Source organism: Phocoena phocoena, chromosome 13 (assembly GCF_963924675.1).
Source record: "Phocoena phocoena chromosome 13, mPhoPho1.1, whole genome shotgun sequence".
In the NCBI taxonomy this organism is placed as follows: Eukaryota; Metazoa; Chordata; class Mammalia; order Artiodactyla; family Phocoenidae; genus Phocoena; species Phocoena phocoena.
The window spans coordinates 41,516,932-42,030,759 of NC_089231.1; the positions used below are offsets into that span (position 1 = coordinate 41,516,932).

Genomic DNA, 513,828 nt, shown 5'->3' on the forward strand with positions numbered 1-513,828 from the left:
AGGTTTACAACAAATGCTAAAGGAACGTCTCTAGGCAGGAAAAACAAGAGAAGGAAAAGACCTACAATAACAAACCCAAAACAATTAAGAAAATGGTAATAGGAACCTACATATTGATAACTACCTTAAATGTAAATGGACTAAATGCTCCAACCAAAAGACATAGACTGGCTGAATGGATACCAAAACAAGACCGTATATAAGCTGTCTACAAGAGACCCACTTCATACCTAGGGACATATACAGACTGAAAGTGAAGGAATGGAAAAAAATATTCCATGCAAATGGAAATCAAAAGAAACTTGGAGTAGCAATTCTCATATCAGACAAAATAGACTTTAAAACAAAGACTATTAGAAGGGACAAAGAAGGACACTACCTAATGATCAAGAAAGAGATGAATCCAAGAAGAAGACATAACAGTTGTAAACATTTATGTACCCAACATAGGAGCACCTCAATAAGGCAAATGCTAGCAGCCATAAAAGGGGAAATCGACAGTAACATAATCATAGTAGGGGACTTTAACACCCCACTTTTACCAATGGACAGATCATCCAAAATGAACATAAATAAGGAAACACAAGTTTTAAATGATACATTAAACAAGATGGACTTAATTGATATTTATAGGACATTCCATCCAAAAACAACAGAATACACATTCTTCTCAAGTGCTCATGGAATATTCTCCAGGATAGATCATATCTTGGGTCACAAATCAAGCCTTGGTAAATTTAAGAAAAGTGAAATCATATCAAGTATCTTCTCTGACCACAACGCTATGAAACTAGTTATCAATTACAGGAAAAGATCTGTAAGAAATACAAACACATGGAGGCTAAACAGCACACTACTTAATAACCAAGAGATCACTGAAGAAATCAAAGAGGAAATCATAAAATACTACCTAGAAACAAATGGCAATGAAACCACAATGACCGAAAACCTATGGGATGCAGCAAAAGCAGTTCTAAGAGGGAAGTTTATAGCTATACAAGCCTACCTTAAGAAACAAGAAACATCTCAAATAAACAACCTAACCTTACACCTAAAGCAATTAGAGAAAGAAAAACAATAAAACACCAAAATTAGCAGAAGGAAAGAAATCATAAAGATCAGATCAGAAATAAATGATAAAGAAATGAAGGAAACGATAGCAAAGATCAATAAAACTAAACGCTGGTACTTTGAGAAGATAAAATTGATAAACCATTAGCCTAACCTATCAAGAAAAAAAGGAAGAAGACTCAAATCAATAAAATTAGAAATGAAAAAGGAGAAGTAACAACTGACACTGCAGAAATACAAAGGATAATGAGAGATTAATACAAGCAACTCTATGCCAATAAAATGGACAACCTGGAAGAAATGGACAAATTCTTAGAAATGCACAACCTTCCAAGACTGATCCAGGAAGAAACAGAAAATATGAAGAGACCAATCACAAGCACTGAAATTGAAACTGTGATTTAAAATCTTCCAACAAACAAAAGCCCAGGACCAGATGGCTTCACAGGCGAATTCTATCAAACATTTAGAGAAGAACTAACACCTATCCTTCTCAAACTCTTCCAAAATATAACAGAGGGAGGAACACTCCCAAACTCATTCGACGAGGCCACCGTAACTCTGATACCAAAACCAGAAAAAGATGTCGCAAAGTAAGAAAACTACAGGCCAATATCAGTGATCAACATAGATGCAAAAATCCTCAACAAAATATTACCAAACAGAATCCAACAGCACATTAAAAGCATCATACATTATGATCAAGTGGGGTTTATCCCAGGAATGCAAGGATTCTTCAGTATACTCAAATCAATCAACGTGATACACCATATTAACAAATTGAAAGAGAAAAACCATATGATCATCTCAATAGATGCAGAGAAAGCTTTTGACAAAATTCAACACCCATATATGATAAAAACCCTCCAGAAAGTAGGCATAGAGGGAACTTTCCTCAAAATAATAAACGTCATATATCACAAACCCACAGCCAACATCCTCCTTAATCGTGAAGAACTGAAACCATTTCCACTAAGATCAGGACCAAGATAAGGTTGTCCACTCTCACCAGTATTATTCAACATAGTTTTGGAAGTTTTAGCCACAGCAATCAGAGAAGAAAAAGAAATAAAAGGAATCCAAATTGGAAAAGAAGAAGTAAAGCTGTCACTGTTTTCAGATGACATGATACTATACATAGAAAATCCTAAAGATGCTATCAGAAAGCTACTAGAGCTAATCAATGAATTTGTTAAAGTAGCAGGATACAAAATTAATGCACAGAAATCTCTTACTTTCCTATACACTAATGATGAAAAATCTGAAAGTGAAATTAAGAAATCACTCTCATTTACCATTGCAACAAAAAGAATAAAATATCTAGGAATAAACCTACCTAAGGAGACAAAAGAACTGTATGCAGAAAATTATAAGACACTGATAAAAGAAATTAAAGATGATACAAACAGATGGAGAGATATACCATGTTCTTGGATTGGAAGAATCAACATTGTGACAATAAGTCTACTATCCAAAGCAATCTATAGATTCAATGCAATCCCTATCAAACTACCACAGGCATTTATCAGAGAACTAGAACAAAAAATTTCAAAATTTGTATGGAAACACAAAAGACCTCGAATAGCCAAAGCAGTCTTGAGAAAGAAAAACGGAGCTGGAGGAATCAGGCTCCCTGACTTCAGACTATACTACAAAGCTACAGTAATCAAGACAGTATGGTACTGGCACAAAAAGAGAAATACAGATCAATGGAACAGGATAGAAAGCCCAGAGATAAACCCGTCCACATATGGTCAACTTCTCTTTGATAAAGGAGGCGAGCATATACAGTGGAGAAAAGACAGTCTCTTCAATATGTGTTGCTGGGAAAACTGGACAGCTACAGGTAAAAGAATGAAATTAGAACAGTCCCTAACACCATACACAGAAATAAACTTAAAATGGATTAAACCTAAATGTAAGGCCGGACACCATCAAACTCTTAGAGGAAAACATAGGTAGAACACTCTATGACATAAATCACAGCAAGATCCTTTTTGACCCACCTCCTAGAGAAATGGAATAAAAAACAAAAATAAACCAATGGGACCTAATGAAACTTAAAAGCTTTTACACAGCAAAGGAAACTGTATACAAGATGAAAAGACAACCCTCAGAAAGGGAGAAAATATTTGCAAATGAAGCAACTGACAAAGGATTAATCTCCAAAACATACAAGCAACTCATGCAGCTCAATATCAAAAAACAAACAACTCAATCCAAAAATGGGCAGAAGACCTAAGTAGACATTTCTCCAAAGAAGATATACAGATTGCCAACAAACACATGCAAGACTGTTCAACATCATTAATCATTAGAGAAATGCAAATCAAAACTACAATGAGATATCATCTCACACCAGTCAGAATGGCCATCATCAAAAAATCTAGAAACAATAAATGCTGGAGAGGGTGTGGAGAAAAGGGAACCCTCTTGCACTGTTTGTGGGAATATAAATTGTTAGAGCCACCATGGAGAACAGTATGGAGGTTCCTTAAAAACCTAAAAACAGAACTACCATACGACCCAGCAATCCCACTACTGGGCATATACCCTGAGATAACCATAATTCACAAGAGTCTTTTACCAAAATGTTCATTGCAGCTCTATTTACAATAGCCAGGACATGGAAGCAACCTATGTGTCCATCAACAGATGAATGGATAAAGAAGATTTGGCACATATATACAATGGAATATTACTAAGCTATAAAAAGGAACAAAACTGAGTTATTTGTAATGAGGTGGATGGACCTAGAGACTGTCATACAGAGTGAAGTAAGTCAGAAAGAGAAAAACAATACCGTATGCTAACACATATATATGGAATCTAAAAAAAAAAAGATAGAAAGAAAATGGTCAGAAGGACCTTGGGGCAAGATGGGAATAAAGATGCAGACCTACTAGATAATGGACTTTAGGATACGGGGAGGGGGAAGGGTAAGCTGGTACAAAGTGAGAGAGTGGCATGGACATATATACACTACCAAACCTAAAGTAGATAGCTAGTGGGAAGCAGCCGCATAGCACATGGTGATCAGCTCGGTGCTTTGTGACCACCTAGAGTGGTGGGATAGGGAGGGTGGGAGGATGGGAGATGCAAGAGGGAAGAGATATGGGACATATGTATATGTATAACTGATTCACTTTGTTATAAAGCAGAAACTGACACACCATTGTAAAGCAATTATACTCTATTAATACAGATGTTAAAAAAATATTGTTAGTGATTGGCCTACAGAGTTTGCATGTTCATTGCATTTTAAAAGTAAACTTCTTAATTAAAGATTAACATACATGGGGAAAAGTGTACTAATAAGTATATAACACAATGTATTTTCTCAAAGTGAACCACCGTATAATTAGCACATAGTTCAGGGAACAACTGCATGTTACTACCATTTTAGAAACCCTCTTAGTGTCCTCCACCAGTTACTACAATCAAAGTAAACAGTTTGTTTTTGAATAAAATCTTTGGGAATTTATTTTTGTTCTTGTTATATTGCTGGCTTTCATAGATGATAGTTGGTTTTCTTATTTTTGGACATTTCAAGTTGTATGCTCATATTTGGATGTCCTTAAACTTAGACAAACCTGATTACTCAAATGGTGGATGTTTTCCTCTACAGAGAATTTGTATTTACTTTTACTATGAGCCAGGTGGCAAGGCCAACTTCATAACTATTTTAATACCCTTCAAGTGTCTCCGGCTTCATATAGGATTTTCAGGAACAGCTCCAGCACTATGTTGCTGATCTAATGTTCAGTCTTTCTACCATAATGTTGATATTAACGTTGCTCATGAGATCCTCTTGGGTTTGTTGACTGCTCACTGATCAGTTTTCAATGGACTTTTTTGTGGGAGGGGAGAGCGAGATACTTTCCTCACATCCTGTGAGCCCAGTCATGCAATCAAAACTACTTATTATGCATCCTTGAGTTGTTTTCTTGAAAAACGGCTCTTAGTGTCTCTAGTCAGCTATAGCACTGGGATCGGAAATGCACATTAATTTCATTCTTAAAATGTATAAATCAATACTATGCCTTTACCTTAATGGGTATTAGTAAAAAAGTGAGCCAATATCATCACTGTATGTTTCTTAATTAACTGATTGATACTTAAAAGTTACAGTTTTTTGCTATTTTAGAAAGTACTGGTCATATAAATATTTGGAAAGAGTTAAAAAATGTGTAAGTCATGAAATCATTTTACTTGGGATTAGGAAATTTAATACTCCAACAAAATGATATGCTCAGATGATTTTATTTGAGTCAAAGAAATCTTGAGATTTCAAGACTATTGCTGTTTCAAAATTCAGGTATAATTGTTTTTCTACAAGAAGACATGTAGGCATAAATATGCTCAGAAACATAGCTGTCTTTGTAAACCATTCTCTACCTCTGACCATCAAGGAGCTGTTTCATCTTCCCCTTGTATGTTGGGGCTTATTTCAATCATCACACCCAATTACAAATTAATGGCTAAAATGACTCAAAGGTTTGATTGGCTCACAGCTTCATTGTACCTAGTGAGGTTGTTCTTAATAAATTATGTTTTATGATATGTTAAGCAATTGGTATCTCACGCACACACGTGTAAAACTCTGCCTTGAAGATTCATTCAACCTAAAATGTACAATTTATTAAGATAAATGGAAGTGTCTCACCCCCATAGTGGTGTTCTGCTTTTCCAAGCTATCAAGATGACCAAAGCAGACAGTTCAAAATTGAATAGCCTAAGAAGTACTTTTATATATAAATGAACACTTCGTGTTTTAAAAGTTAACTCTCATTTTCAAAACTCAATACAAACTAGAAAAAGAACTTAAATTTTTGGAGCTTCTAAATGGTTACTCTGCTTTTTGATCAAGAAGTTTAATTAAAGAGTTTTCTAAAGACTTGGGAGATGTTCATTTTAGAAGAAAAGAGACAAGAGAAATCTAAAACTTATTTTCTGCCTTGCTTTTCAATGCCTGTTAGAATAGTCCCAGGAAAACTAGGGGTAGTTTTCCCTTCAACTTCTTCCCCCCCCCACCCCGCAAAGGACAGTATGTTTCCATTGTTACAGCTATTTTGCAGATTCTGATACTAGAACTCAGATGTCTTCCCGTGAAAACTATTTCTAGAGTCTGTGGTTTTAGCCAAGAAATATCTGCGTCCATTCTTGTCACTTTTAGCCTGCAAGTTAAACAAATGTCCTACAATTATTAATAATATATTGTAAATAAGATATGAGGGTTAGGTGATGGTGGTAAGATATTAATTGGTTCATTCAATAGAAATAGGAGTGAAAACTGGAAACGCGCAAAAGTATAATGGGAGTTGGGCAGAGGTGCGTTGTTCCCTCTTTTCCCTGAAGAGTTGTTACTTTCCATGACAAAATAACTGTTCTAAAAATAATGCAGAAATTCTATAATCGTGCTGTCCACTGAGTTGAAGATGATATGCGGATTACTGTTTTAAGCCATATATTTTGGAAGAAAAGATAAGCCATATGGCTACTGGAAATAAAGCAATATTTGGGGCCAGAAAAAAATGTATTTTCTTCTCTGTTACAAGGGACATGAACACCAGACTTAGCGTTGGACTTCATCATAGTTCTGACAGCTAGAAGAAAATGTCAGGTGGATAAATGTTGAATGAATCCATATGTGGCTGTTAAAATGCAGGAATTGGCTGTGCCATGGACTTGCTTATACAGAGATGTTAAAGGTAGGAACTAAAGAGAAATTCAGCAAATCCACTAGACCTGTAAAATCTAGTTCTTAGTTTGCACACAAGTATATATGGAAATTAACTGCTGACCAATGTATCATATTTAATGGTGATCACACCAAACAAACATAAAAGTCAATCAACTTGGGGCCAAGCAAAAAACATTAAATTTCTAATCTTTTTTCTTTTGGTTAGAAAATGGAATAAAGATACTGATACTGTAGCTTATGAATTAAAAAATAAAACAACACTTTTTTGGTCTTAGTAATGACAGCCCTAAAGATCAGAGCAATATTTAAACTTTCTAAAAATCATTTTTTTTCTGAACCAAAAGATAGCTATAGCATACTAAAGATAGCTCTTTTCAAGGTTTTTTGGAAGAAGAATCATCATAATGGAAGTCAACTAATAAAATCAGACTTGTGACACTTTTTATGTAGTCTCAAATTTCCCTATTGGCACAATATGTACCTTTCTGCTTTAACTTTGTTTATTCTGTTTCATTTTGAAAAGTTGCCATGCTGTATGGTAATCAAGTTGCTGACTGAGTTGGCCATTTGCTTCCTTTACAAATTCCTTTTCCATGGAGTAGTTATTTATAGATGGCTAAACATCTGGATGCATAATGATGTTTAGAACTTCCAGGTTTCAAAGTAGCAAGGACCATCTATCATACTCTCTGGTCTGGCTAAAGGACTCGGATTCTCTTACTGACTTAACTCTGTAGACAAAGGCTTTATTTGATCCCTTCAATGACAGATTTGCTCATAGGCCATCTTCAAAGCGTAGATTCCTATTTTAGCATGCCTCCGTGTCCTGATTTAATGTAGAACAGGTCTAACCAAAGTTTTCAAGCTTTAAAAATTTTCTTTATTTATTTTGAAGTCAAATTTTATTTATTTTTATTTTTTGACTTTTTAAAGATTTAATTCAATTTTTAATTTAATGAAAGATACTTTAAATTCTATAGTGCTTTACAATTTTCAAACGTTTCACATACATGATTTCATATAATCCTATAATAACCCTTCCCCCCCCATAGTGCCCCTCCCCATTCCCTCTCCCCACTGGTGCCCACCAGTTTGTTCTCTGTATGTGTGAATCTGCTTTATTTTTGTTTTATTAATTAGTCTGTTGTATTTTTTAGATTTCACATATAAGTGATGTCATACAGTATTTGTCCTTTTTAAAATTTAAATGATTAGGAATCCCCTGGCCGTCCAGTGGTTAGGACTCAGCACTTCCACTGCAGGGGGCCTGGGTTTGATCCCTGGTTGGGAACTAAGATCCTGCAAGCCATACAGTGAGGCCAAAAAATAAATTAAAAAAAAAAAAAAAACTTTAGATGATTTTAGGGCCATGTAAATTTTGGAACTCACTAACAGTTTAGGTCCAGCCAAGGATTGATTCAAATTGCTTTGCTATTTTTCTCAGGCTTTCCCATCAGAGTTACACCAATGGGAAACTAACTTTTGCTGTTCAGTCAGTACATGACATTCCATTTTAGCCCTAGGGTATCAGTTTATACAAAATCAGTATCAAAAGATAGAGTCTTTCCCTTTAGGGGGATGGAGGAATGTGGATAGAGGTGATGTCTTTCATTCCCATGGCTTTAAATTTCCTGTATTTATATCTCCAGCCCAGACTTTTCTCTGTCGTTCAAGCTTCTATATTCAAATTCCTACATGAACAACTCTTTCCATATTTCAAATTTAACTTTTCTGAAATTAAATTTTTCTTCCTGCCTCTCCACCCCAACCTACTTCTGCTTCTACCTCAGCCTCCAACTCCCAATCTGTTCCTCTCTCAAACCCCCCTCTCTCAGTGTCCTCACTAGCCATACTACTAAAGCCAGAAGCCATCTGGTCATCCTTGACTCAATCTCTTCTCTCACCTGCCACATGCAATCCATCAGCAAGCTTTCTGCTATCTTTAAAACGTATCTTCAATCCTTCACTTCTCTCCCTGTACCTCGACCATTACCTAATCCATTAGTATAATATTTCACCTAAACTACTACAACTACAGCAAGTTTCCTAATTGGCCATGCTTTCCTCCTCCTAATCCTTTCTTTTCAAAGTGGCCAGTGAAACTTCTAAAAATGCATCTCATATCACATACTTCTCCTGCTTTAAATACTTGATTGATTTTCCACTGGACCAATAATACAATGCAAATTCCTTATCATGGTGACCAGTGCCCTATAGGATATGGCAGCAAAAGACAACTCAGACCTCATAGCCTACCTCTCCCTTTGAAGCTCAATAAGCTCCAGTTACACTGGTCTTCTTTCTAGTCCTCAAACATGCCAAGAGGTCTTGCCTTTGTGCTGTGCCTGTAGTTCCCCTCCCTGGCTTTTTGACTGGTTGACTTCTTTGCATCCATCATGTCTCACAATAAGTGTTACCTACCCAGATATATCTTCCCTGAGTCACCAAGTCCCTCTAACTCTGCCACTGTTTTCTATTATAGCACCATTTTTTTCCCTCCTGGCACTTACCTCAAGGGCTAATTATTTATTTCTTTGCTTATTACGTTTTCCTTAAAAAATTTAAGTTCCATTAGATGATGGCCATATATATACATCAGTCTTGTTGACTACTTTAACTCTAGGGCCTATCAGAGAAGTTGGTGCTCAGTAAATATTTGTTGAATGAAAGTATAATTATATGGATGGATGAATGAAGGCTTGTTTATTCTTTGAATCTTTATTTTATGATTACGGATTATATGTTGTTTGCACTGGAACATTTTGCTGATGAATATGTAGTGTTGCATGACGATTTGTGATGGATATTAAAATGCAAGATTTTCCAGATGTTTTTAAATGTCATACGCAAACTGACCATGAGGTTGGAAGAAATTTTACTTCCATAATAAAATCATGTTGATTGTATTTCAAAATTTGGATTATCCTTCATTAAAATACAATATATATTTTACTATATATTACAATTCTGATATAATAATTTCTGACTTCCTCTCCCTATAAATGGCATGCAGAACCCTGGGCCAGGGCTTAGTGATTGGTGTTCAGATATAGGGGTGAAGAGTCACTTTTTTGGAGAGAGATGCTCTGTAGAGAATTAATTCTGAAGAAAGTGACTTGGGGGAAATGCCAATTAAATTCCAGGCAGCCTGTTCAATGAATAATTTAGCTGAAGGAAAGGCTCAGTATGACCCTCTAGGTGGAGCTGGGAAGAACTTCTAGAGAAGTTAAAAGTAAAGGAGAGAAATGAATCCAGAGTGAGTTGCTGAAGCAGATTTTAGATATTTCAAGTGCTTAGGCTTTTATGTAGATAAGATATGGTAAAAGATGTTGACCCAGCCCGCCAACTAATAATGAGTACAAGTACAAGACAGAGCACACTGGAGACCAGAGAATCCACAGGGCTCTGAGAAACTTGGCTCTCAAAGTCCTAGAACTCTCTTTTCCTTTAGTCCGATGTGAATACTCTTTCAATAGTTAAAATTTACCTCTTCCTTCAAAAAAGAATGTGTCTTACATGATCTCTTTCAATGCTGTAGTGTTTTTTCTTTTGCTTATATACAAAATCTAGTTAATATGACTAGGGGTTGATGACATATATGTTTGTATTCTGTGAATCCTGTATGTCTCAAGGGTTCTAATTTCCATACACTGGTGTGTCAAGTATAATCATAAATAGAATGAACACGTGTATGTGGTCAGTCCCTATGATTTCCTTAAGTGGGGCCCAACTTCATCCAAACACCACCCAGCAAAAGGCAACAGGAATGGCCAAGAATTATGCCTGCCTGCTTCTTCCTTCCTTCCCTTCCTCATTTTTCCTTCCTTTAGTAATTAACTAACTCAGTATATATTTATTAAGTACTTACTGTGTGCATTGTTCATTGTGCTGGAGTTACTTGGAAAACAAGAAAATGCAACCTCTCAGGAGTCTTCTAAGCAAGATTCTATTTGAATAAGGAAACATACTTATATGAAAATATATAGTACGAGGAGCAGTGCAGTTCTTGTGATCTAAAACCATGTTTTCCAAACTATAGTTGCCAGTCATCCTTTGCTGGATCATAAAATAAATTTATTGAGTTAAGACAATACTTTACCAAATAAAATAAATAAATAGGAGAAAATGGCAAATAGTGTGCATTGCATGTAATAAGAAAATACTTATTGCATAAAATTTTTGGAGGACAGATGTATGTATGCAGTCTATGCCAAAGTAAAATATGTCTTACTATGAGACAAGGTTAAAAAAAAAATGTTTGAAAGACTCTATCCAGAGGAGTTTAGAGAGGCAGATTACTTTAACTTGAGTAAGTCAAGAAAGGAAGTCTTTCTGGTTCTGAAGGTACTTGAATGAGGCTTAGAGGAGGTGGGGTGACTTTTCAAATGAAAGAGCTACCAAAACGAATTCTAAAATTGCAAATTCAGCTATAACCATAAGAGAAAGTAAACTCTATAGAACCAGCTTAATCTTGAATGAATGACCACCCTGTGACCAACTATACTTCCAGAATCCCCTAGGAAACCTATGACCAATATACCAGAAAATCTAGATCTCTTGACTTGGAATCATCCTCCGTCTCTGATATCACCAGGGAAACTTTTAAGAGAGTTGTTCCTGTCAGGTACACATTTAGAAGGGTGATGGGAAATACTATTCTGTCCAATTGCTTGTTCCAAATATTTATTTAAGATATTGAAAAAAAATTTTAATGTGAAAAGCCTAAAGATAAATACCCAATTCAATAAACTGAAAGTGATCCTTCCCTTATATGTGATCCACTTGTGACTTCTATTGGCCGGTGGATTCTCTGAGCTCTACCAGTCTAATATTTATTGGGCAAAAATAATTCAAGGACTCAGGACAACTGATTTATTTTAGCATTTTCTTTTTGATACAAAAGAAGGGAATAAAAAGAATAAAAGCAGTCAAGGTAGCCTCTAGAGGAGGAGCTGTCCATGCAGCAATCTTGCAAGTTAATGAGAATTCACCCGGGACTCTAGAACCCCCCAGAGAGGGGAGAGAGGAGGAGATGGGGAGGGGGGTGGATAAAAACTCTTCCTTTGCAGCTGGCCCTCTCCCTCATTTGTTGCTCCAATAAGCAGTAATTAGGTCCTGAGCTAATGGTGTCAGCTGATCTGCTGTTTTTAGGCTAGACCCAGAGGAATCTCCATGGAAACCCTGCTGGAGTCGTCCCCCCACCTGGATGCTGAGTGCTCCTTTCCGCCACCTGGCTGCCGCCGGGCCCGCTGCTACCTCCTCCTGCCTCCAACCTGCAGCCTGCAGCATGCGCACTGCCCCCGGGATCCCTAAATGGGACAATTCTGTCCGTGACGTCAGCGCCCAGCCGTCTCCACAGAAACTTTTGTCCCATTGGCCAATCAGAGAGCTTGGAAGGGGCCGGGGAAGGGGGGGCGGGAGGAGAGGGGAGTGGGAGGGGTGGGGGTGAGGGGAGAGGCGAGAGGTTTAGTGTGTGGAGCTGCTCGCGCTCCGCCTGGGCTGTCAGTCCCGGCTCCAGCCGCCGCGAGACCTTCCCGGAGACGCGCTCACACACGGCGCACCCCCTGCACACCGCACGCCCTCGCTCCCTGGCTCACACACACGCACACACTAAGCCTGGCCGAGCAGGAGCCACTGACCATTTTGCAAGTGCCTGGACCAGCTGCGGCGCACTGGGTACAAACACTCCGCGTTCCCAGTCGGGGCTTTCGTCTTGGAGACCACGACGAGGGGCGAAGGTGGGCTAGGACGCGGACCCGGCGCTGAGCGCTGGTCGGGCCGCCTTGCTGGCAGAGCCGCCTCCCGGGACGGGCGCGGGCCTCCGCAGAGAGTAGAATAAAGAGGAGCGGCCGCAATCGCAGCGCGAGGAGGATGGGAACTCTCCTATTCCAAGCTCTGTAACAAACGGATGGAAATCCTGAATGGAGGAACCGCTGATTTCATTTGCTTGAGAAATCGTCCGGAGGAACTCATATTTGGCCACTCTGAGCTGTGGAGGGGGTGTCCATGACGTGGCAGGGGGAAAATAGACATCCGAAACCTCCCGTGTGAACTGCAAACTGTAACCAAGCAATGGGAAAATGATACCTCGCTATATTCTAATTTCATGCAAAGGGTTTTAAGCATCTGTATCATAAACTTACTTCTATGCCTTGTACCCAGTTCGCCAGAGACCAGAGTCCTGTCTGGGGACCCCATCATTATCCGGGAGACCCGCCGCCAGCGGCCTGCCTTCTTTTACCCACATCCCCCTGGAACGGATATCTGTTTGGGGTACCACAGGCTATCCTATAGAACTATGGCCAAATCTTCGTGAATGCTTTGCTAATTCTGGGACTTAACTCCTGGAACCTACCTCCGGGACTGGAATTTAGCCTTAATGCATCTGAAGAAATGACATTGTATGCCGCTTTAAAAATACCTTAAAAAATTTCCTGTGTAGCAGGATTTGATAGGTTTAACAACATGACAGGTAAGAACTTTCTTTCTAGTCCCTGAACGCCCCACGCAGGGAAAGGCCGAAGCGGAACAGGACCCTGGAGCGCGCTCTCAGGCGCTCGGCCGGGCAGCTGCTTTTGAGAGAGGTGCAGCCCTCGCTCCTGGACCGTGGGGCCGGAGGCTGGGGAAGCTTCTGGGGCTCGCGCGGGGAGGCGGCGCTGCGCTCCACCTGCCTGCCCCGGACACAGCCCCGGGCGAGGCGTCGAGGGACCACCCCAAGTCAATAGTGGGTTTTTGATAAACCAAGGAATGGGATTTCAATTATTCAAAACCCAGCTCCTCCGGGCCAGATGCTGTTAGGATGGTCCTACTCCTACAGTATTAAAGAGACCCATCACTAAGAAGACGAGAAAAGCATCCAAGACATCCGTCGCAATTACGAACGAACCAGAGACTTGGTAGCACAGGGCATTGATCGCTGGTGCCCAACCGACCCTCCTCCCCTCTCCCCATTCCCCCCCGCCTCCACCCGAGGCAGGCTCTGGCGGCGGCCGGGACCTCGCGTCCCTACATCGTGGCGGGAGCTGCATTTTTCATGAGCCCGGGGTGAACAGGTGCGAAGTGCGCTGGGAGCATCCGGCCGGCGGCCGGGAGCGGGGAACATGGAGAGTGAGCGCGACATGTACCGCCAGTTCCAGGACTGGTGCCTCAGGACTTACGGGGACTCAGGCAAGACCAAGACGGTGACCCGTAAAAAATACGAGCGGATCGTCCAGCTCCTCAACGGCTGCGAGTCGAGCTCCACGGACAACGCCAAATTTAAATTCTGGGTCAAATCGAAGGGTTTCCAGCTGGGCCAGCCGGATGAGGTCCGCGGGGGCGGCGGCGCAAAGCAAGTGCTCTACGTGCCGGTCAAGACCACGGTGAGTGACTCGCCTTCCTCTGTTATTCGTCTGCCCGAGCAGCCCGGCGCTGGCGGGGGGGGGGGGGGGGGGGGGGGGGGGGGCGGCGGGGTGGGGGGAGAAAGGGGGAGCCGTGAGCCACCGTTGGCTTGTTTGCCCCTACCCTTCTCAGCCCCCTCCCCAAGTCGTCCCCAGTCGCGTGAGCCAGGCGCGTTTCCCCCAACGTGGAGTCTTTGTGGTCCTTTATTTTAAAGCGGCAGCGCACCTTCAGAGCGCGCAGCCCTCCTGGCCTCCGGGCTCCCGGACCCGCTACTGGAGCTTCCATCCCCTGGTCGGGCGGCGTCCCGCGTCCTCGGGCTGGGCCATTGTCCCACGTCCTTCGCTGGGCGCCTGGCGCGTGTCCCGCCTTCGCCACCGCTCATAAAGGCCACGCTGGAACCCCAGACGCACGCTCTGATAATAGACGATTCTGATCGATAGTCTACAGTGTCTCCTTATTGGCACAAAGCCCAAACGTGGCGCTGGTCGTGGATGTGGGGTTTTCCCCCGGACACTATCAGGTTTTATTGTTAGACAGCCGCTATTGGGAGACACCGGGCTGTCCGATCGCCTTTATCACTCCCGGAGATCTTACCACGACTATTTAGATTGTAGATAAGGTCCTGGAGATTCACTCCTCCTATTTCCCCCATTCCCTTCCTCACTTCCCCCTTTCACAAATAAAGCCGCAGCTACATGATGAACAACAAAGCGAGATGGGTTTGGGCGCAGTCAAGTGGTGTACGTATTTGTTCCTTATTCTGGGATGGCTCTAGTCTCATGGCCACAAAGCTCTAAGCCCAGGCGCTGGCATTGAGAGCTCAGTATACCTCAGCCTACTAGGCAGAAGCCTGTGAGGCTGGGGAGCGGCGGCAGCGTTAATTTCCTTTTTAAGGAGATGGGAATTGTGGGCTACAAGTAGGATTGCAGATCAGATCCGTAAGACCTCTTTCTTCATCATGCTAGGTGGGTACTCGTCTGGAGTAGGGGTGGGGGAGGGTATCTGGCATCCTGTACATTTTTGCCTCGCTTTCGGGTTTCTTGAGCATTTGCTCCTTTTCCTCCCTTCCTTACTGGCCACTGTTTCTCGTGCAGTATTCCTGGAGGATGCTAGAAACGAGATGCCTTGAAAGCTATTCTTCTCTATCAAACGGAGGTATATTCAATTGGAAATATGTGCATGAAAGGTTTTTCAAAGGATTATTTGGAGGACTCTTTTATGTTTGGAAAGCAGTTTATGGTTTCTTGAGATTAATTAGGGGTAGTTGTTTGAAGGGAGTATATTTCTCTCGAAATTTATATGGAAAATGGGACATGGAAATAAAGGTGAAATGGAAACACACATAAAAGTTCTGATGTTTTTTAAAAAAATGTACCATTGTTGGAAGGTTTCTAGAAGGTCGATCTATAAATACAGCCTTCTCTTTTAACATGTGGCATTGCTAAAGACAATGGTGAGATTGCTTTACTAAGTAATGAGCACGGATGAACTGAGATTTATTTACATCTGGATGAGCCAGAAGTCTGTCACAGAGAATGAAGTGCTTTGATTCATTTGCATTGGGAGTAACATGAAGAACCTGATTTTAAAAAATAACTTACTGTTAGACAAAGTAAATTAGAATGCACAGCATGTGAATGTATTTTCCTTTGGGCAATACGGGGCTAATTGATGAATATAATAATCATTTAAGATATATTTACCTGAATATTATTTAATAATTCTATGTCTTTTTAAATTGCTAGCTTGGGAGTTTGCTTTTCATTTTTTATGTTACGCTTAGGTACCTCTGTTTACGTGTCAGATAGCTTCACTTGTGTATTGCACCAGTGAGTTTATACTTGCATGGATTTGGTTACATCCACTGTATGTATAAACAGGTGTGCCTTTTTAAAACATTAATTCAAAATTCTAACATAAATTCTGTAATGGTTGTAGAGGCGCTAAGATAAACATGGATGCCAGTAATTCAAACCAGCATTCACATGCTCAGATACCATATTTTCATTGAAAAATTAATGCAGAGTTGTTAAAGAATTGCTGCTAAGACATCTAATATAGAGTAACAACTCCAGGGTTAATAATAAAGTAACACGTGTGTCTCTTTTCAGTAAGGATTCCATATAGTTAGGGGAGAAAATGTAACCCTTCAGGTGATGTTCTTGGATAATGGTTTCCCGTGTAGTATTTAAGAGCTCTGATCTTCATTCAGACCCGTTTGGAAATGTTGCAGATGTTTTTAATTCATGAACTCTCCTATTGCTGTTTATGAAATTTTTATGCTGCTCCTGACATAGAATTATAGGCTCCTCCTTCTCTGAGAGGCAGCCAATCATCATTTCAATGAGTTAAAAAATAAAGATCCCCTTTTATCATGTGTTTCCCCACATCTCAAAATATTTTTCCTTAAAAATATGTTTTTTCTTTATGATAACAGGAGTGCAGTCACCAGAAAGACAAAGAATATCTTTTTCTTTCCATTCAAAGGCATATATCGGTTGAAAGAAAGTACTGTATTTGAATGGTATTTTCAAGTAGACTTAAGAATCATGCTAGCTTTTTGAGGCTTGAAGGTTCATGGCTGGCTTTGCTGTCATTGAGAGAGATTTGCGCCTGGTGTTTCAGTAACCCACTGTTGCCGGTAATTAGACATCATTACTACTGCAAAAAGGGAAAGAGAGAAGGGGAGAGGACAGGCTGGGGCTAATTAACTTCTTGTGTTTGATGAAAGAAAGGGAGACTGATAGCAACTGGGAGGTCGGACTAGAAGAGAGCAGACACCACACAGACTTAACTGAAACAGGACTATCTTTCAGTCTGAAAGAAGCTTGGTTCTACCTCTTGTTTTTCCAAAATAACATATGTAGGTTTGCAAATACTTTCCCCCCCGAAGCCTAGATATAACTGATGATAAAATCAAGCAAGTGACAACTGACTTAAAAATGTGGAATATTGGAGAAGATAAACATGCCCTTTAATGTTTGTCCTGGACATGCCTAAAACTGAGGAGACATATCTGTCACTGTTTAGATTACTGTGTGGCTGAGGAGATACTGTTTGGTCGCCAAGCAACAATATCCTGCAACTCAGCCATTTTAGGTCTGGAGTGGGAATGTGTGCACGCATACACACACACATATGTAAGGTTTGCAGAGCATTGCATCTAAGTTCTTTTCCACGCTACCACTATTATTTTTATGTTCCTTCATTAAAGGTGTGAGAAATTTAGAAGTATAAAATTATGAATAACTTAAAAACAGTTCTGAAAAAGATATAGCAAATGCCTGACATTGATTAGGAAAAAAATGTTTAATCAGTAACTGTTTAAAATTAGCATTACTATGGTTACTCTATTTTATGTCTTTGATAGTTCTAGTTTAGTTTGTTTTTAGAAGCTTTGCATCCTCATTGACATTTTGTTTCTGGCAACATTAGTTGAAACATCACATTTAAAATGTAAAGCACCAGAGCACATTCTACCACTTGATATTAGGAAAGGTGAACTTAGAAAAGAACCAGAAACTTCATTACAACTTTTCGTTAGTAATATTGTTAATGTGTTAACGTGTTTTTTTGTTTGTTTGTTTGTTTGTTTTTTGCGGTACTCGGGCCTCGCACTGCTGTGGCCTCTCCCGTTGCGGAGCACAGGCTTCGGAGCGCAGGCTCAGCGGCCATGGCTCACGGGCCCAGCCGCTCCGCGGCATGTGGGATCTTCCTGGACCAGGGCATGAACCCGCGTCCCCTGCATCAGCAGGCGGACTCCCAACCACTGCGCCACCAGGGAAGCCCCTAACGTGTATTTTTTTAAAAGTTGACTGCATTGTATAAAACATTAGGAAATTCAGTAAACTCACATTTCTTTTTTTTTTTTTTCAGTCTTAAGAAAACAAGGTAATGAATATCCAAACTGTAAAATCAAATAATGTGAGCAATGCTTTTCTTGATCTGCATTTGTAGGAACAGACACTTTGGCTTAATTTTTTTTTTACCATTCATGTGTATTTTTCCCCTTTATTTATTCCACTAGGAAACATAAATGAATCTTTCATCCAGAAAAGAAAATGCATTATCTCTAGTTATGTCATTTAAACATGATGATTTATTCAGTTCTGCAATCTGTAGCCTCAAATTTCATATTTTCTTGCTGTGTATACTAATTGATTATTGTACAGTGATTAGAATGAATATTCATAGACTGGTTCATAACCAGTTACTGTTTTTTTAGTTCTCTATGGTTTTTTGTTAATTTTTATACCACGTCAGAGTGAAGGAAATAGTACATAAGGAGTCTGTATACATTTCCACTTGGCCTAACCCCCCATGCCTGAGGCACACAACATATGTATTGGGCCTTGATCTGAAATTTGCTATAGAAATTATAGAAAACAAAGCTGAGGGACATGCCAGCTATACATGATGATACTTTGTAACTCTGATACAGAGACAAATCATAATAGTAGTTACTGAGATATGAGCAATTTTTTGCTTATCTCTTAATACTTCCATACTAGTGGGAATTGCTATTGATGACCAATGCATTTTTTTTTCTTCATTTAAGTATTTTGGGACACTCTCTACCATAGGTCTCTGGTGGGGGGAGGGTTAAAGAGATCCCAAGTATGATTCTCAGCATTGTGGTTTATAAGCTGACTTAAGTGGTTCCTTGTGGTTTGTTGGGAGGGATAAGTCATCCATGGCAAGTCCCTAGCACAGCGCCTCCTTAAGGCTCTCAGGGAATGTGGGTACCTTTACTAGAGGCCAGTTGGCCGTGAGGATTAAGGGGCAAAAGGCTTGTAGAGATAACCCCCCTGAATTTTTTTTTTTTTTTTGCGGTACGCGGGCCTCTCACTGTTGTGGCCTCTCTCGTTGCGGAGCACAGGCTCCGGACGCGCAGGCTCAGCGGCCACGGCCCACGGGCCCAGCCTCTCTGCGGCACGCAGAATCCTTCCGGACCGGGGCACGAACCCGTGGGCCCTGCATCGGCAGGCGGACTCTCAACCACTGCGCCACCAGGGAAGCCCTCCCCTGAATTTTAGGAGGAAATCAGACCCTCTTAGTATATGAGGACTATCCCACACTTACTTCCGAAGATACCAGCCCTTGACTTTTCCATTGGTTCTTCCTTGTCTTGCTAGTAACTATAGTGGAGGTGAGGGGCAAGACTCGGCACTCATATATATTCCTTCTAGAAACCTCCTGAGCCAGCGGAGATTCTGCTTGTCAAGATTTTAACTCTAGACTTTTTGCGTAGGATAAAGGAAAGATGAGGAAGGAAATTCAGGGATGTGGAAACTTCTAAAGTTTCCATCTCCATGTCAAGATCATAAAGACCTTTCACTAATAGCTGTTGTACTTGCCAAGACTTTTTATATCTAACTGGGAAAATTAAAGTGAATCTAATGTGTTTTAGGTTACGTTTATTTTCATAGTCCTGGGATAACAAGATAACATGGATGGCATGGATGGCAGGAAACATGTTATAGTGGGCAGGGTATAGATTTTAGAGCAAGATTTAAATCCTGGATTTGACATTTATTGAACCTGTTAATTAGGGGAAGTTTCTTAACTAAAGACACAGTTTCTTCTTTGTAAATTTACATAATATTACTTGCCTAATTAGTTTGGGATAAGAATTAATAATCATAATTAATCATCCTAAACATAGAGCATATATAGCATATGCCTGGCACGTAGTAAATACTATAAAAACAGAAGATGTTCTAAGTATTAACAAAGCAAGAACACCATGATGTAATTATAATTTGTGTTCTGAAGTAAAAATCACACTGTAACAGAGTTAAAATACAAGATACATATATGTATGTGTGTATTAATGTGTTTTTCACATATTTATTCTGCCTACTCCATTTTTAGAAAATAAAAATGACTTTGTCTTCTTAAAAGTGATACATTCTCATTATTTCAAAAATCTAAGGGAAAAGGAAAAAAATGCTAAAAATTCATGCTAATCTCCTGCCCAGATATAACCACCATTAGCTAATTTTGAACATGATTATAGCTGTCCCTCTAAACATATATGCCAAAAGAAGATGAGACATATTGATTGATAGTGATACTGTATATGGATCAGGAAAAGTAATTTTCTGAAACTAGTATGGTAATTATATGCTAATTTAAGTAAGAAGAATAAAATATAATATTACCAAAATACAACAAAAGAAAAAGAAATACACAAAATTCAAAAAATTGCTAATAAAGGCTTCTTCACAGAGGTATTTATTCCTAAAATTAATAGAAAAGATTAAGAAAAACATTGAGAGTGAATTACATTTATTTTTTAACTACAGACTTCAGTTTTATACCATATAATTGACTTTCTCCAATGGTAGGTAAGAGACAAATATATTTTCACTTCTCACCTCCTTATTACTACCTCCCTGTGTATAATTGATTACATTGATTATATTATAATTGTTATATATCTGATTGTATTATATCAGTTATATTGTCTAATTGCTTTTACTCTCAAGGTTTTCTATATTTATGTTATAGTACGTAATTTGCTTCTTACAATTATTGATATTTTCCTTTGCTGTACTTAAATGCTTATCATCCATTCTTTTACCTGGTTTTCTTTACTTCTAAATTCTTTGATTCTTCAGTTGATTAACTGTGATCCCTGATCATCTTTTTTTTTTTTTCCTATAGAAGAGTTCCTCTGTTCTATTCTTTAAGGTTTATATGCAATTGAAAATATTTGTCTTTTGTCTTTGTACCTAAAGAGCAACCTTAGCTAGGTGTCATTTCTTCATTTCACTCTTTCCACCAGACATTATAGATAGTGTGTTAGCTCTGTTAAAATCTAAGGCAAACCTGTTTTCCAGATTTTATGGATTGTTTACTCAGGCATCCTTGAAATTAAATAATTTCACTAAGGTATGTCTTGAATTCCTTTTCTCACTCTTTCTTTCTCCTGAGTAATGATACTCATGTCCATGGCTTCAGTTGTGTCTCTGTTCTGGGGACTTACTGCACGTCTTCTGGGGTTCAGATCTGTGTTTTGGGTTTTCTACTACATGATTCCATCAATATATTCCAAAGCACCTAAAATTAAACAAATTCAAAAATGAATTTCTCTTCTCTCCATTCCCCCATCCTAGGTCCTCCAAGCTGACCTCTTTCAAAAAAAAAATTCTTAAAAAATTTTTTTTCCATGGATGGCAACACAATTTGCTTACCTATCCAAGCGAAAAATCTGTGTGATATGCTTGATTTCTCCCTTTTCGTCCCTCCTTATAGTCAGTACTTGACAGTGTATTGTTGATTCTACCAACTTAATATCTCTTGAATTGACCGACCATATTCTTACCACACCATACCATACCAATAGTATGTCTATTGCTTGATAATTTGGTAATTTTTCCAAAGCATCTTTTGAAGGAAGGGAGTGCGCAGTGTGTAATACGTCACTGGTGCTCAGTATTAATGGAATAAATGAAAACCACCTCCCAGCCCAATACCACAGATGGGAACTTCTTATTTACCACCACACAACTAGTTTTATAGCCATACTGGGAACTCTTTTTAAAAAAATTATAATTATTTTTTTTAATTGTGGTAAAAAACACATAATATATATTTTCCATTTTTACATGTATACGTGTATGGTGCAATAGTATATGTACATTGTTGTGCAACAGATCTCCAGAACGTTTTCATCTTGTAAAACTGAAACTCTAGACCCAATAAACAGCAGTTTCCCTTTTGCCCTTCCCTCCAGCCCCTGGTAACCACCACTGTACTTTCTGTTTCCGTGAATCTGACTACTTTTGATACCTCATATAAGTGGAACTACTCAATGTTTGTCTTTTTGTGATTGATTATCTCACTTAGCATAATGTCCTCAATATTCATCCATGTTAAAGTGTGTGACAGGATTTCCTTCCTTTTAAAGGCTGAATAACATGCTATTGTATGTATTTACCACATTTTGTTTATTCATCTGTCAACGGACATTGGGTTGCTTCCACCTTTGGCTGTTGAAAATAGTGCTGCTATGAAAATGGGCGTGTGAAGGATGTCCCTTCAAGACCCTGCTTTCAATTCTTTCGGATGTATACCCACAAGTGGGATTGCTGGATCACATAGTAGTTCTATTTTTAATTTTTTCAGGAACTTCCATACTGTTTTCCTTAACAGTTATACCATCTTATAGTCCCACCAACAGGGCACAAGGATGGGCTCTTTTTAAGGCTGAGAAACTAGTGACTTGTCATCTAGAGTTCTTTAACAAGCATGTTTTTTCTTTAGGCAATAGCAAGTATTGAATGTAATGATTAATAATAATGTTATAATAATGTTTTACATTTATCAAGTTCTTAATATATATTGGTTAAAGATTGGGCTAATACCTTTAAAAAAAGTCCCTTTTAATATTCACAATAGCCCTACAGTATGAACACTTTTCATTACATACTTGAGAAAATTGTGGTTTCAGTTAAGATAACTTTCTAAAGTCACACAGCTTCTAAGTGTTAGAACTGGGATAAGAAACTATTTCAGTGGGATTCCAAAGTCCTTGCTTTGGTCTCCAAACTTTTAAAATAATGCATTCCAATAATTAAAAAAATTAAATATTCCCCCAGTATGTGTATTTTTATAAATTACATATAGTTCTGTATCAATACTTAACAGATAACACATGTTCAAAAATATATATAAGGCTGATATTAAATAGATATAAACATATATTTTTTCTTCATCTCAGTAGGTCATCTCTTGCGTTCCCTGGGGTGTGCACATGCCAATTTGGAGACAATTACTCTAATTCCTAGTACAGTGTTCCTTCACAGTAAATCACTTTGGTTAAGACCTTACACTTCAGCTAAAATATCACCTCCTCTCTTACAGGGTGGGGTGCCTCTGTACTTAATCAACACAATATTAAAATAATTTCTTAGCCATTCAAATCCATGACACCCATAAAACAGTTATACACTTTTGCTGTTGGTTTGGTTGAGGTGAGAGTTTATTTCGTCAAAGGCAAGTTGTGGAGATGGTACACAATCAAGAATAGCTGATGTGAGGGTACAGTGAAAGTTGAAGTTGGAAAAGTAGGCTGGGACAAAATCATGGAAAACCTCTACTGCCATGTTAAAAAGTTTGACCTTCATTCTATAGGGAATGGCAGCTACCAAGTGTTTGAGCAGGGATGTTATGATTTAGGTCTTATAGGTAGGGACTTGAGGTCTCTCCTTGGTTTATGCTACAGAATATAAATCAGATGAATAAAGAATAAAAGTTAAATAGTTTCTTTGGTTCAATATATTGTTTGAAATATTATAGTTATAAATAAATGTTATACAGTTATTGAAATCCAATTGTCAAGCCGTAACTCAATATAATGCAATAGCTTGATATTGTCGTGTAATTGAATCATGCTGTACAAAATTTCAAATTTGTTAATTCCAATAAAATGTTAAAAATAGGATTTGTGAAATATAAGAAAAAATAGATTTAAAGGCATTTAAAAGGCATATGGATCAAATCATCTTATAATAAACTGTTTTGTTTTTGGAGTTGAGGAGAAGTAATTTTTCACCTCTTAGTTGTTACTACATCCACAACTACAAAGATTTCCCAGAGAAATCCTTCTGAAAACCCAGGGGAGATCGATACAGAATACTTATTTAAGCACAGACCTTTTCAAAGTAAAGTTACTGTTTCAAATATTACTTGGAATATGGAGTTTTATACTTTAAGGCAGTATTCTAAATCTTACTCCAAGTTGTTTCTTGCTCAGACTTCTGTGATTTTAAATCCACATGCCAGTCTCTGCCACTAAGTGCCTTCCCTATGATTCTTCAATTTTTGTATACTGTGGTAGGCAGGATTCTAAGATAATTCCCAAATAACCCTCACACTTAATTCCCTTCCCTTTGAGTGTGGGTGGAACCTGTGGATATGATGAGCTATCACTCCCATGATTATGTTATGTTATATGGCACAGTTAGCTTGAAGAAAGGGGGCTCTTTCAGGTGGGTCTGACTTAATCACATTAACCTTTTAAAAGCAGAGTTTTTTTCCCTGGCTTATAGCAGAAGAAGTAGAGCGTTTCAAAGTCTGAGATGGATTCAATGTAAGGGAGGTTCTCTGTTGCTGAGATAGAGGGGGCCATGTGGTTAAGAGCTGAGAGCAACCTCTAGGAGCTGAGAGCATGCTTTGCCAACAGCTAGCAAAACAATGGGGACCTAAGTCCTACAACCACAAGGAACGGATTCTGGCAACAATCAAAGGAAGCTTGGAAGTGGGTCTTTCCCTAGTTGGGCTTTCAAGTAAGAATGCAGCTGTCTGACACTTGATTTCAGCTTTAAGAGAACCTGAGCAGAAGACCCAGTTAAAATGTGCTGGATTTTGGACACACAGAAACTGTGAGGTAGTAAGTTTGTGAAGTTTTAAACCACCAATTTGCAGTTATATAGCAAAAGAAAGCTAATACATAATTTTTTGGTCTAAATTTTCCAAAAAGCATTTGCTCAGTTAAAACAACTTTCTAAAAAGCATATTTGACTAATATTATTTGTGGTTTAAGATACAACTGGGAATAATTTAAATGATATTCTTGCCTAATGCCTAATGTGTTGCCATTTTAATAGTTTTTGATGAGATGGTCCATAATTTAGTGAAATATATAATTTCTAACAGATCATTTGAAATATTTAATGATCACATTAGGAATATATATATTCCTAATAACATATATGCATAGGTATATATATATACACATGTATATTATTTTGATTTTTCTCAACGTGTTTACTTAAAAACTTTTTATTTCATTGTCTTCCATCATATATTCCATTCTGTCTCCTAAATAGAATATGAGGTGGCTTACAGTTTTAGGTTTTTCATGGGAGGATAGAGATAGAGGAGTGCGCATATCAAAAGACATTATTATTCACATAATTATATTAATTTATGTTTAAGTATTCCTGAATATATAGAGAAAAATAACAAAATATAGCATCCATTATCATTTATTAGAAATAAATATTCTATAATTTTATTTTTAAATTATTATTTTGTTATAATACTATACCTTATAAGGAAGATCTGCCTAGTATTTGGGGAATATAATATAGAAAATAATATTAATAGGTATATCTTCTTCTGTTAAGATATTAGCTGGAACTGGAAATTATTTTCCCCTCTCTATGTTGAGAAGAGAAAATCTTTATTTTGATTTTTTTTTTTCTCTATCTGAGGTTCATTCAATAGTCTCTTATGTTCCACTCTTCCTAATTTTAATCAAGTATTCATCTGTGCTAGTTATTCTCACAGTTACAGAGCTGTTAGAAAGCTGCCAGGTTGAGAAGGAGATTCAGAATATAAGTTCAGGAAGTTGGAAACTTCATTTTGCTAATAAGAAAGAATAACTTGTCTTACAGGCAGAGAGTGGGTGTTTTTGTTATTAGTAGTTATTTTCCTTCCTTTTTAAAAGTTAAAATATGTTTTCAGAAAATATTATTTGAATATTTGGGTCTCATATTATATATAAAGATAGTAGTCATTGAGATAAGGTTGGCCAATATTTCTGAAATTATTCTTTTTCTTTTGGTTGGATGCCAGTGTGAGGGGGTACAGAGAGGATACTTATAGGTGAACATGACTGCAGTTGCCAGATGGCTAGAGGGCTTTAGGGGTTTAATCTAGGAACATGGGGCAAAGCTAAGTGACATATATGAGGATCTAATGTCTAGCTTCGTCATAATAACACCATGCTCTAACTAGTTGACCTAGCTAGATGCGATTTTCAAATCAAGGCTAGATGGCATTTTGCTTGAAAATATAATAAAAGATCTCTTCATAGAACTTCACTAACTAGTGAATTAACCAAAACTCTCTCTTCCCAGGGTGTGGACAGATTCATTCACAGTAGTCTACCCTGTAGTTACTTATACCTTGTGCACATAAAATTGAGTTGTGTGCATATTACTGGTTATGTTTTTCCCACATCATATTTAGTGAATTTCAATTATTATCATAATTGTGATTTAAATATTTCATAAACTGATGAATTGAGTGCATGAACTTAAATTCAGTGCTTTAGAAAGGCTCAAAATAAATGTTAATTGCTAAAAAACAATTAGGAAAAATAGAGAAAAAAAGAAGAAAACTTAGGTTTCTGACAGCCTCAATTACTTTACAAGTAATAACTAACTTCTCATTCTACTTTAAAGTAACTGAAACTAGAAGTCATAGACATAGACAATGCATTATTGGGGAGCTTATACACTTGGAATGTCAATCAGTAGACCCATACGTAAAGAAGAGATCTTTGTCTTATAAGTTTAACAAATAATTATATATTAGCATGTATTAAATGAAAATTTGATATTGAAGTGTGTATATATCATCTTCTCTGCCTTCCAACTTTAACTTTGTATTTTTAGTTATCTATTTTATTTTTTAATTTTGCTTCACAATACTGTGTTAGTTTCTGTTGTACAACAAAGTGAATCAGCCGTATGCATACATATATCCCCATATCTTCTCCCTCTTGCGTCTCCCTCCCACCCTCTCTCTCCCACCCCTCTAGGTCATCGCAAAGCACCGAGGTGATCTCCCTGTGCTATGCTGCTGCTTCCCACTAGCTATCTATTTTACGTTTGGTAGTGTATATATGTCAATGCTACTATCACTTTGCCCCAGCTTCCCCCTCCCCACCCCAAGTCCTTAAGTCCATTCTCTATGTCTGCGTCTTTATTCCTGTCCTTCACTTAACTTTTTCTATGTTAAGTGGATAACTTCACAAAGGATAACAAGACCATTATGCACCAATATAGAAAGTTATAGTAAGTGGTGTTTTGTCAGCCATGGACATATGAGTTAAAGATACACATTCTGGCAGTGCTGATAAAATAATATACTGTCATGATGACGAAGAACTTAGTGCTTCCTGAAGGTATATCCCTATTATGGAAGAAAATGTTTCCATCCAGATGAGCCAAATGACCTAACATAGTCATGTGAGATTACTATGCCCTCTTTAAACTCATATTTAACAAGCTACCTTTTGATTATTTGGGTTCCCACAAGACTAAAGAGAGAATGCACTGGTCAAACTGTTGCCAATATTGGGAATATTTAAGTTGTATTTCTCAGTATAAGTGAAGTAATTTTAGTTTTTATACTATTATCTCTTGTCAGTTTTGGTGGAGTTCAGAGCCTCTGTATCTAATCAACTTATATACACTGAGGAGATCTCCAAAAGAACGTTGGAGAGCTGTTGAGATGGGAAGGGGAAAATGGGTACTAGGGAGGCAACAAAATGGAGTCTGTCATCCGACTCATTTAGAAATCTTCCTTCTAGGCAATCATTCTGTCTTATTTCCAGTTCCCTTGATGTTCTGGTTGCTCTCTTCCGATTAAATTGCTTTCTAAAATATGGTACTTAGCATACTTTATAGGGTTATAATAATAGTTTAATATAACTTTGAATTGTGCTTTTTTCATTTAATTATTATTAAAATTTTCCCGATAGTCTTGATAATTATTTTTATGGCTTTACAAATACCTAATCAAGTATCTATACCATAACTATCTTTTGAAAAATTTATTTAATTAATTTGCCCATTTTTATTTTATTTGATTAAAAGGAAGAGCAACAGAAATTATAAATAGGCTATTTTTCATCTTCTGTAGTCTTTAAAATATATAGGACTCTTGAAAGCAAGAATTATAGCATTGTCTTGTGGGGTTTTAAAATCTATGTAGATGTGATACATATAAATATATATAATATACAAAGGATATTCTCTAACCCAAAGATTTAAATTACAAATCAGTAAGAGAAAATTATCTGGTAATTCCCCAAGTATTTAAAGATTAGACAACATATTTTTTAAGTAATTTATAGGCAAAAGAGGAAATCCCAAAGGAAATTAGACAATATTTTGAACAGAATGAAAATGGTAGTGTAGCATATCAAAATTTACAGGATGAACCTAAAGCAAGGCTTTGAGGAAAATTTATGGTTGTAAATGCTTATATTACAAAAGATGAAATGTCTCAAAATAATACTGTAAGCTTCCACCTAAGGAACTAGATAAAGAAGAGCAAATGAAAGCAGAAACTTAATTTTAGTTAATTCCTAAAAATCTCAGTAAGTCTAAAATACCCCTTTGCCTGGGGTTCTGAGGAATGAGGATGGTTCATGTAGTTTCACACCCTTAGAGTGAGAGGTAGCTGGGCCTTGTTTATCTGATGATGGTAACGGTGTCTGCTGAGATGTACATTTCCCCATTCAATTTACACCTGTCATGTAGATTGGTAATGTGGTTCACTTTGCTTCTGAATATAGGGAATATGCAAATACGGGACTTTCTTAGGTATTTTGTTGTCTTATTTTTTGAATTTTATTTTATTTATTTTTTTATACAGCAGGTTATTAGTTATCTATTTTATACATGTTAGTGTATATATGTCAATCCCAATCTCCCAATTCATCCCACCCGCACCCCCCACCCTGCTTTGCCCCCTTGTGTCCATATGTTTGTTCTCTACATCTGTGCCTCTATATCTGCCTTGCAAACTGGTTCATCTGTACCATTTTTCTAGATTCCACATATATGCGTTAGTATACGATATTTGTTTTTCTCTTTCTGACTTGCTTCACTCTGTATGACAGTCTCTAGGTCCATGCATGTCTCTACCAATGACCCAATTTCGTCCCTTTTTATGGCTGAGTAGTATTCCATTGTATATATGTACCACATCTTCTTTTCCATTTGTCTATCAATGGGCATTTAGGTTGCTTCCATGTCCTGGCTATTGTAAATAGAGCTGCAATGAACATTGTGGTACATGATGCTTTTTGAATTATGGTTTCTCAGGTTATATGCCCAGTAATGGGATTGCTGGGTCATATGATAGTTCTATTTTTAGTTTTTTAAGGAACCTCCATACTGTTCTCCATAGTGGCTGTATTAGTTTACATTCCCACCAACAGTGCAAGAGGGTTCCCTTTTCTCCACACCCTCTCTAGCATTTGTTGTTTGTAGATTTTCTGATGATGCCCATTCTAGACGGTGTGAAGTGATACCTCACTGTAGTTTTGATGTGCATTTCTCTAATAATTAGTGATGTTGAGAAGCTTTTCATGTGCCTCTTGGCGTCTGTATGTCTTCTTTGGAGAAATGTCTATTTACATCTTCTGCCCATTTTTTGATTGGGTTGTTTGTTTTTTTAATATTGAGCTGCATGAGTGTCTTTCTTGATATCATGGGATGAGTTCACCTGCTCTCGGGAACTTGTGAGACTGTCTCACACTAATATGCATCCCATTTGGCTGTCTCTGTTCTGTTGCTCACAAACTATGTCAGATGCAGAAAAAGATTTAAAAACAAGCCACCCACCTATTATATTTGGCATTTCAGGAATTCCCAAAGCTATCTGGGTTTAGCTTCTCAAAACTCTTAGGCTTAGACTTTAGGGAGGCATAGACAGCAGGGAATTTCTCAGGAACTCATGAATATGCAGCTTACATTTTCCTCTGTGTCTGTCTTCACCCACTGAGAGAATTGTTATCTCATAGGAAGTGTGAAATTGTTTATTACTTTTTCAGCATTTATTCAGGTCTGTTTCTTATGGCATACAAATTATGTGATGGGTCTCCAGGCTTTAGGTTTCTAAAGCTCCAAAGCTCAGACTCTTGCAAGTCCAAGTAAACTTTTGAAACTGAAAATCCGAGACTTGAATGTTTTTAAACAATGTGTGTCATCATCACAACCTTTCCCCAGGGGAGTCACTATGGATAGCCCTAACAACCCAATTTGGGGAAAGGAACAAGATACACATAGAAAGTCAAATGGAAGAGATCAGTTAACACTTCAAAAGTTCTAACATATGTTAAGTAAGGAGAGTAAATGATAGCTATTTCACATGGTTATTGTGATGATTAAATGAGTCAATACATGTGATTCATGTGTCAGTTTCAGACAACCAAGAATTTAAATAATAATTTTTCCCCTTTTTGTCATCGTCATCTCCTCCTTTTCCCAATAAATACAGTGCTGAAGTATCACCTATGCCTAGGGAGAATATGAAGGTGTCTTAGAGTTTATTAATTATGTGAAAAGATTCAGGAAAATAAGATGTTTGAGGAGAAGCTCATGGCTCTAGAATAGAACACAAATAGCCAAGGGAAGGGTAGGGACTGATTTTTTCCTTCATCCATTCTTTGTCTTACCTATTATCCAGGAGAGAGTTTGACCATAATACATTTCAAAAGTCTCCTCATATAAACCAAATGATTACTTTGAAATATAGTACATATATTCAAAATTATAAAAATCGAAGCATTAGGGAACCACAGAAAACTGAAATGCAAAGCAATTATATAAGACAAGTATTATAAAGAATTTTATTATAAAGATTGCTGTATGGACCAGTGGATTACAAATGCTTATTGCGGACCAGAAGAACTAATCACTGGCTGAGATTATTTTCGATAAAGTCTAGAACTCACTCTCAAGAGGTATAGATTCTCCTCTTGTTGCAGAGAACCTGAGAACGAGATCATGTATGGGATTGTGGAGCAATAGGGTGTTATATTTGTGTATTATGTATACACAGATGTAGGTTTTCTTGAGAGCCATTTTATTTCTCAACAAATAGCATTTTTATTGAGTCAGAACTGTACAGAGTGGAGTCAGATGAGGCAGGATGTAACGAGGAGAGGTATATATTGTTTATGCTGCCTTATTAGCACTTGTCACACTGTGTTCATTCTTCAAACAAGCAGAAGATTTTTTTCTCTCATTCAAAAAAAGGTCTAAAGGTAGATAGTCAAGGGATGACGTGGCAAAATCCTGATGTCATAAGAATCAAGGCTCCTATTTTCCTATTTGCCATTTGTAATATACCTTTCATCCTCATTTGTTGGAGCAGCTCTAGTTCTGGTAGACATGCTGCTTTCCAGGCAGAAAGCTGTGTGTGTGTGTGTCTGTGGGTGTGAGTGTGAGAAAGAAAGAGACACAGAGACAGAGAAAGGATACTGAGACTCCTCCAGCTCCCTAATCCCTCTTTTTAATTTGTCCTGTATTTTTTTTTAATTTTTGAATTTTTAAAATTTATTTTTTCATGCAGCAGGTTCTTAGTCATCAATTTTATACACATCAGTGTATACATGTCAATCCCAATCACCCAATTCATCACACCGCCATCCCCACTCCCCCACAGCTTTCCCCCCTTGGTGTCCATATGTTTGTTCTCTACATCTGTGTCTCAATTTCTGCCCTGCAAACCGGATCATCTGTACCATTATTCTAGGTTCCACATACATGTGTTAATATCCGATATCTGTTTTTCTCTTTCTGACTTACTTCACTCTGTATGACAGTCTCCAGATCCATCGACGTCTCAACAAATGACCCAATTTCGTTCCTTTTTATGGCTGAGTAATAGTCCATTGTATATATGTACCACATCTTCTTTATCTGTTCGTCTGTCGATGGGCATTTAGGTTGCTACCATGACCTGGCTACTGTAAATAGTGCTGCAATGAATATTGGGGTGCATGTACCTTTCTGAATTATGGTTTTCTCTGGGTATATGCCCAGTAGTGGGATTGCTGGGTTGTATGGTAGCTCTGTTTTTAGGTGTGGTTTTTTTTTTTGCAATATGCAGGCCTCTCACTGTTGTGGCCTCTCCCGTTGTGGAGCACAGGCTCCCGACGCACAGGCTCAGCGGCCACGGCTCACGGGCCCAGCCGCTTCACGGCATGTGGGATCTTCCCGGACCGGGTCACGAACCTGTGTCCCCTGCATTGGCAGGCGGACTCTCAACCACTGTGCCGCCAGGGAAGCCCTTTTTTTAAGGAACTGTTTTTACTTTTTTTAAGGAACCATCATACTGTTCTCCATAGTGGCTGTATCAATTTACATCCCCACCAACAGGCAACACCCTGTTTTCTCAACACCCTCTCTAGCATTTGTTGTTTGTAGATTTTCTGAGGATGCCCATTCTAACTGGTGTGAGGTGATACCACATTGTAGTTTTGATTTGCATTTCTCTAATAATTAGTGATGCTGAGCAGCTTTTCATGTGCTTCTCCCCCATCTGTATGTCTTCTTTGGAGAAATGTCTATTTACGTCTTCTGCCCATTTTCGGATACGGTTGTTCATTTTTCAATATTGAGCTGCAGGAGCTGTTTATATATTTTGGAGATTAATCCTTTGTGTGTTGATTCATTTGCAAATAATTTCTCCCATTCTGAGGGTTGTCTTTTCGTCTTGTTTATGGTTTGCTTTGCTGTGCAAAAGCTTTGAGATTTCATTAGGTCCCATTTGTTTATTTTTAGTTTTATTTCCGTTACTCTAGGAGGTGGATCATAAAAGAACTTGCTGTGATTTATGTCAAAGAGTGTTCTTCCTATGTTTTCCTATAAGAGTTTTATAGTATCCTGTCTTAAATTTAGGTCTCGAATCCATTTTGAGTTTATTTTTGTGCATGGTGTTAGGGAATGTTCTAAGTTCATTCTTTTACATGTAGCTGTCCAATTTTCCCAGCACCACTTATTGAAGAGACTGTCTTTTCTCCATTGTTTATCTTTGCCTCCTTTGTCATAGATTAGTTGACCACAGGTGCGTGGGTTTATCTCTGGGCTTTCTATCTTGTTCCCTTGATCTATGTTTCGGTTTTTGTGCCAGTACCATATTGTCTTGATTACTGTAGCTTTGTAATATAGTCTGAAGTCAGGGAGTCTGATTTCTCCAGCTCCCTTTTTTCCCCTCAAGAGTGCTTTGGCTATTCGGGGTCTTCTGTGTCTCCATACAAATTTTAAGATTTTTTGTTCTAGTTCCGTACAAAATCCCATTGGTAATTTAATAGGGATTGCATTGAATCTGTAGATTGCTTTGGGTAGTATATTTTCACAATATTGATTCTTCCAATCCAAGACCATGGTATATCTCTCCATCTGTTGGTATCATCTTTAATTTCTTTCATCAGTGTCTTATAGTTTTCTGCATATAGGTCTTTTGTCTCCCTAGGTAGGTTTTTTCCTATGTATTTTATTCTTTTTGTTGCAATGGTAAAAGGGAGTGTTTCCTTAATTTCTCTTTCAGATTTTTCATCATTAGTGTATAGGAATGCAAGAGATTTCTGTGCATTAATTTTGTATCCTGCAACTTTACCAAATTCATTGATTGGCTCTAGTAGTTTTCTGGTGGCATTTTTGGATTCTCTATGTATAGTATCATGTCATCTGCAAACAGTGACAGTTTTACTCCTTCTTTTCCAATTTGTATTCCTTTTATTTTTTCTTCTCTGATTGCCATGGCTGGAACTTCCAAAACTATGTTGAATAATAGTGGTGAGAGCCGACATCCTTGTCTTGCTCCTGATCTTAGAGGAAATGCTTTCAGTTTTTCACCATTGAGAATGATGTTTGCTATGGGTTTGTCATATATGGCCTGTATTATGTTGAAGTAGGCTCCCTCTGTGCCCAGTTTCTGGAGAGTTTTTATCATAAATGGGTGTTGAATTTTGTCAAAAGCTTTTTGTGCATCTATTGAGATGATCATATGGTGTTTCTTATTCAATTTGTTAATGTGGTGTATCACGTTGATTGATTTGCCTATATTGAAGAATCCTTGCATCCCTGGGATAAATCCCACTTGATCATGGTGTATGATCCTTTTAATGTGTTGTTGGCTTCTGTTTGCTAGTATTTTGTTGACGATTTTTGCATCTGTATTCATCGGTGATATTGGTCTGTAATTTTCTTTTTTTGTAGTATCTTTGTCTGGTTTTGGTATCAGGGTGATGGTGGCATCATAGAATGAGTTTGGTAGTGTTCCTTTCTCCGCAATTTTTTGGAAGAGTTTGAGAAGGATGGGTGTTAGCTCTTCTCTAAATGTTTGATAGAATTCAACTGTGAAGCCCTCTGGTCCTGGACTTTTGTTTGTTGGAAGATTTTTAATCACAGTTTCAATTTCATTACTTGTGATCTGTTCATATTTTCTATTTCTTCCAGGTTCAGTCTTGGAAGGTTATAACTTTCTAAGAATTTGTCCATTTCTTCCAGGTTGTCCATTTTATTGGCATAGAGCTGCTTGTAGTAAGTAGTCTCTTAGCATGCTTTGTATTTCTGTGGTGTCAGTTGTAACTTCTTTTTCGTTTCTAATTTTATTGATTTGAGTCCTCTCCCTCTTTTTCTTGATAGGTCTAGCTAATGGTTTATCAGTTTTGTTTATCTTCTCAAAGAACCAGCTTTTTGTTTTAGTGATCTTTGCTATTGTTTTCTTTGTTTCTATTTCATTTATTTCTGCTCTGATCTTTATGACTTCTTTCCTTCTGCTCACTTTGGGTTTTGTTTGTTCTTCTTTCTCTAGTTCCTTTAGGTGTAATGTTAGATTGTTTATTTGAGATTTTTCTTGTTTCTTGAGGTAGGCTTGTATTGCTATAAACTTCCCTCTTAGAACTGCTTTTGCTCCATCCCATAGGTTTTGGGTCATCGTGTTTTCATTGTCATTTGTCTCTAGGTATCTTGTGATTTCCTCTTTGATTTGTTCAGTGATCTCTTGGTTATTTAGTAACGTATTGTTTCCCCTCTATGTGTTTGTATTTTTTACGTTTTCTTCCCTGGAATTCATTTCTAATCTCATAGCTTTTTGGTCAGATAAGATGCTTGATATGTTTTCAATTTTCTTAAATTTACTGAGGCTTGATTTGTGACCCAAGATGTGATCTATCCTGAAAGAATGTCCCTTGTGCACTTGAGAAGAAAGTGTAATCTGCTGTCTTTGGATGGAATGTCCTATAAATATCGATTAAGTCTATATGGTCTGTTGTGTCATTTAAACCTTGTGTTTCCTTATTAATTTTCATTTTGGATGATCTGTACATTGGTGTAAGTGAGGTGTTAAAGTCCCCCACTATTATTGTGTTACTGTCGATTTTCTCTTTTATAGCTGTTAGCAGTTGCCTTATGTGTTGAGGTGCTCCTATGTTGGGTGCATATATATTTATAATTATTATATCTTTTTCCTGGATCGATCCCTTGATCATTATTTAGTGTCCTTCCTTGTCTCTTGTAAAATTCTTTATTTTAAAGTCTATTTTATTTGCTATGAGAATTGCTACTCCAGCTTTCTTTTGATTTCCATCTGCATGGATTTTCTTTTTCCATCCCCTCACTTTCAGTCTGTATGTGTCCCTAGGTCTGAACTGGGTCTCTTGTAGACAGCATATATATGGGTCTTGTTTTTGTATCCATTCAGCGAACCTGTGTTTTTTGGTTGGAGCATTTAATCCATTTACGTTTAAAGTAGTTATCGATATGTATGTTCCTATGGCCATTTTCTTAATTGTTTTGGGTTTGTTTTTGTAGGTCCTTTTCTTTTGTTTCCCACTTAGAGAAGTTCCTTTAGCATTTGTTGTAGAGCTGGTTTGATGGTGCTGAATTCTCTTAGCTTTTGGTTGTCTGTAAAGCTTTTGATTTCTCCATCGAATTTGAATGAGATCCTTGCTGGGTAAAGTAATCTTGGTTGTAGGTTCTTCCCTTTCATCACTTTAAATATATATGCCACTCCCTTCTTGCTTGTAGACTTTCTGCTGAGAAATCACCTGTTAACCTTATGGGAGTTCCCTTGTATGTTATTTGTCGTTTTCCCTTGCTGATTTCAATAATTTTTCTTTGTCTTTCATTTTTGCCAGTTTGATTACTATGTGTCTCGGCGTGTTTCTCCTTGGGTTTATCCTATATAGGACTTGCTGCACTTCCTGGACTTGGGTGGCTATCTCCTTTCCCATGTTAGGGAAGTTTTTGACTATAATCTCTTGAAATATTTTCTCGGGTCCTTTCTGCCTCTCTTCTCCTTCTGGGACCCTTATAATTCAAATGTTGTGTTTAATGTTGTCCCAGAGGTCTCTTAGGCTGTCTTCATTTCTTTTCATTCTTTTTTCTTTATTCTGTTCCGCAGCAGTGAATTCCACCATTCTGTCTTCCAGGTCACTTATCCGTTCTTCTGCCTCAGTTATTCTGCTCTTGATTACTTCTAGTGTAGTATTCATTTCAATTATTGTATTGTTCATTTCTGTTTGTTTGTTCTTTAATTCTTCTAGGTCTTTGTTAAACATTTCTTGCATCTTCTCGATCTTTTCCTCCATTGTTTTTCCGAGGTCCTGGATCATCTTCACTATCATTATTCTGAATTGTTTTTCTGGAAAGTTGCCTATCTCCGTTTCATTTAGTTGTTTTTCTGGGATTTTATCTTGTTCCTTCAGCTGGTACATAGCCCTCTGCCTTTTCATCTTGTCTGTCTTTCTGTGAATGTGGTTTTTGTTCCACAGGCTGCAGGGTTTTAGTTCTCCTTGCTTCTACTGTCTTCCCCCTAACCCCCAGGTTGGGAATCCTGATGTGGGGCTCAGAACCTTCACTCCAGTGGGTGGACTTCTGTGGTATAAGTGTTCTCCAGTCTGTGAGTCACCCACCCAGCAGTTATGGGATTTGATTTTACTGTGATTGCACCCCTCCTACTGTTTTATTTGTGGTTTCTCCTTTGTCTTTGGATGTGGGGTATCTTTTTTGGTGAATTCCAGTGTCTAGCTGTCATTGATTGTCCAGCCTCTAGTGGTGATTCTCGTGTTCTCACAAGAGGGAGTGAGAGCACGTCCTTCTACTCCACCATCTTGGTTCCTCCGTTTAAAGTCCCCTCTTTTTTTAATTGAAATTTTCATTGAGATCACTGTAGATTCATCTGTACTCACTTCTCACTAATGGTTAACATTTTACAAAACTATAGTGTAATATCAAGCCAGTATAATTATATTGATATAATCCACCGGTCTTATTTAGATTTCCCCACTTTTACTTGTACTCACGTGTGTGTGTGTGTGTGTGTTAAATTCCACATAGTTTAATTACATGTCTGGGTTTTTGTATCCACTACCATGCACAAGATACTGACTAGTTCCAACAACACAAGGATACCTCAATTTACCCTTTTATAATCATACTCATCTCTCTCCTGTCCCCTTTATCCCCCCATGACCTCTAACTGTAACTTTCCAATCAACAGTCTATACTAAATTTCTAAAATTTACAGTTTCGAAATGAAACCATACATACAGCATACTTTTGGAGATTGACTTTTTTTTTTTTTCACTCAGTATAATTCCCTGGAGACTTATACAAATTCTTGTGTGTATCAATAGTTTGTATCTTTTTGTATCCACTACCATGCTCAAGATACTGAATAGTTCCAACAACACAAGGATACCTCAGTCTACCCTTTTATAATCATACGCATCTCTCTCCTGTCCCCTTTACCCCCCCATGACCCCTAACTGTAACTTTCCAATCAACAATCTATACTAAATTTCTAAAATTTACAATTTCAAAATGAAACCATACATACAGCATACCTTTGGAGATTGGCTATTTTTTTTTTCCACTCAGTATAATTCCCCGGAGACTTATACAAATTCTTGTGTGTATCAATAGTTTGTATCTCTTTGTTGCTGCGTAGTACTTACTCTACCTTATGGATTTTTAATCATTAATCTGTTGAAGGATATCTGCTCTGATTTCAGTTTGGAGATGTTACATGTAAAGCTGCTATGAATATTAGTGTATAGGTTTTGTGTGAACGTAAGTTTTAATTTCTCTGGGATAAATGCCCAAGAGTGCAACCGATGTGTTGCAGAGTAAGTGCATCTTTGGTTTGCAAAACTGCCAAACTTGGTTCCCAGAACATCTGTACCATTTTACTTTCCTGCTGGCTGTGTGTGCATGATATAGTTTCTTGTCCTATCCATTTTTTAGTGTAATAGCAAAAATAACTTATACCAATAACATCATAAAGGAAGTCCTACTTTGTCTTTGAGCTGTTATCCAGTTTGTAGTTTTTGTTTGAAGGTAACCATCACAAAGGGAAATAAGACCATAGAGAGGTATGATTGTAATATTTTCTCAATTTTTATTTTGTGAAAGTCATGGATATTTACTGTTTATTCATCTCCAGTGTTAATATCTATTGCCTAGAAGGTTGGACTTCACTGACTTTGAAAAGTTTCCTAGTAGTGCTTGTCTGTATAGTCAAAATTATAAAAATCAATGTTAACACCCAGCCAGTAACTATCTTCATAAAATGAAAGCTATAGAAAGAAATATGTTAATATTTATAGGCAATGAAAGGAAGGATTCGATTTTAATTCTAGGACAAAGATACTGAAGTGAATAATCTAGTTTACAGTTAATTTTTGTAGACCTATAATTTGTTAACTAATGATTTCAGTCTGATGGACTAAATGGACATGCCAAAATTTATCTCTGAGCAGCAGCAATACTTACATTAATCTCAGTATCCCTAGAACTCTGTGTGGTATCTAACTCACAGTAAGTGCTTGATAAATATTTAATAAAAGAATGTGATTGTAGCAAAAGTGGGATTTTGACCTTTTTTTTTTTTTTTTTTGCGGTATGCGGGCCTCTCACTGCCGTGGCCTCTCCCGTTGCAGAGCACAGGCTCCAGACGCGCAGGCTCAGTAGCCATGGCTCATGGGCCCAGCCGCTCCATGGCACACGGGATCCTCCCAGACCAGGGCACGAACCTGCGTCCCCTGTATCGGCAGGCAGACTCTCAACCACTGGGCCACCAGGGAAGCCCTTGACCTTTTTTTAGGTCAATATAAGTTGAAATCAACTTTGTCAGTCATAAGTCTGATTGGTTGCTAGAGTCAGGGCAAATAGAATTCAATAACATGTTTACTTTAACTTTTTTAATGCTCTAAAAAAATAAACAAATACATTTATTGATAAGAAAAATATATATTTACAAATCTAGGTAATGAGCAAATTTTCCATATGGATTAAACGTGGATCTAGATAAGAGGAGAGGTAGTTTATTTCTTGACTAGAACATCAGTGTAGAATGTTGGTATTTTCATGGCACCAAATATAAAATTTGCATTTATGATACAGATATATATATATATATATATATATATGCCTGATTATAATATCTCTATTATATATATATAATAGATTTAAATAGAAAATTTACAAGTATTTTTTAAAATGTAATTCAGACATTAAAAGAATTTTGAAAAATTCCAAGAGACTATTATTGAACTGAGAACCCCAGACAAAACTTTTTGAACTAGGAAATTTATTGGATGTGGCCCAATATTCACTTGGGTGGGCTAACAGAGCTGTGAAAGAAACTGTAAGAGACATAATATTTTATGTCTAATGGAGAAAGGTTGCTGAGGAAAAGTATCAAACAATTGGGATTTATTTGTTATACTTTATATTACTAACTCTGTACAATCCTTAGATGTGGTTGTTTTGGTTTCCCGGTTTTTGTCATATACAGTGCCTACTATTAATTCATGGTGGCAGCAGTGGTAGTGGTTAAGAACATGAGCTCTAAAGACAGACAACTACTTGGGTTTGATTTTCACTTCTATCACATATTGGCTGTGTGACTTTTGGCAAATTACCTAATATCTCTGTGCCTCACTTTGTTCATATATAAACTGAAGATAGTACTTACCTCATGGGTCTTTTTTTAATGAATATTAAATGAGTTAATATTTTTAAAACACTAGAGAAATGCCTGATGCATAGTACATGTCATAGAAGTAAAATTGCTAAGTAAAAATTGTGTATTTGGAATGAAAATTCAGAAAGACAATAGAATATCATTTTCTTCTCTTTCTCTCTCTCTATTTGTGTGTGTGTGTGTTATGTGTTTGTCTGTCTATGTGTCTGTCTGTATTTTTCTTCTGTGTCTCTATTTCTCTTAATCTTTATCTTATAACAGAAAAGCAGCAACCATATAAATAGGTTGAAAGTTAAAAGAAAAATGTTATGAAAGTTAATTTTTTCAAGACAAAAATGAGTATTTGTTTTTGATCAGAAGCTGATCTTCAGTTTTGAAATGTTTTCTAATCATAAGGCACTGTTCTGTTGGCTAGGACCATAAGACCATTCTGGAAAAAAACAAAAACAAAAAAGAAAAAAACAACCAACTGCTTTCCTTAGGGAATTCCTCTTGCCATATAGAACTATTACATTGCATATTTTCATTGAATTAGCCAATTTACTTATTCCGAAAACACTTTCTATTCCTTTCAACTGATCAGCTCTCCCCTATTAGCAGCTGAATTTAAGTACCACCGTGGCATGGCTTCAGTGTCTGACCTGAATGGATTAGGGTCCTTTGTGTGCAATATATCAATATATTGCTTTTGTAGAGAGGTTCCTGGAGTCTTTTTCATTTCCTGGATTAGTAAATTAAAAATTTTTTAAACATGAGACCAAAACAAATTTGCGAAATTTTTGTTTTGCCATATAAGGATATAAGAACATTAAGACAAGACAAAACAAAAACTGTGTCACCTATTATAACAACATTTTGTGAAATAAAAACCCTTTATCCTAACAACAAACCACAACAACAGAAACTAGGAAGGACAATTTGAGAATGAAGAACAGCTCTTTAAATGGAATAAGTTTAACCTAAGGAAAAACTCACTTAATTTTTACTTTATTATTTACCATGATGTGGTAAGAACCATATCATGGATTGATGCTAGAAATGGGACAACCACACCCCTTTATGGGCACATATTTCGTGGGTTTGTTTCTAAAATCTATTGGTCATGAAAGGAAAGCCAGTGATGTGCTGTTAAATCAACGTGACTGGTGGTCCAGTTTATAAAATGGTGAAAGCCATGACTCAGAAGGAAATTTCTAAAGAGCTCTTTAGAAAGTAACACAGTAACTTTTCAACCCTTATCTTTTCAACTCTTTTCAACCCCGTCAACTCTTATTTATTTGCTTACTGCTGCGATGATAGTCAGTCGATGGTGCCAGGGGCTGGAAAACACCTTAACAGTTACTAGGATGAAAAGTGAAGAAAAAAAGTAGAAATTGTAAAAGGAATGGTAAATGTAAACCCTTTTTTCTCTCAGTTTCAGAGGCTGCTGCTGTTATTGTTGGTATCCAGTTACGTGAGTAGGCCGGAAAGTGTCAGTGGACACCGGCCACCATTTTTACTGTATATTTACAGGAATCCACCCCCTCCCTCTCCAAACTGCACCTGATTCATGTGAAACAATGTTTTAATATGCACAATTAAATAAAAGTTTGGTAGTTTTTGATTGTAGGAAGACTTTTTCTCGTCTACTAGAATTAACTGATATTACTGATTTTTTTCTCTACCATATGCTATAATAAAGAAACTTCCAGAATATTCAAACCCATATGTCCATGACTCTCTCTCGCCCTGTCACAGCTCACCCTTCCCCCTCCCCATATCCTCAAGTCCGTTCTCCAGTAGGTCTGTGTCTTTATTCCTGTCTTACCCCTAGGTTCTTCATGACACTTTTTTTTCTTAAATTCCATATATATGTGTTAGCATATGGTATTTGTCTTTCTCTTTCTGACTTACTCCACTCTGTATGACAGACACTAGGTCTATCCACCTCATTACAAATAGCTCAATTTCGTTTCTTTTTATGGCTAAGTAATATTCCATTGTATGTATGTGCCACATCTTATTTATCCATTCATCCGATGATGGGCACTTAGGTTGTTTCCATCTCCGGGCTATTGTAAATAGAGCTGCAATGAACATTTTGGTACATGACTCTTTTTGAATTATGGTTTTCTCAGGGTATATGCCCAGGAGTGGGATTGCTGGGTCATATGGTAGTTCTATTTGTAGTTTTTTAAGGAACCTCCATACTCTTCTCCATAGTGGCAGAACCAATTCACATTCCCACCAGCAGTGCAGGAGTGTTCCCTTTTCTCCTCACCCTCTCCAGCATTTATTGTTTCTAGATTTTTTGATGATGGCTATTCTGACTGGTGTGAGATGATATCTCATTGTAGTTTTGATTTGCATTTCCCTAATGATTAATGATGTTGAGCATTCTTTCCTGTTTGTTGGCAGTCTGTATAGGTTCTTTGCAGAAATTTCTATTTAGGTCTTCTGCCCATTTTTGGATTGGATTGTCTGTTATTTTGTTATTGAGTTGCATGAGCTGCTTGTAAATCTTGGAGATTAATCCTTTGTCAGTTGCTTCATTTGCAAATATTTTCTCCCATTCTGAGGGTTGTCTTTTGGTCTTGTTTATGGTTTCCTTTGCTGTGCAAAAGCTTTGAAGTTTCATTAGGTCCCATTTGTTATTTTTGTTTTTATTTCCATTTCTCTAGGAGGTGGTTCAAAAAGGACCTTGCTATGATTTATGTCATAGAGTGTTCTGCCTATGTTTTCCTCTAAGAGTTTGATAGTTTCTGGCCTTACATTTAGGTCTTTAATCCATTTTGAGCTTACTTTTGTGTATGATGTTAGGGAGTGATCTAATCTCATACTTTTACATGTACCTGTCCAGTTTTCCTAGCACCACTTATTGAAGAGGCTGTCCTTTCTCCACTGTACATTCCTGCCTCCTTTATCAAAGATAAGGTGACCATATGTGCGTGGGTTTATCTCTGGGCTTTCTATCCTGTTCCGTTGATCTGTCTTTCTGTTTTTGTGCCAGTACCATACTGTCTTGATTACTGTAGCTTTGTAGTATAGTCTGAAGTCAGGGAGTCTGATTCCTCCAGCTCCGTTTTTCGTTCTCTAGATTGCTTTGGCTATTCAAGGTCTTTTGTGTTTCCATACAAATTGTGAAATTTTTTGTTCTAGTTCTGTGAAAAATACCAGTGGTAGTTTGATAGGGATTGCATTGAATCTATAGATTGCTTTGTGTAGTAGAGTCATTTTCACCATGTTGATTCTTCCAATCCAAGAACATGGTATATCTCTCCATCTATTTGTATCATCTTTAATTTCTTTCATCAGTGTCTTATAATTTTCTGCATACAGGTCTTTTGTCTCCTTAGGTAGGTTTACTCCTAGATATTTTATACTTTTTGTTGCAATGGTAAATGGGAGTGTTTTCTTGATTTCACTTTCAGATTTTTCATCATTAGTGTATAGGAAAGTAAGAGATTTCTGTGCATTAATTTTGTTTCCTGCTACTTTACCAAATTCATTGATTAGCTCTAGTAGTTTTCTGGTAGCATCTTTAGGATTCTCTATGTAGAGTGTCATGTCATCTGCAAACAGTGACAGCTTTACTTCTTCTTTTCCGATTTGGATTCCTTTTATTTCCATTTCTTCTCTAATTGCTGTGGCTAAAATTTCCAAAACTATGTGGAATGAGAGTGGTGAGAGAATGGGCAACCTTGTCTTGTTCCTGATCTTAGTGGAAATGCTTTCAGTTTTTCACCATTTAGGATGATGTTGGCTGTGGGTTTGTCATATATGGCCTTTATTATGTTGAGGAAAGTTCCCTCTATGCCTACTTTCTGCAGGCTTTTTATCATAAATGGGTGTTGAATTTTGTCAAAAGCTTTCTCTGCATCTGTTGAGATGATCATATGGTTTTTCTCCTTCAATTTGTTAATATGGTTTATCACATTGATTGATTTGTGTATATTGAAGAATCCTGGCATTCCTGGAATAAACCCCACTTGATCATCGTGTATGATCCTTTTAATGTGCTGTTGGATTTTGTTTGCTAGTATTTTGTTGAGGATTTTTGCATCTATGTTCATCAGTGATATTGGCCTGTGGTTTTCTTTCTTTGTGACATCCTTGTCTGGTTTTGGTATCAAGGTGATGATGGCCTCATAGAATGAATTTGGGAGTGTTCCTCTGTCTGCTCTATTTTGGAAGAGTTTGAGAAGGATAGGTGTTAGCTCTTCTCTAAATGTTTGATAGAAATCGCCTGTGAGGCCATCTGGTCCTGGGCTTTTGTTTGCTGGAAGATTTTTTAATCACAGTTTCAATTTCAGTGTTTGTGATTGGTCTGTTTGTATTTTATATTTCTTCTTGATTCAGTCTTGGCAGGTTGTGCATTTCTATGTAGACACAATTTAATATTGAATTTGTGAACCGAAAGATGAGCTTGGATAATTTCTTTAGATTTAATAGATGGACATGGTGATAACAAATAAGGAAGAGGGATTAGGACACATGGAGGATAAAATGAGAAGGTCAAAAATTTAATTAGTGTTACACAGGTAGTAGGTAGAAGATAAAGGAGATGAGCTTTTTGAGTATATATTTTCTTAGAATTAGGATCTTTGAAAGAGATGAATCCACAAATTCAGGAAATATAGCAAATATTGAGCAGGACAAAAGAAAGGAAATTTGTAACTAGACACATAGTAGTGAAATATCAGAAAGCCATGGAAAAGGAGAAAAACCTTAAAAGCAGAAAGAAAGAAAAAAAATACTATTTAAGAACAATTAAGTAAACAGGTAGTTTATGTCTGAAGATCAGTAATGGAAACCAAATGACTTCACAATGCTGAGAAGAAATAAGAAGGTGTAATGAGACATTTTCCAATGAGAGACTACCAATAGACCCTCACCAAAGAGATTTTAGAAGATATGTTTTGGGAAGAACGAATACAGAGATCTCAAAAGGAATCATCAGGATGTCAGAATAAACTGTGAACATAAAAATTAGAACACATGAGGGCATACTAAATATTATTGTAAAGTAATTATGTTAATATGTAATACTGGGAAATAAAAAACTGGTAGCAAAGTTCTGAACAAAAATAACATTTAAATGGAAGATGACTTATGGAATTTAAAGCAATTTAAGCTTTTATTGAATAAAAGGAGGCTGAAATATTGTTTAGGTTTAGACTTTATTAAATATGCATTTAAAACTTATAAATTTAATTTTCTAAGAATAGAAAAATATAATGTTCAACTTGTTAGAGAACAAAAGTGAAATAAAAAATAACTTCAGTATATTCTAAAAATTGTATAAATGGAGGAAAAAAGAAATGTATGTAAAGGAGAAAGATGAGTACAAAATGAACTCATACAATTCAATCTAAATATATCATTAAATACATTAAAATAAATAAACTTTTTGATTAAAAAGGAAAAATGAGCACATTAGATAAAAATATAAATCCAGCTAATCTGGTCTTTAGAAGTGATGTATCAAATTATAAAGTTACAAATTAAAATTAAAAGATTTCAGTGAATATTAACACAGCAGGTGAATGTATATTTATGGCAAACTAAATACAATTTTATTATTAGCAACAATATTATAGATAAGGAGAGTCATTACATAAACATAAAAAGAAAACATAATTATTAACTTGTATGCTACTAATAGTGTAACCTTTATTATATATAAAGAAAAATTTGACAGAATTACATGGCACAATAGACAAAGCCACTATGATAGTTAGAAGTATATCACATATCTCCCTTTTAATTTTTGTCTGATTTGATTATCCTTTACTAAAGAAATACAAGATTTGATCCAGCTGTAAACAAGCTTGGTCTAATAAGCATATATATTTAGCTTGTACCTAGCAGTTACAGCCTTCACATTGTTATCAAGAATATAAAAATCATTTGTAAAAATTGGATATGCATTATACTATAAGAACAGGTGTTGATGAATTTCTAAACCTCTGATTCATACATTCCATTTTGACTCAGATTAAAAGTTAAAAGTGAATTATTAAAAAATAGAATTGGCAATTTTAAAAGCACACTTTTAAATAACTCATGCATTGCCGAAAAAAATCAAAATGGAAATTAGAAAATATTTTAAAATAGGTGATAAAAATTATATCAGAAAGTTAGTGATGCAGTCACGTTGGTATTTGTCACTTTTAGTGCTTCTATTTATACAGAATGAGGAGGACTGAAAATCAATGAGATATCCTGTTAAATTTGAGAAGTTAAAAAAAATAAGTAATCCAGAGAAAGTAAATAATACAAGAGTAGAAACTAATAAATCCCTTCAGAACTTTCAGATATTTTTCCACTGACTTCTGACTTGCATGCTTTCTAATGAGAAATCCACAGTAGTCTAAGTTGTTATTATTCTGTATGGAATAATGTTTCCTTACTTAGTTGCTTTGAAGATGATCTTTTTATCTTTGGTTTACAGCAGTTTTACTATGATATGATTACCTGGGGTTTTCTTTGTATTTTCTTTGGAGTCTAATGAGCTTATTGAGTCTTGTAAGTTTATGTCTTCATCAAATTTGAGAAGTTTTTGCCCACTGTTTCTTCGATGTTTCCTTTGCCCCATTCTCTGTCTCCCTGTCTTCTGGGACTTCAGTTGCTCATAGGATAGAACACTTGATATTTTCCCATAAAGCTTTGAAGCTGTGTTCAGTTCTTGAACCCACTTCCTCTCTCTCTTCAGCTTAGGTGATTTCTGTAGATCTATATGTATTCACATTCTTAAACTGATGATGCTCTCACCCCACAAAGGCCTTTGCATATGTTGCTTCCTGTACCAGGAAATCGAGCCACTCTCCCATAATCTCTCTCTGCTAGTTCACTCTTACACATTCTTCAGGTATCATCTCAGGCAATGCCTTTTTCAAACCTAAGATAGGTTTCTGTCTCATTAACGTTACTTCTTAGCACTTATCTCACTTTATGATAATACATATGCTAGTATTGATTTTGGACGCACACAGCAGTAAGCGGCAACTTGCAGTAAGTGGCAGCTTGTAGCAAGCAGCAGCGAGCAGTACCTAGCAGCAAGACTTTAGTTCCCAGACCAGGAGTCCTAACTGCTAGACCACAGAGGCCAGCTGCTAGGACCTAAGCCCCCAGTTCTTGCCTGCCTTGTCAAGAAAGAATTCAGGCATGGAGGCAGGAGGTAAAGAGAAAAGTAAATAGTATATTGGAAAAGCGGAGTACATGCCGAAAGATGCATGGGCAAACTCAGAGAGAGAGTCGCACCTTTGGGAAGTTTAAATCCTTTATAAGGGGGCAGTTTTCCAGGTCTTTGTCTCCCTTCTGGCCAATCATCTTGCTTTGTAACCCCTGGCTAATTTGTCTCAGGACCCTCCCCTTAGGTGCGCATGCACCTCTCAGCCAAAATGGACCCCGATACGAAGGCATCTGAGAGAAGCAAGAGTCACCATGGCCAGGAGTTTTCCCTGACTTTTGACTCCCAAGGAGCCTTTCTGCGCAGGTGTCATGTCTCCGTTGCCCCAAGGAGAGGGGAAGTGGAAATACCTTGATCCTTTACTCAGGCAAGGTTTTGCCTCTCTTTGTTCCTGCCATGACTGTTATCTTAAATCATCCACCAGAGACAAAGCTTGGCTATTTACCCTGTCTCTGTCATTGCTTCCATTTCGGAGAGCAAACAGGAGGCTGATTTTAAATGTCTAACCTGAAGCCCGCCTATCTCCTGTCTCAGGAAATGCAAACAGGATGCTAGTTGCAAGTGTCCAGCTCAAAGCCCACTTTTTCCTGCCCAGTGAAATGTAAACGTAAGGCCAGTTGTAAATGTCTAATCTGGAGCCCATCCATCTCCGGACTCAGTGTGATTAATTAATTAAAGCTTGTCATTTCCATGAGATAAGTTTCATGGAACAGGCAGAATCTACCTTTCTCCCCACTATTGTGTAGCCCCTGGCACAAAGCAAGCATACAGTAAATGTTGAATAAAAACATATGGCTTTGTTCTTTTAGAGTATTATCAGCCCTCACGCATGTGTTTAATGTAGACAAGTCAAATATTAATTTGTCTCTTTTTTTAACCTCACCTTGCTGAACTATGAAATGAAGGTATTGGATTAGATTTTACCTGTGGATCTGTTCAACTCTGAAATGCCATTTGTCATCTACCCTTGGTTTAAAAGGACGAACTTAGGAGAAAAGGATAAAGATGATACTATTCAGGTTTCTTTACATTTTCTTAATCGTAAGGACTAAATTAAATGAAATAATATATTGACTATTACTGAAACTTGCTTAATTCTTATATATGAGTTAGTGCTGTTTTATATTGTTTTCTCTATCTGAGTAGTGGATCTGTACAAATTCATCATTCCATCCTCCTCCCCACCTCCCGCCAAACCCCCGCAACCGAGGAAGTTGTATATCTACTTAGCTACATCTACTTAGTTATATTCTTAGCTATATCTCCACTTTAAGTACATTTGAGAGACTGTGAGGGTAGCAGAAATCCATCTCCAAAAGCTCTAAAATATCTGCCTAGCAGTTTAACAAAACCTTCTCAAAAGTGCTACTGAAAATATGTAAAAAGTTATAAAATTGTGATTTTTTTACTATGTATAATTAAACAACAATTATTCAATTTAGAGGAAATACCCGTTGTTGAATATTATTTAGTTTCTTGAACTTTTCAGTGTGACCTTTGTGCATGGAAAAAGGCAAAAGTTCATGGAAAATAAGTTAAAACTGTTGGAAGGAGTAAGTCCCTTCCTGATGGATTCTGTAAATGCCAAATAATCTTTCCATTGTATGGAAATTTGCAGCAGATTTGTCTGTTTTGCAGTTAACAGAGTGTGAAGAAATCTCCTGAGAAAGGTTTGCTTGAGTCTCCATCGCTCCCATTACCACCTGAATCACCCCCCCTCCACCCCTTCCCTGTGGAAAAATTGTCTTCCATGAAACCAGTCCCTGGTGCCCAAAAGTTTGGGGACCGCTGCTGTATACAGTTTAAAATGCTGTGAATGTGTGTGGTTTCCAGTCTCAAATGGTTCTGATCAGCAATTTCCATAAGGTGTGAGATTTTCGTACTTTGATTAAAACGAAGAGATAGAGTCTTTGTAATATAGTTGACTAAGGATTTCTATGAGGGAAAATGTGTGCACACATTTAAGCAGCCATTTCCATGTAGCTTTAATATTTCATGAACCGGATACAATAGTACAAATAAATTGCTCAGTTTCCTCAAGGAATATTGAGGGAAACAGTGTCTTCCGCATAGACATTCCAGAAGGGAATCTGTTATTTAAAAATTAATGCATTTTTCAAACATAAGAAAAAAGAGAAGATTCATTCACATATTGACCCTTTTCATTTTGTCAGAAAATAAGATTTTACTACCTTTTTGGGGTATTTATGAATATATCTATTCCCTGCAGTTATCTAACTATTTTTAAGTGAGAAAATTGCGTAGAGATTAGCTTGCAGAGTAGAAAAATAATTCTTTACATGCTGCAAGGGACTTTTTAAAAATAGGTTACTGATCCATTTTTGTACCTTGCGCCAGTATTATGCTACTTCACCTTACTGAGGCAATGCTGGTAAAGAATTCCAGACAAGGTGACTCTTATTAAGGTCTCAGATATCTTTCTTAAAGCTTTTTTTTTTTTTTTGCGGTACGCGGGCCTCTCATTGTTGTGGCCTCTCCCGTTGCGGAGCACAGGCTCCGGACGCGCAGGCTCAGCGGCCATGGCTCACGGGCCCAGCCACTCTGCGGCATGTGGGATCTTCCCAGACCGGGGCATGAACCTGTGTCCCCTGCATCGGCAGGAGGACTCTCAACCACTGCGCCACCAGGGAAGCCCAAGGTCTCAGATATCTTGACCATTGCTAATGGAAAATAAAATGCATACAACCACTTGTAAAACAGGCATAATTGGCCTCAATGCAATGGCAACATAAAAGCTATTTTGGCAAAGACAGGTACATATGAAGTTAAATAGCATTCTTTTTGGAAAGAAAACCCCAAAAAACTAACATTTCTTTTACAAACACTGAGACTTCAAATAAAGGAAAACATGGCTTTTATGATTTTAAAAGGTCACCATGTGTCAATACACACATAAAATTTATACAAATGAAGCTTGGCCTTTTCATTATTTTGCATTAATAGAAACACCAAGATTAGCAACTTCTGATTTTACTTAACTGTTTGGGTTTCTGTGTTGAGAGATATTAATTTTGCTATTTGTGACCCACCCTTGGGTTTTTCTTTATTAATTTCAACTTTGAGTGAGTGTAATTAGAAAGAGCATATACAGGATACCAACTGTCAGTAACAAATCATAAAATGTAGATTTGAGAAAAATGGTACAGTCATGCTTCAGTGTTTCATGAAAACCATCTCAGTAATTTCTGATGTGTCATTTTCAATTTTATTTATAAATGATTTAACACAAGTCTGTAATTATAAGATTCTGGTAAGTCATTTGAAAATCCTTTTCACTGTACACTTTCCATTAATTTGAATCAATTGCATTGGAGTCATTTAAATATCTGTATGTTAAATATTAGCTCTTTAAAAGATACTTACATTTAGGTGAGTTGTTTCTGTATTAATTACATGCAAAAATGAACTATAACACTATCATCCCAAATCTGCTGAAGATGAGAGAGCTGACATAGTAGCTCTTGAAAAATGAATAAGGGGAAACAAAATGTGTAACATCTTTTAGTATTTGGATTTTGAATAAAGGCATTTAGCAATGCTGGGAATGGGTACATTTTCCCCCAACTAACTTATAAGAGAAATACATGAGTCCAGCACACATTTTTATTGCTTTTCTCTTCTCTTCTTCCTTTTTATTTTATTTTATTTATTTTTTTAAGAGCTACAAACCTGTGACAGCTCTTTTGTTTTTACAGATGCCAAGAAAGGCCTCCGTAATCGTTGTAGGTAAAAATCTAGCCAAGATTTAAGGGCTTTTTTTTTTTTTACATCTTTATTGGAGTATAGTTGCTTTACAATGGTGTGTTAGTTTCTGCTTTATAACAAAGTGAATCAGTTATACATATACATATGTTCCCTTATCTTTTCCCTCTTGCATCTCGCTCCCTCACACCCTCCCTATCCCACCCCTCTAGGTGGTCACAAAGCACCGAGCTGATCTCCCTGTGCTATGCAGCTGCTTCCCACTTTGTCACAGCTTACCCTTCCCCCTCCCCATATCCTCAAGTCCATTTTCTAGTAGGTCTGTGTCTTTATTCCTGTCTTACCTCTAGGTTCTTCATGACATTTTTTTTCTTAAATTCCATATACATATGTTAGCATACGGTATTTGTCTTTCTCTTTCTGACTTACTGCACTCTATGACAGACTCTAGGTCCATCCACCTCATTACAAATAGCTCAGTTTCGTTTCTTTTTATGGCTGAGTAATATTCCATTGTATCTATGTGCCACATCTTCTTTATCCATTCATCCAATGACGGACACTTAGGTTGTTTCCATCTCCTGGCTATTGTAAATAGAGCTGCAATGAACATTTTGGTACATGACTCTTTTTGAATTATGGTTTTCTCAGGGTATATGCCCAGCAGTCGGATTGCTGGGTCATATGGTAGTTCTATTTGTAGTTTTTTAAGGAACCTCCATACTCTTCTCCACAGGGGCTGTACCAATTCACACTCCCACCAGCAGTGCAAGTGTTTTCCCTTTTCTCCACACCATCTCCAGCATTTATTGTTTCTAGATTTTTTTATTTTTTGGGGGAGTACGCGGGCCTCTCACTCTTGTGGCCTCTCCCGTTGGGGAGCACAAACTCCGGATGAGCAGGCTCAGTGGCCATGGCTCACGGGCCCAGCCACTCTGCGGCATGTGGGATCTTCCCAGACAGGGGCACGAACCCGTGTCCCCTGCATCGGCAGGTGAACTCTCAACCACTGTGCCACCAGGGAAGCCCTGTTTCTGGATTTGTTGATGATGGCCCTTCTGACTGGTGTGAGATGATATCTCATTGTAGTTGTGATTTGCATTTCTCTAATGATTAATGATGTTGAGCATTCTTTCATGTGTTTGTTGGCAGTCTGTATATCTTTGGAGAAATGTCTATTTAGGTCTTCTGCCCATTTTTGGATTGGGTTGTTTGTTTTATTGTTATTGAGCTGCATGAGCTGTTTGTAAATTTTAGAGATTAATCCTTTGTCAGTTGCTTCATTTGCAAATATTTTCTCCCATTCTGAGGATTGTCTTTTGGTCTTGTTTATGGTTTCCTTTGCTGTGCAATTTCATTAGGTCCCATTTGTTATTTTGTTTTTATTTCCATTTCTCTAGGAGGTGGGTCAAAAAGGATCGTGCTGTGATTCATGTGATAGAGGGTTCTGCCTATGTTTTCCTCTAAGAATTTTATAGTTTCTGGCCTTCTATTTAGGTCTTTAATCCATTTTGAGCTTATTTTTGTGTATGGTGTTAGGGAGTGATCTAGTCTCATACTTTTACATGTACCTGTCCAGTTTTCCCAGCACCACTTATTGAAGAGGCTGTTCTTTCTCCACTGTACATTCCTGCCTCCTTTATCAAAGATAAGGTGACCATATGTGCATGGGTTTATCTCTGGGCTGTCCTGTTCCATTGATCTGTCTTTCTGTTTTTGTGCCAGTACCATACTGTCTTGATTACTGTACTATAGTCTGAAGTAAGGGAGCCTGATTCCTCCAGCTCCGTTTTTCTCAAGATTGCTTTGGCTATACAGGGTGTTTTGTGTTTCCATACAAATTGTGAAATTTTTTGTTCTAGTTCTGTGAAAAATACCAGTGGTAGTTTGATAGGGATTGCATTGAATCTGTAGATTGCTATGGGTAGTAGAGTCATTTTCACCATGTTGATTCTTCCAATCCAAGAACATGGTATATCTCTCCATCTATTTGTATCATCTTTAATTTCTTTCATCAGTGTCTTATAATTTTCTGCATACAGGTCTTTTGTCTCCTTAGGTAGGTTTACTCCTAGATATTTTATACTTTTTTTTGCAATGGTAAATGGTAGTGTTTTCTTGATTTCACTTTCAGATTTTTCATCATTAGTGTATAAGAATGCCAGAGATTTCTGTGCATTAATTCTGTATCCTTCTACTTTACCAAATTCATTGATTAGCTCTAGTAGTTTTCTGGTAGCATCTTTAGGATTCTCTGTGTATAGTATCATGTCATCTGCAAACAGTGACAGCTTTACTTCTTCTTTTCCAATTTGGATTCCTTTTATTTCCTTTTCTTCTCTGATTGCTGTGGCTAAAACTTCCAAAACTATGTTGAATAAGAGTGGTGAGAGAATGGGCAGTCTTGTCTTTTTCCTGATCTTAGTGGAAATGCTTTCAGTTTTTCACCATTGAGGATGATGTTGGCTGTGGGTGTGTCATATATGGCCTTTTTTATGTTGAGGAAACGTCCCTGTATGCCTACTTTCTGGAGGGTTTTTATCATATATGGGTGTTGAATTTTGTCACAAGCTTTCTCTGCATCTATTGAAATGACCATATTTTTTTTCCTTCAATTTGTTAATATGGTGTATCACTTTGATTGATTTGCGTATATTGAAGAATCCTTGCATTCCTGGAAAAAACTCCACTTGATCATCGTGTATGATCCTCTTAATGTGCTCTTGGATTCTGTTTGCTAGTATTTTGTGATTTTTGCATCTATGTTCATCAGAGATATTGGCCTGTAGTTTTCTTTCTTTGTGACATCTTTGTCTGGTTTTGGTATGAGGGTGATGGTGGCCTCGTAAGAATGAGTTTGGGAGTGTTCCTGCATGTGCTATATTTTGGAAGAGTTTGAGAAGGATAGGTATTAGCTCTTCTCTAAATGTTTGATAGAAATCGCCTGTGAGGCCATCTGGTCCTGGGCTTTTGTTTGTTGGAACATTTTAAATCACAGCTTAAATTTCAGTGCTTGTGATTGGTCTGATCATATTTTCTATTTCTTCCTGATTCACTGTTGGCAGGTTGTGTGCTTCTAAGAATTTGTCAGTTTCTTCCAGGTTGTCCATTTTATTGGCATAGAGTTGCTTGTAGTAATGTCTCATGATCTTTTTCATTTCTGCAGTGTCAGTTGTTACTTCTTTTTCATTTCTAATTCTATTGATTTGAGTCTTCTCCCTTTTTTTCTTGATGAGTCTGGCTAATGGTTTATCACTTTTGTTTACCTTCTCAAAGAACCAGCTTTTAGTTTTGTTAATCTTTGCTATCATTTCCTTCATTTCTTTTGTATTTATTTCTGATCTGATCTTTATGATTTCTTTCATTCCGCTAATTTTGGGGTTCTTTTGTTCTTCTTTCTCTAATTGCTTTAGGTGCAAGGTTAGGATGTTCGAGATGTTTCCTGTTTCTTAAGGTAGGCTTGTATAGCTATAAACTTCCCTCTGAGAACTGCTTTTGCGCCATCCCGTAGGTTTTGGGTCGTTGTGTCTTCATTGTCATTTGTTTCTAGGCATTTTTTGATTTCCTCTTTGATTTCTTCAGTTATCACTCCGTTATTAAGTAGTGTATTATTTAGCCTCCATGTGTTTGTATTTTTTACAGATCTTTTCCTGTAATTGATATCTAGTCTCAAAGCATTGTGGTCGGAAAAGATACTTGATACAATTTCAATTTTCTTAAATTTACCAAGGCTTGATTTGTGACCCAGGATATGATCTATCCTGATGAATGTTCCATGAGCACTTGAGAAGAATGTGTATTCTGTTGTTTTTGAATGGAATGTCCTATAAATATCAATTAAGTCCATTTTGTTTAATGTATCATTTAAAGCTTGTGTTTCTTCATTTATTTTCATTTTGTAACATCTGTCCATTGGTGAAAGTGGGATGTTAAAGTCCCCTACTATGAGTGTGCTACTGTCGATTTCTCCTTTTATGGGTTTTAGCATTTGCCTTATGTATTGAGGTGCTCCTATGGTTGGTGCATAAATATTTACAATTGTTATATTTTCTTCTTGGATCGATCCCTTGATCATTATGTAGTGTCCTACTTTGTCTCTTGTAATAGTGTTTGTTTTAAAGTCTATTTTTTCTGATACGAGAATAGCTACTCCAGTTTTCTTTTGGTTTCCATTCGCATGGAATATCTTTTTCCATCCCCTTATGTTCAGTCTGTATGTGTCTCTAGGTGTGAAGTGGGTCTCTTGTAGACAGTATATATATATATGGGTCTTGTTTTTCTATCCATTCAGCCAGTCTGTGTCTTTTGGTGGGAGCATTTAATCCATTTACATTTAAGGTAATTATCGATATGTATGTTCCTATTACCTTTTTTTTTTTAAACATATTTATTCGGGTATAATTGCTTTACAATGGTGTGTTAGTTTCTGCTTTATAACAAAGTGAATCAGCTATACATATACATATGTTCCCATATGTCTTCCCTCTTGCATCTCCCTCCCTCCCACTCTCCCCATCCCACCCCTCCAGGCTGTCACAAAGCACCGAGCTAATATCCCTGTGCCTTGCGGCTGCTTCCCCCCAGCTATCTACCTTACTACGTTTGTTAGTGTGTATATGTCCATGACTCTCTCTTGCCCTGTCAAAACTCACCCTTCCCCCTCCCCATATCCTCAAGTCCGTTCTCCAGTAGGTCTGCGTCTTTATTCCTGTCTTACCCCTAGGTTCTTCATGACATTTTTTACCATTTTCTTAATTGTTTTCTGTTTGTTATTGTAGGTCTTTTCCTTCCCTTGTGTTTCTTGCTTAGAGAAGATCCTTTAGCATTTGTTGTAAAGCTCGTTTGGTGGTACTGAACTCTTTCAGCTTTTTCTTGTCTGTAAAGGTTTCAATTTCTCCATCAAATCTGAATGAGATCCTTGCTGGGTAGAGTAATCTTAGTTGTAGGTTTTTCTCCTCATCACTTTAAATATGTCCTGCCAGTTCCTTCTGGCTTGCAGAGTTTCTGCTGAAAGATCAGCTGTTAACCTTATGGAGATTCCCTTGTGTGTTATGTGTTGTTTTTCCCTTGCTGCTTTTAATATGTTTTCTTTGTATTCAGTTTTTGACAGTTTGATTAATATGTGTCTTGGCGTGTTTCTCCTTGGATTTATCCTGTGTGGCGCTCTCTGTGCTTCCTGGACTTGGTTAACTATTTCCTTTCCCATATTAGGGAAGTTTTCAGCTATAATCTCTTCTAATATTTTCGCAGTCCCTTTCTTTTTCTCTTCTTCTGGAACCGCTATAATTCGAATGTTGGTGTGTTTAATGTTGTCCCAGAGGTCTCTGAGACTGTCCTCAGTTCTTTTCATTCTTTTTTCTTTATTCTGCTCTGCAGTAGTTATTTCCACTATTTTATCTTCCAGGTTACTTGTCTGTTCTTCTGCCTCAGTTATTCTGCCATTGATCCCTTCTAGAGATTTTTTAAAATTTCATTTATTGTGTTGTTCATCATTGCTTGTTTCATCTTTAGTTCTTCTAGGTCCTTGATAAATGTTTCTTGCATTTTGTGTATTCTATTTCCAAGATTTTGTATCATCTTTACTATCATTATTCTGAGTTCTTTTTCAGGTAGACTGCCTATTTCCTCTTTATTTGTTAGGTCTGGTGGGTTTTTATCTTGCTCCTTCATCTGCTGTGTGTTTTTCTGTCTTCTCATTTTGCTTATCTTACTGTTTTGGGGTCTCCTTTTTGCAGGCTACAGGTTCATAGTTCCCGTTGTTTTTGGTGTCTGTCACCAGTGACTAAAGTTGGTTCAGTGGGTTGTGTAGGCTTCCTGGTGGAGGGGACTAGTGCCTGTGTTCTGGTGGATGAGGCTGGATCTTGTCTTTCTGCTGGGCAGGTCCATGTGTTGTGGTGTGTTTTAGGGTGTCTGTGGACTTATTATGATTTTAGGCAGCCTCTTTGCTAATGGGTGGGGTTGTGTTCCTGTCTTGCTAGTTGTTTGGCATAGGGTGTCCTGCACTGTAGCTTGCTGGTCGTTGAGTGAAGCTGGTTGTTGGTTTTGACATGGAGATCTCTGGGAGATTTTCACCGTTCTATTTTACGTGGAGCTGGGAGGTCTCTTGTGGACCAGTGTCCTGAAGTTGGCTCTCCCACCTCAGAGGCACAGCACTGCCTCCTGGCTGCAGCACAAAGAGCCTTTTATCCACATGGCTCAGAATAAAAGGGAGAAAAAGTAGAAAGAAAGAAAGAATGAAGGAAAGTGGATAAAGGAAAATAAAATAAAGTAAGATAAAATAAAATACAGTTATTAAAATAAAAAATAATTATTAAGAAAAAAATTTTTTTAGAAAGTAAAAAAAAAACCGATAGATTGAACTCTTGGACAAATGGTAAACGCAAAGCTATACAGACAAAATCTCACACAGAAGCATACATGTACACACTCAAAAAAAGAGGCAAAGGGGAAAAAATTATAAGTCTTGCTCTCAAAGTCCACCTCCTCAATTTGGGATGATTCGTTGTCTATTCAGGTATTCCGCAAATGCAGGGTACATTAAGTTGATTGTGGTGATTTAATCCGCTGCTCCTGAGGCTGCTGGGAGAGATTTCCCTTTCTCTTCTTTGTTCTCACAGCTCCCAGGGGCTCAGCTTTGGATTTGGCCCCGCCTCTGCGTGTAGGTCGCCGGAGGGTGTCTGTTCTTCGCTCAGACTGGACGGGGTTAAAGAAGCCGCTGATTCGGGGCCTCTGGCTCACTCAGGCCGGGGAGAGGGAGGGGTACGGAGTTTGAGCGAGCCTGCGGTGGTAGAGGCTGGCATGATGTTGCCCCAGCCTGAGGCGCGCCGTGCGTTCTCCCGGGGATGTTGTCCCTGGATCCCGGGACCCTGGCAGTGGCAGGCTGCACAGGCTCCCCGGAAGGAAGGTGTGGAGAGTGACCTGTGCTCGCATACAGGCTTCTTGGTGGCAGCAGCAGCAGCCTTAGCATCTCACGCCCGTCTCTGGGGTCTGCACTGTTAGCCGCAGCTCGCACCCGTCTCTGGAGCTCCTTTAAGCAGCGCTCTTAATCCCCTCTCCTCGCGCACCAGGAAACAAAGAGGGAAGAAAAAGTTTCTTGCCTCTTCGACAGGTCCAGTCTTTTTCCCGGACTCCCTCCTGGCTGGCCGTGGTGCACTAACCCCCAGCAGGCTGTATTCACGCCGCCAACCCCAGTCCTCTCCCTGCACTCCAACCGAAGCCCGAGCCTCAGCTCCCAGCTCCCTTCCGCCCCGGTGGGTGAGCAGACAAGCCTCTCAGGCTGGTGAGTGCTGGTCGGCACCAATCCTCTGTGGGGAAATCTCTCCTCTTTGCCCTCCGCACCCCTGTTGCTGTGCTCTCCTCCGCGGCTCTGAAGCTTTCCCCCTCTGCCACCCACCGTCTCCGCCCATGAAGGGGCTTCCTAGTGTGTGGAAACATTTCCTCCTTCACAGCTCCCTCCCACTGGTGCAGGTCCCGTCCCTATTCTTTTGTTTGTTTTTTCTGTTTTCTTTTGCCCTACCCAGGTACGTGGGGAGTTTCTTGCCTTTTGCGAGGTCTGAGGTCTTCCGCCAGCGTTCAGTAGGTGTTCTGTAGGAGTTGTTCCACGTGTAGATGTATTTCTGATGTATCTGTGGGGAGGAAGTTGATCTCCTCATCTTACTCTTCAGCCGTCTTCCGCCTCTCCTGTAAGAGTTTTAATTACAATCTGGGTATAGTAGAGAGGTGATAATAAACAACATCTCTCTTACACAGCTAATAATTGCAGGGAAAAAGTGCACACATGGGTGCACGTATGTGTGTATGTGTGTCTCTGGTGCGGGGAAGAGGGAGAGAGAAAAAAAGGGGGATAGGTAGGTATGTAGATGAATTTTGAACAACGTTGGATAAATTAGACAAATCTAGTTATGTGGTAGACTTGCAGATAATTCTCCCAACCCCTGTCCCTCTCCTGGTCCTTCTCTGTTGGCAGAGCTGGCTTACCCTTGTAGGCTTATATACTTGCTTTCCAGCTTCCCTTGCAGCTAGGACATTGGAATATAAACTTGACTGTGCCAATGGAAATGGAAAGGAAAAGTCTTTTGTTAGGTGTCAGGAAAGGTAATTCTCTGCAAATGAAAAGAGATGAAAAGCATAAAACACTCTTCTTTGGTGATTGTGGCGGTGAGTGCACATGAAGTCTGGGATTTCTGAAGCCTTGCAGTCATGAGAGAGATAGAGCTGATATGGGGAGGATAACAGAGGAGACCAATAGAAAGAATTTACTTGGGTCATGATAATACCTTCTTGACTTAGAACCAAATCTGAAACAACACTGCCTCTGGAAATTTTTGTGTACAAAGTATTAGATGTATAAGTAATTTTAAGGTGGTTAATCTGTTAATTACAGCACAATCAACTGACACAAGTGATCAATTCTTATCATATATATATATATACGTATAAATGTGCATAGGTATAAAAATGTGCATAGATGTGTGTATATATATATACATACATACACACATTTATGTCAGTATGTATATGTATATATATATATATATATATGTGTGGGTATACATATATGTGTGTGTGTGTGCTTTTTCCTTCAGTATTATGTAACTCACTCTTCCAAACATTTAGACCAATCAGAATGAAGAGAGTGCAACTTAATCACTGTTTTTCAATTGACAGTATGTTCTAAAATGATTAAGTAATTACAGTTGAGTGGAGATACACTCAAGTATTTATGGAATTTTTCTACTTTATCACATATGTCCAGGACCTTCTGAAACTGGGTGCCATCATTACATAGCCATTTTTAGCAAAACACAGCTAAAGCTGAGTTCTTGTTTCTGTGCTGTGATTTCAAACTAAAGTATATTAGCTTATTTGAGGATTTTAAAAAACATGGGACATTTATGACTCTTGGGCCCCAATGGACTTCTTTGGCTCTGTTCGCATATTTGTGTGATTGTGTGTGAAACAGTTTTGCATTGTGTACCAGACCTATGTATAATATACCATTTACACTTGTTTTAAAATACAAAGTAGTTCCTATAATGTCCTGATCTAAATATATCATAGTACTTCTTTAGAGTAGAAAATAAACATGTAACTGTAATAAAATGCAAAATAACTTTAAAATCATTGTCAGAACATAGTTATATGTGTATTCAAATGAAAATATTATTTAAATTTTAAACTATCAAGACCTAAAATTCCATTACATATTTTTGTGTATTAATACGATCTATGAACTCTTTCCTTGACCCATTCCAGCCAGTTTATCAGTATATACCATAAAGAGGATTAAAAGACTGTGACTCACTAGAGACTGATAAATCCTACCAACAATTCAAAGCACACATTTAACTCATGGTGACTGGATAATTTTAACTTCATATATAAAGGACAGCACATTCATTCATATAAATATTAAGTATATACACGTAATAGAATTTTACTAAATTTATAATTATTTGACAATTATTTACAGAAGAGCATTGGCTGTATATCATATATATCACTTTCCAGTTGCATTGTATTTTAAGAGATTAATTTACATTCCAAACTTTTATTTGCATGTGATCTGTTACAGATGGCCTCCAGCCATCCTTATCAAGAGATAAGCATTCTCAGCTCTTGTAAACTATGGTGAATGAATATCAATCTGTTTTCCCTCTTTATATAGACTATAATTCCAGACGGAAGCCTGCTGTTTATAAATCTGAATTTCTGCCAAAACAGAGATGTTGAAATTCATTTGGATACTATCTGTATGCAGTGGTATATATATATATAAAATTTCTTTTAACTTAAAAAAAAATTCCAGTATATAGTTTGGATGGGAAACCTGATGAAGTCATAGCAAAAAGCAAAAAGATGGTTAAAAATGCGTCTTCAAGTCCAAATGTCAAAATGAACCTTCTAGATTCAACTGTCTCACAGCCATAAGGAAATTAAAATATACATATTTATTTTGCAAATGAAGAATAGAAATAAAGTAAATATTTTGAACTTGGTTTAAAGGGTTTTAACCTTATTCTTTTCAGATTTATTTATTTCTAAACTAAAATAACATTGATTTAAAATATACTGAATGGCATATGATCTTGAAATATTTTATTGATATAGGGGGAAAAGCTGAAATGTATATCTTTACATTTGCTTTGTCATTAACTTTACTGTAATCAACTTTATCATTAATAGAAACTGTTTGGTTTTGCTCACAGTGTGTTAACTTGTTCTAGAATAGTGCCCAGTATATAGTAAATAATAGATATTTGCTGTATGAATTAACTTTGAATGTTAGATTGCCATTACTGAAGGTTTAGGGAGGTCTTGGATAGGAGTTAACATATTGGAAGTATAGCTCATTTTCCCTTTAATCTCTCTCAGGCTATGCAAACAAACAAAGTACCAAGAGTAGTACATTAAGGTCATGTACCTTGGACCTACAAATCTATTTCATTACAAGAAAGAATATCATCTGTGAACAAATAATATACACATAAATATTTGCAAATATAGAAAATTACTACCGTTCTAGCAGTGACTGACTCTGGCCTTATAACTTAGACACCTGGGAGACTGCGTTCATCCTTCTAATTAACTGAGACAATCCTTTTTAATTTTCTTTTATTCTTCACTAAAATCCTAGCATTTATTCATTAATTATTTTAAGGCATTATGTTACATTCAGTAGATGACAGAAAGGTAAATAAATTTGGCTACCCTTAAGAAGTCCATAATTAAAATGGAGATATGTGTACAAAAATAGTTATAATACTCAACACCATCTGTTATTAAGGAATTGCAAATGAGAACAATAATGAGATACTACTGCACACTCCTAGAATATGGAATAAATCCAAAACACTGACAGCACCAAATACCGACAAGTATATGGAGCAACAGAAACTCTCTTCATTGTTGGTGGGAATGCAAAACAGTACAGCCACGTTGGAAGACAGTTTGCCAGTTTCTTACAAAACTAAACATTCTCTTACCCTTCAACCCATCAATTGTAAACTTTGGTATTTACCCAAATTAGTTGAAAATTTATGTCCACACAAAACTCTGCACATGGATGTTTATAGCAGTTTATACATAATTCCCAGACTTGGAAGCCATCAAGCTATACTTCAGCAGGTGAATGGTAAATAAACTGTTGTACGCCCTGACAATGGAATATTATTCATCTCTATAGAGAAATGAGATGTCAAGCTATGAAATGACCTGGAGGAACCTTAAATGCACAATCCTAAGTGAAAGAAGCCAGACTGAAAAAGCTACATAATGTATGATTCCAGCAACATTCTGGAAAATGCAAAATTATGGAGACAGTAAATGATGAGTGGGTTCTACAGGTTATAGAGGAGGGAGGGATGAATAGGTGGAGTACGGAAGATTCTTAGGGCATTGAGACTATTTTGTATTACACTATAATGATAAGTATATGTCACTATACATTTGTCTAAACCCATAGAGTGTACAACATCAAGAGTGAACCCTGATGTAAACTGTGAACTCTGGGTGACAAAGTAGTTTCATCGATTGTAGCAAATGTCCCACTCTGGTGGGCGATGTTGATAGTGGGTGAAGCTGTGCACGTGCGGGGTCAGGGAGTATATGGGAAATCTCTGTATCTTCCACGCGATTTTGCTGTGAACCTAAAACTGTTTTAAACTATAAATTACTTTTTAAAAATCTATATTAAAAAAGTAAGCAGTTTAGGGCTTCCCTGGTGGCGCAGTGGTTGGGAGTCCGCCTGCCGATGCAGGGGACGCAGGTTCGTTCCCCCGTCTGGGAAGATCCCACATGCTGCGGGGTGGCTGGGCCCGTGAGCCATGGCCACTGAGCCTGCACGTCCAGAGCCTGTGCTCCGCAACGGGAGAGGCCACGGCTGTGGGAGGCCCGCGTACCGCAAAAAAAAAAAAAAAAAAGCAGTTTAGAAGCAAAATCCATGTGCTTTGGGGATTTTATAGAAGATAATTTTTTCCTGGTTAAAGAAATTTTTTCTGAAAAATGTTACCATGATGTATAGATAATATTTTATTAAGGGTAAGAGTTCAGTATTGCTCACAGAGAGGAATGGCAAGGGCAAAAACTCTGGCAGTTGTAGTACGAGTAAATGGCACATATAGTAGACCCTTAACAATGCGGGGATTTGGGGCACTTGACTCCATGCAGTTGAAAATCTTTGACTCCCCCAGAACTTAATTACTAGTAGCCTACTGTTGACTGGAGGTCTTACTGATAAAATAAGCAGTTGGTGAAGGCATATTTTGTGTGTTATATGTATTGTATAATATATTCTTACAATAAAGTGAGCTAGAGAAAAGAAAATGTTGAGAAAATCATAAGAGAAAATACACTTACAGTACTGTATCATTTTTATCCATAACCTAGGTTTATTTCCTCTGTTTATAAGATGAATCACCTATCAGTACCTACATCAGTATTATCCACAAGATACAAAACACTAGATGTCATACATATTACTAACAGTAGACATCAAAAATGAAAAGATAATGTGAAAAAGAAATTGATATTTATTTACAGGTATAACGATTCATGCATTGGTAATGAAGGGGCAGAACTATGATTGTTTTATGGTAACCTAGTGTAATACATATGATTGCTTCACAGTAGCCTATCCTGTACACTAATGAATGAATCACTACCAATTTTTATAGCATGCAATGTTTCAGTCATATTCATAATACAGTATTGGAAACATCATTACATCAAAAAAAACTCCCTTACCTGTGATGATAGGCTGATATGAAGTTTCTCCAATTACAAGAGAGAAGCATACCATACAGTAATGTAATTATTTGAAAGCAAAGTTATGAAACAGAAAACTAACACATTATTAACTTTACATTAAATGTCACTCACCGTATGTTTTTGTAAGGATAGGCTATCTGCTTCAATAAAAGTTTTGCACACTATGTTGTACATGTACATTTTTGCATATTTATTGAAAAATTCCACCTGTAAGTGGACCCACACAGTTCAAACCCATGTTCAAGGGTCAACTGTAGTTTCATTGGACTGAAAAGTAGAGAACACTTAGTGGAATAATGAAAGCTAAGATTTGAAAGATAGACTTTTATAATTTTAAAGTTAGCTAGAATGTTTGATATACTCATTTTTCATTCTATAGGGAAAGAAGGAGACTTAGAATAGAATGTGTAATCATACACTTTACTAATTGTGTTATCCTAGAGTAACAATTAGTAATGGATAAGTTTGTTCACTTAATTCCTAATCCACATTTTTGTTATTTTATGCCTTGGCAACTATAGAAGATCCTTGAATGTTAAAATCAGGAGTTTAGACTTTATTCAACTGGCTGTGTTTTTTGTTGCTGTTTTTGTTTTATTATGTTAGAGAGTGGCAAAATAGAACATGATCTTAAGATCTATATGGTGGAAGTGAGCAGAATGGATTATGGACGAAGTGGAAAGACTCAAACATGAAAAATGGTCATTTTGATAGAGCAGACCTGAGTTACGGTAGTTGCAGTAGAACTGGAAAGAGGCTTGGCATGAATTTGGGTATCAATTAAGTAACAATAGTCATTGTGCCACAACAATCTTGAAACCCTGATTGTGTAGAAGGGGCAGGACATGGATGTTGGGGTTGAACTATCAACTCTTTTATTATGCAGCTTTGGATTGTATTAGCTCTTCAAATAAGTCCATATTACAGTTGTAATTTAAACATAACTATAAATAAAATAAACAAGTTTTAAAAGGATAATAAGGCTTTAATACTGACAGTAGATATGGGAGAAAGAGGAAATAAAAAGCTGAGAAGGTGAGCCTCGATTACTAATGGAATAATGTGACAAGTGGCAGGGGGAAATGTGAGGCGCTTTTTATGTTATGTAGTACATAGTGATGAGTTTGTTTTGGAAATATTAAACTTGATAATTTTTACCACGTAAGTGGAAATTTTCCAGCAGTGAAGTAGCAATAAGGGTTAGAAATTCAGAGAGGCCAAACTGGATTGAAAAGTCATGCTTACAAAAGTTGTCTCCTTGGAGTCAAAAGGATGTTAAGGCAAAGGAAGGGAAAGGACAAAATTTGAAATATACACATTAAGGACTGTGACATTTTATTAGGCATATATTAGTTCTCTGCTGGTCTAGGTGTGTGGTAGTCAAAGGAATGGGTGAAAATCTTTGCCTTCAGGTAGCTAACCGATGAGTGTTTCTCAAAGCAAAATCTTTGACCTACTTTACGATCTGGCTGAGTATCAAATGATCCAGAGGGGAAAAAGGATGAAACATTGCTTGAAATAGCTTTAATAAATATGAAATGCAAGATTAATTATGATATCATCATCAGATTACTTTCTCAATACACTCTCAATTACATTCTCCGTAGTGGTTCATGACTATTATATCCTTGGTTGCTCAGGTACTGTGAGGGAAATATTGCTCACTTGGTCTTCGCTAACATTCGGTTAGCAAGGAGAAGGTCAGGTGCTTTCATGCTATTGTTTATATTTGTGAAATTTGCATATTATTTTATTGAGTTATATCCCAAATTCACAAAAGTGGACCAGGGAAATAAGATGATTTGTCAAAGTATGAGACTAATGTAACTCACAGTAAAGTAAACAGAAGAGAAAATAAGTGGATTTACAAGTGTATTATTTCCACCAAGCAGCCCAAAAAGAAGAGTTACATAGAAAATATGATGATGAACATCTGAAAATTGGATTTTGACTGTGCATCTACTTACCCTCTTTCCCTGGCACCCTGGCAATAATGAAACTATCAAACAGTGCGTGACATCATGAAAGTTTTCGCTTAAATTTCCAAAAAAGAAAGCATAGCGATCTCTTTGTAAAGCAGTCAAAACTGTCTTTCAGGGAAAGAGTAAAATAACACTTTTTGTAATAAAATGGATCAGTTTTTGTCATGAAAGGCTAAAAAGATTCTAAAAGTAAAGTGACATTTTTCAGAGCTGAAGATATCTTTGCCAAAACAAACATGCTTATTTCTGATCATGTTGTAAAGCTAGTTATAAGCCTATTTAACACAAAGGGGAAAATCATTTCTTTGATCAAATGACTGCTGGTTGTCACATCATATTAGGCATACAGTGTAAAGTAAAAATTGCTATCATGTATATGTTTTAGATAGATAGATGATATTATAGGTCTTTTGAGGTAGAGTAAGAGGAGCTCATGACAATTACCTTTATCTCCTTAGTGAAGAAGGAGATTGGGCCACGATTTGAGTGGCTTGATGATCTTAGGAAGGTAAATTGTATTTAAGGGTTATTCAAGAATTGATAGGTGCAGACTATAAACCTACACTAAAAAGTTAAAGAAAATGTAAAACTGCTTGGGGGTATTTTAGGGAACTTCACGGGAAACAAGAAATTATCGTGGAGCACAGTCGAAGATAATAGAGCTGGGCCTCATTGGAGCAAGAAAGCTTATTTCTCTTCCCCTTTGTGGGATTGCCTGGTGGCTTGGAAATGCTTCCCATTGCATAACTGTTCCATTCTGCTCTCTAAAGATTACCTTTTTTAGAAAGTAAGACTTTGCTAGTTATCTTCTGTGTCTTCAGTTTGCACATGGTACCATGTTGGCTGCCTCAGTCTTTTGTTTCGAGTTCAATTTCTTGGGAAGACAGACTTTGGTCTAGTTAGGGACAGTTATGTGGTAAGGGTTTAGAGGACATCCTTTGCAGATTATCATTGGTTCTCTGTGAATCGGAGGTGAGCAATCAGACATCTGTAATATAGACAAAAGATGAAAATGATAAAGGTGAGTGTCTGTGAGGACCACCTGAAATTCTTTTTCATAAAGGATGCTGTAGGGTGTGATTTAATCAATTTCTAGAGTAAATATAAAACCCCCAAACCAAGAGAGAAAATTTGGGGACTGTTGGAAGGCAGCTAGCATTTCTGCGTGTCTTGTGAGTAGAGGCACTGACTGCCTTTGTTTGGAACTGTCTTCAAAGGATATTTGTAGAGTGAACAGGCTTGGACAAAAAAGATAATGTCTCCCCTTGGGGAAAAGGGTGGGTTTGCTGACTGTTCAGTATGATAAAGATGGTATCTTCCTCCAGGGCGAGGTCTAGGCTGACTTACTACCCATTATAAAAGATTCAGGTTCCCTGAGCTCGGGATTTCTTTCCTGTATGTATCCCACTATGTGTGCAGGTGACAACTGGCCTTTTTCTTGTTGCTCTGTGAGTCTTGTAACTTGGGGAACTGATGCAAGTGTTGATACTCTGGCTACTACTATTCCTATAATGGCCAGTGGCCCTTTGTCACTAATGCAGGCGTCTTGTGTCTTCTGCCACCATCCATGAAACTGTGGCAGGCTGAATTAGCTTGCAAGTAGGGGAAAATCTCAGATCCTTCACAGTTCTTGACAGAATTATCCAGATTTTAAGATAGACATTGTGTTTTAATGGTTGCCTATGGGGGCCTAGGGTAAGGAGGCAAGTGAAACTGAAAAGTGGGCTGATAATCGGGAGGATAGGAGAGTGTGAGGTAACCGAAAGTCTTAACTAGGGACAAAATAGAGAGTGAGTGTAGTGGGAGAGTGGGTGACAGGAGAGTAAGAAAATTTTGAACCCCTAATCTGGGGTACTCTGTAGGCTTCACAGAAGTTTCTACTTACTACCTTTGAAAACTAACTTCCGGTTTCTCCAATTTCAATTTCACCAATTTATTGCTTCTATGTCTTCTTCACTTCTTGATTTATACAAACACTTGATTTCTAGTGGTTTATTTTTGTAAGTTATTTGACAGTAAACAGTTTGATTTGCTCCCAGATATCCCATATGTAACCCATATGCCAACTAGAGATTCCCTTCTCCTAAGAGATTGGTTTGAGCCTCCCTCCATTATGAAATTTGAAAAGTCAAATGCTCTCCCACAAATTTTTGTGAATTAATGAGGAGATTTTTATTTCCATGTCTCCTTTGGATCCGAATCCCTGTCTCCTCAGATTTCTTGCTATTTATTCTGTCCCTAGTGGCTCTTCCTTTATCATCAGACTGATATCACTCAAACGTGAAACTCAGTCCCTTCCTTGAGTGGCAGCTGCCCCACTCCGTGTTCTCTGTCTTTGTTGTAGAGCTTACCATTATTTGGGGGAAGTGTCATAGTAATTCAAGCAACTCTTAAGTGTCAGTTATCCTCTTATAAGTGCTCTTCGATTCCTCTCTTGGTTACTTGCCCATCTTCTATCTTTTTTATTGATACATCTTTCTTAGAAACATAATTATAATGTGCTATTATATATAATATTTATGTATATACTTAATATATAATTTGTATATTATAACATTCTCATGGTAACAATAATAGTAGCAATGTAAATTATTTTCTCATTCATAACAATTCAGCACTTACTCAAATTAGCTCTGAATTTCTCTTTGCAGTTAGAAGAGCTCAGTCGAAGCTTTAAATTCCTTGGAAGGGCTAATATGTTCAAGGTTTAGACAAAAGTTACTTTTCTCTCCAGGCCTAGTATGTATATATAAGCTTATGTGCTTGTATGTGAATTGAGATAGAGTTCCTTTGCATGATTACAATTATTTAATACTTTTCATCTTTTACCAATTGCTTATTCTGTTTTTCTTCTAAGATATTATTTATTCATTTTTACTTGTATATTTTACTCACATAGAGTAACACTCTCTTTGTGACATGCAGTTCTTTGGGTTTTGACAAAGGCATAGAGTTATGTAGCCGCCACCACGACCATAAAATAGAATGTTTCCATTACACCCGAAACGCCCTCATTCTTTCCCTTTTTAAACAACTCCTGTCCCCACCCCCTACACCTGGCAACAACTGGTCCATTCCCTGTCCCTGTAGTTTTGCCTTTTACATGATATCATATGAGTGGCCTCACACGACATGTAGACTTTTGGCTCTGGTTCTTTCATTTAGCAAAATGAAGTTGAGACTTATCCATGGTGTGTGAATCAATACTTTGTTCCTAGAAATCTCTGAGTACTATTTCTTTGAGTGAATATACCATAATTTATCCATTTACTTTATTGAAGGAAATCTGAGTGGTTTCCATTTTGGGTGATTATGAATAGAGTTGCTGTAAACATTTGCATACAGGTTTTGGTGTGAATACGTTTTTATCTCTTGGATAAGTATCTAGGAATGCGAATGCAATGTTATATGATAGATGTGTGCTTACTTTTATAAGACATTGACAAACTGTTTTCCAAAGTGACAGTACCATTTGCATTCCTGCTAGCAAAGTATAGAGTGCCAGTTGCTCCACTCCTAACTAATACTTGCTGTTGTCAGGACTTCTGTTGTTGTTATTCTAATAGCTATGTAGCAGTATCTCATTGTACTTTTACTTTCCTTTGTCCTTATGAGTAGTGGTATTGAGCATCTTTTCCTATGTTTCCTTGAATCCACATATATTCTTTGATGAAGTGTTTGTTTAGATCATTACTCATTTATTTATTTTTTATTTTTTTATTTTTTAACATCTTTATTGGAGTATAATTGCTTTACGCTGGTGTGTTAGTTGCTGCTTTATAACAAAGTAAATCAGCTATACATATACATATATCCCCATATCCCCTCCCTCTTGTGTCTCCCTCCCACCCTCCCTATCCCACCCCTCTAGGTGGTCAAAAGCAGAGCTGATCTCCCTGTGCTATGTGGCTGCTTCCCACTAGCTATCTATTTTACATTTGGTAGTGTATATATGTCCATGCCACTCTCTCACTTCGTCCCAGCCTACCCTTCCCCCTCCCTGTGTCCTCAAGTCCATTCTCTACATCTGCGTCTTTATTCCTGTCCTGCCCCTAGGTTCTTCAGACCTTTTTTTTTGGTTTCCATATATATGCATTAGCATATGGTATTTGTTTTTCTCTTTCTGACTTATTTCACTCTGTATGACAGTCTCTAGGTCCATCCACCTCGCTACAAATAACTCAATTTCATTTCCTTTTTATGGCTGAATAATGTTTCATTGTATACATGTGCCACATCTTCTTTATCCATTCATCTGTCGATGGACACTTAGGTTGCTCATTACTCATTTATTAATTTGGGATATTTGTTTGCTTATTATTGAGTTTTTGAGAGTTGACTGTATATCCTAGATCCAAGTATTTTGTCAAAAATGTGATTTGCAAGGGCTTCCCTGGTGGCGCAGGTTGGGAGTCCGCCTACTGATGCAGGGGACGTGGGTTCGTGCCCCGGTCCGGGAAGATCCCGCATGCTGCGGAGTGGCTGGGCCCGTGAGCCATGGCCGCTGAGCCTGCGCATCCGGAGCCTGTGCTCTGTGACGGGGGAGGCCGCAGCAGTGAGAGGCCTGCGTACCGCAAAAAAAAAAAAAAATGTGATTTGCAAATATTTTCTCCCAGTCTGTGTCTTGTCTTTATACATTTTAAACCGTATCTTTTACAGAACAGGTATTTCTATTTTGGTATATCTAATTTATCAGTTTTCCTTCCATGGATCATATTTTGGTATCATGCTGAAGGACTCTGCTTAAACTAAGGTTGAACAGATATGCTCTTTTTTAAGACTTACTCTCTACCTCCATACATTCATAGCCTCCCACATTATCAGTATCACTCCCCAGTTTGGTTCTTAAAAAATGTTTACCAGGGATGAACCTACATTGACACCTCATAACCGCCCAAGGTCCATAATTTAACTTAGGAGTTGTACATTCTGTGGGTCTGGACAAATGTATAATGACAAATATCCATCATTATAATATCATGCAGAGTATTTCCACTGCTCTATTCATCTCTCTCCCCCAACCCCTGACATCCACTGATCTTTTTATTGTGTACATAGTTTTGCCTTTCCAGAAAGTCATATGGTTGGCATCATACAGTATGGAGCCTTTTCAGATTGGCTCCTTCACTTAGTAATATGCATTTAAACTCCCTAAACCCTGCTGATGTCTTTTCATGGCTTGATAGCTCATTCCTTTTTAGTGCTGAATGTATTTCATTGTCTGGTGTACCACAGTTTATTTATTCATTCACCTACTGAAGGACAGCTTGCTTGGTTCCAAGTTTCGGCAATTATGGACAAATCTACTATTAACATCCACACACAGTGTTTTTGTGGGGGCATAATTTTTCACTCCTATGGGTACACATCAAGGAGTACTACTGCTGGATCATAGGTAAGAGTACGTTTAGTTTTGTAAGAAAAAGCCAAACTGTCTTCCAAGATGGCTGTACCATTTTGCATTCCTATAAGCGATGAGTGAGGCTTTCTGTTGTTCCATATCCTTGCCAGCATTTGATGTTGTCATTGTTCTGATCTTGGCCATTCTAATAGGTGTAGAGTTGTATCTCATTGTTTCAGTTTGCATTTCCCTGATGATATACGATGCAGAGCATCTTTTCATACGCTTGTTTGCCATCAGTATATCTTCTTAGGTGAGGTGTCTGTTAAGGTATTGGCTCATGATTTAATCGAGTTGTTGGTTTTCTTATTGTTGAGTTTTAAGAGTTCTTTGTATATTTTGGATAATAGTCCTGTATCAGATGTGTCTGTTGCAAATCTTTTCTCTCAATCTGTGGCTTATCTTATAATTCTCTTGATATTTTCTTTTGCAGAGAAGAAATTTAAAATCTTAATGTAGCCCAGTTTATAAATTATTTCCTTCATGGATTGTGCCAATGGTGGTGTATCTAAAAAAGCATCATCATACCAGAAGCCATCTAGGTTTTCTCCTATGTTTTTCTTCTAGGAATTTCATAGCTTTGCATTTTACATTTAGGTCTGTGATCAATTTTGAATTAGTTTTTGTGAAGAGTGTATGACCTGTGTCTAGATTCGTCATGTGAAAGTCCAGTTGTTCCAGCACCACTTGTTAAAAAGACTGTTCTCCATTTTAGTACTTTTGCCCTTTAGTCAAAGATCAGTTAGGTATATTTATGGGGATATATTTCTGGGCTCTATATTATGTTCCATTGTTCTGTTTGTCTATTCTTTTACCAATAGCACAATGTTTTGATTATTTCAGCTTTATAGTAAGTCTTGAAATCAGGTAGTGTCATTCCTCCAACTTTGTTTTTCTCCTTCAATGTTGTGTTGGCTCTTCTTGGTCATTTGCCTCTTCCCACAAACTTTAAAACAGTTTGTCGCTATCCATAAAATAATTTGCTGGGATTTTGACTAGATGTGCCTTCAATCCATAGATCAAGTTGGGAAGAACTGACATCTTGACAATAGTGACTGTTCCTATCCAGGAAGATAGAATATCTCTCCATTTATATACCTCTTCTTTGATTTTATTCACCAGGGTTTCGTAGTTTTCCTTGGATAGATCATGTACATATTTTGTTAGGTTTATATCTAAGTATTTTATTTTTTGGTGCTAATGTAAATGATATTGTTTTTATTTCAAATCTACTTGTTCATTGCTAGTATATGGAAAATCAGTTGACTTTTGCATATTTAGCCTTTTATCCTGCACCCTTGTTATAACTGCTTATAAATCCCAGGAGTTTTTACTGTTGTTGTTGTTGATTCTTTTAGATTTTCTACACAGATGATCATGTCATCTGTGAACAAAGACAGTTTTATGTCTTCCTTCCCAATCTGTATATCTTTCATTGCCTTTTATAGCATTAACAAGGACTTCCAGTACAATGTTTAAAGGAGTGGTGAGGGGGGAAAATCCTTACCTTGTACTTGTTCTCAATGGGAAAGCTTTGAGTTTCTCACCATTAAATATGACATTAGCTGTAGTTTTTTTGTAAATAGTCTTTGTCAAGTTGAGAAAGCTCCTCTCTATTCCTAGTTTACTGAAAGGTTTTACCATGAATGTGTACTGGTTTTTGTCAAAAGCTTTTTCTGCATCTATTGATATGATCATGTGATTTTTTTGGTCTTTTTTAAGTTTGTTGACATGATGGATTACCTTAGTTGATTAACCAACCTTGCATACCTGGATCAAATTCTACCTAGTCATGGGATTCTCCTATGTTTTCTAGTAAGACATTTTATAGTTTTACATTTTACATTTATTATATGATCCATTTTGAGTTAATAAAGTATGAGGGGTGGGTTAAATTTTATGTGCTTTTCAGCTAATGGATGTCTATTGTTTTCTATCAAATTCATTTTATTAGGATTATAAGGTTAATCGAATTATTTAAAAATATGAGAAAGAGGAAGTTAAATTTAAAAAATAACCCTTAATCCCACCACCCCAAAATTGTCACTGTTAAACATTTTGGTGCGTTGCTTTCCACACTTTATTCTTTCTGCACTCAGTTTACAATAAATTGGGGAAGATATGAAACCATTCACAAATGTATTTTTGTATTGCTATTTTACTGATATAATTTATGTACCATAAAATTCACCCTTTTAACATGAACAATTTAGTGGTTTTAAGTATATTCACCAGGCTGTGCAACCATCATCACTACATAATTGCAGAATATAGTCATCATCCTGAAAATAATTGCTCACATCCATTAGCATTCACTCTTCATTTGTCCCTCCTCCTAGGCCCTGAAAACTAATCAACTTAACTATCTCAATGGATTTGCCTATCCTGGAAATTTTATATAAATGGAATGATACAATATGTGGCCTTTATGTCAGCCTTCTTCCACTTAGTGTAATGTTTTCAAAGTTCAACCATGACATAGCATGAATTAGCACATCATTTCTTCTTATGTATGAGTAATATTCCATTGTATGGATATGCCAAATTTTGTTTATACATTCTTTAGTTGATTGATACTTTGAGTAGTTTCTACTTTTGGCTATCATGAATAATTCTGCTATGAACGTTTGTGTACAAAATTTTGTGTGGACATAGTATTCAATTCTCTTTGTTTTATACCCAGGAGGGGAATTCCTGGGTCATATGGTAACTAACTATTTTAGGAACTGCCAAGCTGTTTCCAAATAGCTTTACCATTTAAATTCACACAGCAACGTTTGAGGTTTCCAAATTCTCCACATGTTAACTAACACTTGCTATTTCCCATTTTTAAAAATTATAGTCATCCTAGTGGATATGGAATAGTATCAGCTTGTGGTTTGCATTTATCTAAATGACTAATCACGTTGAGCATCATTTCATGTGCTTATTGACCATTTGTACAATGTATCTTCTCTAGGGAAATGTCTATTCAAGTTCTTTGCCCATTTTAAAATTGTGTTGCCTGTTTATTGTAGAACTGTTATGACTTCTTTATATATTCTGGAACTATATCCTTATCCAATATATTATGAGCAAATATTTTCTTCCACTCTGTGATTTGGATTTTCACTTCTTTGATAGTATTCTTTAACATGTAAAATTTTTAGTTTTGATACAGTCCAAATTATCTCTCTTTTCTTTGGTTGATTATGCTGTAGGTGTCATATTAATAAATTGTCACCTAAAGTGGGGTGATAAAGATTTGCACCTATGTTTTCTTCTAAGAATATTATAACTTTAGCTCTAACATTTAGGTTATTGATTCATTTTGAGTTACATTTTGGATATGGTATGAGAGAGGCATCCAGTTCAGTCTTTTGCACATGCATATCCAGTTGTCCTAGCACCGTTTGTCAAAAACTATTCTTTGCTTTACTGAATTGTCTTGGCACCCTTGTCAAAAACCATGTGACTATGGATGTATGATTTACTTATGAGTGCTCAATTCTACTCCGTTGATCTATATGTCTATCTTTATGGTCGTAGCATGCTGTCTTGATTATTGCACTTTTGTAGTATGTCTTGACATCAAGAAGAATGACTTCTCTAACTTTCTTTTTTGTAGATGGGTTTAGTTTTTCTGAGTCTTGCATCTTCAATGAATTTTAGGATCAACTTGCCAATTTCTTTTTTTTAACCTTTTATTTTTTTGTTGAAGTATAGTTGATGTACAATATTATATAAGTTACAGGTGTACAATATAGTGATTAACACTTTTTCAAGGTTATAATCCATTTATAGTTATTATAAAATATTAGCTATATTCCCAATGTTGTACAATATATCCTTGTAGCTTATTTTATACATAATAGTTTGTACCTCTTAAAAAAAGGAGTTGGAATTTTGATATAATTGTGTTGAATCTGTAGATTAATTTGGGGATATTGGTATCATACCAATATTAAGTCTTCTAATCTTGGAACTTGGGGTGTCTATTTATTTGTATTTTTTAAAATCAGCTTTATGAGGTAAATTGACATATAAAATTGTAAGATACTTAGAGTGTACACTGTGGTGATTGGATATACATGGTGAGAAGATTCCTCCCATCTAGATAATTAACACATACATCAGCTTTCTCTGTTTTTTTGGTGAAAAAATTTAAGTTCTATTGTCTTAGCAAATTTCAATGATATGGTACAGTGTCATCAACTGTAGTCACCATATTTTGCATTAGATCTTCAGATCTTATTCATATTATAGCTGAAAGTTTGTACCCTTTATGCAGCCTCCCTGCCAACCACTTTTCTACTCTCTGTTTCTATGATTTTTGACTATCTTTTTAGATTCCACATATGATACCATGAGGTTTTTGTCTTTTTCTGTAGGGCTTATTTCACTTAGCATAATGCCCTCAAGGTCCATCAGTGTTGTTGCAACTTGTACTATTTCCTCCTTTCTCAGGGCTGAATAGTATTCCATTATATATATATATATATATATATATATATATACACACACATATATATATATACATATATATGTGTGTGTATATATATAACACATTTTCATTATGTGTTCATCCATTGATGGACAAAGGTTGTTTGCATATCTTGGCTATTGTGAATAATACAGTGAACATGGGTGTTGTATAAGAGGAGAAAAAGTTAGCAGTCCCCTCGACAAGGATGGAAGAGGGCTTGCACAGCAACAGGGATGCAGAGGGCAAAGTGGAGACATTCCTGGACAGAGGGTTGGTGCCGACCAGCACTCACCAGCCTGAGAGGCTTGTCTGCCTGCCTGCTGGGGTGGGTGGGGGCTGGGAGCTGAGGCTCTGGCTTCAGAAGTCAAATCCCAGGGAGAGGACTGGGGTTGGCTGCATGAACACAGCCTGAAGGGGGCTAATGCACCACAGCTAGCCAGGAGGGAGTCCAGGAAAAAGTCTGGAACTGCCAAAGAGGCAAGAGACCATTGTTACAGGGTGCGTGAGGAGAGGGGATTCAGAGTACCATCTAGATGAGTGCCAGAGAGTGGTGCGAGCCGCAGCTATCAGCGTGGATGCCAGAGACAGGCACAAAATGCTAACACTGCTGCTACAGTCACCAAGTAGCCTGTGTGTGCAAGCACAGGTCACTATCCACACCCCCCCTCCTGGGAGCCTGTGCAGCCTGCCACTGCCAGGGTCACATGATCCAGGGACAACTTCCCCTGGAGAGCACACGGTGCACCTCAGGCTGTTGCAATGTCATGCTGGCCTCTGCTGCCTCAGGCTTGGCCCACATTCCATACCCCTCCCTACCCCCAGTCTGAGTGAGCCAGAGCCCCCTAATCAGCTGTTGCTTTAACCCCATCCTGAGCGAAGAACAGATGCCCTCAAGCGAGCTACATGCAGAAGCAGGGCCAAATCCAAAGCTGAACACCAGGAGCTGTGCAAACAAAGAGAAAGGGAAGTTTCTCCCAGCAGACTTAGGATCATCAGATTAAATCTCCACAATCAACTAGATGTACCCTATATCAGTGGAATACCTGAATAGACATTGAATCATCCCAAAATTGAGGCAGTGGACATTGGGAGCAACTGTAGACTTGGGGTTTGCTTTCTGCATCTAATTTGTTGCTGGTTTTATGTTTATCTTAGTTTAGTATTTAGAGTTTATTATCACTGGTAGATTTGTTTATTGATTTGGTGGCTCTCTTCTTTTTTTTTAATATATAGATATATTTGTTTTTTTCCTTTTTCCCTTTTTGTGAGTGTGTATGTGTATGCTTCTTTGTGTGATTTTGTCTTTATAGGTTTGCTTTTACCATTTGTCCTATGGTTCTGTTTGTCTGTGGTTTTTTTTACTTTTGTTTTGTTTTGGATAGTTTTTAGCACTTGTTATCATTGGTGGATTTGTTTTTTGCTTTGGTTGCTTTCTTTCTTTTAATTACTTTTAAATTATTTTATTTTATTTTATTTTTTTTTTGCAGTACACGGGCCTCTCACTGTTGTGGCCTCTCCCATTGTGGAGCACAGGCTCCGGACACGCATGCTCAGTGGCCATGGTTCACGGCTCATGGGCCCAGCCGCTTCGTGGCATGTGGGATCTTCCCAGACCGGGGCACAAACCTGCGTCCCCTGCATCAGCAGGCGGACTCTAAACCACAGCACCACCAGGGAAGCCCTAAATTTTTTATTTTTAATAATTTTTTTATTTTAATAACTTTATTTTATTATTTTTCTTTCTTTCTTTTTATCTACCTTTGCTTCTGAGCCGTGTGGCTCACAAGGTCTTCGTGCTCCGGCCAGCGTCAGGCCAGAGCCTCTGAGGTGGGAGAGCTGAATTCAGAACATTGGTCCACCGGAGACCTCCTGGTTCTATGTAATATCAAACAGCGAAAGCTCTCCCAGTGATCTCCATCTCAGAGTAAAACCCAGCTCCACCCAACGACCATCAAGCTACTGTGCTAGACACCCTATACCAAACAACTAGGAAGGCAGGAACACAACCTCACCCATTAGCAGAGAGGCTGCCTAAAATCATGATGAGGTCACAGACACCCCAAAACACACCACCAGACGTGGTCCTGCCCACCATAAAGACAAGATTCAGCCTCATCCACCAGAACACAGGCACCAGTCCCCTCCACCAGGAAGAGTACACAACCCACTGAACCAACCTTACCCACTGGGGGCAGACACCAAAACAGTAGGAACTATGAACCTACAGCCTGTGAAAAGGAGACCCCAAACACAGTAATTAAGCAAAATGAGAAGACAGAGAAGCACACAGCAGATGAAGGAGCAAGGTAAAAACCCACCAGACCAAATAAATGAAGAGGAAATAGGCAGTCTACCGGAAAAAGAATTCAGACAAATGATAGTAAACATGATGCAAAATCTTGGATATAGAATGGAGAAAATACAAAAAAGAACTAAAGAGCAAACAAACAATCATGAACAACACAATGAATGAAATTAAAAATTCTCTAGAAGGAATCAATAGGAGAATAACTGAGGCAGAGGAACAGATAAGTGACCTGGAAGATAAAAGAGTGGAAATAACTACTGCAGAGCAGAATACAGAAAAAAGAATGAAATGAATTGATAAAGAAAAAAGAATGAAATGATTTGAGGACAGTCTCAGAGACCTCTGGGACAACATTAAATGCACCAACATTTGAATTATAGGGGTCCCAGAAGAAGACAAAAAGAAAGGGACTGCGAAAATATTTGAAGAGATTATAGTTGAAAACTTCCCTAATATGGGAGAGGGAATAATCAAGTCCAGGAAGTGCAGAGAGTCCCATACAGGATAAATCCAAGGAGAAATACGCCAGGACACATATTAATCAAACTATCAAAAATTAAATACAAAGAAAAAATATTAAAAGCAACAAGGAAAAACCAACAAATAACATACAAGGGAATCCCCATAAGGTTAACAGCTGATCTTTCAGTAGAAACTCTGCAAGCCAAAAGGGAGTGGCACAATATATTTAAAGTGATGAAAGGTGAAAATCTACAACCAAGATTACTCTACCCAGCAAGGATCTCATTCAGATTAGATGGAGAAATTAAAACCTTTAGAGACAAGCAAAAGCTGAGAGAGTTCAGCACCACCAAAAAAGCTTTACAACAAATGCTAAAGGAACTTCTCTAGGCAGGAAATACAACAGAAGGAAAGACCTACAATAACAAACCCAAAACAATTAAGAAATGGTAATAGGAACATACGTATCAAAAATTGCCTTAAATGTAAATGGATTAAATGCTCCAACCAAAAGACATAGACTGGCTGAATGCATACAGAAACAAGACCCATATATGTGCTGTCCACAAGAGACCCACTTCAGACCTAGGGACACACACAATGGAAAACTGAGGGGATGGCAAAAGATATTCCATGCAAATGGAAATCAAAAAAAGCTGGAGTAGCAATTCTCTTATCAGACAAAATAGACTTTAAAATAAACACTATGACAAGAGACAAAGAAGGACACTACATAAGATCAAGGTCTCAATCCAAGAAGAAAATATAAGAAGTGTAAATATTTATGCACCCAACATAGGAGCACCTCAATACATAAGGCAAATGCTAAAAGCCATAAAAGGGGAAATCGACAGTAACACAGTCATAATAAGGAACTTTAACATCCCACTTTTACCAATGCACAGATCATCCAAAATGAAACTAAGTAAGAAACACAAGCTTTAAATGATACATTAAACAAGATGGACTTAATTGATATTTGTAGGACATTCCATCCAAAAACAACAGAATACACTTTCTTCTTAAGTGCTCATGGAACATTCATCAGGATAGATCATATGTTGGGTCACAAATCAAGCCTTGGTAAAGTTAAGAAAATTGAAATCGTTTCAAGTATTTTTTCTGAGAATAATGCTATGAGACCAGACATCAATTACAGGAAAAAATCTGTAAAAAATACAAACACATGGAGGCTAAACAATACATTACTAAATAACCAAGAGAGCATTGAAAAATCAAAGGGGAAATAAAAAAAAAACCTAGAAACAAATGACAATGAAAATACGACGACCCAAAACCTATGGGATGCAGCAAAAGCAGTTCTAAGAGGGAAATTTATAGCAATACAGTCCTACCTCAAGAAATAAGAAACATCTCAAGTAAACAACCTAATCTTACAGCTAAAGCAATTAGAGGAGGAAGAACAAAATAACCCCAAAATTAGAAGAAGGAAAGAAATCATAAAGATCAGATCAGAAATAAATGAAAAAGAAATGAAGGAAACAATAGCAAAGATCACTAAAACTAAAAGCTGGTTCTTTGAGAAGATAAACAAAATTGATAAATCATTAGCCAGACTCATCAAGAAAAAAAGGGAGACTACTTAAATCAATAGAATTTGAAATGAAAAGGAGAAGAAATACTCCTATTGCAGAAATACATAGTATTATGAGAGATTACTACAAGCAACTCTAGACCAATAAAATTGACAACCTGGAAGAAATGGAAATTAAGAAATTTAAGAAATTCTTAAAAAGCACAACCTTCTGAGACTGAACCAGGAAGAAATAGAAAATATAAACAGACCTATCATAAGCACTGAAATTTAAACTGTGATTAAAAAGCTTCCAACAAACATAAGCCGAGGACCAGATGGCTTTACTGGCGACTTTTGTCAAACATTTAGAGAACAGCTAACACCTGTACTTCACAAACTTTTCCAAAATATAGCAGAGGAAGGAACACTCCCTATCTCATTCTACAAGGCCACTATCACCCTGATACCAAAACCAAAGATGCCACAAAGGAAGAAAACTACAGGCTAATATCACTGATGAACATAGATGCAAAAATTCTCAACAAAACACTAGCAAACAGAATCCAACAGCACATTAAAAGGATCATACACCATGATCAAGTGGGGTTTATCCCAGTAATGCAAGGATTCTTCAATGTATGCAAATCAATCAATGTGATACGCCATATTAACCAACTGAAGGAGAAAAATCATATGATCATCTCAATAGATGAGAAAAAGTTTTCAACAAAGTTCAATACCCATTTATGATAAACACCCTCCTGAAAGTAGGCATAGAGGGAACTTACCTCAACATAATAAAGGCCCTATATGACAAAGCCATTGGCAACATCATTCTAACTGGTGAAAAACTGAAACCATTTCCTCTAAGATTAAGAACAAGACAAGGTTGGCCACTCTCACCAGTATTATTTAACAAAGTATTGGAAGTTTTAGCCACAGCAATCAGATTTGAAAAGCAGTTAAAAGGAATCCAAATTGGAAAAGAAGTAAAGCTGTCACTGTTTGCAGATCACATGATACTATACATCAAGAATCCTAAAGATGCTACCAGAAAACTACTAGAGCTCATCAATGAATTTGGTATAGTAGCAGGATAAAAAATTAATGCACAGAAATCTCTTGCATTCCTATACACTAATGATGAAAAATCTAAAACTAGAAATTAAGGAAACACTCCCATTTACCACTGAAACAAAAAGAATAAAATACCTGGGAATAAACCTACCTAAGGAGACAAAAGACCTGCATGCAGAAAACAATAAGACACTGATGAAAGAAATTAAAGATGATACAAACTGATTGAGAGATACACCATGTTCTTGGATAGGAAGAATCAACATTGTGAAAATGACTATAGTACCCAATGCAATCAACAGATTCAATGCAATCCCTATCAAACTACCAATGGCATTTTTCACAGAACTAGAATTAAAAATTTCACAATATTTATGGAAACACAAAAGATCCCGAATAGCCAAAGCAATCTTGAGAAAGAAAAACAGAGCTGGAGGAATTAGGCTCCTGGACTTCAGACTATACTACAAAGCTACAGTAATCAAGACAGTGTGGTACTGGCACTATAACAGAAATATAGATCAATGGCACATGGTAGAAAGCCCAGAGATAAACCAACACACATATGGTCACCTTATCTTTGATAAAGGAGGCAAGAATATACAATGGAGAAAAGACAGCCTCTTCAATAAGTGGTGCTGGGAAAACTGGACAGCTACATGTAAAACAATTAAATTAGAACACTCCCTAACACCATACACAAAAATCAACTCAAAATGGATTAAAGACCTAAATGTACGGCCAGACACGATAAAACTCTTAGAGGAAAACATAGGCAGAACACTCTATGACATAAATCATAGATCAGCGAGATCCTTTCTGACCCACCTCCTAGAGTAATGGAAATTAAAACAAAATAAACAAATGGGACCTAATGAAACTTAAAAGCTTTTGCACAGCAAAGGACACCATAAACAAGACGAAAAGACAACCCTCAGAATGTGAGAAAATATTTGCAAATGAAGCACTGACAGAGGATTAATCTCCAAAATATATAAGCAGCACATGCAGCTCAATATTGAGAAAACAAACAATGCAATCCAAAAATGGGCAGAAGACCTAAATAGACATTTCTCCAAAGAAGATATACAGATCACCAACAAACACATTTAAGGATGTTCAACATCACTAGTTATTAGAGAAATGCAAATCAAAACTACAATGGGGTATCACCTCACACCTATCAGAATGTCCATCATCAAAAAAATCTACAGACAATAAATGCTGGAGAGGGTGTGGAGAAAAGGGAACCCTCATGCACTATTGGTGGGAATATAAATTGATATAGCCACTATGGAGAACAGTATGGAGGTTCCTTAAAAAACTACAAATAGAACTACCATATGACCCAGCAATCCCCCTACTGTGCATATACCCTGAGAAAACCATAATTCAAAAAAGTCATGTACCACAATGTTCATTGCAGCTCTATTTAAAATAGCCAGGACATGGAAGCAGCCTAAGTGTCCATCAACAGATAAATGGATAAAGAAGACGTAGCACATATATATAATGGAATATTACTCAGCCATAAAAAGAAATGAAATTGAGCTATCTGTAGTGAGGTGGATGGACCTAGAGTCTGTCATAGTGTGAAGTAAGTCAGAGAGAGAAAAACAAATACCATATGCTAACACATATACATGGAGTGTAAAAGAAATGGTTCTGGAAAAACCTAGGGGCAGGACAGGAATAAAGATGCAGACATAGAGAATGGACTTGAGGACACGGGGGGGTAAGGGTAAGGTGGGACGAAGTGGGAGAGTGGTATGGACATATATATACTACCAAATGTAAAATAGATAGCTAGTGGGAAGCAGCTGCATAGCACAGTGGGATCAGCTCGGTCCTTTGTACCACCTAGAGGGGTGGTATAGGGATATGGGGACATATGTATATGTATAGCTGATTCACTTTGTTATAAAGCAGAAACTAACATGCCATTGTAAAGCAATTATACACCAATAAAGATGTTTAAAAGAAAAATACAGTGAACATGAGAGTACAGATATCTCTTCAATATTTTGTTTTTATTTCCTTTGGATATATACTAGGAAAAGTATTGCTGGATCATACGGTAGTTCGATTTTTATTTTTTTTGAGAAATAACATATTGTTTTCCATAGTGCCCACAACCATTTACAGTTGCTTTTCTTTGTGTCCTTGTAAACCCTTGTTATGGCTTTTCTTTTTGATGATTGCCATTCTAACAGGTGTGAGGCAATTATCTCATTGTGGTTTTGACTTTCATTTCCCTGATTATTAGTGATGTTGAGCACCTTTGCATGTACTTGTTGGCCATTTGGATGTTTTCTTTGGAAAACTGTCTATTCAGATCCTCTGATTTGTTTTGTTTTTTGTTTTTTTTTTTTTTTTGCGTTATGCGGGCCTTTCACTGTTGTGGCCTCTCCCATTGTGGAGCACAGGCTCCGGACGCGCAGGCTCAGCAGCCATGGCTCACAGGCCCAGCCGATCCGCGGCATGTGGGATCTTCCCGGACCTGGGCACGAACCCACGTCCCCTGCATCGGCAGGCGGACTCTCAACCATTGCGCCACCAGGGAAGCCCTCTGCTCTTTTTTTAATTGGACTTTTTTCCTGTTAAGTTTATAAGTTCTTTTTCTGTTTTGGCTATTAACCCCTTATCAGATATATGGTTTGCAGATATTTTCAACTAGTCCAGTAGGTTGCCCTTTCATTTTCTTGGTGGTTTTCTTTACCGTGCAGAAGGTTTTTAATTTGATATAGTCCTACTTGTTTACTTTGTCTTTTGTTGCCTTTGTTTTTGGTGTCGAATCCAAAAAATCATTACGCAGACCACTGTCAAGGAGCTTACTGCCTATGTTTCTTTTAGGAGTTTTATGGTTTCAGGTCTTACATTCAAATGTTTAATCCGTTTAGAGTTGATTTTTGGATATTGTGTAAAATAGGGGTGTAAGTCTCCTTTATTTCAACAGTATTTTGAAATTTTCAGTGTTCAAGTAATTTCTTCTCGAAAATTTGTTCGTAAGTATTTTCTATGGTGTTGCAAAGCGAATTGTTTTAGTAATTTCATTTTCAGATTTTTCATTGCTAGTGTATAAAACACAACTTTTATATATTGTTCTTGTATCCTGCAACCTTGCTAAACTCATTTACTAATCCTATCAGTTTTTCAGTTGGTTTGTAAGAATATTCTCTATACATTAATTTTTATAGATTGAATCAGCTTTATATTCCTGTGACTAACCCATGTGGTCATTGTGTATATAATTTTTTATATGCTGCTGAAATTAGCTTGCTATTATTTTGTTGGAGATTTTTGTATCTGTATTCATAAGGGATACTGATCTGTAATTTTGTCTTACTGTGATGTCATTGTATGGTTTTGGTATCAGGGTGATACTGACCTTAGAGAATCAGTTGGGAAGTATTTCCTCTTTTTTTTTTTTTTTTGGAGGAATATATACAGAGTGATGGTATTAATTCTTCTTTAAACATTTGGTAGAAGTCATTAGTGAGGCTGTATGGTCCTGGGCCCATATTTGTTGTAACTTAAAAAAAAATTGATATGCAATCTCTTTTTCTGTTCTGTGTCTATTCAGATTTTCTACTTTTTCTTGAGTCGGTTTTGGTTGTTTGTGTTTTGCTAGTAATTTGTCCACTTTCATCTATATGATCTATTTTTTTGTAAGCAGCTTATCCCCTTGTAATCCTTTTTATGTAGGTTGGTAGCAGTATTCCCTTTTTAATTCCTTATTTTAGTAATTTGAGTCTTCTCTCTTTTTGTAATTGGTTAGTCTAGCTAAAGATTTATCAGTGTTTTTGATATTTTCCATGAATGAATTTTTGTTTTCATTGATTTTCTCTCATTTTTCTATACTCTATTTCTGCATGTCTTACATTTAGCTTGCTTTTGTTTTTCTAATTTTTTTTTTTTTTTTTTTTTTTGTGGTATGTGGGCCTCTCACTGTTGTGGCCTCTCCCATTGTGGAGCACAGGCTCTGGACGCACAGGCTCAGCGGCCATGGCTCATGGGCCCAGCCGCTCCACAGCATGTGGGATCTTCCCGGACCAGGGCACGAACCCGCGTCCCCTGCATCGGCAGGTGGACTCTCAACCACTGTGCCACCAGGGAAGCCCTGTTTTTCTAATTTCTTATGACAGAAAATTAGGTTGAGATCTTTCTTTTTTAAACTGTAGTAAATGCCTTTACCACTATAAATGGTATAAATTTAAATGGTATAAATTTACTCCCTCAAAGCACTTCTTTTTCTGTATCCCCTAAATTTTGATATGGTTTTGTTTTCCTTCATCTCAAAGTATTTACTCATTGGTTATTGAAGAGTGTGTTGTTTTATTTCTAACATATTTGTGAGCTTTCCAAATTTCTTTGTTATTGATTTCTAATTTCTTTATATCATGGTTGTAGAAACATATCTTGTATGATTTCAATCCTTTTGAATTCATTGAGACTTATTTTTGGGGCTAGTATATGGCCTATAATGGAGAATGTTGCATGTGCACTTGAGAAGAATATGTATTTCTGCTGTTGTTGGGCAGAGGGCTCTAAAGATGCCTGTTCAATTTAGTTCAGTAGTCCCCAAACTTTTTGGCACCAGGGACCAGTTTTGTGGAAGACAATTTTTCCACAGACCAGCTAAGGGGGGATGATTTGGGGATGGTTCAAGGGCATTATACTTATTGTGTACTTTATTTCCATTATTATTACACTATAATATATAATGAAATAATTATACAGCTCACCAAAATGCAGAATCAGTGGGAGCCCTGAGCTTGTTTTCCTGCAACTAGATGGTCCTATCTGGGGGTGATGGGACACAGTGACACCCAAAGTGTGTTGCTTATGTCCAGTCTACTCCATAAGACGCAGCTTGTCACTTGGCACTCACTGATAAAGTTTTGATATGAGCTTGCAAGCAATTGATTTACTATGGTCTCTGTGCAGAGACCATACATTAGTTCTATGCTAATAATAATCTGTATTTGCAGCCACTCCCCAGCCTAGCATCACCACCTCAGCTCCATCTCAGATCATCAGGCATTAGATTCTCATAAGGAGCATGTAACCTAGATCCCTTGTATGTGCCTTTCATAGTAGGGTTTGTGCTCCTATGAGAATCTAAGGCCACCGCTGATCTTACAGGAGGTGGAGCTCAGGTGGTAATGAGAACAGTGGGGAGCAGCTGTAAATACAGATGAAGCTTCACTTGCTCACCCGCTGCTCACCTTCTGCTGTGTGGCCTGGTTCCGGTACCGGTCTGTGGCCTCGGGGTTGGGGATTCCTGGTTTAGTTGGTTTATAATGTTGTTCAAGTTGTCTGTTTCTTTGCTGATCTTCTGTCTAGTTTGATGCATTATTGAAAGTTGAGTATTGAAGTCTCCAACTATTATTTTTGAACTGTTACACCCTTTAATTCTGTCAGTTTTTTCTTCTTGTATTTTGTGGCTCTGTTCAGCATGTATATGTTAATGATTGTTATGTATTCTTGAAGGATTGTCAATTTTATCATTATAAAGTGTCATTCTTTGCCTCTAGTAATAATTTTTATCTTAAAGTCTGTTTGGTCTAACATTGATATAGCCTCTTCACCTCTCTTTTGGTTTCTGTTTGCATGGTATATCTTTTTCCATCCTTTCACCTTCAACATGTTTGTGCCTGAATATGAAGTATGTCTATTGCAGATGTCTTTTTGAATGATTCTGTTAATCCATTTTGCCAGTATCTGTCTTTTAATTGTTGTATTTAATCCATTTACATTTAATGTAATTACTGATAAGGAGATAACGAATGACTTATTTCTTCTACTTTGCTACTTGTTTTCTATATGTCATTTTTTTGTTTCTTAATTCCTTATTATTTTCATTTGCATTCAATACTTATTTACTTTGTACCATTTTAATTTTCCTTTTGTTTTCTTTACTATACATTTTTGAGTTATTTTCTTAGTGGTTGCTGTGAGGATTACCATCAATTTCTTTCTTTTTAAAAAATTTCTTAATATATAGCAGTCTAGTTAGGATTTTTATCAGCATAATCTCAATAGTATACAAAATTTTGCTCCTAAATTCCTGGAACCAGTAATCCTCCCAGTATTTGCTAAGAGGCTCTCTGTGTGTGTTAGGGCAAACCTTTGACACTTAGCTGGGTAGCCGACAGCTCTTTCTTAACCTTTACTTCATGTGTGTACAGAGCCTCAAGGTCAGCTAGAGGTGAGAACCTAGGTCCTTCTTAGACCTTCTCTGAGCATGCACACATTTCTATACATGTGTGTGTTCTTCTGGATTCCTAGGGAATAAGTTGGAGCCTTTCAAAACTGTATGGACATCTCATTTCATAGTTTTTATTTTATTTATTTATTTTTTATTTTTTTAATTTTTTTTTGCAGTACGCGGGCCTCTCACTGTTGTGGCCTCTTCCGTTGCGGAGCACAGGCTCTGGATACACAGGCTCAGTGGCCATGGCTCACAGGCCCAGCCCAGCCGCTCTGTGGCATGTGGGATCTTCCTGGACTGGGGCACAAACCTGTGTCCCCTGCATCGGCAGGCGGACTCTCAATCACTGCGCCACCAGGGAAGCCCCATAGTTTTTAAGCTTTTGTTTAGTCTATTGCTTGACTCAGATGTTATTCACTGTCTTAGGCAGCTATGAAAGTAAAACATTTTCCTGTAATTGTTTTCCATAAATGCTCCTGAGGGAAGGGCTTTTCACATTAGGTAAGTTCCAAGTCATTCAACTTCAGACAGACTGTTAAGTGGGGTCTCCCAGGGAACTATTAGACAGATAAAATAATGTGAACATTCTGTGGGACTAAGGCTTCAAAAAAGTTGCAGTTCCATTCTCTTTCTTCTGGTGGCTACAAGGTTGCACTAATAATGTGGGCTGTTACTTATCAAAGCTACTGCAGAGCAACATATTAGGAGATGGAACTAGAAGAAGTTAAAACACATGTTCAAGGGTCAGATATAAAATGCATTTCTTGTAAATAGCATATAGTTGGGTCTTGCTTTTTTAATACAATGCCTGCCTTTCAATTGGATGTTCATCAGAACATTTATATTTAATGTGGTTTGGGTTAAGTCTGTCATCTTGCTGTTTGCTTTCTATATGTCCAGTCTGTTCTTTGTTCTTTTCCCCCTCTTCTTTGCATTTTCTGAATTAAATATTAGTGGTTGCTGTACAGTTTACAGTGTACATCTTTAAATAATGAAAGTCTGCCTTCAAGAATTATACAACTTGTATAGTTCAGGAAGCCTATAATGGTACACTTTCAGTACACTCCTGACATTTATGCTATTAATATATATTAACAGTGTTTTTCCTATAAGTATGTGATAAATCCCATAATACATTATTTTGTTCTGATATCAATGATCTTTAAAGATATTTACATAATAAGAATAATATTCAAATATATTTACCCATGTGGTTACCATTCTAGTGCTCTTCATTCCTTTTATACACCCATATATCCATCTGGTATCATTTCTTTCTGCCTGAAAGACATTTCTCCATGAAGGATATTAACATTTCTTATAGTATAGGTCTGTTAGCCAAATTATTTTGGCTTTGTATGTCTGACAATATATCTTTTCCTCTTTTTTAAAACATACTGTGATTATTTATACATTTCTGTATATTTTAAATCTCATTCTTTGTTTTCTATTTACCTTGCTTTTCTTAATGTCCCTTTTCCATTACACTGACATTTTAAATTATCTTTTAATTCACATTTCCCATTTATAATTTGGAATTTATACACTAGATTTGTCTTAGTGCTTGCCATTTACATTCGAGATCATGCATAATTATTAAATTCTACATCTTGACCTTCCTGCTAGTCATTTTACTCTTACCGTATTTTCATGGATTACAATTGTTTTGTTTAGTCTTTTGAACTCCAGAATGTAGATAATATTATTGTTCTTTTATATAATTATTTCTTCTAAATATATATTATATATAACATATAAAGGTTATTTATCTTTATTTCATAAATCCAGTTATTTTTAGGCTTATATCCAAATTCACTAGTTTCTTTCCATATTTTTCTAGTCAGTTGGTATTTTCCTCTGCAGGTGTTTTTTCCCCCTAAAATTAGTGCTTTAGAAGTTCCTTTAGTTAGTCAGTGGTTGGTTATTTCTTAATTTTCTAGCTGAAAATATTTTTATTTAGACCTATTATTTTAACTCTTAAACTCTTTTTAAAAAGGTTATTTTATTTTCTATATTCCATTATACCTCCTGTTGAGAAATGTGCTGTCAGTCCTCTCTGTAGATGATCTGTCTCTTTTTCTTGAAGGTCTTCACATTTTTTTCTTTATCATTCTGTGGTGTTCTACAGATTCACTACAATGTGTCTAGGAGGAGACTTCAAAATAGTTATGCTTTTTGATATATATATTTTTTAAACTTCTGAATTCATGACTTTTATCAGTGTGGAGAATTATTATCTTCTTAAACTTAAAGAGGGTAAGAAGTTATGTAAAAATGAGTAGGAAGATTTAGAAAATAATAAAAGAGGAAAAAAAACAAATTTAGAAAGTAGGAACTCTAAGGTTTCAATAGAAATTTAGATAACATTGAAAAGAGAATTGATGAAGTGAAATCTGTGTGCAGATATTTCCCCAAATGCAGTCATTGTTCATTCATTCCTTTCCCTCTAATTCCTTGCACTTAGAAATCTGCTTCATTTTCCTTACTTCGCCAGAATCCAAGGTTTAGTCTCTTCTTCCCGCCACTCTCTCCAGTCCCAGAAGCTGTAGGTTCCTGGTATAGGCAATTGCTCCCAGAGAAAATTAAGCTTTAGTTTTCTGTTATAGCTTACTCCTCTGGTTTCATTTTGCCATTTCTTTTAAATTGTAATTTTTGGGTCCTTGAGGATTACCTGTACTTATGAGTGAGCTCAATAATACATTTAAGATGCTTGTGTTCTCTCTCTCTTTCCCCATCTATCTATATATAATACTTAAATAAGCAGTCTCAGATTTTCATTTTAGAAAGATACTTTTGGCTACTCTGAGAAGAATGAATTGTAAGAATCAGAAATAAAACAAGTAGAACAAAGTAGTAAATTGAATAAGTAATCCAAGCAAGAGATACAGGCAGATATCAGCAGATTAGAGAACAGTTTAATATGGATTATGTGGGAGGTGCAAAAGGTCAAAGATGACTATTTTAAAGCTTAACAGAACTTTGTATATCAATTATTACATACCTTTTGGGGTAACAGCTTGATCATTATAAATTTATAAACTATAGTTAATATTGTTCTGTTTCTTTAGTGGACATTATTGCATTGATAGATGTTTATTATTAGCTCAAGTTCAAATGATATACCTCTGATAATGGGACTTTGGGGAAATGGATATAGACAAATTTTTGTGTAATCTATTTTCTGTAAAAGACAAACATCTTTCTATTCCTCCCTGCTTACCTATGACAGAATCTGTTTATTTACTTCAAATTCAGGTGGCACACCCTGTTGAAGTGAGAATTACAAGGTGGCTATTTTTATGTTGTGTCCTTTTATTGTTTTATTAATGCCTTTCTAGCAAACATTTTATTTCCAAATTATAAACTAGTTGGTATCTACTGACCCAAATAAACTGTGATGTGATTATATTCTGATAGAGCTGTGGATAAAAACAGTCAGCTTTCCATTATATGATACTTCGGGGGTTTGACAGTCTTGTACTAAGGTTAATGGACGTTTAAAATATAACAATTTCTTGTAATATAACATTGTTTAGTGAGTAAGCTGGACATATGCATACAAGTTTCTCTCCTTCTGTATTTGATTTTAAGAACCTGGGAAATGTTCCCAACTCTTACAAAGATATATTTTATAAATTTTCATTCACTTGACTTTTTTTCTAGTACATAGTACAACCTAAAGATTTTAAACATTGAAAAAATACAACACTGTTAGTCACAACTAATAAATTAAAATAAACATATGTGCTTTTAAAAGTGTAGACATTTATTAATAATAAATATATATTATGTTTATTATTATTAAATTACTATCTGCTTATTATAGATTTCTTGAAAAATAAAGAAAAACGAAAGAAAAATACTACTGTTCTACTATCTAGAGACATCTGTTAGCACAGATTACATATTGAATATATGATATATGTTTCTTTAAAATCATTTCTTAATATACTTTGCTTTTCCTAGCTTCCTCAGTTCTAGTATACACTAATATTAAATGATCAGATAATTACTCGTTTTGAAAGCTTTAGTTAGCAGCTGTTTCAAGTTTTATATTTTAATGCCCCAGTATATACTGTACCCTGAGGAAGTGGAACAGTACTTGAATATGCAAACATTGACACCTAACTGAAGGCATGCCAGACCTGCTGAGAGCTTCTAGTACCATGTGAAATAATAGTGGTGAGAGGTGAGGCTAACCTTTCCAAATGGCAAAAGAAGCAGTCCAGAAAGCTAAAACCTTTTCTTCTCACTTCCCATTCACTTAAACTTCACATTGTAACGTGGGGTGCTCTGATCATGAGCCTCCTTCTGTGGGATCCTGATAACATAAACCGAGGTATTAAACATCAGTCAGTATACATTCTATGACTTATAGACAGATGTGTCTCCCAATTGAAACATACATTTGCTTTTAATCAATGTGGGCAAAAAAAAATTTTTTTAAGGGAACAAATCTGGCATTAAGGGCATGGATAATATCCTTAGGGAGATAGTAGAAACATTTCTACCAGTAATATTTGAAATAGTTTGGCAGTTTGGAAGGTGATTAAAGGAAGATTGTCTTTATTAATTATTGAATCATCTTTTGAAATAACTGCCTTGTAAAGTTGAATATTTCAGTGCAAAGACAACAGGAGTTAACAATCAGATAACACTTCAATTTGCATTTTAAAGCTTATATCTAATCTCAGAACTTTAACTCAAAGATCCTTTATGTTTTGGTAGCCAAATTTATTTAGTATTCAAATATATATATATATATTTATAACAAATTATGTATATATATACAACAAATCACTTTCAAATTTCTTAAGCAAACTGTTAAACTTAATTCTATTTGATACATACTTTTCATTTTCTTACATATTTTCTCCAGTTAAATATAATCTTTTCTGTAAGTGCTAGGTAACAAACAGTTGTTTAACAACAAGCTGATTCATCAAGCATCTCCATAAATATTCAGAAAAATCAATGATACAATGTATTTTCAGCAGCATAGGTATTGCTTATGATTTTATTAATTTTCAAATTTTGTGCATCGTATTAAAAAGATAATAAAAGCTTTATGAAAACTCCTGGTTATAGCAATAAAATATTAATTACTGCTCAAGAAGAGGACAGGTCTATATTGTAAACTATAGAAAAATTGTCGTCAAAATTTCAACTAGAGAATGCAATGTAGTTTCTTTGGCTTTTTCTTTGTCTACATCCAAACAATAATTTCTTTCAAAATCATGGTGCTTTCTGATGCATTTGAAAGAAAAGCAACCATGTCCGTTGACTTAGCTGCCAGAAGAGACACCCTTCTCCACCTGTGCTTGTTTTGCTCCAGTAAATAAACACACAACTTATTTCTTTTAGGCTCTGAGCAAAATCAGTTTCTGTATGCAATACTGAATCATCCCTCAGGAGTGCCTCTCCTGGACACGATTTACCTGGCTGGGGGTGGTAGGACACTGCCTACTGAAAATCCCCCTCCCACGTCCCTCTCCCATGGGAGGTCTAGGCAGAGCGGAGCCACTGACCTTAGGGAAGCCTGGCGTCCTGCTGCCTTCTGCAGGGCTCCGAGGGCCTCTACCCTTCGCTCCCCAAAGGCCAGGAAAGAGGAGAGAATAGGGAGAGGACTCGGTGTCCTAGTCCTTGGAGATAACCTTAAGTGGATGGAAGGGGCCGACAGAGGGTATGGCTGAGCTTGCTGGGACTGGAGGGAATCCCGCTAAGAGAGCCGATGGCCAGCAGGGACTCCTCTATTTCCCTGGGAAGGCGGCCTCCTTCCTGCTTCCATGTGGGAACGTGGCGATGGACAGGGTTGAGGCGAGCTTTTTTCTGGTCCTTGGACCTTTGGAAGGTGACATCACACCCCCAGCATGACTGCGCCTCTGTCCCCAAGGAGTGAGGGGAGAGATGCCTTTCCAGGGCCAGGAGGTTGAGCTGCTACCCTGGCGGCTGCTGAGTCGGGGCCGGGGTCTCCAGCCTGCGTCGCCTTGTCCTCTGAGTGCTGAGTGCCCTGCGTGGCCCAGCCCTGCTAGGGAAGGACTCAGATCTCCTGTGAGCCCTCACACTCTGGGCATGGGGGCGGAGAACGCAGAGGAGAAAGGGCCTTGGCCTTCCTCCCCCCAATCGTTGCCAAGGCAACCGTGCAGTTGGCGGTGGACGCTAGGGAGGCTGGATCTCGGATCCCCTTTGCGGAGCGTGCGCGTGGTTGGAGGACTAGCCGAGAGCCAGCTCGAGGTCGCGGACAGGGGGCGGGGTTGGCGAGGCAGAGGTTTGCCGGATGGAGGGCGCCTTTCTCACCTCCACCCCTCCAGTGTTGCCATGGAGACCGTCAGGGCACCCTCACCTGTACACGCTGCTACAGCTGCTGCTGCCTAAGTAAAAGAAACAGATACCCGAGCCCTCTTTTGCCCCAGCGGTCTCTACCAGGAACTCTAACCCAGCAGCTGCCACTGCTCGCCTCCCACAAACAGGAAACGAGGGCAGACGTCCAAAATTCGCCTCGGGTTCCTCCACCATGTCTTCCTTTATTCAGCTTTCCACCCAGAATTTTATATCTCAGTGTCTTGCACAATAGCCGGTCTGGAAGGATGAAAAAGCGGCTCCCTTGATACTTAACTGCGTCTGCCCTACACCTCTTCTTAACAGCTTATTTAGTTCCACAGAACACTGTCCTGGGCCAAATCTAATTATCAACAGAAAGGGATTTTAAATTGTTTTTATTTTTAATTACCGCAGATATGTGAAATTTCTAGTTTTCATTTATAGTATATGGATAATATTTACAGGAATGTCTTTTTACTGAAATTAACCACTTTTGGACAAATGAGTGGAATAATTATGTGTCGGAATATCTATCATAATAGAGAGAGAATGGACTGTTCAGAAGCCCCTTCCCTGTTTTTTTCCAGTTCTTTATGCCAGTCCGGTGCTAAAATCTCTCTTTTCTGGGCTCTATTCCATCCACATTTGAGATCAATTTTTGGCTTTGCAAGGGGGGTTATTTTAGCATGTGTCTGTCTTTGAAGTAGGGAGAGGGGGGTAAATTAAATTCTCTAGAATACTTATACTCTGCTCAGGTTCAAAATTTAGTGCATGGTTGCATCTCTACTGACTACCAGCATGAATGCACTTAGCAAGAAGGACTCTCCCTGATTAGAGCAAGTTGACACATCTGTGATCTTGAATTGCCAGCCATACCCTGGCAGACTCTATGAACTGCTGTTGGTCACAACCTCTTACCTCTCAAATTTCTTTCCTGTCTAATGTGTATATCATACAGCTTTCATTCTCTGAAAGCACCCTGGTAGCTTTTGCCACTGTTAATCATGAGTTTCCTTACATAGTTCTGCAGTTTTGAATAGACCAGCCTTTTCAACTGACTTTAATGGTACCTCTTTAGAAAATCCCAACAATGCAGGGTAACTATTTTTTTCCTAAAGCTGATAGGCGAGGTACTTAATAATTTCATTTTGTCACACTTCCTGTGTCCCAGGGTTTTCAAAGCCACTGAAAAAGATTTTTATAGAGTCCAAGCCCTAGCTAAAGCTATGAATTGGAAACACTTTTCTCTTTAGTGTCCAAATCTGTTTGGTTGCAACCTCTTCCAAAGGGCACTAGGGTTTCCTAAACAATAAATCCGATTCCCCCCTCTCGTTTGTCATCCTACTTGACTTCTCCCAAGAATTTGACCCTCTTGATTGAACCTCTCATTTTCCTTGAAAATCTGTCCTGTCTTCTGGCACTTCTCTGACCTCTTTGAAGGCTCTTTCACAGTCTTTTCCTTTTTCCTTTTCTTTTTTCAATATTACTTGTTGGTCTTCTGCTTTATCCATCCTGCATATTTTCCCGGGCCTTGCTGTTGACATCCATAGCTGCATCTGCCCTATTATTCTCATCTTCTAAATCTGTGTTATCTTGTGCAGACTTTTCTCTGAACCCTAGACCCCTATTTCTAGCTACTTCATGGGCATTTCTACTTGTCTTCCCTATGGGCATCTCAAATTCAACCTGTCTCTCACTGAACTACGTTCCTCTCCAAAACTTGCTTTTCCAACTGTATTTTATATCTCCATGAGTGACCCTCCTATCCCCCCAGTTAACCAAGATAAGAACCATGAGAGGCATTTATTGATTCTTACATTTATCTGATCACATTTCTTATTGGTATCTAGCATGTGCCAGGCCAACACTGTCATGAAGCTTAATTCTAGTGGGACAGACAGAGGGCTACACTTACAACTGAGTAATCAAACGACAGCTTTTGACAAAGTCTACTACATAAGTAAGTTGGGGTGCTGTATGACAAAGAATAAGGTGGGAGGAGCATGGGATGATCAAAGCAAAGTTCTGTGTGTTAAGTTGCAATGAAGGATGAGAAGAAGGTGAACATTTAAGTTGCTGGAGAAAGAACAGTCTAGGCAGAGAGCAGAGCATCACAACAATCCGAGGTGGAGAAGCGCTTCTTGTGTTCAAGGAATTGGCATAAAAGCCAATGTTCATGTTGGGAAGGAAAAAGTGGGGCACAGTGAGAGTGAAGAGGGAGGCTGGGGACAGATTTTACAGGACTTTGTGCGCCCTGCTGAGGAGTTTGGATTTCATCTTATGTGCAGTGGGAAGCTGCTGAATGTTTTTAAGAAGAGTGGCATGAACTGCTTTATCATTTTAAAAGATGATTCTGGCTGTGGGGTGGAGAATGAATTGGAGGAGGTGACAGTTTGGAGGTGGAGAGGAAATTAATGACTATGGAAGTGATCCAGATTAGTGACAGTGCGGGTGTGGGCATGGAAAGGGAGATAAGGGAACAAATACGAGGTATTTTCAGTGGTCTTTTTTATCACTCAATTGTGTCTCAATCTCATTTCTGTCCTTAGAGTGTACTGTACCATTTGGGGCTTCCCACACCCAGGTCCTGACTACTACCTCCTAAAAGAATAAGGCCTTATTCTTTGAAAACCTTAACTGTCAGTGATCGTCACATGATAGCTGACAGGGAGAATTTAGGTAGATAAGAAAGAAAGATAATAGATAGGCAAGCAGGTTCCAGAGTTAAGCTGCCTTGGCTCCTATCCAAGCTCCATGACTTACTAGCTGTGTCACTTTGGACAAATTGCTTAACCTTTCTGTTTCATCTTTTCCAGCTATACGACAGGAATCATAGTAATAATACTTATTTACAGGACTTCAGAGGGCTTAACTAATACACAGCACATAGTACATGCTCAGTAAGTGTTAGATGATGATGCTGGTGCTAATGATAATGACAGATGACTTGAGAGCTCACTCTGATGAGCATTTGAATGTAACCGTTAGAGGGAAGTTCTACAGCCTTTACTTTTAACTTACTAGTAAGTCTAAGAATCGGAAGAGGAAGGACATTATGGCTAAACTTTAGGGTGAAAGGAAATGGGAAATGTTTTGACAGACAGGCATCCTAGGGTTGCTGCCCCTCAAATATCTCTTCTTGGAAAAATTGACCATGAGGAAAGAGTTTTCTCCTCCATTCTGATTTTTTAAGCCTGTGTTGTGCAATTTTATTTTTTCTTATTTGAGTGATCTGCAAGAAAAAGGAATATGGAATTTTAATCGTGGCGAGGATGACAGAATGTCTTTAAGTTGGGAAAAACTGGGGCTTGCTGCTACTTGGTGATCTTTTTTTTTTTTTTGTCTTGCTGATTCCATATTAAAGGCTCCTCAGTAATTCCAAACTTTCATTTTCCTAAGTTCTCATCTGCCAATATTGATTGCCTTGTTTTATGAAGTAATCACTGTCCTTCATGAATGACCTATATTCCATAATTTTCCAAATCAGTTATCAAGGCTTCTCGGTATTGAATAAATAAATGGATGAATTAATCAATTATAGAGTATCATTTTCATCATTTTCCTTGTTTTTCTATTATTGTTGCCCTCTGTCTAAATTAGACCCTCATTCGCTTTCTCCAGGAATATATGTGTTATCTTTTTAAAATCTCTCTGCTTGACTTTTACATATTCATGGCAGATTAATTTTCTCAAAGTATGCAGCTATTCATGTCACTCTTTCATTCAAAAAATTCAAAAGCTGTTCACTGAGATGAAAGTTACAAACTGGCAAAGGATTCATATTCAGACTATATACAGAACTATAAATTAAAAAGACAGACCACCCAATAAAAAATTGAGCAAGAGACTACGAGAGATACCCAACAAAAGTGGCTCTCCAATTGACTAATTAATGAAAGCAAGGATCTTCAGTCTCATAAGTCATGAGAGAATGAAAAAATCACAAGAAAGTCATCAGAGAAATGAAAATCATACCCACCAGAATGACTGCAATGAAAAAGAATGGCATTGCCAAGTGTTGGTGAGATTGTAGCACAAGAAGCATGCTCAGATACTCTGGTGGGGCAGTAAATTAATACTGATGCTTGGTGTAATCTACTGAAGTTGAATACATGAATCTCTATGGAGAAATTCTACTCCTTGGGTATATACTAAAAAGAAATGAGTGATAGGTGAACCAAAAATAAATAAATAAAGGAAACTGTTATAGCAGTATTATTTTTAATAGCTGAAAACTGGAAACAACATAAATGTTTATCTTGAGGGAAATGGTTAAGTAAATTATGGCGTATTCTATAATGGAATAAATGCTATATAGCAGTAATAGATAAAAGATACTGCTCTACACTACAACGTGTATGAATCCCACAAACATAATGGCATAACAAGAGAGGCAACCTTAATCTGTGTTAAGTTAAGGTAGTGGTTATCTTTGGGGAGGTGAGCAAAGTTAGTGATTGGGAAGAGGCATGAGGAAGCTTGTGGTTATGCTGCTACTCTTTTTTTACGCGGGCCTCTCACTGTTGTGGCCTCTCCTGTTGCGGAGCACAGGCTCCGGACGCGCAGGCTCAGCGGCCACGGCTCACGGGCCCAGCCTCTCTGCGGCATGTGGGATCTTCCCGGACCGGGGCGCGAACCGTGTCCCCTGCATCGGCAGGCGGACTCTCAACCACTGCGCCACCAGGGAAGCCCTATGCTGCCACTCTTATATTTCTTAATCTGAGTGATCTTTACGTGGGTGTGTTTAATTTGTGTAAATTCATCAGGATGTATACGTTTTGTGCATTTTTTACTCTGTGTTATATTTCAATTAAAATATTTATTTTTTAAAAAAGGCTTCTCATTAACTATTGTATTAGCTTACTCCAGATTGGCGTTCAAGCCTCCCCTAATTGGATTGTAATTTAGTTTTCCAGGCCATCCCTCTTCTATCTTTGCACAAGTCCCGTGTTTCCATCAGAATTGATTAGTAAATCAGGCAGAAGCTTCCATTTGTTCTTCATATATATCATTTTCTTCATTTTAGAAGCAGAACCCTCTGAATTTCAGTTGGACACCTGACTGCTTTTGACCAATCTACTGACTACATTTTGTAGCTTTCCTTGCCTCTAGGTGTGGCCCTGAGATTAATTTTGGACTGGTGTTATGTAACCAGCCGTGCTGAATGCAACTTATTCACTATACTTTCTCTTTTTTACTTTTATGTCTGGGTGGGAACTAGTGATGTCTGGAGAATCCTCAGATGTCACATGCTTCTAATGGCAAAGCTACCAGGCTGGCTTTGACCCACTAGACTTTAGATGAGAGAGGAATATGTTTCTATCTCACTTAAGCTACAACATTTTGAGGTCTGTTTATTACAAGATAGTCTCTGCATTTAGCACACTTAGTATTTGTAAACACTGTGATTCATTATGTGCTTCTGTCCGTTAAGTGAGGCAAATCACTGTTTCCAGAGGTTTCCTAGGTTCCTACTGAAATGACCTCCAGGCTGTGCCATATTCATTTTTTGTCTCCTGCGGTGCTTTCCATTTCCTGTATATGTGACCATGAGCCTCAGCTTCCTTATCTGTAAAATGGGAATAACATGATTATTATCAAGATTAGAAGATATAATACATGTAAATGTTAAGCACAGCCTGGGGTACATATTAAGCTGTCAACAGATATAGTCTTATTTTCACATAATAGTTTGCATTTACATTCATGACATTATAGAATTAAGCAAAGGCACAGCACAGAAGATCAGTATATGTTAGAGGGAGATATCCAAGTTAAGGGGATTTAAAAGACTAGCTCATCTTGTTTTATGACTCCAGGCCTTCTAGAAATTTGTGATTATTTCATAAATATTGGAAATAGTGCAATGTGTACATAAATATACTCATGACTAAGCAACTCTACCTTAGTTATATATCCAAAAGAAGTAAGTGCATGAGTATTCCAAAACTATGCACAAAATATTCACAGCAGAATTCTTTTTAATAGACAAATGGAAGCGACTCAGTTGTTTCCTATCTATAGGAGCAAAACTAGCTCTTAATGTTGGCATATTTCTTTTAACTGTCCTATGGTTCTCTTTCCCCTTAAATATAGGGGATAATAACTCCTGACTGTTGACTCCTGAAGAATGTGACTTATATATTACACAATGCTATGGGAAAAATTGCTAAAAACATGCTACAAATAAATTATACTTCTAATCTGAGTATTTTCTAGAATCCTCTAGCAATTTTCTTGTATCTAAAGTACTTTAAATTCTCTGAATAGGGGTGGTTAATGCTTTTGGTTTTTGTTTGTCTGAAAATTCTCATTCTGGAATGATCATTTACCCGACTATACGGTTCTAAATTAATATGTATTTGCACATAGAATCCTGAAGCTACTATTCTACTGTCTTCTGACTTTGTGACTATTGAGAAGTTTGTAGTCAGATACAGAGTTGGTCCTTAAGAGTGATTTGTTGTATCTTTTTGGCTGTTCGTTGTTATAGTTATCTGCAATTTTACTATGACATATTCAAGAGTGTATTTTTTAAAACAAAATTATCCTGTTTGGGATTCCTTGTATTTCTTAAATCTGAGGGCTAATAGCTCTATCAATTTTCCCTCAATGTTTCCCCCAACAAAGAGACAAATGAAAGCAAGTCACCATGTCGCCTCTATTTACAAATGGGCGGATTTTTTTCTGCCCCATCCTTTCACTATATGTGTTAACCTTTTTTTCAGAGTCCTGTTTTTAGGTGGTGGTTTCTGTTTTAAGTCATTGTTTGCATGACCCTAGAAATTTGCCTTACTTGGTGGAAAATTTCTTTAAAAAAAAAAAATAATGGAAGTGGATGTTTTAGATCCTTGGCAGATTTTTATTTTTCAATATGAATTGTTCTAAATATATGAAGACATATTTTTAGAAATATATATAGTTAAAAATAGGTATAATAGATTTTTGTTATATTTTAATTTTCTGTGAATTTTCAATTGATTTTTAAAAATTGACCAAGGTTACTTTACAAAAAATGTCTTGAATTGATTTTTGGTCCCCTTGAATAACTTCCCACTGTGTCACACAGTAAAACAAGGCTTTCACTCTCCAAAGGAGTCCATGGCCTTTTACATTTTTTCTTTTAAAATATATATTTTAAACTACTTATAATTTTTTTCTAAATTTAAATTTTATATGTTTAATAAAATTTAAAATAATTTAAAATTATTAAAAATAATTATATTTTAAATTGTTTTAGATCAATTTTAGGTTCATGGCAATATTGAGTAAAAACTACGATTTCCCATATAACCCCTGCCCTTACACATATACAGCCTCCCCCATTATCAACATTCCACACCAGAGTAGTGCATTTGTTATAATTGAGGAACCTACACTGCACATCATTATTATCCAAAATTGATAGTTTACATTAGGATTCACTCTTGGTATACTTTCTATTAGTGTTGGTATACTTACCCTTAGTGTTGTACCAAAAAATCATTGCCATGCCTAGGGTCATCTAGTTTTTTTCCTATATTATCTTCTAGGAGTTTTTATAGGTTTGAATTTTACACTTAGGTCTGTGGTTCATTTTGAGTTAATTTTTGTGAAGAATGTAAGGTCTGGTGTCTAGATTCCTTTTCTTTTCTTTTCTTTTCTTTTTTCGCATATATATATCCAGTTATTCCAACACCATTAGTTGAAAAGAATATCTTTCTATGGGTTTTGACAAATATATCCATTATTACAATACTGTAAAGAATAGTTTCTCTGCCCTAAAAATTCTCTTTGCTTTGCCTATTTGTCCCTTCCTCCCTCTTAACTCCTGGTGACCACTGATACTCTTACTGTCTCCATAGTTTTGCCTTTTCATATAGTTTGAATAGTGTACTGTGTGGCCTTATTAGATTGGCTTATTTCATTAGTAGTATGCATTTAAGATTCCTTCATGTCTTTTCACGGTCTGCTAGCTCATTCATTTTAGCATGGTATACCACAATTTATTAATCCATTCACCTGCTGAAAGATATCTTGGTTGTTTCCAAGTTTTGGCAATTACGAATAAAACTGCTATAAACATCCGTGTGCAGGATTTTATATGGACATAAATTTTCAGCTCCTTTGAGTGAATACCAAGGAGCATAATTACTGGATCACATGGTAAGAGTATGTTAAGTTTTGTAAGAAATTGCCAAAGTGTTTTCCAAATCGGCTGTCCCATTTTGAATTCCCATCAGCAATAAGTGAGAGTTCCTGTTGCTCCACAACCTGACCAGCACTAGGTGTTGTCAGTGTTCTGGATTTTGGCCATTCTAATAAGTGTGTAGGGGTATCTTATTGTTATAGTTTGCATTTTCCTGATGGCATATAGTGCTTGCTTTCCATCTATATATCGTCTTCAGTGAACTATCTGTCCAGGATGTTGGTTTTCTTATTGTTGGATTTTAAGAGTTCTTTGTCTATTTTGGATAACAATCTTTTCTCATATATTTTTGCAAATATTTTCTTCTAACCTATGACTTGTCTTCTCGATCTCTTCATACTGTCTTTCACAGAGCGGAAGTTTTTAATTTTAGTGGAGTCCAGCTTATCAATTATTTCTTACCCTTAGTGTTGTACCAAAAAATCATTGCCATGCCTAGGGTCATCTAGTTTTTTTCCTATATTATCTTCTAGGAGTTTTTATAGGTTTGAGTTTTACACTTAGGTCTGTGGTTCATTTTGAGTTAATTTTTGTGAAGAATGTAAGGTCTGGTGTCTAGATTCCTTTTCTTTTTTTGCATATATATGTCCAGTTATTCCAACACCATTAGTTGAAAAGAATATCTTTTCTCCATTGTGTTTCCTTTGCCTCTTTGTCCAAGATCAGTTAACTATATTCATGTAGATTTATTTCTGCACTTTATATTGTGTTCCATTGTTCTATTTGTTCTTTTACCAATATGACACTGTCTTGATCATGTTGATCACTTCATAGTAAGTCTTTTTTTTTGAGGTATGCAGGCCTCTCACTGTTTTGACCTCCCCAGTTGTGGAGCACAGGCTCCAGACGCGCAGGCTCAGTGGCCATGGCTCACGGGCCTAGCCACTCCACGGCACGTGGGCTCTTCCCGGACCAGGGCACAAACCCGTGTCCCCTGCATTGGCAGGCGGACTCTCAACCACTGCGCCACCAGGGAAGCCCCATAGTAAGTCTTGAAGTCAGGTAGTGTCAGTCTTCTTACTTTGTTCTTCTCCTTTAATACTGTGTTGGCCCCTCTGGGCACCTTTTACTTTTTCTAACATTTTTTAGAGAACTATACCCCAAGCTGTTTATTTATTAAAAGGCCTAGTCAGATATTTGAAGGATACATATTATCTATAATAAAGTAACAACTAACCTTTGTTGAGTCCTTATTAAATTATATGTAAAGTTAAAGTAATACTCAAATTTAGCCAAACAGGTCAGTGCTATAATTATCTTCATGTTTCAGATAAGGAAACCAAAGCCTAGAGAAATGTAAGGGAATTTCCCAAGGAAACTTAGGAAGTAAATGGTGGAATATGGTAATTTTCCTAAAAGAAGTAAAATGTGGTATCACTTCCCAATACCTACAGCATGAGCCAGCTGTTTGACAAAGATTCTACAAATTATCCAAGTTATAGAAATACAATTTATACTCTAATTGCACCTTTACTGATCAAGTACTATATGCCATGGACTACTTTAAGTATTAAAATTTCAAAATAATTGTCACCAAACATCTTCTCTGGATGAACTCATTGTACAGATTAAGGACCTTATAGTGAAGGGACCATTTAAAACACAACATAGCTGCTTTTTTTCATAATAGTGCCAAACTGGAACCAAGCTAAATGCCCATCAACTAGAAAGTGGACAAATTGTGGCTTAGTCATGCAATGGAATATTATTCAGAAATAAAAATAAGTAACTATTCATGCACACAAAACATGAATAGATCTGTAAATCATCGTGCTAAATGAAAGAAATGAGACACAAGTACACAAATACATACTGTATAATCCCACTTATATAAACACTTGGAATAGGCAAATATTAGCCTCTGGGAATTTAAGTCATTAGCCATTGCTTTGAAGGAAATAACTAAGAAGGATTATGAAAGAACTCTTTAGGATGGAAATGTTTGTTGTTTGATGCCTTTTTCTTAACTGGATGAACAGTATACTTAAGATCTGAGCATTTCACTGTATATAAATTATAAGAAAATTAAAAAAAACCAAATAGCATATTAAATGCTAAAAACAGGAATGAACAAACGGAGGTAGAAACACAGGGGAGATACGTGAGTAACTTAACTAAAGAATCAGGGAAAGCTTCATGGAACGCTGGATGTGTGAGATGGATTTTGAAGCGTGAACAGGAATTTACCAGTTGAAGAGAGACATTCTAGGAAGAAAGCAGATAATATTCTTTATTAATTCTTTAATTTATTCATGTATCTGCTCAGAAATTACGGTCCATTTATTCTCTGCTTGGTACAATTCTAGGTCCTTGTGATATAGCAGTAAAAAGACAAACTCAGGGGCTTCCCTGGTGGTGCAGTGGTTGAGAGTCCGCCTGCCGATGCAGGGCACGCCGGTTCGTGCCCCGGTCTGGGAGGATCCCGTGTGCCATGGCCGCTAAGCCTGCGCGTCCGGAGCCTGTGCTCCGCAACGGGAGAGGCCACAACAGTGAGAGGCCCGTGTACCGCAAAGAAGACAAACTCAGTCTTGGCCTGCAGAAAGCTTAGATTCTAGTGGGGAAGTCAAGAGTCACAAGTTTATGGAATTTTCAGGGAATGTTGAGAAGTTCATTGTGATTAGCGTGTGTTGGATAGTGAGAGACAAGTTGGGTCATGGTAAGTAAATTGGAATCAAATTAAGATTTATGTGTAATAAATTAAGGAGCTTGAATTTTATCTTATAGGCAGGAAAGCCTAATAGAAATTTATAAATCATAAGTTGATATGGTTATCATTTTTAAGGAAGACTATTTTAGTCATTTGAGGACAGAGTGGAAAAGAGAGAAATTAATGGAAAAGGGATAAAGAAAATGCCAGGGTTGGCAGAAACTCAGTACATGTGCCACCTCATATTTTTGAGTCCATAGTAGACAGTGCTAACTCAGAAAAATACTCTTCCTCATCAGCCCAGATCAAGACTTTACATACTTTATAGCCACCATCAAAAATAGATTTGGCGATGCAATTAGACCTATCTGCAATTCCTGGTCTAGACTCCAAAAATCATTTTCTAGACTAGTAAATCAAGAGCCCAGTAGAAAAGGGGGTAGGAGTGGATTGGAGAGCCAGTCCAGAGGTAGAATTATTTGATTACTGGGTAAGAGAAAGATTCAGAATTCTAGATTGCCAGTCTAGGTGTCAGTACTATTAATCAAAATATGATGATAATAATAATAGTAATAATATTAATAACACAGGGCATAGAATGTATTGGGGAAGTGTGATAAAGGTTTTTTTTTAATTTATTTTTTTGAAGTAAAGTTGAGTTAACAAATGTTCTGTTAAATACTGCTGTACAGCAAAGTGACTCTTATACATATGTGTGTGTATATATATATATATATATATATATATATATATATACACACACATATACATTCTTTTTCATATTCTTTTCCATTATGGTTTATCACAGGATATTGAATATAGTTCCCTGCACTCTACAGTAGGACCTTGTTGTTTATCCATAGCTTTATTCTTTTTTTTTGAAAGGAACCATTTACTAACTAACTTACATGTAATTCTACTAACTTTCTATGTCTCATAGTCATGACCATTGTCAGGAAGCTGTTAAGGACACTATGTCCCCTTTATGAGATCCATCAGGAGACACTCCTGACTGGTCTTTTTTTTTTTTTAAACATCTTTATTAGAGTATAATGGTTTTACAATGTTGTGTTAGTTTCTGCTGTATAACAAAGTGAATCAGCTTATATGTATACATATATCCCCATATCCCCTCCCTCTTGTGTCTCCCTCCCACCCGCCCTATCCCACCCCTCTAGGTGGTCACACAGCACCGAGCTGATCTCCCTGTGCTATGCAGCTGCTTCCGACTAGCTATCTATTTTATATTTGGTAGTGTATATATGTCCATGCCACTCTCACTTCGTCCCAGCTTACCCTTCTCCCTCCCCGTGTCCTCAAGTCCATTCTCTACGCCTGTGTCTTTATTCCTGTCCTGCCCCTAAGTTCATCAGAACCATTTTTTTTAGATTCCATATATATGTGTTAACATACGGTATTTGTTTTTCTCTCTCTGACTTAGTTAACTCTGTATGACAGACTCTAGGTCCATCCACCTCACTACAGATAGCTCAATTTCATTTCTTTTTATGGCTGAGTAATATTCCATTGTATATATGTGCCACATCTTCTCTATCCATTCATCTGTCAATGGACAGTTAGGTTGGTTCCATGTCCACTATTGTAAATAGTGCTGCAGTGAACATTGTGGTACATGTGTCTTTTTGAATTATGGTTTTCTCAGGGTATATGCCCAGTACTGGGACTGCTGGGTCATATGGTAGTTCTATTTTTAGTTTTTTAAGGAACCTCCATGCTGTACTCGGTAGTGGCTGTATCAGTTTACATTCCCACCAACAGTGCAAGAGGGTTCCCTTTTTTCCACACCGTCTCCAGCGTTTATTGTTTCTAGATTTTTTTGATGGTGGCTATTCTGACAGGTGTGAGGTGATACCTCATTATATTTTTGATAAAGTTTAGACAGAGATCTTACTTATACACCTCACTAGCTGAATCTTCACGTTTACTTCCCAGTGAAACTCTGTTGCAGCTCTTCTGATCAATTTGAAGCGAAGAAATTTTCTTTCTAGGCTTTAATTCCTTGCCTTGTAATTAGTTTAAAAATTCTTGCTTTGTGACCATATGTAACCAATTCACTTACTGCCCTCAGAGTTTTCCTAAAATAAAGTCTTTCTCCACCCCCCACCCCGGGATTGTGACTCAAAAGATAGCCTTCTTATCTCCAAAGGCTTTAAATGATTTGTTTCTTGTTATCATTTTCTTCTGAATATTCTTCTGAATATGCATTATAGGTTATTGGCCATGAACACTATACATCTTTTGACCTATTAATTTTTTATCATTAAGTTTGCTATGAGTACCAGTATCTCTAAAATTCATTTTTTATTTGCCTTGCTCTAGGTTCCTGGTACCAAAGTATAGAAGGGACTTTACCACTCTTTTAGGTAATGATTGTGACTGTTAATTAATGGAAAATGCAAGAAGCTGCATTTGAACTTCTCAAATCAGAGCAAAATATTGAATGATCCACAGTGATGACTAAAAGAGATAGCTCAAATGATTAAATCTCCAGATGAATGCTCAGTTTATATTAAACATATCAGTTAAGGAGAGATATTTAGTTTTTACCTTTTTGTTGGTTACTACATAGACTGTTTAATAGATGCTAATGCAGTGAAATAATGAAAAAAGCAGGAAACATGCAGCCTAAATGTTAATTGGCTAATCAGAACCTCAAAATTAAAAGTTATTTGTACTTCAAAGGCAGCGGCAATGTCTGTGAGGGATATGGTGAAAAGTCCCTCCTGTAAGACAGTATCTGACAAGGAGAGCTCCTTTGCCAGTATCTGAACATATGGCAAAGCAATATTTTTCCAGACTTCTTTGTGCTGGCGGGGATTGGCCTCCTAGTAACTTGGACTTTTGTTTGTGCTGCAGAGAAGATGAATATTCCACATAAATAATTATAATTTATCTTCTCATTGAAGAAACATAAGCTTGGAATTCAGTGCTGTTTTCTTGGGTAAATCATCAATTTTAGAAAGAAGTAGAATTAAGTTTTCTCTATCTTTTGCAAATAAATTGCTGGTACAAAATTAATAAATTTTGTAGAGGTTTGCCTTTCACATGAACATGTCTTTTTTAGGTTGAAACACTTCATTTTTCTCTTTATGCTGTCTTTACTTTGTACTGTTTTTCCCCTGAAATATTGTTTGTTTAAAATTCTACATGTTATTTTCCTTTTTAAAACACAGTCAGTAACTCAAACCCTTTAGAAGGTGTTAGCTAAAATATGCCACTGATTTGAAGTTTTTAATTTCATTTTTTAAAAAAATTTTTATTTATTATTTTTTTAAATTTCATTTTTAAACATACTATATTTCACACATAAGTAGGGTGAATTTCTTCAACAATCAATACATAAAATCAAAATTTTTTATTAGCTGAAGGCTTCTTGTAAATTATTTATCAGATTTTTTTTTTTTTTTTTTTTTTAATATACGAGTGAACTGAAGCCCTGAGGGCCAAGTGGCAGGATCTTCCCTAAGGTTAAAAAGAAAGAGTTTAGGGCTGCAGATGGCCTCTTTGAAAATGAGCACATTCTGCTTGAATGAGAGTGGAGGTGGGTATTGTCCTGTCACTTTTTGCCTTCATAGGGGTAACTGCTTGTGCTCCAGAGTCCTGCCTTGTATCCTAGCACAGTCTAGTGATTTGAGAAAGTTACTCTGTGCCCCGTGTCCTGTATGTAAACTGGGAATAGCAGCATTGTCAGACCCCAAGAGTAGCTACAAGAGTAGCTACAGACCCCAATAGCAGCATTGTCAGACCCCAAGAGTAGCTACAAGGGTAAAGTACCATGTGGGCACCACACTAGCAGGGACCAGGGCAAAGCAGCTCTTGCGCTTCTTGTTTCCTCGAACCTCAGCCCCTTGGCTTCTACTTCTACCAATTTCTCCCTTTCATTCTACTCTTTACTCCACGCCATCTACCACCCCCCCACCCCCGCTTTTTTGGTCTCATTCACTTCTCTGCCTCATTTTAAATCCATTCATTCTTCAACTCACCTTTACATGTAAGCCATCACCAGCAATGGGTGAATTTTACCTTCTCAAATTTTCTCTTAACTTTGCCTTTCTTTCCTCTCTTGTCACTACCTCCCTTGTTTAATCTGGTTATACTTTACATTTTACTGTTACAGGAGTTGTTTTAGGGCACTGATCTATTTTGGAATTCTCATTGTAAAAAATCCTTGAATGGTTTCCCGCTGCATGTAAAGTAATAAATGGCTACCAGGTCTGACGTCTGACGTCCGTGAGCCCAGCATTCTCTTCCATCCTCATCTCTAATTCACCCCTCCCCTGATTTCTCAACTTTGGCTGTATGTCAGAATCACTGAGGGAGGTATTTAAAAAACCCATGCCGAGGTGCACCCCTGACCTATTCAATCACATTCTCTGTGGGAGGAATCTTAGGTATCAGGCTGTTCTTTAAAGTTCACCAGGAGATCCCAGTGTGTAGCCAAGTTTGGGAACCTGTCTTGGAGCACATTGGCTTTATCATACTCTACTAATTATAGTCTCAGCATACTTTATCAAAACTTCTAGTGGTAGACCACAGGCTCTTTCAGGAAGGGAGATACATCTTACAAATACAAGTTGGTTTAAAAAAAATCAGCTAAAAAATCAGCTAAAGATCTATCGTAGTATCTTGCACATAGTAGAGGTAAATTCCTAAGGCTTGCCAATAGCTGTATTTCATACTGCCCCACTGCTGGGCTTCCTGATTGCTTCTCTCCTGCAGAGCTATATTCCACAGCATCTGGGTGTCCTTACGTAGTTGCGGTAAGCTATGTTTTGCATACCTTTCAGTCTTCGCAGACTGAACCCTCTTCTTTCATCTTTCATCGTTGTATCTCAGCCTAGAACAACTAATCTGCCAATGGAGAGTGAGCAGAAGGTGTCAACAGAACAGGATAGGAGCAAGGCTAACTCTCAGTTTAGGTGGAGCCTCAAAGGTATTGGTAAAAATTAGGTTAGATTATTTATAGATGTTCTCTGCAAATTCTTGAGTTTAGGACTCTTGAAAATTGAATTTTGGGGATTTAGATTTATTTCACTGTCTCTTCTTTTTTCTTTATTATGTTGTTTTATTTGTTGCTTATGAATTGGAAACCCTTCATACGGCTTTTATTTCTAGATATTTCACTGAAGTTGTTATCTATCACATCAGTTAATTTATGATAATGATTTTTCCAGTTAGGATATCTGTTTGATAAGAGTTGGACTGAGGGAGAGAAGGTGATAATCATTTTCATTCATTGATTTCTAGGCAGTATATGTGCTTCATTGACCTCAGTTTGAATTCTCTATTATAATTTAAAAGAAAATTATTTCAGTAGATGTTATATTTGATGTATCAAAAATTGGACTTTTAATTACAATTTTTAAAAGTAAATTTATTTTATTTTTGGCTGCATTGGGTCTTCGTTGATGCTCGTGGGCTTTCTCTAGTTGCGGCGAGTGGGGGCTACTCTTCGTTGCGGTGCATGGGCTTCTCTTGTTGCACAGCGCAGGGCGGGTGGGCTTCAGTAGTTGTGGCATGCAGGCTCAGTAGTTGTGACTTGTGGGCTCTAGAGCGCAGGCTTGGTAGTTGTGACACATGGGCTTAGTTGCTCTGTGGCATGTGGGATCTTCCAGCCCAGGGATTGAACTCGTGTCCCCTGCATTGGCAGGCGGATTCTTAACCACTGCACCAGCAGGGGAGTCCCAAATTACAATTTTTAATTGAGTGGAAAACTCTCATAAATGTTCCTGTTTTGATCTGAATAGTATGCTTGAGTGACATACTAGTGTCAGTGTGTATCCATGTCTTGCCATATTACCTCCCAAGCAGATACAGTCTCCTGTGGAGGATGGTAGTCAGGAAGGATTGCAGGAGAGAGATCTATCCCATAATGGTTCAGGAATAGTATCTTCACAACAGATCCTGTAGGGCCAAGAAGATACATGTAGAACTACATGGTAGTCTTTTAACATGAATGACATTTTGATTTCATCATAATACTGTTAGCTTCTCCATGCTTGGTGTCTCTCATTTATCAATTTCATATGATTGCCTTAAATTTTTATGTGTATGTGTATCGTCTTAACAATTGGCGATCAGTAAGCTAGCAGAAAGTAAGTGAGGGTGACTCATTTTTGAGCTTAACCATTGTTTTCCTTCAGTATAATTTTAATATGTTAATATAATACAATAAGAGCGTTAAAAAAATCTTTTTTTTAAGCACAGATTTGTCATCACAGACTCAATTTACAAACTTGATTAGTTTTGCTATTATATTAGCTTTAATATAAAGTTTATCCAAAAGAAGCTGTATTTCTTTTATGGCACCCTGAATTGTCACATTAGATCAGTTAATTTTTTGTTGTTGTTGTTATCAGAGGCTTTTTTGCTCAGCGGTTAACCACAGGAACTATACTATAAATGACTCATTTAATTCGTTAAATATGTCATTCACTCATCTTGAATGACATAAAAACAGTGGAATCCTGGGGCTAGGTTGTATTAGCTCATGGGAGCTAATTGTCTATATGGAATTTACAATAAAAATATTGTATATTTTATTATTATTTATAAGTTACATGCTACACATCTTTTATATCATTAAAATTTACAGTAACCTTATGTATTTATTTTTTATGAGACAGCTGTTAAACACTTACCAGTATACAACTATAAGCCTTGGTGATTAAACCACTTCTATTTGCACTGGATGCTCATGTGTTTGCAGACTGTTTAAATTTGTATTGTATGAGCTCCTCTTCCTGTTTTTTTGCATCTTTAAACTCAAAATCCAAAACTGTTGGAGGTCACATAGTTAACAGCTTTATTGAGATATAACTCACACACCACACAATCCATTCATTTAAAGTGTACAATTCAATGTTTTTAGCATATTCACAGAGTATAAAAATATCACCACCACCTAATTTTAGAACATTTTTGTCCCTTCTAAGAGACACTTGTACCCATTAGCAGTCGATCCTCATTCTCTCCTCTTCCCAAGTCCTAAGCAACCAAGAAAGGACTTGAGGACACGGGGAGGGGGAAGGGTAAGCTGGGATGAAGTGAGAGAGTGGCATGGACATATACACACTACCAAATGTAAAATATATCTATGTAAATTTGCCTCTTCTGGAGTCATATAATATGTGATTTTTTGTGTGTCTGGCACTTTTACTTATCTTGATATCTTCCAGGTTCTTCCATGGCATAGCATGAATCAATATTTCATCTCTTTTTATTTCTTTGTATAGTTTTTTTTTTGTATAAACACACTGTGTTTCTATATATTCATCAGTTCAGGGACATTTGAATTGTTTCCACTTTTTTGGCTATTATGAATATGCTGCTTTGTTATGTACAATATATTTTATGTGAATGTATATTTTCAGTTCTCTTGAATATATACAAATGTGTGGGCTTGTTGAGTCATTTGGTAAGTCTATGTTTGATTTTCCAGGTTACTGCCAAACTTTCCAAAGCAATGGCATTATTTTGCATTCCCATCAGCAATGCATGAGGGTTCTAATTTTTCTATATCCTCACCAATATTTATTATTTTTGATTATAACAATCTCAGTGAATGTGAGGTAGTATCTTATTGAGGTTTTGATTTATATTTCCCTAATTACCTATGATGTCGAGCATGTTTTGTTGTGCTTTTTGGCCATTTGAACATCTCTAGAGAAATGTCTGTAAGACATTTACCAATTTTTAATTGGGTCATTTTTCTTTCTATTATTGAGTTGCAAGTGTTTTCATGTATTACAGATGAAAGTCTCTTATTAGACATATGATTTTCAAATATTTTCTCTCATTTTTATGGACTCTCATTTCACTTTTTTGATTGTATCATTTGCAGCATGAATTAAAAAAACATTTTGGTGTAGTCCAATTTATTAGTTTTTCTATTGTTGCTTTTGCTTTTGGTATCATAACTGAGAAGACCTTGCCTTACTAAAGATTAAAAATATTTACTCCTGTTTTCTTGTAAGTTTTAGCTCTTATGTTTAGGTAGATGATCCATTGTGATTTAATTTTTGTGGTGTGACATAGGGATTCTACTTCATTCTGTTGCATTGGGTATCCAGTTGTCTCAGCACCACTTGTTGAAAAGACTATTCTTTCCCAGTTGCCTTATCTTGACACTCCTGTTGGAAATGAATTGAAAATATGTGTAAGGATTTATCTCTGGAAGCTCAGTTCTAACCCATTGATCTATATATCTGTTCTCATGCCAGTACCATGCTATGTTTATTACTTTAGATTTATAGTAGCTTTTGAAATTAAGAAGTATAAGACCTCCAAATTTCTTCTTTTAAAAGACTATTTTGTTTTTTCTTAATATTTTGCAGTTACATATGAATTGTAACTTGTCAATTTCTGCAAAAAAGCTAGTTAGCTTTTTAATAGCAATTGCATTGAATCTGTAAATTATTTTTTGGAGTATTGCCATCTTAACAATATTAAGCCTTCTGATCCATGAACATAGGATGTCTTTACATTTATTTAGATGATTTTAAATTTCTTATAATGTTTTGCAGCTGTCAGTGTTCAAGTTTTGCACTTTTTTGTTAACTATAACGTAGTTAAATCTAAATTAATACCTAGTATTCTGTTCTTTTATATGCCATTATAAATATAATTATTTTTCCTAATTTATTTTTGGGTTGTTCATTGCTAATGAACAGAAATACAACTGATTTTTGTATATTGATTTTGAATGTTAACTTTGCAGAATTCATTTATGAATTCTAAGGTTTTTTAGTGGATTCCTTAGGCTTTTTTATGTATAAGATTATGTCATCTGCAAAGAGAGATAGTTTTATTCCTCTTTTCCAATCTAGGGGCCTTTTCTTGCCTAATTGCACTGACTAGAAGCTCAAAATACGTGTTAAGTAGAGTGGCTTGAGAAGACATTCTTGTCTTGCCCCTGTTCTTAGAGGGAAAACATTCAGTCTTTCACCATTAAATAAGATATTTGTTGTGGGGTTTTTAAAGATGTCCTTTATCAGATTGAGGATTCCTTTCTATTCCTAGTTTACTAAGTTTTTGCCAGAAAAGTATGTTCCTTTTGTCAAATATTTTTCTGCATCTGTTGAGGTGATCATATGCTTTTTCCCCTTTACTCTATTAAAATGGTTTATTACATTAATTCATTTTCTTGAGTTAAACCAACTTGGGATTATCCTACTTGGTTGTGGTATATAATAATAATTACTATATATATGATTGGAATTTGTTAGTGTTTTGTTGAAGATTTGTATATCTATATTCATAAAATATATCTGTCTGTAGTTTTTTTCCTTGTGATGTATTTAGTTTTGATATAAAGGTAATCCTGGCCTCATAGAGTGATTTCAGAAGTGTTTTCTCATCTGTTTTTCTGATGAATTGGCCATTATTCCTTGAATGTTTAGTCCAGTAAAACCCTCTGAACCTGGGTTTTTCTTTGTGAAAGCGTTTTTTCATTACTAATTTTGTATCTTTACTTGTCACAAACCTATTCAGATTTTCTATTTTTTTAGTCAATTTCAGTAATTTACATCTTTCTAGGAATTGTTCATTTTATGTGGTTATTTGATTTGTCAGCATACAGTTGTTTATAATATTTTTAAACCCTTTTTTATTTTTGTCAGGTCAGTGGGGATATTTCTTTTATTCCTGATTTTAGTAATTTGAGTCTTCTCCCTCTTTATTTGGAGCAGTAAAGCTAAAGTTTTGTCATTTAAAAAACTCTTTCAAAGACTACTCTTTGAATTTACTGATCTTGTTCATTGTTTTCTATTCTCTTTTATTTGTTTCTCCTCTTTTTAAATATTTCCCCCTTTTGCTTCATTTTACTTCACTCTTTTTCTGCTTACTTAAGGTGGAAAGGTAGGAATCTGATTTGAGACTTTTCTTATTTTTTTGGCCATCCAGTTTTATTGAGATATAATTGAAATGCAACACTATAAATTTAAGGTGTACAGCAGAATAATTTGACTTACATACATCATGAGATGATTACCACAATAAGTTTAGTAGACATCAATCATCTCATATAAATACAAAGTAAAAGGAGAAAAATAATTTTTTCCTTGTGATGAAAACTCTTAACAACTTTCATATATAACATACAGTAGTGTTAATTATATTAATCATGTTGTATATTATATCCCTAGGACTTATAACTGGAAGTTTGTACCTTTTGACCACTTTAATCCAATTTCCCCTACTCTTACCTTTCTCTTCAAGTAACCACAAATCTGATTTCTTTTTCTATGACTGTTTGCTTTTTGAAGTATGACTGATCTATAACATTCTGTTAGCTCCCAGTGCATATGTAGTGATTCAGTGTTTCTATACATTACAAAATGATCACCACAATAAGACTAGTTAATATACAAAGATATTACATTGTTATTGACTATATTTCCCATGCCATACATTTCATCCCTGTGACTCATTTATTTTGTAACTGGAAGTCTATACCTGTTAATTTCTCCTACCTATTTCACTCATCCCCTATGCCCTGTCCCTCTGGCAACCATCTCTTTGTTCTCTGTGTCTGTGACTCTGTTTCTGTTTTGTTATGTTTGTTCACTTGTTTTGTTTTTTAGATTCTACATGTAAGTGAAATCATACAGTATTTGTCTTTCTCTGAACGATTTCACTTAGCATAATACTCTCTAGGTCATCCGTGTTGTCGCAAATGGCAACATCTAATTCTTTTTTATGTCTGGGTAATATTCCATTATATATATATATTTCTGTTTTTCTGCCAGTACCATGCTGTTTTAATCTCTGTAGATTTGTAGTATAGTGTGAAGTCAGGGAGCCTGATACCTGCAACTCCATTTTTCTTTCCCAATATTGCTTTGGCTATTTGGGGTCTTTTGTGTTTCCATACAAATTTTAAAATTAATTGTTCTAGTTCTGTGAAAAATGCCATTGGTATTTTAATAGAGATTGCATTGAATCTGTAGATTGCCTTGGTAGTATGGTCATTTTAACAATATTAATTCTTTTAGTACAGGAACACAGTATCTCTTTCCATCTGTTTGTGTCACCTTTAACTCTTTCATTGACGTCTTATAGTTTTTGGAGTACAGGTCTTTTGTCTCCTTAAGCAAGTTTATTCCTCAGTATTTTATTCTTTTTGATGCAATAGTAAATGAGATTGTATATGGTGTTAAAGAACGTTTTTGTTTCATTCTTTTACATGTAGCTGTCCAGTTTTCCCAGCACCACTTATTAAAGAGACTGTCTTTTCTCCACTGTGTATTCTTGCCTCCTTTGAGGTAGATTAATTGACCATAAGTGCGTGGGTTTATTTCTGGGCTGTCTGTCCTCTTCCACTGATCTATGCTTCTGTTTTTATGCCAGTGCCATACTGTTTTGATTACTGTAGATTTGTAGTATAGTCTGAAATCAGGGAGTGTTTACTGTTGGCCAATAATTGTAAGCCATTTCCAATATATGCTCCCATAGCACAACTTGTACCTTCTGTACTCTGATACATATTACCTGTAGTCAGTTGAATAATGCCTGCCCAAACACTTCAAATCCCAATTCTGGGAATTTGTAAAAGTTACTTGGGGAAGAGAGTCTTTGAAGATGCAATTAAATTAAGGATCTTGATAGGAGGAGATTATCCTGGACTATCTGGTCAGGCCCTACATTCCCTCATATAAGATGGGTCCTTGTAAATGAGAGACACAGAGGAGAAACACATCAAAGAGAAGTCAATGTGATATGGCCTCAAGCCATGAATGCTAGCAACCTCCAGAGCCTGGAAAAGACAAAGAATGGATTCTTCCCTAGAGCTTTTAAAGGGAGACCAGCTCTGTCAACATCTTGATTTTGAACTTCTAGCTTCCAGGACTATGGGAGAATAAATTTGCTTTTTTTTTTTTTTTTTTAAACATCTTTTTTGGGGTATAATTGCTTTACAATGGTGTGTTAGTTTCTGCTTTATAACAAAGGGAATCAGTTATACATATACATATGTTCCCATATCTCTTCCCTCTTGCGTCTCCCTCCCTCCCACCCTCCCTATCCCACCCCTCCAGGTGGTCACAAAGCACCGAGCTGATATCCCTGTGCCATGCGGCTGCTTCCCACTAGCTATCTACCTTATGTTTGTTAGTGTGTATATGTCCATGCCTCTCTCTCGCTTTGTCACAGCTCACCCTTCCCCCTCCCCATATCCTCAAGTCCGTTCTCCAGTAGGTCTGTGTCTTTATTCCTGTCTTACCCCTAGGTTCTTCATGACATTTTTTTCCTTAAATTTCATATATATGTGTTAGCATACAGTATTTGTCTTTTTCTTTCTGACTTACTTCACTCTGTATGACAGACTCTAGGTCTATCCACTGGCATTTTTCACAGAACTAGAACAAAAATTTTTTCAATTTGTATGGAAACACAAAAGACTCCGAATAGCCAAAGCAATCTTGAGAACGAAAAAAGGAGCTGGAGGAATCAGGCTCCCTGATTTCAGACTATACTACAAAGCTACAGTAATTTGCTTTTTTGTAAGCCATCCATTTTGTGGTAATTTGTTACAGAAGCTACAGGAAATTAATATATAGCCATAGCAATGATTTGTTTAATATTTTCTCTACTAGACTGAAAACCACAAAAACCTGGGTTATCTGTCTCATACACTTTGATAACTTCAGCACCTAGCAGAAGAGGGCTTGGCAGTAGTTGGTACTTTCAGGATACGTGCTGAAGGAATGAATTCATAGGCTATGATCCCTACATCACTCATAGTTTACTAACTGTATGAAATTACTGTATTTTTGGTTATCTGGCAAAGGAACTGAGAGGAAACTCTAAGTTTTATTTCTGAGAGAAAAGATGAAGTTTTGAGGGTAGTTTTGCTAGTCTGTGGACTTAGAATTTGGATTTCGAGCCTAGGAAGAGTGGATGTTCTCTGAGGAGGAGGGGGTGGGCCAGGAGAGCTGGTGGGTGGACATCTGAAATGGTGCTTCCCTGACACTATCCTCTAAGTTTCAACTAATTTCCTGGCTGGTCACTGCTGTGATTCATGCAGCTTCCCTGTCCTCTCACTGCAGATTGGTCTTGCATCATAAGGCAATGAAAGATTATCCATGGAGCCCAGTGTAGAAAAAGAAATGGCTCAAGATGTTAAAGGAGAGAAGTCAGAAAGGTCTGAAACCTAGTGAGGAACCACATGCATCACAGATAATTTGTGAGGGAGCACTTCAAATTTAACAAAGGTGGAATGCCTGGCTGTTTGGCCATATATAACTCTTAATGTATATAGTTATTTGAATATCCTGCTTTAGGCACTGCTGCTACTGAGACCTATTGTAAACCAGAAGAAATAAATAAATAAAATAAAAACCAAACTAACAAAAAGCATCAGGTGATTTGCTTTCAGTTTTGCAGTAAGCTCAGTCTGCTGGCACTACTGTTCAAAGAGGCTTTTGCCATTTGATTCATTGACTGCGTAATGAGTTTGCTCAGGTTAATCATCTTCTTGTGTTGTATGCCAGCATTTATGGGGCTGTCATGTTACTTCAGGTTATGCCTCAAGGTCTGACTAAGAACGTTGTGTGAGAGTGTGTGTGTGAGTGTGTGTGTGTATGTGTGTGTGTGTGTGTGTGTGTTTGCAAGTAGGAAACCCTTTCATTTCAGAAATGAAAATGCATCTACTGTGTTGTCAGCATTAGACTAAGGGACAGATGGGCTAAAGGTTAAAAACGGGAGCCCTAGAGGGTATGTAGGTGTTGACTTTGGATCCTCCACTCAGAAGTAGTGAATTCATTCATGTGGCAGCCATGTAAGGTTAAATTTATCTCTTATCTCATTCCAAACTTATTATTTATTCTTCTCAGTCATGTACGGAAAATTTTGGCTCTTTGCTGTCTTTCCCACTGCCATGACTTATCCCCTGCTTCAGCTCCCACCCATGTCAAATTCTGTTTCTTGCATGAAGTTGCTTCAGTAAAAGGTGACATCTTTATTCTCTGAACTCCCCTACTACTTGACTTATATTTTTATCATGATCATCAAAATGGCAAAAGCCACCACTTATTGACTGTTCACTATATGCCAAATATTGGGTTATATCCTTTACATACATTATTTCATTTAATGATTACAGGTCTGCGAAGGAGGCTCTATTATCCCTATTTTACAGGTGAGAAAACAGATTTCGAGAGGTATAAAAGATTTGCACAAAATACACAACTTCTGAGTGGATGATCCAAAGTTCACACCTAGATCATCTCCAGAGCTCACATTTTTAACCTTTAACCCATACTCTCCCTTAGTCTAATATGGATAGCAGAGTAGATGAATTTTCTTTCCTAGATTGTATGATACTAAGGGTAGAGGTTTCATATTACTTCTTTCATTTCTCTAATCAGAATGCCCAGTACCCAGGGACACAATAGATATTGATTAGATAAGAAATCAATATCTAGAAGAAATTATTACAGTAAAAAAATTACTGGACCTTAATAATGTATTTCAGAGTAACTTAAGAAAGTTACACTGATGGTTACAACTAAGTCATTTTAAAATTTAAAAGGTGGCATTAATGGGTAAGCGTGATTGACTATGCCAAATATCTTTTTTCTTAAAGTTTCTTAAAGTTTTGTATGTAAATAATATATAAAATGAGATATTCAATCATAATTTTTTGAACTTTACTATCTAGATGATTTGGATCAGTTTATTAAAATGTTTTTGTCTAATGAACTTTCTGTGTCAACCTTATATATTAAATACATATTTCCATATTTCTTTATTAATCTTGTGCCTTTTTTTTTTTTTTGGCTTTGTTTCCAGGATGGCGTAGGGGTAGATGAGAAGCTATCTTTGCGGCGGGTAGCTGTGGTTGAAGATTTCTTTGACATTATCTATTCAATGCATGTGGAAACAGGGCCAAATGGAGAACAAATTCGGAAACATGCTGGACAAAAGAGAACTTACAAAGCAGTAAGTTAAAAAAACAAAAAAGGAAAAGAAAAAGGCATGCATTTTGAAATTTGACATTATATGCTTATTAAAGATGGGTTAAATAGCTATGAGTGTTCTATCTTCAACATAAATTAGACTATATCATGGTCACACCCAACATTTAAACTATTATTATTGAATTCTATTTTGGTTGTATGTTCACTAAGTCTGTTGCATATATTGCTAGAAACCTGTTTCTAGCATTATCATTTTCTTTTCTTTAAATGTGCATAAAATGTGGTAGTCCCAGTCAAATGCCCACAAATGGGAAGATTAGTTGTGTTATATATTCAATATATAATATGTGTTCAAATCATAATATATAAATTATCTACTGGAACATATGAACTTTTGTACTACCACTATTGTCTTAACAGTCCTTCCCCTTCAAAACATATTAATGTGTTCAGGTATTTCTTATTTAATACTTATAGTCACATGAATAAGAAAATTTTATGTGCTTTTCTTATGTTACATTATATTAAATACATTTGCCCTGAAGGGTATGCCTTTCTTAATTTTCCAGTATAAGTTATCTAAAAATATGTGTTATTTTCATAGGCCTAGTGCCCTTGAACATTTAAAAATGAAAATATATAATGCTTTTATTGTAAATTATCTAGAAAACAGATGTAACTAACTGTTAGATATTGAATATATATTGTCAAAATGGAGTTATATATTATTTCTAAAGTTCTTAATTATACTTACTGTTCGATCTAGACACTTTAATCTAGTTTTTTATTTAATTAAACATTTTATGAAATCATCTTACTATAGATAATTCATCCTTTCTAGGAAAATTGAAGAGTAAATTATTCTTTTCCAATATGAGCAAAGTGTACATCAGAAATACTTTATCAGCAATCAGAATAATATCCTTTTTTAAAATTCTTATTGAACTTTGCTTTTGGCTACCTTTATATTAACTGTTTTCAGCTATATTTATACACAATATCAGTCTGGATCCATTTTTTTTTCAGATACAGAAAAATGTGTGAAATGCTCAAAGTTTCAAATACAGGTACATATGTTTGAAAATTAGCTACTGAGCATAAGAAATAGCTTCTTTTCCATAACTATTTTTTGCTATATCTCCAGGGTCATATTGAATCTTTATAGTTGCATAATAACCCCTAATACATGTTGTATTTATCTCTCCTTCTCTATGGTTTTGTTTCTTGGCTGTTTCCAAATTGCATGGTTTGTGGGCAGGCACTATTGTAAGTTTCCTTACATAACTCTGCCACATAAACTTTCTTTTGACTTACATATCTGAGGAGACATCTTTATCATGACTAATGATAATGACCTAGCTTCTTAAGATACTTTGGCGTAGACTAATGTTACTGAACATACTCATTTTGCCTGCCTCCTAAGCCAGGGTTGTATCTCTGGATACTAATAGGGAAAAAAACTGTATATTGATCTACTAATATCACTAACTGTGTACTCTTATGATAATTCATTTTCACAAAATAGCTACCTAAACTTGATAGGACTTTGTAAGGTAGGAATACATAAGTTCAGTTGTATTCAATGAAAACAAACCAACAAAAAACAAGTGGCTTCACCGTCAGGAGTAGTGTGGCAGCCAAATCTGTTTAGGTGCCAAAAGCAATTTAAAGTGATTTAATCTTTGAAATCCACTTATTAGAGACCTTTAATTAAAAGAGAAATATGACATAATCCCAAGTCTCTCACCCGGTGTTTTCCTAAATGCAATGTAGAGAATCTGATCCACTGCCATAATGCATGCTAAACACTTCCAATGAATTGGTAAACACATTTCCAACATATATCATTTTGCATCAACGTTTTGAAGATGTTTTCTGCATTTTGGGGTAGGGCTGGATACCAACTTTGAATGTATAAATAGTATCTGAAACATCATCCATTCCCTCTTGAGAATGTCCTATCTGAAGATTCTTTTCTTTCCCAAGTTTATTTTTTGTTTCCACATCTAAAGTAGTCTCACCTTTTCCTAATATCATGAAGGTTTCTTCTGGCCTCACTTTCTGCCTTCTGGTATTTCTCAACTGAATCCTAACTAGAAAACATTTCCATTTTATGGAGTAATAATAGATTGTAGGAAAAAAAAGGAAAAACCACTGCTGCATTGCCAGCAAAACTGTGCACGTGACGCCACAATGAATTTAATTCTAATGTTCAACTAATGGGGCATAAAACTAAATGCAATTTGAAATGAAATGGTGTAGTGCTATTAGGGCCCTAGACTGTTGGGTCAGAATTTAGTTCTCAATACTAATGCTGGAACTGGCTAGTCACTGGTAGAATTAGCTAGATACCTATCGCAGTTATAATGGTTCCCATTAGGATTAATATTTTTTTCCTACTTCTAACACATTAGCTCATAGAGCATGCACGATTATTGACTTTCTTTTTCTCCCTTATCCTACATGGCCAAGAAACCATACTTATACAACTAATCATTAAAACGTGTCATTTTGTCTTAATAATATTACCAATAGATTTAGCGGTCATTTTATTTACTTTGCCTTTTTTGCAAATCTTTCTATGTTTTCACTCTGCAGGAAATGGTGGTCCTTTAATATTGGATTAACTTTTGAATGCTATTTGTTTTTACCTATCTGCAGTATATCATTCCTTGAAATATCTAGTCGTTATACAACTTAAATTTTATTGCAATCTGATCTGACTAGAGAAAAAAATTGGAGGGTGTATATTCTGTTACTCATGAGCTCTTTTTAAAAATCCACATAAAATGACACATTTTAGGAATATGTAAAGGCTATCATAAGTAATTTTTTTTAGTCATTGTTGAATTCTAGTGTCTTTTAGGTCTTTTCTTCCCCCCTTCATTTGTCCCTGTGTATATATTAACCTTTACTGGTGCACTGAATGTGTTTCCTTCAATATTTTTGGTTGATTATCTACATTAACAGTGGAGAAGAAGTGGGAATCATTCAGGTATCACTTATATTTGAACTTAAGTATATCTTTCTACTGAAAATTGAATGCAAGTGTGCTTAGCAATTTGGAAAGTGACTTCAAAATTAATGTGGTAACATTGTTAAAAAAAAAAATCATGAATGCAGGAAGTTGTCTTCCAGTCCTTAACTTTTCTCAGCTATTGTCTGAATTCTACCTTCAGGGAATATATGACTCTTCTCTAGTTGTCTTTTACGTCTTGCATTTCATCACAGGCTAAAGCACAGCTGCCTTTCCAGAAAGGTTTCTTCAGTTATGGTCCGATTAAAGATAAAGTTTCAAAACTCTTTCTTGCTACATGTAAAATAAAAGTAACTGGTGGAAATCCAGGAACTAGCAGGGAAAGTCAGTGTTTTCAGTGGAGAGAACAGTCTGCATATATATGTGTATATGTACACACACACACACACAACTTGTGGTGTGATACAGTAAGTTTACATGTATTACTCACATACATAGCTGCCAATAATTACGTTCATTTAATTCCGAGTGGAGAGCATATGCTATAGCTAAAAGAAAATAGGCTAGAAGCCAGACAAACTCAGTTTCAAATTTCAAATCTAGCACTTCCTATCTGTGTCACTTTTGGCCAATTATTTACTTTTTTTCTCCTCCTGTTTAGAGGGAGATAATGATATGCATGGTGTGGCAAAATAAATGAGTTAATATGCATGAAGTGCTTTCCTTATGGTCAACTTTTGAATGATGTTTTTTCTCCTTTATGCAATCACTAGTCATGTTCCAGGTAGAAGGACAAACGGGACAATCAACATAGTTCCATCGTTGCCCTAATTATAATTATGGATGTAATTTCCTCTGCTTGCCCCAATGCCTCCGTGTTGGGAGAGAGATGAATAGTAATAACTTAGGCATTCTCTTATGTACATCTTATAAATGTCACTATCGCTGGCAGTCCACAGTGTAACTGTTTTCCAAGCTTTGACCGGGCTGAAGGGAAGCATGGAAAAAGCCAGGTTACCTGTGTTTAGGAGCTCTCCTGCTAGATGAAGTTTATGAGAATTTCAGTTGTTTCATTTGCTTTTACCCAAGTTTCAGTCTTACGTTAATTTTAAATTGCTTTTCTGAAAAATTTAAAAACTGGATCTCTTTTAAAAATTGCTTTCAATATGAATAGAATATTCCTTTCCAGGGAAAGGAATAGAAAAATTCCTTTCTATATGTAGAAAAATAATATATTAGGCAGAATGTCTGTATCCCTACTCTGAATGTTAAAAAGGAAAAGTCTTTATTCTAGCAGGCCTACAACTCTTAACCTTAAAACTTCAGTTAGTGTCATTTTATCCTGTTCTGTTTTATTAATATCTATTGGTTCGGTGTCTCTACTGCTAAATGGGGTTTTTTAACTTGCACCCTTTGGGCTAATTTGCTATATCAAATTTCCCAGAATTCTTGTCAACTTAGAATGAGGCAAATGACCAAAATTTGCAGCCATTGTGGTGTGAAAAAAATAACACTAAATTAAAACTCAAAAGTTCCTAGCAATTAATTTACCCTCTTTTTGACTTAGGCTACAGTTTTTGCACATATAAAATGAGGGGACTATATTTCTGTTTTTTTTCCAGCTCTGAAGGAATTACAGCAGTTTTCATGGTGTGTGTGGAGCCATTACTGTGGAAGGGGCACAAGGAAAATAGTAACCAAAGTGAGCAAATAGGTTGGCACAAGAAATGTTCAAACATAGGGAAATGCCTCCTGCTCTTGGAAAAGTAGATTGGCTGATGAGCAAAGCAGAGAGATAGAAGATTTTGGCTTCATAATCATCTAGAGAGCTCTCCTATAAATAATAATAATGATGATGGTAATAATCACGAAAAGGATGGGTAGTCATTAGACTTCCTATATCTAGGATTTTAAAATAGTGATATAAGAAAGGCCATAAAAATGACTCTCAAGTGTCAGCAGATTTTCACTGCTCTCCATTTTTGTTAAAAATTTTGCAGTAATCTGAACCATGTTGTCAACGGATGGCTACTTAAGTTATAATGTGATTTTAAGCGACAGTGCAACAGATGTGACCACACCTAAAATTTCGTTGTAAACATAAATGATCCTGTGAACATCAGTGTTGCTTGTCTTATAGTCCTATAGTCTGAGACACTGTTGAAATAGGGGGTTATATCTATTTCTGTGATTAGTACCAAGAACGCCGTGCTCTCTAAGTACATTTCCCTTCCCTATCACAATTACTCAAGGTTTACAATTAGAATTTAATTTCTTTAGATTAAAGTGCTGACCTATATATCTTTATATGGACTTCAAATATCCTTGGGCAACAGAAGCTAGAGAATAAATTAGGCTGATAGCAGTCATTGATATTTTGTATGATCATTTTGTAAATGTGTTTGTCTCTCATATCTAGCGGGGTTTAACTCAAGAATAGATAGGAAAGAAATGTGTGACATGCCATACATAGACCTACTGATGTTCCAAGTAGCATAGCATCGTCCTGATTTTTGTGTGAACCCCAGTGTGGCGTCATGTGTAATAGCCTTTGGCATGTATCTTATAGAAGTTGAGAACTCATGTTATCAACATGAATTGATATTGGCTCATCAATATCTTGAGCTTTGGCTCAAGATGAGCCAAAATATTGGCTATATTCCCCATACTGTACATCCTTGAGCCTGTCTTACACCCAGTAGTATGTACCTGCCACTCCTCCACTCCTATATTGCTCCTCCCCCCACAACTGGTAACCACTAGTTTGTTCTCTATATCTGTGAGTCTGCTTCTTTTTGTTATATTCACTAGTTAGTTGTAGTTTTTAGATTCCACACATAAGTAATATCATACAATATTTGTCTTTCTCTGTCTGACTTATTTCCCTTAGCATAATGCCCTCCAAGTCCATCCATGTTGCTGCAAATGGAAAAATTTCGTTATTTTTTTTCTTTATTTATAGCTAGGGTCAAAGTTAAAAAAAGTCTTGTAGTCCCTAATGGTGGGGGACCATGTCTGTTTCTCATATTACTGTATAATCACAGCTTAGTAAAAGAACCGTCTCATGGTAGAGTATTCCATAGATACTCGTTGAAGGAAAAAAATTAACTCGTCTCTGTGAAGTCCTCGCCTTTTTGATACCAACTAAGTAGATGTTACTATAAATAGAGATAATGAAATAAGATCAGAGCTGTAGCCGGTGGCTGTAAAGACCCTGCACTACACAACTCATGTTTACCTTGAACAGCACCCTGGATTTCTGCAATTTTGCAGGCTATGAATAAGGTAACAAAATTATTTAACACAAGTGCTCCCCCCTTGCTTTTCAGGGAAAACTTTGATGCTGCATTAAATTATGCTATCATCTTAGAGGCAGGATATAAACACATCACTTACATTTCCATACATTGGTTTATTTCTTATCAGATGCACACCCATATCCACATATCCCCCCGCACACATAATAGGTTTTATAAAGGTGATTATTACTAAATATTGAACAGCTATTAAACATGGTACACATAATATTAAACCTACATTTATGGAGGAAGAGTCTCATTGTTTTAGATAACTAAAAATATTATTCAGACTAAGAAGTCAGATGTGTAAAATCATCTCAGAAGGAAAAAATAAATCAGTGGCATGAGAATTAGAGTTATTAAATAACAATCTTAAAACAGAAGAATGGTGTTCTGCCATTCATCAAAATTGATTTATTTATTATGTAGGTGTAGTGAGAATTATCACAGGTGAGCAGAGTAACAGTGCAAATCCTGTATACTCAGAACCTTTCTTTTAGGTAGTAGAGACCGTCAAAAGACATAACTCACCCAAACCAGTTTATCACCAACTAATGTCACAAACCCTGTCATTAATAATTTTCGTATTATTGTGAATAGGTATATTCCTTGAAAGGGAATTAACCTTCTGGAGAAACAGCATTATGTCCAGCCTGATAAATTGCTACTTCAGTGCACCCTTGTGGTGAAAATGTGCCAGTGCAGCTTTTAAAACTACTCGGAAGATTAGTACCTACTAGTGGGTGATTCTTCTTCAGATCCAGAGGTTCCTGGGTACTGTGATGATGTAATCAATAAAATCTCCTGAATTTCTTACAGTATATGCACCTGTATAAATACCTATATATGTATTTAATTGGGATAAAATATAATAGGAAAGAGGGCTAGGACATGGGCTCTTGGTGTGACGTAATAGAAAATGGTGCCAGCTTTGATGTCAGCTAGACGTGGGTTCAAATCCTGGTTAGGTAAGTTCTATATGTGTGACTTGCGTATGTGTTATTTTTAGGGTTGCTTTGAGGCTCATAAATAATGTATGTAAAGGTTTTAACTTAATAATTGCTTCAAACATATTATGATAGTGAGGTAATGTGATTTAAAAAATATGGCATTGTGGGGTAACAGATTCTATAAACAGATTTTTTTCTATTAACTAGATATTGAGAGGTCTATTTCTTTCTTTGTATCATCTGTGATCCCCAGTGGCCCAAGGATAACATGCACCCATGTCTTCATTCATGACTTTTCCAGAATTGAAAGTGTTATTCACTAACTTCATCTGCTGCAATTATAGTCAGTTCATCATAAGTAACGAGTGACAAGCCTTTACCTGTTTTTTATGTTTATCTGCTCTACTCCTCATCCTCTCCTCTACCTTCATTTTTCTGGGAATGTCCTCTCCCACATCACAGCCGTATTTGAGCATTGCTCTGTTCCTTAACCCTAGCAATCGGAAAGGAGGTGAATCATGAAAGAAACAGATTTTGAGAATTTGGAATTTGGACCAAGAAATTTCTGTCTTGGTGTGTTTTAATTCTTCAGTGGAGAACATATGAACGTGCTATCTTTTGTTATATGTATCCATTAGTTTGCATAGTTATTTGTTTAGTCTAAAGCAATATTTCTCAATAGGGCACTATAGACTTTGGAGTCAGACAGTTGGCATTGCCTCAAGTACTCAGAGCTTTATCCTTAACCCCTGGGGTCGAAGTTTCAGCAACACAAGTCGCAGTTATTCCGTTTTCAAAAGTCACCTTGTTACTGAACACAAGTTCACGTGCCCAACACGTGGTGAGGCCAAATAAACCAAAACGTTGGAGTTGGGAGCACAGAAAGGTTTATTGGAAGCCCATGTGAGGAGACAGGTGGCTCGTGCCCCAAAACCCCCAAACCCCTGGAAGGGTTTCAGTAGAGCACTTTTAAAGGCAAGGTGAGGGAGGGGTGTGGTTAGTTGTTGCAAACTTCTTGGTGTCGGAGTCCTTTGTTCTTGTAGCGGTCCACTTAGGTCAAGTTACAATGTTTCTGCAAACCTCCAACAAGACAAATGCTATGCTCTGCTCTGCAACTTTTTATCTCTATATGAATGGACTGTTAAAGGTCAGAGGCTTGAGGATAGGCTATCCTGTATATTTCAGGCTATAGGCAACATTCTTTTAGTAAAGGCGCAAGCCAGCATGACCAAGCACCAGCAACAGAGCACAAAGGTTAACGTAAAAGGAGCAGATCTAATATGGAGCCAGATTTGTTCTTCCCTATTGTAAGCTCTAGAGTACAGTAAACACACAAGTTGAGAGCTGTTTTCTAAAGGAAACCACGTTGCTAGTTCTTTACCGGGCATCTCAGAAAAATGTTTTCATTATTTGCCAGTTGTGGAGCAGTTGAACAATCCAGACAATGAATTCTGCATCCGTTATCTCATTATTACCATCTCACAGACTCTGCAGTTTACACACACATATGAGGGTTGTGCGACTCATTGCACTCCCTAGAGAAGTGAAGACTAACCTCCTCCAGTTTTCTTTTTTTTGTACATCTTTATTGGAGTATAATTGCTTTACAATGGAATGTTAGTTTCTGCTTTATAACAAAGTGAATCAGTTATACATATACATATGTTCCCATATCTCTTCCCTCTTGCGTCTCCCTCCCTCCCTCCCTCCCTCCCACCCTCCCTCCCTCCCTCCCACCCTCCCTATCAGACCCCTCTAGGTGGTCACAAAGCACCGAGCTGATCTCCCTGTGCTATGCGGCTGCTTCCCACTAGCTATCTATTTTACGCTTGGTAGTGTATATATGTCCATGCCACTCTCTCATTTTGTCACAGCTTACCCTTCGCCCTCCCCATATCCTCAAGTCCATTCTCTAGTAGGTCTGTGTCTTTATTCCTGTCTTACCCCTAGGTTCCTCATGACATTTTTTTTTCTTAAATTCCATATATATGTGTTAGCATAAGGTATTTGTCTTTCTCTTTCTGACTTACTTCACTCTGTACGACAGACTGTATGTCCATCCACCTCATTACAAATAGCTCAATTTCGTTTCTTTTTATGGCTGAGTAATATTCCATTGTATATATGTGCCACATCTTCTTTATCCATTCATCCGATGATGGACACTTAGGTTGTTTCCATCTCCTGGCTATTGTAAATAGAGCTGCAATGAATATTTTGGTACATGACTCTTTTTGAATGATGGTTTTCTCAGGGTATATGCCCAGTAGTGGGATTGCAGGGTCATATGGTAGTTCTATTTGTAGTTTTCTAAGGAACCTGCATACTGTTCTCCATAGTGGCTGTACCAATTCACATTCCCACCAGCAGTGCAAGAGTGTTCCCTTTTCTCCACATCCTCTCCAGCATTTGTTGTTTCTAGATTTTTTGATGATGGCCATTCTGACTGGTGTGAGATGATATCTCATTGTAGTTTTGATTTGCATTTCTCTAATGATTAATGATGTTGAGCATTCTTTCATGTGTTTGTTGGCAGTCTGTATATCTTCTTTGGAGAAATGTCTGTTTAGGTCTTCTGCCCATTTTTGGATTGGGTTGTTTGTTTTTTTGTTATTGAGCTGCATGAGCTGCTTATAAATTTTGGAGATTAATCCTTTGTCAGTTGCTTCATTTGCAAATATTTTCTCCCATTCTGAGGATTGTCTTTTGGTCTTGTTTATGGTTTCCTTTGCTGTGCAATTTCATTAGGTCCCATTTGTTATTTTGTTTTTATTTCCATTTCTCTAGGAGGTGGTTCAAAAAGGACCTTGCTATGATTTATGTCATAGAGTGTTCTGCCTATGTTTTCCTCTTAGAGTTTGATAGTTTGTGGCCTTACATTTAGGTCTTTAATCCATTTTGAGCTTATTTTTGTGTATGGTGTTAGGGAGTGATCTAATCTCATACTTTTACATGTACCTGTCCAGTTTTCCCAGCACCACTTATTGAAGAGGCTGTCCTTTCTCCTGTACATTCCTGCCTCCTTTATCAAAGAAAAGGTGACCATATGTGTGTGGGTTTATCTCTGGGCTTTCTATCCTGTTCCATTGATCTATCTTTCTGTTTTTGTGCCAGTACCATGCTGTCTTGATTACTGTAGCTTTGTAGTATAGTCTGAAGTCAGGGAGCCTGATTCCTCCAGCTCCGTTTTTTGTTCTCAAGGTTGCTTTGGCTATTCGGGGTCTTTTGCGTTTCCATACAAATTGTGAAATGTTTTGTTCTTGTTCTGTGAAAAATGCCAGTGGTAGTATGATAGGGATTACATTGAATCTATAGATTGCTTTGGGTAGTAGAGTCATTTTCACCCTGTTGATTCTTCCAATCCAAGAACATGCTATATCTCTCCATGTCTTTGTATCATCTTTGATTTCTTTCATCAGTGTCATATAATTTTCTGCATACAGGTCTTTTGTCTCCTTAGGTAGGTTTACTCCTAGATATTTTATACTTTTTGTTGCAGTGGTAAATGGGAGTGTTTTCTTGATTTCACTTTCAGATTTTTCATCATTAGTGTATAGGAATGCCAGAGATTTCTGTGCATTAATTTTGTATCCTGATACTTTACCAAATTCATTGATTAGCTCTAGTAGTTTTCTGGTAGCATCTTTAGGATTCTCTATGTATAGTATCATGTCATCTGCAAACAGTGACAGCTTTATTTCTTCTTTTCCGATTTGGATTCCTTTTATTTCCTTTTCTTCTCTGATTGCTGTGGCTAAAACTTCCAAAACTATGTTGAATGAGAGTGGCGAGAGTGGGCAACCTTGTCTTGTTCCTGATCTTAGTGGAAATGCTTTCAGTTTTTAACCACTGACGATGATGTTGGCTGTGAGTTTGTCATATATGGCCTTTATTATGTTGAGAAACGTTCCCTCTATGCCTACTTTCTGGAGAGTTTTTATCATAAATGGGTGTTGGATTTTGGCGAAAGCCTTCTCTGCATCTATTGAGGTGATCATATGGTTTTTCTCCTTCAATTTGTTAATATGGTGTATCACGTTGATTGATTTGCATATATTGAAGAATCCTTGCATTCCTGGAATAAACCCCACTTGATCATGGTGTATGATCCTTTTAATGTGCTGTTGAATTCTGTTTGCTAGTATTTTGTTGAGGATATTTGCATATATGTTCATCAGTGATATTGGCCTGTAGTTTTCTTTCTTTGTGACATCCTTTTCTGGTTTTGCTATCAGGGTGATGGTGGCCTCATAGAATGAGCTTGGGAGTGTTCCTCCCTCTGCTATATTTTGGAAGAGTTTGAGGAGGATAGGTGTTAGCTCTTCTCTAAATGTTTGATAGAATTTGCCTGTGAAGCCATCTGGTCTGGGGCTTTTGTTTGTTGGAATATTTTTAACCACAGCTTTAATTTCAGTGCTTGTGATTGGTCTTTCATATTTTCTATTTCTTCCTGATTCAGTCGTGGCAGGTTGTGCAATTCTAAGAATTTGTCAATTTCTTCCAGGTTGTCCATTTTATTGGCATAGAGTTGATTGTAGTAATCTCTCATGATCTTTTGTATTTCTGCAGTGTCAGTTGTTACTTCTCCTTTTTCATTTCTAATTCTATTGATTTGAGTCTTCTCCCTTTTTTTCTTGATGAGTCTGGCTAATGGTTTATCAATTTTGTTTATCTTCTCAAAGAACTAGCTTTTAGTTTTGTTAATCTTTGCTATCGTTTCCTTCATTTTTTTCCATTTATTTCTGATCTGATCTTTATGATTTCTTTCCTTCTTCTTACTTTGGGGTCCTTTTGTTCTTCTTTCTCTAATTGCTTTAGGTGCAAGTTTAGGTTCTTTATTCGAGATGTTTCCTGTTTCTTAAGGTAGGATTGTATTGCTATAAACTTCACTCTTAGAACTGCTTTTGCTGCATCCCATAGGTTTTGGGTCTTCGTGTCACCATTGTCATTTGTTTCTAGGTATTTTTTTATTTCCTCTTTGATTTCTTCAGTGATCACTTCGTTATTAAGTAGTGTATTGTTTAGCCTCCATGTGTTTGTGTTTTTTACAGATCTTTTCCTGTAATTGATATCTAGTCTCATAGCATTGTCGTCGGAAAAGATACTTGACGCAATTTCAATTTTCTTAAATTTACCAAGGCTTGATTTGTGACCCAAGATATGATCTATCCTAGAGAATGTTCCATGAGCATTTGAGAAGAAAGTGTATTCTGTTGTTTTTGGATGGAATGTCCTATAAATATCAATTAAGTCCATTTTGTTTAATGTATCATTTAAAGCTTGTGTTTCCTTATTTATTTTCATTTTGGGTGATCTGTCCATTGGTGAAAGTGGGGTGTTAAAGTCCCCTACTATGACCGTGTTACTGTTGATTTTCCCTTTTATGGCTGTTAGTATTTGCCTTATGTATTGAGGTGCTCCTATGTTGGGTGCATAAATATTTACAATTGTTATATCTTCTTCTTGGATTGATCCCTTGATCATTATGTAGTGTCCTTCTTTGTCTCTTCTAATAGTCTTTATTTTAAAGTCTGTTTTGTCTGATATAAGAATTGCTACTCCAGCTTTCTTTTGGTTTCCATTTGCATGGAATAACTTTTTCCATCCGCTTACTTTCAGTCTGTATGTGTCTCTAGGTCTGAAGTGGGTGTCTTGTAGACAGCATATATATGGGTTTTGTTTTTGTATCCATTCCGCCAATCTGTGTCTTTTGGTGGGAGCATTTAGTCGATTTTCATTTAAGGTAATTATCGATATGTATGTTCCTATTCCCATTTTCTAAATTGTTTTGGGTTCGTTCTTGTAGGTCTTTTCCTTCTCTTGTGTTTCTTGCCTAGAGAAGTTCCTTTAGCATTTGTTGTAAAGCTTTTTTGGTGGTGCTGAACTCTCTCAGCTTTTGCTTGTCTGTAAAGTTTTTAATTTCTCCATCAAATCTGAATGAGATCCTTGCTGGGTAGAGTAATCTTGGTTACAGGTTTTTCTCTTTCATCACTTTAAATATGTCCTGCCCGTCCCTTCTGGCTTGCAGAGTTTCTGCTGAAAGATCAGCTGTTAACCTTATGGGGATTCCCTTGTGTGTTATGTGTTGTTTTTCTCTTGCTGCTTTTAATATGTTTTCTTTGTATTTAATTTTTGACAGTTCGATTAATATGTGTCTTGGCGTATTTCTCCTTGGATTTATCTGTATGGGACTCTGTGCTTCCTGGACTTGATTAACTATTTCCTTTCCCATATTAGGGAAGTTTTCAACTATAATCTCTTCAAATATTTTCTCAGTCCCTTTCTTTTTCTCTTCTTCTTCTGGAACCCCTATAATTCGAATGTTGGTGTGTTTAATGTTGTCCCAGAGGTCTCTGAGACTGTCCTCAGTTCTTTTCATTCTTTTTTCTTTATTCTGCTCTGTAGTAGTTATTTCCACTATTTTATCTTCACAGTCAGTTATCCGTTCTTCTGCCTCAGTTATTCTGCTATTGATCCCATCTAGAGTATTTTTAATTTCATTTATTGTGTTGTTCATCACTGCTTGTTTCATCTTTAGTTCTTCTAGGTCCTTGTTAAATGTTTCTTGCATTTTGTCTATTCTATTTCCAAGATTTTGGATCATCTTTACTATCATTATTCTGAATTCTTTTTCAGGTAGACTGCCTATTTCCTCTTCATTTGTTAGGTCTGGTGGGTTTTTATCTTGCTCCTTCATCTGCTGTGTGTTTTTCTGTCCTCTCATTTTGCTTATCTTACTGTGTTTGGGGTCTCCTTTTCGCAGGCTGCAGGTTCGTAGTTCCCGTTGTTTTTGGTGTCTGTCCCCAGTGGCTAATGTTTGTTCAGTGGGTTGTGTAGGCTTCCTGGTGGAGGGGACTAGTGCCTGTGTTCTGGTGGATGAGGCTGGATCTTGTCTTTCTGCTGGGCAGGTCCTCATCTGGTGGTGTGTTTTGGGGTGTCTGTGGGCTTATGATTTTAGGCAGCCTCTCTGCTAATGGGTGGGGTTGTGTTCCTGTCTTGCTAGTTGTTTAGCATAGGGTGTCCAGCACTGTAGCTTGCTGGTCGTTGAGTGAAGCTGAGTGCTGGTGTTGAGATGGAGATCTCTGGGAGATTTTCTCCATTTGATATTATGTAGAGCTGGGAGGTCTCTTGTGGACCAGTGTCCTGAAGTTGGCTCTCCCACCTCAGAGGCACAGCACTGCCTCCTGGCTGCAGCACCAAGAGCCTTTCATCCACACGGCTCGGAATAAAATGGAGAAAAAGTAGAATGAAAGAAAGAAAGAAAGAAAGAAAGAAAGAAAAGAAAGGAGGGTGGGAGGAAGGAAGGAGGGAAGGAAGGAAAGAAAGAAAGAAGATAAAATAAAATAAAGTGAGTTAAAATAAAATAAAGTTATTAAAATAAAAAATAATTATTAAGAAAAAAGAATTTTTTTAAAGAAAAAAATGGATGGATAGAACCCTAGGACAAATGGTGAAAGCAAAGCTATACAAAGTCTCACACAGAAGCATACACATACACACTCACAAAAAGTGGAAAAGGGGAAAAAATAAAAAATATTGCTCTCAAAGTTCATCTCCTCAATTTGGGATTATTCATTGTCTCTTCAGGTATTCCACAGATGCAGGGTACATCAAATTGATTGTGGAGCTTTAATCCGCTGCTTCTGAGGCTGCTGGGAGAGATTTCCCTTTCTCTTCTTTGTTCTCACAGCTCCCGGGGCTCAGCATGGATTTGGCCCCGCCTCTGTGTGTAGGTCCCTGGAGGGCGTCTGTTCTTCGCTCAGACAGGACAGGGTTAAAGGAGCAGCTGCTTCGGGGACTCTGGCTCACTCAGGCCGGCGTGAGGGAGGGGCACGGAGTGTGGGGCAAGCCTGCGGCGGCAGAGGCCGTCATGACGTTACACCAGCCTGAGGCGCGCCCTGCGTTCTCCCGGAGTAAGTTGTCCCTGGATCCCGGGACCCTGGCAGTGGCGGGCTGCACAGGCTGCCCGAAAGGGGGGGGTGTGGAGAGTGACCTGTGCTGGCACATAGGCTTCTTGGAGGCGGCAGCAGCAGCCTTAGCGTCTCATGCCTGTCTCTGTGGTGCGCGCTGTTAGCCGCATCTCACGCCCGTCTCTGGAGCTCCTTTAAGCAGCGCTCTTAATCCTCTCTCCTCGTGTACCAGGAAACAAAGAGGGAAGAAAAAGTCTCTTGCCTCTTCCGCAGGTCCAGACATTTCCCCGGACTCCCTCCCGGCTATCCGTGGTGCACTAACTCCTTGCAGGCTGTGTTCACGCCACTAACCCGAGTCCTCTCCCTGCGCTCCGACCAAAGCCCGAGCCTCAGCTCCCAGCCCCACCCGTCCCGGCGGGTGAGCAGACAAGTCTCTCAGGCTGGTGAGTGCCGGTCGCCACCGATCCCCTGTGCAGGAATCTCTCCGCTTTGTCCTTCGCATCCTATTGCTGTGCTCTCCTCCGCGGCTTCAAAGCTTCCCCCTCCGCCACCTGCAGTCTCTGCCCGCGAAGGGGCTTCCTAGTGTATGGAAACCTTCCCTGCTTCACAGCTCCCTTCCATTAGTGCAGGTCCCGTCCTTATTCTTTTGTCTGTGTTTATTCTTTTTTCTTTTGCTCTACCCAGGTACGTGGGGACTTTCTTGCCTTTTGGGAGGTCTGAGGTCTTCTGCCAGCATTCAGTAGGTGTTCTGTAGGAGTTGTTCCACGTGTAGATGTATTACTGGTGTATCTGTGGGGAGGAACGTGATCTCCACGTCTTACTCTTCCGCCATCTTCAGGAAAAATTTTCACCTCCATTTTTCTTCCGTTTTCTCTAAGATGGCTAAATCTTGCCTGCTTTAAATGACTGTGGCAGCAGTATTCTTGGCTACCTGTTGTAAAAGAAGTGCTGTCTTCCCACTGCCTAGCAGGTCTTATTGAGGGTAACGTTTAACCAAGGAAGCTGCAACAGGAGCCAAGGAAAACTTGAACATGCCATTGAATTCTAGACCAGAAAGGTTGGATTCAACTTGTTTGCCCCTAAGCCCCAGAAAAAACACTAATATATCACAGAATATACATTCTTCAGGAAACATCAGGAGAAGGAGTCATTTCCCCACTCTTCCATGTGTGTAATTGTATATTTTAATGTAGCTCTTCATGCTGCAAGTAATTGTATAAATATTTGCTTTGCAGAGCCATTTTATTTACATGCAACATTTAAAAATTCTCTTTATTTTACTATTAGGAAACACATATGAAGAAAAACTTTTTCAGTGCCCATCTGCTCATTTTTTCATCTAATGTAAGAATTCCCTGTTATGACAGTCTGTTCCTTAACAGCCAGATATTCTAACGTAAAAAGAGACACAAAAACATTACCCATAACTTTGGAGACATACCTCCAGATTATTGGGCTCTCTCTCTTTTCGATATTGTCACATTTGCTCAGTTGATGACTATTTTAATAATTGTAAAATACAACTCCAAGTTAAAGATGTTCATCATTATAATGAAGATAAAACAATAGAAAATAAAGTTATTTTCTGCAAAGCAATATAGCTAAATTTGAAGTGTTATCAGTGGAGCAAAAACTATTTCTGATAAAAAGGAATTAGCTATAATTAACTTAAATCACGTTCTATTTCTTGTTTGCCGACACCTCGATGTACTAATGCATGGTGATGTGGTGCCCAATTCATACGGTTGCCCTGGAATGCTGTTAACTGCTCTCTGTTTTCCTCCTCTAGTTCCTTTTCATCATATAGCAGATTTCTGTGCCTTGGCCCGGGTTCACTGTCTTTGCCTCTTGCCTCGCACTTGTACCATTACCCTATCCCTGGAGGATACAGACTGAACCTCGTTCACTTTTCATTCCTCTTGCTCTTCATTTGGTGCATTTGCCTCAGATTTCCAACTTGCTTTTAGCTGTCTAAAATTTGACCCGAACTGTCTAAAAATAGTCCTGCCTGCTTTAGACCTCCTTTGAATTTGCAGCCTTCATTTTAAACTTGACCACATAACTACCGTCTTCTGTCAACACCACAGCAAATATCTTTGGACTGACAGGCTGCATCCCTCTGCTTTAGACCAGGTTTTTCACATTATGTATCACAACCCATTAGTGAGTTTTCAAGCCACTTTAGTGGGTTGTGATAACTTTAAAAAATGAAATAGAAGAAAATAGAAATGGTCTGTTTTATTGTTGAAATGTGTATATGTGCTGGCTTATGATATAAAATATATTTCTACTGGTGCTGTTTGTCTAAAAAGTTGGAAAATATTGCTTTCAATGGGCACTGTGATTTCAGATTACCTGCAGATGCCCAATAATTACTTCCACCTACCCTGCTTCTCACTTCTGCTCTTGGTATATTCTTAGATCTTCCTGACATAACAATTTGTTCCAAATTTAAGATTATCTTTGGACTCTAACCCATATTTTCATTCATCTTAGATAAATGTACCGTATAAGGTTGTCAGATTTAACAAATACAGGACGCCCAGTTATATTTGAATTTCAGATAAATGATAATTTTTAATATAAGTTATTCCCAATATCACATGTTTATCTGGAATTCACATTTAATTGTGTGTGCTGTATTTTATCTAGGAACCTTAATACTCTTCAAAAAGCAACCCAAGATATTTCAGACTGGGCTAGGCCACCCCCTTCCCCCTTAACTAAATGAAAAAGACAAGAGGAGCTGATGAATGGGTGTGATGATTGAATATATAGAAAGTACTCAGAGAAGAATGAAGGGAAATAGTAGACAGTGATATGAAAATAGCACGTTGGAGTAGGTGATAACAGTATCAGAGTGCAACAAAACAAGCAATACTTCGGGATTGTTAGGAGCCCAACTAAAACTTGAGAATCTGCCACCAGGGGGGCAGTGGCACGTTTGGAGCTGAAGAGCAAATCTGGCAGCATCCTAGTTTCAGTATCGGAGATATTGTTAAGGTACAGGAATTCATTTGGTTATTTATCAGGTGTTTAGAGGTCAAACAGATACAATTAAACAGGAAGTGTTTCTGAAATAGTAGTTAGGGTTTGGAAGCAAAAATTGTTGAGGGTCAGAGTAAATACAAATTTGATTAGGCAGGCCAAATGTCTGGCTTTTTGTTTAATTGATTGTTGCTATGAATACACTTTTTAACCTAAGAGTATTTATGCTGAGTCCTGATCAAAGCATTTTTCGGAATCTCTTCAAAATTAACCAAACAATTACCAACAGGTGATTCCAATAATTTGCTATAGCCGGGCACATTAGTGGTGTAGAACCATATCTCACAGTATTCAGGGATAATTATAATGCCTATACACTTAATAGATATTTGTTCAGTAAATAAATGTTTAGATGAAAAATGTCTTCATCTGTGTAAGACTGTTTCCATGTGCAACTCCCCAGATTAATAAATTCCTCTGTAGAAGTTTAATGATGTTCCCTGCTTACCTTTTCTCACGCATGCAATGGGTAAAAGAGAATCCATATAAATATAAGAGAAAACCATTGGCTGGACTTTTCAGTTTTGTAACACATCTATAAAAATATCTGGGCCAAATGTTATAGTGTTTGTAAAGCTTTATATGTATGTGATATGGGTGTGTGTATATATATATATATATATATGTGGTTTTTTCCCTAATTCCCTCTCTTCATATCTATTCAAAAATATACAATGTATAAACCACGTAAAGACATAGTGGCCCTTGTTGAACTGGAGATAGTGCCCATAAACAAGACTTCCCCTCCTTAGATAGGGGTCTCTCTGGACTATGGTGTCTTTGTGAATCAGTACATATGAGGTCTTTAATAGCGTTTGGATTTATAGGTTCTGTTCAATTACATTTTAATTTTATTTTTTGTTTGGTTTTTGTTTGTTTGTTTGCTTGTTGCGGTACTTGGGGCTCTCACTGTTGTGGCCTCTCCCGTTGCGGAGCAAGGCTCCCGACACGCAGGCTCAGCGGCCATGGCTCACGGGGCCAGCATGTGGGATCTTCCCGGACCGGGGCACGAACCCGTGTCCCCTGCATCGGCAGGCGGACTCTCAACCACTGCACCACCAGGGAAGCCCCTATTTTAATTTTATTAGTTTTTAGAAATAAATTTTCTACAGCTTCGTTATCCAGTTATGTACATTGCAGGTGGTTTGTGATAGTATATCACAGTATTAAATATTAAATATCACAATAGCGATATGATAAACAAATTTCATTAGGAGACTATTTCTTTATTCATAATTTCAAGAGTTTCACAAGAGAAAATGTTAAAAATTCGGCCCCGGGGCTTCCCTGGTGGCGCAGTGGTTGGGAGTCCGCCTGCCGATGCAGGGGACACGGGTTCGTGCCCCGGTCCGGGAAGGTCCCACATGCCGCGGAGCGGCTGCACCCGTGAGCCATGGCCGCTGAGCCTGCACGTCCGAAGCCTGTGCTCCGCAACCGGAGAGGCCACAACAGTGAGAGGCCCGCGTACCGCAAAAAAAAAAAAAAAAATTCGGCCCCGAAGGCAAATTCTTCCATGAGTGTACTGCATGATATTTGGCAAAAAAAAAAAAAAAAAAAAGTTTTAATGTTATTATTCCAGTGAAATAAAGGTGTTATTTCTATTTTCTAAATTCATTTTATAGAGCAAAGGTGGAGAAGGTAATTTTAAAAATAGTGTGATTAGACCAACTTTATTTTGCTCTAAAGCTCGGCATCTGCAGTGGAGCACACTATAGACAAAGGTATCAAGCTGTGGAGGAATGTTACTTGTAATGAAATTCAGCACTGGCCTGCTGCTTTTCCAAATTACTAATATTTAGTAACATTAATTATGATTTTTCCTTTTGCTAAGACTTTAGGGAACTTAGGACAAAATGGTGTGATTTTGGTTGATAAATCTTTTGATTTTAGCTTTTTCTGCTTTGCTAATGCTCATGATTTACCCATGTCATGTGATATCTCTATTTCAGCTCATGTGTTAGGTTCAAATCTTAAAGCAACAATAACTTCTCTACTGGTGAATTTCTTTGAACAATTAGAAGTCTTTTTCCTTTAGAAATAGTTTACTTACACTCCTTCTTGTATATTCTATTAAAAATGGAAGTCCTCTGCATTTAGTTCCTGGTTGTTATTACGAAGCCATTACTTTATTCATTTTTTAAAATTAATTTTTATTGGAGTACAGCTGCTTTACAATGTTGTGTTACTTTCTGCTGTACAGCAAAATGAATCAGCCATACAAATACATACATCCCCTTTTGGATTTTCTTCCCATTCAGGTCACTGCAGTGCATTAAGTAACGTTCCTTGTGCTATACAGTAGGTGGTTCTCATTAGTTATCTATTTTATACATAGTAGTGTATGTATGTCAATCCCAATCTCCTAATTCATCCCACTCCCCCCTTCCCCCTTGGTATCCATACATTTGTTCTCTACGTCTGTGTCTCTATTTCTGCTTTGCAAATGGGATCATCTATACCATTTTTCTAGATTCCACACATATGTGTTAATATACGATATTGGTTTTGCTCTTTCTGACTTACTTTACTCTGTATGACAGTCTCTAGGTCCATCCACGTCTCTACAAATGACTCAATTTCGTTCCTTTTTATGGCTGAGTAATAGTCCATTGTATATGTGTACCACATCTTCTTTATCCATTCCTGTGTCAATGGACACTTAGGTTGTTTCCATGTCCTGGCTATTGTTAATAGAGCTACTGTGAACATTGGGGTGCATGTATCTTTTTGAATTATGGTTTTCTCTGGGTATATCCCCAGTAGTGGGATTGCTGGGTCATATGTAGTTCTATTTTTAGTTTTTTAGGAACCCCCTACTGTTTTCCATAGTGGCTGTATCAATTTACACTCCCACCAACGGTGCACGAGGGTTCCCTTTTCTCCACACCTTCTTCAGCATTAGACAGCCCTCAGATTGGGAGAAAATATTTGCAAATGAAGCAACTGACAAAGGATTAATTTCCAAAATATACAAGGAGCTCATGCAGCTCAATATCAAGAAAACGAACAACCCAGTCAAAAAATGGGCGGAAGACCTAAATAGACATTTCTCCAAAGAAGACATACAGGTGACCAACAAACACATGAAAAGATGTTCAACATCACTAATCGTTAGAGAAATGCAAATCAAAACTACAATGAGGTATCACTTCACACCAGTCAGAATGGCCATCATCAAAGCCATTACTTTAGCAGTCAGTTCTGCTGGAACAAGACAGATGGTCAGTTAATTTCCTCCAGGTGGAGCTCTGTAGTGTAACTGCACAGTCTGATATGCTTCCTGTGGAACTCTGTAACCTGAGACAAGGTACAGGGCCCTTGACTGGCCTTGTATTCAAAAGGGTCACATCAAACCAGTCACAGCATTTTATACTTACAAAGAATCTCACACCAGGGAACATTATAAACATTTTAGTATAATTAACCTATGCTGTAAGGTTAATATTCCCACTTTTTATGGATGAGACAGTCTCTTTCAGTTTTAATACTGATGACCAGGAGAGGCTATAAAATATGGTGATGAAAAGTGAATAAAAGATAGGCTCTGAAACCAGATTATCACATGAGTCCTGTCTCTTCTCCTTGTTTGACAAATTACACAACCTCTCTGAAGCTTAGTTTCCTCATCTGTTAAACAGAGATTATGATGGTGATGATAGTAATCTATTCTGGGACTGATGTGAGGATTAAATGATAAACTCCATATAAAATTCTTACTTGGCATAATTATTATTAAGCACTCAATCAATGGGAAACAAACACACGTATACTCTTTTAGGAAGCATTTCCTTTTGTGTAAAACGGCCAAAGCAAGTAATAGTTGTCATACAGTTAATGAGAATCCTAATTTAGAGAATTGTCAATTTTCTACCATTTCAGGAGCCAGAGAATTGCAGATTTATGGACAAGCTGAGTCAATTTTGAGGGCCTTCCTATTGAAAATGTTCAGAAATTAAACACTGTTAAAATTAGAGGGGAAGAATGCTTGGGACTGAGGAAGTGGGACAGGACAAACAGTCCTGTTTCAAAAATTTTGTCTGTTATCAATTTTGCTCATAATTTATAAAACCTAATGGCTCAAGTTAGTAAGATACACTTGCATCATGTAATTGTGACGTACAGTCTGGCAATGTACAGCAAAGGAACAATTTGTTATTAAATTATTTTGGTTAATTAATTTTTAAACTTTTTCCTAATTTTATATTGCTTCATATGTTCAGATCCAAGTAAGAAAGGAGACATCTCTGGAGATAAAACTGTGCTGTTCAAAGGTAAATGTAAGAAAACTTTAGGAATTATATATATTATCAAATTTATAAGGTGAGATTTGCAAACTAACTTGACTGCGATTGATTTTTAAAATATCAGTTCTTTTGAATAAGTTACAGTTTTACCTTAACCAAGCTGTTGAGGGGAAGGTGAGTGGCACTTGAGAACTGCCAGAATTTGGTTTTTTAGATGTAGTGTTTAAAAAGGTACTGTGTCTTCTTCCTTCAGAAGACAGGGACATGGCAAGGTAAAAATGCTCATCCTCCTTTCAACTATAATATTTGTCAGTAAACTTTTCAGAAATATATTCCCATTAGTTTTTAATTTTTTTAATTTTAACCTACAAGTGCAAGATCAATAGCAGTGCTCCTTATGGGATTTAATCATGGTACCCTCTTCAGGTGCATAGGTTTATCATTAGATCACTAACATCATACTATCTTTGCTCTAGATGCTGATTTGGCTTAGTCCATCAAAAGATGCTGCAGGTCAACTATTTTTATGTAGAAGTGTTACCATATTATTTAATTGGAGAGGTGATTTCTACTTCTAATTTAGGATGATAATGCAATTTATCATTTCTGCATTACTGATGAATTCCAGTCTTAACAGACTTAGAATGTAATATTTTCACTGAAAACAGTATCAATGTTGTCTAATACACAGTTGAATTAAGGTCTTTAGAAACGATAAGCAATGAAAAAATTGTGTTGTGCTACAGCATTTCCACCCCTCAACCATAGCTAATTCACAATTAAAAAACAGCAACAACAACAAATCTTCAGCCACAACTCAAGTTTAAGGAATATTTAAAATAGATGACCAACAAGGACCTACTGTATAACACAGGGAACTCTGCTCAGTATTCTGAAATAACCTAAATGGGAAAAGAATTTGGAAAAGAATAGAAAAAATAAATTAATTTTAAAACTTAATATGTGTATCATATAGAGCTTTGTAGCTATAATACTTATTATAATAAAAAATAACAGTGATAGCAGAAAAAGAAGAAGTTCCCAAGTCCTGACTTTGGTAACACTTTGATACTTTGGGTTTTTTTTTTTTTTGAAATACCAAAGTTTTAAAAAATCTATTTTGATGTTCCTGCTTTCCTTGGATCCTACGCATTTGTCTAATCTGTCTGTTGCATGAACCCACCATGGTCCCTTCAATGTATAGAAACAGACCAGGATTTGAGAGTTCCAGGTTCAATTTCCAGCTCTTCGCTTTGCCCTCTATTGTGTAACAATGGCAATTCATTTAACCTCTCTATACCAGTGGATCCCATTGTCAAAAAATTACTGTAAAATCTATTTTAGCCACTGTCTAAAATAATGGATGCAAGCCCCAATGAAAACTATTATATAAATCTAAGAAAACAAGTCTGGATTCCTAGAAAATAACATTTCTAGGAAAGGGATGCCTCACAATTATTTACATGATAAATAATGTGAGATCGTTGGCTTATAAGATTCAGTATGGCTATGTTCTAGTCCTTCCTTTGGATGTTTATTTCTGTTACAGGCAATATATGTGGCTTGTCCCATGGCAGTTGTTTTTTGTTTGTTTGTTTTAGTGTGTAATTCAGAAGGAGCGAGACTAATACCCATTCATGTGATATTTTGTTTCGTATTACTCACAAGATGCAGCATTTCTGTGTTGATAAACCAATTCTAAGGAAATACTCTCTATCTCTCCCAAATATAAAGATGTTTCTAAGAATGCATTTTTCAAGTGAATATTATCCTCACTAGTGTTCTAGAAATGTTCTGTACTGTGTATTCAAAGGCCGATTTCTGTCTTAGAAACAAAGAAGTGTTTAGATTTGAAAAGTGGGTCAAGGAAATAGACATTTATGAATGACTATAGCATTTTATATCATTAATTATAGTGTTAGTGGAACGGTGTTTCAAGTACCTGAATCAAAATGTTTTGCAATTTCTGTCCCTTCTATATTTTATTTGCACCTGCTTTTACATGTTGTATGAAGAATGTTAGGACTTTGATGAATAGACAGCCTAGAAGAACCCGTCCCTGATTTTATCACCGTTTATGAACATCTATTTAAAGTTGATTTAGCATTTCAGACACTCACAGAAACAGACCCTTTCATTAGAGCAAGAGCCATGGGAGCATTTAGCTCAGACCTCAAGTTCAAGAGTCTTCATGTAGGCTTTCTGTATAATCTCTGAATGGGGTCATGGAAGGATATTGACAGGACCACCACAGTATTTCATTATGGGCTTTAATTGTGAAATGCAATTATTCAAACGCACCATAATTTTAGAACTTTTAAAGGACATCTCATTGTTTAAAAATGTTCTGAGAACTTCAGCAGTGAAGGTTGCCCAGGACCCTTAATTTCAAAGAGGCTGGAGAGGAAAGAGCCTAGATAAAGAAAAAGGAATCATTTTCCCTCTTCACCTCCATGGCAGGAGAAATATTGTTTCAGAAATGAGTGTGAGACTTTCTGAGGGTTTCTTCTCCCTGTGCCTAAGAATACTCTGAGATCCTTGGGCCCCAATGAACATGAGGTGGGGTAGAAAAGATCTGATGAGGGTGGGGTGTCTCAGCAGGTCTCCCTATAAGTGGGTTCTGAGCACCAAGAAAGTACCCCCAAATAAGGGATTTTATCCACTTATATAACATATAGTGCCCAGAATAACACCACAGAGAACAATGTGATATAATACTCACTAAAAAATCTTTTCTAAGATACAAGGTGGGACTTTATATATTTCATTCACACATGTACACATAGCATATTTATCCACTTACATAACATATTTGTGGTCAGTACAAGTACCTGGTTTTCAGAGTAAAAGTGTAAAGGAAATATAATATGATTAATGATTCCAAGAAAAAATTGATTTGGAGCTAAGTAGTGCTAGGACAAATAATACAATTGAGTCAGGTCAGTGATGAAGCTCTCTAGAAGGGATTTCTACATAAGTGCTTTATTAGCACTGAGAAAAGGGCAGATTGTGGAGAGCGTCAGGACCAGCGAAGCAAATGCAGCATCTCTTTAACTCCACCAGTTGGCTATTTTTGTTTTCAATTGAAGGTTTCTCTTTTATATAAGGAGAGATAAGCCTTAATAGAAACCCTCTATGAAAATCAATGGAACATTCTTCTCAAATCCTGTTTGTTAATGAATTTACTGGTCAGCTCTGTTAGTTCCCATGGATTATAATTCCATGTGAGTTAAAATATGAAGTATCAGACTGGGCATGAATCAGAGACTTAACTTCTGAATAATTGTAAAAAAGGTTTTCAGAGAGTCAGAAAAAATGATCTCTAATCAGATAAATACATCAGATTAAAGTGTTAGTTCCCTCTGTAAAAATAGATGAATAGGAATCAAATTTGTGTGTGTGTGTGTGCGTGTGTGAAGAGACAGAGTGAGTGAGAATGAATGAACATTTATATTGCATTTATGTATTTCTTTATTCAATAGCTTATATAAAATATTTTGATGAAATGCTTTCAAATTGCTCTGCTTCTTTTCTCCCACAATTCCTTGTATAGTACAAGGAAGTTTGTTTTTTTTTTTAAACCGGACAACACCTTAATTTACAAATGATAGTTATATTAAAAATCAGTTTCATATTCCAATCCCAGTAGAGTAGACTGTGGATTACCTGTGTATGAATCATCCATGGCAGATTTTTCATTGTAGACTTGTTCCTTCTCTTTGACATTCCTACGGCTTCTTTTCCCTGAGAGTCAAAGAGATAGGTTAAGTGATGTGACCTGTTTTTCACATGAAAGGGAAAAATATGCTTTACAATTTTGGATTTTAATATGTGAGGTTTCCTCGATGCTGTGCTCCAGCAAAAGTTAACCCCATCACCATTAATGGAATTGGCGCAGATTTGCACTCAATTATATGCAAGGTGCATATTTTCCTTCCTTCTACAAGCTTAAAATAACATCAACGTTCATAACAGCTCTGCATGCACCTGAGGAATCGTCTATGGCAATTATGTCTAATTTACAACTCATTTATTCCTTTTGCTTACCTCATATTTCATGGACCAGTGTCAGTGACAGTATGGTGGAAAACTAATGCCCTGCATCAGACTTCTTAGCGGCACTGTCAGCTTTTGTTTAGAGATGTTTAACAATCTGTCAGTTTCACTTTAGAAATCTTTGCTTTCTTGAGAGAAATACCTTGGTTTTTGAAAAGGTAATATTTAAAGTATCACTGACAAGAGTATTGATTTCTAACTTGATTCTGGATCATGGTTCTGAAAAGAGAAGCTCTGTATAGGGCACTGGAAAAGCTGGCTCTGACAATCAATGTGAACTATTGTGAACATAAATTATGAAAAACTGACATAAAATAGCAACTGAAATAGGTGGCCAGAATGCATTCCAAGTGTGTCATTTTCTGTGGAAGGGATGATTCACTGCAGTAAATAGATACATGAGTTCTGCTCAGATTATTTTTTATCTTTCCTTAAAGTACTTTGAAAAGCAATAATGAAGAAATGCTTATTACTGCAAAATCCAAAGTTTACTGTTTCACTTTGGGGCTAAATTTTTAAAAATATATGTAAAATTGGGTAAAATTTTAATGGTGCTAGCAATAAGTTTAATTGCCAAAACAATCGTGGGCAAATTTTAATAAGGAAAATTCACTAGAGTATCTTTACACTGGGATTATTTTTCCTAAAAGAAATGCAGAAATATAAACAGATCTCCATCCAGATGTGGTTGATTTTTTTCCTCCACATTGCATTATTAGCGATTATTAAGAGACATGCAATCAAGTTGGATAGATATTTCTTGAAATGATGCATGGTATGCGGTGCATGCTTTCATTGTGCTTCCTGCCATTATGGAATAATGCGTCTTATTTGGAAATACAATGATCATTTCTGTTGAATCATGCCCAGTCAGCTTATATAATAACACCTCTATTTTGTGAATCATTTCAGATTTCAGAGAGCTATGCCTTCCTACCAAGAGAAGCGGTGACACGGTTTCTAATGAGCTGCTCAGAGTGCCAGAAAAGAATGCATTTAAACCCAGATGGAACAGATCATAAAGGTAGCCGCAGTGTCAAATAGTGAGATTTCAAGTAATTTTATTCATAATGGTAATTTATATCCCACATTTTTATAAGAATGTGGTAGACAGAAACAGTTTAACAAGTCAGATCGTCTCATGTATTCAAGCAGGAGACAGTGAATGTTGAAGATTCACTACAAAGCAACTCAGTGTCCTTTCTCAGAAGAAAAGCAGTTTTGACTGTAGCAAATAACTTTTTTCCTATAATAATGTTTAATTTTCATTTATTGTGTGTATTTCATGGTATTTTAGATATTCTTAGCAAGGAAATTGATGTTCCATCTGTGTTCTTTTAAATCTACCAATTTCTTATTTCTAAAAGTAATGAATAGTATGGAGTTCCTTCACTGAAAACTTTTACAGAAAAGTTATAATTTGGCTTTGGCTTTCATTAAAAATTATTTGGATTATTTTCCTAACGTATGAGTTTCTCTCAGAGATTAATCTCAAAGATACATTTAGGCTAGCCTATTCCCTTGTGTTGGAGAATGGGTGGAACAGCAAAAAATAAAAAGTAAATTTCCTCTTGTGGTCAAGTAGTCCGTGTAGAAAGCAAGTCTGGGGACTTCCCTGACAGTCCAGTGCTTACGACTCACTGCAGGGGGCACGGGTTTGATCCCTGGTCAGGGAACTAAGATCCCTCATGCCACACGGCACGACCAAAGAAAAAAAAAGTAAGCATGCAGCAAAGGAGAAGCATACAAAAATACCAATAATTTTGTTTAGTCACTCTATTAGTGTCACTCATTGTTATCCAGGATATCAAAAATCTCCCCTTGTAGTTAGAGATACCAGATTTATCCATAGCGCTAATTTGTCCCCAAACACCTTGGTTGACTCTTACCAGTCATTTATTTTTTCTACGATCCATCTCTCATGCTACCAATCTCCTAAACACTTGGTATCTAGAATCTTATTTCAATTTGAACAAATTGGATCATTCTGAAATTACAGGTAGAATGCAGTATCACTTTCATTACCCATTAAAAATGTTTTATTACAGATAATGGAAAACCTCCCACTTTGGTGACCAGCATGATTGACTACAACATGCCAATTACCATGGCCTACATGAAGCACATGAAACTGCAGCTGCTAAACTCACAGCAAGACGAGGTAAAATGGAAACATCTACACTTATATCACGAGTCAGAATGAGGTTTGATAACCATGACTGTTGTGTTAAACATGACGGCATTTTGAAGGTGGTAATTTATTTATTTTTAACGAAAAGAGTGTCACTAGGACTGCACAGAAATAGGCAGAAATTTCTAGTGCTCAACAGAGATACCATATCTTACCACTTCTGCCTTAGTGCTGTGTGGGAATTTGCTCATTCCCCAGAAAGAGTCATTTTCCTTAGTAGCCCACCATCGAGCTAAACCTAGGTAAAGTGCTAGAAAGTTCAGGGGAAAGTATTCCAAATAAGTCTGTATCTAGGGAAGTTTTAGTACTAAGGCTATTTTACCTGGAAATCAGAAAGTTCAATTTCATAGGTATTTCAAATATAACCATTTCCCCACCATCCAAATCTTGTGTATATTTTAAAGTTGTTTTTCAGTTAATCATTATCCTAAGTATTTGTTTGTCTACTTCTCTGCATTTTCTACAATTTGTGGTGATTCTTCTTAACTAGAGATTTTTTTGATGTTTCAAATTATTTAATTTGTATAGTAAGAGTCTGGCAATGTGCTTGTTGGCGTATACTAGATACTAAATGCATATTTGTTAAATATTCTTCTCTAAAATATTAATTAACTCACCAGTTTGGTTGAAGTATCTCAAAGGCAGGGACTAAGTTATATATATATACCCTGTGTATATTCCCCAAAACACTTATAACAATATGGGCTTAGTAAATCCTTGTTAACTAGTTAGTAGCCATTAATTAATATACACGTTCAGAGTAACTATATTAGGGATAGTTTCTCAGGCTAATACATTCTCTCCTTTCTGAAATTTCTATAGAACAGGAAATGCGGTTAAGTATTTATTTTTAAATACAGCATTATTTGGTGAGATATATTTAAATTCTTTTTTTTTACATCTTTATTGGAGTATAATTGCTTTACAATGGTGTGTTAGTTTCTGCTTTATAACACAGTGAATCAGTTATACATATACATATGTTCCCATATCTCTTCCCTCTGGCGTCTCCCTCCCTCCCACCCTCCCTGTCTCTCACCGCTCCAGGCGATCACAAAGCACCGAGCTGCTCTCCCTGTGCTATGCGGCTGCTTCCCACTAGCTATCTACCTTATGTTTGGTAGTGTATATATGTCCATGCCTCTCTCTCGCTTTGTCACAGCTTATCCTTCCCCCTCCCCATATCCTCAAGTCCATTCTCTAGTAGGTCTGTCTTTATTCCTGTCTTACCCCTAGGTTCTTCATGACATTTTTTTCCCTTCAATTCCATATATATGTTAGCTTATGGTATTTGTCTTTCTCTTTCTGACTTACTTCACTCTGTATGACAGACACTAGGTCTATCCACCTCATTACAAATAGCTCAATTTCGTTTCTTTTTATGGCTGAGTAATATTGCGTTGTATATATGTGCCACATCTTCTTTATCCATTCATCCGATGATGGACACTTACGTTGTTTCCATCTCCGGGCTATTGTAAATAGAGCTGCAATGAACATTTTGGTACATGACTCTTTTTGAATTATGGTCTTCTCAGGGTATATGCCCAGTAGTGGGATTGCTGGGTCATATCGTAGTTCTATTTTTAGTTTTTTAAGGAACCTCCATCCTGTTCTCCATAGTGGCTGTATCAATTTACATTCCCACCAGCAGTGCAAGAGGGTTCCCTTTTCTCCACACCCTCTCCAGCATTTGTTGTTTCTAGATTTTTTGATGATGGCCATTCTGACTGGTGTGAGATGATATCTCATTGTAGTTTTGATTTGCATTTCTCTAATGATTAATGATGTTGAGCATTCTTTCATGTGTTTGTTGGCAGTCTGTATATCTTCTTTGGAGAAATGTCTATTTAGGTCTTCTGCCCATTTTTGGATTGGGTTGTTTGTTTTTTTGTTATTGAGCTGCATGAGCTGCTCGTAAATTTTGGAGATTAATCCTTTGTCAGTTGCTTCATTTGCAAATATTTTCTCCCATTCTGAGGGTTGTATTTTGGTCTTGTTTATGGTTTCCTTTGCTGTGCAAAAGCTTTGAAGTTTCATTAGGTGCCATTTGTTTATTATTGTTTTTATTTTCATTTCTCTAGGAGGTGGGTCAAAAAAGGATCTTGCTGTGATTTGTGTCATAGAGTGTTCTGCCTATGTTTTCCTCTAAGAGTTTGATAGTTTCTGGCCTTACATTTAGGTCTTTAATCCATTTTGAGCTTATTTTTGTGTATGGTGTTAGGGAGTGATCTAATCTCCTACTTCCACACGTACCTGTCCAGTTTTCCCAGCACCACTTATTGAAGAGGCTGTCCTTTCTCCACTGTACATTCCTGCCTCCTTTATCAAAGATTAAATTCTTTTACAATTACTTTGTTAACTTTGTTCATAAAACACAAATCAATTTTTTTTTTTTTTTTTTTTTTGTGGTATGCGGGCATCTCACCGCTGAGTCCTCTCCCGCTGCAGAGCACAGGCTCTGGACACGCAGGCTCAGCGGCCATGGCTCACGGGCCCAGCTGCTCTGTGGCATATGGGATCTTCCTGGACCAGGGCGCGAACCCGTGTCCCCTGCGTTGGCAGGCGGACTCTCAACCACTGCGCCACCAGAGAAGCCCGGAAATCAAATTTTTGATTTTCTCTTTATGTGAGCAGGTTTAATCTCAAAACTATGTTTATAAAATTGTTTTATCTCAAGATTTTATGAAAAGTACACTCTGTAAGAATATCTGTATTAGTGCAGTGGCAGTATCAGATCCCATATTATTAGATAGCTGTGTATAAATGATTGAATAACTAGTAATAAAATCATTCAAAGACAGGAAAGACAATTAAGAAAATGTTACTGTTTATCCATCCCTGAGAATAAAAATATTATTCCTATGAGTCATCACAGAATTGAAAATCTTTTTTAAAAACTCGTAAACTAGTTAGAGCTGTGAAATATTTGTAGGAAACTCATTTAGATATTGATCTGTTTATTTCTAGGCCAAAATGTAAGATTAACTTTGTGCCAGCAGTAGGGTCCACATATGCTAAATCCTTCTGGCTTCTAAAAAGTCCTAAGTGTTTCACATAAGAGAGACAGATCCTTTTAAATTATAACTGGGTTAGGAAAATAACTCTTATCTTTACATTTCAAAAATGCTAACTTGGGTGTACACTGTCTTAAAACTATTCATATAAATGATGAGTTAGATTATTTATGAAATATTTGAAATTGTGATTATTGAAAGAAAGGAAGGTGGTTAAGTAACATAAGTCATGTTAAAATGGAAATCAAGTAAGATATTCCTTTGTGATGAGTTAAATTTTAATAAATGTTTATTCAATTACTTCAATCAATATTTATTGAGTATCTTCTCTGTAACTGTCACTCTTATAGGTAATGGAGATAAACAGTGAATAAATTGACAAAATTCTTGCCTTTATTAAGCTTATCTTCTAGTGGTGGTGGGAGAACAGACAATAAAGGAAGTGAATAATGAAAGTGTTTATATAGGTCAATACTAAATGCTATTCAGAGAGATAAAGAAGGCCAGGAATGGGAATCCCTTTAAAATTACAAAATACTGTATCCAAAGTAAGGTCAATTGGCCTTCTTACAAACTGTTGATGAGAGTTTAAACCGTAACAAACTTTCTGGGGGAGAGTTTGGCAATAATTATTTTAAAACTTTAAAAAGTTATTTATATGCTTTGACTAAAAATTTATACTAAGGAATTTGTTGCACAGAACAATTTAAGTGTTAGGATGTTTATTGCATTGCTAATAGTGATGGTTGGAAATATCCAGCAGTGAGGAATGTTGAATCTGCACTGTCCAGCATGGTAGCCACTAGACATACAGGGATATTGAAATTTAATAAAAATTAATCCAGATTAACTAAAATTAAATTGTCAGTTCTTTAGTCACACTAGCTACATTGATTAGCCGTAGTGTACAGTTTGTTTTAACCATTCTATAGAACAGAGACTGCAGCCTCAATCTTTGTGTCTAGATCTTCTTAAACATACACACACATAGCCTCACACACATAGCTTTTACACATAGACACACATATATATATATACATATATCTCATATATCTCAGATGGTTGTGTGTGTACGTACACACACATACACATACCCTGGAAACAGTATTTTACTAGATTACATCTAGTTAGCTCTTTGTAGGGTATATAATAAATGCTTTTATAAAGACTATGTTCATATAGTATCCACAGCTACTTTATAAACACATATTGATCATCTTTACCATTACATTTATTTTTGTATGTGTTCATATAATAAATATGAATCTTATATACTGTAGAATTTGTTACATATTCTATATAACAGTATCAAACAGTTTTGTGCTTATTATGGATCTGACGTTGTTTTAACTACTTTAGATATATTATAGCCCCTCAATCATTATATAGCCCTATGAGATTGATACTATTATTTCTCCCATTTTATAGGTGAGGAAACTGAGGCACAGAAATGTTAGGTAATTTGCTTAAGGAGACACATCTAATAGGTGGCAGAGTATAAATCTGAATCCAGGCAGTCTGGTTCCAGAGAATGTGCTCTAAAGCACTGTGATATTACAGACACTATATAGAGTGTATATAATGGATATCTATATCATCTAGCTATGTGTGTGTATATATGTACATATATGTATATGGTACACATTGATAACATGGATGTGTACACTGAATTCTGTTATTTTTCTTCTCTTTTGAACATATATATTTAATACTTCAGATGCTTTGGATTTTCTTAGAATTTAGAATTGGAGATAACATAATGTACCGAGAGGGCACATGGCTGGGAGAAGTCTGTGTGGCTGATTGCCCAGAGGACTCCCAGGGTGGCATTTCCTCGCTGAATTAATGAAGAGCTAGTGCTACTCAGTAGACCCAGACACAATCAGACCCAGACACAAATCAGACAGTTTGGGTGGGAAGAACACCCAAATCACCTGGGCCTGACCTAGGGATCAGAATGCCCGTTGTAAGTCTGCTAGAATGCTCCTGTACCTTAACCATAGCAACTTCTTTGCTGATGCCAAGATGTCATTTATGAAGCCAGGGGAACTCTTCCTATTCAAAGAAGCTCTTTTCTTAAGTTTGGGAGACTTAAGAAAAGTCTCTTTGCTGATGCCAAGATGTCATTTATGAAGCCAGGGGAACTCTTCCTATTCAAAGAAGCTCTTTTCTTAAGTTTGGGAGACATCATAATGAATCCCAGTTCTGGTATATAATAGTATAATAAATTACTTAACAGCTCTGTGCCTCAATTTCTCAATCTGTAAAATTGGGTAAATGCTGGCACCTAACTCACAGGCTGTGATGAAGATGAAGTATGTCAGCAAATATAAATTTGCTACTGCTACTGGTAGTCATTACATTAATGTTAGACTTTCAGATCAAATGTTTACAAATTGAAGTTAAACCTGGTGGTTTCAATTAAACATTTATGATATTTTACACAGGTTTCTAAGGCCTTCCTGCCTACATAAGCACAGCATTTGTCCAAAAATCAGTTCTCCAAAGCAAAAAAGGAGTTTGCTTCACGGAAATGACTATAGCAACATAGCATAGATTTGGTTTAAGTTAATATTTGACAGATTTTGATGAATTGACCATTTGGCAAACTTGCCTTTTGGTAATTTAGCCATTTGCTGATCTGGCTTTTGGTAAATGGATCTTGCACACTTTTACCTTGAACTTTTTGTGGTTGCAATGCCGTTTATATTCCCTTGTAAAGAAAGAAAGGTTGTGCTAAGATTAACTTGTTTTCCAGCAAATGTGGACTTTGAATCTAGTCATGTAAGTTTGTCTGTTTTTAGATTCCATTTTCTTTACCAACGAAAAATTTTTAGTTAAGATTTTTTATTGCAGTGTCAGATTTTTGCTTATAATATTTTATTGTCATTTATTTAAAAAATTAAAACGTATTTCTTTTTATGCTATGTTTTGTGATTGACTCTTTTAGGAAGTTTTTTACTAATAAAAAAAATCCATTCTTTCACTATTCAGATAATTCCTCAACTACGTCCTTCCTAAATACATTATTTTATGTTTTACATCTTTTACATAGAACATTGAATCTTCACACATTTTCAAATTTCTTATTTGTTATTTCAAGAATCTATTCATGTGTGACATTTTACTGAGTTCTGTAAAAGCTTACTAACTGGCTAAACTTTAATTGACCCTATAGATTAGATGGTCATTATCTGAATGTATTATATTTTATGATACTTGATGATATTTTAAAACAATTTTCAGGATGAAAGTTCAATAGAAAGTGACGAATTTGATATGAGTGATTCAACACGGATGTCAGCTGTGAACTCTGACCTTAGCTCCAATCTTGAGGAAAGGATGCAAAGTCCCCAGGCTCTTCATGGCCAGCAGGATGGTAAGGCTTTCAAATTGAGCAAACAAACAAATAAACAAAACAAAACATTAACAAAAACCTGAATCAGAATTTGTTAAAACAACTTCTTCTTATTCTTGTGTTAATTTTTTATCTGTTTCCATGGAGACTTTTTTTCTGTGCACTCAGGTTATATTATCCGCTTCATTATCTTTAGATTCAAGTATCAATACTTGGTTTAAAACTGCAAATACTGTTTATAAAATCCAGGCTTGCCCATGTTTTGCTGTCTGAACTTAAAATGAGTTCTATCAATGTAGTTTGGGTTTCTGTGATGTCTTCTGGCTTTGGTTTCTTGCGCCATTATTCTCCTGACTGAATTAAGAGTTTAAAAATGGTCAAAAGATTAATTTGGATGTTTTAATTTTACTAAAAGGCAAAGTTTTTGCCAAAAACAATTGCTATAAAAGGACAGTTTTACCATAGGGATTTTGCTGGGTAAGAAGATTTTTGCTGCGATTTTGAGCTATTTTATTCAGCTGTAAAGGAAGGACAGATGGTGATCTTTTATTCCTGGGTCCATTGAAGATTCCTGAGTCATCCCACTCTTCTTGATAGAACAGTTAAAGTAGAGAAAACTGGACGTGTAGAGAAAGTAGACTTAGCAGTTTAACACTTTAGGTCTAATATATCGAGAGATCTTTTAAAACTATCCTTGTAGATTTTTGTCTTTATAAATATAAAATTATGTATGTAAATATAAAATTATGTATGCAAGTAAATGTACCTTACTTGGGTAATTGTGGATGAAAATTCAGGGTTACAAATAGAAGGAAATTGTCCAGTTTTATTCAAAATTAGTTTATTATTCCTGTAATTAGCAAGTTGAAATGAGCTTTCTGGCTGTGTATTTTTGTGCCTACATCTGTTGAGAACAAAAAGAGATCTTTCCTTGCTTTCTCTGACACTTGCTGTTAAAAACTGGTTACAAAAGATTGCTGCATTTCTAGCTGCTGTTTGTGTTCTTATGTTGTCATATTAGAAATCCCTAATTTTAAGCATACAAAAAGTCTTTAAAAAGGCAAGGGGGCTTTTGTTCCCACTTCAGATGCGTCTAAAAGATGTTGGTGTCCTTGTTGGCATGAGTTACGAGGAAGAAGCAGTACATTGATCATCAGCGATTTTAAAATCACATATTATTCACTACATAATAAAATAGCTATTGCAATAGAAATGACATTTGGGAAATTTTAAAGAATGTAGTTCTTCTGGTGTGGGTATAAATTACTTTTTTTCTTCTAAAATATTAGTAGATCTTCAGATTTTAAGTTTTAATGGAAAATGTGTAGCACCAGGATGATGGAATAACTCCCTCCCTCTCTCTCTATATATGTGTGTGTATATATATATATATATATAAAACACTGTAACTATGTAACTATATAAAAATAATAACTATGTAACTGTATATAACTAATAACAATATATATATCACATTCTATTAATATTTATCCATGTATTTTGCCTGTTTATACCATCATCTTTTTTATTCCTTAATTTTGAGGACCATAAATAATAAGAGGATATCTCTTATGACAGAAATTCTTTGTTTTCTTGATTGATTTGTCTATGGTGGATCTTTGGCTAGGGGACAGCTGATGTGATATAAATCTATATCAATGAAATGCAGTGGAATAATGTCAAATATTGCTTCCTCTTAGGAGAAAGCACTTTCTCATCATACATTGATGTATGCCTCAAGGTTAAGGACTTACCTAGTTGTTCCTTCTCCAGCCTAAGCCTAAGCCTTCCCTTACATGTTCAATGACTTCTCTTCACACTTCTCCTTGAGAAGGAAAGTCTAGGAAACACTGCTCAATCAACTTTCTGAGATTGTGGAAATATTCTGTATTTGCACTGTCCAGTACCAATAGTCACTATGGCTATTGAGTACTTCACATCTGACTAGTACATGGAGAGACTAATTTTGATTTTATTTGACTTAATTTTAATTAATGTTGATTTCTATTTCAATAGCCACGTGTGGCGGGTGGCTACTTTATTGGACAGTGTAGTCTAGAACATTATTTTATTTTGACTTGGCAGTTAAATTCCTTTCTCTGCAGCCTTGGATTAGATGTGTCTGAAGTCTTTGGAGAAATTGTAAGAGAAATTCATATTTTAACAGCTGAAACTCCAGTTTAATATTTGTAAAATATGAACAATATAAACTTTTGAAGGTTGAATTTAAATGTTCTATTTTCATTAACACTAAGTGATTACTGTTAAGATATTATTGTAAAGAAATTGAAATAGCATATTGTGATCTTTTAGGACTCCTTCCCACTATTTATAACACAAGTAAGTATAACAATGTGTTATTGGAAGCGTATTTCTATAAAAAAGAAAAAAACTTTTTCAGCGTTCATCTCACTATGGTTATAAAAGATCTGAAATCTATTCAATACCAAGGGAAAGAAAGAATATAAAATATAGATCATTTCAGAAATATAATTATCTTATGCATATTGGGGAAAGGGAGGAAAAGAATGGAAATATCTTGCCACCAGGCTAGATAATTAGGTAAAGGTGAAGAAGACACAAACCAGAATGAGGAATTTGGTAAACAGAAAAATGTGTCAATTGATGTATAATATTCAACTTCTTTTGCTTATTTTAACTTTATAATGCTCCCCTAACTCAATGAAAATATGAAGATAGAAAATGCACAGAAACTTTGAATCTTTGCATAGGAAGCATTTTACCCTCATTTTAAAAAATTGAAATCTAATTTACATATAACATCATATTATTTTCAGATACACAACATAACAATTTGAAATTATTACCACAATAATTCTAGTTAACATCCATCACCACATATAGTTACAATTGTTTTTTCTTGTAATGAGAACTTTTAAGATCTACTCTCTAACTTTCCAATATGCAATACTGTCTTATTAACTCTATGCTGTACAATATAGCCCTAGGACTTATTTATTTTATAACTGGAAGTTTTTACCTTTTGACCACCTCACCCATTTTTTGAGTAAAATATATTATGCTATTTAAAACTTTTTTGCAGTCTTAAAATAATGCCTTTAGTTTAAAATCATTTAAAGATTGTATAATCATTTGAGTTGCTCATGAAAGCGTGAGTTCCTTTAAGCTGCGGTGGAATATAAGGGACTTACTGTGAAGGAGGCTGTGTTCTATAGTGGCCGGGGTCGATGGAATTCCAAAAAGCGCTCCTGGTTCAAAAAGCTTAAAGTTGCTCTGTACTCGAATGTTCATCAGTTTGTAAGTGTTCTTGTTCTGCCATCCATTTCGATGGATTATAAGTAGGAATACTGTCACTTAAGACTTCTGTCTTCCAATCTCAGATCCTAGAAATTTGTGGAAACATGGATTAGCTCAAAATAGTATTCTTTTTTCTTAATCAGTTATTTATTCTGAATTTGTACAGTCTAAAAACAGCTGATTTATTTTTTGTTGTTGTCTTAGGTTGTTTATTAAAAGATGTCTGGCAAAAGTGTCAGATTTAGAAACAAAGATACAGTGCAAAATAAATATTTAACTTCTTCTGATAGAGAAATACTTTTCTAAGAACCATTTTAATTGCTTTTCTGAGTTAGTAACATACTGTATACTATTGATATTTTTCATAAGGGAATATATGTGCTTTTTAAAATATCTATACATTTTAAATTTATTTTATTTATTTTTGGCTGTGTTGGGTCTTCGTTGCTGTGTGCGGGCTTTCTCTAGTTGCAGCGAGCGAGGGCTACTCTTCGTTGCGGTGCATGGGCTTCTCATTGCGGTGGCTTCTCTTGTTGCGGAACACGGGCTCTAGGTGCATGGGCTTCAGTAGTTGTGGCACGTGGGCTCAGTAGTTGTGGCTTGCGGACTCTAAAGTGCAGGCTCAGTAGTTGTGGCCCACAAGTTTAGCTGCTCCGCGGCATGTGGGATCTTCCTGGACCAGGGCTCGAATCCGTGTCCCCTGCATTGGCAGGTGGATTCTTAACCACTGCGCCACCAGGGAAGCCCCTATGTGTGCTTTCTGAAACTCAAAAAATATTATAAGTTATTACCAGCAAACGATTTCTGTATTTTTAAGTCACAACAAATTGTATTTTCCCTTTTGCCAATTTTTTTAAGATTATAGGAATACAAAAGGAAGTCGAAACCTTCAACTCTTTGCACATCAGCTTAATCAGCTTTAAAAGTAAGGGACTGCAATAGAAAAAAAAAGTATACATTTCTCTTTGGCCCTCATTTTGTTTTGTTTTGGTTGAGACATTACAGGATATATATCCCTTAGGAGAATGTGTTGAATTTGCCTTGTCTCTCGACTCAATGAAGTTATGTAGATATATTTTTTAACATAATTTTGTTTTGCAATATTTGGTATTTCACTAATGTATCAAACAATGACTTGTTTATACATTGAAAATTAACAATGTTCCATGTGCCAAGCAAAGCGTTGTAATGTCTAGAAACAACAAAAAGGGAGAAAGACTTGAGAGTTAAGAATTCTCTTAAAGCATTCATCAACATTTACTTGAATTTCTACCCGTGATGGACTTGTAAATAATGTATTTAAGGCAACTTTTTCATTCAAAGATGTATTTGATAATTCTAATATCATTTAGAAATGCATAGCTCATTTGCCAGAATTTGAAAATCTCCCTCTTTCTGTATAATGTTTGTATTCTAGAAATGTTTTGATATGCTTCAATTGGTTAGGCCATTTTTGATAAACAGGAAAAAATGAATTGGAATATATTGGCTAATGTGCATACAAATATTAGAATACTGTGTGTGTATATATAATCATACATATATATATATGTCTTACAATAATGCTTAATTATAATAGACTTAGAAGAACTTTAGGTCTTACTTCACTGCTAAGAGCAGGTAAATTTTTAACATAAATATCAGTTTAGTGAAAATTAAGTAATAATTCATATAAGCTATTAATATATTATAGGTAATTAAATACAGCCATGCCTCATTTTATTGCTCTTCAGTTTATTGTGCTTTGCAGATTTTTTTTTTTTTTTTTTACAAATTGAAGGTTTGTGGCAACCATGTGTCGAGCAAGTCTATCAGTGCCAATTTTCCAAGAGCATTTGCTCACTTTGTGTCTCTGTCACATTCGATAATTCTTGTAATACTTCAAACCTTTTTATTATTATTATATTTGTTATAGTGATATGCAGTCAGTGATCTTTGATGCAAAAGCTCAGTGATCAATGATATTACTATTGCAAAAAGATTGACTAACCATAGGCTCAGATGACAGTTGACATTTTTTAGCAATGAAGTATTTTTAAGTTAAGGTATGTACATTGTTTTTTGAGATGTAATGCTGTTGCATACTTAATTGACTGCAGTATCGTGTAAACATAACTTTTATATGCACTGGGAAACCAAAAAGTTTATATGACTTGCTTTATTACAGTATTCATTTTTACTGTGGTGGTCTAGAACCGAACCTACATTATCTCCGAGTAGTAGGTAAATATTTTGAATTCTAATGTCCAAACATGAACATGATGTATTAGGTTGAACCATATGAACTCGCCATATTGACTGAACCTAATAGTTTAAGGTCTAGAATAACTTGAAACAAAATAGAACATGAAAATTATGAAAGCAAAATGTTTCTGAAATTGGAATATATTTCGAAATATATTGTTTCAGAGCAGTGATGCATACACATGTACAGCAAATAGTGTGTATCTTGACTAGTACACTTTTAAGATGACCATAGTCTTGTTTTGAGTGTAAACATGGAAGGGAGTAAATTTAAAAATAGCAATTTAGTTGGGAGGTAAATAACTGGGTAAAGTGATATTGTAGTGGCCATTGCACTTTTTTTTCTGTCCTTGTTTAGATTATATGCTGAGCTGACAGCATAGACTCCTACCTGGGGAACTTATTTTAAAAATACAGATCTAGGGGACCCACCTCAGATGGGATGACTAAGGTGTGGGGAAAAGGGTGGTGCCGATGTTCCAGACTATACTTTTGAAGATACTCCTCACATTTCTACCTGGCAGTTTTGGAATGTGAAGATGACAACAGATTTGAGTCAGGTGGGTGTAGTTCAGATGCTCAAATGCTGTTTTTGGTCAGTGGTACCTTCTGAGTCACTTTCTGAGTGAGGATTGTGCAAGTTTCTATGGGTTTCAGTTAACATTGTTTTCTTCATTATGAAAGTTGCTGCATACTGCATTTTTTATTACTTTTGAAAACATCCTTCTACTAGTCTATTATGTTTTATAGTCTGTTTGCAGTCTGATCTATCTGAATATTGTACACCTTGGACTTAAGAAAACACACACACACAATACTTTTTTACTTCTCTGTGTACATGTTAATACCATTTTAGTAAAAATATGTTTGTGACTAAAACTGCATCTAATTTAGCTGAATAGAATAGTTTCTGGTAATTATTAAAGTATACAAACCAGCAATAAAACAACTACTATTCGCCATTTAATTTAGTTGGAAAATCTAATAAAACATGTTTTTAATAAAAATGATGTAAAACAGTATACATAATAGAAAATTAAATTTAGTAATTAATTTTTAATGATGGTGAGTTTTAAGTAGAAAAGCTATTAAAATTTGTTCAGGCTGAACACCAAATTCCCTACTGAGGTTGTGTGGTCTTGTGTAAGTCATTTTCTTTGTTCTACAACTTTATTTTCTTTTAACTGTTTCTAATTGTTTAGGAAATTTTGCGGAAAGCAAAAATGGTCAAAAGAATGTTGATTTATTTTCTTCTTACGTAAGTGTAATAAAGTTTTTGACTTCCAAATTTCAGTTTATTCTTGACCCCGCTACTGTTCTCAATTTTTAAGCTGAATACACTTACGGACTTAAAATACATGAAAATGTTACAGTGCTGCTGTTTTTTCTTAGAACAAGTTGTTCTAATGCCTGATTAAAAAGTAATTCTCATGGTAAATTTATTAAATTAATTATTCTGGGTTGAGGTAGTTAAGCTGATGAAGCTCTTAGAGAGCTTTCTCTTCATTGCAGTTGCTCTACAAGTAATTATATTATAATTTGCAGAAATATAAAGTATTATTATAAGCTAAATAAAGAAAATTGATAATTAATTATAAAGACTGTTACTATGAATTAGAGGAAATCTTGTTTGCTAGATTTTTTTGTAATATTATGTATGCCTGTGTTTGCGTGTGTGTGTGTGTGTGTGTGTGTGTGTGTGTGTCTTGGTGTTTGTATATTTAATCATTTGAAATTGCTTTTAAGTAGTAATTCTCTATTTACAAAAGCAGAAGAAGAAATAGCAACTTGACTTACATATAAAGCATAAGTATGGAAAAAAGATGCTGAATTAGGCATTTATTTAGTATACTTTTGTGGGGAATGTTATTTTCTTCTTGCATTTAGCATCATATTATTTGGAAGTTTACTTTTCTCTTAGGTTAAAATTCTGCTTTTTGATTCTTGTATTACGTAAGTGATTTTTCATATAAGTGAGTGCTTGATAGAAATTTAGCTTATTGATTTCAGTCTGAAGTTTGCACACCCCAGAGACTAATCCAATCTTAGCTAGGTCCTGGATCTCTGGAAAATCAGGGGAAACTGGCTTGGTTCCAGGCTTGCCTTGGAGAGTCTAATCTGATCATTAAAGGATGTCAAATTAATTTGGAATTTTACTTCTGGGTTTTAGTTCTTTGTTTTCAAGCATTGCTCTTGTGGTTTGTCATTTTCTTCATGGTAGTGATTGTTGGTTCATGAATGTGTTGACCTAAAACAAATAGATTGCCAGACAAATAGATTGCCAGATATTTCTCCAGGAAAGATGGGTTTATTTCTGATTAGCAGAGAATTGCAATTTGGGGTCTGCAATCATGGTGAGACATACAAAGTAGCAATAAGTCCCCTAGTGGCAAGGGAGGGAGAATGTTTTTATAGAGGGAAAACAAAGTTGGGAGGGTTATAATAAACAAAGAGTCCATGGCTTTTCATTGGCTGAGTCCTTCCAAGGAAAGAACTGAGGTATTTCTTCCTCCATTTGGGTTCTGTTGTCATTTCAGGGCATGAGAGTTCCCCCTTCTGTTCTCCCAACTCTATTTAATTGAGGTTTCTATTTATTTTTTTCATATCCCCCTTTTGAACAAGTTCTTTCTCTGAACGCATCACTGATCAAGCATAAAGTTTTCTAGTTTTAGCGGCTTTTTGTCCCTCAGTTCCAAGAAGGACCTTTCCTAGGAGTAATGTTTCATGTCAGAAGGAAAGTGCACAGTTTAGAAAACTATTGAGGTCACATTTGAATAATGAGGAGTGGTAGTAGGGGGAACTCTCAGGCACATTTTATCTAAGGTCCATATGTTATCAAGATTGTAGACATCGGATATCATCTGAAGTGCTATGTCACCATCAAAGGTTTGGTCCAGATATCTTCCAACAGACCTGGTCCTGTTATCTTAGGAAAGTTATTCTATCAAATGTCACCTGCTTCAACTCCAGGAAATCTTTACTTTCATGTCACCAGGTGATGTGTAGGTCCATTCAGGGTTCAGTGCTTTCTGTAGGTGTGTCATTTGAATCTAAGAATCTATTTCTGGGAATTTGGCGAGACAGGAGTTAGTTAGAAGTACCTGATAGGGACATCTCTCTCGAATTTGAGGAGGTCTTCAGGAGGTGTTTTTTTTCAAGTAGATGAAATCTCCAGGTTACAAGGTGCAATGCATAAGGTCTTCATCTCCTGATAGCGCACTGTGAAAAGGTTGCTCCAGAGGAGTTTCCTGTAGATCACCACGAGGAGTCAGGAGGTGATTCTTCAGTGGTAAGCAGTTGTGAGGGACTTCATCAGTGACAGAGGGGAGGCAAGTAGGAGGGTTAAGGTTGCTACAATGTAAAAGAGTTATGTGAAGAGCAGTCAATAAAAGGACTTCATGGGAGGTGAGGTGGCTGAATGAGAAATGACGAGTGTGATGAGAATTCAGGAGCGGTACAAAAATAGTACAAAAAATGCATGAAGTACAGAAATGGTGAAAAGAAGTCCCACAACAATTTCCTTAATGGTCTTAACCAAATGAACAGTGGTGGTAATGGCTCTAAGACAAGGGGAGTAGCCCTATGTGGCAGGGCCCAGTTGCTGATTGAAATACCCTATTGGGTGGATGGTGGTCTCTATGTTTTGGGGCAAGTGCTCCAAGGGCATTTCCTTCCTTTTCATGTACAAAACGAACAAAGGTCATCTGATAATAGGTTCATCAAACTCTCCTTTAACGGCTGTGCCATTCAGTTACTCCCATAGAATTGGGTCAGGGTTGTTGTTCTTTAGTAAAACATATGGAGGTTTGGCCATAAGAGAGAAATTTGGAATCCAATTTCAGCAATAACTAACTGGCCAGAGAAAGCCTTGCAGCTGGCACTGAGCTTTGGGTTTAGGGAAGTTTAGGACAGCTTGATGCCTGTCTGCATCTAGGTGTAGCCCTTGTTCTGATATCAGATGCTATATTGAACCTGGGTTTGGAAAAAATGCAATTGTTTTGGCAACTTATGTCCCTTTAAGGCTAAAAGCTTTAGCACATGGATGTAGTCTTCCTATGAGGAGGCTTGAGAATGAGGGCAAAGAAGCGAATCGTACACATTTTGCAACAAAATAGAACCTCTAGAGAACTTTATATCATCCAGATCAGCCTTCAGGATTTGCAAGAAATAAGAAGGACTCTCAGTAAAACCCTGAGGCATTACTGCCCAGGTGAATTGTTTTTCTTCCCAAGTGAAGGCAAAAAGGTATTGACCAGCTTCATCAATACTTGAATACTAAACAATGCACTGTATAACTCAATTACAGTAAAGAATTTACTTCTTGTAGGAATGATTAGGTATTAGTAACCTATGAGGATTAGGAACAACGGAGTGTAGAGGGTTAACAGTATCGTTTATTGCTTAGAGGTCCTAGATACACCTTCACCCTCAGCCCTTAGGTTTTCGCACCAGTAGAATAGTAGCACCAGGGGCTACTACAAGAGATAATGAGGCCTTAAGCCTTGTAATCTTCTATTATGGGTTTTATGCCTTGAAGGGCTGCTTTACTTATAGGGTATGGATCGATTCTGGGAAGAGGTTTTGAGGGATCTATTTGAATTTTGATGGGAGGTGTGCTGTGAATTTTGCCAGTATCATTTGGAGATTTTTCCCATAAGGAGTATGGTAGCTAATTCAATGGGAACAAAGAGTGTTTCCAGAATCAGCTCTAGTACCATCAGAAATGGAACAAATGAAATACGCCGAAGTGTTATTTAATTCACCTGGTTGGTTACTTGATGACTACTGTGAAATTCTAGAATGATTTACCCCTTTTGGGAGAAAAAAAATCCCAGCATGACACTTCCCTAAGAATTCCCAGCCTAATAAATGTATCGGAACTGAGGAACTAAAGGGGAAAAAAAGGATGTATATTTCTCAAAGGGCCTAAACAAAAGGGAGTAGGTTCAGAGACAGCTTCATTCGAGATCCCCACTAGAACTGTTCCAGTATTCTGAGACAGGGGCTGCTTTATAGCAGTGTGTTTGAGTACGAAGAACGTGGCTCCAGTGTCAGTTAGGATTGGAAGAAATTCATCTTGAATCTGGAAAAATCTTTCTCCAAGCCAATTAAGAGGGAGGATTGGGAAGATCCCTATAGTTCTCTGGAGGCTTGTCATCGAGAGACGGCAGGATGTTAGAAAAACTGGTTAGAAAGCACCTAAGTTTATAACAGTCTCTTTTCTAATGTCCTGACTCTTTGAAATGATAGCAGAAACTAAGAGGGTTTTGGTTTCGCTCAGGAGTCTTCATTTGCTGGATGTGAAGATTAAGAATTTTGGTGGTGTTCCTTTTAGGTGACTTATCTAGGGTGTGAGAGAGCTGCTTTGCTAGATTAACTGAATCCGGAGTGGACATAGCTTCCCATCCCATCCTGTCCTTTTTACTAGCAGGGAAAGGTCCTGGTTCAGCCCTTTAATAAGCATAGAGTTAAAAGCTACCCGGAAGGAACCAACATCTGAAAGAAGACCAGAATGTTCTTTAAAAATAATCTGACGTCAATTGTGAAGTCACGAACAGGTTCATCGGATTTTTGTTTGCAGGCCTGAATCTTGTTCCAATCAAGCTTTGGAAAAGCCCTGCGAATTGCCTGATGAAGTTGCCTAACAGGTGTTCAAGCCTGATCCTATATAAGTTAGCAGGCTGGTCTCCCTATTTTAATTCCAGAGACCTTTCAGGATTTTCCCAATTAATGGTTTTCATCCAGTGCTGGGCCTGGCCTTTACCAACAGGCTTATGATCTACTGATACAAATCTGAGAAACCAGGTTGGTAAGTTTAAATGACTATATTAAATTCCTCAGCAAGTCCGTGAAGATCTTTGGTTACTGTAGGAAAATTTTTGGCTATGGCTCGCCGTTAAGCTTTAGTCCAGGGAATATAAGAAATTAAGGGTTTAGCCTCTGGATCCTCAGAGGGTTTAATTCTAAAGGGGCAAATCCTGGTAAGTGTAGAGAAAAAGGGAGAGGAAAGAGCTTCAGAGAGAGGGGGAAGTTAGGAGAGAGAATTGGTATGGGGGAATTGAGGGCATAGAGGAGGCATAGTTGTAGTAGGAGGGAAGGAGGAAATTGGTGCTCGAGGAGGAGTCTGACCATGAGCAACTGAGGGAGAGAGGCAAGATGGCACCAGAGGCCAAACCTGAGACAAACAATTGAAGGAAGGAGAGCCTGAGGCTTTGGGAGCCATTTTTCTTTCTTTAATCATTTGTTTGCCTCAGTTAATCTTAAAACCTTAATTTTCAGAGCGGCAATTTTAGACTCCTCATAATGTTAGAAAGCCTGAAAATACCAATCAAAATAAGTATTCCACTCAGTTCTGGAAATTTTTGAGTTATGTAGTCCAATTCCATTTTCAGGATATTAAGTTTGGTAATTTCCAAAGTTCTCCATAATGGCCTTCGATACTCTAAATTGTCTTTGGTCAAGTTAGTCCATTTAATTATAGATGTACATGTGGAAAGACCGTGGTTTTTAAGCATAAATTTGGCCATAGTCTGGTGGAGGCACCCTCAAAATATTTAGATAACTGAGATCCCATTTCTTAGAGGTTTTTTTCTAGAGTAAAAGAACACTTTTCAAACAGCTTAAGTAACCTACAACTTAAACACGTCAATTCAGACAGCTTCCAACTTAAACAGTTTCCAAATTGAATAGCCTTTAAGGCCTAACACCAGCTAGTCTAAGGAAACAGCACTGTCCTGGAGGAAGCAAAGGCTTTCCAGCCAGTTGCCGGAGAACAGCCTCTATTCCAAAAGAATGGGCCAGCAGGATGGCTGAACTTTCACAGTTTTAGTGAAGCGGCTCCTGTTCCCAAAGGAATGGGCAGATGGCTTCTCAGCCAGCTTTGGTTGAAACAGTCTGATCTCAAAATCAGACCGTAGCACTGAGTGAGTACTCACATACAGAACAAGGCCTTAACCAGATAGACAAAAACTGTAAAATAGATCCCAGATAAAGCCTGGAGAGCTTCAAACACAAAGAGGTTGTGAACTCAGATCTAGGAGAAAGATGTACCTTAAAACTTCAAGGTTGGCAAGAAAGCAGTGAGCAACAATGGGCTCAATTATGGATACCACACTCATTTGCCCACCAGCCCAGGCGCCTTCAGGGGTCTTCTCTGGTCTCTGTACGGCCACCAAGACGTCGACGTGAAACAAAGAGACTGCCAGATATTTCTCCAGCAAAGATGGGTTTATTCAGGTAGAGCAGAGAATTATACAATTATAATTTAGGATCTTTAGCCATGAGGAACCTCACACAAGTCCCCTCTTTTACAGAAGGGAAAAGGGAATTTGGAGGACTATAGTAAACAAAGAGTCATGGGTCTTTGTTGGCTGAGTTCGTGCCAGTAAAGAAGAGGTTTTTTTTTCTTCTTCCCATTGGGTGCTGCTATCATTGCAGGGTATGAGAGCTCCCCTTTCTGGTCTCCCAACTCTATTTAATTGAGGTTTCTGCTTATTAACTTTTTTACACATGGATCCAGTGGTCAATGTTTCAGTGTCCCTGGGAGAGGCCAAAATTCTACTGGAATCAAGTAGAAGATGCTAGACCCATTAGTCCTTGAATATTGATGTTTGTTTTTGAATATTGATTTTTATCTGTCTGATAATGCATAAATAAGGTCAAGAATTCACATGACAGTGGAAAGATGTTAGAAAGTACATATCCTTTGTTAATTTATTCAAATAAAATTTGAACCTATAAATCCACGAATCTTTACCATATTATAGAATCAGAACCACTTGAATTTTCCCAATTTGAAAGTCTTGAGCAACGAACTTTTTTTTCTAATTTTTTTTGTTTCCTTTTACTATCGCTTGGCTAGCCTTTATAAGCTCTCACTGTAAAGCCAACACCATGCTGTTTCTTTACAAATTTCTTGTTGCTAATGTGGGTCAGCTAGCTATTATTTTTTTATAAAAGTTTTAGCCTTTAGGCAAAAATAATCTCAGTGTTGAGTAAGGCTTTGAAGCTGCTGTTGCAAGAGAGTTGTATAGAGAGATAAAGCAGTTATAAAATGGCTAAACTGACCATAAAAAAAATCTTTATTTACTAGGTTTACAAAGATCATAATTAGATGGTGGGTTGATAGAAGGAAATAACAGTTGGAGGGTATTAAAGAAAGCAGTTGAAAGGATATTTCATTTTATTCATTATAAATTTATGGTATAATGGTTTTCTTATCAGTCTCATTTTATTTGATGGGGAGCGCCTTGGGGGCAGGAAACAGAGTGTATCTTGTGCATCCTAGCTTACTGCCTTGGAGGCCAGCACAGTGTTTGACATATAGTAGAATGTAGTTTTTGAATTGAAATGGTGTTTTGAGATTTTTTCTTCGTTTGCTTGCTTCCATAGTGAAAATGTACTCAACTCTTAGACTCAGTCTCTCTTGCCAAATATTGGACAGGAAGTTAGTTGATTTCCTTGCACGTGAATGAGTAGTCACCTGTCTTTTTTTACTCCTTTCTTTGGAGTTCCTGATGCCTGTGCTGTCTGCCTTGTCTACCTCCTAAATCCTGTCAGGAGCAATGGAACAATAAAGTAACTTTGAGATCTGGAAATGAATTCATTCACAAGGCAACTCTTAATTTTAAAGCAGCTCTTAATTTTAAATCTTGACACCTGATTTCTTGGCCCAGCTCTGCCAGTAACTAATTCTGCAGCCTTATTTAAGAACTGTTAACATATTTGGGCAACCATTTCTACATCTGAGCGTGAGAAGCTTAGATAAACCCTCTGTAAGATTCATTCTAGCCCCAGAACACTCTGAGTGTTCACCCTTTTCGGATTCTCTTTTTCATCTATAACATTTTCTGTTGTCTTCATCCTGACAAAACATTTTCCTTTAAAAACTAAACAGGGCTCCATTGTTTTCTGTGTGTCTCTAAACTGGTTTAAGTGTTTTGTCATGCTAGAGAAAAGGGATTAAAGAATGATGGAGACACCCCCATCCTTCTCCCAGCAGCCTTTCCCATCTTTAAAGAGCCATTTTAATTCCAAGATACACATATGATGAGTACTTAGAAAACCAGGGTGATCGCTGAAGGAGCAGACGTCCCACTCTCCCAGTTTTTTCCTCTTTCCTTGACTGCAGGAGTCACCCAGAATCATTCTCTCTCTTCCTTTTACTGCCGGTCTTCTGTGCCTTTGGTAAGAAACTGTGTTCAACGCAAAGACTCATGGGTATTATGCGCTAAAATGTGAAATTAGCATTCCCTTCTTTTCCTCTTCTTTATGAACATCATTTATAAGAACGCTTATTCCTATTCCTTCCCAAATGTACGTGTGTACGTAAGCATGTGCATGTATATGTGTGTGTGTATATAGAGATGGAGAAAAGGAGGGAGGGAGGGGGAGAGAGAAAGAATGAGAGTTTTAGTGCTTTCAGCGATAATGATTGTTTTCCTTCAAGTGTTTTTCATAAAATTGGTCCTGAGGTCCTGGAGGGTCTTGGGATTTCCTTCAATAGCAACATCATTCAAGCTTTGACAACTTCAAATGTCTATATACATTTCAGAATGTATATTTTGAGCGTTTTGACAATCAAATATCATCAATCAGCCTATCTTTCAGTATGCAGATTTATTTCACTAATATATCCACTAACTTATTATTGCTACGGTATAACAGCGTCTTGGAGAATAGATTCTAGCATCATAAAAATAAAAAATACAGCTCATAACTACTTAGCTCTGTCTTTATTCAAATCTGTGATAAGGCAATCAGGAAAATCAGATTAGCATTCTAGGTACGGGGGAGTTTAGTACCCTGAACCCTGAGGTCAGTGTTCTAAATTGATGTCAGTGAGGACATGCTTACTCTCTTAATGCATGTCCACAGCATCAGTGGTTTATCTATCTAAAATGTCATGTGCATAATTCTGTTTTAGAGTTGATGAAAAAGATCTAAATTCTCATCTGGATCCAACCATCTAAAACTCAGATTATTGTTTGACATATTTCCAAATGAAAGTGAAGATAGATGATGAGGAGAAATAAAATGTCTTCACTGCTTAGTGTATGCCAGGCACTGTCCCAAGAATTAACTTTGTGGGTTTCCACAACAATCCTATGGAGTAGGGGCTTGTTATTTTGATGGCATAGATGAAGAAACTGAGGCTAAGTAACTGTCATTACCCAACGGTTAAGTGGTAGAATCAGGATTGGAACACAGGCATTCTGGATCTGGAACCTACATTTTTAAAGATGAGTTTCCAAGTTGCCCCAAGCCCAGGTCTGTATTCATTGTATTTATTATATTCTGTAACTGTGCTTATTTACACGCATTATTTTATCCCATGCATGCTCAACCATCCCATCAAGTTCTTATTTCCTGGACAGAGCATTAATATTCTGACTAATATTTCACTATTAGCCGTGCTTTATAATCTGTCTGTAATAGCTACTTGTAGATGTGTCCCCAGACTTCCCTATTTTCATGCAGGTATCTTTGTTTCTGCATTGTTAAGAAGAAATTAAGATATTATTTCTAGCCATTGAAATATGTTGGTTTCACTTAGCTTTCTAAAATAGAAGTAGCAAACTTAAATTCTGTTTATTTCAATAATATCTCTTGCCAATAATTGCCCTGTGTTTAAAATTCATATTTCCTTTTATCTGTTAAATATGTAATTGACTTTTGAAAACTTCTTTCATTTCTCCCGTTCTTTCCTTGTATGGAAAGGACAATGAGAATTTGTGATTTACCTCCTCTACTGCATTCCTTATTTAGAATCTTCTCATTTTATTTTACTGTGCTTTATTCTAAATAAGACGACCAAGGTTTGGCCGAAGGGGGAAAAAAATATACCATTTGTCACTCATGACCATCCACTCATGCCCATAATGACTTATTTTATCTTATAAGCTTTTTTGGGTAACATTTCAGCTTTGCTTTGTGTGAAATAACAATAAAGTGTACTCATTTTTGGATAAAGAGTACCATTTTCCTGCATAAAGCATCCATGTGAATAGACTATTTTGAAATATAATTCAAAAAAGTCACATGTCTTAAAATAGCATACTTTATATAGCAATAATAGTCATGTTAATGTAACCAAAACATTAAAAATGAATGTTAAAGGTTACAGAAAGTGGAAATTATCCAGATTAAGTGAAGTAGACTTGTATGACAATGGGATATTCAGCCCTACCCAGATGTGAGCAAACTTTCAAAATAAAACAAACCATCAAACTTCAAAAGAAACCTTTTAATATCATAAATTAAAATTACTTGAATTTGCAAAAAGAATAAAAGTAGCCCAGTAAAATTTATTAGATGATTGTGAGAGCTTTTGGTTTTGAGAACCTATGTTTGGTAAATTGAGTGGTTAATAATAGAACCATTTACCACTTGGGCATATTTTTTGTCTAACAATTGTCAATATCCCTACACGTGTTCTAGGACTTGTCAGCCAGCCAATCTGTAAATAGGCTAGCTTCTGCTTTTACATTTATAGATAAGGGTATATTCCTGCTTTCTTAAAAAGAAGACTACAAAATGTTATTCTGAGTATGAACAATTTGTAAATAAGCTCCAGATACACTAGGTATTTTCACTTTCTTTTGAAAAACGTTTCTTACCTTTTTGGGGTGATATTATTATAATACTATCATGCTGTTTAATAGTCAAAATAGTTTCTTGGGTTACACATTACTCTCATTGCAAAATTAAACCATGTCTTTTGTTTTCTTTCCATTAAACCATACTGCTGTTTGCTACTAAAAATAATATTTTACCTTGTACAGCAAGCATTTACTAAGAATTCTTTATATACCAGATTCCAAACTATTACTGAAGATGACAGTGACAATGGACAAGGTTGTGGTATGATGGACAGAAGTGGACCAGGGTTCACAGGACCAAAGTTTAGATCCTAGTTGTATGACGTGACCTGTGTGTCCTGATACATGCCATTTCACATACAATTAGCCTAAGAGCCCTCCATTTTCAAGTAGGGGTGATGCTTGCTTTACAAATCAGAGCCTGTGTTAGGAACCAATAAGATAATATAGTCATTTACAACAAAAATTTATTGAACATCTACTACGTGTGAGAACTGCTATATGAAGTGTTAGAAGTTCAGCAGCGTGCAAAGCATACAAGGGTTTTACACTGTTAACATTGATATAGAGTCTAATGGGGTGGTGATATATGACTAAATTTATGATTACAAATTATAACAACCACTATGAGGGGAAGGAGTATACTCCCTCATGAATACAGCAGTGGCACGGATTTAACCTGACCATGGAAGAGCTGGAAATACCACTCAGAAGTGATCTAGATCCAGAAGATGAAAAACAGTTCACAGGTGAAAAAAGACACAAAAGCACTTCAGACAGAAGCAACAGCATTTGCAAAGGCCATGTGTTTTGTAAATGTTAAGGTGTGATGGGGCAATATTTTGATGTTAAACTGTGTGTCCTTGGTGTTTCAAATCCTGCTTCCGCTAGCCACATCTCCTCTCAAGCAGAATCCAGGGCTTTCCCAATGAACTGTCCTCAGGCTAAGCATGGGATAGAAAGAATAATGAATCAATTGCTCGGCTTTTGAGTACTTCAATAGATATTTTAAAATTAATAGCATAGGGCTTCCCTGGTGACGCAGTGGTTGAGAGTCCGCCTGCCGATGCAGGGGGCACGGGTTCGTGCCCCGGTCCAGGAAGATCCCACATGCCGTGGAGCGGCTGGGCCCGTGAGCCATGGCCGCTGAGCCTGTGCATCCGGAGCCTGTGCTCCTCAACGGGAGAGGCCCGCGTACCGGAAAAAAAAAAAAAAAATTAATAGCATAGATATATAGCTTTGAAACCATGGCTTTCACTGGCAAGATCCAAACATAGAATACAATTCTAAGAAATTGGCTTAAGATAGGAGCAAAAGCCTAGAGGTCTGAATGAATAAATTATAGAATGGATAAGAATGCATAATTACATAAGAACTGTTGTTTTCCTCCCCAAATAAGTTAATGGTCCAACGATATATGGAAAAGTGCAATTTAGAGGGATGAGCTGCAAGGTTCTCTGGGAAAAGTCTAGTGGCCATGGACAGGGTGGCAGTGTAATTGGAATATGCTTGAAGGATCAAAGAACAGAGTGAGTGTGGGTCTCATTACCCAGGGTTTATTCAGAAAGACTGCAGACCTCATAGGTGCCATGTGTCCAACATCACTTCTGAAGAGTGCATTAATGGTAGCATGAGGTACTAAGATAATAGATTAAAGGAAAGTCTCACAGACACATGCCAGCATGAGATGGGGTGACAGGAAGAAGCAGGTGAAAGGTCTAGTGAGCTGGAAGAATCTCGTGGTTGGGATGAAAAAGTCCTGAATTTATCACTGGTCATCATCAGCAAATCCAATAAGAATAGACATCTCATGAGATAGCTACTCTCCCACGGGGAAACAGTCAAGGCAGAATAAACTGGTCTCTCTTTCCTTCTCACCTACCCTTTCCAAGCTTCGTACAACACAAGTTCACCGAGGCTCCTAGGGAGAAGGGGCAGGGGTGCCGGTGGAGGTTAGAATCCTGATTAGTTTACAAGAGAGATTGAGTAGTTATCCAAAAAAGACTGAGTTTTCACTGGAAATGACTGAACTACTTTCACTTGGCATAAATTTCCCTCCCTGACCAGAAGTGGGGCAAATAAACTGAAATCAGTTAAAAAGGAAAATGTTCTCTTTTTTGTATGCTTGAGTTGGTGACCATGTCAGTAGTAACCATCATTAAATCTGGGACAAAAAGCCCAAAGTTGACATTTCTAAGGGACCTTCACAGTTACCTTAAATTTATCATCTTGCTCAGTTTCCCTCCTTTTGAAATACTTTGTAGGAAATTGGATACCAGGTTCATTTTATGCCTATGTTCTTTTATAAGTGATCACTAGGCATTTTATTGCTAGAAATCCTCCCCCAGATCAAAACAGATGTTTTAAAGCTATATATTTTGATCCCAAGAGTAATCACCGAATTACTGCTTTTCATACTGGCTTGTCATTATGTACACATAATTATCTTGAACATGACTTACTAAATGTTTTGTCTTCTCCACTTACCTTTTAAAAAAAATTATTTCTTTATTATACAGCAGGTTCTTGTTAGTTATCTATTTTATACATATTAGTGTATACATGTCAGTCCCAATCTCCCAGTTTATCCCACCCACCACCACCACCCCATCCACTTACATTTTTAGAATGAATTATTTGATAATATGTAGCAAAGGAACACATTCTTGTGGGAGGTAATTGGTTTGTTAAAGTGTGGTATTGAGGCTGTGTGGCATTGTCTTCTGGGAGTTGTTCTGTCTCTACAACATCTAGTGTCACCCGAAGAGAGCTGCTGCTTCAAGATAGCTTTTGCATTTTGCCAACTGTCTTTATCAGTAAAGGGCAGAAGACATCATTAATAACAATGACTTAAATTTAGAGGAAGGAAATTAACTTCACCTGAGGTATTTTAGCTTCAATTAGAATCCAATTTATGTCCACCTAATGCGAATTTCTGTGATCCGACCAATGCTGAGAGGTTTATAACCATCATCCTCCAAAATTGACATTTATTTCATTTTAATATAAAGAGAAAACATGTATTTATTGTCTCCCTTATAAGTAAAACCATGTATTCATTGTTCGCATATTTAGACTTAGACTAAAATATCTTGGCTTCAAGACAACGCTAGCATATTTCAACTATCTGAGATGAAAAGAAATAAAACACAAATATGCATTGGGTTCCTCTTTTCATGGAAGTTATTTTGTGACAAGAAAGATAAATATCTGGATTTTAAAACATATAAAGGCATTTTTCAAGGGTAGCAAGATTAGGACGTTTTTATTTGGTAGTTTGTAGCCAACCTACTTTGGAAGTCAGTTTTATTTTTTATATTGTTTTTCCAAAGACATGAAGAGATATTTGCTACTGTTTGCACTATTACCATAGAAGGTAATATCCTGGAACACTTGAACACTTTTTGTTTTATGCTGAGATAGGCAATAATGGTGGAAAATAGTAAAATTATCAATTACTCTTAATAACCACTAGAGGTCTACTGATATCAAATTTCTACCAACATTCTTCATTTCTATAAATATTTAAAATTATGTCATGAATTAAAGTGATTTTCCTCTTCTTTGTTACATATCTTTTATTCTGTGGGCTTTAATTCCACTTAAAATTGAGGGTACTTGGCAGTATTTTTGTTTTTGTTTGAATTGTGTTTTATTTTGTTTGTCTCTTGTGTTTAAATGTTATATAATGACTATTAACTTTTAGGAAAACTTAACTTTTAAATGATTGGTTGGCATTGGATACTTTAAGTATACACACACATATATGCATGTATATATATGTATATATAATAACAGTTAAAAAGAAATATGTCTTGCTTTTTATTCAGTAGACTGTATGAATTCCATTTGATTCAAGAAAGAACTTACTGTCTGGTATAACACATTTTCACATTGACTTGTGAATACACCTCCAGGGAATTTGCAGTGTACATTCCAATCAAGCATAAGTAGAGTTCACCATTCAAAGACTTATGTCGTAGTCAGTCACATTGCTAAAAATAGATGCTTTCTATTTTGTTAGAAATAATAAATTGGCTAGCCACCATTTTGTAGAAAGTGTATGTCTGAGAACACTGGAAGTGTTAAATGTTACTGTACTGTTCAGTGGGATTTGCCATTTACATTATTTTATATAAAAGAAGGTAGCAATTCAAATCTGCATGAAAGAATTAAGGAGCTCCTCTTTGAACTCTCGTGCTTAGGAGAAGCTCAGTTCATGCTGTTCAGGTGACTTTTCTGTCTTCCCGTAGTTGAGCACAGGTGGACATTTGAACTAAGAAACAGCCTGTAGTCCAGGAGTCCCCTGCACCTACAGCACTTTGAAGAGTCCCAGCTAGCAAAATTTATTGCAATCTGCAATAAAGAGAAAACCATCTGAATTTAAGGAAATATCACATCTACATTTTGGGGGGCCATTTAGTGAACTGAATTTATTTTCAGACATCACTCTACCTAAGAGGCAGGGGCAACATTATGAATGCAGCAGAAGGGTGACTTTCATTCAGTCCAGTTAGCCAGCACTAATTGCTTTTTGCCACATGTTTCTGGATAATCATATTTTACAGTATCCAGGATGATCTTTTGAGTAAGGAGAATATGCTACTGTTGATGTTAGGGATATCGAGGATGCCAGAAATGGCTCCCCTGGGCTGCTGTGTTTGGGTATGAAGTGATGACCTTTGTGCACTTTGCAAAGGCTGCTGGCCATGGGGTGAGTGAAGGCTGATTCCAGGTTGTGTTTGGCTCTGCCAAGCCAAATGTGCTGGTGCAAGGCTTCATCTGCCCAGAAGAATGGGCATCTTTTTATAATTCATCTGTCAAGAGGAAGCACCTCTTGCAAGTAGCCAGCCTTTCCGTAGTTTGCTCAAGGAACCCCCTGTGCATGCTACTGCCTGCCCCTACTAAAGTATCATCCTCATTCAGCTATCATGGTGTATAAGATTTTACCATTGTACTTTTGGTTTCTGGAGGTTCTTATATTTTCTCCTTTATCAAAATTATACAGCCCTCAAAGTGAAACCTTTGCAAATATGAATGACTGTCCAAATTTAAATTACCAACTTCTAACTGGGAAGGGTCTATGGTAACTTAAAGGCTTTTTATTTTTCATTTATGGAAAAACTATATATGTCTGTTTATATGTATATTATATATATATATATATATACACACACAAAGTGCATAAAATATATGCAAAAATTTCAAACACATACGCAAATAGAGAAAATAGTACCATACGTATGTATTCATAGCAGAATTTACTCATCCCCTGGCTTCAAAAGTTATTCACTTGTAGACTGTTTAAATTGGGGGAAGAAGAGCACTGAAAGAAAACATGCTTTTGACTTTTCAGAATTTTTCATCACTTTGGCCACGCCTCTTGTGCCGTGCCACGATCATGGTGGAAAATTTATGGAGATTAGTCCCTTCTCTCCTTTTGTTCAGTTCTGAGCAACATGATATAATGAATGAAAAAATTTATTTCACTTACTACTTCTGGAAGCATTTAATAAATATGACTGAAAGGACTTATAGTTCTTAATATAATGGCCTTAAAATAATTTACCTATTCCTTAGTTATTAAGCCCTTACTATGAGCCAGGTACTTCTTACTACTAGGAACATAGCAATGAACAAGGCAGACAGCATAACTGTTATCTTGGAGTTTATATTCTAACAAAAGAAAACCTATTTATAAGATATAAAATAAAACACTAAGTCCTGTATGTGAGAGGAAGTATGGACCATTAAAACTACTTTTTTAAAGAAAATCAGAAATACAAGTTTCTCTTTTGAGAAAGGAAAATGTTTTATTAAAATTGTTTAATAACTAAGAGGAAAAGTCTGAAAAAGTATCTATATGTTTGTTGTACTGTGCTCCACTCTTTTTAAAATTCTTGGTACCTGAGAAAAATCAATCTTTCCTGAGCTATGAAACTTGTACTCCTCCATACTCTGTTATAAAATACACTTTAATGATTCTTCATGCTTGAGTTACTTTCATAATTTATAAAATATTGCATATAAAATTAGATATGCCATAAAAGAATGACTACTGTAAAAACTTGTAATTAAAAGTTTTATCAGTTGAGGTAAGTAAAACTGTATAAGAACTTGGGTTTCTTATGTTTCATAGAGTACATTCTTTTCAAAACTATTAAAAAAACACCATACACTTCCTATAGGTAATGGGAACATGACTACTTCCTATTTTCCTGCTGCAAAAATGAAAGATAAGATGGTTTTGCCAATTCTTTTCCCTGAAAACCAGATACAAAACTTTATCTTTTGTTTCTTATTTTTAAAATATTTTTAGAGCGGTTTTAGGTTTACAGCAAACTTAAGAGGGAGGTACAGTGATTCGCTGTACACCTTCTGCCTCCACGCATACATAGCCTCCACATTAGCAAAATCATTCACCAGAATGGTACTTCTTTTTTTAACCAATGAGCCTACATTGACTTATCGTAATTACCCAAAGTTTATAATTTACCTTAGGGTTCACTTGATGTTATACATTTTATGGGTTGGGATAAATTTATAATGATATATATCCATCATTATAATATCATACAGAGTATTTTCACTTCTGTAAAAAGTCTCTATGCTCTGCTTATTCTTCTATCTCACTCCTCACCCCTGGAAGCCACTGATCTTTTTATTGTCTACCTAGTTTTGTCTTTTCCAGAATGCCATGTAGATGGAATCACTCTGTATGCAGCCTGTTCAGATTGGCTTCTTTCACTTAGTAATATACACTTAAGGTTTCTCCATGTCTTGTCATGGCTTGATAGCTCATTTCTTTTTAGCACTGAATAATATTCCATTGTCTGAATGTACCACAGTCTATTTATCCATCCACCTATTGAAGGGCATCTAGTTACTTCCAAGTTTTGGCAATTATGAACAAAGCTGCTATATACACCTATGTGTAGGTTTCTGTGTGGACAAAATTTTCAACTTCTTTGGGTAAGTACTAAGTAGCAAGATTTCTGGATTGTGTGGTAAGATATGTTCAGTTTTTAAGAAACAGTCAAACTCTCCTCCAAAATGTCTATACCATTTTGCATTCCCACCAGCACAGAAGGAGAGTTCTTGTTGCTCCATGTCACTAGCATTTAATGAAGTCAGTGTTCTGAATTTTGACCATTCTACTAAATATGTAGTGGCATCTCTTTGTTGTTTTAATTTGTATTGCACTAATGACATAGATTTGCATCTTTTCATATGCTCATTTTCCATTTGTGTGTCTTCTTTGCGTAGGCATCAGTTAATGTCTTTGGCCCATTTTTTAATTGAGTTGCTTTCTTAATTTTGAGTTTTGAGAGTTCTTTGTATGCAATCTCCCAATTCATGCCACCACCCCCACCCCGCTTTTCCCCCTTGGTATCTATACATTTGTTCTCTACATCTATGTCTCTATTTCTGCCTTGCAAACTGGTTCATCTGTACCATTTTTCTAGATTCCAGATATATGCGTTAATAGACGATATTTGTTTTACTCTTTCTGACTTATTTCACTCTGTGTGACCGTCTCTAGGTCCATCCACATCTCTACAAATGACCCAATTTCATTCCGTTTTATGACTAATATTCCACTGTATGTATGTACCACATTTTCTTTATCCATTCATCTGTTGATGGGCATTTAGGTTGCTTCCATGACCTGGCTATTGTAAATAATACTGCAGTGAACATTGGGGTGCGTGTGTCTTTTTGAATTATGATTTTTTCTGGGTATATGCTCTAGGATTGCTGGGTCATATGGTAATTCTATTTTTAGTTTTTTAAGGAACCTCCGTACTGTTCTCCATAGTGGCTGTATCAATTTACATTCCCACCAACAGTGCAAGAGGGTTCCCTTTTCTCCACACCCTCTCCAGCATTTGTTGTTTGTAGATTTTCTGATGATGCCCATTCTGACTGGTGTGAGGTCATTGTAGTTTTGATTTGCATTTCTCTAAATAATTAGTGATGTTGAGCAGCTTTTCACGTGCCTCTTGGCCACCTGTATGTCTTCTTTGGAGAAATGTCTATTTAGGTCTTCTGCCCATTTTCTGATTAAGTGGGTTTTTAAAAAAAATATTGAGCTGCATGAGCTGTTTATTTATTTTGGAGATTAATCCTTTGCCCATTGATTCGTTTGCAAATATTTTCTCCCATTCTGAGTGTCGTCTTTTTGTCTTGTTTATAGTTTCCATTGCTGTGCAAAAGCTTTTAAGTTTCATTAGGTCTTATTTGTGATTTTTGTTTTTATTTCCATTACTCTAGGAGGTGGGTCAAAAAAGATCTTGCTGTGATTTATATCAGAGTGTTCTTCCTATGTTTTCCTCTAAGAGTTTTATAGTGTCCAGTCTTATATTTAGGCTTTTAATCAGTATTGAGTTTATTTTTGTGTATGGTGTTAGGGAGTGTTCTAATTTGATTCTTTTACATGTAGCTGTCCAGTTTTCCCAGCACCACTTATTGAGGAGACTGTCTTTTCTCCATTGTATATCCTTGCCTCCTTTGTCATAGATTAGTTGACCATAGGTGCATGGGTTTATCTCTGGGGTTTCTATCTTGTTCCATTGATCTATATTTCTGTTTTTGTGCCACTACCATATTGTTTTGATTACTGTATCTTTGTAGTATAGTCTGAAGTCAGGAAGTCTGATTCCTCCAGCTCTGCTTTTTTCCCTCAAGATTGCTTTGGCTATTCGGGGTCTTTTGTGTCTCCATAAAAATTTTAAGAATTTTTGTTCTAGTTCTTTGAAAAAATGCCATTGGTAATTTAATAAGGATTGCATTGAATCTGTAGATTGCTTTGGGTAGTATAGTCATTTTCACAATATTGATTCTTCCACTCCAAGAACGTGGTATATCTCTTAATCTGTTTGTGTCATCTTTGATTCCTTTCATCAGTGGCATATAGTTTTCTGAGTACAGGTCTTTTACCTCCTTACATAGGTTTATTGCTAGGTATTTTATTCCTTTTGTTGCAGTGATGAATGGGATTGTTTCCTTAACTTCTTTTTCTGATCTTTCCTTGTTAGTGTATAGATATGCAAAAGATTTCTGTGCATTAATTTTGTATCCTGCAACTTTACCAAATTCATTGATTAGCTCTAGTAGTTTTCTGGTGGCATTTTTAGGATTCTCTGTGTATAGTATCATGTCATACGCAAACAGTGACAGTTTTACTTCTTCTTTTCCAATTTGTATTCCTTTTCCTTCTCTGATTGCCGTGGCTAGGACTTCCAAAATATGTTGAATAGTAGTGGTGAGAGTGGACATCCTTGTCTTCTTCCAGTCTTAGAGGAAATGCTTTCTGTTTTTCACCATTGAGAATGATGCTTGCTGTGGGTTTGTTGTATATGGCCTTTATTATGTTGAGGTAGTTTCCCTCTATGCCCACTTTCTGGAGAGTTTTTGTCATAAATGCGTGTTGAATTTTGTTAAAAGGTTTTTCTGCATCTACTGAGATGATCATATGATTTTTATTCTTCAACTTGTTAATATGGTGTATCGCATTCATTGATTTGCATATACTGAGGAATCCTTGCATCCCTGGGATAAATCCACCTTGATCATGGTGTATGATCCTTTTAATGTGTTGTTTTATTCTGTTTGCTAGTATTTAGTTGAGGATTTTTGCATCTATATTCATCAGTGATGTTGGTCTGTAATTTTCTTTTTTTATAGTATCTCTGTCTGGTTTTGGTATCAGGGTGATGGTGGCCTTGTAGAATGAATTTGGGAGTGTTCCTTCCTCTGCAATTTTTTGGAAGAGTTTGAGAAGGCTGGGTGTTAGATCTTCTCTAAATGTTGGATAGATTTCACCTGTGAAGCCATCTGGTCCTGGACTTTTGTTGGAAGATTTTTAATCACAGTTTCAATTTCAGTGCTTGTGATTGGTCTCTTCATATTTTCTGTTTCTTCCTAGTTCAGTCTTGGAAGCTTATACGTTTCTAAGAATTTGTGCATTTCTTCCAGGTTGTCCATTTTATTCGTATAGAGTTGCTTGTAGTAGTCTCTTATGATGCTTTGTATTTCTGTGGTGTCAGTTGTAACTTCTCCTTTTTCATTTCTAATTTTATTGATCTGAGTCCTCTCTCTCATTTTCTTGATGAGTCTGGCTAAAGGTTTACCAGTTTTGTTAATCTTCTCAAAGAACCAACTTTTAGTTTTATTGATCTTTGCTATTGTTTTCTTTGTTTCTATTTCATTTATTTCTGCTCTGATGTTTTTCATTTCTCTCCTTCTACTAACTTTCGGTTTGGTTTTTTTCTTCTTTCTCTATCTCCTTTAGGTGTAAGGTTAGATTGTTTATTTGAGATTTTTCTTGTTTCTTGAGGTAGGATTATATTGCAGTAAACTTCCCTCTTAGAACTGCTTTTGCTACATCCCATAGGTTTTGGATCATCATGTTTTCATTGTCATTTGCCTGTAGGTATTTTTTAATTTCCTCTATGATTTCTTCAGTGATCTCTTGGTTATTTAGTAGCGTATTGTTTAGCTTCCATGTGTTTGAGCTTTTTATGGTTTTCCCCCCATAATTGATTTCTAGTCTCATAGTTTTGTGGTCTGAAAAGATACTTGATATGATTTCAGTTTTCTTAAATTTACCAAGGCTTGATTTGTGACCCAAGATATGATCTATCCTGGAGAATGTTCTGTGTGCACTTGAGAAGAAAGTGTAATCTGCTGTTTTCAGATGGAATGCCCTACCAGTATCAATTAAATCTATATGGTCTGTTGTGTCATTCAAAGGTTGTGTTTCCTTATTAATTTTCTGTCTGAATGATCAGTCAATTGGGGTGAGGTGTTAAAGTCCTCCACTATTATAGTGTTACCGTTGATTTCCTCTTTTATAGCTGTTAGCAGTTGCCTTATGTATTGAGGTGCTCCTGTGTTGGGTGCATATATATTTATAATTGTTATATCTTCTTTTTGGATTGATCCCTTGATCATTATGTAGTGTGAATCCTTGTCTCTTGTAACATTCTTTATTTTAAAGTCCATGGTGAGCCACAGCCACCCCCCACCTCTGCAGGAGACCCTCCAACACTAGCAGGTAGGTCTGGTTCAGTCTCCTATCGGGTCACTGCTCCTTCCCCCTGGGTCCTGATGCGCACACTACTTTGTGTGTGCCCTCCAAGAGTGGAGTCTCTTTACCCCAGTCCTGTCATGTCCTGCAATCAAATCCCACTAGCCTTCATAGTCTGATTCTCTGGGAATTCCTTCTCCTGTTACTGGACCCCAGCTTGAGAAGCCTGATGTGGACCTCAGGATCTTCACTCCAGTGGGTGGACTTCTGTGATACAGTTGTTCTCCAGTTTGTGAGTCACCCACCCAGTGGTTATGGGATTTGATTCTACTGTAATTGCGCCCCTCCTACCATCTTATTGTGGCTTCTCCTTTGTCTTTGGATGTGAGGTATCCTTTTTGGTAAGTTCCAGTATTTTCCTGTCAGTGATTCTTTAGCAGTTAGTTGTAATTCCGGTGCTCTCACAAGAGGAAGTGCCACTTGACTATGTTTATGTGGATCTATTTTTGGGCTCTCTGTTCTCTTTCGTTGATCTATTTATCTAATCTTTGGCCAGTACCACATGGTCTTGACAACTGTAGGCTTATAGTAAACCTTTCACTTGGGTAGTGTTAGTTTTTCAACTGTATTATTCTTCTTCAAGATTGTATTGATTATTCTGAGTCTTTTGCCTTTCTATGTAGATGTTATAACAGGTTGTCTATTTTCATAAAATAACATGCTGGAATTTTGAATGGGATTAAATAGAATATATAGATTAATTTTGGAAAGCTGACAACAATATTGAGTCTTCCTATCCATGAACATAGAGTATCTCTCCATTTATTTAGTTCTTCCTTGATTTTGTTCATCAGAGTTTGGCAGTTTTTATTAAAAGGAAATTGTACATATATTGTTAAACATATACCTTAGTATTTCATTTTGAGGGCTGGATATTGCATTTTTATTTTCAAATTCCATTTATTCATTGTTGGTATATGGGAAAACAATTGACTTGTGTGTATTAATCTTCTATCCTACCACCTTGCATAATCACTCAGTTCTAGGAGTTTTTTTGTGAATTCTTCAGAATCTCTACATATACAGACATGTCATCTGTAAGCAAAAAAAGTTTTATGTTTTCCTTCTCAATATGTATATATTTTACCTCCTTTTCTTGCCTTATTGCATTAACTAGTACTTTAAGTATGATGTTGGAAAGGAGAGGTAAGAGGAGACATCCTTGCCTTGTATCTGCTCTTCTGGGAAAGGTTTGAATTTTGCACTATTAAGTATGACGTTGGCTGTGTGGTTTTTGTAGGTAGACTTTATCAAGTTGAGGAAGTAACTCTCTATTCCTAGTTTACTGAGTTTTTATCATGAAGAGGTTTTAGATTTTGTCAACTTTCTCTGCTTTTGTTGATATGATCATGTAATTTTTTCAATCTGTTGATGTGATAGGCTACATTCATTGACTTTGGAATGTAGAACTAACTTTGCATAACAGGGATAAATTTTACTTGGCCATGATGTACAATTCTTTTTATACTTTTTTTTGGATTTGATTTGCTGATAGTTTATTGCATCTGTGTTCATGAGAGATATTGATCAGTAGTTTTCTTTTCATTTAATGCCATTTTATGGTTTGGGTAGAAGGATTATGCTGACCTCATAGAATGAATTAAGAAGTATTATCACTGTTTCTCTAATCTGAACAAGATTATACAGAATTGGTTTCTTTTTGTCCAAAGACTCATATGTTTTCTTTTCTTTTCTACAGTTTTATTGAGATATGATTGACATACAACACTATATGTTTAAGGTGTACAGCATAATGATTTGACTTACATACATCATAAAATGATTGTCACAATATGTTTAGTGAATGTCCATCATCTCATATAGATACAAAATTGAAGAAATTGCAGAAACTAACACACCATTGTAAAGCAATTATACTCCAATAAAGATAAAAAATAAAATTAGAGAAATTGAAAAATAATTTCCTTGTGATTAGAGCTCTTAGGATTTACCCTTTTTACCACTTTCATATATATCATACGGCAGTGTTAATTATATTTATAATGTTGTACATTACTTTGCTAGTACTTATTTATCTTATAACTGGAAGTTTGTACCTTTTGACTGCCTTCATCCAATTCCCCCTTCCCCCGTGCCCTACCTCTGGGAACCACAAATCTGATATTTTCTATGAGTTTGTATCTTTTTTTGTTTTGTAGTAAAATTGAAATACAGCACCATGTTAGTTACTGTTATACAACAGAGTGATTTGGTATATCTTTACATTTCAGAATGATCACCATAATAAATCTAGCTATGATATGTCACTGTACAAAGATATTACATGGTTATTGACTGTATTCCCCACGCTATATGTTTCATACCTGTGACTTGTTTCTTTTGCAACTGGAAATTTGTGTCTCTTAGTCTCCTTCACCTATGTCTTTCCTTCTACCACCTGTCTCCCCTCTGGCAACCACCAATTTGCTCTTTGTATCTTTAATTCTGTTTCTGTTTTATTTTGTTTGTTCATTTATTTTTAAGATTTCACATGTAAGTGAAATCATACAGTATTTGTCTTTCTGTGTCTGACTTATTTCACTTAGCATAATACCCTTTAGGTCTAGTCATGTTGTCACAAATGGCAAGATTTTATTCACACACACACACACACACACACACACACACACACACACACACACCCCACATCTTCTTTATACATTCATCTATCAGCAGGCACTTAGGTTACTTCCATATCTTTCTTGGTTCTTGGAAATAATGCTGCAAAGAATATAGGGGTGACTTCATCTTTTTGAATTAGTGTTTTCATTTTCTTTGGATAAATATGCAGCAGTAGAATTGCTGGATCATATGGTAGTTCTACTTTTAATTTTTTGAGGAATCACCATACTCTTTTCCATAGTGTCTGCACCAATTTACATTCCCACCAACAGTGCACAAGGGTTGCCTTTTCTCCTCATCCTCACCAACACTTGTTACTTGTTGTGTTTTTTATAATAACGATTCTGATTTGATAGTAAGGTGACATCTCATTGTGGTTTTCGTTTGCATTTCCCTGGTGATTAGTGATATTGAGCATCTTTTCATGTGCCTGTTGCCCATCTGTATGTCTTCTCTGGAAAAAATGTCTATTCAGATCTGTTGCCCATTTTTAAATCTGGTTGTTTCTTTTTTTCATGTTCAGTTGTTTGACTTCTTTGTGTATTTTGGATATTAGTCCCTAATCAGATGTATTGTTTGCAGCAAGTATCTTCTCCCATTCAGTAGGTGGCCTTTTTGTTTTGTTGACAGTTTTCTTTTCCGTGCAAAAGCTTTTTAGTTTGATTTAGCCCATTTGTTTATTTTTGGTTTTGTTTCCCTTGCCTGAAGCGACGTATACAAAAAATCTTGTTAAGAACAATGCCAAAAAGCTTACTGCCTATGTTTTCTTCTAGAAGTTTTATGGTTTCAAGTCTTACGTTTAAGTCTTTAATCCATTTTGAATTTACTTTTGTCCATGGTGTGAAAGAGTAGTCCAATTTGATTCTTTTGCATCATGTAGCTGTCCAGTTTTCCCAACACCATTTAGGTATAATTTCTTCATTAAATGTTTGGTAGAATTCACCATTAAACCCATATGGTCCTAGTGCTTTCTGTTTTAGAATGTTATTAATTATTGGTTAAATTTCACTAATCGATGTAAGCCTATTTAGTCTTCTCCTTCTTGTTTGAGTTTGGCAGCTTGTGTCTGTCAAGGAATCACTCCATTTCATCTATGTTATTAAATTTGTGGGCACAAAGTTGTTCATAATATTCTTTTGTTATCCTTTTAATGTCCATGGGACCTGTAGTAATGTCCCATCTTCATTACTGATATTAGTAGAATATGCCTTTTTGGGTTTTTTTCCTTAGCCTAGTTAGAGGCTTATTGATTTTATTAATCTTTATGATGAATCATCTTTTGGTTTCATTTTTTACTGATTTCTTATTTCCAAATTCATTGATTTCTGTTGTAGTTCTTTCTTCTTCTTCTTCTTCTTCCTTTGGATTTAATTTTCTCTTCTTTTTCTAGTTTCCTAAGGTGGAAACTTAGATTATTGATTTTAGATTGTTCTTTCCCAATATATTCATTTAATGCTATAAATTTTACTCTAAGCACTGTTTTCGTTGCATTCCCCAAATTTGGATAAGCTGTGTTTTCACTTTCGTTTAGTTCAGATTATTTTAAAATTTCTGTGGAGGTATCTTCTTTGACCCACGTGTTATTTAGAAGTATGTTGTTTAATCTCCATATGTTTAGGTATCTTCCTGTTATCTTTCTGCTATTGATTTCTAGTTTAATTCCATTGTGGTCTGAGAGCATCCATTGTATAATTTCTCTTCTTTGAAAAGTCTCAAGGTGTGTTTTATGGTCCAGAGTGTGATCTATCTTTGTGTATATTCCACGTGAGCTTGAGAAGAATGTATGTTCCACTACTGTTGGATGAAATAATCTCTAGATGTCAGTTATACATAATTAATTGAGCAGTGTTGAGTTCAACAATGTCCTTACCAATTTTCTGGCAACTGGATCTGTCCATTTCTGAGAGAGGGATGTTGAAATCTTCAATTAAGATAGAGTATTCATGTACTTCTCCTTGCATTTCTACCACTTTTTGCCTCACATAATTGGACACTTTTGTTGGGAACATACATTTTAAGACTTGTTATGTCTTCTTGGAGGAGTGACCTCTTTATCATTATATAATGCCCTACTTTATCCCTGATAACCTTCCTTGCCTCGAAGTCTGTACTTCTTGAAATTAATATAGCTACTCTGCTTAATTTTGATTCTTATTAGCATGGTAATTTTCTCTACCCATTTACTTTTAATCTATATGTGTCTTTGTATTTAAAGTAAATTTCTTACAGAAAATATACTGTTGGGTTCTGTGTTTTTTCTTAATTGAAATATTGTTGACTTACAGTATTATGTTAGTTTCAGGTGTCCTACATAGTGATTTGACATTGTGTAAGTAACAAAATGATTGTGGGGACAAGCCTAATAATTATCTGTTTCAAACACAGTTACTACAATATTATGGACCATATTTCTTACGCTGTATATTATGTCCCATGGCTTGTTTATTTTATAACTGGAGTTTTGCAGCTCTTATTTCCCTTCATCTATTTCACCCAACACCCTACTCCCCCACCCCCAGCTGATAAACACACATTTGTTCTCTGTATCTATGAGTTTTTTAACACTTTGTTTTATTTCTTTCCTTTGTTTTTTAGATTCCACATACAACTAGGATCTTACAGTATTTGCCTTTCCCTGCATGACTTATTTCACTTAGCAGGATCCACCCTCTAGATACATCCATGTTGTTGTACTTCTCATTTTTGATATTGGTAATTCATGTATTTTTATTATTTTCATTAACAGTTATTCCAAAGGATTATGAATTTTATTAATATTGTCAAAGAACCAACATCAGCTATGTTGCTTATTCTCTATATTTTGTATGCTTTCCATTTAAATTATTACCCCTTTTAAGTTTTAATGATTTACTTCATTCTGCTTAGTTTGCATTTGTTTTTCTTTTTCTAGCTTCTTAATTTTAAACTCTTCATTGTTAATGTGAACATTGAAAACTATATATTTATATTTAAGTGCAGCTTTAGCTTCTTCATGTGTGTTTTGGTACATTTTGTTACATATTAATTAAGGTTAAAATATTTTAAAAATTTCCTCATAATTTCTTATTTGACTCATGTTTTAACTAGAAGCGAGTATTCAGTTTCCAAATCTTGGACGGTTTGTTTGGGGTTTTTTTTTAGATTTTTAAAAGTGTTTTTGTATGATGTTCATACTTTTGAATTTATTGAGACTTATTCCACAGTTCAGAATATGATTTGACTTGATGAAAGGTTCACATGCACCTGAAAATAAGAATATTCTGTAGCTGTTTTTGTGATATTCTATATATGTCAATTAAGTCATCTTAGTTAATAGTGTCATTCAAATCTAAATCCTCACTGATTTTTATCTACTTGTTTTTCTGTCATTTTACTTTTTACCTCTCTTTTTCTTTGTATTTAAAATAGCTCTGTATAACACCATACTGTTGAATGTCCCCTACTGCCTTTCTCGATAGATAGATAGATCAATCGATCTAAGTATATATCTCCAGCCTGACAATATCTTTTAATTGGAGGATTTTTAGTTCTATTTTTAACTGGTTTTTGTGTGTGGTTATCTAGAAATTTCAATATGTATCTACCTTACTATAGCTCAACTCGAATTCATACTTTACTGTTTTATTTTTAATGTAAGAATTTTAAAATTATATATTTCCAGTTGTTCCCTTTCTTTGTGCTATTGTTTTCATGTTTCACTTCATAATTTATAAACTCCATGTTCATAATACTATTTTTGCTTTTAATAGCCTTTTATAGAAAGTAAGAAATATTAAAAATAGTCATTTGTATTTCCTATATAACTTCTTTCAGTTTTCTTTTAGGCTGAGTTTCCATCTGGAATTATTTACCTTCATACTGAAGTATTTACTGTATTATTTTTGTTGTGTAGATGCTGCTAGTGACAAATTCTCTCACCTGTTATTTGTTTTATATATATATATATATATATATATATATATATATATATCTGTATTTTGCATTCATTTTTCAAGGACAGTTTTACTGATGGTAGAATTCTAGATTACGAGTATTTTTCCCTCCAGTACTTTATAAAGATTGTTGTTCTGGGTTGAATTGTTTATTATGTGTTGTCAGCAATCACTCCTGTTCTGTACATTAGGTGGAAATAAATGAAGACCAACTAAATAAGAATAGACAGTGGATATTTATTCAGAACTCATTATAATAAGAGTCAGCTACCATCACTCATGTTTGACAGAGACTCAGAGGCAGAGAGAAGAGATGGAAAGCTTTATAATGAAAAAAAGGAAAGGCTTCAGATATGCCCTGATTGCAAGCTATTGGCATGTAGAAGCTGGAGGTGGGCTAACTAAAAGTGGTACATCCTATGAAAGTAGTTAGGGGTGCATAGGGCTTTCTCTGGTTGGTCCTAAGTTGGGCATGGGGACAAAAATTAGGGAAGCCGTCAGTAATTAATCAAGTCCTGGCCATTTTAAAGCAATTGTTACAAGGGTTATTGTTTGACATCTTAGGCTGGTTGCTAGAGATAGTTGTGTGACTTCCTACAAGTCTGACTTATTGAAAGTAGGCTGACTTCCTGGTCTAGTTACAATAGAAAATAGGTTGGTTTCATGGGATGGTTGCTGCAGATGTGGGTCAGAGTTCTATTTTTGTATTTGGCCTGGCCATTGCCCATTTGAATGTTCATTCTCTCAGTTATGTGTATTTTGTCTCTGTCTTCTTTTAAGATTTTCTTTTATATTTGGTTTTCAGCAGTTTGCCTGTGATATGCCCAGGTGTGTGTGTGTGTGTGTGTGTGTGTATGTGTGTGTAAGTTCTCATTAGGATTTGTTGAGCTTCTTAGATCTGTGGGTTGAGATTTTTCATCAGTTTCTTCAATTTTTATACTTTTATTTTCCAAAAAAAATTTAGTCCCATTTCCTCTCTTCTCTCCTTTTGATATTCCAGTTGTAAAATTGCATGTTACACTCATCCAAAGACACTGTATTCTCCAATTCCATAATTTACATTTGATGTTTTTTTAGAGTGTCCAATTTTCTACTGAAATACACTATCACTTTACCCGTTATATCAATCTTTTGCTGTAAATTTTTAAACATATTAGTAATGATTATTTTAAAGTCCAGGCATGCTAATTTCAATAACTGATTTATCTGTGGATCTTCTATTTACTTTGCTTTCCCTTTATTATGGGTAAAATTTTCCTTCATATATCTTTTAAAGTTTTATTGTATTCTGAACATAGTTATAAAGGAGTGGTTGAAGTATACCATTTTATTGTTTTATTTCCCAGGTAATAAAGTCTCTTCCATTGTCTGGTGGTTAGGGTAAGGGACTAGCCATTCCAAATTCCTCTTATGGCTGAGCCATAGTTTTAAATATACTGAGTTCATCTTTGATTTGTCAAACCCCTAACCTCCCAGGAGTTTTTCATCTTGTCAGTACTCAGACTGAGAGGAGAGTGTATTGTAGTCACAAGTATGTTTGTTTACTATTGGGTTCCAATTGCAAAGGGTTTTGGAATACAATTACTTCAAGAATGCTTAGGAATAAGCAATTTCTCTTTGCATTGTTTCCCCTTGACTGCTGCTCTTGGTAAAATTTGGGGAGAGGAGGAAGGAGAATTGACATACTAAGGTATTTTTTATATTAGGGGCTATTTTCAGTTTATAAAACCATTCTGCCAGACCAAATTGTCATCTTGTCTTGGCTGATTTCTCTTCATCCCTGCGAAGTTGCTCCATCTGTAGCAGGGCTGCTCCTCTACTGTCCATCCACATTCGTGTCCACTACTATGAATGGAAGCTGTAGTAACTCTTTTCTCATCTCCTGTTTTCCCTTCTGTCTCACTAGCATTATTCTCAGTTTGTTCCTTAATTTTTTGTTAGTTCTCCTATGTCATAAATTTGCAGTGCCTTGTAGCTCAGTTTTTAAATATTTTGTTTTCTGTGTGCAATTATTCCTATGGTGATGTCGTCTAGCTTGTCTTTCCATATCATCAATGCACTGATGACTCATAGTTAAATCTTCAAATCAGACTTCTACCCTGAACCCCAGACTTGTATTCCCAATAGCCTATTTGACATTTCCAATTGAGTTCAAAATAAACATCTTAATACATCCAAAATGGAACTTTTCTCCACAAAATAATAAACAAACAAATAAATAAAACCTACTCCACCTGCAGTCTTTTCCACCTCAATGGTAATTCCATCTTTCAAGTTGCTCAGACCAAAATACTTAGAGTCATCTATTGCTTCCTTCTTTCTATAATACTCAGCATGCTGTCAATCAGAAAATTTGCTGGTTCTTCCTTTCATCTTTAGATCATATCCAAAATCTGAACAGTTATCTCCATTTCTAAGTCTACCATCCTAGTCCAAACCATCAACATCATTTGCCTGGCTTATTAAAGTAGCCTCAGACCTAGTCTCTCTGCTTCCATTCTTGTCTCCTTTCCTATCCTACATTATATTCTCAACCTGGGTGATCTTTTTGAAACTTGAGTCAGATCATGTCGCTCTTGTTCAAAACCCTTCAGAGGCTTCCCCATCTCTCAGTGTAAATTTTAAGTTCCTTTGTACGTCCTAGCTATAATGACCTCTGTGCTGTACCTCAAACATGCCAGGTATACAAGGGCCTCGGGGTTCTCTGTGATTGTTGTTAACTTTATCTGACAGTCTCTTATCTGCATTGCTTGCCCCATTGCCTCTTTTGAGGATTTGCTCAAATATCTTCCCAGTGAGGTCTTAAAAACCAATTTATTTAAATTGAAAATCCTATACAACTCCTCCACTCTATTTTGCCATGTAACACTATTTTCTTCAACTATATGTAACTTACTTTAGTATTTTGTTTTATTTTCTTTCCTCCCGCATTGAAATATAAGTGGGGTAAAAGAGGTTTTTTCCCCTGTTTTGTTACTGCTCTATACATAGAATAATGCTCGACACATAGAGGTATTTAAAAATGAGTCTATGTTTTACTAGATGTTTTTTTCTAACTTGGCTGTTGATTCATATTGCCAACCTGAGTCTTTGTACGGTAACAGTCTAAAGATGAAGAGGTTTCATTGCTTTACAGTGACCCTCTTGTCTCCTTCATATTATTATCTTATATTAATTGTGCTAGAGTTTGGGGATTATTGTTACAGTTAGAATAGAAAAAGCAAACACAATTTTCTTGAATGAAGGTTAAGTGTTACCCTCAGAAAAGGAACATATATTTGTACTCCATCCTCAAAAAAACTGCTTTGTAAATGTTAAAGCACTTTTCAAATATAAGGAATTAAAATATTTGGCATAATAGACAGCTTTGGAATATTTTAGTACTGATTTGACACATCAGCTCTTCACTGGCAACTACATGCTGCTTTTAAATGTTGTGGGGCCTACGATGTAAGTTTGAACATTCAAATTCCATGTAAATAATTTAATACTTTTATAACAGTGTTCCAAAATAATTTTTCCCTTTATAGCAAATTCAAGGATATTTGAATTCATAGTGATACCTATAACCATATTTTAATCAGGTGTAAAGACTCTTAAATAATTGGGGGAAAAGCAGAAACTGAAATAAAAGAGTAACTGCTCATGCTTAAGAATAGCAATAAAGAACTTCGCATTTTAATATAATGAAAAGATAAAAATCTCGAGCGATATTTTGATAATTCCCAAGACAGACTCATCTAGAAAAAAATATTTTAATTTTGAAGTAAACAAAAAGGATGTCACAAATTTATCTTCTTTTTTAGATGAATTATTCACAACCATTATTTTAAAAATTTACACAGGCATTACTTTCAATCTCCATGTAACTATCTCAAAGCAGAGTTCAAAAATGTTATTTTTATTGTTAAAATATACAGTTGAGGGCTTCCCTGGTGGCGCAGTGGTTGAGAGTCCGCCTGCCGATGCAGGGGACACGGTTCGCGCCCCGGTCCGGGAAGATCCCACATGCCGCGGAGCGGCTGGGCCCGTGAGCCATGGCCACTGAGCCTGCGCGTCCGGAGCCTGTGCTCCAAAGCGGGAGAGGCCACAACAGTGAGAGACCCGTGTACCGCAAAAAAAAAAAAAAAAAAAAAAAAATATATATATATATATATATACAGTTGAAATCAATTCATCCTAAGAGTCTGCCTATATATTTTTCCCCCAAAAAAGTATGTTTTTTTTAAATTTACTTTTTTAAAAACTGAGATATAATTGACATATAACATTATATTAGTTTCAGGAGTTCAACATAATGATTTGATATTTGTATATATTATGAAATGATCACCATAGGAAGTCTAGTTAGCATCCATCATCACACATAATTACAATTTTTTTTTGTTGTGATGAGAACTTTTAAGGTCTACTTTCTTTCTTCACATATTCGATGTAGTGTTAACTATAATAACCATGCTGTACATTACAACCCCATGACTTTTATTCAATATTAAGAAAAAACATCATAACACAAAACTGTATAGTGCTTATGATTTCAATCATTTGTTTAAATACATTTGATATCTTTCTAGATTTTTAAAAAACATCTTTATTAGAGTATAATTGCTTTACATTGTTGTGTTAGTTGCTGCTGTATAACAAAGTGAATCAACTATACATATACATATATACCCATATCCCCTCCCTCTTGCGTCTCCCTCCCACCCTCCCTATCCCACTCCTCTAGGTGGTCACAAAGCACCAGCTGATCACCCTGTGCTATGTGGCTGCTTCCCACTAGCTAGCTATTTTATATTTGGTAGTGTATGTATCTCAATGCCACTCTCTCACTTCATCCCAGCTTACAGTTCCCCCTCTCCGTATCCTCAAGTCCATTCTCTACGTCTGTGTATTTATTCCTGTCCTGCCCCTAGGTACTTCAGAAACTTTTTTTTATTATTCCATATATGTATGTGTTAACATACGGTATTTGTTTTTCTCTTTCTGACTTGCTTCATTTTGTATGACAGACTCTAGGTCCATCCACCTCATTACAAATAACTCAGTTTCACTTCTTTTTATGGCTGAGTAGTATCACATTGTATATATGTGCCACATCTTGTTTATGCATTCATCTGTTGATGGACACATAGGTTGCTTCCATGTCCTGGCTAATGTAAATAGTGCTGCAATGAACATGTTGGTACATGACTCTTTTTGAATTATGAATTTTTCAGGGTATATGCCCAGTAGTGGGATTGCTGGGTCGTATGGTAGTTCTCTTTTTAGTTTTTTAAGGAACCTCCATACCATTCTCCATAGTGGCTGTATGAATTTACATTCCCATCAACAGAGCAAGAGGGTTCCCTTTTCTCCACACCCTCTCCAGCATTTATTGTTTCTAGATTTTTTGATGATGGCCATTTGGACTAGTGTGAGGTGATACCTCATTGAAGTTTTGATTTGCATTTCTTTGATGATTAGTGATGTTGAGCATCCTTTCATGTGTTTGTTGGTAATCTGTATATCTTCTTTGGAGAAATGTCTATTTAGGTCTTCTGCCCATTTTTGGATTGGGTTGTTTGTTTTTTTAATATTGAACTGCATGAGCTGCTTGTACACTTTGAAGGTTAATCCTTTGTCAGTTACTTCGTTTGCAAATATTTTCTCCCATTGTCAGGGTTGTCTTTTCATCTTGTTTATGATTATCTTTGCTGTGCAGAGCTGTTAAGTTTCATTAGGTCTCATTCGTTTCTTTTTGTTTTTATTTCCATTTCTCTAGGAGGTGGGTCAAAAAGGATCTTGCTGTGATTATGTCATAGTGTATTCTACCTATGTTTTCCTCTAAGAGTTTTATAGGGTCTGGCCTTACATTTAAGTCTTTAATCCATTTTGAGTTTATTTTTGTGTATGGTGTTAGGGAGTGTTCTAATTTCATTCTTTTACATGCAACTGTCCAGTTTTCCCAGCACCACTTATTGAAGAGGCTGTCTTTTCTCCATTGTATATTCTTGCCTCCTTTATCAAAAATAAGGTGACCATATGTGCGTGGGTTTATCTCTGGGCTTTCTATCCTGTTCCATTGATCTATATTTCTGTTTTTGTGCCAGTACCATACTGTCTTGATTACTATAGCTTTGTAGTATAGTCTGAGGTCCGGGAGCCTGATTCCTCCAGCTATTTTTCTTTCTCAAGATTGCTTTGGCTATGTGGGGTCTTTTGTGTCTCCATACAAATGTGAAATTTTTTGTTCTAGTTCTGTGAAAAATGCCACTGCTAGTTTGATAGGGATTGCATTGAATCTGTAGATTGCATTGGCTAGTATAGTCATTTTTGCCATGTTGATTCTTCCAATCCAAGAACATGGTATATCTCTCCATCTGTTTGTATCATCTTTAATTTCTTTCAGCAGTGTCATAGTTTTCTGCATACAGGTCTTTTGTCTCCTTAGGTAAGTTTATTCCTAGATATTTTATTCTTTTTGTTGCAATGGTAAATGGGAGTGTTTCCTTAATTTCTAGTTTCAGACTTTTCATCATTAGTGTATAGGAATGCAAGAGATTAATTTTGTATCCTGCTACTTTACCAAATTCATTGATTAGCTCTATTAGATTTCTGGTAGCATCTTTAGGATTCTCTGTATATAGTATCATGTCATCTGCAAACAGTCACAGCTCTACTTCTTCTTTTCCAATTTGGATTCCTTTTATTTTTCTTCTCTGATTGCTGTGGCTAAAATTTCCAAAACTATGTTGAATAATAGTGGTGAGAGTGGGCAACATTGTCTTGTTCCTGATCTTAGAAGAAGTGGTTTCTGTTTTTCACCATTGAGAACAATGTTGGCTATGGGTTTGTCATATACAGCCTTTATTATGTTGAGGTAAGTTCCCTCTACGCCTACTTTCTGGAGGGTTTTTATCATAAATTGGTGTTGAATTTTAGTGAAAGATTTTTCTGCATCTATTGAGATGACCATGTGGTTTTTCTCCAATTTGTTAATATGGTTTATCACGTGGATTGATTTGCAGATATTGAAGAATCCTTGCATTCCTGGAATAAACCCCACTGGATCATGATGTACGATCCTCTTAATGTGCTGTTGGATTCTGTTTCCTAGTATTTTGTTGAGGAATTTTGCATCTCTGTTCATCAGTGATATTGGCCTGTATCTGATCTATTTTAGAATCCCTAGTTATTATATAGTCACTTTGCTTTATTATATATTAACACCATAAAAATGATATGAAAAATATTTTTGTACATTGGGTACATATCCTATCACAGATATTACGTTAGGAACGGGGGGACAAAGATGAGTAATATTTAGTCTCTCGCTTCCAAATCCTAAATATTACCTAACATTTAAGTAGCATTTTCTCTTGCTGGGCATTCTCATGAGAAATTTATGTATACTTATTCCTTGAATTTTTATAAGAATTCCATGAGATAAGTACTATTATGCTATTGTTTTCCACATTTTGAAAGGAGGAAACTGAGGCACAGATAGATTAGTCATATAGTTTGTCATTGGAGTCTTTGCTCACTGTCCAGCCAAAGTCTAGAGGCTGTATCTAAGCCTTTCTACAAAAGGGTGCTGCTTAGAAAAAAATGGATTTTGACCCACTCTTTGCCCCCCTTCCATGGGCTCTAGTGTCTTAGCCTCTTTCCTCAGAACTGCTTTGGTGTCCATCTTCAAGATGAGTTTTCAGAAAAATGCTCTCTCCCCTACTCTTTCTACCAGCTTTCCCTAAGATAAACATTGTTATAGTTTAACAGATATACTGATATTATGTTGAAAAACAGGGGCTCAAAAAATAATACAGTGGAGAAAATGATAAACTTCTAACAGCTGTGGTTGCTGGCATTCATATAAGCTTGGTTGGTTATAACTCGCAAAATTCAAATCTAAGTTGTGACACTTTCAGCATGACCTACTTTAAAAAACTTTTAAAAAATAAATAATATTGTCTTTTGGGGGCAGGGCAGCTGGAAAATACACAGCATGATTGATTTCCAGGTAGTTAGTCTTAAAGGAATAGCAGATGGTAAACATTAGCTATTAGAGCAGGAAATTATTTCTTCACCATATTTTTTTGAGCTAAGAGATTCTTTAGGAATAAGTAATTCTGGTTGGTTGATTTTGAAAGTAAACCATATGTTGTTTACATGCTTTGGCATTTATCCAGTTTCCCTGAAGATGAGAGTGAAAATGAAAAAAAAAACACCAGCCTCTTACTAATTAGATAATAATGAACATAATGAAAACAGGTGCCATAAGTTTTTGAATTATGAGAATGTATTTTCAGAACAAGCTCTGGGGGTAGGATCCTGGGGGGGAAGAGTTCTGCATACACCTATGAGGTGAGTACATATGTGTCCTGGAGATATATCCCAAGGTACACATTAAACAAATTTAACTGTTATTTCTTACTATGTTAGAAGTCAAAACCACAAATCAAAATGAGTTTTCAAATGCCCTGTTCATTTGATATGAATTACTAAATGTAAATATCTTTGTTATTTGCAATATTGATGTTCTTGTTAATATCTTAAAGCATTTCATACATATTTGGGTGATAAACAAGAAATAACTAAAGACAGCCTGATGATTTTCCTAGAAAACCAGTAGGACATTGAATGTTTTGAACCTGTAGATTCCCTCACCTCTGAGTGACAGCAACATCCCTGGGTCCTGTTTCCCTTCTTTACTGGAAAGAGTAGATGTAGATGATGCAGGTTCTATTGCTTCAGCCACAAAGGCGAGTAATCACAGCTCCCTGTGGGGGAAGGGTGTTGCTTAGTAAGAGCTGCTCCTGACATAAAGGACTGAGAAATGGAAAGGATAATGGGGAAATCAAGGAGTAAAAAAGACAGTGTGGATGACTCCCTGGGTGAAATCCTCATTCACGGTGGTAGTAAACTGAACCTTGGCTGCAGAGGGGAAAACTGGCCCTGTGTCCTTTCCCTTCCAGTGAAGGAAATGGATGTGTTTGAATGCACAGGAATGTTTCTGAAGAAAAATGAATATTCAAAATAGGACACAATTAGGGCAGTTCAAATGCATTAATGACTATTTAAAATATTTAATAATGTATATGTTTATTATTTTCCAAAAATATAACTGCTGTTTGAAAATGATATATAAATCTGCCCTCATACAGTATGACCTGATACTAGATCTCTTCTGCTGTTGCAAAGACACTTAAATTCCACTGATGATTATTTTTCTAAATGATTAATGCTTATTGCGATTATTCTGTGGCTAATATATGTATGCAAAATGTAGCTGCAAGGATTTGCTTATGTTAGCATATACCCTCCCCCACCCTGAAACCTCCAGGCTCCAGACGTTTATGCTGGAGAGAGAAAATGAATATGTGTGTGTGTGTGTGTATGTATCTACCCTTCAAGTTGATACAATGGTGATGATATACAAACAACAAAAAAAGATAAAGCCTTCCCCTTGATAATGCCATTCGCAACATACTGATATCATTTTAGAAAAACTTAGAGTAAGGAGGATGATTTAAATTTAAGAGAGGGCAGTGTTTTAAAAGAGCTATACAGAGCATTTAAAATTGGAAATTTAATATAACCAAGAATGGCACTTTTATTAAAGAATGCTGTGACCTTCCAGCCATGCTCTTAACCAGTGATCACCCCGTAGCAAAATGCATAGATAATCAGCAACCTAGCCTGTCAGTAAACTTGTTGGGGGATTAAATCCTAAAGGAAGGAGCCCATAGCCCTGGAGGAAAACTGAGTGAATGTTTCCCTGAGTCTTTGAAGGCTCATCTCCGTAGTCCCACTGCTAGAATGTGCTCTGTTGTCATAGCAACACCATCTCCTGCTTCATACAGGAAAGATTAGCTCTTACTGTGCAGAGGAGAGAATTTAGGGGAAGTCAGACTAATCCCTGGGTGCACTTGGAGAGAAAGGTTGGACCTCGCCTGAGGGATGCTGTCTCTGCCATGATAGAATTGGTCTGCCACAGACACTGGTATTTAAGTTGAAGAGCAGAATTCACAGTAAGTGTCAGCTCCTCCAGAGTAGAATATTGATGAATGAGGTTTGTCTAAGTCTTGTTGAAGACTGTCCCATGCAGCAGTAGAAGGACAGCAGGAGACTCTGATGAGACTGCCAATGTTTTCTTAGTTTAGATGGTATTTAAAGGGTTGACCACATCAGGAATTGAGGAAAAATTTTAAATACTTTTGAAATGTCCATGTAAAATCCTGGGAGCAAGTCAAAATTAGATAGGAAAACAATATATACATATATATATGTATGTATTATATGCTTTGGGCACTTAATTTATTTACCCTAGGTTTTTGTGCATTTAACTTTAAAATTTCATTGACAGAAAGAAAAAGAAACTCATGAAAAAACCTATATGTCTAAGCAGGTGTGTTTCTTCAACACTCAAAGTGATGAGAATTCATTTTAGGATTGTAAATGTTCTTTTTCTGTTATGCATACATTTTTTGAAAATATTTTTAGAAGCATACAAGTGGTAGAGTTCTTTTAAGGTAGTTATAAAATTATAAAAAGGTATTCATTGGGTAAGATTAATTTATTTAAGATTAATTTATTTAGCTCTTCTATTTGAGCTGCTACTTCAACTTCTCAGCATAAAGCGTGTGCGATGTGTAAATCTTTCAGGATTTTCTGTTGCTTGCCTCAAATGGATTTTGTTCTGGGGGGCTGTCTATATGGATTTATTTAGATTTTCTTCCCCCTTGGTTGAATTTGTACATTTTTTATGCAGTTAGTAAGGATTGAATGTATTCTAGCTAAAGTGCTGGGAAACCTTGTTATGGATTTGAAATGTTTGATTTTGATAGCTATTGTGGAGATGCCCAGTCTTTCAAAAACTTAATTACTTCAAAGTACACTTTAATCCACATCCAAAAATTAAAATATTCTTTTCCAAAAATATATAGATTTTACATATGATATTACTAATATGTAAACTGAGTGGTTTTGACTATCAGTGTATATTACCCTGAAAGTATATATGTTTTTTTATTTAAAACATTCATGGTAAAGGCTGTATCATGCCGTGTTCATCATGTTTTTCAGATGTTTTGATTGTGACCATATATGTACAGTGTGTATTTAGAAAGTGAGTTTTGTTTCCCATGGACCAAATCCTAGGCTACTAATGTACTAGCACACAACTACCATCACAGTCTATGCTAAATATAGCCATTATCATAAAAAATATTTAATTGCCATTTGATATGTGCTGCTTTATCAGAATGAATGAGATTTAGGTGTTGCTGGAAAAGCAGAGCACATCACACATATACTGCTTTTCTCTTAAACTTAATGCTAGAATAGACTACATGTCTTAGATTTAAAGGAACAATTATATTAAAAGGCTACCTAAAATTATTCTCTTCATATGTCAGGAAAAACACACAAAACCATAAGGGCGGTACTTGGCTTAATAGCATTCAACTTGTAACCGTGCAGAAGCCTGGTGCTCTCAAGAAAATGGAGACAAAGCAGGAAGTCAGGAACCCCTTTCATTAAAAGATTGCAAATTATTCCAACAACCTCTTTTCTATGATTTCTATCACTAGTTCAGGGTAGGACCCTTAAAAATCACAGACAGGAAAAGCAAATTTGCTGTTCTCCCCCCAACCCCCATCCTCAACGCCCAGCCCTGCAGAAAGCAAACTAGAGGTACTTATCTCTCTTCATAGACTTTGGGCAAAAGTGAGCAAACCAATGAATGACCTTATGCTAAAAAGGGAGAAACTTCAGGTCTACTATATGAAACTAAGCTCAGAATGAATAGAACAGTACTGGGAAAGAAGAAGGATGGCTAATAAAAAATGGGCACCATTTACTGAGATAACAGAATGAAATGTACAAATATATAATTGAATAATAATTGAAAAGTCAGTCAAGGATTTAGTCCATTCACAACCTTCTTAACCAGTGTAAAGAAAAACCCTCAAAACTTGTTATATCACTTAGAATTTTCCATTTCCTGTGTTCTGGGGTGGTGGTTATTATCATCATCATCATCATCATTATTTTAGAAATACAGTAGTGATTGAACTGGACCCAGATGCTGTAGGTTGAAGACTAGTGGGAATTTGTCACATCCCTGAGGCAGGGTTTGCTTTGGGCTCCTAGTCTGTCAAGGTCTTGCTTGGAGAGGGAACAGGTAATCCTCCAAAGCCTAATTATTCCTTGAAAGGTACTGCTTCAGGAGTTTTTGAAAGAGCGAGTTGCTCCATTCTTGAACAGGAGTCAGAGGTTTGAAATGTCATTTGGAAAGTCCAAAAGTCAGTTTTAAGGATAAAAATCCTCAGGCTGTAAAGGTCTTCTGAAAGCTCTGGGGTTAGTAGCAGATCTAGAAATGGTCTGAGCTTTTGCATGGGGAACCATAATACAAAAAGAGAAAGAGGAAACAATGACACAGGAAAAATTACAACATAAACTTATGCTGGAGAACTCAACAAACAAACCCACGTGGGAGGCATTAATACATGATTTCCTAATGGTCAGTTACTATGTAAACTGAGGATAGGTTCCAAAACTACCCAGTATGGTTGATGATTGGCATGTGTATTATAGTAAATATTAAAAATAAAAATCTTGGGCTTCCCTGGTGGCGCAGTGGTTGGTAGTCCGCCTGCCGATGCAGGGGACACGGGTTAGTGCCCCGGTCCGGGAAGATCCCACATGCCGCGGAGTGGCTGGGCCCGTGAGCCATGGACGCTGAGGCTGTGCATCCGGGGCCTGTGCTCCGCAACGGGAGAGGCCACAGCAGTGAGAGACCCGCGTACAGCCAAAAAAAATAAAAATAAAAATCTTCATCACAAAGGGTAATACTGTGATATGAACACTTTTTGTATTTGCTTTTAAAAATCAAACTAAGGTTCAATTTAACTATTTATGTAAGATTTGATTCTATGAGACATTGTCGGTTGGAAGGCCACTTGAGAACTGTGATTTAGCAATGATGCCTCTTCTCTTTTTAAAATTTTGGGACTTAATGTTGATGTAAAAATCTTCTCTTCAAATTTTACTTAAATTCTTTAAGTTTTACTTTGTATGTCTCAGGACAAATATGTAAGACGCTAAATTTCTGTTTTCTTAGGGTTGCATGTAAGCAAATGGGTGGCATGGTGCATAGTGTATGAGGAAGGTGGCTGTGGCAGTTGTTGAAATCCAGTTGTAGAAAGACCAGAACATCAGTCTGGGCTTTGTGCTTTTGATGATACATACTTTTGAGGGCAGTTGGGGACCAATGAGCGTTTGTGAACCAAGAGTGAAAAATAGGAGCCGTTCTCTGTGAAGATGCATCCTACACATGTGGGGTAGGATAAATAGATGGTCTGAGTGATAGTTAGAGAAATGAATAGGATGGAGAGCCTAAGCTAGCATAGAAACACTGACAATTAAACATAGGGAAGAGATGAAAAAGAAATTATACACATGTGGTCTATGGACCTTCATGTGTGAATTTATACAACCAAGGTTTATCTGACCTCTGACAAGTGACAGGCGACCAGACAGATGGTAAGAATTACAGAGCAAAATGCTAAAGTTCAGGCATTCATCAAAACAGTCTGATGAGAATGACTGTAAGATAGAAAATCAAAATATCTGTGGTAAGGGGTGTAATAAAACAAGCAGAAGATAGACTTGGCCAATGATTGGATAGCATTAAAGAACCTTCAAACCTGAAACCCATGGGTGCTATTACTAGACAGAGGGAAAGTCAGTAGGAGGAGGGGGTTTGGGAGGAGAGTGGCGATGGTGATTGAGGGAGCTGTGAGTTTGATTTTGGACATCTTGTTTGATAGATAAGCCTTAAAAACAAATACTGCATTTAATTATAGTAGTTATCTTGGTTTTTTATAAATTTATTTATTGTATTTATTAGTTTTTTGGCTGCATTGGGTCTTCATTGCTGTGTGTGGGCTTTCTCTAGTTGTGGCGAGCAGGGGCTGCTCTTTGTTGCGGTGCGCGGGCTTCTCTTTATGGTGGCTTCTCTTGTTGCAGAGCATGGGCTGTAGGTGCGCGGGCTGCAGTAGTTGTGGCACACGGGCTTAGTTGCTCCGTGGCATGTGGGATCTTCCAGGACCAGGGCTCGAACCTATGTTCCCTACGTTGGCAGGCGGATTCTTAACCACTGCGCCACCAGGGAAGTCCCTATAGTAGTTATCTTACTCATAAGGTAGTTTATTTTAGAAGGTCACATTACTACATGAAACTTCCTAGCATCTTAGCATTTATTTTACTACTTTCTGTATTTTGTTTCCTCTGTAATATTTGTATATAGCAATTAGAACATGTGAGAACTTGACATGTATTTTCCTTTTGAAGTACAACTTTTTTAGTGTGATCAAAAAGAAGTTTAACTTTCATTACTGGAGTCTGATAATTCTAAAATTTAATAGTTTTTAACTAGGGAACTTTTGTACTCTGCTCTTGGCATTAATATATGATAAAAATAAATTCAGTACAAAGGAAAAAAGTATATATTTAGCTGAATTTATGAGAAAACCACTTTTGTAGCTTACCCGATTAGCTAGGGACAGAAGTATTTTGTATTGCCTTTTTTATCTGGAAAACTGGCAGAATTTTCTATTACTGTCATCCTGAAATGATAATAATTGTAATGATTACGATAGCAGCCTCAGCAATGAACATTTTTCGTACTTTATGTTTATAATTGTTGGGGAAATAAAACCAATCCTGCCCCCTAAAAGACCCCTCTATACCTATATAGAAGCAAGAGAGAAAACAGTTTATTACAGAGTAAGGATGTAAGGTGACATGAAAGCGACTACAGAGTCTGGACAATTTCACACATATTTATACAGTAATGTAGAATAAAAAACAATTCCAACTTCTTTATCTCTTTGAGAGATAAACAGATTCATCTGTGATGTCTCCTGTTCGTCTTGTGAAAGAAAGCCCTGAGCTAATTCTGGAGGCATGCATTTACAGTTTGAAGGGTCAGAAGTCCCAGTCTTACATGGAAAAATCAACAGGTTTGTCCTCTTATCACACCTATATATTTTCAAAAGATGCCCTGAGGAGGGGATGGTGGGGAGGCAGCCACCTCTCTCCTCAAAGAAAATTAATTCTTTTATCCTTATAGAGTGTACCTTTTTGCACACATTATGGCATTTAATTATCAAATACTGCCAGACACATATAATTTCTGTTATGTCTCAGTTTTCTGAATGAGGAATGTTAAGCTTAGAGAGGTCAAGAAATATTTTTAAAGTTGTATAACTAATAGCATAGGATTATTCCAGTTCACTCTTTCGGGCCTCTCACTGCTGTGGCCTCTCCCGTTGCGGAGCACAGGCCCCGGATGCACAGCCTCAGCGTCCATGGCTCACGGGCCCAGCCACTCCGCGGCATGTGGGATCTTCCCGGACCGGGGCACAAACCCGTGTCCCCTGCATCGGCAGGCGGACTCTCAACCACTGTGCCACCAGGGAAGCCCCAGTTCACTCTTTATCTCACATTCTTATTTCTAAGATGAATCATTATAGAAACTCGTTTTTGGATGCTCCATGGAGAAGTAATGATGAGGAAACAATTATTTTTATTGTCTTGTCTTGGGTTTCTATGTACACATAAGCCTTGTGTTATAAGTAAGCAGGCTATTGGACACAGTCTGGTCCAATTGTTATGTATAGTAACTACATCATGGAATTATTTTGGGAATTAAAGGAGATAACTAATGTAAAGACACTTGCACCACATTTGGTGTTTAATAAATGATAGTAGTCACTTAAGATTACGGAAACTTATTCTATTCCAGGAAAAGGAAAATGATGAAGACAATTAGAGGGGTTTTTTTTGTGGGGGGAGGGGGGTGAAAATCATTTATTAACAATTACATGAAGTAGGTTATTAATTAAATTGTCTAATATTTTGACAATTGGGGGTTTTAATGGAAAGAATGCTGTCATGAGATTCAAAAGATTATTCATCCATCCATTCATTGATTCATTCATTCAACGAGCATTTAAAACCATCACTCTGGACGTCCTTCTGCTTGCGCACACTTCAGGAAAACGAAGATAACCAGAGGCTGTGTCTCCCCTCAAATATGATACCAAACTCTTTCTTGATATAGATCAGACTGGGGCTAGATGCTCTGCAAACATTAACTTCTTTAATCGTATCAGTTTTCATGTAATGTAAATACTATACCTGTCCCTGTCATCCCTATGAGAAAACTAAGGCTCAGAGATTATGTCCAAACCACCCAACTTGTAAGTGACACACCTGCATTTGAACTTATGTTTTTCTGGCTGCAAAACTCATTCTCTTAACCGCAGTATTATTCCACCTATTGCCCAACTGTGGAAAGTACTATGATGAAGGTTAGTGCCATACAAGTGCTAACAGAAAGGAGTATGTGACAAGGTAGGGGTGGCCATCTAGGAAGGCCTTAGCAGAAACACTTTTTCTTTAGCAGATAGAATTTTTCTCTATAATAAGTATTTCAAGGAATGGTTTGGGGAATTAAAGGAGATTAACTAATACACAGAAACTTGCCCTATATTAGGTGCTTAATATATATGATAGCAATCACTCACAATCCCTCATCCACCAATTTAAGTCTCAATACCGCTCTGGATTTTCTTTCCTTTTCTTTCTTATTCTTACTTCTTTGATTGTTTCATAAACAGTCCGTGAATATACATGCTACCTCTCCTTTCACTTTACCTACAACTTTGGGAGATTTCTAATCAAAGATCCGTAGACAGTTTTTCCAACATCTGATCTTCAATGTGAATACACTGGGGTTCATAACAATTGGGATAGGAAATGGTGGAGATATTCCTTTAAGCTTTAGAAAACACGATCATGTTTTCTGGCACAATTTTCTTTTTTAAACTTACAGAGAGAAAGGGGCTTGGTGGGAGGGAGGTCTTGAGAGCTTTTCATTTTTAAAAGTGAGGGTACCATTGGTAGCTAGGGAACTTGCTTCTTTCTCTACGCAGACTTCATTCATAGGTTTCCCTGAATGTGTTGTAGAGAAGAGTAAGTAAATTAGAGCCAGAGAAAAGAAAGGGTAGAGTTTATAATCAGGTCTACAGAGGAGTCTGTGGGTCAATATCTGAGTCAAAACATCAAACTATACTAAAGATATTCAAACTTTGTGACCTGTAGAAAAAGGTTTTCACTGTTTGGTCCTGAATGCATGTCTATATATAATTTTATCCTGCAGCCTGATTCTGTACTTTTAAATTGCATGCAAAACTTACTGCAACAAAGCCTCTTTGTTTCAAAGCCTTTTTGAAAACTATTGCTTTATCTATGACAGAATCACTGATATCTCATACCTCTTAGTAAGAGCTAACTATAGGATTGTAAAGTTTAGCCTTGTATAATAAATATTAAGGACAGCAATCCACATTTTACTATAGCTAATATAATGATTTGTGGAACAAACCTGAGGTAGATTTTGAAAGGAGAATAAGAAATTAACTTTGATTGATGCTATCAATGTCTTCCAACCTTGTCTAATAACAGTCACTCCTATTAGTTAAAAAAATAAGAAAAAGAATGAAAAATTACATATAACGCTTTTCTAATAGCTGGAAAGAAGTTTTCAAAATTTAGAAAATCCCAGAAGCCATGACTTTATTAGAGGATGCTACACCTGTATATCCTCTCTCTAGAAATTGCTTTAAGCAAGTAGGAAATTTAAAGGTGATGACTAATTTTTTTTTTTTTTACTGTAGCTAATAAGGTCCCAAGGGATGACTATTACCCATACCAGGAAGGAGACATGTGCTTCTCTTACCACCTGCAAAATAGAGAATATCAGGAATCTTCTTTGCCTTTAGTTTTTCTCTGTCATTCTTCGCAGTGGAGAGTGGGGAAAAAAGGCTCAAAAATGCGATTTTTTTTTCCTGTTTATTTTTTATTACAAATCCTCACGATATCTTTCCCAAGTTCTTCTCTTAAGGTTTCCTTAGAGCTTAGAATTTTAACCTGTTTATTTAGCATTGTTTCTTCTTGACCCCAAGACTTAGTTTTCTTAGTGAACCATCCTCTCTTAAAATTTATATGATAGTTTTCAACTATGATATAGTTGAAACTATTTCAAGAGAAATAGCAGTGATGGGACTCACATGATATTATTAGTAACTCTTTTATTTTAAATATATTTTAAGTATTTGAGTTTTGGGGAATTATCAGTGAGAAGCAAATTATGCATTACTGGACGTGTGATAGAAAATTAGATGTGTAATCTGGCAAATATTTTCATTATGCTTTCTCCATCCGAGAATAGTTTTGGTTATCCGATGAAATTATCCACAGTGCATTACATGATCCTTGCAAACTCAACATGGTCTCTGCACCCACATCTAACCTTTTAGAAACTAAATGGATCCCTTACTGATTTAACAATAAGAGAGGGGAAATTCAGTAGATAGTTAAAATATAAAATATACTTCTGACCAAACTTACACAAACAATTTTGGTAGAGAATTCTGGGTTGTGTCACTGTTACTGGTGCATGTCAGATATATTTTTTGTTGCTTATCCACTCCATGTTACCTAAGTTAGAAAGAAAAGGGGATTCCATTAAATGATACAATATACCCTTTTTTTTTTTTAACAATATACTCATTTTTTATTGCCTGGCAGCATAGAGAAGTGGGAGCCATACAGACTTTGGCATTGCATAGATTTCCCTTGGAATCTCAGCCCTGTACCTCCACTGTAGTTTCCTCATCTGTCTACTGAAGGGAGAACCTGACTTGCATGTTGTTTTATTTCAAAGTTCAATGGATAGAGTAGCAGAAGATTTTAATAAAATATTACACATTTGTTTTAAAATACGTATTCACGAATAAAACATTTAGACTTTCTAGAATCACTTGTATTACCAATGTATTATTAATAAATTATGTATTCATTTAAATATATATTCATGAGAGAAATTTCCAAAAATACAAAAATTATAAAGAAAAAGGAAGAGTCCTGCTATTTTCTACTCTCGACCCCCTGTACTCCTAATGGATAATTTTTGTTAACAGTTTGTTATGTACTTTTCCAGCAAGATAGATAGATGAATGATAGATTGTAGATATATCCCTTTTTTAAAAAATGGTAACTAAGATTTTGAATGTAGGTGTTTTTCATTTTTATCATTATTTTGAATTAGTAGTTGTAAAGAACATTTTGCCAGTGATTTGCTGAAGTTGTCATTGTTTTCATATTGTTTTTATACGAGTTGTTGTATGCCAGCTTTTACTACCAAAGACCTAACAATTTACAGACCAGAGCAGAGTGGGATAGGATTGACCACACACGTCTTTTGGAAACCGTTGATTAGTTGTGGCAGAGACTCTGCTGGAATGACAATGAAATACTCATTTTAACGTTACAGATACTGAAAGGCAGGCTAAGCCAAATTAAAGACTAGCTCTTAAAATATTGGTCTGCAAATGTCTACAGAGCTGAAATATGTAAATTAGAGATTCACTGGAGTCTGCTAGCCAAAAGTGAAAACGAAAGTGCATACAGCTCACTAATTAATGCCACATGTCCAATTCGATGGCAGAAAAAAGGAGCCACCCAGGTCTATCAGAGAAAACAGTGGCCTGGGGGTCAAGAGAGCTGAGTCCCCAACAGTAAACAAGCCTGTCCTTTGTCATCAATGTAACCATTTAAAATAGGGGTCATAGTTACCACCGTGTTTTCTTCCCAGAATTGTGGTGGCAATAAAATGAGGAAAATAAATAGATCAAATTCCTCAGAAACCATGATAATCCTATAATTTATTGCTAAACTGCTAAAGTTCAGATACCTATAATGTTTATATATTTTACTAAATTTTAATGAGTTTCTATCAGGTCAGGCTCTTCGAGGAGCCATTAGTGGACCAGTGTTGGTCTGCAAACTGTTACTGGTCCATGGCGAGTAATGGATTTGGAACAGAGCAATTGTATGTCTGTGGAATTTAATCACAAAGAAATGGGTTTGTATTTTCTACGTTTCTAGTTTTTTAATTTAACAAATTATTTGTTCATGAGAGACTGGAAATAAAAGGATCCAATTCTTTATCACAGAGAAGCATAGTAGTCGGGAGCTGTGGTAGATAACAACAGAGAGTGAAAATGACCGAGTCCCTGCTCTCTCAGAGCTTGGGCTCCTGGGGGAGAACCACATATTAATCAGATAACTCTACGTGATTGTTATTTGTACGCAACCACTCTCCTCCTCTCTTCTCCCCTCCTCTTTATCTCCCCGCCCTCCCCTCTCCTGCCTTCCCCTCCCTGCCCCTTCTACACCCATTCATCTCTCCTCTCCTCCCTCCTCTCCCCTGCCATGACTTGCTCTCCCTACTGTCCCCCTTCGTCTTTCATTTGTTTTTCACTTTCTCTGATTCTTATATCTGAGAAACTTTATTCAGTAGAATCAATTAGTGTCTTATTATCAATCATAGTCAGCAAAACCAGAACTATTTCAATATCCTGATTTTTGAAGAGTATTATATCCTCTTTCTGATTACCAAGGAACATGTGCCTACCTCCCTTTATTTCTTCCTCCTTTCCTTCCTTCCTTTCATCCATCTACTGGGCGATTTATTTAGAACTTGTTGAGCCACTGCTATGCGGCAAGCATTGTGCCTTGCATCCCACTATAGTCTTACCTCCTATTCCCTCTTCCCACCCCTAAAAGGAAAAATAAGCAAAAGTAATAAGAGAATTGAAATTCAGGATTCTGTAGATATTTAACCTGGGCATGAACTGTCTTAATAACAGTTGTAAATAATAGCTGAAGTGATATGCATGTTGAATAAATGTAAAATGTTGTCCTGGTTTAATTCATTAATTTATTTTACGTTGTTATGTCACTATATTTACTATTACAGATTGGTTATTATACCTTGATGCCTGTAAGAAAAAGGTATATTTTTGGGGAAAAAAATGTTTAAATAGAGTAAAATAAAAAAATCTATGTCTTGTTTTATTTGGTCCAAAAAGTAAAGCTCAATTCATATCTACAAAGCACTCAAGCATTTTGTTGGAAAAATTGAGAGATAGAGGATAGTATCCTTTAAACAGAAAGTGTTTCTCTGCCTTCAGAGACAATTGTGTCTAGCATGGTTTCTTTTTTTTTTTTTTAATATTTATTTATTTAGGCTATGAAGTGTCTTAGTTGCAGCATGTGGGATCTTTAGTTGCAGCATGTGGGCTTCTTAGTTGTGGCATGCATGCGGGATCTAGTTCCCCGACTAGGGATCGAACCCAGGCCCCCTACATTGGGAGCACGGAGTCTTACCCACTGGACCACAAGGTAAATCCCAGCATGGTTTCTTTTCATGGCTGGGGTTTGCAGCATCACCAGAAGAATTTGGTGACACGAGATCATCTCCTGGAGAGGTATGGGGTGGAAAGGAAAAGACAAGGGCCGTGGAGTCAGCTGCCCCGAGTGTGAATCAGGCCTTGGCACCTATGGGACCTTGAGGAAGTCATTTAATCAAGATCCCAGAATATGCCCCTGTGACATTAGATTACCTGGGCCTGCTTTGAGGAATAGATATAACAGAGTAAGTACCCAGCACATAATTTTTAATTATTTTTCGTGGTACATAGAAGGCACTAATTAAACAGTAAATATATTTGCATCAGTTACTTCAAATAATGAGGGCAGAAGGGAGATGTCAGTGTTTTTAAGAATGATGTGTCACAATAAGGGAGAGAGTGATTTAAGGAATCCAAGAACAGAAAGTATGGAACAGCCAGGCTGTGAATTAACTTTGATCTTACTGAGTTATATATAGAGTTATCATATAATCTATTGCCCAAACAGGAACACATTTGAAAGTCGAATGGGGGCACAATTAGTAATTATGATGACACCATGTGAGGCCAACCTGCCACATAGTCCCTCTATTACGTACCTTTTCTCTGTGTCCCTCTGTCCTCACGCTCTGGCTTCCTCTGCTCAATTCAACTTGAACATGGACCCTGGTTACCTCTTCAGCCCAGTGTTTCCTTGTGACTTTGCTTCAGCTGTGACTGCTAACCCAGTTAGGAGTTTGGGCTTCTGAGATTTTATTATGCACATGGATAGACTGGGAGTCTTGTTAAAATGTAGATTCTGATCCAGTAGGTTTGGGGTAAGACCTGACATTCCGTGTTTCTGACAGGTTCACAGATGATTTTGATGCTACTCATCACTAGCCCACACACTGAGGAGAGAGGAGTTAGCTCAAATTCTGAGATGGAACCTTTTTGACCTAAATCACCTTTCTGGTTTGACCACACTGGTTGTGGTTTTGACCTTTTACGGTTTGATGGTTCTTTGGTCAGGTGCCTGCCTTGGCAGTATTGACCTTGGAGGTAATGTGGCTACCAAGACAGTAGGCTGTTGGGAGGTTTATTTGTTCCAGAAGGGAGTATGGAGTGGATGTCCATACACTAAAATGATGTATTCAGTGTAATTAATTGTCCTGTTTAGTTTCTTTGAATGGAGAGCCACTGAGAAAGGATCATGAAAATGTGCCATCAGCAATGAACACCCCACTAAACTTGGCCATTCAAAGCTCAGTAAATGTTTCTTCTCTGGCTGAAATCAAGAAACTAGGGCTTTCGAACCAGAATCCACTGCACTTTAGCTAAAGGACAATTTTATAGATGGCCATGGTTAAGTAATTTTGGTATAGTAGCATGGGGTTCGGGGGAGGGGAGTATATTTTGAGCAGCTCTTGGCTAATTAGAAATAATCACTTTGTAAACAGCTCTTATTTGGGTATAATTCAGAGAGTTTAAGTGGATACAATCAGTACAGAGACTTAAAGATACTATTTTTTAATGGTCAACCAAGACAGATGTTTTATTTTCGATTTGAGGAGAGTTCAGTGATTTATCATGATAGAAACAGTATTAATCAAAATGAACATATACAACTTCTATAAAAAGAATATTTATTACCTGAGAATCCTTTTAATTCTTAGTCGTTTTTATTTTTCTCAAACTCACTCGGACATTACTTTTTGACAGTCCTTTTACTGTAATAAATAAAACCCCAAATGTTTTCTCTTCTTCCATTGACTTTTAAAAAATATCATATTTCTTCTTGGTGACTTGTTATATATACTACTTTATGCAAAGGAATGTTAAAGCAAGGTCCATAAACATTTGGGAAAATGACTTACATGTGTGAAAAATTAGTGTATGATATAATATAAAATTTTTGAACTAGGAAAAGCAAGAATTGAGAAAATAGAATCAATGTGGTTTGGAATCAATGTAATTCTTGAGGCATTTGCTGAATATACACTCCACAGAAATCATAATGCTAGCTTCAGGGCACACAGCAAAGAAAAATGTTTAGCCTTTCATTGTTTGTGATTTAGTAGATTTGGGCATCAGAGCAAGAGGAAGAGGTTATGTTCTTAGAGGGTATTTCTCCAACTTCAGTACCCCCTACACGAACCCTAATGATGATCGCTTGATCACTTTATTTCACCAGGTTCCTGACACCTCCCAGGGCATTTCTTCCTAATCCCATGATTCCTGGCCTCAGTGCCCTTCACCAAGTACCTCTTCTCCTGCCTACTGGCTATCTCCCTGTTGTAGAGCTTGTTCCAAGTTGCCTTTATCTTGTCTTCCTCCTTAGTTTGCTTTCTTTATATTCTACTCTCCCCATACTCAAGCCATCTCTAAAGCCTACCTTCCTTGAGAGCTAATAGAGCATAGTGGTTTCCAAGGGCTGGTTGTGACATCTGCCATTAAGTACCAGCTTTGTCATTCATTAACTATGCTACCTTTAGAGAATCACAGGATCTTTTCAAGACTCAACTATTTTCACTTTGGTAAAATGGGGCAAACAGTGCCTATGAATTTTCCTTCACTGGGTCCCTATAAAGTATAAATTAGGTCAGTTATGAAAATTACCTTTTTTTTTTTTTTTTTTTTTCTAATCTGGACATCATCTTCCAAAATAAAGCAATTGACCTCAGCAGAGAAAAAGAACAGACCCTGGCTAGTTGTTGGTTCCCTGGGAGGTTGGTCTGGAATGCCGGTTCCAGCTTTTGGTTTGAGAGATGAACCTATTAGGCTCCACCCCAGACAGAGAGCAGGACCTCTGTTACCCTCCAACCATTTTTTTAAACCAGTTGACCTTGTTTCAAACATTGTTACATGATCGTTGGTAGGGATGGGCCTGGGAGAGCCTTTCTCTAGAGGAGGACTTAGGGCAGGATGGCCGCCCTGGTTTTGCCCAGGCTGCTCAATTAGAGTCAGCTCCTCAGCCACCCACAACTTGGAAGAGTTTGCTTGGTTTCAAAGTCAGTTCTTTGAGGGCTTTCATGGTTTCCTTGAACTATGATCCTCCTTTTTCCCAAAATCGGTGCTAAGACTAACCTTTGGTTATTTAATTCAGGATTAACAAAATTAAAGCTTTAAACTGACTCAGGTATACCGAGTGTACTCAGTACTTTGAGTGTAAAGTAGAAATGTACAATGTGGAAACAACCCCTCTGTCTTTGCTCTTTAAGTTCCTGCAGTTAATACAACCAAAGCAAGTACTATGTTGTTGAAAATGTCTCACCATTTTATCCCTGGGTGGTGACAAATGTCTGAAGGCTTTATGGACTGATGATGAACACTCTAGGATCTTGCTGTTATTAAAGTTGAACATTTTATTATTTATAAATATCCCTGACTTATAGTTTACTCTCTACGTTGCAACCACAGCGTTTGCTACTTTTGCAGAGTTTATTTTAGAGTTGGGCGGGTAGGTCTTTCTCCCCTTCTCCCCATTTCTTTTGTATTTACTCACAGTACTCTTCAACCTTGCACCTGGTGGCATATGCACATGTTGTACACTTACTGAATACTCATTCATAGCAATGAAGCCATTCATGGTCATCCAGGTTTCATACTCTTTCCAATGAGTGTGACCATTGGCCCTCATCTATCCTTTGCCCAGACTCTGGTGATCTGGGGTGATGGGTGTGATGGTGGGAATATAAGTGGTATCAGAGCTTTACCCTGTTGAGGTGGCTGCAGGGCCTCTGGCTTCATGGTGCTTTGCATAGATCTTGACTGTGGTCTGAGTGCAACTCCTTTATTTTTTTAAATTGAGATATAATTGACATACAACCTTATGTTAGTTTTAGGTGTACAGCATAATGATTTGATAGATGTATAGGTCGTGAAATGCTAACCACAGTAAGTCTAGTTAATATCCGTTACCGCACATAGTTACAAATTTCAGTTTTCTTGTGATGATGAGATGAAAATCACTTTTTAAATAGAAAAGTAACAAACGTGTTACTGTCCTCCTTCAACAAGAGGACTTTAATTTTCTGTATCCTTTAAATACTGATGTTAATGTCGGTTTTCTTTGATCTCATATAATTGTAAGTTCTTTGATTTTTTTCTACTTACTCAAAATTTTAGCAAGTTTTCTAAAATAATATCATTTGACATCATTCAGCTCTAAATGTCAAATAAAATTGTCTTTGGTTATAAATATCATGTCATTGGTCAGCCAGTACTCTGCTAATCATGGTGATATTGAAAGGTCATCTGCATTTATAAAAACATCATGGCTGTTCAGTTTATGCTAATTACAAGAAGCCTAGGCAGAATGCCTTTGTTAAGTGAGGGGAAGGTGATAGCAGGCTATTCACTGTGATTCCTGATTTTATGAAGTACTGCAAAATGGGTAACCTTAGATGACACCTTTCAATTTGGTAGTGTCTCTAAGAGCCTCCTAAAGCGAAAGTTAAGTCTTTTCTTTCCCCACGTAGCACTACTTTTTCAGGCACTTCTCAATACCTAGACTTGTGTTTCCTGCTGAGATGTAGCAGTACAATTTAGATAGAAATTTGGTCTGAAATTAGGAAATCAGTTTCTAATCCTATGTTTGTCACCATCGAGGTGACTTGAGCAAATAAGTTCTTTATCTTCACCAAGATCTTTAAAATAGGAAAACTGATAATCTTATTTTATGCCCAGATCTGTTTTGAATATTGTAAAGGAAATGACTACCAAAAGGATTTGTGTAATTAAGATGTTTAATGATTCAAAACAATTGGCATTACTCAGATGAATCTTTTTGTTTAAGTCAGAATAATTTAGTATTTATTAGAAAGATACCAATACTTTGACAAGCATCTAAAAAATAATGCTTTATAATTGCCACCAAAACTCTTAGTGACCTTGAATCCTTCAAGATGGCCAATAAGTTCATTAATACCACTGTTATGGATGATGATGGATTTCAACCCCAGAGGTAGAAATAGTAAAGAAAGCTCAGGGAAAACTTCTTGGATATCAGATAATGAATTGGTATTATGAAGGAAAAAAGTCACAAAATATTGACTATAAGAACATCACAGGTGCTAGAAAACAGAAGTCTTGAGGCCAAAGTAAAGCGAATTATATCAGTTGTGATCCAGTCTGGAAAATGTTGTTCATTCCATGTCATTCATTAGAAAAATTTAATACAAGGCACTCTTTGCAATGTGTGATGCAATGCAGGAATTAATAACAGAAGGAAGCCTCTGCTAGAGCTAGAGGTGGAAAAGCTGGGGAGGAGTTGGCATTACTAGAGGCCAAGAGCCAGAGCTACTTGCTGGGAAACAGACACACAGAAGATGCTCCCTGGCAGGAAGACGCTTCCTGGCAGGAGCTGAGACATGGGGAAGATGCCCCCTGAGTTGGAGACAGAGAGGTCTCCTGAATCAGAGAGGGTGTATGTGTGGGATGGGGAGTGGGGAATACCCAGGCATTTTCTCTTTCTCCCCTCCTGTCTCTGCCAGTATCTCCCATTGTTTAAACCAAGTCATAAGACAATAGTCAAGGAAACCTGGGAAATTGTTTGCAAAGAAAGGGAGAAGAATGGATCTGAGAACAAAACAGCAAATGACCGGTGCCTAAGAGAAAGGAGGGTGTGGAGAACCTTTCAGAATTCTTAATGTAGGATTTGCTTATTAAGTCCAAGAAGTGCTTGGTGGCTCAAGTTTCTTGACGTTTCAGGATGTTGGCATGAGAGTTTCAGCTTCCTTGTTGAGTGGTCCTGGCTCACCCACTGCAGGAGGGAGAGGGACTTCTTTGAGGGTTAGGAGAAAACATCACAGATCATGTACTCTAATCACTCACCTCCAGGTTACTCTGAAAACCTGGGAATGAGTTAGGTCTAGATGACTGCAGGATTTCTTTTCTTCATCTGCTTGCTAATGGCTGAAAATACCACGAGAAAAACCTTTCATTCCACAATTAGAGATAAAAGGTTTAAATTACAAGTGCCTAGCTGAAGTAGCATTTTCCTGTGGGGGAATTTCAGTCAAGGGATAATCAATCAGTCAATCTGTCAATCTGTTTCTCAGTAAAGTGACTTACAGAGAGCCAGTATGCACACAGATAGCTTGTGGATTTGCCATGAAGATGGGAGAAAGAACATGAGGGACACTGAGAACAAATTTGGAAGATTTTGACAATTTTTCCTAGAATGATACTCTTTACCTACTATTCAAGCAAAAATTGACAATGATTTCAGCACATGTGAACCCATAGTTGGTACACAGTTCTGCTCTATGGGTAAAGATTCTTGATTTTGTAAACATACACTTGACCTTGGTAAAGACCTTCTTGCCTAGGAGTTTGTTAATCAAGGTAATCAAAGTGATCCTTTTTCCCAAAAATAACATCTTTAGTTCTTCAGTATGTATTGAAATAAACTCTTTGGGCAAAATCATATCCTTTAAGGAGTCTTTTAAAAAGTGGGCCCAGAACTGGCTCTTATTTATTAGTTTTCATCAAGGGAGAGAATATTTGGCTGGCCTCTTTTTCTGACAATTTCCTAGAGATTTGTTAAATGGCATTAAAATATACTTAGATTCTGTCTTACTGAGCTCAGATTTGAGAGCTGTCAGTCATATTCCGTTCTCTTAGTATCAACACTTACCTCCCACAATTGCATATTCAACCAGTTAGTTGTTGGAGATGATCTACGTTAATTTCTCACATGTGGCCCCAAAACTCTTGTAAGAGAATTGCTTCTAGATTCTAGGATTTCTTCTTACCCCCGACCAAGATAAATGAAACCAAGACTTCAGATTTTTATTGCGTTAGAAGTTTTCAGTGCCCAAGGGAATCTGTATTGTTAACAATCTACCTAGGAAATTCTGAAGCAATTAAAGTTTGAGAAACACTGATACACACCAATCATTGAAATACACTTGAATAATTTTGAGTGGTATTGCCTATCTTCATACACCATAGACATTCCTTGATGCTTTTCACTGTATTCATTTTATATTGCTATGTAATAAATTACCACAAGCTTAACAGCTCTGTAGGTCAAGAGTCGAAGCAAGTTCAACTAGGTTCTAAGCTCCGGGTATCACAAAGGCTAAAATCAAGGTGTCAGCCTGTCTAACCTCTTATCAGGAGACTCTGGTAAAGAATCCACTTCAGAGCTTGTTCAAGTTGTAGGCAGAGGTTACTTCCTTGTGGTTGTAGGACTGAGGGCCCTGTTTCCTTGTCAGCTGTCAGCCCTGCCCCTTAACACTGCAAAATTCTCTGTAATTTGTTAGGGATGGAGTAGGTAAAAAGAGCAGTGACTCCAAGGGAAATCTTCCAGTTGCTTCATTTCTTTTACTGCGATGTGATTTCACTGATTAAATTTAATGTGTGGGGGGATAAAAGGTAGCATATAAAACATTCTGAGGTTCATATATAGTTGTGTTAGAGAAAGAATGGGCAAGAAATACAGGACCAAGTCAAAAGTAAGTGTCCATCTACTGAGGACAAGTAACTATCCCCTCTAATTAAAGGCATCAAATACAAGTGCTCTGCCACAGAGAAGTTAGCAAGCTTCTCAGATTTTTGTACTTTATCAAGATCTTAAGATTGGGTACTTTGTTGGCAAACTGGGTACTCAGATCAACATGGTGATGGAAGCCCCCAGTGCCTGCCCATGTGTATCCTCTACCCCCACTTTAATTGCCACGCAATTCATGATCCCCTGAGCAAACCTAGGTTTGGCAGGTAGGATGATTGATGTCCACAGGAAAAGTCACTCTGTACACTTGATTATGAAGTTCAACTCCTATGCTAGTGGGGTTTTGTTGGAAATTAACAATGATATGAACATTTTAAGCCCTTAGCCTATTGTGAAAGATCTATCAAATATCATCCTTCCTCCAACTTCTCTTTAAAAATACTCCAAACTGTTCTTTTTCACGTCTCTATACCATTTGGCTGCTGCCAAAGAAATGGTGTAAAAAATAACCGTAGATTATCTTTGTTCTAAGGAGAATATACAACTAGATTTACTGCTCAAAGTCTTGCCCATTTAGTGGATTTTCTTCTATATTTGGGTCTCTCCATGAAAGGACTGTACCTTTGCAGTGTTTCACAGAGTTATGGAAACCAGGCTGACATTTTTCGTTCTCAGATTTTATAAAGAACTTCTTTTAAGACACTTAGGCAGAGATGAAAGAAACAACTATTGTGTGACAGTTTTCAGCAACCTGCTCACACACCGCTGGGGCTGAACAGACTCATTTCTATATATTGCACTTCTACCTGATGAGGAAGGACTACTGAGCATGCCTAAATACAATGTTTAGTGGACCAAGTGTGCTCAGTTCATGATGTCCAACTGGAAAAGAGTTAGGAGCTCTTATCAAAAGGCAAAGTCACTCAAGGAAAAATACATTGCCTTACACTAAAACCTTGGTTGTCCTGACAAAAATTCTCTTGTTAGGGATTACCGCCGGCTCCATACGCAATCCTGGTCTGCTACAGATACCTGATTCATTTTGTCTTCATGAAGGTCAAGTGGAAAATCCCCTTTCACTGTAATCTACACCAGACGAAACCTACTAGGTGATGTGCCGCCTTCTTATTGGTAAAGAAGTCAAGTTTTAACAACATATCCTTCACTTTGGAGTGGGTGTATAGTATATAGTTATGCTCTAGAACACTAGATTCCCCCTCATCGAGAATGGAGGCCCTTATATTTTAGAGTTATCATCCATCCCTTATCATCATGTCTTACCAAGGCAGACATGGTTGTACCATTTTTGCTCCCCAGAAATTTGAGTATGGTTTCATCATATGTAGAACTGTGGTGGTTTCTAGTAGGATTTGGTTTGGCAGTTAAAGTCCCCTGTGAAGTAGATTGTGGTACAGAACCGGAGAATTAATATGATCCTGGGACATGGCAGTCAGTGAAAGCAAGTGGCTTGTTGTGACCTGGTGGACAGGAACTCAGAAGGATGCATTAGGCAGAATAATGGCTGATTTGTTCAAGTTAGTGAAGGAATCAGATCCAAAAAGCTTAACAGACAAAATAGAAGTATGGCTACTTATGTCTTATCACTGTGAGCCAGGGGCATTTCCCAGAGAGGGGAGCTTCTGTGAGGTAGAAAGACCTGACAGTGCTTGCTGTAAGGATAAATTTGGAGATAGCCAAAGTCCTATCCAGCTCCATGACACTTGCTTCAAATAGTAAGCTTGTTAGAGTTGGTCTTCTTTTTCTTTTGTTTTCATTGCTTTTCAGCTTTTCAGGATAAAGTATTTCCTGACTTATTACTGGCAAGGCAAAAATACCCTCCTGAGTTGTTTGTCTAAATGCCAAATGAGGGGAAACTCCTTTTGGATTGCATTAATTTTAGCTTTAATTAGAATATTTCTTTTCAGAATCACTTAGCCCAAATCTGTCACCTTTTTTTCATTTAACTTAGTTTTCAGTTTAAGATAATTCATGGTAAAGCCCTGAGCTGCTCCTTTTATAAATTTTCAAATCACTTTCTAATAGAATGGCTTTATTATAATACTACATGACATTGTTTCTTGTTTCTATTGCTTATTTATTTATTTATTTATTTTTGCGGTACGCGGGCCTCCCACTGCTGTGGCCTCTCCTGTTGCCGAGCACACACAGGCTCCGGACGCGCAGGCTCAGCGGCCATGCCTCACAGGCCCAGCCGCTCCGCGGCACGTGGGATCTTCCCAGACCGGGGCACGAACCTGTGTCCCCTGCATCGGCAGGCGGACTCTCAACCACTGAGCCACCAGGGAAGCCCCTCTATTGCCCATTTAATGTGTTTTCTTGAGCATTTCTCTCCAGTGGTTAGCTGTCAGTTTTCATGGAAAACATTGAACTTCTATATTATAATTGTCTTAGATTTACTTTAAATTTAATGATATTTTATCATCATATATACTGCTTGTTGTATGAGACAGAACATAAAAGACCCACGGTACCAATTGTTTTGGTTTTAAGTTATAGCAGTAAATAACTTCTTGAGTGAGTTGATAATACTATATGAATGTCTTATTCAGCTGCATTAGTTCATTTTGCTATCTATGACATCATTTGTCTTATTATCAAATTTATAAAAATGACATCAACTTTGTATAAAGCACTCTATATATACACACATGTATATATGTATACATATACATCCATACCTATATAATTTTCACTTACCTCTAACTGAAAGTTAACATTTTATTGTATTATAAATGTAGTCAGTAAAACACAGTATTCACAGTAACTGCGACTTCATCAGCAAAATAAGAGATATTTTCAAATTACATTGTAATTATTAAAAATGTTAATGCCTATCATTTTCTATAAAATGTCTAGTTTTTTGAAACCCTAAACAAGCTAATGGTAAGCATGAAAATAGTAGTTTATAACTTATTTAGACAATTAAGAAACCATTCATAAGTTATTACATTAATGGCCATTTCAAAAAATAGGTCCTCTCAGAACTGGGAGAATGCTTTGTTATCAGTCAGTTGACAGTGGCTCTGAGGTGGGAACAGAGATAGACTTTAATAGACTAGCCTCACATAGTCAGTAGGCTTCTCCAAGTACCTACCCTGGGAGAACGAACCGTTAATGATTTTATGGGATCCAGAAAAAGGAATATAGAGTAAAAGGTCCACAACTTTACTGAAATATACAGTTTCCTGTCTTAGTATGTAGAATTGTAGAATACAGTCAATTCCCTGTCCTCTTCCAGCTCTTTCCTGCCTGTGTTTCTTTTTTTTTTATACTCTCTGAAGTAGAATAACCTCCACCATCACCATCATATATCTCACCTCTTTCAAATTGCACCTCTTGTAACCTGCCTTCTCTGTTATCTTCCTCATCCCCAGCGATGTATAGGCAACTTCTCTTTCTCCTAAGAACCTAGTTTATTCATTGTGCCTTATATGAAACTCATGTAGGATAGATACTGTTTTCTGCCTTGCATTGTAATTCTTTTGTTATAGTCTAAGAACAAATTCCATGTGGAGTCTCTATGAACTCACAATCTCAAGAAGAGTGTCTAGCACGTAATAGGTATTTGGTTAAAATTTGTAAAGAAAGTAATATAAAGAATATACATTATTTCCTCATTGGTAGATCAGAATTAGTCTTATTTAATTATTGTGCTGAGCTTAAGTTATATGCTTTGGAACCCGCAGCTTATCTCAGTGCCATCACTATCCTGCTCCTTTAATTAGAGCCCATTCTTCCAATGGCAAGGGCTGAATTAAGAGCTCCCAAACAAAGATAACACCCTTCCGTATAATTAATTTACTGGAAAACTGAATTTCCTTGTTACTTTCTTACTCTCAGTATTGGTTTGATCATTTTAAAATCAATGTCCTATAACCTTTCATCAGTAGTCATGCATGCATAGGTAACACACGTATGACTTTATCTGCATCAGTAAACTTCTCCTTAGTCTGAATGTTTTGACTTCAAAATGTAGTCAAAGGACTAGAGATGGGAGACTATGTTGCATTTTGGGGCAAACAATAAATAGTGTTTTGGACCTTATAAGCATCTGACCTGCATTTTAGGATTAAATTTCCAAGTATTAATCTTAAAACGAAGATGATATATATATTTTTCCTATTCATTTTTCCCAAGGCCATAATGAAGAGCTCCTGAAAGTGAGTACAAAAGTAGGTCAGGTGCTTTGGGAGATTTCAAATATATATCACATATATTTATATACAGAAATAGAGATATACATATACATGTCTACATATATAGAGAAAATAGATATATGTATGTATATATATAGAGAGAAAGATGGATATACATATTACGTATATTAATAGATATACTTAAATATACATACACCACACACTGTTATAGGTTAATTCTTTTTATATAAGGAGGACTAACCATTGACTCTGGTGCAGATGAAACCACTTCACACAAAATGCTGGTGGGGATGTTAGAAATAATTTAAACAAATGGTATTTCTAGGGTCTGTACTAATTGGTGGAGGGAATGGGGAGTAGGGAAGGAGAAAGAAGTAAACAAATAGGCTGCCACTCGTGGTTAGTGTGATAGACAAGAGCCAAGCTCACTTGGACAGCCCCCTTGGCAACACTAAATTCATCCCATCAAAACTAACCTCAGCACAAACACAACCCAAATATTCAACTGCCCTCCTGATGTCACTAGATTCCACACTACCTGTCATCATATTTCACATTCTCCTCTGTTGCTAGGTACACTGGGCACCTTAATTTCCAAAGCTCCAGGTGCTGTTTTTCCTTGGGACTCAAGTACAGAGTTTTTGGTTCCAATTCTATGGTACCCAGGCTGAAATTTGAGAGAAACACCATCGATCAGGGCCTGTGAACCTAAAGGTCATATCTACAGATCTAAACACTACATGTGTAGCAGCCCGGTACCCATATGCCAGCAGCCACGCAGGATGGAGCAAACTCTGTTGGGTAAGGAAGCAGATTTCCCATGTAAAGCAGTAAACTGATGTGAATTGTTATGATAAACAGGAGTCTTAGATTTGTGGTTTATAATTCTGAAAAAGTATCTTTAAGGAAGAGAGAATAAAAGCCATTAACGTGGTTTTACGAAGCTAGACAATAAAAAATCATTACGGTATCCTCAATGTCTGCTCACCTCTTTATATTAAATTTTTCTAATACAGACATCAAAAACTTTGTTTTAAATTTTGATTTATGAAACAGTGGCACGTGAGATTATCAGTTCTTTTACCATTTACAAGATAAAATATGTGGATAAGTATTTGTTTCAAATGAGTGAATAATTAATTTGTTCTTCATGAAACGTACTGATTTACTCAGGAATGAAATATGTAAAGCTGTTGAATTTAGTTACCTTGGTAACATCTGGAGTGAACCACTCCGTCTAAAAATATTTTCTCCTTTATTGTTTATTCTTTATACAAAAATTATAAATACATGACTTTTATTAAAGACTCTCCTGATAAATGATGTTTCTCTTACCTGAAAAATGAACAAACGGTATACTATTTACAAATATGTATGATGATATCAGATTAAAGCAACAGATATAGCTTGTTTAATTTTTAACTATAATTGACATTGGATTTGTTTCATGCTAATGTAGATTTAGTTTTTAAATGTATCTTTAGCGTTATATTTTTTAACATATTGATAAATTTTTCTTACATGAAACTTTTATTATTTTTTAAAGGATTCTAGTTCACAAATGGTAAATCACAGTTTTCTTCATGAATTAAATAATTGGACTTGAATGTGTCCATGATACTCTTCTTTGGATTTTCTTGGAAAGAAATAATCAGAAATGACCTTTCATACTTAAGCATAACCATATGACTTAGCATAAAAGAACGTCCATAAAATTCCAAATTACTTATACGTTATTCCCCTAATTTTGTTTTTCAAACCTTGATATTTCCTTGTTAAAAGAATGTTATCAGTTTCTCAAATTAATAGCCATGGAAACTGCTATGTCATATTTCTTATGGCCAGTTTCCTAAATTCTCTTGTCTTCTCTCCAAATGAGGTCTTTTCTTGAACGGGTACATAAACAGAGTAATTTAAAAGTAGAATCTTGTGCTGTGAACACGTTTTAATTTTCTCACAAAATAGGTTCTGAAAATTGTTTAAAAATACTATTTTGCTGATAATTACACTGAATGCCCTTTGTTTTCATTTTTTTTACTAGAGCAAGGAACCTGGGCTTTGTTCTGGACCCTTATCTATCTATTACCAATCTTAACTGTTCTTTTTTTTTTTCATTTTTATTGGAGTATAGTTGATTTACAAGATTGTGTTAGTTTCAGGTGTACAGCAAAGTGTTTCAGTTATACATATACATATATTCATTTTTTTCAGATTCTTTTCCCTTTAGGTTATTACAGAATATTGAGTAGAGTTCCCTGTGCTGTACAGTAGGTCCTTGTTGGTTACCTATTTTATATATAGTAGAGTGTGTATGTTAATCCCAATCTCCTGACTTATCCCTCCTCCCTACGTTTCCCCTTTGGTAACCATAAATTTGTTTTTGATTTCTTTTCCATTCTTAAGATTTTTTTTTTAGTCATCCACTCTTATTCTGCACTGCTGCTGTTTTAGTTTGAGCTTTCAGCAATGCTGACTTAGATGGTTTCTACATCTCCTCACTGGTCTCCCCAACTTCCATTTTGTCACCTTCATACTATTCTCATCCAAGACAGAGTCATCTCTTTAAAGCATATTTTTTTCACATCACTTCCCACAGTAAATTAAAATTACTTCTGTTGACACTCAAGGTAAAATCCAAGCTCTCTGATACACAAAACACTTATCTTCCTCCCTTTTAAGGTTTTCCTTTCTTCTGTCTCTCTTTTGCACTCAGCTCTCTACTCTTATTCATCACGTGCCCTGCATATTCTTGCCTCTGTGACTTTGCACCTGCCGATGTCTAGGTGGGGAATGCTCTTCCCCAACTCTTCACCTGGTTAAAGCTTTGGAATTCAGCCACCTTCTATAGAAACCTTCTCTGATGCCTTTATCCCTTGTTCTGGATTCCTTGTTCCTTTTTTACTCTGTAGTTTAGTTGAATGTTTATTTTTCTGTCTCTTTAAATTATCTGTGAACTCATTGACTCATTGAAGCTGCAGGGGTCTCTATTGGCCAAATATTTAACCCCCTTTTGGCCAAAAATAGGCACTCAGTAAATGTTTGTTGAATAAATGAATGAAGAAGTGAGCTGTACTACTCCTTCAGAAGGTAAACATTATTTCTGTGAATTTAATTGATTAGAAGGCATCAAATATTTCATTACACCTTACAAAAGGAAAGCATATTTGAGAATAGCAGAAATCAAACAAAAAAGTCACAAAAAATCACTGAATATTATTACTTTTGCTCACTGAAATTTACATGGTTTCATCAATAGCCCTGCCCTAAAGGAAACAGTTTAATACTTTTGTCCATCATAATCCTTTAAAATTAACAGTAAATTCTTATCATAAATGTAAAGAGGAAATTAAGAGAAACAGAATTTTATTTTTTACGTAAATTTTATTTCTCACTCTGAGTACATTGTTATTGATATATTTTCTTCTAAACAAGCTTATTACGTATTTTAAAGCCAGAAAAGTTTTCCTAATTCTGCTTCTCCTTTTTCCCTTTTTTCTACAGTTTTTCCATTTCTGTTATAGAAAAATTATATATACATTTAATTATATATTATAAATGATACATTTTATAATACATTATAAATTATACATAGAGTAGATAATAGAGAATATTAGAAAATTCAGTGCCACACTGTTAAGAGAACATCAGTATTAACGTTTCGGACTACAACTTTTCAGTCTTCTCTCCCCTTGCGGAGCACAGGCTCCGGACGCGCAGGCTCAGCGGCCATGGCTCACGGGCCCAGCCGCTCCGCGGCATGTGGGATCTTCGCGGACCGGGGCACGAACCCGTGTCCCCTGCATCAGCAGGCAGACTCTCAACCACTGCGCCACCAGGGAAGCCCTTTTCAGTCTTTTTGTTCTTGTGTTTATGTGTTTTCTTTTTACGAAATCGGGATCATATTGACCACACCTTTCTGTAGCTAGTTTTTTCCAGTCAGTGCCTCATGACTCACATTTTCTTGTGTATTTAAAATAGAATATTGATTAATTCCATAATCTAAACGTTCCAACATATGTTAAGCCAAATTTTTAGTTTTGATAAGTTATATCATTTCTAAATCTTGTATTATAAACAACACTGATTTAACTGTCTTTTTACCTGCAGAGCAGAGATGCAGGCAATGATCAAACTCCTTAGGTTTAATAGTCTTCATAATGCCTGGAGCAAAGTTTCTGAGCACTTTTAATGTTTCAGATGCATATTAAACACCCATAGCTTGTACCAATATATACCGCACTAGCAAGGTGGAAGATGCTTTCATCAGAGAATTTTCACCAAATCTGGTTGTTCTCCCTGGAAAAACAAAAACTACTTGCAAGATAATTGGCAAATATCTTGTTCTCGCTTTTTTTTTTTTTAATTTACTTTTCTCTGAGATTGCATTTGAGATTGAACTGTTTTCTTTGTTTCATCTTATTATTTTATCTTCTAATTATTTTACTTCACTTCTTGTGCCTAAATTTGCCTACTAGATTAAAAATAATAATGGCTACTTCACAAGTTTATTGCTAAGGATAAACTACACATTATATGTAAAGTTAGGTAGCACAATGCCAAGCACACAATTGGAGCTCAATAAATGCTAGTTGAGTCTATTCTCTAGAGAATGGACTTGAGGATATGGGGAGGGGGAAGGGTAAGCTGGGACAACGTGAGAGAGTGGCATGGACATATACACACTACCAAACGTAAAATAAATAGCTAGTGGGGAGCAGCCACATAGCACAGGGAGATCAGCTCAGTGCTTTGTGACCACCTACAGGGGTGGGATAGGGAGGGTGGGAGGGAGGGAGACGCAAGAGGGAAGAGATATGGGGACATATGTGTATGTATAACTGATTCACTTTGTTATAAAGCAGAAACTAACACCATTGTAAAGCAATTATACTCCAATAAAGAGGTTTAAAACAAAAAACAAATAAAACCCCACAGTATCATTTACATTAGCATGCCAAAATGAAATATTTAGGTATAAATTTAACAAAATATGTATGAGATATATATGAGCAACACTACAAAACTCTGATGAACAAAATCAAAGAAGAACTAAGTAAATAGAGACATCTTCCATGTTCATGACTAGGAAGATTCAATATTGTCAAGCTGTAAGTTCTCAATCCCAATCAAAATCATAGCAAATTTCTAGGGGTATTGTTTATGAATATTGTTATACCTCTTCATACATTTATCCTGTTATCATTATAAATTTTCCTTTTATCTCTTGTACCAAAAAAAAAAAAAATGCTAGTTGAAGTAGAAACTGATTAGCATATCAGTAAAATCAAAATATAAATTTTTCTTTCCAACAGATGATTCTGCTGCCGAGAGCTTTAATGGCAATGAGACTCTGGGGCATAGTTCAATTGCTTCAGGGGGAACACACTGCAGGGAGATGGGCGACTCTAACGGTGATGGCAAAACTGGGCTGGAGCCGGACGAGCAGCCACTGAACCTGAGTGACAGTCCCCTCTCAGCACAGCTGACTTCAGAATACAGAATAGATGACCACAGCGGTAATGGAAAAAACAAATATAAGAATCTGCTAATTTCTGACCTCAAGATGGAACAAGAAGCGAGAGAAAATGGAAGCAAGGTAAGGTCATGTTACGATTTTCAAAGAACTTTTAAGTTGGTCATGAAGGTCACAAAGAAATACTTATTTATACAAGAGATAAAGATTATCGTCACTAAAAATATTTTAAACAAATCCCAACAATGGGTTACCAAGAAATTTATAATCGTAGATACTGTGTGTTCATGGTATATAAACAGAATAAATTTCAGGAATAACAGTGAACAAAATGCATCCTCTCTTAGGCAAAGTGGTGGGTTTTTATATATGGAATCACTTGATTTAATGTGTCTCACTTATATAATCTTATGCATCTTGTCTTTGGGAGTTTGTTGAACCCAGATGTGAAAGTTTAGCTCTCAGAACACAATTCTGAGCTATAAAAAATCACTAGTTTCTCCTTGATTGGATAGGCGTATGTGGCAATAAAATTTCAATTAAATTCTTAAGTTTGCTTTAGAGACCTGTGGACTTCAGTCAGTAACTTACTTCATGTGCATAGGAGAAATGTGTCAGTTTTCTGGATGAAACATATAGATTAAATAACTCCTTGAACAAACAATTTAACATAAACTGTGTTATACAAAAGACAGAAATGTGTTTCAGATATATTATCTAAATTTCTGGATTCTTTATATCAGAATAAATTACAATCTTCCCCATTCCCAATGGATTTATTCTTTAAAAAAATAAGCCATATTTCTATCATTTTGAAATAATTCATGCTGATGACTTTGCTCTAAAATTTTTGAAGGTATGCTTTTGAACGCATGAGGATTTTTATAGCGTATACATTTTGACTCCCTCCACTGCTCGCACTTCTAAGTTAGAGCTGTAGAATTGGTCTTTTGAAATAGATCCTGAAAGCAAAATGTCTTAATCTGGATTAATTTCTGAATTTACTAAAGCACTACGCTTTCTAAATTGGCTCTATTTAAATCCGATTGCTTGCCTGACGGTGTGTTGTTTTATCCTCTTTTAAGTAAGTTACTGGACGTTATCAGACTCTTAAACACTTCTGCCTGAGGAAGGCTGTTACAACTTTTGCAGTGGTAAATGCACAGTACTCTCTTTGGTGGTTTAAAGCCAGATCATACAAACACAGGTGATTTTATATTCACTACCATGATCTGAATCACCATGTTACAGAACAAAACAACACCTTAAGTTGACAACATTTTACACAACAAAACAACCCTTAAGTTTCCCTGCCCTCCACATAACCCTGTCTTTATAAAACTTAATCACAAAATGTCCTTTTAATGCTATATAGCTGCAGAAATTTTTTTCTAAAATCATCCAGTGGTTTGCTCTTCTCTTCTTTCCCCCACTGTTCAATATTACCATAGGAACTATGCTCATTAAAACACATTCTTCCATACATTAGATGGATTGAAGTTACTTTCCTACCTCTTTCAAAATGAGGCTATAAAAAGCACAGATTGAGCTGTGAAGTGTAAGATGGGAAGTGGACCCGGGGGGAGAAGGAGGCACCTCTGAGGAAGAAGGTTTAATGGTTCGGTTAAAGAACAGCTTCCATAGCTGACTGAGAAGTAGCCAGAGAGACAAAAGACAAATCAGAAGGGCATAGTGTAGGAAAGCTAAGCGAAGTCCATCTTTCAAGAAAGAGAGCGGTCAGCTTTGATAGACACTGCTAAGAAATCAAATCAGATGAAATAGAATATAATTGAATTTGTAAGAATAGTTGTGGCAGCATGTTGGGGCCAGAATCCAGAGGGAATTTTTTCAAAAAGGATATATTAAATACCTGTCACACTTACAGCAATGGGTAGATAATAGAGACAACTCAAAGACAGAAGAGTCTTTATTCATATGGCTCTTAATACAGTCACGGTAAAGAGAGTACATACGTTACCAAGTGCAATCTCGTACTGCTCACCGCACGACGGTCCAATAAGTTGAGGTATTGGGGTAAGGAATAGCGACTTTGTTCAGAAAGCCAGCAGACCAAGAAGATGGTGGATTAGTGTCCCAAAGAACCATGTTATCCAAGTTAGAATTCAGACTTCTTTTGTACTAAAAGGGGAGGGTGTATGGTTGGTCGGTGCAGACTTCTTGGTGTGGGAATCCTTTGTTCTTGTAGCTGTCCAGGCAGGTCCAGCCATAAATGTTATTCTCTGTTCTGCAACTTTTTATCTCTATATGAATGGAGAAGTGTTATACCTTTAAACATTCTCAGAGCCTTGAGAATGGGCTATCCTGTATATTTCAGGCTGTAGGCAACATTTTTAACTTGTAGCAAAAACAATAGAACAGGAAGGTTAAAGTAAAATAAACAGATCCAGTATGGAGTCAGATTTGTTCTTCCCTATTACACATATACATAGAAAAGTTTCTTAGCAAAAAAGTAGGCAAATATCTATTCCTGTGTTAAAACATGGAGAGTTCTGAATAAGAATATACTATTTCTATTGAAGTAATGATGAGGGCTTCCTTCAGGAAGTGAATCTTGTACTTTGAAGGAATTGTAAGACTGCCATTTTTCAGAAGGATTCTCTTATTAGACACTGTGAAGGACCTGGAATGGAGACAGGAAGGGTGAGTGGCCTCCTACACTAGGAAACTACTGTCCATTCCGAGATAGGTATGACTTCATAACATGGTATATGAGGAAAAACCCAATATCATTATGCAAGGTAGACTATTTGCCACCAATTAATTTATTCACCAGCTATTTCTCGAGGAACTCCTACATGCAAGGCACTGTTAGAGGAAGCAAAAATATGAAAATGAGCAAAGCAGGGTCGCTGACTCTCAAAAACGTATTGTCTATCAGGAAAGAGAAGCAAACTTGTAATTATAATCTGATTCCATAAGTAGTATGTTGGGCATATGGCAGGGTGACATGAGAGAGCAGAGTTGGGACACCCATAGGACCGTGATGAATCTTAAGGAAGACTTTATAGAGATTGATGCCAGGGATAAGTGTGAAGGGCAAGAAGTGATTCAGATGGGGAGGATTATTTATGGTAGAGCATGTTTCGAGGCCCAGAACAGTGAGAGAGTACTCTGAGCATGGAGATGGGCAAGGAGCTTAGCATGGCCGCAGTGGAGAACGTGTGGAGGAATGGAGGATAAAGAGGCTCTATCATGAAGGCTTTGTAAGCCGGTTTAAGGACTTTGGATTGTATCCTATAGCTGGTGTTTAGCATGATACGGTTATGGTCAGCTTGGAATTTTAGAAAGATTATTCTGGCAGTGTCGTAGTGGATGAATACAATAGGGACTAGGAAAAAAGACAGAAAATGGTTAGAAAGTTATTGTGGCAGTCCAGGAAAATTATAATGCAGAGGCATAGTAAAAAAGGTAATAACGAACATGATACTTTTGTTCTTTTGACACTGTGTCTGCAGGACTACCATATACAGCTCCATAGGTTGTATATTGCCAAACTCTTGGGAATGTCTTCCACATAGATTACCATATGAATGGCCTCTTTACCTCTGTACATTCCATTAGGATGTAAATTCTATAAGAATGATGTCTACCTTGCTCACTGTGGTATGTCTAGCACATGGCTTAATATCTGGTACATAGTAGTTTCTCAAATATTTTAGAGAAATAAAGTTTTACTGAATGTGGAAAATGAAGCACAGAACATTTTGGTATGACTCCAGGATTTAGGGTCTGGTTTCCTGAGTGGATGGTGATTACATTTACTAAGATTCAAAATGAGAAACATTTGAAGGAAGCTGGTTTGACATATAAAGTTTATGGTATTTATGCAGTATCCATTAGAGATGTTTAATAGGTATTGGGGACATATGTTTCAGCTTAGAAGAAACATCCAGGTTGGAGAGAGAGACATTTGAAAGATTTCAGAGAAGTGCTGCTAGAAGCTGTTGTGGTTGATAAGATCACCTCAGAATTACATAGACTAAGGAGAGAGGAGCTCAAAATATATCATCCTGCAGAATGTAAACCCATCAGGAACAAGTGGCATAGAAGGAGTTTGTAGGGGGAAAAGAACCCCAAAAGAAAATGAAGGCAGCCACATAAGAATAGGGGATATTTTAGAAGCCAAAATACTGGGCATTTCAAAATTGATGTAAGTGGTGAAATGGAGTAATCCTTAGGTGAAGTGACATAGGTCTAAACTTGGAGGATGTTTAGGAGAGTTAAGGCTTAGAGTATGGTTCAAAACCCATGGCAGAGGAAGAATTAGCAGAGTTAGTGGGAAATTGGATTGATGTTAGTTGTAGAGGCTGGGTAGGAAAGCTGAATCATTTTTATTGTGAAGGAGACTGTATCTGGAATTTTGCTTCAGGAATTCTTCTTGCAATCCAACTCTAAACGCAGAGTGCCGCAAGGCTGTCAGGTGACCTTCATGTAAATGTTTAGCAAACTCATCTGTTCAGTGCTATCTTTTCAAGTCCTTAGGAATGTTTCATCAATTCTGTGCAAATTTATAAAGTGACACTATTACCAATTCTTTCTTCCAATATTTTTGAGGCTAGCCTCTGTTTTACCTTGGAGAAATATAAAAGCCTAATTATGTAGTATCTCTGAGAAACTTAGATTCCAGTGAGTTTCATATTGACCTATTCCACAATTTTATTATGAAGAATATCAAGCAAAAATGATTATAAAGCGTTTTAAAAACTTAACAGTGAATAGAAATGCTTAAAAAGAATAGCTGAACTGGACTAGGCCATTTACAAATCGCTTATTATCATGCAAAGTCACTTACTGGACTAGCTGGGAATCATATTAACCAATCTAAAGACGAAATCTATTGCATGAAAAGAGTTTAGGAGTTATTTATTTGCTACTTGCAGATGGCCACATTTTTAAAGGACAACTGGTAACATTAGAGCCCAGAAGAAAGTGGAAATGTTGATTAAGAGTTTGGAAAATAAGACTCAGGAGGAAGCATTAAGGGACTAGTTATATGAAAAAAGAAAGGCCAAGAAAACCCAAATCTGGGTATAGATATGTTCAAAATTATTAATAGATGAGAACAGAAACAAACCTAGAACTCTAATGGAGGGAAATACATAACTTAAAAACATGTATCATAGATGTTTTTTTTCTTTTTTGTTTTCTCTTTTTCTCTTAGTATCTGTGACCCAGCTGCATTTTACTTAATATGGTAAAATATTCTGAATCAATCCCTGAAAGGATAATCTTTCAAGTAATAACTGCAGTAGGAAGGTAATTATTGTTTGAGGGTTAATGTGTCACTGTAGTTGCTACATATTTAGTTTTTGGCTTAGTTCCCAGGACCCTTCAATCTTCACTTCACTTAAAAATATGTTTTTCCTCAATGCGGCCCATGTGACATCATTTTCAATCTTTCCTTTAAATTTTTATCAAAATGGATATTACCATTCAAATTAAGTTTATAAAATATTTCTCACAATTACCATTAATAATTGCTATGTGATTTTATTTAGATATGATGAATGGAAGCAGTTGATTTTTTCAAAATATCTCTTTGAAATATTTAGGTGTAATGAGATTGCCTTTGAAACATAGGAATGGTGGATTAACTTTTGGAATAATATTATTTTTGTCTTTGTCATGTGGCTATTCCAGCTTATTATTGTTTTAATTTGATGATTTTCAATTTCTGGCTTCTTGGTGTTGTGTAAAGATTTTTGGCTCAGATGTGGTTCAGATAGAAACAACAATATATATTCAACAAATGTGCCTAATATGTGCTAGGCATTAGCCTGGGTGCTAGAAGGACAAAGAAAAAAAAGGTCTTCATCATTAAGAACTCACATTTTAGCCAGAAAGATTGACACATAAATAAATAGGTGTATTATAACATGGAAATTAGTTTGTATGTGAGAATGCCTTCTAGGCCTCTTAGCCATGCCTTGGAAAGTCCTCAAGTTAATTCGTAACAGTTAAGTAGGAGATAGTCACCTGGTGAAGGGGAGAAGGGAATTCTTAATGTTGAGGGTGGAAGTGGTGAGAGATGAGTCTGGAAAAGTAGTTCAGGTGTAAGATTAGGGTAGACTATGAATGCCCTTTTATTGCTTGAACTTCACTTTGTAGTTTACAGGGAATCACTTTAGGATGTTGGATAGGAATATAGCATGGTCTGATTGTGTTTTGGGATTCATCATTGTGGCATCTTTGTTACAAGATGGTTTTAAGTGGCATAAAAAGGGAGGAGGCTGTAAACAGAGCATGAGGTCCTGCCTTAGTGAGGTGGTAGTAGGGATGAAGATGAAAGCAGAGATTTAAGAAATATTTAGAACGTTAAATGGACAAAATTGTGTGTGAAAGAAACTAACAGCCACAGGATAAAGGGATGATGACACTGGGATGCCATATCAACTCTAATAATGATGAACACTTTTGTAAAGCTTTCATATTTTTAACTTAAACCAATTCATTGTATCTGATAAGGAGAGAATGTGTAATCACCAGGCTCATTGAAACATAAGGGCATAAATTCTAGTGGATGTTATACTATTTAACTGAAATTAACTATATATCAATAGTTACTTAAGCGGTAGAGCTTAGTATTGAACCCAGATCATCTGAAACCCATGTGCTTTTCACTACACCTACATTGGCTGATGCTGTGTAAGACCAGTTATGTTTATGGACCCATATGGAGGCTATGACGGGCAAGCAATTCAGAGAGGCAGAGATCTAGTACAATTAGCAGTTAGTTCCTTGATGAATGGCAAATACTTGCAGTGACATTTCTTATACGAATATATATTCTTTGCTCTTCTTTTGCTCTTCTTTATTTTACAAAATGAAAATAATATACCAGCTGCCTCTGTTGAAAACCTAAGCAAGTCTAAAAAATATCCATTTATTGCTTTAGTGCATGAATGTAAAAACAAATGGGTAGGAGCTGAGTTAGAGTGGGTCTTTAAAAAGCCCCAGGGTAAAATTTAAGCTTAAGTTTTATTAGCTACCAATTTAAAATAGTATTCATGTAATATATATATGCATATATGCACATACATATATACCTATATATTTACATATGTGTTATAGAGTGTATAAAACACACACATATAGTGTATTTTATTCTTACAGGTTGCCTGGACTTCAGTTCTGCTAGTTATTGGACATATTTGTCTTTCTGTTCTTAGTACATTTTGTAAATCAAAAGATATACAAGAATGATACAGTATAAATTGGTTTTATACTATCTATCGTATTTGCAGTCTAAATTGAAAAGTATATAATGCTTTTGTGAAAAAATGCTTGCTTTGCTCATAGACTGTAAAATTATTTACACTATAGAAAAATTCAATCTTTAAAATCAGGAACCACTTCATTTTGCATTTGAAGAAATTGAGATGAACCCAACTGACTCCTACCACCCAAATCAGTGTCCTTTTGAATTCTTATGCTGTCTTGCTTACTGTTATATATGCTTATATTCTTTATAAGTTACTACAGAAAAATGGATGGTAGAACTACCATTTTTGAGTGCCTGCTATGCGTGTTTCAGTCCATGTTAGATCATTTCACACTTATCTCAGGAGAATGGAGAAGGCAAAGGACTTTTATAATTTATATCCTGAAGTATGTAAAGTGAAGTTGATATTAATTTCCCATATGCAGCAAAACATCAATTTTGAGTTCCTTTCTAAACATTTAAGAGTTCATTTGGGTCAATACACAATCTCAGCTGATCCTTCAGCCTTCAATTCCATACATTCATAAATAATCTGGTTAGAATGATAGGTTGTATCTTTAACCAAAGTACAGAAAAAAGAAAATGGACCACTTGTTACCTTTTGTGTTTATTTGATGGTTCATCAATAGCTCAAAAAGAAATGAGTTTTATTTTGTATGTTTTTGTGTTCAGTGTTTTTTGAGGTTTCTGGAAGATATTTTCTTATTTTGTTTTATCAGTGTATGTGTGTTTGTCTGTTTTACTTATGTTCTATCAGTTGGAATAATATCAAATAGTTAAAAATGTAATTTGGTCTGTAGGTGTCTTGAGAGAATGGTAGAGGAACCCTAAGAGAAAGAAATGTAGTTGAAATACCCTGCAGTGATTTATACATGTCTCAAAATAATGGATATTAACAGCATTCCTTGAAACACTTGCCGTTGACCCAAATTTGGGGAAAGAATAAAAGAAGAAAAATTAATGCCAGAGACAGAGAGCAGTACATTCTGATTTATCTCAATATAATAGCTTATGATTTTCATTAATATTAAATATTTGATGAGTCTTAAAGTATACCCCCTAAGAGCAACTATCTGTAGCCTCGTTATTAGTATTTTAAAAATATTTTTGAAATGGAGATCCTGGAGTTAGCTGGGGTCAAGAGGGTAACTCAGATAACAGAGTTAAAAAGCAGAGAATTAAGTCATTAACTTGGTCCCAAAGAATAATAATGGCAGGTAACATTCATTGAGTTCTTACTATTTTCCAGGCACTCTTCTAAGAACTAACTCATGTAATCCTTATAACAACACAATGGAGTTAGGCTCAGTTATCGTTCCCAGTTTTTCACATATGGAAAAACTAAGACCCAAAGAATTTATAAATATGGCTATACTAAGAATTTCTATAATTCGGATTTAAACCCCAAATCATTTGGCTCACATTTCAACCACTACAGTGTAAGTTGAGGTCATGGGGTAGGGTCTGAAAATGAGCAAAAGCAAATTTGACTTAATGCTGAGACCCCTAGCTGCTATTTTATGGTTCACAGTTGTTCCCTGATCGGGAAGCAATACTGCAGCTCTGTGACTTTGAGCGTCTATACTTTTTTTTTTTTTTTTTTTTTTTTTTTTGCGGTACGCGGGCCTCTCACTGTTGTGGCCTCTCCCGTTGCGGAGCACAGGCTCCGGACGCACAGGCTCAGCGGCCATGGCTCAGGGGCGCAGCCGCTCCGCGGCATGTGGGATCTTCCCAGACCAGGGCACGAACCCGCGTCCCCTGCATCGGCAGGTGGACTCCCAATCACTGTGCCACCAGGGAAGCCCTGAGCGTCTATACTTTTTAAACCTGGATACTTCATCAGTAAAATGCGCATAATAATTCTTAACCTGTAGGCAATTTTGAAGATTAAATAAGGCTGTGTTCATTTTTCACATAAATGCACAGTAAACGGAATTGCTGTGGTGAATGTTTTTGACTCCAGAGTTTGAGGCTTAGCTAAATCTTGCAAAAATGTTCTCAATTCATAAATATTTATTTGGGGAGTTGCATATCCATTTTTAATAGCCTACTAATTACTTAACTCAGATTGATGATTTGAAGAAGCATATTTATTTCAACTAGTGTGTACTACTTTCCTTTTCTTCCTCTTTTTGTCTCCTTTTCCTTATTTTGTTTTAGTTACACTTATTTTCCAGGACTCTAGAATATATAATACATTCCCAGAGGCATTTTACAGGCATTTATTCTAGGACCCATTTCTGGGAATTTATAACATGTTCTCATAGAAATAGATCCTAGGATATCTTGGAACTGCTGCTTATTAAAATCTTTCCTGACTCTGTTGGAATTTGTCCAATTCAAATGTCACCTTCCTTCATAACACCTTCCTTGATTACCTCAACTAGGAAAAAAAAAATCTCTTCTTTTTTCAACTTTTAGAAGGTTGATCCATGAAGAATGAGGACGAAATGGTGGGTGATGGGTTGTGTGGTCATACACTAAAGTGATTTACATGTGTGAGGCTTGCTCCCTACAAAATGTTTGTTGAAGGGAAAAGATACAGTGATGTGGGAATATCTTGTATTGATCTTATTCTACCCACTTTCTCACAGTAGCAGTTTCCTCACATTGTACCTTGGCTTCCTTGAACTCCCCACTATGCAACAGACTCTGTTCTTAATATGAATTAATGGAATATGAATATGTCCTATTCCAGGTAATATGTATACAGTCTTACCTCTCTGGGCCAGAGATTCTCATTTGAATATTTCACAGTAAACCGTGACTCAAATGGATATGACACCAAGAGCACAAACAACAAAATCAAAAATCAATAAATGGGGATACATCAAACCTAAAAGCTACTGCACAGCAAAAGAAACAATCAACAAAATGAAAAGGCATCCTGCCGAATGGGAGAACGATTTTGCAAACCATGTATCAGAAAGGGTTAATAGCCAAAATATTGGGTTGGCCTAAAAGTTTGTTTGGGGTTTTCCGTCAGATGTTACAGAAAACCCCGAATGAACTTTTTGGCCAAACCAATAAATGAAGAGTTCGTAAAATTAAGTAGCAAAAAAGGAAGGAAGAGAAAGAGGGAGGGAGGGAGGGAGGGAGGGAGGAAGGAAGGAAAGGAAGGAAGGAAGGAAGGAAGGAAGGAAGGAAGGAAGGAAGGAAGGAAGGAAGGAAGGAAGCGGGGGAGGGAGCAATCTGACTAAGAAATGGGCAGAGGCACTAGATAGATATTTTTCCAAATAAGTTATCCAAATGGCCAACAGGTACATGAAAAGATGTTCAACATCACTAATCATCAGGGAAATACAAATCGAAACAACAATGAGGTATCAATCTCACACCTAGTATAACGTCCATCATCAAGAAGACAGAAGATAACAAGTGTTGGCAAGGATGTGGAGAAAAGGGAATCCTTGTATACTGTTGGTAGAATGTAAATTGGTTCAGCCACTGTAGAAAACAATATGGAAATTTTTTTTAATCAAAAAATTAAAAAATAGATCTACAATATAATCCAGCAATTCTACCTCTGGGTATATACCTGAAGGAAATGAAAACAGAATATCAAACAGATATATGAACTCCTGTGTTATTACAGCATTATTCACAATAGCCAAGATATGGAAGAACCTAAGTGCCTATTAATGGATGAATGGATAAATAGGATGTGGGGATACACACACACACACAATGAAATATTATTCAGCGATGAGAAAGAAGGACACCTTGCCGTTTGCACCAACATGGGTAAATCGAGAGGATATTATGGCAAGTGAATGAATGGATAAATAGGATGTGGGGCTATACGCACACACACACACACACACACACACACACACACACACTGAAATATTATTCAGCAATGAGAAAGGATACCTTGCCATTTGCAACAACATACATAGAGAGGACTTTATGCTAAGCGAAATAAGTCAGATAGAGAAAGACAAACACTGCATGATATCACTTACCTGGAATCTAAAAAAGACAAGCTTGTAAAAACAGAGAGTAAAATATTGGTTACCAGGGGATGGAATTGAGGAGGTAGGACAGATATTTAAGGATACAAACTTGCAATAAATAGTAAATAACTCCTAGGGATATAATGCACAGTGTACTGAATATAAACAACAATATTGTACTATAATCATCAAACATTTTAAGAGACTAGATCTTGATTATTATGACCACTAAAAAAAGATAATTATGTGATATGATAGAGGTGCTAATTATCACTACAATGTTCTTCAGATTACAAATATACAAATGTGTCAAATTAACATGCCGTGTACCTTAACATTACACAATATTATATGTCAAATATATTTCAATAAAAAAACCAGTGAATCAAATGAAGTAAATTTTCAATATGGTGATTGAGGAGGATAGCATTATAGCAGGTTGGTAAAGGAGATATTTGGGGGGTTATGAGGTCTTGTGTTGTGATTCTCAAATGTGCAAACAATATAAAGAAAATTAAGTGTTTTTAATTGGTTTCACTTTGGTGCTTAAGACAAATATTTTTGAGACAATTTTTATAGCAGTTTTCAGTTCACAGCAAAACTAAAAGGAAAGTACAGAGATTTCCCATATACCCCTTGTTCCACACATGCATAACCTCCCCCATGATTAACATCCCCCACCAGAGTAGTACATGTGTTACAATTGATGAGTCCATGCTGATACATCATAATCACCCAAGTCCACAGTTTACCTCAGGGTTCACTTCTTTGGATTTGGACAAATGCATAATGACAGGCATCCATCATTATGGTATCATACAGAGTGTTTTCACTGCCCTTAAAAATGCTCCCTATTCATCTCTCCACCACTTAAGACAGGCTTTTAAAAACCAAAATTAACCTGTGATATTTATTTCTACATTTTAATTAAAATATTATTCCTGGTGTTAGCTTTCTCATCAGAGATGCTGCTATAATGCTGAAGTAATTGTCTTTAGGTCAGAATTGTCTGAGTCATCAAATACTCCTCAGTTCCTGTATGGGCAGAGTACTATAGACTGTGGAAGCTATAGAATTGCTTCTGAAGGAGCTATTACATAAACCAATTAAAAGGTGAAAATAGATGAATGTCCATCCTTATGTGCAAAACTGTTCTGTGAAAACACAAAGGAATTGAAGGTTTCATGGAGGAAAGCATTTGTATGAACCCAAAGAATAAGGATAGTTATGATGAGAAAAGGTTAAGGAGCTGAACGGAAAGCAGAGGATAAAGTCACAAAAACAAGAATATGCCAAAGTGATCTGAGAGCAAATAACCTTGAGTTTGGATGGACTAAAGAGTGCATAAAAGCGAGTCAGGGCAGACATTTCCCAGTCCTAATGTGTGCTCCTTCGTTGGTGTCCCTGAGCTTGGGGAACCATGGAAGAATACAAGCAGCCGAGCAGCAGAGTGATGCACTGACTGAGCCTTGGGCAGGAGGATGGATGTGTCAGCGCTACAGGGAATGGTTTGAGGATGCTGGAGACAGGAGGTGGAGGGAAGCTTTCCCGGGGAGAGGTGCAGGGGCCTTTGCCGGGGCAGGAGCCATGCCAGCCTGTTTTGTGCTTAAGGCGTTTCAGATTCTAAAGGGTCAGTTAGGCATGAGTGGCTGCCGGGTGGAAATGTGAGGCCAACCTTGAGGAGAAAGACTAGAGAGGAAAGAAGTAGGAGTCATCCACACAGTGTCAGCAGGAGATCAGGTAGGAAATTGGCAGCCAACAGACCAGAGCCTTTCTCTATGGGCTGAAAGAAGAGAGAACAGGGAGGAGGGGTAGAGATGAAGCTGACAGAGAGCCAGAAAACACAGAGAACCTGGCCTGTCCAGCCCCATGTACGAGAGGGAGACGATGGATCATTTTCAAGGTGGATCATTTGGGGAGTTGGAGAAGGGAAGGAGCCATTGACTTGGGTGTCCCTAGAGGCCTTCCAGAGCGCAGTTTCAGCTGAGTGGTGAGAACAAAGGCAGATCTCAGAGAACTGAGGCGTCAGTCAATATATGGTTTCCTTATAAAAAGGGTTCATCGGATTTGTATGATTTTTAAAATTATATTTGGTTAAAGTAATAGTATGATTATAAAAATGAAATATAAGTTTAAGTTAATATTTCAACATACTGCCTTAACATTGGCTTTTCAACTGAATTCAACAAATTCAGATTTGAGCACCAATTACATACTAAGCACTAAGATTGCTGAAATGAAAAAGACATAGGTCTTCTCTCCAGGGGCATCAAGAAAAGAGGAGAGACAAACACATTACTATATGATAGTCTGATGGGTACAGTCATTTAAGATCGAAAATAAGTCACATGTGTAAGTGGGTGATTCATTTTCTTGAAAGGAGAGGTAGGAGTGGAAGATTGGGGTGGTCAGGAAAGATTTTCCTAACAACATCCTATTTCACCTGAGTGTTAAAAGGAAAATAGTTTTCATCCAGAAAAGGGAAGAAAAGTGATTCAGACTTTTGCAGTTGACTAAACTGTGAGGGCTTGGACAGATTACTTAATCTTGCTTTAATTCAATTTTACTTACCCATAAAATGAGAGAATAATCCTTATTGCTTAGAATTCTTCATTTAGACATATATATTTACTGTTTTCTATGCACAAAACTTTGAGTTAAATGCTGGGGATATGGAAATGTGATGAACACCAAATAAAAGAAAGAAACTGGAAGATGTGATGAACACCAAATGAAAAAGAGAAACTGGAAATGTTTCTTTTGTCCTAAGACAAAAGAAAAAGGATCTATCTTTATTTGTATTATGATTGTAAATGCATGAAACCATGCAGTAGGATAAGCAGTTAAAGTAACAAGAAAGGATCTTCCAGCAAGGAGGAAAATGTGATTCTATTTGCATTTTAGAGAACCAAATAGATAGTGCGCTCTTCTAATTCACTAATGTATTTTAAATGGTCAAAGTGCTAGATTTGCAAAAGGGATGAGGTAATTAAACTTTATTTCATCCTTCAAACAAACATGTCTTGAGGGTCTACTATGAGTCAGGTACCATGCTGGACTCTGAGGATGCAGAAATGCATAAACTGTGGTCTAGTTTCTAAAAAGCCTAGACCGTGAATGAGACAGTTACATCAACAGATAATTATCTAGAATAAAACACATGGAATAATAAAAATATTCACTGGGCAGCATACTCACATGAAAGAGTTTCAGAGCACTGGAAAACATCAACAAAAGTCAAAAGAGAATCATGTACCTTAATACTTGTCCTCAAGAAGTTCCTCAGAAGGGTGGATTCAGAACTAAATTGTTAAGTGCCAAAACCAAAGTGTAAAATAAAATTGTGTCTGTACCTCTTGCAAAAATATTATTATGCAAGGATACAAAGAATGAGCATGAATGAGTTTTCCTGGGGATATTATTTACTTCCAAAATATTTCCTACAAGTAAGATAAACACAGTTAAACATGTCTATGTTAGGAAGGAATGATCCCAGGCCAGGTTGTTACCTTAAGTATGATGCATGATTATTTTAGACATTAACTTTAGTAAATTTTAGACAGTAACTTTAGTCACTTCTTCATGGAAGTTTCATTAATCTACAGTGATCCAAAGTCACGTTTTGACGTCCTTTAATGAGTGAGAAGGTAAACGGGGACTTAATTTTTATGTGTTAGAAGTTTTTATTTAACACTTCTTTGGATGCTTATATTTATTTTTAATTTTTTTTAATTTTAGAATTTTTTTATACAGCAGGTTCTTATTACTTATCCATATTATACATATTAGTGTATATATGTCAATCCTAATCTCCCAATTCATCACATCGCCCACCCCCCCAGCACTTTTCCCCCTTGGTGTCCATACGTTTGTTCTCTACAACTGTGTCTCTATTTCTGCCCTGCAAACCAGTTCATCTGTTCCATTTTTCTAGGTTCCACATATCTGCACTAATATACGATATTTGCTTTTCTCTTTCTGACTTCCTTCACTCTGTATGACAGTACCTAGATCCATCCACGTCTCTACAGATGACCCAATTTCGTTCCTTTTTATGGCTGAGTAATATTCCATTGTATATATGTACCACATCTTCTTTATTCATTCATTTGTAGATGGGCATTTAGGTTCTTTACATGACCTGGCTGTTGTAAATAACGCTGCAATGAACATTGGGGTGCCTGTGTCGTTTTGGATTATGGTTTTCTCTGGGTATACGTCCAGAGGTGGGATTGCTGGGTCATATGGTAATTCTATTTGTAGTTTTTTAAGGAACCTCCATACTGTTCTCCATAGTGACTATATCAATTTACATTCCCACCATCAGTGCAAGATGGTTCCCTTTTCTACACACCCTCTCCAGAATTTGTTATTTGTAGATTTTCTTATGATGCCCATTCTAACTGGTGTGAGGTGATACCCCATTGTAGTTTTGATTTGCATTTCTCTACTAATTAGTGATGTTGAGCAGCTTTTCATGTGCTTCTTGGCCATCTGTAAGTCTTCTTTGGAGAAATATCTACTTAGGTCTTCTGCCCATTTTTTGATTGGGTTGTTTGTTTCTTTAATATTGAGCTGCATGAGCTGTTTATATATTTTGGAGATTAATCCTTTGTCAGTTGCTTCATTTGCAAATATTTTCTCCCATTCTGAGGGTTGTCTTTTCGTCTTGTTTGTAGTTTGCTTTGCAAAAGCTTTTAAGTTTCATTAGGTCCCATTTGCTTATTTTTGTTTTTATTTCCATTATTCTAGGACGTGGATCAAAAACGACCTTGCTTTGATTTATGTCAAAGAGTGTTCTTCCTATGTTTTCCTCTAAGAGTATTATAGTGTACGGTCTTACATTTAGGTCTCTAATCCATTTTGAATTTATTTTTGTCTATGGTGTTAGGGAGTTTTCTAATTTCATTCTTTTACATGTAGCTGTCCAGTTTTCCCAGCACCACTTATTGAAGAGACTGTGTTTTCTCCATTATATATCCTTGCCTCCTTTGTCATAGATTACTTGACCATGGGTGTGTAGGTTTATCTCTGGCCTTTCTATCCTGTTCCATTGATCTATATTTCTGGTTTTGTGCCTGTACCATATTGTCTTGATTACTGTAGCTTGGTAGTATACTCTGAAGTCAGGGAGTCTGATTCCTCCAGCTCCATTTTTTTTCCCCTCAAGACTGCTTTGGCTATTCGGGGTCTTTTGTGTCACCATACAAATTTTAAGATTTTTTGTTCTAGTTCTGTAAAAACTGCCATTGGTAATTTGATAGGGATTGCATTGAATCTGTAGATTGCTTTGGGTAGTATAGTCATTTTCACAATATTGATTCTTCCAATCAAAGCACATGGTATATTTCTCCATCTGTTGGTATCATTTTTAATTTCTTTCATCAGTCTCTTATAGTTTTCTGCATACAGGTCGTTTGTCTCCCTAGGTAGGTTTATTCCTAGGTATTTTATTCATTTTGTTGCAATAGTAATAGGAGTGTTTCCTTAATTTCTCTTTCAGATTTTTCATCATCAGTGTATAGGAATGCAAGAGATTTCTGTGCATTAATTTTGTACATGCAACTTTACCAGATTCATTGATTAGCTCTAGTAGTTTTCTGGTGTCATCTTTAGGATTCTCTATATATAGTATCATGTCATCTGCAAACAGTGACTGTTTTACTTCTTCTTTTCCAGTTTATGTTCCTTTTATTTCTTTTTCTTCTCTGATTGCCATTGCTAGGACTTCCAAAACTATGTTGTATAATAGTGGCAAGGGTGGACATCCTTGTTTGTTCCTGATCTTGGAGGAAATGCTTTCAGTTTTTCACCATTGAGAATGATGTTTTCTGTTGTTTTGTCATATATGGCCTTTATTATGTTTTGTCATATATGGCCCTCTATGTCCACATTCTGGAGAGTTTTTATCATAAATGGGTGCTGAATTTTGTCAAAAGCTTTTTCTGCATCTATTGAGATGATCATATGGTTTTTATTCTTCAATTTGTTAATATGGTATATCACATTGATTGATTTTTGTATATTGAAGAATCCTTGCATCCCTGGGATAAATCCCACTTGATCATGGAGTATGATCCTTTTAATGTGTTATGGGATTCTCTTTGCTAGTATTTTGGGGGGTTTTGCATCTATATTCATCAGTGATATTGGTCTGTAATTTTCTTTTTTTTGTAGTATCTTTGTCTGGTTTTGGTATCAGGGTGATGGTGGCCTCATAGAATGAGTTTGTTCCTTCCTCTGCAATTTTTTGGAAGAGTTTGAGAAGGATGGGTGTTAGCTCTTCTGTAAGTGTTTGATAGAATTCACCTATGAAGCCATTTGGTCCCCAACTTTTGTTTGTTGGAAGATTTTTAATCACAGTTTCAATTTCATTACTTGTGATTGGTCTGTTCATATTTTCTATTTCTTCCTGGCTCAGTCTTGGAAGGTTATACCTTTCTAAGAATTTGTCCATTTCTTCCAGGTTTTCCATTTTATTGGCATAGAGTTGCTTGTAGTATTCTCTTAGGATACTTTGTATTTCAGCGGTGTCTGTTATAACTTCTCCTTTTTCATTTCTAATTTATTGATTGAGTCCTCTCCCTCTTTTTCTTAATGAGTCTGGCTAATGATTTATCAATTTTTCTTATCTTCTCAAAGAACCAGCTTCTAATTTTATTGATCTTTGCTGTTGTTCTTTGTTTCGATTTCATTGATTTCTGCTCTGATTTTTAACATTTCTTTCCTTCTGCTAACTTTGGGTTTTGTTTGTTCTTTCTCTGGTTACTTTATGTGTAAGGTTAGATTGTTTATTTGAGATTTTTCTTGTTTCTTGAGGTAGGCTTGTATTGCTATAAACTTCCCTCTTAGAACTGCTTTTGCTCCATCCCATAGGTTTTGGATCGTCATGTTTTTGTTGTAATTTGTCTCTAGGTATTTTTTGATCTACTTTGATTTCTTCAGTGATCTCTTGGTTATTTAGTAACGTATTGTTTAGCCTCTCTGTGTTTGTGTTTTTTATGTTTTTTCCCTGTCATTCATTTCTAATCTCATAGTGTTGTGGTCAGAAAAGATGCTTGATATGATTTCAGTTTTCTTAAATTTACTGAGATTGATTTGTGACCCCAGATGTGATCTGTCCTGGAGAATATTCTGTGTGCACTTGAGAATAAAGTGTAATCTGCTGTTTTTGTATGGAATGTCCTATAAACATCAATTAAATCTATCTGCTCTATTTTGTCATTTAAAGCTTGTGTTTCCTTACTAGTTTTCTGTTTGGATGATGTGTCCATTGGTGTAAGTGAGGTGTTAAAGTCCCCCACTATTATTGTGTTACTGTCGATTTTCTCTTTTATAGCTGTTAGCAGTTGCCTTATGTGTTGAGGTGTTCCTATGTTGGGTGCATATATATTTATAATTGCTACATCTTCTTGTTGGATTGATCCCTTGATCATTATGTAGTGTCCTTCCTTGTCTCTTGTAACATTCTTTATTTTAAAGTCTATTTTAAAATATATTTTATCTGATATGAGTATTGCTACTCCAGCTTTCTTTTGATTTCCATTTGCATGGAATATCTTTTTCCATCCCCTCACTTTCAGTCTGTATGTATCCCTAGGTCTGAAGTGGGTCTCTTGTAGGCAGCATATATATGGGTCTTGTTTTTGTATCCATTCAACGAAACTGTGTCTTTTGGTTGGAGCATTTAATCCATTCACGTTTAAGGTAATTATCAATATGTATGTTCCTATTACCATTTTCTTAATTGTTTTGGGTTTGTTTTTTTAGGTCCTTTTCTTCTCTTGTGTTTCTCACTTAGAGAAGTTCCTTTAGCATTTGTTGTAGAGCTGGTTTGGTGGTGCTGAATTCTCTTAGCTTTTGCTTCTCTGTAAAGCTTTTGATTTCACCATGGAATCAGAATGAGATCCCTGCTGGGTAGAGTAATCTTCCTTGTAGGTTCTTCCCTTTCATCACTTTAAATATATCATGCCACTCCCTTCTGGCTTGTAGAGTTTTGGCTGAGAAATCAGCTGTTAACCTTATGGGAGTTCCCTTTTATGTTATTTGTCATTTTTCCCTTGCTGATTTCAATAATTTTTCTTCAATTTCTGTCAGTTTGATTACTATATCTTGGCGTGTTTCTCCTTGGGTTTATCCTGTCTGGGACTCTCTGTGCTTCCTTGACTTGGGTGGCTATTTCCTTTCCCATGTTAGGGAAGTTTTCGACTATAATCTCTTCAAGTATTTTCTTGGGTCCTTTCTCTCTCTCTTACTTCTGGGACCTATAATGCAAATATTTTTGGGTTTAATGTTGTCCCAGAGGTCTCTTAGGTTATCTTCATTTCTTTTCATTCTTTTCTTTATTCTGTTCCGCAGCAGTGAATTCCACCATTCTGTCTTCCAGGTCACTTATCCATTCTTCTGCCTCAGTTATTCTGCTATTGATTCCTTCTAGTGTATTTTTCATTTCAGTTATTGTACTGTTCATCTCTGTTTATTTGTTCTTTAATTCTTCTAGGTGTTTGTTCTTTAATTCTTCTAGGTCTTTGTTAAGCATTTCTTGCATCTTCTCGACCTTAGCCTCTGTTCTTTTTCCGAGGTCCTGGATCATCTTCAGTATCATTATTCTGAATTTTTTTCTGGAATGTTGCCTATCTCCACTTCATTTAGTTGTTTTCCTGGGGTTTGATCTTGTTCCTTCCTCTGGTACATAGCCCTCTGCCTTTTCATCTTGTCTATCTTTCTGTGAATATGGTTTTCGTTCCACAGGGTGCAGGATTCTAGTTCTTCTTGCTTCTACTGTCTGCCCTATGGTGGATGAGGCTATCTAAGAGGTTTGTGCAAGTTTCCTTTTGGGAGGGACTGGTGGTGGGTAGACCTGGTGGACATAGCCCAGCAAAACTTTAATCTGCTTGTCTGCTGATGGGTGGGGCTGAGTTCACTCCCTGTTGGTTGTTTGGCCTGAGGCGACCAACACTGGAGCCTACCCGGCTCTTTGGTTGGGCTAATGGCAGACTCTGGGAGGGCTCACAGCAAGGATTACTTCCCAGAACTTATGCTGCCAGTGTCCTTGTCCTCACAGTGAGACACAGTCACCCCCGCCTCTGCTGGAGACCCTCCAACACTAGCAGATAGGTGTGGTTTAGTCTTCTATGAGGTCACTGCTCCTTCCCCTGTGTCCCGATGCGCATACTGCTTTGTGTGTGCCCTCCAAGAGTGGAGCCTCTGTTTCCCCCAGTCCTGTCGAAGTCCTGCAATCAAATCCCACTAGCCTTCAAAGTCTGATTCTCTAGGAATTCCTCCTGCCATTGCTGGACCCCCAGGTTAGGAAGCCTGACGTGGGGCTTAGAACCTTCACTGCAGTGGGTGGACTTCTGTGGTATAAGTGTTCTCCAGTTTGTGAGTCACCCACCCAGCAGTTATGGGATTTGATTTTATTGTGGTTGTGCCCCTCCAACCATCTCATTGTGGCTTCTCCTTTGTCTTTGGATGTGGGGTATCTTTTCTGGTGAGTTCCAGTGTCTTCCTGTCAATGATGGTTAAGCAGTTAGTTGTGATTCTGATCCTCTGGCAAGAGGGAGTGAGCTCACATCCTTCTACTCTGCCATCTTGAACCAATCTGGATGCTTATATTTAATAATACATTTTTGGTGCTGTCTTACATTTTATCCATTATTTAACAAATATTTATCGAGCCTCTCCTGTGAGCCATGTGTTGTATTGGCAATTAGAAATATAAGGGTGAAGAGGACAGAGGCGGTGCCTGTTTCTCAAAGGCTGGTTGCTCATTAGTGAGAAGTTAGAGGTAGAATAGGAGGGTATGGCATAGAATAAAACTAGGAGATGCACCGATTTGAATTTGAGGAGTCGTTTGGATTTGATGAGTCAGGACTTTCTTTGCAGAAGAAATATATCTAAGTAGGGAACTGAAAAATAAGTAGGAGCTAAACAAGACAGAAGTCTTGCATTCTGTACTAAAGAACTGGTTCCAGGCAGAGACAAGATTTGGAGCTGAGACAGAGCGTCTTTGAGGAAATAAAAGAACTTCAGTGTGGTGGGAGGTTGGGTTATGGGGGACATACTGGCAAAGATGAGTCCAAGAAAGTAAACAGGCCACATTCCAAAAGTCCTTGTTTATGAATTTGGACATTGTCACTACAAGGGTCATTAATCAGAGTAGCGACATAATATGATTTTCATTTTTAGACTATTTTAAACTATTGGGTCTGGAACTGGATGAACCAAGGTGGGATCAAGATCATCTCAAAAACCTGTGAAATAACCCAAGCAAGTTATTTTGGTGACCTGGTTTCTGGCATGGGGACCTGGGTAGATGGTAGAAGAAATCACTGAAGCAGGCCTCTGTGTAGATGTCACTGTTCCCACAAAACTGTTCTGACACCCGGTTTGGGGAAATTTGCCTCTTCTAATTCATGCCCCCATAGCCCTCTGCTCCTCTTCCTCCATTACTTAAATATTGTGTTTAATTTCAACCTTAGTGCTTAGCATTCTCTGTGAAGAAACCTTAGTTCCATCCTCTTAGAAATACCATCTTTGAATATCCTCTTCCTGGAATATTTGCTATGTCTACTATCTTCATCCTAACCCAGTCCCCCCGCCCCAAGCACACACACACGCATGTGTGCACACGCACACGTGGACACACACAAACACCCCTTTGACCTGGTGTGCTTCTACCCATTTCATACAACTTGGTTTAGGGCTGTGAAATCTTGCCTGATGCAATGAATGTTACCACCTTCTCTTGTCTCTAAGAACTGGTATATAGTTCTAAATGTTATTATATTTCATTTGCAGTGTTAGGTTCTGAATATTCCTTTGTATGTTTTTCTCCTGTATTGGAACAGAGAAGAAACATACATTATTCATCTCAGAAGCATAAGCATTTAGCACAGTTTCTAACAAGTGTTTATTGAATCAGCTAGACCAGCTGGAAGTTGGTGAAGGGCATGTTGTTCTTAGCTAATATTGTGCGTATGAAAAGAAAAAAGGATGAGGGCAATTAGGAACTTTGGGATTATCTTGTAGAAAGAACCTACAGTCAGTTTTTAGAGAATTTAGTTAGTATCATTTGTAGTGTTAAAGATGTGGTACTTGGAGATGCTACTCTTCTCAGGTTTATTCGGGAAGAATTCAATTAAAGAAAAGTTGTATTTAATTGTACCCTGCTATATAAAAATGATTAAGCTTTCTGAACCATTTGGCTTATAGTCACTAGGAATAACTGAATTAAAATAATTCTTATCTGTGCTGAGATTCTTGATGTATGCAAGATATATTGTCCTGATTTATAAAATGTAGGAATATGTTTTTCCTCATGATTTAGATTATCATTTTTCTGTGAGGAACTCACATTTTACAATTTAAACTTTTTACATAGTATTTTAGCTATACTTTCCACATTCAGGTTTATAGTTCCTTACTTTTAGGAAATAATTTCAGTATCAAATCACCATCTCTCTCAAAGTCATTGTTGAATTTTAAGAATGTCTTTGTTATGACAGCATTGTCACTATTCCTGAGTAGAAAAAATAGAAATTAGCATTTGATGATGTCTGCAGAGGAGTTTCCAGGCACTGAGAACAGATACAGACATTATCCTTCCCCTGAGAAGGAGCACACATTGTCAAGTGCTCACATTGTCTTGAGTTTTACCACCTTGGGATTCTTTGATTTAATTTGGTACCATTATCAGATCTTAGGAGTGTGCTGGGGACTTTGAGTTCTTCAACTAATTATGGTGACACATCTCCCCCTGTGAATTTTGCCAAAGTTTAGTGGAAAATAAAGAAATTATTATAGTAAAAAAGGACTAGTAAAAAACCTACATAGACTTCAATCGTTTTAGTCCATGATAATTACAATGTAAATATCTAGAGAGCAAGAACACTATTTTGTTCATATTTAAATTCTAAGTTTCCAACAGTGTTAAGATCATGGTAAAATATTTTATATGATTTCAACAAATTCTGAATTAAGCCAGGCTGCAGTAATACCAAAGAGCAAGTTGTGTTCTGTAGGCACTTTTGCCTGGCTTTTTGCCCTTTCAGCAGTTAACCAGGTCTTGAACAGGTTGACTATAAGGTCCACATTATATTTTTGAAATTGCATTATTCGTGGACAGTCGGAATAAATACTAAATGCATGGTCATGTCCCCAAACTATTTCTTATCTATCTAATCCTCATTTCTTGGCTGAGAGATGTTCCACGTTGATATGACAATTGAATAATCGTTATCATAGGCCTCGCAAATAGCTTTCATCTTTAGTTTCAGTTTCAAATACTTGGTACTGGCTGCCTGGTCTGCAGATATATCTTGCCCAGCCTTGGTAAGAAAAATGATCTATTAAAAGGTGTATCCTGGGGCTTCCCTGGTGGCGCAGTGGTTGAGAGTCCGCCTGCTGATGCAGCAGACACGGGTTCGTGCCCCGGTCCGGGAAGATCCCACATGCTGCGAGTGGCTGGGCCCGTGAGCCATGGCTGCTGGACCTGCGTGTCCGGAGCCTGTGCTCCGCAACGGGAGAGGCCACAGCAATAAGAGGCCCGCGTACCAAAAAAAAAAAAAAAAAAAAAAAAAGGCGTATCCTGAGCATGGGTTATGAGAATAGTCATACCTTTGCCAAACCTGAGATAACCCTCTCCAGCTCAAAATTATCAGCATCATCAGCCTCTGAAACAGTTGGTCACAGTTCACACAGGTACGTCACTCTCCTCCCACCCCACTCAAGGTAATTATCAATAATCATTTACCTGTAATAATAGGTCCATAACAACTCTAGTTAATAAATGTGTAAATTCAGAATTTTCTTTAGACAATTCTTAGATATTATGTTATTTTATAATATATTTCTTAGTGTGTCATATTCAAATTAAGGTATAAAACTTGTGATTTTATGGATACACTAAAATTAGAAAAAAATTAGCATTTTCTGAATATATTTCTAAAAAATGATGAGGAAGTGTGTCCCTATTTAAATTCTCTGTATTTAAATAGAATAAAAATGATGGAGCGGCACTATGTGTTCTCTTTAACTTAAAAATCCACTGCACAGAATCCACTTTATGGTTTCTGAAGGAATTTTAGCGAACATTTCAAGAAGGCTGTAATTGTCTTCTCTGTATTCTTTTACATTCCACTCAGGAACTGTAAGTCTACTGTGATGAAAAATGTAAGTGAAGCAAGTAGAAGGGGAAGAAAGGGTGAGGAGGAAAACAAATACTTGGCAGGGGCCAACTATGTGCTAGATACAGGACTGTGCATTCTAGTAAACTTTGGAAGTTTTCTCTCTCAGACCCTCTGCAGTGCATCTCCCATTCATTCATTCATTCAACTGACAAGCAAAGAGACATTTCTTCAACACTTCTCATATGAAGATACTGAACCTCTATGCAATTTTAGATGAGTCTCATCAGTAAAACCTGAGTTAAGTTCGATGTATTTGAAAAGTGATGTACAAAATTATAACATCCATATGCTTGTCTGTGTTTTACATAGTATTTTTCTCTCTTACAATTCCATTTATTCTGGATTTTGCAATATAAAACTAGCTTTTTCCTCACAAATTATAAAATGGATGCCATAAATATAAAAAAGCATGGAATTTTGCCTTTTCCTACCGAACTCTGTTATTCCTCTGACTGTTAAGCCACATTTTATCTTTCTTTTATTACTCCTGACCTCAAAATATATATAATGCTGAGAAGCATTCATGGGGGAAAAAAAATGCTTTCATACAGATTGGAAAAGGTTCAGCTAACCTATCCTATTATTTATTTTGTGAGGAGGATCAGCTCACCTATCCCATCAATGCTTTCATTTCTAACCATTTTATTGCCAAATAGTTTGTATAGCATACAATTCACCAATTTAATGTGTACAATTCAAGTTTTTTTTATTTTTGAAATATAATTGACATATTAGTTTCAGATGTATACCATAACGATTGATATTTGTATATATTGCAAAATGATCATCACAATAATTCTAATTAACATCCCTCACAACACATAGTTAAACATTTTTGTGTGTGATGAGAACTTTTTAGATCTAGGCCCTTAACTTTCAAATATACAAGACAGTATTATCAACTATAGTCACCATGCTCTATATTACATCCCCAGAGTGTATTTATTTTATAACTGGAAGCTCATACTTTTTGGGCACCTTCACCTCCACTCCATCTACCTCCTATCCCCCACCTCCGGAAATCACCAACCTATCCTTTGTATCTATGAGTTCAATGTTTATTATTATTAGTATTCCAATGTAAGTGAAATCATATGGTATTTTTCTTGCCTGTTTGTCTGTCTGACTTATTTCATTTAACATAATGCCCTCAGGTCCACCCATATTGTCCAGATAACAATATTTCCTTCTTCTTCATAGCTGAATAATACTCCATTTAAAATATATACCACATTTTAAAGCTTTATTTATCCATTGATGGACACCTGGTTTGCTTCCCTGGTTTGGCTATTGTAAATAATGCTGCAGTGAACATGAGGACACATATATCTTTTTGAGTTAGTGCTTTAGTTTCTTTCAGGTAAATACCCAGAAGTGGGATTGATGGATCATATGGTAGCTCTATTTTTTAATTTATTGAGGAACCTACATACTGTTTTCCATAGTGATGACATCAGTTTACATTCTCACCCGCATAGCACAAGTGTTCTCTTTTCTCCACATCACCACCAGCATTTATCATTAGTCTTTTTAATAATAGCCACTCTAACAGGTGTGAGGTTCATTGTGGTTTTGATTTGCATTTCCCTGATAATTAGTGATGTTGAGCACCTATGATGTACCTGGTGGCTATCTGTATTTCTTCTTTGGTAAAATGTCTGTTCAGATCCTCTGCCCAATCGTTAATTGGATTTTTTTGTGTTTTTGGTTTGTTTTGTGCTGTTGTACGAGTTCTTTAAATATTTGGCATATTAGCCCCTTATCAGATACATGATTTGCAAAGTTTGCAGGTGAGAAGATATGACATTAGATATAGAAAATCCTAAGCACTCCACCATAAAACAAACAAAAACCTATTAAAACGAATCAATGAATCCAGTAAAGATACAGGTATAAAATCAACATACCAAAGTCACTTGTGTTTTTATACACTAACAATAAAATATTGAAAAAAGAAATAAAGAAAACTATCTCATTTACAATGGCATCAAAAACAATAAAATACTTAGGCATAAATTTAATCATGGAGGTGAAAGATCTTTACGTTGAAAACTTGAAGACTTTGATGAAAAAAGCTGAGGAAGACACAAATAAATGGAAAGATATCCCATGTCCATAGATTAGAAGCATTAGTATAGTTAAAATGACTGTACTAACCAAAGCTATCTATAATTAGATTCAATGTAATCCCTATCAAAATTCCAATGACTTTTTTTTTTTAGGAAAAACAATTCTAAAATTTTATGGAACTATGAAAGACCCTGAATAGCCAAGCAATCCTGAGAAAGAAGAACAAAGCTGGAGTCATCACACGTCCTGATTTCAAACTATACTGCAAAGCTATAGTAATCAAACAGTATGGTACTGACATAAAAATGGACACATAGACCAATGGAACAGAATCAAGAGCCCAGAAATAAATCCCCACATACATTATCAGATAATATTTGACAAGGGAGCCAAGAATACTCAAGGGGGAAAGGACAGTTTCATTAATAAATGGTGCTAGGAAACCTGGATAATCACATTCAGAAGAATGAAATTGGACCCCTATCTTACACAACTTAAAAAAATTGACTCCAGACAATCAAAGGCTTAAACATAAGATCCCCAAACCATAAAACTCCTAGAAGGAAAAACTAGGGAAAAATCTCCTTGACATTGGTCTTGGCAACAATTTTTTGGCTATGGCACAAAAGTACAAGTAATAAAAGCAAAAATCAATAAATTAGATTATACCAAACTAAAATGTTTCTTCACAGCAAAAGAAACAGCCAACAAAATGAAAAGGCAAACAATGTAATGGGAGAAAATAGTTGCCAACCATATATCTGATAGGGAATTAAGATCCAAAATATATAAGGAAAACAGGCAATTCAATAACCAAAAAGTACCCAAACAATATTATTACTACATGGGCAAAGGAACTGAATAGATATTTTTCCAAATACGACATACCAATGGTCAATGGGTACATGAAGTAATGTTCAACTAATTGGGGAAATGCAAATCAAAACCACAGTGAAATTCCACCTTGCACCTATTAGAATGCTTATTATTATTTGATAATAATCAAAAAGACAAGAGATGAATGCTGGGCAGGATGTGGAGAAAAGGAAACCCTTGTGCACTATTGGTGAGAATGTAAATTGGTGCAGCCACTATGGAAACCAGTATGTAGATTCCACAAAAATTTCAAAATACAACTACCATATGATCCAACAATCCCACTTCTGGGTATATATGCAAAGGAAATGAAATCAGATCTTGAGGAGATATCTGCACTTTTATGTTCGTTGCAGCATTATTCATAATAGCAAAGATATGGAAACAAACTAAGAATAACCTAAGTGTCCATCTATAGATGAATGGATAAAGATGTTTCTTTATAGGTATATAATTATAATAGTATATGTAGTTATATAATATATTATGATTATATATTATAATAAATTATGAAATTCTGTATGTTATATATAATATAAATAATACATACATATGAATATTACTCATCCATGAGAAAGAAGGGAATCCTGCAACTTGCAGCAATATGGATGGACTTTGAAGGCAGACAGAGAAAGACATATACTGTATGATATCACTTATATGTGGAATTTAAAAAACTGAACTCCCAGAAACAGAAAATAGAATATAGAATAGAGGCTGGAGGTTAAGGGAAATGGGGAGTTGCTTGTCAAAGGGTGCAAACTTTCAGATATGAGTAAGTTCTGGGGATCTTATGTATAGAGTGGTGATTATAGTTAACAATCTTGTATTACATACTTTAAAGCTGTTAAGAGAGTAAAGCTTAAATGTTCTCACCCACAAAATAAATGGTAATTAATTAAGTTAATGAAGGTGTTAACTAATCCTTCTGCATCATGTTGCAATATATATGCATCAAATCATCACATTAGACACTATAAACTTACACAATGTTATATTTCAGTGATATCTTAAAGCTGGGAGAAAAGAAACCCCATACTCCTCCGCCCTCAACAACCACTACTTTCTGGCTCCTTAGAATTTTCTGTTCTGGACATTTCATATATATGGAATCATATAGTATGTGGTCTTTTGTGTTTGGCTTCTTTCACTTATTATAGTATTTTTTAAGGTTCATCTGTGTTCTAGCATGTATTAGTACTTCATTCTTTCTTATGACCAAATAATCTTCCATTGTATGCATATACATTACTACATTTGCTTATTAATCAACTGATGGACATTTGGGTTTTCTCCTTTTGTCTGTTATTCATAATAGACAAATATTTGTGTACAAGTTTTTTTGTGTGTGTGGACATATGCTTTCATTTCTCTTGGGTATATACTTGGCAGTGGAACTGCCAGTTCATATGGTAACTCTATGATTAACTATTTGAGGTACTGCCAGGTTTTTCTTCTAAAGTACCCGTTTCCAACATCAGTGTATGTTGGTTCTGGTTTCCCCACATTCTCACAAACACTTATTATCTGACTTTTTTTATTCTACCCATCTTGTTAGGTATAAAATGGTATGTGATTATGGTTTTGGTTTGCATTTCCCTGATGACTAATAATGTCAAGCTTCTTTTCATTAGTTATTTGTATCTTTTATGGAGAAATGGCTATTCAGATCCTTTGCTCTATTTTTAATTGGGTTGTCTTTTTATTAAGTTGTATAAATTCTTTGAATATTCCAGATACAAGTCATTTACCATATATATAACTTGCAAATATTTTCTCCCATTCTGCAGGTGGTCTCTCTACTTTCTTGATAGTGTCCTTTGAATCACAAAAGATATAATTTTGTTGAAATCTGATTTATCTACTTTTGTTGTTCATACTTTTCATGTCACATCTATGAATCCATTGCAAAATCCAGGTCACAAAAATTTAGCCTTATGTTTTCTTCTGAGGTTTATAGTTTTAGCACTTACCTCCAGTTGTCTCAGCAACCATTTGTTGCAAAACTGTCTCTTTCTCACTGAATGGTTTTGGCATCCTTGTTGAAAATCAGTTGACAATAGACAGATGGATTTATTTCTGGACTCTCAATTTTACTCCATTTGTCTCTATGTCCATCCTCTGCCATTACTACTTTGTATTGGTTACCATAGCTTTGTAGTATGTTTTGAAACTGGGAAGTGTGTATCCTCCTATTTTGTCCTCTTTATTCAAAGTTGATTTGACTATTCTGGGTTCCTTGCAATTCTGTATAAATTTTAGAATTAGCTTGTTAATCTCTAAAAAAAAAAAAAAAAGAAAGAGAAGGGATTCTGATAATTTCCCTGAATCTGGAGATCAGTATGGGTATTGCCATATTAAGTCTTCTGATCCATGAATAGGGTATCTTTTTCCACTTACTTAGATCTTCAAAAATATCTTACAGATTTCAGAGTTTAACTTTTTGCACTCTTTTGTTAAATGTATTCCCCAGTACTTTTTCATGCTATCATGAATGAAAAAAACTGAATTTCATATTTGAATTTTGTATTGCAACTGTATAATCAAAAAAATCAAATAGTATTGATTTTTTTTTTTATGGGTCTTGTATTCTGCAAATTTGGTGACCTCATTAGTTCTAATAGAGTTTCAGAGGATTCATTAGGGATTTCTATGTATGGGATCATTTCAACTGTGATTAGAGATACTTCTACTTCTTCCTTTCTAATCTGGATGCCATTATTTCTTTTTCTAATAAAATTGTGGTGGGTAGAGCCTCCAGTACAATTTTGAATAGAAGTGGCAAGAGTGTACCTCCTTCCTTGGGTCCTGATCTTTGGTGAAAGCATTTAGTCTTTTGCCATTAAGTAAGGAGAGGGAATCCTGTGGTTCTGGTTGCATCAATCTGGAATGGGATTTCTGTCTCACTGAGCTGAAAAAGGGCAGTGTGGGGCTGGTTGCTTTAAATTCATAGATGCTAATTGGTTTTACAAAATTTTAATTGATTTTTTTGAATAGATGTTTCCTCATTTACTGTGTTCCCTTAAGACCATTTCCAGAGATTTTAATTTTTGTTTTGCTTTTGTTGTTGCTGTTGTTGTTTTGGTTTTGGTTTGTTTTATCATTGTCACCAATTTTCCAATCTATTTTGCAGGGGGGTGGGTTCACAGAGCTCTCAAAGTTGGCATGCCAGATGTTCCTCTGGCCTGCCAACTCTTGAGAAGTGAATTCAGTTAATTTTGAAAGATTTTCTAGTGTTATAGAAGCAAGCCTAATATGAGAAATATAAATTGTCCCTCTTCTATCTGCATAGAAGTCACCCCACCTTTGAAAGTTTGATCACAGAAATAATGAAAAAAGAGTCTGAAATTTAGAAATAAGAGATTGAAATGTTAAAGGAAAAGGGACATGAGTTTAGTTTTCGTGTTACTATTTTGTTGAATAAAATACTTCATAGCAGAGGTTGCATTTTTTTTAACTTCAACACCTCCATCTTTTCCTGAAGAAATGCACATGCCTATTGAGCTTATCTTTCCATTCCTCTCATTTTTCTTTATAATTTTGTTTTTCTATTCATTTTGAAATTAATTATTTTTTATTCTTGTGACCTCTCATCATGTCTCTCAGGTTAAGTCTGTGTATGACAGAGGTGCAGTACAGATGGGATGAAAGAACTAAGTCAAAAGTGAACTTCAGAGAAAGGCAACATTTTCCTCATCACCTACGTGGATCTCGTTATGTAGAGAAAGAACATTGATTTCTATTAGAAATATTTTGTTTGGCTAATCATAGTCATTTGTGAGGAACAAAACCCAGAAAACTGACTAAATAAATGTCTGGAATTAACAGTTTAAGTTGAATATATTTTTAGGGGACTATCTCAATTATCCTATCCCACCCCAAATTCTGGACTACAAAATAAATTCATTTGGGGGTTAAGACATTAAAAAGGGCGTTTTATTTAATTATAAAACAGAATTTAGAATCATGCAAATGATAAGCACAATTTCAAGTAGATTCGAATGCAGAGAAAATAGATTTCCATAATACAGAACCTATTCTCATGTTGATCTTGGAGTATTTGTCATTAACATTCTCCTGTTAACATTTATGGAAGATTTATGCATGCACTGATGGGAGAATTAACCTCTGAATCTGTAATGTCAAGTGGTTTTCATTAAAGCTTACAGATACCTGCTTGACAAATTTGGCTGTTTACAGTTGGAGAGGACATGACTAATTTTACAAAAATGATCTTATTAATTTTACTTGCAGATGTATCAAACGTGCAAAAACCAATGACTTAATTTTGCCTAAATTTTTATCTCTATAGATACCCATCCATGTACAGTACAGAATTCAGTAGGTAGAGCAACACTGTTCAGTAGAAATTTCTGCAGTGACAGAAATGTTCTGTTCTACACTGTCCGCTATGGGAACCACTGTCCACATGTGGCTGCTGAGTATAGGAAATATGGATAGTATGATTAAATAATTAATCTTTTTTATTGAGAACTAAATTTTTAATTTGACAAGTTAAAATAGATACTGCTCAGTAGCTATTGTATTGGACACCACAGAGTTAAAATAATTTGTTAATGGAAATAGTGCTCCATTCTTTCATTTATCCTGTCTCTACCCTCTCCCCTTCCCGCTTCCACGAACACACAGACTAACACTCACCACCACCTGTCAATGTAAAAAACAAACAAAAAAATGCTGTGCTATTATTTCAACTTAAAAATAAGATAGGATTAACAGCTGTATCCCAGAGAGATCAAGTGTACTAGATAATTTAGTAGCTGGCAAAAGAGTGGTTGTTAAAGAATAGAGATAAAACCATTTAGTGAATACTTGTTATTTTCACTGTCTTTTGAAGCAAACTACAATTTGAAATGGAAATATGCATTGATTTATAGATAAGGTTTTATTTACTCAGATGGGTTTTTACATGAAAAGTCCAAGAAATGTGGACCAATGTAAGATAGGAGGTCATCACACAGTCTACATAAATAAACAGATGAAGGTTTTGCTCATATAAAATTTATCATCATTAGTTGTTAAATAAGCATTGTGTTTCATACTGCAGTAGGTCCTGTGGATGAAAAGATGAAATTGACTTTGTGCATAAGGCACTCCAGTGTAGAGGGGAGCAGAGAATAGAGATCATTAAGAGAAAATGCGTTAATGTTTGTGATATAGAAATATACAGGAGAGATGCCCAACGCATTTGGCATCTCTCCTGTAGGACAGACAGGGATCAGTAAAGACTCTCTTGTGAAGAATTTTGAAAGGTGAGTAGGAGTTCACCAGTTGACAAAGCTGAAGGAGTTGTTAGAGTGGATAAGGAAGAGAAAAGCAAGAGGAGATGGTAAGAACAGAATAATGCAAACATGTCAGTACAGCAGGACCACAGGCTTCTTAGCCTGGGGCAGGGGAGGTGAGCATGAAGGCAAAACATGAAACTTTACTGGAGACAGTTTCATTGTTGTAAGAATATTGGACTTGATCCTGAAGGTAGTCGCTAATTTAAGGGGTCAAAACAGGGGTATCAGGTTTGTTTTTTTGTTTGTTTTTTTTTTTCTTAATGTGGTCGTAGTCTTGCAGTTGTGTGGAAACTGGGTTCAAACTGGGCAAATCTAGGGTGATTAAATCACTAAAGAGAGTTAAAGGTCTACAGGAAATCCTAGACTGGAATAAGAGGAGGGTGGATACAGAGGAAATAAGTTTTCTGTGTAGATAGGGAACATAATGTTCAGGTATTTTAACTGTGAAGGATGGGGAAATGAAAGTGGGTCATAGGGCTGGGGATTTGAAGAGGCTGGGAAAGTTTTGACCCTGATGACGAGGAATTGGAATCAGTAGATGAGTAGGGACACATACAGGCATGGCTAGGCAACATGAGGCTTGGCTGACGTTGACAACCACAACTTTGAGGGGATACCTTATCTTACAATAGTGTAACTTTCTCAGATTGTGTGGCAGGCTCCATGAGTGATGTAGGGTTTTTTATATTGAATTCAGTTGAAGATCAAGGGATAAGTTAGTTGTGGATGTTGGTGAGGGAATGCCTAAAGTTATGATTAACTTTGTAGGTTGGTAAGGTAATTAAAATGGGCAAGGACAGGTAAACTGGGAGACATTTTGGCTAAAGGATTGCAATACTTCATGAAGACAGGTAACAGACACAGTGGATGTAAGAAAATGAAAAAGTTGTAACCAGGGAATTGAAAATTGAGGTTTTATATTTCCAAAGAGTAATGATTTATTTTGATTACAAGGATCTAGGATATGGTGTTATATGTATGTGGCTGAAATGACATAAAAACAAATGTCATTTGAATCTAGGAGTACATGGAATTATGAGGCTGGGATGATGAGTACATCATCTTTAAGGACATTGAAGCCACTCAGAGGAATGGTGCCATTTGGGGTGGAAAGGCAGACTGGGGACCAGGTGATAAACACATCTTTAAATATAGGGAGGTGAACAATACGTAAAAGATAACAAATGAGGAGAGATCAGGGGCTGTATAAATGGATAAGATAGTCTTCAAAGTAAGAGCTGTTTCCACAAAAGAGTGGAAAAATAAATGATTGGAAGAGGCAGTGCAGATCTAGGAGTATGGCAGGCTGTTCTGTGTTTTTTAGGTGGTGGTCAGTCATATACAGCCACCAGAGGAGATGCAGAAGAGGCTCAGGGAAATAAAGTTTATTATACACACAGATCCTAGAAACCGGAGGTGTGGCAAACCAGGCAGGGCTACATGAGGAAGCACCAGCATCACTCAGGACAAAGAAAGGACAGGAGGGCTTCCCTGGTGGCGCAGTGGTTGAGAGTCCGCCTGCCGATGCATGGGACACGGGTTCGTGCCCCGGTCCGGGAAGATCCCACATGCCGCGTGAGCCATGGCCCGTGAGCCGTGGCTGCTGAGCCTGCGCGTCCGGAGGCTGTGCTCCGCAACGGGAGAGGCCACAACAGTGAGAGGCCCGCGTACCACAAAAAAAAAAAAAAAAAAAAGGAAGGACAGGAGCAAGGGGAGAACCTAGGCAGCCACGTCCTTCATTGGAGTTTCTGTGTGAAAGGCAAGGCAGGGCAGAGTAAACAGTTTAAGATTGGCTAATATGACTCATCTCAGCAGACGGTAAGCTATAGTTGTACTCCTTAGTTGCCTGGTACTTGGCTCTGGGATGATTCAGGCAGATGAACATTGCCTTCTGGAGTGTGAGCCACAGAGGGTGTATGACTGTGGGTTGGTCAGTGTGCATGTCAAAGACATGATCCAGGCTAAGCCAGATCTAAGAATTGCCTAGGCCTGGGAGGGACAGTGTCTCCCCAGGCAGAAAGATCTTTAAGATGTCAAAACATAATGTGTAGAAAGTAAAATATATAAACAATGCATAGGCCAATGTCTAGGACTAGGTCAAATGTGGGGGTTGGACAAATGTGCGATATAAATTGATAAACTCCACAAAGAAGGCAGAGATGTCAAGGAGGGCTGTATTTAACATATGGCAAGGAGAGGGGGGAGGTGTGTTGTCTTCTGCAAAGCGCCAAGTTACACAGGGTGTGCTTGCCCTGGAGAAATGGGGCAGCGTAAGCTATGTGAAAGGCGCATAGCATAGTAGATGTTTGAGAGAATGGACGTTTACCTCCTGGGTAGGGACCAAGAGTGATTAGAAGTGAGATATGAAAAATTAGCTGACTTCTATTTTGCAAAAGGGATTATCTTAAAGTTGTTTTGTTATTATTGAACTGATGACTTCAACTTTCATCACTATTACAATACCTTATTGGATTTTTTTTCATGATCCACATCACTATCTGAAGTTATCCTGGTTAATTGTCTTCTGATTAGATTCCTCCCCTAGTAGAAAATAGTCTCCCATGAGAGCAGGGTCTTGTGTTTTACTTGGTTACTACATCTCCAGTCTTCAGAACAGTGACTGGTACATAATAAGTGCTCAATAAATATTTGGTAAACAAAATAATTAACTCATTACATTCTTCTATGTTATCCTAAGTGGGAGAAAAAAGAGGCTAAAAGCTTTATACCTAACTTGTTGGACATTGGACATGACATATTGTACATCACATTCATTGCCACAGCTACAGTGAGGTGTCAGTAAAGAAGTACCCCTAACATAGCTATGGTACTTATTTGTATTTTATCAAACATTTACATAGGGCTTCTGTATGCCAGCAATTGTTCTAATAGCTTTACTAATATTAACTCATTAATTATTGATGATGAACTGTTATACTGCCTTAGTAGTTCAAGGAATTTGCTTTGGATTTTACAAAGTCTGGCTTCAACTATTGAAACATGCTGAGGATAAGAATTTCATTTACCATCTGTGTCTCTGCAGAAAATAAATATTATTTAGGTTAAGTGAATATCCATAGTATTCTTTGCTGGGCCATTGTGGAAACACATCCTTTTTGTCTGATGCCATACAATAATTATTTAAAACCCTATTAATAGATGCTGTATTAAAAGTTATTTATTGATTTGGCTGCTGGCAAACTATCTTCACTATATTGTTTAAAGATATTACGTGTCATAACTTTCTAATATTTTTCTGATCCAGCTGGTTCATAATTATTACCAGATGCTACCATTCATCTCACTAAGATGCAATGGTGAACTGATGCAAATCGCTTTAATATCACTAATCAGTCTATATTTTAGGCTTTGATTCAGGCTGACTTTTGCCACTGATTTTAAACATCTATCTTAAATAATTCTGTTGGACCTTTGCAAATAATATTTGGTGTCATTGCCCACAGAAAAGGAAGATGTTATATGTAGTATGGGGGTTTTCAAAGTAGTTTTTTTTCTTTCTTTAGCCTTTGACAGAATTCCAGTATATAAAATGTATGTACCATGTGGTGTAGGTGTCTTCTTTTCCTTTCCCATGGGACACATGTGTAGCTACCTTGGTTTGAGATAGTGTGAAAATCTGAGTAATCACTTACCCACTCTTCAGCTAGGTCATAATCTGCATCATCCATACTGGTGGTTCCTCATGGTCCCAAAGCCTGTAGTTATGCATGGGTGGATGCCTCTTCTATTTCAGTAGTTCACAACGACTCTGATGTCAATGATCACAATGTCTATGAAAGAGGGATGCCCCCTGTCAGTTCCCAATACCACCTATCTTGCCTTTTCTTAAGTGAGCAGGGCTTCACTGTCTGGGCCATTTCATGGGATGAGTTATCTTTCTCTAAAGAAATGATCAAGACTCAAGTACATTCTTATCGTTAAATATTTCATACTTCTGTCATCCTCTGAATCTCTGAGGTTTTCCACCTCTATCTGGTTTCTTGGGTACCCCAAAGAAGGAAGGAGAGCCCTCCAAAGGAGGAGAGTGGTAACCAGTGTGGGATAGGGAAGGTTGGAAGAATAATTCTGACAGTATCCATTTTACTTACCTGGATAAGGTTTTATTTTCCTCAAAAATCAGTCAGACCTTGCTCCATGACAGTTTTTTTTTTTTTCAAAAACCATGTTAAGATCCGCATGAGAATTTTATATTGTATTAACAACATTTGAACCTTATTTTCTGAGCTGGAAACCCATCTTTATACGCTAGGTGAGCATTTCCACCACCCTGTGTTGCATGACCTACTCAAGGAAGGGGCAAGAAATTAAGAGTTTCTTCTCATTTCTTGGGGAGAGCACTTTAACTGCACTCTGCTTCACTGATAAAAGCAGACATCTTCTGGTTTTAATATGCCTTGGGACAGTGGGATTGCTCCAGTGGTGCCCACTCACATTAATACCTTTCCCTCTAGGTGGCCCCTAGCCATCTAGCTGGATGGAGATCCCTAATATACTGGGTAAAGCACAGTATTTGGATTCAGAAAACCTGGGAATGAGTCTTGCCTTTGCTAGATGTGTCACTTTGGGTCAATTATCAAAAGTCTCTTAGCCTAATATGACTCATTTTAAAAATGGGAATAATGATTCTTTCCTCCAGTTATTTTTTGGTTTTGGTGATTTTTGGTTTTGGTTTTTTTGGTTTGTTTTTGTAGGAGGATCATGGAAGACAATGTTAAACCCAAACATACTTTATGCTTGGGTTCATAGCTGCAAAGGATCATAATATGTAATAAGTATGTTCCTTTCCAGCTTAAGGTAACACAGCCATCAGGTTATGCTGTTTTATTGCTCAAATCATAACAGCTCTGAGCCCCTACTTGCCCAGATTTACAAAGAGTGCAATTTTTTCTTTTGCTGTTCTCCTTTCCAGGGAGTTTCTAGAAACTCTGAGGAATATTTTCCAATCATCCTGGTTATCATTTGTCATTTTCCTATGACCTGTTTCTCTGAAATTTTCATGGTCACTTCCAGCTATGGAATGGCTTGCTTCTCCATGCTGAAACCACAGTCATGGTCATTTCAACTCCCCCAAAGATAAAATGAGGCCCTAGTATTATTTTTCAGTCTTGTTTTATAGTACATTTTACATAAAGTAAACTTCACCCTTCTTAGTGTCGAGTTCTATGAGTTTTGACATTTATACCCGTATGTATATATGTACCCAAAAGGTTCATTGACCAAAAAAAATTCCCTCAAAGTTCCCTTTTTCTTCTTTGTAGTAAATGCCTACCCCACTGGCAATCACTAACCTGATTTTTATCTCTATGGTTCTGCCATTTTCAGAATGTCATATCAACTGAGTCACATAGTGGATAACCTTGAATCTGGCTTCTCTCACTCATTCAGCAAAATGCATTTGAGGTTTATAATTTAGTTTCATGTCTTAATAGTTTCTTTTTATTGCTGATTAATGTTGCCTTATATAGATAAGCTGTAATTTTTTGTTCACCAGTTGAAGGGCATTTGTGTTTTCTCCAGTTTTTGGCAATATGAAGAAAGTTACTATAAGCATTACTGAACAGGCGTTTACGTAAATATGTTTTCATTGTGTGTGGTGGGGTAAATGACTAGTATAATAAGCACATTTACATTTAAAAGAAACTGGCAAACTGATTATTAAAGTCCTGCCAATAAAGTATCCGAGTTCCAGTGGCTCTCCATCCTCACTAATCCTCGGTATTGTCAATTTTGTTTTTGTCATTCTAATAGATGTGATTGTATCTCATTGTAGTTTATCCATAAAATAACTTTTTGGGATTTTAATTGGGATTGCATTAAATCTACAGCTCAAATTGGGAGAACTGATATCTTAACAATATTGAGTCTTCCTATCTATGAACATGGAATATCTCTCCATTTATTTAGTTCCTCTTTGATTTCGTGCCTCAGAGATTTCTAGTTTTACTCACGTAGGTCTTGTACATACTTTGTTGGATTTTACCTATTTCATTTATTTAGGTGCTAATATAAACAGTATTGTGTTTTTAATTTGAAATTCCACATGTTCGTTGTTGATATATAGAAAAGCAATCGACTTTTGTATATTAATCTTGTAACCTGCAACCTTGCTATAATTGCTTATTAGTTTCAGGACTTTTTTTTTTTTTGGTCAATTCTTTCAGATTTTTTACATAGATGATCATGTCATTTGCAAACAATGACAGTTTTATATCTTCCTTCCCAATGTGTATACTTTTCGTTTGCTTTTCTTGCCTTATTGGATTAGCAAGGACTTCCAGTATAATGTTGAAAAAGGAGTGGTGAGAGGGGCCATCTTTGCCTTGTACCTGATCTTCCTGGGGAAGTTTCAAGTTTCTCACCATTTAGTAAGATGTCACCTGTAGGTTTTTTGTAGATTATTTTTTCAAGTTGAGAAAGTTTCCTTCTATTCCTAGTTTACTGATAATTTTTATTATGCATATGTGTTGGATTTTCTCAAATGCTTTTTCTGCATCTGTTGATATGATCATGTGACTTTCTTTTTTGTCTGCTAATGTGATGGATTATGTTAATTGATTTCTGAATGTTGAGCCTGACTTGCAATCTGGGATAACTTTCACTTTGTTATGGTGGATAATTCTGTTTACACTTCTTTTGGATTCTATTTGTTAATATTTTATTGAGGGTTTTCTCTTCATGAGAGATATTGGTTTATAGTTTTATTTTCTTGTAACATCTTTGCCTGGTTTTCATATTAGGGTAATGTGGATCTCATAGAATGAGTTAGGAAGTGTTCTCTCTGCTTCTGTTCTCTAAAAGTTAGTATAAATAATTGGTATAATTTCTTCCTTAAATATTTGGCAGAATTCACCATTGAACCTATCTGGGTATCGTGTTTTATGTTTTGGCAAGTTATTAATTATTGATTCAATTTATTTAACAGATACAGGCCTATTCAGATCATCTATTTATTCTTGTGTGAGTTTGGCAAATTATGTCTTTCAAGGAATTGGTCCATTTCATCTAGGTTATCAAATTAATAGGCATAGAGTTATTACTATTCCTTTATTATCCTTTTAACATCCATGCGATCTGTAATGATGTCCTCTCTTTCATTTTTAGTAACTCGTGTCCTCTCCTTTTTTTTCCTCACTATCCCAAAGAGAGATTTATCAATTTTATTGATCTTTTCAAAGAACCATCTTCTGGCTTTGTTGATTTTCTCTTTTGTTTTCCTGTGTTCAATTTAATGGATTTCTGCTCTAAAATTTTTATTATTTTTCTTCTGATTACCTTGGATTTAATATTCACTTCTTTTTCTAGTTTCCTGAGGTGAAAAATTATATTACTGATTTTAGATTTTTCTCCCTTTCTAATATATACATTCAATGGGAGAAATTTCCCTCTGAGCACTGCTTTTGCTGCATCTCACAAATTTTGACAAGTTGTGTTTTCATTTTTAAAATATTTTCAACTTTTCTTGAGATATCTTCTTTGACCATATGTTATTTGGAAGTGCATGGTTTAATATCCACGTATTTTGGAATTTTCTAGTTATCTTTCTGTTAGATTTCCAGTTTAGTTTCATTGTCGTCTGAGAGCAGATGTTGTATGATTTCTGTTCTTTTAAGTGTGTTAAGGTGTGTTTTGTGGCTCAGAATGTGCTCTATATTGGTGAATATTCCATGTGAGCTGGAGAAAAATGTATATTTTGCTTTTGTTGCATGAAGTAATCTATAGATGTCAATTATATCAAATTGATTGAGAATGTTGTTGAGTTCAATTATGTAGTTACTGATTTCCTGACTGCTGGATCTGTGTTTTACTGAGGGAGCAGTGTTGAAATCTTAAACTATGATAATGGATTGATCTGTTTCTCCTGCAATTCTATCAGTTGTTGCCTCGTGTAGTTTGACAGTCTGTTGTTAGGTGCATACACATTAAGAATTGTTACGTCTTCTTGGAGAACTGACCTCTTATCATTAGTAATGTCCTTCTTTATTCCTGATTAGTTTCCTTACTTTGAACTCTGCTTTGTCTGAAATTAATATATCTACTCCTGCTTTCTTTTGATAATTGCTAGCATGTTATATTTTTCACCATCCATTTACTTTTAAGTTCTATATTTCTTTATATTTAAAATGAATTTCTTGTAAACAAGACATTGTTGGGTTATGTTTTTCAATCCAGTCTAACAATCTCCATCTTTCAATTGGTATATTTAGACCACTGACCTTCAACATGATTACGGATAGAGTTGGATTAACGTCTGCCATATTTGTTGCTGTTTTCTATTTGTTGCCCTTGTTCTTTGTCCCTGTTTCTGCCTTCCGTTCTTTTTTTTTTTCTTTTGGCTTCACTGGGTCTTCGTTGCTGCATGTGGGCTTTCTCTAGTTGTGGCGAGTGGTGTGCGCTACTCTTCCATGCAGTGCGTGGACTTCTCATTGTGGTGGCTTCTCTTGTTGTGGAGCACGGGCTCTAGGCACATGGGCTTCAGTAGTTGTGACACGTGGGCTCAGTAGTTGTGGCTCACAGGCTCTAGAGTGCAGGCTCAGTAGCTGTGGTGCACGGGCTTAGTTGCTCCGCGGCATGTGGGATCTTCCTGGACCAGGGATCGAGCCCAGGTCCCCTGTGTTGACAGGTGGATTTTTAACCACTGTGCCACCAGGGAAGTCCTCCTTCCATTCGTTTTTGCCTTTTATGGCTTATTTTTCTTTTTTTGGCTGCAAGAGCGACATGTGGGATCTTAGTTCCCCGACCAGGGATCGAACCCCACCCCCTGCATTGGAAGTACAGAGCCTTAACCACTGGACTGTCAGGGAAGTCCCCTTGCCTTTAATGTTTTTTTTAAAAAAATATTTATTTATTTTTGGCTGCGTTGGGTCTTCACTGCTGCCACGGGCTTTCTCTAGTTGTGGCGAGCGGGGGCTACTCTTGGTTGTGGTGCACAGGCTTCTCATTGCAGTGGCTTCTCTTGTTGAGCATGGGCTCTAGGTGCATAGGCTTCAGTAGTTGTGGCTCATGGGCTCTAGAGCACAGGCTCAGTAGTTGTGGCACACAGGCCCAGTTGCTCTGCGGCGTGTGGGATCTTCCCAGACCAGGGCTTGAACCCGTGTCCCCTGCATTGGCAGGCGGATCCCTAACCACTGTGTCACCAGAGAATCCCAGCCTTTAATGGTTTTAATTGATCATTTTATGATTCATTTTTCTCTCCTTTCTTAGTATATCAATTATACTTTTTAAAACTTTTTCTAGTGCTTACCCTAGAGTTTGCAATATACATTTACAACTAATCCAAATCCATTTTTAAATAACACTGTACCACTTCACAAGTAGTGTGAGTACCTTATAATAACAATATATCCTAACTTCTTCTTCCTGTCCCTTATATTATTGCTGTCATTCATTTCATCTACATATAAGCGTACATAAACATATGTGTATATATATATATATGATATATATAAGCATACATAATTGAAAACATTGTTGCTATTATTATTTTGAACAAACTGGTTTAAGATCATTAGAATAAGAAAAAGAAAAGATTTTATTTTGCCTTTACTTATTCCTTCCTTGGTGTTCTTTGTTTCTTTAGGCAGAGCCAAGTTTCTGACCTATATCATTTTCCTTTTCTCTAAAGAACTTCTTTTAACATTTGTTGTGAAGCAATTCTACTGACAAGAAATTCCCTCAATTTTTGTTTGTCTGAGAAAATCTTTATTTCTTCTTCATTTTAAGGGGTAATTTTGCAAGGTACAGAATTTAGATTGGTGGGTGTTTTTCTCTCAACACTTTTAATATTTCACTCTGTTCTCTTCTTGCTTGCATGGTTTCTGAGAAGTTGGATGTAATTCTTATCTTTTTTCCTGGATAGGTATGGTGATTTTTTCCTTTGACTTCTTTCAGAATATTTTTCTTTATCTTTGATCTTTTGTAATTTGAAAATAATATCCCTGGGTGTAGTTTTGGTGAGGGGAGGGCTTTTACCCTGCTTGGTGTTCTGTGAGTTTCCTGAATCTGTGGTTAGGTGTCTGATATTTATTTGGGGAAATTCTCAGTAATTGCTGTTTCAAGTATTTTTTCTGTTCCTTTCCCTTGTTGTTATTCTTATTATGTGTATTTTACACATTTTAGTATTTTTCTCATGGTGTTTGGATATTCTGTTTCTTTTAAGTTGTTCTTTTTTGCTTTTCTGTTTTTGAGGATTCTATTGATATATTTTCTAGCTCAGAGATTTTTTTCCTCAGCTATGTCCAGTCTACTAATAAGCCTATCAAGGACATTATTTATTTCTGTTACAAATTTTTTATCTCTAGCGTTTTTTTCCTTTAGGATTTCTATCTCTCTGCTTCATTGCTCATCTCTTCTTGCATGCAGTTGTCAAAAGTTCAGAAATAGAAGAAGTAAAACTAATTAATCACCAAAGTACATAATTAGCGAGTATTGTGCACACACCAAAAAGACAGTTCATGACCTGGGAGCATTCATACCAAACATGAAATGAGATTCAGGGACACATCATTATAAAGCAGCTTATACATTGAGAAGGCAGATACTGTCTATTCTTCAGAGTGTTTGATTATAATATTAGAATTTTCTTAAATGATAATGATAAGAAATTGGTTACTTCATTTTAATTGTGGGAAACAGTTTAAGTTTTTCTTATGATTTCCAGAGGCATAAGCAAGAAATGATCCAGGCCAAGTTAGCCTTGCAAAATAAGCTAAATTAAGCTTTATTTGTATGACTAAACTGGTTTTGTATGCTCAGAGAATTTTCAAAGCTGATCTCTTTATTTTTTATTCCAACACTGTCTATTTTATCCCTTAGAGGGATTAATACACCCTTAGCGTATTAATCATATATGTTTTAAAATTTTCTGTCTATATCCAACATATCTGCCATGTCTGATTCTGATGCTGCTCTGTCTCTTCAAACCATGTTTTTGGCTCTTTAGTATGCCTTATAATTTTTTCTTAATAGCTGGACTCAGTGTACTATGTAAATAGGTGTAAATAGACCTTTGGTGATGTGGGGTTTTTTGGGGTTTTTTTTGTTTTTGTGGTACGCGGGCCTCTCACTGCTGTGGCCTCTCCCGCTGTGGAGCACAGGCTCCGGACGCTCAGGCTCAGTGGCCATGGCTCACGGGCCTAGCTGCTCCATGGCATATGGGATCATCCTGGACCGGGGCACAAACCCATGTCCCCTGCATCGGCAGGTGGACTCTCAACCACTGCGCCACCAGGGAAGCCCTGGTGGTGTGGTTTTTAAGTATGGAGGGAAGGGAAACATTCCATAGTCCTATGATTTGGTCTCAGTCTTTTAGTGAGCCTGTGCCTCTGGATTGGGAACTTCATAAGTGTTTCTCTGTTCCACCCCCCCTTAGGTGGGACTAGGGGACAAACTAGCTTGTGTGGACTGGAGTTGGGTATTTCCTTTCCCAAGTCAGTTAGGCTGTGATAAAACCCTAGCAGGTTAGGCTGTGATTAATTAGTTTCTCCTGATGGCAGGCTATTTAAGAAGAACAGAGTACTCTGGTTTATTTCAAAATTATTCCTTTCCCCCTCCCTTTGCCAGAAGCAAGAGGGGATTTTTCTCCAGTATTTAGTGTAGGAATCTTGATTGAGCTCCTGAAGGTAATTTTTATAATATGGGGGGTAGGGGGATGGGGGAAAGTGAGCTATAACTGAGTCCCCATAGCATTTTTAACTTTTAGAGTTACCAACACTGAGATTCCAGTAATTCATCAGTTACAGTTCAGGTTTTTCTGGCACTGATTCCCTCAGGGGTTTTTGCTTGTGAGAGTGTGCTCTCTTAAGCTATGAGTCCATGTGTTCACCAGTCCATCTCTCCAGTCTTAGGGGCAACATTTGTTCTGTGTCCTACCCTCTCTTATGGAATCAAGAAGAGTTGTTGATATATAAATAAAATATATGGTCTTATAGCTAATGAGTCCATCATCATGACTTCCTAAAATATAAAACATATTTCCTTCCTCCAAAAAAAAATCACCTAATCCCACATTATGCTTTTTTGTTTGGTTTCCCTAGTCAAAAAACAAAAGTATCAGGTTGGCCAAAAAGTTCCTTTGGTTTTTCAGTGAAAATAAAAGACACATTTTTCATTTTCACCAAGAACTTTATTGAACAACATATTCAACCTTTTGTTCCATTACCTTCTGCCATTTTTCAGGCAAGTTCGTAATTCTGTCTTCCCAAAACTTTTTATCTTTGTGAGCAAGGAACTGTTCCAGTTGCCTTTTACAGTCTTCCAGGGAATTGAAATTTTTTCCATTAAGAGAATTTTGTGAAGACCAAAATAAATGGAAATCCAAAGGTGCAGTGTCTGGTGAATACGGTGGATGAATCAGAACTTCCCAGCCAAACTAACAGTTTTTGCTGGTCATCAAAGAAACACAAGGTTTTGCGTTATCCTAATGGAAGATTATGCATTTTCTGTTGACTAATTCTGGATGCTTTTCGTCTAGTGCCACTTTCAGTTGGTCTAACTGGGAGCAGTACTTGTTGGAATTACTCATTTGGTTTTCTGGAAGGAGCTCATAATAGAGGACTGCCTTCCAATCCCACCGTATACACAACATCACCTCCTTTGGATGAAGACTGGCCTTTGGTGTCGTTGGTGGTGGTTCATTGCCTCACGATCTCTTCAGTTCCACATTATTGTACAGTATCCACTTTTCATCACCCGTCACAATTTGTTTTAAAAATGGAACATTTTCGTTATGTCTAAGTAGAGAATCGCATGTGGAAATATGGTCAAGAAGGTTTTTTTCGCTTAACTTATGTGGCACCCAAACATCAAAATGATTAACATAACCAAGCTGGTGCAAACGATTTTCAACACTTGATTTGGATATTTTAAGTATGTTGGCTATCTCCCGAGTGGTATAATGTTGACTTCTCAGTTCATGTCTCGATTTGATTGCTGTCAACTTCAACTGGTCTACCCGACCATGGAGCATCATCCAGCGAGAAATTTCCAGCACGAAACTTCTCAAACCACTTTTTGACATGTTCAATCAGTCATAGCAGCTTCTCCACACACTGCACAAATCATTTTTTTTGCTTTTCAGTTGCATTTTTGCCTTTCTTGAAATAATAAAGCATAATATGCCAAAAATGTATTTTTCTTCCATCTTCAATATTAAAATGGCTACACAAAAATTCACTAATTTGATAAGTTTATTTTTAAATGCACGCTGATATGAGAGCTGTCACAGTACAATCTAACTAAATTGTTTGGAATGAAGTTTAAGACAACTGAGTGCTCCTAGAGCCATCTTACGGAAAAAAACAAACGAACTTTTTGGCCAACCCCAATAAAATTATGTGACTGTTCCTCACTTCTTTAAGACATTTAGTAGATTGAATGTGAAATCTGGTCTAAAATCCTTTAAGTGGTCTAGAATATTTTTCATCAAGTTATCTGTAATACAGCCAAGGAATGATTTGAAGAGTTATACTAGGTTTTTACAACTTAAGGATTGACTATTCTGTAGAATGTTAAGTAACAGACAACAAGTTATAGATACTGTAATCCTTATTAAACTCATTGTAAAGATCAATACTCTTTTGCTGTACAACAGAATATTCCACATCAGCCTAAAAAACAGCTTAGCTTTTACTTTCTAAACAAAAATGGTCAGTGTCTTTATCATGAAACATATTATCTGTAGACTTGAAACTTTGCGGGAAAAACAATAACTATTTCAGACCAGTAAGGTGTACTTTAATCACTAACTGCTACAAGACAACAATTATACCAAGACTTTCCTTTTAAACTTTTCTTATAATAGGAAGAGTCCAGGAGAAATTGGGTCCAGTGTTAATTCCGTTGCAGGAAGATTCTATCTTTATTTAAATCTATAAAGACCCTATGCAATGGAAATAAACTTGGTGGTCAATTCTGAGTTTCCAACTCAATTTTTCTTTAACTATTTTAGTTCTCATAAAAAATTAAGTATGTGATTTGGTTCTTTAGCACAATGCTGTTTGGACTACTTGTTTCATGTAAATTGACACCATTATATTATACATTGGTTTACATCTCCTGCCAGTTGTAAAATGAAATAATATTGTTTAGTCTTGTCCCAAAGTTATTAAAAGAGTATCGATAGAGTTTAAAGCAATATGTCAAATAGCTAAAATTACTATTTTTTAACACATATAACTTTCAAACTGATAAATATAAAGGAATATAGCCTAGTTTGTGCTATAAAGTACTTGTGGTCCAACATACGTAGAAAGATATTTCATATCAAGCACACTTGTTTTTCTTTAGTATTTTATTTTATTTTGCCTTAAGAATAAAGAAGTAAAATGTGGTTGACTTGTTCAAAGACTTATAACCAATTCCAGTTATTACTTATTCATCTACACATCTATATTCCAATTTCTTTATATTCCAAATTCTTTATCTATGAAATAAATATGGGTAGTAACCATGGGCTGATTGATCAAATCCATGATGATGTGGCAATCAGTTTAGAGAGATTAAGGAAGTCAGAACTTTGTCTTCATTTAAAATATCTTTCTGTATATTTCATGCCTTTCCAACATGCATCAAAGACAGATAATGGTTAGAATTTGACCTAGAATTTATTGAACATACAGTCTATACTGCAAAGCTAAAATAGTTGATTGCATTTTATTCCCTCCAATATTGTTTCACTTAGTGTGTTTCTCTATAATAAAAATAGTAAGGAATACTGAGACGTGAAGGTTTTTAAATATTGGTCTAGAAAAAACAAATTAGAGTGTCTAAAATATTTTTGAGGATCAGGAATAGCTGTGAGTAATAAACCATTGGTAAACTATAGTGGTGGCCATAAAACCTTTTTTTCTCAATAAGAGACATAAAATAAATTTTATAGCATTTTAAAATACACAAAATACTAAAACTCAAGTAATCAAAAAATTGAATATTACAGTATTTAGGCACTCACAATTAAGTGCCTTGAGGGTTTTATTTTCCCCATCCATCAGAGGGTATATATTGGTACAGTAAACACTTTAAGATGCATGAATTCCCCAACTGTTAAAAACATCACTCTCAAAAATTCTCATGTGAAGTTTTATAACAGGTGTAACCAGTTAGGGTTGATTCTTTTAAAAATAATTTTAAACTAGTCTTTAAATATTTAATCATATTGTAGCCTATACTTTAGTTCACTAGTTTGATGCACTATAGCGTTTCAAATTATTGAAATAATTTTCAGTCCATTTTTGTTTTTAAACATCATCTCATGTATTCCTCACTGCAGTCCTGTGAAGTAGGTATTATTATTATCCTCAGTATTTAATGAGGAGCCTGAGACTTAGACTAAGGTCACACAGATAGCAAAATTGGGAGGGAGAATTAAATTGCTTGTGTTCAAGATAGCCCTTGAATAAATGCCGACGATTTGTGAAAACTTGAGGCCACATTACATTTCTGCGGAGTTGATAAAGAAATAGAAATCACTAGGTTTTGTGTTGTTTTATTCTGTTTTTGCTTTTTAATGACAAAATTAAGTAACATTGGGAACCTTGCAAATTCTCATAATGTCAACCCAGAAGAATATTTCTATATAAGTCTGAGGTGTCTATCTGAAGGTATATTTTCCTGTATATTTGAGCCTAGGGTAGGGTAAGAGTGAAAATTGTATTAAAATTGAGCTTTACATTACATTTATTCATAATTTCTTGTTTATTATGAATTTATTGTGATTTAATTTGTTGGTTAAAAGATAATATATCCTTTGTTTCCTGTTGTTGAACAGATATGGCCCTATGGCAAGAAAAAAAAATTTTAATCCATCTCATATGTAAGGTATGAGGACCCAGTTTCCTATGACCCTAGAACATATTTTTTCATAGGCTGTATCTTGGTTAATGCCAGATAATTTCTTTATTCTAACTCAAATCATGTACAGGCAATAAAGAAATAATCTTTAAAAAACTTATTTTTTACAAGTTAGGCACTAGCTTTTTAGTGCACTTTATTTCCTTCTATTGTTAACTATTAATTTGAGCTAGTTGAAATTGCCAATATTTGACATTTTTTGACTGTAAGAAATGGCAAGTTCATATGATTCACTCTAATATAAATAGAATGGGTAATGAACAGATCAGTTGAGTGCTAAAGGGCATTTAAAGAAAGGAAGTGAAAAATAAAGCCAAGGATCTGGTGAGTAGTTTGAAAGCAACAATGGTTTTATATTTTTAAAAAAAAAAGGTCTTTGGGGGATTTTGTGTGTGTTTTTAATATACTTTATAACAGCTTTAGGTTCACAGCAGAATTGAGTGGAAAGTACAGAAAATTTCCATATACCCCCCACCACTTCCTGTCTCCACAAGCTCACAACCTCTCCCACTATCAGTATCACTCAGCAGAATGGTGCATTTGTTAGACAATTGATGAACCTACATTGACACATCTTTATCAACCCAAAATCCATAGTTCACATTAGGGTTAAATCTTAGTGTTGTACATTCTATGGGTTTGGACAAATGTATGACACGTATCCACCATTATAGTATCATAGAGAAATAGTTTTATTTCCTAAAATTCCTCTGTGCTCTATTTGTCCCTCCCTCCCCTTGACCCCTGACAACCACTATTCTTTTCACTTTCTTTGTAGTTTTGCTTTTTCCAGAATGTTCTACAGTTGGAATCATACAGTATAACTTTTTCATACTGTCTTCTTTCACTTGGTAATATGTATTAAAGTTTCCTCCATATCTTTTTGTGGCTTGATAGCTCATTTGTTTTAGCAGTAAATAATATTCCATTGTCTCATTGCACCACAATTTATCTGTTCACCTACTGAAGGACATGATGGTTGCTTCCAAGTTTTGACAGTTATAAATAATTCTGCTATAATAATTAGTGTCCAGTTTTTTTGTGGGCTTAAGTTTTTAACTCATTTCAGTAAATACCAAGGAGTGTGATTGCTGAATCATATAATAAGGGTATGTTTAGTTTTGTAAGAAACTGCAAACTGTTTTCCAAAGTGGCTGTACCATTTTTTAAATTTTATTTTATTCAAGTATAGTAGATTTACAATGTTGTGTTAATTTCTGCTGTGAAGCGAAGTGATTCAGTTATATGTATATATACATTCTTTTTTATATTCTTTTCCATTATGGTTTAACACAGGATATTGAATATAGTTCCCTGTGCTATACAGTAGGACCTCGAGAAATAGATAATTTGAACAGACCAACCACTAGAAGTGAAATAGAATCTGTAATTTAAAATTAAAAAAAAAAAAGCTCCCTACAAACAGAAGTCCAAGACTAGATGGCTTCAGCTTCCCAGGCAAATTCTACTAAAGATTTAAAGAAGAACTTATACTGGCTGTACCATTTTTCATTCCCACCAACAATGAATAAGAGTTCCTCTTGCTCCATATCCTTGCCAGCATTTGGTGTTATTAATGTTTTGGATTTTCACCATCCTCATAGGTGTGTAGTGGTGTTTAATTTTTGTTTTAATTTGTAATTCTTTAATGACATATGATGTTGAACATCTTTTCATATGCTTATTTGCTCTCCACATATCTTCTTAGGTGAGGTGCCTGTTCAGAACTTTTGCCCACTTTTTTAGTTGTGTTGTTAGGTTGAGTTTTAAGAGCTCTTTGTCTGCTTTGGATAACAGTCTTTATCAGGTGTGTCTTTGCAAATATTTCTTCAGAGTCTGTGGTTTGTCTTCTCACTTCCTTGGCAATGTCTTTCACAGAGCACACATTTTAAATTTTAGTGAAGTCCTACTTTAAAAAATTTTTTTATAGATTGTATCTTTGTTCTTGTATCTAAAAAGTCATGGCCATGCACAAGGCCATCTAGATTTCTTCCTGTTTTATATTCTAGGAGTTTCATAGTTTTGCATTTTATCTTTAGGTCTGTGATCTACTTTGAGTTAAAGTTTGTGAAGTGTGTAAGGCCTGTGTCTAAATATTTTTACATGTGAATGTCTAGTTGTTTCAGCACCATTTGTTGAAAAGACTATCTTTTCTTCATTGTATTGTCTTTACTTCTTTGTCAAAAATCAGTTGACTATATTTATGTGAGTCTATTGCTGGACCTTCTATCTGTTCATTGATCTGTTTATTCTTTTACCAGTACCACACTGTCTTGACTACTGTAGCTTTAGAGTAAATATTGAAGTCAGGAAGTGTCAGTCCTCTAACTATTCTTCTTCTAAACTACTGAATTGTCTTTACTGAGTCATTTGTCCTTCAATGTAAACTTTAGAAGCAATTTGTTGATAATCAAAAAATAACTTGTTAGGATTTTGATTGGGATTGCATTGAATCTCTAGATCAAGTTGGAAAGAATTGACTCTGACCATATTGAATCTTATCAATGAAGGTGTAATATCTCTCAATTTTATTTAGTTTTTCTTTCATTTCTTTCATCAGTAGTTTTCCTCATATAGGTCTTATACATAATGTTACACTTATAACTGAGTATTTCATTTATTTGGGTGCTAATGTAGATGGTATTGTGTTTTTCATTTTGAATTCCATTTGTTCAACGCTAGTATGTAAGAAATAATTGACTTTTGTATGTTAATTTTGAAAAGGAGTGGTAGGAGGGAGTATCTTTGCCTTATTCATGATCTTATCAGGAAAGCTTTTAGTTTCTCACCGTTAAGTGTGATGATATTAACTGTAGGATTTTTGTAGATATATTTTTTTATCAAGTTGAGGAAGTTTTCCTCTACTCCTTGCTTGCTGAAAGTTTATATCATGAATTGATGTTAGATCTTCTCCAGTGCTTTTTCTATGTCTATTTATATGATCATTTAATTTTTCTTTTCATGTAATTGATCTGTTCATGTGATAGATTACCTTAACTGGTTTGCAAATGTTGAACCCACCTTGCATATCTGAGATAAATACAACTTAATCAGGTGTATAATTCTTTTTATACATTGTTGGATTCAATTTGCTAATATTTTATTGAGGATTTTGCATCTAAGTTCATAAGAGACATTGGTTTGTAGTTTCCTTGTCATTTGTTTACCTAGTCTTGGTTTTAGGGAAATGCTCATCTCATTGAGTGAGTTAGAAAATATTCCCTCTGCTTCTATCTTCTCAAAGTGATTGTAGAAAATTGGTATGATTTCTTCCTTAAATGTTTGGTAGAATTCACCAGTGAACCCATCTTGGCATCATGCTTTCTGTTTTAGAAAGTTAATTGTTGATTCAATTTTTTATAGATGTAAGCTGATTCAGATTGTCTATTTCTTCTCATTTGAGTTTTTGAAGATTGTGTCTTTCAAGGTATTAGTTCATTTCATAGAGGTTACCAAAAATATGGGCTTGATTTTGTATTTCCTTACTATAGTATTTCCTTACTATCCATTTGATATCTAAGGGACCTATAGGGATGTCCCTTGTCTTATTTGTGAAATTAGTAATTTCTGTCTTTCTTTCTCCTATTTTCTTTATTAGCCTGACTGGAAACTTATACATTTTACTGATGTTTCCAAGGAACCAGCTTTTGCTTTCATTGATTTTTCTGTATTACTTACATGTTTTCAATTTCATTGATTTCTGCTCTAATTTTTATTATTTCTTTTCTCTGGTTACTTTGGATATAATTTGCCTTGTATTTCAAGTTTCCTCAGATGAAAACTTAGATAATTGATTTTAGAACTTTGTTCTTTTCTAATACATACATTCTATGCAATAAAATTCCCCTCTAAACACTGCTTTAGTGGCATACCACAATTTTTATAAGTTGTATTTTCATTTTCATTATAAGTTCCATGTATTTTTAAATTTCTTCTGAGATTTCTTCTTTGACCCATGTATTATTTAGAAGCATGTTGTTTAACCTCCAATTATTTGGTATTCTCCAGGTATCTTTGTTATCAATTTCTAGTTTTATTACTTTGTGGTCTGAATGCTAAGGTACATCTTACGGTCTAGAATGTAGTCTATCACCGTTTTCAATTTCTTTTGGTTATCCATTTTATTTTACTTTATTTTTTTTAACATCTTTATTGGAGTATAATTGCTTTATATTGTTGTGTTAGTTTCTGCTGTATAACAAAGTGAATCAGCTATACGTATACATATATCCCCATATCCCCTCCCTCTTATGTCTCCCTCCCACACTCCCTATCACACCTCTCTAGGTGGTCACAAAGCACCAAGCTGATCTCCCTGTCCTATGCAGCTGCTTCCCACTAGCTATCTATTTTACATTTGGTAGTGAATATATGTCAATGCCACTCTCTCACTTCATCTCAGGTTACCCTTCTCCCTCTCTGTGTCTTCAAGTCCATTCTCTACATCTGCATCTTTATTCCTGTCCTGCCCCTAGGTTCTTCAGAACCATTCTTTTTCTAGATTCCATATATATGTGTTAGCATAAGGTATTTGTTTTTCTCTTTTTAACTTACTTCACTCTGTATGACAGACTATAGATCCATCCACCTCACAACAGATAGCTCAATTTTGTTTCTTTTTATGGCCAAGTAATATTCCATTGTATATACATGCCACATCCCCTTTATCCATTCATCTGTCGATGGACACTTAGGTTGCTTCCATGCCCTGGCTATTGTAAATAGTGCTGTAATGAACATTGTGGTACATGACTCTTTTTGAATTTTGGTTTTCTCAGGGTATATGCCCAGTAGTGGGATTCCTGGGTCATATGGTAGTTCTATATTTAGTTCTTTAAGGAACCTCCATACTGTTCTCCATAGTGGCTGTATCAATTTATATTCCCACCAACAGTGCAAGAGTGTTCCCTTTTCACCACACCCTCTCCAGCATTTCTTGCTTGTAGATTTTTTGATGATGGCCATTCTAACCAGTGTGAGGTGGTACCTCATTGTAGCTTTGATTTGCATTTCTCTAATGATTAGTGATGTTGAGCATCCTTTCATGTGTTTGTTGTCAATCTGTAAATCTTTGGAGAAATGTCTATTTAGGTCTTCTGCCCATTTTTGTATTGGGTTGTTTGTTTGTTTGATATTGAGGGGCATGAGCTGCTTGTAAATTTTGGAGATTAATCCTTTGTCAGTTGCTTTATTTGCAAATATTTTCTCCCATTCTGAGGGTTGTCTTTTGGTCTTGTTTATAGTTTCCCTTGCTGTGCAAAAGCTCTTAAGTTTCATTGGGTCCCATTTGTTTATTTTTGTTTTTACTAGCGTTTCGCTAGGTGGTGGGTCAAAAAGGATCTTGCTGTGATTTATGTCATAGAGTGTTCTGCCTATGTTTTCCTCTAAGAGTTTTATAGTGTCTGGCCTTACATTTAGGTCTTTAATACATTTTTAGTTTATTTTTGTCTATGGTGTTAGGGAGTGTTCTAATCACATTCTTCTACATGTAGCTGTCCCGTTTTCCCAGCACTACGTATGGAAGAGGCTGTCTTTTCTCCATTGTATATTCTTGCCACCTTTATCAAAGATAAGGTGACCATATGTGTGTGGGTTTATCTCCGGGCTTTCCGTCCTGTTCCATTGATCTATATTTCTATTTTTGTGTCAGTACCATATTGTCTTGATTACTGTAGCTTTGTAGTGTAGTCTGAACTCAGGGAGCCTGATTCCTTCAGCTCCGTTTTTCTTTCTCAAAATTGCTTTGACTATTTGGGGTCTTTTGTGTTTCCATAAAACTTGTGAAATTTTTTGTTCTAGTTCTGTGAAAAATGCCATTGGTAGTGTGATAGGGATCGCAGTGAATCTGTAGCTTGCTTTGTGTAGTATAGTCATTTTCACCATGTTGATTCTTTCAATCCAAGAACATGGTATATCTCTCCATCTGTTTGTATCATCTTTAATTTCTTTCATCAGTGTCTTATAGGTTTCTGCTTACAGGTCTTTTGTCTCCTGAGGTAGGTTTATTCCTAGGCATTATATTCTTTTTGTTTCAGTGGTAAATGGAAGTGTTTCCTTAGTTTCTCTTTCAGATTTTTCATCATTAGTATATAGGACTGCAAGATATTTCTGTGCCTTAATTTTGTATCCTGCTACTTTACCTAATTCGTTGATTAGTTCTAGTATTTTTCTGGTAGCATCTTTAAGATTCTCTGTGTATAGTATCATGTCATCTGCAAACAGTGACAGTTTTACTTCTTCTTTTCCAATTTGGATTCCTTTTATTTATTTTTCTTCTCTGTTTGCCATGGGTAAAACTTCCAAAACTATGTTGAAAAATTGTGGTAAGAGTGGGCAACCTTGTCTTGTTGCTGAACTTGGTGGAAAAGGTTTCAGTTTTTCACCACTGAGAATGTTTGCTGTGGGTTTGTGATATATGGCCTTTCTTATATTGAGGTAAGTTCCCTCTGTGCCTACTTTCTGGAGAGTTTTTATCATAAGTGGGTGTTGAATTTTGTCAAAAGCTTTTTCCTCATCTATTTACATTATCATATATATATATATATATATATATATATATTTTTTTTTTTTTTTTTTTTTTTTTTTTTTAATGGTACATGGGCCTCTCACTGTTGTGGCCTCTCCCGTTGCAGAGCACAGGCTCCAGACGTGCAGGCTCAGCGGCCATGGCTCACGGGCCCAGCTGCTCTGGCATGTGGGATCTTCCCGGACCGGGGCACGAACCCGTGTCCCCTACATCAGCAGGTGGACTCTCAAACACTGCACCACCAGGGAAGCCCTATCATATGGTTTTTATTCTCAATTTGTTAATATGGTTTATCACATTGATTTATTTGTACATACTGAAGAATCCTCGCATTCCTGGGATAAACCCAACTTGATCATGGTGTATGATCCTTTTAATGTGCTGCTGGATTCTGTTTGCTAGTATTTTGTTGTGAATTTTTGCATCTGTGTTCCTCAGTGATATTGGCCTTTAGTTTCCTTGTTCTGTGACACCTTTGTCTAGTTTTGGTATCGGGGTGATGGTGGCCTCATAGAAAGAATTTGGGAGTGTTCCTTCCTCTGTTATATATTGGAAGAGCTTGAGAAGGATAGGTTTTAGCTCTTCTCTAAATGATTGATAGCATTTGACTGTGAAACCATCTGGTCCTGTGCTTTTGTTTCTCAGAAGATTTTTAATCACAGTTTCAATTTTAGTGTTTGTGGTTGGTCTCTTTATATTTTCTATTTCTTCCTGGTTTGGTCTTAGAACATTTTGCTTTTCAAAGAATTCATTCATTACTTCCAGTTGTCCATTTTAGTGGCATACAGTTGTTTGTAGTAATCTCTCATGATCCTTTGTGTTTCAGCAGTGTCAGTTGTTACGTCTCCTTTTTCATTTCTAATTCTGTTGATTTGAATCTTCTCCCCTTTTATTTTCCTTGATGAGTCTGGCTAATGGTTTATCAATTTTGTTTATCTTTTCAAAGAACCAGCTTGTAGTTTTATTGATCTTTGCTGTCATTTCCTTCATTTCTTTTTCATTTATTTGTGATCTGGTCTTTATGATATCTTTCCTTCTGATAACTTTGGGGATTTTTTGTTCTTCTTTCTCTAATTGCTTTAGGTATAAGGCTAGGTTGTTGATTTGAGATTTTTCTTGTTTCTTGGGGTAGGCTGTACTGCTATAAATTTCCCTCTTAGAACTGCTTTTGCTGTATCACATAGATTTTGGGCCATTGTGTTTTCATTGTCATTTGTTACTAGGTATTTTTTAATTTCGTCTTTGATTTCTTCAGTGATCTCTTGGCTATTTAGTAGTGCATTTTTTAGCTTCCATGTGTTTGTATTTTTTACAGGTTTTTTTTCCTGTATTTGGTATCTAGTCTCATAGCATTGTGGTTAGAAAAGATACTTGATACAATTTCAATTTTCTTAACTTTACCAAGACTTGATTTGTGACCCAATATATGACCTATCCTGGAGAATGTTCCATAAGCACTTGAGAAGAAAATGTATTCTGTTTTTTTTGCATGGAATGTCGTATAAATATCAAGTTTATCTTGTTTAATGTATCATTTAAAGCTTGTGTTTCCTTATTTATTTTCAGTTTGGATGATCTGTCCATTGGTGAAAGTGGGGTGTTGAAGTCCCCTACTATGATTGTGTTACTGTCGATTTCCCTTTTTATGGCTGTTAGCATTTGCCTTATGTGTTGGGGTGCTCCTATGTTGGGTGCATAAATATTTACATTTCTTATATCTTCTTCTTGGACTGATCCCTTGATCATTATGTAGTGTCCTTCTTTGTCTCTTATAATAGTCTTTATTTTAAAGTCTATTTTGTCGGATAGGAGAATTGCTACTCCAGCTTTCTTTTGATTTCCATTTGCATGGAATATCTTTTTCCAGCCCCTCACTTTCAAGTCTGTATGTGTCCCTAGGTCTGAAGTGGGTCTCCTGTGGACAGCATATATATGGGTCTTTTTTTTGTATCCATTCAGCCAGTCTATGTCTTTTGGTTGGAGCATTTAATCCATTTACATTTAAGGTAATTATCGATATGTATGTTCCTATTCCCATTTTCTTAATTGTTTTGGATTTGTTTTTGTAGGTCTTTTCCTTCTGTTGTGTTTCCTGCCTAGAGAAGTTCCTTTAGCATTTGTTGTAAAGCTGATTTGGTGCTGTTGAATCCTCTTAGCCTCTGCTTGTCTGTAATGGTTTTAATTTCTCTGTCGAATCTGAATGAGATTCTGGCTGGTTAGAGTAATCTTGGTTGTAGGTTTTTCCCTTTCATCACCTTAAATATGTTCTGCCACACCCTTCTGGCTTGCAGAGTTTCTGCTGAAAGTTCAGCTATTAACCTTATGGGGATTCCCTTGTATGTTACTTGTTGCTTTTCCCTTGCTGCTTTTAATATTTTTTCTTTGTATTTAATTTTTGATAGTTTGATTTATGTGTCTTGGCTTGCTTCTCCTTGGATTTATCCCGTGTGGGACTCTCTGCACTTTGTGGACTTCATTGACTATTTCCTTCCCCATGTTAGGGAAGTTTTCTTTTCTTTTTTTTTCCCTCACATACACATACTGTATTTTATTTTTATAAGAGATGAATAGTGGGAAGTTTTCAACTATAATCTCTTCAAATATTTTCTCAGTCCCTTTCTTTTTCTCTTCTTCTTCTGAGACCCCTGTAATTCGAATATTGGTGTGTTTAATGTTGTTCCAGATGTCTCTGAGACTGTCCTCAATTCTTTTCATTCTTTTTTCTTTATTCTGCCCTGCAGTAGTTATTTCCACTATTTTATCTTCCAGGTCACTTATCTTTTTTTCTGCCTCAGTTATTCTGCTAGTGATTCCTTCTAGAGAATTTTAATTTCATTTATTGTGTTGTTTATCATTGTTTGTTTGCTCTTTAGTTCTTCTAGGTCCTTGTTAAATGTTTCTTTTATTTTCTCCATTCTGTCTCCAATATTTTGGATCATCTTTACTATCATTATTCTGAATTCTTTTTCAGGTAGACTGCCTATTTCCTCTTCATATGTTTGGCCTGGTGGTTTTTACCTTGCTCCTTCATCTGCTGTGTATTTCTCTGTCTTCTTATTTTCTTAACTTACTGTGTTTGGGGTCTCCTTTTCACAGGCTGCAGGTCCATAGGTCCCATTGTTTTTGGTGGCTGCCGCCAGTGGGTAAGGTTGGTTTAGTGGGTTTTGTAGGCTTCCTGGTGGAGGGGACTGATGCCTCTGTTCTGGTGGATGAGGCTGGATCTTGTCTTTCTGCTGGGCAGGACCGTGTCCAGTGGTGTGTTTTGGGGTATCTGTGAACTTAGTTTGATTTTAGGTAGCCTCTCTGCTAATGGATGGTGTTGTGTTCCTGTCTTGCTAGTTGATTGGTGTAGGGTGTACAGTACTGGAGCTTGGTGGTTGTTGAGTGGATCTGGGTCTTAGCATTGAGTTAGAGATCTCTGGAGGACTTCTAGCTGATTGGTATTATGTGAAGCCAGGAGGTCTCTGGTGATCCAGAGGGCTCTGGCCTGACACCCAGCCGGAGTACCAAGACCCTGTCAGCCACACGGCTCAGAAGAAAAGGGTGGATAAAAAAGGAAAGGAAGAAAGAAAAGAAAAGAAAGTTATTAAAATAATTTTTTTTTAAAAATATTAAAATAAAAAAAGTAAAAAAAAAGAAGAGAGCAACCAAACCAATAAACAAATCCACCAGTGATAACAAGCACTAAAAACTAAACTAAGATAAACATATAAATCAGAAACTAGTCAGTTGCATACATCAAACCCAAAGTCTACATTTGCTCCCAAAGTCCACTGCCTCAATTTTGGGATGATACGTCATCTATTCTGGTATTCCACAGATGCAGCATACATCAGGTTGATTGTGGAGATTCAATCGGCTGCTCCTGAGGCTGCTGGGAGAAGTTTCCCTTTCTCTTCTTTGTTCTCACAGCTCCTGGGGTTCAGCTTTGGATTTGGTCCTGCCTCTGCATGTAGGTCTCCCTCTGACATCTGTTTGTCGCTCAGACAGGAAGTGGTTAATGGAGCGGCTGATTAGGGGGCTCTGGCTCACTCAGACCAGGGCGGGGGGTGGGGGGAGGGAGGGGTACGGAATGCAGGGTGAGCCTGCAGTGGCAGAGGCTTGAGTGACGTTGCAACAGCCTGAGGCACACCATGTGTTCTCCCGGGGAAGTTGTCCCTGGATCACGGGATCCTGGCAGTGGTGTGCTGCACAGGCTCCCAGGAGCAGAGGTGTGGATAGTGACCTGTGCTTATGCACAGGATTTTTGATGGCTGCAGCAGCAGTGTTAGCATTTCATGTCAGACTCTGGTGTCTGTGCTGATAGCTGCGGCTCGCACCCATCTCTGAAGCTCGTTTAGGGAGTGCTGTGAATCTCCTCTCCTCGTGCACCCTGAAACTATGGTCTCTTGATCTTAGGTAGTTCCAGACCTTTTCCTGGATTCCCTCCCGGCTAGCTGTGGTGCACTAGCCCCTTCAGGCTGTGTTCACGCAGCCAACCCCAGTTCTCTCCCTGGGATCTGACGTTTGAAGCCCCCAGCCTCAGCTCCCAGGCCCCAACCCCACCCCCCAGCTGGTGAGCAGACAAGCCTCTCACGCCGGTGAGTGATGGTCAACAGGGATCCTCTGTGCGGGAATCTCTCCACTTTGCCCTCTGCACGCCTGTTGCTGTGCTGTCTTCCATGGCTCTGAAGCTTCCCCCTGCCCCATCTCATCCAGTGAAGGGGCTTCCTAGTGTATTGAAACTTTTCCTCCTTCACAGCTCCCTCCCAGAGGTGCAGGTTCCGTCCCTATTCTTTTGTCTGTTTTTTCTTTTTTCTTTTGTTATACCCAGGTACGTGGGGAGTTTCTTGCCTTTTGGGAAGTCTGAGGTCTTCTGCCAGCATTCAGTAAGTGTTTTCTAGGAGCTGTTCCACACATAGGTGTAGTTTTGATATATTTGTGGGGAGGCAGGTGATCGTCACGTCTTACTCCTCTGCCGTCTTGAAGGTCCTCTGGTCTATCACTTCTCTTTTATATTCTTTCTTGGAAATCACCTCTTTGCTTATGTTATTGATCTCTTCTTGCATGTTATCTACTTTTTCCATTAGAGTCCTTCGCATATTACTCATAGTTGTTTTAACTTAATAGTCTTATAATGCCAACATCCCTGCCATGTTTGGGTCTGGTTTTTGAGGTATTTAAATAATTATAATTTATTAAAGCTGTTTCATGAACAGGCAGCTTAGAACTAGTATCTAGTTTAAACACTTAAGATTTCATTATATTATGAACCCACAGTTCCTTTTCCACAATTCAAAAACCAAAGGGCTCTCAGAAATAAAGTTTTTTAACATAAATTTGTGGCACACTCATTTTTGGCAAAATCTGATGTGAATTGACATGAAGCTATTTATGGTCTTTGTTTATCTAATTTAGTATACATATTCATATGATTTTGTGGAGAAACATTAATATATGTTATAGGGTGCTTCTGAGGTATTTCAAACTATATAGTTTATGCTCTGCATGCTCTGTCTAAATCCAAACAAATTGTAAGTTCCAAACATATCTAGGACCAAGGCTTTTAAATAAAAGATTACAAACACGTAAATAATAATTTTTTATCTCATAATTCAAGACGTTTTTAATAGGTAGTATATTATTGTATAATTAAGTAGACATGGAGTCAGATAATATGGTTAGGGCATTTAATGGATGGGTTAAATAGATGTACAGATAATTTCATTTACAATTTTAAAGGATAAGATTGTGTCTGGTATGTTGTTTAAGCATGAATAAACCTGAGATGTTGATAAGATAACTGATAAATTATACTCTCATTTACTAGTTATCATGGTCTTCTTGCCCTCTTCTTCTAATGATTTTACATGCAACAGGGAATGCAGGGTTGATTTTGTTTTTAATTTTGTCCCAGCGACCTAAGAACAAACATGCTATGATGTCCATTTGAGTCTCACTTTTCAGATTTTACATTTGTAATGTAAAAGTTCATGTGCATTACATATTGTTGTACTGTAATTGGCCATTTCCCAGACACCTCCCTTCAGAAGTAAATATCAAAGGAAAACAGTCTCATATTCCTGTAAGATCTGAAAATTATATAAATAATCAAAATATATAGATATAATTGAAATATATATGTTTATATATGTTATATATACGTACGTATATATATGGATTTGGATAACATTCAGTGAAGTCTACTGCTATGAACAGATCTAAAGCTGACATATAATTCCAAGAATTCAAATGAATTTTGTCCTCAGTGCTAAGATTTCTGGGATGCTCTGACAGAATCATATCTTATTTAGAGTTTCTCCCCTAGACAAAGACTCACGTTTCTCTTAAGGTCATCAGTAAAGGTCTGTGCTATCTAATATAGCAGCCACTAACCACATGTGGTTATTATTATCGTTGCTATTATTGATGATGATATTGCTGTCACTTACTACTAATACTTACTTTTAAAGTAAGACAAATGAAACAAGATTAAATATTTAATATGCAAGTTAAAAGGATTTTAAAATAGATATCAGGCTTGGCAATTTTGTCATATCAATTGTTTTTTTTATTGTCTAAAGCCTAGGATGGTGAAATTATTACCAAATATTGTGAAAATATTTATATAACCCCACTCCCTTGTAAATAAAAACAGTAATAGTGCCTTAAAACCACTACAGTATTATAATCATTTGAATTGTAGGTGATAGAATTAATGATTGGGAGTTCAGTTCACTTCCAAGGCCCACTTTCACCTAAATTTGAACTCTGAGAAGAAAAATATGTTCTTCTAAAGACATATGAGATAGTATTATAGTAAATTTAGGCTTTGGGGGAAAATACATTAATAGCATATATAACATTGTTCATTTTTTTAAAAGTACCTAACAAAATCTAATTATTATTTACATTAGATGTTCTGAGATATGATACCTACATTTACCTTTTGTTATTTTAATTGTAGGACTAAAGTGGGATATTGGAAGATAAATTTTGCCCTTTGGGGATTTCTCCTTTAGGGTGATAGGTTAGTAATTTAAGTAGTTGTGTTTGAACCTTTAATAGAAGAGTTAAACCAGGGATTCACATCTTTACTTATCAGGTCAAAAGATTTCTGTAATGTGATTATATTCTCACCTTGTAATGAAAGATAAAAGCAGTATCCCTGACATCTATCTCTAGAAGCTTCAAGAACATACAGTTTGTTGGATTCTTCCTCTTAAAAGTGGTATAATCATTTAAGCTTCAGGTTGAAAGAAACCTGAAATGTCATTCCTAGCACATATTTCTGTCATCATTTGTAAATAAAAATAAAAACCTTGACAAATTGGTTAAATACATATCAGATTCTCTCAGGAGCAATTCCTTCACATTGAAGTATATAGTAACTTCAAATAAAATGTGCTACTTTTGACTTACAGCTTCTCTTTCTAAGTGGAATAAGCAGAGTGATGGTGCAATTATTTTTTCAATTAGAGAAACTTCAGTAACCATTGGCACCCTAGGCACATGTTCCAGGAAAAAAAAATGAGAATCAGTTGTTCCAAACCCGTTTTAGAATGATGGCTTATACTCTCTTCCCTACCCTCACTCCTTCAGATTTTGTGTAGTCTGACCAATATTTCTCTTCTTTTTTTGCTTGGAAATGTGTGTTAATACCTAAGATAATTTGTTATCTGTTTAGTGTTGAATCTCTCAGTATGATTTCAATGCATGTTTCTAAGACCCTCCATCCTCAGAAAAATTGCTTCTTATAGACGACTTCCTATCATGAATAAATTATATTCATCAGAATAAAAAGTTTTATGTTTAGAATAGCAAGAGAGATCACTGCCTTTTCTACTTCTGACTCACCATGTAACAGTGGTACTAGTAATTAAAATTTATAATCAGTATGTAAAATAAAACTAATAATAAGGGTAAAAGAAAACAACTGTATATGAAAAGGAAGTAAGGAAGATAGAATGTGTTTTTTGGATAAGGAAAGGTATGAAGGCCATTTGTTTGCTTGGTTTTGGGTTTTTGGTGTTTTTGTTGTTGTTTATTGGGTTTTGGGATTTTTTTGCTTTTTTGTTTTGGTAAGGGAGAAAAGGTAATTTTTTCCTAACTAAAATGATTGTTCCAGAATAAGAAAGCAAAAAAAAAAAAGGACAAGAGCTGAATGGACATAGAAAGGTACAGAAATTTGTAGAAAAGAAGTTTTATGTGTGAGTTCAAAGCTGGCTAAAATTGAATAGGTTTATTTATAAGTGTTTTTAAAAAGAGTTCAAAACTAGGATTTAATTTTCTGTCTGTTAAAAAGCACAAAAATTCTTAGATTATCGGTATGCTTTTAATAAAAGATTATAAAAGGTTTATCTTTACCTTTAATGTAATCTGCCTAGGAAACAAAGATTCTGTGTCTTATGAAAATAGTTCCTCTGTAGTTGGTAGTGTTTGGTGATCATTTTACAATATATACAAATGTAGAATATGTGGCTATTGAACACTTGAAATATGACTAGTCTGAGATGGGCTGTAAGTGTAAAACATGCTAGATTTCACAGATAAATTATAAAAAGAGAATGCACACTATCTCATTAATATAAAAAAATAAAATAAAATGGAACCAACCTTGAAAATTTCCTGAGCAGACAAGACCAGTTTAGTCATACAAGCAAAACTTAATTTAGCTTATTTTGTGAGACTAACTTGACCTGGGTCATTTCTTACTTGTGTCTCTGAAAAACCATAAGCAAAACTTAAACTGTTACCCAAAATTGAAATGAGGTAACAATTATCTGATTCCCTACCATTATCATGTAAGAAAATTCTAGGGACTTCCCTGACAATCCAGTGGTTAGAACTCCATGCTTGCACCACAGGGGGCACATGTTTGATCCCTGGTTGGGCAACTAAGATCCCACATGTCGTGTGGCGTGGCCAAAAAAAATTTTTTTTAAAAGGAAAATTCTAATATTATAACCACTGTGAAGAATAAACAATCACTGCCTCCCTACCATATAAGATGCCTTGTAACAATATCCCCCTGAGCCTCATTCCATGTTTTAGTTTGAGTGTTCCCAGTTCAAGAACTGTCTTTTTGGTGTGTGTACAATAAACTTTTTACTATTAGTAATCTTTATTTTCCAGTGAAAACTAGGTAGTAGGCAATTGTGAACTATTATATATTAGCATTACATTGTGGGTTACCAAATTTATTAATACATAATTATAAAAACTTACAGTTTTTAGAGATATGTTTTTATAGTGCAATTTTTAATGTGACAGGCCATTTTGTTAATAAACCCAAGTATTTTTTGTCTCTCTGTAAAAATTTAAAAACCAAATTTAGCATTTAATGTTTCAGTATATTATCTTAATTGGAAATGATTTAGATATTTAATGAATATCCATTATTTAGTTTAATAGTATAATCTTTGATCTTATTTAAAATTTTTTAATAATTATGCTTTGATTAGACATTAAACAGTTAACCATAATCTTATTTTTCTTGTTGACAAATTTTGTAACCTGTGAACCAGGAATCAGGTTCTCATCAGTTATCAGATCTGATGGCTGCTTGATCTTGGACTTGCCAGCCTCCAGAACTGTGAGAAATAAGTGTTTTTTGTTTAAGCCACCCAATCTGTAGTATTTTTGTTATAGCAGCTCAAATGGATGAAGACTAGTGCATCTGCATCGCCTGGGCAGTTGTTAGAAATCAAAATTCTTGGGCCCCACTCCAGACCTACTGAATGGGGTCCAGTGCTCTATATTTGAAAAGATCCTTTGGGTGATTCTGATACATGCCAAATGATAAAACCACCTGCTAGCCAACTAATACCTTGAAGAACAAGCTTGAAAAAAAGGTTTAATATCATTTTGAAGCACCAAAAAGGTAGCTATGGTTTTTTAAATTATTAAGTGAGAGAGATTTCCTTTCAGATGTTATGAAATGGAGTGACTTTTTTTTTTTTTTTTTTTTTTTTTTTTTTTTTTTATGCGTTACGCGGGCCTCTCACTGTTGTGGCCTCTCCCGTTGCGGAGGACAGGCTCCGGACGCGCAGGCTCAGCGGCCATGGCTCACGGGCCCAGCCGCTCCGCGGCATGTGGGATCTTCCCAGACCGGGGCACGAACCCGTGTCCCCTGCATCGGCAGGCGGACTCTCAACCACTGCGCCACCAGGGAAGCCCCGAGTGACTTTTATATAACTAAAATTTCATGAGAATCTCCAAAGTAATTATTAATTTTTGGACAAACACTTGGAAAATGTCAAAATGAAGTATCAAATGTGACTTCTTTATCCAAAACTGCTTACGAAGAATTAATCTCAATCTTGGGAAATCATATACATAATGGTAAACCAGTAAACAAAATAACAAATACCAATCCTTGGTTATACAAATGTGTAATTGCAAATTCACATGCATAAGTAATAATACAGAGATATGTTGTGTACACTTCACACAGTGGAATTATGACATTTCAATTGCCATGTGGAAAGATCTTTTGGACCTTTTGAATAAAATACGTGAGAAATTACAGACCCTTAATTTGAAATATATAAAGGCTTTGTTGTCTTTATATTGATCCACTTTGCTATAAAGCAGAAACTAACACACCATTGTAAAGCAATTATACTCCAATAAAGACATTTTAAAAAATAGTAATGGAGTGTAAAAAATATCAACAAAAATAAGAAGTGAAATTGATCTACATTTTGACACTGAGTAGTAAGTGACTTGTAATGAAAATGTCAGGTCTTACTAAAGACAGTATTTCCTTGGGAGGAAGAAAAATACACTTAATGAAGAGAAATGAATTATATTAACAAGGTGGAAGAAGATTTAAATTTCACATTGGATTTGACAAAAGATACTGATATCAATGAAGAAAACATAAAACTTATAAATGTCACTTTAATGAAGACATCAGTCACTTCCCAAGAAAACTTCAGATGCCCTAAATATTAAAGGAACTTGATTAAGGTTTCCCCGACTGAAAACAATGTAACAATTTGCATGATATTAGCAATATTTAATTTGAAGAGCAAAGGAAAGTTTCAAAACTATCAACAATAAATGACGCATTTCCATCAGATATGCTGAAGTAAAGACTGAATTATTTTTCTATTCTCTTTATAGAATATGATAATACAAAATCATTGTCATATGAAGAAGCAATCAAAGAGCATGCAGCCAAGAAATGTGGAAAGGAAACAGTATTATAGAGATGGGCCAGGGCGTTATTTAATTTTTAAAATATTATTTTTCTACATTTTGTGATGGTTGTAGCATTTATAAGCTTTTTAGAATCTTGTAATTTATTGTGGTTTTTCTCATTTTAATTAAATATTCACTTTTCTAACTAATTTTTCAAATGCACTGCCTCTCCAAACTTTATAACTTTCAGACCTCAGAAAATTTGGATCCATTCAATCCTATGAGCCTAGAACAATGCTCTAAGTATTAAGTAGTGCTTCTTTAAATGTTTTTGAATAAATGACTGTCATGTAAAAATATTCAAAATGGAGGAGATATAAAACTAATTACAGGGCTTCTCTGGTGGCCTAGTGGTTGAGAGTCTGCCTGCCTATACAGGGGACACAGGTTCATGCCCCAATCCAGGAAGATCCCACGTGCCGCGGAGCAGCTGGGCCCGTGAGCCATGGCTGCTGAGCCTGCGCGTCCGGAGCCTGTGCTCCACAACGGGAGAGGCCACAACAGTGAGAGGCCTGCGTACTGCAAAAAAATTTTAAAAAAAACCAAAAAAACCCCCAACTAATTACAAAATTTATACATCTTAAAATTCATTTTGAGAGTTTAAAATCATTTAAAAATAGAGAATATAATACATAGAACTACTAATACCCATCACCCAAATTCAACAGTGGTTAAGACTTTCCACATTTTTTTTATTTTCCACATTTTTTTCCACTTTTTTCCTTTTCTTTCCTGCAGTATTTAAAAGTAAATCCCAGATATCCACATCATTTCATCCCTTCATTCCTCAATTTCTGCCTCTAACAAATGTGGACATTTTCTTACATAAACATTTACTTAACCAAATGTTAGGTTATTACATCTAATCTAATACGTAAAAAAGTATTCAGTGTTATTACCTAATAACCTCATCCATAGTCAAATCTTCCCAATTTTCTCAAAATTATCTTTTGCATTGGGTTTATTTGGATCACGATACAAAGTCAACACATTTCATTTAATTAAACCTTTTAAATCTCTTCTAATATATCACGTATTTTTTCTGTGTGATTAACATATTGCTGAACCAAAGTCAATTGTCCTGCACAATGTCTCATATTTTGGATTTGTCTGTCTTTCTCTTGTGTCTTTTAACTTGTTATTTTATCTGCCTTATTTCCTATAAATGGAAGTTAGCTTCAGAATAGTGGTTCTCAAACTTGAGCTGCATCAGAATCCCCCTGGAAGGTAAGTTAAAACAGGGATCCCCAACACCCGGGCCACATACCAGTACCAGTCCACAGCCTGTTAGGAACTGGCCACACAGCAGGAGGTGAGCAGTGGGCAAGCAAGTGAAGCTTCATCTGCCGCTCCCCATTGCTCCCCATCATTCGAATTACTGCCTGAACCATCCCCTCCCCAACCCCACTGTCCGTGGAAAAATTGTCTTCCACGAAACCGGTCCCTGGTGCCAAAAAGGTTGGGGACTGCTGTGTTAAAACACAGATTTTGGGTCCAGCCCCAAAGTGTCTGATTCAGGTGATCTGGGATGGAGGCCAATAATTTGCATTTCTAATAAGTTCCCAGGAGATGCAGTTACTTCTGATCTAACAGGCACACTTTGAGAACCACTGTTTCTAGACTTAGGTTTGATTCAATTCAAATTCTTTTTTCTTTTTTTCGTGAGCTTGCTTCTTAAGTTATGCTGTATGCTTCATTTTGCATCATTTCGTATCACATCAGATGGCACACAGTGTCTGGTAATCACACTTTTAATGATGCTAAGAATGCCCAGTAGCTTCAGTAATGAATAACTGATATTTTAAAAAATAACTTGCTGAATTCAGTGAAGTTGCAGGATACAAAATCAATATATAGAAATCTGTTGCATTTCTACGCATTAATAATGAACTATCAGAAAGAGAAATTAAGAAAACAATCCCATTTACAATTGCATCGAAAAGAATAAAACAATTATGAATAGATTTAACCAAAGAGGTGAAATTCTCTGACCACAGAGTAAGCAAACTTTCTTTAAAAGTAAAGTTAAGCTTCCTATCTGCGAGAATTTTTCTAGGTCTGGAGTTGGCAGTTCTGTTCAGGTGTGAAATGTGGGAAAAGGAAAATGCCAATATATTTCCAAGAAGGTCTTTGCTAAGGACGGTCGCATGTTATCTCAAGCGGAATGAGTGGAATATATAACTAAGACAAAAATCTAATCTTGTCCCCATAAACCAACACCTGTGTTTTGAGGATAAGCAGGTATATATTTTCCATAGGGCATAAGTTGTGATTCTTTATCTTTGTATTTTTTAGGATCTAATTCGGATATTTTGGATTTACACGTGGAGTATGAAAATAATTGTTCCTGAAGGGGAGGCTTGTTTAGGGTGTGATCATCCCAAGTTTTATTGAGGTGGCACAGGTTTATGAGGCAATGACTGCCATATGTTATGTGGGTTATTAGGAGGCCTCTAGTAATTATTATTGTCTGATTCTATATTATCACCCCAATACCCATATTCCCCCATTTGTTAAAAAGGACTGTTTTTTTTTTTTTTTATGCGTTACGCGGGCCTCTCACTGTTGTGGCCTCTCCCGTTGCGGAGGACAGGCTCCGGACGCGCAGGCTCAGCGGCCATGGCTCACGGGCCCAGCCGCTCCGCGGCATGTGGGATCTTCCCAGACCGGGGCACGAACCCGTGTCCCCTGCATCGGCAGGCGGACTCTCAACCACTGCGCCACCAGGGAAGCCCAGGACTGTTTTTTTTTAAACTTCCATCATTCTTTGGCAAAGACTAGTCTTTTGTTTTACTAATTTATTTATTTATTTTTGCTGTGTTGGGTCTTCGTTTCTGTGCGAGGGCTTTCTCTAGTTGTGGCAAGCGGGGGCCACTCTTCATCGCGGTGCACGGGCCTTTCACTGCCGCGGCCTCTCTTGTTGCAGAGCACAGGCTCCAGACACGCAGGCTCAGTAGGTGTGGCTCATGGGCCTAGTTGCTCCACGGCATATGGGATCCTCCCAGACCAGGGCTCGAACCTGTGTCCTCTGCATTAGCAGGCAGATTCTCAACCACTGCTCCACCAGGGAAGCCCTAAAAAGGACTATTTTTAGAGCAGTTATAGATTCACAGCAAAATTGAGAGGAAGGTACAGAGATTTCCCATATTCCCACTTCCCTTTACACATGCATAGTTTCTCTGTTATCAGCATCACTGACCAGAGTGGTACATATGTTACAATTGATGAACCTAAACTGATGAATTATAATTACCCAAAGTCCATAGTTTATATTAAGTTTCACTCATGGTATTGTACATTTATGGATTTGTACAAATGTATAATGACATGTATGCACCACTATAGTATCATACATAGTATTTTCATCGCCCTAAAAATCTTCTGTGCTCCATCCATTCATCTCTCCCCACCCCCTAAACCCTGGCAACCACTGATCTTTTTACTGCGCCTAGTTTTGCCTTTTCTAGAATGTCATATAGTTGAAAACATACAATATATAGTCTTTTCCATTGGCTTCTTTCACTTAGTAACTTGTATTTCAGGTTCTTCTATGTCTTTCCATGGCTTGATAGCTCGTTTCTTTTAGTATTTAATATTATTCCATTATCTGGTCAACCACAGTTTATTTACCCACTCACCTACTGAAGCACGTCTTGGTTCCAGGTTTTGGCAATTATGAATAAAGCTGCTAGAAACATTAATGTGCAGGTTTTGTGTAGAGATAAAATTTTAATTCCTTGGGTAAATACCAAGGAGCACAATTGCTGGATCATACGATGAATATGTTTAGTTTCGGAAGAAAAAGCAAGACTATCTTCCAAAGTGGCAGTACTGTTTTGCATCCTACCAGCAATGCATGAGGGTTTCTGTTGCTTCACATCCTCTCCAGCATTTAGTGTTGTCAGTGTTCCAGATTTTGACCATTTTAATAGGTGTGTAGTGATACTATTGCTTTAATTTGCATTTCCCCAATGATATACGATGTGGAGCATCTTTTCATATGCCTGTTTGCCATCTGTATATCTCCTTAGGTGAGGTGTCTCTTAAGGTCTCTGGCCCATATTTTAATCAGGTTGTTTTCTTATTGTTGAGCTTCAGTGTTCTTTGTAGGTTTTGGATAACTGTCCTTTTACAGATGTGTCTTTTGCAAAGATTTTCTTTCAGTCTGTGGCTTATCTTCACTCCCCAGTATTTTGAGACCAAAGCCTTTGTAGTAAAAGGAAAACTACAGTCTGAAGTGCCAACTCTGTAGAGAACCTTTCTTAGATGCTGTGAAGGAAAAGGTGGAAGGCGATATGTTGATTCCTATCTCAGTCTAGCTTGAAGGAAAATGCATATTAACATGAAAAGAAAAGTAGAGAGCAATTGTGGTGTTTAATTCTGTGTCCAGTGCCATTGGCTATTAAGAGTTCACAGTGGAGGGAAAGATTGAAGTTGACTGAGGTAGAAGTGGGAATCTTTGTGGAAATTGAACTTAATCTGATTGACCTTGAAAGCTAGTTAGTTCTTCAACAGTGAGATAGGTGAGAAATGACACTCCATCTGAGAAACATAATTCAGTGTTACAAAACTTTCAGTTTATATCATAGAAGAAAAAAACTTTGATTATGCTCTAGCTTTAGATCCTGAATATTCTCAGATCTGTGATGAGTTTTCTTTACCTTGAGTGACTAGGACCATAAATCCTTCATGGTTCCATAGTGGTACTTTTAGTAGCAGATGGCTGGCTCCTGTGTCTCACATCATATCTAAAAAGAATAGATTAGCCCAGCATATTTGCATCCAGATAAGTGTATTATAACACTTTAAAATATTGCACATGCCATTTAAAAAGCATATATAGTATATTTTTCAAACTTACGGAATATTTGCCTAATATTTGATTAGGTAATTCCACCTTGTTAATGATCTGAACTATAAAAGTATGCCTTTTTTTCACTTTTAATGTCAGTGACCTATTCTAGTTTTGTTATCCCTCCTCTGACTATGTAGTAATAATATATTAGTGCAATCCTCAAAGCATGCAACACATATGTTATCATTGTATGGAGGCCTTTTTGGACGCTGATGATTTAAAATTTCCCATTTTAAATGCTTTCAAAAGCATTAGACTATGTTGATAGATTTGAAGATAGCTGCTCTTGTTTACAGAATTGTTTTCTATTTAGCTGGGGCCACCTGGGTATCTAAGTCATCAGATGTGAAATTTGGGTTATTAATTTGACCTTGTAATGATTGATTTCTGTACTAGTCCAGGCTCCATTGCAAATGATCTAAATTCAGATTTAAGCAAAAATATAAAGTGGGGAGATGGAGAGGATATAGTATCACACAGCTGAAAGGTCCATGGGTTAATTTAATTTCAGGCACAGTTGAATCTAGATACTCAAATGATGTTATCAGGTCTATTTCTATTCTGCTTAGCTCTGCTGGATTCAACTTGATTTTAGTTACAGGCACACTTTCTTCACTTGGAGGTGAAGTCAAGGCACTCATGCCTAGGGGAGAGGAGGTTGTTGCCCATAGGATTGGCACTTTGACCTGGCAAAGCAGGGGCTGATTCTGAAAGGAACAGGTGCTGGGCTAACAAACAAGTAAAAGCTACCACAGCAGGACCAATGGTTGGTCTTGGACACAATTACCAACGTTTGTGAAAATTGTCTTGGTTGGCATTCATCTTCTCTTGTACGTTACAAAGCACTAAGCTTAACAAATGGCTAGGAGGAAACCTAGTTGCTTTTTTCTAAACCAAAATCAGATGCCATCTTTCGACTCATAGACAAATTATAAACTGATTTGAAAGCATGTTTTCCTAGCAGTCCTAGTATCAGTATTTTCTGTAGTCCTTGTTGGGCAAATCAATTAAATATACCTACCCCTCAGTTTCCTTATCTGTTTCAAGAATACTAATGCAGTTAGACTGACTAAGCTCTGAGGTCATTTCTAGTTCAAAGAATATGTGATTCAGTGATTCTTTTACAAAACTGAGTACAGGTTGGGTTTTTTTTTTTGGAATATGTATATTGAATGGAAACAGTAATTGCTCTCAAAAAGCTCAATTCAATAAATCTGCAGTCGTAGAAATGTACTCTGTGGCTATTAAGCACTTGAAATGTGACTGATGTGACTGAGAAAATGAATTTTTAATTTGATTTCATTTAAGCTAATTTTGATTTAAATTAAAATAGCCGCAGCTCTAGAATTATCAACTTATTTAAACCAGATTTTTGAGAAATGATTGACATTAAAAATAAAACAAAATTAAAAAAAAAAAAAAAAAAAAAAAAAAAAAAATAAAACAAAATTTATAAGCTTGTGCAAGGAATTTCAAAGCAGCAATTTCCCATTTTCTTTTCAGTCCCCTGCACATAGCTATTCAAGCTATGACTCGGGCAAAAATGAGAGTGTAGACCGAGGAGCTGAGGACCTGTCCCTAAACAGGGGAGATGAGGATGAAGATGACCACGATGACCACGAAGATTCTGAGAAAGTTAACGAGACAGATGGCGTTGAGGCCGAGCGGCTGAAAGCTTTTAATGTGAGTCCTGCCACCCTACCATTATGGCTGAATTTTTACCACTTCACTTTCATGTTGTTGCTTGTTGGTAACTGTGGCTACTTTAGAGACATGTTTGTTTAATTTACAGAAGGATTTAAAAAGTACATGAAACACTCTTAGCCAACCAGACACCAGAATGGCTGTGTTTTGTTTAGAATTTTAAAGCCAAACGTGAGCTGAAAACTGCACTTGTGCTGTGTGAGTATGCATGTTTACCTAGCGGATGAAGGGAGCCTCAGCTTATCCCTCGGAAGCGTCTGCCCGTCATCCGTTATTTGCTTTGCTTTCCCAGCTTATCTAATTATGCATGAAAAAAGAGTCAATTGTTTGTTTTCCGAGATTAGTATACTGTGTAGAGTAGCAATGTAAACAGTCACATTATTAATAGAGAATTTTATGGGGCGCTCAATCGTCACAGTCTACTGTTATTTCTTGATTTTTTTTCTACGCAATAGTCTATACTTTTCTGTCTGTCTGTCTGTCTGCCTTTCTCTCTCTTTCTCTCTCTGTTTTTTAACCCAACCATTTAGAAAGTCTGTAAAGGGTGTTTGCTTAAAGTTTCTGGCTTTCCATTGCGAAGTTCTCCAGTGCATAAACCAGACAAGACTATTTTCCTATCAGTAATCAAGACAGGAAGCTAGGAACAGCAGAGAGCAGCCCTCCAAACCCTTCTCCTCTGTCTCCCTCTTGCCAACAGATGTTTGTCAGGCTGTTTGTAGATGAAAACTTGGACCGAATGGTCCCAATCTCTAAGCAGCCCAAAGAAAAGATCCAGGCTATCATTGACTCATGCAGGCGACAATTCCCTGAGTATCAAGAGCGTGCCCGAAAACGCATACGTACTTACCTCAAGTCCTGCAGGCGGATGAAAAGAAGTGGTTTTGAGATGGTGAGTTTTGAATTAAAACACAGCCCTAGATTCCATCCAAATCCCACATGTAACCATGACACAATTTTTTTTTTCATCTTAGTGTCTTTTTAATTTTTTCCATAACGTCAGGTCCAAGGGGTTTTTGTTTGCTTGTTTGTTTTTTCTCCTTTTCATCTTCCTGAAGTATTTATCCCCTTTGTTGATTCAATAAGACATACCTTGTGAGACCAGTGCTCACAAGCCTAGGTACCATGTCCTAGGAAATGAGGGTCATGTGAGTGAACAGCAGTGAGAGCCAGCATCTCATTCTTGTGTGTTTCCTTTCTGTTACTGCTAAAGCAGATCTAAGGTTATTCGAGTCTTGAACTGAAGCACCAGTCGTTGCTTTAGACGGCCTGTGAGAATGGCTTTCTCTGGAACAAAAGGAAATGGATGGATCCATCTAAGTAATACTATTTTCATACCAACAGTTAACAAATAGCAGGCCTTGAAAATAAAGGTCAGGGAATGAAAATCCTTGTGTGAAAAATAAGGCTTTTGTGTACTCGGTATATTTGTGTACTTGTCTTGTGGATGGTTAACATGAGCGTTTAGATTCAGCTGGGCTTTTTATAGATGGATGATATTATGCCAGTGTTAGATATTTATGGGTGGAAATTAGACAGTGTTATTTGACCTTTATTCTATCTTGCCTTGATGGAATTGTTATACTAGAAGTCGTTTTTACAATGTATTTTAAAACTTTCTTTATATTTTTATGTATTTGAGTGGACATGTATTAGATATTTTCTGAAACTATTTTCATTGTACTTTTGAGAAGGCTCCATAAAAACCAAGACTCTTCGTGCTTGTGATCAGTGTCTCCAATTTATTAGGTGTGATGGAACAGGAGTTGGTATAGATATAGGAGAGGTTTCAGAGTATGCCAATAAGAGAAATAGTTTTCCAGATATAAATGAAATGAATAACAAGTAATACCTCCTATATTATCTATTTTTCTACAATGGCTTTGTAAAAATATCTTTGATATTTTTAAAAGAAAAACGACTGTTTCTTATAGAGAGGCAGTCTGCCAAGATGGTCACTAACACAAGGCTCGGTCCCTGGAGAGCTTGGTCTGGAGTTCTGGGTCCACCAGTTTGTAGCTATGTGACCCGGGCAAGGTGCTTCAACTTTCTGAACTCAGGTCCCTCCTCTGGAAATGAGAATAATTCCTAATTTATAGTGCTGACAGGATTATATAAATTGTCATGTAAAGCTCGACAGGTCATTTTTGACACGTAGTAACCACTCAATAAATCTGAACTCTGAAAATATAATCAACCAAATATTATTTAATCCATCGTCTGAAAAAAGCTACCCAAAATATTTGTATTATAAAATCACAGAACACTACATTTAAGAATTTGCTTACTTCTTAGAATAACTATATTGAAGTTGGAGTTTGTTGTACCTAAATTACTTTAAAATAAAATAGCATAGCTGTGCTTGATGAAATTAAATTATGACAGTTGAGGTGGTATGGTATAAGAGAGGAGAGATTGCTTGAAGAAAATACAGCTACTTCCCCCATTATTGAATTCTTTAAAAGTTATTGTCCCCCAATAGGAGAAAGATGACAGACAAAAAGGATATCCAACCAGGAATAAAAGCCCAGAATCCTGGCTTTGACATCGGTTCATTATCAAATTGGCAGTTGTTGTAAAATTCCAGTAGAAACTAAGTATGTCTCATTCAGTGCACAATGCACAATATATACTTTCCTCTTTCAGTAACAATAAAGATAATAATGTTATATACCATGATTTTATTTTACCAGCACCTGGCACTACTATTTCTTCTAAATCTTTTAATGTTATTTAGAGATTCTTTTCTTTGGTAAAATTTATCTTATTTTCCATGTATTAATAATTCTTTAAAAGAAAAAAATCATTGTCATGTAGAATTCTTAATTTCTCAAAGATGTATTTGAGATAATCACAGGTTTTTTATTAGTTATATTTATTTACCAAATATGAACATCTATTTGATGTAAACCTTGTGCTATGCATAGAGAAAGACAAAAAGTTAATATAAAATCAAGATTAGTTAGGTTTACAAACTAATCTTGAAGGAAATAATGCTGTAAAGAAATGCTATTGTATTTCGTATTTAATAATTTTCATTTGTTCATTTTTTATTCACTTATTCAATATATGTATAATGTGCATAACATCATGCAAAGTAATGAGAAATACAAAAGATGCCTGACTTGTTAATTAAGAAAAGTTAACATGTTCCCTGATCATCATGATTCTTTGAGATTACAAGTTGTGGGAAGTGAAGTGCTTAAGTAATAATATAAGGCCTAATATAAAGAAATGTTAAATGAACAACACAGATGAAAATTGATATTGTAGTTTAGCCCATTTTTAAAAAATACATTGCTCAGTAACGCACTATTGGAATAAAAATTAAATTTGCCATCTAGTTAACACTTGGAATTTTGATTGGCTTTATGTATCACTTCATGTCATCATTTTGAACACTCATCCTTACCTGGAACAAATAGGAAACGGCATGACTAGGGCAGATAGTAATTACAACTAAATATTGTACATTTTTTTTGCCTTTATAATTTAAAATCTTAAGATAATATCCACAGTTTTAAAAAATTGAAACATTAAAAAATATTTTCTTATATTGTTTTTGCTGTAGGTAGACATGAAGAAAATGTATCATTTTTAATATATGATTATCTTTACATGCCAATTATTTTGTAGTACTTAGTAAGTCAAGAAAGCAACCTAGAGAACTTCTTGATATATTTGTAAAGTAGAATTGTAGGAGTATTTGATAGGGGACTCCGTATTATAAAATGAAAGTGGCATTCAGCAAGCTTAGCTCATCCAGTTACTTAGGATCTCTAATCCAGCAGACTCTTTAAGTAAAGCAAAACGCAAAATATTGAATTATGTGTTCCCTACTGACTTTGATTAAGAAATTCAAAGGGATATTCCCATAGAAGTGGTTTATCACAACTTATATTAGTATTATACTTGACAGTGTTGACATTCACTCTAATTTTCTGCTGCTAATACAAAGTCTATTCATGTTTAATTAGTCTACACTATCCCTTAAGAATTTACAACACAAGTACTTTTCATTGACTTCACTGAATGCATACAAATATTAGATTTATTTATGCATTTAGATATATTTATGCATTTAGATATATTTATGCATTCTTATTTCACTGAAATTATTAAGACCCCAAAGGTCTTAATTGCTGAAGTAGCCGAAATGTTTATGTCATTGCTCCAAACAGTCTCTATAATGCATGAAGTTAAATAAACATATTATGATACTTTCCTACACACTTTCACTAATTCAGTGTTCCCAATCATCTCAAGTCATAAATTCTTCAGTGTTGAACATAAAAGGATATGTTTTATGAAAAATAAATCCAATAAGTTTGATACAGAGTACTGTCTTAGTTTTCATTAGATTTTAAGAACCAATGAGTTAAGCAGCCCTTGTGTTAATCCTTAGACAAATATATCAAATCATTATTGATTCTATTATGCAGCTTTGACTCTCAAATTACTTCAGCTAATTTTCTGAAGAATATTTGTTGATTGTTTCAGAAAAGAAATGTATTTCTCCAAGGTGTCCTGATCTTAAATTCAGGAACACCTATAATAGATAAAGCCATAAAAAGAAAGCTTTATAAACAAGGTGAGGTTACCCCATACCTAAGTATTATTTGTATTATGTGATGTGATTCTCTTTTTATTTTCTGAGTTTGCATTGTTTAGAGATTCTTTCACCATGCTGCATATATTTAGATGTATTTTTATAGAACTCAAATGAAACTATTTGGGGGAGATAGTCTGAGACTTTCTGTCCATGCTTCCTCCTGTATCTCATATCTTGACACTATATCAAGTTAGATCAAGTGGCCTAGATATTTGAATTCAATAAACTCAGCCACTTGAAAAATTACCTATTAATTTGCTTTTTAATATTATTTATTTGACTATATTTGTTTGAAGAATTAAATCTCATGCTTTTTTTTTTTTTTTTGCGATATGCGGGCCTCTCACTGTTGTGGCCTCTTCCGTGGCGGAGCACAGGCTCCGGACGCGCAGGCTCAGCGGCCATGGCTCACGGGCCCAGCCGCGCGGCATGTGGAATCTTCCCGGACCGGGGCACGAACCCGTGTCCCCTGCATTGGCAGGCGAACTCTCAACCACTGCGCCACCAGGGAAGCCCCCTCATGCTATTTTTTGTAAAATTTGCCAGGGATATTGTCCACTAGGCTTCTTAATGTCCACTATAAATGATCTCATTTCGGAACCCTCTTTTAGCATGTAATGAAAAAAAAATGTGTTTCTTCTTCAGAAATAGAGTGCTTTTATGTTTTCTCATCATTAACTTACTACGTTCACTTTTGTGGCTGTCAGGAAGTTTAGAGCCAAAAAACTTTCTAAGGTCCCAATTATCTGTTTTTTTTTAATTTGTTTTAGCTTACATATTTCCTTCGTAGCTCTGATATCTATTTGGGGGGAAAAGAGATATAAATTTAAAAACAAGTGTGTAAATAATCTAATTACGGAAACACCATACTTTCATACCACCTTCTAAGTTTTTTTTTTTTTTTTTTCTGCGGTACGCGGGCCTCTCACTGTTGGGGCCTCTCCCGTTGCGGAGCACAGGCTCCAGACGCGCAGGCTCAGCGGCCATGGCTCACGGGCACAGCCGCTCCGCGGCATGTGGGATCTCCCCGGACCGGGGCACGAACCCGTGTCCCCTGCATCGGCAGGTGGACTCTCAACCACTGCGCCACCAGGGAAGCCCCTAAGATCTTTATTCATAGTATTTCTTTTTAATTACATTCTATAATACCCTCCTCAGTAATTTTGATATCTGACCTTCTTATTTCACAGTTCTTTCATTAGAAAATAAATGGTTAATGCTTAGGAAATGGTACATTTTTGAGGGAATTTGACTACTTAACATCCTTTGCCTCTACTTGTCTGATGCAGACTAAAGTAGAGAGATCAGAATTCGTCTTCAATTCACAGCTTTCATAGATATCATAGGCATTGCAAAAGCTACAGTGACGCTATTCATTCTTTAGCAAATAGAGCTATTATAAAAAATGAATTAAAGTGCTTCTTTAAACTAAAAATTTGAGCGGAAATATACTGAGCCCTTCATACAAGATCTTGGTTTAAGACTTTATATCTGCGCAACCATTATTATTCACAGTATTCTTCATGCATCGTGAGCACAACTGTACAGGTTTCTCTCTTTGTGACCAGTTAACTTAATTGATGCTAATTAGTTTGAATTCCCCACCTGCTATTTGTACCAATTTTTGCCCTCTCTTTTATAAATGTGATCTACCATCCCCCAGGATATGTTCATACCATCCTCTAAGTTCTTTATTCATAGTATTTCTTTTTAATTACATCCTATAATACCTTTCTTAATAATTTTGATAGCTAATCTGCACTCACATTTCTTTAGCTTTCTCAGTTTCAGTGGTCTGTATCACTCTAGCCATTATTAGCATAGATATTTCTTAGTCTTTACTTTCACTCAAAGAGCTTGCACAAGCTATATTAAAATTTTTCACAATCACCTACAATTTTTCAAGTATCCCCTGCTGCCTTTACAGAGGAAGTGTCCTGGTCTTACTGCTCTGGATAACGCTTCACTTCTGCTCCTCTGTCATTTCACCTCCTTCAGAACATGGCTTCTTCGACCATCCCAATGGTCATATTTTCAGTTTTCCCTTTTCACTGAGTTTTCCCTTTTCTTCTCTTCTGCCTTATAAAAAGTGTCCAAATTCAAAAAAAAATTAACCTCATAACTTCTGTAATCTTTCTTTGAGGACTCAATGCATCCATCTTTCTTTGCCATGTTTACTGAAATATTTTATACTCACAGATTACACCTGTTACCACCACCGCCCACCAAATCCCTTAAATTCAGACTCTGGTCCTTACCACTATATTGAATTAGTTCTTATGAAGATCACATGACTACCTTTGCACCAAATCCAAAAATTGCATCCTCAACTATAAATCACCCCATTTTCTTAAGATTCTATTTTCTATTTCTATTCATGTACCTTTTTCTTGATTTGGGGCTTTTCTTAAGATTCTTTGCTTGGCCGTGTACCGCATATTACCCTCTCCACAGCTGCAGAGGTCTACTCCTGTATACAGTACTCTTAGATCCCAGTCATATACAAAGCCTTGGTATTTCATTCCACATTCTAGTCAGATGCTAGGCAAATGTGTTGTTATATCCTCACTGAATTCTCTGCATTCTCTATCACCCATTCTCTCCACTGGTCTTCCACCTCATCTACCAAATCAACAGTAAATTCCTCTTGACTTATCTATTTCCAGCAATCGCACCACTGTTGTCATGTACACCAGTGTTCATAAACTTGGAAAGAGATTTGACTCTCCTTATACTCCTGACTTGCATTCTACCACTGGCTAAATTCTGTTTATTTTTCCTTTGCTGTCTTTCCCAAATCAGTCCCATAAGTTTGAACTTTATCAGGTATCATTTTAGTTCTAACCTTTCAAATCTCATACCTATACCCTTGCATAATCCTTCTAACTCAACTACGTACGTCCATCTTATACTACCCTCTAATTCATAAGCAGAGAAAGAACTAGGATTTGCACCTGAATTATGAAATTTGGGACCTTTTTTCCAAAAGAAAAGTAATATAAAATTATGAGCACAAAGTTAGGTAGAAGGACGAATATCTGCAGTTAGAAAAAAGCCACACATGATATTTTTTTTAAAAAAGAGAAATCTTGAAGATTCAAATCTTTTTCTTCAGAAAAAGAAGAAATACTAGAATACTTACAACATCCAGTAACTCCAGTAGTCCCATCCAGTTGAAGAGCCCTGGTGCCTGGACTTCATTGGCTTTATTATAAATCTGCCTTTGCTCCTGGAGTAGTCTTCCTCAATTCTGGCTTTGATACTGTCAAACTTTTGTCATCTCAGGACAAATTCTAAATTTCTTACTATAGTGTGTTACAGTATGCCCTTTTGAAACTGAGACACCTAGGTTCAATTCCTGTACAATTTTATGTGATGTTTCTGAGTCTCCATTTTTCTAAAGGAGAAGGCTCTCGAGGTATTACATGTGATAATGTAAATAAAATGTTTAGCATATAATCTGGCCCCTTTCTACCCTTTCTTCTAATATGTTCAATTATTTCCTTTAATGTCTCAGTTATCACAGAGAACTGCTACTCTTTCTCTCAGTGTGTGCTCTCTTGGTTCACTGATTTTTCCTGACTCAGGGTTCATGGGTACTATTCTCTCTTTATTTACTAAATTATTTTATTTACTAAAATTGAAGAGTAACTAAAGTGCAAAGAATACAACCATCATTGCTTTCAGAGTTACTCATCAGTGGATCTTTTAGTTTAAGCAAAATGTTGACCTGAGTCTCACGGAATTACCCCCTCACACATCCCACTCACCTTCCCTCTACAAATACATACAAACCCTGAGTACAATATAACAATTTTTAAATACCTATATAAGCTCAAAAGAAAGAAAAGGAAATTCCCAGGCCTTGAAATTAATAGCAAGCTCATAGCCAGAGTTGTAAGCCCTTAATTTGATAGGGTAACAGAGTAGGAAGATAGAAAAAGTGAATTTAAGCCCAAACAGATCAGGGCTGGGATTTGAATGCCAATTCAAGTTCAGGAGATGGGGATTTGGGTTTGTGACTAGGCAGGAACATGAACTGAGAACTGTATAAAAAGCTGGGACCCTGGAAAGGACTACTCTTCCATTAAAGGGGAATTGGAAGCATCAAATTACAACTTCAAAAAATGAAATGACAGGCATTATAAACATTGAAACTAAAACCTTACTAGATGGGTTAAATAGCAGATAAGATGATTCAACCAAAGAGAAAATTGATACACTGGAACTGTGGAAATTACTCACAGACAGAAAAAAGAGAAGTGGAATTTGATAAAGAAGTTAACTTGGGGACTAGAGTGATATAGATCTAATAGGCATTCCAAAGGAGGAATTAGAGAGAATGAGGACAATATTCAAGCAAAAAAGGAGGAAGAATTTTTCAGAATTGACTAGACCATGAATACTAAGAACAGAGAAACAGACCATCCCTGAGCAGCACAAATAAAAACAAAGTCACACCTATGTACATCAAGGCAAAACTGCAGCAGACCCAAGAAATTCTCAAATGTCACCAGGAAGAAACAAGAAATTATCTAAAACAGGAAACTAGACTGAACATAATACTTGTCCTCAAAATAGATGTCGGAAGACAATCTTCAAAATACTGAGAAAAAAGTCTTCAAAATTTTTTAGAGAAACTACTTTTAGTATACAAATCAATGCCTAGCTAAACTCTACCTCCAGAGTGAGGAAGAAAAATACTTCAGACAACTACTGAAATTACCACTGACAAGCTGTTTCTGGGAAGAACTAAAATGTACTCTAAGAAAAAGGAAACAACCCAGAAGGAGACACTGGAAAATTAGCAGCATTGGTGAGCAAATCTGAAGAAAAGCTCCCTGATTTTAGTCAGTGGATCTTGGTTCTTAGCCATGTTTTATCAGCTGTTACTTGTGGACCTTGTATCTCTCGTAGTTCAGATTCCTCATGGGAAAAATGGAAACAAATAGCACTTCTACATGAAAACCAACAACACTTGAAATAACAAATATAAAAACTTCTGCATAGCATGGTACCTGGTCTCTGAGGAACAGGATAAAATGCAGTCGAATCTGAAATTGCATTCCACTGCTCCCTTTACTGGGAAACCCTTGCTGTCTCAATCTGTTGAACTCCTTGGAGGACTATCCAATACGCCTTTATCTATTTAATCATCACTTCTAGCTAACAGCAGCCTTAAATCTGTCTTTCTTCCATGTGCAAATTGTACTTTGTGGTACTTCTGTAGTTTTATTTTATCCTGTCTTATATTACTGTTATTTATATATGGGCCTTAGCTCCCTAATAAGAAGTTAACGTTCCTTGACTACTCTGCGTCTTAACTTGTTCATTTCTGTATCATCCACTATGTCTTATACAGTACAATTAGTTGCTCATGAAATCTGCTCAGTCCGTGTTCAATTCAATGGAATTAAAATTGTTGAATGAAGGATGAGTGAATGAGTGGACATTCATACTAATGTGTTACTTTGTAGTAAAATTAGTGGAGAGATAAGCTAGTGTTTATTGTGTGCTCTTTCACAGTATCCTGCAATTGGCATTTCAATTTTAAAAGCTACTGATAACTGAAAATCTAGCCTAATGTATTTTAAATCTTAGGGAGTTTTTTTCCTAAAGAAGGCATCATATAACGTTTAATTTTAACTCTCTTGAAACACTATTTTTAAAATATTTTTATCTATTTGGTAATTAGTGTGAATATTAATTGTATGAATAGAATTTGTGTATAGTTTTACGTTTCATAAGTAAACTATTAAAAGAAAAGATGTCATGGTCCAAAATAATCATAAGTAAATGTAATCACTTATTTTCAGAATTAAAAGATGTTTCCTAGTGGAGACCTGAATAAGTTGTCAGTTAAAATGAAAACATGTCATTTTAGTTGAAAATTTAGTTTATCTCATCTTGATCAGATGTATATGTCAGATGACATTAGCTAAATTGGGCTTTAGAATCAACTATAAAACTTAACAATTCCCCATGTGTTTGTGAAAGCTCATTATTAAAGGTCAATAATGTTCTAAAATTAAGGCCAAAGCATAGACTATTAATTCATAATGAAATACTTATAATCACAGCCTAGATAGGGGTTAATTATCATCTTTGTTTTTAAACTCCTTTTAAATTAGTCAAGATATTTTTCTCAAGAAAACTGGAAAGTCCAAGGATTCTCACATAGCTGGGCTCAAATGTCAGGGATTTGCCACTCTCCCAATGCTTCTCTGTGTATTGGTTTAACTCGCAGTCTTGCTACCTGTTGGGAAGTGTTGCCATCAGCAGCTCTAAGCTTCTTTTCTTAAAACTCCCAATCCAAGAGCAGTCTTCCAGCTCCAGGTCCCCATTTCCATGAAAGGACTTGGATTGGCCCTATTTGGATCATATGTCCGTTTCTTGGATCAGTCACTGGGAACAAAGGGATGGGCTCCCGTGATTGGCCAGGACTAAGTCACGTGGCCAGTTAGGTCAGTAAGGGACTTTGCTTATCACATCCACCCAAACCTTTTAGGATGGGGTCAAGGCAGTTGAGCTGCTATTTTAGTCTGCATCCACCATGCTTATCTAAGATCTTGGATCATCAATGGTCCAGAATTCAGAACTTTTCTGATTTGGGGGACCTGATAAAGTACATATTCTGTTTCCTGCATAACACTCACATTGGGGTCTGGAAAACCATCCCATGCACAAATATATTAGTCTTTCTACCACAAAACCTAGGAATATTCACAGAAAGAAGAAAAAAGAAAGTTTCTAAATATTCTCATATCAGTTTCTTCTGCCAACTGAGTTTACCCTAAGTTTTTGAAATATTTCAGCTCGTATAATATTAGGATCTTAGAATTGCTGATAAAAGGTTGAGTCTATAATAAACACTCTTTGTTCTGTGTATATTATACCCTATGTACTAGGCATTGTACTAACTTGCAAAGTAAACTCTATGATAACAGAGACAGTATTGATTTTGTTTATCTCCTTATCTTTGGACTTGGCACAGTTCCTGACATATAGAAAGTGCTCATTAAGTATATTTGTTGAATAAACTAGTAAAAATATCAGTGACTTTGTGTACCTTAATTCATGGAATTCTAACAACTGCCCCCTGATATAGAGATAGAGATTATTTTTCCTATTCGTAGCTTATTGACTGAACCTCAGTTTTGTCATTTATAAAAATATAAATAATGATACTCGGCAGAATGAGTGAGGCTCAGAGAGATTATATAGCAAAAGTAGTCAGGCAGATTGCAAGGAACTGATCGCATAATAATATCCAGGTCTGTCTGACTTAGTTGCTAAACTGTTACTTTAGTCCACTGATGTTGGCAAATGAAGCTGCCTGGTCAGAAGAAGGGATCCCTTAAGAGCTGCATCTTTTTACACTGTAACAGTTATGTGTTCAGGCATGGGTATACCATTTTGGGGTGACAGGATATCATCCAAGCTGCAGAATTTTCAAATTATGTATTTTATAAAGTAACAAGTTTAGCAGAAATCATCTTAATTTAAAACTCTACCTAAATTCTGACTACCAAATTATTTGCTTTAATTATTTTAAAAGAGCTCATTCTACTTAAAATCTCAGGTTGATGTCACTGTTGCTCCCAATCTGGCTTGTCTAATACTTGATTAAGCTGTGCTTGAACACTGGAGTCGAGAGCATCGCCACACTAACCCATGAACAGAGCTTATATTCTTGATTTCTTTTTACTTTTTATAATTGCAAAAAAAAAAAACAAAAACGTACAGCATCCTAAGCGTACAGCAGAAGTTCAGAGGACTCTAACACTGTTTAGTTTTAAGACCAAAAAATGGAATAGTTTGTTGGTGTAGTAGTAGGTTTTACATGCCTGTATAAGGAAAGACACATTTACACTGTGCCAACAGCAATGGTATCTTAAGTCCCCAATTAAAATGTGACTTTTTAAACTCCAAAAGCCCATGTGACTGTTTAGCCATCTGTTTAATGAAACAACCACCATTGATTTGGGCATAGATAATTATTACGATAAGAACAGTGCTGGGGAAAGATCAACTTGTCCCAGTTGAGTATGACAGTTAATTATGAAGAGATAATTAGTGAAGGCTAGTTAGCATTATCTCATATCCAGGAAAGAAATAGGTAACAAATCTCAATCTAGGTATAGATCATGTAGAATATGTGATTGTATACATCTTGGAATAATTATTTTTAAATATCTAAGATATATACTAAATAGTAGATTTACTGAGCTATATTCAACTGGAAGGAGCAGTGTTTTTTTTCCATAAATTATCTATTGAACTGTTTGCATTTTGGTGAAATATTATTTCAAGTTATTACGGTGGAAGCTTTTGTGTTTTATGGCCACTCTTAATGCTGTAACAAGGAATCTTCAGCATTTATCTCTGGTGGAACCCATGACTACAGCCCTTAACACCCTGACAGGAAAACACTAAAGAGATGATTTTAGAATAGGCTTTCCACTAGTAAATGTCACGAAGGAAAGGGGAGTCCCGGTGAATATCGTTCTGAGAACTCATAAATAATAGTTTTAAATTTCTCTATGATAACACTACTTTTATAAGGAGCAAAACTGATGAATTTCCCTCTCACTCTCTTGGTCTAAGTACTTTTGAGTTGTGAAATAGATAATAGCCACACCATGGAGGAAAAATAAGCAAAAGGCTTTCATATTTAGTATCATATAACCGGGCATAGCATAATTGAGCTCTGTGTGTATTGACGAGCATCGGCATTTATTACTGGCTCATCAATATTAGAACCGAGGGGATTTTTACCAGGATTGCCTCACAGGAGAGAAAGAACTTCTCTGCCTGGCTCCTGATTCTCGTTCTGGGCATGAAACTAAGCTTTATTATGTGTCATGTACAGTAATTTCTTGGCACTTCTGGTTGCTCCAACGTGAAAATCTTGTGAACTTAGATTGCATCAGTTTAGAACATGTGATGGAAGTTAGATAAGTTCCATTTCATCATGCCATTAATGAAGAAGAGTTTTAAAGAATTAATAGGAAGCTGTTTTAGGAGGATTTTGATGACTTTAAGAGAAGAATTTTAGGAAGACCCTAATATATTCTTCATTTCAATGCATAATGGAGTTAGCTGTACATGGACTCCTCTGGAGGAATGTGTAGTGTTTAAGAGCTCCAGCTTTCTTTAAACTCACTGAGGCCTTCATTGTAAAATGACAATAAACTTTACTAGGGATTATTAGTCCCAGTTTATCAACAGACTTAAAGATGAATTCGGGTGTTTCCACATCGTAGCTGTGTGATCTTGGGCAGGTTATATAGGACTTTAATTTGGGTTTCTTTAAAATGGATGATATAAGTACTTTTTCTCAAGGGTTGTTTGGAAGAAATTAGATAATGAATCACAGATTTTTGTATTAATGCTTCCACATCTAAGCACTCAATATGAGTTAGGTATTATTAATATTTATCTTAAGATTAATTTAGAATGAATAGTACTGGTTTTCTCCTTGGACGTACGTATTTTATCATGTATTTAGGATATTGTAAATTCCTTGAAAAACACATATGTACCTATTAAACTGTAATATAGATTTTATTCACTCATTCTGCCCTTCTCTCCAATGAGCTTGAGTCAGGTATAATTGTAATACAGACATGTAAAGGAATAACTTTGGTCTGCTTATTTTTGGTTGAGCCAACATTTTATATATAAGGATTTTTCCTAAAATATTTTATGTTATTAATAATAAATTTTGTAAAGGTACTAAGTATACAACAGAATCTAGGAGAGTGGAAGAGTTGAGAATTGGGAGACATGAAACCTGGCTTCTATTTCTAGCTCAATTTGTCCTTAGGCAAAAAAGTTTCTTCAAACTTTAAGGAAAAAACTGTACTGAATGATTTATATGACCATTTACAGTTATCGGATTATGATTCTACAGTAAACTCAGAACAACTCTATTTTCAAAATTATATTGTTTTAACTTCTGGCCATGTTTAATCACATATCTTTGCTTCTACTGATTTTTTTTCACTTAATAGGAAAGAGTACATGATTGCTTTATCTTGAAGTTGACTTTTTTCCCAAAATCTTGAAATAATGAGGTTATCCAGTGACCTTAAAAAATATCTAGTTCCACTCAGCTGGGAAATTATTCTATTTTCTGAGAAGACCAATTAAATATATTTGGGGAAAACCCAACTGTGTCATTTTCTCCAAAAAGGAAAGTATATAAATTATTACACACAGTAACTTATACTGTTCTAGTAAAAGTCATTTCCCACTTTGTTTTTAAATATTAAAAAAGAATTTGAAAGGAAATGCTACCAAATCATTTTAATTAAAGAGGTATTTTACCTTGCATTCTCTCTATTCAGCAAACTATTAGGTGTTTAAGGAATGTATGTGTTTATTACTACAATTTAGTCAGCTTAATGAAGCTCCATAGCCTTACATATTCCTAATTTTGAATAGAGGTACCAGGTAAAGAGAAAAAAATAAAAGGAATGAAGAACAGAAACAGGTCTCTGAATTTCATGTGCCTGTCAATGATTGGATCAGGAAAATAGAGACTGCTGATATGTTAGTTAGCTTCTGTTAATTCAATCCCTAGAACTAAATGAAGTGTCTAAAGATGTAGTTTATAAAGGTGTGAACTCTCACTTCTGTTTGAACAATGATTTTTTTATAATGGAATATTCTTATTCCCATTTTTCCTATAACACTGTTGCCTCAAAACATAATTCAGTTGAGATGAACCACATTGTGTAGCCAATTCCCATGGGGTTTAGAGTACAATTTTGAGCCATGTTATGGCCATCTTTTAATGAAACACTGATTTTTGTAGCTTAGTATAGTTTCAGTTCTGAGCTAGACTACCGTATCCATATTCAATGAAGTACAGAATGAAATGAAGCAGTATGCATTTTGAAATGATATATACACCTTTATGACAATTTAAATATTTTTTAATGTTTACTTCATTTGACCCTCTCTGTTCCCAACACACAGTCCTGACTTTGTAATTTCCTTCTCAAAACTGTTCTTCCTGCTACCTCAGGGGGCCTCTTTCTTTTCTTCCTTTTGCAGAAACGACATTCCAAATATCGTAATGCTTTATTGTCAAAGTTGTCTACCTATCATTTCCATCATCTCACAGGGTTAGCAGGTGGAGACTGCACCCTATACCCTTCCTACCTTTTGCCTACAGAGGCTACTTTGGAGGTGGAAACATGGGGGAGTCAGGTGAGGTAGCAGCAGAAATTGTTTCCTAGTTCAAATAAAGTCAAAGCTTGGTCTCTTTCTGCACTGAACAAATTCTACTGAAGAGTAGCTATTAAAACACTGTGGTCTGAATTTAGTTGTTCTAGAATATTGTTTGAGATAGAAATGCTATGGTTCAGTGTGATAATGCACATCATACATGCCAGAGTTAGCAAAATGAATCAAGTACAATAAAGGCATGCTCACATTCATTTACAAAAATTAATTAAAAGATCCCTGATAGTTGGGAGGCCTCTAAGAAATATGTATGGCAGCCATACATATTTTGGACTCAGGCTTTGAAAACCCTAAGATGGCATACCATTATAATATGCTAGATTGCTAAAAGACGCTTATTTTGTCATTTCATATTTTGCTGTCTCATCTCGTTTAATTTTTACGTTACTTATCTATCATTTGCTTATCATAATTTTTTAAAAAACCGTCTGGTATCATTAAGTACTTCATCTTTCAGTTAGATAATTTTTCATGTAATTATGGGAAAAAATGGAAAACTTTTCTGATTATCACAAGTGATATGGAGAATCACAAACAATTTGTAGTTAATTAGGAGCTTAGTCAGGGGGTTAATGAGTTTCTACACGGGCTACACAGAAGATGGATATCCAACATGTACCTCTTACACTAATAATATTGACACATATTTTATAAATAAAACAAAGCATGTAGGCACACATGCACATCTCACATCTAGAACACTGAATTTTTGTTATAGCAAAATTGTGCTAGGACTGAAGTTTTAGTTTGTTTTTAAGCTAAAGTAAGGTGTTTTTTATAAGAATTTTAATCACATCAATTGTGTCACAACTCAGACTGTAAATAGTCATAATATTTCATATTAAGATTGTTTGACATGGTCTGAGTGTCTGTCAGTTTTTCCAACTGTTTCGGCCCTGTCACTTGTTTTTGTTTTGTTTTGTTGTGCATTGTCATATGTTATAAGAGAATTAAAGGACTTGTTTTACTTGCAAAACCCAGTCAGCAGTTTTACCACTGCCTGTTCAAACTCCAGCTTTATGGCCCAGACTAAACACTTGTGACAAAGGAGCTGTGGGAATGGATGATGGATCTGTAGCAACTCTAGCCTTAACCTCTAACTAGCTTTCATTATTCATCTTTGCAATTTCCATTTCCTCTTTCTATTGAAATCAGTTGAGTTGAAATACATGGATACTCCTGCACATCCTATGAGATCTGAGTATAGCATTGGACTGTTAATGATACTGTTAATAATTTTTTCATGTTTTTTTCTCTCTTTTTTTTTAGTCTCGACCTATTCCTTCCCACCTTACTTCAGCAGTTGCAGAGAGTATCTTGGCTTCAGCCTGTGAGAGTGAGAGTAGAAATGCCGCCAAGAGGATGCGTCTGGATAGACAACAGGTACTGAGGAGTCTTGGGGTCTGGTGACCACCGGCTATAGCAAATATGGTTAAGTTAATCTGATTTATGGAGAAGAGCAGAATCTCTGGAATGGATTTAAAGTCCACAGAGATACCGTTTTTCTGTCTTTGTGATATGAATTTAAACTTGAAAAAGGCGTGTCCATGAGATCAGTAGAGATGCAATGACAAAAATTTCCTGTGATGAAAAATGGACAATTGTAAAATTAATGAGTTAAAATTCTGTTTAGTATCCAATATGAAGGCTAATGACTTATTTAAATAAGAGGCTCTAAATGATCATTTACAGTAGTTTTGTAAGTTTACCTGATCGTTTATAATAGTGACCTGATTATGGTCTTTTTGAATGAAAATGAACCTCTCTTTAATTTCCTCTGGTCCATTGCCAAATATCAATAGATTATGCTAGGTATGGGGAAAACACAACATAATCTTGAAGACCAGAAAGCCATAAAATGGGGGTATAAAAGAAGGAACATCTACGTCCATAAGAGGCTCTAAATGATCATTTACAGTAGTTTTGTAAGTTTACCTGATCGTTTATAATAGTGACCTGATTATGGTCTTTTTGAATGAAAATGAACCTCTCTTTAATTTCCTCTGGTCCATTGCCAAATATCAATAGATTATGCTAGGTATGGGGAAAACACAACATAATCTTGAAGACCAGAAAGCCATAAAATGGGGGTATAAAAGAAGGAACATCTACGTCCTGGGCTTACCTTCACATTAACAAATCATTTACTGTATAACCATTAAGTATCATCTTTCTACATCTCTTTTCTAAGGCTGTATATCCATGTGATGTAGATGTACTCTTGCGGTGTGCAGACTTCTCATTGCGGTGGCTTCTCTTGTTGCGGAGCATGGGCTCTAGGCGCCCGGGCTTCAGAGTTGTGGCACGGGCTTAGTTGCTCTGCGGCATGTGGGATCTTCCCGGACCAGGGATCGAACCCGTGTCCCCTGCATTGGCAGGAGGGTTCTTAACCACTGTGCCACCAGGGAAGCCCGAGACTTTTGTCATTATTATATCTCTAAAATTTATCTTGCTTAAAATAAGTCACAGGCCAATATATAATGCCATATTTAGCATAGTGATCAAGACTGCATATTCTGGAGTTAAATACAACTGATTTTGATTCTCAGCTCTACCCTAACTAACTGTGTGACCTTCAGGAAATTATTCCAATTCTCTGTGCCTAGTTTTCTCATATGTAAAATAACAATAATAACAGTACTAATCTTATAGGGGTGTGTGAGAACCCTGAATGATAGATTTATGTTAGGTACTTAGCAATTTGCCTGGCATGTGGTAAGCATCAAGAAAATTCAGCCTAGAAAAAGTTATTTTAATTGATGTTCTAGCTTTTCTGTCATTGCATTGGTATCAGTAAGACTACAAAGAAGCATTAATAGTACTATCTCAGATATAGGAGTTTTGAATTCAGACTAAGTCCATTTGAGAAAAGATCATTATTCTAGAAATCAGAATAGTAGAATTCTGGGATTGAAAGGAATCTCCTGGTTGTCAGTTCGCTACATACCTCATCCAATCTACACTCTAGAATATCCCTGAATCATAGAATCAATCATATGTGCAGTTGTCATGAAAATTAAATGACTGATTCATGTTATGTACTGCCTACAGTCTCCTTCCCCAAAGCTGGTCGTCCACAATGTTTGGTCTAATCACTTAACCACTGTTGACCTAATCTGTAAAATGGAGGATACAAATGTATAGTTACTTCTTCTTACTGTGAATTATATAGACTTCACTTGGCACGCAGCACAAAGTCTTCTACCGAGTGGATTTTACACTTTCATCAAAGCATGGAGATGTGGGAGCAGGAACTCCCCTAACTGGATCTAAACACTCTTTGCCTAAGTAGAGACAACCAGAGTTCTTTTTGGTGTTGGCAATGGTATCATCCTTTTCTAGGCACATTCTTAACCCAACTCACAATTCTTAGAATTTTCCAGTGACTCAAAGATTCTTCATTGTGTCCCTGCCTTTCTGTTAGTGCATGAAAGTTCAGAAATGAGACAGTTAAAATCTAAATTCTGTTCAGCTGCTCACATGACTACTTGCTGCCCCTGGTTAGCCATATGTAGGGCTGTAATTATATGTGTCCTTCAGAGTTTATGAAACTTGATAAATTAATTTGGCTTTATAAAGCTATGAATATAAAAGGTACTATGGATGTATTAAATGATTTATTTCATATGTCCAGCTTGCCCCAGGGTCTAGAGGAGGCAGCCTCAGCCCTGAAGCAAGTAGGCAAGGGCAGGAGCCTACTGTCTCATTAGGAATCAGATGACTCAGGGCTGAGGTCAATCCCCAATGAATTATAGAATATACTCAGCATTTCTTTTCTTTTAAAAAAAAAATACATTTATTTATTTATTTATTTTTGGCTGCTTTGGGTCTTTGTTGCTGCTCGTGGGCTTTCTCTAGTTGTGGAGAACAGGGGCTACTCTTTGTTGTGGTGCATGGGCTTCTCATTATTGGGGAGCATGGGTTCTAGATATGCGGGCTTCCGTAGTTGTGGCTTGTGGGCTTCAGTAGTTGTGGCTCGCGGGCTCTAGAGTGCAGGCTCATTAGTTGTGGCGCATGGGCTGAGTTGCTCCATGGCATGTGGGATCTTCCAGGACCAGGGCTCGAACCCGTGTCCCCTGCATTGGAGGATTCTCAACCACTGTACCACCAGGGAAGTCCCAGCATTTCTTTTCTTTTAACATGAAAATCTGGAATTTTTATGTTACCCAGGAAATCCTTTTTCACTTTGGCAATTCAAAAAGATGGGCAGAGTCAGACTTCACATTTATATTTCTATGACATAGCTCAAATTGTCTTTATCTTTGTTATTTAGATATTATTTCACTACTATTTACTTAAAAACAAATCTATCTCAATGATTTTGGCTACAGTTCATCTCACCAGAGAGACAGAGGCAGAAAGTGAGAAAGATTAGAAATATCCACTTGCTGGTCATTTATCCCCCATCACTTTGTACTTGCTCTTTTTGAGGAATGACGTATATTCTATTCCAAGGCTTGCTGAAATTTCTGATTAACGTGAGGGTTCCTTTGGCTTCTTTTCTCTATTTAAGTTCTTTCAGTTAAATTAGCTTTTAGTTTTATAGAAGGGATCACGTAAAACCAATGGTCAAGGGCTTCCTCGGCAGATTCAGCCCTCATGAAGAACAATGCACGAGTGTGCTGGGTGACAGTTTTTGCGGTGACTGGGACAGATGGAAAATCAATGGTAGGCTGTGATATGACACCTTTGACTCTACTGAAAAGAACACCATAGGGGAACTGGCATGTTAGTTGCTTGTGACATAATAAAAGGTGAGAAAGCAGGGGAAAAAATACTGAAAACTGATGCATCGCTGAGTTAAAGAAGAAAATCGCTATTAGTAAACCAACAGAAAACCATCGGCCCAAGACCAAAAAATATTTAGTAAGCCCACAGTTCCTGCTACTCTGTTTTCTGTAGTACTGGTGAATTCACTGTGACCTGTACCTCTTCCTGATTTTTCCTTTGTTCTGTTAGGGTGCTAATGAGTGGGCACGTTATTAAAAGAAACATAATAGTAGGTATCAAGGTTGAAAATATAGGCAGTTTAATACAGGCATTTCATTTTGTCATGGATGTATTTGAAGACTACCGAAAACACCATGGTCAAGCTGTTTTTGAGTCAGGCAGCTCTCCTTTCATGTTTCCTTCTGTATTTTCATGTACTTTTGGTAACGTTTATAAAATTTCACAAATGCATAATTGAAAGAAATATTTTTCAGTAGGATTTTATGCTTAAATGTAAACATTGTGATAGTAACTGAGATAGGGTTTGAAATCTATTTCTGTGGCCTTCCAGCCCATACTCCCATACCCCTACTCTCAGTCATCCTCGGTTTTCATTCTACTTCTAGCATTCGTCTTTCTTATATACAATATTTTGGAGAAAGAAAACTCTATCTTTGAGTGTTCCAACATGTGTTTCAGCACGGCCCTCTCATCCAAAGGAGAAAAAATATAAGAGAAACAAAGTACCACCTAGAGTAGTTCCTTGAATATATTGTATTTTCTCTGTAACACATGTAATTTTAAACAATTGAAATAGAATATACTTCACAAGTCATCTAACTGTAATAGGCCTTATTTTCTTCATTAGTAATAATATTAATAACAACAGAACAGCAGGAACGTGTATGGATGAAGCACTCTTTGAGGTGGGTTGCAAGCCTATTTTATGTAACTGTCATCGCTTTTCATGAAGTGGAGACATTGAGGCTCAGAGCTCTTAGCACACAGCTGCTCAGGATGGATCCCCACTTGGATCCAATCCTTGTGCTTTTTAAAATCATGCTTATAGTAACATTTAAAAAAAATACTTTCAGACATGCAGGCTTATTTTTGATAATTTAGGAAATAGAGTAATGTATAGAGAAGAAATATAATTGACTAGTCATTCCACTATTCAGTTTTATAATATAATTCTTTCTACTACTCTATCTATGCAAAACTTCCTGTTTTAAAAAGCAAAATAGTATCACATTGTATCCTTCCATTTAGCTTAATGTTGTGAATATTTATGGTATCACTATGTAAGTTTATCAATTATTTTTAGAAGCCCCTTAATACTCCATCATGTAGTATTTTCTAAATTATTAAATGTTGATTTTGTTTTTCCTACCATAATTTGCCTGTGAAAAGGATACCTTGCCAGTTATATTTTTAGGATAAATTATGAGACCTGGGTCAAAAACCAGCAAGGCTTTTTAAGCTCTTGATATATATAAGGCCCATGCTCTTAATTTCTAACTTATTCCTATAAAAATAAGCGTTTCTGCTTGTTTTATAAACATATGCCTATTAAAAGCTTTTTTTAACTTCTAAGAATCTTTGATTCTTAACCAGTGGTTCCTAAACCTTTCAAACATAGCATGTCTTTTTTACAGTAAACACCTCGAAATGCCCCACTTTTAGATCCTGAAATGCAATTTATAGTTAATATAAATTATGCTCACAATTTAAATATGTATGGATAATGTCTTGATTTTAATATAAATAATACATTATTTATTTTAAAAGTAATATATAATCAAATAACATGTATTTTGGTGTGGAAATATGGGGATTCCACATCACTAGAAGATACAATAAAGTCATCAGCTGCTTTTGCATGTCCCTCAAATCAATGAAGAAGCCGCAGCTACAACTGTCCTCTGATACTGGTGTATTGTGGCAGCTCACAGAATTCAGTGACATGAACGTTACAAACGGTGAAAAACTAGTGGTACAGTTCCAAACAAAACAGCACAATAGTCCCTCGATTTACAAGGTAGTGTATTCCTGAGACAATTCAACATATATTTTAAAACATGCACAAAAACTTTGTTTTTATACCTAAAATGAAATTAAACTTTAGGCTCAGGAAACCCTATTCAGGCTTTCACCTACAAAAATATCCAGCATGACTTTTTAAAATTCACATGGGAACAGGGACAGTTCTTAGTTGATTGGTACTGCCTGGAGAATGTCTGAGCTTTCCGTAAGCTTGTCCTCCCACTTCATGCCTATTTCACCTGCTATATATTTTCCAGATGTCCCCTAGAAGTGGTAATGCTGTTTCTGAGAAGCACTGCTATGGACAACTAGTCTAGGATTTGAATACAGGAATGAGAATAATACATTCTCAGATCTATTCCTTGATAATGAATTCATAACTCAGCTCCTCCCATTTTGAAGAGACTGGCCTTGAGATTCGAAACCCACAATTTTCCATAGATTTGCACCCATTATGTCAAATGAATTCTCCATCCTTTTTTCTACCTTCTGTTTACTTTTTTGTTTTTAAATTCGCTAGAGCCTAAAAGTAAAAATTGGATGCTATAAGATAAAAATAACTTAACCAGGCCCTTTGGTTTAATTTTATTTCTTTGCAAGAAGGAAGCAATTAAGTGTCAATGGCTATAGCAATTCTGCCCCCAGTCAAAAAACTAAGCCACATATGATTACTAATTCCAGTTGTATTTCTAAAGTATAATTCCATTTTGTATTCATCATCAGCTATTTTCAATATCTCCTGAGATTACGGTTACATCCTTTTCCAATTTGGAAGTCACCATCAATTAAATTACCATGTTTAACATTTACAATAGGGACACCACAACATCCAACAGTTTGCTACAAATATAATGCCACAAAAAGACAAGGCTCAATAATCTTCAAAAATGCATGTTTTCATCAGTTTCAATCATTCATAAATATGCTGTTTGCACACTCACCATTGGAAGGGTGTGAACAGGTGTACACTGAACCATCTATTCACTCACTTGGTCTCTAAAATGCCTGGCAGTGTTAGTAAGTAATCATATTCCACAGGAAGAGAGGTTTTTTCCATCTGGGAAATAGCTAACAAGTGGATATTGAACCATGACCTTAAATTCATGAGCACCGAGGGGTGGACAAATTAGTAAAGCAATCCAGAGAGACTTGAATACATTCTCACTACTGCAAACCAACCATCATACCTATATAATACCAGAACAGACACTCAGAATGGTTATAATCACATTTTTAAATAATAAAAATAGGGAAATATTATATATTTCCATTATAGTTTTGTAAACATAGAAACTTTATAAACGTAAAAACTAAGGAAAAGTAAATATATATATCAAGTTAAAATGTTTTACAGATACATAAAATATCACTTATGGATAACTACAATAAATATTTACTATTCTAATTTTAAATTTTTAGTTCATTGTGCACATTATATAATATTTGAGAAACACAGTTAAAAAGTTTTAATGGAGGGCTTCCCCGGTGGCGCAGTGGTTGAGAGTCCGCCTGCCGATGCAGGGGACACGGGTTCATGCCCCTGTCCGGGAAGATCCCACATGCCGCGGAGCGGCTGGGCCCGTGAGCCATGGCCGCTGAGCCTGCGCGTCCGGAGCCTGTGCTCCGCAACGGGAGAGGCCACAACGGTGAGAGGTCCGCATCCCAAAGTTTTACTGGAATATTTATTTGCTCTGTAGGGAAGAATATTTGACCTGTATTCTGTTGGTATTTTGTGAGCAAGATATTTGCTTTACAAATCTGTATTCTTTCAGCATTAACTTAATAATGTGGCTGGACTTCAAATATGTATTATTTCCAGCTTGAGGTCTTGCAAGATAACTTTTTAATGGCAAAAGTTAAAAATTCTTATTTTTCCAATGTGTTTGAACTGCTCCAGGGAGTTCCTTAAATATTTCATGTATCTGTATCAGCAAGGGATATGGTTAATAGGAGAAAATTAGCTCTAAGTAGTCCTAAAGTAGTTTATTTAGCAAATAATCATTATATGGAAGATATTTTGCTTGATACGGAGGCTACAAAACAAGGATTGAGAACCTTTACTGAGGATTTACCAGATACTAGATTTACCTAAAATCACTTGCTACTGAGCAGGTGTTTTTATTCTTTCTTTGCAGAGGGATGAAACATAACATCTTTCCTCTAGAAACTCACATTCTGTTAAAGACAAGTGAAATTAGTATGGTAAATGAAATTATAAGGGTGTGATCAGATTGTTGTGAAAGCCAGAGGAGAGTTCTTCTAATTCTGCCTGGGAAACCCAGGAGGGCTTCCCAGAGGAGGCACTATTTGAGCCAGACCATGAGAAATGAAGGAGATTATGAGAGCTAGCAGATGATAGTCCAGATACATGGAGCCTTTTGAAACATGAAAGTTTCCTGAGTATCAAAAACAGTCATCTCTGTGAGTGAAACTTGAGAATCTTGAGAAGAAATAAAAGGAGAGGGGATTGGACATGAGGGTTTAAATTAGATTGTGGGCATTTTATATGCTCTGTTAAGTTATTTGGACTTTAAGTACATGCCAGAGATAAGTGGGAAGGAGAGTGACATCTCCAATTTTTAGGAAGCTTCAGAACCCTAGGGACAACAAAACGTAGATGTAGTGGGGCAAAGGTGAGGTCCCAATTCAGCAAGAATTCCTTTCTCTACCACCTACATTTCAGATTTGCTATTTAATTGTAACAGTAGTTAAATTTGAGCTAATGCCGAAAAGTAATTATGAAGATTAATCTGCTATAAGGTATTTTGAAGTTACAAATGAGTGATTTCGGAATACCTACTCTTCCATGCTGCAGTGTTAGCTCAGCTAATGAGGAATCAAAGTTTAATTTTCTCCTATAGTTTCAACTTATATAACTGTATATATAGATTATTATTCTTTCTATTGTAAATATTTTTCATCTTTTTCTCTTTTTATGATCTCTCAAAAAACTGACATATGGTTTTCCTCAAACAGTGACTTTTTATCTTTTTTTTTCTTAAATTGAGAGTAAGGTTACTTCTGTATAAAATTTTTCCTTAGTGTATGTATTTTCCTTATGTAATGATATGTCAATGTATATCTGAGTAGTGATGTACAGTGCATGATTCTCTTGGTCTCTCAATAGTACTATGAAGCATGTAGATCACATGGTTTCCCTTTTCTATGGATGGGGAATCTGAATCTAAGAAACTTTCTTTTGGATACATCTATGGGGTTTTGAAGGGAGGGAAACTGGGAACAGCCTCAATTTCTGATTTTATTTTTTGTCTTTCTGTTACTCATTTTGCTTTACTATTTGGTTTTCTCACTTCATTGAGAATTCTCCCACATTTGTATAGAAATGATTCTTTCTTTAATTTTAGGTGAATCTTTGGCTTAGGATGTTATTAATTTCAAGTGGATCAACGTCAGGATATGAGTAGGTGGTTTGAATTCAGAGAGAGAAATTCATCATAATATGTTAATACACTTTTTGGTGCCAAAGTCAAGGGAACATATGGTTTACTGGGTTCTCCATGAAGACTGCATTTTTGTTAATTTCTTTCAAAACCAGTTATTTTAGGCTTAGCAGAAGAAGAGTCTGACTTATTTGTTTTATGCCAAATATATTCATTTTTATAATTTATTTCTCATGATCTGTCCATTCCTCGTCCTGTCTTTTTAATCTAGGCAGTTTAAAACCCACTAGTTACTCTGAAACAATAATTTTATGTGTATTGGGGAAATTTAGCCACAGTCACAAGTTTATTATGAAATTAGATAATATGATAGCTTGACAAATGGGGCTGTGCTTCCTAAAGAGATTTATGATGTTTAACATGACTCAGGTGGTAAAAACCACAAGCCCAGTGGCCTCAAGTAATACACGTTGTTCTTCAGTTACTCAGCACTTTGGGAAAGCATGGTTTCTGCAGAGCTAGGTTTTCTAGATAGCTGTGGGTTAGCCTTACAAATGATTTTACTTTCATTCGTAGTGGAAATATTCCTAAAATCTCAATGCATCTTCATTTCATGCCATAACTCTTCGGATCATAACCTTTAAAGATGGATTTAGTTATTAATATTAATCTTTACTAAGAATTGTGTGGTGCTGACGTCAGCGTTAGCTACAGACGCAGATACCGCAGAGCAGGTGATGGAATAAGTGATCTTGTAAAGTCTGTCCTAGAGAAAACTCCCTGAGGCAGGTCAACTCACTTTATTGGTAATTTACCTCTTTCTCATAATGGTGAGGGGAGCCTGACTTTCTGACAGGCTTGGCAGCAAAATTGATCTTTACCTATTAACTTTGCTGAAATGGATCAATCTCTCATATTATCTCTCATCCTCAGGAAGAAGCCCCATTTTTCCCATGCTATCAGTGTTCTTTGCCTGGTCAACAATGTTACTTCTTTCTTGCTTCAACAATCCAATGCCTTCTCAATGTCTACTGGACAGTCTGTATTTGTCCTTATTTACACCCTGTTAAAAGAATATAAGGAAAACTACCTCTCACTGTTTTAGGAGTTTATACAAAGCTGTTTTCTAAGAGCTCTTACCTGCACTCATTCATCAAGAGCAAAGTGATACTTACATAGGTCAAAAACCAAGTCACATTTATTTTTAAGCTCCCTTTAATGTTTTGCCTTGAACACAAGCAAGATCAAAATAGCCTTTTCAATGAAACAATTAAGATGAAAGTCCAGTGAGATTCCTACATTAAGATCAAACTTCTCATTAAGTCACTTCTCTGGTAACATTCTGTGCTCTTATTTTTCTTGGTTTTGGTGCTAGTTCTGTTATTTAAGAAAACATAATAATGCATTCTGGGTCTGATATTCAAGGACCCTCAGGGAATTCCCAGAGCCCAGTAGTAACCTTCACTTTTTTTCATCTCTGAGGTTTGAGACTAGCCTCCTATTCCCAAATCCTCTATGAAAATATAAGTGAGATTTCACAGAAGTCAGGGTTCTGAGTTCTTGAAAGAGGGCAAAGAGCAAAAGTACAAAAAGAGGTCATACTTGCAACTGTGAACTTAAGTTATAAAATAGGTAGATGTAAGTGAAAGTTTATCTGAATCTCATAGGCATTATAATTTCCATCAATAAATGGCAAGTAAAGTAAAGCTTTCTACTATATGCCAATCTCTCCTATTCATTCTTTTTTTTGCTACATGATTTCTTTCTGGTGGGGGGACCTGAGAAGTTTAGAGAAAGATCGTAGCCTTCGATTCGGGCGTTTGGAAAATAGAGTCTGGAAACTCAGAAGCAGTGGCATGTTTGAACTGCATATGTGGGCGTATATACAGAGTAGCTATACTTGGGGATTGCTAATACATACATAACTTTTCAAAAAAGCCTCTTATTCAGATTTTTAAATTATCATGTTTACTCTAGGACATACTGGTCTCAAAAAACATTAGAGCTTCCAAGAACCTCACAGACCACTTAGTTCAATGGGTTTATTTTATAAAAGAAACAGGCCTGGAAAATTTCAATTTCAGTTTAGATTTCCTTTCCTTCCTTCCCTCCTTCCCTTCTTCCTTCCTTCCTTCCCTCCTTCCTTTCTTCCTTTCTTCCTCCCTCCCTCCCTCTCTCTCTCTCTTTCTTTCTTTCTTTCTTCAGTGATATTTTTCATAGTTCACTAGAAACAGAATTTCTCTTTAAAAAGAAGGAAAACAGACCAATACATACAAAGAATTTAGCTCCCTTTAGATTTCAGAGTAATGTTCTGAGTAATGAAAATCAGAATGCTTCATAAATTTCAAATCTTAAGGCCATAATACATTCATAGCATGCAAGAATTTGAATACTATTTTAGATGCAGAACTCAGAAGGCCACATTATTTTATTCAATTGCATTTTTCTATCATTTATTATTGCCTGTGAAGCAAGTTTGAGAAGTCCAATGAAGCTGTCAAGCTTCAAATGTCTCCATAAGTGTGAGGAAAATTTCCTTTCCAGGGAACTGCTCAGCTATCCATGTATCTTCTTTAATTCCTTATTTAAGATCCTTCATTTGAGGTCATTCTAAAAATACAGAATCCTTTCTGCAGTTTTTTACATTAAATGAACTACCATGTATTTGATCACTCATATTCTAAGAACAAAATTTGTTGAAATCGTTTCAAATACCCAGATTCAGGTTTAAATGCCAAGTTCTTCACCATTCATCTCAGCTATATTGGAGAAATGAATCAGGACATGTATGGGAAACACATCATACATCATTATACTAATGTTTGTGTGTCCTCTTACAACTTAATTTGAATGCACATACATTTTCTCATTTAATTTGTTTCCCAAAACTCGGAGAGGTCTACATCATTACTGCTCTTGTTCATGACTAAAAATTACACAAAGAGGAAATGCAGTGCCTCATTGTTGCTCCTATGTTCTTTCTATAGAAAGGACATTTGGGGGATCTAGAGATATGTGAATGTGGAGCAGAATCTTTAATGCTCCAAGCACACCCTCCTTCCAGCAGTACGCCTTTGCTCAGGCAGTCTGGCAGCTCCAGTTCCACTCCTGGGTTTATTTGTACGCCCATCTCAAAGCGCACCTGCTTTAAGAAGCACCCCTTGGGTCAACTCGCAGCCCACAAAGCTAAGTCCCTTTCCTCCTTCTCTGTGTAGCAATGACTACCAGCACAGCATATTTGAGGACTTGATTATATTCCCAGGTAACATTGTAATGGCCTCCAGGTGTCTTTTGGAATATTGACTCTATAAATTTTTATCACTCTGTGGGATGAAAACAGCTTTGGCCTGCATCACTTTGAGCCCCAAAGATACCTAGTTATGTACTGGGAAAAGGGTAAGCATTAAATAAACATCTATTTGTGGCTTGATGTAGCATGGCAAAATGTTCAGTTTTAAGGAAGGAACGAGCCTTTTAATGAGATGCCTGCCAACACAATAGGAAATGTTCAAGCCCAAGAATGGTGTTATGTGGCCAAATAGAGCAGGAATCATTGGAATTAATACTGCAATTTAAAATGTTGTCTGACAACTTGGTAAACACAGTTTTAACACCAAATGGGGAAAGTCACAAATACAATATGATAGGGAGGAAGGGTGTAGGCTGCGGAAAGGAAGTCTCAACATTTAGTTCTTTGAACACTATTGCTTTCCACAGTTCAGTGAGAAAAAGAAGGCAGCTTTTAGGTTCCTGACAAAGCAATTATAGAGAGACCCAGACACTGGGAGCTGACCTGACCTTTGCCCTTGGGTAGTTGTCATAGCAGCAGGCTGAATAGCGCAGCTTGATACAATTACTACTGCAGGCTCCGGACAGAAGTTGCGCCCTAAATGCAGCACATTTGAACGTTAATATACAAGTATGTATATTAATTCTTCCTTAGTGGTGGCCGTCTCTCTCCTTTACTCAGCACTCATCTAATTTTAAGTACTCATTTCATAAGAAGTCTATGTTTAAAGGCAACAACAGCTACATGCCTTTGGAGGATTTGCAGTGATGTATCTGGGGTATCGTTCCTTGGGGAAAAGTTATTTTAAACAGTGTTGCTAACAAAAGAAAGTTTCAGATGCTGTAAACTGGATGTAGCACTTTTTTTTAAAGCTATGTATGCTGTCTATTCTCATCAAATAAATAATTTTTGTCCTTATTTCCTCTTTGTTTATTCCCAAACATATGCATGCACCTCTAGATCTGTGTCTTATAATCAGAAGATAGCTATTTAAAGTTATCTATAAAAAGATGTGTATCTAGGTAGACACAGTATGTCCACAAAAAGGAGGGGGTATCTGTCAATATGTTAAAAAAAAGGCTTTGGGATCATTACTGGGGTACTCATTTGAATTTTTAAAATATTGCTTTAGTTTACTAGGCTAAATTTGGTGTTAATGTGGACATGTTCTCCCAAAACTAAAGCCTTAATAGCAATGTTAAATTATATATCATTATATATAGTCATATTTTATAAATAGTTATAATTATTAATGCATGTATAATCTCTAAACACTCAGATAAACTGTTAACTGCATAACTTTTTAATTAAAATATTATGTCTATTCCAATGATAAATAAAATATATGAAAATCTTCTGCCTAAAACAAACAAACAAAGTCCTAATAGTCTATATGATCAGCGGAGAACCTGTATATTCTAAATCATGACCTTAAAGAATTTCTAATGGATACACGTATATGTATGGCTGAGTTGCTTTGCTGAGTGCCTGAAACTATCACAATGTTGTTAATCGGCTATACCCCAATATAAAATAAAAAGTGTTTTAAAAAAAGAATTTCTAAATATTAAATATAATCTGAATAGTAATAATTTACTTTTGCTTAAAGCTTGAGGAAAATTAATATGACATATTGACGCTATAGTAATTTCAAACCAGCATTTCAGAAATTACAAAAGGACGCATATAGAATAATCTGAATACATGATAACCTAAATTTAAGATATCAAATTAAAATTGAATTTTGTTTCTGTTATGACTCAGGTTAAAAATTAGGGGAGTTTTCCAAAAAGCCTGGAAGCACAATTTGTTTGGACACGAGAATATGTAAATATCAAAGTTTAGTGTATTATAATGAACTTACTTTTAAGAGTGCATTTAAAAGCATAAAATATATTCACCTCAATGGCACAAAAATTGAGGGTATATCCAATCTAATCTAAATCCATATCTTATATATGAAAAGAGATACTCTCCTGTATTATTCCACTGGGAAAACCTTAAGCAACATTTGTCTGCTGTCTCAGGCCATTGAAATAGAGGCTAACTGTCTCTATATTGCAGTCTGCAGCCCGCAAGAATGAGGGCTAGATAGGAAAGTATCCAATGAGTACACATTTAGAGATGAGGAAACCTGGCTTACTTTTCTTCTCAGAGATAACTTGAATTAGGAATTTTCAAATCATTTCATTCATTAAGTAATCAGTGAAACACCATACCAAAATCTTAACCTTATTTTTATTTTAAACTTAGAAGTGACCCAGGAGAGCATGATCTGGCATTCAGTGACTATTGCAAGCAACGTCAGGAGAGCAGTGCCAAGAATTAGGAGATCTAACACATGGAAATCTCTTACTTGAAAGTGTTAGAAAAGTTAGTCAAAAATGGTTTAAGCAAAAGGGAAATTATAAGCTCAGGTAACTAAAAATTCTAGCAGTAGTCCAGCTTTATATGCACGTGGTTGATTGTCTTATAGATAAATAGGATCTCTCTCAGAGGTCTCTTGGCTCTACACCATCTTTGTTGTTTCTATTCTCTGACAGGTTCTCCCTCGTGGTAGCAATATGGCTGCAGAAGCTCCAGTTTTCCATCTTCCCTATTGACTGACTATGATTGGGTTACACATTCAACCCTGAAGCAACTGCTGGGGCCAGGAGAACAGAATAGGTTGCATGCTCAGTTTTGAATTCATGTATGTAGTCAGCTATACACAACACATGGAAAAAGAGTGGGAAAGGAAAATCAGATACAGTTATTAAAAGAGGGAGGGGAGGAGATGAATGCTGAAAGATCAAAGGAAAACAATGTTTGCTCTAGTGGGCTCTATCAGTTTCCTAGGGATCCCATGACAAAGTACTACTAACTTAGTGGCTTAAAACAACAGAAATTTATTATTTCCAAATTCTAGAGTCTAGAAGTCAAAAATCAAGGCATTGGAAGGGCCATGCTGCCTCCAAAACATCTCGGAAATGATCCTTCCTTACTTCTTCCAGCTTCTGGTACCCTTAGGCATCCCTTGGCTTGTAGCAGCCATCACTGCCTCCATCTTCACATGACCATCTGTGTCTACATATCTTCTATTCTTATAAGGATACCAGTCATATTGGATTAGGACCCACCCTAATTCACTATGGTCTCCTCTTAACTAGATTACATCTGCAAAGACCCTATTTCTAAACAAGGTCACATTTGTAGGTATTAGTGGTTAGGACTTCAACATATGTTTTTGATGACACAATTCAGAATTCCTATCTACCTGTGGACCTTGAAACCTAGAAAACAAGGAAGGAAAAAAGGGTCACAGATCCCAAGCAAATCTAAAACTCAACAGAGTAAATTCTATTAGATTTCAAGGCGTGAGAATAATTGTTTATGTCTCCATGCTCTGTTCTCCCACCACACCTGGGCAGCAGCCCCATCCTCCTGGCCGATCTGGATGGTGGCCCTGCCCTCTCAGCCTGAGACATCTGGTTGGCTGGCCTCAGTCAGCTGTGCCTTCTCTGATCTCTGCATCTTTGGCTTTGCCCTAGGAGTCATTCTTCTTTCATTCCATCCTACTTCTGTCCCTTTCAGTTCAGGCTTGCAGTTTTTCTGCTGGTATAAAATTCTCAAAACCTTTATCAGTCTTCCATGGATGTCAAGGTGATCCACACTAGCTGACACATCCTTCCTGGATAACTTTGTCTCTATCCCTAGCCTTTGCTGAGATTGTTGACTGGACCCATAAGTCACACACCTAATCTCTTTGGCACAGAGCTGTCCAGCCACACCCTGTTTCTAAAGCACGCTATCTGGAAAATATTCCGAATCATCAAGTGCTGGTTCCTTTGTGTTAGTAAATTCAACCCATAACACAGGCTAATTCCAATTTTTGCATTCCATTTTTTAAAGGATGTGTGTATGGCTTTATGCCCATGTGTTATACCTAATGAGAGTTTACCAACAGAACTAGTGAAGGCATAGAATTTAAAGTGTGTCTATAAATGCAAAATATATAACTACTTCCAATGCTATTTAAATGGAAAAAATTTATAAACTGAGTTTTATTTACTTAAATATTTGAGGTAGAGCTAATATCTGTATTCATTTATTTGTTTTTAAAAATTACACGAGTTTTATGAGGAGACAGTTATATATAATCTTTCTCTTTCTCTCGTGCATAGTGTAGATAAACTCTTATACAAAATGAAATTTCACAGCAAAATGTGAAGAAATGCTAGTCATCTGAAATCAATGATAGGTATGGAGAGTACAAATAATAGAAATACAATTTTTAAAAAAGAAGGTAAATATTAGCCCTATTGCCTATTGACAAATGTAACACATATATATACTCCATTATGTTGTTACTGTCAAACATAGTAAATACTTTACACACCTCCACACCCTCACACCCACAAAATCTGTTCTTTTTTTAAAACATCTTAATATTTTATGTTTCCTTAATAAATGTTACATATAAGTGGCATGGACATGTATACACTACCAAATGTAAAATAGATAGCTAGTGGGAAGCAGCTGCATAGCACAGAAAGATCAGCTCGGTGCTTTGTGACCACCTAGAGGGGTGGGAGGGAGGGAGACGCAAGAGGGAAGAGATATGGCAACATATGTATATGTATAACTGATTCACTTTGTTATAAAGCAGAAACTAACACACCATTGTAAAGCAATTTTACTCCAATAAAGATGTTAAAAAAACTTTTTAAATAAATATTACATATAAAATAGGAATATTACATAGATTTTAAATGGTTTGTTTTCTGCCTTAGAGACAAAGCTCTTACAGAACCCAGTGATTCATGCATGCAAACCCTGTATATATATATATATCCCTGATCAAGGCCATTTGTAATTAGACTAATAATAAGTGCTTCTTAATGATGAGGAGGAAACGAATTATTAATGAGCTGCTTCTTGAAAAATACTGGCCATTCATTAGCTCTACAGTGCTGACCAAGGTTTAAATGTGTATATTCTGTTCTAAAATCCAACTAAAATGAACCACTCTGTATATATTGCTGTCTTTTGTTTCTTTGTTTACCTTTTGCTTTTCTGTGAATATGAAAGCACTGTGGAAAATTTGACAGTGATTTATTAATTATGGAGGTGCCACTCAAGGCAAGTCTGAAAAGCTGTGTGTATCTTAGCACAAAGGCAAACACATTAACAGCCCGGATGCACCCCTGTGCAAGGCTGAGGGGATCAACATCAGGGCTGCTTGGCTGCAAATTCCTTCCCTTAATCCCTTCCCAAACAACCCAATCAGGAGGAAGAAAGGGCCTGCATTTCTGCCTTGGTAACATGTCAGGGCCCTGCGTTCTTTGAACCTCAGATGTGAAATCAATATAATGGATGCTTTTGTATTAAGTAACTCAGGAGCCCCTGTTCATGAGACACAGATGAGGAACCCTGGGGCTGGGCTATAGCTGTGGCCACAGGGTCCAATGCGAAGATCGATCACACTCATTAGGTCTTATGAGTATTTCCAGGAATAATTCAGTTCCCCTGCGTTGTAACATGTGACTTGCTTCAACAAGTCAGAAAAGTACTGCTGCAGTATTTTGAAGATAAATAAATAAATAAAACTGAATTGAATCATTCATTTCTCAGTACATTAAACCTATACATTTCAAAAGTATATAGGAGGGGTGGCAGAAGGCAGACGTGTTTTATTTGGCCTGAACATCGCTGTAAAATGTTTGCATTTGAAGGCTTTTCAATGAGGCATGTGCTCTTGAATTTTCCACTGTCCCCACATCTTCCCATTGTCCCATAGCCAGACCTCTTCACCACCTATATAACTTGCCTGGTCCCTAGAGACAGTTGAATTTGATGCTTTGTAATAGATCAAGACTTTTGAAATACCTAGTATCAGCTGCGTCTTTTATCATCCAAACATATGTGCCAATATTTTTGCTTTAAAAAATAAAGCTTTACTAATCCTTTGAAAAAAATAATTAGGTTGAGAAATAAGATCGTCTTCAGGTGCTTATCCACTCCAGCTTATATGAATGCAAAGATACTATCTCCTCCACACATTTCTATGGCAATATAGAAACTTATGTTTAAAGAATAAGAAATAGGGGCTTCCCTGGTGGCACAGTGGTTGAGAGTCCGCCTGCCGATGCAGGGGACACAGGTTCGTGCCCCAGTCCAGGAGGATCCCGCATGCCGTGGAGCGGCTGGGCCCGTGAGCCATGGCCGCTAGGCCTGCGCATCCGGAGCCTGTGCTCTGCAACGGGAGAGGCCACAGTAGTGAGAGGCCCGCGTACCACAAAAAAAAAAAAAAAAAAAAAGAATAAGAAATAGGAACAAGAAAGTTATTTAAATTTGACTCTTCTGTATATTTTAGCATGGATGAATATATGGTTTTGCCCTTGAGAGGATACTTGCTATTTTAGAAGTAATACATATATCAGTCAGGTTTTATGAGTATATGAATATACATCAGTCAGAATATACGAATATAAATCAAACTCAAGCTGACTTACAAATTTTGTCCTTAACCAACCACTGAATTAAGGTTTACTTCCTTAAAATCCTAACTTTTTTTGCTTGATTTCCATTAGCTACTTGAAACCAGCAGCCTTGCTTGGCACAAAATATGAAAGGGAAACAACTGGGCAGATATTTTTTACCACCTTGACATGAGTCTATCAATTTTGGTTTTAAACTGAGTTGTCTGTTATTCCTGGCAAGTTCAGAGGGAAGATAAGCCTCTGGGTCCCCAAATAAGTAAATATATTATTTATGTTTGGTCATAGCAAAGATATGTTTACTTTAAAAAGGGGACCAGAGTCTCTAAGCTAGGATTATAACACATTTATAAAGCAAACCAAAAAAAAATTAAAAAGTCATTTAAAATGAAGGATGCTTGGCATTTAGCATCCTGAAAGCCCACAGCTCATAAAATACTTTAAAGTAGCGGAAGGGGAGGAGACCTTCAAGATGGCAGAGGAGTAAGACGTGGAGATCACCTTCCTCCCCACAGATACATCAAAAATACATCTACATATGGAACAACTCCTACAGAACACCTACTGAACGCTGGCAGAAGACCTCAGACTTCCCAAAAGGCAAGAAACTGCCCACATACTTGGGTAGGGCAAAAGAAAAAACAGAGACAAAAGAATAGGGACGGGACCTGCACCTCTGGGAGGGAGCTGTGAAGGAGGAAAGGTTTCCACACACTAGGAAGCCCCTTCACTGGTGGAGACGGGGTGTGGTGGGGGGGAAGCTTAGGAGCCGCGGAGGAGAGCACAGCAACAGGGGTGCGGAGGGCAAAGCGGAGAGATTCCTGCACAGAGGATCCATGCCAACCAGCACTCACCAGCCTGAGAGGCTTGTCTGCTCACCTGCCGGGATGCGTGGGGGCTGGGAGCTGAGGCTCGGGCTCCGGAGGTCAGATCCCAGGGAGTGGACTGGGGTTGGCTGCGTGAAGAGAGCCTGAAGGGAGCTAGTGCACCACGGCTAGCCGGGAGGGAGTCCGGGAAAAAGTCTGGAGCTGCCTAAGAGGCAAGAGACCATTGTTTCAGGGTGTGGGAGGAGAGGGGATTCAGAGCACCGCCTAAAAGAGCTCCAGAGATGGGAGTGAGCCGTGGCTATCAACGTGGACCCCAGAGATGGGCCTGAAATGCTAAGGCTGCTGATGCAGCCACCAAGAAGCCTGTGTGCAAGCACAGGTCACTATCCACACCTCCCCTCCCGGGAGCCTGTGCAGCCCGCCACTGCCACGGTCCTGTGATCCACGGACAGCTTCCCCTGGAGAACACATGGCGCAACTTAGGCTGTTGCAACGTCATGCCAGCCTCTGCTGCCACAGGCTTGCCCTGCATTCTGTGCTCCTCCCTCTGCACCGACCTGAGTGAGCCAGAGCCCCCTTTAACCCCCTCCTGTCTGAGAAGAAAACATGCCCTCAGGTGACCTACACACAGAGGCAGGGCCAAACCCGAACCTGAACCCCAGGAGCTGTGCAAACAAAGAAGAGAAAGGGAAATCTCTCCCAGGAGCCTCAGGAGCAGTGGATTAAATCTCCACAATCAACTTGATGTACCCTGCATCTCTGGAATACCTGAATAGACAATGAATCATCCCAAAATTGAGGCAATGGACTTTGGGAGCAACTGTAGCCTTGGTGTTTGCTTTCTGCATCTAATTTGTTTCTAGTTTTATGTTTATCTTACTTTAATATTTAGAGTTTATTTTCATTGGTAGATTTCTTCATTGATTTGGTTGCTCTCCCATTTTTTTATATATAGATATACATATATTTTTCCTTTTTCTCTTTTTATGAGTGGGTATGTGCATGATTCTTTGTGTGATTTTGTCTGTATAGCTTTGCTTTTACCATTTGTCCAAGGTTCTGTCTGTCCTTTTTTTTTTTTTTTTTTGGTATAGTTCTTAGCACTTGTTATCATGGGTGGTTTTGGTTTTTGATTTGGTTTCTTTCTTTCTTTTATTTCCTTTTTTTGCTTCTATTATAACTATTTAATTTTTTTTATTTTTAATAATTAAAAAAATTTTTTAATTTAAATACCTTTTTTATCTTTCTTTCTTTCTTTTCTTTCTTTTCTTCTCCGTTTTCTTCTGAGCCGTGTGGCTGACAGGGTCTTGGTGCTCTGGCCAAGTATCAGGCCTGTGCCTCTGAGGTAGGAGAGCCTAGTTCAGGACATTGGTCCACCAGAGACATCCAATCTACAGATCATCCAAAATGAAAATAAATAAGGAAACACAAACTTTAAATGATACATTAAACAAGACGGACTTAATTGATATTTATAGGACATTCCATCCAAAAACAGCAGAATACAATTTCTTGTCAAGTGCTCATGGAACATTCTCCAGGACAGATCATATCTTGGGTCACAAATCAAGCATTGGTAAATTGAAGAAAATTGAACTCATATCAAGTTTCTTTTCTGACCACAACACTATGAGACTAGTTATCAATTACAGGAATAAATCTGTAAAAAATACAAACACATGGAGGCTAAACAATACATTACTAAATAACCAAGAGATCACTGAAGAAATCAAAGAGGAAATCAAAAAATACCTAGAAACAAATGACAATGAAAACATGATAGCCCAGGACCTATGGGATGCAGCAAAAGCAGTTCTAAAAGGGAAGTTTATAGCAATACAATCCTACCTCAAGAAACAAGAAACATCTCAAATAAAGAACCTAACCTTACACCTAAAGCAATTAAAGAAAGAAGAACAAAATATCCCCAAAGTTGGCAGAAGGAAAGAAATCATAAAGATCAGATCGGAAATAAATGAAAAAGAAGTGAAGGAAACAATAGCAAAGATCAATAAAACTAAAAGCTGGTTCTTTGAGAAATAAACAAAATTGATAAACCATTAGCCAGACTCATCAATAAAAAAAGGGACAAGACTCAAATCAGTAGAATTAAAAATGAAAAAGGAGAAATAACAACTGACACTGCAGAAATACAAAGGATCATGAGAGATTACTACAAGCAACTAATCCAATAAAATGAACAACCTGGAAGAAATGGACAAATTCTTAGAAAAGCACAACCTTCTGAGAATGAACCAGAAAGAAATAGAAAATATAAACAGACCAATCACAAGCACTGGAATTGAGACTGTGATTTAAAGTCTTCTAACAAACAAAAGCCCAGGACCAGAAGGCTTCACAGGCGAATTCTATCAAACATTTAGAGAAGGGTTAACACTTATCCTTCTCAAACTCTTCCAAAATATAGCAAAGGGAAGAACACTCCCAAACTCATTCTACAAGGTCATCATAACCCTGATACCAAAACTAGAAAAAGTTGTCACAAAGAAAGAAAACTATAGGCCAATATCACTGATGAACATAGATGCAAAAATCCTCAACATAATACTAGCAAACAGAATCCAACAGCACGTTAAAAGGATCATACACCATGATCAAGAGAGATTTATCCCAGAAATGCAAAGATTCTTCAATATACACAAATCAATCAATGTGATACACCATATTAACAAATTGAAGGAGAAAAACCATTTGAGCACCTCAATAGATGTAGAAAAAGCTTTCAACAAAATTCAACACCGATTTACGATAAAAACCCTCCAGAAAGTAGGCATAGAGGGAACTTACCTCAACATAATAAAGGCCATATATGACAAACCCACAGCCAACATCATTCTCAATGGTGAAAAACTGAAACCATTCCTCTAAGATCAGGAACAAGACAAGGTTGTCCACACTCACCACTATTATTCAACATAGTTTTGGAAGTTTTAGCCACAGAAATCAGAGAAGAAAAAGAAATAAAAGGAATCCAAATCGGAAAAGAAGTAAAGCTGTCACTGTTTGCAGATGACATGATACTATACATAGAGAATCCTAAAGATGCTACCAGAAAACCACTACAGCTAATCAATGAATTTGGTAAGGTAACAGGATACAAAATTAATGCACAGAAATCTCTTGCATTCCTATATACTTATGATGAAAAATCTGGAAGAGATATTAAGAAAACACTCCCATTTACCATTGCAACAAAAAGAATAAAATACCTAGGAATAAACCTACCTAAGGAGACAAAAGACCTGGATGCAGAAAACTATAAGACTCTGATGAAAGTAATTAAAGATGATATAATCAAATGGAGAGATATACCATGTTCTTGGATTGGAAGAATCAACATTGTGAAAATAACTATACTCCCCAAAGCCATCTACAGATTCAATGCAATTCCTATCAAACTACCAATGGCATTTTTCACAGAACTAGAACTAAAAATTTCACAGTTTCTGTGGAAATGACAAAGACCCTGAATAGCCAAAGCAATCTTGAGAAAGAAAAACAGAGCTGGAGGCATCAGGCTCCCTGACTTCAGACTATACTACAAAGCTACAGTAATCAAGACAGTATGGTACAGGCACAAAAGCAGAAATATAGATCAATGGAACATGATAGAAAACCCAGAAATATACCCACACATATATGGCCACCTTATTTTTGATAAAGGAGGCAGGAATGTACAGTGGAGAAAGGACAGCCTCTTCAATAAGTGGTGCTGGGAAAACTGGACAGCTACATGTAAAAGAATGAAATTAGAACACTCCCTAACACCATAGACAAAAATAAACTAAAAATGGATTAAAGACCTAAATGTAAGGTCAGACACTATGAAACTCTTAGAGGAAAACATAGACAGAACACTATGACATACATCACAGCAATATCCTTTTTGACCCACCTCCTAGAGAAATGGAAATAAAAACAAAAATAAACAAATGGGACCTAATGAAATTTAAAAGCTTTTGCACAGCAAAAGAAAACATAAACAAGACGAAAAGACAACCCTCAGAATGGGATAAAATATTTGCAAATGAAGCAACTGACAAAAGATTAATCTCCAAAATTTACAAGCAGTTCATGAGCTCAATTTCCAGAAAACAAACAACCCAATCGAAAAATGGGCAGAAGACCTTAATAGACATTTCTCCAAAGAAGATATACAGATTACCGTCAAACACATGAAAGGATGCTCAACATCACTAATCATTAGAGTATTGCAAATCGAAACTTCAGTGCAGTATCACTTCACACCCGTCAGAATGGTCATCATCAAAAAATCTACAAACAATGCTGGAGAGGGTGTGGAGAAAAGGGAACCTTCTTGCACTGTTGGTGAGAATGTAAATTGATACAGCCACTATGGAGAACAGTATGGAGGTTTCTTAAAAAACTAAAAATAGAACTACCATATGGCCCAGCAGTCCCACTACTGGGCATATACCTTGAGAAAACCATAATTCAGAAAGAATCTTGTTCCACAATGTTCATTGCAGCTCTATTTACAATAGCCAGGACATGGACGCAACCTAAGTGTCCATTGATAGATGAATGGATATAGAAGATGTGGCACATATATACAATGGAATATTACTCAGCCATAAAAAGAAACAAAATTGAATTACTTGTAGTGAGATGGATGGACTTAGAGTCTGTCATACAGAGTTAAGTAAGAAAGAGAAAAACAAATACCGTATACTAACACATGTATATGGAATCTTAAAAAAAAATGGTTGTGAAGAACCTAGGGGCAGGACAGGAATAAAGACGCAGACATAGAGAATGGAATTGAGGACAAGGGGAGGGGGAAGGGTAAGCTGGGACGAAGTGAGAGAGTGGCATGGACATATATACACTACCAAATGTAAATAGATAGCTAGTGGTATTAGCTGCATATCACAGGGAGATCAGCTCGGTGCTTTGTGACCACCTGGAGGGGTGGGATAGGGAGAGTGGGAGGGAGACACAAGAGGGAGGGGATATGGGGATATATGTGTATATATATATATATAGCTGATTCACTTTGTTATAAAGCAGAAACTAACACACAATTGTAAAGCAATTATACTCCAATAAACGTGTTAAAAAAAAAATAGTGGAAGGAATGAGTGAGCCCAATTAGGAAAAGGCAGCCTTCAGTGAGCAACCCCGAAAAGGCATACATCTTAGAACGAGGTCCTCATTTTTAAATTAGCCTTCTGTGGAATTGAAGATGATTATTTTGGTTTTTCTGGTGGATATTGCTAAATACCCAACTTATACAGCATTTTACTCTGTAGTACTCAAAGAGCTTTACAAAGATGAATATAACCTTACTTAGATGGACTCCGCAGGGCAGATAGAACAGTACCTCTTTGTTCACCCAAAGACACCAGGACCAAAAAGGTGGAGGGCAGGGTCCAGCATTTTACTGAAACTCTGGATGAGCCTCTGATGAGCACTGGAATGTTCTTACATGCTGTTCACTGGTTTATACACAGAACTGTATCCCATCGTTCCCTTTGCAAGGGCACATGAAAAGTAAAGGAGAAGGAAAGAAAGTTGTAGTTCATTTGCATAATTTAGGCTCCTGGAAATTAAAAACTATTCATTACCTTGGTGATTTCGTACTGATATTAAAAAAAAAAAAAAACTGCTTTTCAGCAAATCCAGCCTCCTGCACAGTGCCTGTGTTAAAACAAATGGAGTAAATCCCAACAAAGAGAAGTTTTGAAGTGAAGATAAGGCGGAATTCATGGAGAAACATCCTGTGCAGTTCCATTATTTTTCACTTTGCGTAATTTTATTTTTAAAGGCTATTTTAGAATAAAAACAATCCTTCCTTAATAATTGAATGATGTTTTTATTTGAAGCTATAATTTAGGGCAATTGGCAAATTTTAAAAGATTAAAAAACAAGCTTTAATTTTTACCTATAAACATCTGAAGATATACCTAAAAATAGATATATTTAGTACTAGGCATGCCAAAAAACTTAATGTTTAGCATCCATTATAGTATTATTTATTAGGTAAACAGTTAGAAAATAGAACAGTTTTTATTTGAAAAATTTCTCAATTCTATTGTCACATTCTTTCCCATTAAAATACATAAGCATTGGATATTAAAACGATGTAGCTAGCCATCTTTCTTTTCTGCCTTTTGTGTCTTAAGTGCCTAACAAAATTAGCTTATACTGTGGAACACTGATTGGGTAAGATCTGCTTTGGTTAACAATTTCCCTCTACATGTTCTAGACACCTGTAAAAGAGTTCCCAGCAGTGTTTGACAGAGTAAGCCTGATAACGATAATTCCCTGATGAAAAAACAAATACTACTTTTTGTCTTCTTTAGTTAAATACCTTCAGTTCCTTTAACTTCATTATAAAGTGTTGAGATCATCCAGCAACCTGGTTTTTCCCACCTGGATGGTGTTCGGCTTATGATGGCTTAGAGTGCAGCTCCCAGGAAGCCTTGAGCTGCTCAGCCAAGCACATCAGTTAAGCTTGCACACTACACAGAGTTCCCACATTTAGATCGCAGTTACTATACTTAGCTCTGTGTGAACTTGGATAAGTCCCTTGGCAACCTTTGTGCCTCTGTCTTTTCAATCTATAAAATGAGAGTTTAACAATATCTAATTCATTGGGATGGGAGGATCAAGATAATAGGACAGTCAGTTAGCACAGTTCCTGGCATATAGTAAATGCCCAATAAATATTACCTGATAATATAATATTTCTCTCTCTTTTTGTGTTAGCATCATTCTTTATTCAAGGAATAATTAATTGCCAGCAGGTCCACATTCTAGGCATTATATACTTTTATTAATGCAGCCTAAGATGACATTAGATATTTTTGTCCAATTCATCTGTATGTTAAGTCTCCTATTATGCATTCCTAATATTAAACGTTCTCTATTGCTCGACTTAAATCAATTATAGTTAAATCTGAAGTGTTACCTGTTTCCTATGCTAACCTGTAAGTTCACTGGAAGCAAACTTCCTGTCTGTATCGTTCACTATAACTGCAGTGTCTTGCACGTTGTATGTGCTCAAAAAATATTTTAATAAATGTTTTAGTTAATTATAACTGTACATTTTTGCAGAGGTGCTAACGTTATATTTCTTCCTCACTTTGTGTGTATAGGTCATGTTTTAGATTTAAGTGTAAGGCTATACTTTCAGCCCTGTTAAATTTGTCTTATAAAGTATTAGCCTATAATGAAGTTGTTCATATCCTGTTGCTGTTGACTCCCCATTGTTTAGTGTTTTCCCTCCTTCTTTACATCCTGTTTCTGAATGTTCAGTATTTCGTCATTGTACTTATGTGTCTCAATTTAAATATTGAATAGCAAAGGGTTTAGGGCAAAACCCTGTGGCATGCCTTCTAAAGATCTTTCTTCTTGTTGCGCCAATTTGTTCACTAGTCTTTGGATGTGGTCGTTCTGTTAGATGTGAATCATCCTCATGGTGCTGTCTTTTAGCAACTCTGCCTTATTTTGCCACATGCCTTGTTTTATGTATGGAAAGTCACCATCATCTGCTTTTCTATTAATAGTTCTTTCACAAAGAAAATAAGTTTACTAGGTGTTGTCTCTTACCACTATTAACAGAGTTTTAAAATGTTTAAGTTATAAACTTTAATGACTTACACTGCCATTATAATAGAAACTGATTTTTCTGCTTATGTATCTTAAATTTTCTTTTTCTGTCAAAGAGAACTTCAGATAGAGTTTGCCATCTCATATATTAAAACCATTTCAAAGGGCAAGAATCTGAAATAAAAAGATACACTTAACATAACTCTCCAAATGCCAAACATATTGCATTGCTTCACAAACTTTTCCTACCAGTAATCTAATACATACATTAAAGTTTTAATGTGTACATGACTTCTGACCTGGAAAATTGAATCCTTGCCTTTATCTCTACCCCACTAAAACCCTACTAAAGTGATTGAAAGTGAAAATAAAAAGTTTAGATCTACACGGAGGTAGAGAATGAGGGAGGACTCAGGAAAGGATGAGAGATTCACCTCATTTTTGGAAAATGGAAATCTGACCTCCAAGTGACTATAGGGAGATACTGATAAGGAGCCATTCAATCCCTGTAGACCCTGAAACGTCTAAGAACTGAGGGCACTAGGTATTTCAGAAAGTGGAGTTACATGAATATGAAAATAAGAGAATTGATTCAGTGTATCCGAGAAGTTATTAGACCCCCTAGATGCCCTCCTCAATTCTGTATTACCAGGAGACCTCTTTTTCTTCCCACCCAAGGAGGAGATAAGAGGTTTATTCTGTAGAGAAATAGAGGCAAAAAGCTCAAAACCCAGGGATACCAGTTATAGCAGCAAGAAAAATATACTGAAAATGGGCAAAATAAATTCTTCAACCTAAAGATTACATATCTCTGCTACAGATCTTTTTCACTTTTGAGCTCCAAAAATAGACAGCCTAGTTATTCCCTCCACTAAGGAGACTAGAATTCTTCTCTCAAAAATTGAGGAGCCAGAGAGAGAAAGAACTATAGATCCTGGCACTCAAATATCGGAAGCAAAGCAAAGAACAGAAGAAAATTGTCAAGCAAAACAGTTCATATCCTCAGAAAGATTTAAAAAAATAAAAGGTATTTTCTTGAAATGAGAAATTAATGCATGAAAAGGAACAATAAACAAAATGAAACTCTTGGAATATAAAAAATATACATGATAGTCAAAAAGTGTTTTAAGAATTGGAAGGCCATTTGGGAAATTACCCAGAAATTTAAAAAAATAGACAAATAATGGAAAATGAAATACAAAGGTTTTTTTTTGAAGGATCAATTTAAGAGAACCAACATCTGGATAATTCGAGTTATAGAGAAAATAGAGAGGAAGGAATTATCAAAAATATTTTTTTTTTCTAAAACTGAAGAACCTGCATTAGCAGGATGAAAGAGCCCATAAAGTTATCAGGACAGTAAATGCAAAACACCTACGTCAATCACATCATCATGTAAGTTCCAGAGCACATGAGATAGACAAATTTGAACTCCAAGCTCCAAGGAGGGGAAAAAAAAAAAAGTCACATATAAAGAATCATAAATCCAGAGGATATTAACCAGCAAAATCATTCTCAACACTAAAAAATATGGGAGCAAAACCTGCAAAATTATGAAGAAAATTTTATATCCAGCCAAATCAAACATGAGGGTAAAAATAATTTAATTTTCTGGAGTCTATCTTATGTATAGCCTTTCTCAGAAGGTTACTGGAGAATATTGTCCACTGGAACAATAACATAACCCAAGGAAGAAGTTAATGAGTCCAAGAAGAGAAAATACAAAATGGGAGAGAGGGAAAAAGATATGGAGAATGACTCTATGTCACAGACCTAGAGAATCCTCTTTCTAGATTGGAATAAAAGGATAAAGAGTTCCAGGAGAGGGGGAATATGGAACTGATGGAACCCCTGATGGATTTGATGATATGGAAAATATTCCAAGAGGTTTTATATTTGTGATAGAAAATTTGGGGGAAATTAGTAATAGTGTCTTGGAATACTAGCCAATTAAAAATAGTGTTTTGGAATACATACACCACACAAAAAAATTTTAATACTGAGGGAATAAAGAAAGTGTACTCGTCGTTCACTGGTTGGTTCAATAGTGAACAGAACTGTGTCATTCTGAGTCCCAGCAGGTAACCTGTTCAAAAGAGTAATTGGAGACTGTTTAATAAAGGGACTATTTACATAGGTGCGAGATGGGCCAAGGAAATCAAGAAGAGATGGTGAAGTACTCTAGGACTAGCAAGCCTGGAGGAGCAATGGAAGGGAACTATTAGCAGAACCTGATGGGAACCAAAGCCATGGAAGAGGGACTGTCTTATAGGATCCAGGAGCACAGCAAGCTCCCAGACCATGGCACGGCAGGAAAGGGTACAGGGGGATAAATGCCCCCTGCTCTCCTCTCTAAATTCCTGTCAGGCTTCCTGTTGATGAAACTCTAGCAGCCAGAGAGCAGGTGAGCCCAGCTGTTAAGTTCACGGTGGTTATACACCCAGGAAGCAGTGTTAGAAAGTGCATCTAGAGGGGAAAATTGAGAATATTCAGTGTACCAGCAAAAGCATGTGTTGTTACAATTTCTTGTTGTAAGGCAAATTCTAGTCCAAGCTATATGATGTTTACATTACCTAATTTAACCAAACCCCAGGGATCATAGAGATCTTTGGATACGAGGAATGTTTCATATCAAGTGTAGAGTGGATTTCGGTGCAATGTTCACACACACACACACACACACACACACACACACACACACACCCTCTTCCCCTGTATCTTGACATGACTGCCTCTTCTTTATCATTCCATTTCTTGGCTGATTGGCATACGTATTTTTCTCAGAAAGACACCCCCTGGAACACCCATCTCTAATCATTCTTTTACATAACTCTATTTTATTTCATTTTTAATGGTTACCACTATTGAACTTAGTATTATAACTTATATTTTTTATTTCTTCTTCTTGTCTAGTCTCTCCCCTGCCTCATACCTCTATAGGTCCCTTGAGGGCAGGGATCTGAGGATCTATCTCTGCTATTTTGCTGAATGTGTAGCCCAGTAAATAGAAGGGATTCAATAGAACATTGTTTAAAGAATTCACTAAGAAATAAAATGGCTGTATAAGATTTTGTCCTGGATTGTACATATGAGATAATAAAAAAGGGGCCTGTTGAATATGACACAAATCTCTGTCTCAGGAGACTAGAGAGATGGATGAAGGTGTCGTTCATTGAAATCAAGAATTCAGAAGGCAGAGCAAATTATGGCTGGAAAATTAAGAGTGGGAGAAGATAAAGTGTATAATTTTGACATACATACTCAGTGGGATGCACTTGTGGGGCATGCAGTTAGTTATGTGTGGTAGGTATTTGAAAATGTGGACCTGGGTAAAGGTCTTAATTACAGATTTGGATTTAGAGGTCTTTGGTGTAAAGAAGTAGATGAAGTCATAAACAGGATGAAATCTTACAGGGAAATTAGCAGACTCCAGGAGAATAAAAATGGAAGGGAAAAAGAAGCTGAGTTATACTGTTTCTACCAAAATTTATTATGGAGTAGGGTAAAGTAATCCAATATCTTAAGGAAGATATTACCACTACTCTTCAAATACAAGTGTTTTCAAGAACACTAATGGGTTTATTTGTGTGTATGTTTGAGAAGTTAGAGTACAGAACTCCTAAAAATTACTGACTTCTTGAATAATTCATTTTTCATTGTAGATGGAAATAAAATTATAAACTTTATATCTGATATTTGAAGAAATATATCAACAATGATATTTCTCTTCTTACTAGATACCCTCCACCCACAGTCAACATGGTAAATCAGAACATTATATACGTATAACACTATCCATGGTAAATCAGAAGCAGTATTATTAAGGAGAGGAAAGTTAACAAAAAACATATTTTACTTATGTGTACATATAACACCAACATGTAGTCAGATTTAAGTGATGCGTTTTAAATTCATCAGTAGATTATCTTTAGATCATTTCACGTTGTTTTATACACGTTCCCTTTAAAATTTATTTTCACATTAATGTAAAAGCATTATCACTCAGTGATTCAGGCATCACCATTTTTTTTTTTTTTTTTTTCTGTACGCGGGCCTCTCACTGTTGTGTCCTCTCCCATTGCGGAGCACAGGCTCCGGACGCGCAGGCTCAGCGGCCATGGCTCACGGGCCCAGCCGCTCCGCGACATGTGGGATCTTCCCGGACTGGGACACGAAATCGTGTCCGCTGCATCGGCAGGTGGACTCTCAACCACTGCGCCACCAGGGTAGCCCCAGGCATCACCATTTTGAGGGCTTTTCTAATTACCGTAGTTTGACTAGTTCATAATGCATATACTTGAAGTATCAAAATGGATGGGTAATTTTTACACCCAGTTTAAATTAAATTATAATAACCTGTAAGCTTTTATTTCAACGTGTGTAGGAATTAAGATCTCAATTATATGGCTCCTTCAAGATATATAATTCAGATGGAATTATGTTTATTATCTGACTGCACATAATGTTCATTAAAAGTAGCTGTGAAGGAATCTATTATGTAGAGTGACATTCGGAAGGGATTGTTCTTCTGCTCATTCAACCATGCTGGCACACCTGTTTCTAATTTTGAAACCACCTATGATTACCTCCCAACATCCTGTTGAAATAGCATCATTAGTCAAGTTTTTCTGCTTACTCAAAAAGAAATAGGAAAAGATGAAAATTGTCTGCCATGGCCAAGTTTTTAAAAAAACTTTCCTTGTATTTTTCAAAGCTCTTTTTCCCAGTTGAGCCTAATTTTCTTAAGCCGGTAATAAAGACTTCCAGAATCATACCTAGAAGATTTTGAATAACTGACATTGGGGATAAATAAATCGTATCTGAGAGGTCACTTTTAAAGTACTTGGCCTGAGTTTTGTCGGTTCATGTAGCCATTTGTGACAACGTATTCAACCATAGTTTTAACATAAATTGTAGCCTGATCTTGTACTTTGGGAAAACTGATATTCACAGAAATGAAAAGAAAGTCAGTTTGTTTCTCTTAATTTATCTTCTGAAGTGGCAATGTGTTATTTTTATTTGATCTGAGCAAAACTGTTACAGTCAAAAACAGCGCTAAAACTTATGAGATTATTTTAGCATTAAACAATAATATATATACATGTTATATGTGGACAAAATAAAATAAAAAATATAATCTTATTATCAGACTAAAATTAACTAGCAGAAACTTATTAAATCCCTTTAAAACTCAGCTTTATGTATCAAATTTGATCACACTGTTGATAAAATAATGCACCTCTCCAGGCTGCCCAACATCATACGCTAGTTAGCCATTATGTAGGTATTAGCCTTAATCTTCTGACATCACCATGTTAATAGGATTCTTATGTAGTTACTAACGGTTAACTGCTCTAAAAAAAAAAAAAATCTTATTGATCTCTGTTCTGCTTCTCAAAGTTTAATTGCTAAAAATATTTGTTCTGAATTTTTATTACAACTGTAATACTTATTTGTTCTGGATTTGATTTCAGCTGTAATATTTTGATAGCTAAAGATTCTAACATAGCTATAGTGTTTAGAATCTTGCTTTGGAGAAATTTATAATTGTTAGAATAATTGTGTTGGTGTTTTTTTTAGACCTCATCTTCAGTAGGATGTTTGGTTCAAGGTCTTTGATCTCTAGCAATCTGAGAACTAAAGAACTAATTTATATATACAATTGAAGTCTTCGTTCTCTTTCTATGACATCTTTTACTTTCTATTTTCTTTCCTTGCATCTATTTCATAAAGATAATTGTATACAGTAGAAGAGATACAATAATTTCAAATAAATGGGTCCTACTTCTTTTGTTTGAGGGTGTCTGGGGGATAGATTAGAGATTTAGGGAGAATAGTTGTTAATCTGGAATTTATATTATAAGGAAAATACCATCCTTTTGCCTCCTTACTTTTGATGAAGGGCATACATAAGTCTGCTGTACCTACATAACACTTTTTGATTTCACACAAAAATTTTTTTAAAAGTACTAAAAAGCTTTTAAGCAAATTTGAGTTTGTTATTCATCGTTAGATACATATGTGAAAATTTTCGGAAAAAAAGATTAAAATTTACATGACAAACCATCATCAGAGGCTATGACACATAAAATAATTATAGGTGAGAAACTTTCTGTATGTCAGTGCACATATGCGGCAATTTAGGTGACTCAGAGTATTACACTGGTAAGATTTATCTTTTCAGTTTAAGCTATGACCAGAGTATAGAGTGCAAGAGAGGAAGTGACAGAAGGTGTGGCTGGAAAGACTGTTCTCAAACTCTGAAGGGGTTTGGATGCCAGGAGCTTTGGGTTTTGTTCTCTAGGAAACAAGAAATCTCGGGAACTTTTAAAGAGAAATCAACATAAGTGATTTTTAAAAGATACATTTGAGAAGATGTGGACAAGATGTGTAGGGGCAAACACCGGTCAGGGGGTTATCACGATAGCCCAAATGAGGGATTATGGTGCTCTGGATTATGTATTAGGAAAGAGCGTTTCTCAGATGCATGCCAATGAGGGTCATTTCCAAGATGGAGCTGAGAGGGCTTTGTTATTGTTTGACTGAGGGAAGCCTGTATAAGAGAAGAAAAAAATCTTGGCATGATGCAGTAACTAGAACAAGAAACATTGGTAATAGAACAGGTGTTGTTTTTATTTTTAATTAAAATTTTTTGCAAGGGGTGTCTGGAGGAAAGAGAAATTTAATTTCAAAGTGTTAAATGGACATAACTGAATAATAGGAAATGCAGGCATGAACCTCAGAGGGAAGGCAGAAACTGGAAATGAGAATTTGAGAGTAACAGTTATATAGGTAATATCAGAAACCATGTCTGCCATAGAATCACCAGATAGAGTATTGCAACTATTTTACCAAAAGGGAATATTGTATTAAAAGGGATTAAGAAAAAAATGATTTAAGGAAGTTGTTTTTTTTTAATCAAAAGAGCCCAACTGCAAATAAAGGGATTTTTGTAAAAGATGTTTTGAGTTGTTTTAAATGTAGATTAAAAAAAATAATGAAAAGATGAGAACTCAGGAGAAACAAAAATACTATGATTAGAAGAAAATCTTTTTTATTCATAAAATTTATTACAATTTAATGTGAAAAATACCGATTTGGTACTGCTTTGTTAAAACTGATTTTTCTGAGGTGAAAAATATTATGCTACACATATGAAACCGATGACCAAAAAAATTATATCTGCAATCAGATTTTAGGACCTCAAAGGAACATTATATTTAAATTTTCATTTTGGTCATATTAACAACGGAACTAAAAATTAAGTGTTAGAAACCTATAGAAAAAAAGATCTGTTTTTTAAACTTGATTTTTTTTGGTCAATAACTAAATAGCGTAGTGTTACATTTAAGATTGTAATTTAAGAGTGCTAAGTCTCTACTTTTGTTTTTACTAACAAAACTTTATGGCCATCAGGAAGAATTTTAGAGTAGATGGCTTTGCCAGCTACTGGGTTACTTTTCGCCAGCCATGTATCCTTACATATCAGGTTGAGGACTGTATTTATTTTGTATTTTTCTTTAAGTCAATAGTTCTGAAGCATTTATTGTTTATAAAATCATGTCAGTATGTGTGTGTGTGTGTGTGTGTGTGTGTGTGTGTGTGTGTAAATATTGCTACAAAGAGAGTTTGTTAACATAACCTATTCTGGGAACATTTTGTTAAAACTCTAGGTGAAAGCTATCCTGCTATTATCTCGGTTTCTTAAGTCGGTAACCACATCTGTTTTCTCTGTTATTTCAGATCTTATTATTAGGCTACTTAGATTTAGTCAAAACATGTCTTCTCTTATTATCTTTCTCAGTGAGTATGGGAGCGTCTTTGCAAAGAACAGTCTTCTGTGTTGGCATCTTAATCATTTGTGTGGCCAACAAGTGGAGACTGTGTGGATGCTCTTCACCATATGAAAGAAGTTACTCCCTGAGTGTTATATGTGTGAGTGTTTGTGTGTGTGTGTTTTGATGGCGTCATAAATCACTTCTCCTCATCCCAAGTAATAATCACATTTACTTCTAGTGCAGACTGTTTTTTGTTTTTTTTCTTAGCAGGAAAGCAGTTTAAATTAGGGCTCTGGTTCTCTCAGATCTCTTATGAATTTCCCTGGAAACTCAGCCGCATGTGCTTAGTTCTGGAACACTTGCTGTCAAGTGGAAGAAGAAGGTAGAGATGTTTTCCAGCAGTTTATATGTGAAATAAATTGCACTCCCTCCCTTCATCCATACTTAAAGAGCAAAGAGGACATTTAGAGCAGTAATTTAAAGTAAAGATGCTTCTATAGACAGACTACAAAGAACATGTAAAGTTAGGAGAAGTCTCGTAACAATAGAAAGTTCAGGCAAATTGATGCCTGAATTATCCACGTGTTTAATATTTTGCAGGGATAAGCTTGTTTGAGGTCTATGCAAGTTTTTCTTTTTACCTTAAAAAGGTGCATCACTGGTACCCTGACCATCTCAGTGATGAACTAAAACTGTAATTCCATATTGATGCAAAAATGCCTTGCAAACTCCAATTGCTATAACAATGTAAGGTAAAAGGCAAACAGAAGAAAGGTATCTGGATTGTTGAATCAAGCAGAAAATTTTACTAGAATTTTCTGATAATCTTTATAGGCAGAGAAAAGTTAATGAAAATATACAGCATATTCAACAGATGGTAGAGAATATAAAAGTAAGAAAAAGTGGAATTCTTGGGAGATATAAAAGCAATGTTTTTTTGGAAGCCTGTTGTCAAAAAGTTGAGTGGAACCAGTCAGATTTAATTTTGAAAAACATGTCTATGTAAGGTACCTGAGTAAAGGATTCCTTAGGCAGCTGAAGTAAGTTAGGAATTCAATCTGTATGGTCCAAGTACCAGATCAGGTTCAGCAATCTCAAGTTTGTCCTTTCCAGTTTCTACGGATAGAGTACAAAGGAGTACAAACCACTCTTCCCAAATAGTGTGTGGATGAGAGGGTAATGAGTAGACAATGCCTACTCTTCTAAATCATTCCAATCTTGCCATCCATCTGTAAGTAATCCCCCTTCCTATTCTAAGACCAATTTTTTCCTAAATTTGAGATGCATACTTATATACATAAAGGAAGTATCTATTGATAAGTCCAAAGCCTAATTATAAAAGTCACCATAACTGTTTCTTTCATCTGTTTATATTTTTAATGAAAGAAATCTGAATCAAAACAACTCTGTATTATCTAGTGCAATGCTGATGGTCATTCCATCATATCGGTGCTATCTTTTTAATGGAATTTTTAAAAGAAAATTTGAAATATGTCTAGTAAAATCTGGGATAGGATTTTTTCTAGTTTTTGATGAATAAAATATATTTCATTGCCTAGATATACGGTCTTGTAGCATATTAATATTATTCTCTTTTGAAAATAATCTTCATAGCAACCTTGGGAGCAAGCTGTCAAATTTGAGGACTTTAGGAACTAATGTTTATTAAACGTTGCTTACAGAGATGAAATGTGACTCCAGGGGATATCTATTTTTTATGTCATTTACTTATTTTTTTATGCTTTCTTTGAAACCAACAATAGTAATCATTCACAAGAAAAACAAGAATTAACTTCATATTAAACCTCTCCCCAAAATACACTACAGCACAGATATTACTGGGATTTTCATACATTGTATTTCTCAACATATAGTGGACTGCCAAAACATTAATAGTGCAAATCTGTGTTTGACTACAAATGACTCCCTACAAGGCCTGTTTTGATTATTAATAGGATTAATGATTTGCCTGCTCAGTGCAGTTACTGTGGTTTGTAATAACAGTTAATAATGAAAAGACTGAGGCACATTTAAAAAATAGCACGTTTAATAATACAAATTAATTCTATCATACAAAGAATCAGAGAGAAAACATTGTGGAGACAATGCCTTCTCCCTTTTTCTTCATCATTAAGAAACTCTTCTCCTGCGGGTATATTCTGTTTTCATTTTCCGAACACAGAAAAATAAACTGGGTATGTATCATAATAGCCATGAATTTTCTCAAACAAGAGACTCAAATTTTATCATGCTCCCCAAGTTGTTTTGTATCAGGAAACGGGGAAGTTACACTAGTGGTAGAATTGTTTGAGGGTTTGAGGCTAGCCCCTTCTCAAGAACCTCAAAATTGCTTTGAAGTATTGAATAATTTGCCTTCTTTCAGAGTTGCAATGGCTACATGCCTCTACAGAAAGAATACTGCACAGCCCAGTGGTTTTTCATAATGCTTTAGGTGCAGTGATTTTATGAGTGTAGAAGACAGCAGACAGAGCTGCTCGTCTGGGTAAAGAGGAAAGACGTAATATGAATGCATATCTCTATGCCCTTGTCCCATAGTCTCGGGAAGACTCTGAGGCATTTCCCCAGAAGCCATGGAGAGTAGCTTGAGATGTACTACTTTATAGGAAATAGAAGTTATACATGTGAAAAAAGTTCACCCATGTAAATATCACAGATTCATCTATCTTCTGATGAGCTTTGCTAATTTCACAAGCAATAAATATATAAAATATGTCTGTATTCTTGTATGGAAGAATATATAGATAGATAGATAGATAGATAATAATACACATATTAATCTGTCCCCAGACAGGGAGGAGATGAGCATTCATAGATGGGAGACCATTTCACTGTACCTTTATGAAAGACTTGGATACTGCATGAGGGGTAATCATCATTGGTTAGACCATTTTCCACTTACCCAGTCATTGTAACATGCCATTTAAAAGACAGCTGGTTACAGATTCTAAAATTCGAATCATTGCTATGTTTCTGTACCACTAATGTTGCTTTATTAATAGTTATTTTTGACAGTGGCAGTGTAATTATTACAATTATTTACCTTAGACCTACTTATTATGGCACGTGCTTCCAGCAACCAAAGATTCCTGGAAATATTATCTTCAATATCTTAGAGTATTTAAGCTCCCTTGCTATCTGTAATGTAAAATTTCATCATAGTACCAAAAAAACCCCAAAACATATATATTGTTATGTCTTTAGAAAAAGTCCATATTACAAATGGTAAATTTGGTGAAGGCCCCCTATCTTCTTTGGTAGAGAACCACAGTCTAAAACCCACCACCATTGGGTATTTAGCAAAGACCAACTTTCAGTTTTAAGAAAAAAAATATCTGGAACTTGCTGTCTTCCCAGACTAAATAGTAAAGCCAGTGATACCAATAAAATCTGATTATATATGGGTCCCTTCTTTAATGCAGTTTCCCAGGAAAGAGTGTTATTCTAAAGTAATTTACCTTCACAGGGATTTCTAAGGTTTAAATGCAAGGAATTACTATTAGACTTTCTAGTTCATATACCAATTTACGTCCGCTCATGTTTTTTTTTAAAGGCAATGCTAGGAAAATTCTTATTTTCAGTTTAATTTACATTGAGGAAATTTGCTGTATATTTCATAATCTTACCTAGAAATGAAAAGATGAAAAGCTTCTAAATCACGTCTAAGATCTACAGCTGAGTGTAATAGAGTTGAATAGATCAGTTAGAGTTGAAAAGATCAGAAGAGCAAGAGCAAAGTCATAACTGCATAGTTCTAATAGTCATGGCAATGCTTTCACTACATGAAAGATTAGAATATCTCTAGCTGTAGCAATACTACTGGGTCCATAGAGCAAACTTATTCCACTTTTCCTCTTTTTCCAGTACTTGATGCCACAAAAAAAAAAAAAATGTATTTGAAAGTTTGTTTCCCTAAACATGCACTCTAAATATATAAGCTGAAAAATACTTCTGATTATGAAAAACATTCTTAAGAATTTATTAGAAATCTGTTTCTAATTCCTTCTTTAAAAAGAAATTTAAAAAAGAAGAAATGATGAAGAATGCAGTAGACAAGTCATATATGTTGTATATATTTTAGACTTAATAAACTCACAGCTGAAGGGAAATTCATTCAATCTGTTTTGCTATGAACATATATACAGTTTATTGCCAATTATAATTTGTGTCCATGCAACTTTCATTGGTTAGAAGTTTTGAAACATGGTTTGTAGACACCAGCACAACTTAAGAAAAGAAAAACAAGCTGAAAAGCCTGGGTTTACTCAAGTCTTTGTCAGGCTGTTGTGATGCATGTAATGGGCCTAGTGTGGAATCAGCACACAGTAAATTTTCCTATAGCCATAAAATAAAAGAAAGAGAGCATATGAGAGAGCAGACTACAAAAAAAAAAAAAAGGAATTTCAAGAGAGCCAATTTTTGCAAATTTTTTTTGCAAATTGTTATTTCTCTTCATGTAATTTTTAAAAACCTAACTAGTTCTTTATAAAATTAAAAAAAAAATTTAATGTAAAGTTCACCCTCCCAACAATTTCCAGTATTGTCAACCACATGCACATTTTTGTGCAACGGATCCCTCTCCCCCGGAACCACTCCCCCAATCCTGCATGACTGAATCACGCAGTGAACAATTCCCCACTTCCCCCTCCCCCAGACCGTTGCAACCACCATTCTACTTTCTGATTCTATGTGCTTGACTAATTTATCGAAAATAAGTGGAATTATGCAATATTTATCTTTTTGTGATGGCTAATTTCACTTAGCATTGTCCTCGAGGTTCATCCATGTTGTAGGAGATGACAGGATTTTCTTCTTTTCTTGAGGCTGAATAATATTGCATTGTATTTATATACCATATTTTCTTTATCTATTCATTTGTCAATGGACATTTAGGTTACTTCCTTCTCTTGGCTATTGTGAACAATTCTCTTCACGTAATTTTAAATTCAGTTGGAAATTGCAAATTGCTCCATCTCCAATCTGTCTCACATTGTTACTTTGCTTTCCTTTTTTTAGTTTTTAGCAAAGTTATTGAAAATGTGCATATGTACTGACTTAGCGTTGACTATATTTTTCTTCCTGTTCAATGCAGACATGTAGATAACAATAAGATAGTCCTGTTCAAGGTGAAATAGCACAGTGATTTGATAAATAATGAAATGCTATTGTCATTGCAGGATGAATCTGCTCCAGCTGACAAACAGTGTAAACCAGAGGCGGCCCAGGGCACTTACTCAACCTCAGCTGTTTCAGGCTCCCAGGAGGTGTTGTACATCAACGGAAATGGGACCTACAGTTACCATAGTTACAGAGGGCTTGGAGGGGGACTGCTAAATCTGAACGATGCTTCTAGTAGTGGTGAGTCTTTATTACATATTATGTTTTTGTGTCCATTTGGGGTTATTAAATTCCCTAAACCTGAGGGAAAAAAATTGAATGAAGTGTTATAAGCAGTAGTCAGTGCCAATCTGTGAAAAACAAGACCATTTAACACATAATGTCCATCTCCCTACCAGGACATCTCCCTATTCAGTTGCTGTTTCTAAAAGTAGCAGCTATTATGCAACTGAATGATTGCTGTTTTATATTCAAAAAATCGCAACTAGAGAGTAGAACATTTTTTACCAAATAGTTATACATTCTTTCCTTGAAGTTGTAATATACTGTTCGTCAAAAATAATGACACCTTTTCTCAATGTTCAAAGAGGTTTTTAATTTGGAAAATTTGAGGCACCAGGAACTTTATTGACTTCATGAAATATACACAGTCATTATACCTAAGAAGATACAAACTGAAACAACACACAGAAACAATCCATGGATCTCCAGCCAACAGCTTGTCAGTGACAATGGCGTGTCCCACCAGCAGTGAGTGGTATACTGGAACCAGCTTGTATGGGCTCGTGCTTGGTAAACTTTTAGGAATTTCTTGAGCTTATATACCAGAATAAATTCCAAATGTGTAATATACAGCCATACATGTATTAGGAATACAGTATATGGGTGAACTTTTTATAACTGGGCTGTAGGAAAAGCATTCCTAAACTATCCTTAAAATCCAGGGAAAAATAAAGTAAAAATTAAGTGATAAACTCAAAAGTTATTAGCTTCCTATACTACAAAGAGTTAGTAGGCCAATACGTGAAGGTCTTCTAAAAAGAAAGAAATACTAAAAACTGCATATTTAAAAAATAAGGCTAGAAATATGAACACACAATTCTCATAGAAAGCAATGCAAATGTCCCCTAAATACAGCTACTCAAACCCACTCCTAATAAGAGAAATGCAGCTTCTGTCAGATTAACAAAAGTCTGAATATTTACAGAATATTCCTTTGACAACGCTATGGAGGAAATGAGTACTCTCATGCATTGCTTGCAGAAATACAGAAATTTAAAGTAAACTTGACAATATCTAGGAAAATTAAATATGCATTTACCATTTGACCTAGCAGTCTCTTTAGGAATCTCTTGTTAGCAGTTTATCTCAAAGATACACTGGCAAAAATACAAGAAGACATATGCAGAAGGCTATTTGTTACAGTGTTATTTATAAATGCACAAAAAAAGGGTTACCAATAAAAATGTCCATCAAGAGATGGCTGGTTGATTCAATTATAGTGCATCCAAATAAGAGAATAACATGAAGCTATAAAAAGTAAGGTATCTTTATATTCTCCAGATAGTGGAAAGTACTTATAGTATGCTAACATTCATTAAAGAAGGATATATATAATTTTTTTAAATTTACATAGAGACAGGAATGGGGGAGGAACAGTATGAAGAAAGGAATACAAGCCAGAATTCTCTGAGTATACTTGGTTTTCATACTTTGTTTTGTAAATTTAACTTTGAAACAATTTGAGTATTTACATAATTATTAAACAATCTGATTTTAAGAACCCCTAATATTGAAAGAAAAATTATGCAAATGGACTTTATCTGTTTAATGAGTGGTTGGCACAGCCCCATAGATAGGAACTTTTCTAAGTGATCTCGAAAGTCATAATTTGACACCACAGCGTGAAAGCTTATGACAAAACCTTAAACTATTTTCAGTAATGATATTATTCTTTTGGAACTGTTGTCTGTGTATTATAGTTTAAAGCAAATTTGTAGTTATGTTGGTATCAGTGAAAGCTGGGATTTTCAGCAGAGGGCAAAGTAGATACAGGTGTGAAATCAATAAGTTTAAGCAAAAACTCCATAATCTTGTATTTGAATAGGTAGTATCATTGAGAGCTCAGTGTAGTTTTGTTTTAAAAGAAAAACATACTTCCTATCTTTTTCCACTGGAAATGCCTTGGAAACAAAGACCAGTTTGAAAATTTGAATTAGGCTTGATGAGCTTCTAATATATTTGGGAGAAAATTCCATTATTAGTATCAAATGAGTATATACTCTAGAAAATTACTTACCTTTACAATACTAGAAACATGCTCCGAGTGTATTCAGGAGTGATTCTGCTGCAAGGCTGGGGCTCTTTGGCCCGCCTTAAAATTAAAGGTCCTGTAAGGACAGGATTACTGAGATTTAGTCTATATCAGTTGCCCTCCAGCTCAAAAGACAGGTGCCTGAAGTGGAAGAGAAAAAGAAAGCAACTTATTTCAGAAAAAAAAATTAAGTTTCAAGTGTATATTCAGTTTTTCAAGAGCCAGCTAGTGAGCCTTCTCAGCTGTTTTCAACTCTTATTTTTATTTGAACAGCAAATCAGCAAGAAAGAACAAGTCCAAGACCAGAAAAAACATAAACATAAACAAAAGCTAAGCCTTCTTTTAGCCTGTAAAGCTGGAAATGCTAACACTTCTTTTTAAATATTTTATATAAGTAAGAACTGGTAGGTAGTTCAGAACTTAACCACCAAATCAAAAAATTGGGGGGAAAAAAGTTTCGTCACTAAAGATTTTATTGACATAAATTTTTTAGATTTGAAAAATTGTTCATTTAGGAAATTAAGTTATTGAACATTAATAACAATAACTACCACTTATTGTGTCATTATGGTGTTTCAGTGTAGTCTCCATTCAATCCTTATACAGTCCTGTGAGATACACTCTGCAATTTGGGGGAAATTTTTTATAAAACTGAACTTGCCCCCACTTGAAAAAATCATGCCTAGCTACCACTTTCTTTTTTTCTAACATGATTGAAACCTACTTTGTGAGGCTCAGAGGGTTGAGTGACTTGCCAAAAATCCCTCCTTAATAATAAAAGGAGGGGCCAGGATTTGGACACAAGCATTCTGACATGAGAGGCTACATTGTAAACCAATGAGCTGACCATCTGTGTAATAGAATATAATGGAAGCGAGTACTGAAGTAAGTGATAGCCCCTGGTAAGCACTAATCTACTGTCTCCAGAAATTCTCCCATTCTGGACATTTCATATAAATGAATGAATCATTCAATATGTGGTCTTTTGTGTCCGGCTTCTTTCACTTAGATGATGTTTTCAAGGTTCATCTATCTTATAGCATGTATCAATGCTTCATTTTTTTATTGCCAACTGATATTCCATTCTATGGATATGTCATACTTCGTTTAGCAATTCATCAGTTGTTTAGCTCAACTGATGGGCACTTGGTTTTTTCCACTTTGGGGTTACTATGAATAATGCTGCTATAAACGTTTATGTAAAAGTTCCCGTATATGTGTTATCAATTCTTTGGGGTATATACCTGAGAGTGGAATTGCTGGTTCATATATGTCGTAGCTCTATGTTTAACATTTTGAGGAAATAACAGACTGAACATGGGCTGTCTTTCAACCTTTTAAAATTTCTCTCAACAAGTCTTACGGTATTTACAGTATGAGTTTTGCACTTCTTTTGTTAATTTTATTGCTAAATATTTCCCTCTGTGATGCTATTGTAGATGGAATGTTTTCCTTAAAACATTATTCTATATTTTTTCTAGTTTTTGGAATAGTTTGTGAATTAGTGATATTCTTTATGTGTTTGGTAGAATTCAGGACTGATATTATCTGTGCCTGGGCTTTTCTGGGAGGTTTTTGATTCCTAAATCAATCTCTACTTACTTGTTAGAGGTCTACTTATATTGTCTCTTTCTTCTTGAGTCAGGTAGGTAGTTTGTGTATTTCCAGGCATTTGTCCATTCAGCTGAGTTATTTAATTTATTGATACAAGTGTTCATAATTCTCCTTCCTAATCTTTTTTTTATTTTGGTAAGGTCAGTAGTGATGCTCCTATCGTCATTTCTGATTCTAGTTATTTGAGTGTCCTCCCCTTTCTTTGGTGATTCTAGGTAAAGGTTTTCAGTTTTCTTGATCTCTTCAAAGAGCAAGCATTTGGTTTCATTGATTTTCTTTATGGCTTTTCTATTCTCTATTTCATTGATTTCTACTCCCATATTTATTATATCCTTCATTTTGCTTACATTTAGTTGTCTCTTATTTTCCAGTGTCTTAACCTGAAAAGTTAAGACATTTATTCCAAGTCTTTTTTTCTCTTTGTGTACAGGCATTTACAGCTATAAATTTCCTTCTAAGCACTGCCTTATCTGCATTACATTTTTGGTATGTTATATTTTTGCTTTCATTCACCTCAAAGTATTTTCTAATTTCCTGTATCATTTCTTCTTCGGCCAATTGGTTATTTAGTAGTATGTTGTTTAATTGCCATGTATTTGTGAATTTCCCAAATTTCTTCTGTCAATGGCTTTGTATAATTTCAATCCTTTCATGTTTATTGAAGCTGGTTTAATGACCCGGATTATGGTCTATCCTGGAGAATGTCCCACGTGTACCTGAGAAGTATGTATATTCTGCCATTGGTAGTAGGGTATTTTGTAAATGGTATTAGGCCTAGTTGGTTCACAGTGTTGTTCAAGTCTTCTGTATTCTTGTTGATCATCTGCCTAGTTTTTTATATTCATTGTTGTAAGAAGGGTAATGGGATCTCCAACTACTGTTGTTGAATTATTTATTTTTGCCTTTAATTCTGACAGCTCTTTCATTTATTTTGGCACTCTGTCATTAGGTACAGATATTGTTTATATTGTTATGTCCTCTTGACAGAGGATTGATGCTTTTATCATGTAAAATATACCTATTTATATCTAGAAACTGTTTTAAAGTCTATTTTGCCTAATATTAATTATTTATGTAATATCAGGATCAGGAAAAGACAATGGTAACTTAGGTTATCATGTTGATACTAAAAGTGAAGAGAACTGGATAAAGCTTTGGACATGGAAATGACACGTAAAAGAGTATAGAACAGGGGCTTCCCTGGTGGCGCAGTGGTTGAGAGTCTGCCTGCCAATGCAGGGGACGCGGGTGCGTGCCCCGGTCTGGGAAGATCCCACATGCCGCGGAGCGGCTGGGCCCGTGAGCCATGGCCGCTGAGCCTGCGCGTCCGGAGCCTGTGCTCCAAAACGGGAGAGGCCACAGCGGTGAGAGGCCCGCGTACTGCAAAAAAAAAAAAAAAAAGAGTATAGAAAAAATGTTTACTCAAACACAACCAAAATAATTTATCTCTACTCAATAAATGGCTAAGTAACTGTGGGAGCCCAATGCCAAATGAAAAATGTGGGGCCTCTTATTTAAGAGTTAAGAATTTCAGGATGGTGACAACAGAGCATTAAGCAAATCGTGAGACATTTCTGAGCAGAATCCTGTGGGACTGCACATTTCATGGCCCACTTTGCTCCTTTGATTTATTCAGCAAGTTGGAGGAAGCGTTGTGTTTTGATGAAAAAGGCAGGGAGCTACTGGTGAGGAAAAAGAAAATATATAAAATGAGGGAAAAGATTGAACACAGAAGTGAGAATATTTTTAGAGAGTTTTTTTGAGAAGAGAGGAGAGAACTTTGGAGCAACTTCCGATCAAGAGTAAAAATTGAGAGGGAAATTAAAGAGAAAATGTTGCTATGAATTATTAATGAGCAGGGCTCCAAAAGTTTGCTTGCCCTTCTACCCATTCTCCACAGAGAAACCAAGGTAATCTTTAAGAAAAGAAAACCTGATCATATTACTTCATTATCTAAAGCCCTTCTATGGGCTCTCATTGTTCTTAGAAAAATGACATTACCCAGCTCTTCATGCCTCAGGGTCCTCCCTCCTGAAGTTTTCTTTGATCATTTTTTACCCCTACATCCCTCATTTATTGCTCATTTCTAAATCTTGAACTCCACGTCTAGATCAGGTATAGCCATAACTCTAATAGCATCCCGAATTTGTCCCTTGAAGCGTGTACCACAGTGCACATACATATACCCACACACATGTAATCACAATACACTGGTATTCAGTCCCCAGTTGTATTGTTCAGTGATGGTCAAAAGCCACATAGGAAATCTGGCATAGGTTCCAGGTATGCAGCCATATAAGTGAGCAGTTTTTATAGAAAGTTTTATGAGAAAACACTTTATATAAATTTGTCATTTGAATGTAGGTACTATGGTGCTGTGATGAGGTCTGCCTTGTATATAATTCTCCCCCCCAAAAAAAACCTCAGCACCATAGAATGACAGAATCTAAATGGACTTGAAAAATAATTTAATAGCAACATCTTTATTTTTTAAAGGCTATTAAGAAAGAAACAAAAAAAAAGAAAGAAACAGGCTAGGAAAATTAGATGACTTGCTCACACAGGTTGACTTTTTGGGTGTTTAGTTAATGCGTCTTCTGACTTTTTGTATGGTGAGATAAAGATCTCTTAAAGACACAACAAAGAACAACTCTGAGCAATTCAGATCGTGTATTGCTGAGAAGAAACCGGAGTAAGAGAATAACCAGAATGGCATGCAGCAAATTTAAAATGAGGCGGCTTTCTTTGAGCAATGGCCTTGGACTGAGTGTAATTGAGTGAAAAAAGAAAAAAGAAAACGGAAGGCAAAGACTAGTCTAAGCAAATAGCAACTTTAGGCTTAAACCCAAGAGAGTTTCTCTAGCTCACGTTTGAGAAAGGACTCAAGCTATAGTACTGGTAGCAAGGCAAATGGTTAATTTCATGTTGTGAAGGAGCTTTAAATAACATTTCTTCTCAAAAACACATTCTACCTGTAACACTGGTATTGGCTCCTGCTGTTTTGATTTTGTTTAGTTTTTGCTTTTTTAACCACAGGAGGGCACCTAGATTGATCAGACCTGCAAATCCCTTTATTTGGGGACTTTCTTCATAAATTCTGGGAACCCCAGACATTCTGACTTTTAAACATGGTATTATCTTTAGCTTAGTTTTTCATGTGTAAAACATCAGAATAGTCATTCCCTATAACAGATTTGGAGCTGTGGGGAAAAAAAACCATATACATATACATAAATCTCGAGAGCTAAAAAGGCATAGCAGAAGATTAGCATGATATGAGATGCCAACATCATATCTGATGGCTGACAACTACAGTTAATCTAAGTCTGAGAATACTTAATTTTAGAATTTGTAGAGATATTCTGAAAAGTGTGGAAGGGAGCAGCAACTTTCAAGAGACCAAGTTGAATTAGTTACGCATCTGACTTAATTTACAAAGCAGATGAAGACAATCAGAATTCAGACCATTAATGGAGAAACTGGGAGGTAATTTGAGTTGGTAGCATAAACAGGAGGGCAAAGATTGAAAGAGATATAGTGTTTGCAGAACCTTTTAAACTAATGTATTAAGAACATGAACTCTGCAGGTTATACTATGTTCAAGAAGAATGTGAAGGCAGAAGAATGGAAAAGGATACCTTAAAAACATTTGGATTTAATTTAACAAATATTTGGGGGTTCTCACGTTCACTTCACTGTAATAACTACTTTCTTAGTCTGTTCGGGCTGCTATAACAGAAATAGCATAGACTGGGTGGCTTAAACAACAGACATTTATTTTTTCACAGCTCTGGAGGCTGGGAAGTCCAAGATTAAGGTGCTGGCAGATTTGCTGTCTGGTGAGAGTCTGCTTCCTGTTCCACAGAGGACCATCTTTTCACTGTGCCCCTTTCACATAGTGGAGGAATCAGGGAGCTCTCTGAGGTCTCTTTCTTATAAGGGCACTAATCTCATTCATGAGGGTTCTACCCTCATGACCTAATCACCTCCCAAAGGCCCTACCACCTAATACCATCACACTGAAGATCAGATTTCAGCAAATGAATTTGGTGGGGGGAGGGGGATGCAAACATTCCGTCTATAGCTGGTGCATTAAGAGGAAACAAGTTGAATAAGGCAGAATCACTGACATTAAGAAACTAACAGATCAAAAAGATAAAACATTCCTCCTCCTCTTGTTTAAACATCAAAACTCTTTAAGACTTATTTAAATCGTACTTCCTCTGTGAAACCTTACTCTACCTTGCCTCTCACTCTTCCACTCTTTGGAAGATTAATCACTCTCCTGCATGTACCTTTATTCTAGCACTTATCTCACTGTATTATGACATGTGTTTTCAAATATTTTTCCCTAAATAGATGTGCACTCCTTGGAAGCAGGAACTCTGTCTTATTCATCCCTTGAATAAGGCCAGAAATATAGTAAGTGCTCAATCATATCGGCTTAATGAGTGAATAAATTTTTAAAAATAGAACACCTAGTGCCAAAGTCAAAAAAAAATACAAAGAGAATTACTGATATATATTGGATGGCAGGGTGAAGGGTTTATCTTAGATAAAGCAAAGGGCTCAGTGGTTGAAGTTGACAATTCTGTGGGTGAAAGAGGAAGGCTCCAAAGAGTTCTATAAACTCCTGCTTAAGTTTGAATATGGTAGCAATAGTAAAAGCCCATGTTGGAGACTTCATAGCGTGGAAAGGGTGCGCTTCAAATCCTTTGTTAGCCAACCTCCGTTTGTTTAGGGCTGGCAAGGGTCTGCACCCAACAATCCAAATTTTCAAGTTGGAGTGTTATCAAAATGACAGCAGTTACAGTTTTTATAAAGAACTTATTCAAATCATCCCACTGAAATGAGAAGCAAGCAAGCAGCCAATCCTGCCATTATTATCACATCCAATTACATAGGACTTTGGAATGCTTTCTTTCTGTCAGGAAGTTCACATTGAGCTGTCTGAAGAGGGCAATTGTTCGCTGCAGTCATCCACTGGATCTATCGAGTCTAAATTATATGCAAAATGCATAAGTTAACTACTGATGTTTCCTCTCCACAAACCCCATCGGGCAGACTTTTCGATTTGTTTTTCAACCCTCATGTAAACTGGGCTGATATACAGATCGCAGTCTAACAAGACCAAATTGTAGTAATGACCATAATAACATTTGTATAGCGATTTCTAGTTTGCCCAAATCTTTATATCTGTGATCTTCTTCGCTCCTCACTAATATTGAGGCTTGTCAGCTGTTAAGATGCTTTGGATCACAGCCTCTAATTATGAGCCTAAAGGAGCTTGGCCGTAAGATTCACCACCACACCAGAGCTGGCTCACAGTAGTGTGACTGGCTTGGTATGTGTCTATTGCTGTCCCTCAGCATCCACATTCTGAAACATCACTTCTCATCTGAACTTTTCAAAGGAGTGCTTCTGTTCATTTACTGTCTTCGCTCCTCATCTACCGTTTACTCTTCAATCCACTGTAACTTGCTTATGCCAACATTTGGCTGAAACTGGTCAGGTTAAGTCTATCAGTGATTCCATCTATGGCCAAACTAAAAATGCTTTTTGCCCTTGACCTTACCAGATGTCTTGGGTGTATTTGAATCTGTCGATAACTAGAGCCTTGAAACATCCACTCTCTTGGCTTCCATGTCACCTGATCACCAGATAATTCTTCTCCTGCTGCCTTGAGTCCTTTCCCTCGACCCACGCCCTTCCCTGCTGGGTTTCTCCTAGCATCCTTCCCTCGTCAATTTAATCCTCTTGTTCTGCACCCTGCCCAAAGGAGAGCCCACTAGCTCTCATGGTTTCAACTTCAGAATGTGCCAGAAGCTGCATAATCTCCCCCATGCTTTGCCTTGAGCTTCAGATTTTATATCCAGTTGTCTGCCACATAGCTTGATCCAGGTATCCCAAGAAACCTCATATTTAATTATTTAAGAGTGAATTCTTCAACCCCACAGACATTATTGTCTGTTTCTGAGGTTATCTCACACAGAAATGCCCTCCCCTGCACCTGATCTGTATCAGCTATTACCTTCTCTATGATTATTTTCTGGTTGCTTCACCCATTAACTTTACTTCCTTTATGTCCCCATGATACTGTAGGCATACCTCTTTATTTTTTAACCTATTATGTGCTCTTTTTATACTAGACTGTACAGTCTGAGGGCAAGCAAGGTAACTTTTTCTGACCATCATATCATCAGTGTCAGTAGGTAACCATCTTATATTATGGCTCAATGAATAGTAAATGGATAAATGAATGACTCAGTGAAAGAAATGATTTCAATAAAATATTGTGCCTCTTTAGAGAATTTAATTAAATCTAATTGCGCATGGGGAAAATTAGTTGAAGTTGAGGATATCTTCTTAGTGTTTGTTGTCTTCTCCTCTTAATACTCCAAAGAGCACAATACTGGAAGAAAAGTATTTCATGTCAAATATTTGCGACAAATATTTTGAAATACCCATGTATGTTCTGTTTTAAAATGTATTCAGTTTAAGTCCTCTGATTCAGGAAAGAAATGTTTAACATAGTTATGTAGGGAACTGGGAAGGTATACTTTTTACTTCGACCTTACCTTCTTAATAACTTGTTCTGGCTCACTAGCCATGTGGAAACAAGGAGTGCAAATGCATGGAGAGAAAACCATCTTGCTCCAGGAGACCAGCTGGGTGTTTCGGGTGTGAAAAATACATAAGATCTGTTATGTAAAACTGTGTAGATCATGATTTTATAGAGTAGAGCCTAAAGTAGTTCACAGAAGTTAAGCAATGCCCTCTGGGTAATTCATATGTCCTTTACACAATGGGGAAGATCCACATGATAATAACACAGTATGTGAAGAAAGGCAATTGTGTGACCTAATAGAAGTCAACATGATTGGGATTATGCAGTTATTATATCTCAGTAGAGTTCCAGTAAATCTCACTGAGTTGTCAAAGCATATTCTACAGCACATAGTGGGAACTTCACTTGTATCTAGAGATTTTTCCATCCCCGTGCCCAAATTATTGTAACTATTCTTAGTAAGTCCATTTCTCCCATGTGTGTTCCTTTGATGACCTGACTTTGAATCAGTATTTTCATACTTTAAATACTACTGATTGTCCTTATTTTGATTATTCTGCATTTCTTTCAAATACAAGTTTATCAACATCTGTGCTATCCAGTACGATAGCCACTAGCTACATGTGGCTATTGACGTTTAAAGTAATTAAAATTAAATAAAATTTAAAATTCAGTTCCTCAGTCACACTGGGACACAGTTCAAGTATTCAACTGCCAAAGTGGTGATTGGCTACTGTATTGAACAGCATAGAACATTTCAATCACCACAGAAATTTCTATTGAATAGCACTGACTCTAGGCTCTAATTGTCTCACCTACACCATTGTATTGACCCTTGGTTGGCTTTATTATTGTAGAAAACCTTTTCTACATTTATTTCATTGGCTCCTTGCATTTAATTATGTATCATTCGCTCCTCAATGAAATAAATGAGGTCAGTGAATAACCTTATGAAAACTTAATTGGTGATTCTTAAATAATAATGCTTTTAATTCAAACTACTCAGCTTTTACATAACTTTCAGTTATCTTAGCAGTCTGAGAAGAGCTAATAATAACTTGTAACATAGGTGTTGAAAACCTTTTGGCATAGGCTGGGATTACTTTAAAACCAGAAACAAATTTTTAGAGAATTTCATTGTAACAGAGTTTGTAATTATGCATTTAGAGAAAGCAAGCCTAAACTCCACAAATTTGAAATGTGACCACAATTTTGACACTGAGCTCATTCTGTTTTTCCAGCTCTTCTACATACTAAAATAATAACCTAGAATTCAACTGAGACCGAATTTTTTGCACACATGTATATTGAGATACATAGAGTTTCAGCGAGATGATGCTTACTTGTAAATTTTAATGATTGGAAATTATGTTAACCATTTGCTGGAAAATGATATGAATTATCTGCAAAATAAAATGAAGCATCTTTCAGTTTATCTGACTGAGCCCTCATATCTTCCAGCAGGTTTCTGTAGATCAGGGAGCCTCAGAGAAAGGGCTCTGAAAAGAGAGGTGAGTGACCTTGTGTTTTCCCTGGACTGCCCAGCACGTGTAATTGATTTTATAGCTCAATATTGATCAGGCCTTTCTGGCAGAAGCTTTCTAAAAGCCTGTTCTCTACAGTAAAATGGATCTTATGTACTCTTAAGATCCTCTTGAGAATTTTGTGTTTGTACCTACTCACTGAAGAGATGGAAAGAAAAGACTTTGTTAGTATTCTCAGACCTTTCTTCTTGAGCCTGCTGGTATACCATTCAGGGGCTTTCCAGGTGGCATGAGTTCATTATGGTTGGCTTGGGTTGCTTTTCTTAACAACCTCCTTTGAACTTTGACATGTCCTCTGGTAATCTCTCTAACAAACCAGTTAAAATTTCCTGGCCTTGCCAGCCCTCAGCTCCAGGAAGGAGGTCTCTTGGGGAGTTCAGAATGTTCTACTTTTCTAGGAAGTCAGAAATACCACTCTCTATATGGAAATTGAATTAGCTACTTTCTATATTCCTCCTTCCTGGCTTCAGGTATTGATGCACCTTTCTGAAACAGGCACCGAGCTGCTCCCTTAGCCTCCTTAGAGATCTTGAGTCTGCCTAAGAGCGTAGGAAAGCTAGAGTTGCCTTATTTTTTTCTCTTGCATGTTAAAAAATTCAAATTCCAAGTACGATTACAATTAGAATGCTAATATTTCCTTTTGTGATTTCAAGGCACACAGTCATTTAAAATGACATTTGGCTCTTGACTAATATACAAAGGCTTTTTCTGAAACCCTTTCTCCCATCCAGGTACAAGTGCTAGGACTTGTGGAAGTAGATGTGCTTGAATGTGCATTCACACAGTGCAACTTTGCCTCCTGAGCTGCCATTGGGTTCACTCACTCAGACCCAGAATTAACAAAAGATTACAAAATTAAATGTGTCATGATTAACATTCTGACCAATATCGCTATGGTCACAGGGAGAAACAAATTATTTCTGGTAATTTAAGCCCATTAGGGAATATAATCCTCTTCAGTACTCTGAATGTATCTATAGGTAGTTTGTACACTACTCTATATTTAGGGATTTTTTTTCTAGTTCCTATTTCTGGCAATATAAATTTCTCTTCATTGTTCTTTGAAGAAGTATGGTAGGAACAATCATATTTTCTTAACACAGTTCCTGAAAACATATTTATAAACGCAGTGTGTCTATAATTAGGAGAAAAGTCATACTATGTTTATTTTTGGTGTGATCTTTCCAAGCAGACATATTCTTCTGTGTTTATAATAATCACCTCATTCATATCCTCATCTTCCATGGGCTATTCTCCCACCACTCTGTCCAACGATGGCCTGTTCCCATGATTTCTTTGTTTCCTGTAAAATATTAATTTGCTTTCATTGCAACTTAAAAACAAAGATGAGAAATTGGAGGAGGACATTGACTTCCATGGGTTGATTTCGTCAATCCCATCTCCCTTCACATGCACAAAAAAATATTTTGTCTAGATTCATAAGAATGGTCCTGTTTAACATTTATATCTCTTGACTGTTGACAAAGCAAATATTTGATAAGAAATTATTGAGGGAATGCAGGCATGTGCACTCTGTCTCCAAACACTGCTTCTTAAAATTCTACATTCCTTGAATCTATATTTTTACCTCCAAGTTTTATTGACTAAAAGATAAGGATAATCTTTCAGTGTAAATACCTTGTATTTCACATGAGTTATTGTTTTCTTCATAGTTTTGGATAATTGTAAATTAAATGTGGACATTTATTTTTATTGAGATATAACTGACATTTAACATTGGGTAAGTGTAAGGTGTACAATTTGTTGATTTAATACATTTATATATTGCAATATGATTTCCACCATAGTGTTAGCTAACACCTCTAGCATGTCAAATAATTATCTCTTTTTGGGGGTGGAAACAATTAAGCTCTAGTCTCTTAGCATCTTTGAAGTTTAAAATACAGTATTGTTGTCTACCATCCTGTGCTGTGCATTAGATCTCTAGACCTTATTTACTACTTGTTTCAAGTTTGTAACCATAAACAGCATATCCCCAGTTCCACCACCCTCCAGACCCTGGTAACCACCATTCTGCAATACGTTTTTATGAATTTGGATTTTTTTAGGTTTTACATATAACCTATGTACTGTATGATAAGTGATATCATACAGTATTTGTCTTTCTCTATCTGACATCTCACTTAGTATAATGCCCTCAAGGTCCATCAGTGTTGTTGCAAATGGCAGGATTTCCTTCTTTCTCATGGCTGAATAATTTTCTATTGTGTGTGTATGTGTGTGTATATGTATATATGGATACACAAGTAATGGTATATAAACAAGTAGTTTATATGTATATACCACTACTTGTTTATCCATTCATCCATTAACAGACACCACTTAGGTTGTTTCCACATCTGGCTAGTGTGAATATCGCTGCAATAAACATGGAAGTGGTTATATCTCTTCAATATCCTGTTTTGATTTCCAGAAGTAGAATTGCTGGATGACATGATAGTTCTAATTTTTTGAGGAACCTCCATGCTGTTTTGCACAGTGACTGAACCAATTTACATTACCACCAGCAATGTACAAGGATTCCCTTATCTCTACATCCTTACCAATGCTTGTTTTCTCTTGTTTTCTTGACAGCCATTCTGACACATGTGAGGTGGTTTTGATTTGCCTTTCCCTGTTGATAAGTGACATTCAGCATCTGAAAGTACCTCTTAGCCATTTTGATGTCTTCTTTGGAAAAATGTCTATTTTGTTCCTCTGCCCTTTTATTTAACATTTTATTTTATAGGAGTATAGGTGATTAGCAATATTGTGCTGGTTTCAGGTGTACAGCAAAGTGATTTAGTTTTACATATACATGTATCTATTCTTTTTCAAATTCTTTTCCCATTTAGGTGGTTACATAATACTGAGCAGTGTTCCCTGTGCTATACAGTAGATCCTTGTTGGTTATCTATTTTAAATATAGCAGTGTGTACATATCAATCCCCAACTCCCAGTCTATCCCTCCCCCCCGCAACTTTCCCCCCGGTAACCTTAAGTTCATTCTCTAAATATGTGAGTCTGTTTCTGTTTTGTAAATAAGTTCATTGGTATCACTTTTTTGGGTTCTGCATATAAGCGATATCATATGATATTTGTCTTTCTCTGTCTGACTTACTTCACTTAATATGATAATCTCCAGGTCCATCCATGTTGCTGAAAATGACACTATTTCATTGTTTTTAATGGCTTAGTACCATTGTGTATAGGTACCACATCTTCTTTATCTATTCAGCTGTGAATGGACACTTAGGTTGCTACCATGTCTTGGCTATTGTAAACATCACTGCAATGAACATTGGGGTGCATGTTTCCTTTCGAACCATGTTTTTCTCTGCATATATGCCCAGGAGTGGGATTGCTGGATAATATGGTAGCTATATTTTTAGTTTCTTGAGGAACCTCCATCCTGTTGGTGGGCATGTAAATTGGCTGTACCAATTTACATGCCCACCAACAATGTAGGAGGGTTTCCTTTTCTCCACACACTCTCCAGCATTTATTGGTTGTAGACTTTTTGATAATGGCCATTTTGACTGGTGTGAGATATCTCAGTGTAGTTTTGATTTACATTTCTCTAATAACTGGCAATGTTGAGCATCTTTTCATGTGGCTCTTGGCCATCTGTATGTCTTCTTTGGAGAAATGTCTCTTTAGGTCTTCTGCCCATTTTTTGATTGGGTTGTTTGTTTTTATGGTATTAAGCCACATTAGCTGTTTGTAAATTTTGGAGACTTATCCCTTGTCAGTCTCATCGTTTGTAAATATTTTCTGCCATTCCGTGGGTTGTCTTCTCATTTTGTTTATGGTTTCCTTTGCTATGCAAAAGCTTTATAATTTAATTAGGTCTCATTTTTTAATTTTTGTTTTTATTTTCATTACTATGGGAGATGGATTGAAAAAGATATTGCTGCGATTTATGTCAGAGAGTGTTCTGCCTATGTTTTCCATTAAGAGTTTTGTAGTATCTGGTCTTACATTTAGGTCTTTAATCCATTTGGAGTTTATTTTTGTGTATGGTGTTAGAGAATGTTCTAATTTCATTCTTTTACATGTAGCTGTCCAGTTTTCCCAGCACCATTTATTGAAGAGACTGTCTTTCCTCCATTGTAAAGTCTTGCCTCCTTTGTCATAGATTAATTGACCATGGGTGTGTGGGTTTATTCTGGGCTTTCCATCCTGTTCCATTGATCTATATTTCTATTTTTGTGCCAGTACCATACTGTCTTGATGGATATATCTTTGTAGTATAGTCTTAAGTCAGGGAGCCGTTTTTTAATTGGATTGTATTTTTTGTTGTTGCTATTAAGAATTTTTGTATTCTGGATATTAACCTCTTATCGGATATGTGGTTTGCACATATGTTGTCTCATTCTGTAGTTTACCTTTTCATTTTGTTGACGATTTCTTTTGCTGTGCGAAGCTTTTTAATTTGATGTTGTCCCATTTGCTGATTTTTGCCTTTATTGCTTGTGCTTTTGGTGTCATATCCAAAAAAATAATTGCCCAAACCAATGTTAAGTAGATTTTCCTATTTTCTTGTAGGAATTTTATGGTATCAGGTATTCTTGTATGTCTTTAATACATTCAAGCTAATTTTTATGAGCAGTGTAAGATATGGTTCCAATTTCAATTTTCCCAGCATCATTTTTTTCAATTTTCCCAACACTCTCCCCAGTGAGTGGTCTTGGCTCCCTTGTCATATATTAGTTGACTGTATATACAGAGGTTTACTTCTAGGCTCTTGTTTCTCTTCCATTTGTCTATGTGTCTATTTTTATGCCAGTTCCATACTGTTTTATTTACTCTAACTTTATTGTGTAGTTTGAAATCAGGAAGTTTGATGCTTCCAGCTTTATTCTTCTTTTTCATGATGGCTTTGGCTATTAGGATTATTTTTCTATTTCTGTAAAAAAAAGTATTGAAATTTTGATAAGGATTGTGTTGGATCTATAGATGGCTTTGGGTAGTATGCACATTTCAGTAATATTAATTCTTCTAATCCGTGAACATGGAATATATTTCCATTTGTGTCTTCAATTTTTGTTTCATCAAGGTCTTGTGGTTTTCATTATATAGATTTTCACTTGTTTAAATTTATAAGTATTACATTTTTTTTATTCTATTGCAAATGGGATTATTTTCTTTATTTCTTTTTCACATGTTTCATTGTTAGTTACATAAACACGGTTTTAGGTTAAATAAATTGAATTAATAAAAAGAAAAAGTCAGGGCTTCCCTGGTGGGGCAGTGGTTGAGAGTCCGCCTGCCAATGCAGGGGACATGGGTTCGTGCCCCGGTCCGGGAAGATTCCACATGCCGCGGAGCGGCTGGGCCTGAGAGCCATGGCCGCTGAGCCTGTGCATCAGGAGCCTGTGCTCCGCAACGGGAGAGGCCACAACAGTGAGAGGCCCACGTACCGCAAAAAAAAAAAAAATCAGTGGTTTCACATTTCTTATAGAATAAAATGCAAATGTATTACCATAAAAAATACACATAACTGATTTCTGGATGTTGATTCTATATTCTGCAACATTACTGAATTTGTTGATTATTCCCAACAGTTATTTTTGGTTGAGTCTTTAGAAATTTCTATATATAAACTAATAATATCTCCAAATATCTCCACTTTCTGATTAGATGCTTTTTATTTCTTTCTCTTGCCTAATAGCTCCAGTTAGGACTTCCAGTACCATGTTTAAGAAGATTGGTTAGAGTGGACACCCTTGTCATGTGCCTGATCTTAGATGAAAAGCTTTCAGTTTTTTGCCATTGAGTAAAATGTTAGCTCTGGTTTTATCCTATATGGCCTTTACTATGTTGAGGTATGTTCTTTCTATACACAATTTGTTGAGGGTTTTTTTTTTTAAATTACCATGAAAAGACATATTTTGTCAAATGCTTCTGCATCTATTGAGATGATCATATGATATTTTTTCTGCCATGCTATTAATATGAGGTATCACATTTACTGATTTGCATATATTGAACCACCCTTGCATCCCAGGGATAAGTCCCACTTGGTCATGGTGTATAATTCTGTTAATGTGTTGCTGAATTAAGTTTACTAATATTTTCTTGTGAATTTTTGCATCTATATTCATCAGAGATATAGATCTATAGTTTTCTTTTTTTGTAGTATCCTTCTCTGGCTTTGGTATCCAGAAAGTTCTTCCACCATGAAATGAGTTTGAAGTGTCCCCACCTATTCAAATTTTTGGAAGGGTTTAAGATGGATTGGCACTCATTTTTCTTTAAGTGTGTGGTAGAATCCACCTGTCAAGTCTACCATACTGTTTTATTTTTGTTTTATTACATCTTTATTGGAGTATAATTGCTTTACAATGGTGTGTTAGTTTCTGCTTTATAACAAAGTGAATCAATTATACATATACATATGTTCCCATATCTCTTCCCTCTTGCATCCCCCTCCCTCCCACCCTCCCTATCCAACCCCTCTAGGTGGTCATAAAGCACCGAGCTGATCTCCCTGTGCTATGCGGCTGCTTCCCACTAGCCATCTGTTTTACATTTGGTAGTGTATATATGTCCATGCCACTCTCTCACTTTGTCAAAGCTTACCCTTCCCCATCCATATATCCTCAAGTCCATTCTCTAGTAGGTCTGTGTCTTTATTGCTGTCTTACCCCTAGGTTCTTCATAACATTTTTTTCTTAAATTCCATATATATGTGTTAGCATATGGTATTTGTCTATATCTTTCTGACTGACTTCACTCTGTATGACAGATTCTAGGTCCATCCACCTCATTACAAATAGCTCAATTTCGTTTCTTTTTATGGCTGAGTAATATTCCATTGTATGTATGTGCCACATCTTCTTTATCCATTCATCTGATGATGGACACTTAGGTTGTTTCCATGTTCTGGCTATTCTAAATAGAGCTGCAATGAATATTTTGGTACATGATTCTTGAATTATGGTTTTCTCAGGGTATATGCTCAGTAGTGGGATTACTGGGTCATGTGGTAATTCTATTTGTAGTTTTTTACCTCCATACTGTTCTCCATAGTGGCTGTACCAATTCACATTCCCACCAGCAGTGCAAGAGTGTTCCCTTTCCTCCACATCCTCTCCATCATTTATTGTTTCTAGATTTTTTGATGATGGCCATTCTGACCAGTGTGAGATGATATCTCATTGTAGATTTGATTTGCATTTCTCTAATGATTAATGATGTTGAGCATTCTTTCATGTGTTTGTTGGCAGTCTGTATATGTTCTTTGCAGAAATGTCTATTTAGGTCTTCTGCCCATTTTTGGATTGGGTTGTTTGTTTTTTTTTGTTATTGAACTGCATGAGCTGCTTGTAAATTTTGGAGATTAATCCATTGTCAGTTGCTTCATTTGCAAATATTTTCTCCCATTCTGAGGGTTGTATTTCATCTTGTTTATGTTTTCCCTTGCTGTGCAAAAGCTTTTAAGTTTCATTAGATCCCATTTGTTTATTTTTGTTTTTATTATATTTCGCTAGGAGGTGGGTCAAAAAGGATCTTGCTGTAATTTATGTCATAGAATGTCCTGCCTATGTTTTCCTCTAAGAGTTTGATAGTTTCTGGCCTTACATTTAGGTCTTTAATCCATTTTGAGCTTATTTTTGTGTATGGTGTTAGGGAGTGATCTAATCTCATACTTCTACATGTACCTGTCCAGTTTTCGCAGCACCACTTACTGAAGAGGCTGTCCTTTCTCCATTGTACATTCCTGCCTCCTTTATCAAAGATAAAGTGACCATATGTGCATGGGTTTATCTCTGGGCTTTCTATCCTATTCCATTGATCTTTCTGTTTTGGGGCCAGTAGCATACTGTCTTGATTACTGTAGCTTTGTAGTATAGTGTGAAGTCAGGGAGCCTGAATCCTCCAGCTCCATTTTTCGTTCTCAAGATTGCTTTGGCTATTCGTGGTCTTTTGTATTTCCATACAAATTGTGAAATTTTTTGTTCTAGTTACATGAAAAATGCCAGTGGTAGTTTGATAGGGATTGCATTGAATCTGTAGATTGCTTTGGGTAGTAGAGTCATTTTCACAATGTTGATTCTTCCAATCCAAGAACATGGTATCTCTCTCCATCTATTTGTATCTTGTTTAGTTTCTTTAATCAGCATCTTATAATTTTCTGCATACAGGTCTTTTGTCTCCTTAGGTAGGTTTATTCCTAGATATTTTATTCTATTTGTTGCAATGGTAAATGGCAGTGTTTTCTTGATTTCACTTTCAGATTTTTCATCATTAGTGTACAGGAATGCCAGAGATTTCTGTGCATTAATTTTGTATCCTGCTACTTAACCAAATTCATTGATTAGCTCTAGTAGTTTTCTGGTAGCATCTTTAGGATTCTCTATGTATAGTATCATGTCATCTGCAAAGAGTGACAGCTTTACTTCTTCTTTTCCAATTTGGATTCCTTTTATTTCCTTTTCTTCTCCGATTGCTGTGGTTAAAACTTCCAAAACTATGTTGAATAATAGTGGTGAGAGTGGGCAACCTTGTCTTGCTCCAGACCTTAGTGGAAATGCTTTAAGTTTTTCACCATTGAGGATGATGTTGGCTGTGGGCTTGTCATATTTGGCCTTTATTATGTTGAGGAAAGTTCCCTCTATGCCTACTTTCTACAGGATTTTTATCATAAATGGGTGTTGAATTTTGTCAAAAGCCTTCTCTGCATCTATTGCGATGATCATATGGTTTTTCTCCTTCAATTTGTTAATATGGTTTATCATATTGATAGATTTGTGTATATTGAAGAATCCTTGCATTCCTGGAATAAACCCCACTTGATCATGGTGTATGATCCTTTTAATGTGCTGTTGGATTCCGTTTGCTAGTATTTTGTTGAGGATTTTTGCATCTATGTTCATCAGTGATATTGACCTGTAGTTTTCTTTCTTTGTGACATTCTTGTCTGGTTTTGGTATCAAGGTGATGGTGGCCTCGTAGAAGGAATTTGGGAGGGCCCCTCCCTCTGCTATATTTTGGAAGTGTTTGAGAAGGATAGGTGTTAGGTCTTCTCTAAATGTTTGATAGAATTCACCTGTGAAGCCATCTGGTCCTGGGCTTTTGTTTGTTGGAAGATTTTAAATCACAGTTTCAATTTCAGTGCTTGTGATTGGTCTGTTCATATTTTCTATTTCTTCCTGATTCAGCCTTGGCAGGTTGTGCATTTCTAAGAATTTGTCCATTTCTTCCAGATTGTCTGTTTTATTGGCATAGAGTTGCTTGTAGTAATCTCTCGTGATCTTTTTTATTTCTGCAGTGTCAGTTGTTACTTCTCCTTTTTCATTTCTAATTCTATTGATTTGAGTGTTCTCCCTTTTTTTCTTGATGAGTCTGGCTACTGGTTTATCAATTTTGTTTATCTTCTCCAAGAACCAGCTTTTAGTTTTATTGATCTTTGCTATCATTTCCTTCATTTCTTTTTCATTTATTTCTGATCTGAACTTTATGATTTCTTTCCTTCTGCTAACTTTGGAGTTTTTTTGTTTTTCTTTCTCTAATTGCTTTAGGTGCAAGGTTAGGATGTTTCTTCGAGATGTTTCCTGTTTTTTAAGGTAGGATTGTATTGCTATAAAATTCCCTCTTAGAACTGCTTTTGCTGCATCCCATAGATTTTGGGTCGTCGTGTCTCCATTGTCATTTGTTTCTAGCTATTTTTTAATTTCCTCTTTGATTTCTTCAGTGATCACTTCGTTATTAAGTAGTGTATTGTTTAGCCTCCATGTGTTTGTATTTTTTACAGATCTTTTCCTGTAATTGATATCTAGTCTCATAGCATTGTGGTCAGAAAAGATAATTGATACAATTCTAAAATACTTAAATTTTCCAAGGCCTCATTTGTGACCCAAGATATGATCTATCCTGGAGAATGTTCCATGAGCACTTGAGGAAAATGTGTATTCTTTTGTTTTTGGATGGAATGTCCTATAAATATCAATTAAGTCCCTCTTGTTTAATGTATCATTTAAAGCTTGTTTTTCCTTACTTATTTTCAGTTTGGATGATCTGGCCATTGGTGAAAGTGGGCTGTTAAAGTCCCCTACTATGAATGTGTTACTGTCGATTTCCCTTTTTATGGCTCTTAGTATTTGCCTTATGTATTGAGGTGCTCCTATATTGGGCATAAATATTTACAATTGTTATATCTTCTTCTTGGATCAATCCCTTGATCATTATATATTGTCCTTCTTTGTTTCTTCTAATAGACTTTATTTTAAAGTCTATTTTGTCTGATATGAGAATTGCTACTCCAGCTTTCTTTTGGTTTCCATTTGCATGGAGTATCTTTTTCCATCCCCTTACTTTCAGTCTTTATGTGTCTGTAGGTCTGAAGTGGGTCTCTTGTAGACAGCATATATATGGGTCTTGTTTTTGTATCCATTCAGCCAATTTGTGTCTTTTGGTGGGAGCATTTAGTCCATTTACATTTAAGGTAATTATTGATATGTATGTTCCTATTCCCATTTTCTTAATTATTTGGGTGTGTTATTGTACGTCTTTTCCTTCTCTTGTGTTTCTTGCCTAGAGGAGTTCTTTTAGCATTTGTTGTAAAGCTGGTTTGGTGGTGCTAAACTCTCTCAGCTTTTGCTTGTCTGTAAAGGTTTTAATTTCTCCATCAAATCTGAATGAGATCCTTGCTGGGTAGAGTAATCTTGGTTGCAGGTTTTTCTCCTTCACCACTTTAAATATGTCCTGCCAGTCCCTTCTGGCTTGCAGAGTTTCTGCTGAAAGATCAGCTGTTAACCTTATGGGGATTCCCTTGTGTGTTATTTGTTGTTTTTCCCTTGCTGCTTTTAATATGTTTTCTTTGTATTTAATTTTTGACCATTTGATTAATATGTGTCTTGGTGTATTTCTCCTTGGATTTATCCTGTATGGGACTCTCTGTGCTTCCTGGACTTGATTAACTATTTCCTTTCCAATATTAGGGAAGTTTTCAACTATAATCTCTTCAAATATTTTCTCAGTCCCTTTCTTTTTTTCTTCTTCTTCTGGGATTCCTATAATTCGAATGTTGTTGCATTTAATGTTGTCCCAGAGGTCTCTGAGACTGTCCTCAAATCTTTTCATTCTTTTTTCCTTATTATGCTCTGCAGTAGTTATTTCCACTATTTTATCTTCCAGTTCACTGATCCGTTCTTCTGCCTCAGTTATTCTGCTATTGATCCCATCTAGAGTATTTTTAATTTCATTTATTTTGTTGTTCATCATTGCTTGTTTCATCTTTAGTTCTTCTAGGTCCTTGTTAAATGTTTATTGCATTTTCTCTATTCTATTTCCAAGATTTTGGATCATCTTTACTATCATTATTCTGAATTCTTTTTCAGGTAGACTGCCTATTTCCTCTTCATTTGTTAGGTCTGGTGGGTTTTTATTTTGCTCCTTCATCTGCTGTGTGTTTTTCTGTCTTCTCATTTTGCTTATCTTACTGTGTTTGGGGTCTCCTTTTTGCAGGCTGCAGGTTCATATTTCCCGTTGTTTTTGGAGTCTGTCCCTAGTGGCTAAAGTTGTTTCAGTGGGTTGTGTAGGCTTCCTGGTGGAGGGGACTAGTGCCTGTGTTCTGGTGGATGAGGCTGGATCTTGTCTTTCTGGTGGGCAGTTCCATGTCTGGTGGTGTGTTTTGAGGTGTCTTTGGACTTATTATGATTTTAGGCAGCCTCTCTGCCAATGGGTGGGGTTGTGTTCCTCTCTTGCTAATTCTTTGGCATAGGTTGTCCAGCACTGTAGCTTGCTGGTCGTTGAATGAAGCTGGGTGTTGGTGTTGAGATGGAGATCTCTTGGAGATTTTTGCCATTCAATATTATGTGGCGCTGGGAGGTCTCTTGTGGACCCGTGTCCTGAATTTGGCTCTCCCACCTCAGAGGCCCAGCACTGACTGCTGGCTGCATCACCAATAGCCTTTCATCCACAAGACTCAAAATGAAAGGGAGAAAAAGTAGAAAGAGGGAAAGAAAGACAGAAAGAAAGAAAGAAAAAATAAAGAAAAAGGTGGGAGGGATGGAGGGAGGGAGGACAGAAGGAGGGAGGGAAGGAAGGAAAGAAAGATGATAAAATAAATAAAGATAAAGTAAAATAAAGCTATTAAAATAAATAATTATTAAGAACAGAAATTTTTTTAAGAAATAAAAGAAGTGGGCATATAGAACACTAGGAAAAATAGTGTAAGCAAAGCTATACAGACAAAATCTCACACAGAAGCATACACATACACACTCACAAAAAGAGGAAAAGGGGAAAAAATCATAAATCTTGCTCTCAAAGTCCACCTCCTCAATTTGGGATGATTTGTTGTCTATTCATGTATTCCACAGATGCAGGGTACATCAAGTTGATTGTGGAGCTTTAATCCACTGCTTCTGAGGCTGCTGGGAGAGATTTCCCTTTCTCTTCTTTGTTCTCACAGCTCCCAGGGCTCAGCTTTGGATTTGGCCCCACCTCTACTTGTGGGTCACCGGAGGGCTTCTGTTCTTGGCTCAGACAGGACGAGGTTAAAGGAGCAGCTGCTTCAGGGACTCTGGCTCACTCAGGCTGGGCGGAGGGAGGGGTACAGAGTGCGGGGCCAGCCTGCAGTGGCAGAGGCCAGCGTGACGTTGTACCAGCCCAAGGCGTGCTGTGCGTTCTCCCAGGGAAGTTGTCCCTGGATCCCGAGACCCTGGCAGTGGCGGGCTGCACAGGCTCCCCGGAAGGGGGGTGTGGATAGTGACCTGTGCTCGCACACAGGCTTCTTGGTTGTGGCAGCAGCAGCCTTAGCATCTCATGCCCGTCTCTGGGGTTCGTGCTTTTAGCCGTGGCTCACGTCCGTGTCTGGAGCTCCTCTAAGGAGCGCTCCCAACCCCCTCTCCTCACGTACCAGGAAACAAAGAGGGAAGAAAACGTCTCTTGCCTCTTTGGCTGGTCCAGACTTTTCCCCGGACTCACTCCCAGCTAGCCATGGTGCACTAACCCCCTGCACGCTGTGTTCATGCCGCCAACTCCAGCCCTCTCCCTGTGCTCCGACCGAACCCCAAGCCTCAGCTCCCAGCCCCACCTGCCCCGGCGGGTGAGCAGACAAGCCTCTCAGGCTGGTGAGTGCTGGTAGGCACTGATCCTCTGTGCGGGAATCTCTCTGCTTTGCCCTGCGCACCCCTGTTGCTGTGCACTCCTCCGCAGCTCTGAACCTTTCCCCCTCCGCCACCCACAGTCTCCACCCACCAAGGAGCTTCCTAGTGTGTGAAAACCTTTCCTCCTTCACAGCTCCCTCCCACTGGTGCAGGCCCCATCCCTATCCTTTTGTCTGTGTTTATTCTTTTGCCCTAACCAGATATGTGGGGACTTTCTTGCCTTTTGGGATGTCTGAGGTCTTCTGCCAGCATTCACCAGGTGTACTGTAGGTGTTGTTCCACGTGTAGATGTATTTCTGGTGTATCTGTGGGGAGGAAGGTGATCTCCATGTCTTAGTCTTCTGCCATCTTCCTCTAGTCTCTACCATACTGTTTTGATTACTGTAGCCTTGAGGTATAGTCTGAAGTCAGTGAATGTGATGCCTCCAGCTTTGTTCTTTTTTTCTCAAGATTTCCTTGGCTATTCAGTGTCTTTTGTGATTCCATATAAATTTTAGGATTTGTTCTAGTTCTGTGAAAAATGTCATGTGTGTTTCTATAGAGATTGCATGAAATCTGTAGATTGCTTTGGGTGGTATGGACATTTTAACAATATTAATTCTTCCAATCCATGAAAATGGGATATCTTTCTATTTGTTTGCATAATCTTTAATTTCCTTCATCACTATCTCATAGTTTTCAGAGTATAGGTTGTTCGCCTTCTTGGTTTAGTTTATTCCTAGGTATTTTATTTTTTTTGGTGCTGTTTTAAATGGGATTGTTTTCTTGCTTTTTCTTTTTGATTGTTCATTATACTGTATAGAAAAGCAACAGATTTCTGTATATTAATCTTGTATCCTGCAACTTTACTGAATTCATTTTATTAGTTCTAATAGTTTTTTGGTGGAAACAGAGTTCTCTATATATAGTATTATGTCATCTTCAAATAGTGACAATTGCACTTTTGCCTTCCAGTTTGGATGTCTTTTATTTCTTTTTCTTGTCTTATTTGCTGTGGCTTGGACTTCCAATACTAAATATAAGTGGCAAAAGGGGGCATCCTTGTCTTGTTCCTGATTTTAGGGGAAAGGCTTTCAACTCTTGACTGTTGAGTATGATATTAGCTGTGAGTTTGTCATAAATGGCTTTTATTACGTTGAGATATGTTCCCTCTTTACCAACTTTGATGAGAGTGTCTCTCATGAATAGATGTTGAATTTTGTCAAATGCAATTTCTGTATTTAGTGAGATGATCATGTGATTTTTATTCTTTCTTTACATAATATGATGTATCACAATGATTGATTTGGGAAACTGAATCATCCTTGTATCCCTGGAATAAATCCCACTTGATCATGATGTATGGTCCTTTTTATATGTTGTTGCATTTGCTTTGCTAATATTTTGTTGAGGATTTTTACATCTATATTCATCAGTGATATTGGCCTGTAATTTTCTTTTTTTGTGGTGTCTTTGTCTTTCTTTGGAATAGGATGATGGTGACCTTATAGAATGAGATTGGGAGATTTCCTTTCTCTTTAATTTTTTATAATAGTTTGAGGATAGATGTTAACTGTTCTTTAAATATTTGGTAGAACTCAGCTGTGAGGCAGAATGGTCCTGGACTTTTATTAGTTGGGATTTTTTTGATTGTTTATTTAATTTCATTACTAGTAATTGGTCTATTCAGATTTTCTGTTTCTTCATGATTCAGTCTTGGAATATTGTACATTTCTAGGAATTTATTCATTTCTTCTAGGTTGTCCATTTGTTGGCAAATAGTTGTTTGTAGTAATCTCTTACAATCCTTTGTATTTCTGTCGTGGTGTTTGTAACTACTAATCTTTCATTTCCTATGTTTTCCTCTAAGAGTTTTATAGTGTCTGGTCTTACATTTATATCTTTAATCTATTTTGAGTTTATGTTTGTGGATAGTGTTAGGGAGTGTTCTAATTTCCTTCTTTTACATGTGGCTGTCCAGTTTCCAAGCACCACTTATCGAAGAGACTATCTTTTCTCCATTGTATATCCTTGCCTGCTTTGTCATAGATTAGTTGACCATAGGTGCATGGGTTTACCTCTGTGCTTTCTATTCTGTTCCATTGATCTGTATTTCTGTTTTTGTGCCAGTACCATACTGCCTTGATTACTGTAGCTTTGTAGTATAGTCTGAAGGCAGGGAACCTGATGCCTCCAGTTCCGTTTTTCTTTCTCAAGATTGCTTTGGCTATTCGGGGTCTTTTATGTTTCCATACAAATTTTAAGATTTCTTATTCTAGTTCTGTGAAAAATCCAATTGGTAATTTGATAGGGATTGCATTGAATCTGTAGATTACCTTGGGTAGGATAGCCATTTTTTTTAATTAGAGAATAATTGCTTCACAATACTGTTAGTTTCTGTTGTACACCTAAGTTAATCAGCCATATGTATACATATGTCCCAATATCCCCTCTTGGGCCTCCCTCCCATCCTCCCTAGCCACCCCTCTAGGTCATTGCAGAGCACTGAGCTGATCTCCCTGTGCTATGTGGCTGCTTCCCACTAGCTATTTTACATTCGGTAGTGTACATATGTCAGTGCTACTCTCACTTCACCACAGCCTCCCCCTCCCACCCCGTGTCCTCAAGTCCATTCTCTGTGTCTACATCTTTATTCCTGCCCTGCAACTAGGTTCATCAATACTATTTTATTTTTAGATTCCATATATATGCATTAGCATACAGTATTTGTTTTTCTCTTTCTGACTTACTCCACTCTGTATGACAGACCCTAGGTACATCCACCTCACTACAAATAACTCAATTTCGTTTCTTTTTATGGCTGAGTAATATTCCATTGTATATATATGACACATCTTCTTTATGCATTCATCTGATTATGGACATTTAGGTTGGTTCCATGTCCTGCCTATTATAAATAGTGCTGCAATGAACATTGTGGTACATGTCATTTTGAATTATGGTTTTCTCAGGGTATATGCTCAATATTGGGATTGTTGGGTCATATGGTAGTTCTATTTTTAGTTTTTTATGGAACCTCCATACTATTTTCCATAGTGGTTGTATCCATTTACATTCCCACCAAAAGTGCAGGAGGGTTCCCTTTTTACCACACCCTTTCCAGCATTTACTTTTTCTAGATTTCTTTCACAATGGCCATTCTGGCTGGTGTGAGGTAATACCTCATTGTAGTTTTCATTTGCATTTCTCTAATAATTACTGATGTTGAGCATCTTTTCATTTGCCTCTTGGCCATCTGCATGTCTTCCTTGGTGAAATGTCTATTTAGGTCTCCACCCATTTTTTAAATGGACTGTTTGCTTTTTTGATATTGAGCTCCATGAAATGTTTGTATATTTTGGAGATTCATCCTTTGTTGTTTCATTTGCAAATATTTTCTCCCATCCTAAAGGTTGTCTTGTTGTCTAGTGGATGGTTCCTTTGTTGTGCAAAAGTTTTTAAGTTTAGTTAGGTCCCATTTGTTTATTTTTGTTTTTATTTCCTTTACTCTAGTAGGTGGGTCAAAAAAATCTTGCTGTGGTATATGTCAAAAAATGTTTTTCATATGTTTTCCTCCAAGAGTTATAGTATCTAGCCTTACATTTAAGTCTTTAATCCATTTTGAGTTTATGTTTGTGTACGGTGTTAGGGAGTATTCTAATTTCATTCTTTTACATGTAGCTGACCAGTTTTCCCAGCACCACTTACTGAAGAAGATATCTTTTCTCCATTGTATGTTCTTGCCTCCTTTGTCGTAATGGGCATTCTGTCTTGTATCATTGAATATATTTCTGTTTTTATGCCAGTACCACACTGTCTTGATTACTGTAGCTTTGTGGTATAGTTTGAAATAGGGGAGCCTGATTCCTCCAACTCTGTTTTTCTTTCTCAAGATTGCTTTGGCTATTCGGGGTCTTTTGTGTTTCCATACAAATTGTAAAAGTTTTTGTTCTAATTCTGTGAGGAATGTCATTGGTAGTTCGATAGGGATTGCATTGAATCTGTAGATTGCTTTCAGTAGTATAGTCATTATCACAATATTGCTTCTTTGAATCCAAAAACATGGTATATTTCTCCATCTGATTATGTCATCTTTGATTTCTGTCATCAATGTTTTATAGTTTTCTGAGTACAAGTCTTTTGCCTCCTTAGGCAGGTTTATTCCTAGGTATTTTATTCTTTTTGTTGCAATGGTAAAGGGGAGTGTTCCCTTAATTTCTCTTTCTGATTTTTCATTGTTGGTGTATAGGAATGCCAGAAATTTCTGTGAATTAATTTTGTATCCTGTAACCTTACCAAATTCATTGATCAGTTCTAGTAGTTTTCTGGTGGCATCTTTAAGATTTTCTATGTATAGTATCATGTCATCTGCAAACAGTGACAGCTTTACTTTTTTTCCAATTTGTATTCTTTTTATTTCTTTTTCTTCTCTGATTGCTGTGGCTAGGAGTTCCAGTACTATGTTGAATAAAAGGTTTGGGAGTGAACATCCTTGTCTTGTTCCTGATCTTAGTGGAAATGCTTTCAGTTTTTCACCATTGAGTATGATGCTAGCTGTGGGTTTGTCATACGTGGCCTTTATTATGTTGAAGTAGTTTCCCTCTATGCCCATTTTCTGGAGAGTTTTTATCATAAATCGGTGTTTAATTTTGTCAAAAGCTTTTTCTGCATCTATTGAGATTATCATATGGCTTTTATTCCTTAATTTGTTCATGTGGTGTACCACATTGGTTGATTTGTGTATATTGAAGAATCCTTGCATCTCTGGAGTAAATCCCACTTTATCATGGTGTATGATCCTTTTCATGTGTTGTTGGATTCTGTTTGTTAGTATTTTATTCAGGATTTTTGCATCTATGTTCATCAGTGATATTGGTCTATAATTTTCTTTTTTTGTGATGTCTTTTTTTGGTTTTGGTATCAGGGTGATGATGGCTTCATAGAATGAATTTGGGAGTGTTTCTCCCTCTGCTATATTTTGGAAGAGTTGAGAAGGATAGGTGTTAGCTGTTCTCTAAATGTTTGATAGAATTCACCTGTGAAGCCATCAGGTCCTGGACTTTTGTTTGTTGGAAGATTTTTAATTACAGTTTCAATTTCATTACTTGGGATAGGTCTGTTTATATTTTCTAATTCTTCCTGGTTCAGTCTTGGAAAATTGTACCTTTCCAAGAATTTGTCCATTTCTTTGTGGTTGTCCATTTTATTGTCATATAGTGGTTTGTAGTAGTCTCATAATCCTTTGTATTTCTTCAGTGTCAGTTGTGATTTCTTCTTTTTCATTTCTCATTTTATTGATTTTCATCATCTCCCTTTTTTTCTTGATGAGGCTGGCTGAGGATTTATCAATTTTGTTTACCTTCTCAAAGAACCAGCTTTTAGTTTTATTAATCTTTGCTATTGTTTTCTTCATTTCTATTTCATTTTTTTAGTTCTGACCTTTATGATTTCTTCCCTTCTACTGACTTTGGGTTTTCTTTGTTCTTCTTTCTTTAGTTGTTTTAAGTGTATGGTTAGATTGTCTATTTGAGACTATTCTTGTTTCTTGAAGTGAGATTGAATTGCTATAAACTTCCCTCTTAGAACTGCTTTTGCTGCATGCCATAGGTTTTGGGTCATCATGTTTTCATTGTCATTTGTTTCTATGTAGTTTTTTTGATTTCTTCTTTGATTTCTTCAGTGATCTCTTGGTTATTTAGTAGTGTACTGTTTAGCCTCCATGTATTTGTGTTTTTTACAGTTTTTTTCCTTCAGTTGATTTCCAGTCTCATAGCATCATGCTCAGAAAAGATGCTTGATACAATTTCAATTTTCTTAAATTTTATGAGGCTTGATTTGTGACCCAAGATGTGATCTATCCTGGAGAATGTTCTGTGTGCTCTTAAGAAGAAAGTGTATTCTGCCACTTTTGGGTATAATGTTCTATAAATATCAATTAAATCTATCTAGTCTATTGTGTCAGTAAAGCTTGTGTTTCCTTATATATTTTCTCTTTGGGTGATCTATCCATTGGTGAAAGTGGGGTGTTAAAATCCCCTACTATGATTGTGTTACTGTCGATTTCCCCTTTTATGGCTGTTAGCATTTGCCTTATGTATTGAGGTGCTCCTATGTTGGGTGCATAAATAGTTACAATTGATATATCTTCTTGGATTGATCCCTTGATCATTATGTAGTGTCTGTCTTTGTCTCTTGTAATAGTCTTTATTTTAAAGTCTATTTTGTCTGATACGAGAATTGCTACTCCAGCTTTCTTTTGATTTCCATTGTATTTATCCTATATGGGACTCTGCACTTCCTAGACTTGATTGACAGTTTCCTTTCCCATATTAGGGAGGTCTTCAACTATAATCACTTCAAAGGTTTTCTCAGTCTCTTTCTTTTTCTTTTCTTCTTCTGGGACCCCTATAATTCTAATGTTGGTGTGTTTAATGTTGTCCCAGAGGTCTCTAAGACTGTCCTCAATTCTTTTCATTCTTTTTTCTTTATTCTGCTCTGCAGTAGTTATTTCCACTATTTTCCACTCCAGGTTGCTTATCCGTTCTTCTGCCTCAGTTATTCTGCTATTGATTCCTTCTAGAGAATTTTCAATTTCATTTATTGTGTTGTTCATCATTGTTTGTTTCATCTTTAGTTCTTCTAGGTCCTTGTTAAAGGTTTCTTGTATTTTCTTCATTTGGTTTCCAAGATTTTGGATCATCTTTACTATCATTACTCTGAATTCTTTTTCAGGTGGACTGCCTATTTCCTCTTCATTTGTTTGGTCTGGTGGATTTTTACCTTGCTCCTTCATATGCTGAGTGTTTCTCTGTCTTCATTGCTCCCAAAGTCTACTGCCTCAATTTTGGGATGATTCGTTGTCTATTCAGATATTCCACAGATGCAGGGTACATCAAGTTGATTGATTGTGGAGATTTAATCTGCTGTTCCTGAGGCTGCTGGGAGAAATTTCCCTTTCTCTTCTTTGTTTGCACAGCTCCTGGGGTTCAGCTTTGGATTTGGCCCTGCCTTTGCGTGTAGGTTGCCTGAGGGCATCTATTCTTCACTCAGACAGGACAGGGTTAAAGTAGCAGCTGATTAGGACACTCTGGCTCACTCAGGCCAGGGGGAAGGAGGGTTACAGAATGCGGGTCAAGCCTGTGGCAGCAGAGGCCAATGTGACATTGTACCAGCGCGAGGCACACCGTGTGTTCTGCCGGGGAAGTTGTCCCTGGATCATGGGATCGTGGCAGTGGCAGGCTGCACAGACTCCCAGGAGAGGAGGTGTGGATAGTGACGTGCTTGCACACAGGGTTCTTGGTGGCTGCAGCAGCGCCTTAGCATTTCATGCCCATCTCTGGTGTCCGCGCTTATAGCTGTGGCCTGCACCTGTCTCTCGAGGTTGTTTAGGTGGTGTTCTGTATCCCCCTCTCCTCGCGCACCCCAAAACAATGGTCTCTTGTCTCTTAGGCAGGTCCAGATTTTTCCAGGATTTCATCCTGCCTAGCTCTGGTGCACTAGCCCCCTTCAGGCTGTCTTCACACAGCCAACCCCAGTCCTCTCCCTGGGATCTGACCTCAGAAGCCCAAACCTCAGCTCCCAGCCCCTGCCCACCCTGGCGTGTGAGCAGACAAACCTCTTGGGATGGTCAGTGCTGGTCAGCAGTGATCCTCTGTGCGGGAATCTCTCCGCTTTGCCCTCTGCACCCGTTGCTGTGCTCTCCTCCATGCTCCAAAGCTTCCCCACCGCCACCCCCTGTATCCATCAGTGAAGGGGCTTCCTAGTGTGTGGAAACTTTTTCTCCTTCACAGGTCCCTCCCAGAGGTGCAGGTCCCATCCCTATTCTTTTGTCTCTTTTTTTTCTTTTGCCCTACCCAGGTACATGGGGAGTTTCTTGCCTTTTGGGAAGTCTGAGGTCTTCTGCCAGCATTCAGTAGGTGGCCTGTAAGAGTTGTTCCACATGTAGCTGTATTTCTGATGTATTTGTGGGGAGGAAGGTGATCTCCACATCTTACTCTTCCGCCATCTTGAAGGTCTCTCTTGGAGAAGTATTTAAAGGAAATTTTTATAATATATATGAGTTTGTGTGTGTGTATACACTAATAAGTCAAAATCTGGCTCTAAGACAAAGGCTTTGGAACATAAACAATTTACAACCTAATGATGAAGGGAACGTTTCATCAGAAAGTCACAACTGTCTAGAAACTATGAACCCCAATATAACCTCAAAATTAATAAATAAAATAGCAAAATTACAACAAGAAACTGACATATGCGCAATCATAGCCTTAGACCTTTAACGCACTTCTCTCAGAAACTGATGGATAGAAAAGAAAAATCCTTCGGATTTGAAAAAGTAATTAGAATTTAATCTGGCTATATCTAAAGGCTGCCCCAGGTATCTGATAATACACATTCTCTCAGACATATTGACCATCTAAACAAGTAGTGACAATCAAAGAATTATTAATATACTGGTAGCATTTTATTCAGGAATATTTATAATTAATGAGAATGAAAATGCTACACATTAAGTTTGAATGATGGAATTAGGTGGTATTTTGACACACACATTACAAAAAAATAAAATTAATGAGGCACTCATTTAACTCAAGAAGTTAGAAACAGATCAGAGAAAATGTGGCATATAGAAGAAAATAAATGGAGAAATTAAATAGAAAACAAAGACACAATAGAGAAGATCAATAAAATCAAAAGCAGAATCTTTGAAAGGACTTTAAAAATATCGGGCAAGATGAACTAAGAGAAAGGAAGCATAAAAAATAATAAAATATTTGTGACTTTATGCAAGTATATTTGAAAATTTAGAGATATGACTCTTTTACAAAAATATAATTGACCAATATTGACTCTAAAAGGAATAGCTATTCCAATTGATTAACTTGAATCAGTATTATAAAAATCTACCCATTATTAAAAAATCATATTCACATAGTTTTACAAATGAGTTGTACCAGAACTTCAATGACTAGAAAATCTTCATTTAGACAGATCTAAAAGAGAGAAAAGAAAAAGAAATGGAAAACACCCAAGGACAGGATGCTACTGTAATCCTACCATCAAGAATAGTATTAGAAAAGCAAATTATATTGCAATCACTTGTGAATATAAAAGTAATTCATTAGCACATTGAGTCTAGTTGTGTATATCTGCTATAACCCAGGCCCTATGCTTGATGCTTTATATACATTAGCTAATTTAGCTGAGATGCTGAAGAATAATGCCTATTTTTTTCACCATTTGGCAGAAAAGTACAAAAATAGTATCAATAAAATACCTCTTAAACACCTGATCAAAATATAAAATGAAAATGAACCTGCAACCAAAGTAAGTTTCCAAGTGGTTCATATATTAGGCAAGCCAGAAAAATCACTTCACTTACTGATGGTGAATTTATTAAGTTGTGTTGGACTGTAGCAGCTGAAGACATATGTCCAGAGAAAATAAACTTCTTTGACTATTAGTAGTATAACAAAAACAGTGCTTTGGGGGTTGAAGAAATTGAGATATTGGCAATATCATTAGTCAGTTAAAAACAAGGCAACTGATTGATTTTAAGTTGTTTCCCCTGTCTTTTAATAAATTGAGATGTTTCTGCTACTGTTCTGTTGTTTATTTGAGGAATCAATGATGAGTTTGAAGTGACAGAAGAATTAGCATCTATGAATAGTATGAGTAGAGCAACTTTAGCTAAGTGTGTTTTCAAAATTAAGGAAAAAACTAATTCGGTACAATCTGAAGTGGCATCTTCTAAGATGTATGAAGCAAAATGAGGCTTATTTGTATAAAATTACAAAATTTCCTTTTACATAAGGCATATGGTTATTCCTTGAACTATTCATTGGCAGATACAATGTGGAAAACGTTTGAATCAAGTGTTATTGAAGCAGTAATATCAGCTTTAAACTTCATTGGTCCTCATCTATTTAAGTATTATCAGTTCTGTGAAATTTTGTCAGAAACAGAATCTGAATATCCTAATTTCTCTACCACACAACAGTTTGATAGGTTAGTGGTAAAACCACAATGTTATGAAATTAGAAATCAATTACAAGAAAAACACTAGAAAATTGGCAAATATGTGGAGATTAAGCCACATGCTACTTAACAACCAATGGGTCAAAGAGTAAATCAAAAGGGATATGAGAAAATACCCTCAAGACTAGTGAAAATGAAAATACAACATACCAAAGCTTATGGGATACAGCAAAAGCAATTCTAATAGGGAAGTCCATAGTGATATATGCCTACATCAAGAAACAAGAAAGATCTCAAATAAACAACTCTACACCTCAAGGAACTAGAAAAAGAACAAACTAAGCTCAAAGTTAGCAGAAGGAAGGAAATAACAAAGATCAGAGTGGAAATAAGTGAAAAAGACAATAGAAAGATAAAAATAAGAGCTATTCTTTTGAAAAGATAAAACTGGCAAACTTTTATCTAGGCTTATTAAGAAAAAAGAGTGGACTCAAATAAATGGAGTCAGAAATGAAAGAGGATATCGCAGAACTACAAAGGATGATAACATACTATGAACAATTACATGCCAACAAATAGGACAACTGAGAACAAATGGATAAACTTCTTATAAACACAACCTACTAAGACTGAATCATCAAGATCTAGAAAATCTGAGTAGACCAATTACTGGTAAGGCAATCACATCAGTAATCAAAAATCTTCCAATGAAACAAAAGTCTAGGAGCAGACATTTTCACTGATGAATTCTATCAAACGGTCAATGAAGAACTAATACCAATCCTCCTCAAACTCTTCCAAAAAACAGAAGAGATAGGAACACTTCCAAACTCATTTTTACGAGGCCAGCTTTACCCCAATACCACATAAGACTCATCAGGATCTCAGCTGCCCAAGCTGATAATTAGAGGACCTGGTTTCAAAGAATAATGCAAGAAGTATGTCAAGTAGAAACTGCAAGCATTTCTCCAGTGTTTCTGGTATTGTTTTTGTTTGGTTCATAGACTGATGGCCACTTATGAAAGATGCCAGGAGTCTGAGGAAATCACCACTACCCAACTAGAAGAATTATCAGTGCATGCGATTAACCAGGATCAAATTGAAGCTTTAGCAAAGGAGGAACCAAGAGACGCCACTTCAGTATAATCTTGTATTAAACCCAGACATCTTTGGGACATTGGGCCTTTTTCAAGTCTCTTGGATAGTTTTAAACAGAAATAAATTCTGGCTTTAAAGAAAAGTACCCCTGAACTGTATCCCCACTTGACTCCAGCCAGCACTCTATGCAGCTCACTTCTGCTTGTCTCCACATCTTTGTTTGCTATTCCTAAAGGGCACATTTGTCTTCCCCTATCCAACTACTAATATTTCTCCTGAGCTAGGCCACAGTGGTACAGGAAGAAAAACCAGTAACCCTGTGTGGCTTTGGGAAAGCCAGTGAACCTGTCTGTAACTCAGTTTTTCCAATTATAAAATGGGGCAAGTTATCCTGCTCTGCTGTCCCACCAGACTGCAGAGAGACTCCAAGAAAGGACAGTGTGACTTTCTAGCAAGGAGACAGGTGCTGGGAGGCAGTGTCCTGCTCACTCTCCCACCACTGCAGTCCTCTCTGCCCCCCTTCTTCTGAGCCCCCACAGCTCTCACCTATACTACAAACTTTGTTCTTCATTAAACAAGGTCCCCATTAAACATTATATATATATATATATATAAAATATATATTTAATCGGGGTATAGTTGCTTTACAATGTTGTGTTAGTTTCTGTTGTACGACAAAGTGAATCAGCTATATGTAGACATATATCCCCTCCCTCTTGGACCTCCCTCCCACCCCACCGCCATCCCACCCATCTAGGTCATCACAGAGCACCGAGCTGAGCTCCCTGCACTATACAGCAGGTTCCCACCCCCTATCCGTTTTACAAAAATTTTTAATTTCTTTACACTAACAATGAAATATCAGAAAGGGAATGTAATCAAACAATCCCTTTTAAAGTCACATTAAAAAAAAGAAAATACTTAGGAATAAACCTCATCAAGGAGGTAAAAGACTTATATGCTGAGAACTACAAAACAATAAAGGAAATTTAAGATGATTCAAAGAAATGGAAAGATATTCTGTGCTCCTGGATTGGAAGAACATTGTTAAAAGGGCAGTACTACCCAAAGCAATCTACAGATTTAATGCAATCCTAATCAAATTACCCAAGACATTTTTCACAGAACTAGAATAATCCTAAAATTTATATGGAACCATAAAAGACCCAGAATTGCCAAAGCAATCCTGAGGAAAAAGAACAAAGCAGGAGGCATAACCCTCCCAGACTTCAGACAATACTACAAAGCTACAGTAATCAAAACACTGTGGTATTGGCACAAAAACAGACATACAGATCAATGGAACAGAATAAAGAGCACAGAAAAAACCCTCACACCTGTGGTCAATTAATCCATGACAAAGGAGGCAAGAATATAAAATGGGAAAAAAGACAATCTCTTCAGCAAGTGGTGCTGGGAAAGTTGGACAGCTGCATGTAAATCAGTGAAGTTAGAACACACCGTCACACCATGCACAAAAATAGACTCAAAATGGCTTAAAGACTTAAACATAAAATATGACACTATAAAACTCCTAGAAGAGATCATAGGCAAGACATTCTCTTACATAAATTGTACCGATGTTTTCTTAGGTCAGTCTCCCAAGGCAATAGAAATAAGAACAAAAATAAACAAATAGGACCTAATCAAACTTACAAGCTTTTGCACAGAAAGGAAACCATAAACAATGAAGAGACAAACTATGGAATGGGAGAAAATATTTGCAAATGATATGACTGACAAGGGCTTAATTTCCAAAATATACAAACAGCTCATACAACTCAACAGCAAAAAAACAATCCAATCGAAAAATGGGCAGAAGACCTAAGTAGACATTTCTCCAAAGAAGACATACAGATGGCCAATAGGCACATGAAAAGATGCTCAACATTGCTAATTATTAGAGAAATGCAAATCAAAACTACAGTGAGATACCACCTCATACTAGTCAGAATGGCCATCATTAAAAAGTCTACAAATAACCAAATGCTGGAGAGGGTGTGGAGAAAAGGGAACCTTCCTACACTGTTGGTGGGAATGTAAATGGTACAGCCACTATGGAGAACAGTATGGAGTTTCCTTAAAAAAACTAAATATGGAGTTACCATACCATACCACCTAGCAGTCCCACTCTTGGGCATATACCTGCAGAAAACTCTAACTCAAAAAGATACATGCACCTCCCAGTGTTCATAGAAGCACTATTTACAATGGCCAAACAACCTAAATGTCCATCTACAAATGAATGGATAAAGATGTGGTATATATAGGTATACAATGGAATATTAGCCAGAAATAACGAAATAATGCCATTTGCAGCGACATGGATGGACCTAGAGATTATCATACTAAGTGAAGTCAGAAAAAGAAAGACAAATACCATATATCACTTGTATGTGGAATCTAAAATATGATACAAATAAACATACCTATGAAACAAAAACAGACTAGTGTTTGCCAAGGGGAAGGGGGGAATAAGGGAGGGAAGAGATGGGAGCTTGGGGTTAGCAGAGGCAAACTATTATATATAGGATGGATAAACGACAAGGTCCACTGTATAGCACAGGGAACTATATTCAATATTCTGTGACGAACTATGATGGAAAAGAATATGGAAGAGAATATATATATATAAACTGAGTCACTTTGCTTTACAGAAGAGATTAACACAACATTGTCAATCAACTATACTTCAACAAAATTAAAAATTTTTATATACCTATATACATATATGTGTGTACATTATATATATATAAAGCCTCCCTCACCATCTTCCCAGAGCACTGAGCAGGAGCTCTGAGAAGGGCCACATTGGGATCCAAGGGACTTTGGCTTTTCTCTCTCACCTCCCTAAATTGTAAGGCCTCTCTACTGCAAACCTAAACCAAACAAGTCATTTACATATGGCATAAGACCAGATTTTTTTTGGTCTTTAACAAAAGACTTTATTTGAAGGCATAACAGTAAAATCTAAAAGAAATTTCTAATAAGATGTGTTTATATTTTATCCTGAATCAGACACATTTGAATACCTCCCTACCATATGATCCAACAATTCCACTTCTGGGTATGTATCCAAAGGAAATGAAAACACTAACCTGAAAAGATAGCTGCAGCCCCATGTTCATCACAGCGTTATTTACAATAGCCAAGACATGGAAGCAACTGTCCATTGATAGATGGGTGGATCAAGAAAATGTAATTTTATATATATATAAAATTATATATATATTTATGAATACATATAATTATATAACCATACTTATAATTATAATATATAATTATATATTATAATTATATATTATAATTATTAAATTATATATATTAAATTATAATTTAATATAATAATTAATTATAATATAATAATTATAATATAATATAATAAATATAATATATAATAATATATATAAATAATATGATATATAATAATAATTAATATAATATAATAATATAATAATTATAATATAATTATTAAATTATATATATTAAATTATATATAAAATTATAAATATATAATTATAAATACACACACACACAATGGAATTTGATTTAGCCATAAAAAGAAAAGGAAGTCTTGCCATTTGTGACAACATGGATGGACCCTGAGGGCATTATGCTAAGTGAAATAACTCAGAGAAAGACAAATACTGTTTGATCTCAATTCATGCAGAATTGGAAAAAAACAAACAAACATGAAAACAAGCTCATAGATATAGAGAACATATTGGTGGCTGGGCGGGTGAGTGAAATGGGTGAAGATCATCAAAAGGGACAGACTTCAAGTTACAAGTTAGTCATGAGGATGTCGTGTACAGCACGGTGACGACAGTTACTAACACTGTGTTGTATTGATATATTTGAAAGTTGCTAAGAGAGTAGATCTTAAAAGTTCTCATCTGAAGAAAAAAAGTTTGTAACAATGTGTGATAATGGATGTTAACTAGACTTATTGTGGTGATCATTTAGCATTATATACAAATATTGAATCATTATATTGTACACCTGAAATAATGTTATATGTCAATTATATCTCAATAAAGAAAGTAAATTCTCACAAAACTTTTTAACTATGAGTACTTAAATGCCTCTTGACCTGTAATGATTAAAATATTTACTATCTGGCCCATCATGCTTAAAAGCATGAATCTGAAAACTTATTTAAAATTGTTAAATGAATTGCCAGTTATCCAAACATTTCAGAGTGCATGACTTGGGAGTAGAGGTTGTAGGTAAAGGAGGGGAAGTAGGAGAAGGTTGCATGCAGTTAGGACGTTTTTATGTCCAACTCAATACTCATTGTAACATTTAGTGGGAAAACATTATTTAGGCAATGGACAGTAACTATTATTCTCTTTTTCAGCAACAATTCACATGGAAAGTACTGTTATAAGCAATTCTACTTATTTTTCCACAATTTCAGATAACTTTCAGAGCAATACTAATATTCCCATATATTAGAGGTAACTTTACTTGAATAAGTTACACCAAATCTACTATTTTCCATGTCTAACTAGTTTTCATTTAACCATAATTGGGTATTATCAATGACATCACTCATTCTCCATTTCTTGAGTGTTAGCTGTAGAAAGTACCTGGCATTTATCATTCATTTGTTACACAAATATTTATTGAGCCTTATTTTATGCCATGCACCACCACAGCTACCTAGAACAATGTGGTAAGACACAAAGGGTGCCTGCCTTCATGGGTCTTGCATTCTTCCTCAGTACATATAATAAAAATGGTTATCAAAGTTTTTAAAAAACACAACAAAACTTTGTCCAGGGCTTTCTATTATCTGTGGATAATTGACACCAAAATAGGACCAGAAAGGTAAATCTAATTAAAACAGGGGCCAAAAATGAACATAAATAGGGGGAAAGTATTCAATTGATATTTAATTTAAAAAATAAAGAATTATGGATCTATATTTTCATTTAATTGGAATTTGCTTATAATTTAATTGTCCCCCCAAACCTTAAAAAATAAATCAAGGGTTGATTTTAGTGGGTCTTAAATTTTTCTAACAACATTGTATGTTGGCATGAAATATCTTTTATTTCTTGTTCAGCTTTTCAGAATGAACATTAAGAAGGTCTGCATCATTTGGGTTAAAAGTAAGTACAGTTGACCCTTGAACAATGTGGGTTTCAACTATGTGGATCCTCTTACACAGATTTTTTTTTTCAATAGCAAATACTACAGACCTACACTATTTGCAGTTGACTGAATCCACACAGGTGGAGGAACCAGAGATACAGAGGGCAGATTTTCAACCATGGCAGAGGGTGGACGCCTTTAACCCTCACCTGTTGAAGGGTCAGCTGTACTTATATAAAATTGGCCTTGTCAATTTTCCTGAATATGTGCCTTAATACTAGATATTCAAATCATTTTCTCTTGAAGCATCTAGTGGGTCATTTTCCTTGCTCATTTTCTTATTAACTGGTCCTGCTCTTCCAGAACCATACTTTTCAGTGGCCTTGTCTGTGATTTGATCAGGTCTGCAAGAATACATTTCTCAACTTCTTTAAATTCAGCAACTTCATAAAATTTGAAATTTTGCTTTATAGTTTACATGCATTTTAATTACATTGTATTGTTTGAGTTAGGCCAAACCAGTCAAGTATGACATTGACTCAATGAGGCAGAAATGAAAATTAGTGACAAACAGGGCAGGACTGTTTAAGCAGTCACTAGTTAAATAATTTATTCATTTGTGAATATTTTAATTTTTTTTTTTGCTTCACTATCCAACCTCATAACTTTGATGATCTGAATAATCAACATTCAGCAAAAAGAATTTCTTGTACTTTTGATTTATATTCTCAACCCTGATCCTGTAGATCTAAAAGAAACCAAGATAATGAAGTTAACTTTCTTCCAGAACAAAAACTAGCAGAGCTGTGAATGGCTTCTCAATTACTGAGCTATCTAGAGTTTGCCTATGTTAATAAAAATCTGAAAGAAAGCGAAAGCCATATCTCAGTTTGGAGGTGTACACCTTTGAGCCAGAGGTGGAGAATAATCCATAAACTGCAATATTAGAATAAAAGCACAACCTCTCTCACCCCAAAAAGAACCGGAGCCCTCACCCCACCCTTTCTCAATTCCAGTTCAAGATGCTAGTCAGCAACTTGGCAGGACAGCAAAACCATCACAAAATGTTACACCTTCTAATTAAATAATGACAGTCAGCCAGACACTAGGTACCTACATAACTGAGAGGAAAATTCTTTCATAAAGATTTGTACTAGGTAGAGAACAGACTTGCAGTTGCCAATGGGGGAGAGAGGTGGAGGAGGGATGGGTTGGAAGTTTGGGATTAGCAGATGCAAACTATTATATATAGAATAGATAAATGACAAGGTCCTACTGTATAGCACAGAGAACTGTATTCAATATCCTGTGATAAACCATAATGGAAAATAATATGAAAGAATATATGTATATGTGTATATATATATATATACACACATATATATATAAATGAATCACTTTTCTGTACAGAAGTTAACACATTGTAGATCATCTATACTTCAAATAAATACATATATAGATAAATAAGATTTGTACTAGGATTCTTGAATGTAAAGGAAAGAAGTAAAATTTAAAGTTGGTTCATTCAGAGACCCAAACTCCTATTATGTCATGATGGTTTCTTAATCCGCTCAGAATTTCCCAAACAGTTGCTGTTAATGGTTTGCTTGTACGGTATTCCTATTTGCAAGTGTAACATCCCTGCATCTCTCCCTTTCGGCTTGTTATATCTGTGTCATGATTTTGTGAACAGGAGATCAAATGGCAGCCGACTCCTGCTAGAAGACCAAAGCTTTGAAAAGGCCGTGGCAGAAGTGGAGATAAGTTTCTCTCAGATGTCAGAGTTTGAGTGCTACTCCTGTCTCTCTCCTAATTAAATTCCAAGTGAAGCTACTTCCCTCTTATGGGACATCTGCCTCCTAGCTGACAGAACAATCCTTCTCTCCCTTTGGGAGAGAGGGTGTAAGGGGATGGATCTTGACCTGTCTCCATTATGCCTCAAGAAGAACTAGAATTCTAGATAAAATAACAACCTTCATTTTAGTTCATGAAATGAATACTACTATCTGAAAATTTATAACATGTTTAGGAAAAAATCTGTTAAAATACTTTCAAGTTATAGAATCACTACAGTTTTGGAGCATGCCTTTAGTTATGTACATAGTAATATTTTTCAAGGATTTTAAATTTATTACTGCAAATTTAATAATTATAGCAATTGCTTAATGAAAGGTAAGAAATATAAAAATGAATGCTTAGGTATATAATAAATACCTAATATAATAATCTAAGAGTAATCATACAAAGAATCTTAACACAAATGCTTCAAGAGTTTTAAATCACTTAATAAATTATTTTTCAGTAAAAATTTACAAAAATGTCATCAAAAAGCAGACCTATATGATTTAGTTAAATATATGTGAGGAAAACATGTTGACACATGAGTGTTTTGTGCAAATAAATATTGTTAAATAAGTATTTAACAATACCTAAAGCAGGAGCGGACGAGTGGACGCAGCTGGCTGTGAAGTCGTAGGACTTCTTTCTCTGGATCTCACCGGGCCCACGACCCAGGGACAGGGACGCAGCCAGCAGCAGCCTGCAGGGATGGTCAGAATCTGAGGTATTCCAGAATTGGAAACTAGGGCATATAGAGGTTAAGTAAGCTGCCTAAGATCACACAGCTAGTAAGTGGTGAAGCTGCTATTTTCACTGAGGAGGAGGCCATCAAGGCTGGAGCTGGTGGGCGAGGATAAGAACAGCCGTGTGGATGAAAGGCCTTTGGTGTCCAGCCAGGAGTCAGGGCTCTGCCTCTGAGGTGGGAGAGCCAACTTCAGGACATTGGTCAACAAGAGACCTCGCAGCTCCACATAATATCAAACAGTGAAAATCTCCCAGAGACCTCCATCTTAACACCAGCACCCAGCTTCACTCAATGACCAGCAAACTACAGTGCTGGACAACCTATGCCAAACAACTAGCAAAACAGGAATACAACACCACCCATTAGCAGAGAGGCTGCCTAAAATCATAATAAGTCCACAGACACCCCAAAACACACCACCAGACGTGGACCTGCCCACTAGAGAGACAAGATCCAGCCTCATCCACCAGAACACAGGCACTAGTCCCCTCCACCAGGAAGCCTACACAACCCACTGAAACAACCTTAGCCACTGGAGACAGACATCAAAAACAACGGGAACTATGAACCTGCAGCCTGCAAAAAGGAGACCCCAAACACAGTAAGATAAGCAAAATGAGAAGACAGAAAAACACACAGCAGATGAAGGAGCAAAATAAAAACCCACCAGACCTAACAAATGAAGAGGAAATAGGCAGTCTACCTGAAAAAGAATTCAGAATAATGATAGTAAGGATGATCCAAAATCTTGGACATAGAATGGACAAAATGCAAGAAACATTTAACAAGGACCTAGAAGCCATAAAGATGAAACAAGCAACAATGAAAAACACAATAAATGAAATTAAAAATACTCTAGATGGGATCAATAGCAGAATAACTGAGGCAGAAGAACGGATAAGTGACCTGGAAGATAAAATAGTGGAAATAACTACTGCAGAGCAGAATAAAGAAAAAAGAATGAAAAGAACTGAGGACAGTCTCAGAGACCTCTAGGACAACATAAAATGCACCAACATTCAAATTATAGGGGTTCCAGAAGAAGAAGAGAAAAAGAAAGGGACTAAGAAAATATTTGAAGAGATTATAGTTGAAAACTTCCCTAATATGGGAAAGGAAATATTTAATCAAGTCCAGGAGGCACAGAGAGTCCCATACAGGATAAATCCAAGGAGAAATACTCCAAGACACATATTAATCAAACTGTCAAAAATTAAATAGAAAGAAAGCATATTAAAAGCAGCAAGGGAAAAACAACAAATAACACACAAGGGAATCCCCATAAGGTTAACAGCTGATCTCTCAGCTGAAACCCTGCAAGCCAGAAGGGAGTGGCAGGACATACTGAAAGTGATGAAGGAGAAAAACCTGCAACCAAGATTACTCTACCCAGCAAGGATCTCATTCAGATTTGATGGAGAAATTAAAACCTTTACAGACAAGCAAAAGCTGAGAGAGTTCAGCACCACAAAACCAGCTTTACAGCAAATGCTAAAGGAACTTCTCTAGACAAGAAACACAAGAGAAGGAAAAGACCTATAATAACGAACCCAAAACAATTTAGAAAATGGGAATAGGAACATACATATCGATAATTACCTTAAATGTAAATCGACTAAATGCTCCCACCAAAAGAAACAGATTGGCTGAATGGATACAAAAACAAGACCCTTATATATGCTGTCTACAAGAGACCCACTTCAGACCTAGAGACACATACAGACTGAAAGTGAGGGGATGGAAAAAGATATTCCATGCAAATGGAAACCAAAAGAAAGCTGGAGTAGCAATTCTCATATCAGACAAAATAGACTTTAAAATAAAGACTATTAGAAGAGACAAAGAAGGACACTACATAATGATCAAGAGATCGATCCAAGAAGAAGATATAACAATTGTGAATATTTATGCACCCAACATAGGAGTACGTCAATACATAAGGCAAATAGTAACAGCCATAAAAGGGAAAATCGACAGTAACACATTCATACTAGGGGACTTTAACACCCCACTTTCACCAATGGACAGATCATCAAGAATGAAAATAAATAAGGAAACACAAGCTTTAAATGATACATTAAACAAGAGGGACTTAATTGATATCTATAGGACACTCCATCCAAAAACAACAGAATACACATTTTTCTCAAGTACTCATGGAACATTCTCCAGGATAGATCATATCTTGGGTCACAAATCAAGCCTTGGTAAATATAAGAAAATTGAAATTGCATCAAGTATCTTTTCCGACCACAACGCCATGAGACTAGATATCAATTACAGGAAAAGATCTGTAAAAAATACAAACACATGGAGGCTAAACAATACACTACTTAATAACGAAGGGATCACGGAAGAAATCAAAGAGAAAATAAAAAAATACCTAGAAACAAATGACAATGGAGACACAACGACCCAAAACCTATGGGATGCAGCAAAAGCAGTTCAAAGGGGGAAGTTTCTGGCAATACAAGCCCACCTTAAGAAGCAGGAAACATCTCGAATAAACAACCTAACCTTGCACCTCAAGCAATTAGAGAAAGAAGAACAAAAAAACCCCAAAGCAGATCAGAAATAAATGAAAAAGAAATGAAGGAAACGATAGCAAAGATCAATAAAACTAAAAGCTGGTTCTTTGAGAAGATAAACAAATAGATAAACCATTAGCCAGACTCATCAAGAAAAAAAGGGAGAAGACTCAGATCAATAGAATTAGAAATGAAAAAGGAGAAGTAACAACTGACACTGCAGAAATAAAAAAGATCATAAGAGATTACTACAAGCAACTCTATGCCAATAAAATGGACAAATTCTTAGAAATGCACAACCTGCCAAGACTGAATCAGGAAGAAATAGAAAATATGAACAGACCAATCACAAGCACTGAAATTGAAACTGTGATTAAAAATCTTCCAACAAACAAAAGCCCAGGACCAGATGGCTTCACAGGCGAATTCTATCAAACATTTAGAGAAGAGCTAACACCTATCCTTCTCAAACTCTTCCAAAATAGAGCAGAGGGAGGGGCCCTCCCAAATTCCTTCTACGAGGCCACCATCACCTTGATACCAAAACCAGACAAGGATGTCACAAAGAAAGAAAACTACAGGCCAATATCACTGATGAACATAGATGCAAAAATCCTCAACAAAATACTAGCAAACAGAATCCAACAGCACATTAGAAGGATCATACACCATGATCAAGTGGGGTTTATTCCAGGAATGCAAGGATTCTTCAATATACACAAATCTATCAATATGATAAACCATATTAACAAATTGAAGGAGAGAAACCATATGATCATTTCAATAGATGCAGAGAAAGCTTTTGACAAAATTCAACACCCATTTATGATAAAAACACTCCTGAACGTAGGCATAGAGGGAACTTTCCTCAACATAATAAAGGCCAAATATGACAAGCCCACAGCCAACATCATCCTCAATGGTGAAAAACTGAAAGCATTTCCACTAAGATCAGGAAGAAGACAAGGTTGCCCACTCTCACCACTATTATTCAACATAGTTTTGGAAGTTTTAACCACAGCAATCGGAGAAGAAAAGGAAATAAAAGGAATCCAAATTGGAAAAGAAGAAGTAAAGCTGTCACTGTTTGCAGATGACATGATACTATACATAGAGAATCCTAAAGATGCTACCAGAAAACTACTAGAGCTAATCAATGAATTTAGTAAAGTAGCAGGATAAAAAATTAATGCACAGAAATCTCTGGCATTCCTACATACTAATGATGAAAAATCTGAAAGTGAAATCAAGAAAACACTCCCATTTACCATTGCAACAAAAAGAATAAAATATCTAGGAATAAACCTCCCTAAGGAGACAAAAGACCTGTATGCAGAAAATTATAATACACTGATCAAAGCAATAAAAGATGATACAAATAGATGGAGAGAGATACCATGCTCGTGGATTGGAAGAATCAACAGGGTGAAAATGACTCTACTATCCAAAGCAATCTATAGATTCAATGCAATCCCTATCAAACTACCACTGGCATTTTTCACAGAACTAGAACCAAAAATGTCACAATTTGTATGGAAACACAAAAGACCCCGAATAGCCAAAGCAATCTTGAGAACGAAAAGCGGAGCTGGAGGAATCAGGCTCCCTGACTTCAGACTATACTACAAAGCAACAGTAATCAAGACAGTATGGTACTGGCACAAAAACAGAAAGATCAATGGAACAGGATAGAAAGCCCAGAGATAAACCCATTCACATATGGACACCTTATCTTTGATAAAGGTGGCAGGAATGTACAGTGGAGAAAGGACAGCCTCTTCAATAAGTGGTGCTGGGAAAACTGGACAGGTACATGTAGAAGTATGAGATTAGATCACTCCCTAACACCATACACAAAAATAAGCTCAAAATGGATTAAAGACCTAAACGTAAGGCCAGAAACTATCAAACTCTTAGAGGAAAACATAGGCAGAACACTCTATGACATAAATCACAGCAAGATCCTTTCTGACCCACCTCCTAGAGAAATGGAAATAAAAACAAAACTAAACAAATGGGACCTAATGAAACTTCAAAGCTTTTGCACAGCAAAGGAAACCATAAACAAGACCAAAAGACAATCCTCAGAATGGGAGAAAATATTTGCAAATGAAGCAACGGACAAAGGATTAATCTCCAAAATTTACAAGCAGCTCATGCGGCTCAATAACATAAAAACAAACAACCCAATCCAAAAATGGGCAGAAGACCTAAATAGACATTTCTCCAAAGAAGATATACAGACTATCAACAAGCACATGAAAGGATGCTCAACATCATTAATCATTAGAGAAATGCAAATCAAAACTACAATGAGATATCATCTCACACCAGTCAGAATGGCCATCATCAAAAAATCTAGAAACAATAAATGCTGGAGAGGGTGTGGAGAAAAGGGGACACTCTTGCACTGCTGGTGGGAATGTGAATTGGTTCAACCACTATGGAGAACAGTATGGAGGTTCCTTAAAAAACTACAAATAGAACTACCATATGACCCAGCAATCCCACTACTGGGCATATACCCTGAGAAAACCAAAATTCAAAAAGAGTCATGTACCCAAATGTTCATTGCAGCTCTATTTACAATAGCCTGGAGATGGAAACAACCTAAGTGCCCATCATCGGATGAATGGATAGAGAAGATGTGGCACATATATACAATGGAATATTACTCAGCCATAAAAAGAAACGAAATTGAGCTATTTGTAATGAGGTGGATAGACCTAGAGTCTGTCATACAGAGTGAAGTAAGTCAGAAAGAAAAAGACAAATACTGTATGCTAACACATATATATGGAATTTAAGGGAAAAAATGTCATGAACCTAAGGCTAAGACAGGAATAAAGACACAGACCTACTGGAGAACGGACTTGAGGATATGGGGAGGGGGAAGGGTGAGCTGTGACAAAGCGTGAGAGAGAGGCATGGACATATATACACTACCAAACGTAAGGTAGATAGCTAGTGGGAAGCAGCCGCATGGCACAGGGATATCGGCTCGGTGCTTTGTGACCGCCTGGAGGGGTGGAATAGGGAGGGTGGAGGGAGGGAGACGCAAGAGGGAAGAGATATGGGAACATATGTATAGGTATAACTGATTCACTTTGTTATAAAGCAGAAACTAACACACCATTGTAAAGCAATTATACCCCAATAAAGATGTTTAAAAGAAAAAGAAAAAAAAAAAACCTAAAGCAGTATTCCAAGTCTAGTTTCTTTGTGGTATGGTTTGTACTAATCATATATTTACAATACACTTTGAAAGCAAACTTCAGTCTAATATATTCACATTTTTAAATACTAATCAACCTGGTGGAAAAAGCAGTGGCCTGAAATGAAAAAAATATGCAATTCACGTCCCTATTGTGCCACTTAAAAGTTATTGACCTCTAAACGTGTCATCGAACCCCCGCAGTCCTCAGTTTTCTCTGTTCTAAATTGAAAAGTTTGTAATCTAGGGTCATTAGCCTCACCATGTAGGCTCTTTTCATTTCTGAATTGGTGGGGTCCAAATTATTTGTTATCGAATGTAGCAAACAAAAAATGGGATTCCCTCATTTTCTACTACTCCAGAGAAGCTTCTACTTGTGGAAGGTGGACTTAACATTGAATTTTCCAAAAAGCACATGTTAAGAGAATTTCTTCACTGTCTTTCTATAATCAGAAGTGACCGCCAGAGTCTCGGCCAGGAGTCTAAGAAAATCCAGCCACTCTTTTCCCATCGTGCTGCTCTTCCATCTTTCTGAGAGCAGATGTATTTGATTAAGGGTATCAGTAGCTTCTCACGAAAGAATAGGTGAATTAAATCAACACTAATTTATTTAGTGCTCATGTTCAAGATACTAGAAGAAAAACTGTCCATGTCTAATTTGTGCTGATTTTTTCTAGGACCCACTGATCTCAGCATGAAGAGGCAGTTGGCGACCAGCTCGGGATCCTCCAGCAGTTCGAGCTCCAGACCCCAGCTGAGTCCAACTGAAATCAATGCAGTGAGACAGCTGGTTGCAGGATATCGGGAATCCGCTGCATTTTTATTGCGTTCCGCAGATGAACTGGAAAATCTTATTTTACAACAGAACTGAGTCCAGCGACGATCCTCTTCACTGAGGTTTAAATTTGCAGTTTCCACTAATGACGTTTTGATTTCCCAGCAGAGATGCGTCTGGTCTTACTGCACAGTCTTAAGAGAAATATTTCCATTATGCCACATTGTCCTTGATCCATAAAGTGATGTGTTTAGGTGCTTCAAAGGAACTCTGGCCTCTGAAGTACTTGAGATACTTTAATGTGTCCAGCCTACTGTTTTTTGTTTCAGTGTGCCAGCATAAATACCTGGGGCAAAAAAAAAAAAAGGCTGTATATTCCTAATTCAAGGATAAAACAGAAGAAGCTTGTGGTATAAAAAGTAGTTCAAGATCCAACTGAAATATTAGTGGAATTTGCTACTGACTTACTGGACTGAAAGCTGCAGTATATGGCAAAAAAAAAAAAAAAAAAAAAAGCCAAAATTTCTCATTGCTACAGGATATAACAATGAAAAGGATCTTGTATTTTAAAAAAATATGTAATTTTTATAAAAAGAAAACTTGTTTTTCATTCAGAACTGTCATTTTTACTTTGGTAACTTTTTCATAGGTCCTAAAAGAAAACTGTTTTGAGAAACTACTGTAAGTACCTTTTCCACCTCCCTTCGCCTTCTCCTCTTTCCAAATTCTTTCTACAAAAATAACACTTGATGCTGGGGGAAAAAAATACCCTTGCCTACGTTCTTTAAATCGTCGCATCAGGAACTACTTCCAAGAGAAGCCTGCGTTTCTGCACTCATGCTGGTCTCAAGCATCCCACTCACCATTGCAGCTTTACCATAGCGGTTTTCACCACAGAATTTTTTAATATTGAAAAAGACATATCATTGAAAAAAAAATGACACTTTGATTTCTTACAGCTGCTCTCCCCAGATTGCCGCTGCTGTCTTATGGGCATCCCTCTAGCAGCCATTGGATGTCGATGACTGAATGTTAAAGAGGTTGCAAGTGACAATCTGAAAATTTGCACTCTTGTGTGTAGTTTTCTTTTCTCTCTTTCAGAAATAGTTCCCAAAAAGACCATTACCTCTCCTGATATAATTTGTATAATTTACAGTTGTAGGTAAAAATGATGTAAAGAACTCTCAGTGGATGCAGCTGCAATCTACAATGAACTGTCCCCTCCTCTTCCCCATATTTTGCCCTTCTTCCTTATTTTATAGTGTTGAATACACATGAATGGTGTTTTCTTTGTGCACTGAGGCAAGCCTATTTTTTAAATATTTAGGGAGGAGCACATCAGTTTACGCTTCTTGTACAATTTTTTTCTGTTGTTTGGCTTCGGTTGGATTACAGGTTCTTTGTGCATTCCTGAATTTGCCTTATTTCATGTAAAATTTATGTCATTTGGTTTTTGATAATAAGTTGAAGACATCAGTGATATTTCTTAACTACTTGTTACATAGTTTTTCAAGTAATGACTGTGATTGTGACCAAGTAATGTGCACTTTTTCTTGTAACTGTGGACATTGCTATGCTCTTTTCTTCTAGTGTTTCTAGAATTACTGTTCCTTACAGTTACGTAAACAAAAAACAAAAAAACAAAAAAGAACTTTTGTGATACTGTTGGTGAATATAATGTGAAAATCTTATTGAAATATGAGTATTTTGGAAATACATAGATGCACAAACATCTTTTAAGGTGTGGATTTAGAGTTTGCTTATTTAAATGAAAATTCAAAACCTGAGGGCTGGTATAATTTTCTCTGTTTTGTTGGGTTTAATAAACAGATTTCTGTGTTAAAACACTGATTGTGAAACCTTATAAACTTCCTGAATGATATGAAATGTTATTTTATACCTACATTTAGCACAAAATTGACAGTTCAAACATATTTCAAGAACATCCCAAGGTCCCCCAGAGCTTCCACATTCAATCTAATAAATAATTTATTCCAAGAAGGGATAAAGCAGATTAGCAAAGCATGGGTATTTCATCTGGTTGTTTAAATCTGATTTAAGAATTTATCTTTTATTCCCCATTTTTCATGAATAATCTGGCTCTTTTAGTCACTCCTAATTTAACATTTTGGGAGAAACATACCTGTTTTAAGTGCCTGTTTATGCTTTGGGTTTTGTCGTAAGAGTATTAGAAGCTTTGGCATGGTTACTATTTAACAAAGTAACACCCCGGTTTGAGATCAGCCTATACATAAAAAATCCTTAATAGCGATAGTAAAGCAAATGGATTAGAGAAAGGGAGTTCCAGCAAGGTGCTCTTGTTTTCATTTCATTTTCGTCTTCACTTATACTCCCATATCCATCCACCAAGGAGTAAATTCCCCCCACATCTTCTGCTTTTTGCACATTTATCTAAAAGAATGAGGGTACCAGGATTCCCATCGTTTCCCTGGGAGAGCTCAAAGGCCAAAACGAAGTACCATGTTGCTTTCCTTTTCCTTTGTAACTTGTACCTGAAAACACTCTGGTCCTTTTTAACCCTCTGTCACAAGAGAATAGAGATCACATCTCCTTTATAAAGCATTCTGGAGAAATTGGGTGCAGGTTCATATTCTCATTCAAATGAGGTGATATAAAACTCTCATAAACACGGAGGTCAAATAGAATTTTCTGCCACTTCTGACAGCTTTTCATACAGCAGCAGTTTCTTGTCACATATGTATTACTTTATCGCATTTAATAGGAAAACATTCCTTGAAGTAACCATAGAGAATGCAAACACAAGCAGTTACTGAATTTTCTTAAATTGTGTTAACAGCACTTGGTAAAAAGGGCATTCCAGGAACGATAGCCACTGTTTACTGATTATTTACACATGGAAAAGGCATTTTATTTCCTTTAATTCTCACAATAACACTAGGAGATCGGGATAGTCACTTTACATTTTACAAGAAACCTCAAGAAAATGAAGTAACTTGCCGCCAGGAGCACCGGGCTAGAGAGAACTTGAAGCCATTATTTGACCCAGGTAGGCCTAGCGCTGGAGCACCCCCTATTGGTCGCTACAATCTGTTGCCTCCCAGGTACTAAATCCTTAACATTCTGCACTGACTTGGAACCAGGCCTGTTTATGCTAAAGTTTAGCAGTTTCATTTGTGTAGTTAAATAATAGTTATGACATCAAATAAACGATCTGACTAAACACGGAGAGTTTTATCCCACTTATAGAAGTTTAATTTCCTTTAAGTTATGTTCTCTACAAATATAAAGAACTACAATAAAACCCACCACTAATGAAAATCAAATACATAAAGCAGGAAGAAAAGGCAGTGACTTTAAAAAAAACAAAAACAAAACAATAGGGACTTCCCTGGTGGCGCAGTGGTTAAAAATCCGCCTGCCAATGCAGTGGACACGGGTTCAAGCCCTGGTCCGGGAAGATCCCACATGCCGCGGAGCAACTAAGCCCGTGCACTACGACTACTGAGCCTGCACTCTAGAGGCCATGAGCCACAACTACTGAAGCCCGTGTGCCTAGAACCTGTGCTCCGCAACAAGAGAAGCCACCACAATGAGAAGCCCGTGCACTGCAACGAAGAGTAGCCCCCCGCTCGCCGCAACCAGAGAAAGCCTGCGTGCAGCAACGAAGACCCAATGCAGACATAAATAAATAATAAATTTATTTTAAAAAAACAAGACAATGATGGGTGCCAGTAGTGAATCCTGTAAGGAAAGAGAAAAGGGATTATCCAGCTGAACCCGTAAAGGTAAGTTTGTTCACCTGAGATTTCAGTCTTTGACAGGTGCTATTTGCAGGTGCTATTTGGTTCTTTTGATTAATCCTGGTACCATTAACACAAATACCATTCAAAGACTTATCTTTCTATGTCAAAAATATTTTCTAATTTCGTACAGCCCAGATTTCAAAAGTTTAGTTTGTAAAGAAAAAGCTCCAAAAATAAAGCAGGTAGACAATACATTAACATACTGTTTATCTTTTAAATTGTGTTTGAGATGCAGAAATTTGGTAAAGATTGAGCACAAGCTAACCTACAGGAGTTTGCCATTTAAATATAATTAAAATCTCCTTTCTTAAAAATATTTTGAAAGGAGATAAAAATGTGACTAGTAGATTAACATATCTCCAGTTTTAAGGTCAATCATTTTCAACATTTAATTTTGTTTTCAGATTGCAAAAGAAACTTGAGAAATACAGGAAAAGAAGGGAAAATAATCCCAGCAGCCATAGAGAACCATGAATAACATTTTATAGTATATCTTTCAGAGCTTATCTAAACAGGTATATAAACATTCTTCTGTTTGATTTTACTGTATATGGTGTTTCCTTATCTGATTTTCTGTCCTAACAATATACCATGAATACTTCCCACATCATTAGGTATTCTTCTAAAGTATTATTTCTGATGACTATAGTATTAAATTGTATGAATGTACTTGTATTAATTTTCTATTGCAGCTGTAACAAATTACCACAAACACTATAAATTTATTTCAGTCTGCTCAGTTGGAAGTCTCACTGGGCTAAAAACTAGGTGTCAGCAGGAATATGTTCCTCTCTTGTGGCTCAAGGGTAGAATCCATTTCCTGGCCTGCTCTAGCTTGAAAGCTGCCTGCATTCCTTGACTTGGGCTCCCTTCCTCCATCATCTAAGCCGGAGCTTAGCATCTTCAAATCTCTCTGTAACTCTGACCTCCTTTTCTGCCCCCTCTTCCACCTTTAAGGACCCTTGTGAGTACACTGAGCCCATATGGATAAAATAGGACAGCCTCTTTTAAAGTCAGATGATTAGCAAACTTAATTTCATCTATAAATTTAATTCCTTAATTTGACATATAACAAAACATATTGACAGGTTCTGATGATTAAGGTGTGGACATCTCTCTCTGGGGGGCATTAGTCTGCCTACTCTAGTTATCTTAATTTCCCTTTTTTTTTTCCTTTTATATACCTCTGTACCCAACTGTATTTCATCCATTCACCTGTAGTAAAGATCCTAAGTCAGCAGCACGAATATTTTACAAGTAATTGTTAGCTGCCGTATCTGTACTTTTTCTTCTTATAAAGGGTATCGTTTTTTGGAAATTATTTTTTTTTTTTTTTTTTTTTTTTTTTTTTTTTTTTTTTTTTTTTTTTTTTGCGGTACGCGGGCCTCTCACTGTTGTGGCCTCTCCCGTTGCGGAGCACAGGCTCCGGACGCGCAGGCTCAGCGGCCATGGCTCACGGGCCCAGCCGCTCCGCGGCATGTGGGATCTTCCCACACCGGGGCGCGAACCCTCATCCCCTGCATCGGCAGGCGGACTCTCAACCACTGCGCCACCAGGGAAGCCCTGGAAATTATTTTAATGACATTTTTCTTTAATTTCTCACATTCAAATCAAATGTAATAAACAAATATATATGGTAAACGTGCAGTTAAATCTTTCAAGGCAAATGAAACAAAAATACCTCTGAATTCTGTCCTTACTTTGATTTCTTAGAAAGTGCTTCTGCCCAAGAAAGTCTCTGAGATACGTTTAAGGCCATCTCATTAGACCAGAATAGGTACACGAGGATCCAAAGCTTAATCAAATTCTGTAAGCAATGCAACCACATTCATAAAACTTCTAGTGGTAATGACTGGTGGTGTTTTATTTACTCTGAACAAATAAAAGATATATTAATATTAGATGTTATTAGATGACATGTCTTTTAAAAGGAAGGGTTTGGCAGTAACATACCTATTGAATTTAGGATAATCAAATGAGTTTAAAAATTAAACCTCTTTACCTCCATTTCTTTGTGATAAAACTATTTTATTGACATTAAAATTTTTATTTCCCCTCATCTACTGTGCTTTTTTTTTTTTCCTTTTCAATTGCTATCCACTGAGAGAAGATCAAAGATATTCAAGACCATTTTTAATGCTGTGAGAGAAAAAACAAACAGTAAAGCATAGACCACAGAGAGCAAATACTATTACTCAAAGTGTGGAATTGGCACCAGTTTTTTTCCCTCTAAAGTGTCGACTTCTCATTTTCTTTGTTTATTGGGGAACGGATTAGCCCAGGCCCCCCATGAGAAATGCCTCTACTCATGTAAAGCACTCCATTGCAGTGACGGAACAAGTGGCCAGAGATTCCACAAGAGATTATTTAATCTTAGTTCCTTTGCTGGTGGAAGGATTCCGAGGTCTACCTTGAACTAAACCCATAGAATGTAGTAAGCCTCTTCGCTCGTTTTATTTTTCATTCACTTGAATAGCGTATTCTTTGACCTACTATGTGCAGGGCATCAGGCTCTGATACAGAAAAACTATTCCTGCTTCAAGGGGTCACATCTAGTGGAGGAGAGAGACAGAGGTACAGATGGTTATAATACAAAAGGATAAAGAGAAACAGTGTAACATGTAATGATAGAAACATGTCAAACAGGTCAAAGGAGGACACAGACCTCTATAGGAGTGGGGGAGGGTAGGTGCAGGGAGCTAGTTGGTCACAGAGATGGAGCTGTGGGGAATACTTGGCAAAAGTTTTGAGTTTGTTTAGGGAGGATGGACGAATGAAAGATGCGTGAGTTAAAGACATTTTTCAACTACAGAGTACGCCACAAGTTGAGGATGGAGGACGCATGGAATAGTGTGGTGGGCAGTCACTTGAGCAGTTTAGTGTTGCCGGAAGGCAGAGCTTGAGATGAAAAGAGATTGACTCCTGGAGAGGAATAAAGGAGCCAGATCACGCAGGGCCAGACCTGCCACGCAAAGGAGCCTGACTGTGTCCGGCCGAGGATGGAGAGACCCTGGCAGGTTCGCACAGTGGTAAGTGTGCATTGGCACCTCTGTTGACTATTTGCTGGAACTTCAGTGGAAGAAGATGACGTAATGCTAGATCACAGGACCTCCCTCCATCCCCAAAAGTAAATTAAATAAAACTAATAGTGAAAAAGAAAAAGTATTACATAAGTAGCATATGAGCAATAAAGGAATAGGCTTTGTCCTATAGCCACTGAAAGGTGGGAGCCATGAAGATTCAGTAAATGTCACAAATTAATGTGACTTCGTCCTTAGGAAACAGATCTGAGGAAAGAGACTGAATGGAAAGGAATGTTGAAAACCCCACTATTAAAGTTCCAATTGGAAGAAAGGAGAATGAGGGGTGAGTGGACCAGCTTGTGGAAAAGTATGTACACAACCTTCAGGAACGCAAGACCCTTGCTGCCCTCCCAACGAGTTTCCAGAAGTAGAAACACCATCAGGACTTGCCATTTCATGTGTTCTCTGGTGGAAAAGACAAGCTGAAGAGTAAAGAGGAGTACAGTGATACAAGGATATGCTTTCTACAAACAGAAATGGAGATTCAATCGGCATTTCCCTTGCCCCCTTCCTGTCCTGTCCTTTTTCTCCTCTCATTTACCTCTTCCTCACCCCTGACTAATAAGTCAGTGGCCAAAACTTATGAGGTCCACTTGTCTTATTTGATTTTCTCTTCTGAGAGGGAAACAGGCAAGGGTGCCGGAGGAAAGGGAAGGCATTAGGAGAAATGAGTTATTGGGTCTCATTGCCTCTGTCAAAAGTGAAGTTCCAGAGTGTCCACCGCAAAACTGGGGAATTTAGGAAGCTTAAATTTCCTATCCCCCAATATGGGTAGCACACAGTCCTGCCTAAGTGGAGTGAGTTATGAAACTGGACTACAAATGACATTGCCGAAGACAATGATCACAGACTGGTCGCCCCAATCTCAACAGCTAGCGTCACCTCCCAGAACCCTGCTCTCCAAACTTTCAGCAAAACAAAAGCAGACAGAACTCAAAATACCACACCCTCAGGCTGCAGGTCAAAGAGAAGTGTGAGTTTAGACAGAAAAAGAAAAAGGGGGAAAGAGATGTCAGGGAGAATCTAATCACACCGTGTTTGGAGAAACAGTAAGTATAACAACGAACACAGCCCATAAATATGAATAAAATGTAAACAAACAGTATGGCACCTGTATATCCAACCAACATCAAAGAATGGAAGGCAGGCAGGCAGACATGCAAGAATAGTTTCTACAAGTTTTTTTTTTAAATGCATTTGCAAGAGACCTTCAAGATGGCAGAGGAGTAAGACGTGGAGATCACCTTCCTCCCCACAAAACATCAAAAACACATCTAACATGTGGAATAACTCCTACATAACACCTACTGAACGCTGGCAGAAGACCTCAGACTTCCCAAAAGGCAAGAAACTCCCCACGTACCTGGGTAGGGCAAAAGAAAAAAGAATAGGGAAGGGACCTGCACCTCTGGGAGGGAGCTGGGAAGGAAGAAAAGTTTCCACATGCTGGGAAGCCCCTTCACTGGCAGAGACAGCGGTAGGTGGTGGGGGGAAGCTTCGGAGGCACGGAGGAGAGCACAGCAACAGGGGTGCAGAGGGCAAAGCAGAGAGATTCCTGCACAGAGGATCGGTGCCAACCAGCACTCACCAGCCTGAGAGGCTTGCCTGCTGGGAGCTGAGGCTCGGGCTTCTGAGGTCAGATCCCAGGGAGAGGACTGGGGTTGGCTGCGTGAACGCAGCCTGAAGGGGGCTAGTGTGCCACCGCTAGCCAGGAGAGAGTCCGGGAAAAAGTCTGCAACTGCCTAAGAGGCAAGAAAGCATTGTTTCGCAGTGCACAAAGAGAGGGGATTCAGAGCACTGCCTAAAAGAACTCCAGAGACAGGCAAAAGCCTCAGCTATCAGCACGTACCCCAGTGATGGGGATGAGACAATAAGGCTGCTTCTGCAGCCACCAAGAATCCTGTGTGCAAGCACAGGTCACTATCCACACCACCCCCTCCAGGGACCTGTAAAGCCCACCACTTCCAGGGTCCCATGATCAAGGGACAACTTCCCTGGGAGAACACACAGCACGCCTCAGGCTGGTACAACATAACACCGGCCTCTGCCCCGCAGGCTCGCCCCACATCCATACCCCTCCCTCCCCCCGGACTGAGTGAACCAGAGCCCCTGAAACAGCTGCTCTTTTAACGCCATCCTGTCTGGGCAGGGAAGAGACGCCCTCAGGCAACCTATACGCAGAGGCAGGGCCAAATCCAAAGCTGAACCCCAGGAGCTGTGTGAACAAAGAAGAGAAAGGGAAATCTCTCCCAGCAGCCTCAGGAGCAGCAGATTAAATCGCCACAATCAACTTGATGTACCCTGGATCTGTGGAATACCTGAATAAACAACGAATCAACCCAAAATTGAGGCAGTGGACTTTGGGATCAACTGTAGACTTGGGGTTTGCTTTCTACATCTGTTTCTGATTTTATATTTATCTTAGTTTAGTTTTAGAGTTTATTCTCATTGGTAGAGTTGTTTATTGATTTGGTTGCTCTCTTCCTTTTATTTATATATAGATACACTTTTTTTTCCTTTTTCTCTTTTGGTGAGCATGAATGTGTATGCTTCTCTGTGTGATTTTGTCTGTATAGCTTTGCTTTTACAATCCCCTAGGGTTTTGTCTGTCTGGGTTTTTTTGTTTCTCTATTTGTTTGTTTTTAGTATAGTTTTTAGTGCTTGTTATCATTGGTGGATTTGTTTTTTGGTTTGGTTGCTCTCTTCTTTCTTTATTTCTTTTTTCATTACTTTTTTTTTTTTTTTTTTTTTTTTTTGCGGTACGTGGGCCTCTCACTGTTGTGGCCTCTCCCGTTGCGGAGCACAGGCTCCGGATGCACAGGCTCAGTGGCCATGGCTCACGGGCCCAGCTGCTCTGCGGCATGTGGGATCTTCCCGGACCAGGGCACGAACCCGTGTCCCCTGCATCGGCAGGCGGACTCTCAACCACTGCGCCACCAGGAAAGCCCTCATTACTTTTTAATTTTTCTATTTTTAATAACATTTTAAATTTTTATTTTAATAACTTTATTTTATTTTATTGTTAATTTTTCTTTCATTTTTTCTCCCTTTTCTTTGAATCCGTGTGGCTGACAGGGTCTTTGTGCTCCAGCAAAGTGTAAGTCCTGTGCCTCTGAGGTGCAAGAGCTGAGTTCAGGACAACGGTCCACCAGGGACCTCCCAGCTCCACATAATACCAAATGGTGAAAGCTCTCCCAGAGATCTCTATCTCAATGCTAAGACCCAGCTCCACCAAAAAACCAGCAAGCTACAGTGCTGGACACCATATGCCAAACAACTAGCAAGACAGGAACACAACCCCACCCATTAGCAGACAGGCTGCCTAAAACCATAATAAGGTCACAGACACCCCAAAACACACCACCAGACGTGGACCTGCCCACTAGAAAGACAAGATCCAGCCTCATCCACCACAACACAGGCACTAGTCCCATCCACCACGAAGCCTACAAAACCCACTGAACCAACCTTAGCCACTGGGGACAGACACCAAAAACAATGGAAACTATGAACCTGCAGCCTACAAAAGGATAATGCCCAAACACAGTAAGTTAAGCAAAATGAGAAGACAGAGAAACACACAGCAGATGAAGGAGCAAGATAAAAACCCACCAGACCAAACAAATGAAGAGGAAATATGCAGTCTGCCTGAAAAAGAATTCAGAGTAATGAAAGTAAAGAAAAGAATATCCAAAACCTTGGAAACCGAATGGAGAAAATAAAAGTTAACAAGGATGTAGAAGAACTAAAGAACCAACAAACAATGATGAGCAACACAATAAATGATATTAAAAATTCTCTAGGAGGAATCAATAGCAGAATAACTGAGGCAGAACGGATAAGTGACCTGGAAGATAAAATAGTGGAAATAGCTACCACAGAGCAGAATAACGAAAAAACAGTGAATAGAATTGAGGACAGTCTCAGAGACCTCTGGGACAACATTAAACACACCAACATTCGAATTACAGGGGTCCCAAAAGAAGAAGAGAAAAAAAAAGGCATAGAGAAAATACGTGAAGAGATTATAGTTGAAAACTTCCCTAATATGGGAAAGGAAATAGTCAATCAAGTCCAGGAAGCACAGAGATTCTGATACAGGATAAATCCAAGGAGAAACATGCAAGACACATATTATTCAAACTATCTAAAATTAAATACAAAGAAAAAAATATTAAAAGCAGCAAGGGAAAAACAACAAATAACACACAAGGGAATCCCCATAAGGTTAACAGATGATCTCTCAGCAGAAACTCTGCAAGCCAGAAGGGACTGGCAGGACATATTTAAAGTGGTGAAGGAGAAGAACCTGCAACCAAGATTACTCTACCCAGCAAGGATCTCATTCAGATTTGATGGAGAAATTAAAACCTTTACAGACAAGCAAAAGCTGAGAGAGTTCAGCACCACCAAACCAGCTTTACAACAAATGCTAAAGGAACCTCTCTAGTCACGAAATACAAGAGAAGGAAAAGACCTACAAAAACAAACCCAAAACATTAAGAAAATGGTAGTAGGAACATATATTTCAATAACTACCTTAAATGTAAATGGATTAAATGTTCCAACCAAAAGACATAGACTGGCTGAGTGGATACAAAAACAAGACCTGTACATATGCTGTCTACAGGAGACCCACTTCAGAAATAGGGTCACATACACACTGAAAGGGAGGAGATGGAAAAAAGATATTCCATACAAATGGAAATCAAAAGAAAGCTGGAGTAGCAATTCTCATATCAGACAAAATAGACTTTAAAATAAAGACTATTAGAAGAGACAGGAGGGGGTGCTGGGTGGATGGCTGAAGAGTAAGACGTGGAGATCACCTTCCTCCCCACAGATACACCAGAAATACATCTACACGTGGAACAACTCCTACAGAACACCTACTGAATGCTGGCAGAAGACCTCAGACCTCCCAAAAGGCAAGAAAGTCCCTATGTACATGGGTAGGGAAAAAGAAAAAAAAGAAAAAACAGAGACAAAAGAATAGGGACGGCACCTGCACCAGTGGCAGGGAGCTGTGAAGGAGGAAAGGTTTCCACACACTAGAAAGTCCCTTCGCAGGCGGAGAATGTGGGAGGCGGACGGGGGAGCTTCGGAGCCGCGGAGGAGACCACAGCAACAGGGGTGCGAGGGCAAAGCGAGGAGATTCCCGCACAGAGGATCGGTGCCGACCGGCACTCACCAGCCCGAGAGGCGGGGCTGCGAGCTGAGGTTCGGGTTTCGGTCGGAGCACAGCGAGAGAACTGGGGTTGGCGGCTTGAACATAGCCTTAAGGGGTTAGTGCACCACGGCTAGCTGGGAGAGAGTCCAGGGAAAAGTCTGCACCTGCCGAAAAGGCAAGAGACTTTTTCTTCCCTCTTTGTTTCCTGCTTCGTGAGGAGAGGGGTTTAAGAGCGCTGCTTAAAGGAATTCCAGAGACGGGAGCGAGCCGCGGCTAAAAGCACGAACCCCAGAGGGGCGGGAGACGTTAAGGCTGTTGCTGCTGCCACCAAGGGGCCTGTGTGCGAGCACAGGTCACTATCTACACCCCTCTTCCGGGGAGCCTGTGCAGCCCGCCACTGCCAGGTTCCCGGGATCCAGGGACAACTTCCCCCGGGCGAATGCACGGCGGGCCTCAGGCTGGTGCAACGTCACGCCGGCCTCTGCCGCCGCAGGCCCGCCCCGCACGCCATGCCCCTACCTCCCCCCAGGCTGAGTGTGCCAAAGCCCTCGAATCAGCGGCTCCTTTAACCCCGTCCTGTCTGAGCGAAGAACAGACGCCCTCCAGTGACCTACACGCAGAGGCAGGGCCGAATCCAAAGCTGAGCCCCGGGAGCTGTGAGAACAAAGAAGAGAAAGGGAAATCTCTCCCAGCAGTCTCAGAAGCAGCGGATTAAAGCTCCACAATCAACTTGATGTACCCTGCATCTGTGGAATACATGAATAGACAATGAATCCTCCCAAATTGAGGAGGTGGACTTTGAGAGCAAGATCTATGATTTTTTCCCCCTTTTCCTCTTTTTGTGAATGTGTATGTGTATGCTTCTGTGTGAGATCTCGTCTGTATAGCTTTGCTTCCACCATTTGTCCTGGGGTTCTATCTGTCCATTGTTTCTTTAAAAAATTTTTTTTCTTAATAATTAATTTTAATAACTTTATTATACTTTACCTTCTTTCTTTCTTTGTTTCTTTCCTTCCTTCCCTCCTTTAGACAACGAATCATCCCAAATGGAGGAGGTGGACTTTGAGAGCAAGATTTATTATTTTTTTCCCCTTTACCTCTTTTTGTGAGGGTGTATGTGTATGCTTCTGTGTAAGATTTTGTCTGTATAGCTTTGCTTCCACCATTTGTCCTAAGGTTCTATCCGTCCCTTTTTTTTTTTTCTAAATAATTATTTTCTAATTCAATAACTTTATTATACTTTATTTTACTGTATCTTCTTTCTGTCTTTCTTCCTTCCTTCCCTCTTTCCTTCCTTCCTCACTCCCTCCTTTCATTCCTTCTTTTCTTCTTTCTTTCTTTCTTTCTTCCTTCCTTCCTTTCCTCCTTCCTTCCTTTCCTCCTTTCTTTCTTTCTTCCTACTACTAATTCTCGCTACTTTTTCTCACTTTTATTCTGAGCCATGTGGATGAAAGGCTCTTGGTGCTCCAGCCAGGAGTCAGGGCTCTGCCTCTGAGGTGGGAGAGCCAACTTCAGGACACTGGTCAACAAGAGACTTCCCAGCTACACATAATATCAAACAGTGAAAATCTCCCAGAGACCTCCATCTTAACACCAGCACCCAGCTTCACTCAACGACCAGCAAGCTACAGTGCTGGACAACCTATGCCAAACAACTAGCAAAACAGGAACACAACCCCACCCATTAGCAGACAGGCTGCCTAAAATCATAATAAGTCCACAGACACCCCAAAACACACCACCAGATGTGGACCTGCCCACTACAGAGACAAGATCCAGCCTCATCCACCAGAACACAGGCACTAGTCCCCTCCACCAGGAAGCCTACACAACCCACTGAAACAACCTTAGCTACTGGAGACAGACATCAAAAACAATGGGAACTATGAGCCTGCAGCCTGCAAAAAGGAGACCCCAAACACAGTAAGATAAGCAAAATGAGAAGACAGAAAAGCACACAGCAGATGAAGGAGCAAGATAAAAACCCACCAGACCTAACAAATGAAGAGGAAATAGGCAGTCTACCTGAAAAAGAATTCAGAACAATGACAGTAAAGATGATCCAAAATCTTGGAAATAGAATGGACAAAATGCAAGAAACATTTAACAAGGACCTAGAAGAAATAAAGATGGAACAAGCAATGATGAACAACACAATAAATGAAATTAAAAATACTCTAGATGGGATCCATAGCAGAATAACTGAGGCAGAAGAACGGATAAGTGACCTGGAAGATAAAATAGTGGATATGACTATTGCAGAGCAGAATAAAGAAAAAAGAATGAAAAGAACTGAGGACAGTCTCAGAGACTTCTGGGACAATATTAAATGCACCAACATTCGAATTATAGGAATCCCAGAAGAAGAAGAAAAAAAGAAAGGGACTGAGAAAATATTTGAAGAGATTATAGTTGAAAACTTCCCTAATATGGGAAAGGAAATACTTAATCAAGTCCAAGAAGCACAGAGAGTCCCATACAGGATAAATCCAAGGAGAAATACGCCAAGACACATATTAATCAAACTGTCAAAAATTAAATACAAAGAAAGCATATTAAAAGCAGCAAGGGAAAAACAACAAATAACACACAAGGGAATCCCCATAAGGTTAACAGCTGATCTCTCAGCTGAAACCCTGCAAGCCAGAAGGGAGTGGCAGGACATACTGAAAGTGATGAAGGAGAAAAACCTGGAACCAAGGTTACTCTACCCAGCAAGGATCTCATTCAGATTTGGTGGAGAAATTAAAAGTTTTACAGACAAGCAAAAGCTGAGAGAGTTCAGCACCACCACACCAGCTTTACAACAAATGCTAAAGGAACTTCTCTAGAAAAGAAACACAGAGAAGGAAAAGATCTATAATAACAAACCCAAAACAATTTAGAAAATGGGAATAGGAACATACATATCAATAATTACCTTAAATGTAAATGGACTAAATGCTCCCACCAAAAGAAACAGATTGGCTGAATGGATACAAAAAGAAGACCCCTATATATGCTGTCTACAAGAGACCCACTTCAGACAGAGACACATACAGACTGAAAGTAAGGGGATGGAAAAAGATATTCCATGCAAATGGAAACCAAAAGAAAGCTGGAGTAGCAATTCTCATATCAGCAAAATAGACTTTAAAATAAAGACTATTAGAAGAGACAAAGAAGGACACTACATAATGATCAAGGGATCGATCAAAGAAGAAGATATAACAATTGTAAATATTCATGCACCCAACATAGGAGCACCTCAATACATAAGGCAAATACTAACAGCCATAAAAGGGGAAATCAACAGTAACACATACATAGTAGGGAACTTTAACACCCCACTTTCACCAATGGACAGATCATCCAAAATGAAAATAAATAAGGACACACAAGCTTTAAATGATACATTAAACAAGAGGGACTTAATTAATATTTATAGGACACTCCATCCAAAAACAACAGAATACACATTTCTCTCAAGTGCTCATGGAACATTCTCCAGGTTGGATCATATCTTGGGTCACAAATCAAGCCTTGGTAAATATAAGAAAACTGAAATTGTATCAAGTATCTTTTCCGACAACAACACCATGAGACTAGATATCAATTACAGGAAAAGATCTGTAAAATATACCAACACATGCAGGCTAAACAATACACTACTTAATAATGAAGTGATCACTGAAGAAATCAAAGAGGAAATCAAAAAATACCTAGAAACAAATGACAATGGAGACACAACGACCCAAAACCTATGGGATGCAGCAAATGCAGTTCTAAGGGGGAAGTTTCTGGTAATACAAGCCCACCTTAAGAAGCAGGAAACATCTCAAATAAACAACCTAACCTTGCATCTCAAGCAATTAGAGAAAGAAGAACAAAAATACCCCAAAGTTAGCAGAAGGAAAGAAATCATAAAAATCAGATCAGAAATAAATGAAAAAGAAATGAAGGAAACAATAGCAAAGATCAATAAAACTAAAAGCTGGTTCTTTGAGAAGATAAACAAAATAGATACACATAAGCCAGACTCATCAAGAAAAAAAGGGAGAAGACTCAAATCAATAGAATTAGAAATGACAAAGGAGAAGTAACAACTGACACTGCAGAAATACAAAAGATCATGAGAGATTACAACAAGCAACTCTATGCCAAAAAAAATGGACAATCTGGGAGAATGGACAAATTCTTAGAAATGCACAACCTGCCAAGACTGAATTAGGAAGAAATAGAAAATATGAACAGACCAATCACAAGCACTGAAATTGAAACTGTACTTAAAAATCTTCCAACAAACAAAAGCCCAGGACCAGATGGCTTCACAGGCGAATTCTATCAAACATTTAGAGGAGAGCTAACACCTATCCTTCTCAAACTCTTCCAAAATATCGCAGAGGAAGGAACACTCCCAAATTCCTTCTACAAGGCCACCATCACCTTTTTTTTTTTTTTTTTGTTTTTGTTTTTGTTTCTTGCGGTATGCAGGCCTCTCACTGTTGTGGCCTACTCCCGTCGCGGAGCACAGGCTCCGGACGCACAGGCTCAGCGGCCATGGCTCACGGGCCCAGCCGCTCCGCGGCATGTGGGATCTTCCCGGACCGGGGCACGAACCCGTGTCCCCTGCATCGGCAGGCGGACTCTCAACCGCTGCGCCACCAGGGAAGCCCCACCATCACCTTTGATAGCAAAAGCAGACAAGGATGCCACAAAGAAAGAATACCAAAAGTCAGTATCAGTGATGAACATAGATGCAAAAACTCTCAACAAAATACTAGCAAACAGAATCCAACAGCACATTAAAAGGATCATACACCATGATCAAGTGGGGTTTATTCCAGGAATGCAAGGATTCTTCAACAGATGCAAATCTATCAATGTGATAAACCATATTAACAAATTGAAGGAGAAAAATCATATGATCATCTCAATAGATGCAGAGAGAGCTTTTGACGAAATTCAACACCCATTTATGATTAAAAGAAAACCCTGCAGAAAATAGGCATAGAGGGAACTTTCCTCAACATAATAAAGGCCATATATGACAAGCCCACAGCCAACATCATCCTCAATGGTGAAAAACTGAAAGCATTTCCACTAAGATCAGGAACAAGTCAAGATTGCCCACTCTCACCACTCTTATTCAACATAGTTTTGGAAGTTTTAGCCACAGCAATCAGGGAAGAAAATGAAATAAAAGGAATCCAAATGGAAAAGAAGAAGTAAAGCTGTCACTGTTTGCAGATGACATGATATTATACATAGAGAATCCTAAAGATGCTACCAGAAAACTACTAGAGCTAATCAATGAATTTGGTAAAGTATCATGATAAAAAATTAATGCACAGAAATCTCTGGCATTCCTAAATACTAATGATGAAAAATCTGAAAGTGAAATCAAGAAAACACTTCCATTTACCATTGCAACAAAAAGAATAAAATATCTAGGAATAAACCTACCTAAGGAGACAAAAGAACTTTATGAAGAAAATTATAAGACACTGATGAAAGAAATTAAAGATGATACAAATAGACGGAGAGATATACCATATTCGTGGATTGGAAGAATCAACATTGTGAAAATGACTATACTACCCAAAGCAATCTACAGATTCAATGCAATTCCTATCAAACTACCACTGGCATTTTTCACAGAACTAGAACAAAAAATTTCACAATTTGTATGGAAACACAAAAGACCCTCAATAGCCAAAGCAATCTTGAGAACGAAAAACGGAGCTGGAGGAATCAGGCTCCCTGACTTCACACTATACTACAAAGCCACAGTAATCAAGACAGTATGATACTGGTACAAAAACAGAAAGATAGATCAATGGAACAGGATAGAAAGCCCAGAGATAAACCCACGTACATATGACACCTTATCTTTGATAAAGGTAGCAGGAATATACAGTGGAGAAAGGACAGCCTCTTCAATAAGTGGTGCTGGGAAAACTGGACAGGTACATGTAAAAGTATGAGATTAGATCACTCCCTAACACCATACACAAAAATAAGCTCAAAATGGATTAAAGACCTAAACGTAAGGCCAGAAACTATCAAACTCTTAGAGGAAAACATAGGCAGAACACTCTATGACATAAATTACCGCAAGATCCTTTCTGACCCACCTCCTAGAAAAATGGAAATAAAAACAAAACTAAACAAATGGGACCAAATGAAACTTCAAAGCTTTTGCACAGCAAAGGAAACCATAAACAAGACCAAAAGACAACCCTCAGAATGGGAGAAAATATTTGCAAATGAAGCAACGGACAAAGGATTAATCTCCAAAATTTACAAGCAGCTCATGCAGCTCAATAACAAAAAATCAAGCAACCCAATCCAAAAATGGGCAGAAGACCTTAATAGACATTTCTCCAAAGAAGATATATAGACTGCCAACAAACTCATGAAAGAATGCTCAACATCATTAATCATTAGAGAAATGCAAATCAAAACTACAATGAGATATCATCTCACACCAGTCAGAATGGCCATCATCAAAAAATCTAGAAACAACAAATGCTGGAGAGGGTGTGGAGAAAAGGGAACACTCTTGCACTGCTGGTGGGAATGTGAATTGGTTCAACCACTATGGAGAACAGTATGGATATTCCTTAAAAAATTACAAATAGAACTACCATATGACCCAGCACTCCCACTACTGGGAATATAGCCTGGGAAAACCAAAATTCAAAAAGAGTCATGTACCAAAATGTTCACTGCAGCTCTATTTACAACAGCTCGGAGATGGAAACAACCTAAGTGCCCATCATCAGATGAATGGATAGAGAAGATGTGGCACATATATACAATGGAATATTACTCAGCCATAAAAAGAAACGAAATTGAGCTATTTGTAATGAGGTGGATAGACCTAGAGTCTGTCATACAGAGTGAAGTAAGTCAGGAAGAAAAAGACAAATACGGTATGCTAACACATATATATGGAATTTAAGGGGGAAAAAATGTCATGAAGAACCTAGGGGTAAGACAGGAATAAAGACACAGACCTACTGGAGAACGGACTTGAGGATATGGGGAGGGGGAAGGGTGAGCTGTGACAGGGCGAGAGAGAGGCATGGACATATATACACTACCAAACGTAAGGTAGATAGCTAGTGGGAAGCAGATGCATGGCACAGGGATATCGGCTCGGTGCTTTGTGACCGCCTGGAGAAGTGGGATAGGGAGGGTGGGAGGGAGGGAGACACAAGAGCGAAGAGATATGGGAACATATGTATATGTATAACTGATTCACTTTGTTATAAAGCAGAAACTAACATGCCATTGTAAAGCGATTATACCCCAAAAAAGATGTTAAATAAAGAAAAAGAAAAGAAAAGAAAAGCTGAAAAAAAAAAAAGAGACAAAAAAGGACACTACATATTGATCAAGCGACCAATCCAAGAAGAAAGTATAACAATTGTAAATATTTATGGACCTAACATAGGAGCACTTCAATACATAAGGCAAACGCTAACAGCCATAAAAGGGAGAATCGACAGTAACACAATCATAGTAGGGGAATTTAAGACCCCACTTTCACCAATGGACAAGTCAGCCAGAATGAAAATAAATAAGGAAACAGAAGCTTTAAATGACACATAAATCAAGATGGACTTAATTGATATTTATAGGACATTCCCTCTAAAAACATCAGAATACACTTTCTTCTAAAGTGCTCATGAAACATTTTCCAGGATAGATCATATCGTGGGTCACAAATCAAGCCTTGGTAAATTTAAGAAAACTGAAATCATATCAAGCGTTTTCTGACAACAAAGCTATGAGAATATATATCAATTTCAGGAAAAATATCTGTAAAATATACAAACACATGGAGGCTAAACAATACACTACTAAATAACCAAGAGATCACTGAAGAAATCAAAGGTGAAATCAAAATATACCTAGAAACAAATGACAATGAAAACACAATGACTCAATACCTATGGGTTGCAGCAAAAGCAGTTCTAAGAGGGAAGTTTATAGCAATAAAATCCTACCTCAAGAAACATCTCAAATAAACAACCTAACCTCACACCTGAAGCAATTAGAGAAAGAAGAACAAAAAACCTCAAAGTTAGCAGAAGGAAACAAATCATAAAGATCAGATCAGAAATAAATGAAAAAGAAATGAAGAAAACAATAGCAAAGATCAATAAGAGTAAAAGCTGATTCTTAGAGAAGTAAATAAAATTGATAAACCATTAGGCAGACTCATTAAGTAAAAAAGGGAGAAGACTCAATCAATAGAAATTAGAAATGAAAAAGGAGAAGTAACAACTGACACTGCAGAAATACAAAGGATCATAAGAGATTACTAAAAGCAACTATATGCCACTAAAATGGACAACTTGGAAGAAAAATTCTTAGAAAAGCATAACCTTCCAAAACTGAACCAGGAAGAAATAGAAAATATAAACAGACCAATCACAAGCACTGAAATTGAAACTGTACTTAAAAATCTTCCAACAAACAAAAGCCCAGGACCAAATGGCCTCACAGGCAAATTCTATCAAACATTTAGAGAAGAGCTAACACCTATCCTTCTCAAACTCTTCCAAAATATAGCAGAGGAAGGAACACCCCAAAACTCATTCTACAAAGCCACCATCACCCTTATACCAAAACCAAAGGTGTCACAAAGAATGAAAACTACATGCCAATATCACTGATGAACATAGATGAACTGTCCTCAACAAAATACTAGCAAACAGAATCCAACAGCACATTAAAAGGATCATACACCATGATCAAGTGGGGTTTATCCCAGGAAAGCAAGGTTCCTTCAATATATGCAAATCAATCAATGTGATACACCATATTAACAAATTGAAGGAGAAAAACCATATGATCATCTCAATAGATGCAGGAAAAGCTTTCGACAAAATTCAACACCCATTTATGATTACAAAAAAACCCTGCAGAAAGTAGGCATAGAGGGAACTTTCTTCAACATAATAAAGGCCATATACGACAAACCCAGAGCCAACATCGTTCTCAATGGTGAAAAACTGAAACCATTTTGTCTAAGACCAGGAACAACCAGACAGGGTTGTGCACTCTCACCACTATTATTCAACATAGTTTTGGAAATTTTAGCCACAGCAATCAGGGAAGAAAAAGAAAAAAAAGGAATCCAAATCAGAAAAGAAGAAGTAAAGCTATCACTTTTCACAGACGACATGATACTATACATAGAGAATCCTAAAGATGCTGCCAGAAAACTACTAGAGCTAATCAATGAATTTGGTAAAGTAGCAGGACACAAAATTAATGCACACAAATCTCTTGCATTCCTATACACTAATGATGAAAAATATAAAAGAGAAATTAAGGAAACACTGCCATTTACCATTGCAACAAAAAGGATAAAATACCTAGGAATAAACCTGCCTAAGGAAACAAAAGACCTGTATGTAAAAAACTATAAGACACTGATGAAAGGAATTAAAGATGATACTAACAGATGGAGAGATATACCATGTTCTTGGATTGGAAGAATCAACAATGTGAAAATGGCTATACTACTGAAAGCAATCTACAGATTGAATGCAATTCCTATCAAACTACCAATGGCTTTTTTCACAGAACTAGAGTAAAAAATTTCACAATTTGTATGGAAACACAAAAGACCCTGAATAGCCAAAGCAATCTTGAGAAAAACGGAGCTGGATGAATCAGGCTCCCAACTTCAGACTATACTACAAAGCTACAGTAGTCACACAGTATGGTACTGGCAGAAAAACAGAAATATAGATCAATGGAACAGGATAGAAAGCCCAGAGATAAACCCACACACATATGGTCACCTTGTCTTTGATAAGGAGGAAAGAATATGCATTGGGGAAACGACAGCATCTTCAATAAGTGGTGCTGGGAAAACTGGACATGAAATTAGAACACTCCCTAACACCATACACAAAAATAAACTCAAAATGGATTAAGGACCTAAATGTAAGGCCAGAAACTATCAAACTCTTAGAGGAAAACATAGGCAGAGCACTCTATGACATAAATCACAGCAAGAGCCCTTTTGACCCCCCTCCTTGAGAAATGGAAATAAAAACAAAAATAAACAAATGGGACCTAATGAAACTTAAAAGCTTGTGCACAGCAAAGGAAACCATAAACAAGATGAAAAGACAACCCTCAGAATGGGAGAAAATATTTGCAAATGAAGTAACTGACGAAGGATTACTCTTCAAAATTTACAAGCAGCTCATGCCCCTCAATATAAAAAACAACCCAATCCAAAACTGAGCAGAAGACCTAAATAGACATTTCTCCAAAGAAGATATAAGATTGCCAACAAACACATGAAAGGATGCTCAACTTCACTAATCATTAGAGAAATGCAAATCAAAACTACAATGAGATATCACCTCACTCCAGTCAGAATGGCCATCATCAAAAAATCTACCAACAGTAAATGCTGGAGAGGGTGTTGAGAAAAGGGAACCCTCTTGCACTGTTGGTGGGAATGTAAATTGATACAGCCACTATGGAGAACAGTATGGAGGTTCCTTAAAAAACTAAAAATGGAACTACCATATGACCCAGCAATCTCACTACTGGGCATATACCCTGAGAAAACCATAATTCAAAAAGAGGCATGTACCACAATGTTCACTGCAGCACTGTTTACAATAGCAGAACATGGAAGCAACCTAAGTGTCCATCGACAGGTGAATGGATAAAGATGTGACACATATATACAATGGAATATTACTAAGCTATAAAAAGAAATGAAATTGAGTTATTTGTAGTGAAGTGGATGGGCCTAGAGTCTGTCACACAGAGTGAAGTCAGTCAGAAAGAGAAAAACAAATAGTGTATGCGAACACATATATATGGAATCTTAAAAAAAAGATAAAATGTGGTTCTGAAGAACCTAGGGGCAGGACAGGAATAAAGATGCAGATGTAGAGCATGGAGTTGAGGACACAGAGAGAGGGAAGGGTAAGGTGAGACAAAGTGAGAGAGTGGCATACATATATATACACTCTCAAATGTATAATGCTAGTGGAAGCCGCCGCATAGCCCAGGGAGAGAAGCTCGGTGCTTTGTGACCACCTAGACGGGTGGGATAGGGATGATGGGAGGGACATGCAAGAGGGAGGGGATATGGGGATATATGTGTACATATAGCTGATTCACTTTGTTATACAGCAGAAAATAACACACCATTGTAAAGCAATTATACTCCAATAAAGATGTTGAAAAAAATAAAAATAAAGTATTTTTCAGTTAAAAAAATACATTTAAAAAAAAAATACATTTGAAACAAAGTATCTCCCAATAAAACATTTTTATCTACAATAAATGCTTGGCTTGCAACAATAAACTATAAACCAGAGAAACAATCTCTCACTTCATTTGACAACCCTAAATTATAACAATGTCACCTATGACAAACCTTTCATTATAAGCAATCTTTCTCCAAGAGCACTAAAAAAAAAAAAAAACAAAAACAGAAAAATCTATTATTGCATATATTTTCTATCCACTATTGAAACAGATAGGAGGGATGCCTTATACATCGTGCCCGGGCAAGGAGAGCATGGAACACCTTTGAAGATTGGAGACAAGAACATCAGAGGTTCCCTAGTGGGCCTGGCACTGGATGGGGACTTGTTTGGCACAAAAACCACAACCTCATAACATGGTATACATTTTGGGTTTTTGTTTTGTTTTGTTTCAAAAATTCCTCATGAACTGTGTGTCTCTTTTGGAAGACGTGACCATCTGACATGTCACTTGTGCTCTACACATGCCATGCAGTGCAGAGTAGTGCGATCTTAGACCAGCAGGACTGCGATGACGTGCCTGCTCCATCTCTAAATCAATTATTCCTCTTCTCTTCATTATTATGCAGTTTGGCTTCGGAGACTGCCGAAGCCAAAGGTCAAATTCAGATTTCTACGTAAGATCTTAGAATTAAATAGGAAGCCATACTCCTCACTGGTGACTTCGATGTCATGTTTGGAGAGGACTTCTTTCTCACTGAATTTTCCCCCCGCAGGACTTAGTCGGTGTGTCCTTCTCCCCAGAGCCGCTTATCATCTGGGCATCTTCCCTCTCATTCTACACTTATGGGCAGGGTGGGTTGGGTGCGCTTTTGCTGAGTCCTCAGGGTGAGGGCTCTCAGCAGCCCAACCCTCCCCTGCTCTTGGGCCCCAGGGAAGTGGCAGCAGAGTTTTCAGCTCCAGCGACTCCATGTTCAAACTGGGTGAGGCTGGAGAGTAAGGAGAAACAGCTGGAAAATGAAAAAAACCTATTTGAATTGGGGATCTGCCCACATATAAAGCAAAACTTGCGTACAGGGGCATCGGTCCTTCGGGACAACATCGCCTCATTAATCGAAACATTGCTGCTGGTGTTGTGACAGGAAAGGCCACCCCTGCTGACACTGGAAATGAATCCTAAATATACAGACAGTTATGGATGCTCAGCAAGGAAAGCCCAGCTGAACCTGGCAAGCTCACGTTACACAATCTTTTACTTCCCTCTTCACACCTCATCAAACTCCTTCTGATAACTCACTGAATATTAAGCAGAATATAAGAAACTGTGCAGGTATTCTTAATACATAACAAAAGTACTAGCATATGATATTTATCTTTAAAAATATAATTATTAGTGGAGCATTTTGAGAGCTTTATAGCTTAGAAAGCACTGTCATAATGCATTGCTTTCTTTGATCCATATCCCAGGGAAGACAGAAGGTTTTATAATCATTTTCTGAAACTGAAGCTCAGAGTTACGGTCTAATTGTTACCGCCAAGACAAGAAGCCAGGTCTTCTCATTCTGAATCCTGTGTTTTTCTTGTCTCCAACCCCTCCCCATTATATCACATTGCATTTCAAAGAGTTGTTTCTTTGATGTGTTACAAACATACCTTATATCTGTGTTTTTCCACTCAATTACCCATCCTTTGACACATTTATAACCTCAGAGACGTTCAAACCAGAATATCTTTTGATTTTCTCTCCTCCCTTGCCTGTAGGTTTGGTTTTTTCCTAATAAAAATTCATTAGGAAAGTCATTCAACCAGAATGTATGAAATGCCTCTAACCTGCAGAACCCCGTGCTGCTCTGGCATCAGAGGTAAGGGATTTAGACAGAAAAGAAATACATGTCCGCAGAGGGCGTGCAGGTCACCAGCGAGGATTTTGGCATGAGGCCCTGTGCTGACAACCACTGGGCTAGATCCGTCTGCCCACGCATAAAATGAGAATAAGCTCTTTCACAAATATAAGCATGGGAGTACATATGAAAATGGAACAGGTTTTAAGGTACACACCAAATAAAATTTAGAATTAAAGAGCACTACTCTCTTTTGCATTTCTATTCAAAGCCTCAGCAGTGTTGTTTAATTTTAGAAAATAAGAACAATTCTTGCCGGACCAACATAACCAAATGAAAGCTAAAAACATAAGACCTTGTCTCAGTATTTGATAGGAAACATGCTTCTCAGCCCTGCTCTGCACACTTAGGCAGCAAAGTGATAGCCACAGACATGCTGCTCGCACCAGGCCCGTGTTGGGCGTCCATGTACAGGGAAAGCACACGGACTTAGAAAATAAGGTACACTTGGGCCACAACGAATTTTCTGTTTGCTCACTCTGTTTTGGACACAGTTATTTGGCAACTGGACACTTGAAAAAACCAGCATCACACATCTAGTTTCAATTCACATTGAAACGCCATGTGGACTATTTTTTCTAATTCTTTAAAACTATGATCCAGACCCAAACCCACATCATTTATCCATAAAAGGCACCAAAATTGTCTGGAGGAGCCCCCTCCCTCTCCCTGCGGTGCCATACCATTCTCTACACGTCCCACCTCCCTGCTGATGTTGGAATAATGCCAATGACTAATATTTTCTGAGCTCTTAATAGGAGCCAGGAACTTTCCATATATTACTTCTCAGTCTTACTATGAATTGAACGATGCCTGCATTATTTCTAATGCCCACGATTTTGGTCACTCTGCTGTAATACCTGAGCCATGCACTCCATATTTCCCTAAGAAGCTCCCACTAAAGACAATAAAAACTTTGCTCTTGCTAATTTTTTAACCGAAAAAGTAGAGTCAGTGCAGGATGGATTCCATTTTCTGCAGGACCAGGTCAAGACTATGACTCCCTGGTCCATAACAGCCAGCACGCCTTGAACAAGCAGTATGTGACATGCTGTTCTAGCAGGTATGACCTCTTACGCCTTTAGCGTATATAGGAGGGAGGTATCATTATCTCATTTTACAGATGAGACACCAAAAGCATAGAAGGGTAAAATTAGCTTTTCCAATGCCATTTAGCTAAAAAGGGGCTGAATCTTAAGTACCACATCCCCCTGCCTCTCTAGCCATTTATTTCATATCGTGAAAAATTCTAAGATTCACATAAAGCCTTGACTTATGATGAGAAAATAAAATGAGCTCACTATGAACATACATGCACATGCCAAAATCCTAGTCCCCTGATACTTCTAATTCCAAAAATTATGCCATTTTTTATGCCCCAAATGCCATCTTTATGCCATCCTAGATCTCTGACCCCAAACACTTCTTTACCTAAGAGAGGTAGTTCTCAGAAAACGACAGCTGAGTTCACTTTGACTAGTCTTTAAATGGCCTTTTTGTGGGGAGGGAACATGTGCAAGCTATGTGTTTTAATTGTGAAAATGTTTGAGCTTTCTCTCAAAATTGGTATTTGACAGCCACGGCTTATTCAGCCGCAAGGAATAGGTAGCACCTACTGCTGGCCTGTCTCTGCGGATTGGGCCAAGCCTCAAGGCCAAGTTAAGGGAAGGCAGCCCACCAGGCCTTGTATGTTTTATGCATGCTTGCTCTCTCCTCTCAACTCCCTCTCATTGCCCTCAGCTCCCCAGCTTGCTCCCATGGACCCCAAATTTACTAGGTAGGGCAAATAGAGGTGCCTCTATGGTGGCAGATGAGGAGAGAAAAAGAGAGAAAGAAGACAAAAGGAAGAGCCCTTCTTCTCTCCTTCAGGAACAAGAGCCCATTTTTATGCCAGTCCATCTCTCTCAGACGCCAAGCAAGTCCTTCCCCTAGGGCAGTTTCTCTCACAAAGTGTCAGCTGAATGAGCTAGGCGGTGTCACATTAATACACAAGGAGACCGGTAGACAGAGGAGGATCTAAAGCCATGACTGCCTACTTCTTAAGCAAACCCAAATCTAAGCCTGTAAATGCCTTGCTACCGCAAAAGCCAAACTCCAAGGACAACCAATCACCAACAGCCAACTAGGCTTTAAGCTACAGCCAACCAATAATTTCCTTTCTTTGCTTCCGCAGTTTCTCTGTAAAAGTCTTTTCCCTGGCTCCTGCTGGCAGTGCGATTTTAATCATTTCTGGTTTGGTGCTGCCCTACGAAATCAACCTTTGCTCAAATAAAGTCTTAAAATTTTTAATATGCCTCAGTTTCTCTTTTTACCAGTTTGCATGTGTTCAAAATCTAGACGCCAGAGCATCACCATAGCTGTATCTGAATCACAATGGGGCCCCGGAGGGTGGGGTTACAGAGCAGCTGGGGTACAGCAATCTGCCATTGTTGTAAGCTCTCCTAGATCATTTGGATGCAACTTGAAAATTTCAGAACTTCGGGCCTAGAGCAGAGAAAGGGAAGAGATGGGCCAGTAAGTGGCCATGTTTGAAGGAAAATAAAGTGACACCCTGAGCCCAAGGTTGCAAAATGTTCCTAGAAAATTACGCTATTGAGAATCTCTGAACCCCATGGCTTCTACTTTCCCACCAAATAAGGTGCCAAAACGCTTTCTCATTCAAGAGATTCCACTCTATCTATTAGCAGCTCTGCTCTAGAAGGACAGCCTCAGGCCATGGACTTCTGAGTTATAACAGTTAGGGACACTGCTAACCACCCAGTCTTTTCCATCTCTCCAGCAGGGAGACAAGTTTCTGGCACACTGAGAAAGATCACTGAATGCTTTTTATCACAGAATTAGTGCTACATCTGGCAACTGAGTTCAGTTATAATATATTCCAATTACTGATACTTTTATAAATACAGTTGAAGCCATACATGTTTTCCAGGACAGGGGTCATAAAATCACGGCCAGTGGGCCAAATCCAGCCTACTCATTGCTTTTGTAAATAAAGTTTTATTGGACCACAACCACATTCATTCACTTCCATGTTGTGTATGGCTGTTTTCACACTATAATAGCAAAGTAGTTGCAATGGAGACTCTATGGCCCACAAAGCCAAAAATATTTACTATCTGGCCCTTTATAGCAAATGTCAACTCCTGGTCTGGAAGACTATATTATAGATTATAGCTACCTACTACTCCTACTGTATGCCAGGCACTCTACTAGGCCCCTTTTATAAATGATCTTTAATGCTCTTAATAACCTTGCTAGTTATATTATGATCATGACATTGCAGTTGAGGAAAGGAGTCTTAAAGAGGTCAGATGTGTCTAAAGCAGACTGCTGGTGTCACAGCCAGAACTCAAACACTGCTTTGCTGTGTTTTTTTTTTTCTGACTCCAAGTTTTTTATGAGCTGTTTTAAGGATACAGTCACTATGTTTTATATTTAGTGGAAACAGTTCTCGGTGGCAAACCACGGACCTAAAAATGCACTATTAGAAGGCAGCCCATATAGAATTTGGGGACTACTTCTCAGTTCCCAGAGAGGTCTTCCTGACCACCAGGCTACCCTTCTACTCTCTAACCTATTTCATTTTCTTTCCAACAATTATGAGTGCCTACAGTCATCTTATTTAGCTGGTAACTTCTGTTAGATCTTCTGTCTCCTCTCAGTAGAAGGTAAGCTCCTTGCAGGTGGAGTTTTGTTCCATTTATTTCTGTAATGCATGCCTGGAAGAGGGCCAGGCATAAGTATTGCTGCAAAGTATTTGATATGTGGCTCCCTCTTAGTTAATAACAAATGTCTACACTGTCTTCTTGTCCTAAAATACAACATCTGGGTACAGACTGGAGTATATAGTGAATTTCCATTTGCTTTGTTTACCAAACAACGGAAAATACTTTCTTGAAATCTGTGAAAGCATATAGGTAACTCTGGAGCAGAACTGGGACAGCTATTGATTTGTTACAATATTTTTCAAATGATCACAATCTCTCTCTGGGGGACTTAACAGATTGTATATATCAGGAAAAAAATAAGAGCTGTTTTATTAGGTAAACAGTAACTCCATATGAATGTGATACTCCTCTCCATTTAACCCCTTAAAACTTTGAGTTCACAAATTGCGAGATCCTGCCCCCTACTGGAAGAGAGAGTAACAACAAACAGTAACCAGCGAGAAAACACTTCAAGCTTTTCTATTTGGAAACAAAAATTTTCTTTTTGCTAGAATAAATGATGTGCTCAATTACTTTCCCAATCCCCAATATTACTTTCTACTTCCAAAATAAACAGTGAAGCAAGGGGAATATGAAGTGGCTACCAGTGAAATAGAAAAAGAAAGCCTATACATAGGACATGTTTTAAAAACAAATTACTTTTTTCCCTGTAGAACTATTCTTAAAATGTGATCTGTTTAATAATTATCTCTATATAAACTCTCACCTGCTGGCATTCTCTTGAGGAATGTAATTGTAAGGGCTATCTAAGTTAAACTTCTAAAAAAATTTTCTGAATATTAGAGGCAGCACATATGCATATTTACTTATATTAACACATATTTATTTCAGTTTCTCTTTAACTCTTAATGGAGTAAATTTCATGTATAAATATATTATAAATATAATGTTATGATAACATATAAATATAGGCCCTGGATTTTAAAAATGTATCTTATAAAATATTAAGTTTATTTTATAGACAAGACTGATTAATTACACCTGACTTTTTTTTCTTCATCAGATTTGTGCCTTCCAGTTCCATAGGTCACACTACCAAACCCCTCATCCATGTGGAGATAAAGTAACCATCCCAAACCCATAATCCTGTGCTCATCCAGATGACAACACCATCCTACAAAACAGCATTCCGAGCCCTACAGAGGACTTCTATCAATAAACTGCATTATATATATTTAAGCATTAGCTAAATAAGCCAACTCTGCATTGATTTCAAGCAGATACTTCCAAAATCTTACTTAAAACACCTACTATGTGAGCAAGACAGTCTAAGAGACAAGTTCACTCAGGTATCTCCGAGTACATTTAAAACCTGATCTGTGCTTGGTTGCGACGTTATAAAGCTAAGTGCGTATGCCTCTAAGTTCTAGGTGGATGCTGTTCCCCTAATTTTAAGACAGTGACACAAGAAGTTGCCTCATGGAGAATATATTCTTTCTTTTGCAAGAATGGAACCAAGTTTTTAATTTTCATTTTTTGATTACATTACCCAGACTAAGGCTACAGTAAATGCATTTTTCTTAAAACCTGGGGAAGAAGAAGCTTTTACCTCTTGGTGGACTCTTATTGGAGTGTAAGAACCAATGTGGTTAAGAGCATAAACTCTGGAGTCATATTGCCTGAGTTCAGATTTCAACTCTCATATACTAGCTATTGGGTTGGCCAAAAAGTGCCTTTGGTTTTTAAGTAAAAATAAAAGACACATTTTTCATTTTCACCAAGAACTTTGTTGAACAACACATTCACCGTTTGGTTCCACTACCTTCTGCCATTTTTCAAGCAACTTCATAATTCCATCTTGCCAAAACGTTTTATCCTTTTGAGCAAAGAAATGTTCCAGGTGCCTTTTACAGTCTTCCAGGGAATTGAAATATTTCCATTAAGAGAATTTTGTAAAGACCTAAATAAATGGAAATCCAAAGGTGCAATGTCTGGTGAATATGGCGGATGAATCAGAACTTCCCAGCCAAGCTGTAACAGCTTTTCCTGCTCATCAAAGAAACCCGTGGTCTTGTGTTATCCTGATGGAAGATTATATGTTTTCTGTTGACTAATTCTGGATGCTCTTCGTTGAGTGCTGCTTTCAGTTGGTCTAACTGAGAGCAGTACTTGTTGAAATCAATCATTTGGTTTTCTGGAAGGAGCTCATAATAGAGGACTCCTTTCTAAGCCCACCATATACACAACATCACCTTCTTTGGATGAAGACCAGAATTTTTTTTTTGAATTTTATTTTATTTATTTTTTATACAGCAGGTTCTTATTAGTTAACTATATTATACATATTAGTGTATATATGTCAATCCCAATCTCCCAATTCACCCCATCACCACCACCACCCCCGCCACTTTCTCCCCTTGGTGTCCATACGTTTGTTCTCTACATCTGTGTCTCCATTTCTGCCCTGCAAACTGGTTAATCTGTACCATTTTTCTAGATTCCACATATACGGGTTAATATACGATATTTGTTTTTCTCTTTCTGACTTACTTCACTCTGTATGACAGTCTCTAGATCCATCCACATCTCTACAAATGACCCAATTTCGTTACTTTTTATGGCTGAGTAATATTCCATTGTATATATGTACCACATCTTCTTCATCCATTCCTCTGTTGATGGATATTTAGGTTGCTTCCATGTCCTGGCTATTGTAAATAGTGCTGTAATGAACATTGGGGTTCATGTGTCTTTTTGAATTATGGTTTTCTCTGGGTATATGCCCAGTAGTGGGATTGCTGGGTCATATCGTAGTTCTATTTTTAGTTTTTTAAGGAACCTCCATACTGTTCTCCATAGTGGCTGTATCTATTTACATTCCCACCAACAGTTCAAGAGGGTTCCCTTTTCTCCACACCCTCTCCAGCATTTGTTGTTTGTAGATTTTCTGATGAAGCCCATTCTAACTGCTGTGAGGTGACACCTCATTGTAGTTTTGATTTGTATTTCTCTGATAATTAGTGATGTTGAGCAGCTTTTCATGTGCTTCTTGGCCATATGTATGTCTTCTTTGGAGAAATGTCTATTTAGGTCTTCTGCCCATTTTTTTATTGGGTTGGGGTTTTTTTCATATTGAGCTGCATGATCTGTTTATATATTTTGGAGATTAGTCCTTTGTCTGTTGATTCATTTGCAAATATTTTCTCCCATTCTGAGGGTTGTCTTTTCATCTTGTTTGTAGTTTCCTTTGTGAAGACCAGACTTTGGTGTGATTGGTGGTGGTTCATTTCACTTGCCCCACAATCTCTTCCATTCCACATTATTGTACGGTGTCCGTTTCTCATTGCCTGTCACAATTTGTTTTAAACAGAACATTTCCCTTACGTTTAAGTAGAGAATCTCATGCAGAAATACGGTTGAGAAGGTTTTTTCGCTTATGTGGAACCTAAACATCAAAGCGATTCACATAACCAAGCTGGTGCAAATGATTTTTAATACCTGATTTGCATATTTTTGAGTATGTTGGCTATTTCCCTGTGTATAACATTGATCGTTCTCAATTAATGTCTCGATTTGATCGCTATCAACTTCACCTGGTCTACCCAACCATGGAGCATCGTCCAGAGAGAAATATCCAGCACGAAACTTCTCAAACCACTTCTGACATGTTCAATTAGTCACAGCACCTTCTCCATACACTGCATAAATCATTTTTGCATTTCAGTTGCGTTTTTACCTTTCTTGAAATAATAAAGCATAATATGCCGAAAATGTTGCTTTTTTCTTCCATCTTCAATATTAAAATGGCTACACAAAAATTCACCAATTTTTTATTTATTTATTATTTTTTAAAAAATAAATTTATTTATTTCACTGTGTTGAGTCTTCACTAGACGGCTTTCTCTAGTGGCGGAGAGCGCAGGCCACTCTTCATTGCTGTGAGCGGGCCTCTCACTGTCGCGGCCTCCCTTTGCGGAGCACAGGCTCCAGATGCGCAGGCTCAGTAGTTGTGGCTCACAGGCCCAGTTGCTTTGTGGCATGTGGGATCTTCCCAGACCAGGGCTTGAACCCGTGTCCACTGCATTGGCAGGCAGATTCTCAACCACTGCGCCACCAGGCAAGCCCCCCAAATTCACCAATTTTGATACATCTTTTTTTAAATGCACGCTGATATGACAGCTATCACATACAATCTAACAAAATTGTTTTGAATGAAATTAAAGACAACTAAGTGCTACTAGAGCCATCTTATGGAAAAAACTGAATGAACCTGTTGGCCAGTCCAATATGTTAACTTGGGCAAGTTATTTTAATCTTCCTTCGCCTCAGTTTACTCATCTGTAAAATGTGGGTGTTGATAATACCTGCCTCATAGGGTAGCTGTGGAAGTAAAAGAAACTCACACATAAAAAGACCCTTAGAACTGGGCCTGACACATAGTAAGCATTCAAGAGATGACAGTGACAACATATTTGTTTCTGCATCTGACCCTGTTGACAGGAGGCTTAGAGCTAAGTGTGTCCACTCTTTTGCTATAGCTGACTCATCCCAGACACCTGCTTTTTCTGTCTCTCCCTTTTCTTAGACTTATTATAATTTCTCTATTTCGTGTCAGTTTTATTAACATAAACTGACTTTAAATATTTTAAGGAAATGAACAAAATTCAAATTATAAATAAGGTAGACTAAATTGAACTTGGTTTCTTTGGCCAATTATTTCAGACCAGGTTACTTAATCTGCCTTGTAAAATACTCTTAAATTAGGTCACATAAATTTCGGAGAGCACATTTTAGAATATGATTATCTTCCATTTGTAGGAAAGTCCAGAATTTAAAAATCTTATTTTCATATGAGGATACTTTGGTGGTTCACAGTCCTGTTAATGGTTTAATAAATCCATATAAAGAGATACCTCTTAAAATGTCAAATGTGCTGATGGGTTTCCATGCCCATTGACACTCACATGGATAAGGAATGGAGTGCAGAGCAGCTATAGTCCACCAGCCCTGAGCTTGGAATAAAATGAAGCCAAGCTTCCAGCAGAGTCCAAGTCCAGTAAAGAGTGTGAGAGGGGACCCAGGATAGAGTGCAAGTTTATCAGAACAGACTGATATGGTTTGCATGAGACTCTTAGAGTCCTCCTGAGAGAAATGTGGATAAAACTTGTCAAAACGAATAGGTGTCCTTGGGACTTAAGCTCTCAAACCAAAAGAGGAACAAAGCTGTCTTTACATCCTGGAGAGTGTCACTCCAGATAAATGGGGGTCATTCCTCAAGGGCTGTACTCTGGGTATGTAATTGCTGGGGATGGAATTTTGGGGCAGCATAACAAGAAGCATCAGTTTTATTGTTCTCTAACCAGCCCTAAGGAAGTATTTTAAGTTTCAGAAGGAAAGTGCCTGAACATGAAAAAGTTGAAAAAGAGTTGAAACACAAGAGGTATTATCAGAAACTGATGGAACAAGGCTATCTTACTGGAAGACACTGGGAGTTGTAATGGCAAAGGGTTACTACTAATAAAAGAAGAAAACAGCAAGAAACATGTGTTTTCATTGTTGACCATCAGCCAGCTGAGTGTGGCTAAGGCAACCATTTAGGAGTACTCACAGGTGATGATTGAGAAATATTTTTAGGAGTGGAAAGAAAGAGAAAGTGTAGGGATTCCAGTAGTTCTACTTTTGGGAGTTCATAAACAAATACTAATATCCTCGCTGTATTAGTATTAGAAAGATACTAATATTTTTCTCTCTTAGGCAGTGAAAGCTGGAGAGTAAATGTTATTTACAGTATAAGACATGGATACTGACCTCCAGGATTCATTGTTAAAAGACACAGACTTGCAATCTGAAGTCAGCTTTCCCCACACAAAATGGTAGTTGTGCCCCATGCTACACTGAAACAGATCTGGGTTGTGAGAAGAGGAACTGAGAAGGAATCTTGTAACACCAAAAGTGTTATTTGTAAAGTACATTTCGTGATCTCATATGGAAGATGGGGACAGGAGAAGGTTACATCACAGAAAAAAATATTTAAAATTTTAACCAGATGGGTCTGTTTTCTAAAATTCATTCTTCCTATGGTACCAACAATGTGTCCCTTATTTGCCCAGCCTCATTAACCTTTGTCTTTTCCCTACTGAATTCTCCCCACTCCTCCACTCACCAAACTCAAACGTCTCCACCACTTACTAGATAATGCAATTCAGTACCCTCAATTCTGCATCTCATCATCATGATCCTCCTGGTCATGAACAGAACAAACATTATATGCACTTTTGTGTCCAACACTCTTCTAAGGATTGACTCATTTAATCCTCACAAGAATCCAGTGGGTTAGGTTTTATTTTTATCATTTACATTTTTATAGTTGAGGAAACTAAGGAATAGAGGTGAGGTAACTTGACAAAAATTACATAGATTGTATAGTTTGAGATGGAGCAGGGCTTTCAGATGTAGGCAACTGAAAACTGTAGCCTGTGCTCTTTGCCATGGACACTGCTTCTCACACCACATCTTCCATAGTACTCAGCAGACAAAGGGTCTTAACAGGATACAGCTGCCCACAGGAAGCAATAAAAATCTATAAATTCACTTTCCCACTACAAAATGTTAAATAATAAAATGGTGCAAAGAGCAACTGAACCTACCAAAAGGAGGGACTCTTCAGTAATGTCTTGACACAGTAAGTGAGTTGAGTTTTAAGAGATGCATAGAAGTTCAACAAGCAAAATATGGTGTTGTAGCTATAGGAAATGTTGGTGGTTGATGTTGGAATTGATGAGATTTTTGACTGGAGGACACATTTGAGGGACTAGAGATGAAGCTAAGGAAACAGCAATAAAAACTTGCTGTCAGTCTCCCAAGGCAATACAAGTGAAAGCAAACTTATAAGCAAAGAAGATGAGGTGTATATGTGTGTGTGTATATATATATACACATACACAATGGAATAGTATATAGTCATAAAAAAGAATGAAATAATGTCATTTGCAGCAACATGGATTATCACATTAAGTGAAGTCAGAAAGAGAAAGACAAATACCATATGATATCACTTATATGTGGAATCTAAAATATGTCATAAATTAACTTATCTATGAAACAGACACAGACTCACAGACATAGAGAACAGACTTGTGTTTGCCAAGGGGGAGGGAGGGGAAGGGAGGGATGGATTGGGAGTTTGGGACTAGCAGGTGCAAACTAGTATATACAGGATGGATAAACAACAAGGTCCTATTGTATAGCACAGGGAATTATATTCAATATCCTGTAACAAACAGTAATGGAAAAGAATACACACACATATGTATAACTGAATCACTTTGCTGTACAGCAGAAATTAACCCAACATTGTGAATCAACTATACTTCAATAAAATAAATTTAAAAAAATAAACACTTTCTGGGTATCTACTACCCAGTAGGCATAGAAATCTATTCCTTCCTAATTTTCCTCTGCTTTAAGATAGATTGTTACCTTTTGTGGAGGGTTGACCTGTTGAGACCTTGAGACAAGTTTATAATACAAGGTAGGACAGCAAATTGTCCACTGAAGGGAGCTGTCATGTGAAAAGATCAGATCTTCAGCTAGAACATGCTTGGCAATATTTCTCTCCTCTCTCTTTCTCTCAATGTCTTTGATCTTTGATGAATTTAGAAACATTTGAGAAGGCTCTGGGAGGTTAGAGATAATGTGACCTTTGTCACAGAGAAGCAGACTGGAAACTTTGCAAAGAGGTCACCTGTGGGTAACCCTAAATTTAAATGAAGTAATCTGTAGCCTGTAAACTAGATAATGTTTAGGTGATGATTTCTCTGTGTGAGCCTCAAGTCTTTTGAAAGTCTCGTTTCAAGGTTCCAGCAGTCTCTATTATGGAAAGATACAAATAGTCTTGTTCCACACCTAGGCCCCACGGAAGAGTGCCCCCTTCAGGGAAGTGCCATGAAGACACAATTGCTTTAAAAAGTGAATCTTACAGAACCAAAAAATCAAGAACAGGGACTTCCAGTTTTACCTCTTACATGCAAAAAGCTTGGAAATTGTCTCTCCTGTACTAATAACAAGAAAAAATTGAACATCAGTGACTTTTCCTGGACCCATCAGAGAACTGAAGACTCAAGAGCAAAGAACTACCTAGTAATGTGGAAAGACAGCCAAAAATCGAGAGCCACAGCGAGATCTGCTTTCCTGGAACAGCCACCGTCATAAAGTAGCAGAAGTACTTAAATGATCACTTTGACAAATTTCTGAAGGCTGAGCATGGACTAGCATGACAATGAGAAACTTAGAGGATTGCATTCTTAGGAGAGTGGCCACAATCAGGAATCTATCTCGAGGAACCCCACCTGGATGTCATGGTAAAAGGTCCAAGCAAGAGTCCTTTGTGGCTTAGGAAGAGGAAAAGAATCATCACTGTGAAGCAAGGAGCATTCTCCATAGCAACTGTCTCCTCTTCATGGGAAAAGACTTAACTAGAGCCATACCTGAACTGGGGAACAAGCATTCCTCTTACTCTGTGCCCCCATTTCTTCCTGTCTCAACTAAGGGCGGTGGGAAGCTCTACTACGGAGAAATAAATCCTTGTGAAGGCTCAGATCCAGAGACAAAGGCCCACTGAAAGACTGAGATTTAATCATAACATGATAGAATGCTCCCCCTCCCACATACCTTACCACACCACTAACAGGGTTCCAGTATAACAACAGTGGACTACAGCTAAGCAAACTACAGGATGCATACTCTCCCTGAGAAGAACAACTTAAAGTCAAAATCAAGAGGAAAACAAAACAACAAAAACAAAAGCACTAGAGGAATTTGAAGCCTCTGACACCCACAGCTACAGCAAATGTTAAACACAGCCCAATGCCTAGACACATGAAAATAAATCCTCACAATAAAAGCCTATTTACTTCAGTTCCCATGACCCAATAAAATATGCCTGGCTTTCAACAAATAATTACAAGACATGCAAAACATCAAGAAAAAACACAATTGGAAGAGACAAAGCAAGCATAAGACCCAGACTCATACAGTACAGATGTTAAAACACTCAGATAGGGAATTTTAAATAAATAATAATCAATACATCAAGGTCTCTAATGGATAAAAAAGAAAACAAGAGAGAACAGATAGGTAATGTCGACAGAGAGATGGTAATGTTAAGATAGAATAAAAATTAATGCTAGAAATAAAAAAACAGTAACAGAAATGGAACAGGTTTTGCTGGGCTCATTTGTAGACTGGATACAGATGAGAAAAAAAATACAGTGAGCTCAAAGATAGGACAACAGTACCTTCTCAAACTGAAATGTAAAGAGAAAAACAGAATTTTTGAAACACAAAATATCTAAGAAATGTGGGACAATTTTAAAAGGTATAACATATGCATAATTAGCATATCAGAAGGAAAAGAAAAGAGAATAAAGTAGAAGAAATCTTTGTATTAATAATGACTCAGAACTTTCAAAAACTAATGACAGAAACAATACCACAAATACAGGCAGCTCACATATAGGAATATAGAAACTGCAGGTTATCAAGCAGAAAAACATGGGGAAAAAACCTCCAAGGGACTCCTGGTTCATCATATAAGAAGCTTAGAAGTTGCCATTTCATGCTAACAATAAGTAAAAAGCTGAACAAACTAAAAAATCAACAAGTCTTAGTCAGATCCTTAAGAGAAGTGAGGTCATAGGGCAAACCACTGCCTCCAAATTTGCAGACCGACAGTGAATACAGAGAATCACCACCAACTGCAGCAGAACCTCACAAGCAGGAAACCTGGCAGGAACCAGTGCCAGGGTAAGAAAACCTGACCTCCAATTAACAAGTTGCTAGAGGCTCACTGTGGACAAGTCTGAGAGTTGGGAACTCCAAGGAGACACCTCACACTTAGGTGAGTTATATCTCCAGGAGATTTACCAGGTCCTCACAGTGAATTTCTGAGAAAATTCGCCATGTGCTTCCAGCAGTGGGGAGGGAAAAGGAACCATTTTGAGATATACCAGAGCATTCTTTTCTTGGTAATTAGATCTGCCTTCAGGAGGAACTATTTCACCAAATCCTAGCTTGCTGGGGTTTTATCACAGCCTAAACAACTCCTGCCCACTCCAGCAATCTTGTCCCATCTAAGAGGGGAGAGATCTGAGAAGCAAATGTGAAGTTCCCAATCCAGAGGCACAGGCTCGTTAAAAGACTGAGACTTATTTTTTTTTTAATATATAAATGTTTTATGTTTTGAATTTTATTTTTATTATATAGCAGGTTCTTATTAGTTATCTATTTTATACACATTAGTGTATATATGTCAATCCCAATCTCCCATCATCCCACCACTACCACCACACCGCACTTTCCCCCCTTGGTGTCCATATGTTTGTTCTCTACATCTATGTCTCTAAAAAAAAAAAAAAACAGACAAGACTGAGACTTAATCATAGGACTATGGAAGGCTTCCCTCCCCCCACCTCACACCATATCACCTAGGGTCTATTTAACAACAGTTCCTTTTACCCAGTAAATCAGTTCTAGCTATTAAGAAAAAAATTAACAATACATACTAAAAGGCAAAAAAACACAGTTTGAAAAGGCAGAGCAAGCATCATACCAGACATGGCACGGACTTTGGAATTATCAGACTGGGAATTTAAAACAACTCTGATTAATATGCTTAGGATTTTTACTGATAAAGTAGACAGAATATAAGAACAGATGGGCAAGGTAAACATAGAGAAAAAAATCCTAAGAAAACACCAAAAAGAAGTGCTAGAAATAAAAAGAAAATATTGTAACAGAAATGAAGAATAATTTTCATAGGTTTATTAGTAGACTGGACATGACTGAGGAAAGACTCTCTAAGCTAGAGGATATATCAATAGAATACTTGAAAACCAAAAAGCAAAGAGAACAGACTGAAGAATAGAATATCCAAGGGTTGTGAGACAAACTACAAAGTTGTAACATACTCATACCAGAGAAGAAGAAAGAGAAAGAGGACCAGAAGGAATATTTGAAACAAGAATGACTGAGAATCTCCCCCAATTGAAGTCAGATACCAAACCACAGATCCAGGAAGCTCAGAGATCAAGTAGAATAAATGCCTAAAAAAGCTATACCTTAGGCATATTATCTTTGGACTACAGAAAAAAATCAAAGATTATTTTAAAAATCCTAAGAGAAGCCAGAGGAACAAATATAAGAATTACATCCAACTACTCCACAGAAATCATGCAACGAAGAAGAGAATGGATTGAAATATTTAATGTACTTACAGAAAAAATCTCACCAACCTATAATTCTGTACACAACAAAATTATTCTTCAAAAGCGAAAGAGAAATAAAGACTTTCTTGACAAAAATTGAGGGAATTTGTTGCCAATAGACATGCCTTGCAAGAATTATTAAAAGAAATTGTTTAGAGAGAAGGAAAATGATATAGGTGGAAACTCAGATCTACATCAAGAAAGGAAGAGCACTGGAGAAGGAGTAAGTGAAAGAAAAATTAAAACCGTTCATTTTTCTTATTCCTATTTGATCTGAAAACAGTTTGCTCTAAATATTATAACAACAATGTATTTGATTCTGTATGCTTATGTATTAGTGAAATGAATGAAGGCAATGATACAAAGGATGATAGGGAGGAATTAGGGTTATTTTGTTATTATGAGGTTCTCAGATTAAGTGGTGCAGTGTTATATGAAAATGGACTTGGATCAGATATACACATATATTGCAAACTGTAAGACAAACACTTAAAATATTTTTAATACAAAGTAGTATAAATGGTATGCTAAGAAAGGAGAGAAAATGGAATTATAAAATGCTCAGTTAAAACCATAAAAGCCAGAAGCAGAGTGGAAGATTAAAACAGAAACAGATCATGAGAAACAAATAGAAAACAGTAAAAAAATGTGGTAGATATTAATTCCACTCTATCAAAAATCACACTCCAATGGTCTAAATGCACCAATTCAAAAACAGAGATTGCCAGAGTGGATCAAAAAACAGAACCCAACTATTTGTTGTCTACAAGAGCCTCCTCTAAATATAAAGGCATATGTTAATTAAAGGTAAAGGGATGGGGAACAATATACCATGCTAACACTAATCAAAAGAAAGAAGGAGTGGCTATGTTAATTTCAGGCAGAGCAGATTCAGAGCAAGGAAATTTATCAGACCTACAGAGGGATGTTACAGAATGACAAAGTGGTCCATTTTCCAAGAAGACAGAACAATTCTTAATGGGTATGTTGCCTAACAACAGACCGTCAAACCATGTGAGGCAAAAACTGATAGAACTACAAGGAGAAATAGATGAATCTACTATTATAGTTGGAGATCTCAATAACTCTCTCTCAGAAATGGACAGATTCAGCAGGCAGAAAATCAGTAGGACAAGTTGAACTCTTATAGTACCATCAATCACCTGCATTGATATAATTGACATCTATAGACTACTTCATCCAACAACAGTAGAATACACATTTTCTCAACCTCACATGAAACATTCACCACAGTAGACCACATTCTAGGCCATAAAACATACCACAACAAATTTTTAAAAATATAAATCAGAATATACATGCTGTCAGACCACAGTGGAATTAAACTAGAAACCAAAAACAGTAAGATTGCTAGAAAATCCCCAAATACCTGGAGAGTAAACAACACAGTTCTAAATAATGCATAGGTCAAATAAGAAATCAAGCTAGGTCAAATAAGAAATCAAGCTAGGTCAAATAAGAAATCAAGCTATTAAAAAATACTTTGAACTCAACGAAAATTTCAAAAATTTATCAAATTTATCAAAATTTGTGAGATGCAGTGAAAGCAGTGTTTATAGTGAGATTTATAGCATTAAATATATATATTAGAAAAGGAGATTGACCCCAAATCAAAAATCTAGGATTGCATCTGAGGAAACTAGAAAACAACCAAATTAGATCCAAAGCAAGCAGCAGAAATTAAAAATTAGAACAGAAAACAGTGAGATTAAAACTTTAAAAATCAATAGAGAAAAATCAACAAAACCAAAAGATGCTGCTTGGAAAGATCAGTAAAACTGACAAGACTTTAACCAAGGTAACTAAGAAAAAAAAGAGAAGATGCAAATTACTAATGTCACAAATAAAACAAGAGACACCACTACAGATCTCATAGACATCAAAAGGATACAAAAGAAATACTATTAAAGACTTTATGCCAACAGATTTTGATAACCAATGAAATAGACCAATTCTCTGGAAGACAGTATCTACCAAGATTCACACAAGAAGAAATAGATGATCTGAATAGGCCTGTATCTATTAAGGAAACTGAATTGATAATTTAAAACCTTCCATAACAGAAAGCGTAAGGCACATATGGGTACCCTGGTGAATTTTACCACATTTAAGGAAGGAATTATAAGAATTCTTTACAATCTTTTACAGAAGATAGAAGCAAAGGGAATACTTCCTAACTCATTCTGTGAGGCCAGCATTTTCCTAATACTAAAGCCAGAAAAACTATGAACCAGTATCTCTCATGAGTATAGATGCAAAAATCAACAAAATATTAGCAAATCAAATCCACAATGTATATAAAGAATTACTCACCACCATTAAGAGTGATTTAGTCCAGGTATGCAAGACAGTTTCAGCATTCAAAAGTCAATTAATGTAATTTATCACATCAATAGACTAAATAAAAATTACATGATCATATAAATAGATGCAGAAAAAGCATCTGACAAAATTCAAAGCTCATTTATAATACTCTGAGTAAACTGAGAATAGAGGGATACTTTCTCAACTTGATAAAGAGTATCCACAAAAAACCTACAGCTAACATCATACTTACTGGTCAAAAACTTGAAGCCTTCCCATAAGATAAGGTTTAAAGCAAGGATGTCCCCTCTCACCACTCCTTTTCAACATATTAGAATTATTTGCTAATGCAATAAGACAAAAAAAGGAAGTAAAAGGTATACAAATTGGGAAGGAAGAGAAAACTATTTGCAGACGACAGGATTGTCTATAGAAAATCTAAAAGAAGCAACAAAATTACTACTGGAACTATTAAATAATTACAGCAAGGTTTCAGAATATAAGGTTAATTAATATACAAAATCAATGAATAAGTAGAGTTTGAAAATTAAAATACCTTCAAAATGAAATTCAAATGAAAAAATTTTCAAAATTTTCTTCAAAATAAATATTTAGGCATAAATCTAACAAAATATGTTCAAGTTCAATATGAGGAAATCTCTGATGGAAGAAATTAAAGAAGAACTAAATAAATGGAGAGACATTCCATGTTCAAGGAAAAGATGACTCAGTAGTGTCAATAAGTCAGTTCTTCCCAGGTTGATCACCATCTCAATCGAAATCCCATCAAGTTCTTTTATGGATATCAGCAAAATGATTCTAAAGTTGTTTATGGAAAGTCAAAAGACCCAGAATAGCCAACACAATATTGAGGAAGAACAATGTTATTAGACTGATACTACTTGACTTTAAGACTAATAAATCTACAGTATTCAAGACAGTGTGGTATTGTCAAAAGAATAAGCAAACAAATGGAACAAAATAGCCCAGAAATAGATGCCTTAGTCAACTGATCTGTGACAAAGAAGTAAAAGCAGTGACAGTGAAAGATTGACAGTGAAAAGATTGTCTTTTCAACATGTGGTGCTGGAGCAACTGGACATCTGCGTGTAAAAAAAAATGAATCTAGACACAGATCTTATAACTTTCACAAACATTAACTTAAAAGGGATCACAAACCTAAATGTAAAATGTGAAAATACACAGCTCCTAGAAGATAACATAAGAGAAAATCTAGATGACCTTGGCAAGGCAATGACTCTTTAGATACACGACAAAGACATAATACGTGAAAGAAATGATTGATTAACTGGACTTCATTAAAAGTTAAATCCTTCTGCAATGTGAAAGACATTGTCAAGAGACTGAAAAGGCAAGCCATAAACTGGAAGAAAATATTTGCAAATGACATATCTGATAGAGGATTGTTAGTCAAAATATACAAAGAACTCAACTCAACAATAAGAACACAAGGAACCCAATTTTAATAATGAGCCAAAGACCTTAAGAGACATATCACCAAAGAAGATAATACAGATGGCATATAAGCACAAGAAAAGATACTCCATGTCATATGTCATTAGAAAAATGCACATTAAAACAATGATATACCACTACACACTTTTAGAATGGCCAAAATCTTGAACATTGACAACACCAAATGCTGACCAGGATGAGGAGCAACAGGAACTCTCATTCATCGCTGGTGGGAATGCAAAATAGTACAGCCACTTTTCAAGAGTTGGGAGTCTGTTACAAAACTAAACACATCTTACCATACAATTCAGCAATCGAGCTCACTGGTATTTACCCAAATGAGTTGAAAACTTAAGACCATGCAAAACCTGCACACAGATGTATACAGGAGCACTTGGCTTCCAAGTGCTCCTGTATGCCAAAACTTGGAAGCAACCAAGATGTTCTTCAGTAGGCAAATGGATAAATGGTGGTACATCCAGACAAAGGCATATTATTCAGCACGAAAAGGAAATGAGCCTTCAAGCCATGAAGAAATGTAAATGCATATTACTAAGTGAAAGAAGCCAATCTGAAAAGGCTCCATACTGTATGATTCCAACTATATGACATTCTGGAAAAGGCAAAATTATCAAGACAGTAAAAAAATCAGTGGTTGCCAGATTATTAGAGGAAGGAGAGGGATTAAAAGGTGGAGCACAGAGGATTTTCAGGGATTTTTAGTAGGGAAATTACTCTGTGTGATACTGTAATGGTGGATACATATCATTACAAATTTATACAAACCCATAAAATGTACAACACCGTGTGTGAACTGTAATGTAAATTATGGACTGTGGGTGATAAGATGTGTCAGTGTAGGCTCATCAGTCATAACAAATGCATCACTACATGGGGGATGTTGATATGAGAGAGGCTATGCATGTTTGTGGACTGGGGATAAATGGGAAATCTCGGTATCTTCTGCTCAAAATTGCTATAACCCTAAAACTACTGTAAAATGTAAACTCTAATAAAATCAAAACTACAGGTAGGCATGCATTTTAAATACGAAAGAAAACCAAAGACAAAGAGCAATTCTTGAAATGAGCCAGGGAGGTGCAGAAGTACCTTATCTATAGAGGAGCAGCAAAAAGAAATAAAGCAGACCTCTCATCAGAAGCTAAGCAAACAAGACAATAATGAGTGAAATCTTCAAAGTTTTGAAAGAAAACAAACCCAACCTATAATTTTATATCCAGGAAATTTTTTCTTCAACAATGAAGAAGAAATAAAGACTTTCTCAGGAAAAAATCAAAAACAAAACCAGAAACGGTTGCAAATCATCACCAGCTGACCAGTTAAGAAATGTTAAAAGAAGTTCTTCAAGGAAAGGAAAATTACATAGGTCAGAAATTTTGATCTAGATCAAGAAAGGAAGAGTACTAGAGAAGGAAAACTTGACAGTAATTTTTTCTTAATTTAAAAGATAACAGTTTAAAATAATAATAATGCATCAAGTCATCACAGCATATGGATAAGTGAAATGAATGACAACAATGTTATGAGGTCTGGAGGTTCTACCTATTATACGGTTCCTTCACTGCACAAAAAACGATAGAGTGTTCTTTGAATGTGGTCTTAGAGTAATTTAAAATGTCACAGTCTGGCATAGTCCTATGAAATTCTTTACTGCGTTTACTCTAATGATATCATCTAGGACCTTGTTCTTTACAATAAGAAGTGCCCTCTCTGTGACAACCAATGGGTGACAGCTCTCAGCATCGGATATAATTTTGCTTCCCATAGCAACTGATTGATATAAATTTTGGATCCTCTAAATCATGCACTTTTTGGTGTTTCTCTGTTTACATCATCCCCTGAAAGGCCTTCATGGCATGTCTTTTGGCCACTAAACCACACTATGCTGAAATCATCTTACATAAACTCCTTTTGCCTCATTCTTTCTTTGTTTTCTTTTTCCATTTATTTTTACCATGCTATAACCTGTAAATCTTTGTAAGCTACCTTAAAACCTTTTAAAATAAGATAAAGTAAAACAAACAAATGAATCAGTACTGTTCAAAGTATAATCCTGAGGAATACTAGAACAAATTATAGCTGCCACAGAGTAAACCAAATGGCGTTTATCCTTTCGATCACTGATGATCGAAGTTATTTAGGTGATGAAGTTATTTAGATGTTGTTATTTAGATGATGAAGTTATTTAGTTTCATAGTTGCCTCACGGTCTTTGAACCATACTGAGGGAGCAATAATGTCACAATGGCTTCGTCATCTTTTGCTATAATTTTCTTATGTCACATAGTCATTATAGTACTTGTCACTTCGAAAAGCATTAACTTGTCACTTCGAAAAGCATTAATTATCTGCCAGCAAAATAACAAGGATTATTGCTGTGATGTGGTTTACACTCGTCATTTCACAGAAACATATAATCCTAGAGCTGGAATCTATTTCAAAGGATTATTTGTTCTAGTCTTCGCTGTGAGTTGATGATTATTTGCAAAGCTCCCAGTTACAGAAACCCTGCAGGTTCTCCTAGAACTTTTGAAAGATCTTTACACTTTCTTCTGCCAATAAACTCAGACTGAATATCAAACATTTTAATTAAAAAAACTTTCCTTATCTACAGTACATATTTTAGTGTTCCTTGAAAACATGATTAATAAACATTTCCTATTTCTTGGAAATGGCTATTAGAGCTCTTAGTTGAAGGCAAAAAGAAAAAAAGTACTCAAATTTTAAAGAAATATATGAAAATTGAGGTCAGACTACTCTTGGCCCCCTGGGTTTATTAAGAAACAACCTCAGGAGGCTATGGTACCACTGTAGCATCGTCCCAGGTCCCCCTCACCTTCCTCTAGGCTCTATAAGAGGAAAAATAGGGCTTGCACAGAAAGAGACAAATCTTTGGTCCTGAATCATTGGCCTGTGGCAAAGTGTCATGCTGCCTGCATGCCTTGCACGCACCCCCTCCCACAAACCATGAGAGAGGTGCTGTTTGAAATAATACTTCATGAAGACTGAGGATGCCTGCAAGAAGGGGAGGATGAAATCTCATTCCCTACTTGGAAGTGTGCTTAAGGAATCATCGACTGTGTCATCTACAAGTGACAGGGACTCCTGATTTGCCCTGGTGAGCTCATCCTAGCTTGCCCTGAGAACAACGCCAGCTCATTTTTTATCCTGCTTCCACCACCAAGAAAGTTAAAAACTGCATGAAATCAATACAAATCATTTACTAGTAAATATATGACTTATAGAAGATTTTTGAGAAGACAGAAGAGGACAAATTGCTAATCTCAAGGAGGGGTGATACAGTGAAGAGTGTTTCCCCAATTATGAAATCCTTGGATTTCATTTTCAGAGATGGTCTTGTGGGACTATTGTTACATGAGGAACATATTGGGAAGTGTGGCTTATTAATTTAACTTATTAAAATCAGTCATAGGAGAAGAATGTCCATCCACAGCTCGCCGTTACTATTTAATAGTTTTATATTTTAATCAATGAAATAAGACCAATGAAACCAAAATTAAAAAGCATAATTATTGGAAAGGAGATCAAATTATCTGCAGATGATGTGATCATATAGCTAGAGAATTCATGATGATAAATTACGAAATTTAGAACTAAGAAGCAAAATAAACTCTAAGGTACAAGAAAAATGCTCAACTATTAATAACTTTTTACATACAAGCAATAAAGAATTAAAGACTACAGAGAAAATATTTAACAATAGAAAAATATAAAAAATAACTTAGAATATCTCAAAGAGAAATGTAAAGATCCCTTATAAAGAAGGCTGTGCAGTCTTGCTAAGAGATTTTTTAAGTGTTTGAAACAAAATTAAAAATACTCCACATTACTGCATAGAGTGGTAATACGATAAAATGTTAAATCTTTCTCAATTAATGTATAGGTTTAATGCAATTAAGATAAAATTGTACAGGGAATTTTTTGGTAACTGGATGAAATTGTTTTAAAGTTTCTGCAGCTGATCAAACAAGTAAGAAATTAAATTTTTGGAAAAAATAATATACCTTCCACTATCAAATATGAATACAGAGCACAATCCTTCACTAATTACAACATGGTACTGACAAAAAAGGAAACAGGTAGATTAATGTGATAAAATGTATGAGGCTCTGAAATAGTAATTAATACAACATCATAAATAACAAAGGAATCATCAGAAATAAATGGGGAAATATCAGTATTCAATAGATGATGTTGAAAGAATTGACTAAATACATGGAACAATCAAGTAGAGATTTTTCCTCACATGATGCAACAAAACAAATTCCAGAGTTTAAGGAAAGTATTTTAAAAAAGAAGTAAACAAATTTTAGAAGAACATGTCTGTTGCTGGGGTGGGTACTTTTCTACTTAAGACTCTCACACAAATGAAGAATCCAATCAGCCTATGTAAAAAAAGCAGCTTTATGGTCTGGTATACTATAGAAATCTGCATATAGATCCATGAACAGGAAATGAGATATAGCTGGTCCTCAGAGGGAAAATCACTGGAAACAAAATATCAGGTCCTGTGACTTGTTTCTCTTCTTCTAAGGGTAACACAAGTTTTTACCCTGGTGCTCCGCACGTGTATCTGTTGTTTTTCTCTCTTTCTAGACCTTTCCTTGTATCTCTAATCCCGGTTCATTTCAGTGGACTTCCTCCATATGCAACGTAACTATCAGCTCAATTTCCTGCAAATGACCTGCAAAAATTCTGAGTTTCTCTTTCATATTACTAGAAAGGAGTAATATGATTTAGCTGATAAAACAGGGGTTAATATCTCCAGATCTTCCTCTCCTCAGCCAGCCTATTGTTTTCCCTGTCCAAAAGTCTTACCTTGTCTGCCACAGAAGTTTTAATTAGCAGAACTACAGTGCTTATATTTACAAACCAGCTTAGACTAAAAAGGGCTGTTTGAAAAAAACAGAAATTGAAAAAGCTTCAGTTGTTTATTTCATTTTCAACTCCTGATCCTGAGGAGAATTACAATCGGTGCTTCTAACTACAATCATAATTGTAATTTAAAGGCAATCATTTTTAAGGGATACATTTGCTCCTTGTTGTTATTTATGAGTTATTTTACATAAACTTATTTAGAAGTAAAAGAGGATTTGGTGACATCAAGTTTCTAACAGTTCATTTTAGAACAGATAGAATTTTAGAGTTAGAATTAAAGAAACAGGCAAACAAACACACACAAGTTTCCACTCTGATCTTCTGTCCCTCCCTCACCCCTGTTGTGATGATTTACCAGTCTTCTGGTCAGTCTCCTTCATTTATTTTCGCCTAAGACGCCTGGTTTTATGTCTTTCTCTACACCCTCACATTCTGTCATCCTTGGTGATATTAACATCAACATGGACCACCCACTCAATGCCCTGGATGCTCAGGTCACTCTGGTTCTTGACCTCCTTGTGCCCAGTGATTCTTTCCCCTCCACCTAAGCCTCCAAGGTCGTGGTCACAGGCTGGCTCTTATCATGTGACAGTGTACTACCTCTAAAATCACAAATTCAAGTATCCCACTCCCTCACCCAATCTTCTGTCTTTCCAACAAGTCACCACTCACTCTATCCACCCCACCCAACATTTCTATCCCAAACTGCAGCCATGACTTGAACTCATTAGGACTTCCAGGTCCTTGACCTCTTTCCTTTTTTCCAAACCTTCATACTTTCCCTTTTACATTATGTAGCTGCGATCTCTTCAGTGATCATTTGAATAAATTTTGCAACTAGCTTAATAACTTAATTCACTGGTCCATCATCTTTTTCATCATAGCCATTGGGAAAAACTCCAACCCTAGGTTATTATTATATATATATAATTTATTTGTGGCTGCATCAATGAGTCCAGGAGCTGGTGGAGAAAGTCACATTTAATGGAAGAGTAGCTCCACAACAAATTCAGGAATGCCGGCTTCAAATGGCGCTCAAAACTACAAAGAAGAACATTTATATTATGACCTCACTCTCTTCTTCTCCACAATGACTTTACATAATTAAAAAATCCAGCTCCCCACATTTATATATTCATTCTCATATTCTCTCTATACTTATCCCCATCTCGCTCTTCAGTCTTTCAATTCTATCTCTAATGCTCTAATGGAAAGCACATACTTTTTTATTGCATTTGTTATAGTTATAAATTATAGAAACATAAATTATATTAACATAAATGAATATTTATTATAAATTATATGAATTATGAGAAGAGGTCAAGATAGCAGAGTAGGGGAATGTGGAACACAACTCCCCCCATGAACATACCAAAAATACATCTAAATGTGGGACAATTCTCACTGAAAACTCTAGACTAGCAGAAAGACTCCTGTACAACCAAGGCTGTAAGAGAGATCCACACAGCACTGAGCAGGAAGAAAAGAGAAGTGATTAGGTCAGGACCTGTACCCTGGGAGGGGACTCAGAGGAAAAGGGAAATTACACTGTTGGAGATCTCCTCTGGGGAGTGAGCAGTTCAAGCCACATTCTGGGTGCCCCAGCCCTGGGGTTCGACAGAGGGAAGACAAGCACCCTTAGCTGGTTAGGGGGCCAGTGAGACTAACAGGAGAGCTGTGAGAAGCCTAGATTCTTCTTGTGAGGAGTGCACGGATGCTTGCTTGCTTCCAAAGCAGGGCAGAGAAGGCAGATTGAAAACTTCACGTGTGGCTGCTGGTTTCCCATCACTGTCCCGGCGTGTGGCCCAGCCTGAGCCCAGTGAACGCTCCAGCCCTGCTGGCTTCATGATGCAGCTCCACACTGGGGCTAGGGCTGCCAAGGCCAAGGAGAGACCTCAGCAGTGAGACACAGAGGCAGCTCAAACCCAAAGTGGCATCTGAGCAGGGCTGGGGCAACCGTTATTGGTGCTTATAGAGGTAGAGCATCAGAAGCAGTTCAGGTCTGGACCCTGGCCACACTGCCACAGGCTGCAACCCAACCCACGCCAAGAGACCACACAGGCCCCACCTGCTCTGTGGTGCAGCTCCACACCAGTGTGAGGGTGCCAGTGCTAGGAGGGGAGAGAACACAAACTAAAAGGGAAAAGAGCCAGCTCAGACCCTACTCTCAGGGCTTCTGCTCCAGCAGCTTGGGACCTGACCTCACCCCAGATAGGGCAGTACAGCCACTGAGCAGAGGGGAATCCTTAGCTCACACCTGGCTTTGGCCCTAACCCCTCTGTCTCCAGCCCCACATCCTACCAAGGTGATAGCTGCCAGCACCCTGAGGAAAGACGTGACTAGTGTTTACATCAAATTCAGCTCTCTCACCAAAGACACTGGGCACACGCAGGCTGTATATCATGCTCCTACATAAGGACACCCCTTCAAGACTGCAATAGGTAACTCTTTCACCTCTCATTCAACTCTCATTCAAAAATGAGAAGACTGAAGAATTTGTCTCATTTGAAAAAACAAGAAAAACCCCTGAAAAAAAAAACACTAATGAAACAGAAATAATTTTCCAAAAAACAATTCAAAGCATTTTTTTCCAACCACAGCAGTATGAAACTAGAAATCAGTTAGTTACAGGAAGAAAAATGGGAAAAGCACAAAATACCTGGAGAATAAACAACATGCTACTAAAAAACCAATGGGCCAAAAATGAAATCAAAGAGGAAATCAGAAAACACCTAAAGATAAATGAAAATGGAAATACAGGACACAGCAAAAACAGTTCTAAGAGGGAAGTTTATAGCAATATAGGTCTACCACAAGAAACAAGAAAAATCTCAAATAAACAACTGAACTTACCATCTAAAGGAATCATAAAAAGAAGAACAACGCCCAAGTCAGCAGAAGGAAAGAAATAATAAACAACAGAGAGGAAATAAATAAAATAGATAAAAAACAATAGGAGGATCAATGAAACAAAGAGCTGGTTTTTTAAAAAGTTAAAAAAAATATGATAAACCTTTAGCCAGTTTCATCAAGAAGAAAAGAGAGGACCCAAATAAACAAAATAAGAAACGAAAGAGTAGAAATTATCACAGTTACCACAAAGATACAAAAAAATCCTGAGAGAATACTACGAACAGTTATGTACTAACAGATTGGACAAACTAGAAGAAATACTCAAATATCTAGAAACATACAACCTGCCACAATTGAATCAGGAAGAAATAGACCATTTGAACATACCAATCACCAGAACTGAAATTGAATTTGTAATTAAAAAACTCCCAGCCAAACAAAGTCCAGGATTGGATGGTGTCACAGGGAATTCTACCAAATGTATAAAGAAGAGCTAATACCTATCCTTCTCAAACAGTTCCAGAATATTGAAGAGGATGGAACACTCCCCAAATTCAGGCCATTACCCTGATATCAAAACCAGACAGACACCAGAAAAAAAAGGAAAATTACAGGCCAATATCTCTGCTGTATATAGATGTAAAAATCCTCCACAAAACACTAGCAAACCAAGTTCAATAATTTATAAAAAGGATCATACACCATGATCAAGTGGGATTTATTCCAGGGATGAAAAGTTGATTCAATATTCACAAAATCAATGTGATACACCACATTAACAAAAGAAAGGATAAAACATTGCATGATCATCTCAATATACACAGAAAAAGCACATGACAATATTCAACAACCATTCATGATAAAACCTCTCATCAAACTTGGTATAGAGAAACATATCCCAACATAATAAAAGCCATTTATGACAAACCCACAGCTAACATTATACTCAAATGTGAAAAGCTGAAAGCCTTTCCTCTAAAATCAGGAACAAAACAAGGATTCCCACCCTTGCCATTTCTATTTAATGTAGTTTGTAAGTCCTAGCCACAGCAATCAGATAAGAAATATAAATAAAAGTCATCCAAATTAGAATGGAAAAGTAATACTGTCACTATTTGAAAATGACATGATACTATATATAAAAACCATAGTCTCCACCAGAAAACTATTAGAACTAATAAATGAATTCAGTAAAGTTGCAGGATACAAGATTAATATACAGAAATCTGTTACTTTTTATACACTAATAATGAACTATCAGAAAGGGAAAGCAAGAAAACAATCCCTTTTTTAAATGCATCAAAAAGAATAAGTACCTAGGAATAAATTAACCAAGGAGATGAAACACCTATACTCTGAAAACTATAAAATCCTGATGAAGGAATTTGAAAATGATACAAGGAAATGTAAAGATATCCCACATTCTTGAATTGAAGAATTTAAATTGTTAAAATGTCTATATTATCCAAAGCAATCTACGGATTTCATGCAACATCTATCAAAATACCCATGACATTTTTCACAGGAAAAAAAATCCTAAAATTTATATGGCGCCACAAAAGACCCTAAATTTCCAAAGCAATCTTGAAAAAAAAGAACAAAGCTGGAGGTATCATGTTCCCTGACTGCAGACTATACCACAAAGCTACAGTAATCAAAACAGCATGGTACTGGTGTAAAAACAGACACATAGATCAATGCAACAGAATAGAGAGCCCAGAATCCATGCACTTATGGTCAATCAATCTACAACAAAGGAGACGAGAATATATAATGGACAAATAGAGTTTCTTAATAAGTGATGCTGGGAAAACTAGTCAGCTACATGTAAAAGAATAGGTTCAGAACAGTTCCTCACACCATATACAAAAATAAACTCAAAAAGGATTAAAGATCTAAATGTAAGACCTGAGACCATAAAATTCCTGGAAGAGAATATAGGCAGAACACTCTTTTCATAAATCGTAGCAATATTTTTTTGAATCTGTATCCTAAGGCAAAAGAAAATAAAAGTGAATGAAAGCCTAAAACAACTAGGACCTAATTAAACTTTGCAAAGCAAAGAAAGCCCTGACAAAATGAAAAGACAGTCTAAGAAATGGGGGGAAATATTTGGAAATGATATGACCAATAAGGTGTAAATACCCCAAATACATAAACAGCTCTAAAACTCAATATCAAAAACAAACCAAAAAATGGGCAGAGGCTCTAAATAGACACTTTTCCAAAGAAGACATACAGATGGTCAAAAGGCACCTGAAAAGATGCTCAAATTGTTAATCATCAGAGAAATGCAAATAAAAACCACAATGAGAAATCACCTTACACCTGTCAGAATGGCTATCATCAAAAAGACCACCAGTAACAGATGTGGATGATGTGGAGAAAAAGGAACCCTCCTGCACTGTTGGTGGGAATGTAAATGTGTGCAGCCACTATGGAAAACAGTATGGAGGTTCCTCCAAAAACTAAAAATAGGACCAACATATGATCCAACAATTCCACCCCTGTGTATATATCCAAAGAAAATGAAAACACTAATTCTAAAAGAAATATGTGCCCCTATGTTCATAGCAACATTATTTATAATAGCCAAGATAAGGAAGCAAGATAAGTGTGCATCAACAGATGAATGTATAAAGAGTTGTGATATATATATAAGAGAATACTACTCAGCCATAAAAAAGAATGAAATTCTGCCATTTGCAACAACATGGATTGACCTAGAGAGTACGCTTAGTGAAATAAGTCAGAGAAAGACAAATACACTGTTATCACTTACATACGAATCTAAAAAATAAAGCAAATGAATGTATATAACAAAACAGAAACAGATTCACCAGTATAGAGAACAAATGAGTAGTTACCAGTGGGAAGAGGGAAGGAGGGGAGAGGCAAGATATATACAAACAACCATTTATCTAGTAAATAAGCAAGAAGGATATATTGTTCAGCACAGGGAAATATAGCAATTATTTTGTAATAACTTTAAAGTTAGTATAATCTAAAAATATTGAATCACTATACCGTACACCTAAAACTAAAATAACAATGTAAATCAACTATACTTCAATAAAAATAATTATATGCATTATTATAAGTTATACGCTATGAATTATATGAATTTATAATAATTCTGTGAGAATTTTTGTAATAAAAATCTACTCATTAGATTGCTCGTGAGGGCAAGGCCACACCTGATTGTTTACCATTCTATCTCTACCGACTGTTGAAGCACCTGACAATAGTAGATACTCCAAAAATTTATATTGATAGAATAAACAAACACATACACTTCAGTAAACACATTTAGTCACTTTAAAAATAGCTTTAAATACTTGGTATGCCATGACAAGAACTGTGCTCATACTGAACCATCTTCCATATATGTCTAGTATAATATGTGTGGACTGTGACTCTCCTTCTTTAGCACATTCTTTAAGTGAATTCTGTTCTGAATAGTCACTGTTTTCATATACTTTTTTTTTTTTTTCGGTATGCGGGCCTCTCACCGTTGTGGCCTCTCCCGTTGTGCAGGACAGGCTCTGGACACGCAGTCTCAGTGGCCATGGCTCACGGGCCCAGCCGCTCCACGGCATGTGGGATCTTCCCAGACCGGGGCACGAACCCGTGTCCCCTGCATCGGCAGGTGGACTCTCAACCACTGCGCCACCAGGGAAGCCCCATGAACTTTTTAACTGTCAATTATTTTTCCATTTCTTGCCTTGTATTGAGAAAATATCAAAAAGTACATTTTTTTACCTTGACTAAATTCTACAAACATATGATTTTAAAACTTTTGGCAATTGATATACGTTATGCACTTTGCTAATGGCTGGGAAGTGATGAGGTGGATGCAAAATAACACAGAAAACCTACCACCCAGGTATCACAATCTCATGGGAGAGTTCTACTTTTACAAAGGTCTAATTGTTAGGCTTGGCTTTCCATTCAAAAGACATAAAACCAAAATAACAGAGGCTCAAATAAGACAGAAATGCATTATAGTGCAATATAACCATGGGAGTCACATGATTAAGATCAGAGGCTCCTTTCTCCTCATAGCCCAGTGTGGTGGCTACTGTTCCAGCCACTGCATCTACATTCTGAACAGCAACAAGAAAGGGAAGGAAAAGGGCACACTTCCCTCCTTTTATGACATTATATGGATCTTTGACACACCAATTCCACTTGTTTTCCTTTGATAAAACTTAGCCACAAAGCTGCTCCTGGCTGCAGTTGTGGTTGGGAAATGAGCCACTAAAAAATTGCAAGTTCAAAGACTGAAGAAGAAGGTGGGAATGGATACTGGGAAGCATTCTTTACACAGTCAGAAACTCTAAAGAAAAGTATGATCAATAATAAACTAGACGTATAAACAAATGTAATGAGTGAACATAGAGAGACAGCAATTCTTACTGACTTGGAGTGGATTTCACCAACATGAGAAATAGTTTCTGATATATGGTAAAGATTTAAACAAACAAATAAAAAAGAGAAGGGTAAGGAGGGAGAAAATCAAGGTGTGAAATCCAAAAAATGATTGAGTAGTGAGGGGAGGGATGAGTAGTCCAGAGTGGCCAGAATCCTGGAGGTGGAGTCTGTAACAGGGGGAATAGAAAGTGACAGAAATATAAGGATGCAAATGTAGATTGAGTTTAGGATACTGAGAGCTGTGAATGACAGACTGAAGACATGTATGGCATTAACATTGAAAACTTCAACCATTGCTGTTACTTTTATTCCTGTTTAGCTATTAAAATTGTTCCTTTTTAAAAAATAATTCTTCCATTAAATCTGGAAACCTGTAACCAGTACTTCAGATGTTAAATCTTGCAGATAGTGGAGATTTTGGCTTTGCTAATGTCCCAGGTCTGGCACTATGAATCATCATTGTTACTTTATAACAGAAAGGAAGTCACAGAATAGGAACAGTTATCATTACCCTGGCTCACCCTCTCTGGTTGAAATTACATTCCTCAGATGCACAGGCACCAATGAGAACCTGTGTAACAAATTTGAAATGTGCTCTTATGATGAACCAACTTTTTAGAGTCACTGATTTTCCCACGTCCATTCAGACCCCAGAGCCTTCACCTTCTCCAACCAGAGGAGGAACATGCCCCCTTTTTTCTGGGTATTGCTAGCAGGAGAGAGTGGAATGGGGTGGGGGCAGAGGGTAAGAAAATATCAACAGCTTCATGTCAACCTAGAAGATCAGCTTGTGAAGCAGCCATCTGAGCAAGGGCTCGGGTTAAAATGCAATCACTGACTACTGACATGTGTTATTAGGAAAGCAGCAGAGAAGGGGCTTGTCTTTCTGATGCAAGCAAGTTTGGATCCAGGGTTTTTGTTGTAACTCTCTCACTGGGATGAGCTCAAATTGGAAAAGTGAAAACAAAACATTCATGCCTCTGATATTTATGTTGCCATTTTTTCCACTCCCTGTAATTACACAAAACACGACTAATGCCAGCTTTACTTTCTGACTCATTCTGCAATGAAGACATTTGACCATATTTTTCCCTGAGCTATGGGAGTGGTGTGAGGTCACCTGACCTCCAGAATAACCTTACTATGTTATCCTAGAGAGAAAGATGATGCTGTTAAAAGAACAGTAAAAAGCTTTGTTTATAAGGAACAGAGGTACAGAGACATATCCATCATGGAAAATGGAAGGCCATTGAGATGTGCATCATGTAAAAGAGGTCCATCAATGAGGAAGTTGGAGTTTTTTCATTTTATTATTTATATAAGGTGGAAAATTTTCAGTTTTCTTCAATAAAGTCCTGAACCTGGCTTTTTAAATTTTTTTTTTTTTTTTTTTGCAGTACGCGGGCCTCTCACTGTTGTGGCCTCTCCCGTTGCGGAGCACAGGCTCCAGACGCGCAGGCTCAGCAGCCATGGCTCACGGGCTCAGCCGCTCCGCGGCATGTGGGATCCTCCCAGACCGGGGCACAAACCCGTGTCCCCTGCATCGGCAGGAGGACTCTCAACCACTGCGCCACCAGGGAAGCCCCTGAACCTGGCTTTTTAAATTCATTTAAACACACACACATTTCTAATCAAGCTCCCTGATGAGAAGGTAATTCTCTACCAGTAGAGTGACCCAGGTGTAACCCATCTGTCACTAGGCTGCATCAGCCTGTGGGTGTAAGAGGTCATATAAGGATGACGCTGAGCCAATAGCTGCCTCACCACAGGACCTCACTGACAATCCCCAGGCTCCTCATTTGTTTCTGGGAGCCCCAGGACATCTCCCATGTGCTCGTGGAGTGGACAGTTCCCACTGTACATCTCAAGTCACATGCTGGCTGGTGCTCATTTTCTGGAGCAATAGCACTTTCATGCTCCGTGGCAAGCCGGCCCAAACATGCAGAACTTGGGGTGTGCATTGCTTTGCTTTCACTCTTCATTGGCCTAGATCCACGCTGTGTTCCACATACAGTTAGGAGTCTGGGCTTCTCCCAACTCCTGTTGCACTAATGTTTAATAGATTCTGAAGCAACACTATTTACACCAAAATGTCCTTGTTAAAATTAGTCTAAGGGACTTCCCTGGTGGTGCAGTGGTTAAGAACCCTCAGGGGACACGGGTTCGATCCCTGGTCTGGGAATATCCCACATGCCACGGAGCAACTAAGCCCGTGTGCTACAACTACTGAGCCTGCGCTCTAGAGCCCGTGAGCCACAACTACTGAAGCCCGCATGTCACAACTACTGAAGCCCATGCACCTAGAGCCCATGCTCCACAGCAAGGGAAGCCACCACATGTGAAGTCTGCGTGCCACAACAAAGAGTAGCCCCCCACTCGCCGCAACTAAAGAAAGCCTGTGCGCAGCAACGAAGACCCAATGCAGCCTAAATAAATAAATAAATTAATTAATTAAAAAAATAGTCTAAGATTTTTGGTATGGTGGTGGTGGTTGATTGGTTTCTTGATTTTTATAGCCTTTCCCTCTCTAGGGCTCAGGCCTAGTCCCTGTGGGCTCAGTTAGGAGTCAGAAATCATAGAGGTCTCTGGTCCCCCAGCTTTCCCACTTCTGACTCCAGGCACTGAGTATAACTGTCATTAGATCCAGTGTGCCCATACTTACTGGCAGGGGCGGAGGAGATGCAATTTAGGGTCAGTGCAGATCACACTTCACAGACTAATTAATCCAGTATTTCCAAAAGCACTCATAGTCTTAGAAAAGAAGTATTTGAAAAATGTAATGCCTTTCTCAGTAGTTAAAAATAAACTTACCATTGCAAATCTCTCCCATTCAGTAAGTGGCCTTTTCACTTTGTTGATCGTTTCCTTCACTGTGCAAAATCTTTGTAGTTTGATGTAGTTTCATTGTATACTGTTGTTTCTTTTGTTGTAGCTTAATTGCCTGTATAAGTGTGGGTCCATTTCTAGGCTCTCTATTCTGTTCCATTGATCTACATGTCTGTTTTTGTGCCAGTACTGTACTGTTTTGATTACTGTTGCTTTGTAGTATAATTTGAAATGAGGGAAACGATATATCCACTATGGGGTTAATATCCACAATAGCTTATAAAACTCAACATCAAAAAAAAAAAACAACCAAATTTTAAAAATGGGCAGAGGATCTGAATAGACATTTTTTTAAAAAAGACATACAGATGGTCAACAGGCACAAGAACAGATGCACAACATCACTAAAATCATCAGGGAAATGCAAATCAAAACCACAATGAGATATCACCTCACACGTGACAGCATGGCTATTATCGAAAAGACACCCAATAACAGATGTTGGCAAGGATGTGAAGAAAAGGGAACCCTTGTTCATTGTTGGTGGGAATATAAATTGGTGCAGCCACTATGAAAAACAATATGGAGGTTCCTCAAAAACTTAAAAATAAAACTACCATATGATCCAGCAATTCTGCTCCTGAGTATTTATCCAAAGAAAATGAAAACAATAATTTGAAAAGATGTATGCATCCCTATGTTCATTGCCACATTATTTACAATTTCTGTCTCCTAACTGAGCCCACAGGGACTAGGCCTGAGCCCTAGAGAAGGAAAGGCTATTAAAATCAACAAACCAATCAACCACCACCACCAACACCTATATATATATATATATATATGTATATATATATATATATACATATATATAATGAAATATTGCTCAGCCATAAAAAAGAATGAAATCTTGCCATTTGTGAAAATATGAATGGACCTAGAGGGTATTATGCTAAGTGAAATAAGAGAAAGACAGATACTTGTGTGATTTCATTTATACGTGAGATGATGGATGTTCACTAAACTTATAGTGATAAGCATTTCATGATGGAAGTCAAATCATTATACTGTACACCATAAACGTACACAGTCCTGTATGTCAATTATATATCAATAAAACTGGAAAAAAATAAATTTAACTTTCCCAATTGCACTATCAGAAAAAAATAAAGAATGACAGTCACCCAGGGTTATTCTCCCAGGGCTCCAGCAACCAGTGGAGGACTTGTACTGTAACCTCTTATAATGGACCCCTCACAATAGAGTTATTTCTTGTCTTGGGTGCAGCTTTCCAATGATCTCAGTATTTCCACCTACTGCATGACATCAGAATTGTGTCAGGTTCTATCTGGGTATTGGGAAAAAAATCTACCCAGTCATCTGGGCAGCAAACTATCATAGGTTACAACTAGTATTTCACCTCTTCCCACCACACACAAGCAAAAAATCCCTCAGCTTCTCCCCTCCATGCCCCAGCTCTTGCCGAGAACTGTCGATCTTTCCCTGCACCTACCAACCAGCTAAAAATGATTTAAGAAAAATTCACACAGCTCAGTATCATTAGTCATTAGGGCAATGCAAATTAAAACCACAGTGGGATACATGCCAATTCTAACTTCAAAACGGCTAAAAATATAGGGGAAAAAAGCTAAAACACCAAGTTCCGATGAGAGTGCAAAGCATTCAGAACTCTCATACACTGCTGGTGGGAAAACAAAATGGTACAGCTACTCTGGAAACAGTTTGGCGGTTTTGGACAATGTTAAACAGACATTTACCATATGACTCAGCAACTGCATTCCCGGGTATGTGACCAAAGGGAATAAAAACTTACGTTCACTCACAAATCCACATGTGAATATTTATTACAGCTTTACTCATAATTGCCAAAATCTGGAAATAATCCAGACGCCCTTAAATCCAAGAATGGATAAACTACCAGCGATATGTCATATCAACAGAATACTACTCAGCAACAAAAAGGAGCAAATTATTAGTTCCCACAACAAAAAGGGTGACTTCTAAATGCATTTTGCTAAGAAAAAGAAGCCAGGTCCAAAAGGCTGCATGATTCCCTTTATATGACTTGGAGAACTTTAAGGATGAAGACAACTCACTGGCTGTAAGAGATGGGGGTTCATGGTGACTCTACAAAGAGGCAGCACATAGAATTTGGGGGTGGGTGATGGAACTGTTCTATATTATATATTTGTCAAACCCGTAGAACTGTGCTCCACAAAGAGTATCTTTAACTGTATATACAATTTTTTCTTTTTTAGAAATCAGACTTTAATTCCTCATGTAAGAAGTTTAGAAAATTGCCACTCTGTTCTAACAACAAGTGAAAATCTGAACAGACTGAAAAATCAACAACTCTTCTTGGATTCCTAAGAGAGGGGAGCATACAGAGCAAACTTCTGGACTCAAGATTGGAGAGACTGACAGTGGGATACAGAGAATAACAACTTACCAGGGCAGAGACCAATAAGCAGGATCCGCTGCAGGAACAAGTGCTGGAACTGAAACTGATGAATCGTTGGAGGCTCGGTGTGGACAAGTCTGAGAGCTACGAAATCCAGGGGGACCCAGTCAGAGGGTCCCCCTGCAATCTGTGAGGTTTACCTCCTGGAGCTGAACCAGATTCCTACAGTAAATATCAGAGAGAAATCTCCTTGGGCATCGGAGAAGGGAGAGGTAAGGGAGCCATTTTGAAATAAGCCAGAGCATGCAGTTCTTCTTAAATAGCCTCCTATCAGGAGAAACTAATTAACCAGAGCCTAACCTGCTGGGGTTTTATCACAGCCTAACTGACCTGGGAAACGAAAATACCCAATTCCAGCCCACTCAAGACAACCTGTTCCCCATCCCACCTAAGGGGGAGGAAAGAACTGAGAAACACGTGTGAAGCTTCCCGTCCAGAGGCACAGGCTCACAAAAGACGGAGAACGAATCATAGGACTACGGAAGGCTTCCCCTCCCCCACTACACACCTCAAAACCACATCATTAAAGGCCTATTTACAACAGTTCCTTATACATAGTAAGTACATTGAGTCCGGCCGCTAAGAAATATTACAAGGCATATCAAAAACACAATTTGGAGAGACAGAAACATCAGAATCAGACATGGCAGGGATGTTGGAATTATCAGACTGGGAATCTTTTTTTAAACTATGATTCATATCCTAAGGACCCTAATGGATAAAATAGCATGCAAAAACAGACGGGCAACGGAAGCAGAGTGACAGAAATCCTAAGGAAAAAAACAAAAAGAAAGTCTAGAGATTAAAAAAAGCTGTAATAGAAATAAAGAATGCCTTTGATAAGCTTATTGGTAGACCAGACACAGCTGAGGAAAGAATTGCTGAGCTAGAGAATTTTCAAAATAACAGAATTTTCAAAAACAGAAAAAAAACAGAAAAGCAAAGGGAACAATGACTAAAAAAAAAAGAATTAATGTAAAATTAATGAAATTGAAAATAGGAAATCAATAGAGAAAATAAGCAATATCAAAAGCTGGTTCTTTGTAAAAATCAGTCAAATTAATGAGCCTCCAGAAAGTTTAAGAAAAAAGAGAGGACACAAACTACTAATATCAGAAATACTAATACCAGAAAGAGGGGATATCACTTCTGATCCCATAAAAATTCAAAGAATAATGAAGGAATACTGTGATCAACTCTACAACCATAAATTTGAAAACCCAGATGAAACAAATCAACTTCTTGGAATACACAAGATGCCAATAGTTACACAAGAAGAAATAACCAATCTGAAGAGTTCTATATCTATTAAAGAAATTAAACTAATACTTATTAATAACATGACTGCACGAAGGGGATGGTGAAGAAAAGAACTAACCTACTAATGTAGGAAAACAATAGTTTGACCAGATGCAGAAAGGCTAAAGACAAAAAGATTTGTATACAGCTATTGCAGTTAGCAAGTGTGTTTCTCACAGCAATATGGGTTAGAAATTCTGAAGGTACTTTATGTATGTACTAGAGTTGGACAAACAAGTCAATACATTGTTAGATAATGAGAGCCAGGCTTCTCACTCTTAAAGAAGGAAGTTACAAATAAGAAAAAGGGAAGAAAAGAAAAAGGGAAAGCCTGGAATGAACTTTGTGGTATTAAGACTGGAATCAAAGGTATCAATATATATGCATTTGCAAGCATAGGTTAGTATACATACATATATACATGAAAATATACATGTGTTTGCATGCATAGGTTTGTATACATACATATATTCCAACCTCTGTTTGACAACAGGTTTAGAAACAGTGACACTCTATCTACTAGCAATGAGCACACCTAGGAGCCCAGGCCTTGGTTTATAAATACCGTTCTCCAAAAAAAAAATTAGGACCAGGGCTCTCTGGAGAAGAAGTGGATTCCAGGAACGGGCCAGGGAAAATGAGATGAGGCTGGGGCATTGTGTAGTGCCTGAAAGTAAATAACTTCTCAGACAGGATGTAGACATGATGAACAAGCACAGGAGCCACCCTGAAGGAGCTCCCAGTGGCCAAAGCTGGAGTGATTTAAGCAAATAATAACTATAATATTGGATTATAACACATAGAATAAAATAAATACTCATAAATCCACACTGACAAATGTAAATTAGTGAATAAATTATGAATGTATGGAGGATTCTTCCTTCCAAACTTTCAATTAATAAGTGTTGAAGAAATAAGAGAAAATCACCATTAGAATGCCCCAGTAATAATTATTACAGGCAAGATCCACCAGTGGGGCAAAAGTTTGAAAAGAAAGAATATTTGGATAGTGTCAGACTGGGAAGTGTGAAACTTGACACAACCTTGGTCTAGTGATCAAGGTTAACATCACTACTGATAAGATGTATCAGGGCTTCCCTGGTGGCGCAGTGGTTGAGAGTCCGCCTGCCGATGCAGGGGACACGGGTTCCTGCCCCGGTCCGGGAAGATCCCACATGCCGCGGAGCGGCTGGGCCCGTGAGCCATGGCCGCTGAGCCTGCGCGTCCGGAGCCTGTGCTCCGCAACGGGAGAGGCCACAACAGTGAGAGGCCCGAGTACCGCCAAAAAAAAAAAAGTATCAAACTCATATGCCCTGTGATGTGATGAGGCACTAAGAAAGTCACATCACTTGTGTGATATTCTTGCCAAAAATGCATAACCTCAACCTAATCATTAGAAATGATCAGACAAATCCAAATTGAGACACAGTCTATTAAAAACTGACCAATAGAGACTTTCCTGGCGGTCCAGTTGTTACGACTCCGCACTTCCACTGCAGGGGGCACAGGTTCAATCCCTGGTCAGGAAACTAAGAGCCTGCATGCCGCGTGGTGAGGCCAAAATAAAATAAAATAAAATAAAAACTGACCGATATTCTTCAAAGATATCCAGGAAAGACTGATAAACAGTCACTGATTGGAGACAACTAAGTAGTCATAACAATATGCAATGTGGGATTGGATACTGGGAAAGAAAAGCAATGTTATTGAAGAAACTGGTAAATCCAAATTAAGACTTTAGTTAACAGTATTATGCCAATGTTCATTTCTTAGTTTTGATAACTGTACTATGGTTATACAAGATATTAACATTAGGGAAAACTGATTGAAGAGTAAACAGGAACTCTGTATTATTTTGTAACCTTTCTCTAAGTCTAGAATCATTTCAAAATATAAAATTTTAAAATCTTTTTAGAAACATGAGTATTCAGGGAAAATAAGGGCTCAGTTAATAAACTCCAAAAACATTTTACCCCCCAGCTCAAGCTCAAAGACATACTAATATAACATTACCAAAATAAACATATTACAAATGTATTAAAGTTGTGCAGGAAATGACATTCTGCCTCACAGCATGTAGATATGTGTTTTATATTTGTGTAACTGAAGGCTAATTCCTGGAGTTTCCTTAACATGAAAGGAAAATCTGCCCCAAGTGTGTGTTGAAACCACTATTTCTAGAAAAGAGAGGAACAGCTGGCAACTTGAAAATGACAGTTTTTCCCCATGTCTTCTCATCAAGGTTCCAAATCCTCATGTCTGGATTCCTCCAGGGCAACCTGTTAACAATAATATCATCTGAGACTTCACTGTATGCTATGTATGTTGTGTCCCAAAAAAGACTGTTTTCTGTGGGTTAATTATAGAGGCTTATGATATCTCTGCAATGGAAATGAGATTTTATAAGTGCCAAAGCCTCCACTTCAAACATTGAATAGCATGATACTTACCAAAATTCAGCTCGCTAAATTTAGGGCAATAAAATGAGTCCAATCAAGAATATTCTCTGGCTTTGGGCCCACCTCATTTCATTTGATTGTGAATAGAATACATTTCCTTTCTCAATAATCACTTGCCTTCTAGTACTTGGCTATTCTTAGAGAGGCAACAACTGTCAATAACCATATTTGGTCCATGATAGCTGTTTTTTCACATGAAGGATCTATTTATGTTTATTATTGCTAGTTCACGTTGGCCACGTGCTTTCCTACAGTTTACTAGAACACTCAATCAAGATGTGTTTCTCTTCCTTGGTTTGCCTGGTGTGCAATTTGTACCTAGGCAGTCCCACCCCTTCTCCTGTTTGAACTAATGTGTCTTCTGGTCCCAATGCAGTACTAGAGACTGAATCAGAGATCCCGAGCACATCATACATTTGGTGCAAGTAGAAGAATATAAGAATGTCAATGTGTTTTATTATTCCCAGTTTTCCACCCTTCTTGAACCAGTTTCCCCTTTTCTGCCTTATTTTGTACAGACTGGAGGTCCCTACTTTCTGGCTCTCATGTGGGTGTGACTAATGAGGGTCACAGAAAGCAATCAAGAGGTGGGAAGAGATAGGTCACAGTATTTCCCCTTGTCTTTCTAGCTGCTTTGCAACACTTCTGACAGCGATTGCATTCCCAGTATTCTAGACATGGATTTGCCTTCCCTTCCTAATATGCTACTGCGAAACCATAATACTTGGAATGGCTGAATGTATTATTTACTGCCCTAGTACCCCACACGACATCATCCTTGACCTTGGGACATTTTATGGCAAAAGAGGTTTAAAAGTATAATCGCCCTGAATTTTACTTGTCTTACAATGGACCCCATCATCCAGAAGCAAGTAGGGTTTGGGGGATTTGGGGAGATGTTCTTTATTAAGCTGAGGAAGTTCCTGTCTAGTCCTAGTTTGCTCAGAATTCTCAACATAATGGGTGTTGAATTTTGTCTTTTTTTCCCCTATATCTGTTGATATGATCATATGATTTTTCTTCTTTAGCCTATTGATGTGGTAGATTACACTAATTGATTTTCAAATGTTAAACCAACCTTGTATACCTGGACTAAATCCCACTTGGTAGTGGTGTATAAACCTTTTTATACACTGCCAGTTGATTTGCTAATATTCTGCTGAGGAATTTTGTAACCAAGTGCATGAGAGATACTGGCCTGTAATTTTCCTTTCTGGCAACTTCTTTGTCTGTTTAGGGTATTACAGTAATTCTGTCCTCATAGAATGAGTTGGGATGTTCCATTTGTTTCTATCTTCTGGAAGAGAGTTCAGACAATTGTTATAATTTCTTCCTTAGATGTGGTAAAATTCATGAGGGTAACCATATGGGCCTGGTGCTTTCTGTTTTTGTAGGCTATTAATTACAGGTTAAATTTTTAAACTGGCATAGATCTACTCATATTATCTATTTCTCCTTGTATGAGTTTTGGTAGATTATCTCTTTGAAGGAATTGGTTCATTTCATCTAGGTTATCAAATTTGTGGGCATAGAGTGGTTCATGGTATTTTAATGTCTATGGAATCAGTAATGATGGCCCCTCTTTCATTATCAATATTGAGAATTTATGTCTTCTCTCTTTTCTTTCTTAGTAAACCTGAGTAAAAGTTTATCACTTTTATCAATCTTTTCAAATAACCAGTTCTTGACTTCATTGATTTTCTCTATTGATAGTCTATTTTCAAATCATTGATTTCTGCTTTTATTGTTATTACTTATTTTCTTATGCTTACTTTGGATTTAATTTGCTCTTTTTCTGGTTTCCTATGATGGAAGTTTAGATATTTGATTTTAGATTTTTGTTCTGTTCTAATATATGTATTTAAAGTTATAAATTTCCCTCGATGTACTGTGCTTTTGCTACATACCATGAATTTTGATAATCTGTGTTTTCATCTTCATTTAGTTTAAAATATTTTAAAATTTCTCTTAAGACTTCTTTTTGACTCATGCATTATTTAGAAGTATATTGTTTAATCTCCAAATATTTGAGGGTTTCTCAGCTATCTTTCTTTTACCAATCTAGTTTGATTGTAATGTGGTATGAGAGCACACTTTGAATGATTTACCTATTGTAAATTTGCTAAGATGTGTTTTATGGCCCAGAATGTGGTCTATCTTGGTGAATGCTCTACGTGAGCTTCAGAAGAATCTGTATTCTGCTGTTGGACGAAGTATTTTATAGATGTCAAGGACTGCTATGTCTTTTTGGAGAACTGGCTGCTTTATCATCATGTGATGCTCTTCTTTATTCCTGATAATTTCACTTGCTCTGAAATCTGCTTTGCCTGAAATTGAGTTACTCCAGCTTTCTTTTGATTAATATTAGCAAGGTATATATTTTTCTACCTCTTTACTTTTAATCTGTGTCTTTATATTTAAAGTGGGTTTCTTGTAGATAAAGTAGAGTTAGTTCTTGTTTATTTATCCCCTCTGTCTCTCTCTTTTAATTGGTTTATTTAAACCATTGACATTTAAAGTGATTATTGATATAGTTGGATTAATAGCTACCATACTTATTACTGTTTTATATTTATTGCCCTTGTTCTTTGTTTCTTTTTTTCTTTTGTTGTCTTTCATACTAAATATTTTTCTTCTCTGGTGTTAAATTTGTCCTTTTAAATAATTCCATTTTTTCTCCTCTCTTAGCATATCAATTATACTATTTTTTTCCTTTCATCAGTGGTTACCATTGAATTTGCAAATACATTTGCAACTAATCCAAATCCTCTTTTAGATAACACTAGACCACTTCACATGTAGTGTGAGTACCTTCCTGATAACCCTCTCCCATTCCTTATGGCATTGCTGTCATTTTTTCAATCATTATACAAGCTATTCACTGTTGCCATTATTATTTTGAACAAACTTTTGTCTGTTAGATAAATTAAGATTAAGAAAAATAAGAGATTTCATTTTCATTTATTTATCTTCTAATTCTTTCTTTATGTAGATCTGAATTTTTGACGTAAGTCATTTTCTTTCTTTCTTAAGAATTTCTTTTAACATTTCTTGCAAGATTGGTCTACCGGCAACAAATTCCCTCAATTTTTGTCTGAGAAAGTCTTTATGTCTTCTTCGCTTTCGAAAGATAAATTCTAGGTTGGTGTTTTTTTTTTTCTTTCAACACTTTTAAATATCTTACTCCACACTCTTCTTGCTAGCATGGTTTCTGAAGAGAAGTATGATGTAATTCTTTTCCCTGCTCCTCTATATGTAAGGTGTCTCCCCTCCACAGTTTCTTTCAAGATTTTTCTTTGTCTTTGATTTTCTGCAGTTTGAATATGACATTCATGCCTACATGTAGTTTTTGGTATTTATCCTGCTTGTTGTTCTTTGAGCTTCCTGGATCTGTGATTTAGTGTATATCATTAAGTTTTGAACATGTTCAGACATTACTGCTTTAAATATTTATCTTCCTTTTACTCTTTCTTCTCCTGATAGTTCCACTGTGTGTAACTTCCAACTTTTGTAATTGTTCCATATTCTTGAATATTCTGTTCTGTTTTTTTATTTTTTCCTCTGCCTTTCAGTTTTGGAAGTTTCTATTGACATTTCTTCAAACACAGAGAACTTTTTCTTGGCCATATTAAGTCTATTAATGAGTCCATCGAAGGCATTCTTCATTTCTGTTACAGTGTGGTTGCTTTCATTTCTAGCATTTCCTTCTGATACTTTCTTAGAGTCTTCATTTCTCTGCTTCCATCACCTATATATTCTTGCATTTTGTTCACTCCTCTACTAGAGTCCTCATAATGTTAATGACAGTTTTAAATTTCTGGTCTGATAATTCCAACATCTCTACACTATCTGAGTCTGGTTCTGATCCTTGCTCTACCTCTTCAAACTGTGCTTTTTGCCTCTTTTTGCTGAAAACCAGATATGATGTGCTTAGTTAAAGGATCTGAGTGAAATAGTTTTTAGTGTGAGGTTTTACATTCATTTGGCCAGGAGTTAGTCTGTGTTTATGGTTTGCTGTAACTGTGAGTGTCAGAGGCTAAAATTTCCTCAGGTGTCCTTGTTTTCATCTCTGCTGCTGTCTTTGGTTTTTCCTAGAGACTTTTAAAATAAGTCTAATTCATGCGGTTCTTTCTGCTGTATTTTCCTGTTATTACACAGGAGTCCTGTTGACGTAATGTAAGATGTGGGGAGAGGATAGCACCGTCTTAGAATTAGGTCTCATCTCTTAATGAGCTGTACCCCTGGTCTGTGACCTTTACCAGCATTTCAGTTGTTTCCCCCTTAGGTGAGACAGAAAGGCCAGAGGGGTCTCGAGTTAGATGTTTCCCTTGTCTCAGGTCCATTAGTCTCTGGTAAGACACCAGTTGGTTAGGCTCTGGTAAAACAGTTTCCCTTGATGATAGGCTTTGTTAAGAACAAAGAACAGAAGGCCCTGGACATATTTCAGTATGGATACTTTCCCCCTCTCCCTGCCATAAACAAAGGGAATTTTTTTTCTGATGTTTACTGTGAGAACCTGGTAGGGCTTCTGGAGGTAAGACTCACAAAAGTATCAGGCCCCCCTGAGGCTGGGTCCCCTCGATTTGCCTCTCCTGACCTCTAGCAATTTGTTAATTGCAAGTTAGGTTTTTCTACCCTGGTACTTATTTCTGAGGATGTTCCTGTTCCTGGGCTTTTGCTCTAGTACCTGTGATACTCTGTATCCACCTGTCTGTCTCTTCAGTTTTAGTGTCAGCAGTTTGTCTTGTGACTTCAATTCTCTGATAAATCTAAGAAGAGTTATTGACTTTCTATATGTTCAGCCTCTGTGAGGATGGGAGTGATGACTTCCAAGCTTCTTACATGCTGGACCAGAAACCAGAAGTTCTCAACATGTTATTTTTAGTTCTGAAAAATTGAAAACACATAAATGTCCATTACCTGGAGAGTGAATAAATATACTGTGTTATAGTTATATAATAAATTATCTTACATCAATAAAAATTAACAACTAATGAACTAGAAATTTCTATCTCAACACCGATGAATATCATAAACATTTTGCTGAGGGAAAATATCAAATTTATTTTGATACTATTTATATAAAGTTTAGAAACATGCAGAAAAATATGATATAGTGTTTAAGCATACATAAATAATGTAATAAAAAGTAGCGAGTACAAAGAAATATGAAGGAATAGTAAATTCCAAATTCAAGTTTGGAGTTACTGGAGGAGGGGAGGGACAGGGAGGGATTGGGATAGGGTCATGGAGGGTTACATAGAGAGCTTCCATGATATCGGTAACATGTCATTTCTTAAACTGGACAAGGATTTTATCAGAAGTAATCCTTATACCTTTTATCTTAGATATTACAAAATAAATGAACATCCATACTTTGTAATACTATATAGCTATTAAAATGAATGAAGTAGAATTATGTATGCAGAATTGGAAAGATCCCCAAAACATCTTTTTAAGAAAGCAAATCATACAACCATATGAATGAAATGAGCATGTTTGAATGTGAGTATATGTGGATATAACACACATGAAAGTTTACATATCAAACTTTTAGTGATGGTTACCTCAGAGGGGACAACTTCAATTTGGAGGAAAAGAAACAAAGAAAAAAATTCATGTTAGACTTTGCCTATTTGTGTATTGTTTGAGTACTTTACCATAAAATGTATATACTACATACATAATAGAACAAAATGGTATTCTTTCTCTCTCCTAAAATGGTTAAACTCTGTATATGTTAATAATATAAGCAAGAGGAAGAAACTAATGAGGAGGAATGATAAAAAGAGAATGTGAGAGTAAACAGGGTAACAAAAAGACTTTAAGTTCCAAACTGAAACAGTGAGGTTTTGAAATGAGGAATCCCCTCTCCTTTCAAATTCATTACAGTAGAGAGGTAATGAATTGTCAAGGTAGAGAGGACTCAAGAATCTGTGGGCAGTAAATAGAGTAATGGATGACATGATGGTTCAGCAACCCAGGGACCTGAATTCCTTGGAAAAGAAACTCCTAGAATAGCATTATAACACTTTTATGAAAAGCCTAGTGGTTTTGTTTTCTGTTTGTTCATAGGGTATAGTCATGAATATGACCCAATGAACAACTCATTCAAGGAGACTCCCAAAGGAGGAGATCTGCCATCTGAAAAATGTTTGCTTCCTTTGTAGTTGGATAATAAATCTCAAAGAGGCATTTACTCCATATTTTGGATTTGGTTAGGTAAAGGGCAGAGATTGTCTAGGATAGCTGGTTATGTTCTTGAATGGTTGCTTAACATTTAAAGTTTTACAACAGTTTAAGATTCACATTTTGGAGATAGAAAACATAGCTGTAAAATTTTGATCCAGTGTTGTTAAAATTGAAATAAACTATAGGTCACAAAAATATTTCATAAACTGTGGAAGAATATTATTGGTCAATAACATTTCAAAGTTATAATGATACGGTTGGAATATTCATATTCGGTGATCATAGACTCAAAGCAAACTAAGTGCAGGGCAAGAGACATGTCAGAAGGGGGAAAAGGTTCTATTTACACTTGTGAAGGCTCTGTCTCTTGCTAAGTCTTAGTTATAATACTACAAAAGCAGCAATATCTTCAGGAGATACTCAGTGGGAATTGCAAGTTAGTCTGGTGTTTGTTCTGCTGGGGCACTAAATAGCTCTTGTTTCACCTCCCAAAACAGAACATTCAACATTCAGGAGGCATGCGAAACACTGTAGCTTTAATTTAGTCTATAGAATGCATTTGTTACAGAAAGTGGAGTATTTTCATCAAAATTGAAAATGAACTGACCAGCCTCGTATACCAAGAAATAAATTATATGAGATACTTTGTTAGAAAAACACTAAGATCTCTGGGTCTAATTTTCTCCTATAGATTACAAATAAAATACAAGAGTGCCTCTAGCAGATCACAATTATATTTCAGTGAAAACTTCTCTGATCATCATACACAAAATCACTCTCTGCGTGTATTGGCATAATTTTAATTATTTCTTTCTTCTGTAAATCAAAACTATTTAAACTAACCAGGGTGGTAATTTCTTTATGATGAGGAAATGTCTATTCTAATTGGCTATTCTTTTCTACCATGCCCACAGGTCCTTAATAATTAATATCATTCTTTTAACTATAATAATCACTTTTCTTAGCATCCGTTTCCTTTTTTATTGACTATCTGACATGGAAAGTCCATAAATATTGAGACATTAACATCCTAATATAAATTCAGATTTCATCTTCATTGATTATTACATTAGGAAAACCCAATTATGAGATTTTATATTTGCAATATGAAGTTTTCACTTTTTTACCTAGGAAGGAGATAAAATTTACTTTCTGGAGGTCAGAAGTTAAACAAGAAAGAAAAGGACTATGTGTTGTGGGTTTTGTAGAAATCATTTGTTCAAAAAAAATTACCTATGAAAAGAAAATGAGTTAAAATCTAATTTTAATAGTTAATAACAAGAGTTAGCAATTATTTACTGAGAGCCAGGCTCTATTTTAAACATTTGCATTGTCTATTGAATCCTTTCAGTAACCTTATGAGATATAAAATTTCATTTCATTTTACTAAAGATGAAACTGATCAACAGGGAACGCAACTCGCCCAAAACACACAGCTGGAATTGCAAGAAATCAGAGCCAGTCAGTTTGGCTCAAGGTTGACCTTGCAATCTTATCATCATTGCTTCCAACATCCTACTCACATCAAGCGTGCTATTGTATAGTATCCAGTCCACACCCAGTATCCTTATTTATCTGTAGTTGCGGCCAGTAAAACAACAATGAAACAAACTAAAATTGTAAATATGTACATCAAAAACAAACACATGCAGGGACTTTCCTGGTGGTCCAGTGGTTAGGACTCTGTACTTCCATTGCAGGGGACACAGGTTCCATCCCTGATCGGGGAACTAGGATCCCGCATGCCACGTGGCATGGCCAAAAAATTTAAAAAAACAAAAACAAAAACAAAAGCACAACGAAACAAAACATAAAAACACATGTCAAACCTACAGTACTGAGTCTTTTCTAAAGCCTAAAGTGAACAAAGAACCATTTCCCCTTTATTTCTAGTATGTGTAAATATAACCTTAAAGCATTTTATAAATATATTTTTATATATTTTTGACATATATGTTCTATATTTTCTTTACAATCTTTTTGTTCCCCACATCGTTCATTACTATTGTTCTTCCTGTCTCCCTACCAAGAAAATGACTTTTACTCTTTTACATTGCTTCCTATAAAAACATGGTCCTGCTTTCCCATAAGACCCACTGCTCCATATCTCTATTTGATAAAGTTAACTTCTTATAGTATCCATGATAGGGCATATCTTTGGATTGACGCAAGAGACAATTTCCCTTCCAGTAGGTGAATTCTATCTGCTTCTCCTTCACATCTTTTTAGTCTTCTCTTCCTATGTTTCACAATGGCAAAATGTCACATCTATATTATAGAAAATGTATATTTGCCACCTGGTGATTTTCCTGATTTAAAAAATTAGTTTATCCACGTGGTTTAAAAGAATTTGTAATGGGGGCAACATAGATTCTTAGCAGAAACTTGGAAACGGAGGCATATTTTTTCTCAGGTATAATAACCTCTCGATTATTCTGTGACAGTTTTAAAATGTTACCTTAATCACAGTCGTGAACATTAATGAAGGTTCATGCCAGGTGAAATGGGAAGTTGAAGGTCATATGAAACTCAATATATTTAATAAAACTAACTTTGCATTTCACAATTAAATCAGATGGTTATGAAATATTTCCTTAAAAGATGGGGAGGAGAGTATCAAAGATTCACACTTCATCCAAAAGCCTTTCTCACAGAAAAGTAATAAATCATTACTGAGTGGTTCTCTACAATGATAAATGCCAAGATGTGGTCAGTTTCCACCTCGCCGAACATGAACCAGCAAGGGTGCTCTTAGAATGAACTTTATCTCCCGAAGAAATTTAAACAGATCTGAATTAAAGAAAAGGAAGCAAAATCACAAAATGAGAAAAATCACATTTCTCCAGTGCTTCACTTGCATTTAGTATTATCCTAGGTACTTTTATATATTGCCATTTAATTGAAATTCCCTCAATAGTTTTTAGCCGAAGGTGTTGATATTCTCTCCATTTTCACAGATGAAGGAACAGAGCTTAAAATGCTAGACCTAGTTGGCAGATGGCCAAACTGGGATTCAAATCACTGCTCCAGCCAACCTTCTGCCTCTCTTAAGGAAACACATGTGAGCTTCATTAAGGATTGACATGAAAGAGCCAGTCATGAAGCATGTGCATGCAAACCAGAAATGCCTTTGCTTCCCAAATACACCCCTCTCTCTTTGCTGATCTTCACATTTCAGAATTAGGGTTTTGTTTGTTTGTTTCCCTTGACCTAATATTTATTACTTGCTCCTAAAATGCAAATGTTCTAGGAACAAGTAACAGAACATTCTATTATCAGTCATTGATGAATGAATAGTATGAGTAAGTTCTTAAGCTTCTTTTTGGAAAGGCAAATTTTTTTGGCTTATTTTATTTATTGATTGATTGACTGGCTGTGTTGGGTCTTCGTTGCTGCGTGCGGGCTTTCTCTAGTTGTGGCGATTGGGGGCTACTCTTCATTGTGGTGCGCGGGCTTCTCATTGTGGTGGCTTCTCTTGTTGCAGAGCACGAGCTCTAGGCGCGTGGGCTTCAGTAGTTGCAGCACACAGGCTCAGTAATTGTGGCTTGCGGGCTCTAGAGCGCAGGCTCAGTAGTTGTGGTGTACGCGTTTAGTTGCTCCGCGGCATGTGGGATCTTCCCGGACCAGGGCTCGAACCCATGTCCCCTGCACTGGCAGGCGGACTCTTAACCACTGAGCCACCAGGGAAGCCCTATTTTATTTTATTTTAATTTTTTTAAAGCAAACAACTTTTTATTGAAGTAAAGTTGATTTACAATGTTTCAGGTGTACAGCAAAGCGATTCAGTTACACCTAGAGATTGTGGTACTAAGTCAGACAGAGAAAGACAACTACCGTATGATATCATTTACATGTGGAATCTAAAAAAATGATACAAGTGAACTTATTTACAAAACAGAAATAGACTCATAGACATAGGAAACAAACTTACAGTTTGTTTCCAAGATGGAAGGGATAAATTAGTTGGGACTAACAGATACACACTACTATATATAATTAGATAAACAACAAGGATTTACTGTATAGCACAGGGAACGATATTCAATATAGTTGTAATAACCTAATAGAAAGGCAACTTTTAATAGAAGAAAGGAAGTGGAAAAAAGGGGTGCATGAGGAGTAGGTTGAAGATACACTTCAAATACCACAAACTGTTAGCTCTGTTTAGCTTCCTTGTCTGGGGGCAGAATATCAGGCACTTTTTCAATGGAAAATTAAAAACAAAAAATATAGTTCTAAGATAACACCATTAGACTTCTTTATTGAGTTTATTGAGTTTCCACAGCTCTAAGACTGATGGAAGAATTTTTTCTTGGTAGATGGCTAAGACTTGTCAAGCATGTTTTAAAAAGAAGTCTAAATGTGTCTCCTGAGTCCATCTGAGGGGGTTTTTAATACCAAAGAGAAAATAGTTGTGATCTAACCTTTGGAATATCTCTAGATTTCTATTTCTTCCACAATAAGTTTTCCATTGTTTGTGTAATGAAAACTAAAGACCTAAGTCACATTTGTGTTCCAAAAAACAAATCCAAAAGCTGTAGTAATTCTTTTCATTTATTTATTTCCAGGATGAATGTTAGGTACCTTTCTTATGTCAACTATTCTAAGAAGAAACAAACTATGACTAAAAGCAAAGACAATGAGAAGCTTTTCAGCACTGGGAGAAAATAGTCTTATAGTATTTATGGTTTCATAAATCAGTTTGGTCATGATAATTAATTATTAACATATGATGTCTCTAGATAACACTTTTTTTTCCTACTTGGGGTGTTTTCTATGCTCTCCAAATACAACTGATAAATGTAAAGTCATAAAGTCTTCATAATATCCAAAATATGCTTGTCTGCAGTGGTGAACAAGAAAGTGCTTACATATATCTCTTCAGCCCTTGGTGGAGGGCATCGTAGCCGTTTCCTGCTTTGTCAGCTAAACCCATAAAAGATTAAATGTTGTGTACATAATAGCCAGTTAGCACAGGTCTGTCTTGGAGGCTGGCAGGTGTTTTCATAAAATTTTGCCCCACCTGTCACAACACATAGGGAGGCCAGCACCTGGCAACCTTATAAACAGCACCCTCTTTAATTGCTTTGAAACAGCACAAGCAGCAGCCGCCACTGCCAACACTGTTAAGTAAACAACAGGTTTTACGCCTGCTGGAGCAAAATTCTGCCCTTACTATTGGCCAATCACGGGACACCCAGGTAATTCAGGCGGCCTATCCTAATGCAAATGGCCTAGGAGATTAGTAGCTGTACGTTATGATTGAGTCTTTCCCTCAGATGTGTAATATTTGCTCCCTGCTTGCCTCTGGAGGGCATTTGATTCAAGCCCCTCCATATGAAAATCTGGATAATTAAATTTGTCCTATAGACAGTTCCTTTTTGCTCTTCCTCCTTCTCTCCTCTGACTCCTTTTGAGGAGGATAACAAGAAAAGATGACTTAGCTCTAATTTTCCATTTTCTACATGATCAACAATACCTATCAGAGATCCACAATGGAAGATGGGGGTGGGCAAATGAACGTGCTACCAATGGTCACTCAAAGATCCAAGCTTTCAGCCTCCATGACCAGAAAAACGAGCACCAACCCCCATACACACCTACGTGATTCTGCGATTTGTGGCAAGACCTATTCCAAGCCTCAGTAAAAAACACAGTTCAGGGAACAAAGGCCAGAGAAATGGAACACAAAGGGACAAGGGAGAAATACAACCCCAAAGTGTTCGTGAGAATGTCCCCCCTCCTTGTTCACATCTACTACAAGCTGTAGAAATCTCTCAGCACTGGATTTGACTGAAACACACATGCACATCACTACTTCTAGGTGGGAAAAGTCAAACTACACAAGGCTAATTCATAGAGAAAATTAGTTGATACTCTCAAAGTTAGCAGATGATCATGAATTGGGCTTCAGTATGTATTTATTTGTACACCGTTTAATCCTCAGAACAAGTCTCCTTGAGATTTGACTGTTTCTAAAAATGGTAAAGGAAAGGGCTTTGGTTTATCAGAGCTGGCACATTTTCAACAAGAAGAACACACAACAATATAAGCTGAGCCTTGATAAGGAGAGAGGAAAAAAAAAAGAGTATTGTGAATCATGGGTGGAAATCTACTAGAACATGCAATGTTTTAGGTCCTTTCATTTTCGTCACAAACACTGAAAATTCAACCAAAAGAACAAAGATTGGATAGGCCTGAAGGCAAATGATCAAAACTCTGTTTCAGATCCTAAAGCCAACAGAGTATTTTGCCTATGACTTGTTTATACTATTTTGATCAAAAAGAATAATGTAATTGTGGACTAGCCCGAGGTTAAAGAATATTTCCAATGAGGTAAGTTAATTATTTATTACCATTGGTTTGGGAGAACATTTCTGCAAAATCAAGGTATATTCCTTTTTCTACTTTAATATTTCTAAGAATTATATAATAACTCCCCAAAGTTGTTATTAAAGCAAATAACAATTTCTGTAACATGAAGCAGTTGGTTACTGTGCTATATCAAACACATGCATTCATATATATTTTAAATAAAATAATGTATAAGTTACGCGCCTCATACCTAATAAATGAAGCATATAAGAATGTAAATTTTCAGTTTTGGACTGTCTCTTGGGTCATACTAACCACTAAAAGACTGGCAGTGTACAAATCGAGAGAAATGCAATCAGAAATTTATGAAGAAATCTCTAGGGTTTGTTGAATCCAGCTTGTTGAAGTTCCAGAGAACTTCAATTAGAGAATTTTAGCCAAGATCTATATGTTATATAAGTGGAGTATAAAGAAATAGTGAAAAAAAAATCACTCCAGCTTTTTCTCTTATTCTATCCTTTCTTTTAACATCTGTAGCAACATCAAAAGGAAAACAGATATTTAGATGCAAAGGGGCAAGTTTTGTGATCTGGATTATAGTAGGACAGAAGGAGCACTATTTATTCCCCCAAATTATAGAGGAGTATTTTGAGATATATAAATGGAATTATACAGTGAAAACAAATTTTTCATAGATATGAAAGTGGGGCATGATGACATCTGAATCCCAGAGTTTTGAGGTCTTGACATATGAATCTGAGAACACTATTTGGCCTGACCACCAGAGTCTTCATCTGTACAAAGGCAATAACAAACTGATACTCAATGATTTCTTGTATGAAATAACTGATAGGGATGACAATGAAAGTTGGATGCTTATCTGTTCATCTCTCTATTGTGTCGATTTTTAAAAACATAGATGTGACTACGTCTTCTCAAAACTAACAAAACAAGCAAATAAAACATCTTAAGATCATTATTCTTACTTTAATCAAATCAGTCTCAAGAATAAAAAAACGAGATACCTGATGCTGCATGTGGGTGAGAACGGTGGAGGGCAGGAAGGAGGGATCAATAAACATAGTTTTAGGGGAGACTAACATCTGCATAGAAGAGAAAGACCATCTTTTGTAAGTAATGTGAAATTGTATGCTAAGATTTCATACCCAGAATTTTGCCTCACACACAGTAGGAACTAAATAATTATTCCATTAAATATTTTATCAGTTTTAATGAATTATAATTTATCTACAAAATGCACAAGTTTTAAATATACAGTTATGTGAGTTTTAACAAACGTATACACTTCTCTAAGCAGCTCCTTATAAACAAGATATAGAATATTTCTATCAATCACCCAAAAAAGTTCTCTCATGTCAATAATTCCTGTTTCCCCCTCGCTGTACACCTAAATTCTGCAACTACACTTAATTTCACCTGTTATAGAAGTTCATGTAAATGGAAGCATACAGTGTATACTCTTTTATCAGGCTGCTTTGCCCAACATGGTTGTGATATTCATCCATGTGATTGTGTGTATCACAAGTTCATTCACTGTCCTTGCTGCCTAGCATCCCATTGTATTAATATGCCATAAATTGTTTATTTATTCACCTGTTAACAGATATTTGGATTGCTCCCAATTTTTGGCTACAATGAATAGCGTGCTATAAATATTTAAATACAGATATCTGTGGACAGCATTTTCATTTAAGGCACTAAGTTTATTAGTATAAAAAGTTATTTATAATATTCATAATAGTCCCTATTTTCTGTTTTTCTTCTTTGTTTTAATGAAGCACTATTATGATTTTCTCTCTCTCTCTCTCTCTCTCTCTCTCTCTCGGCTCATTAGCTATACTTTCGTTGGTTTGTGTGCCTGTTTGCTTTTTTGTGAATGAACTAGGGTTTACATTTCCAAGGTATGTACTCCAGTGAAATAAGTCAAAAGAGTTCTTCTTACTTCTCCCTGGTCCATCCCTCATTACTCCAATCCCCTGTTAAAGGTGATAAATCTGTATATTAAACTTTCCCTGTTCAAATTTCTCTGTGGTTTCTGTCTTCTGCTCGAACCTTGATTGATAGATAATTGTCTTCAGAAAGATACTTTAGGTAAGGTAGGCAGAAATCTGACTTGATTTACTGTTCTGCTGAGTTCAGTTTCTAGACCTGACTTCAGTTTGATTCGATCAAAGGTTGAGCTGGTTTGGAGAGAGGTCGGGTCGTGGCTTTAATTCCTCTAACAGATCACTGGAATTAGAACACCAGGAGTTTACTAAATCCCCCTTTGCTCTTCAACCCCACTTTTTATATGGATGCAGCACTGATATACATGATCTCATCACAAGCTGAATTGAGTAGGAGTTTAGTTATGACTTTGATTAGACTCAATTCATCTTTGGCTTCAACTGCTTTGACTTTGAGTTAACTGTCTCCCTACAGTAGGGCCCTGGAACCAAATCACAAAACAGGAGAACTTCAAGAATGCACATCTGTGAAACCATGAGATTGTGAGACCATAAGACTTCAGGACTTAGGATTGCAGAACAGAAACCTGCAGAGATCTCTTTCTGTTCTCCAGTCCCGCCCCCAGTTTCTCCTTACTTATTAAAATTCCTATGTAAGACAATTTATTGGTTGAAAACATTTGTTTTCTGCTTTTGAGGCTCCTACAGTTTCAAATCCAGCATCCAGCGTGCCAGTGCATGGGCTTGTTCAAAGGTAGCTGGTTTCTCCTTGTCTAAACAAAATTCTGCAGGCTTGAACCACTACAAGCCCTGCCACCACCTCCAGCAATTGGTCTCAGAGGGCTCATCCCTCTGGAGTTTACTGTTTTTTTGTTTGTTTGCTTGTTTTTTAGATATTTTTGTATCTATAGATCTTCATTAACTTTAAAGAAATGTATGATTTTTGTTGTTGTCTGGTGATTTCTTTTAGTTTCAGTGGGAGTAAAGATTCCATCTGAAGATTATATATGGCCTATAGATATATAGCGTGTCCATGCCGAAGCACAGAAAAATACCTTTATAAGGTAAAGGTCAGATACTAACAATAATAAAAATTAATTTTTAAAACCAAAAGCTACAAAAGTCACCCTTAAAATCATCCACTTCTTTTTAAGTATTTATACAATGAAGTAAAATTTTCACTGATTTCAGACCTCAAAGGCAATCATTATTAACGTTTTGGTAAATATAGTTTAAGATATTTTCCCACTGGGAATTCTTTTTTTTTTTTTTTGCCAACCTTATACAGACATTGCCACATGTACATATAATCACATCTATATTTTTATAAAAATTGATTATACAACATGTATTACCCTATAACTTGCTTCTGTCACCCTTCCAGATCAAAATATATAGGTTTTTGTTTTATTTAACTGCTACAGGGAACAACATTGCACAAACCACAACTTATATTAACAGCCCTCTATTGATAGCCGTTCATGTCCTTTCCATTTTCACTACCTTTACTATTCTTAAAATTATATCTTTTAAACATTCCTATAAAAAGGATTTCTAGAACCTGAAATGTAAGTTTGTGGGGCGGGGAGGGTAGGCGAGAATGTTCAAAAGAGGAAAGAAAAGCTTTTTGTCTCATAGGTAGAAAAAGCTGATGACTGGAAAAATAGTAGGCCATTTAAAAATAAATGATGATGTCCTTATATACAGGGATAATTTTGTTCTCTAAATGCCAAAAAAAAAAAAAAAACGGAAGATCTCAGTTTCATATTCTACTGGTCAATTAAGCCACAGAAAACAAAACCAAGCAAACGAATTGCATTTTCCCCTTTTGATGACATAGTATGAATCCATCTTTAAGTCCATTCAAAGAAATTTTCTGCCAAAATCATTACTGCTCACTGATTGCACTGCAACTATTTTCCTGAACAGAGCAGAGTTATAATGACTAGAGACATACAGTTTCCTAAAATAAGGCCATGTGGTAACACTCCCCTGGATACCATATGACAAGGACAGACAGACAGGAGGAGGCCTAAATAACCCATTGCAGGTAAAACATCTCCTTAGACTTTCAGCTCTCCACTCCTGCCCCTTGGAGCCTGTGCTCCTCAAATGTCTCTGCTAAGCCTCGAGGGACAGAAATCCATTGAGTCCTGAGCAAAGACTGACAGGCCCCTTCCAGTATCCTCTGTGTTGCACACAGAGTGTCAGCTATGATTGCATTTCATGAACAGGCTAATTAATTGTACACTGAGCCAACAAACTGAGCTGTGGAGAAAAAAAAAGACATGGGTGGCAATTCCACTCAGCTGCCCTTAGTGGGAGCAGAAGATGGGTGTCAGAATCGAGAGTTTGAGTTTCAGATTTCCCCTTGCATGTCCAGAGAGAAACAGAGAACAGCGAATGAAAGGATCCACTAACGAGCAAATGTCATAATGCCTCCCACTCGGCCTTGTTCTGTGTCTGGAAGACTCAGTAACCACCGCTCAGTGACTAATGATGTCATTACCAAATTTCTCTGTACATAAAGAATAAGTAACTCAGCTGTGACCATGGAAATATGGGCCAATACTTTTTTTAAAATTTGCTTTCTGCAAGATTTAGTTTTAATATTCCCTCTTTATTTTGTACCCTTTTCCCCCAAGTTTTTGATAACCCAGGAACAGGAGCTTTTAACCAAGCTGGACTTTAAGGAGATTTCTTTGGGATCCCTATCTTACAGCATCTGGGAAACTTTTAAAACAAAGCAGAGAACTGCACATTACCTTTATATATGTTAAGTTTTTATGTCTAACAAGTAGGCTGGGGAGGAAACCCCATAATGAGAACAGTTACATAGAAAAAAGAGAGACATGCACAGTCAATAAGTCTTTGTCATTGTGGGATACACTTGCCCACTTGTCTATACCAAAATTAAAAAAAGAATGAAAGGGGAAGAGTTATTTTTCATTAGGTGTCAAAGGCAACCTTAGCAAAAAGTTACCACATTAAAAAAAAAGAAAAAAATTACTATATATCATTGTGCTAGGCACGGGGGGGAGGTCAGGATCCTCCCAAGCCTCTGCTTAAAGATATTCAAACAAATCAGTGTATGTTGTTCTCATTAAGTTTTTCTTTTTAATTATAAAATGTTAACAGCTGTAGAACTTCCTTAGTTGATTTATTTGTTCATTCAACCAATCAACCAATATTTTCTAAGAGTGTGTATGTGTGTGTGTGTGCACATGTGTGTATCCAGTACTGTGCTAAGAACTGGGAATCCAGGACTAAGACACTCCTTGCCCTTTAGGGGTTCACAGCCTAGGAAAGAAACTGAGACTGGTAGCCCTAGTGAGTCCCAAGCCCTGGGCAACATTCAAAGTTTGTGTCTTGTGCCAAACCCACACAGTAGGTTTATGAGATGTATGTATTTAATAAATGAGGCTCAGAGACATGAAGTAATTTACCCCAGGACATTTCAGCTTCTAAACAGAAAGAGTAAGATGCAACCCAGTCTCTGTGGCTCCAAACCTCGGGTCCTTCCCACTCTACCACACTACCTCTAGTGGGAAAGACAGGAAAGCAAACACGGCGCAACACAACCCAGAGGGACATAAAGAACTCTCAAGCATCATGTGATTTTTTTCTTCCTCTCTCTAAAATGGTATGGGCAGGTTAATCAGAAGGAAAGTCAATATTATGACTGCTTGTTTTTATATTTCTGCCTGACAGTCCAGATAAAAGGTTTTAATTCTGAGTATCTTTGAGAACACAAAGCCTCGGAGCTCTGAAGCATTGCGTCAATAAGCACTTCTAATTAAATGGTTTAATAGTCAATCCTTACTTAGTTAGATTCATGAAAAATTTACATATGCATTCCATACCCAGCCCCCATTATGCTCAGCCTATCACATTTCCTCCAAGAGTAAATGGACCGGACTTCTCCCCAGCCCAGAATTCTGTCTGTATTTGCAGCCATCCTAACTTCTTTCTCTCTGATCCTGTCCCTTCAAAGTCCAATATCTTCATCTCGCTTCCACACCACTTTCTCTGGTTCTTTGTATTCCAGCACTTTCTCCCTCCTGTAGGTTCAAAGTCTCTCTCCCCTGACTGAAGGAAATTCAACCCATAAACATGCTAAAGTCTCTTCTATTTAAAAGTAAGAAATAAAGCAAACAGAAACAAAACAAAACCCTCTTAACTTTGCATCACGCTTTTTCTATTGGTCCTGTCTTCCCATTTTCCTCAGTTTTCTGGCAACTTTTTGTCTGTATTTGCTGTATTCAGTTTCTCACTTTTATTTTATTTATTTATTTATTTAAACATCTCTATTAGAGTATAATTGCTTTACAATGATGTGTTAGTTTCTGCTGTATAACAAAGTGAATCAGCTATACGTATACATATATCCCCATATCTCCTCCCTCTTGCGTCTCCCTCCCTCCCTCCCTATCCCATCCCTCTAGGTGGTCACAAAGCACTGAGCTGATCTCCCTGTGCTACGCAGCTGCTTCCCACTAGCTATCTATTTTACATGTGGTAGTGTACATATGTCCATGCCACTCTCTCACTTCGTCCCAGCTTACCCTTCCCCCTCCCTGTGTCCTCAGGTCCATTCTCTATGTCTGTGTCTTTATTCCTGTCCTGCCCCTACGTTCTTCAGAAACTTTTTTTTTTTTTAGATTCCATGTGTTAGCTTCTCACTTTTTATTCATTCCTCAACTGCTATGTTTTGACCTCTGGCTCTTCCAAAAATACCTTGAATAATTGGAGGATTTTATTTTGTACTCATTCAGTCATTTAATATACATATATCCCAAAATGATTTGGAAAATCTTAAATCCGTGATTCCAAATACACAGGACATCTTTACATCCTGACTTTTGCTGGCATTTTCAGCGGCATGTGATATTGCTGACACTTGCCTTCTATGACGTTTCTTCTTGTTCTTTTTTACTCAAACCATTACTTCTTGGTCACGTTTGGGAGTGCTTGCGCATCCTGCCCCATTTATACAGGGGTTTCCCAGAGTTACATCCTCAGGCCAATGGTTTCCTCTCTCTACACACTATCCTGGAACATTCTCTTTAATTCTAATGTTATGAATAATTATTTATAAGCTGAGGACATGCTAATATTTAGCTTTGGCTAACATCTTTTTCCAAAGCTTCAGAATCATTTAGTCAATTGCCTACTACAATTTTGATGCCTCACAAACGCATCCAAGTCAATATGTATCAAATTGAATTTTACACCATTCCCCTAAATGGACTCTTCTCCTTTGTGGGATAACACAGATATCAGTGTGTTTTGTACTTAACTATGAAAACTAAAGGTTATCTCAGTCTCATCCCGTCCCTCATCCACTTATTCATTCCCTCTCCACTACACACAGGTTAAGGGGGTTCCAGAATCCTGTTTTTTCTAGACGTTACACATCTTCCAAATCTATACCGTGTTATTGCCAAAAGCAATGTCGAGAAAAAAAATGGAGCTGGAGGAATCAGACTCCCTGACTTCAGACTATACAACAAAGCTACAATAATCAAGACAGTATGTTACTGGCTCATAAACAGAAATACAGATCAATGGAACAGGATAGAAAGCCCAGAATAAACCCATGCACATATGGTCACCTTATTTTTGATAAAGGAGGTAAGAGTATACAATGGAGAAAAGACAGCCTCTTCAATAAGTAGTGCTGGGAAAACTGGACAGCTACATGTAAAAGAATGAAATTAGAACACTCCCTAACACTATACACAAAAATAAACTCAAAATGGATTAAAGACCTAAATCTAAGGCCAGACACTATAAACCTCTAAGAGGAAAACATAGGCAGAACACTCTATGACATAAATCACAGCAAGATCCTTTTTGACCCACTTCCTAGAGAAATGGAAATAAAAAGAAAAATAAAGAAATGGGACCTAATGAAACTTCAAAGCTTTTGCACAGCAAAGGAAACCATAAAGAAGACAAAAAGACAACCTTCAGAATAGGAGAAAATATTTGCAAATGAAGCAGCTGACAAAGGATTCATCTCCAAAATATACAGTCAGCTCATGCAGCTCAATATCAGAAAAACAAACAACACAGTACAAAAATGGGCAGACGACCTAAACAGACATTTCTCCAAAGAAGATATACAGATCGCCAACAAACAGATGAAAGGATGCTCAACATCACTAATCGCTAGAGTAATGCAAATGAAAACTGTAACGAGATAACACCTCACACTGGTCAGCATGGCTGTCATCAAAATATCTACAAACAAATGCTAGAGAGGGTGTGGAGAAGAGGTAAGCCTCTTGCACTGTTGGTGGGAATGTAAATTGATACAGCCACTATGGAGATGAGTAATGGAGTCCCTTAAAAAAAGAAAAATAGAACTACCATATGACCCAGCAACCCCCCTACTGGGAATACACCCTGGAAAAACCATAATTCAAAAAAAGTCATGTACTACAATGTTCACTGCAGCACTATTTACAATAGCCATGACATGGAAGCAACCTAAGTGTCCAACAGCAGATGAATGGATAAAGAAGATGTGGCACACATATATAATGGAATATTACCCAGCCATAAAAAGAGATGAAATTGAGTTATTTGTAGTGAGGTGGATGGACCTAGAGTCTGTCATACAGAATGAAGTAAGTCAGAAAGAGAAACACAAATACCATATGCTAACACATATATATGGAATATAAAAAAAAATGGTTTTGATGAACCTAGGGTCAGGACAGGAATAAAGATGCAAACATAAAGAGTGGACTTGAAGACCTAGGGAGGGGGAAGGGTAAGCTGGGATGAAGTGAGAGAGTAGCATTGACATATACACACTACCAAATGTAAACTAGATAGCTACTGGGAGGCAGCTGCATAGCACAGGGAGAACAGGTCGATGCTTTGTTCCCACCTAGAGGGGTGGGATAGGGAGGGTGGGAGGGAGATTCAAGAAGACGGGGATATGGGGAAATATGTATGCTTATAGCTGATTCACTTTGTTATACAGCAGCAACTAGCACAACATTGTAAAGCAATTATACTCCAATAAAGATGTTAAAGAAAAAAAAGAGTAAATGGAAAAAAAGCAACATTTGAATAAATGGAGAGATGTTCCATGTTCATGTACTGGAAGGTTTAATATTATTGCCAATTCTTCTCAACCTGATTTATAGATTCAATGCAAGCTCAATCATGATCCCAAAATGGTATTTTGTCTATATTTATAAACTAATTCTAAGGTTTATATCGAAAGGCAAAAGATCCAGAAGCACCAACACATCGCTGAGGAAGAAGAGCATAGTCATAGACCAATACTAAAACTACAGTAATCAAGTCAACATGGGGTTCATGAAAGAATAGGCACATTGATCAGTGCAACAGAATAAAGAGCCCAGAAACAGACCCACACAAATATAGTCAACTGATCTTTGGCAAAGGAGCAAGGGAAAGTAGAGAAAGGACACACTTTTCAACAAATTATGCTGGAACTGTATGTTCATGTTCAGAAAGTAAAACTAGACGTAGACCTCATACCTTTCAGAAAAAAGAAAACACCTCAAAATCAATCAAATACTTAAATGCAAAAAGCAAAACTACGAAAGATGTAGGAGAAACATAGAAGAATATCTATATGACCTTTAGTTTGCAGATGACTTTTCATGTATAACACTAAAGCAATGATTAATGAAAGGAAAAAAGTTAGATTTATCAAAATTAAAAATTTCTACTCCACAGAAAACATTGTAAGAAAATTAAGACAGCCATGGTTTCAGAGAAAATATCTTCAAAACAAATTTGATAATGTACCTGTATTAAAAATATACAAACAACTCTTAAACCTCAACAATAAACAAACTCAATTAAAAAATGGACAAATGATCTGAACAGATACATAAGGGAAATTCCTACAGGGGGGATTCTATAAAATACCTTACCAGTACTCCTCAAACTGCAAAAAGCCAGGAAACTGTCACAGCCAATAGGAGCCTACGAAGACCTATTGACTAAATGTAATGTGATATACTAGATGGGATCCTGGAACAGAAAAAGACATTAGTTAAAACTAAAGAAATATGAATAAACTAGGGACTTTAGTTAGTAATCATGTATCAATATTGTTTTATTAATTATAAGAAATATACCATAGCAATGTAGGATGTTAATAATAGGCAAAACTGAACACAGGGTATATGCGAACTCTTTCTACTGTCTCCTCTATTTTGATGTAAATGTAAAACTTCTAAAAAATAAAATCAAGTACTTTTCTAAAAGAGGGTATTACTTAAATAAATAATTTATAATAATTGGATCAGACAGAGGTTACCAGATTTGACTAAATTTAATTTCTAAATTTCCCTCATGCTGTCTTCAGCTGGAATGTAAAGATGATAAATTTTCTTTGCACTCCTGAATGTAATGTGTGTAAATTAGGCAAAGAAATTAAGAGTCAGAGAATTAAAAATCACGTAGCTCCTAGTGGCAGAGCTGTGACTCAAACCCCTGATTTCAGACTCTAGACTCCAAGTTCTTTCCACTTTACATGTAAAAAAGCGCTCTGGGAAGTTAACCAAAAATAAAAACACTTTTATTTCAAACAAGCTACATCATGCTTATGAAAAACACACTTGAATGTGAGAAATAGTAAAATTCAGACAGTCTGAGAAAGCCAGGAAATATATTTCAGGGGGATGGTACAAAGAGAGCCACAGTGTGGACACAGATCATGTAAGATATATATTGAAGATAATAAGTCAAATTCATATCTGCATGGTTCAAAGAACCATACTTAGAAATGGAATGAGAACAAAATGAATTCAATCATTCACATCAAAAGAAACTTTCTTTCTGTGTTTTTTATGAGCTTTTTCTGGGGTCTTCTGGTTTCTATGGATCAAAAGCTTAAAGGCTTCACCTGTAATCTAATTTGTTATGGTTTGTTACTATTTTATTATCTAAAGAATGAGAAAAATGCAATTAGTTCACTTTATAACATTCAATTTTTTAACATCACAGCAGTTAATTTTCCAATATCTGAAATATCCTCTTCTTTTCAAATTCTGATCACCATTACTTTTTGTTTTTTTAATATCTTTATTGGAGTATAATTGCTTTACATTGTTGTGTTAGTTGCTGCTGTATAACAAAGTGAATCAGCTATACATATACATATATCCCTATATCCCCTTCCACTTGCGTCTCCCTCCCACCCTCCCTATCCCACCCCTCTAGGTGGTCAAAAGCAGAGCTGATTTCCCTGTGCTATGCGGCTGCTTCCCACTAGCTATCTATTTTACATTTGGTAGTGTATATATGTCCATGCCACTCTCTCACTTCGTCCCAGCTTACCCTTCTCCCTCCCTGTGTCCTCAAGTCCATTCTCTATGTCTGCATCTTTATTCCTGTCCTGCCCCTAGATTCTTCAGAACTTTTTTTTTTTTAGATTCCATATATATGTTATCACATGGTATTTGTTTTTCTCTTTCTGACTTACTTCACTCTGTACGACGGACTCTAGGTCCATCCACCTCACTACAAATAACTCAATTTCATTTCTTTTTATAGCTGAGTAATATTCCATTGTATATATGTGCCACATCTTCTTTATCCATTCATCTGTCTATGGATACTTAGGTTGCTTCCATGTCCTGGCTATTGTAAATAGTGCTGCAATGAACATTGTGATACATGACTCTTTTTGAATTATGGTTTTCTCAGGGTATATGCCCAATAGTGGGATTGCTGGGTCATATGGTAGTTCTATTTTTAGTTTTTTAAGGAACCTCCATACTGTTCTCCATAGTGGCTGTATCAATTTACATTCCCACCAACAGTGCAAGAGGGTTCCCCTTTCTCCACACCCTCTCCAACATTTATTGTTTGTAGATTTTTTCTTGATGGCCATTCTGACTGGTGTGAGGTGATACCTCATTGTAGTTTTGATTTGCATTTCTCTAATGATTAGTGATGTTGAGCATCCTTTCATGTGTTTGTTGGCAATCTGTGTATCTTCTTTGGAGAAATGTCTATCTGTACTTACTTCCACAGCACGATGTAGAAAAGTTCAGAAGACAAAACTTTAAATTGTTAAATTGTGTATTAGTATTTATAAAGGCAAGCGTTTGCCAAAATCTTGTTTAGTGATTTTGTGAGCAAATTCAAAAGTTAGCTGGAGGATATTATAAATATAATAATATCAATTCTATGAATTAAGTGCAGTAAAGTTAACTCCATATTAAATTTGTAATATATGAGTCCATGTATATGTAAAAAAAGATGATACAAGATACTTAGAATAACACACTCATTCAATTATATAAATTTCCTTTCAAAAAAATATGTACTTCTGGTTTCTACACAAGGAGATAAATGACATAACTCTAGTTGATTCAACATAGGTGCTGATTACAAGTTGGAAAATAAATTAAAGCTAAGAGACTTCACTTTTAACCAGCAGGACACATTTGCTTTTCAAGTGAAATGTTCTTGAATGAAAAGTTAATAGAAAATAATATTAAGTACATGAAAACTTGTCAAAAACTTACTTTTATCCCTGTACTCAAATAGCCTATGGGGTGAACAGTCAAATAAATTAAAAAGGTAAAATGGAAGAGACAGAACCCTGGAGCTGAAACTAAATTGAAAAAGCAAAGGAAAGGAAAAACAAATCATTTGCCAATGTGTAAAACTGTGAAATGACCTCATTTCATATGTTTGGAAAGTCTCATATGTTTTTTCCCAAAAATCCAACAAACCATCCTCCTCAATGGTAAGCTTACCTGTCAGAGGTATTGATATTACGGCTTGCATTGTCCACTTTCCTCCAGGAATTACTGACTTCTAAAGGGATTATTAGAGTTACACTACATGTCTGGATATAATAAAAGCAGATGACAATCACATACTCTAAATCTCTAGACTATGTGTGTAATTACCTGAGTTGCCTACTGCATATACAGATTCTTGGGTTCTATTGCTGATATACCAATTCTGATGGCTGAGACCCAGAATCTACCTTTTCAACAAGCATCCAAGTTGGTGGTTGCCACACTAATACTTAAGAACTTCGCTTCAAGCTAATATAATTGATTACAGTGTAAGATATATAACTACCAAATAGGAACTAAAAGTGGAAACAAATAAGATATAAAGGTTTAACAAACTGGATTTGTTTGTTTACAAAGTTAAATGAGAATATGTCTAAGAATATCACAATATAAATTAAGTAGTAGTAATATCGATCAAATCCCAGATGGATTTCAGTACTGGTTGAAGACAGTTTATGGTTGAAAAAGAGTCCTTTTTTCCTTCTTTCTTTCTTTTCTTGCTTAAGTGAACCAATCTCACATTGAGCTAACTTTGAGATCAGAAAAAGATAAAAGCATCATATCTACATTATCTAACTGATTGCTGAGCTTTTATTCTTGTCCCCCATTCTTCAAGCTTTGTCTCTGGTAATGATAATTATACAGAGGAGAATAGAGCAGGTAAGGGGAAGAGAGAGAGGTGACTGGGGAAGGCTACTGTATACAGGTGGTCAGCAAGTATTCAATTTTATAAAGACATAGAAACTAACACTTTAATTGGTCTTAATGTATTTCCTGTATTGTTTACTCAACATTGGTAGTTTCATCAGTAATATAAATGTATACCAACTGTTACTGTCCCAAAACTAGGAAGATAAATTTTGTATAATTGATTTTCGAACAGTTCAGAAATATAATTTAAACAAAAATGCGGTCATTTTACATATTCTTAATTTACTAATAAAAATCACTTATGTGTTTAAATTGGTCAAAAGAAGGCAATCAGAATCCTACCTTTTTTAGGTTTGTAAGAAGCTAATTCTCCAAGAAGACAGAAATAAACAACAGATCTCCATATGTCTTTGATGTCACACCATCCAAAGTCAAAAATCTGTCAGGAACAAGCCAAACCAAAAGGGTACTTTAAAGACAAGAGTCCTGGGACACACACACTACACACACACATACACACACACACACACAATCAAGTAAAAACATGCCTATCCCTCTGAGTTTAAAATGGCAGCTTGGGGCAAAAAAAGATCTATTCATGAATGAAAGACTTTGAGATGCAAATCTTTACAACTGACCAATCCCTGTTCTACCCTTCAAAACCTCCAAAGCCACATCCCTGATTTAGAATTAATGACACATAGGCATCAGTCATGAGTATGATTTTCACAATTACTGAAGGGTTTTCCAGTCTGCCCCTGTTCAGAGCAACGATTGTTGGACATTGTGGTTCAATTAGAATTTGAAATGTGCCATTATTCCATACAAACACTTTTTTACTCATTTTCCTTTAGCTCCTAAATTACTTTTGACATTGCCCTTTCATAAGCTCGATTTAGTATTAGCTTCAGTTTCACGAGATACCTTTCAGTCAGATGATATCTGTCTTACGTTTGTTAACCTGGTTCTATTTGGGCGCCAAGTTGCCCGGCTTCGTGTGGGAGCATCTCTACCTCTCCCCTTTCTTACATTCATGTCTTTTCTGGGCAAAATGACCCTTTTACAGCCCTGAAGACAATTTCAGTTTGCTTTTTTCTCTTCCTACTCAAAGAAATACAAGAAGGAGTCACTAGACCAATACTTATCATATTCTCCTTCATTTCACAATAACTATTTCATAGAGTTTTTCAAAAAATTACATTTACTGTTATGTACGTCCAGTGTAACAATCAAAACAAGGAGAGAGAGGAGAAAGTTAGTTTTCTCCTTTTATTCCACCGACATCATGTAACCAATGATAATATTTTGGTGTTTATCTCTCCATTCTTCTCCCAAGGCTTTTGCAAACCTATGTAAACACTGATTTACATATCTGACCTTTACATTTTTCATTTGGTTCTCTAGATGTGGCTTTTTTTCTAAAATTTCTTTGCACTGGAACTGGAACTGGTTCAGGTATTATTTTCTTATTCTTCCTTCATGATTTTTTACATATTTTCATTTATATCATACTCTGGGGACCTTGCTTCAGCTCTTAGCGGAACTGCCAGTCCCGTTTTGTCTAGCTATGCCCTTACTGAACTGCAGGTGGCTGCCCTCTGGAGATGTCCAAGTGTAATTTGGCCTCATCCTCAGCTTTCCTCTGAGAGTTAAAAGTGACTGGATCCAATTCAGCGAGCAGGTGTTAATTGTGACTGTGTGGCAATTGTCCCTTGCATGGGACTCATGGAATATTAGCTTAAGAAGGACTCTGTTATAGCAAGAGAGAGATTCTAGAATTTGTGGAACAAGCAGGGTCGTTGGCATGTTACTTATGTGGATCCAAAACATCTGAGCGCTGATCTATTGAAAATGTTTTTTATTACTTGATGAGGTTTAATTGGTCATTCTCAGAGCTGGCTGCTTGCAGGAACGCTGATTTTACCTACAGATGTACAGTAACTTTACTGGTCAATTAGCTAGGTGAATAAAATATGTAAAACAGATTGGGCAGCCACTGGGTGGCAGCAGAAATTTGATAAATATACTGCATGAATATACTTTCTTATTGTTTTATCTTATCTCTTACAGTTTAGCATACTAAAAGACAACATTTTTTCAACAAAATATCTTTTAATAGATTATATTCATCGAACTTTTCTCTCTAACATAAACTAGGATATTCGACTATGAGAAAACTTCAAAACATTAAATCTTAAGACCTATTAGTCTATGAACATAATATGAAATTTTAACATTACTCAGGATAACTTTGTAGATGGACATACATTGTTTTCCTAATAATTAAAAGTTGTCATTACTTTTAGTAGCTTTAAAAATCTACTAACAGAAGTTTTATATATTCAAAGAAAAAATGTTGATGAATTCAGAAAGGAGAAAGAACAAAATTACTCAAAATCTCCAAACCTAAATTAACCATTGATAGTCACTTGTTATTATTTATCTTGTCTTTTTCAACAATAATAATGTCTATTTTTATATAACACTTTAAACTGCTCTTTTTTTATATTAACATAATGTGAATTATTTCCCCATGTCATTCAATGTCCTTTTGCAATATTATATTCAGTTATTCAATAATATTCCCTCATATGGCTAGAACAATTTATAACTAGTTCCTTCCTGTTAAGCATTTGTCAATTATTTACCAATGTTTCTAGTATTTACTCTTATAGACAACTTTGAAGGCTAGATAGCTGATGGTTTTCAGCCTTCCAACGTGAGGTGGTAAATTAGTATTTACCTGGTGCAATGTGTTTTTTAGCTTTCTGACCAGAACTTTCGATCAGAATTACTTGGATTAGTTCTAAATCAGAACTCCAGGTTTGAGGCCCAGACTTCTGCAGTTTTTAACAAGCTACCTGAGCTATTTAAATGCATACTGAAGTTTCAGAACCACTCACACTCTAAATAAAACGATACGGTCAGAGGCCTCAGTAATACTGTTAACAGGAAATACACAAACTTGGAAAAACATTTACATTTCACTTGTTTCCATTTCTTCCTATATGAAATGGAAATGATGATAAATCCTAAGGTTAGGGTAAGGTCACTGGAATACTGATATTTATAAAGAGTTCATTTCCAACTAAAATGCAGGCATTGGAGACACTGTGGGGAAGAATATGTCTCTTCGAATGCAAGAGGTCATGTATCTTGAGTGCAACAAACATTACGCTAAGCTGTTTACATGTACATTATTTCTCATAACGAACTTTCCAGGTTACATAGATAAGCTCAGAGGTTCAGACTGATTAAGTAAATTAACCTAGATTACATTGTTTGTCAACATCAAAGTCTGAATTCAATGAAGTCTTTCTGGTGCTATGACCTATATTCATTCACGTCTAGGACTCTGTAAGGCTATACGCAGAAAGGTGCACATATAGGTAGGCAGATGAAGTTTCTTCCTGGTTCAATAAAGGGTTATTGCATGGTTATTGCTTTGTCTCCTCCCCCATGCTGTTTACAAATGGCAAGGGAATACTTCAGAGCTGATGACTGAGAGGGAAGCTTGTACTTTTGATTTTTTGAAAGCTTCTGCATTTCAGATGGTGCAATTATCAATAACAGGTCAAAACGTGGTATATATATTGTTCAGAGGTTTTGAATAAAAGATGTAATAAAATGCTCTATGAGACAAAAACATATCCCAGCTGACAGTTTCTTTAAAATTTACAGCTATTCGTAACCAGAAGGGGGCTATGACAGAGAAGCTAATTCTGGAGTAGTTCACGCATGCTGACATGTACACAGGACTGCATGCTTTACAAAGGGCATGGCCTTTGGAGACACAGGGTCCTTTTCAGTTGACTTCATGTGTTTGACTCTTACATTCCTTATCTGAAAATGTGGATCATACACTTTCTTAGCTCTTAGAGGTGGCTTTAGAACTAGCAAGGCAGTAGATGATATAATATATGATAACCTTTTAATATCTTGCTTGGTGAATAAATAAATAATCCAACTTTTTATTAGAAGCTAATAACATGGGCAAAGGAAAAATAATTGATTTTAATTATTTCCTGGGAAAGTTACAGTTTATTCTCAAGTTGGGCCTTTGGAAATAGCTGATCCCATCAGTCACACAAGAGTCTTGGTAAACGGAAGGCCTAGAAGTTCATTATTTTGCCTTGTGTGAGAACTTCCCCTTCTTTAAGGGCTCTTCTGAGAATTAGGATAATTATATGTAAATTATCTACCACAGCATAGAGACCTAGGATGTTACATTTGCTTTTGCCTACACCCTGAAGGCTCTCCATCAGATAGATGCCCACTTGGCATACCTCTGCACCCTCATACCTTCTTCAGTTCCCTACTCAAATATGGCCTTTATATTAGCTCAGGAAATCACAACAATAGACCATGGACTGGGTGGCTTAAACAACAAAAATTAATTTCTTACAGTTCAGGAGGCTGGGAAGTCCAAAATCAAGGTGTTGGCTGACTTGGTTTCTGGAGACTTCCTTCTTGCTTGTCCTTACATGGCAGAGAGAGAGAGAGAGAGAGAGAGAGAGAGAGAGAGAGAGACTCTGTAATCTTTTCTTACAAGAACACTAATCCTATAGTATTGGGTCCTACTTTTAGGGCCTCATTAAATCCTAATTATCTCTTTATAGGACCTCCTCCAAATACAGTCACAATCAGGATTAGGGCTTCAACATATGAACTTGGGGGGACACAATTCAGTCCATAGCACTTTCTCAGTGAGGTCTTCCCTGGAAACCTATCTACATTTACGACCTGTACACCATAATCCTCCTTATGCCCTTACTAGACTTTATTTTCCTTCACAGCACTTTCCATTTTCAAACATACTGTGTATATTACATGTTCAATTCTTTGCTACCTGTTTCCCCACACGAAAATAAATCTCAGGGATTTGGGGGTGTTTGTTCGTTTTGGTACTAGTAGCAGCCATGACAGAGCGTGGCACAGAGGAAGCCAACAATGTAAACAATGCTTGCTGTGCCCACGGATGGACTATTCTCTCTGATGCACAATGGAACCTTTTAGAGATACCAAAACAGAGGAGACGCTACAACCTGCTCTTCAGTAAGCTTCAGTCCAGTGACATATACGGGGTTTGCTGTAAATGAATGAAGCTTCCTAACTATAAACTGTAATGCAGGAAATGACCAGAAGGAAAGTAGAAATCTGTGCACAGTCCTGGGAGACATCTGCTTCTCACACAGGAGCTAACCTCTTCAGAGTTGCATAAGTCTATTTGCTGAACTAGGGGTTAGGAAATCAGATTTCCCGTTATTAAATGTATCATTCATTCTTGGTAATATTTATATCAAATCTATATGCTGAAGTATGTTTTAAATATCCATTCTCACAGGCAAATTATACACAGAAATAGCCCCTGTGACAATATTTTAAGAAATGACCATGTGTAAGAATAGCCAATTTCCAGCCCAGGTTTTCCTTTCTGATAAATTAGCATGATATTCACTAAAAAAAAGAGGAATGATTTGCTCGACCTCAGCCAGAGGGCTTTGTAAGTCAAGTCATCCTGAATTTTATTAAGCTTGCAAAGGTATTTTTAAAGCATTGCCTCATTCACTTGAATGTTAACTATAGGAAAAATAATCTCTTATTTCATTTTCCTGCTAAAGTCTAAAGAATGTTATTGACATTGCTATCTATTAGTACAACAGTGAACCCAAAGTGAAATGAGATGCTGATTTACCTCCTCTGGTGAGTCATGCAGGGCATGAAACCACAATTCTGAAGCAAACCAGACCATCTGTGCTGTTTTCTCCAGATGAGTCGAATTTGGTGACAAATCATTCTCCACACAAAGGAGTTCTTTCTTTTCATTGTTCTGTTTTGAGTGAGACAGTGTAATTCCTCCAGTAGAAGTTGCAGAAAAGTATTTTGCCTCTCATACTATATTGCCTAAATATTTTGACTCTGAACCTAAAGTAGGCAATAAATTAAATTATGACTTCAAAGGAGATTTCTCTCTCTGAAACTTCAATTATTCTCTCACTATTCCTCCCATCCACACCCACGCTGTTCTGGGAAATAGGACGCTTCCTGGAAGGGTACATTTGAATGACATTTTCTAAGAAAATTCCTTCTATCTTATGATAATGCTTCGTGGCACAATGCTGAAGCACAAAACACTAAAAAAATGTTTGGTAACTTTTATATTTCTTGAAGAATCAAGTCATCAATAAGAACTTTTGTCTTATATAATTCAGCACCCAGCATAGCAATATGGCTCAGTAAAATGTTTGCTCATTGAGTGTTGCATGAATCTCGGCACCAGAAGTGCCCCAATTGTTAGAATCCCTTTACAAGCATTATGGGTCAAGGAGTAAGCTCTGCTTACCGTCAGTGAGACGACACACTCTCAAGTAGAAAGGGAAGTTAAAGCATCCATTTTTGGAAATAGCTAAATGAAATTTTTCACACAATCTAACCTTACAAATAAATTTTTACTTTGACATGTCTTCAAATATTTGCTTATTAAATCCTTAAAATATTAGCTTGCCAGAGTGCTTTAAGAAACATTTACAAGTAAGAGGTGATAAAAGATGGCTTTGTCCTGGGGGTAAGATGGTGAGTCAGACGCTGAATAGGAGTGTGAATAATTCCAAGTCATGTTCTTACAGCAGTGGCATAACAGACAGGGGGGCAGAGGCTACTGGGGCTCCCAAATATTTTTCTCTGTATGGTGGCAGCTTATCACTCATGTTCCCAGTTCCCCGGGCGGGAATAAATGGATCAGTAGGACTCACTTAACCAGTCAAGATTTGCTTGGAAAAATATTGATGCTGGTGATGTTTATCTCTGGTACTGTATGTCCCGGGGTTACCTGTCGACTGCCTCTTCTGTGCTTTTTCATTTCCCCCAGTGGTCAAAATGTTTCCCTCTTGTGATTCCCAGCAAATCGGGGAGCTTTTATTTCTCAGAAGTACTGAACAACACACTGTGAGTTCCCTGACTTCAATCAAAACTTGCAACTTGCAGGTGCAGGACTTGCTCTTTGTTTTCTTATCAGAACCCTATTGAATAACATGAATACTCAGAAGAAATGTCAACTCCTTAAAAAAAAAAGTAGCCCACTTTGCAATGTATATCAGGGCACTGCTATTGTCTCTGTAATATCATTTGACTTTTTAATATTGGAATATGTATTACATTGATTTTTTAAAAGTATTAAAGAGTATCATCAACTCTGGGTACCACAAACATTGTTTTAATATGCTGTTAACTTTTACAAAATCAATTGTCAATATTACCAACATCCAAACAAATTCCTAGAGTCACGTAAGAAGGGCTTGGTGACAGGGCTTCTGAAATGTGTAAAGGATTGTACAGCCTGCAGAGATCATTAGCAGGAGGGCTGATACTGATGAGCACTGTTCAAGGGAAACGATTGGGATGCTGACAGGGAAGAGTGTGTCCTTCCTCCCGGTGGGACTGCCCTGTATCTATGTCAGATGTGGCAACGGATGCCCCCCTGGAGGTTTCATTCTCGTCCAGCTGCAATCTTAAATGGCTTCATCCACTCAGTTACTTTTCCCACTGCACTTTGTACCTGTCTTGGTTACACTCTTGTCATAATAAAATTATTGATCATCTTTCCCATTGGCCTATAATTTTTTAAGATTTTGGGACCCTCTGATTTTTCTCAGCATCCCCAGTACTTAGCAGTATATGTAGCAGCCATGTGTCTTATAGCAAATAAGAGGATGGGCTTTGGTCTCTGAAAAACCTTCTTTCATACTCCAGATCTGTGTATTCTTTTCTTTAAACTTTCTAAGCCTCAGGTTCTTTGTGTGTTCCATGGATATAATAGCAGTGCCTCCCTTATGGGATAATTAAATGTGATAATTTAACACCTGTGAAATGCTTTGCAGCACTTGGTACACAGCATTTTACAAGTATTATCTATTATTATTTTTTAATAAAGGAAGTCTGCATTTTGGGAACTCTGGGAAATTGCCATATTCGGGGTAGTACATAGCTAAATCTCTAAAAGTTTATTTATATGAAGAGAATTTATAAAATCTCCTTCATATTCAGATCATGAAGGCTAAAGACCTACCTGGAAAGGATTTATTTATTACTAAGAGAATCACAGTTAGAAAACTGAGATTGCAGAGTGTGGTGTCTTTGATTACTCCCAGGTTTTGCCAAGGAAAGCATTTTGGACAAAAAAGATTCCACAGAAGAATGTTTTCAAGCTCACAGATACAGAGAACAGACCGTCAGGTGGTTGTCAGAAGTCGGGGGAGTGAGGTGGGTGAAATGGGTGAAGGGAGGGAGACAAAAGGCACAAACTTCCAGTTATAAAATGAGTAAGTCTTGGGGATGTAATGTATAACATGTGACCATAGTTAATAACACTGAATTGCATAGTTGAAAGTTGCTAAGAGAGTAGATCTTCAAAATCCTTACCACAAGAAAAAAAATTTTTTGTAACTGTGTATTATGATGAATGTTAACTACACTTACTGTGATGATCATCTTAAAATATATTCAAAATATCAAATCATTGTGCTGTATACCTGAAACTAATATAATTTTTATGCCAATTATACCTCAAAAGCAAAAACAGAGAACCATTTCAAGGTCAAAATATGAAAAAAAAAAAGAAGAAAAAAAGAAACTGTCTGCTACCAATCTCACGTTGTCCTTCTCTTGGTAAAAAGATGTCTGGTATGCTCTGGACTGGCCTGCTAACAGTAAGGAAATTACATATTTAAAGATTAGAGATAAGGAATTATCCATAGATTCCTACTCTAAATGTAGTTTTTAAAATGTTTTTTTTGAATTATTGAATTTTTTAAGATGCCAACTCATTTCCCACAGCTTATTCCCCTGAAAATATAAATTATTTTACCAAAATAATAAAAATAAAACCAAACAAACCAATATGGTACAAAAAAAGTCTACACTGAGCTCACATGTTAAAGGAAGAAGAGGTATAAAATGTGTCAGTGGCTTCCACTTAGAAGCCATCATGGAGAACTGTTCCCACTCAAGCCTTTCGATTCCACATTATGAAATTTAAAGTTATTGGCAAATGAATTTTATATTACAGTAAGAAATCATGTTTTTAAAATTTCTATACAAATGGACATGCATAAATGTTGCCACTTATATATAGGAAAAGAACATCCCGGAGAAACTCTTGTGGCTCGTACAGTCATTGAGGCAAACCACACTCTCTCATCTCTCTGTGTCTGAAAGATGTTCCAGCATCCCAGAATTGGACACTGAAAGCCAAATGAATCAAGGAAAATAGAACCATAGTTCTGCACTCCTCTGAAATCCCTCCACGTTCCCTCGTCATTAAAAGAATGAGGATATGGAACACAGCGTTTTCCTGAAATAAAACCATACTTTGAAACTATAGATATAAGTTTGGATCAAAAGTGAAACCTATTTTCCACTTACCAGCTTATGATAAACAAAGACGTGATGAGTACCCAGAAAACAAGATGAATCTTACTTGATCTCAAGTGTCCAGGACCTTCTGTTGAAGCAGCTGGATGTTCCCACCCTTTAGCCAAGTTGCTATTTATGGGGCGTGTCCACCGAACAAGGTATTTGGAAACAGCAAAAGGGGGAAATGCCTGGACATTTCGTTGTGTTTGGGTTAAAGCTCACCTTTGAACCACCTCTAAATGATTTCCTTAAAAAAAGAGAGAGAGATTGTAGATGGAAATTTTAGCTTAAGAAAGCTCAGAAACAAACTTCCCCTAAGTGCAATGGATATACTAAGTATAAATCCTAACTATTGATAAAAGCAGATATTCAGCCACTCTTCACTGATTTGTTGTAATAGGGCCGTCTCTTTTGATCTGTCTGCATCTGTTTGGATTGGTCTATGCTTTGCAGGATTGCTAAATATATTCAATATCAGCTTTACTGGTAGTCAGGTATCACAATGGGATATTACTTAATATAGCTGAAAAACGATAAAACTATTTTAAATAAAATGGCAAAAGAAAACCAGCCTTTGCTTTGTAAATCAGGGGACCTTCCTCCAGTTAGTGAGAATGTATGTAATTAATTGCACTGGCAACTGGAGAAAAGTTTCTGCAGGTAAAAATACTGGGTTCATTGCCCAATTTAGACTTCCAGATTAGCTGTGACATTGGAGGACTCCAACTTCTGATTTCTGCGTATCACTGTGGATAACTGTGTGTGCTCTGAACTTGAAATATTAAGTCTAGGCAAGCTACAGCCAAAGTCTTCAAGTAATTTTAAGGAGACACACTTTCTAGGATTTATGTTCCACTGTCTTCTGCAGAAAGAAGTCCAACTACTCTCCTGGCTAGGCTCTTTCTAAATAACGTACGTAAGTTTGTTGAATCACCGGGTAAATCACCTGTTCTCAGATAAAGTCTATGATAGATACAAATACATACTTTAGATCCTAAGAGCAATTGTTATTCAAATTATGTCACATTCATGTATTAAGAATAATGAAATATTTATATAAAAATTGTTTAATGTTATACCTATTATGAGACTAAATGAATTTAAACATATAAAGTACTCAGATAAATTTCAAGAAATGTCAGCTTAAAGAATGCTTGACTGTACAATTTTCTGTAATGAATTTTGGAATAGATGATGCCTGGGGAGTAATGCAATGAAAACAATAAAAAATTTCCACAATGCTAAATAAAATTATGTAAATATTTTAATAGAAAAAATAGGACAAAAAAAGGAATGCCAGTATTATAGTGAAAATAACTTAATGAAACTTAGAAGTATCTATCTTCCATTGTCTTACCTGAATAAGCTGTACTTTCATCATTAAAATAATTTATGAGGAGGAAGAAGCATGTTTTTAGTTCTTTTTTTCCTGCAAAGTAAGCACCCTCTTTTGCCATCTGGTGGCTAAAGATAGCATTTTCCGTGTAGATAAAAATAGCTGAACTCAGATTTAACAGCCAGTTATGTTTAATGCTTTCAGAGTCATCTCACTGTAAAGATATGAATATTTTCTTAACCAATGTAAATATAACTGAGGCAACTTTGTTCTAATGGTTCACAGCATTTTATTCAAATCACTCTAGCTGTAATATTTAATGCAAGATAAGAAAAACTAACCAGAGCAATTCTTTTAAAAAAGAAATTTGAGAGGTAATTCATTTTAAAGTTAAAATTAAATATGGTAGTAACAATTTGCTTGACTTACCTGTCTTTTGGTATAAAGAATTAACAACATCTTTACAAAACAAAAAGGTTCAAATATAATTTTAAATAAGCACAGTACAATAGACATGGTTAATTTCAAAGAGGTCTCAACAAATAGTTATAATTGTATGTTGACAATTCACCATACCAAGAAGGGTAGAAAGTTTAAGAGCATATGGTTTGTTCTCCTTATAAACTTTTTGTTAAGTAAAAGTTTGAATGTATTTAGTAGTATCTTTTATGTGTATATAACTACCTCATTTCATAAAAAATTAAAGATGACAATAATTGAAGGTTTAATTTCTTTATTTTCTCCCAGAATATTTTAATATTGAAACCCAAATTGTTACTTTAGAGAAAGGGAAAAACAGAGAAACATGAAGAGACAAACATTTCATTTCATTTAACTTATGGTATCGTGAGCAGTCACTTTTGTAGGCAACACTTTTTTTTTTCTTTGTAGAAAAGAAATAAAAAACAAACAGCACCATTAAAGAATGCATGATCCCTGAATTCTAAACAAAACACTGTCTAAAAATCGTTTCAATGCTTGTTGCACTCCGTCACATTTAGTCAGGTATCAAAGCAAGCATAACAGTATTCAATTGTAGCAGTCTTACTGATTCAACTGCTCCCCTTCTGAGGATTTTACACACCTTTTCTGAGTTTTTCCTGTGGGAATAATATATTCTTTGGTAGAGGACTGAAGAAGGGTTTGACTTTTCTGTATGCTGATATAAAATGTCTTTGTACGTTCAGGGCCTTTGCCCCCCCCATCTGCGTTTGTCATGCATGTTATGTTTGGGTTGATTCACATTTTGCTGTTACACTGTAAGAGGAATACCGCCTTTTAAAAAAGGCATTAAATGGCTAATGTTAAACAGATGTAAACATTCAGAATACTGACCAAAGGAAAAAAATACTCACAAACACACATTAAAAAACAACAACAACAAACAAAAAACTGTACTGAAAAGAGGAATCAGATTAGGTTTCCATGAAGCCAGGGGGAAAAATACAGCAGTACAAGAAAAATTATGGCAAGCAAGTAAAGCACTTTTTTTTTTTTTTGAAACATTCATGAACAGTACAAATACAACAAAGTTTTTCTACAGTCTAAATTATTCTGCAACTATCAAATAGGGTACAAAGCGAAATAGTATGTGCTATAAAAAAGCAGCTCCTTTAAATTATAGTAAAAACGCTTTTTGTTTGCTTTACAGTGACAAAGCATGAGGACTGAAGACAAGATTTTTATATTCAGTGATATTTTGGCTACATAGGCCCCTGACAGTCTGATGAGTTCCTTTCCTAGGACTCTTCACATTGTTCTCTAGAAACATGGACAGTGACTCTGGGCTTTGCGTGTTCAGCGGGCTCACTCTCTCCAGGCGGCTAGCGCGGTGCTGACTTCCACACCACTGAGAGGATGCAACCCTTAACGGCGCTTCAGCTTCTGTCACCTGGACCAGACCCAGGAGGAACTGGGAAACCAAGGCCACAGTAACTTCCCCTTTTGAAATTGTGCGAGTGTTTGTAAAGGGCATGGGGCTGTAGCATCATGTATTCTTGCTCTTGGCTTCTCTATGAGGCACTGTACACACCAGCTTGTTTGTATCTGTTTATTTTGGATGAATAAGAATATCCAAGCTCTAGAAGCCAGCTACACCTTCCATAGCTCATCCCAGAAACACATACCACCACAAAGTCTTTATAGCAACCAGGCTCAACCTCAAAGGTTTGTTTTCAAGTTTTTCTTCAAACTAGACCTTAGTAGGGAAATAGTCCATATAACTACGGTGCTCAGGTCACCGACATTTCTGCTATTCTCACTTTGGGGAAGGAAAAATATTTTCATTCTGAAAATGAATTTGCATCAGAATGTTTGTATTAACATGCCCATTAACTACCTAAATGTCTTTATACAACCTCAGGCATATGCATACTGTATAGGAGGGGGATCAGGGAATAGCAGTTTTCTTCCTTCCCCTGTTCCAAAAGTGCTACTTAGGGAAATACATCCTTTGTGAAAATAATAATTAAAAATTACATGTTAGATGTGCAAGCTCTATTCCTGATAGGGATATCACAGTGTCCAATCATCAGGATAATGCACACACTAAAATTTGTACATTACACCACAATAACCATGTAGTAAGTAACATACTCCATTTGCACATAGGCAGATATCTGTGGATATCAGGAAACTAAGAACCTGCTCACCTAATCCAAATATACTGGGGTTTGTATATATATTAAATGGCCACTTGTAACATATCTGACCCACTTTTTACTTCTGAATCTTTCTTTCTATTCTTCTAGCCCAAAGATATTAATTTTTCAGTAATATGAACCATATGCAAACACTAGGAATTTAAACCGGGGCAAAAAAGAGCAAGGGCAGAGAAATATTACGCTCTTTGGACCAGGGTGGTACAGTCCACGTGTAATCAGCAATTGATTTTCCAAACTTATTATGAGAAAAATCAGAACATAGAGAAGGATACTTTTCTGTATTCCCAGTAAGTAATTTGCACGCAGTATCCCACAATGAGGGAACTGATAATGAGCTCGGTATCACAGCAACCTCCATTTTGCCTCATATGCAGAGTGCGAACGTTGTGAAGACCACAGTTTCAACTCGGTGTCAGTTACTGATGTGGTAGTGTTGAATCTGCTGGTGTAGACAGTATCTGACACTGGTAGAGCGGCAACTGAATTTGGCAGAAGGAGCTGGCATGCAAGTGTCTATATTATAGGGGTGCCCCTCTGTGAAACGAGAGCATGCCCTTCTGAACCAAGATGACATCAGAGCCAAGCAGACCACAGAGATACCGCTGACGAGGACACCACCCAAACCACCTGGTGCACAGTGAACTAGGGATCTGCTGGAACTAACGCTGCCTTCCTTGGGAAGGGCTCGTTAAGTGCATTGCTAATATTCTCAGTCGTTAATTCTGTTAATTTTAACGTGAAAAACAGAAGTGACAGCAACTGAAGCACCGAATCTCAGCCGCAGAGGTAGGCCTTCTTTGCTTTGCTTTCTTTCTAAGATAAAGTATCTTTCACTATCAGCAATTTGTTAGTAAAAATGACATCTCTATCACCTAATGATATTTGGCAACATCACAATAATAAATATGGAGGAAAAAAAATATACCATGGTTGATTACTATAAAAAAAATTACAAGTTTTTTTTTCCCCCAGGAATGAAATTTCTGCTCATTCCAGTTAATTTTTAAGACATATTTTAAGGGAATGTCAAAAGTTAACATTGATTAGGATGATCCCTTGTGAAAATATCTGTCAAATTCTTACCCTGGATACAGAAGATTTTCCCCCCATATTTTTTAAAATTCTACAGCCACAATCGACCAGTGGGTTAATGGTACTCCACAGTTTGTGCTCTGTCATCTGAAGTTAAATGGACATGGCCTTTGTTCTTTGATCTCCCCACAGTGTGCATGTGCTTTTGAACTTGCTTTAGGGAACAGAGCCTGCTGAACTACAGCTGTTCTGTGGCATGAGGGTGGCCACAGTACATGGAATGGAGCTCAAATACTCAACACCCAGACTACTGGATAAACACTGACAGTAGTTGTAAGATGCAGTATCCCTTTTTCAAAAGCAGTTCCACTCCCCCAAATATGAAGAATACACTGAATTCACCTGAAGGGGGGGCGGGGGTGGGAAACAAAACATGCAACACCCAGAACAATTTTTTAAAGTAAGGGCTAGTTTAGAGTCAAATATAATTACATAGATCATGACTCATAAGGAAAAAACTGTTCAGAAAAATGTTGACACTTCAGCCTTCTATAGTCCCTCTCATCGTCAATGACACTTTAAAAAAAGAGGTGGCCAACGTCTGCAAAGTCGGAAGCCAGAATACACTGGTGTCATCAATAAAGGGTTACGATTATTTCCCCCCAATTTTAATATCTAGTAATTGTATCAGAGTGAATAGAATGGACCGATATTTACATCGCCAACGCATTTAGGTGTGTTTGCATACACAGCATTTTACTTGTTTGCTTTGAATTTTAGGACATTTTTTTTCATACTTGCTCTTAGAAGCCACACATGAAGCTCTGAAATCCTCTGGGCC

The 513,828-nt window shown here is 36.7% G+C and overlaps 1 protein-coding gene and 1 pseudogene across 8 annotated transcripts; both read left to right on the forward strand.

The window, feature by feature from the left end:
• Nucleotides 1–13,842: 13,842 nt before the first annotated feature.
• On the forward strand, nucleotides 13,843–407,914 carry NOL4 (nucleolar protein 4). Of its 8 annotated transcripts, none has more exons than XM_065889362.1 (11): nucleotides 13,843–14,136; nucleotides 118,764–118,913; nucleotides 146,288–146,399; nucleotides 147,424–147,536; nucleotides 153,830–153,962; nucleotides 226,944–227,227; nucleotides 299,684–299,863; nucleotides 300,582–300,773; nucleotides 317,019–317,132; nucleotides 357,068–357,248; nucleotides 407,325–407,914. In XM_065889362.1, the coding sequence occupies exons 1-11, from the start codon at nucleotides 13,876–13,878 to the stop codon at nucleotides 407,516–407,518; spliced, it is 1,914 nt and encodes a 637-aa protein (XP_065745434.1). In that variant the 5' UTR covers nucleotides 13,843–13,875; the 3' UTR covers nucleotides 407,519–407,914. The 8 variants fall into 8 exon arrangements, with proteins under 8 accessions (XP_065745434.1, XP_065745436.1, XP_065745435.1 ...); XM_065889363.1 differs by lacking the exon at nucleotides 300,582–300,773 and adding an exon at nucleotides 119,896–119,958 and having other exon boundaries at nucleotides 13,876–14,136; nucleotides 407,325–407,518; XM_065889364.1 differs by lacking the exon at nucleotides 300,582–300,773.
• LOC136133331 (U6atac minor spliceosomal RNA) lies at nucleotides 75,360–75,417 on the forward strand (annotated as a pseudogene).
• Nucleotides 407,915–513,828: the final 105,914 nt, after the last annotated feature.

Bases quoted from the DNA above. Each gene is read 5' to 3' on its own strand.
- NOL4 (XM_065889362.1), top strand. From the start codon at position 13,876: ATGGAGAGTGAGCGCGACATGTACCGCCAGTTCCAGGACTGGTGCCTC. The intron at 14,137-118,763 runs GTGAGTGACTCG...CTTTGTTTCCAG, and splicing joins ACGTGCCGGTCAAGACCACG to GATGGCGTAGGGGTAGATGA. The intron at 227,228-299,683 runs GTAAGGTCATGT...TTTTCTTTTCAG, and splicing joins CGAGAGAAAATGGAAGCAAG to TCCCCTGCACATAGCTATTC.